The sequence below is a fragment of the Archocentrus centrarchus genome, chromosome 11 (assembly GCF_007364275.1).
Source record: "Archocentrus centrarchus isolate MPI-CPG fArcCen1 chromosome 11, fArcCen1, whole genome shotgun sequence".
Taxonomy (NCBI): Eukaryota; Metazoa; Chordata; class Actinopteri; order Cichliformes; family Cichlidae; genus Archocentrus; species Archocentrus centrarchus.
In genome coordinates this window covers 17,717,357-18,197,526 of record NC_044356.1, presented here as the reverse complement: position 1 = coordinate 18,197,526, position 480,170 = coordinate 17,717,357, and the positions used below count along the sequence as shown (strand labels likewise).

General features: G+C 40.8%; 31 protein-coding genes and 1 non-coding gene across 50 annotated transcripts; 13 read left to right on the top strand and 19 right to left on the bottom strand.

Annotated features, from left to right (window-relative positions):
* The first annotated feature begins 9,699 nt into the window (after positions 1 to 9,699).
* On the top strand, positions 9,700 to 22,937 carry fam83hb (family with sequence similarity 83 member Hb). 3 transcript variants are annotated; one of them, XM_030741463.1, is made up of 8 exons: positions 9,700 to 9,850; positions 15,828 to 16,019; positions 16,122 to 16,454; positions 17,436 to 17,600; positions 17,725 to 17,849; positions 17,949 to 18,506; positions 18,593 to 20,921; positions 21,444 to 22,937. In XM_030741463.1, the coding sequence occupies exons 2-8, from the start codon at positions 15,897 to 15,899 to the stop codon at positions 21,462 to 21,464; spliced, it is 3,654 nt and encodes a 1,217-aa protein (XP_030597323.1). In that variant the 5' UTR covers positions 9,700 to 9,850; positions 15,828 to 15,896; the 3' UTR covers positions 21,465 to 22,937. The 3 variants fall into 3 exon arrangements, with proteins under 3 accessions (XP_030597323.1, XP_030597321.1, XP_030597322.1); XM_030741461.1 differs by lacking the exon at positions 21,444 to 22,937 and having other exon boundaries at positions 18,593 to 21,432; XM_030741462.1 differs by lacking the exon at positions 21,444 to 22,937 and having other exon boundaries at positions 9,712 to 9,825; positions 18,593 to 21,432.
* On the bottom strand, positions 22,887 to 27,914 carry si:ch211-199g17.9 (synaptonemal complex central element protein 1). Of its 2 annotated transcripts, none has more exons than XM_030741465.1 (10): positions 27,808 to 27,914; positions 27,290 to 27,328; positions 27,146 to 27,208; positions 25,746 to 25,820; positions 25,599 to 25,646; positions 25,440 to 25,494; positions 24,021 to 24,110; positions 23,873 to 23,936; positions 23,737 to 23,769; positions 22,887 to 23,575 (listed from the first exon to the last, which is right to left on the bottom strand). In XM_030741465.1, the coding sequence occupies exons 1-10, from the start codon at positions 27,821 to 27,823 to the stop codon at positions 23,486 to 23,488; spliced, it is 573 nt and encodes a 190-aa protein (XP_030597325.1). In that variant the 5' UTR covers positions 27,824 to 27,914; the 3' UTR covers positions 22,887 to 23,485. The 2 variants fall into 2 exon arrangements, with proteins under 2 accessions (XP_030597325.1, XP_030597324.1); XM_030741464.1 differs by having other exon boundaries at positions 22,889 to 23,589; positions 23,703 to 23,769.
* LOC115788839 (U8 small nucleolar RNA) lies at positions 25,928 to 26,060 on the bottom strand. Its single transcript, XR_004020630.1, has one exon. It is a non-coding gene; the product is annotated as a U8 small nucleolar RNA (small nucleolar RNA).
* Positions 27,915 to 28,815: 901 nt separating the features above from the next.
* On the bottom strand, positions 28,816 to 45,353 carry grinaa (glutamate receptor, ionotropic, N-methyl D-aspartate-associated protein 1a (glutamate binding)). 2 transcript variants are annotated; one of them, XM_030740665.1, is made up of 7 exons: positions 45,195 to 45,353; positions 32,857 to 33,192; positions 32,461 to 32,579; positions 32,152 to 32,352; positions 31,233 to 31,361; positions 30,938 to 31,081; positions 28,816 to 30,572 (listed from the first exon to the last, which is right to left on the bottom strand). In XM_030740665.1, exons 2-7 carry the CDS (start codon positions 33,158 to 33,160, stop codon positions 30,423 to 30,425), a joined length of 1,047 nt encoding a protein of 348 aa, XP_030596525.1. In that variant the 5' UTR covers positions 33,161 to 33,192; positions 45,195 to 45,353; the 3' UTR covers positions 28,816 to 30,422. The 2 variants fall into 2 exon arrangements, with proteins under 2 accessions (XP_030596525.1, XP_030596526.1); XM_030740666.1 differs by having other exon boundaries at positions 32,461 to 32,576.
* Positions 45,354 to 47,476: 2,123 nt separating this feature from the next.
* mapk15 (mitogen-activated protein kinase 15) lies at positions 47,477 to 57,585 on the bottom strand. Of its 2 annotated transcripts, XM_030741346.1 has the most exons (16): positions 57,366 to 57,585; positions 57,051 to 57,210; positions 55,573 to 55,671; positions 54,809 to 54,838; positions 54,171 to 54,209; positions 53,893 to 53,983; positions 53,342 to 53,472; positions 52,783 to 52,946; positions 52,507 to 52,646; positions 52,367 to 52,424; positions 51,692 to 51,829; positions 51,394 to 51,499; positions 49,236 to 49,563; positions 48,910 to 49,040; positions 48,624 to 48,776; positions 47,477 to 48,427 (listed from the first exon to the last, which is right to left on the bottom strand). In XM_030741346.1, exons 2-16 carry the CDS (start codon positions 57,138 to 57,140, stop codon positions 48,233 to 48,235), a joined length of 1,893 nt encoding a protein of 630 aa, XP_030597206.1. In that variant the 5' UTR covers positions 57,141 to 57,210; positions 57,366 to 57,585; the 3' UTR covers positions 47,477 to 48,232. The 2 variants fall into 2 exon arrangements, with proteins under 2 accessions (XP_030597206.1, XP_030597207.1); XM_030741347.1 differs by lacking the exon at positions 54,171 to 54,209.
* A 4,756-nt stretch (positions 57,586 to 62,341) lies between these two features.
* On the top strand, positions 62,342 to 65,828 carry stmnd1 (stathmin domain containing 1). The gene is made up of 5 exons (XM_030741849.1): positions 62,342 to 62,564; positions 63,615 to 63,801; positions 63,898 to 64,037; positions 64,554 to 64,685; positions 64,843 to 65,828. Exons 1-5 carry the CDS (start codon positions 62,496 to 62,498, stop codon positions 65,221 to 65,223), a joined length of 909 nt encoding a protein of 302 aa, XP_030597709.1. The 5' UTR covers positions 62,342 to 62,495; the 3' UTR covers positions 65,224 to 65,828.
* A 2,306-nt stretch (positions 65,829 to 68,134) lies between these two features.
* On the top strand, positions 68,135 to 81,209 carry rbm24a (RNA binding motif protein 24a). Its single transcript, XM_030741850.1, has 4 exons — positions 68,135 to 68,588; positions 69,777 to 69,900; positions 70,059 to 70,113; positions 79,367 to 81,209. The coding sequence occupies exons 1-4, from the start codon at positions 68,421 to 68,423 to the stop codon at positions 79,713 to 79,715; spliced, it is 696 nt and encodes a 231-aa protein (XP_030597710.1). The 5' UTR covers positions 68,135 to 68,420; the 3' UTR covers positions 79,716 to 81,209.
* Positions 81,210 to 88,790: 7,581 nt separating this feature from the next.
* Positions 88,791 to 111,655, top strand: cap2 (cyclase associated actin cytoskeleton regulatory protein 2). Of its 2 annotated transcripts, none has more exons than XM_030740927.1 (13): positions 88,791 to 89,032; positions 93,591 to 93,712; positions 93,792 to 93,892; positions 95,515 to 95,592; positions 100,557 to 100,700; positions 102,889 to 102,974; positions 103,757 to 103,862; positions 109,417 to 109,615; positions 109,721 to 109,837; positions 110,209 to 110,244; positions 110,343 to 110,425; positions 110,542 to 110,685; positions 110,762 to 111,655. In XM_030740927.1, exons 2-13 carry the CDS (start codon positions 93,601 to 93,603, stop codon positions 110,843 to 110,845), a joined length of 1,290 nt encoding a protein of 429 aa, XP_030596787.1. In that variant the 5' UTR covers positions 88,791 to 89,032; positions 93,591 to 93,600; the 3' UTR covers positions 110,846 to 111,655. The 2 variants fall into 2 exon arrangements, with proteins under 2 accessions (XP_030596787.1, XP_030596786.1); XM_030740926.1 differs by having other exon boundaries at positions 109,721 to 109,887; positions 110,121 to 110,244.
* Positions 111,656 to 111,776: 121 nt separating this feature from the next.
* aunip (aurora kinase A and ninein interacting protein) lies at positions 111,777 to 115,216 on the bottom strand. Its single transcript, XM_030741588.1, has 4 exons — positions 115,084 to 115,216; positions 114,768 to 114,865; positions 114,487 to 114,643; positions 111,777 to 113,589 (listed from the first exon to the last, which is right to left on the bottom strand). Exons 2-4 carry the CDS (start codon positions 114,837 to 114,839, stop codon positions 112,580 to 112,582), a joined length of 1,239 nt encoding a protein of 412 aa, XP_030597448.1. The 5' UTR covers positions 114,840 to 114,865; positions 115,084 to 115,216; the 3' UTR covers positions 111,777 to 112,579.
* Positions 115,217 to 115,424: 208 nt separating this feature from the next.
* On the top strand, positions 115,425 to 121,594 carry vps28 (VPS28 subunit of ESCRT-I). The gene is made up of 10 exons (XM_030741819.1): positions 115,425 to 115,489; positions 116,635 to 116,695; positions 116,819 to 116,847; positions 117,309 to 117,346; positions 117,439 to 117,528; positions 117,620 to 117,725; positions 117,822 to 117,923; positions 118,263 to 118,316; positions 118,397 to 118,488; positions 120,614 to 121,594. The coding sequence occupies exons 2-10, from the start codon at positions 116,656 to 116,658 to the stop codon at positions 120,732 to 120,734; spliced, it is 672 nt and encodes a 223-aa protein (XP_030597679.1). The 5' UTR covers positions 115,425 to 115,489; positions 116,635 to 116,655; the 3' UTR covers positions 120,735 to 121,594.
* A 110-nt stretch (positions 121,595 to 121,704) lies between these two features.
* LOC115788643 (uncharacterized) lies at positions 121,705 to 124,325 on the bottom strand. 4 transcript variants are annotated; one of them, XM_030741767.1, is made up of 9 exons: positions 124,132 to 124,325; positions 123,833 to 124,001; positions 123,568 to 123,678; positions 123,242 to 123,447; positions 122,780 to 123,032; positions 122,538 to 122,645; positions 122,299 to 122,442; positions 122,123 to 122,202; positions 121,705 to 122,013 (listed from the first exon to the last, which is right to left on the bottom strand). In XM_030741767.1, exons 1-9 carry the CDS (start codon positions 124,134 to 124,136, stop codon positions 121,809 to 121,811), a joined length of 1,281 nt encoding a protein of 426 aa, XP_030597627.1. In that variant the 5' UTR covers positions 124,137 to 124,325; the 3' UTR covers positions 121,705 to 121,808. The 4 variants fall into 4 exon arrangements, with proteins under 4 accessions (XP_030597627.1, XP_030597628.1, XP_030597630.1 ...); XM_030741769.1 differs by having other exon boundaries at positions 121,837 to 122,036; XM_030741768.1 differs by lacking the exon at positions 122,538 to 122,645.
* A 1,998-nt stretch (positions 124,326 to 126,323) lies between these two features.
* Positions 126,324 to 145,571, bottom strand: nup153 (nucleoporin 153). Of its 2 annotated transcripts, none has more exons than XM_030740868.1 (22): positions 145,439 to 145,571; positions 139,890 to 140,109; positions 139,476 to 139,751; positions 138,433 to 138,572; positions 137,787 to 137,915; positions 136,627 to 136,743; positions 136,419 to 136,463; positions 136,157 to 136,210; positions 134,430 to 134,570; positions 134,272 to 134,324; positions 133,825 to 133,954; positions 133,554 to 133,715; positions 133,283 to 133,381; positions 133,123 to 133,207; positions 132,128 to 132,229; positions 131,387 to 132,040; positions 131,022 to 131,201; positions 129,939 to 130,883; positions 129,065 to 129,472; positions 128,776 to 128,973; positions 128,505 to 128,688; positions 126,324 to 127,961 (listed from the first exon to the last, which is right to left on the bottom strand). In XM_030740868.1, the coding sequence occupies exons 1-22, from the start codon at positions 145,565 to 145,567 to the stop codon at positions 127,874 to 127,876; spliced, it is 4,539 nt and encodes a 1,512-aa protein (XP_030596728.1). In that variant the 5' UTR covers positions 145,568 to 145,571; the 3' UTR covers positions 126,324 to 127,873. The 2 variants fall into 2 exon arrangements, with proteins under 2 accessions (XP_030596728.1, XP_030596730.1); XM_030740870.1 differs by having other exon boundaries at positions 139,890 to 140,106; positions 145,439 to 145,567.
* Positions 145,572 to 147,883: 2,312 nt separating this feature from the next.
* Positions 147,884 to 158,753, bottom strand: ptdss1b (phosphatidylserine synthase 1b). Its single transcript, XM_030740273.1, has 13 exons — positions 158,462 to 158,753; positions 158,279 to 158,370; positions 157,124 to 157,168; positions 156,907 to 157,031; positions 156,388 to 156,546; positions 154,425 to 154,576; positions 153,884 to 154,025; positions 152,814 to 152,926; positions 152,521 to 152,586; positions 151,645 to 151,744; positions 151,351 to 151,410; positions 149,254 to 149,332; positions 147,884 to 149,164 (listed from the first exon to the last, which is right to left on the bottom strand). Exons 1-13 carry the CDS (start codon positions 158,638 to 158,640, stop codon positions 149,067 to 149,069), a joined length of 1,410 nt encoding a protein of 469 aa, XP_030596133.1. The 5' UTR covers positions 158,641 to 158,753; the 3' UTR covers positions 147,884 to 149,066.
* A 225-nt stretch (positions 158,754 to 158,978) lies between these two features.
* On the top strand, positions 158,979 to 164,358 carry mterf3 (mitochondrial transcription termination factor 3). 3 transcript variants are annotated; one of them, XM_030741321.1, is made up of 8 exons: positions 158,979 to 159,059; positions 161,516 to 161,877; positions 161,988 to 162,140; positions 162,251 to 162,440; positions 163,399 to 163,546; positions 163,628 to 163,699; positions 163,781 to 163,942; positions 164,058 to 164,358. In XM_030741321.1, exons 2-8 carry the CDS (start codon positions 161,523 to 161,525, stop codon positions 164,250 to 164,252), a joined length of 1,275 nt encoding a protein of 424 aa, XP_030597181.1. In that variant the 5' UTR covers positions 158,979 to 159,059; positions 161,516 to 161,522; the 3' UTR covers positions 164,253 to 164,358. The 3 variants fall into 3 exon arrangements, with proteins under 3 accessions (XP_030597181.1, XP_030597182.1, XP_030597183.1); XM_030741322.1 differs by having other exon boundaries at positions 158,990 to 159,031; XM_030741323.1 differs by lacking the exon at positions 158,979 to 159,059 and adding an exon at positions 159,060 to 159,191.
* Positions 164,359 to 167,577: 3,219 nt separating this feature from the next.
* On the top strand, positions 167,578 to 170,936 carry uqcrb (ubiquinol-cytochrome c reductase binding protein). The gene is made up of 4 exons (XM_030741311.1): positions 167,578 to 167,662; positions 168,918 to 168,986; positions 169,115 to 169,281; positions 170,733 to 170,936. The coding sequence occupies exons 1-4, from the start codon at positions 167,644 to 167,646 to the stop codon at positions 170,808 to 170,810; spliced, it is 333 nt and encodes a 110-aa protein (XP_030597171.1). The 5' UTR covers positions 167,578 to 167,643; the 3' UTR covers positions 170,811 to 170,936.
* Positions 170,937 to 171,151: 215 nt separating this feature from the next.
* Positions 171,152 to 174,162, bottom strand: lrrc14b (leucine rich repeat containing 14B). The gene is made up of 3 exons (XM_030741419.1): positions 173,665 to 174,162; positions 172,939 to 173,567; positions 171,152 to 172,141 (listed from the first exon to the last, which is right to left on the bottom strand). The coding sequence occupies exons 1-3, from the start codon at positions 173,938 to 173,940 to the stop codon at positions 171,463 to 171,465; spliced, it is 1,584 nt and encodes a 527-aa protein (XP_030597279.1). The 5' UTR covers positions 173,941 to 174,162; the 3' UTR covers positions 171,152 to 171,462.
* On the bottom strand, positions 173,766 to 181,572 carry LOC115788412 (protein naked cuticle homolog 2). Its single transcript, XM_030741420.1, has 10 exons — positions 181,195 to 181,572; positions 181,068 to 181,094; positions 180,908 to 180,978; positions 177,415 to 177,469; positions 177,042 to 177,133; positions 175,888 to 175,983; positions 175,668 to 175,803; positions 175,381 to 175,524; positions 174,812 to 175,262; positions 173,766 to 173,832 (listed from the first exon to the last, which is right to left on the bottom strand). The coding sequence occupies exons 1-9, from the start codon at positions 181,217 to 181,219 to the stop codon at positions 174,838 to 174,840; spliced, it is 1,071 nt and encodes a 356-aa protein (XP_030597280.1). The 5' UTR covers positions 181,220 to 181,572; the 3' UTR covers positions 173,766 to 173,832; positions 174,812 to 174,837.
* Positions 181,573 to 181,859: 287 nt separating this feature from the next.
* On the bottom strand, positions 181,860 to 184,850 carry gatad1 (GATA zinc finger domain containing 1). Its single transcript, XM_030741290.1, has 5 exons — positions 184,409 to 184,850; positions 183,274 to 183,396; positions 183,103 to 183,162; positions 182,781 to 182,964; positions 181,860 to 182,698 (listed from the first exon to the last, which is right to left on the bottom strand). The coding sequence occupies exons 1-5, from the start codon at positions 184,586 to 184,588 to the stop codon at positions 182,508 to 182,510; spliced, it is 738 nt and encodes a 245-aa protein (XP_030597150.1). The 5' UTR covers positions 184,589 to 184,850; the 3' UTR covers positions 181,860 to 182,507.
* Positions 184,851 to 186,507: 1,657 nt separating this feature from the next.
* On the top strand, positions 186,508 to 191,338 carry chrac1 (chromatin accessibility complex subunit 1). The gene is made up of 3 exons (XM_030741291.1): positions 186,508 to 186,735; positions 186,868 to 186,994; positions 190,247 to 191,338. The coding sequence occupies exons 1-3, from the start codon at positions 186,577 to 186,579 to the stop codon at positions 190,327 to 190,329; spliced, it is 369 nt and encodes a 122-aa protein (XP_030597151.1). The 5' UTR covers positions 186,508 to 186,576; the 3' UTR covers positions 190,330 to 191,338.
* A 976-nt stretch (positions 191,339 to 192,314) lies between these two features.
* Positions 192,315 to 195,325, bottom strand: LOC115788628 (uncharacterized). The gene is made up of 3 exons (XM_030741746.1): positions 195,131 to 195,325; positions 194,030 to 194,588; positions 192,315 to 192,678 (listed from the first exon to the last, which is right to left on the bottom strand). The coding sequence occupies exons 2-3, from the start codon at positions 194,575 to 194,577 to the stop codon at positions 192,537 to 192,539; spliced, it is 690 nt and encodes a 229-aa protein (XP_030597606.1). The 5' UTR covers positions 194,578 to 194,588; positions 195,131 to 195,325; the 3' UTR covers positions 192,315 to 192,536.
* Positions 195,326 to 198,828: 3,503 nt separating this feature from the next.
* On the top strand, positions 198,829 to 212,265 carry pip4p2 (phosphatidylinositol-4,5-bisphosphate 4-phosphatase 2). 3 transcript variants are annotated; one of them, XM_030741887.1, is made up of 8 exons: positions 198,829 to 199,093; positions 203,694 to 203,818; positions 205,876 to 205,982; positions 206,177 to 206,300; positions 206,959 to 207,033; positions 207,636 to 207,688; positions 210,044 to 210,134; positions 210,812 to 212,265. In XM_030741887.1, exons 1-8 carry the CDS (start codon positions 198,988 to 198,990, stop codon positions 210,953 to 210,955), a joined length of 825 nt encoding a protein of 274 aa, XP_030597747.1. In that variant the 5' UTR covers positions 198,829 to 198,987; the 3' UTR covers positions 210,956 to 212,265. The 3 variants fall into 3 exon arrangements, with proteins under 3 accessions (XP_030597747.1, XP_030597746.1, XP_030597748.1); XM_030741886.1 differs by having other exon boundaries at positions 203,670 to 203,818; XM_030741888.1 differs by lacking the exon at positions 206,959 to 207,033 and having other exon boundaries at positions 203,670 to 203,818.
* A 5,380-nt stretch (positions 212,266 to 217,645) lies between these two features.
* necab1 (N-terminal EF-hand calcium binding protein 1) lies at positions 217,646 to 263,507 on the bottom strand. Its single transcript, XM_030741154.1, is given in 14 exon segments — positions 217,646 to 218,376; positions 218,908 to 218,999; positions 220,404 to 220,481; positions 222,282 to 222,394; positions 226,718 to 226,765; positions 229,628 to 229,645; positions 229,647 to 229,705; positions 231,928 to 232,049; positions 241,369 to 241,505; positions 247,789 to 247,886; positions 248,092 to 248,117; positions 256,476 to 256,584; positions 259,157 to 259,181; positions 263,360 to 263,507. Coding segments are annotated over 14 exon segments (1,044 nt in total). The 5' UTR covers positions 263,450 to 263,507; the 3' UTR covers positions 217,646 to 218,347.
* A 2,621-nt stretch (positions 263,508 to 266,128) lies between these two features.
* tmem64 (transmembrane protein 64) lies at positions 266,129 to 281,396 on the top strand. The gene is given in 6 exon segments (XM_030740350.1): positions 266,129 to 267,167; positions 267,170 to 267,651; positions 274,950 to 275,012; positions 275,014 to 275,071; positions 275,074 to 275,105; positions 279,052 to 281,396. Coding segments are annotated over 6 exon segments (1,053 nt in total). The 5' UTR covers positions 266,129 to 266,941; the 3' UTR covers positions 279,244 to 281,396.
* Positions 281,397 to 289,634: 8,238 nt separating this feature from the next.
* LOC115788415 (tyrosyl-DNA phosphodiesterase 2-like) lies at positions 289,635 to 294,639 on the bottom strand. Of its 5 annotated transcripts, none has more exons than XM_030741422.1 (7): positions 294,483 to 294,639; positions 292,654 to 292,738; positions 292,413 to 292,565; positions 292,171 to 292,262; positions 290,487 to 290,605; positions 290,226 to 290,396; positions 289,635 to 290,124 (listed from the first exon to the last, which is right to left on the bottom strand). In XM_030741422.1, exons 2-7 carry the CDS (start codon positions 292,710 to 292,712, stop codon positions 289,843 to 289,845), a joined length of 876 nt encoding a protein of 291 aa, XP_030597282.1. In that variant the 5' UTR covers positions 292,713 to 292,738; positions 294,483 to 294,639; the 3' UTR covers positions 289,635 to 289,842. The 5 variants fall into 5 exon arrangements, with proteins under 5 accessions (XP_030597282.1, XP_030597283.1, XP_030597284.1 ...); XM_030741423.1 differs by lacking the exon at positions 294,483 to 294,639 and adding an exon at positions 293,435 to 294,296; XM_030741424.1 differs by lacking the exon at positions 294,483 to 294,639 and adding an exon at positions 293,830 to 294,296.
* A 3,532-nt stretch (positions 294,640 to 298,171) lies between these two features.
* Positions 298,172 to 302,406, bottom strand: tdp2b (tyrosyl-DNA phosphodiesterase 2b). Its single transcript, XM_030741130.1, has 7 exons — positions 302,149 to 302,406; positions 301,787 to 301,911; positions 301,549 to 301,698; positions 301,295 to 301,386; positions 299,242 to 299,360; positions 298,980 to 299,150; positions 298,172 to 298,893 (listed from the first exon to the last, which is right to left on the bottom strand). Exons 1-7 carry the CDS (start codon positions 302,293 to 302,295, stop codon positions 298,612 to 298,614), a joined length of 1,086 nt encoding a protein of 361 aa, XP_030596990.1. The 5' UTR covers positions 302,296 to 302,406; the 3' UTR covers positions 298,172 to 298,611.
* A 257-nt stretch (positions 302,407 to 302,663) lies between these two features.
* acot13 (acyl-CoA thioesterase 13) lies at positions 302,664 to 308,768 on the top strand. Its single transcript, XM_030741131.1, has 3 exons — positions 302,664 to 302,847; positions 302,980 to 303,164; positions 308,327 to 308,768. Exons 1-3 carry the CDS (start codon positions 302,764 to 302,766, stop codon positions 308,484 to 308,486), a joined length of 429 nt encoding a protein of 142 aa, XP_030596991.1. The 5' UTR covers positions 302,664 to 302,763; the 3' UTR covers positions 308,487 to 308,768.
* Positions 308,769 to 308,780: 12 nt separating this feature from the next.
* On the bottom strand, positions 308,781 to 313,028 carry c11h6orf62 (chromosome 11 C6orf62 homolog). The gene is given in 11 exon segments (XM_030741127.1): positions 308,781 to 310,028; positions 310,030 to 310,131; positions 310,243 to 310,268; positions 310,271 to 310,343; positions 310,345 to 310,377; positions 310,886 to 311,002; positions 311,005 to 311,016; positions 311,106 to 311,221; positions 311,224 to 311,248; positions 311,250 to 311,279; positions 311,368 to 313,028. Coding segments are annotated over 11 exon segments (693 nt in total). The 5' UTR covers positions 311,500 to 313,028; the 3' UTR covers positions 308,781 to 310,001.
* A 32-nt stretch (positions 313,029 to 313,060) lies between these two features.
* gmnn (geminin DNA replication inhibitor) lies at positions 313,061 to 317,559 on the top strand. Its single transcript, XM_030741128.1, is given in 9 exon segments — positions 313,061 to 313,174; positions 313,624 to 313,690; positions 313,797 to 313,802; positions 314,805 to 314,897; positions 315,080 to 315,233; positions 315,315 to 315,343; positions 315,345 to 315,398; positions 316,211 to 316,321; positions 316,814 to 317,559. Coding segments are annotated over 8 exon segments (687 nt in total). The 5' UTR covers positions 313,061 to 313,174; positions 313,624 to 313,639; the 3' UTR covers positions 317,003 to 317,559.
* A 2,225-nt stretch (positions 317,560 to 319,784) lies between these two features.
* On the bottom strand, positions 319,785 to 382,459 carry ripor2 (RHO family interacting cell polarization regulator 2). Its single transcript, XM_030741126.1, is given in 23 exon segments — positions 319,785 to 322,194; positions 322,725 to 322,815; positions 322,935 to 323,018; positions 323,108 to 323,310; positions 323,681 to 323,854; positions 324,212 to 324,373; positions 324,685 to 324,817; positions 324,942 to 325,104; positions 325,278 to 325,324; positions 325,326 to 325,463; positions 325,591 to 326,346; positions 327,260 to 327,389; positions 328,053 to 328,201; positions 328,302 to 328,427; positions 328,991 to 329,034; positions 329,396 to 329,459; positions 329,896 to 330,045; positions 338,540 to 338,593; positions 339,004 to 339,027; positions 339,491 to 339,569; positions 340,384 to 340,539; positions 344,473 to 344,593; positions 382,202 to 382,459. Coding segments are annotated over 23 exon segments (3,228 nt in total). The 5' UTR covers positions 382,281 to 382,459; the 3' UTR covers positions 319,785 to 322,093.
* Positions 382,460 to 413,848: 31,389 nt separating this feature from the next.
* On the bottom strand, positions 413,849 to 427,605 carry LOC115788340 (Y+L amino acid transporter 2). Its single transcript, XM_030741319.1, has 12 exons — positions 427,461 to 427,605; positions 423,538 to 423,889; positions 423,042 to 423,217; positions 422,739 to 422,881; positions 422,402 to 422,527; positions 421,905 to 422,049; positions 421,645 to 421,768; positions 420,493 to 420,596; positions 420,271 to 420,367; positions 419,985 to 420,134; positions 417,523 to 417,706; positions 413,849 to 415,716 (listed from the first exon to the last, which is right to left on the bottom strand). Exons 2-12 carry the CDS (start codon positions 423,664 to 423,666, stop codon positions 415,622 to 415,624), a joined length of 1,473 nt encoding a protein of 490 aa, XP_030597179.1. The 5' UTR covers positions 423,667 to 423,889; positions 427,461 to 427,605; the 3' UTR covers positions 413,849 to 415,621.
* On the top strand, positions 426,088 to 444,781 carry stmn2b (stathmin 2b). Its single transcript, XM_030741320.1, has 6 exons — positions 426,088 to 426,167; positions 433,421 to 433,660; positions 439,814 to 439,909; positions 440,037 to 440,209; positions 440,802 to 440,993; positions 442,886 to 444,781. Exons 1-6 carry the CDS (start codon positions 426,089 to 426,091, stop codon positions 442,943 to 442,945), a joined length of 840 nt encoding a protein of 279 aa, XP_030597180.1. The 5' UTR covers position 426,088; the 3' UTR covers positions 442,946 to 444,781.
* A 3,555-nt stretch (positions 444,782 to 448,336) lies between these two features.
* On the bottom strand, positions 448,337 to 451,053 carry hey1 (hes-related family bHLH transcription factor with YRPW motif 1). The gene is made up of 5 exons (XM_030740911.1): positions 450,895 to 451,053; positions 450,695 to 450,770; positions 450,501 to 450,584; positions 450,318 to 450,399; positions 448,337 to 450,100 (listed from the first exon to the last, which is right to left on the bottom strand). The coding sequence occupies exons 1-5, from the start codon at positions 450,978 to 450,980 to the stop codon at positions 449,433 to 449,435; spliced, it is 996 nt and encodes a 331-aa protein (XP_030596771.1). The 5' UTR covers positions 450,981 to 451,053; the 3' UTR covers positions 448,337 to 449,432.
* Between the last annotated feature and the right edge of the window lie 29,117 nt (positions 451,054 to 480,170).

Genomic DNA, 480,170 nt, shown 5'->3' with positions numbered 1-480,170 from the left:
AAACTTCAGCTAAAAAGATATTCAAGTTCAGCTCAGCAGAGGGCAGTATAAGACAGACTGTTAACACCATGCTTTAGTGCTGATAATAAACTGGAGCTCGGTGGAAACAAGTATTTTAAGGACTCTTTGGATTTGCCTCAAGATGATTTGTCATAAGCAGGATCAGCTTTCCATTACGATACGTAAGCATGGTTACATATAATATATTTAGCATTGCTGGAAACTGGAGAACCGAACCAATTGTGGTCATACAGGTAATTCTGAATGAACCTGACAAAAGAACAGAGCTGCTGTCTGTCTTCAGTGACTAGGTTATATTTCTCTAAATCCAGTCTTAGACTGAACTGCACTGTCAGCCTGTTTTGTGGGAGATAGTCATCATCACACTGTTGCATGTTTACATCTTTAACATTCTCGGTCACCTGCTGGTTTACAGTTTCTTCCTGCCGCTCACATATGACACTTTGGCAGAGTTAAAGTCGGAGCTACTGGTGGAAAAACCAATCTCAAAATAACAGAACCTCTTCAGATGTAAATCCAAAGTGCTTTTCACATTAAAGTAGTTCCATCCTTAACCACATTATGAACATTTGAACTTCATGCAGGATTGAGAAGCGCTCCCTGAGCTCCTCAGGCGCAGCGGTCCTGTCTGGTGACACTCTTAGGATACTTGAGAGTAGAAAGGGAGGCAGAACCTTCAGTTTTCAGGCCCCTCTTCTGTGGAACCAGCTTCCAGTTTGGATTTGGGAGACAGACAATCTGTCTATTTTTAAGATTAGGCTAAAGAATTTTTCTTTTTTGATCAAGCTTATAGATAGGCCTGCATCAGGTGACCCTGAACTCTCCCTTAATTACACTGCAGAAAGCCTAAGCTGCTGCACTGAGTGTTTCTTCTTCAGTCACCTCTTTTCCCCCTGTTTATGCCCCACTCTGCAATCAATCATTAGTTATTATTAATCTCTAGCTCTCTCTCTTCAGCCCCAACTGGTCACAGCAGATGACTGCCCCTCCCTGAGCCTGGCTCTGCTGGAGGTTTCTTCCTGTTAAAAGGGAGTTTTTCCTTCCCACTGTCACCAAGTGCTTGCTCATGAGTGGTTGTTTTGATTCTTGGGTTTTCTGTGTAATTATTGTGTGAGCTTTACCTTACAGTATAAAGTGCCTTGAGGCAACTGTTTGCTGTGATTTGGCACTATATAAATAAAATTAATTTTAAAGTAAATTAAATTTAAAGTAAATTTAATTTAATTAAAACTCATGTCCGAAGTTATAACCAAGCCTTCATCGTGTGGCACATATTGCCTGTAAATCTTTTTCATTATGTTATTGTTTTTCTTTGTCTTACTTTCCTTATTGACTGAGCAGCAGCAGGCCGTGGCAGGCGTTCAGTCAAATGGCATCTAGCTTTGCTAAATCAGCCCCTTGTTTACCTTGATTCTGCGTGCTGTCTGTGAAGTTACGCATATTGTTTCCTAAATAATCATTACTGTCATGTCTGACAGGTGGTAATAATAGCGTCAAAATGACAACACCTGCCCAAGGTATGCAGTGTCGCTGGTCTGTCATTTTTCTACATTGCTCACACACTGGGCACACATACTTATTGTAAATGGAAAAAAACTCTGCAGTCTCTGGGAGGGGGGGACTTTCCTTCTACCTCAGCTGTTTATGGCTCATAACAAGGCACTGATGGCATTAAAAATTACTTTGATGCTTATCAGTGTCTCTTTGCCACACTTCAGGCTCTGGATAAACACACACACACCAGTTTGTCAGACTTATTAGACAAAAATCTTTTAGATATATTCAACAGGGATTATGCAGTTGTTATCTTTTGGATCAACATAAAAGTAATGATATAATCATGTTATTAAACACTCAGACACGAATATGTTCATGTCACAGCTTTGTTTTAGTCTCTTGCCAACCTGCTTCTGTAAAAACCCTAGCATGCACCTATATCATTAGATACTGGGTGGTATTGGGAAATGCAGTGTTATATCATTAGCATGAGACTTCATGTATGCTCAAACCCCACAAAAATGCAGCTTCCACCCCATGCACAGCCACCTACAGTGTACTGTACAATGTCGGGCACCTTTCCTCTCAGCACAGTGGTGTAAAGATGACCTCAAAGCCTCGGGCTCCAGAGAGTCACCTTATACTCAGGTGTGACATTACAGCGTGAGAAAAGCATGCTGGGAGAGATCACAGAGAGCAGTGTGGAGACAGACAAAGAAGGCATACTTGAAGAGTAACCTCCTCTTATTGTTGTTCCTACAAAATGATCAGTCTACACCGGAAGCTGCATCAGATGTGGACACACACGCACGGCTCCATATGATAAGAGATAGAGTCAGAATCTGAAATAAGAATGAAATGCACCTTTCAACCTGCTGGTGTTTTCTGACTCCTGAGACTGAGAGTCACTCAGCTTTATCGCTCACCTCATTCTGTTTGCTACCTGGATGCTGATGGAAAAAAAATGTGACTCTGACACACAAAGAGAAAAATGCTAAAACCATACAGCCAACCTTCATGACTATTACTGTTCAGTTTTTATTTGCTTGAACCACAGACTGATTATATGACATGAACTTGGCGGACATTTTTTTTTGGGGGGGGGGGGGGGGGGGGGGGGGATCATCCATCCATCATACTAAACTTTTATAAACCCTTTTAGTATTCCATATAAATTAATCAGCATCTTTTTTGACTAATTTTTGGCAAATATTTATGAATGTATATCCTATCTATTACTATCCTGTCTACTTCTATTTCATTTTTATATAGTTTTTATCTTATTTTAAAATGAAGGATTTCCAATATCAGTTCACCTCTGCTGTAATAAGTGCAAAAGTCTTGAACCACCCCTCATTTCTTTATATTTTGCTTGCAAGCAGCTAGACTTTCTTATAATTTTTTAAAGCATTCTTGTGCAATAGTTCTCCAGGCTTTCTGAAGCTCTTTCAAAGTTTTTCTTTAGACATTTGCTGCTTTTTCACTCATTTTCAGTCCAGTCCTTGTACCTGACCATTCTCAGGATAATTATTTTTGTCTGTCTGTTTATTAAGGCAGTTAACACTGACCTATAAATCACTGTGAACCAGTGTTGCATCTTTAGCCACTTTGTTACTAACAGCCTGTCACAAAAACACATAATTTCTTCCCATTTCTTTAATTGAATCTACTAAACATGTCAAAGATAACACAATTTGACAGGCATGAAATAGTATTCTTGCACCAACAAGGTGATTCCCAAAGAGATATTAGCTGAAAACTGGACAAGTGGAGGACAAAAGAAGTGTAAGACCTAAAAAACTGTTTACAGCAGATGAACAGCAAAGTCATGTCCTTCAGTTGATCACTGAAGCCTCATCAGAAAGGGTCTCAGTGGAAGTGTGGCTGTCAAGAAGAAATGAAGGAAAGGAAAGAGGGAGAAAAGGCTGAGGTATGCCAAATTACACAAGAACTGGACTGAAAATCAGTGGCAACAGGTCTGATGGAGCGATTTGAAATTTTGATTCAAATAGTCTGTATGCATGGAGGTCACGAGAGAGGAGTCTGCAGCCATCTGTGAAACACAGTGGAGGCTCTGTTTTGATGTGGGGCTGCCTCCCCAGAACTATCTAACTGCACTGTCAGTGTCAAAGAAGCCTTGTCGATAAAGGTTCTTTGAATTCAAATTATCCCTGATACTTGTCACAAGCTACTCAGGCAACACTGTTAAGGTGCATGCCAGGTTTTAGCTCCTGCCTGGACCTGCATACCTGTTCCAAGCCGGCTGGGTGACTCAGAAAGGGAGGAGATCGGGGGAGAGAGGGGTTGAGTGAGGAAGGGAGAGTGTGTAAAAAAGAGAGAGAGGGAGAGAGAGGTTGGGTGTGGTGAGATGCCTTGAGCACATTCCTGGCAGCTGCCGCACCCTGTGTTTCAGCGTCTTTGTACCTGGCAGTATTTGTTATCAGAGCCTGATCATATGTGCACTCACTTGCAAGTGTTACTTTCTCTCCTGGCACTCACTGTCATTTCACAAACATATGTTATATATATGACAAGGACAGTGTGCAAAGGCAAAACAACCAGTCAAAAGTTTGGACACCGCTTCTCATTGAATGTTTTTAATTTTTTTTTTTTTCCTACATTGTAAATTTATATTGAAGTCATCCAGACTATGAAGGAACATGTAAGGAATCATGTAGTAAATGAAAAGGATTAAACAAACCAAAGTATGTTTTAGATTTTAGATTCTTCAAAGTAGACACCTTTTGCTTTGATTACAGCTTTGCACACTCTTGGCACAACCTGTGCAACGGCCCTATTGTAATTGCTTTGGACATTCAGGCAAATGAATTGCTTTTTTGAGGGCTTAAACATGCTCAAAAACTCATGAAATTTTGCACACATGTCAGGTCTGGTGAAAATTTAAGTATTTTAATGGTTTCAGGCATGGCCCTTTCAAAATGACTCTACAGCGCCACCTTTAGTTCAATTCCCACTGCTGTGTTTCACGTACATGTATGAAATTTGGGACACATATGTAACATGTCCAGACAAACAAAAAAGACCACAGGGTCCAATGCCCTAAACCCAACAGGAAGTCCGAGGGTTTGGATGTTATCAACTTAATTTTTGTGTTGTCCTATCTACACAACAAGGGGAATCTAAATGTCAAAAATGGTGAGTTTTCACCAGAGGGCGTGGCCGTGACACCACAGTGAATTTCGATCATTCCCCAGAAAATTTTGATTGTCTCTCATTCAAACCTGCATTATCCAATCTGGATCAAACTTCCGTGGTAGGATGACGGTCAGCCCCTGAACCCATGCAAATGATAATATTTACTGTCAGTCACAGCGCCACCTAGTGGGTACAAGAAATGTCATGTTTGACACTTTGAGGTAAAGCTCCAAGGTGGTTGAGCAGAACTATCTCAAATTTCCCCTGGAAAGCCTTAAGGAGTTGGCCTTACATTGCTTTCAAAACTTTGAGTTTTCGCCAAAGAGCGTGACCCTGGCAGGATGGCAACATTCGGTGTTTTGCCATGAAGACAAAAATGGCAGTAACTCAAAGCCACATTGCCCAATCTGTGTCAGACTTTAGGGGCTTGATAAGCCTCCCACCCTGAACACAATGATGTGCATAAAGTCCCTAAACATTAGCGCGCTACCTAGTGGGACCTGGAAATATCATGAAATACCATATTTTTGCATAGCCCCAGAGCTACATTTTATCTACATATCTGAAATTGTGCAGGCTCATGTAACATCCTAAGACGTACAAAAAAGTCTCTTGGACCCATACCCGAAACCCTACAGGAAGTCAGCCATTTTCAATTGAAGGTGTCAATTTTTGCCATTTTCAGGCCTGCTATTTAAATCGTCTCCTCCTAGGGCATTTCACTCAGTGAGACCAAAATGGCTCCAGATCATCTAGACAAGTAGCCCATCAAAAGTTATTCATGGTTTTGTAAAATATTCAGCGGCCTTGTCACACCAGGCTGTTGAATTTGGACTTCGTTTTTCTCCCTCTCCACAAAATTGGTTGTGCACTCGTTCGCACGTGCTTTGCCCGATCAGCCTAAAAATTGAATCATTCATGTACAAACTCAGGCTGAACCCATAACTACGGATTCAAGGCTATAGGTGCAATAGCGCCCCCTACAGAATCAAATGAAAATTTGTATGACGGTCCACAGAATTTGTTTCTCTGAATTTAGTTTCTCTGAAAGTCATGAAAATTTGTTTCAACATTCCTGACATCATCCTGATCAAAAAAGTCAACGAGACCCATGCCCTATTTTGCACGCTGGAGCCGTGACCACCCCCCAAATATTGCATTGGGTTTATATGGAGAGCAAAAGATATAGTTTCCCATAAATGAATGAAACTTGGAACAGACCTTCGGTACACCAATCACAATCAAAAAACCTCCGAGTGCGCCACGGGTCGACGCGCGCCGCTTGCGGTTTTAATTACATATGTATTTCTTCATAGTTCAGATGACTTTAGTATTACTCTAGAATAAACAGTGGTGGGAAAAGTACTGACATTCTGTGCTTAAGTACAAGTACAAGCACGTGTGTTAAAAAATACTCTGGTAAAAGTTGAAGTACTGGTTCAGCTTCTTTGCTCAAGTAAAAGTAAAAAAGTACAGGCTCTGAAATGTAGTCGAAGTAAGAAAGTAAAAGTAGCTCTTTGGAGGATGTTTCTACTTGCTATTTTTCTGTAAAGCTGACTGAATCTCATTATATATCATTGTTAAATGTTATTCCAATCTAAATTTTAATCCTAATGAATGCACTCAGCTTGAATCTGTTATGAAGGACACAAACTGTGAAAGGGAATTTAAACACAGCTCTATTCTCTGTGTCCTCCATGGTAGAGGGTGACTGTGCCTCCACACCTAAACATAAACATGAGGATACTCAGGGGTTACAGTGGGATTCAGAAGGTGGAGGAACCCTAAGATCAGCTGTAGTGGCTCCGCATGGGGAGAAGAATCACAACTTTCTATTGTGAGCTCCAGTAAATGATGCTGGTGTGCAGGCTGTGATCAGCTGACCTGTTGCTACTCTCTTCTTCCTCTCCTGTCCTCTTTCTTACATCTTTCTCCATCTGTGGGACGTTATCGCTCCTTCTCTCCCTGGAAATACAGCAGCTGTTCCTTTGGCTAGCAGACACACTGTGTGACAAACTGCAGAGACTTTTTGTGCTATTTGTTGAGCATTTAGAAACGTTGCATTACCGCATGTTACTCTCTTTGTGCTCGCTCTTCGTCTGCAGTGCTGCCTAAATGTTGAATTACCGCGAGCACAACTTGACGGACATCGACGGTCCGGCCCACTGTAACCCCTGATTATAGCGCTATAAATGATACATTAAGTATACGGTTTTGCCTGTTTAATGTCTTTGGATGCGATAATCCCCGGTGATGGAGGACAGTAACGAGCTTGTTTTGAAAATGTAAGAAGTAGAAAGTACAGATACTTGTATAAAAATGTAGGGAGTAAAAGTAAGTAGTCAGAAAAATAAATACTCGAGTAAACTACAGATACCCGAAAAATCTACTTAAGTACAGTAACGAAGTATTTGTACTTCGTTACATCCCACCTCTGACAATAAATAAAAAAAAATCCCACTGAATTATATATTAGATAGATAGATAGATAGATAGATAGATAGATAGATAGATAGATAGATAGATAGATAGATAGATAGATAGATAGATAGATAGATAGATAGATAGATAGATAGATAGATAGATAGATAGATAGATAGACACACAGTGTCCTTGCCTGCATTTACACAGCTACTGAAGAGCTCAAAGGTCAGGAATATGGCTGCTGCTGCGTATCTGAGTACCTAACAGACATGGATGAACAGGCAAGCATTCAAACAGGAGACACGCCCTTGGAAGCAGGACTGAACATAAGTTATAAGTGTGTGTGTGTGTGTGTGTGTGTGTGTGTGTGTGTGTGTGTGTGTAGGCTATCAAAGACCTATCAAAGTAGGTGTGTTCTTTGTGATAGATGATAGATGTTTTAGGACAAAGAAGAGCCAAAGTACACACACAAACACAGTTTACGTATACCTGCATGACACTTCATGTTATCACGGCTGCTATGTCGCTACCAATTAGTGTGAATCAGTGTGGCAGTTGGCACCGCACCAGACCCCAATTCGGCAGAGAGGGGACCACAAATATGGGCCATATTTGAGGGGGAAGAACTAAGTGGTGCAGCCTGCAGAAAGGTGGTGGTGGTGTTTTGATTTTGTTTATTTACGGTGGATTCTTATAGAAATGGGAACTTCAGAAGTCTGCTGAGTCAGCATTAGTGTTTTGCCATGGAGAAAAACAGCACACTGACTCATTTACAAGGATGTTCACACAGGAACATGGTCTCCAAAGAAACCACTTTTTCCTTTAAAGCTGTCTATGTAGCGTTTGCAAAGGACACACTGCCCAGTTGTATTTTTATAAGCTATAGGGTGAGAGGCAGGGTACACACTGAACAGGTTGCCAATCTGTCACAGGGCTAACATAGAGAGACATTCACACCTACAGCCAGTTTATAATCACCAATTAACCTAACATGCACACTTGTTTTTGGACTGTGGGAGGAAGTTGGAGTAGCCAGAGAGAGCACATACAAACTCCACACAAAAAAGGCCCCAGACTAGATTCAAACCCAGGACCTTCTTGCTGTGAAGCGACAGTGCTAAGCACCGCTATACCACTCTGAGCATGCCTGAATATCTTGGAAGCTAAGCAGAGTTGGGTCTGGTTGTTTACAATATGTATTAAGCGTTTGTGACAGAAGGAGAGAAGCACAAGTGAAATGGAAGGTTAGATGGTAGTGAGACCTGCTATAAAGTAAGGTTTGGAGACGGTGGCACCGACAAAAAAAAGAAGAATAACTTGGAGGTGATGAAGATGCTAAGATTAGAAATGAGTATACTGGAGGGACACCTCAGGATGAGTGATTTGGAGACAAAGTTAGAGAGGCAAGGGTGAGATGGTTTGAACATGTGCAGAGGAAGGATAGTGGATATATTGGACAAAGGATGCTGAAGATGGAGCTGCCAGGTAGAAAGAAAAAAGGAAGGGAAAGAGGACATGCAGAGGGGCTGGTATGGCAGAAGATGATAAGGATAGGGTGAGATTGAAGCAGATAATCTGCTCTGGCAATTTCAAGTATTAACAGGTGATGATCTCACTTCTTGTCATAGTCCTGTTCGCTATACACTGTACAATTATAGGTTCAATGGTTTTTATTAACATCTGAAAAGCAACAACCTGCAATATGTACACTGTGCACCATCACTACAGGGGTCTCGGAGGGTAGCTTGTTGCTATCCAACACTGGACATCACATCACACCTCCACAAAAACACATGACTGAAATCATGATCAAAATACTACTAATATTAAAGATTTGAAGTTAAATATTAACAGTCATTGCACTGCCTCACTATATGAGCAAAAAACACAATTAAATTTAAGAACACAAATGTGAAAAATTAGTATTAGTAAGTTAAAGGCACTAGTTTAAATGGAATAAAGGCTTGCTTGCGTTTATGGTGTAGCAACAAAATGCCCGATAAACTGCATTTTATTGATGAATTTACACATCACAGTTTTTAAATGGTTATTGATGTCACAAATACTGTCAGAGGCTTTCTGTGTGACTCAGGGTTGCCTGAAAATAATTTTACTGACAAAACATTAAAAGTTCACACTTCATTTAGCAGTGCAAACAATATAAGAAGCAAAAATGAGACAAAAACAACATTAAGAGTCAAGTGCACAGATGAATAAGGCTTTTATTGTAAAGACCGCCCGTTGGATCAAACTCGTACACAAACCTCTCTGCAGGAACTTCCTCTTTTGCTTGAAAACTAGCAGCCATGACATAAAGGCCACTTTTGAAACGTGCCCGGGGGAGACAACTTCCAATGGCCTTCCGCTCCCAGTGATCAACCGGTCTGGGAGGAGTCTCACCGGTGGGAAAGCCCTGCCTTCGCAGGAGTCGCCCCGCTCCTTCCTTGTTCGTTCGCCGCGCTGTGCTGCGCTGTTCAGTTTATTGTGGCGGCGGCTGCGCAGGGTCACACACCGCCGAGACGAGACTGAGCCCGGGCCTGGAGTCCGCACAGCGTCGCCTCTGCTTGCTGATCAGTGGTGGTGGGGGGTGCACACCGACGGGGGGGAGGGGGGTTTGGGCGGTGTTTTTGTCCGACCCGAGGAATGTGACGCACGGACGGGAAGGAGACGCACATCAGCGGTTTCACCGGGAGCAATAAAGCCGTCGGTACAAAGAGAAGAGAGGAGGCAAGTTCTGGAGCAAAGTGAGGAGGTACGAAGTTGAAATAAAGACGAACAGTGGGACAGAAGAACTTTTGTGGTATCCTGCTCTGTTGTGCTCTGTGCAGTTTTATTATCACCCTCTAACTGAACCCTTATTATCCCCTATCTCCAAAAAGCCTTGTTATCGTCTCCTCTATTCATGTGGACTGTGTGGATTAAAAAAAAGTGAAATGTAGGCTACTTTCCTCATTTCCTCATAAGCCGCTGGTGCTTTATAGAGAATGAAGTCATCCAGGTAGCTGCTGTGCAATGCAAAACTTGAACAGCAATGTTATTACAGTGTGATCACACAGAGGGCTCAAGGCTGGCAGGAAGAGACAAACTGTGCTGCCGTCTTTCCAGCCTTTTGAACATAAAGAAGAGGAAGAAGAAAAAGCATGCTTTCAGATTGTTTACAGCTTTGTTTGTGTGGCACTGTAGGAGCTACAGCTAATAAAGAATGCTTGAAAAGGCAGGGACAATTTCACAAGCATTCCTAATGCACCGGTTGCACAATACCATGCATGCACTGCTGGTCACTGTCATTATAATAGCTTGAGATCCTTCCAGTAACACAAAGGCATTGCCCTGTAATCATAAAAAAAACTTGTTTGTTGAGCAAAGAAAGACACACTTTAGGAAGAGTATTTATGACTACGCGTTTGGATCACATGTGGATTACGTTTTGACATAAAGTCAAAAACTTGATGCGATGCATGCATTCAGAGATAAATGACACAGGAACCACACAGTGTGTTTACCTGTTTCATTTATGTTTGAATGACTTTGTAATCCAAATAGATGTAAATATATTCTGAGTGCATCGGTCTCAAACACACACACACACGCACACACACACACACACACACACACACACACACACACACACACACACACACACACACACACACACACACACACACACCCTCTCCTTCAGACTTTGGTTTACAAGCTCTCGTTGTGGTCTTTATTACAGGCACTTTGGCACTTTTGTTTCGACTCAAGCGTGTATTGATTTCAGCTTCACCTTCAAAAGCTTTTCCCTCCGTTCAAAGTGAGTCACTGGGCAGAAATAGTCCAACATGTGGTTATAATTTGAAGAGAGGAACATTAGCAGTGCCAGGGTTTTTTGTTTTTCCTCTGGTGTGCATGTGTGCTTCTTATTATAGGTTTAATGTTGTCACACAGTAGCCTTAAGGGCAAGGCTGCATGCCATTCATTAGTTTGTTTGCATTATATGTGATAGAGAAAACAGGGTCGGAGTCTGGTTGTGAAGGTGTTGTTATGTATACATGAGGTTTTGTGTGCTTTTGGGAAGGAGAGCAAAGTTTAAAGTGGAAATATTTTGATGCCTTGGCTCCTGGGTTTTCCATAGAGGACGACCGCAGGCCTTTTAAAAGCGGTTGGAAAGATGGCGGGGACCTCAGTGGACCAGTTTTTCTAGCAGTGCTGCTGCATTAAACCCAGCTACACAAGAAGGGAGGATACACACCGCTGTGTGTTCTCACATACTGTATTCATTCATTTGACCTTAAGCTGTTCCTTTGTGCAGCATTCAACAGTCGCGCTGAGGTGTGATGATATACAGGGAGACAAACCGTGCTCTGTGTGTGCACTTATCTGCGTCTGTGAAGGTTAATCTGACGAAACATGGCACTGAAAGGTCCTGACAGGAGCATCTGGAGATTACTGGCTCATCTCTCCAAACCTGTTTTCGGGTATTGTTTTCTCACCCGGGTCACACCGAATTAATGCAGAGCGTGAACCGGCCAAAGAGGTATGCCGGATCAGTCGTGGTGTTTGTTTAGTGAGGTGTGTTCGGATTCGAGTGTGTGAGCGAGAGAAAACAGGCAGTGAGGATTTTTTTTTTTTTTTAGAGTTTCTTCTTGATAGTTTGTGTCCTCAGGCTTGCTTCTCTCATGTCTCATGATTTACATGTCAAGACAGATGAAATTTACACTCCCTCTGCTCTTCACCTACAGTTCTCGCCTTCTTCTCATTCGTGCAGGAATGCTGAGAATGGACCATTTTTACGCTTTGTGAGCAAACACTGTGCACATCCGAATATTTAGTTTATCAGCCCGGAGAAGCTTCAGTCTGTTGCTGCCTTTGTGTCCTGTCCAGCAGGGTTTAGTGTTTCAGACTGGCTTTGTTTATGGTACATTTAGGGCAGAATCTGTGAGCGACTGAAAGCTTTACAACAAAGGGAGTAAGACAGAGATCCCAATCATCATGAGACACTTTCTGCAGTTTGATGCTCGCTGCAGTTGCTATAACAGCAAACAAAGCAACAGTATGTTTGAATATCATACCAGTCGGCCAGGTGAGGTGGGGAAAGTCTGTCATGCTTCTGACATTGTGTTATTCATCTGTTGCCTCGCTGTGCGGTGACACAGCAGTGATGAGGATGCATAGGAAACACCCCCCCCCCCCACTACCACCACCCCGAGGTTCTATTTAGTGCCACTGTGCTGTTGAGTCAACCAATTAGGTCATTTCCTCATCGGGCTGCCTTCCTCTAAGCTATTGTCATCCCTTTTAATAATCAATTGATTGCAAAAACAGTAACACTACCAAAAATACTTCTCAGTATTTATTTTGCTGGATTTCTTTATCAAATGTGACAGTAAACTTATTGTTTGTTGGTACAAAATAAGTTGTATAAAATACAATGAGTTATTCCTGCTGGGTTTTGGCCTGTTGTATTGTGTACATGTTGGTTTTTTCTGAGCACAAACAGATGCAGATCTCTTGGGTTTGCACTTTATTTGCAGCCTCAGTGGTGAGGTGCAGCCACCACGGTGCCATGGTGCTGCAGCAGACCATGCTTTAAAATGAAGACCAAAACAAGTTCCTTGGGATTCAGGGGACAATAATTCCATGCAACAGGCATGTGGCATTCCGGCATTCCTTCCCTGACCACCGCAGAGCATGGAAAGGCAAATGCTCACCACAAAAGCCTAATTTCAATGGCACAGGATGAATAGGGAAACAGGATGTCAGCCATTTTGTCAGCAGATGAATCACCATCTCGGCAGTCTGTTGCAAGTTATCCCCAGGCCACGCCAACCAGGCTACTTGATGACTCACCAGGTCGCTGAGTAAACCGGGTTCTCCCACTGATTGTGGGTTGGGACTTGGGCCCTTTGCTATCACCGTCATTAATCTCTCAAGTGTGCATGTAAGTTTACAGAGAACACATCACGCACAGTTGTAAAGCAGGTACAGCCTCACTAAACACCTACCCACCCTCTCACTCAGACCCCAGGTTAAACGCACACGCCCTAATTTACTCAGCCAGCTAGAGAGGTATCCACTTCCTGTTTCGACCACATGCTATGTGCAAAAGGAAGCTATGTATGTTTCCTGAGATTTATCAGCTTACTTTTAAAACTTAAGCAGTGCAGTGGTTGTTAGCTCTTTTCTCCACCAACACGTAACTCTCCAGAACTAAGCTGTCAGGACCACATTAAATATCACTGAAAGGGTGTCCTGGTTGGCTCAGTTGATGGTTCATAATATGTAAGTGTGCTGTGGGCTGGAATCAAGCCTGGGATGTTTGTTAAAACTGTTTATTTTCATTGTTTCTTTGTCTAATGCCAAAGAAAACCTTATAAGTGTGAGTATGTGTTTAGTAAAGTATCTATTTTATTTTTTGGAAAAAAGGTTAACAGTAACCTTTTACAGGGTATAGTGAAACTGCAGAGCAGCTAGACCTTCAGATGCAAGAGAAAAAGAAAAAAACATGCTGATGTGTTGTGATGATATCCTGCTTTACACTTTTTTCTGTGACAGTACACTGGTTGGCTTTGATTTTTGGCGTTTTTGTCAGACAAAACAAGCTTTTGATGGCATCGAGTTTAGAGTTTATTTGCCGGATGGCATGGTGGTGGAGTGGTTAGCTCTAGAGTCAGTATTAGCTGTTTGCTGACAAATCAGTATTGGCATTTATAACTGCTAATAAATAAAAATAAAAAACTAAAGACGAGATGAGGAAACGCCATTTAACCGTGGTGTGAGTGTTGATGTTGCAGAGTTTGTCCACTCTGGAATTGCACAAGTGTTTGCAATGCCACAAACACAACAAGCAGCTGATCTGAGCGCAGTCAAGCTGAGCATAAACGAGTAAATCACGACTTTTTGTGACAATAAAACAAGATTATTTTTAAACTGCATTGTCATATTATCTTAGTGAGGACTCATAAATAACTACATATAACAAATGTAAGGGAATTCTGTTCATGTTTCATGCGTCTGAAAGACGGTGATTCTAAACTGCCCATGTACAGTATGTGAGGTAGATAAAACGCTTGAAGTATATAGAATAAAGTGTTGTATGAAAGCGTGGTTTGAGTGATTTCTATAACCTTGTTTTATTATTCTAGCTCATTGTTATATTATCTATTATGTGTATGCTGCATATAATCAATTCAGTCATACACATATAAAACTAGAAGGACACACAGACAAATCTCATTTTGGGAAAAGAGGTCCAGATCAGCACCAAAATTCTCATTTTTTACAACTGTGAAAGCTTCATGAAACTGTGTGTGTGTGTGTGTGTGTGTGTGTGTGTGTGTGTGTGTGTGTGTGTGTGTGTGTGTGTGTGTGTGTGTGTGTGTGTGCGTATGTTTATAATACCTTGTGGGGACAATTTTCCTGACATATACTACGTTGTGGGGACCAATTGCTCCTTGTGGGGACTGGAACCTTGTCCCCACAAGGGGAAACCCTGTTTTTGGGTCAGGGGTCAGAGTTAGGGCTAAGGTATGAATTGAGTTTAGGTTAGGGTTAGGGTTAGGTATGTGATGGTTAGGGTTAGGAAAAGGGTAAAGGTAAGGTTTAGGCTGTAGAAATGAATGGAAGTCAATGGAAATTCCCCACAAAGTTAGCAAAACATACTTGTGTGTGTGTGTGTGTGTGTGTGTGTGTGTGTGTGTGTGTGTGTGTGTGTGTGTGTGTGTGTGTGTGTGTGTGTGTGTGTGTGTGTGTCACTCTTGCTGATAAACCAACAAACAAATCTACATCTTACTAATGCCGAACACACCCTTTAAGGTCTGAGAATCTGGAAAGTGAATCCTAAATTTCACCATCTCCTTCTCATTTTAACAAGCATTTATTCATAAAAGCTTACATAACGGCAGCCCTGTTCATCGTAACAATCTCGGTGAGTTTGGTTGCCGTGACCGGCAGACTTTTTTCAAAATAAGGTCTAAGCAGCAACATGAATTATGACGCACCAGCATGACAAGTTTATCGTAATACGAAAGAACCTGTCTCTACACCTCCTCATGCCTTTCCCACCTCTCCTTTGCACTCTTTGTTTCTCCTTCTCCCTGTTTTCTCTCTATTCAGCTGTTGTACTTTGTTCTCACCTTTGTATACAGTTTATTTTTTCAATAAGCAACACTAAAATTTCATTAATCGCTGGTGTTATTACAATGAGTTTCTTTCATTTAATTCAATTAATCATATGTGAGAAATATGAACGTTTAACTCTCATCTTTTCTACCTATAAAAGTTGCTCTGCGATGGCACCAATTACCCAGTTATTCTTTTATGCATGCATTCTGGAGTATTACTCATTAGTCCACAATCCCACATATTGTCAAGATGTATTGTTAGTTTAATTAAAGTATTACACTAATTGTATGGGCAAGCAATAAAAATCTGTCACAGTTATTAACACTGCGATAAATTTGCCTGTTAAACCGTTAAGCTGCCGTTGACTCAGCAACAATAGTTGCTTTGTGCGAGTGGTTACAGGTAACGTCTGTTTGTGTGTCCAGACACAAAGGCCTTTTCCTCTCAACACCCAAGGGGATATTTTGTTGAATCATAAGCATTGTGTCTCATGGATGGAGGAGTGGGTGCGTTATTTAAAGTATGCGCAAATACAGTAGAAAAGCGATCAGACTTAAATACATGAAAACCGGCTGTGAAGACGTTAAATGTTGTGTGACCCAATTTTATATTTTTTCTTGCAGGTTTAAATTCCTCCTTCCTCACCTTATCTTACCCCTGAGCCTTGACCTTTGACTCGACCCTTTCCAACAATGCCGCACCGGTCTCAGAGTTCATCGATAGGCGATAACCCTCTCGACCCAAACTACCTGCCTCCACACTACCGTGAGGAGTATCGTCTAGCTATTGATGCTCTGATAGAAAATGATGTACAGGTAACAACTCTCTTTTTGTTTTAAAAGCACCATTCAAATGTATAAAACACATATGCACTGCTTTTATGATCTCCTGAACTTTTGTGTCTCCTTCTACACCAGAGCTACTATGAATTCCTCCAGCTGGCAGATGTGCCCAGTTTTCTGGCACAGACGGAAATTGAACATATCAAGTCGACAATCCAGGTGCCCAACCAGACCACGGGCATCCCAGAGCTGACGTACCATGAGAGAGGCGCTGAGGATGAAGGCTCTTCTGACACCTACTGGCCGGTTCAGTCGGACCTGGCTGCCCCGGGGCTGGACCTGGGCTGGCCGTTGCCGCAGCACAGCTTTGCTGGTCCCACAGAGGTCACCACTCTAGTCAACCCCTCTGATCCTGACATGCCGAGCATCAAGGAGCAGGCCAGGAGACTCATCAAGAACGCACGCCAAGTAAGCAAAAGAGGATAAGAATGTGTTCAAACATGCACGCGTGATTTTCTTTCAGCAGACGATGAAAAAGAAAGTCATCTGGTTATGACATCAAAAAAATAAATGTTTTTAAATTCACATATTAAAGGTGCTGGCTCAAAACACGGCACATATCTATTCATTTGTATTCACATACACTACTCTCTCCCTGTTTATACGTATTACGACTGTACAAGTCAAGTGTTATTACCGTAGGAAGATATGAAAAAAAGGTGAGATAGAGGGCCGCCAGGGACATTGTGTGCATGTTGGTTATGTTATCTCATTAAGCTCATCTTACTTTTTATGCTGCTCTGCCAAGTCCGCCACCACACCCTTACAGACATATTTATAACTGACTGGCCTTTAGCTAAATAAAATGGCTGATTAATGGAAATAAGGATGCCAAATGCAAGCAGTCAAACCTGTTGGTGTGGTGGGTTGTGTGTGTAGCTGTCTTCCATTTCTGCGGGTGTGTTTATGGAATACATGTTTGCATTCAGGCAAAACTGTCAACATGCACATGGTGGACAGACTTGCTTCTTATTGGTAAATCTTATATAAGGCATGCTACCATACGCCTCACTTTTAATGGTATTTCATCATCGGAGTCATATCTGTCTGACGTCTGCTCTGTTCTGTCCTGAGTTCTTGCTGCTGATCTCTCCACCATGCTTTCCACATGTGGGTGTGAAAGGGCAAAGAGTTCCCGAACAGAGCAGCGCAGCCAGATATAAATATGAATTACTAAAGCTCTAAATAACAGACTTCTTTTGAGTATAGTGGTCCTGACTGAACTAAAATATAGACTTGGTATTTTGTTGATTAAAAGCACCATAAACTTGTACACAAACACAACGCTTTGTGCTTTTGCTGTAGCAGCAACTGTACAAAATGGTTTATTTTCTTTGTTAAACTGAACAAACTGCACTTACTTTTCTTGTGTTTGCCCTCCTGCTCCAGGTTATTGCTGTGGTGATGGACGTGTTTACAGATATTGACATTTTTAGTGACCTCTTGGACGCAGCAGCACGCCACGTTCCCATTTACATTTTACTGGATGAGCTGGACGCCCATCACTTTGTCTCTATGGTTGTCAACTGCAAAGTCAACTTGGATTTTAATCCGGTCAGTTTGAATTTTATTACATTATCTCAAAACTGGATTAAAATTAAAAGCTGGCTCTTGTTATGCCTTTACTTATAGTTATCACAAAGGTTCATGTAACACAATTGAAATTCTGGTTTTATAGATGATACGTGTCCGGACCGTGGCAGGAATACCTTATTACACCCGGACAGGGAAATCATTTAAGGGGCAGGTGAAAGATCGTTTCCTATTGGCTGACTGCAGGGCTGTACTCAGTGGGAACTACAGGTGAGTAATTTAATAGTGTTAATAACAAATGTGCTCTTATGCCAATTATTTTTTAAATGCAAATGTCCTTTGCCTCTCTTGTCCTTTATATTCTTATAGTTTTATGTGGTCCTATGAGAAGATCCACCGCTGCATCGCCCACCTCTTCCTCGGGGAGCTCGTCTCCACCTTCGATGAGGAGTTTCGCATTCTCTATGCTCAGTCAGAGCCTCTAGTCATTGACCCAAACAAGGCAGCACTTACTGTTACTGATACAAGCAGCACCAGCAACTATTTAGGCAGCCAGTTTGGATTAAAGAGGTCCCAGTCTTTGCGTAACCCAATAGGTTACCGAAGACAGCCTGAGATTCCCTCTGCCTTCCCCCATGGAGACTCTGATCGTAACCTTGTGCTTCCTTTCCGGAGGAATGACGCGTTTCGTCAAACCATGGAACCTGGGCCAGGAATTACTATTGGAAAGTATTCACAGCAACAGTTTCGCCTTCAGCAGTCATTCCTGGAACAGGGACGGTCCATTGTGTCCAGGCAGATGGAGATGAGTGCCAGTGCCTTCAAAAGACACAGCTATGCAGAAGGAACCCAGGAAACCTACACATCTTCAAGACAATTTATGCAACACAGAGTCATGAACAATCTGGACGAGACAGACTTCCACAGGTAGTAAATCTTTTAATGCATGTTTTTATGTGTAAATATATGCATTTATTAAGCAACAATTAATAACTGCTGTACTTAAATTACAGAGAACAGATTCAAAGCAGCCACTACTACAATGAAGGGCCGGGGCCGGGTTCTGGCCACGGACACTTGGACAGACTTCGAGGCCGTCCTCCACACCTCTCCATTGACCAGTATTCAGACTCAAGCTTTCGCTCAGACCCGGAGGCTCCACCTGGAAACTACGGCAGAGAATACTTTTCATCTGAGGATCTCAGAGGACCCGAGGGCCACAACGCCCCTCCGTTAGCTGGGAGGTATGGGGGAGGATCCTCCCATAAAAGGCCAACCATAGGCCAGGCGTATGCCTGTCAGAGTTCACCAACCCAGCTCCACCCACCGGAAAAGAAACCATTTAACAAACAATATGATCAAGAACAAGAACAGGACTCAAGTGTAAAGCAAGGGCTGAGAAGTTGGAGAATCCACTCCTATCTAAGCACTTATGAGGACAGTGGAGAAGAAGGCCTGACTCAGCCCATGGGTCCTGATGCTTTTGATGAGCATCCTCAAGCTGAGCAACCAGCTGAAACTGAAACTTCAGCTCCATGCTTTGGAATAAAAGAGCCACCAAATGTTCCCCCCAAGCCCAGACCTGATATCCTGAGACCACGCTTTGGAAAGCCTAAACTACCTGAGAGCAGCAGTAAAGACTCTGTCCTACCAACATCCAAGGATCTGCTTCCTTCTCGTCTTGTGCTGGAGAGAAAAGAGAGGGAGAAGAAGGAAAAGGAAAACGAGACAGAGAGGAGTACAACAAGGGAGGGGGCTGCAGATGTGGAGGCAAAAGGTGCTCCAGAAGTTCTTCTCTCCAAACATGAGTCATTCCGCTCACGTATTAACCCACTCCTCCAGCGTAGCTCTCGTCTGCGTTCCTCACTTATATTCTCATCTTCCAAGGCAGAGATACACAGTGGTAGCTTAGGTCTAAAACCAGCCACAGAACAAGATGAGGAGTTAGATATGGTGCGCACCTCCTCTATTGTGGCCCAGATCCTAGAAAAGAGGAGGTCATTATCTCGTGAACCTTTCGAGTGGCGAAGGAAAGCTGAAGAGATGGAGAAGGAGAAAGAAGAAAAAAAGGAGAAGCAAGAGGAAAAAGTGATACAATTAAAAGATGAGATTAAACCTAAAGAGGAACCTGAAAAAATTAATGAAGAAGTAAAGACAACATCCACTGTTGAAAGACCCAAAGTCACAGTATCATTAACTCTGAACGACCCAGCCAGCCGACTGCAGTACTTTAAAGAACTGGAGGCCAAAAGAAATTCCTCAAAAATGGAGACAGAGCCATCGCTAAAAGCATCAGAGCCCGCTGAAAAAAAGCCAAATCTTTTGGATAAATCTCCTCCCGACATTACAGCAACTTCAAAGATCCCAGCGGTCACGGTCAGTGCAGCAGAACCTGAACCCACAAAGTCAGACATCCCGGCAAAAGTGGCAGAGCTTAATATTCGCAGACCTTCACTCAGTTCATCAAAACCACCGATAATCACTGCCAAACCTTATTCAAGCTCACCGAAGCCGTCAGAGATATTGCAATCTCAGAAAGAGGAGAACACATCAGAAGGTCAAAAGAAAGATGTATTCAGGTCTCTAAAGCCTCTTCCTTCACCTAAGATCTTCAAGAGGGATCCGTTGAAGCTTAAAGGACTGAATCCTCGTCGCATCTCCTGTGGTGAGGAGACTTTGACCACAGACGCTACAGATGCAGAGAAGAGTGAAATGAAAAAGAGTCGCTCTCTGTCACATGATGACTCTAAGGAAGGACTGAAAAAGGTTATGGGATCTACTACATCCATCAACACAATTGGTGAGGGAAAGGGTGAGGGCAAGACACTCGACTTCCTAAAGAAGCAGACTCAGAGGCTAAAGGGATTCCTGGGACCGAAGGATAAAGAAAGGAAATCCTCAGTAGAGGATAGAAGCATGAGCACAGTCATAGAGGTTACTGGCGAATCAAGCAAAAAATCATCATCATCATCTAAAGATATAGCGTCTACCACTGCTGATCAAAACACAACCAATCATAAAACATCAGTTGGAACACCTGGAACATCTGTCTCATCCAGATACCAGCCCGCGGGCAGCTCTGTTCTTTTCAGCAGCAACTTACGAGATGACACCAAAGTCATTCTCGAGCAAATCTCCGCCAACAGCCAAAAGAACCGCCAGGAACGAGAAGAAACGGGAGGGGACAAAGATGGAGATGCCGGAGATAAAGGACTGGAGAGACAGAACTCCATAAAAAGGAACCGATTTCTGCGACCAGCTGGCAACAACCAGGAGCGGGAGGGACTGCTGAGGAGGATAGAGAGCCTGAGGAAGGAGAAGAAAGTCTACAGCCGTTTTGAGGTAGTCTATCACAGTAAGGGAGATGTTTGCAGTGTAGATGGGAAAGAGATATGAGAAAAAAACAAAAGAAAAAAAAAATGCTTAGCTGTAAAACACCAAAGTAGTAAAGCCAAGAGGGGAATCAGGGTTTTAGATTACATATTATATATTTTGAAATTGCCTAAATAACTACAGAAATATTTGAAAATACTGTAGTCTTTATTCTTAAAAAACAGCATGAATGTTATAGTGTGTAGCTTTTGAGCAGTGTAAATACATTTTGATGGACTGGCTAAATGTGATTGTCTTGTATATACAGATACGAGCAAAACCACAGTGCATCACTGTTGTGGATTTTTATCCTATTTTAAAGAGAATCTGTTTTTATGAATAAATGATTAACTGATTAAGCTGAACAAATAAAAGCGTGATTAAGGCGCAGAGAGCATGGTACGTCCTTCTGAAGGCCCAAAATAATGACAGCAGGGAGGAGAGGGAGGAGGTAAAGAGATTTCACTGTTATCCCTGTTGTTCTGTTAACAGATGGGGAATAGCCTGGGATAACGAAAAGATGGAGGAGCGACCTTTTACGCGGAAACTATTTATGCAAGACTATCAAAAACATCCATTGCCTACGTGTGCCAACAACACTGTGAGAGTACCTCTGGGGCTTAACACTACAGCATTTTCTGGATTTTTCACAAGAAGTAATAAAACATGAAAGGACGATATATAAAATGGTTAAAACAAACTAAAGTCACCAAGTTTGGAATGTGCCTTTTTGCCAAGATCTTGTTCTACTTTTTTCCTTATATGGTGACTGTGGTGACAAGACTCTACTTTCAGACTGGCTCGATGGGCCAGTATGTGGCTCAGAAACAGCACGGTTTACCTATAAATGAGCTTTTATGAACGGGACTAAGAAGAAAAGGGAAAGGGCACAAGAATGTATAACATGCCAGTCACAACACACAGCAGTGTATGACAGCACATGGATAGTACCAGTGTTGTGTACGGGCGACTTTGCAGCTGGAACTTGCTTAAAAGTGAATGGGAGAAAGTGTCTTTGTACCAGTGGCCCATCAAGGGTACTGCCAAGGTTTTGGAGGGGGTTGTGAAAAGATTGGAGAAAGTCAGTGAAATTATAGAGTGTAAAAAAGTGTGGAGGGAAGAAAGTGAAAATGTTGGGGGAGTACAGGTTGGATGGGTGGGTGAGGCTGCAGTGGACTTTAAACACTCGAGAGCTTTCCATTAAATCATACACCCACTTCTCAGAGTTGAAAATACATAACCATTCAGAGAGGAGGCCTAGGAGCTTCCACGGAAAGAGGAGTGGTGTTTATGTATACTAGTGTTTGTTTTATATAATGTAAATAAATATGCAAGATTTCCAGTTGGCCTGAATCACTGTAAAAACAGAGGTTTTACTTGCCCTGTTTCCCTTTTTTTCTTGAAATTTTAAATCAGGCATTACCTCTAAAAGGAAGCATACAAGAAAGAACAGGTATATTACGCAGTACTGGAGCAGTGCCATGCCTCCTTATATAACTCCTAAAACCTACGCCCTGCACAGGATTCCTAACTCCTTCGTTGGTTTGCAGAAACTATTAAACCAAAGACTTACTGGTCCCATGCTGCCTGATAGCTCGGCAGGGCATCAAACCACTTATGGTTCACTGTGTTTTTGCTGAGTACATCAAAAAAAAAAAAAAATTTAATGATCTACTGTATGCTGTATGGATGCTTCTGGGTGGGGGACACTGTTTTCTATACAGGGTTTTATTGTACATTAAGGACTGTTTATATTTTAAGTGATTAAAATAGATCGTGATCACCCTCGCTGTACTCTGAAAGTGCCTTGTGTTTATTTTTAATAATTTTAATGAATATGTGAGCATGTGGTTTGGCTGTTAAGAAAAAAAAAAAACAATTGGCATTAATTAAGGAAAGTCATTTTTGCACAAGTTTAATGTCTTTTTAAAAACTCAGTATTACAATGTGTTTGAAATACTGCAAAAAAAAAAAAACCTCTTGCAATAAATCTCTTTAAAACTGAATGTCATTGTGGCTCTGTGCATATACAGACATATATACACACAGCATGTATGCATGTAAACTGCAGTAAATGGTTGTACTACTTTCATTTATAGACTTCTAAGATTTCACACAGATGAAAATAATGTTACAAGAATTTTTTACAAAAGCTTTGCCGTTTTTAAATATATGAACACAATAAATAATATCACAGTTATATGCTGAACACAGTATCAAATGGATGAGAATCATTGGTACGTCTGTGTGGAAGAAACACACCACAACAGATAATCCAGGATTCATACATCAACCTTCAACAAACAAGCTGAAGCCTGACAAAACTACTGATATGAAAACTATGAAATGATATGAAATATCCAGGTATGCAGGGCTAAACAGAGCTCAGCAGCCAACTCTCAGTGCAGAATCACTTTACAGGATTCTGCATCCTTCAGGCTGATGAATATTTGGCATTTAGGTTTGAGAACAGATGACTAATCTAAGTATAACTGGAACCATTACATCTGAATCTTTAAAACAGAGTAACAAGCTTATTCCTCCTGAGTCTCTGCAGTTACTGCCTCAGACTGCTTCTGGTTCTTCATCTCTTCCAGCGCCTCGTCGAGGTTGTGCAGCTGAGCCAGCTTTAGTTTTTCTATCAGAATCACAGAATGAGATCAAACTGAAGGTGCTGGAAAGTGGAAACAAATGCTGCACTCACACACACACAACATTTGTGCTTAAAGAAGAGTGCGCGACGATGCTTACCAGCTGCCAACAGCTGGCTCTTTGTATTCTGAGCACCCTCTAATTCATCTGGCAGTCTCTCTGGAGTCTAAGTAATGATTTTGAGGACAAGGTTATCAACAATACAAATAAGGCACATCTGAATCTTTCCACATTAGAGATCAGGAGAAAAATAAAACACAAACACTTACAAAGACATAGAGTAGATTCTTGTGTTGCTCTATCAGCTGATCAAGCTGGTTTTCAAATTTCATCCTACAGAAACAAGATTTGTGTAAATTAATACAACAGCCAGAGGTTTCTGACATTAAACAGATCGTTACACTATTAAAAAAGTACCGCTGCTTCCGGTGTTTTAGCTTGAGCTCCTGGATTTCATATCTATACTGCTCCAACAGCTCCTCGCTTTTCTTGTTCAGCCATAACTGCCTGAAACACACAGAGGTAAACATTAAAAGTTCCACATTTTCATTATTCAATTACTAATTTTAAAACATGAGTAAGACAGCACATGTAATACTTTAAATCCAACTTAATCTTGTGACTCAAACCAGTATTTGTCACTAAATAAAACGTGTAATTATATAAATGATTACATTATTTAGCCTCATTTGGAGGTTATTTCACAATGATAATGAATCAGTTTGCCAGATGTGGATTAAGCCTAACCTTAGACTAAAACCTACTTCAATGGCTATCCTCACTGAATTTTCCCTATCGGATTAGGGGTAACCAATGTGTGGGAACCTGGCTGCTAATAGAGTTTCAAAATGAAATAAATGCACATAATTCTTCAGGAAAAAAAATTCTCAGTTTCACCGGTTTATTCTGGCCATGTCAACATGTTTACGTTGGTTCATCTTTTTCCTGGTTTTGTACAAGTGTTACCAGCAAGGTTAATTAACTAAACCAAAAACTAAAACTAGATGTGAAAAAAACAAAACAAAAAAACATTCTAGTTACTTAAATAAAAATAAAAACTAAAGTTTGGGGGAAAAAAAACAAAAACATTTCGTGAACATGAAAAACAAACTAAATTAAAATTTGATCAACGTGTTTATTGGGACTTTGGATGTCTACAAAACTGAGATTCAGTTATTTTCAAAAACATGTGTGTTTTTATTGCAATGCCTGCACTGATATTCCTAAGTCTTGCCTGTGGCATATACCCTAAATACAATAATATTTGAAAATACTAAAACTAACACTGAAACTACTAAAAAAAAATGAAACTAAAACAAAACATTTTCACACAATAAAAATGAAACCAGAAAATCCACTCAGGAAACCAAGTGGAACTAAATGGAATTGAAACAAAAAGTCAAAAGCAAACAAAAACAGAAACTAATTACAAATACAGAGCTATGATAACTCTGGCTACCCGTTTACCTTTGGGATATTCAACACTGGAACGACATGATATTGGCTGAATGTTGTGGGGCAGCACATCCTTTCCAGAGATTTCATTATTTAAGTGGATAATTGTGCAAATTGTGGGCAAAAACCAATTTAAAACACAGTAAAAATAATAATAAGAGGTAGTAAAAGTTAAGACAGTCAGCACTGGGCTGTAAAATATTAACCCATTATATAAAAACTTAGTTAAGGTTCCACACCAATCAACTTAGCAGAGAAAATATCCAGGATGTTACAAATGATAGGCTACTGCCATCTAGTGTTAAACACCCCAAACACACTAACAGGGCCCATTGATGGTTCAGGTTCAGCAAAGCGCTCTCCTTTCAGCATGGAGCTCACCTGGCAGTGTCCTGCTCAGACTCTTCACATTGAAACTGCAGCTTACTGCACACCTCTGAAGAAAAACAACAGTAACCTCGCTCATCAGTGGGTTCACATTTAACTCTATACTTATAACTTATATACCTGTGTGGTTGTTTGCCACTAGAATGTGTCTACCTTCTTTTTCTTTGTGGATCGCCTCCAGTTTGAAGGCTTCAGTGTGTACTGCAAATCAAAGACAAGATCTCAGTTTACAGATCCACTGCTGATTTAGTAAAGACTGCATGGGGGGTATATGAGAGTAGCAATAATTTTGCATCTTACAGTTTTCCAGCTCCTTTTGCAATAGGTCACTGACTGATTTCAGCTTTTCAACTTCTTCTTCCAGGGCTCTTTTACCTTGAATTAAAGATAGAATTAATCACAGGACACAACTGTGCAAAATAATGTAATGGCAAGACACACACACTTCCTTGTTTTATATAGCTGATATTTTACAAAGTGTAATCAGAATGGCTCTTATGGGGTGTTGCTGTTCCCCAAAAGAGAGAGATACTAATCATATCTCATAGCTCTCCATTCATCATTTTCTGCAACTCCTTAATAGGAGTAACAGGTAAGGATATACCTTACTGACGATAACTTCACAACTAGCAACACAGCTCATATCATCGCTGCACACAGATGTCTTACTCACGGTTTTTGTTTTTTTTAATCCCTGAGCAAACGCTTAGCACTTAATTTATATGTACACCGCTATAACCTGAACATGTATTATGCAAATTTGGAAAAAAAATAAGTAACGATCTTTATTATTTCTGTTAAAGTAAACAAGTGAGCGCGTGCTCATTAACATATTCGTCATATCCTGCGCTCTCATTGGTGCGCATCAGTGCCGTTTCTATCTCACCATAACAAACTCGTTAACGTGGTTTTAACGCTGTACACGTGTCTCGTCACCGAAAATTACACGCACTCGCTTGTTAAACAGGTTTTTGTGAAATGGGAGAAAGATGCAGCGCTGTTAGACAACGGAAATGGAAAGGCTCACAAAGGCTAACCCGCGATTCAAGATAACTACCTCCCATCCGGATAGAGCTACGCTACTAGCTGAAATGCGTGCTGGATTGTACTAAACAAATTATATGTGGTTACACGCTGATTAAGCGAATAAGCTCATTATTCGGCAGATAAATGAGACACAAACGGTGGATTTATTCAATATTTATTTAAGCCTTACTACAACGACACGCATGCGCGTCGGTCGTGCAATTTTATACGAAGACGGAAGCACTCAACAGCGGGTTCGCTTGCATTACACGTATCCTTTGATTAAGATAATTATTAACTGTTAAGTGAAAATGAAAATACAACAAAACCAGATCAACAAGGCTTTCGATAAAACTCAGACTTTTATTTATTTATTTATTTTTTAGTAAAAACAGTGGGTGTTTCTCCGCTTAAAAAAAACTCGCGCATGTGGGCACATAAAGAAATGTGACTTAATTTGATAAATTTACTGAATAGTCTAAAATGTCAAAATGAGCCAAGTGTAGACAAAATAAACCACAACGTGTATATTAATAAACTTACAATGATAATAAAGAAACAAAAAAGCTCACCGGCAGGTGTCGCTATTGAGTCTGAACTGTACATGCCAGCGTCCCTCTTAAGTAACACATTTATTTAAACACAGCTGATATTACAGCCCAGTCGTACAGTACCCTGCTTGAGTCTCCTGAGTTTGCCCATCAGCTGTTCAACCTTTGGCTCCTGCATTTCTCCACCTGATTATAAAAGCGCACGGAAACATATCAGGCTCCAGGTTTTTCAGTTTATCAGTATGCTGCGAAACTCTCCTGGTTTACCTCCTCTAGGCGGTTGAACCATGTCCTCGATGTTGAATCCTGCGGTGTGATGAATGAAATGTTAGAGTAATGAAAACTGTTCTGGTTTAGCTCACTTTTAGAAATGTTTACCTTAACTTGAAGTAGCACTTACCCAGGTAACGTTGTTGTACAGGTTAACTTAAATAAGGTACAACTTTAATACCTGTTAGTGTTACAGTTAGCTAACTAGTGTAGTTTTAAGCTAACTAAATACAACTCCTCGGAGTTAGCTTCTTTCAGCTAATATCAGATTTATTATTTTAGTGGAATAACTTAAGATAGTGGAATAACTTAAGTTATTCCACTATCAACGTAATTTAAAATAAATCTGAGGTTATATTTGAGGGGTAAAATATTGATGATTTACGACTTTTGCAATTATGAACCCAACGGCTGTTTAGCATTAAAAAAAAGAAAGAAAGAAAAAAACACTTCTTGTCGTTTAATTTTCAATCTGCGTAAATGAGTCACAGCAACTTGAACTGACGCCGTCTCACCTTCTAAATTACTCATGTTTATCCTGGCACGGCCCTCTTTTCCCGAGCTACCTGACAGACTGCTTGCTGCGCTAATCTCCTCCTCTCAGCACGAGCCAAGGCGCGTGCGCAGCGCTGTTTCAGTATATTATCAATTAGCCTCTGTATTGATTTACAGCGTAAAAGCTTGTTAAATGTGACGTGACATAATTTTCTGTTTAAAAAATGTAATAAATTCATGACAGTTTATTAAAAGTTTGAAAACATTTTCAGTGTATTCAAATAATAGGTGGCGCAAATGTCCATTTAAGTGAACAGACTAAAAAGACTGCTAAAAAATTAAACTCAAAATAAAACCCTTTTATTTGTTAAAACAATCAAATCTTATAAAAACAGATAATCTTAAAGTTACTGAAATAATTTTGTTGTTTGATGATGTCAGGGTGGCACAACAATAAATATGAAGCTTTTATTATTAGGTAAAGGAGTAATAATAGTTAAAAGGAAATTTGATCATGCAGAGGACCCCATGGGGTCTTTATGGCTGGTTGGTTTCTGGCTCTCCCTTAAATATGGATTTTTTAAAATTATTAAAAACAATAAAAAGCTAAATTCAACTCACATGCAGGCTGCTACACTCTCCATGTCAGGTGGTCCAACTGACTAGGAAAACGTTATCTTGTTATAAAATATTTATTTCAGTTAAAAACTGAATGAATGCACTTGCTGCCAAACACAATAATGAAGACAGATTTACAAGTAGAAGCCTGTTTAAACTGAAAATAGTTGCAAAAAAAGGTTCTTTTACCAGCAAGTTACTAAGTCTCAGTCCAATCCTAATTTTGAATAAGTGAGTGACAAAAAAAACCAAAAACAAAACAGTGGTGGAACAAACCTTCCATAGAACCAACCTACTGGACTGGCTGGTTTTGTTTAATAATAATAAAAAAGTAAAGGGGCTCACAGTATTATATTTCCTTTATCTGATCTATAGCATCATTAAACACCTGATACACTAAAATCAACACACAAAGCTCAACCTTTTTAATCACTGTATTTGTTTTAATGAAAAGCCAACAGCTGTGTGGGGGAATTCAATTTAACTTTGATTTGATGCAAATATACAATGCAAACAGACCTACAAAGCCAAAACTTACTTTATCTATACACACCAAACCACTAAGGAGATCTATATACACGTGTTAGTTGGATACAAACACAACAATTTAAAAAAATAGTCTAATGGGGCTGCAATACAATAGTGTGTCCCCAAAACAAGAACAGCTGTACTGTGTGCATTTTCAGCACATGCAAACGAGGAAAGGGTCATGCAAGAGGTGAAAGATCAAAATAAGTTAGAGAATAAAAATATTCATGTTAAATATATAATTCATCTTCAGTGTCCTTGCATGTAGGAGTATTTTGGCTTCAAGTGCATTAAGATTTGAGAGTTTCACTTTAAGATTTCAAACAGCATGTAATGGTTTCAAAATCCTGTCGCGTAAGGAAGTTACAGTCTGAGATTCTTCTCCTCTGTGCCTCACACTGAATTTAAAGAAGCCCCGTTATCTACCACAAGTTCAAAGTCTCATGTCCTTTAAGCACAATACCTGTCTACTTCACATACATTTTTAATCATGGAAAGAAATGGCAGAGCCTAAAGTAATTAGTCACAATGACAAAAAAACAAAAACAAACCAGTAAATCTTCACTTCACATTAATGACCAAACAAGAGTAAACTGTGAGGAAAATAAAGGAAAAACAAAGGAAGAGAAATAAGAGAACATCTCAGCTTTTAGAAAAAAAAATGTAATTATATATTAATTTATGTTTATATACATCCAACATTGAGCTTCATTCTTATGCCATTCCAAGACAGCCTATTCATTGCTGAACACATCCATATAAATTGCTCCAGCATGCCTCTCAGAGGTAGGGGGGATACTGGCATCATATACAGTAAAACACATAACTATTTACAGCTGTGACAAGCAAGCTAGAGGCATTCCTCTGATAGTTGTATATAACCATACCACGTCTTTAGTTGTGTTTCCAGTTTGCCATGCAGAGTTACTTCACACCAGCAGGCTGAAAGGGAGCGACATAAGTTTGTGAAAACAGACAGATTTGAAGGACTGCATTTCTAATACTAACTTCTCTTCAGGCAAAGCTGGTTGGTGTCAATGTTGGTGTCAATCACCCCTGTTCTTTTTCTATTTAACTTCTGCAGCAGAGCCAGGCTGAGAGCCGAGCACCCACAGGTTTATATGTTTTATTCTGCCATACTAGAAGTCGAGGTGTAGGTAATGTAGACATAGCCATATGTGTTAATAGAAGCAGAGGACAGTTAGAGCAAGCACAATGGTCAAAAGTGAGGACAGATCATTATGGTCTGTCATTAATGGCAATATTTTTATTTCAATAAATAAATAGTGCCCCTCTCAGCTGACTGTTAAGACTGGCTGCATCATCTTCACAGCACCCACTACCTCTTAAAAACAGAACTCCGTGATGGGAGAGGAAACAAAAAGGATTCAATAAAGTGATAAAGTCAGAGAGAAGGGGCACTTCAGCAACATTTCACAATAAGGGAAGGTGTTCTCCACCTCCCAGCTGTTCTCCTGGAGGTGCTGCTTCATTCGCGGGAGCGTCCCACAATTGCCAGGATGTAGAGGAAAATGTTGATGATGTCAGTATAGAGGTTGAGGGCAGCAAAAATGTATTCCTCTGGACTCAGGGCCAGCTTCTTGTTGCCCAGGAGAAGCTGAGTGTCAACAGCCAAAAACTGTACAGAGAAAAGATGGAATTAGCTCAATTTATACTTTATATGATTTGTACTCTGGCAGTACATGACTATAGTATATGAAATGGCAACTGACAAAATACACAGTGAACATGTTAAAAGGTACACTCAGCTGGTTCCTGAGGTTATTTAATGGAAAACAAGAATGTTGTACTGGTTTAAAGGACGATAGCACTGATTTAGTGTGTAATTATGTATTCCAACAAAACTGGTACGTTCTCATAAAAAAATGCACAGAAGCCACTATCAAGAAGAGCAAAAAGCTAATACATAAACCACTTGGATGCCTAATAACCCTTCAAACAATTGATTTTGTTCATAAGACAAGGTATCTGTGGGACACTCACGCAGGTGAAGAGCAGCGCCCCCAGTGAGGCATAGACAATGTGCAGGATCTTGTGACGAATGAAGATGCACAGGATGGAGAAGAGTAACAGCACAATTAGGCACACAAACAGCACGCCCCGGCAGGAAGTGAAGTCATACTTGCTCTGTAATGACGAAAACAGAAATAAAGAAAAGAGACTGATTAAAAAAGAAAGCAAGATTTTTAAGCACTCTATGTTTCAAGAAATGTAATTCAAACTAAATTTAAAAAGCTGCTTTTATTGTGAAAAGAAGCAGTTTACTGCGTGTGCTGACCTGTAGTGAGAAGAGGACAACAGTGAAGCAAACCACTGCGGTGATGCCCACAGCCATGATGACGGTGTCTGTGTCATAGAAGCTGGCAATCATACCCACCATGTAGGAGAGGCTCAACGTCAAGATGGACTGCAAGACAGAAAATGGACAAATTACTTACAACACTGTTTACAGACTAACACTGAGATGAAACGGTCTCCCTTTTAAAGGGAGAATTCACCTCAAAAATTTAGTTTAAACATTTTCCTAATAATTACTGTATAATTGATCTGAACAGGACAAACTTGTGTACTTTTCATCTGGCCTGTTTTGGTGGTTTATCCATCTAAATTAATTTGATGTGACCTGCCCAGTTTTGGAGATATCAGCTGTGGGAACGTCTGCCTTCTCTTCCATTTAATGGAACTAGATGGCTATGTGTATGTGTGTGTGTGTGTGTGTGTGTGTGTGTGGGGGGGGGGGGGGGGGGGGGGGGTCTTTTAGTAAGCAGTTCATGATTTTTGAAAAGAGACACTGCTGCATAATGTCTCAAATAGTCTGAAGTGCCATTCAAGTTCAATTTTATTTAAGAGAAGGCAGACATCTCTATAGTCCATATCTCAGAAATTGGACAACTCAGACAGACAAAAAAACAAAACAAAAAACAAACAAAAACCTACAGGCCAATATGAATATGTTACTTAGATTTTTGGGTGACCGCTCTCTTTAAGGATCAGGGTATGACTGATTGCTATTTCATACCTCATACTGAATTTAGCCATGCCTGATTAGAATATATACAGTACTCCTTTCTAAGCCTTTCTTATTTTTATACAGATGAATATAGTAAAGAAATGCACATGTGGGAAGTCAGATTTTTGTAATATGTAACATAGACATATATATTTTTATTTATTTTGTGTTAGGAAAAAGTTCTTACCAGAGCAACCAAATTCCAGGGGTGCTTACGGCGGAAGTCTCCGCAGCAGCTGAGGACGATCAGAGACACGAAGAAGACTGCATAGGACACGTAGTACGTCCACGCATTACGACGCACAAATATCTTGGCATCATCGACAAAGGTGAAGATAGCAACGAAGGAGAAAGTGATCAGCAGCTGCACAGTGAGAACCATGAAGACCTGGGAATAAAGAGGAATTATTTTTAGGTAATATGATTTGGTTGTATTGTGTATTCATGTCAGTTATGTTACAATCTGCATTTACCTGTTAGAAACAGAATAACCTACTTTTCTGATGAAGGCTTGTCGGATGTTCTTGTCCTCCAAGCCAGAGTTGGTGAACTCATCGTTGTCATAATAAGATGGAGGCACGTCACCATGGTAACCAGGGCTACCTGCAGGTGCTGCTACAACAAACATTATAGGATGACAATTAAGGATTAAAAAGGGCAGAACGATTGGTGTTTTAAGCACACTCTGATTGTCCATTCATCTCTACTGAGTCTGATCTACAGTGCAGACAGTGATGCGCTATTCTGTTAGCTGAGAATGAGCAGAGTCAAATTACAAATGTGGACTGGTGTTTATACACAACTTTTTTAGTGTTAATGCCCACTAAGAGCACTCTATGCACATACACTATTGTCTCATTAATTATCTCAGATCTTTAGTGTAACCACTCACCCATGGGGTCTCCAGGAAAGCCTTGGTGTGCAGGTCCTTGCTGATATGGCCCCTGAGGGTACGGTCCCTGTGGGTAGGGCATCTGAGGGTAGGGCATCTGAGGGTAGGGACCGGGAGCAAAACCTGGGCCTGCCTGGGGGAAGCCGGGCTGTCCATATCCACCCGCTGGTGGGTATGGCCCTCCTGGGGCTTGACTGTAGTCAGGAGGGGGCACCCCAAACCCTGGCTGAGGGGGTCCATAGACATCATTATGAAGTGGATTGCTCTCACCCATTATCGGGTATCTACTTTTGTCCTCGGACATGACGCGGAGAAAAGCTCACTCTGCTTTAAAATCTATGAAAAGGAGAAAAGAAGAAATATACTGTAACTACTTACAAATGTGCATACTGCGCAAGTATGTAATGTAACAAACTGACAAAGACACAAACACTGCATCTGCCTGATTTAAAGGGGACAGGCAAACAATTCAGTAGAAGGAAAGGTAGAGGGACTGAGCAGGCCTACAGGACGCTCCCGTTTTGTTGCACAAGCAAAAACTCCGCTATATTATTACCAGCAGTGACAGCTGGTATTAATTTTAGCTTGTGACATTCAGGCAACTGAATGGCTCTCTCTGCATACTGTCATGCCAAGATCTAGTCTTACTGTAGTGGAAAATAATACAAAGGCTTTTTTATATTGTTGCAACTGTGCATGAAGCACTCGCAAGTTCACAGGTGTGTAGCTGGTATTAGAGTGAATGAACTGGGTGTGGCTCAACCAATGAGTACATAAGGGCACCTGAAGCAGGGGTGGCAGACTCAATAACCTCTTGCTGAATTTTATGTAACTATTATATATTATTTTTTTTTTTTTAACCATGTGTTATCTTTTTTCTGTGTTGCCTGCCATTGTTTTTCCCCCAGTCACTCTTTTCTTTTTTCTCTCAGTTGTATGTTTATGTGTGACTCTGAAGTTTTGGTCTCTGTTTAAATTTACTCTTTGCCTCTGTCAGAGCACTTTGTAAACTGCAAAGGTAAATAGGTCAGGCTAAGTCTACAAATAGGTGTGGTAATAGCTACAAGTTCTGTATTAAGGCTGTTTCTGTTGAGACCAAAGGGAATGGCTTATATTTATGAGTTTAGACACCAGTGGTATTTCCCTGGGAAACACTGTACTACACTGTAATGTGAGAAAATAGGTCAGAGGTTAGAGTGTGAACACTCTGAACACTAGACAAGACACTTGCACTTTGATCCTCTGAAGAAAGATCGTGGGAAGAGTGTCTGATTGTCCTAACTGTACAGCAAGTCCTAACCAACAAAGAGGAACAAAAACAAGAAAACGGCACAATGCTACATAAGCTGTTGGCAAAGACTGCAGTTCCTAGAAAGACAATCTGACAAATAAACTTAGCACAAAAAGCAAGGAAATTTGTGTTTGTTCCATTATTTCTTTGTTGTATCAAGGTTTCTTGGTGATAAATTTTACACTGTTGGAAAGCTTGTTTATTTCCCCTTAAATGGTGCCACATTTGTATGGGATGGAACTCTATCCTCCAAGATGACAACAGAGTGGGGTTTATAAGAGACTACCTCCAGAATTTGTGAGTGGAGAGGATGGAATGGCCTGCCTGCAGTCCTGACCTCAGCCCCATTGAACACTTGTGGGATCAGCTTCCCGTTTGTGCTACAGTGACCAACACAACCACATTGGCTGATTTGTGACAAATGCTGGTTGAAGAATGGGATGCCATCCCACCACAGTGTGTGACCAAGCTGGTGACCAGCATGAGGAGAAGGTGCCAGGCTGTTGTGGTTGTGTATGGTTTTTTTTTCACATGCTGGTGAGGCCCCTGTTTGTTAAATGAATAAACTGCTAAATTGCCAATATCTTTTGTTTCTTCAGACTTCAATCATCCAATCCAATAAACACCACCAAACTAGATAACAAGCCTGACTGTCAGCACCTGGTACCAGAAGCTCAAAAAAAAAGCGTCAATAGCAGAATAAGCTGTTTGGCATTGGCAGAGAAGATTTGGCAAGTTTTTCATGGATGCACACCACATACTGAATTCTGCTGCACAACCCACAAATGCATTTTCCTTACAAATGTGGCAGCATTTAAGGGAAACTAACCAGGCTTCTTGCTAAACAGCTGAAATTCTCAGCAGGGTGCAGCGCTGGGTAATCATCCACTAGCTAGAACCCTGTTCTCGCTATATTTTGTTTATTACCAAACAGAAAAACAGTATCATAAGCATGATGTCTGAACTAGGTAATATAAAGGCTATTTTGGTTTTATTTTGTTTACACAACTGATAGATCTATGGACTGAATCTTTGCTACCACAGAAGAAATGTAAGTTTTTGTGAATAAATCTGATCTCAGTGAAAACTTTACAAAGAATGATCGACTACATTCATATCTGCTTAAAACTGCCAAACCCACCACCTTCATGGATGTGAGCTGAAGGAGGAAGAAATTAAATTAGAGTGCAAATTTTGTTCACACACCAGTGCTGACAGTGTTTCCATGGATGCAGGTGCCACCTTCTACATGTATTATTAATCTGCCTAAGGAGGCGGCCTGACATATTGGCCATTACTGCAATGACCCTCCTCCCACTGGGCCCCTGCACAACCTAGGTCACCAGGTTTATGTCCTATTTGCACTGTAATCTATAATGCTAACAAGGCATCTAAATGCACAGAGCTCAACAACAGAAAACAAAATTACTCTACAGAGAGGTGCAAAAGGCAAGTAGTCCACATCTTCCAAATGTGCTATGCAGGTTTCATATTAAGGCCTGAAATCCCCAGAGGAGAACTTGCTGAAATGGCAGAGAGCCAAAAAGCCACAGAGTCAATTCCTGGTTTCAAAAAAACACATGGGGTGCTTTTCATTGTTAACTTTTGCCTTAATGTCCTCTCCTCCTTAAATTGGGAACTTGCCCTCCCCCATAATAATCCCTTAATTTTACCTAAGGGAAACAAGGAGATGAGAGGCTTCTGGAGGACCTTAGAGAGTGGAAGAGAAGCACGTGAATCTCTGCATCTCTCAAGCCAGTTCACACATGAACTCCAGACAGTGTCTGAAGAATCGAGTTGGGATATTATCCACACTTCTTCCTCACATTTAGCACACAGCAGGAGACAGTCTGCTTCAGATGCATCTCATTTTTGGAAATACTGCATCTGGTTTATGCTAGGGTGGCACCTTTGTAGAAGATGCAAGAGACAAGAGAATCACTCTCTGTGAATTAGAATTATTGCTCTACAATAACTACACAGCTACAATTGGCCATGACATAGATCCAGGAATGTGTCAGGGTAAAGATCCTTATAGGGACGGACTGAGTTTGAAACTGTGGGCTGATAATATTTTGAACATAAATTTGGACAAAAGCTAAAGCCTATACTTTTTTCAGTCCTTCGTTTTCTTATTTTTTAAAATCTTTCAACTCTTGGTCACATAATTTTTAAAAAAATATTTAGCCATCAGAAAACTGACAAATAAATAAATATTGAGCAGCTACACTGGTACCGTATATGCCATCTTATTTGTCATTAAGCTGATATAAATGAACAGGGCAAATAATCACCAGATACATCAGTGACTCCTTGCCATTTGGATTGAGTCAGACAATTATGGAGGACCAGGAGAGTCACACACATCGAAACAAATCATTTAATGAGTGAACAAGGGCATCATTACAAGTCAAACCACTAACGTCATATACATGCTTAAATGCCTGTGTGGTTTGGCCTATGTTGGCAAGACCACACGACAGTTGAAAACTAGAATATCAGAACATCGCTCAAACATCTGTAATCATGATATTAAAAGCTTGGTTGCAATCCATTTTACTCAGGCCGCACACAACGTATCTTTTTACATTACTGTGGCACAGAAGCCATAAAACCATCGCGACGTGGCAGCAATACTAATTCTCTCTTACTAATTAGGAATACAGATTTCCTTTTCCTCTTAGCTATTGTATTAGGTTTCAGATTAGCTTCTTCATTTAGCCTTTCCATGGTTCTTTTGCTGGCATCACTGCATGTAGCCTCAGTCTTTTAGGGTCATGCTAATTTGTGAAAATATTACATCCCAGCAGTGCTAGCTAGCTACCGTTTTTAATAAGGTAGTGTGCTTTTCACAAATAAATCTTAAAGCAGCTCAAACTGTTAGACTCAGCACTGAGCTCTTTTACACTAATATACAGCATTAGAGCAATGGTTGCAACCTACAGCCCTTAAAATTATTAAAATGCTGTCTATAATCACTTTCATCAGTCCAGACGTTACCACACTACTTCAGGATACTCAAGATTTAAAAAGACTGAGACAAGTTGATTACATTGGCAGTTGTCAGCCCAGCCATTCCTTATATTAATGCCCTCTGCCAAGACAAAGAGTAGAGATGACTCAATTGATTTAAGTTCATTTGTTTTAATTACGAGAGCACATATTGATTCTGAACTGAAAATAGATGAACATCAAGGACCACAGTTTTATTTTATTTATTAATTCAATTAGTAAATTCATGTACATTGATCCCTCACCTATCGCGGGGGTTATGTTCCAGGGACCCCCGTGATAGGTGAAAATCTGCCTTATATTTATTTTATTATTTATATATATTTTAAGGCTTTATAAACCCTTCCCACACTCCTATAAACCTTTCCCTCACTCTTACTACAAATTGAAGATGAAGATGATGAATTGCGTAGCATTACAGCTCTTTTGAAGGCACCACTTCATCAGGTGCTTCATCAGATGGTGTAGTATCTTCTCCCTCGGCCATAACTTCTATTTCCCCTAAAGAAGTAGGCATAACTGATCTCTTTGTCCAAGTGATGAACATAGTTATGGGGAGTTATATAAATACCTATATACTGCAAAATCCCATAATATAGCTAAAACTCCGCAATACAGAAATAGATATATATTTTAAAAATCTGCGATACAGTGAAGCCGCAATAAATGAACCGCAATATAGCGACAGACGACTGTACAACAGCAGGACACTATATGAATTCATCAAATCCTGGCCTCTTCAACAGTATGTTAATCTAAGAAATTTTCTCTAGTGAAACAATATGTTAAAAGTGATCTAAACTCTCCACTGCGGCTGTCCCGTCCTGTTCATGCCCACTTTTCAACTTTAACTTTTCGCTTTCTAGCAGGCATTGTTCTACACATAGGAGGTTAGGCTATGTGCTGTTAGTTTATTGAAAGACTGCACACAAGCACTTTTGTGTAGGCTGCAATTCTTCACTCTTTGTAGTCAAATGAAATTAAATATTGTACTGAGGATTCTGCTTAAGATACTCATGAGGAAAACAAGGAGAGACGCACTTGTGGAACAGGCTGCAGGCTGGCTTTACAATGGTGGAAAGGCCTGTGTTGTTTAGACTACACCTACTATATGTATACAACTGCAAAAAAAAAAAAAAAATACATATGTACATAAGTATCCATTCATCTCGAGATTAGTCTAGTAGAAATTATGTTTACTCTTTCTCCTTCCTGTCTTTCCAGGCCACACCGAATTAACGGTGAGGATTATGCAACACTGCTCCATTTTGCACTCTAGTGTGCATCCTCATGATCCCTGTCTGTCAGTAGGACAGTGCAGTGAGACACTGTAGACAAACATGCTGGCAGTGCTTCACAGTGACAGTCTGCATTAAGATCATAACAGATTACAATCATTATCTGAGGAGCCAAATCCCACCCCAGACAACAATGGTTGCATAAGAGGGATGCAGTATACACCCAGTAGCATATTTCTGTTGGATTTCTTGAAGAATGCAATATGCAGTCAGTGTTAGCTTACATAATATTGACAGAAAAATTTATATAGACAGAAATATAGATCAACTGAAGAAGCCCTGACATGTAAATAAATATACAACCCTATATAAAATCAAAGATGCCTTGACTAATCATGTGACACACAAAGCATGTGATATCTATGGAAAAAAAAAAAAAAGTAAAAAAATTGCCATGCATAACATCAAAAATTTGAGTAAAATGTCTCTAAATTCTGAGTTAATAAGATGAAATTTCGAGTTATCTCTGCCAGTCAGGAAGCTCCATGAAGGTATGTCATTTCCTTGTTACCTGAAAGCAGAAGGCTGAAGGCATCAGCTGTCCAACAGTTCAACATGAAAACATCGATTCCATACATTTTATGCAGCTCTTATTTGCTGGAAGGCATTCGAAGGTCAAAAACCTGCACTATGTTCACGTTTGCTATACACTGCTAGCTAACTGATACTGTCACGACCCAGTTTTGAGTGCACAGACGTTGGTGTCATCTGCTTCTGCGTAACAAGGAAATCAACTCTTTCACGGAGCTTCATGATTTGCGGAGCCAAGTCAAAATTTTGAGTTAGGTATCTCAAATTTCGAGAGTTTTGAGAGTTATGGATAGCAAAAATTTATTTTTTTTAGTGGCCGAAACCACTCTGCCCAATGTCCAGGAAAAACCTCAGTGTGCAAATCATGTAGGCAGCCGAAGAGGTTTAAATTATGTACAAATTGAATGTGTCACTGTAACATGTGACTGGTGTCAGTGATCAACCCTGCAAAACCAAATATTTTACACTTTGAAGTCCAATACCAAAAGTACCAGTTTCTAAACAGAAAAGACAAAGGAAGACAGCAAAATCTCAAAACCGAGAACATATGCCAAGGGAAAAAATTTGAATAAAAAAACAAAACAAAACAAAAAAAACAGCTTCAAAAGGCTTGTGGCTGATTAACTGTTCACTTGCTTCTCTTGAGTAAAGCAAGAACTTCTGTATTTCTATTAATTTGCAACTGCCTGATGTAAATCATTTGCTGAGATTTTTTTTATATTACTATGATGAAACTATCCTTAAGGCTTAATTTATATTCATGTTTCCAAACTCTAGTACAGCTTAAGAGGATATTAAAAAAAAAAAAACATTTAACAGAAGTGACAGCACACTTTCTTTGGTGCTGTATTCATCTGCACTGCTCTGTTTGTGGCTATGTAAAATGGATTACCTGGTATAATCCAAAGTAACACAACACAAAGTCCAAGGAACAGGACAACAACGTCAGAAATACAACTTAACTACAGCTCTATCAGCAGACAGCCTCCTCCTCTGACAGTTTAACAAAATAACTTTTCCCTCTGTCTTGATTAATTAAAACGTGCCAGTGTTACAGCCTTAAAAGCACACAATTTCCTAAATTTAAAAGCTTTAAAAAGTCAATTAACTGTTTTAAAAGGAAAAAAAGAAGTTTAATACTTTTCCTTTATCACTCAAGGGTAAAAGTTCAATTTAGCAGCCAACAACCACAGCAGTTTCACTTCTACATCTGAGGTCAGTACAGTCAAGACAGTTTTAGTTTTTAGAGTCAGTCTGAGGCATGGTTCCTACAGCTTTACAAGCATTACGTGGGAGATTTCAAATCCTCTTAGGACAGACGCCCCATTGCCGTGGATAAAGACAGTGCTGCTATCTCTGGCTTCTGCTGATAGCTATCGCTAGTGGAATTAGGCTGAAGGGAGGGACTCAGTGGGCTAGACAGGGAGACAAGTTAACACAATTAGGTTACCACAATACCTCGACAAACCCACAGACAACATGCTACATGCATGCCTGAACGACACAAGAGGCAAAGTTACAAAACAGGAACAGCTGCACAAAGCTGTGGGGCCAGTATGGAGGTCAAATATGTGCCACTGCAACGACTTTAAATGAGAAGTTTTGATCTTTGATAGTAAAATATATTTAAAAACTAAGCATACAACACTACAATAAAACTGTCCATTACTTTCTAAAATCTGAAAAAAAAAAAAATCGTATCAGTTATTGTTTGAGTTGGTTTTCATCTCAAGCAATTACTTGTTTGAGCTGAAAACATTTGGTTTTCTTTTAGTTGCTGTAGCATGACAGTGATATCTTAAAAAAGAAAAATGCTGTTTCACAGTCACATGGTGTGCATGTAACTCTGCTGCAACACTGTTTTGCAACTTGTCTGCGAGATAAAAAGTCCCTACATGCTTTACAAAAACCACAAAGGCAGTTCAATTTTAACCAAACTCCTCAGATGACGCAGTTTATGTCCTTTTATTGAAGAGTCAACTGGACCACTTGGCTGATAAAATCCTGCACTGAGTTGCTCCAGCCAAGCCAGCAAGCCAGGGCAGCAGTATGATACTGCCATTGTGACATGCCGTGTCAGCAGCAGCAGCAGCTTTGGCTTTGTCAAACCTGCAGACATCTCGCCTTGTGGCAGATGGCTGCACTTTAGGAAGGTTAGCACAGTATAGCAACAAACTGCTGCCACTGTGACATAAAATCTGCTCAGTTTCTTCTTAAAATAGAAAAATGATCTTGTTATAGTGATAACATTATTCCTTCTGTTTTCCTGACTTGATGAAATGTTTTCTCATCAGCAACAAATATAAACAAATAATTTTGAATCATCTTAAGATAATGAGTTTCTAAGTTTACAAACTCAATGTAACTTGTAAAGAGATTTTACAACAGGCTGCTGTAGCATAACTACAACTCTAAGAAAGCTATTTATAACTAGCTCAGAGTTAAAATCAAATATTCACTCTCTACAGGGTTGCCAGTTTAAGGAGGTGGTGCTGGCAAGAGAGATGAACTCTGTTGGTTATGTGTCCAGATCTTATGCATCTCCAAATGTTTAATGTCACTCCTCTTCAATATTTCATCAGCACCAAAACACAACAGGCACACAGAAATCCAGTAATCATGGTTTAAGCAAATATAACCCACAATTGTATACCATTTAGCTCCAGATGGCACAAGATCGTGGTTTGGTCTTTCTCTGTAGTTTAGCTTCACTTAACACATGTCAAGGTTTATAAGGTCAAATGCAAAGGGTAAATGTTGCCACTTTACCCAGACTGGTTATATTTTAAGGTGTGTAGATTATTTATGGAGGACTTGTGGTAAACTAGTCACACCTACACAGAAACATGGGTAATGTAATGCTGGGATAGTTAAATGTTTAATTTTTATGTTTTAGTGCATATGTGCCAAACTCTAGGCCAGATCTAGACCCCAGTATCACTGTAGGTTCTCGCTAACAGGAAAAGGAAATGGAACTGAAAAGGAGGAGTGGAATCACTATTATAAATGTCAAAAAAGGTCTGAGAGTTAAATTAGGACTTTTATTGAGTGTTTTATATGTTTTCCTGTAAATCCCCTTTCCCTTTACCTGCTGATGAATTACCTTATTAATGTCTAAATACATAAAAGACATTAAAAACTAATTTGTAACCAAGCTTACAGCTATTACTACTACTACTACTACTAATAATAATAATAATAATATTGATAACAATAATTTAAAAAACAACAATAACTACTAATCCTTTTCATTTTATAGTTGAGGTCCTTACTTTAACAAAATTGTATGATGGGACACATATTTTACACTGAATTAAAGCACATCAATAAACTATACAAGTTGTTCTCATTTTCCTGTGTGGCCCTTAGTAAAATTGAGTTACACACTCCTGCAATAGGCTATCCACGGGTTTCTGGAAGAGCACACGTAGGCTAACATGACAGACTGCTACTTCCGCTGTATGGTTTTATACTTCCGGTTACCAGAGTTAGAGCCAGAGTTAATGACAAAATTCGGGTACTTTGTGCTGTAACAGGTGGCGTTGGAACACGAGCTTGGATTCAACTTGTGCTGTTCTCGGTTGTCACTACATCAGTCTGTACATTTTTTCAAATTATTTTATTCTGTAAATTTTTTCTTTTTCCCCAAAATTATACTACCCAGTTGCACATCCTATTACCGTATTTTTTTTCCTTATGTTTTAAGTTTTCCTTTAATGTACAGCCTTTTATTTTTTTACGTTATTTTATTTATAGCGTGACACTACAGTATACAGCCTACACAAAACTTAAACAATGCGTGCCTTCCACATGTAAACACAGCAGTTAGCAAGATGACAGCTGCGTGTCTCCCCGATCACAGGCTTCGGCCAGTCCAGTGTTTCTGTGATCTGAACATTCTGATATCCAGATCAGTGATATACCTTCCACAGAAAAGCTGCCGCATCAATACATGATTTCCCTAATCGGTGATACAGGAACAGCTGACTGTCTCCTCTACTCCACTTTCCCTTAGCATGACCCATGCTAAGTGCTTAGCTTGGCCGATGCGCTGGCTCGGCTCTACAGCTGCTTTAAGGAAAACGTTGCCTTGTTTGTTCAGCTTTACTTTATTGATTTTATTGCTTTGAATGTAATCTGGTGCTCTTATAATTACGTGTTTCCTCGCCATCAACACCTTCGGAAAAAACAAGGTAACTGATAATGTCGAGGTAGCTGACTTCGGACTAATAATTTCATGTCCTTTACACAAGTGACGGCTGAGGCACTGTGACCTCGCTGCTTTTTAAAACATCCTTGCAATGTATCCACCTCCGATGTGGTACCATTTAGGCCAGGTAAAAGAAACTGCAGTGTCAAAATGTTTAAATGAAGGGCAAGTGTGTAAGCCCGCAACCGTAAACAACAGCGCAAACGGAAGTAAACTACCGGCTTCCGCTATGAATTATGGGTAATTGCGCGAAGTCAGGAATACTGTGGATAATTGGCTGTGCTGTGAATGTGCATGTGTGTGTAGGTGTTGTGCTCGCTATGCAGAGAATGTCAGCTGTTATTTTTTCTTTACTTCAGCTGTAGCCACCAGCAAGGACGCTATAACCAGTTTGCTAGCGGGGGCTGTCATTAGCACTAGCGATCGTTCGGATTAAGTTTTTTATGTTTGTGTGTATGCTTTTTACTTGACTTCTGCAAACTCATTAGTGGAAGGAAACAACACTGTGGGACACATTAACCTGTTAACTGGCAGTACCAAAATCACCTGGGAAAAAAAAAAAAAAAACTACATAACGCCCTCTGGTTATTACCGTATTTGCTCTGGAAAACCCATCTTAACTGGCCACATCCGGTCTGCCGGACGTATGAAGTGCTCAAAATGGGAGGGTCTAGCATATATATAGCTAATGCTTTGATGCAGTCCTCTGCATTATATATACTGAAAATGAACCCCCTGATTTAGAAACTTTGTCAGATGACAACTTTTTGATCTTATCAACGAATGGGCTAAGTCAATGACAATATCTCCACTATCAGGGAAAGCCTGTATCCTTACAGTTTATTGGATAAACAGATATTTAATGCAGAGGACTGCATCAAAGCATTATCAATAAATGAGGTGAACCATAAGAGTAAGCAAATGATTTCCAATAGATCAACCAGCAGCCCAAACCTATGAGATGCAGTACATAAACCACAGAACAGCAGTATTTCCCCACAGTTCGAAGTGGAGCAAACTGAAAGTTAGAGATTTCTTATTTTTAAAAAAACAAAACAAAACTATATTTATCAAGATGTGTACAAATAATCAATAATTTCAGCGGCAATGTATTGCTACGATGCCACGATAATGATAGGGATATAATAGATTTATTTCATGTGACTCACTCCTAGTTCTACTTTTTGTATGTGTGGTATACTCCAAGTAACGTTCACAAAGGTCACAACAGCATCATTACAATATTAAAGTCATACACGATATTTGCTCAGTTATACTGAAAAACACTACAGATATTGGTAATATGTAAACTCACTAATATACCGAAATGTCGGAGAGACTAAATTCAAACTTGGGACAACTGGGACATGTTTAGAGGCGAAGAAGAGCGACTCGAAACCAAAACAAAAACATGGATCGAGGTTTTTTTTTTTTTTTTTTTTTAACGCTGCACCTGTATTTAGGCGCATCCTCCAGCAGGCCTCCGCGGCGCAGATAAATGCGACACTGCTACCACTTTCCAATACCGCATTCACCAACGTTACTCCCAAACTGCCGTGCCCAACAGTAGCAGCGGAGTGGGAATAAACTGCGAGCGTGTGGGTCACAGATACCCGACAACACCGAGCTACTTCGCCATGATGAGTCTAATCTGGGTTAGCTATGTTTTTCGGACGGTGACCACACGCCGCGCCCCCAAGTTGAGAGCACCGAGAGCTCATTTTAAAGCCAAAGAGCTGTTACACAAGCCTTTTTTCCCATGAGGGTATTAATAAACTAACTAATAACTCCTAATAACTGCTAATACCAGCATGTGTCTTCTAAATTTACTGCTTTCTATCCCTTTGACAGTTGGCGACAGGCTGGATGCTGACGGTTGCTAACAGAAAAAAAAGGGTTCCTCAACATCCACAGATATTTCATAAGGGAAGAAAAAAAAATACTAATAAAACACACAAACGCCCCAAATAGTCCCAAAAAACCATGACGGCGTTACCTGAAGTAAGTTTATTCCGGAGTAGCTGCCAACATGTACTCCTCCTCCACCTCCTCTGGGTTCTGTGGTCTCTGGACGACCGAGACGACGGAACCGTGACGTTTCAGACACGGCGTGGTCACGTGTTGTGTGGGAATCTCCGGTCATTACACAAAAAAGACACAAATGATTTCAGCAGCTGCCATATGACACGTTTTTTTTTCTTCTTCCATAACAGCATCGGAGTCAGGGGAAGACAGAGCTGCTGCGGTTAAATATATAAACAAAATGCTGCCGTGGAAAGATCTAGATAAACATGGAGAGTACTGCACGGCGGTCACGAGTCACGTGGTTTATAATCAGCTGGGTTTACATATTTATCTTTAACTGAATATATCTGCTTCATTTTACTTCATACTTTTGGTTATCTTAATCATACTCTACTACATCTATGCCAGCTGCATTTGTAAAATTACAGATTAAAACACATAATGGCCTATGAAATACAGCACAGTTTGAAGGCTGGTAATTTGGTTTCTAACTTTTTGGCTTGTGCTCCCTTGGGGCTTTTTAATAGCGATAATAGCGTTTCACCGATAACTACCTTAAGATCAATCTAAATGCTGCCTGGAAATTTTCTGTAGGAGTGGGGACCTTTGTTTATTTCTTTGTGCTCCAAACAAACAAAAAAGAATAAGAAATAAATTTTAAAATTTTTCTGTAACAAGTAACAAAAAAAAAAAATGGAGAAAAGCTTTTAAAAAGTTCAAACTTGGTAACATTTGACCTCTGACCTCACTTTTATATTTCACATCTGCTTTTCTTTCAAGAAAATGTGTTATATCTTTAAAGAAAATATTGTCAAGAGAAAGAGAATGAGCTGCCTAGGTGGAGGTTTGCGCTCTCAAAGTGCTTTTTGTTTTTCATGGCACAGATTCAGCAAGGTGCTGGAAACATTCCTCAGAGATTTTGGTCCACGTTGACATGACAGCATCACACATTTGCTGCAGATTTGTTGGCTGTCCATCCATGATGTGAATCTCCTGTTCCACCACATCCCAAAGGTGCTCTATTAGATTGAGATCTGGTGACTGTGGAAGCCATTTGACTATAGTGAACTCACTGTTATGTTCAAGAAATCAGTTTAAGGTGATCTGAGCTTTGTGACATGGTGTTTTATCCTGCTGGAAGCAGCCATCAGAAGATGGGTACATTGCAGTCAGAAAGGGATGTTTATGGTCTCCACCAATACTCAGGTAGGCTGTGGCATTGCTTTGTTTGTACAAAGGGGCCCAAAGTGTGCCAAGAAAATATCCCCCACGCCATTACACCACAAGCAGCCTGAACTGTTGATACAAGGCAGGATGGAGCCACGCTTTCATGTTGTTTATATCAATTTCTAACCCTACCATCTGAATGTTGCAGCAGAAATAAAGACCCATCAGGCCAAGCAAAATTTTTCCAATCTTCTGTTGTTTGATTTTAGTGAGCCCATGTGAACAGTAGCCTCAGTTTCCTGTTCTTAGCTGACAGGAGTGGCACCTCCTGTGTTCTTCTGCTGCTGTATCCCATTTGCTTCAAGGTTTAACATGGTAACCTTAAGAGATGCTCTTCTGCATAACTTGGCTGTAACAAGTGATTATTTGAGCTACTGTTGCCATCCTTGAAGCAGTCTGGCCATTCTTCACTGACCTCTGACATCAACAAGGCATTTTTACCCAGAGAACTGCATCTCACTGGATATTATTTTCTCTATTTCAGACTATTCTCTGTAACCCCTCGAGATGGTTGTGTGGGGAAAATCCTATTAGATCAGTAGTTTCTGTAATACTCAGACCAACCCATCTGACACCAACAACCATGCCACAATCAAAGTCACTTAAATCACCTGTCTTCCCCATTCCAATGCTCACTTTGAACTTTAGGTCCTCTTAACCATGTCCACACGCTTAAATGCATCGAGTTACTGCCATATGATTGGCTGATTAGATATTTGAATGATTAAGTTGTTGATAAAGTGTATCTAATAAAATGGCCAGTGAGTGTATGTCTAAGCCTCATGGGGTTTTTGTTAACAAATCTGACCAAATTGCCAAACTAGATTAAAGCTAAAGACATTTCCAGTAGATTTAAACCAGCTCTAATAGTATGTACACACTATTGCATCAGTTTTAGCAACAAAACTGGTGGAGGGGAAAAATGTGTTAACAACCTTTACTTATACTGAAGGTTTTTACATGGCTGTTCTTTTACAGAGACACAGAGTCTAAGTACTTCCACCTGAATTTGTTTTTATTGGGCATCAAGGTTATTTGATGTTAAACATTATAAAATTCTGTACACATCTGAATAACAAGTAGAATTCTTGCTGGCATGTTCACATGAAAAATAATCATTTATTGAATATGATGAATTCATCAAAACCTCTATTTGCATATTTTACAGTAATTCTGCACCCAAACTACTGGTTTAATGTTCCTAATGTAGTGTTAAAACATTAAGCCTGTAGTGTCTACACCAGGAAGAAATCATGGCTTATTTTAAACCTACAGATGCTCCTGGGGCAAATGCACAAACATATTTAGTGCGTGAATTTTAATGCAGATCCTCTCTACAGGTAGACGGGCTAACAGGACAAGCTACAGTGGTGCAAAGACACTAACACTCTGTGAAAACAGGGGCAGGAGTTACCTTGAAGATCTGTGACTCCACAGCATTTTCCTGCTGTTTCCAGCTGGCAATCCAGCCTTCTAAGAAATGAAATCGAGTTTTTAAAAAGTGGACACATTTACTTGTATTCATACATTGCTTGTACAGTTTGACAAATGTAATATTAATGCCTAGACTTTATTTTATAAATATGTATTCATTGTCACAAATAGTGTAAATTCATATCTCCAGAATCTAAACATGACATAAGAGTTATTTAAACTGCCAGTCAGAAAAGCTTCTAGTTACAAAATCTTTGCCACATGCCTGAAGGCGATCAAAGCAAACTCTGTTGTGTGTTTAAACAAATGCGCCACCTGACCCTTATGTAACTGCTAGTATGACAGCAGTCACTGGTTACAAGGGCGGCTCCGAAGAAGATTGTCCAGTCCAGTCTTGCTGATGGTGCCATAGGCCTGCGAATAGCTGCCTAGTTTGGCTCGTGGGTCGCCAGCTGCAGCCACATTACAGTTACTCTGAAACACTTTCTTGCTGAACCGTGGCGGCGGCCGAGCCTCGCGCACCTGAGAGTTGGAGCGCTGGTTCTGCATGAGAAGAAAAACATGCATGACAGTCATTAAGTTTCTTTTCTTGCCCTTGAAGCCACCGTGTTTTAAAACAATCTTATATCTTTATGCACAAAATCCTCAAAACTTTATCTTAACAGATACTTAAAATTCCAAATATTGCATCCATCCTTTCATATAATATTTTACATGCCCTCAGGTGCAGTGGACTGACCAGACGTGCTGATGTGATGTACAGCCCAGAAGGCAACAATGGCTCATCCTTGCGTACTAACGGGTTATTCTGGGTTTGGTTTAGGGTCAAGGAGAAGGAACGGTTATGGGCCACAGGGGCTGAGCGACCTCGCTGGAGAATCTGGTCCATCGACTAGTGAAAGGAGGGTGAGGAGACAGAAAAAGTACAAGTGGGAAGAAATGCAAGTAGGTGTTTTAAAAAAAGAAACAAGGATTACATCACAAGAGAAAAAAAAAACTGAAGTGAACTGAGGTCTGATGCTTACTACATTAGTGACGGCACCCTCTATTGGTGATGCAGCTGCATTACTGTTGCTGTTCTGTCCCACTGATTTCCCATTGGCTGCAGTACCATGGTAGGAAAGAGAACGACCAGCTGGACTCAGGACAAAGACATCTGAATGATGAAAAGAAGAGTTTGTGCTTCTACCTGAAGTAGTACATACACAGCTGTTATACTGCGCTTTAATGATTATCTTGTACATTTTACTGTGATAAATGTGGCAACTTTTAAACCATGACACTTTTTTTTAACTTAACAAAAAAACAGGTTTCAAATGTTGGATGTCTAAACAGCTATATAAATTCTCACTTGGGGTATGCGTGATGGGGTTGTATGTGAGTTTTCCTAAACCAGGGCCAGCTAAAGGGCTCGTCTTCTCCGCTGCAGGTGGGGTGGATGCATTTACAGCCTCGGGTTTGCTGATTCTTTTACTTGGAGGTACGTTGCTTGTCTCATTCGTTTTTTCGTGTTGTGGTTTCCTTTCATCGTCACCGTCTTTGTTGCTGTTTGGGACCACTTGGCTCTTCTCTCCTTTATCACACGTCACGCTTGGTTTCTCCCTGCTGCTGACACAACCCCCTTCCTTTGGTGGGATCACCCTCAACATCCCCTGGTTAGTTCTCCTCTCCAGTATCATCTACGGGTTAAAAAAAAAGAGAAACTAGTGATTTTAACTAGTTTGATTAATTTCCTAGCTGTTTCATTTGTATACAAAGCTCTAAATAACCTTGCTACTCACTACATCAGAGACTCTTTCACTTTAAGGTCAAGCTCGATCACACAGGTCTTACTTTTGCTTTAAAGCTACCTTATGTGTCCCAAAAGAGCACTGGTGAGGCCACTTTCTGATTTTAAACTGTGCAATACCTTCTGTTATCAAAATGACAGACTTTTGAAACAGACTATATGCAACAGATCAGCACAGCTTCCAAGCCCGAAAAGTGAATCCAAGTCACTGCAGTCTTTATAACGACCAGCAGAGGGCTGAGCATTCCAATAATTGTATAGAAGTCTGTCTGCCTTGATTAATGACACTTTCCCATTGAGTTTTTGGTTGCATTCAACAGTACCAAGTTGGAATATAACATTACATTTCCAATATTATTTTTTGTCTGTTGTACTGTTAGTTTCTATAGTGCTCAAAAAATTGAAGGAACACTTTGAAAGCACATCAGATTTCAATAAGAGAAAATATCATGCTGAATATCTATATTGATATGGACTGGATAATCTGTTAGGAACAAAGGCATGCCACATCAATTGATGGAAGTGAAAATTATTGACCTACAGAGGGCTAAATTCAAAGACAACCCAAAAATCAAAGTAAAAAATAGTACTCAGTGGTTTTTATGGCCCTCACGTGCTTGTATGAATGCCCGACAACATCGGGGCATGCGCCTACTGAACAGATGGTATCCTGGGGGATCTCCTCCCAGATTTGGACCAGGGTATCACTGAGCTCCTGGACACTCTGAGATACAACCTGACACTGTTGGATGGACCAAAACATAATGTCCCAGAGATGTTCTATTGGATTTAGGTCAGGCGAGCGTGGGGGCCAGTCAATGGTATCAGTTCCTTCATCCTCCAGGCCTGCATACTCTTGCCACATGAGGCCGGGCATTGTCGTGCCCCTAGAGCAGGGGTGGGCAATTCCAGGCCTCGAGGGCCGGTGTCCTGCAGGTTTTAGATGTGTCCCTGATCCAACACACCTGAATCAAATGGCTGAATTACCTCCTCAGTATGCAGTCAAGTTCTCCAGAGTCCTGCTAATGACTTCTATATTTGTTTTAGGTGTGTTGAAGCAGAGACACATCTAAAACCTCCAGGACACCAGCCCTCGAGGCCTGGAGTTGCCCACCCCTGCCCTAGAGGAACCCAGGGCCCACTGCAGCAGCATAGGGTCTGACAGTGGGTCCAAGGATTTCATCCTGATACCTAATGGCAGCCAGTGTGCTGTTGCCTAGCCTGTAGAGGTCTGTGTGTCCCTCCATGGATATGCTTCTCCAGACCATCGCTGACCCACCAACAAACCTGTCATGCAGAACGATGTTACAGGCAGCATAATGTTCTCCATGGGTTCTCCAGCAATGCAGCAATGTTAATAAGTATACTCCCTGCTGTATAAATACACCAGACATCATGTATTCGTGATCTTCCCCTCCCCTCCCACTCCCTCCCACTGAAAATGCTCAGCTTGAGGATTCAGATTGGGACTTCATTCATTAATATTGTGACAGCAGCTATGTCCATCTTTTAAATACTGTCTATGTCTTGATATTTTTAAAATTAAATTGCAAGACCTAACTTTTTAACATATCTTTTCATTTGGAGTAATATTACAGCATAGTATTATTATTTGTTAGTATGTTTTTAATAACTGTATTGTTTTCTTACATCTTATATAATTAGTGTGACTAGTTTTGTTGTACTCAAAGTAATGTGATCTACTCAAGTCATACTGTACCTCATATAATTTGTTGCGGTATTGAACCACAGATAACTGGATGTCATCATCCACTGGCAGCACTACCTCATAGTTTAGAGCTGGCTCTTTGGCTGGATTATGAAATCTTCAGAAATAGATAACACACTTATAAACATGATAGTGCACATAAAAAATGCCAGTAAAACAATAAAAATACAGATTTAAGACAAGAAGCATAACACACAGAACAAGTTACCTATTCTATCTGATCAACTGAGCAACAAGAGAACAGAACAAAATGATGTCTCTACAATCCTCAGCACCTGATGCTTAATACCTGGCTACGTATGGGTGTTGGAGGGCTTGTTCTGCAGTTAGCCGCTTGTCTGGGTTGAAAACCAGGAAACCCTTCAGCAGGTCAAGAGCATCAGGAGGCACAGACGGCTGGAGAAGACCCTCCAAAGGCACCTGTGGTCTGGTGAAGGAAGAACAGCAGAAGAAGAAAAAAATATATAATTAACAAGGGTTTATTACCTGTGTGGAAGGCATCCAAGTACGCATCTGTCTCTGTTTTTCTAACAGTCATGTTTCCTTAAAGGTTAGAGATTCACATCTCTACGAATCTTAACACGTTCTCTCCAAATCATAGCCAACCTGAACTTTTTCACCTGCTGTTGCTCAGTTTACAGTTCTGCTTTGTCACTGCTGCATCACAGCTTCTGCTCCCTAAGTATTTAATCAGCCTTGCCTTCACTTGTAAGCTCTAATAATAGTTTTTCAGCTCGAGTGGAGGAAATTTGCTAAACTAGCTGTGTGTCAGATGTGACAAGGTCAGCCAAGGCCATGTATAAGCTGTGCACACACTGTATTTGGATAAAAATAAAGGGCAAAAGGTGCATTGTTAGTATTTAAGACCACCAGATTCAAACAGACATTTGACAAATATTTATTGTTAACATGTATTTTGTATAATTTTCACAACATAAACTGCAAAAATAAAATATTGCCTTACTTCAGTAACATTCTCTGAATGACAGAGGACCCATACTCAGACTTGATTGCGAGAATATCTAGAAATGAAAACATATTTAATCAATCCAAAAGTGAAGTTTCAAGCATTTAAGTATATTTAATCTGGATCTTTTTAGCCACCTTCTGTGCTTGGGTGTGGAATGGCACTCATGATCTTCTCTATTTGGTTGATGGTGGATGTCCCGGGAAACAGGGCTTTCCCCAGGAGCATCTCTCCCAGGATACAGCCGAGGCTCCACATGTCCACACCTTTAGTGTACCTTTGAAAAACATGTGCCGATTGTTCAGAAGCACTGCCTAACTTTAAAGTTTAAACTCATTCATTTCTGTGAAAAACAAGCATTAGCAGAAGATGCGGTTCAGATACCGACAGCAGATGCTCATCACAGTCGTTACCTTGTGGATCCCAGCAGGATCTCAGGAGCTCGATACCACCGTGTGGCCACGTACTCTGTCAGTGCAGGATTCCCACTGTCCTCTTGGATCTGGTTGAGTGATCTGGCCAAGCCAAAGTCACACAGCTTGACAACACAGTCAGAGTCCAAGAGCACGTTGGATGGCTGTGGGAAACATAGACAAGAAAAAACATTCTTACCAAAGAGAATTTACTTGAGTTTCCAGTGCTTGCCCAGGAGATGATAATATGAATGTTCAGTGAGAGAAAAATGGGGGATGAAAAGCTACTTCGTAATGACCATTGTGTGAGGAAAACTCAGACAATTTGCTAAAGAATTAGATTATTTTTAATATATAAATTGATTTTACTGGACAAACCCATAAAGGATATGGAAATTCCAGTTTTACACAGGCCACAAATCAAAATTAATTAGATCGTCAATATGTGATAACAGCAAAAGTACACTATATGTGCACAGTACAGCTATTAATTTGGGATTTTACTAATCCAACTAAGAGCATGTTTCAAATATTCTTACATCTGTTCCATCTGTTGTACCTTTTGGTCCCTGTGGATAACATTTCCCGAATGCAGGTATTTGACGGCTTTGAGGAGCTGGTACATCACATAACGTTTATGGATGTCTTTTAGCAGGGTGCCTTTCTTTATCACTGCATGCAGGTCAGTATCTGGTACAAAGCAGAAGGGGAAAACTGTTAGGGCTGTCTCAATAATTTTAACTAATGATTTGATTCTAAATAAAGATGACCTACAGTCTTAAGCTACTAAACGTATGACCTTCTGAAATCAAACACACATATACTGATTTTAATGCAACAGCATGGCTGAAATCAAATGAAATTTAAACGGTGGGAGTTTATACTGTGATGCTGCAGTATTGTCGAGGACTAGACTGCAGAGGGTGAGGGCAGTCTGTGGACTCAGCAGTAAGACAGTGCAGCAAGCCAAGGAAAATAGAAGCCCTAGCACACACAGTTACACACATACCCTCACCTTTTCAGGGCCACATTAAGCTACTAAGACCCCTTGCGGCCTTACCCATGCCGATGTGCTGCACGTTCAAATGATAAGCTGAGCTGTACACTCACCCATATATTCAAAGATGAGGTAAATGTCTTTATCATTCTGCGCTCTGATGACATTTAGAAGTTTAACAATGTTGGGGTGATCTCCAAACTCCTGCAAAAAAAAAAAAAAAAAGAAAAAGAAAAAGAGGAGTTTTAATCACAGATAAGCACACATACAAAAACAGAAAGCACACTCTGGCTACTGTTTGACCAGTAATAGCTGGCAATGGTTTTGTGACAAAGTTGTGCAAACAGCAGGGGAAAGTTTCAACAGAGGTTATATAATGGTCACTATAAACCTGATGAAGTGCAGCACTTGACTGGAAGATGACAGCTGACTAGGAGGAAACAGCACAGCTGAAGGTCACATATGCGAAGGTCAACAGATAAGCAGGGAAACATTGCACATGGGTGCAGAGAACACTTGTGTGATCAATAAAACAATATTTAGAAAACCACACTCCCCGTTTACTTGTTTTGATCATTTATAAAAAAGAATGCACAGGGAACTGTCTACACATTTTTAGGTGCCGGTGCAGAGTTTGATACTGCACACTCTACTAGTACATACACATTATTTGTAGTATGGTCACACAGCACCACATGGGTTCTCAGCATATAAAGTAGTTTTGTGTAGTATTTTAAGCATGTGACTCCAATATAATGAAACACTGAGCAGATGTGGCTCTTTCATGGCCCAAACTTGTTTAAAAAGCAGACAGGTCATGGTATTAGTAACAGACTGAACATACCTCTGGTTCAACTAGGCTATAGATTGTTACTAAATGCAGCTATTTACTGCTAAAGCTAATCTACATATATAGAGATGTTGTACAGTTGGTAAGATTGGGACTGGGATTATCAGCGTTTCAGTCAGATATGAGAGAGATCTGGCAGAGTTAAGATTATTTGATTGGAACATAATTACTGTGGTTACCTGAAGGAACATGATTTCTCTGAATGTCCGCTGGAGGGAAAAAACAAAACAAAACACTGCAGTCAGGATATAAACTTCACAAGCAATGTGCAGCTGTAAACCAGATGCACACAAGCCTCCTGTTCTATGCAATCAATTACTAAACTCATCTCAAAACACAAAAAGGAGGAAATTATCATGCAAGTCCAGCGTGAGATATTATAAAATAAATCTAAGGAGCTGCAAGACAATCATGAAAAAATTGCTTCAACTTTTGCCTCAACAAATTACTCTGATGATCACTTTTCAACCACTATGAAGAGCACATCAAAGACTGCAAGCAAGAAATGCTTCATTTTAAAGCATTCAGAGAGAAAATTACTGAAAAAAAAACCAGACTGTGACGCTTTAGAACAGGGGTGTCGAACATAAGGCCCAACAAAGACTTCAATCCGGCCGACTAGACAGCTCTGGAAAATGTGAAGGAGGCCATAAATTTTGGACTTTGAACTGTATTTTCATAAGTCTTACAGCGTTTCTTACTGATAAAGACCTCCCCCATGGCCATTCATACTATACCAAGGTAACAGATAAACAAAGAAATGACAGAAATGCTCCTGTTTTTTTGTTTTTTTTATTATTATTATCTATAATAGAAATTTCACTGGTCTGGTTCACTTGAGATCAAAGTGGACTATACATGGCCCACAATCTAAAATGAGTTTGACATCCGTGCTTTAGAACAACTGTGTTGTTTCACTTACTGTAGATCATACAGTACACACCTGGGCGTCTGTTCTGTTTCTGAAGGCATCAAAGATCTTTTTCACAGCCACAATCTCCCCAGTCTGCCTGTCAGCTGCTTTCCATACAATGCCATAGGCCTGAGGCAGACACAAAATACAGGTAACACTTCACCAGGATGCTTTTCGTACCTGCAGGATTGGACTAATATCCTGTACAAGATTTTAACTGTAAAAATTAAAATACATTCAAGTATAAAATTAAAGTAGCCCTTCTTCCAGCATCTAATTTTGTATTCATTAATAATTTTGATGTTGCATGCACCAGAAATGTTTTATATGTAGATTCACATGCTGTGCATAATTCCTGCTGAACTATTTTCCAATCTATCAAATCTCCTAAAAAAAGATATGCAGCAGGTAAAAAAAAAAAAATGTAAAGGGGCACTCTTGAGCACTATATTGAATAAAAGATGGATGACACGAGCTCTTTGTCTTCAGTGACAGCAGGGTGTGAGTAGTGTAGTTAAGCCAAGTATAACAGAGGCAGCAAAGAGGCAGGAGATTATAAAAAAAACACCACTGTAGTGACACATGAAGTAAAAGGAACTGGCAAACTTTGCCTCCGGAAAAATAAACCTATAGAATGATATATCATACATTGGGAAATTTTGAAATCTGGTCTTTAAAAGAAGAATTTGAAGCTATATTTGCTGTAAAATAAAACCACATTAAATGCACCAAAAGTGCTGAGATCACTGCTGTTTAGCATCACTGTGCAGATACAGGATGCTGCTCAGGTACAACAGGTTCAACAGCTGTGTGTAACATGAGTCACAGCTGCCCTCAGTATGTCCATCCAATTATGTGGTTTCTACATGGCAGCCATCAGCTGGCTATTTAGAAGCCGAGCAACAACTTGAGACTCTCCAGGGACAGACGATGGAAAGAAACTGAGCTGTTTTTAGACCTGTGGAAACTACTGGAGAAAAATAAAATGAGTAAATAAATAAAAAGGGTCCAGACTCACAAGTCCAGAACAAGTGTCCTCACACATCACCTGATCTGCAAAGAAAGAGTTTGTCCTGCTGCCAGAGTAAATAAACCTCTTGCTTATAACACTTGCATCCACTGAGGACGCTAAGTCTGGAGAATTTCAGGAATTTTAAGGCTGAGGTGCAAAGGAAACTTTAATATAATTAGCCAAACATAGAAGGTAGAAGAGTTGGAGACTGCAAAAGAAAAAAAAATGCTGTAAAACTGTTTTTCCAGTTTGGTCAAAGAGGAATCATCAGTTTCGTTAGTAATTGTATAGCCTGTTTTGTGTGGGTGTGTCTGCTGTCTGAGGTTTTGGTTGTGGGTTAAAATCTGTTAAAAATTTGATTACTACACATGGCTTTGTATTGTATCTGTCAATATATTTCCAGTAATCAATAAAGAGAAATTTGAAAGTAATTGTACAGCCTGTGGCAAATAGGTCCACTTCCACTGACTCAGAACTAAAAGAAACAGTCACTCACCCCTTTTCCAAGTCTCTTCTTGATTTCATACTTCAGCGAAATGTGTTCTTCCACATCGGAGATGTTTGCAGATTCATATGGTTTGCTCATTTTTTTTTTTCTCCAATTCACTTCGTACTTGTGCTCATTCTGTAAACATCACCACACTCTTTGATCACTCCTGAAAGAGATCAGCAGACTCTCAATGCTGGCAGGCCGGTAGCAATGACTGAACGAGACAGGGGTGCCTCATGAAAGTAAAATATTCCATAACAATCATCAATGGGAAATCATGATTAATTAACAATAGGATTTCTCTGTAGCCTAGGCTCTTACCTGGCAACTCTCACGCGACCACGTCTGAGTCATACCCTGCGTCAGTTATCAGTCGAGAGACGGAACAGTTTTTACCTCCATTGAGTGCCTGAAAAATTACACACTCGATTTAACCTGTGCTATGTAAAATCTGTTATTTATCAAGGTGAGCGTTCACGGTTCTCTGTCTCTATTCCCACAGAACTGCTGCAGACACACGGGCCGTAGTTTTGTCTTTAGTTGTCGTCCTGACAACGAATACGCTGCTGCTGTCTTAAAGGGACCGCACAGCACCTGATACAGGCAGCCATGACCTTCGTGCGCCACTGCGCTCTCTTTTCAGTGTGATCGTGAGGGTAGATTTCAAGGGTATCCTCCACAGTATTTATTACTCACATTAAAATAAAAGCACCACAGCCCCCCCCACACACACACACAATAATCACGTTACAATGTATGAGTCATAAAACCAATGAATACTGTGTGGTTACAGTGTTGATTAAAGGTGTTGGCTTGATTTGAAAAGTACTGCTGGTTTGTCCTACTGAATGTTTATGATTTTTTTATTTTGTTATATTTCTGGCTGGTTTACAATATTTTTTTCTTCCCTTTAGTTAGGGAAGAAAAAAAAGAGCAAAGCTACACTAATAAACTATCTCTCCCCTAACTTTTTCCTGAGGTATAGTAATCTTAAATTGATTTAAAGAAACATGCAATTAACATCAACCTAGTCTTTGGTGGTGTACCAGGCTCGAGACAACTTTAAACACTAAACCTATGAGCAGGCAGCAGACCAGAACTGTAGTTCACTACCAAACTCCAAAGCATAACCCCACCTAGGATAGCCACCGAACACAATAAACTAAAACAACAAAGCAAAATAACAAGTGCATCACTGGAAGGGTGGCACAGCTGAAACACACTAAAGAGAGTTTGATCAAAGTGAGTGACAGTGAGTAAAGTAAAGCATCATTGACCCTACAAAAAACTTTTGTTTAGTCTCTACAACAGTCCAAAATTTCCCCGATGAGCTCCCATTTATGTTACAACCTGGCTCAAAAGAGTTGGCAGGTTTTATTTTAAATTGCTTAATGACCTTAGCTAAAGAATGGCAGCCCAAAGAAGAAGATGGAGGCAAGAGGTAAAGGCAGCCTCAGGCATGTCTTTATCCACATCTCATCAGGCGTAGACAATTGGCAATTAAGCCTTGGCGACACCTAGAGACTTGCACTGTACTACACTGTAAGGGCTGCAGAGGGGTGACATATACCCACCATCCCCCACTATAAATTACACCCATGGTTGGGATCTCAGTTAGCAGATACCAAACATCTACTGTGACCCTGTGCACACCCAGACAGGTTAATAACTGCAAAGAAGGTCTGATGTTAGGACATTTTTTTCTCCAAAAATTTGAAAACCAAGTGGATTATGTTTTTTTTTTAAATTTATTTATCCTACAACAGAGATACATGATTGTTTTGCACCATGACTTAAATAAATGAATTTATCCCAGAAGTGCACAGGTAACACATGCACATTTAAAAGTTTACTTCCCCCACACAAGTGACATGATAGTGGCTTGATGTCAAATACAGTCATGGCTCACTTTCCAAACTCAAACAAGGACAGAAGAGTAAATCATGTCTACATGTGTGTTGACTCAGCAGGGATAAAATTAAAAGAGAGAAATTGTAAATAATTATTTGGAAGTGATGCAGAATGTTTAAGAGTCTCACCGCATTATGTTTCAGTATATGTGAAATTGTCACCAGGCACCTTATTTTTTCTATTGCATAAAAACAGACATCTCCACCATAAACTGGTGCAAAAAAAAAAAAAAATTCACCAGAATACAAGAATGTGTTTGCATGGGGAAAGGCCCCCAACCCTAAATGTGTTGACCTCAGTACTCAAACAAAATGTGTTACAACACAATCTCTGGTTGTGTGTATTCATAATACAAACGTACACACAGAAAGCACGAAGAGCAATCAGTTTAAGAACCTATAGCGCCTGTTCAAGATGAGTACTTCCTTCTATTAATCAGAGAGCATCTGAAGATTTGGGTTTTGTGTCTCATCTTTTTCACATATTCACGGCATGCCTGAACTTACTTGGCAGATGTGAAGTGTGTGATTTACATGTATGGCAGGAAGCTCACACCATAATAAGCATCAATCTGTGGTCTTTTCTTCATTAAGTCATGGATTTAATAAAACACTGTTGTGCAAACTTATGTTGGCTAGTCTATGCAGTATTATGCTTTAGTGCTCTCAAAGATGAGGACGGGATTAATTTGGTATACAGGTTCAAGGATGATGCAGAGAAAATACTGAATATATTAAATATGAAAGAAAAGCCTCAAGCCTTTCCCCTTTAACCTTCCTTTTCTGCCCCTCCTTCAGCTGCACGTCAGCCTCCCACTGGAGAATTATGACGTGGTAAAAATAGGAGCTGGACTTTGCTCAGTGCTGAAGCTCTCTCAGTAAGTGTGTCCATTCACTCACTTGAATAAGACCAATTGCAACTGTAGCAGGTCATCTTTTTCTTTATGATATCCAGAACTTTTTCATTTCTATGTTGCCATCCTTTATAGTCAGGACTTGGAGCTCAAACACAGGCACCTGATGTTTCTGGAGGACAAACTGGCGAAAAATGCACACATCCTGGTGGTGGAGCAGAAGCTCCAGAGCCTGCTCCAGACTTTTCTGTTTGCCCACAACACCACTGTGGTCTTCATCAACAAGGCCAGACTCCAACAGGGCATGGGCAGCTCCAGAAATCATCCATATACTTAGGTAGAGTGTATTAATGCTCTACTGCCACCTGTGGCCTTTACCAAGAGATGTATCATTTATTAAAATTGTGAACAAATTCATGTTGACTTGTTTGGAATCACGATGCATTTATTTTGGTTAGGATGAAATGGCTTGGGTATTTTTTTTCATGACCAAAACAAAGTTAGTCTACATTCAGTTTGGCATTTTTGGACAGTGGAGTTACACTTCTGCATGGACTCGAATCAAACCTTTAAACTGTTCATGAAAACTGAAAAGGAGACATTAAAACACTGTTTGAACATTAACTGAAAGGTGGCTAAGTTGTGCATTTGGAGAGAATGCATTGGGGTAAATTGTGCCATTGCTTATTGAAGTAAAACAGTATATTTTGATCTCAGAAACTGTAATGCTATATACAGTAAAAGCTAGACAAATACAATACAAAACGACTCATTTAAGGTTTATTTATAGTTATTTTACAACATCAAAGGCCACATTTCTACAAGCCTATTGCACCACACGAACACATCGAAGGACAGTTTTCTTAAACAAGGCCTAGTGCAACATGAAGATATGTTCATAACAAAATTAAATTCAAATGAAGACCAAATTGACTGCAAAAGCCACCAAGATTTGTGGTGTGGGTAGTTTCTTATGCACATCTACTCTAGGGATAAATCCTTGATTTTCTTTGAAAGTGAAGATGGGCTTTCCATCCACAGACCTCTTACTACTTCGCCTTAGAAACTTTGCATTGATGTCAGCACATCAACCTTCTCAACCAATCCAACGTAGCTGTAGGATTTGGTTTAATCTGCAAAGTTTACAATTACAAAGTCCCCAGCAGACAAATCCTTGTCACCATCATCTTCATTGCCATCATCATCATTCTGGACATCTGAACTCTCATAGTCTCATAGTCGTGTCGTTAAGTGGGATGGAAATGTCACTCTCTTCTGAGCTGCTTCTTTTTTGGTTTGGACACTTTAAGAGCCCCTCTCTTCTTTTCATTGCTTTTCTCCTTTTCACCCATTTCATTTTCTGTGTCATGTGTGTCCTCCAGGCCATCTTCTGCTTCATCATAGTCCATCATGAGTTCAGTTTGATTTGATTCTTTGACATCCCTTTTCTTCTGCCTTTGATTCTTTTTCTTTTCCTTTTCAGCCATTTTATCTTATTTTTCTTTTTGTGCCTTCTCCAGCTCCATCTTCTCAGGTGTGTCAGTCATGATTTTTGATTTTGCTTTCTGTCTTCTCATTATGGGCCTTCTTGCTGTGGCTTTTGGTAAGGGAAGTATGGCTTCTGGAGATACATAACCCAAATGGGGAGAAGAACCAGTTTTGTCACTTGTTGATTGCTTGGGATTTGGTTCTGGAAGAGTGGATGGTTCACCCGGGTCTGGACGTGCTTCAAGACCTGTGGCATGGGTTGGCTCCTCATGTGATGGTCCAGGCAGATCAGCAGCAGCACTAGTGGCGATCTCTTCTGGGTTTGGCCTGTCTGTGAGCTTCATCTGGGAAAATATCCCTGCTGAAATAAATAATATGTTTAAAATATTCATAAGTTTGGGTGAGTTGTGCCACTGGCACAACTTAACCCAGGCCCTCTGGCACAAATCACCCCAACCCCAACATTTTGGAAAAAAATGCATCATCCAGCAGTTTTGACCTAACATAATGCTAGCTGTATAGACTCATAGTGTAGCTTACCAAAGCATTAAAACATCTGTAAAATGCTTTCAAACTTGTCTATAACTGTTCAGACACAACAATCAAAAAACCTTGATCACAGAAATTTTACTTTGTAAGGCCAAAAACATTTTTTTGAAGTTAAATGTGCTTCCCTCTCATGCAATGAGGCTCTCTTCTTTGCAGGATGAGTAAAATTGCTGACCCTCCAAAAATGTGTGGTCACATGACAAATTTCTTCAATGGTTCCCTAGAAACAGAGGGTGGTACAACTTCCCGGCTTGCACAAATCACCCCCACTTTCCCCTATAGAATAGAATAGAATAGAATAGAATGCTTTTATTATCATTATATAGGATGCACAATGAGATTAATACATATATTACTACTTTTGCATATATATATATATTACTACATTTTTACAGTTTCTGCCCCTGAATGACTGCCACTGTTTGCTCCCGGATGTCAGTCGTAGCTTGTATAGTATCACCTCTTTGACCAGGTCAGATTTATTGTAGCAACGGCCCCTAGCAACGCACCGGACCCATGGAGACTGCAAGCAGTGTTTAAGTGAAGGAATGCGAATCTACAGCAGTCGAAACACACAGGAAAACAACAACACATAACGGATCGCTTATGAATTTTACGGACTGACTTCACATCGTTGCTTTAAGGTGAAGATGGGATGCGTGAACTCCACAAACACCGCGGTCCAACCGCTGAAAGCCGACGAGGTGAATGGAGACGAGGTAGGCTCGATGTCCCACAACCCGCTAATGAATCTGCGGAGAGGAGGTCATGTTTCTTCATGTTTGTAGGAGCTCTTAAATCTTGAAGAGCTGTAACATCGCAGGTGTTAACATCCAAATCAGTGTCATCTGCGTAATTTTACCAAACATACATCGGTCATAAAGGGAAAGCAGGAAATTCATCGTTAGATGTATTTATCGTGAATATTTATGCTAATTATTAAAAGAAAATTAATTAAATGTTATGAGATTGAAACAAACATTTCTCCAAACACTCTTTTAATATGAATGGAGTTGGATATTTATTATGAAGTCCTCTGGCTTGTAGAAAAAAAAATATTTTCTTCTTTTCTTTAACAGGTTTTGTAAGACTGGTAGCCCATAAAAATAAATAAAATTTTAGGCTTGCTCTTGGATGCTAAAGTTGAATCAGTTTTTTAAATGGGGATTACTGGGAACATAAAGGATGTTTTAATACATTAAGATGTTTACAGATTACAGACTGTTGATTGTGTATACAGTTTAAATGCATATAAAAGGGGTAAAAAAAAACAAACAAACAACAACTTAATATTCATCTAAATCCATAAATCAATTCATATTTTACATGTGACCCACGTAGCGTTGAAAAAGATTACTTAAAAGTACAGTGCGAGACTCAGCCTAACAGGCCTGTAGATGCAAGTTTATTTGCATTTGTGAACTTGCACAGTAAACTTTAGTTGCTTCATATGCTGCCTAGCTTGTTTAATCAATGCCAATATACACTACAAGAAAATAAAAGGTGAAAATGTATTTATAAAAACTTTTTTTTCTTGTAAAATCTTAATGTCCAAAGTTACTGCAGCTGTCAAATTGGGATGATGAAATAAAAAATACAAACAGAGTACAAATAGCCTATTACACGGGAACCACATTATTGTTCCCGTGCTACTGTGCTCATGATAACATGTCAACACAGTTACTAAGACAACATCATGTCTGCAATACTGTAAGAAATGGTGTCAAGAATGATGTTTCTGCATCTGTTTTGTGTCTCTGTTCTGCCAGGACAAGATGGAAAGTAAACTCAGTGGTCGTGGAGACTCGGCCGTGTCGAAGGCCACTACAGACAGTGGGGTGGTGATGGAGAACAGCGAGACACCTGGAGAGATACCTGGAGCAGTGCCCAGAACACTCCCTCCTCTAACATCTGAGAGCATCAGAGAAAGTGAGGTGGCCAGAATTACACAAGAGGGTGGGTACAATGGACAACCTGACTCATCATGCTGTAGAGAAAACCCAGGACCCAAAACTTTAGTGGTTTATTAGTTCATTGTTTGGTTTTTCCCAGACATGCTTCTTCGGTATAGTGAAGTAACTGAGCGTCAAAAGTCCAGTGTGATCCTGGAGGAGCTGCTGAACCAGGGCATCATCACAAAGGAGCAGCCCAGAGAAAAGGGCAGCAGGGCTGGAGAAGCCTACAGCATCACGGTGAATACCTCGTGTGCACTATCGACCTAACAGGCCAGTTATCCTTTCTGCACGTGGAGCTTTACATTTGGTAGAAAGCACTGTGTCAGTGTAGTGATATAAACAGGCTAAATGGTCTAAAAGATGCATTTTACTGTTTTCAACTCATCAGACTCAGGGAAATAAAAACATTATGTGCCTCTATTGAGAAGTGCACACAAACACATGCAGGCAAGTTTTCCTGGATTCCGAAATCCATGACTCAGAGGAACAAATTATTAAAAGATGCTACAGAATTCTAAGAGTAAAATATTATATGAAAGTTTTAAAAAGTTTAATTTGAAAGAGTAAGTGGTCTACTCTTCCTCAGATGATCACACGTGTTTACAGGTATAAAAGGGATGAAAAAGTCTGCAAAAAATAAGTTGTTACATTTAAAGTTTAAGACTTGTTTTGAGGTTAGGCATAAAGTTATGGTTAGGCAAGTGGTAGTAATGTTTTCTTGTCTACGCAATGCTCTGTGTTTGTGTGTATCAGCTGGATGATGGTGAAGGTGTCAGGCGCAGGCCTCCTGCAAGACTGGAGTCTCTTAAGGTCAAAAAAGCTCAATGTGTCCACAGTAGAGAAGCGCTTGAAAAGAAGATCAGGCTGGCTGCAGAGAGACGCAAGGTACAGTGTGTGTGTGTGTGTGTGTGTGTGTCTGTGTGTCTGTGTGTATCTATATGTACATGTGACATTTTCCTCAACACCCCAGCTCTGTCATAGTTTTTTCTTTCCCAGAGTTGATCTCATTTTCCTCTCCCACACACTCTCCACCCTCTTTCAGTTAAAAGAAAATGAACTCAAGATGCGTTTAAGGACCAAGTCTGCATGTGTCCGTGTCCCCTGTACCGCCTCCACAGCTGAGGACGAAGACACACCCCTCACGCCTCTACCACCACGGCATCCCAGATGGACACGTGAAGATGCAGAGGGAGGAGAGTGGGTGAGGGAGGATAGAGGTGATGGCAGGGAGTGTGAGGAAGAGGTGAAGAAGGTAGGAAAGAGAGAAAGGAGAGAGGAGGAAGTCGATCATAGAGAGGAAGGCATAGAGAGGGAAGGTGAGGAGGAAGAAGAGGTGACCAAGGTAAGCTCCTTTACAGCCTTAGCGGAACTGGAGAGTGATTTTAGCTTTCAACATGCAGAAGACAAAGAAGAAGTATTTTAAACTATTACACAAATGAGCCATTAATCAGCACAATATAGGGATACAGAAAGAGGAAAGGAGCCAAAAATAATTCATTTTGCATGGACATAGTTGTTTAAACTTGTAAAATACATGTATCAGAATTGTGTAAAATATATTTTTAGTTTGTGATTGACTTTAAAGTAGAAGCTATTTTACTGTGAAGGTTTGCAGAAGAAGAACTGGAAAACACAAAGGAATATAAGGGTTTTCTATTAAATTCAATGTATTTTACCTCACTGAATGCATTAATAAAGAGAATAAATTTTATGCACTTAATGCCAACAGACCAAATGGATTTTAATGAGCATTTTTTGCCCAGAACTGAGAAAAATGACTGTTTGTTTTCCTGTCTCACACTGCATGTGAATGGTGTACTCTGTGCAGCTGTGCTGTTGCACATAAGGTGGCGCTGTGTCAGTGAGTTAGACTGAGCCTGGAGTCTCATCTGTAAGACAAGCTATGAGGGACTGTTTTTGGCAAAATGCAAGGAAAAGTTTTGTGCAAAAAGATGTGTTTAAGGCAAAGTCATTGTAAATTAAATTCTGATTTTCCCCTTTTTTTCCATGGTTCTGAGAGTGTGTGAAAGCCAAGTGTGTTATCAGTGATTTATTACAATCCATAAAATGTAAAAGTTTTAGAGATTCACCATGAAAACTCAGAACTTTAAAACATATTTTTGTAAAGGAGAGATTAGGGCTGATACCTTAGTTTGGTGCTGTGGGTCTGTTTCACTGACCTTTAACCATCAGCTTTCCTCTGCTTGACTGGTGCGCAAAAGCCAAATGATTGACAAGAACAAAGCTCCAGCTCTTACAGCCTTCCTACGCTGACAGCATGTTATCATGGAAAATGCTTATTTTTTAATTCCTCTAGAAACAGCTAATATGGAAACAGCATTGACGAAGTGGGCTTACATTTCTGGTGGTTTAAAAGTTCAAGATTCCTGGAAATAAAGAATAAATGAAGCTTTGAGTGGGGGCAACATATTGTTTGAGGCAATTCAGACTAGTCAGCATGCTGCAGAGACAATAAGAGCACGCAACCTGACCAGATCCCCATTGTTGAGCTCGAGAAACTCAATATTGGCCCCCCTTTATTTGGACTTTTAAGGGCGTGTGGCTGCATTAATAAAATAGAGTGAACAGCCTTATCAGGTTGCAATTCATTGGGATGTGGACTCCTGCAGATGGAGGTTACAGCATCACTGGCTCTTGTCAGACTTTTACCTGGAAGAATACAGATTTTGGTTGGAGATAAATAAATTTTTTTGTGATCTATGTTTCATAAAGGTTAGACTGATCATCAGTGGTTCCCATACAGCAACCTGAGAAATGAACACAAGGTAATGCTCCCGCTGTAAATGTGTCTACTTGCTGTGTTATGTGGGATAGATACACATATGTAGGCCAGCTCACAGAAGTGAGACACCATGAATGATTAACAGCAGAGTTCCTTCTCACGTTACTGGAGGTCAATTAGTTCTCCTGGGCTGTTCAGAAGGATATTCAGAGATGCAGCAGTATGTCCTCATCAGACTCTGACACTTCTGTTTGAATTCACTGATTGTTTTATTTGATTTTTTTGATTTAATTACTGAAAGTTTCAAAACAGTAAGAGCTGACTCGGAAAGTACAGAGATAAATTAAAGTCACATAGATCATGACCTTCCCACTCAAGGAACAACAACAGACATTACTCGAGACATTTTGGAATGGAATGAAAGATCTAAGTTGAATGTACTAATAACAGAGTTTCAGTAACTGAAGATACTTAGTTTAAGCAGTCACCACCCATTTATTTAACTCAGCCTGTTAAGTAAGCACTACTCCATTTCCAACTGAGCTAAATTGTATGTTCTAATTGACCAAACTTATCTTTTATAGTTCATGAAAAAATAAAATGTCTTTTGATCAATCAATCCCCCTATCCTTTTCATGGTTGTGGGGGTGGGGGCTGGAGCCTATCCTGAGAAGGCAGTAAGATGCAGGATACACCCCATACAGGTCACCAGCCTGTTGTAGGGCTGACACAGACAGACCTGTAGGCAATTTACACAGACCAATTAACCTAACCCCAGTAACTGCATGTCTTCAGATTGTGGGAGGAAACCCACAGAGACACAGGGAGAACATACAAACTCCACACAGCAATAAAACAATGAAAAACTATACGAGAGAGTTGTGAATAAAAACCAAACAAAAGGACTAAATATCTACTATTGCAAACTCCACACAGTGAGAGGCCTGGGCCAAGGTGGACTTGAACCCAGACCTTCTAGATGGTATTCTACCCATGAGGTAGCAGTGCTAACCATCACACTACCATGCCACTGCTCATTAAGCCAGTCTGTTTAAACTGGTATAAACTAGATTTTTAGCAGGCGCAAAACTTGATGATATGAAGTTGTTTGAACTCAAACACATTAATTACAATAAGATAGACCATCAAAAAGTACTGTCTACTCAACATTAACAAGTAATGTTCACATTCTAGGTAATTTTAAGTAATATGAACTCAGTATTTTTAAGTGGAATCAAAATCTGGGTTTACAGTGTGTAGTGCCATGTGAATCTTCTCAGAGGAGTTTCAAAGCCACACCTGTCTGTTCACTCACTGAGGTGCAAACAGGTCTTTGTAAAAAGCCACATTATTTTTCACCTGAGCTGTTCCTCAGTCACTGCTCTTTTATGTGCCAAACATATGATCAGTGAAGTCTGGTTTTGTTGGCCCCTGATGGTTAATTAAACGTGATTCCGGCCCCGGATCATTGTAGTGAAGGAGCTCATACGTTTCACGCTGAGCAGGCTTCCCAGCTGTTTGTGCACGCTGGTGGGATGGACTAAAAACTGGGTGGAGTTAGAGGCGACGCTTTTAGGAATGGGTCCCAAACCTATTTAGTTAGACAGCAGAGTTACCAAGAAGAGAGCTGGAAACACCTGATGGTATCTTTGGGACAATCCGCTCCATATTTCTGCCCTCTTACTGTCGCAAGTTTAATCTACCTCCAGGCTTCTTCACTGTCGAGTTTTTGTTTTGTTTTCTCCTCTGAAAGACTTTAGAGCCAGCTGATCTCTCCCTTTCTTTCTATCTCTCTTCATCCAAAGTATTATCGATAAGGAGACATTGCACTACTATTATTTTTTATAGTTTCTATTTATTGTATTTTTGCACTAACGATGCACACCACGCAAAAGGACACGACCTATACCAAGATTTTTGTTGGGGGTCTTCCCTACCACACCACGGATTCCAGTCTCAGGAAATATTTTGAAGTTTTTGGTGAGATTGAAGAAGCGGTGGTCATTACCGACAGGCAGACCGGCAAGTCCAGAGGTTACGGATTTGTAAGTATCACTTAATAACACCGCAGCTTTTCACGAGAGTTCACGTCTACGGTGCGCCATTTGCGCACGTTTTGAAATTCTGTTAAGGCTGTCGCTGTCTTGCACAACACCGTGACTAACATTGATATATCTGCGGGTCACGGGTTGTTTATGTTTTGATAAGCAGCCCCTGCTTAAATTTGTCATTGGCTTCTGTTGCAACCTCGCACCCACCAACTTGTTGCGCGCTGGTATGCGCCCTGACACGTTTTTTATTTTTTTTGCTCGCACACTGGCAGCTGCGGTGGGCTGAGAGAAACCTCTCGATAATGTCTTGATTTTGCAGAGCAGGTTTGTTGAAACGGCCATGGGTTCTTCCTCTTAAGGCAGTTTAAAAGGTCCTGCTCAGACTTGTTATCAAACCAGAGAACAAAAGTGTTTCAGGCACGTTTCTTGAGATAAGAGCAACCAACCACGCACTATTACTAAAAAGAAAGAAAATCTCTTTATTTATACATACATATACTTTGACTAAGCTGACCTTCATAAAAAAATACATATATGTAAAAGAACTATCCAAAAAGAGAAATATAGAAGCCAAACTTGGCCCTTATTTGATCTGTTATCAAAGTAAACTACATTTTCCCCTCATTGGTCTACCCTTGATTTAATCCAGTATCTACATTTGTGAGTGGGAATCAATATTTCACTTGACTTTTGTTTTAAATCCTTTCTTTGCTGTTGCTTCTACATCATATTTATTTATAATTTGGCTCTTCTTTATTGTCTCCCCAATAATGCTTATTATGACTGAGCTCAGCACGAACTGCTCTAATTAGAATTAAGGGTCGTAAAAGGAGAAATGAAGGCGTCAGGTTGGTCGTGGTGGTCAGCCTGGCTCCTGTTCACTGCTGATAAGTTTCATCACATCCACATGAGGGTGATAAATGTGTGTGTGCTGCCAAATACTTGTCACTGTCAGAGATGCCCACACAGAAGGAGGACTTTGCGCACGCACGCACGCACGCACGCACGCACGCACACACACACACACACACACACACACACACACACACACACACACACACACACTTCTATGGAAAATGTTTTCTCTCTTTCTTATAAGCACTGTGTAAAAGTTCCTCTTCTTATTCAACCCTCAACTGCAGTTAAAAACCTCATTCAGTGCTTCGTTTCTCCTCCTCTCAGGTGACGATGGCAGACCGTGCAGCCGCAGATCGGGCCTGTAAGGACCCCAACCCGATCATCGATGGCAGGAAGGCCAATGTCAACCTGGCATACCTGGGTGCCAAGCCTCGGGTGATGCAACCAGGTAAAATCAGCCACATGAGTGTCAGAAAGATGCTTAATTTTTTTGTTTCTCAGATATTGTCTTGGGATGTTGCTAGAAGGTACTCAGCTTGTGGCATTTAGTCTGTCACTGAGGGGACTGTTTATTTTTTCTGTATTTAAAGTAATTTTTTTTTGCAGGTTTTACCTTTGGTGTTCCCCAGATTCACCCTGCATTCATCCAAAGGCCTTATGGGTAAGGACTGATGAGTCATGTTTTTTTAGTGGAATGCTGAGATTTGAATTGGATCAATTTTGTAAACATGTTTCAGTTTTCTCAGTGTGATGTATTATATTTTATCCTTTATCCCCTTGAATAAATGTTGACTGATAATCAGAGGTGGACAGTAAGCTATGATTAGAACTGTTTTTTTAATGATTGTCCACCAGAGAACCTCCAGTCAAACTGCTTTTCCTAAGTTTGCCTGTTTGTAGAAATATGTGTGAGTGAGTGCACGTTCTTGTGCGAGTGTGCTGAGTGGACAGTGATGGAAACTTACAGCCTCACTCAATGTTATCTATCTTTCTCTGGTTCGACAGGCTCGCTCTCGGTTAAACTAACTGTGCTGGTTTGTGGGATAGTTCTGTGAGCGTAATCACAGATCAGAGAAAAGGAATTACCTGTAGACTCAAACACACAAACAAGCTCTCACAATGGTGATTACAGATGCATGTACGTGGGTTTCGTTTTGACTTTTTTCATTTTATTTGAATAGAACTTAGCTTTGTGTGCAGTTATGAAGTGGTGTTGTTAGCTAAACCGTGTGCTTTCTTACCTTAGTAATTTTTTTTTTTTAAAGTAAAAGAAAAGAAAAAAAGCTGGACTGATTGTTGGTTTTTTGGGGTGTTCTTTTTCCTTTTTGTGGAAGCGTGTCTACTTTACCAAGGAGAAACAGTTTTAAAATTTTTTTTTTTTTAACTATTATTGCTTTTAGCTTGTGGTTGATCTGTTTTGGTTAACAGGATGTGCTGTTTCGTGTTTCTTTTTCTCTCTTCTGGCTGTTTTGTTTGAGTGAGTGGTGACTTTTCTGTGTGAACTTTCTTTCTACTGCCCCTTCCCCCTCACACTTTCCCCTCACAATAACAAAACCCATCACTGCTTGCGTGTGCTCATCACATCTTCCAACATGGCAGAGACAAACTCACTGTCAGCCTCCTACTCTTTGCTCTATAGAGAGATGCGGAAGTCTTTTGAATGAACAAAAAGGTTCCCAGCTAATATGTGAGCTTATATGTGTCTGATTGCACTGGTACATATGGTGGTATGTGGTCTTATTGTGTGTCTGCATATGTCCACATGCACCCAGCTCAAGTCAGCGTACCAAAATCTCCACTGTGACACAAACAAATCTCTGGATTTCTCTCTCTCCCTCTCTTATTCTCTCAGAGTGAGCTTTCGTCACATGGGCTCGTGGTGTTAAGGAAAACAAGCGCACCCATTGTGCCACACAAAGACCCGAATGCTGACGCTGCAGTCGCATGAAGCTGAGCTGTGTGTGTGTCTGTGTTAGGGGGTCCAGGGAGGGTATGCGAGCTGTCTCTCTGTGTCATATAAGAGCAGGGAAGAGGCCATTTAAATAGGGTCATGTGAGTGTTTTAGGGCCTGTCTAACATATAGCCTCTAATATGCATTTATACTCAAGTTATCCATCCTATGTCACTCATGAACAGGTTAATGTATGAAAGCAAATTACTGACAAAAATTGTCAGGAATTGAGAGAAACAGACTGACCTAATTAAAGAGTATTTTCCCCCCACAGTGGCTTTTGAAGTCCAAACAGGATGTAAAGGCACCACATAAACCTATAAAGAGGCACAAATCATCCATCCATTCATTTTTTTATCCAGTTGATGTTTGCAGGGTGCCTCGTGCCGATCCTCTGATATGGCTGTGAGTGGATAGTCTTGCAAAAACCGGTGACAATATCATCTTTTTTTTTTTTTTTCACGTACCCGGTGAGTTTGGGAGGCGAGTTACAAGCATGACCCAGTCCAGGGACAGTGGCAGGTGGGGATTCGCATGGACACGTCTCAGCAGGCTTCAATGCTCTCGCTTCTCTGTCACTTTGAACGTGGTGATGTCGGCCGTTGCAGAACTGAATTATGGGTTCATTGTTTTGCTTTGCTTGCGCTGCAAGTTGAGAGAAATTCAACTTTTGAAGCACCACCGCAGGCGTCAGGCAATCAAATCATATTCATTCAAATGGTACAGCATTTGAATGAATATTCAAATAGCAAATATTGCACATTATGAAAATATCCTGAGAGAGAAACATGGTTGCCTGTGAAGTTTGGCATCAAAATGTAGGAGAAGTTGTTAATTGCTGTCCATAATCAGTCTGTTGTATATGAACAAAGACACTAACAGGCAGCTAGCGTGGCTAATCCTAACTGCTACTCAGTGCTCAGTTAGCTTTCCCTGTAATGATTGGCTGCTACTGCCAATGTGTGTCAAGCAAAGATACACCCCCAAGCACCCACCGAAGCACTGAAGCACAGCATCCATGTGAACTCTCCCTAATAAGGGTGTCATTGGAGGACAGAAACCTGCTATGGAGCAGAAGGCCTTGTAACCCGATTAGAACAAAAACTGCAACAAGTAAACAATTAAACCTCATGACTTTCTGGCTTCTTCCTACACATGCCCCACTTTGCATTCTTTCTGTCTAAGGCCCTGTGTGTAAACACAAATATGTGGAGACATATTTGCATATTGCATATTTGCAGCTTATATATTTGAGACATATAAGCTGGCCTCCTCCTCTGCAGAGAGTTTGTAATATAAACTCCTAACAGCAGCACAGCACTATATGCAATAAATATCCATCTTCAGAGAGCTCCAAAGACATAAGACAACCTCTGAGGAAAGATTACATTCACAACCACTGAGCACATCACACTGTTCAGAGTAAGATCCAATATGCATATAAACTCTGGACTGTAATAAAACATTTTCTATGTTAACAACTGACCTGAAATCTTCAATAAAATTTAGAGAAGTGTGGGCATGTAACTGCAGCCATCCACAGCAATGAATAAATTCATTGTACATAAACTCAATGTGAGAGATGCTTAGCATGAAGTTACAATTCACAAATGCATGAACCAAAGAACCCCCTCAAACTGTTTGTGCCTTAAACTCACTTTAGCAGTGAAGTTTGCATTTTACCCATTTTTTCAAGAGACAACTGATCACAGCTAAACATCATTTTGCATCCTTCAACAGCTCAAAAATAGAATTTACTTTCTGCACGCTCAGAAAATATCTCAACCCACTCTGAATCTTGACTTCATCACAGCTCAGATTATTGTCACTTTGCTGTTAATACACTTCCATACAGAGTGATTGGTGAAGGTTTTGTTGTGTTGTATATCCTAAAGCACATCTGAGTCAACTGTCAGCTTGGTCATAATAACAAATGTTTGTGTTGCCAAACTCCCACATACACAACACAACCACCTCATACACATTAGACTCCCTCAGCAGACAGTATGCAGCATAGAAGAGAACCTTTATTTAGCCTTGAACTCAATCACCGGGTTGCACGAGCATGACCTTCCATTAAAGGCACAGGAACAGTGAGACACACCGTAGATACCAGCATTCCTGCACAAATCAGCCACATAGTCACTAGAATCATTTAAATTTTCTTATTCTATGACCACCGCATTTTTTTTTTTGTTTGTTTTAATAAGAGCCACATGGGATCTGTCAGGCAGAGCTTTGCTTCCTATTGCCAAAAACGCTGCTTATGCTAATATGTGTGTGTGAGTGTGAGTATGTGTGTGGTATTCTGCCCGTACCATCTTATACTGTAGATAGAGTGTAGATAGAGTGAACTGGAAGAAGCTCAGCACCACACTAAAAGTTTGATTTCAAAAATATCTGTGTAAGGATTTTATTTTATTTTTTAAATGTGAGATAATCAAAAACTGTCTGAGCTACCGTCTCTACATCAGCAATATACAGTTGTTACGGAATCTAACCAAACGCATGAAGCCCTGTTCTGACCCCTCATCTACTGCCACATGCAGCTCTGTTAAACTTGCTTCTAAATTAGTGTTAAGTTTTGTTTAACAAGTTTATAAAGTTAGCACAGAAAGTAAGGAGATTTGAGTTTTGTCGCTTATTTCTTTGTTGTAACAATGCTTCTTGGCTATAAAAGGCAAGAAGATGGAAAGCCTGTTTATTTCCCCTTAACTGGTACCACATGAAAAATTTGACTGATTTTTCTCTGTCAAAGCCAAACAGCTTTTATTGACTCTAGTTTGGTGTCGTTTATTGGATTGGATGATTGAAGTATGAATAAACAAGACATATTGGCAATTTAACAATTTATTCATTTAACAAACAGGGGCCTCAGTAGCATGTGGAAGAATCATCCACAACCACGACAGCCTGGCACCTCCTCCTCATGCTGATCACCAGCTGGGTCACGCACTGCTGTGTGATGGCATCCCATTCTTCAACCAGCGATTGACATAAGTCAGCCAATGTTGTTGTGTTGGTCACTGTGGCACGAACAGCACACCCAAGCTGATCCCACGAGTGTTCAATGGGGCTGAGGTCAGGACTGCAGGGAGGCCATTCCATCCACCTCCACTCACAAATCCTGGAGGTAGTCACTGATAAATCCCACTCTGTGGGGGGCGAGCGTTGTTATCAACAGAGTTTGATCTCAGACTGTGGAGATATGGGATCGTCGCTGGTTGCAGAATCTCATCTCAATATCTCTCTGCATTGATATTGGCTCCAATGATGACAAGCCTGACTGTCATCACCTGGGGTACCAGAAGCTCAAAGCAAGAGTCAATAACAGAATAAGTTGTTTGGCACTGGCAGAGAAGATTAGGCAAGTTTTTCATGGATGCTACCCACATACTCAACTCTGCTGCTCAACCTACAAATGTATTTTCCTTACAAATGTGGCACCATTTAAGGGGAATTAGACAGGTTTTCCAATGGTGTAAGATTTATTGTTACAACAAAGAAATAATCAACATAAGTGCACCTGTACTGCTTCCATTGGAATTAGGAGGGTAAGTAGCAGCCAGATGCTGCTAATCAAATGCATTTGATTAGCTGATCATCAGCAAGTGTGAGCGCACGCACAAAAGCAGAATTATTGTCAGTTTACTGGTCTGAAGCTCGTCTGTGTGTTAAGAGAATGCCTCACTTTTCTCAGTAGTGGACATCCCAACAAATTCCCCACAAGGTCAGAGAAACTGCAAAAATCCCAAGAGCTAAATCTCAGATTCTAGAGGCCTCAGTTAGCAGGTTAAATGTTAAAGTTCACGACAGTACAATTAGAAAAAGACTGAACAAGTATGTTTTGTTTGGAAGGGTTACCAGGAAAAAGCCTCTTCTCTCTAAAAAGAAGATGGCAGCATGGCTTAGATTTGCAAAACTGCATCATATAAAACCCACAAGACTTCTGGACCAATGTGCTTTGGACAGAAAAGACCAAAGTGGAGGCCATAATTGGTGGGGGTGATGATTTGGGTTTGTTTTGCAGCCACAGGACCTGGGCGCCTTGCAGTCATTGAGTCAACCATGAACTCTGTATACCAAAGTATTCTGAGTCAAATGTGAGGCCATCTGTCTGACAGCTAAAGCTTGGCTGAAATTGGATCATGCAGCAGGACAATGATCCCAAGTACAGCAGCCAATCTACTGAATGGCTGAAAATGAAAAGAATCAAGGTGTTGCAATGATCCAGTCAAAGTCCAGATCTCAGCCTGATGAAGTCATACAGAAAAAAATGATTAATTCAAGTTACTGCTGCAAAAGGTGATTTTTCAAGCTACTGAATTATGGGGGTGTACTTAGTTTTTACAGGATTGCACAGAGTCCTACAAAAACTTTCTTTTTCACGTGACTGTATGCAAAAAAGAAAATAATTCAAAAGTTTGGTGAAGTTCCTACTTAATGTGGTACACATGCCCACTGATTGGACCGTTTAAAAACTCTCCTTTAGATTTCTATTCAGCACCTTTGAGTGTAAGAGTTCCCTTTAGCTATCTTTCAAAATACTCAGTAACTAAAACCAGTTTGCAAGCCCTACTATCTTCATCTATGAGGCCTGAGTCAAAGCCAGGAGTCATACAAATATTAGAAAGTGTGTACAAAGATGGATCCCATGTTATTATCAGATTATGAGATTATTAGATTTGTTGTCTTGTATGACGCGTTTTCAGAGCACAGTACTGTAAGCTTGTATATTTTTTACATGATCAAATTATACTATTATAGATTTAGCACTGACATCTCGTGTGAAATCCTATTAGAGTCTCATTTGCTTGGCTTTTCACACAGCGCACCTGTGGGTCAGCCCCTGCCTTTTTAATTAAAGTTAGATAATAAGTGTATAGCAAGTATCCAAGCAGTGGAGGTTCTGAGGAATCTCTTTATCACAATGTCTGATTGTGTTTGTCTTGTGTGTTTGGTTGTCGGTATTAGACTAGCAAATACACTATATTGCCAAAAGTATTTGCTTGTTTGCCTTCACATGCATGAGAACTTGAGTGACATGCCATTCTTAATCCATAGGGTTTAATGTGATGTCGGCCCACCCTTTGCTGCTATAACAGCATCAACTCTTCTGGGAAGGCTTTCCACAAGATTTAGGAGTGTGTTTATGGAAATTTTTGACCATTCTTCCAGAAGCACATTTGTGAATTCAGACACTGATGTTGGACGAGAAGGCCTGGCTCACAGTCTCCACTCTAATTCATCCTACAGTTGTTCTGTGAGGTTGAGGTCAGGACTCTGTGCAGGCCAGTTCTTCCACACCAGACTCGCTCATCCATGACTTTATGGTCCTTGCTTTGTGCACTGGTGTGCAGTCATGTTGGAACAGGAAGGGGCCATCCCCAAACTGTTCCCATAAAGTTGGGAGCATGAAATTATCCAAAATGTCTTGGTATGCTGAAGCATTAAGAGTTCCTTTCACTGGAACTAAGGGGCTGAGCCCAACTCCTGAAAAATAACCCCACACCATAATCCCCCCCTCCACCAAACAGCAATGACTGCAGTCAGACAAGTGGCAACTGGCAACTATCAAACCCACACTCATCCATTAGATTGCCAGACAGAGAAGTGTGATTCGTCACTCCAGAGAACTCCCCAGAGTCTCCACTGCTCTGGAGTCCAGGGGCAGCATGCTTTACACCACTGCATCTGACATCTTTGCATTGCACTTGGCGATGTAAAGCATGGAAACCCATTCCATGAAGCTCTCTACACACTGTTCTTGAGCTAATCTGAAGGCCATATGAAGTTTGGAGGTCTGTACCTATTAACTCTGCAGAAAGTCGGTGACCTCTGCACACTAAGCGCCTCAGCATCAACTGTGATTTTACTTGGCCTACCACTTTGTGGCTGAGTTGCTGTCGTTTCCAATAGCTTCCACTTTGTTATAATACCACTGACATTTGTCTGTGGAATATTTAGTAGCGAGGAAATTTCACGACTGGACTTGTTATACAGATGGCATCCTATCACGATACCACGCTGGAATTCACTGAGCTCCTCAGAGCGACCCATTCTTTCACAAATGTTTGTAGAAGCAGTCAGCATCCCTAGGTGCTTGATTTTACACACCCGTGGCCATGGAAGTGCTTCAAACACCTGAATTCAATGATTTGGATGGGTGAGTGAATACTTTTAGCAATATAGTATACTTACACGATCATCCAATCAGTGAGTCTTCCATTCCAAATATGACGAGTTCCCTCCTTGTTTGTTAATAATTCTGTGATTTCACACGAGATAACATCTGTAAACATCTCCCTGCACCAGTGCAAAGGAGTTTGTCTTTATTTTTTTATTAGGCCTGAACCCACTGAGTTTTCATTTGTGACGGTTTCAAAGTGGTGTTTTTCGGGTCACACGATGTTGTAAATGCTGTTTCTGAAGGTTTTCAAATTTGTTTAACTGAATAAAATGCAAAATCTTTCGAATGTAAAAATTTTGTTACTGGCCTTCAAAAATGGCTTGAGCCTGTGCGTGTGCCATTTTTTTTTTACGTTGACATCTTTAGTAACACAACACCATCCTTCCACATTCCCACCCACCTTTCCTTTTTGTGTCTTTTCAGTTGAGTGATTGTGCTGTGTTGTAGTTGCTTTTGTGTACTTGAGATGAACTTCTTTGTTGTTGTTTTTTTGCTTCTGTTTTTCTTTTGAACATATATCCTCCTCTTTTCCTCTTTATGTTTTCTCCTGTTTTTCCTGGTCAGCTGTTTTCGGTTGAGATGTGGATTGGATTGGATAATGGAGTGCTCACAATAGGGTTGCCACGATAGATCCTGCCCTTCATGCTTTACTTTCTGACCATTTCTCTCCCAATCCAGACTCCAAAGTGACTGCCTGATATCCACTGATTATGCAGATTTTCTCATAACAGATCTTTAATCAAAGTCAGACACATGGCTCTTGCTGGAGTTCAGATTTCTCACTCCATTTGAATTAAATTCAACTCTGCTTTTATCTCTTAGACGGCCCTAAAGTTTTTCATTTTTACTTCTTGAGTAAAAAGTTTCTCTCGCTCAGAAAAGCTCCCTTCATGCTAGCTGTCCAACTGAGTTTCCAGACCTTATAGAGACTGGGGGCTGGGATAAGGCTATGTCATGGAGGGCAGAATGTGCTCATTGTTCAGAATTGTTTATTTAATCGAAACATCCCTCTCAGTGCAGAGCCTAGTCCCAGCTCCCCCCACTGCCTCGGTGGCTCATTGTCCTGACACAGAGGGGGAAATGGCCAGCAGCGTCCCTTTTTAAAACTGTCCAGCTGTCAAAGTGGCAGTGACATTTTCACAATGCTTCCCTGGGCTCATCTACTCTGTTCACACCCCCACCCCCGGCACTGTAAAGGCCCCCCCTGCTGTCACCCCTGCTCTCCCTCCAGCAGGCGGGGACAGCACCAGAGTTAAATGTACAAATTGACCAACAGATGAGCTGCAGGTTACAAATCTCAGACTTATTCTTTCTTTTTCTTTTTAGCTCACCTCCCTCTCTGTAGTTCTGCCTCCACGACACAAACTCAAACCTGCCTCACATGTTCTACATCATAGAGAAGATGACATCAGTACTTCGCACAAATGTAATCGTACAAATGTGATTTTTTTTTTTTTTTAGTAGAATTTAGTAACCCGGTGGGGGTGGGACCCAAATCTGGGTGTTGAAAGTCTTTCTCACCTTCCAGTCTTCTTTTCACAGACTTTTTCTATTTTGGCAACCCTATACTGTTCTAATCCCTACTATCAGGCATTTCCTTGCTGTTCTTGACTGGTGAATTGGACTGGGTCAGGGTGGTGGGAGGGCGCTTGGCCGCAGTGTGGTGGAGTTGGGTTTTGGGGGATTTTTTTTTCCTTATTGTTTCTGTTTTGTTTTGTTTTGGTGTTCTGTGCTGAATCAAACAACTGTCACAGCTGTGTGTTTCTCCCACAGGATCCCGGCCCACTATGTGTACCCTCAGGCCTTCGTTCAGCCTAGCGTGGTCATCCCGCATGTGCAGCCTGCAGCTGCTGCACCTCCCACTGCCTCCTCCCCCTACATCGACTACACCGGAGCCGCATATGCACAGTATTCTGCTGCTGCAGCCAGCGCTGCCGCTGCTGCTTACGAGCAGTACCCTTACACCGCCTCCCCTGCAGCCACAGGCTACGTGGCCACTGCCGGATATGGCTATGCTGTCCAGCAACCTTTAGCCACCACTGCCCCGGGTTCAGCTGCTGCTGCAGCCGCAGCCTTCGGCCAGTACCAGCCTCAGCAGTTGCAAGCTGACCGCATGCAATAGCAGGTCCTGCAAGCATTGGACATGCAGAGCAAGGAGGCCCACCCCGACTACAGCTGATTTGTTAATTCTGGAGGTGAAAAAAACAAAAAACAGAGGGATTGGCCTTAAGGGTGTGGCATGTCAACAAGTCAGAAGCAGAGTTGCTTTAAAAGGTGATGATGATGGTGATGATGGTAGTGATGATGATGATGATGATGGTGAGGTGGGAACTTTTTACAGTAACTTTCCAACTTGCTGTGCTTCAACCAAAAAACAAAAAACAAGAAACAAACAAACAAAAAAAAAACAGAAAATGAAAAAAAAAAAAAGCCGCAGAACAAATAATGAAAATGGTTTTCTATTATTATTATTATTATTGTTGTTATTACTATGATTATTATTATCATTACTATTATCATTGTAGTAGAGTACTTATCTTTAGAGTAAAAAGATCCAGGAACTAATCCCTGTGGTTGGTATAGGTCCTATTGCTGTCTTTAACGTTAGTTTAGGAAAATGCTCTTTTTTGCCCCTCTTGTTCGGTTATTTAATGCCCTCATAACATTTATATTTATTATTTGTTATTATTAAACATTGAGGGCTCTGCTAGTTCTTTTTGTCTTTTCAAATGCATTTTTGAAGTTAATATTTTCTGATAATCAGGGAAATGGAACTGTTTCCACTGTGTTAGCTATTATTTTATGTGACCTCTGTCGGGAAGTCGAGGAGTAACTTGCCATGTCACAAACATTTGAAGAACTACCTTATTATCTTCCTGATGCTGAATGTCCCTTTTTTTTTTTACTCTGTGTCTCGACCTCTTGACCTATGCAAAGCAAACAAATCACCATCAGACAAAAAGAAGAAAAAAACAAAACAAAGAACAGAAACTGAAAATGTCATCAACTCTGACTTGACTCTTGGACTAAAGGGGGACTTGGCAAACAAAACAAAGGCACTGACAAAAGGAGAGAGACTGAAAACGGCTTCGGACAATGAGAAACACTAAATCTGTTGCTTTTCCGCGGTTCGCTCACATGTAAACTGACACATACATCCAGAGTTGCACACATAGCAGTCAAAGACAAAGGCAGCGCAGTCGTGTTTCTCTCTGACTTTGCGGGGGAGAGAAAGGAAAAAGAGGGAGAAACAGGGAGAGCAGCAGCTGGTGGTGGTGGTGGGGTCGACAGAGCCCGCTCCAGCGCCACACAGACGGATCACTCTGGAAAGAACGCATCACTTGTGCTCGTTTGTTGAGTTGTCACATTTTAATCCCTGGCCGAGCCATTTGGGAACCAACTTTACCCCATCCCACACACACTCACACACAGCACCGAGCCCCACAGCAGAGCCCCCCACCACGGTCAATCAGCACTGCCACTGTCAGCATTTCCACCTCTGTGCTGCTTTAGTCAGGTACGCACTCACAAACACTTTCACCAAAGCCACCCCGACAACTGGCCTGCCTCATGTCTGTCAAGAACACCAGGTGGGGTGGAGAGGATGTGGGTTAACTCTTCGACGTTATGTTCGTCTCTGTGCCTTACATTTTTACTGCTATTTAAGAGAGAGAAAAAAAACTGAAAAAAAGAGAGAAATTTACTATTTAAGATATTTATTTTTGAGGGTTGACTATGTTGACGCTCTGAGAGTAGAGACTTAGTGGCGGTACTGTATTAATAATATGATGTACTCATCTCAAGGCATATATAAGTTATTGACTAGTTTTATTATTATTACTATTATTATTATTAATAACATACTCAACCAAAATATTGATGTAGGAATTATTTAAAAATGTGCACTGTACTTCTATTTTTTATCTTTTTGATTCTTTAGAACATGACATTAAATATTAGCTTCATGCCTTTTTGTATGGAAGAACTTTATTTAAATGCGGGCCTCTTTGCATGCAGACTGTACTCTGCCTCTTCTGTGTTTAGATAAGAGGAAAAACTAATCTTTTTTTTTTTGGCAAAAACAAGCAAAAAAGCTGCTTTTCTCTACTAGAATGTATAGCTGTTGTCGAGGTTTCAGTAGCTGTGCTTCTTTTGCTTCATATTCATCAGATGGGCAATTTTACACTGTTGGGAATTTTTATACTTGAACTCTTTCTTACAAGGGAAATATGAAAAATAAATGAAAAAACCTTTAATGAAGCTTTTCATTGTCACTGGATGAAGGCATGTAAGGTGTTACTATTAAATGCAAAGGTCCTGTTGATATTAAAACCTTTACTTCAGAATTTCAACATCATTTTCTCAAATTGGAATAAAATGTTCTATATTTAAAAAAAAGACTTCTTGTCATTTCTTTACAGTCACACAACCTGTAACCATTTTACATTGGTGCTGTTTGTCATTTGTGATCTTTGATCTGTGATCTTTAATCTTCTACAAATGCACCTCATGAATGTCATGGTAATTTGGGGGTTTTAATGATTTCTTTGGATTGTTCAAATACATACATACACACACTTAAATATTTTAATAAGTGGTGCTGAAGATTCTACAGTGTCTTTTAACTTGTCAAGTCCAAGGGCTATTAACTTCTCATTAGTGAGAAGATGCAAGAGGCAGAATGCTCAACTAAAAGTTCTTTATTTCGGGCTGATGTGCAAAAAGGGAGGGAAAAAGAAAATAAATCTGAAAGAAGACCAAACACACTAGGAGTGAACTAGAAATGTTTACAGAGTAACATGGAAAACAGAATTAGCTCAACAGGTAGACTACACAGACAATGCAACAGAAAACAGATGGTCAACTGAGGCTATAAATACAGACAAGGCTTACTGGGGAGTGGGCACAGCTGAGTGATGAGAGACAGGTGAGGACACTCAGACAATCAAGGAGAGGAAGTGATACTTAAAATCATACAAAGAGATTCTAACTCACAATGTAAAACAGGAACTATCTCAGTAACCACTTTACATAACTGAGGAAACTTTATTCATGCTAAACTAGGATTAACACCAACTAAAAGGCTCAAAATGTGAGTGTAAATACATAAACAAACTAAGAAGACAGGCTCAGGATGAAACCAAACAGAATATACCTGAAGATGACCAAGACTGCAAAAGTGAGCTCATCCATTCATCCATCCATCCATCCATTTTCATCTGTTTATCCAATATCAGGGTTGTTGGGGGGCTGGGCCTATCCCAGCTGCCATAGGGCAAGAGGCAGGGTACACCCTGGGCAGGTCTACAACACAACACAGAAACCAAAAAATATCACAAAGAACCAACTCACTATAGAATAAATGGAATTATCAGTAATTATTATCAAGGAATCATAAAAAACAAGATCTAAACCTGGGGATTGTGATAGCTATATTCTTATACTTTAATCAATTTATTTACCTCTCAAACATGCCAGCCTTTTTGATAAGAGGTCATGCTGCCCCATAAAGAAGTGGCCTGTGTATTAAAAAAGAAATCTAACATGTAGGAATTCATGTTATAAGCAGCTCCTGTTGTGAACATTATGAAACAAGTCCCACCTTAAATGCCTGGTTTGCTAGTAAGATGGGTTAGTGATATACGGCCTTGTTAAACAATAAAAGCAAAACTGCTCGTTCTACATCTAAGACTGTTCAGACCTGGCCTGAAGGTGCCTCTCAACAGCTGCAGGACTGCTTTGAAACAACTGACTGGGACGTATTCAAGCACCAGGACCTGGAGCAGTACACCTCAGCTGTTCTGGAGTACATCAAGTTGTGCATCGACACTGTAACTGTGGACAAGAATATCCGGGATTTTCCAAATAGAAAGCCATGGATGAATGGAAAGGTGCAAAGCTTACTCAGAGAAAGGAACATCGCCTTCAGAGCTGGTGATGGAGTGCTTTATAGTGCTGCCAGAGCCAACCTGAAGAGGGGCATCAGGGAGGCCAAGGCTGTGTATAAGAGGAGGATTGAGGACTGTTTCCAGAGCCACGACTTCAGGCAGGTGTGGCAAGGGGTTCGGCATATTTTAAACTACAAACCCAGCCTGTTAGTTGATGAGAGTAACATAAATCTGGCAGAGGAGCTAAACAGCTTCTTTGCACGCTTTGAGGTACAGCAACCAGAGGCAACCAGAGCCAGGCTGCTGTCCCTCCCTGTCTGAAGTCCTCCATTATCGTCCCCATCCCCAAAAAGAACACTATCAGAGGTTTGCATGACTACAGGCCAGTGGCACTCACACCAATTGTTATGAAGTGCTTTGAAAAGCTTGTCCGGGCTCACGTCATCTCCAGTCTCTCCCCCAGACTAGACCCCCACCAGTTTGCCAACAGAGCCAACAGGTCCACAGAGGATGCCATTGCCACAGCCCTCCACTCTGCCCTCTCTCACCTGGAGCGGGGGGGAACTACGCTTGGCTGCTCTTTGTGGACTTCAGCTCGGCGTTTAACACCATCCTTCCTGGCAGGCTGGTGACTAAACTGACAGATCTGGGGATACCACACTCCACCTGTCTTTGGATCAAGGACTTCCTGACAGACCGTTTCCAGAGGGTAAGAGTAGGTCCCCACCTCTCTTCAGCCATCAGCCTCAGCACTGGCTCTCCACAGGGCTGTGTGCTGAGTCCCCTACTCTTTACCCTCTACACACATGACTGCACCTCCATACATGCCAGTAACTGCATCATTAACTTTGCGGATGACACCACTGTGGTGGGGCTCATATCAGGGGGGGATGAGTCAGCATACCGGGACGAGGTGCAGCGGCTGTCAAGGTGGTGCAGTGAGAATAACTTGATCCTGAACACCACTAAGACAAAGGAGATGGTAGTAGACTTTAGGAGGACAACACATGTCATTCAACCTCTGTTCATCGAGGGGGATGAAGTGGAGCTGGTTTCAGATTTTAGGTTCCTAGGAGTACATCTGCAAGATGATTTGACCTGGACTATCAATACAACCACCACTGTCAGAAAGGCCCAACAGAGACTGCATTTCCTGAGGGTTCTTAGGAGCAACTATCTGACCCAAAATCTGCTGGTGTCCTTTTACCGTTGCTCTGTAGAGAGCATCCTGACCTACTGTCTGTGCGTGTGGTTCAACAGCTGCACAGCAGCAGACAGAAAAACACTCCAGCAAGTCATCAACACTGCTCAAAAGATCATAGGCTGTCCCCTGCCCTCCCTCCACGAATTGTTCAATGGCCGCTGCCAGAGGAGGGCACAGAACATCCTCCAGGACCCCTCACACCCTGGACACTCTTTGTTTCAGCTACTGCCATCAGGCAGACGTTTCAGGACAATGAAGCCCAAAACAAACAGACTGAGGAACAGCTTTTATGCCAGGGCTATCATTGAACTGAACTTTTTGTGGTCAAATGGACAGTTATGTGGGGTGGTAGTGCTGAGTGTGTGTGTGCGTTGGAGTGTGTATCGGGGCTAGATTCTTCTAATGTTAATTTATTATTGTGTATTGTATTTTTTTATCATTTTTATCACTCATATTTTTATTTTTATTATTTATTTTATTATTATATTGATCTGATCTTCTGATCTTCTTCAACTGTGTGTGTGCATGCACGTCATAACCAAGAGGGTCTTTCTGATGAAGCCAGTGCCAGAAGAAGTTATGAAATAAAAACAAAGTTGATAATAGATATTCAGAAAAAAAAATCATGAAAAACTCCTGCTATGAAAATAAAAATACTCAAATAATTTACAACAGTACAAGTTTTCACAATTTCTTAAATGATTCTAAACATTTCTGATTATTTATATTTGAACATAAATATGTGGCTCTGTAAGTCTGAATATGTGCAGGTGTCACATCACTGCTTGCAAAGTGAAGTCACACTTGAAACCATGTTATGAAACTCTAAAGTTACTCACGCCCAGTTCGAGCACTCTGTCTATCAATGATTAATCCCTGCTCTAATCAATAAGTCATGTTAAGAAGAGTGAGCTGCTCGTTCTCTGCCATCTTTCATTCTACTTAGAGGAGTATTTTGGTCGGCACTGAAACCTGAAACTGGGTCACATTATTGTGAGTGGTGACCATAACACATCATGGATGCAGCAAGGCCTTATGGGTGACATCAGCAGCAGTCAAAATCACCTGACCTCATGCTGTAACAAGATTAAAGCTGTTACTTTATTAAAAGGATGATGCTCAGCTGCAACACCCCCCTGGCTGGAGTTTGAAATGGCCAGAGAGTTTAGTATGATAGAGAGAACTACTCTGTGAAAACAGTTGGAGGTTGTGTGTCTTCTGTGGGTGGAGGTGCTCCTTAAGGTGGTAACACTTTCTTATTAGGAACTTTAAAAAGGTTTTACTTGTCACATTATTAATTAGTCTAAGACAACTTTAGAAAAACCCTCCTCCAGCTCTGGTGAAAACCTGAAGAATAATGAAATCGTCAGTGTTGCTGCAGTTGGCACTTATAGGCTGCTGAGCTTTAAATAAAAAGCCTTCATTACAGTCTGGGTGGCCACTTGAGGCTGACTTGAAAAGTGAGTCAGGCCCCATAGATACCCATGTTAAAGCGGCAGATTTTGGAGCAGACACACACCCTCCTACAAAAACAAACATCCAAACATCTTTGGACCTGATACCTGGTGTGAATTTTTATATAATGCAGTAATTTTAGTTATATGAAGTCTTTCCCTTATGTGGTTGTTTAGTCTTGTCCATCCTCCAGATGCAGACCTGCCTTATATCTTTCTCTCCCAGTTCTCATTCTAACTTTCTCTCCTCTGTTTGAGTGCGTAGATGGGTGGGAGGCACTAACTGCTCTTTTGCTGTGGTCCAGGGAGGACTTTGGTTGGTGGACCTGTTCTCCATGTCCAAGCTATGACAGTATTTAAACCTGAGTTAAAGTTACCTCAGTCCCAGTCTGGAGATACTTACCTGATTGTAACCCATGGCCTAGATAACCAGTCTTTGAATACTCAATCTTGTTGCACATTCTTGTAGCACTTCATATAACATGTTAATTAATTTGACTGTGTCCTACCTTTGAGTTAAGTCTTTACACTCAAAATGGATGTAGCCTCATGGTTTCATGATGCCTCGGAAATGAGTCACTCTTAGGGTCAGCTGAGATTTCATTGTGGAGATTTATTTTAGGATTAAATATTCTTGGTAGCAAATAAATGAATCAGCGCAGCAGCACATTAACTACTGACTTTGTGTTGAGGATATGTCCCTCTCAGACACTCTCTTGGCTGCAGTTTTGTTAGTTTTCTGTCTTCTTCCTTCCATTTGTAGGTGCTGTACCTCAGTCACTGACCCTCAAAGTGTGGGCACACTTTCATTGAGGAAAACTTCTTAAATATATTGCCTTCGAAGGTAGTGAAGGTAATGGTTTGCATATATATATATATATATTATATATATATATATATATATATATATATATATATATATATATATATATATATATATATGTTTTTTTTTTTTTAGAATTACCTTGGCCAGAATGTCACTTAGCTAGCTTACTGGAAACTTCTAACTTCTCTCAGCCTCTCTGATTCCTGGTTGGTACACCGGACTGAAACCATACTGTTTAAAAAAAAAAAAAGGTCATAGCTGACCATTCACTAGTCAGGTCCTGTTATGAGGCCTCAAGCTGAGCATTTTCATGCTTACCACCCTGCTGTTTTGAAACCAAGCATGTTGAATAAGGTGCAGATTACCTCTCACCTGTCCTGAATCATTCTTGACTTTATCTTCTTTTATTCCATTACTCTAGTGCTGACTATCATTTACAAAATGTTATATTCAGTAGATTCGTGACTTCAAATGTTTACTGACTTCTGTACCAGACAAGTCACTGCCTTCTGGGCATTAGAGAGAATACAGATTTTGCTTTTCAGACCTGAGGGGTATGAAAAGGAAGCTCACCTCAGACAGGCTTTCTTTCCATTAGCTGGCTTGATAAAACCTAAAATGGGTATGACAACTGTGGTTATTGACTTTCTCTCAGCTAAGCCAGGCTTTCTGTCTCAGGCTCTGTGCGCGCTCACAAGAAAGGGGTGTGCCACGCACCATATGACTCTTCTTTTGCACAAAATAAGCTCTGTGAGTCCTGCCTACTCCAACGAGAGATGCTAGCAGATGAGGATGATGATAAAGTGGGGACAAAAATCTACTAAAAAAACACAAAAGCTATGACAGAAATTGCAACATTGTTGCAAATAAGACAAAAGATTAATGCTGCAGAAAAAAATCTCGGAATTTATCACAAAGAGCGGTAAAATAAACATTTTAAGTACAGTTAATATATTTAACTCTGAGTCTGCAAATTCCAGTGACAATGCAAGGCACAGTTTTTACTGTTGTAACTTTACAGCTGGACTTCATTCGGTGGCATTATATATGCCACCGAATGAAGTCCAGCTGTAAAGTAAGGCACAGCTTAAGTTTGTCCCAGCAGAGAATCTACACTGCGCTTAAAGCATGCTGTAAAAAAGAATTAATGGAAATGTGGTGCTATTAGCCGATTTTAAACCAAAACACTGAATATAACCTGCTCTGTAATGTGCTAGTGTAAGTTACCATAGTGATTTAGCCAGGTAAAAAGAGCGCCACTTTAATGACACAGAAAACTCTGACTTTAAGCTCGACATAGCTTTCTACCCCATTAATCTGCTACACCCGTCTGGAGGCTATGCCAATCTTTTATATACAGTCTATGACTGTACCACACTGGTCTACAGCCAAACTGATTACTTAATTACAACTGAAAGTACAACTATTTTCACTCTATTTTCAGACCTCAGTGGGGTTAAAAAATAAGCCTTGGTGTCTGTTTACCTTTGGGAACTAAGGGAGTATTTCAGTTAGAAGTATAAAAGTAAAGGGCACCTTTCAACTTGACTGATTGTGAAGTTATTGTTGTGATGTGTGTTAATTTATTAAGAGCTGTCAGCCTTAGGAACATAAAACCTTCAGCTGTTGATAGAAATATCGCAGACTCATTTTTAAGGTGGTTGCATTATGATGATGATGATGATGATGTTGATGAAGACTGCCCTGCTAGTAAAGGGCAATTCCCTAAAAAGAGCCCCAAGCAAGCATCACCGCAGCATCAATCACTTGGCTATTTTTAGCAGAGCTTTGAGGCTGCCATGTTGTCTGCGAGGTAAACGTCTATCGGTCCCAGAGCAGAGAGGCACTGAGTCACGGTCCCGTTCTCTGCAGCTGTGCGCCTCTCAGGTTCAACGTGTTGCTTAATTAGGACATCCCGAAAGAGCGCCGGTGCTCCGCGCAGCTGAGTGACGGGGCAGGGGAGCAGGAGGGGACCGCAAGACAACAGCACACCGCCACGAATCCGTCCCGGCATAATCACACCCCTAAAGACCAGGACAGAAATTTACTGCGGACCAGAACAGGGAGGTAAGATGTTTTTATGAGTACTGGTGATTTTTTTTTTTTTTAACCAGTGTCAAGTTCCGTCGGTTTAGGTGTGCGGCGGAGGGATGGAGCCATGCCGTGGGGGTGCGCCTCCCTACGCATTAATGTCCATATGAGAGCACTATTTGTAGCCTCCTTTGTCTCGATCGTTTTGGGGAGTACCATTATTGTGGCGAGGAATATGAAGCATCAGATTGGAGGACGGGGAAAGTCCTGTCAGCCGGTGCCATGTCACGTTTCATTATGGAGTGATGGTGTCTTCCCATGTTTACACAGAGAGGGGTTCATTCTGCACCAGACTGAGTTTAAACAGTGTAATAGCGTTACAGACTCACATATGCTGTACCTCAGAAATAACAGCATGCTAAAAAAAAAAAAGAAGAAAAAAAGAAAAGAAAGCAACTAAACCTTTAAACCAGTCTGGATAAGATTAGTATGATTTCATATTTAAAACTGATCAGCTTCTTCTCACAGATATATAAACACAGCAGCTGCTGGTAAGGCCCGCTCGCCTGATTTCAGTCACTGGTCCATATTACATGGATTACATAGGATTACCAACCTCGTGCAGATAATATAGATCATTATTGTATTAATAATAATCATAATTACAAAAAACGTTCACCAGTGGTTGGATGAGCAGCTGTAGGAGATAAAGAAATAATTTTCTGACCTGCAGTTTGCCTTATATTTAACCCCCACAGTGTCTCAGAGTAGAGGACACAGGCCCAAAGTGGAATATCTTACAGTAGGTCCATAACAGCAGAAGCCAGACTGAGTCCCAATATAGCCACAAAGATCCAATACCAGGCCAGAGGGTTCAGGAGACACATGCAGGGTCAGGGTGAAGTCCCTGAAATCTTTCCACTGCATGTGCTGCTGGTTTTGCTCTGGGGTGTTTATGTTGCAGATCCTGCAGCCAACCTGACACCTGCTTTCACTTAACTGCTCATAAACTTAACCCTCCACATTTTGCACATTTGAACTGATTGTAGCAGTACTTCTTTAAGCACTATAGGCACTTCATGTACTGATTTGAGTGTATCAGTTTAGATTCAAACCATCAGTCAGTATATAATCCATTCATTTTGTTTTTGCTGTTTTATCTCGCCTGTTGTTTTCATGCACCTGTTGGCATTTGTATTTTATGTTTTGTTTGTATTTTTAACATGTCATTTGTACAGCGTGGTAACAACATAATTTCCTCTTCGGGATTAATAAAGTTACCTATCTTTGTGTCTAATCTTGAGGAAACCAGGGTAAAGGCTATTTGCTGGAAATTACAGACACATTACATACACATTAAAAACATGTATAATTACAGACAATTAAAAACATGTATAATACAGCACTGGCACATTTTCATGCCACATAAATGTATCTCTGATCCAGCAGGCTTAATTCCGGGCTTCTTCCAATTAGGTCTTTGTGTTAAACTGAATGCATTCCAGTAAGTCCATATGAAAAGGCAAAAGAGCATCATTGGCCATGTCTTTGCATTTCCATGGAGAATTTGGACAACCGACAATAAAATCAGAACAGAAGCTGACTGTCTTTGCCTCAGGCTTTATAGACAAAGTTTGAGGTTGTTGGCAAGCAAGACTGATTAAGTGTTTTGGATTTGAGTTAATATAGTAGTTGGTTCTTTGCACTCTATTGAATTAAATTGGAATATTTTTTAAATTATTAATTGTTTTCCGGTTTTGAAAACTGGGCTTTATGATTTTATAATCTTATATCTTTAAGTTTGTTCAAAGCTTAAAGATCAGATTTGCTGGAGCCTTCAAATTTTTACTTTTGTCATGATCAACATTAAATGTTTCAGCTCTAATAAAATCACATCTACAACTTTTTAAAAATGAGTACCTCAGCATGCCACTGTTAAGCTACCATTTATTGTAAAATATATTCTATGTTCTAAAAAAGACTGATGACCAGCGATAATGTGCGAGGGAGTAATGGAAACAATACACTTGTTTTGTTGAGGCAAACCCCTGTTTTATGATGTGTAGCACATTTTGCAGAGCCTTTGGGTATGGAGCGCAAACCTCTGGAAATCTGTGGACCTCACTGGATAAAGCGTCGCAGGTCTACACACTATCTGATGTTTGTAGATGTTAGGTATATTTATTGTTTTGGCTTTGTATATACATGTTTTGGTTAATGTTTGCTATATAGTGGTGTCTCGTAATCCTACGTGGAACAACTAGCCTTGAACCCCCGTAGAAAAGGTTTATTAGAAGCTGGTACCAAAATATAAACTGATAAGAATATTTGTACTCATTGCTCAAACTCAAAAATGTCCTGGTTCAGAGGTTGCACACTTGTTGTCAACCTACATCCAGCTCTCCAGGTTTCTGGTCTTGCCTAAGAGCTGCTGTGACCCACAGAACAGAAATAACCTCTGAGTCCTGAAACAGGAATTTGGCACTGCTGGGAGATTTCTCCAGAGAGATTCGATGACGCCCATCAGGACATGTTTGCTGCTCAGAGGACATAATTACTAGACATAATTTACAAAGATTACAGACAGTGAATGCTATTCTACCAACATAGCTGCAGTATTATTGGAGAGCCTCCTGGTGCTTCTGTTTATCATTTTGCAAAGCAAACAAAGCCGTCTATAACTCACACCACTGTATTGCGTGTTGGACACACAGGTAAACAGCAGGTGTCAGATTAGGAACTGTGTGTTACCTAGCAGTGGTTTTCGTAAACATGCAGCAGGTCGCTGGATTGAATTCCTCCTCTGTTGACTAATATATGTTGGAAACAGGCCAGCATTGCTTCACGGTGAGACATATGACTGGTCAGTGAGACAAAGTGGTCTGTAGGGTATTCTCGAATGTATTTCAGTGGTGTTCAGTTACTGTTTGTTTACCTCTGTCCAACAACCAGACACACATTTCAAAAGAAAATATGTGCAGCAATCAATTCTTGCTTTGGGTTTATTGGATTATGCCACAAAAGTTTGACTCTGTGCTTTATCTGTTAAAATTCATCTGCTGTTTCATTGGCCATCTAGTTCACATGACCTGAACCCCAAAGAGATTCTATTGGGTGTAGTCAGGAGGAAGTTGAGAAACACCTGGGCCAAACACACAGATGAACTGAAGGCTGCTATCAAAGAAACCTGGGCTTCAGTAGCTCCTCAACAGTGCCGCACACTGTGCGCCTCCATGCACTGATGCAGTAAATGGTGGTAAGGGAAGTCCAACCAAGTGCTAAATATTTAACTGAGCATACATTTCAGAAGTTGGACATTATTATAATTAAATTTTTGATTGAGATACAGGATTTCAGATTTTCAGGACCTATAAGCCATAACCATGAAAATTAAAAAAAAAAAAGGGCTTGAAATTGTTACTTTACATGTAATAATATATGATATATGAGAGTTTACCTTTTTCAATTAAATTATGGAAAAAAAATTACTTTTTCACAATATGAGATGCATGGCCACAAGACAGTGTACTCCTATTGCCAGATAAATGGGGTGAGTTGCATCAGAAATGGCATCCAGCCTAAAATCTTTGCCAAATTAAACATGTAGAGAATGAACTTCCGTACCAGATCAATCGGGGCTTGGGTTAACAACGACCGCCTCCGTCATTGTTGGCCAACAGAGTGCCAGTGGAAACTGTGCTACTGTTGGCTGAAAACAATGTAAAAGGAAAGGGAGAAGGCATGTTAAGGAGGCAGTGAGAGAAAAGGAAAAGCAGCATTGTGGAGGTGAGAGTCTGAGATGGTTTGGACATGTACAGAGGAGGGATAGTGGATATATTGGACAAAAAAATGTTGAAGATAGAGCTGCTAGGCAGGAGGAAAAGAGAAAGACCACAGAGGAAATTAATGGATGTATGAAAGACAACATGGTTGGTGTGACAGAGAATGCTAGAGATAGGATGAGATGGAGCCAGATGATCCACTGTGGCGACCGCTAAAAAGGAGAAGAAGAAGAAGATGCAGGAGTATAAATCAGGCTTTAGAAAATACCTTTAATTTATTCATTTGCACACTTTAAAAAATAAACAAGCAAACAAACAAAACACTGCAATATAAGACAAAGTTTTAAGGCACAAATCTTACCTCAATTTGCAATATAGGAAAATACAAAAACAATAGAAAGATAAACAAACAACCATAAATAAACTATATTTGATTCAAGTTCATTCCAAAGTTCCTTTCTTTGCTTCATCTGCACTTCATTGTTTGACTTTTCTCTCAGTCTGGCACTGGTTTCTGACCTTCTCTATCCCAATTAGGTGACACTTTAAAATGCTTATGGCCCAGGTTGTGACTGTAGAAGAGGGCCAGACACTTCAAACACTGACATTATTTATATAAGACATGCTGCACTCATTGCTTTTAATGTTGATGGAAATCAGGAGCAGCACAGTGGGAAGGCTGAATAGTGAAAAACCAAATTAAACAAAAATAATGTTTGGACATGAATTGCAATGATTTCAGCTGTCGTCATGGTTCAGACATGACACCAACAACGCCATGATTTAGAAGCCATTGCTGCTTTTGTTTCTAGGTTTGTCGCCATGGAAGGATTAATGCAGCGGCTGGAGCGAGCGGTGACTCGCCTGGAGCAGATGTCAGTGCAGCCGTCCAGCAGCATGGCTAACGGGGACTGTGTCAATGGCATAGATGGAGGTAAGTCTGTTCTCAAACAGGCACTGGGTGCATTTAATCAAGACAAGCAAATGAGCAGGGATTTCACTGAATTTTCCAGGTCTGTCTCAGTGCGTGGAGGCCTTTGACATGCTGATGAGCGGCCCAGTGTCAGACTACCTGAACAACAGCCGAGCTATAGGGAGCGAAGTGGAGAAACATGTAAGTCTTCACCCCCTAAAATCAGAAGTTTCACAAATGTTTCCCTCTGAATAATGAGTCACTTGTAGGCACTGTCCGTGCATCAGCTGCTGCAGACAGGTGTTGCTGCAGCTGCTGTTGCAGCAATTTGCCAAAGCAATCACACTGTAAAGAGTCATTCCCTAAGTCTCACACTAAATTCAGCTCACGCTGTACAAGAAGCACCACTCGGCACATATTCAGCCTCTGAGTGTCGACCATGCTTTTTAAATGTGCTGCTTACTCTGGTTTTTCTCATTAAAATGGCTTTGAGAGATCTTTGTTGTGAAATATTTTACCACCAAAATACTGTGAAATTTAAAGGGTTAGTTTGATATTTTGGGACCTATTTAGTTTCTCACTTGCCTAGCGTGCAGGCTATCCAAAGGCAAGACAAGCCACATGCTGAGATATTTAAAGCTTGCTAATTAAGATGCTGAATTTGGTTTATTTAATTCATAAAAATAAGAGTTTCAGCTACATATTTGCTATATAGATGTGTCTTTAACACTCTCTAACAAAAAGTTAAACTATTCCTAAATGAACATCTAATTCTATGCCTGATTTATAAAACTAGTTTGTGCAAAGGAAGGAGAGCTCTCTGTAAAGGGAGCACTTCTGGATAGAGTGGAGCCACCACAGATTTTCATTCTCTGCCAACCTTTATCTCATTGGACACACATTTATAAACACAGGATTGTCCCACTCTAGATTCCACTTAGATAGGCAAAGCTGTATGGGAGGTCCATGGTCCCAAAGAAGGCAGGCAGCATGCCCGTGTGTGTTTCCTGTCCTTAACAAAGCCGAGGATGGGAGTATGATTGAACTTTGACCTCACATTCATTTATCAAACTCTTAGTGGAGGACCTTTTCCTATTTGGTAATGACCCCTACTCCCTTTAGGACTGTAAGTGTTTTATGGTATGCCAGTTGGCAATAATAGCTGTGTTACGTCCTTGGAATGAATCCAGAACAACAAAAACGCTCCAAAACAGAGGTGTAAAGGTACTCAGAAATGCTTGTATTTCCTCTGTACCTTGAAACATGGTTTCCATCTCTGTGTCCCATCACTGAACAAGGTGGAGTGTGTGTGTGTGTGTGTGTGTGTGTGTGTGTGTGTGTGTGTGTGTGTGTGTGTGTGTGTGTGTGTGTGTGTGTGTGTGTGAGTGCGCGCGTGCGTGCGTGCATGTGTGAGCAAAAGCCGGAGGTGGTTTCTTCAAGTTTGTAAAGTTCCTTTTATGGAAAAAGTCTCCCTGGTGGTTCCCTTGGCCTGCAAATGGACCTCTCATACACACACACAGAGGATACGGCTGGCTGGGAATAACCCAAACTGAGTGTGTGTGTGTGTGTGTGTGTGTGTGTGTGTGTGTGTGTGTGTGTGTGTGTGTGTGTGTGTGTGTGTGTGTGTGTGTGTGTGTGTGTGTGTTTTATGAGTGCATATCAGTTAGACATAGTCATTGCCTAGATTTCTGCAGCCAAAGGAACATGGTGAACAATCTGTGAAGACAAGCCCTCAGCATTGTTTGTATTAATTAAAAACAGTATAGTAATGTCTTGTGTGTAACATCAGATCAGTTCTAACCTTTGCACTTTGTGACTGACAGGCAGAGATGGTGATGAACGCCTTACAGACTCAGAGAGTTTTCCTCAAGATGGCTGCCACACACCAGGAACCAGCGCAGGTATGACAGGAGAACGTTAACAGGGAAACCCACTGATAATGTGTCAGCAAAACTTCAGTAAGTTCAGTGTGCTGTGGTGGGGTAATGGTGTTGTGGATATTTTCTTGGCACAGTTTGGGCCCCTTAGTACCAACTGAGCATTGGTTTGCTGACCATGTCCATTCCTATATGACCACAGCGTACCCATCTGATGGCTAAAAGCGGCCATCATTCTGATGGCCGCTTTTAGGAGGATAACACCCCATGTCACAAAATCTTCGCAAACTGGTTTCCTGAACATAAGTTCATGAGTTCACTGTACTCCAATGGCCTCCACAGTCATCAGATCTCAATGCAATAGAACATCTTTGGAATGTGGTAGAGCTACACATCATGGATGTGTACCCAACAAATCTGCAGCAACTGTGTTTGTTGCTGAATGTTTCCAGAGCCTTGTTGAATCTGTGTCATGAAGAATTGAGGCAGGTATGAAGGCAAAATGTGGTCCAACCCAGTAGCAGCCAGGTGTATGTAATAAAGTGGCCAGTGAGTGTATATGCACTGGACAGTTGGGACCAGGAAACAGTTGAAAACAAAGAGGGTGGGGCAGACAATCAGAAAAAGAGAAGGCAGACAGGAGAAAACAAGTCATAATCGCAGGAAGATAAAAGCACAGGAGACACACATGGAAAAGCAATGAGTAAAATAAACCAGGAAGATGAAGGCACAAATACAGACAGAGGGCGGCAACGACAGGAAAACCCCAGGGAAACTAGAATAACAAAATCAAAACAAACCAAAACTCAATAATATCACAAGGTGTAACACTCAACATTGCAAAAACAGGGATTCATGATATCTAAACTGATAGTGACAGTAATTCAATGATGTTCTCTCAATAACCTAAATCAGGTTTACTGGCCTTTGTATTGTTAAGGTAACACCAGCCTCCCCTCCCCTCCCCACCCCCACTCCCCCACCCCCTGCCATAATTATTTTTTTACTGTATCCCTTCATTGTTTTAAGAGCCTATCTGAATGTGATGCAAACAATGTTACCATGTGGCTTGATACTAACACTGGGATTGGCTGTTTGTGTTTCAGCCACACAAAACCTGCAGTAAACTGAAGCGTGGTGCAGTTCTCATGACTTTAAGAAACTAATTGCATCAAATTACAGCAGCAGCCTAACAGAGTTGCGTCTCATCTCAGTCCTCTGTCCTGGTCTGCATCCTGCCACCCCATGTGTTTCCCAGCAGGCTGGTGTGCTCACAGAGGGATTACTCTGCTCTTTGACCAAGAAAATGCTAGTACAACACATTCCCAACATGTTCACGTATAGAGAACAGAGGGGTGGGAGAGAAGGCTGTGTCTGTGTGTGAGAGAATGATATCATCCCATTGGCCTTCTGCTTGTGTTATATGTGTGTGTTACAGAGTCCACAGAGCCCACCAGGAAGTGATTATTCCCGATCTGTCAGGTTATTGGTTGAGAGGCTGTGAAACAAGTATTCAGAGATAGTCAGAAATGCAAACAAGGAAAGAGTGTGGGTTTTACAGAGAGAGTGAGAGACAGAGGGACTAACCCAGGAGAGGGGCGGGCTGACAGAGTGGAGAGAGGTGAAATTCAGCATCACAACTAAACCTAAAACAAAACAAGGAAAATGGAGAAATGGTTCATTTGTCTTTTTGAACGTGGAACACGAGCCACTTGAAAACAAAAATTTCCAAGTCTCGAGGTGTAACCTGGTTAAAATACAGAGCAATAAAAAAAAAAAAATCATTAAACCCAAGGTAGATATACCCACACACCCTTCATTTTTAAGTATTGTCAGGTTTTTTTAGTGGCCCGCATTCAAGTTTCAGCAAGAAAGGCTGAGAATGTAAAGTGTAAAGAGTTTTAAGACTCCAAGCCTGCATGAAAACAGTAAAGCAAAGTTAATGCACATTCAAATCATGTAGTATGAAAATGATTTAAAAAAAATACTCTGCTGTTTATAGCCTTTAAAATGAGTTGAACCACGGACATTGTCCGATATGAAGGGCCCTCCTTGGTTTAACTCTCTGGGCATTTCCAGTCACAGCAACCTGTCAAAGATGCCACTTTATATTTGAATTTCTGAAAACTAGATTAAAACTTTCTCTCTTAGCATGAAAAAGTTGGTACTTCAGTTTCCTTGGCATAGTCAACATGACCTAAAAACCTTTCAGTGCACACACACACACACACACACACACACACACACACACACACACACACACACACACACACACACACACACACACACACACACACACACACATGCACTCATGCACACTGTAGCCCTTAGTAAAGATGGAGAAAAGTGTGTGTAACTCTGGGCAGTGCCCCTTCTCTATCCACACACACACATTGCTCCCAAACGTCTGGCCTTTCTCTGCAGTGCAGTTCTGTTGTGCGCTCTGACTTTTTATGGGCATGTTCTATATTTGAGCCTGTTGTCAGTTTGTGTGTGTGTGTGTGTGTGTGTGTGTGTGTGTGTGTGTGTGTGTGTGTGTGAGAGAGAGAGAGAGAGAGAGAAACAGAGTGTCAGACAAAGAGAGAAAGTGCTCGAGAAAGTAGGTGTCTCTCGCTCTCTCATGTGACCTCAGGTTGGCCTCTTAACTCCCTGCGTATGACTGTGTGTTGCTGGTCTTGGCAGTTCACACACAACTCTCTTCCTTTGATGCAGCGCCTGTATAGGAAGTCAAGTGCTGTGTTGTTGTAACACACTGAGCTCAGTCCAACAAATAGTGTGAGCTGATGTTTTTAATCTTTTTTGTCGAACTGCAAAATCTGATCGATGACAATAATGATTCAATACACTCAGCTGAGCTTGACAGTGACTCTTTTTTCAGTGTACTGATAGCTCAGCGGGAAAAGCAGAACTGGAAATGACTCAATAAGCTGCTTTAGTCACGCCACAATTTACTTTTTCTTTCTGCATTTGATTTTCTGTCCGTATTATCCACGAGGCCATCAGATCATCTCGCCATCATGTGAGCCTTCTCACAGCTGCTCAGCATAGCACCAGGATGAAGGGTGTGTGCCCCCTTTAAAACTTGCTAGTCATTCTTTCTCACATTATGTCTTCCTCCTAACTTCGCTGCATGACTGAGTGAGGGAAAGTCCACTATCTGACCCAGGATCTGACTCACTTAAAAGTCATACTTTCAGCGGGAGTCAGTATGCTGACGTTGTTTTGCAGCACACTGAGAGCCGGACATCTCAACACAGTCACAGTACCTGAGTTTATTCATTGCATTTCTTTAATTATTTGATTTCTTTTCCATTTCAGTGAAGTGGAGCCAAGAAGTCCACGATATTTAGCTGACACATGCTTGATGCTTTAAAGACAGCGAAATTAAATTCAGATGATATAATAAGCTTCATTGCAGATTAAACTACACAGCTTCACTTTGAAGCTCCACTTTGAAACTCATTTAAAATAATAATAAATATTATTTCATCCGTCCATCCAATTTCTTCCCTGATGGCACCCTCCCAAAGGGATTAATAAAGTTTAATCTAATCTAATCACTTATCCAATTCAGGTTTGCAGGGGGCTGGAACCCATCTCAGCTGTCAGCAGTACACCCTGGACAATAATAGTGATAATGATAGCATATAACAGTTTTAACACTCCTAAAAATGCTTTTCTGGCAAATATGTGCTTTAAAAAGCATTGCATTATTTTACTTTTAACCTCCTGAGCTCCTGCATACTTTTGCATTTTCTTCCTCTTATACTTACATATCCTACGCATACCAAGCAAGAGATCAGAACTCAGGGGGGTAAAATCAGATATTTTACCTCTAAATTTATCTTCCTGTACTCATAAATTTGCATTAAATGAGTAATTGCTCACTGTTAAATACTGAAAATAGAGATAACAGATTCATAATGGAAAGAATTACAACAGGGAAAGGTAATGGAAAAAGTTATGCCTTAGGGAGGCAAACTTCACCCCTCAAATTTTACTTGTTATGCTAAATTCATAACAACATTCTCACTCTTAAGCATTCCCTATTTGCGGCAGTAAAGAGGTGATGTATTGCTTCAAAGGCAGGCATTAGGTGGACTCAGCCGGAATAAAAACAGCTGGAGGAGCAGAGAAAGGGGTATCTGTCTTGGCTTATGAAGATCATGTGCGTCTGATCAAGGGAAGAATTTGTTGGGAAACAAAGTTTAGTCCTGTTTTTATTGCTCCCCTGCTCACAAATATAAAATTATTAAAGCTGACGCACATGGATATATTTTCATTTCAAGGATCACCTCATGCCCACGTCTGTGTGCAACACCAAAAATACAAAAAAAATATGAACTCCGCTTTACACGGCCAGTGATGCATCAGGTATATCAGGAGCACCACTGTAGCTTAACTGATCACTGCCGGCTCCTTCTGTTTGTTCATCAACTTCTTCTTGTCACAGCTCGTTAGCACCATATGTTTTACATTACACTCATTTCACAGCAGATCAGAACATGTAAGCAGCTATTCGCCAGTGAAACACTGTGTTCCTGCACTTGTGTGAGTGCGGGTGAATGTGTAATTGATAAACTGTAAACAGTGGAGAAACTGGATGCCTTACAAGGCCAGAGGGATCTCCCCATGAACTGAGGAATGTTTGCAGGAACAGAGAAACGGGGAGGGGAGCTGAGAACTATGAGACGAGCTATACCGTAACTGAGATCTGGATGTGCCAGTGGAAAAAAGGCTCAGGCTAATAAAATCAGACGTTCTCCTGCAGCCCAGTTTAGGAATTACTGGATGACGCTGAAGTAGTAATGGAAATATAGCTCAGATGGTAAAATCAACAGTGTCTGAAAAATGCATGTTAATTTGTACAAGCAAAGGTATACAGTAAGATTTTCTAGCCACCAGTGTTACTTAAATAAATAACAATAATTTGATGTGTACAGGGCTTAGACTATAATCAATTGAATTTATCCCTTCTGTTCTTGCAGACAGAGCTCCAGGACCTCTTGAAACCAATTTCAGATCACATTCAGGAGATTCAGAACTTCAGAGAAAGAAACCGCGGCAGCAGCCTCTTCAACCATCTTTCAGCAGTCAGCGAGAGCATCCCCGCTCTGGGCTGGGTGGCCGTGGTAAGGAGGAGTAAAACGGAGGATAACTCTCTGCATTAGAAAATTTATCAGGAAGCACAGATAAATGTGCACACATAAATGTGCATATACAGTACCAGTCAAACCCATTCATATGAATGGGTGAGTGTGTCCAAACCTTTGACCTCATACTGTACAAGTTGGGACGCTGTTTAAAATGTAAATAAAAACAGAATGCAATGATTTACATATCTAATAAACATATATTTTATTCACAATACAACATAGGAAACATATCAAATGTTTGAACAGGAAATGTACAATTTAAAGAAAAATATTAGTTTATTTTGTATTTGATGGCAGCTCAAAAAGGTTTGGATGGGGAGGATTCAAAAAACTGGAAAAGTATGTGTTACTAAAAAGAAACAGCTTGAGGAACATTTTGCAACTTACTACAGTAGGTTAACTAGCAACAGCTCAGTAAGATGATTGGGTATAAAAAATATTCTTATAGAGGAGAGCTTCTCAGAAGTGAAGCAGAGGTTCACCAATCTACAGAAAAAAACTGCGTCTACAAATTATGGAATAATGTCAGAACAATGTTCCTTAACATAATATGGCAAAGACTGAATATCGCAAGAGCTTGGAGAAAAAAAAAAGCAACTTGACTTCTTTAAGTTTTTGTAGATGTTTCACCTTTCATCCAAGAGGCTTCTTCAGTTTTAAAACCAAAAGGTGGTCCCAGCTATTTAACCCACTATTGATCATGTGCATCATCACATGTGTCAAGATGTGAAAATGCGTGGGTCATTACCATCAGGGATTTTTGGGTGAGATCTTGCTCCCCCACTATCATGCAAACTGTTGAAGTCACCAGAAGTAAGGTGTGAGTGGGGGTTGAGGCACCTGGGAAGGGATCTCATGACTAGATTATAGATGGCTGACACACGCCTAGAAATCTCTTGTGTGCAAGCAAAAAGGCTGAAAATCTATATACGTACATTGATTAGTGTGTAAACACGCCTTCCAAGAAATTAGACTTAATCCTTTAAAAATACATAGGAGCGGGTGCCGGTTTGTGGAAGCCGCCATGTTACCCCACCGTCTTCAATACAGTGGCTGAGATGGACGTCGCTGTTCCACCTAATCACATTTTATGTGTGTGGCTAGAGATTGGCCGCATACACAGTATGCCAAATAAATTATTTTAAATTCATAGATCACAAATCACCAATAGCTTTTTCAAACTATATATGACCATTTAACATTTGTACATGTATATTTTCATTCAAAACAACAACACTTACGGACAAAAAAGTTCAGGATTTCCTCAACAACTCACCTCAGTATCACTGTCATCAGTGAGAAGTGAGCTTGACTGACTCACTAACTCATATTGGGCTCCTTTCACAAAGTTTTACTGCCTCAAAATTCCTCTCCCAAAAGTCCAGCAGCTGCTCTCCTCAGGCCCCAAACATTTACAGACGGTTGTTAAAAGAAGAGGGGATGCTACACAGTGGTAAACATGGCTCCGTCCCAACTTTTTTGAGACATGTTGCTGCCATCAAATTACCATCAAACAATAAAATAAGCTCATATTTTTCTTAAAATTGTACATTTGGATATGTTTTCTATGTCCTGTTGTAAATAAACTGTGAGTTTAAGGGATTAAAAAAATCATTGCATTCTGCTTTAATTCACATTTTACACGCATCCCAACTTTTTCAAAATTGGGTTTGTAGATAACCAAATATCTGACCTTCATGAGCAAATGTTAAATTGCCAAATTATTCTGATGTTAATTCAAACCCACCAGAGCACAACAAATGTGAAGTTATGCCACACTTAATCCAACTTTTCAGTCAAAGTGCATCAACAACCTTTCTTGCAGAAGTAAAAGTAAATCCTTGTTTTTCCTCCCTACAACATGCTGTTTTTCTGTTTTCCATCAGGACAAAAATTTCCTCTGAGTTTTGAGATGAAGATCATTTAGATTAAGATCAAAGCTCAGCCTCTCCAGTGCTTCAGTTAAACTCTTTCAACCTGGTTCTTGTCTGTGTAGGTTACTGTCAGAAAGCCACTTTTCACCACTTATCAAACATGCTGAACTTAAGATGTTCCTGTGAACATATCTGCTTTTCACTCTAACGTTGAAAACAAATTGTCTGTCAGAGAAGTGTTTATACCTCTGTCGCAGGGAGAATAGTGTTTTTCTCTCTCCCCATCTCAGAGTCAAAAGCCTGGTCCATATGTAAAGGAGATGAACGATGCCGCCACCTTCTACACCAACAGAGTGCTTAAGGACTACAAGGAAACGTAAATATGGTCTTTAAGATCCAATAATTATTTTTGTGTGCCTTCTTTTTTCTTAATAGATGACAGAACAAAGATGCAGGATGCAGAGGAGGGGAATAACGTGATTAAGATGGACAAAAAAGCAAAGGACACTGGAGTATCAGTATTTGATATTCAGACTTTAATAACTTGTAATTTGGGTTGAAATTTTGGTTGAAGCTTGTTTATTTATTCTATAAGTGATAATTCATGCATCATGACCAAATTATTAGGTGACAGGGTAAAAAAAGGAATAAAATCCCAAATCAAAGTTTTTATTATAAGAACCATGATCACACACAGGAGATCTGTCACTGTGTCAAAAAAAATTGAGTAGAGAGCAGAGAGGAGGCAAAATAAAATCTAGAAATAAGCAAGAATCCAAACATAGATGATGAAACTTATAAAAATGGTTGTGCACTTCAGGAGATCTAGAGATTTGCTGGAAAGCTTAATTGCAGTGAATAATGCAGAATTTGGGGTCTGGTAGTTGAGCAGCAGGACATGGTATGAATGCTGAGGTGTGTGGCTCGCGTATACCAGGCAGACTAACAATGTTCCACATGAACGCAAATAAGTGTACTTCCCAACGTGCCAAACCAAATTCTGTAACCACTTTACTTGCAAAGTGCTGCACTATTACTAATTTTCTTGACGGCATTCCTCCTTTGCTCCAATTGCTTACTCCAGTCCGTCCTCATGCACATGCCCCTGCTTCCTCACTTTTTTTTTTTTTTTGACCATCATACATTTGTCTCTCCCAGAGACAGACGTCATGTGGACTGGGTGCGCTCCTACCTGTCAATCTGGACTGAGATGCAGGGATTCATCAAACAGCACCACACGACAGGTCTGGTGTGGAGCAAGAGTGTGAGTACACAAGCAAAGCATGGGCAAAAGATTTTTCTCTATGTTAGTACAATATTGTGCTGTTTTGTGTTATAATCTCCATCTTCTCATTTCTCACCCTGAATCATTCCCTTTACAACTACTTTATACTGTCAGTTGTGTTTTCATTTGGGTTTCTGTTCGCACGGCTTGATAGTTTTATATCTGCTCAAAATAACTTCTACCATTTTTAGTTATGGGGCAGTCAGTTACATAAACCGCTGCAGGGAGCATGAATGAATGAATGAGCTTCTCCTCAGTGGCTGCTCGCCGCAGTTCTCTGTAGAGCTTGCAAAACTCTCCATCACTCACACACACACACACACACACACACACACACACACACACACACACACACACACACACACACACACACACACACACACACACACACACACACACACACACACACACATCTCTTTATGGATGTCTGCCCAAGGACTAACCTTCAGTAGATCTCAGAGATTACAATGGCCTGAAACCAAATCCTTCAAAGCACTCTTGACATCTTTCTCCTGTCGGTTAGGAGGGTTTTTAATTTTGTCTTGGTTACAGAAAGAAACGTACTTTAAAAAAATAAATAAAAAGTCATGCTTCACTTTCCTTATTAATTGAATTGTTACTCACAGGGGAAACATGCCTGTTCGCTCTTGCTCAGAGCTGAAAGTGAGGATCAGTAGTGCTGTCATATTTGTATGCAAACTACAAAGTTGCTGCCAGGAGCTCATCAGAGTATCTTAGTTTAGCATAAAAAATGTTAACAAAGTGAAATATCTAGCCTGGTTAGTGTCATTCATAGTTTAATTTTAAACACTCTGTACAAGTTAAATAAATAAAATAAACCATGTTCATTTCTGATCTTTTGAGGTCCAGTTAGAGATCAGAAGTTCACATACAGCCATCATGAGCATGAATATTGTGGTAATTTTGGCCTTTTAATGATTTCTTTGAACTTTTCTTTTTCCAGGGTGAAATGATTGTACAGCATACATCTTTAATGATTTTTTTTTAAAAAAAAGCAAGAACTAGGTGCACAAGTTTGAATTTATTTTGGATTTTCTCTAATCCAAACAGGGTCAAAAGTATACATACAGGCTGATATATATACATACACTCCCAGTAATATATTTTTTAAATGTCCCTTAACAAGTTGCACCTCGACCAGATTCTTTTGATAGTCATCAACGAGCTTCTGACATAATTCTGGCTGAATATTTGACCAGTCTTTGTGGCAGAATTGTCAGAGTTCATTTAAATTGGTTGGTTTCCTGGCAGAGACTCTGCTTTAAAGCACAAATTCTCAGTAGGGTTGAGGTCAATGCTTTGGAAAGGCCATTCCAGAAGCTTGATGTTAGCCTGCTTTATCCACTCCAAATCCTGTTTTGATGTGTGTTTAGGATCACTGTCCTGTTGGAACATACAATTGTGTCCAAGTTTTAACCATCTAACTGTTGATTTGAGGTGAGGTTGAAGAATTTTGAGACAGTCCTTCCCCTTCTTTGTGCAATGTATCAGTACCACTAACAGCAATACAGTCCCAGAGCGTGATGCTACCACCACCATGCTTGACAGCTGATAAAGTGTTCTTAGGTTTGAAAGCCTCACCTTTAGTCCTCCAAACATACCTCTTGTCACTGTGGCCAACCAGCTCAATCTTTGTCTCCAGACTTTTCTCCAGAAGGCATTTGGCTTGTCCATGTGGGCAGCTGCAGATTTGAAGGTGTCAATTTTGGAGCAGGGGCTTCTTTGGTCAGCAAAATTACCCTGAGTGGATGCGAACTTCTTTGCACAGTCTGGGCAGCTGCTTCCTCCTGTTTGCAGTCTAAGAGGCACTTACACTAACAGGCTTCTGCTCTCAGCAGGAAATCAAATAACCCCCAAAAAGTTCACTTCTGCCTTTAATGTGATATGAAACGATAAAAACATATGCACAGCTAAAACTAATGCTCAACAACTGTGCTCACATGTGTCCTGTCTGCATGCAGAAACCTGAGAGCCTGCAGCGGCTGTGTGTCAGCTGTCGGCCCTGCTGTCAGACAACAGACCTGCTGCATGTGTGAAGGACACCGAGAGTGTGTGCACTTACAAGGACCAGACTGTGTTATACCAACAGGTGGTCTTCAGGGTTGACTTGAATGGAGGTTTTCTTTACAGAAGTTCCCCCGACAAAGATCCTGTGTACACGCACAGCCTGTGCTGTAACCTAAACTGCAGGGCAGGTCCCTCTTCAGCAATGCAACGCATCATCTGCTTCTTAGACAGAGGTTTAGCGACAAGCTTATTCACAGGCTGACATATGGACCCATGCAAACACTCACAATAATTACTATGCCTCAGATGAGGCACAGGATAAAAAACAAGGAACCTAAAATTAAAATGAAAAACATGGGATATTTGTTACAGTTGTCCCTCAGGTGCTTGTAGTTAAAACTTGTTAACTTGTTGAACTAACAATTGTTATCGTAGTTTCAGCTAATTCTTTCTTGTATAAAATTTTTGAAATCAATAAAAATAGCCATCTCTGCTTCATAAATCCCAAGGTGAATCCATCCTCCAAACTACTTATTACTGCCATGGAATATAAAGGAAAAGCAAAAAGTTCATAATTTTGGAAACAGAGAACAAAGGATGTCAACTATTTAATAGATGTGGCTATAGTTGAAAACAGCAGAAATTCTAATTGTTGCTCTTATAAGAAGATTTAAAGTGAAACTGATTACAGTAATGCAAGAAGTCAGCCAAAAAAAAAGGGCAAAATACATCAAATACTTCTTAAAATCACAAGAAATGGGTAACAAAGTATTTTTTTCAGCTAAATGTTTTTGTACACCAACAAATGCAGAAATACACAGACATAAACATAAGCAAGTAGCAGACAGTTTTACAGCCATTCATGAACACACACAAACACAAACACGTGCTAGTTCTAATCCAGAGGTATGCACTGAGCTGTTTAGTGTAACAGGTCGACATTGTTCAGCAGTGATATGCACAACACATGTTCCTCATGTCAAAGGTCAAGTCTGAGCACTCAGAGGCACATTTAGGGAGTTCAACCCAGTGTTAGGTGTGTGAGTCCATCTCTGTCAGCTGTCGAAGATCTTCAGAAAGCTCTGTGTGTGTGTGTGTGTGTGTGTGTGTGTGTGTGTGTGTGTGTGTGTGTGTGTGTGTGTGTGTGTGTGTGTGTGTGTGTGTGTGTGTGTGTGTGTGTGTGTGTGTTCACTGTAGTTTTACTGCACACTTCTCATCAGTTTAGCTGGTACATATTACTGACACATCAGGGCTACTTACAGGACCTGATTAATCTCATATTTTAAACTGCAAAGTAAAGCAAATACTGTACAGTAGAGTGAAGTTTTGGGAAAGTGATGCACAAAACATTTTGATTATTTCCATTTTGACACAACGTGCATCCTTTTTCTTCCATTTATCCAGTTCAGGGTCAAAAAGGGGGGAACTGGAGCCTATCTCAGCTGTCACAGGGTGAGAGGCCGGATACACCCTGGACAGTGTATCCCAGAGCTGCATGTGACAAAATGGTGCAGTCATAAAAATTTTGACTATTTCAATATGATGCTGTCTATTATACAAGTGATGTCTTCACATTCACCTAACAAGCAAAAGATCCCTGGTTTGATCCTGGGAGGAGATACAGATCCCTCTGGGGTTGTGTCAGGAAGGGCATCTGCCATTAAAAAAAAAAAAATCTGTCAAGTCAAACGTGTAGCTACCAGCTTTGGCAACCTTTTGTGAATAAGGGAGCAGCTGAAAGTAGCCGTCTTTTTAATGACAGGAGAGGAGGAAGTTGTTCTTCACAACCTTAATGTTACAAAAACACAGGTCTAAGTGTTTCTGCATGTGTTCAAAGTCCAGCTGGTCTATCATATCACACATGGCTTGAGTAAAAATACATCAATACCATCAAAGCTCCATGATATTTCTTGGGCAATACTCCCCCTATTGGAACTATTTGTTATGAGAGCTGTCATTGGTCCTTACTCGTATGAAAAGCTCACATCAGTGCCCATTTTTTTTTTTGCACAATAACAATTATTCATTAAAAAAAAAAAAAAGCAACAGGAAAGTTCCCAAACCAAAAATGCAGTGTTTCACTGTATAATAAAAGCTGGCTTTATTTCATTTCCATTCAGTTTTATTTATACAGCATCAAATCACAACATCGCTTACCTCAAGGCACTTTATATTGTAAGGTAAACACCCTACAATAATACAGAGAAAACCCCAATACTCAGATAACCCCATGTGAGCAAGCACTTGGTGACAGTGGGAAGGAAAAACTCCCTTTTAACAGGAAGAAACCTCCAGCAGAACCAGGCTCAGGGAGGGGCAGTCATCTGCTGCGACTGGTTGGGGTTGAGGGGAGAGAGAGACGACAAAAGACATGCTGTGGAAGAGAGCCAGAGATTAATAATAACTAATGATTAAATGCAGAGTGGGGTATAAACAGAGAAAAGAGGTGAGTGAAAAAGAAATACATGGGAACCCCCCCAGCAACTTAGGCCCATTGTAGTGTAAATGCAAGGACACTGTAAGTAAGGGATGGTTCAGAGTCACCTGATTCAGCCGTAACTATAAGCTTGATCAAAAAGGAAAGTTTTAAGCCTAATCTTAAAAATAGAGAGGGTGACAGTCTCCAAAATCCAAACTGGAAGCTGGTTCCACAGAAGAGGGGCCTGAAAGCTGAAGACTCTGCCTCCCATTCTACTCTTAAGAATCCTAGAAATAGTATTAGTCAAGAATAGTATACAAATAGTATGCAAATTAATTGCTTCAGAAAAGAAATCTCTTAAATTAATAGATCAGTCAAATTTGCATGTTTAATGTGTGTGCGATACTTCTTCTAATTATTACAACCAACATGTGATTAGACTGAGCCTAGTTTGTATTTTTTTAGATTATTTATATCAAGTGCCAGAAGACCAGGATCTGCGAGATAGTGCAGAACGGTCCATACTTAGAAAAATCGAGTACAAATTAAATGAAATAAGCATGCAGGCCTCAGTACAGACCTCAGAGTCAGAGACAGAATCAAATTAAGACTTCCACAAACATATTTAAATGCAGACTGTAGAGGCTAATCTATAGTGTCTTTCAATCTTCTGTAATTTCCATTTAACCTCTTCCTTTGAATGACCAATACAGAGGCGGTTTTACGCGTGTGACAACATTCAGCCGCAGCACGGTAAAACTACCGTGTTGCTCCATCGGCCATCTTTATTCTTCTACATCTTCAAATACAAGAACATTTTATTCTTCATGGGCCTTAACAACAGAATTGCGCCCTCTGTAGTTCAATCACATAAAATACATCTTCTTAACAGATGTTCTCAAATCCAAATGTTACAAATGAAATACATTTCCTTTTAACTTACTTATACAAATATGAAACACAAAAGGAAACTAATATATGACATAAATCAGTTATAAATTTATAAACTCTACAAAATGGTGCTTACACAGACCTTTTTGCATTTACACTGCCAATTACATTTTTTCCTCTTCCAACATCTCCCAGGGCCCCATTGCTCCTGCTTCTCTCTTTGACTCCCTGCCAGCCCCCAGTGCACCCTGTCCACCGCCTCCTCCTCCTCCTCCTCCCCCCGGCCCTCCTCCAGTCTTCACCGATGACAACTCCAAGCCTCAGGCAGACAGCACAGCAGCCCAGCACTCTGCGCTATTCGCCCAGCTCAACCAGGGCATGGACATCACTAAAGGTGGGTCTACAAGCAACATGGAAGAGCACATTTTCCACCTTGATTTAATTTAAGCTGGCCTGAGGTATTTTAAAACTCTCTTATCCTCATACTTTCCATCCGTAGGTCTGAAGCATGTCTCGGATGACCAGAAGACCCATAAGAATCCCAGTCTGCGCTCTCAACAACCAACATCAACAAAAGGCAAGAACCCTGGGTCTGTAAGTTCACCTACAGCAGCTGTCCAGAAAAGACTCCCTCTGCTGGAGCTGGAGGGGAAGAAATGGAGGGTGGTACGTGCAATGTTTAAATCCTTTTTTGAAGACCATTTGTAGTTAAATAAACCTACGATCATAGTTGAAATGAGATGCGCTTAGGAGAATTTCACAGATTATTTAATTCATACTGTATCTACCCTGCTCTAGTTTATAGCCTAGAAACATTTATTTCTATCCTATGATCAAACCTAATCCAGGTGTCCAGGTAGGCCAGCTACTAATCTGCATTTGAATGCATATCACTGCAGGAAAACTTTGAGCAGAAACATGACCTGGTTATCGATGAGACGGAGCTCAAACAGGTGGTGTACGTCTTCAGTTGTAACAACTCCACCCTCCAGATTAAGGGCAAGATTAATTCCATCATTATAGGTAAGCTGCCTGAAAACACAAGTGAAATCATTAGTTCTAGCAGGAATTTCATAATTTTGGATTCTAATTCTCATCTGGTTGGTTTTCACTCTGTCTAGACAACTGTAAGAAACTGGGTGTGGTTTTTGAGAATGTTGTTGGGATCGTGGAGATCATCAACTGCAAAGCCATCCAGTTACAGGTGAGCACAGACACAGGATTTGTAATGTCAGTACTCAGTAAATCTACTGAGAGTCTCTCATGGGTCTTCTTCCATTTTCTTAAGCCTGTCAGTGATTGTGGCATGTCTTTCCTCAGGTTTTAGGAACAGTTCCCACCATTTCTATCAACAAGACCGAGGGCTGCCAGGTCTACCTGAGTAAGGACTCCCTCGGCTGTGACATTGTGAGTGCCAAGAGCTCTGAGATGAACATTATGATACCTGAAGGAGAGGACGATTACGTGAGTGGCCAAGATAAAGACACTGAGCTTATTCTTTCCGCGTGTGCAGCTGTGCTTATACTGTTTTCTTTTACAGAAGGAGTTCCCAGTCCCGGAGCAGTTCAAGACTGTTTGGAATGGAGTCAAACTGGTGACAGAACCCACAGAGATCGCAGGCTAACTTTATCATCACCACACGCACACAAATTTATTTTTTCCATCCACCTGATCTCATCACTCAGATATATGAAAGGGATTTTCTAACAGGCGCCTAGATTAATGTTTAGTCTAATCTTTGCTGCTCTATTTGTGACTTCATAAGAGGTTTCTCCAGCACTTCTGCAGCTGTTGACTGTAATGAACCAGTCAGTAAGTTGAGTTTTCTTGCCTCTATAACACAACCCCGCACTAGTCGTGAAGAATGTCTCTGGTCTAAGTGTCACAAACCGGAGCACACCTACATTTCTGTGCCAAAGCAACACCAACATTAATGTAAGGAAGTGTAGCTGTTGAAAAAATATTTTAAAGATACTCTCATCATTAGATCTCAGTCTCCTTAAAATATATTTTTTAAATGTTACAGGATTCCCACAATCATAGTGTACTCACACTGATTGCAGAAAGCCTAAAAACTGCACTACATATAAATACAGAAAAGCAAATAAGTGTATGCGGTATATTTTCCATCTTATAAAGTGCTGCCAGCACCTCTTTAATGTGTATAGTGGCCAGCAGTTATGTAGTGATGTTTCACTGTGAAGTACATGCAGTAACGATCTCCTTATTCTGCACTGACGCCTGCTGTTGTGATTGAAATGATTAATCACCTGGCTCCTAATTTCTTTTACTGTATAACGTATCAGCAGTAGCAGCAGTGGTAACACTTACCTTTGAGTGCTTCTTTATTGTACTTTGTATACAACTCTTATTTTGTAGCACACAGCACCAGCATAGGACAAATGAAATGTTGATACTAAGAAATAATTTACAAGAAAAAAAAAAAATTGATGTAATTCTGTGTCCTTTTTAAAATAAAGTAAAAACCTCTCAGTTCTGGCTTGTTAAGAGTTTTATTTTGTGTGAGAGAAACAACATCACAACAAAAAGAAGTTACAGCATGGAATACAGAAACAAAGAATAAAATCTCTGGGAACGTACAGAAGAACAGGCTGTTCTCAAGCTCACTCCTGTAAACTAAGATGTGATATAGACAGGTTTAAGAACTGATGATATTTGGCCCTTCTGGATTGCCACAACACCTTGCGTGGAATAAACACTTCAAAACCAGGTTTGATGCATGCCGTCATGGACACGCAGTGCATTGCCAGATTCACAGACTGTATATAAAAGAGGTAGCCACTGTGATGTCACTCACTGGTTACTGAAGGCCCATCTTAAATTCTCACGCTGAGCTTTTTGACTTCACCATCTTAGTGTTTTGAAACAGGATGTGACAGTGAGAAACCCAGGGACACCGGATACTCATATTTTAGCAACTTGTCTAATGGGCTCGCATAAATATAAACATCTCTAATGGGGCCCATAATTTACAAAATCACATATTAAGCAGGACCTAAAAGAAGCAAATGAGACCATAAACTCCTCATTAAAGTAATTAAATGGGGTCATAGATCAAAGGTGCTGAAAGCTCACTTCCCTGACTTGCAAGTAATCTACTTTTATCAGTCCATGACCTGCCCCCTGCTGGCCATTAAAAAGAATGCAGGTTTAAGGCACTTCTCACGCATAAATCCCACATCCATCTTTTATTTATACACAGTTTATGGTCATGCTGTTGAACTGTATGTCCAATGTGGATGTTAAAAATGATTTTTCAACACTTTATCCTCCAAAAATCCACATATTTGTACTAAAGATGGCATCTAAAATGTGTAGTACATTTAAAAGGTGTTTTTCAGTGTTTGATCACTACATTTCCCTGAGAGTCTTGAGTAAAGAGCATCTCTTCATCCTCTTCATTCTCCTCCAACAGAGACTTGTAAGAACTCACCACTCCAGTGCTGACATTACTCTGATCTTTGAGAGGACTCCTGGTTTGCAGACTTCTATGTGCGATCACCCTGAAGCCTTCAGAGTCCTGAGTGAACAAAGTGGCCAAACTGTCCTCATCAACCTCCCTGCTTCCCTGCTGTGGTGCTTGTCTTTTAAGAGGAGACGTAATCGGTTTTGTCCACTTGATCTGTGAGGCAGAGCTCTCTTCTTTGGCAGGCTTTTTCCACAGCTGATCTGTGTTTTTCCGAGGTGAAGCAGTTTTTGGTTCTGTCCACTTATGATTTGAAAAGGGTCTAAAACAGGAGGTAGATGAGCGCGTGCTTGGGGAATTATAAGACAGCGGCCTGCTGTTTTCTTTCTCATCAATCATCTGAGATGAATGAAGGTGTTTGAAAGATTTTTGAGTTGAGGTTCTTTCTTCTGCATCTATCAGATTTCTAAAGACCTCCTCATTCTGTAGACTGTTCAGGAAACTTGGCTCAGTTCTACTAAAGTTCTTCACTGTGGTGCATTTGTGGTTAGTTTGATGAAAGTCATTTTCAATGTACTGACTAAAAGTGAACAGTGGGTCCTGACTCCACGCCTGTGGCAGAGGTTGACTGTCATCTGTTGTAAAGGTGGGATCAGAGAGCCTCCTCTTACTCTGTGGTGGTTCACACTCTTCAGGCGTCTCTTCTTTAGATTCACAGTATATGCTTTGCGAAGGTGAATAGTTTTCTGACCGCTTCTGCCATAATTCTGCTTCCTTCTCAGTCACATTTTCCCTTTTCCACTCAGGATTCAAAACAGGTTTAAAGTCAACATCACGCCCTCGTTTTCGCCCCGATCCTGTGGCTGTAGTGGAGTCAAACGATGAAAGAGGCTGCACTGGATCCATGTTTGGTAGCTCAGAAGTGGAAATCTTATTCAGGACTTTTGGAAGAAAGTATATATATATATTAAAAAAAAACATTTTGTTAACACAAAATCAAAAAATTTACTGTATTAGCTTACACATTCACCAGTCACTTCATTAGGTACACCTGTTCAACTGCTCGTTAACGCAAATATCTAATCAGCCAATCATGTGGCAGCAACTCAGTGTATTAAGGAATGTAGACAATGGTCAAGACGACCTGCTGAAGTTCAAACTGAGCATTAGAATATGGAAGAAAGTTGATTTAAGTGAGTTTGAATGTGACATGGTTGTTGGCATCAGATGGGCTGGTCTGAGTATTTCAGAAAGTGCTGATCTGCTGGGATTTTCCCACACAAACATCTTTAGAGTTTAGAGAGAATGGTCTGAAAAAGAGAAAATATCCATAACTCCTTTGAGCTGGTAGGAAGGCAACAGTAACTCAAATAACCAAGGTATGCAGAAGAGCATCTCTAATGGACAACACATCAAACACTGAAGCAGATGGGCTACAGCAGCAGAAGACCATACCAGGTGCCACTCCTGTCAACTAAGAGCAGGAAACTGAGGCTCACCAAAATTGCACAACAGAACAGAAGATTTCTGCTGTGACACTCAGATAGTAAGGTCAGAATTTGGCACGATGTGGTGGAACAGGAGATTCACATCATGAAATCAGCAGCAACTGTGTGATGCTTTCATGTCGGTAAGGCCCAAAATCTCTGAGGAATGTTTCCAGCACCTTGTTAAATCTGTTAAATCTCAGTTCTAAAGGGAAATGCGGTCCAACCTGGTACTAGCAAGGTGTACCTAATGAAGTGTCCGGTGAGTGCACACTAAAGCACGTCGGCAGCCTGTGGCTATAGTAGATTCAGAAGGATTTTACTCAGTATGACAAACTCTTAGTTGCTTACCTCTTCGCTGAGCTGTGAAGAAGGTTGATATCGAGCTCTGTTTGGTTTTTGGCATTTCTATTTTGGTCTGAGTGAAGTTGAGTGCCACTGCCAAACTGTATCCAGCACCTTCAGAAAAGGGATTCAGCAGTTTGGAAATGGGCCGGGCACGGCTCTTCTAAAAAAGAAAACGAGCAGAGCAAAAAGTGTAAACATAGTAATAAAGTCAGACGCTACTGATCAGCACTTCAATGTATTAATTAACTGCTCAGTCGGTGTTTAGAGCTTGCTTACACAATTACCTTTTTAGCTTTTCCTTTCAGCTCCACAGTTTCTAGCCAAACACCACATTCCTCGTGATCAGAGGTCTTCATGATGGACAGCGAAGGAAAAATCTGCTCTGTATTAAATAAAAAGTTTTTTATAAACAGGGTAGGCTCGTCATTAATTTTAAATAAGCAATCTCTATACTTTAAAGACTATTTGCATGTCATTCGTTCACTCCATAATGCTGCCTTTCCTCAGAGTTAGCTACAGCAGACGATTTTTAAATACAGCGTTATTTACGATCACTTTACGACACAGATGATCATATCGTTTTTTTTTTTTTATACTGACCTCGTAAAGTTGCAGAGAAATGGTTTTAGATTTCCTTTGCGTTTTTTAAACAGTGTATAACTTTAGTTACGTCCACTGACGATTTCTATTGCGATGCTAGTACTCGGTTCAATCTGCCGCCTTCAGGACGGGCTGCCCCTGATGTTTGACTGTGTGAAAATGCCTAAATGTATTCGTAGCTAAAATGCGACATTTAATGTGAAAGTTAATTTAAATTTATAATATATAAAAGGTCACACAATAGTTATGCATTATAAACATGCATTTATTTTCAAATAATAATATTTCCCGTAACAATAGTCTTCATTTTCAGTTGGGCGCGCTGGACACCTAATATTTTGACGTCTACTGGTCCACGCGTAGAGGGTGTGTTTACATTGACGTCATCGTAGCTTTTTTCGACAGGGTGAGTGAAGTGTTTTTAATGTCATTTATTAAACTCTTTTATTGAAATAGTGCGAATATGTTACGAAATTACCAGCTGTTCTATCAGTAATGATCAGTAATATAAATCTCGATGTTTATAAACAGCTGCCTGAGCGGCTCAGAGTTTAGAAATAATAGGAAGTGCTGGCGAGCTAGCCTCCGTAGCTAACTAGTCGGTTCGGCTAAACATGAAACTGGTGGCTGATCAGCTTTAATCATTAGAAATAAACAGTGGATCGGCGCTTTTATTCTGCTGAATGTCTCTCTTTGACGTAGAAACGTTTTTAATTTCACTGTGGCCTCATTGTGAAACTACGTTAGCTAGTCTGATGATAATCAGACGTTTTTTTTGTTTTCTGAACGGCAAAAAAAAGTCTGTTCATGTGGAGCGACACTTCCAGTCTTTATTAAAACTGGGCATCGAAGAAGCTAAGTTTAAGAGTTTTATTTTGAAAATTATTTACATACAGAGTTCAAAGAGACAGATGACAAATTAAAGTAGAAAAAATTAACCTTTGGCCCCTACCTTTCAGTTCGATTCAACTCAGTTTTATTTATATACTGCCAAATTACAACAAACAATCGCCTTAAGGCGCTTTATATTGTAAAGACCCTAAAATAATACAGAGAAAACCAAACAAAAGAAAACCAGACAAATGACTTTTGTGGTAGATTTATGTTCATCGGACAGCCTTCCCAACACAGCCCCAAAGGATTTGTCTCTTCCTGGAATTAAACCAGGGACCTTTTGGTTGTTGGGTGAATGTGCAAACAACTACACTGTGGAGCCACTCTTATGTTACTGGTGGATTGCCTAAAAAATAAAAAAAAACAAAAACAAGGATTTCCCCAATAAAGAGTTACACTAACTGTGGCTTGTTGATGTGAAGTTGTAGCAGTGTTACTGTCCTGTGATCGTATTCACATTAAGTATTAAAAGTGATAATCCAGAAAGTGAGTTTTAACAATTCTTTGGTCTGTTTTCTGCCATTACACTTCTCTTAATTATCATTACAGCAGCAGTGTTTGTATTGGAAATGTATCTGATACCAAGTATTTGTTACTGTTGTATCTGCCTGAACATGTTTAGTCACAATTATGGAAAACTGTAAAAAAAAATTTCAGGTCACGTTTTAATACATCATCATGTTCCATGGGATACCAGTCTCTGGAGGAGTAGGAGGAGGTAAGACATTCAGATCGATCCTGTGTATACAGTTTAATTATTTAATTATTGTGTTTATATAATAATCGTCTTTCCAACAGAAAACGGCAGTAATATTTCATGATGTTGTTTTCCTTTTCACAGCTCCAGCAAATAAACCTGAGCTATACGAGGTAAACAGTTGAATGAGATTTTTAAAAAATATTTTAAACACACAGGCACATCATGTACATTGTATATAGTGTTATTATTATTATTAGTAGTATTAAGGTTAATATTGTTTGTTGATTTTATATATATTCTTTTCTTAATAGTGTGAATTATTATATCTTTATTTATATTTATAATAACTGCGGCTGCTGTTACACCCAAATTTCCCCTCTGTGGGACAATAAAGGCTGTTTCTTCTTCTTCTTCTTAAAGAAACATAAAAAAATTCAGACAGTGATAATTATCTTATTTAATAATTCCAATTAGTCTGCTAAAATTTCCCCAAGAAAACTGTATTTGTTTGTTTGTTTTTATAACATTAATGCCCGTGGTTCAGAAAACATGAACTAAAGCTGGGAATGGTATCAGAATTATGTGATATCCCAGCTGTTAAGGATAACTGTCAAGAATTTTGTCATTTCAGGAGGTGAAATTATACAAAAATGCAAGGGAACGAGAAAAGTAAGTGCTTGATATGTTATCAGTGACCATTATCACTTGATAAACTGTGGATTTAATATGTTACACGTGTTGTAACAATCCTGTTTCTGAAGGTATGACAACATGGCAGAGTTGTTTGCTGTCGTCAAAACGCTGCAGGCCCTGGAGAAGGCTTACATCAAAGACTGTGTAACACCTAATGAGTGAGTAATAATTCAGATCATATTAAAAATGTCACCTGTGAGTTTAGCTGTATGTTTTTTTTTATTAATGTGAACGATATGTTGGTTTCAGGTACACCGCCTCATGCTCCAGACTCTTGGTTCAGTATAAGGCTGCTTTCAAACAGGTGCAGGGCTCTGACGTGGGCTCCATCGATGACTTCTGCAGGAAATACAGAGTGAGAGCTCATCTGGAGTGCGAATGATTTTATGAAAATTAGATTTTTAACAGTTGTATTTTTGTAACGTCATCTTGTTGTCATTTGTTTTCCCAGCTTGACTGCCCGCTGGCAATGGAACGGATCAAGGAGGATCGACCAATCACCATCAAGGATGACAAGGGCAACCTGAACCGCTGCATTGCAGATATAGTTTCAGTATGTCCCCAAAACTATATTAATCATTCTTGTCAGCTGGTGTAAAAGAGCTACTTATTTAGGATGCCAGCCAGAATTTAAATTGTTGCAGTCTTTTTTTTTTTTTTTTTAAATAAAAAAGGATTTAGTGTGCTCAGTTTGAGCTGAGCGGCCAAATTGGTTTCATTCAATTTGGCTCAGCATTTGATCAGTCTGTAAAAATGCAGGCTCAGCTCCTAAAACAGACAAACCAATAAACTCAGTGAGATACTGACTAGGACTGTGTGTCCTGAAGCATATTTCTCATTGCTGACTCTTAAACTAGAAAAATATTTTGTCTCATCCCTCTCCAACCTTTAGCTCTTCATCACTGTGATGGACAAGCTGAGACTGGAGATCAGGGCCATGGATGAGGTAAATTTATAAATATGTTTAAAATGTTATAAATAAACAAGTGAATTTTCAACATACTATTTTTTTTTTAATTTGTCCAGATTCAACCAGACCTGAGGGAACTGATGGAAACTATGAACAGAATGAGTAACATGCCTCCAGACTCAGAGGCCAAGGACAAAGTCAGTCTCTGGTTAGTAACACTAAGCCACACAGTTTGTGCTCTTTGTGTTGTTGATCATAAAGAGCATGACCAGTCCTGAAATGTGCAGATATGGCACACATCTGACACACAGTGTGCGGTATGGTGGGTCGGTAGTGCTCAGTTATTTCCCTTGGTAGGACTGGATTGAACAGGTTTCCCATTAGAAACCCAGATTTGCATTCTATGCAGATCAGGAGACAGATCGCTGCTGTTAGTGCTGCCCCCCATCCCCACCCCACAACTGAATATATTTTCAAAATTAAATGTCTGCTATTTTTCCAATTATATTTTTTAGAATATTCATTGACAGACCTACAGTACATGTCAGTGCTAAATCTATTTTAATTCTGAGTCTGTTAAGCTGTTTTCGTCTTTTAACATCTGTAAAAGTAGTTGCTGCAATTTTGTTTTTGATGGCTCACGTTACAGTTTAGAATCTGTACCACTGGACACTTTGCTTGGTAGTGGGTTTGACCCCCTTTTGTGTTCAGATTTTGGTTCATGTCATAGCATCATACAGTTGCTGCAGATTTGTCAGCTGCTCATCCATGATGTGACTCTCCCGTTCTACCACATCCCAAAGGTGCTCTGTTGGATTGAGATCTGGTCACTGTGGAGGCCTTTCGATTACAGTGAACTCATTGTCATGTTCAAGAAACCAGTTTGAGATGATCTGAGTTTTGCCACATGGCGTGTTATCCTGCTGGAAGCAGCCATCAGAAGAACACTGTGGTCATAAAGGGATGGACATGGTCAGCAACAATACGCAGGCAGGCTGTGGGGTTTAAATGATGCTCAGTTGGTACTAATGGGCCCAAAATGTGCCAAGCAAATATCCCCCAGACCATTACACCACCACAGCAGCCTGAAACATTAATACAAGGCAGGATGGACCTATGTTTTTATGTTACATCAAATTCTGACCCTGCCATGGAGCAGAAATTCAGACTCCTTTTTCCAGTCCTCTAGAGTCCAATTTTGGTCAACCCATGCAAATTGTAGCCTCAGTTTCCTGTTCTTGAGTGGCACCCAATGTGGTCTTCTGCTGCAGTAGGTCGCGTGTTTCATAGTAGATCAACAGTTTCTGAAATTCCCAGTAGTACCCTGACCAGCCTGTCTGGCACCAACAACCATGCCACACTCAAAGTCACTTAAATCACCTTTCTTCTTCCATTCTGATGCTCAGTTTGAACTTCAGCAGGTCATCTTGACCATGTGTACATGTCTAAATGCACTGAGTTGTTACCATATGATTGACTGATTAGATATTTGCATTAATAAGCACTTTAATAGGTGTACCTAACAAAGTGGCCAGTCATTGTATAGCATGCCACATAAATTGAGGCCCAAAAACCTAAAGTACAGTAGTGGGGTCATAACAAATATAGACATGTACCGTATTTTTCGGACTATAAGCCGCTACTTTTTTCCCACGTTTTGAACCATGCGGCTTATAGCCCGGTGCGGCGTTTCTGTGGATTTTTCTTTAACCACCAGGGGGCTCTTTAGCAGGATATGAATCATGGGACGTCAAAGTTGGAAATCAAAGAAGAAAGCGCCAACAAGTGCTAGCAGCAGGCACAAAAGAGATTTTTTTCAAACTCCCTCATCATGGAAACCACAAAAAGAACTTCCTATGATGCCGCTTTTAAGTTGAGGGCTATCGACCTGGCACTACAGGAGGGAAATAGAGCCGCTGCACGTAAGCTCGGCGTGAACGAATCAATGGTGAATTGACTTGTTATAACTCAAATTTGGGGTTGTCTGTCCCCCTCTGCTGAGTGCCGAGTAATTGTGGAAAACCGAGAGCGGCGGAGATACCAGCGGCTTATAGCCCGGTGCGGCTTATATATGTACGTTTCCAGTTTTTTCCAAAAAATTTGTAGGTGCGGCTTATAGTATGGTGCGCTCTATAGTCCGGAAAATACGGTAGTTATTGTGTAGTTATTCTGTAGTGTCTTTGAAACTATGATAGTTCCGCTGATCACGCGTGTTGCAGCTGAGCATTCGCCCAACTATAATTTCCTGGTTTAGAGCACAGCGACTGATCTTTGACATATTCAGACTTAACAATAAGAACATGTATTTTTCTTAATTGTCATTTTTCCAACAGGTTGACCACCCTGAGCAGCATGTCGGCCTCAGATGAGTTGGATGATAATCAGGTGCGCCAGATGCTCTTTGATCTGGAATCGGCCTACAACGCCTTCAACCGCTTCCTCCACTCCTCTTAAAGCGCCTCTATACATCTCGGATAAATCTGTCTGGAATTCTGACTCTAAAACCTGTTAAGTTAAAAGAAGAAGATCGCTGCTTTCTGTGGATTTACGTCCCTTTCACCCTGTTCTTCTCATCTTGCTGTAAAATTCGTTTCTATGTTCTTTAATCAAATTGTGTACAGTTCTGACTGCTGCCATGTATACTTCACTGTTTTGGGTACATCTCAACCAGCTGGGCTCGCACTGTTGTGTAAACTGCTTATTCCATTTTTTTAATCCAAACTTGTGTGATAAAAGCATTAACAGTGGCTGTTTGACAAAACAGTTCAGAGAACTTTGTACTGTAACATCGAAAAAGACTATTTTATACACATAATTTGCAGCACACCAATAAAGAAACATGATACAGTATATTTGGAAATATCTTCATAATAATAGATTTTTTTTTTCTTTTTCATACTCTATGTTTTCAGCTTCCACATATGGTTTTGTTCAGTTTCAGTTTGTTTTGTACTAACAGGTTTTAACTTTAGTATCAGATAATTTTAATTAAAACAATTATTTGGGCTTAAAGATAATTAGAACATAGTTCAAATTATTTCTCATACTGAAACTAAGGTGAAAGCGAATAGTTTTGATTTTCTGCCCCTCTCTCTTCTCATGTCTAATCCATATTTCCTTTTAACTAAAGGGGTCATCAAGTGGGCAGCAAACGAGGCGAACACACAGTCTCCTTTGTTGTTTACTAAATATGTTTCAGCCCCCAAACACCATAGGGAGAACATATTTATTAAGATGTATCATTGTAAATAATAGGTTTGATTTTTAAATAAAAGCATGTAACACCTTTTTCGAAATAAACTTTAAAAGAATAATCTGCCTCCAGCTTCTTTTCTGCTGTGCCTGAATGAGATAGGTGTCAAGTGGTCATTAATATATTTACGCATTCATATTCAACTGATTTTTAATTTTTTTGAAAAACAGCATTTCCTCCTGAAAACAAAAAATGAAGCACAAACTAATTCCAAACAAGTCGACGTGAGTTTCCTCACACATGTAATATATGTGGCAGTAGAGCACTAATGCGCTCTACTGTAAGTATGCATGACAGCTGGAGCTGCCCATGCTCTTATCAAGTCTGTCCTTGTTGCTGAGGATCACGATGGTGTCGCGGGCAGGCGGGAAAGTCTGACGTAGGATCTGACACTTCTTCTCCATCTCCAGGATGTGAGCGTTTTTAGCCAGTTTGTCCTCAACAATCATCAGGCGCTTGTGTTTGAGCTCCGGGTCTCGACTACAAAGGGTGGCAACACAGAACTGAGCATGTTCAGGGTATTATGAAGATGATGGGTTTTGTTATCATGAAATGTAAAATTGTAACTTCTGTGAATGGACAGACTCACTGGGAGAGCTTCAGCACTGAGTGAAGCCCAGCTCCTATTTTTACCAGGTCGTAATTCTCCAGTGTGAGGCTGATGTGTGGCTGAAGGAGGAGCAGAGAAAAGAGGGTTAGAGCCACCATGTTTCCAAGGATATTTTAAGGCTTTCTAAGCGAACTGCTGTTTGATGTTGTGCTTACGAGGTCCCGGCAGAGCTCGTATCCAGGTCTCTGGTTGAGGATGTCCAGACATTTGGAGGCCTGATGCAGTTTGGTGTAACAGCCCCTGATCTGACACGACAGTTTCTGTATTTCTTTGGTCTGATGATAAATCTCATCACTGATCTGAATGTTAAAGGAAGTCACAGAATAATGAGGAAAAAAAACCAATAAAAAGTCAGATACAATCATTCTTTGGATGATGACTAAAATCCAGTAACCCGCTTCCTCTCTAAGAGCAGTATGTCCTGGTTTTTGTTCAGTTCGTGGATTTTGTTCCTCAGATCGTCATCTGTTCTGCGACGATGCCACTCCTCCATGTTTTTTATCTGTCGTGGTAACACACATTAAAACCATTGTTGTAGAAGAACTGGCAAACAACTGATTAAACTGGGTGTAGAAAAGTAGTGCAGCATAATCTCCTTTGAGTCCAAGCCTTAGATTTGAGGTGTGGTTTTCTTACATTGGCCAGAGTAAACTTCAGGTATCCCCTGAAGGAAGAAGAGTCCTTCATCAGGGTGTTGGCCGTCATCTTCAGGTCTTTGCAGCGAGACAGCCACATGTCATAGCTCACATGGTGAGGCTTATACTGACAAGCAGGCATGCAGGAGCTTGGCGTGTTGTGCTCAAGGGTGATGCATTTCATGGTTAGCTTGGTGGCTTCACCCTTGGCATGAAAATCTTCCTCCAGCTGACTGTGGATCTTCTTCAGAGAGCTGGAGGGAGGTTAGGAAACAAGATGAGACAGTGGAGAGACAGATTTTATATCATGTTACAATGTAAATTAGATTTTATGGTGTTTTTTTTTTCTTCACTATCCTCCTTTTAAAGTGCTTTAAGTGAAGTGGAAGTAAATGTATTAGTTTGATATGAAAAAAAAACAACCAGAACAACTCAGGCATGGTTTTAATTCTGTGTATCAGACCTTATTTTGCTGAGCAGGATGCAGAACTGCACCTGCAGAACTTCTCTGTTGTCGTTTATCAGCCTCTCTTCTTTCCTCAGCGCAGTGAAGATGGGGTCCTGCCTCGGGATCCCTGAGCTCAGGCTGTCAGTGACTGTAATACAGTCGCCCATCAACTGACTGTACAACTGCCTGTTCTGGAGGAAGCTGTCAATGACGTCTTTCAGCTGAACACAGGAGAGCAAAATGTTGAAGACCGTGTGAATAAAAGAGGAAGGTTTCCTTCCTCGTCTTTTGCTCAGTAAGAAACCTTAACATTTTTTGATTGAGTGCATGTATATATATACCTGCTCCTGAGCAGTAATTTCTCTTTCCAACTGGTACATAATCTCAGAAAACTGGGCCTGCCACTGACTGGCCTCTCTGTGCCTTGTGGTGCTGCGAGTGGCAGAAGGGATCTGCAGTGAAAAACAAAAACACTTACTAACCATATAAAATATGAAAACAACAAATCCTATTGCCCAATTCATGACTGTCTCTGGGCATCCAGATCAAAAGTAAAAATATTTAAACAATATTAAAATGTAGTGTTGGCATTAGCAGGATAATCACCCAAGAAATACCTCCACCTAGGTTACAGACAATTTCATCTTCAAGCTTCATCAGGTTGACCTCCTGAGATTTTGGCCTGCCGCTGACCAGGCTCTTGTTGTTGGACAGGACGGGCAGACTGAATTTGACATCCAAACTTGGCTTCTTGTCTTTTAGTGCACAGCGCGACCTAACAGTGTGACAAAACATTTATAAAGAAATGAAAATAGCTGTTATTTAAATTGCAGTCACTGCCTTTGACTGAATTCTGAGCGGGTTGTCTGGAACGGTTGAAAACTATCCAAAGGGACACAACTCACCACATGTTTTGTTGCTTTGAATGAATCCTGTGAGAGGGGACCGCACAGTCCTGAGTGAACACGGTTGGGTTTCAATAAGCTGGATCTCAAAGTCACAGATTAAAAAAAGTCTGTTTCAGAAGCTCCCTTCACTGCAGTGACTTCCTCACCTGGAATCACAACAAGCAGCTCATTTGCATAAATTAGGACATGTAACCCTCTTGCAGTCTCCATGGAGACAGCAGCATTTTTCCATTACACCTTATAAACAATAATAATATTTAAAAAACCACATAATAGCACAACTTCTGCAAAGACCCAGTTATGATGCTACATGTAAACCTGCATTCCATAGCTGCTTTGGGGCATTTTCAATTTAGCTGAAGTCATATAATATATGGTAAACATGCACACTTGGTGCACATATGAAGCCACCAGGACTCTACGTAATGTGCTCACAATCTTAAATAGTCAGAAAATGAAATAATAATGTAATAAAGCCATCACAATGCAAAACACACTCATGGACACAATTTTTTTTTTCTGGCTTGATAGTAAAGAAGTGATGGCCACAAAAATAAAAATGAAAAACAAACAAAATCTGCCCTAAGTGCAAAACTGGAAGCCTTTTCTCTGCATTATTTCTGCCTTTCATGGTAGAATCAAATCCCTCTCCTTATGTCAGCTCCCCTTCCTGATTTCTTAGTTTTTTGCATATTTTTCACACTTAAATATTTAAGATCATCAAATAGATTTAAAATAACCAGAGTAAATACAAAATTATGATTTAATTTAAGGGAAAAAGCTACCCAAACCTACCCCACCCTATGTGAAAAAGTAATTGCTCCCCTTTGTTAAATCATGAATTACCAGTAAGTGTGATTGATCACATTTTTTGGAAAGTTAAGCTTATTTTCAGTAGCCACATACAGGCCAGATTACTGCCAGACCTGCTGAATCAACAAATCACTTAAACAGAACCTGCCAAAGTGAAATAGGCCAAAAGGTCTCAAAAAGCAAGACATCATGCCACGATCTACAGAAACAGTTGAGAAACAAAGTCAGCGAGGTCTATCGGTCTGGAAAGGGTTACAAAGCCAGTTTTAAGACTTTGGGACTCCAGTGAACCACACTGAGAGCCATGATCCACAAATGCAGAAAACTTGGAACAGTAAACCTTCCCAGGAGTGGCTGGCCTACCAAAATTCCTCCAAGAGCGCATCGATGATCCAAGAATCAGTTCCTTCCTGAAGCTCAAGTTCACATGGGTTATGCAGCAGGACAATAATCTGAAACACACCAGCAAGTCCACCTCTGAACAGCTTAAAAAAAAAAAAAAAAAAAAAAAAAAAAGTCTGATGTTGGGAGTACAGAGCCCTAATGGATGATTTTGTGGAGTAGTCTGGGAGGTGGGCGCAATCATCTAATGTGAATAAAACCAGAGAGATGCTTCATACGAGATGATTTCAGATGACGATGGTTACACCTATTCTGGGACAGGATGCTGATGTGGTGGAGTCCACACTGTCAGGCTGAACTGGAAGGCCAACACAGAGGATTTTATTTCCTAACGAAGCTGAGACGAACAAGCTGAAAAAAAAAATAAAAATAAAAAGTTTTTTCACAGGACTGTGAAAAACTAAGTGCACCCCTTGACTCAGTAACTTGTGGAACCAGCAGCAATAACTGGAAGCAATAATTTCCTTTAACTTGATCAGTCTCTTACATTGTTGTGGAGGAATTTTAACTCACTCTTCATTGCATTGTTGTTTCAGTTCATTGGTTTGCAGGGACTTGTTTGTGCACAGTATTTCAATCAGGTTGGGGTCTTGACTTTGACTGAGACATTACAAAACTTTTTATTTTTCACACATACTTTGATTACCATTTTGCTGCAATACAGGCATTTACCAACTTTTGGGATAATTTATTTATCTGTACTAAAAGTTATTCAAAGCACATACTATATAACAGAGCCCAAACAATTCTGGATTTGTGAAGCCTTACAGAAATGTTAAAAATGTGATGACTGATATTTTATAACAAATGCATAAACAGTTATTTACACTTAGTCCACAATATCAAAGAAAAGCTTAACAGTTGAAGTAAATCATGAAGACACCATTTCTTTGGCCCTTATTAGATAGTCAACAGTATGTTCTGACACCAGAGGATCTATGTTAACCTAATTAATTATAATAAAATAATGGACAAAGCCAGAGATGAATTTCTTTTTCTAGTTTTATTGATGGTAATTACCCATGGTTTAAATTTTATCACTCATCCAGTAATAATCATGGCTTTAAAATTAAACTGACTTCCTTATCATCCAAAGTCACCCTTGTCCATTTAAACACGCAATAGAAAAATATATACTTAATACTTTGTACAATACTGGTTTTGGTCCAAACAAAAGTGGATCAGAAAAGCCAATATACCTTTAGTCATCAAAGGCTCTCCAATTTGCATTTAAGCTCCTTTTAAATGGATTCGGGCAACTTTGAATATAAGAATTTACATAATAAATTCTAAAGACAAAAATGCTGAATGTGGAGTTTGTAACACAAAAATTCAACTTCACAGATTAAAAAAAATATCACTATTTACAGGTTTTTATAATAATATTCAAAAGGCCAATTAAGAGAGAGAGAAGTGGGAGAGGCAGAGAGAGATAAAGGGAGAATAAAAGGAAATCAGGAGGGAGGGAGGGAGGGAACCAGAGAGACAAGGGGCCACAAAAAAGCAGAGTTGAGGAGCGAACCAGAGAGAAATTAAACATGTAACAAGAGTTCTGAAATTACGCATTTACAAAGTCTGAAAGGAGTTGAATGAGGGCATAAACCTCCTGCCTGGTCCATCCTCCAACTGTGCATGGATGCGTTTTCCCCTCTCCCACACCCTGCCCTCCATCCGTCCTCCCCTGTATTTTGTTTAAACATTCATTTGCTTGCTCACCTGTGGTGGTGCTAGCTAGCCGCCCAGGTGGAAAAAAACAAAAACAAAACAAAAAAAAAACCTATCGTTCTGTTGTCATACACACACTGACAGACAACCTCAGCATGTACAAAGAAACCAAACACACCTCAAGTCTGTACATAAGAGGGAGGGAGAAAACACACACTCTGCATTCATCACAAAGATTACACGCTCATCCCTGTACATACAGCACACTGCACTGACACCGCAGCTACATCTCCAGCGGCACCCTGCTGCCTGTGACGGAGCGGTAGTTTGCAGGATTACCGCTGGAGATTTGCCGCACAGCTCTCACTACCTCTCTGCATATCACAGCTCATAACCTGATCACCCACAGTAATTAATAAGTGTACACTCACTGCAGTTTTTGCCTTTGTAATTTTATTACAAAAAGTCATGCCTAAAGTCTAGCAGACATTTGCCAGTGTTGAAAATATAGATATGACTGTCTTGTTTGTCTTTTAATATTGACTGTGGGGGTCTCTGCTTGATTGTTGTTCTCTAAGTCAGCGTCATTGTTCAGTCAACAGTTTTAGTTTAAATGTCAAATCCTGTGGGATGGTCTCACATATTAATAGTTCCTGTCTACATGTGAAAACCTGTAAATAATCAGCCGAGCCTAAACCCGAGCTAAACCCCGCCCACCCATCCAACCCAAGCACAGAGTGGTGCGCCAAGCCTCGGCCCGTCTCCAAATGCCAAGATTTTCAGTGTTTGTCCAGTTGAGACTTTCCAGGAATTTATTCAGGCTTAAATGGGGATTCAGACAAGTCGAAGAAGCACTCATTTACTTTCTGCGCCGCACTGCTGTCTTGATCTTGCGTCCTGGGATTGCTGTCTGCCCACCTGTAGGGCCAGTGAAGGATTTTGTTGACCTGCAGGAACAGAGACAATTTCCATTAGAGCAACTCTAATAAAAATGCACTGACCCAGACATCAGTGTTTGCCAGTTATACATAATTACAAACATCCTGTGGGAGGAACTCAGTTTTTTAATAGAAACAAAAATGAGTCCTAAACTATGAGTCTACTTTAATGAGCACAATGCAATTCACTTAACTGGACATCAAACTGCAGACAGTTGACTTGGTTTCTGAATACATAAGCACTGCTACCCTTAAAACTGTTTTTTTAATAACATGTAAGCAAAATTTACACAAAAATGAGACATTCCTCAACTTTCTTCCATCTTTCTAGTTTAAAAAAAAAAAAAAAAAAAAAGGTTTTGCTTGGGAATTTCAACCACTACAATAAAGGCAATTAGGAGGAAAATTCAAAATGAAATAAGTAAATCCTCTAGCCAAAAGAGTATAACTAATTACAGGATCTTACACTGGCTTTATCATTTGCGCACACAGGAAAAAAACAAACAAACAAAAAACTACATACTTGCTGTAAACTAGGAAAAAGTGGCATACCCAATATTGAAAGTCGGGGTTTGTTGAAAGCTGAATCCACCTCCAGATGCACCTGACTGAGGAGTGATGGAAGGGTTGGCAGATGGAGCAGGAGAGGCTGCTGATCCTGCTCCAAAAGTAAACACACCTGAAGTGTTGTTTGTGGATCCAAATGCACTGGCTCCTCCAAACTGAAAGCCTCCACCTGACAAAAATGTGTTAAATTTTAATGTCACAATTCAATTCATGATAATTCTTAATAAAAAGGCCCTGAAGGCAGACAACCACTAACCTGGTGCAGAATTAGCTCCCACTCCAAATAAAGAGGTGGAGTTGGTCTGCTGTCCAAAGACATTGGGTTTGGTCCCAAAAGCAAGGGTCTGAGGCGGTGTGGCTGAGAAAGGAGATCCAAATGAAGGCGTTTGGTTGTTCCCGAATCCACCAGAAGGGGACGAGCTGAACGCAAATGGGGAGGGAGCTGCAGATGGGCCTGTTATTGAAAAAGAATGCAAAATATGAATACTCATATAGATTAGAAATAACTGAAGAATATCTAATGTAAATAGTTCATAGTTACAGACCTGACGATGAGGCAGCAGAGGGCGCTGCAGCAGCAAAATTGAAGGTGGGAGCAGCAGCAGCAGGAGGAGGAGCAGCAGCATTGGTGGGAGCACCGAAGATGAAAGGCTGAGCTGGAGTTGGAGCAGGTGTAGAGTTCAGAGAAGCAGCTGATGGGGCAGGTGGCTGGCTGTCCTGACTCTGGACAAAGACGAAGTTTTTAGCTGGAGGAGCATCACTGGTGGCTGAAGCAGGCTGACCAAACATGAAAGTGCTGGGAGCCGCAGAAGGAGCTGGAGCCGGTGTGGAGGTGCTGCTGCTACTGCTGGCGGTGCCAAACAGACTGGGAGTTGGTGTGGAGGATGATGAGGTGGTGGAGTTGGTGGGATTACTTGCCATGAATGAAAATGCCGGTTTTGGAGCAGGAGATTCTGTTCGAAATGAAATCATAATCTTGAGTAATAAAGCACAGTAGAAAAGCTGCTTTGTTGAAATGATAGTAAAAAGTTGCAGACACTTAAACCCACACTATCCTTTTACCTTGAAACACACATCACAGCAATGAAAAGATTTCCAGGTTATCACATGTCCTGAAGTTCTAGTAATACAATGAGCGGGTAGAATGTTTTAAAAGTACAGAAGCTATAGACAAGTGCCGTAATATTGAGGGTGAAAAGCTGGATACTTAGGGATCTTATCAAGAATATTGCTTCTAAGAAAAAGATTAAAATGTTGATTTACAAACTGTAAAATCTTTCTAATAAATTTAGTTACTGTGGCAAGATACTGAATCCCAAAACTGCACCCAACTTTGCATGAGTATGTAAAAAGAATAGCATGAATCTACTAGAACCCACATTCTGCCCACGGTGCTTTGAGTGACAGAAAATTAAATACCTGTAGCACTTTGTCTAAAAGTGAAGGAAGGCTTTGAGGCCTCTGAAGCAGATGTTTCATTCTTGTCTGCTGGCTTTCCAAAAGTGAAAGCAGGTGGAGGTTGTTCTGTTGGAGCACTGGGCTTGCTGAAGGAAAAGCCTCCAGTGAAGGCCTGTGTAGAATCTGCATCCTTACTAGCAGCACCAAAGAGAAAGGTAGATGGAGCAGAGGAGGTAGCCACTTCCTTCTTTTCCTCTGGTTTACCAAAGGTAAATGTGGGAGCCACGGGCTCTTTGGCTGCCTGTGAGGTTCCGAGAGTAGAGACCGCTTGTGGTGTGCTGGCTGCCAAACTTGGCTCCCCCAGTCTCCCAAATACAGACCCAGTTGCGGGTGCTGTGGTGGTGGTTGCGTTGGTGTTTGTTGATGCTGTGTTGTTACTTGATGATGCCTTACTGTCACTGTTTTCTTGAAAGGTAGGAGGAGTGAAAGGAATAGAGGATGAGGAAGTTGTGGAGGTGACTGATGTTTTTTCTTCAGGTTTTGACAGTCCAATTGTGAATCCGCCCTTAGAAGAGTTGCTTTCTGTGCTAGAAGATCCAGATCCAAACACTATCCCACCACTAACTCCAAACTTAAACCCAGAACCTGCAGCAGGCTGGTCTGACTTTTGGTCATCACTAGAGGCAGCCCCAAATTTAAAACTCTTGGACGAGCTGCTGAATTTAAACCCTGATGTAGCAGTAGTGTCTTTAGAAGTGGTTTCTGATGAGGAGCTTCCAAATGGGACTCCAAATTTGAATCCCCCTGATGAAGAAGAGGTTGCCTCTGTAAGCGAGCCCGCAAACTTGAAACCCCCTGCTCCAGATCCTGAAGTACTGTCTGATGTGCCAAACTTAAAACCTCCAGTACTAGAAGTAGAAGACGCTGAAGTCGCACCAGCCAAGGAACCGAAAGGAGAACCAAAGGCTGAAGAGAAAGAAAGGATAACAAAATTAAAAAGAGAACATGATACAATAAAACAACAGAAAAGCTTTTGGTACCCTACACACTCATCTAGTATTTACATGCTATTGAGAAGTACTTCAAGTAGACTGTATTTGTTACCCTTGGGTTCCACGTTAGCTCCAGGTTTGGCTGCCTGACAGGCGACACACTGCACATCAGATGCCTTATTCTGCACAAGACAGACATCACAATCCCAAGCTCCTTCCGGCTTCTTGAACTTGTCTGCCAATCCAAACACAGGGGCACTGCTTGTTGACGAAGAAGCTCCAGTCGAAGCTCCTGCACAGTAGATGAAGAAAGGACTTAAATACTTAAACTTGTGATTTATTTGAGATACTGCTTGGTCACTGACAGTTAATGAAATTTAAGAGAAAATTTCATTAACTCTTCTGAAAAAGAAGAGCTGGTGCAACCTAAAGTCAAAATTCAGAAATAGAAACCCCAAAATTTAAAAATTCCATTACCTGGTTTTGCACTTGTGCAGGCCACACACTTTGTGTCCTCTGCTTTGTTCTGCACCAAACATGTATCACATTCCCATGCACCCTCAGGTTTCTTAAATTTGTCACCAAACCCAATGAACTCAGTAGAAATGGGGGCTGTGGGAGCAGATACAGTCTTAACAGGTGAGAAGGCGGAAGAAAGAGTCAGTGAGGGTTTGAGCCCCGTTCCAGGTTTGGCCGTTTCACAGGCAACACACTTTACTGCATCAGGTTTGTTGATTACAAGACACGTATCACAGTCCCAGGTACCTGCAGGTTTGGAAAACATTGTGCCAAAACCTGTTGTGGTTGTAGTGGTGGAGGTGGTGTTAGTGCTGCTGTTGCTGCTCTCCAGCCCAACAGAGATGGACGGTGACTGTTTACTGTCCATAGATTTGGATGAGGAGTTGGGCTGTGGGGCTGTACAGCACACACACTTTGTGTCTGATTGCTTGTTTGGAACCAAGCAGACGTCACAGGTCCAGTCTGCTGAGGCCTTGAACAAACCACCAAATCCTGCTGAAGAAGAAAGGGAGGAAGTTGTAGAGGTGGAGGAGGGGGCAGTGGACTGCGTGGACATCTGCTGGGGGGTAGTATTGTGGGCTGGGGATATCTGAGCAACAGGAGAGGCAAAACCTGGAAGGACCAGAAAATGAATTAAAGAAATTAACCTCCAGATTAATGCTGGTAAAATGTTTGATGATGCAAACTGTAATGACTAACCAGGGGCTTTGAGAAGGTCAAGAACACTGCCCTGCTTCAAGGTCTTGGCTGGTTTGAAAGGTCCTTCAAAATCTTCTGTGCTTTTGCTTGCAGCTGGCTTCACTTTAAAACACAAACACCAAAATTCGTTTCAAGTTTTCTCAGCAACACAAACTACCAGGAAGCCAGGACTCATGTACATGTTTCAGTCTTTAAAAAACTCTTTTCACAATCACTTCTAATAAAAACATTTCAGCCAAAAAAATTTAACAGGGCAGCACTATCAGACCAGGGGGTGGGGGTGTCCGCCTCAGTACCAATTGGACAACCAAATGATCGCTTGCTAGTGCTAATGGCCGTGCTGCTAGCTAGCTGTGATGATAGTGATCTGTTCCGGTAGTTAACAGTAAATTCTCAGCAAGGTGCAGCGCTGGGCGATTGGGCGCTAGCTAAAACCCTGTAGTAAGTTGATGTCACTGAACTGAATTGTGTCCCTTGATGCTACTCTTTCCTGCTATTAAAAGTCAGATGTCAGTGAATGTTAGAAAAAACACTTAAACGAAAAGTGCTGTATATGACACATGTAGTAGGAAGTGGTTTGGTTGATAACTGAGTAGAAAGAATCTGTAAGTACCAGTCAATCATATCATTTCAGTGAAGTAAAGAGCTCCAAATTCTGAGCTCTGCCTGTACTGTAATTTTTTTTGGTCTTTACGCCACATCTTTATGCACCAACTCCTGTCCTGGCTTTTTTATTTTTCATGCAAATGTATGTCCCACCGTGCTACCATCAAAGTTCAGCACAGGACACTGAACACTCACCAGCCAGTACACGTGCACCATGCTGCACTTCGCTCAACACAACAGGAAACTGCTCTTTCATGGCACAAGCCATAGAAAAGAACAAGTATCAGAGTGCAGCGGTGCCACTGTCATGCTGTATATGCAACGCCCTTCAGGTGTTTATGTGACACACATGTTAGTCCCTCACAATACACCTGACAGAAAGCACTTACCTGCTGGAGCTATGGGTGTGGCCAACTTTCCATTTAACATAGAAGGATCCAGCTTTGCTACAGGTGCACTAAAGGTAAATCCAGCCTACAAAGAAACAAAGTAAACAATCAATGTAACGGTCTAAGAAATGTAATTAAAGAAAGAGGAAAAAGTACTTACAGAAGGTGAAAAAGAAGGTGGACTAGCAGCAGTGGTTTTGACAATCGGGGAGGAAAATGTGTAAAGTACAGAAGGTGGTGTTGAGGCTTTTGGTGGATCCTGGAAAAAGTGATAGGAAAAAAAATATGTATCAAAATTAACGTTGACTCACAAAATAAGAGAAGTTCTTGTTGAATGAATATGAACTAGCTTCAAGTTTGTTATGTTGTCAATTGACAACTGAGACTTGTACTTTTATTACAGAAGAAGGCTCAGATGCTTTAAGACATACTTTATCTATGACTGTTTCCTTAACAGGAGTAACAGCCGTGATCTTGGGAGAGGAACTAGTGGAAGTGTTGAGGGGTGGCAAAGGAGAGGAGAAGCTGAAGGTGGGCAACGCAGCTTTGCTGATGGGAAGAGAAATGGCCGGGAGCTCCGGCAATTCAGCAACCTGCAGTCAGAAAACAAGCACATGTAATACATTATACATTTGTTTCTTGTACTGGAGAAAGACAGTCACAACTCACAAAAGATCACGATTGCACAGATGAAGGTCTCACCTCATCTTCCAGACGTTTAGAGGGCCGAAGACTGCTCCTCTCCTTCTTCATCTTGCCTCCTCCAGAGCTCACACTGCTGACCGCAGGTGTGCTGGACAGAGGGTAAGCTGGGCCACTACAACTCATTGTGCTAGAAAAAACAAAGGAAAAACTGTTTAGTATAAACAAAGAACTGTTTGAATCTGTTTCTTTTTTTTCCCTTTTTTTTTTTTTTTTAAATACAGCCAAACTGAAAAATTCCTCTCATGAAAAAATTCCCACAAATCTAAATACAAAAGATTAATTTTGAACATGTTCCTCCCTGAGAGAAATTTTCAAAAAAAGATTTTTCAACTGGACAGTAAAAGACAGAGCAGTAATAATGGACTGAGGAAACTGTTATCAGTTTCTCAGACACAACATTTTAGTAAGTTACACTTGAACCAAATTAATCAGTCACTGTTTTACCTTTGAGATGGACCTGGGATTGCTTCAGGAAGCTGTGGTGATTGTCTTGTGGGCTATGGGATTAACACAGAAAAGTTATTGCGAACTATATATTCAACATCGTTTGGCTGCTGGCAATACAGAAAAACCATGATGTGAGGAGACACTGTGCTACTAACCGTCTCTCTTGCAGTCCTGTCTACAGTTCGGTTCACTCCTCCAGGGGTTAAAGTAGGCCTGAAGGATACAGAACGGTTTCCTGACACAGAGGCTGCAGCAGGAACCACAAGTTTCTGCACCGGTGGGACATTAGAGTCCATCTGAATTTAGAAAATGGTGACAAAATAAAAAAAGTTGAATAAAAAAAAAAAAAAAAGGAGGGGGGGGGGGTGTTAACACAGTGAACTGAGAGGGCAATGCTTAATTCTTAGCCTTTTTACCAAGGACCCATACCACTACGTTTAGGTAATTAGATATTACTTTAACCTTATACCTCCGAACATGTCGAATGCGACACAGTGTACTTCAAAAGTGCCGCCCCATTCGCAGACTTCTGGCAACAAATACGGTAATACCCCTAAAGGGCTGTGAAGTGCAATTTCTGAGCTTTCAGGAACTGTTTGAATGTTTTCAATAGGACAAACGGTCGCAGAGTTACGGTAAAAAAAGGCAGCTGATCAAAGTTCCTTTGATCAGCCGACTCAGCGGTGATACTACGTCTTAACCAGCTGTTCGCGGCTAGTAAGGGCAGGTAACCGGCACTTCAGTGGCAATTGCCTGGCGTTAAAGGATTAAAAAGAAGTTCACAGTGCGCAGGTGGCTCAGTGATGGAGCAAGCGACCACATGCATATGCCACATTGCGGTGCAGGCACCGCGGGTTTGAGTCCCGGCCTGTCGCCAATTTGCCCACGTCTTCCCCTACATCTTTCCCCCGTTTTCTGGCTCCCTCTACTGCCGATAAAAGCCACTGTGGCCAAAAATCCAAAAAAATTAATTAATTAATTAAAAAAGTAGTTCATTATTAGGAATAGTCTATTCCTCACTACTCAAACATGAAACACTGATCTGAAATGTGAAATTCAACATCCCTGGAGATTTACCTAAATTCTTCCTGCAAAGGCTTAGGGAAAAAATTACAGTGTGGAGAGAGTATATCCAGGGCATTATTTGTCCAAAGGGGACAAATATTTTGGCAACATTATGGTTCAACTGTAAAATACATACAACTAAATTAAAATAACACTGGTTCAAGAGGCATAACCAAGAAAATTCTAGTAACTGCTTGGTTATATTTTGAACCCTGCCAAGGTAAAACAGAAATTACCCTGTTTGGGTAAGCAGGCGTTCTTGTTCAGACCTGTGAGGATGAATGCACCATTGTTTTGCAGTGCAGTTGTCACAGCTGGCAATGCCTGACAGTTATTACTGAGGACAAATTCCATTCCAGAGCTGGCACAATTTAACAATGGACAGCACTTAATACAAGGGACATTAACACACTTTCATGAGCCAAATACACTGTAGCCTGCCAGAGTTTTGCTCACAGGTGTGTGCACACACACAGAGTAAGACAGACACGCACACACACACACACACTAAGACAGCGTGAGGAACAGCTGAGGAAAGTCCTGTGAATGAGCGTAAAGGAGGCCAACAGGCAGTGTGACAGAAATGACATGAAGACAAACTGCAACAAGTGCTGCTGCATTTGTACAATGAGCTCCTGTTTATATCACTGAACACACAGCAGAGTATACTTGGGAAATTTAGATGTTGATCTGCAACTACAAGCTTGAGCTTAACCAGGGAAACAAGGCTAAAATTGGACCACTATAGACAAATTAAAATTTTGATGGCTTAGACGTGATGCAATGGATGGTTACATATTCTGAAATCTGTACTTACCCGTTTCTTTTTAGACTGGAGATGTAAAGGATCTGAATTTACACCATCCACTGGCTGCAAAAGAGAACTCAATTGAGGAATTTTGATGTGGATGTGGTGTCAGCATTTCAGGAAGTAAATGAATTTCATTTGTTTATAAGAAAATAATATGAACCAGTTTTTCTTGTAGTTTAGGGTGTTTATTTTCACATCACTTGCTGCAATTTACAAAGTGTCACAAAAATTATGCTTATGATTTATGCTGAATATTAAAGACTCTTACTGGGGACAGGGGGGATGAGGCCGCTGCAGGGATTCGCTTGGCATCCTGTAAATGAAGACAAACCAAAGCGCTTCAGTTTTAGAGAAACAGATTTTAAGCAGAAACACCTGCCAGAACTTTATGACAATGTTTATATTTGCACGTTCATTCCCATATGTCACACCAAACTGAGATGAAGTAAAGTTTCATCTTGCATGTGTGTACTCACAGCCAGTGGACTTGACATGCGCTCCAAAGACTGCAGGATGCGTCTAGCTGTGGCACTGGTCACCCCACAAGGCTGAGCACCAGCAGGCTTGGCCTTGATCTGTCTCCTCACAGGGGCCTACATATCAGAAGAGCGACTTCAGTCTTCAATTAAATCAATAACATTCATACTTCAGTCACACTGACACAATGTCAGAAACAAACTGCTTACCTACAAAAGCCTAAACATGCTCTGTGTAGCATTTATGAAACATTTATAGCCAATATGTGAACAGATCGGGACCTTTTTCAGCCTCTCAAGCAGGTTACACCCAACAGTGTCTATATGAAGGATTTACAATGAATTTCCAGCAAAAAACGAGTGTTGTGCCTCAGTGCATCTCTTCCATTCCCATCTTCAACTGTATGTAACAGTACCTTTGAAATAGATTCCAGTAACCACTTATCTGCCATTATTTCGTTGTGTTGTTAAATACATTGTTTACAGCAATATTTTCTCATAATTTCATAATGGTTTGCAATTTTACATGGTACCACACGGATGCAGGCAGAAATATGAACACCAGCATCGAGAGTGATGGTGAGACAGAATCTGGTAGTTCAGAACAGGAGGAGGACCAGCCAACTCAAATCAAGAAACTTTTTCCTAAACCAGGGGCTACCTCTGTATCAAAAATGTGGTTTAGTTACATAAAGTCTGATGTGGACTAGAAAGCTGTACTTTGCAATGCTGCACACTGGTTCCCATAACAGGCTCAAAAATCACAAATCTATTCTACCACCTATGTAAGAACCATGTGAAAGAGTACTGAGAGAATTTACAAATGAAAATCATAACAAAAACTGAGATACTCAAAATAAATCCCAGAGTCAAATTATATTTGGTATTTTAGGTTGGGCCTTTAAACATTTATTTTCAAAAATCCCAACATCAGCCAGAAGCAAGACAGTTTTATCTAAGAAACCCCACCTTGTCGAATGGGAACTTGGCTTCATGAGAGAATGACAGTTTACGTTAGAAAGGCTTTTGATTTATGTGTTTTTCAGGATCAGCAAGAAGAAAATAAATAAATAAACAACACACAGAAGCTGTTGCAAAAGGTTGCCACAGTAACATAAAAGGTTTCTGTTTCTACGCTGTACATGACTTCCTCTGCTCACCTGATATGGTGTCCCAGGACGACTACGCAAGCTCCTGACTGCAGCTGCACCACCATACGTGGTCTTCCCAGGGTAGAAGGGTGAATCTCCAAGCTGGCTAGAGTTCAGCACTGTGCTGTTTAATGTGGACTAGAACAGAGAGAGGGGGTGAATTAAATTATGTCAAGTCCAAGTAATTTTCTTCACATATTACAAATCAATTACATTCTCATTTACGAGCAGCTTTTGTTTGTTGCTTTACTGTAATTCCTGAAATTAAAAAAAAAAAATGTTAAAATAGCAAAACCACATATAAAGTTTAACTGCAAATCTGTTACCATGCCTTTAATATCCAATAATATTTTAAATTCTTTAGCAATAAAAAAAAACAAAGATATACTTTGATTTTTATTGGTCAAAGTATACCTTTCAAATATTATTCTTAGAAGTTTATTATAATCCCATGTGATTTTATAGGAAAAGGTTTATAGTGTATTATTAAACACATCTTGACAAGCTCAGACCTGTACTGGGCGTTACTCTTAGTTTTGTTCTGATATTCAACAGCCGTTCTGCACATAAATGCTTCTTGCTGTGAGCTGGTTAGCCTTAACTTAGGTGCCAGTGGCAATAAAAGTACATGTTTGATGGACAGGCAGACACTCACAGTGGAGGACGTTCCAAAGACAGACAGATTGAAAGCAGGCTTTTTCAGGCTGGACTGTGAAGGTTGAGGCCCAGAGTTTGTTCTGTCTGCCTCTGGGGACCAAAGCTGAGGAAGTGATGCCGTTTTGGAAGTGGGGACATCTGAAAAAGAAGATATACTGAAACCCTCCTGTGTTTTAAGAGACCACCAGTGTGTTAATCTAGCTTCATAGCCAAGCCATGGCCCTAAAGGCTTTCAAAAATTTCTGCAATAAGTGTTGCATGAAAACAAAGAATAATTTATTTTTAAATTACAGCACTGTTGGTTATGTGGCTGAGTTGTGTGTACTACAGTCTCCCTCAGCCTGAATCTGTGCTAATCAATATTTGGAAAGCCTGCAGACTGTAGCCATTTCATAGCATATGGCTGGCCTTCCATGGACTTGTGGATAATATGCGATATTTAGTTGACTGCATTTTAATTCATTTTCTATGCATGCATTCACAAAGTAAAATCACCAGTCCTGCTCTGTCTGAGGTAAGAAAAACAATGTTTAAAAGAAGACTGTGAAAATCACTTCAAATTATAACCTGTTCACATCTGTTCACTCTCTTCCTTCATCCTGTAATTATCTTACTAGCTGTGCTAAACTTGGTTTCTTCTCACAAATAAACAGTAACCAAGCAGTACAGCCACAGAATTAAGGGATACTATATATGTATAGCTGTGTATCAGCTTTGTACATGCAAATTTATTAAAATTCTGCACACTGTGGTGAGGGCTATGTATGTGGCTGTAGTCATGTGCCTAAATTTAAACAACAGTAGTTACATAGCCTGAACACTGATCCTAAGAAATAAACACTGAAGCCCAATTCACTGATCAACTAATTACTACATTCATCCTAACTGCTCAACTACTTCAAGCCACTCTGGTGGACAGGCAAATGTGTGTGCAAGGTTACAGATTTCCTGTTTGTGGCTGCCATTTTTAAAGGTTTACATTATTTCAACTGTATGATTCCCAGGTCAGATTAAAAACACCCAAATAGGCCCTACCCTTACCCTTGTCAGATGCACGGGAGGAGAATCCACTTGTGGTGGAGATGTTATCATCTTCATGCTGTGACAGATTATCTTTAATCTCTTTTACCAAGGAGAAACCAGTGGAAAAGGGTCCAGGGGCTGAGGAGGTGGAGGGCTGGGAAAAGAGGCTGCTGGAGGTCCCCAAGGTTGGGGAGGAGGCATCCATTGTGGTAAAGTGGAGGTGGGACCGACTAAGAGGAGGTCGAGAGAGCACATAATCCTGAAAGTTCAGGGATGCTCGGCTTGTTGAGGGCTCTGTGTAAGAAGGACAAAAGCTACAGGTGAGCATGGTGGTATAGCTGATAACATAAAATAAATGTCATGAAAAAAAAATCTATTTTAATAAAAAAATAAGACATCACTGCTAACCATCTGACCTGAACGTTCCCTCACCTGTGTTACTAGTACTTGGCTCTGGGGAGTCACGTCCATCAAGGGCAGGAGGTCCCTCTTCACTGCCATTAGGAGGAGGAGGCAGCTGGCAGTTTTGGTCTGTCCCTTGTACAGCCTCGCTTCCTTCAGGAGCATCGCCATTCTTGAAATATTTCTGCAGCCAAGAAGGAACGATGCTCTTTACCGTGTCTGTCACTCGACTGATGAGGCCTGACTGCTGCTGATAAAAACATGAGAAAGGGAGAGGAAGCAGTCAACAAGGGTGTAAAACAAAGAATGTTTACATAAAACATAAAAACAGCAGAGTCATTATTTGTAGCCTTTTCACTGGAATATTCCTTTTTGAGAGTCATAAAAACCTTGAACACTTGCAATTAGCAAAAAACAGCAATCAACACTGCATTTTATTATTTGATTCAAGTGCACAGCCCCCCCTTGTTATGAAAATCTAGTCGTTTTCACTTGCGCAAAACAAAACAAGCACAGTGTGACAGAAACTGGGTCAGGAACTGTGCATGCATCTGTGAAACACTGAACAAGTGACGCTGTTCTGCACTGTACTCAGGTCAAAGACTGGATGAATTCCTATCGATGAAGAGGAGTCTAATATCCTACAAACCATGCACAGAAAGGAAATGCATTTCAACAACCAGGTATACGGGGACTCATTTTATCATTTTTCTACGTGAGAACAAAACCATCTACAATCATTTTACTACTGAATATTCCCCTCACACTCGTTCTCAAAGTTCTGTCACTTGTTTCCCTACTGGCTAGCTAACCGGTCCTCTGTGTGATTTAGCTTTGGCCTTCCCCATCTTGGACTGCAGCTGGCATCAGTAGTCCTTAATCTGTCCTGCAGAAGCACTGTGAGCTTACAGTTCACTAACTAGAACCTACAACAAGTGGAGAGCTTGGTCATGTGCCTCTACACCCAGCTCACTGAGGCTGCAGAGGCAAAGTAAGCTTGTCCATCAACAGGTGAAGTACACAATGATGGCGCTCATCAGGAGAGACTCAATGGAAAGAAGCTAATTAAGTTAGCTTATTTTTTTCATAAAGTGCTTGGAAAGAAGAAACTTATAAATAGAAATGTGACACAGCACACGAAAAGCCAGCCAAAGATGCAGCCAGAGAATCGCAACTGTGCAAAAAAACAGACAAACAATGAGGCAACCAAGAGCTACAGTCGTCCCTTGCTATATTGCGGTTCAATTATTGCGGCCTCACTGTATTGCAGTTTTGTGTTTTATTTTTAAATATCACTAATTCTGTTTTGTGAAGTTTTCACTATATTGCAGGATTTTGCAGTATATAGGCATTTCTGTAACACCATATAACTATGTTCAGATAAGAGATAAGTTACACCTACACCTACAGCGGAAATAGAAGTAACGGCTGAGTGCGAAGATACTGCACCATGTTCATCGTCATCAGTACTGCACAGGTATATAATTCATCATCTTCATCATTCAAGTTGTAGTAAGAGAGTGGGAAAGGTTTATAGGAGTGTGGGAAAGGTATATAAAGCCTTAAAAAAATATATAAATAATAAAATAAATAATAAATAACGCCACTACTTTGCTGATTTTCACCTATTGTGGGGGGCTCTGGACCATAACCCCCGTAATAGGTGAGGGATCACTGTACAGGACTTTGCAATTTTCCCAAATTTATAAAACAAAAAACAAACAACTTCACGGTCTGCAATACCCCTCAAAACTATGTCTGAAAAATGTAGTCATGAACAGTTTCTGATGCATAAACTACAAAAAAAAAAACAATGCACCATTCTGCCCCAAGTCTTGGAGCAAACCTTTCTACTATGAGGAGTAACCCCCCCCCACAGGTGATTTTATTTTTTTTTTTTTGGGGGGGGGGGGGGGGGGGGGGGGGCGACCTGGTCAGCAAGTCAGTGAAATCAGCCCCCTCAGTGATGCTGGCAACTTTCCGTCTTTAGCCTGTGGCAATAATGCTGTGCACACTGGGATCGAGTCACAGCTTCTTGTAAACCTAGTGCAGTTATTATCAGAGGTTTAATTATTTACAAATGTGCTACAAGTGACAATTTGTATAATTATTAAACCACAATAATTCAAAGAAAGGACAATTTCTAATTCTAATTTTTAACTAAAATGTTAAATTAATAGAAAATAAAGAGATAAAATAACCTTTTTTAAAAAACCTGAATCTAGAAGTTCTTCCATTTTAGAAATAAAAAAAAAACAAAAGGTTAAAAAAAAGAAAAGAAATTTCTGGACTTTAGAAAAATTTGCAAGGTGGAATCCATATGTGATATGCCATGCAAAAACCTGTCTAGACATCATCATGACTAATGTTCATATGAAAAATTTTCTGATCAGACATTAGCCAGTCTTTAATTTACCAGTTTCACAGTACAAACGTTTGTGTGAGGTCAGACTGTGTCGATGTGGGGACAGTCCAGTGTACTATTGAGCGGTCCGCCTGTGTCCCAACTCATTTAAGCTCTGAATTGGTAGCGCCATCACCTAAACTAAACTAAACAATATTTCCAACAGTATAAGCAGGCCTGACCTCTACAGATTGTTTCATGCTGTCTGCAACATGTGAGAAAAAACTTCAAACAACATCCAAACAAAATGTGAAAACAGCCCCAGAGAGAGGACTGGCCACAGCCTGTAGCCAAGTTTACAAGGGCCTGCCAAATTTGAAGCTATGTGCCAGTCTATCTGCATACAGAGAGAGATTTAGTTTTAGTTTGTGCTTAGCAATTTCAGCCAAATATACTCACTGCAGCAGGTGAAAAAATTAGTTTCTCCAGATTGAAGCTTTCTGAACAGGTGATATGATAACTTTTAAATAGGTGCTTTTTTGACGCAAACAGTCATTTATTACAAAAATATTTTTAAGTGTGAAGTCCACTGCTGTGGCTGTATCTGGATGCCTTTATATTTAGGGACCAATGTCATGTTGCGATAAGAGAAGGCGAAAGAGGAGGAAGAACTGAGGAAAACCACTTGCTTGCACGTGCATCTCGCAAAGACACCGTATACCCCGCAGCAACTTTCAACATTTGATAAAGCATATGTGCCTCTTCCTTATTGCTTATCAATGCCACACACCTGTGGGCCCCCCTGGACTTTACCCTATGTGCAAATACACTTCAACACGTAAAAAATGAGCATAATAACCACCACAATGCTGCTTTATTGAGAATTAGTAAAGCTATCATCACGGTTTAAGATTATTTCTACTGTAGACACGGTCACGTCACTAATACACCAAGAGAATTGCATGAACTGCACATCCATCTTCAAGCTGTTGTGCTTATTGAATAATTGGTCCACCAGCACCATAGCAAATTGGTGCATTTTTAATTTTAAAAAAAGTTTTGAAGAAATGTAAGCAATAGAAGTAAATCAAGAAACCAGTGACACAAATACTCTTGTCAAGTGCCTGCTTTTTCACCAAAGTGCTGTGTAAACCAAGCCGCTGATGAAAAGCTGAACACATCTTTTAAAAAACAGTAAATAAGATCTGGATAATTATTGTTTGTGGCTGACCGAACTTTGTCTGAAATTTGAATGTTCAAACACTTCAGCATTATTTGCTACTGAAATAATCTAAGAATGTAAAAAGACTTAACCATGACTCCCATATTAGAGAAGTGAGGCACTTGTTCCATTTTCTATTTGTTTAAACAAAATATTAAGTTCATGTTATAATTTGATGTTTTTGCGTTCATTATTACCAGGAATGCAATTTCTATTTTAACATTACCTGTAAACTCAAGCAATTATATTACCATGGGGTCAACACAGTATAATGCAAATTCTGAGCTGCTGATTAAGTGAGTGAGATATGCTGTAACATGACACTGATTCCACAAGTCTTCAGCATTTGGAAACTTAGATGACTCTTCATTTTGCACAAATATGAAGTGGTTAACACTGTCACCTCACAGCAAGAAGATCCCTGGTTCGAATCCCATCTGAGGCCTTTCTGTGTGGAGTTTGCATGTTCTCCTTGTGTCTACGTGGGTTCTCTCCAGATACTCTGGCTTACTCCCACAGCTCAAAGACATGGGTTTAGTTACCTGGTGATTGTAGACTGGCTGTAGGTGAGAATGTCAGTGTGAATTTTTTTTTTTTTTGAGGGGGGGGGGGGGGGGGGGGGTTGTATGCCTCTGTGTTAGCCACATTGACCAACTTGCCAATCTGTTACAGTCTGGACACCTATCCACAGGTGTACTCTTCCTCTCACCCTATTGCAGCTGGGATAGGCTCAAGTCCAACTATGACCCTGAATTGGATAAGTGGAAGAAAATGGATGGATAACTACTAAAATACTATATATTGCACTTGGTCAGCTGGCAGCTTATAAAATTGTTGCCACAAATTATTATGTTGAGTAGAAGTGTGTTGATTAAACTTGTTTTGCAGGGGCTGTAGTTTATGATGTTACTGGATTGCTTTGCTTCCCAGTACTATAAATAAAGGCAGAACCACAGGGTCACATAGGTGTTTTTTAAAAATAAAATTAAAAAAAAAAACTCTGCAGAGTTTCAATACATACATTGACAGCAAACATGAGTAACTACTATCTATCCAAAATACAGCCTGCTAGGACTTCCTAAATGTGACAACTGTGTTGGTGCTCTTTGTACAACTATGAATACAAAGACTATTGTCAAAGAAATTCGATGGTGTAATTTTTTAGTAAGCTTTTCAGTTAATTTGCCCCCAGGTAGAGAACAGGTCGACAAACTTGTAGTTGTCTCGAGCTGTTTTACATGCTGAGAAAATAAGTAAATGAGACTGGAATGTATCAAGACAAGTCATATCCACTATTAACATCATGGGGTGCTTTTAAAGCCAACAGCACCGCTGTCTAGGCGGCAAATAAATGTACTAAGGTAACCATGTGGGTTCCTAAGCAGCCAATGCTCTCTGCGCAGTTCAGCTCGCTTTGATTTGGCTAACGGTACCTAGCATTTAAAACGTTTCCACACAGATCCCCAAAGCAACCTTAAAATGAAAAACGGTTATGTGTACTCCCAGACAGGTGTAATTTAGAACCAAACGATTATGCCACGTCCACCTGCAACGGCGTGACGCCTCTAAACTTAAGAACCGAGGACAACAATGCGTTGTTCGCCGATGTTAGCGTGCACTAGCATTAGCTACGTGGCTAATACCTGGAATCCTACTTCCTCGCTTTCCACGAACTTTGCTAACAGTTAAAAACTCACAACTTTAGCAAATGTTGGTTATCTCAGATTGTCGCGTGTGCTACAGTACTTTAAAAACACTAGTTAATCAGTGTACACAACACACGGTACCGCGATTTGACCTGTCAAGCCCGCCTGCTTTTGCTAACCTATGAACTAGCCTGTTAGCCATTAGCAGTTCCTGAGCATGCTAGCAGCGCGTGGAGGCCACGAGCGCTTACTGCAGGCCACAAAATGTCTCCAACAAAACAATAACAAGAGCTCAACGATACAAGCAGTACAGTCACTGTAAAGTCCTCGACACGGACTTTAAACTCAAAATGTTCGCTCGGTTTACCTGTTTACTCTTGGCGTAAGGTTTAGAGGCAATATGATATCTCCTGCTTCTAATTTTCCCTCCACCCGTGGTAGCCATGGCTCTTTCGTCTAAGTGTCTTTCGGTGTTTCGGCGCCGGATAGCTGTCATCCGCCACAGCGGCCACGCTCAGGGGAACTATGGGAAATGTAGTTACCCAATCTAACAAAGGATGTAAGCTCGACAGGTCAAGTGTATATTTATTATGGAAGTAATTATTATTGTGGAAGTATTTTAGGATAATTTAAAATGGTAAATTTACGAGGAAAAAAAACACAAGTATACACTAATAAAAAAAAGATATCCCCAAGACACACATTTGTGTGCAAAAACACAAAATTAGCATTTTTCTTTTGACTAGATGTTTCCAGTTGGGTTTTTTTTTGTTTTTGTTTTGTTTTTTTTTGTCGACGATGTGGCTTGGGGGAGTGGGTATGGAAGTTTGTTTCTGTCCTTCATAAGTCACAATTTTGGCTTAATAATTCAAATTTTCAAGTTCTGTCTCTCAAAATTTGGACTTACTAAGTATCTTGAAATTTCAAGCTATTTCTTAAGTCAAAATTTCAAAAAAACTAACTCCAAATTTCAATTTAGCTCTGCTTGGCATTTATTTATTTTCAGTGAAATGAGCTTCCATATTGGGGGAGAATGAGGCTAACATATATTTGACTGAATATTTGAGCATAAATAAATACATTATAAAAAAGCTAACATGAAAAACATTGTGCACTAGAGTTTAATTATACACAAGAGGTTAAACATTTTGTTCTGAATAAGTGTTTCACAAATCGTCACTTAAGTAAAAGTCAAAATCCCACTTAAATAATACTGCAAAAGTGTTAAAATATAGGCTAACCAAAGTGTCTTAGGAAATATTTGAACAATGATCATTTTCAGAGTCACAAGCCAAAGTATGTAGGAATGTAACAAGACACATCTTCTTCTATAATGCTCTTAAGTATCACAAAGCAAGTAAAACATTTTATTTGAAGGATCTGTCGGAAAGAGAACTTGATTGTAATATAACGGAGGATGAGTGGATTGAAGCCTGGAGGAATGTAAAAACTTTAAGTGTTTGCAACAGAGTCAAAGCAACCCAGCTTATAATTCTTCATAGAGCCCACATTTCTCCTTACCAAGGGCAAAAATTTAAACCAACCTTATCTCCACAGTGTTTAAAATGTAAAACTGAGATAGGCACTCTCAGACATTGTTTCTGGTCATGCATTAAAGCTAAGCAGTTCTGGCAGATTATTGGTGGGGAACTGAATACAATTTACTATTAAATTAAACAACAAACCTTTATTTTTATTACTAGGGATAACTGACCCAGCTGTCACTGATAAATATAATAGAAAGCTTTATAGAATGTTAACTTTCTGTGCAAGAAAATGTCTTCTCCTTAACTAGATAATTCCTTCACAAACACAATGGGAGAAGGCTATTTTGATTTACATATCTCTTGATTACCTGACATGCAGGCTGCACAATAAAGATGATATTTTTGTTAAAACATGGGAACCCTTTCTGATATATATAGGAATGAATATTTATAAAATCTTTACAAGAGCCTTTGTATTGTAAATATTATCAGTGAATATGGTCTTGTATTAGTTACTAATAATACTAAGTGCTATATATATGTATTTTTTTGTATATGCAGCTAATATTGGATTGGGACTCTAGAAACTGATGTCTATGGGCCAAATGTTTGTCTAAATTGTATCTTATTTTATTATTATTTTGTTTTGTTGTTTTTTGTTTTTGTTTATAATTGTTGAAAAATTTAATAAATATATATTTAAAAAAAAAGACATCTTCTATTTTTGCTTCCTGTTTTGGATACTTCCTTTAGGGGTCGTCACAGTGGATCACCTGCCTCCATCTCACCCTATCCTTGGCACCGTCCTCTGTCACACCAACTCTCTGCATGTCCTTCTTCACTACATTCATGAATCTTCTTTGTGATCTTCCTCTTTACTCCCTACTTGGCAGCTCCATATTCAGCATCCTTTGTCCAGTATAGCCACTATTCCTCCTGTGCACATGTCCAAATCATCTCAGCCTTGCCTCTATAACTTTGTCTCGTGTTTGATTTGTTGCATGCCTGATTTAGCTAAGATTTTACGCCAGATGCCCTTCCTGATGTAACCCTCCCCATTTATCTGGGCTTGGGACCAGCACTAGGAGCACATTAAGGCAGTTCTGATGGCAAAAGGGGGTCTAACTTGATATTAGGAAGGTGTACCTCACAAAATTTGTAGCACAAAATCACAGATATTTTAAGCAACTACCTGGGGTAATTGTCATTTGAAATGTCTACAAAATTGGTAAAAAATTAATGTATGTCTTTCTGTTACTGCAGACAAATTAAGGACACAGAACAATAAAATAGTTTTATTACATGATTTATTACCCATAGTCCTTTAATTATGTGTACAAAAACAAGCAAACTCATCAATTTAAATCATACATCAGCAATAACACGTCATACATTGTATGTTTTAATATCAAATAAAGTTTGGTCTGCACTTGAAACAATACATTAAAAGAATCAGTGAACAAGTTAATGCTGAAAATAAAACTAATATCACACTGAATTAATCTGGATCATAAAACAAAAAAAATGCATTTGAAAAAGAGCTTTTCACACAGAAATTATCCTCTGTCACTGAATGTTTGAGTGTAACTACACTGAATGTCACAGTTTTCTGTTGGATACACCATACATACATATACAGCATCACTCCAATTACAAACATACAGATATTGTAAAAGTCACACATATCCGAAAAACTTGAATAAGGCCCCAGTTAGCTAATTAATCCTTGCACTCATTTAAAAATAGAAAAAGACTTTATTTCCTGATGATGCTGTTTTGATTGAATAAACTTACAGTCAATGTGATCAGCACCATCTAAACATAAATATTATATTAAACCAACAAAGTTAAGGGATCATCAAATCATCACTGAATCAAACAATTTACAAAATCTCGAACGCAACAATATTTGTGGTTTTTAGTTTCCTAAAGCTATTATTGTCAGTACATGAAACCATACCAGTCAAAAAAGTTTAGTGCAAATACTCTATACGTGTGTGGTATGGTATAGTGGGTGTGGACTGGCTGGTACACCCCTCACTTGACACAGTTACCAGTATCATGTGTACAGAATCAAAACAACATTATTCTACTGTTAAATAGACAATGCTGTGTGTAGTATGAAACATGTTATTACAGTCCAAATAAGGCACTCTTCTCTCTCAAACTCCAGTGCATGTTACCTCATTAAATCTGTTTAGAAACATCTTTGAGATTTAATAGAAAAGAAGCTGTGTTGCTGATTCTAACTGCAGCTCTATGGAGCTTTAAGCCTCCTGTTGTGTTCTGGCTCCAACTCCCACACTTCTAGCAGTTCAAACAGTATATCAAGTGATGCTGACGTGATTTCTGGAATCTATTTGTTGCATTCTGGGATTTATTGGACCACTGATGCGACTTAAAATAGTCTTAAACTCATCCACATACTGCATACTGTATTCCTCTTGGTGAACGCATCATTTACTCATTCCCTTCACGGAAGTCACAAACGTTCAGTATTAGTGTTGTTTATTGTCTCTTTTTTCCTTGGCCATTCACAAATCTGTTCCTCCCAGCAGCTCTCCTCCGTTTACCAGGCTGCACATTTCTGAAGGAATCTTCCTGAGCTATGGAGCAAAAAGACATAAGAAATAATAAACATTTGAGATGGAGTTTAGTGAAAAGTTGCCACCAATCTGCATGTTATGAGACTGACCTGCAGCACCATCTGGAATGAAACCGCATGAGTCAATAACACTGCTGTTATTGCAGTCACCGCTTTGCAGTGAAATGCTCTGCCAACAGAAATAAGATCAGAGGCATAAACAGTCTGTGCAACTCACTCACTCAAAACAGTTCTCTGGCTTGGTTCAAAACTTACAGGCAATTTCAAAGTACTGGTTTTATGCATCTGTGCTCACCATCAAATTCTAATGGTGGTGGTGAGCCATGCTCACCGAGGCACTGAAGAAAGAGTTAACTGTTGACATTAATGGTCACACCAGAGGGGCATACTACTAAGTAAGATAAAAAAAAAAACATTAAAATATGTTTTATCAGTGCAGCTTGTTGAGTCGTACCTCACTAACACCCCTGAATGAAGCCCACCTGTAAAGTTAAAGCAGTGCAAACTGGGTGTTTTTACTGGAATTTGCATGTTTCCAGTTGGTGATACAGAAAATGGAAAAATGTTTTTATACTTGGTTCTACTGCTGGAACTGCAGCTATTAGACAGCTATTGAATACCTATTCAATAACTAACTATCCAATCATTAAAAGCAATTTCACATTGATCTGCCCACAAACTGAAGCGATTTTCATGTCTCCTTTATTAAGCTATGAGACAGTAACCTTTAATATTTAAATGTATCCGGTTTAAATTTTCAGAACTCCAATGTGTAGTTGTGATGTTGGAAATAAATAACAGCACAGAGAGTGCACTCAGTATTAAAATAGCCTAAATATATTAACAAGAGTTAAATTTTACCGCTCTGTGCGCTGATGAAAGGTGTGAGATCCCCCAGCTTATCTCTATCCAGGAGTGAAATAAAGGACTTAACATCCAGCCTTCTTATGGTTAAAATAATACAGAGTCCTATAATATAGTACCTATATGTGATTTCTCCAATAGTTAATCATGCATAATTCCAATCAAATATAATTCTAATCAAGCATAAATCTAGTGTAATTAATGAGAGAGTATAAAGTTAGGACGACAAGCTGTGCTGATCTGTGTGTTAAAATGAAAAAAGGAAAGTGCAGTAGGGCCCCCTTGTAGACAGGTTGCGCGATACAGGAAAAGTACTGAATGTGCCAATAGGATGGAAAGTGTGAGTGTGTGCATATGTGTGTGTGTGGGGGTGCTGAGGCATATGGACAAATGATTATAAACGGGGGCCGTTAACCACCGACCAACCACTGTGCATTTACAGACTGGAATTATAATGTTTGTCTTTTTGTCTACTCATTGTTGCTGTGCTGGATTAAAGTCTCAAAGCAGTTTGAGGATTTTGTATTCTGCATTCAAAAGTCTAAATTGTGGACATTCAGTTTTTAACCCTGTGGAACAGTAAAGATAAAAATTATGTACAAGTATTACATCTCTTCAGTGGTTCTTTGAAGTTACCAGATCCCTGGGGCCTATTCCTTTCCTGGCCACTAAAATATAACCTAACCAAATTTATCAAGAAGCAAAAATTGTAGAGGGGAGCTGTTGGCAATGCAACAGGCAATGCAGAAACTGTGCAAACGCTCTGAAACTCGGACCCTTAAAACAGCGAGCCAGTTCAGACTTCCTGTATAGGAGTATCTGGCCGATCCACAGCGCGAAATCATAAGATTAGCAATTTTTCTGCAGCTTTAATTCTCTGTTATTTGCAGCAGTGTTGCATTTTACTTTTTTAAAAAAAAAATGTTATTTATACCTTGTTATTACGATTTTATCATCATCATCTGAAAACATCTGTGATTGGAGTAGCTGGCACTCATAGGGTCATCATCATAGGGACTGTGCAGAAGTAGAGTCAAGTGACATGTGAAATGGCCCTTTTTACAGTATGTGAGCACACACAGAGCCTGAAGCAGAAAGCTTGGCTTAACAAAAAAGTTGATAACCACTGGGATTTTAGGTTTTGTCAAGCCAGCTAACACAGACTGGCTGGATTGAACTTCCTTTGTAGTATACTCCTCTGCTCTCTTTGACAAACCGAAATATTTGAAATATGTGCTGTGACAAGCAAACCCAAAAGTATACTGTAGCAAGTTTTAACAACAAAACATACATTTAAGGAAGCAACCTAGGGCACCATCTCACCTTCACTTTATTATGCTCATACCACACCATCCCATATAAACACAGGAGTGTGATGAGTGCCTGGAAGAAATAATATGCCAAAAAATGAATTAATGTCTCTACTTTAAGATAAAAGAAAATATAAACTATTAATCCTGTAAAATCAGAGTTTATATTTGCATAATTTATCAGACACAAAATCTTACAATATCCAAATTATTATCTGCTTATTTTCAATGTATTTTAATAATCGATCACTGTAGGTACTGATAGCACATATCCTTTAATCATACATGCATCCTCGTCTTTTCTTACCAAACACAGCAGCCACAGAAGCACATAGCGAATTTGCGTCTTGGAAAACAAGTCGTGGCCAAATTTAACACAAACAAGTGCCTCCAGGAAAGCGATGGCTCTTAAAAAGACATATAGAATAAAACATAAATAGTGTGTTTGATTTGAACACTTCAAAAATACACAGTTATATTCAACAGTGGTCCCCTCTCTTGGCAGTGCCTTTTCACTGCACTAAATCTTCTATGTTAATGTGTGTGAGTCCAAATAGATGTTCTCCATGTTACTGTTCCCCAAATATTCATTGGGAAACAATTTCACTTCTAAAGGTTAAAATGCAGGGTCAACCTCAGACAAGAGAACAACGTCAGAGTTAAGCTGCTGACAGAGAGAGTGCCGGTCTCGTTGCTATAGTAACTGGAGCAGACTAGGGACATCAGCACCTTTGTGTCTGAGATGACTATGTGACGTTATGAATTTCAATTGATGAGAAGTTACATTGCTTAAAAATGATTTTAAAAGGTTTAAATAAAATTTCAAATTATAGTCTAATAAGCATGAGCCTATCCCAGCTGCCATAGGGCAAGAGAAAGGGTACACCCTGGACAGGTTGTAAGCCTGTTGCAGGGCCAGCACAGAGAGACAACCATTCGCACTCACATTCACATCTATGGCCAATTTAGAATCACCAATTAACCTATCCCCACTAACTCCATGTCTTTGGACTGTGGGAGGAAGCCAGAGTACCCAGAGAGAACCCACGCAGACACGGGGGAGAACATGCAAACGGATGGTGATTTGTTGCGAGGCAGCAGTGCTAACCACTGCACCACTGTGCTGCCCGCCTCCAAAATTCCCCCTAGATAAAGAAAATGCTTAAAAAAAAAAGATACTCACCCAAACACCCAACACTGCGTGCCAACCCGCTTACACTGAGTATCTGTCAGGTATGCGTAATATTGTCTACAAAATATTGTTTAAAAAAAAAGCAAACAGTCAAGCAAACATTAACTTATAGTGTCCTCGCAGGTATCAGAAAGCATTCGAACCTGCCACCGCAGGTCAGGATTTTATATAGCCTAAAAAGAAAGGTTGTGTTTTATAGGTAAAACCTGAATTCAAATGTAGTACATCATAACTACTGCTGTGCATACATTGATAAGTGATGTAAGTTTGAGGTTCGATCGTACCGTACGGTGGGTGCAGTGATGACACCAACGAGGAGGATGCGACACCAGCTGAGAGGGTGAGAGGCCTGGAAGACGAAGATGTGCTTGAGGAAGAATGTATTCAACTCTGTCAGCTGCGAAAAATAGAGGTGTAAGACAAAAGGGATTTAATAGGACCTTATATGGAATAGAGGGTTTTACTGAACATGTGATTCTTTTATTAGGTCAAATGAAAGCTATTCCATAGATAAATTATTAGTGAAAAATTTTAATTAGCAAACAATCAATGGCTGGCTGTCTTGCAAGTACAACCACAACTCCCGACAAGCTGAGACAGTCTGCAAAATGCAAATAAAAACAGAATGCAGTGATTGGCAAATCTCATAAACCCATATTTTATTCACAATAGAACATGGAAAACATCAAATGTTTAAAGTGAGAAAATGTACCATTTAAAAAAAATTAAGGTCATTTTGCATTTTTTTTACCCTAAAAAGTTGGGACAGGGCCATGTTGCATGTAGCATCCCTTCTTCTTTTAACAACAGTCTGTAAACATCTGGGAACTGAGGAGAACAGCTGCTGAACTTTTTGGGAGAGGAATGTCATCCCATTCTTGTCCGATAAAGGATTCATTTCATGATGAAAAGTCTGGACTGCAGGGAGGCCAGTTCAGCACATGGACTCTTCTACTATGAAGCCATGCTGTTGTAAAAGGTGCGGTGTGTGGTTTAGCATTGTCTTCCTGAAATATGCAAGGCCTGGATGGAAGCATGTGTTGCTCTAAAACATAGCAGTGATGCTGCTTTTCCAGATGTGCAAGCTGCAGGTTCCATAGACACTAATGTACCCCCATACCATCAGACATGCTGGCAGTCTGGCTGCCACTAAATTTAAAATGACCTATTTTGTTTCATGAAACAGTAAACTGTCTCATTTTAAACATGTGATATGTTTTCTATGTTCTATAGCGAATAAAATACGGGTTTATGAGATTTGCAAATCATGAAATTCTGTTTTTATTTGCATTTCACACAGCATCCCAACTTTTTCCAAATTGGGTTTGTGTTTCTGAATCACAGCATACACTACCTGCCACAGGATCATAAAGAGATAGATGCCTGCTAGCCTCTGGAACGAGGATTTTGGATCAAACCAGCGCACATAAGTCCAGCTGGCTGGAGTGAACTGGAGCACGGCTCGCTTTATCTTCCCTGTGGTGGTGTGGATTTCCCTGAAGAGAAAGTGTGTCTTATATCAAAGATACATTCATAAATGCACACATGTATTCATGTTTGAAACATTAAACAGGAGGCCACTGTTGAAGGAATCATTCCACCTGTGCTTAAGTAAGGTCTGCTTTGAAAAAGATCTCTTTGAGAATGATTAAGGAAACAAGAATGCTAGTAGGTTTACTGATTATACTATTGACATGTATTTAGACAGGGCCAGACTTGTCATATCAGGCAAAGCCCACTTTTTGCTGAGCTTGTTTATTTGCACAGAAGAAATAGTTTTGTTCTTTTAGAAATGTGTAAACCCACCTGATTTTCTAGTGAGAGTTAAAGACAACTTTGTCTCATACATCCCACCTCTTATCATATATATATTTATAAAAGAATAAAGTACTGACTTGATGCTGGCCCAGCGATATGTCCTCATCTCCAGAAAGTGACAGACGGTCATCCCCAGCCAGATGCCTCCTCCATTACACAAAAGTATGTCGAGTATCACCTGATCCCACCAGCACTCCGCAAAGTTTGGTAGAAGGTGCATGAAGAAGAGCTGTGAACATGGAACAGGCAAGAATGAGTGAATATATGATCATGTGAAAGAGAAATTACACCCTCTTTCAGTTCCGAGGATTTACATGTCAGGACAAAAATCATCTGGTCCTTCCAAATAAATCATACTTAGTAATTTTTCTTATTGTTCTGTTATGAACTTCAACCTTTAACATGCTAACTGAGCCCTCTAGAGTCAGATCTTCATCTCTGACTTGTTTGGAAATGACCTTATAATCCTTCCCAGATAGATGAGCACAAACAATTACTCCAAGATTATTGCTGATGTCTTTCCTCCTTGACATTGTGTAAACACACTCCTGAATCCTCCAGACCAGCAAAAACTGCTGCTTTTATAAAAGGTGTCCACACTTGCTGATGATCAATTGATCAAGCCCATTTGATTAGCAGCACCTGGCTGCTACTTCCCCCCTTAATTCCCCTAGAAGCTATAAGAGTGTACTTAGTTCTTCACACAGTGCTTCTGTATTTTAGGTTTTGTTAAATAATTAATGACAGTGTAACACCGACCAAGCATAACATTATGACCACCTGCCTAATTTTGTGTTGGTCCACCGTTTGCTGACAAAACAGCCCTGACTTGTTGAGGCATGGACTCCACTAGACTCCTGAAGGTGTGCTGCAGTATCTGCACCAAGATGTTAGCAACAGATCCTTTAAGTCCTCTAAGTTGTGAGGTGGGACCTCCACAGATCAGACTTGTTTGTCCAGCACATCCCACAGATGCTCGATTGGATTGAGATCTGGGGAATTTAGAGGCCAAGTCAACACCTCAAACTCATTGTTGTGCTCCTCAAGCCATTCCTGAACCCTTTTTGCTTTATGGCAGGGCACACTTTCAGCGGGTGAAAGGGGTCAGCATCTGCACCCTGACTGGTCTGCAGCTATTCAGCTCCATTCACAACAAACTGTGATGCACTGTTTGTTTATCAGAACCAGAATTTACTTTTTCAGCAATCTGAGCTACAGTAGCTCATCCTTTGAATCGGACCACACAAGCCAGCCCTCGCTCCCTACATGGATCAGTGAGCCTTGGCCGCCCATGACCCTGTCACTGGTTCACCACTGTTCCTTCCTTGGACAACTTTTGATAGATACTGACTACTGTAGACCGGAAAGACCCCAGAAGAGCTGCAGTTTTGGAGATGCTCTGATCCAGTCGTCCAGCCATCACAATTTGACCCTCGTCAAACTCACTCAAATCCTTATGCTTGCCCATTTTTACTGCTTTAACACATCAGCTTTTAGGACAAAATGTTCACTTGATCCCTAATATATCCCACCCACTAACAGGTGCCATGATGATGAGATAATCGGTGTTATTTACTTCACCAGTTAGTGGCCATAATGTTAAGCTTGACTGGTGTATGTCATGTGTAGACAGTAAATTTAGTGTGACACTAATGTGATTTAAGGACTTTACTTATTCACACGCTCTGTGGCACAAACGTACTCTCTGGTGCGTAAATCTGGTATTAGGCTGAGTCCTGTAATCTAATTCCTCAGGTCAACAATTGGCAGCAGTCAAGATCACAGCTTTTGTTAGGTGCAAAAAGCTCATACTGCTGTTCGGTTGTGATAAATTTCTCCCATACAAACAATCCCTGCTGCCTGCACAGATTAATCTGAAGCAGTGCTGTTCTCTCCCACGAGCTGGATTACTACAAATGACTAAATTACTTTTCTATGACCTTGCAGACTCCCAGCTTTATGAATATACACCATGTTTATCACAGATTTGAATCCAGGCAGATCGAGCCTGACATCATGTGGAGCATGCATGCATGTTACCTCAGTGAGTTCCCAGGTTATGCTGATGGTCCAACACAGGCCGTAGCTGCGGATTAGCAGAGCCTTCATGGTCCATCCTGCAAAGTGGCCAAATGCAAAGATGTCAAAGTGGCTCAGGATGCGCTCCCACGTTATCACTGTACAGTTTACAGCATACTCCTGTTAGAGAGAAAACAAAGGTAACAATGCCAACCAAGCCCGCTGATCCCTTCATTTAATAAGATCTCTTCACATGAACCACAATTAATGTAACTTTGTTTTACTGAAATCTGACTAAATTTGTCAAAAAAACTACATAAGTGTGTATTCACAGGTCAGCAGAGTAATGAAAGTTCTTCAAACAGCATATATTATGGGTGTGTAAGAACAGCAGTAGATCTGCTGGAACTTTATTGAAAAAGAAAAAACATCTCAGCAACACAATTATTCTAAATTCATCCAAAAAAAAAAATGCTGTTGAGGACTTTAAGTTTCACTTCAAAAATTTCCAAAAACTTTAAAGTTCAAAAGCATCCTTACCATGATATCAGCCTCCCGTTTTGCATACCGGAGATTTGGGTCAAGCCAGTACATTAAAGTTTTCACTTGCTCCCAGTTAAGGAAGATAAGGAAGACGAGAAACAGGAAGTAGAGCACACTGAGACCTACACAAGACAGGAGAAAAGTGAGTGAGTGAAGATTGGGGTAAAAGAGAACGGCATCTTAGCAGAAAAGTCAGGATACTGTGAACACTCACCAAACACCATTCGCCATATTGCAGGGTGTGGCCTAGTGAAGGGTCCTGAAAAAGAAAGCATCAGAAAGTGACATTAGAATACCAATATGTCTTTCATCAAACTGCCTCATCTTTCAAACCTTCATGTAGCAGCTTTCTAAAAAGTAACACATGAAGCAGAGAACCATCTGTTCTCTCATGTTAACAATTTACTTCATCCCCGCAAAGTTACATATTTTTTTATTGTAATGCACTGTCCACTATGGGCCACTGCTATGTTGCCATCTTTATTCTGTTTATTTTGCTTTGTTGACTTTTAAGAGTTTTTACTTTATTATAAACTATATTTATATTACAAAGATTTCTTTAGATGAATTTTTATTTTCCTTTCTTGTATTTATTTTCATTTTCATTCATTTTTACCTTACTAAGATATTTGTTTTGTTGTATTTTATTTTAATGAGCTATATACTATTCTACTTATTTAAGCTACACTGTATTGCCAAAAGTATTCGCTTGTCTGCCTTCACAACTTGAGTAACATCCCATTCTTAATCCATAGAGTTTAATATGATGTCGGCTCACCCTTTGCAGCTATAACAGCTTCAAGTCCTCTGGGAAGGCTTTCCGCAATGTTTACAAGTGTATTTATGGGAATTTTTGACCATTCTTCCAGAAGTGCATTTGTTAGATCCAACACTGATGTTGGACAAGAAGGCCTGTCTTTAGCTTTAGTTAACACACTATGAAGGGCTTACTGCATTTATTTTAAAGCTACATTTTAATGTCAAGTCATAATAGAAAGGATAAATATACTAATAAATTAGAGCATATTCTTATAGATTAGGCTGGCAGTAATTAAGGTTTTCTTTTGAACACTGCAACACTTTTTTAAATTCTATTTTTGCCTTGACAAAGCCGTATATTTTGTTTAAAATTTCCAATCACTTAATTCAGTCAAGAAAAGTCAAAAACTAGAAATATTTTCTAACACAGAAGAAAACAAAACTGGAGCCAGAGTATAATTAACGCGGAAAAAAATTGCTTAAACTAGTACCTAATCATCATCTGATAGCGATCGATTCATACTAATGAACCCAGTTTTAGAACTACACTGTGACTTAATCATACACCAATATGTTAAAGTAAAAAGTGTATGAGTACTTAATAACTCACCATTAGGAAAGGCCAGGACACTGATGACCAAGAAGAAGGAAACAACCACCAGCAAACCAACACGCAGGTTGTTGTCTGAGTGTTCATTATCCCTGTCATAACACAAATTCGAGTGTTAACTAAGTAATGGGGCTTTTAAACCCATGGTAAACAGCAGCGTACAACTTTCAGGATATTATTTACCTGGTGAAGGCAAAGTACATGAGACTGAACACAGTGCCTGTCAGCAAAGTGATGGTGTGTGGCTTATAGAAGAAGTCAATGGAGATATCCTCCACTTGTTGCTCGTTTATCTTTCGGAAATGTAAGTTATAGTTGGCGTCATCCTTCCTTAGTATTCGGGGTCCAATGGTAGCTGCCATATCGCTCAGATAAAGGCCACCTTATGATTTTTACCAATTCAATTATAACTCCTTACTCTACAAATTGTGAAATAATGAAGCAAGGTGACGTAAAAACAGACCAACAACCAGGAACCTTTAGGACGGACTGAACCACAAAGGGGTGTGGGGGTGTTGAATGCCAAGACGAGTTTTCTAACACTCCCCACAACAGAGGCTATAGACTGTAACAATATTTTTTTTAACAATAACAATCTTTTAGTATTTTTAAATTTCAAATCTATAAAATCTTCATCCTCGTGAGTATAACAAAGGCATCAGTTATTACTAAAAACACACTGTTGTGGTACGTCCCACAGTGACGTTTACGTGGACCTCTTCCGTTAGCGCGCACGTGAAAATACTTGACATTGTGAGGAAAATGTTTTGATTCATAAACAGTGAGTAAAACAGTGTAAAAGTCTGACATTATGTACTGGCGCTGGATCTTTAGACCGGGATTATGGAGAATTATTATTCTGTTAGCATATAACGATGTGACCGTATCAGGCTAACGTCTTCTAGGGCAGCAGGTCAGGAACTGAGCTATCTGCATAGCTAGCTAATCAATGGAAAATTATCGTAAATGAAGGTCTTTGTGAATATGAGCGACACTAGCAGTTCAGCTTTGCCAATTTGAATAACGCGCCATCACAAAGAACTGGATTAGCCATTATGGTCTAATCCAGTGATACCGTGCTTCTGTATTATAGTATAGCATAAACTGCACACTAATTTAGCATGTACACAACAACAAGACTGGTGGAATCAACAGATGCAGTCACTCTGCAGTGACTTGAAAGCTAGATATCTGACACCAGAATGACTTAATCTTTAAGCTGATGTCCTCCACTTTGCATATTTCACTAAAAAAAAACAAAAAAACGGACACTACATATTAGGGCTGCAGCTACTGATTATTTTAGTAATCAAGTATTTTGTCGATTATTCCATGGCTTAATGGTAATAGGATAAAAAATACGTTTGTCTTATTAATGAACAATAATAAATATTCAGAAGAGGAAAAGACACAAGTCTACTTATTGGTTTCCATTTTAGAAATTGCAATGTTTTTATAGTTTAACTGCATATAGCATCCGTCAAAAAAACAACTAAAGCCTTTCATTGTATCTATGTACCATTTTAAAAAAATCTTTTTTTAAAGAAAACATTTTCTTAAATAATATAAATAATAAATCAATAAATGTGTGGTTTTAAGCCATTAAAGGACCAAGTGACAGCTGCAATGAAGAAAACGAGCCTATCGACATTCTCAAAAATAGGTTTTTTTTTTTCCCTGTGCTTTAATGCAACATTTCCTGCTGCAGAAAACAGACATTTTGATGGTGTAGATGTTCAAAATAAATGTTAATAATAATATTAATAATAATTCAGTCTCCAACCCAGCAGCCCTAGGTCAGTGGCTTAGAGTTTTGTTGGCCCGTGTATAATTTTACTGACCTGGGGAGGGAAAAAAATACTTAATATACTTTGATTTTTATATATTTAAAAAAAAAATATGTGGTCCAACTAGTCTATGAGCTACTCTTGCTTGTACTGTTGTCCCATCAGCCAGCTGTGGAGAAGAGGAATATTAATCCAAATAACTGAAGTGAAACAATGAAAGTTGTCCCCTGCAGTGACTGACTGCACTTCTCACACTGCATTTGTTGTCACGCTTCTCACATTTCTGCTAAAGTTGCTCTCTTCCCTGTTATGGCACACTTGTCAACCATTCAACATTTGACCGACACACAGCATCATGCAAGTTGACCAACTTTCAATTGATTTTTTTGGAGGCCTGTACAAGAGCACTTTTGCTGTGGTTGAAAACTCATCTCTGTAGGCTCTCCATAGGCAAATATATATACGCAAACAGACATAATCGCAGTACTGTAAATTAAGCATAAGGCAAGCATTCTTGTAATTTTCTTAGGTAGTCTCCAGGAATAGTTCTTCGGGCTTCTTGGAGGATATTCAAAGCTATTCTTTGGATGGTTGGCTGCCTCCTTTGTACATACACCACTCCATAAGCCCTATGCCACTGAATTTCAATCCAGTTCTTGTGTAATTTGCCATACCTCAGTATTTTCTCCCTGTTTCACTTCTTTAAGAATGGCTTCTTGGCAGTCAGCCACTGAGACCATTTCTGATGAGGCTTCAGTGAACAGGATCAACTAAAGGGCTGGATGGATCTCTCAGGTTCTGTGTCAGGTCTTTCCTGGATGTTTTCCTACTTCCTAAGGACATGACTTTCAAACACTGTTCACCTGCTGTGGATAGATTTTAGGCCTGCCACTACTGTCCTCCACTTGTCCAATTTACTTATTTTTTTTAAGGACAAACTGCAGTAGATAAATGCTCAATTTTCAGCCAATAGCTCTTTGTAAATCACCTTGTTGGTGCAAAAATATCATTTTATTCCTGGCAAACTCTGTTATCTTTGTTTTGTTTTTTCATAGATTCAACTAAAGAAATTGGAACAAATTATGTGTTTTTGCTGCAGGCTGCTTGTAACAAAGTGCCTAATGATACCGTTTAAAATTGGTTCTTTTCTAAGTTGTCTGTTATGTGTGAACACTCACCCCCTTTTTATGCTTGAATGATTCAGTGTTCTGTCAGTGTTAAATCAGGAAAAATAATTCCTCTAAAAAATGGTCAGGTACAAGGACTGGACTGAAAATGAGTGTAAAAGCAGCAAATGTCCAAAGAACAACCTGGAGAACTGTTGCTCAAGACCACCTTAAAAATTACAAGAAAGTCTGGCTCCCTAGAAGCAAAATAGAAAAAAATGAGGGGTGGCTCAACACTTTTGCCCAGCACTGTATATTAAATATGTCATGTTCTTTTCTTACAGGATAAACATGGCCTCTATTTGTGCACAGCTGTGTCTAAGAGGCACGGGTCCTCTTTACTCTAAGACAGTGAGCAATACCTGGCAGTATTACACTCAAGTTCAACAGTGGATGAAGTTGACAAGAGTACCAACCAAAGTTAGTAATGGATTATCGATCAGGGAAAACCACACAGCTCTGGCAAGATTGAGTTGGAAACAACAGATTTGCTTCTACAGTGACTCAACAGCTACTACTCAACATCTGACAACTGAGGCAAAGGAAGGCAACTATACAGAGGAGTTGTCAAGAACTGATGTTGCACGCAAGACCCAACTATTGCCAACCAGAGATGCTGTACCCGTTACTGAACATCACATATTAGGTAGGTAGTGGTTTGCTGCTGTCACTGTTCATTATGAGATTAAAGATGGAAGATTTTTTTTTACTTATCGTGTTGGAATATGCTCAGTATATAATTTCTTTATCAAGCAGATTTGGATGCTGTGGCTCAACCTTCAGCATTAGAAGAGATCAGCGATGAAGAGGCTGTCAGTATATCTGTTCCCTCTGGCATCCCTCCAGCCTCCACCACTCTTAGAGATTATGTTGACAAGTCTGAGACACTTGGCAAGCTGGTACAACTAGGTAATCAAATGGACCACTTTTTTAATCACAGTAAAAGTTCATCTTCAAAATTTTCACCCAAATATTTATTTTTTATTTCTAATCATTCACCCTCCTTTCCTCATTTGCAGGGGTGAACCTGTGGAAGCTGGAACAAAGGCCTAATGTAGGCTCCATGCTGCTGAGACTGAACTTCAATGCAGATGTGGCCCCACGGTTACTGTTTCTCAAAGACATTGGCATTGAGGATTCTCGCTTCGGCTATATTATCTCACACAACCCATTCATTCTCACTGAGAGTTTAGAAAACCTACAGTCCAGGTACCTCAAAGGGCTCTTAATGAAAAATCTTACATGCCGAGGCTCTTCATTCTAACATAAATTTGTCTGATGAGATTAAGTCACACAAAACTATAGGTACCCATAAAATTAAAAAATCTTATCTGACTTTAATTTGCTCGATCTCCTCTTAAAAGTCCTCTTGCATCTTCACAACTTTAAGGCTGTTGCTGATATTTCTTTTATTGCTCATGGTGAGTCCCATTCTGACCACCTCTATATCTACAATTCAATCACAGACTTGAGCAGAGAGCAAACAACAACCTCTGTGTCAGACTGACCCATCATGAGGATCATCATGTATAATGAGTCCTCGTCTGCGGCTGCAGCCCAGAGACCAAACAGTGGCTTCCACTCAGATCTTGAATGTGCAAGCCTGAAGGTCAGGATCGTGATAGGAGCATCCTTATTGTTGTTTTTAATCTTCAGGGGGTTGTGCACATGAATTAAACCAGAAGCAGACTGTCAGTGTGAAGTTTTACTATATTGGATTAAGGTGGCTAATGGAGGACGTCCATTGGAAACAACTGCAACTGTGGTGTGTGCCACTGCATCATTGTGCTGCGGACCACAGTCCATTGAAAACACAGGAGTTTTTTGGCCACGCCAATATGGTTATCCCTCATCACTGTTCCATTTTGTCAGATTTACTGCACCTAATCCTAAAGGTGAAATCTGAGTTAATGGCTTGCCATTTTGACACAGTAGAGTAGATCCAGCTGCACTGGAGACACATAAGGGGTCAGAATAGGATTTCCACAGAGTAATCCAAAAAATGGTGCAAAAAGATGACCTTGAAGGTGAGATTGGACAAATTTAAATCAGGTATACATTTTTATTTATATGTGCAGCAACACAGAGCTTATGTTTGCATCTTGTACACTTTGATGTATTATGTTATGGCTATGAGACTAAATGTTCTCTCTCATCATTTATAAAGGGTAAACTACCTCAAGTCAAAAAAGTTCAGTTCAGAGACGGTCGCATCCATGGTGTCCAGAGCACCTTATCTGCTCAACTTCAGCGTGAAGAGGCTGGATAACAGATTGGGTTTTTATCAGCAGCAATTGAACCTCAGTGTCAACAATGTATGCAGCTATTATGTATCTATCCTAGCAGATATTTGGTTATCACAGTGTGTTTACAGCTTGTTTTGCATTTCTCCCCAGACGCGGGATATTGTAGCTCGTCTTCCCAGGTTACTGTGTGGCAGTTTGGAGCCTGTTAAAGAAAATTTAAAGGTACAGTAAAACCTGGAGAAATGATTAGAAATGATTTGTTTTATTAATGTTGTTCTGAATAGATTTTGATTTATTTTACAGATGTGTGAAATAGAGCTTGGCTTTAAAAGAAATGAGATCCAGCACATAGTTCTTGCTGTGCCCAAAGTTCTGACTGCCAATAAAAGAAAGCTGACCGAGATATTTGACTTCATCCACAACACCATGAAGGTACCCCACCACCTGATCACCAGGTTCCCGCAGGTAGGTCTCTCTTGCTCTTATATTTTTAAATTTGAAACTATGAACAGATTTTCTTTGTGCTTTGACCATTTTCAGAAAAATTTCACTCCAATATCTGACATATTGCTTTTTACAGGTCCTCAACTCCAAGTACTTGCGCCTCAGAGAGCGCCACCTGTTCCTTGAGTACCTCGGAAAAGCTCAGTATGATCCAACCCTGCCCAGCTACATCTCTCTAGACCGCTTTGTGTCTTTGCCAGATGAGACTTTTTGCACTGAGCTGGCTTTGGCCACATTGGAAGATTTTTATTTGTTCCAAAAGACACTTTAATTTTTCACGAAGAACCACACCAGTTATGAGCAGACATTAACATGGAGCATCAAAAGTGTTTGAAATGTATTGTAAATATATGTTAAATAATAATGTTCACAATGTGTGTTGGCTCTTGAATTACTGCCATTATTGACCATAACTGTCTAAAACCACCAGTTCAAGACTTGAGCACAATACATTTCAATTGGGGATCCATAGTAAGTTTTTGGTTTGTTTTTTTTAACCACTATTTAATTATCCTATATAACAAACCAATACAGCACACACACTGGAGCTGGAAATTACTGGCTGTTCATTTGAGAATATTAAGTTTAAACCTTTTTCAAGAGCCACAATTACAGAATCAAATCATGCAACTGTTTAAAGCATGTGAGCTACATTCATTGTTACTCTGAATCTGAAAAATATACTTGCTTGTTAACAATGCATTTTGCCTGCAGTGATGTCAACAAGGAAGCAGGGTAAGGTTAACTAACTAGCTGAAACTTCTCTACGCTGCATGAATCCAGCCATGGTTAGTCTGGTTTACCAGCCCGATTATCTCCAGGTGTTGGAATTAGTTCCCCTGATCATTAGATGGTTCATAATATTAATAACACAAAATCCAGTGTTACAAAGCACTTTGCAAAAACATAATACAACAAAATGCAAACATAAAAAAATGTTACAGTATGTATGCCATATTGTTTTTCATTATTTTATCTGTTTTAAATACAGCTGTGCAAGACTGAAGGACAATGTCTCAGTAGTTAAATTTAAATAACCTAAAAATGCTATCATGAACTGTGTCTGAGGACTCTTTGCCTAGCTTTCTACACTTACTGATCACTTCATTAGGCACATCTGTTCAACTGCTTAACGTGTATATTTAATCAGCCAATCACGTGAACAATTTGAAGCATTTAGACATGTAGACATAGTTGAGATGGCCTGCTGAAGTTCAAACCGAGCATCAGAATCAGGAAAAAAAAAATGAGTTGATGGTAGGATCAGAATTTGGTGTATTGACAAACTGGACTGGGCAAAGAACACTGATGGCCTATACAGGAAGGGCCAGTCATTTCTATTTTTTGAGGTGCCTGAGGTCCTTCAACATCTGCCGGACTATGCTCAGGATCTTCTATGAGTCTGTGGTGGCAAGTGCTGTCCTCTTTGCTGTTGCATGCTGGGGCAGCAGGCTGAGGCCAGCAGATGCCAAACGACTCAACAAATTGATCCACAAAGCCAGTGATGTTGTGGGAGTGGAGCTGGACTTGCTGATGGCAATGTTGGAGAGGAAGATGCTGTCAGTGGCTCCCACACACTATATGACACAGTGATGAGGCAGAGGAGCACATTCAGTGCAAGACTCATCCCACCTAAATGCACCAGAGAGCACCACAGGAGGTCATTCCTACCAGTGGCCATCAAATACTGATGCCTCCCTTAATATGTGACACTATGGTCCATCAGTGCAATTTATTATGTGTGCATTTATACAGCATATTCCAGGTTTATATTTATTATCACAGTCACTGCCTTAATTGTATTCATAAGAATTTCTGTGAGTATTCTTCAAATGTATCCTTTTGGTTTTTATATTATTAGAGTGTTTATTCTTTCTATATGATAAACAGTTGCAGCTGTAACAACTGAAATTTCTCTCTGGGATCAGTAAAGTATTTCTGATTCTGATTCTGATTTGATGGATCCATCCTGCCCTGTATCAACAGATCAAGCTGCTGCTGGTGGTCTAATGTTGTTGGGGGCTAGTTTCTTGGCACACTTTGGGCCCCTTAGTAGAGTCAGCATCATTTAAACACCACAGCCTACTTGAGAATTGTTGCTTACCACGTCCATCCCTTTATGACCACAGTGTAACCATCTTCTGATGACTGCTGATAACACACCATGTTACAACCTAAAATCATCTCAAACTGGTTTCTTGTACAGGACAATGAGTTCACTGTCCTCAAATGGCCTCCACAGTCAATGGATGTCAATCCAATAGAGCACCTTCAGGGTATACACCTGACAAATCTGCAGCAACTGTGATCATATCATGGCAATATGGTCCAGAATCTATGAGGAATTCTTCCAGCACCTTGTTGAATCTGTAGTAGTTGCATTAAAGTAGGTCTGTAGGAAAAAGGGGGTCCAACCCAGTACTAGCAAAGTGTAACTAATGAAGTGGCCAGTGAGTGTATTTTGTTTGTTTTACATTTTGCTTTTTTTGTGTGTCATGTTTATCATGTATTTCATAGATTTCATGTCATTTTTATAGTATTTTTATATTTTGAGACTGAAATATGGAAGGAGTATTTTGAGGAGTTCACGAATGAAGAGAGTGAGAGAGACAGGAGGAAGGCTGGAGGACAGCTGGTGAATCAGGAAGTATAGAGGGTCAGTAAGGATGAAGTGAGAGCAGCTATGAAGAGGATGAAGAGTGGAAGATTGGAAAGGCAGTTGGTTCAGAGGACATACCTGTGGAGGTGTGAAAATGTCTGGGAGAGAGGGCAGAGGACATTTTGAACAGACTGTTTAACACAATCTGGAGAGTGAGAGGAGGCCTGAGGAATGGAAAAGAGGGGTACTGATACTGATTTTCAAGAACAAGGGTGATGTGCAGCACTGTAGTAACTACAGGGGATAAAGCTGATGAGCCATACCATGAAGATATGTGAAAAAGTTGATGAAGAGAGGTGACAATCAGTAAGCAGCAGTATGGCCTCATGTGCTAAAAGGGCTGCTTTAAAGGGAATCAACTGAGAGAAGAAGAGAATCTCTTTTTTTTTTTAAAGGAAAAAGGTTCATTGTATCAGGCCAAAACATTATTCTGTGGGTGCAGTTCCAGAAGAGATGCATCACCTAAGCAGAGAAGCCCAGTTCTCCCTCTCCCCAGCCACCTCCTTCAGCTTAACACCGAGGCATTCCCAGGCCAGCCAAAAGATGTAATTTCTCCAGCGTGTCCTGGGTCAGCCCCGGTAAAACATGCCTGGAACACCTCACCCAAAAGCCATCCTAGTATAGTATCCCAGTGCCTGAACCACTTCAACTGACTTCTTTCGATGCAAAGGAGTAGCAGCTCTACTCTGAGCACCTCTTGAATGACTGAACTCCTCACTCTATGTATGCTTCAGTACTTTGTGCATGGATTATTTTCAAATTCATGGGTGGGACAGAAAATGTCCTGCAATTATAGAATGGCCCTTATACTGTCTGATCTGTGCTGTATTTACACTGTATTTATACTTTATACTGTATTTATAATGTTATGTTTTATATGATTTATACTATGTTAATACTGTTGCTGTCCAAGAACGTCAGCGCTTTCGAGAGCGTGACGTCGCGTAAAGTTGCTCAAACGCATCTTACCCACAACCCACCGCGGTCTTTCTCAGCAGTAAACATGGCGGCAAGGGCACCAGGTAAATTACCACTGACCTGTTCTTGTTTTTCCAGTTTATATTCATTAAATTTCTTGCCATGCCACTACGACCTTATTCTTATTATCCTGCTGTTCACAGTACCCCGTTATGTTTACTCTGTTCGCATAAATAGGCCTTACGGTCCCTTTGACTCGTCTGTGTCCTCTAGTGTCCCCCTGCTAGCTGATGCTAACGGGTGCTGGTCAGCTAACGTTAGCTTAGTGCTCTCTAGTCCCGGTAAAATGAGAGTATTTTTGTTACACCCAGACACCTATTCTGCTCTCCGCGCATTAAACAAAAGCTCCCAAGTGTTTTATTAAATAGCTGATGTGGAGATCAGCTGTCGTTTGGTCTTGAACTATAAAACAACCATCCAGCTAGCGTTAGCTCATTTTTCTTGGAGGTTAATGTAGACGTTCTTCAAGTATGGTTTCATCTCTCTCAGAATGACGGCTGTGTCGTCGTAGTTGAATAGGGCTTATCTGATATTGATAGAGCAATTTTGATTGTTTGTCAACAATAAGGTGAGATATACTTTATTTATCCCAAAAGTTTGGATTACTGGAATTACAGTTACAGCAGCCAGTACAGAATTGGCTCAGTAAGAACCTCAATAAGACAAAAATGACACAGAACGAGTTCAGTTATATAAAAATTTAAATATAATAAGAAGCTCAAGAAAGACAGAACTAATGTTGTATAAAACTGTATGAAGTGTGTTACCATTGAAACTACTTCCAGGGAATTTATTGTAATTCATTATCCCTTTGCTTGAAAAAATTATCCCTGGATTGCTTACAAATGGCCCAAAGTGCTGCTGCAAGGCTTCTCACCAGCTCCTCTAAAAAGTCCCATGTGACACAAATTCTGTCCTTACGCTGGCTCCCCGTAGAGTTTAGGGTTCATTTTAAGATTTTGGTGATCACTTTCTGATCCCTTCATGATCAGATTTCTCCCTGAATTTGTGAGCTACTACTAAGTCTCCAAGATCCACTGATCAGTGCTCCCTGATAGATCTGTGAACACTATTGATATCTTTTTAAAAGGTGCTTAAGATCCACCTGTGCAGGCTTACTTTTTTTTTTTTGGTTTTACCCATTTAGACAGTTTTAATTGTTGTTTTTTGCTATAAGTAAACATTCTCTCGTCTAAAATAATTTTTTTGCTGCCTCACTGATCCTGTGTGTGTGTGTGTGTGTGTGTGTGTGTGTGTGTGTGTGTGTGTGTGTGTGTGTGTGTGTTGTTTTGTTCACAGTTGCAATAGGCAGGCTCCTGGTTGACTTCCGTAAATGGTATTACAACTTGTGTGGCTTCAACAAACTTGGTATGGCCAAAAGAAAAACGAAATAAGTCAGTTAATTATCTAAAAATGTTGCTGGTTTTGAAGGTGCTACATATCAATCCTGCCAATGAAAACAAAAATGTCTTGAGCTTGTGTGTTTTATGTTGCAGGTTTAATGCGTGATGACGTACTCTATGAGGACTCGGATGTGAAGGAAGCCGTCAGGAGGCTTCCGGAGAACATGTACAACGACAGGACTTTCAGGATCAAGAGAGCCCTGGATCTCTCCATGAAGCATCAGATTCTCCCTGAAGACCAGTGGACAAAATACGAAGAGGTACATTCACATGAGTAGATTGAATGTGTTCTCTCCAAGTGGAGATTATTTAAGGGAATAATTTATAGTGCAGATTGTACTTTTAAAATACACTATTGCCAAATGTATTCACTCACCCATCCAAATCATGAAATTAAGGTGTTCCAATCACTTCCATGGCCACAGGTATATAAAACCAAGCATCTAGGCATGCACACTGCCTCTGCAAACATTTATAAAAGAATGAGTCGCCTTCAGGCGCTCAGTGAATTCTAGAGTAGTACCGTGATAGGATGCCACCTGGGCAACAAGTCCAGTCATAAAATTTTTTTGCTACTAAATATTCCACAGTCAACTGTTAGTGGTATTATAACAAAGTGGAAGTGATTGGGAATGACAGCAAATCGGCCACGAAGTGGTAGGGTAGGTAAAATCACAGAATGGGTCATTGGATGCTGAGGCTCATAGTGTACCAAGGTTTCCAACTTTCTGCAGAGTTGATTGCTACAGACCTCCAAACTTCATGTGGCCATCAATTAGTTCAAGAACAGGGCATAGAGAGCTTCATGGAATGGGTTGCCATGGCTGAGGAGCTGCATCCAAGCCTGACACACTAAGTGCAATGCAAAGTGTCAGATGCAGTGGTGAAAATCACGCCTATACAGGAATCTAGAACAGCGGAGACGTGTTCTCTGGAGCGATGAGTCACGCTTCTGTCTGGCAATCCAATGGGTGAGTGTAGGTTTGGTGGTTGCCAGGAGAACAGTGTTTGCCTGATGGCATTGTGCCAGTTTGCCAAGTTTGGTGGGGGTGGGGTTGTACTCATAGTGTGGGGTTGTTTTCTGGAGTTGGGCTCGGCCCTTTAGTTCCAGTGAAAGGAAACCTTAATGCTTCAGCGTCCCGAGACATTTTGGACAATTTCATGCTCCCAACTTTGTGGAAACAGTTTGGGGATGGCCCCTTCCTGTTCTAACATGACTGTGCACCAGTGCACAAAGCAAGGACCATAAAGACATGGATGGGCCAGTTTGGTGTGGAAGAACTTGACTGGCCTGCACAGAGTCCTGACCTCAAGTTGATAGAACATCTTTGGGATGAATTAGAACTGAGACTGTGAACCAGGCCTTCTCATCCAATATCAGTGTCTGACTCCACAAATTCTGGAAGAATAGTCAAAAATTCCAATAAGCACACTCCTGTGGAAAACCTGCCCAGAAGAGTTGAAGCTGTTACAGCAGCAAAGGGTGGGCCAATGTATTAAACCCCATGGATAAAAAATGGGATGTCACTCAAGTTCATGTGGGTGTGAAGGCAGATGAGTGAATTCTTTTGGCATTATAGTGTAGTTTAGTTAAAGATGTGAATTTTAGCCTCTGCTGATTTTCTGCTGTTAATGTTGTGATCACCCCCCCCCCCCCCCCCCCCCTCTTTTTTTTTTTTTTTTTTTTTTTTTTTTTTAAATTTCCCTCCAGGATGTCCGTTATCTGACACCGTACCTGGAGGAGGTGATCCATGAGAGAAAAGAAAAAGAGGAGTGGATGAAGAAATAGGCCATTCTGGTTCACAGCTGTTAATCTCGTCTTCGGTTGGTGTGTGGTCGTCCCCTGGTGTAATATTTAACATGAAATGTAATTACATATATAAGACAGTGCTCATTAAAGAAATGTTGAAACATGTCGGTGTTATTAATTTGATTTATTGGAATGATAAATTACAAACATGTGTACACTAACTAATGAAGGCTCTGTCATGTTTCATAGTTACTTAGAACATTTAAACCAGAATATATAAATAAGAACATGTATTTTTTATATATATATATATATATATATATATATATATATATATATATATATATATATATAAATTAAAGTAGCTACATCTATCTGCACTGCATGTCTGGTTCCTATACTGTAGGAAGTGCTGGAAAAACTGCTAGCCATTGTTGACACTAACGTAATTCCTGTATTAACTATAGTTAAATCTATTTTCACAGTGTTGGCCTTTAATCAAGCAGCTTTCTAGTGTTTACAGTTTACCACATCACACAGCAATTAGTTATAGCCTTTAAGGCAACAAATGATCTACAAGTGGTACTCGCAACATCTGATGAATATTTCTGTAACTTCACTGTTCACAGATGTCTGTGATTATGTACAAACTGAGCTCAGGACCCTTTTCTGTCGGGCACAGTAAAACTCATTAACTGTCTTTCCAAGTCTGTGATCTCCTGTTGTCCACATCAGTTATGTTATCTATAAAAGTCTCAATGACAGCGTTAAAAGACTTGAGCATGTACACCCCCAGCTCATTGCTGGTTTCATTGATGTCTGGATCGTAGGCCCCCATGACAGGGGTGCACACTTCCACCCTCTCTCTACCAGCTCTTTCCAGGATGCCCATCAGCTGGCTCCTGATCTCCTGAAACAGCTCCCTGTTGTAATGCAGCAAGACTGAATCATCGAGAGGATACGTGACATCATCTGTGTAACATTCGCGGGGTACAGGAGCCTCTATATACCTTAACTTGGGAAATCCTGCAGATAGAGTGGAGAATAACCTAAGCAGGGCAACAGAGGTAAGAGGGTTCCCCATAAGTCTGAGCTCCTCCAGTCCTTGACAGCAAGCCAGAGCATTAGTGAAGGCGTCCATGTGCTCATCCTTTATGTTGCATTCCTCAAGGGTCAATCTCGCCAGAGTAGCTGAACACCGGCTGAGCAGTTTGTGTGCAGGGGTGGAGAAAGAGCCAAAAATGTCATGTCCGCTGATGTCCAGGTGAACCAGGGTCTCACTGTGGAGGCTGTTGGCCAGGTAGGTCATGTCCACACGGTTCAGGCAGCAGTTGGCCAACTCCAAGCACTGTAGAGGTGTGTTGAGAGGACTGAGAAGGAAACAATAATAGAGGCAGAAATTTGTAGTCAGGCAGGATCTGTACCAGAAATGCTTAAAAAAAAATCACAGGTATGATAAGGAAAGACCAGAATGCTTGTCCCCAACAGTAAGGGGATCTGCTGGCGCTTTTATGATATAGGGGGGCATTTTGCTGGCATACTTTCCTTAGAGGGAAGGGCCATTTTACATCACTGAGTGATTAGTATTGTCCTTTGAAGAAATAGTTCATTCCTGATCCCAGAAGTTCAGTTCCTCCATACACAGAGAATAAAATATCACTTCATTAGTAAGTAAATGTTTTTTTCTTAATGTTGGTTGGTCACCCATCTGTACATCTTTGTAGAAGTAAATTCAATCTTTTGTTACAGTTTATCTGCTCATATATTTGTTAATTTTATAATGAATTTGCTGCAAACCTATATCTAGTTTGGTGAGGATCAAAACATTTTACATTATAAAATCTGACTTGCTTAAAATTATACTGTGCACACTCGCTCCTGTTCTATTTCCATTTGAGCCGTGAAGAATATCCAGCGGGTCTTTGTCCTGCTGCCGTCTGTCCTCACACTGGCACCGTATCAGCAATTTTAACAACAAAATGCCTTCCATTGTTGAATGGCCTGAATGTGCTGTGACACTGATTATAGGTGAGCACTTTGAGCTATATTAAATCTCTGGATGCTGCTGCTGATCAGGTCCACCATCAGTATGTATTACAAAAATACACAAAGAAAATAAGGGCACCTTGTTGTCTTTCTCTCTCCCCCTGTCTGTCCTTATACTTACTTTAGCAGTCTCCGTAGGTGTCCAGTGAGAGTAGAAAAACCAACATAGAGCTCAGTGAGGCTGCTCAGCTGTGCCAACAGATTACCAATGGTGGCCAATAGATCCTCATCATCAGAGCCGAGCCTCCTGACATCCAATGCCCCGGCGGGCAGGGTCAGAGACTGTAATTTGGGGAATTCCACCTTGGACAGCAGCACCTCGAGGTGTGTGGCCTCCAGAGGAATATTGTGGACCACCTCCAGCTTTGTGATGGACTCTGGCTCTGCTAGGCGAAGAACATAGAACAGCTGCTTGAGAGTGAGAGAATCCGCCCTAAAACTAACAAAGCGAAGCTTCAGAGGACAGTAACGGAGGAGCAGGAAGGCTTGAGCTACCAGCTCATAGTTGCGGCCTGTGATGAAGCCGTTCAGACGGATATCAATAGATGTTTCAAAAGCAGATTGGGACACGTCTCTTGTTTGCATGGCCACCATGGTCTCATAGCACAGTTGGGTCAGGAGCTGGGTTCTTGCCCATCGACCCAGGGTGGACCTACAAGGGCAAGCCTGATGCTCAATGTCCTTAAGGGCAGTAAGATCCACTGTGTGCAGGCTCTTGGCATATGTTCTGGGAGGAGACAGCACGTAATCCTTAGAAAACAAGAGAATATTACATTAAAGGGGACAATTAATGACGCTTTTAAGGCATTTTTAATGACATATTAATCAAGGTGGGGTGTTTTGGTACCTTTAGGCCGGTAAGAATTGCTTCCAAACAAAGCCGGCAGGTGCGGGAGGTGAGGTCAAACTGACAGTCAGCTGTCCTTCCCAGGAGTCTTTGTAGGTTGAGCTCAGGAAGAGGCCACGTCTGGACCAAAGCATGCAGCACCTCGGCCTGCTCGTGAAGGTAGCAGGCCTTGAAGAGAAGTGGGTAGAGGTTAAAAGACACACAGGTGAGGTTTTCCAGAGCCCTTGGACCAGTCTGAATGAAGCCCTCAGCAGCAAGAAATCGCAGGGACTTCATGTTTTTGGTTTTTTAATCCCCGTTTTTTTTTTTTTTGTTTGTGCTAGCTGGAGTTTCTGTGTTTCAGCGTCTCGTCTCCTCTGTTGCTGCTGCTGCTGCTCTGTTGGTATTTACTGTTGCTGTCTCTCTGGGTGTTTTGCATTTATCTGGGCTCGCTCTGCTGAGGCAGGAAACAGGCATGGGGGTCCCGTGGTAGGTAGAAGGGTTGAGGTTATTAATAGAAACAGCTGTCTCATGTCCTTCGCTGGACACAGTTTCTATTTGCAACTTTTGCCAGAGAGATAAACAGGAACAACATATGAATGGTCCTGAGAAACTTCACTTTACTATTCACAGCACATGATACGTTTGGTGTTTGACACATTTTAACTGTTTTTCTACGAAGTGCTTGGATTTATGAATCTATTGTTCTTTTCCAGCCAAGCTGCTTTGTGCAGCATAGAGCTGTAAATGCATTGCTGTGCAACTGAGGATAGTGTTAGTGGAGATACTGTTGTCGCTGCCTCTTTAGCAACAGACTTACCCTCATATAAATAATAGCAGTTTAAACACAGATTTACTGCACAAACGTATCTCACTCTTCACATTATAATGTCTGTATTGGGCCACTGATGAAAAAAAGCAAAATATGTTGGACACTAAAATAAAGTCTAAGCCAAAATATGAGCAATGTACTAAAAAATTTGCACTTATAAATGTTAAGTGTTAGTATACCTGGGATGAAACTGCAAGGTATTTAGTCCACTATAAACTGACCCTCCGGGATATAAGTGTTAAATCTTGGAGGATTTTGTTTGCAGCAGATAACAGTACTTTACATTAAATATAATGTAAAGGAGATAAGTTTACAGAGCACACAAGCTCCTCTTACCTGTCTTATATTTGTATCATATGAGGTTACGACAGGTGGTAGTGGTGGTGATGATGCTCATGGTGGTGATGGTGCTCATGTTTCTGGGCCAGTGGGACCCCACAAGAATGCTGAAGGCTGTAAAATATATCCCTGTCTTGTCCTGGCTGTGCCTGGAAGCCAGCATGTGTAAGGGGCGAGGCAGAATCTTGTACCCTGGGGTGAAGCTTAGCGCTGTGGGAGCGACCCGGGAGACTCTGGGAGGCTGGAAGGCGAGCCTGAGTAGGATGGCACCAAGAAGCAGGGTGCTGTCCATGTAACTGGCAGGACCTTCTTTCTGCTCTGTTCCTATTTTTCCCTGCCGGCATGGGCTTGCTTCTCAAGGAGTGAACAATAGGGAGGCCTTGGCGTGACTCAGGGTGCACAGAGCTCTCACAGTGCACCACTAGATGGTGCTGAGGAGGAGGTGAGTCTAAAAATCAGAAGAGGAACACAACCTTAACTGTACAGTATTTTCCAAAGGAAACACACACACACACACACACACACACACACACACACACACACTAGAAATGGAGCTGTTATAATACCTGGATTATCAAACTTGGAGGAATAGTTTTCAATGCCAGCTAAATCCAGGTAGTGGTTTCTGCGCTCTTTGTTTTCATCTGCACAGTAGAGCCTTCTCACCGGACATCCTGCCTCCTGAGAGTCACTCTGCTCCCTCTCTGCATCTGTTTTCAGTGAGTGCAGGATGTTAGCATTATGACAGTGACAGTGGTTTGGAGCTTATTAAAATCATACTGGTCACAAACTGTTTTGCTCAGTGTTTTTTTTTTTTGTTAGTTTGAATCTTAAAAATCAAAATAACATTTACCTGTCTTTGAGCCCACGCTTGAATAATGTGATGGATTTACAACTAATTTGATCCTGAGGGGTGTGGTGCTACCACAAGGCTGCTTCATCAATGTCTCTAAAACCTCATGCATGCAGTGCATGAGACTGGACATGTCCTGAAGAACACAAACATACACACTGCATACAGAGATACTTTATATCTGAAATATGTCAGCAGTGAAAAAAAGAAATCAAACTACCTCTTTTGTGACCTTGCCGGTGTTGTCAAAACTGTACAGTGTGAAGACCCACTCCTGCCGAGAGTTGTCGTCAGGCAGCATGTTGCACTCCGTGTCCTGTATTAATATGTGCACATATGGTCAGAATAATACTGATGGCAATGTTTACCATTTGGTGCAATATGCTTATTTGCTTTCATTCAAAGAATTATTGTTGCAAGTGAAAGATTGTAAACTCTTTTAAATTAAACATTTTTGAAATGATTGCTCCTATAGTATGGACAGATACTTATCTACTTGCCAAATAAAGATGTGAAAAGTACAGCTCTTTTGTTTCATTGGTATTAAGATTGTGTGACTGTGAGTAAACATTCAGAGATTTTGGTCCATATTGGCAAGATAGCATCACAAAATATCCCCCCACACTATTACACCACCAGCATCAGCCCAGTTGTTCATAGAAGGCAGGATGGATCCATGCTTTCATGCTGTTTAGGCCACAAATCGAGACTCATCAGACGCAGAAATGTTTTTCCAATCTTCTATTGTTCAAATTTAGTGAGTTTGTGTGAATTTTGGCCTCAGAGGCATGACACCTGGTGCGGTCTTCTGCTGCTGTAGGCTATCTGTTCTTCTGCATACCTTGGTTGTAATGAGTGGTTATCTGAGTTACTGTTGCCTTCCTATCAGTTTTGAAGCAGCCTGGTCATTCTCCTCTGACATCAACAAGGCATTTTCACCCAGAGAACTGCCACTCACTCGATATTTTCTCTTTTTCAGACCATTCTCTGTAAACCTCAGAGATGGCTGTGCAGGAAAATCTCAGTACGTCAGCATTTTCTGAAATACTCCAGCAACTATGCCACATTCAAAGTTACTCCGATCACCTTTCTCCTCCACCCTGATGCTCAGTTTAAACTTCATCAGGTTGCCTGAACCATGTCTACATGCCTAAATGCACTGAGTTGCTTCCATGTGATTGGCTGATTAGATATTTGCATTAACAAGCACTTAAACAGGTGTACCTAAAATAGTGGCCAGTGACAAGGCTACAGCCTTCTAAAACAGGAAGTAAATTATCTGTAACTGAATATCAAATATTGGAAGTATATTAAATGATGTGCAAATGTTGGTGACCTCGCCTGTTTATCAGTCACATTAATGTTAACACTCACTGCAGCATGACTGCTCCTCCTCTTTGTTTGCTTCTTGCCCTGCAAGTGGAAATTGGTCTCTCTGTCAGGCGTCTTCTCCGGTGGCAGAACCACTAAACAACACAAAGCTGCACTGTAATTATCTTAGTTTAAGGGTACTTTTTTATTGTGTTTCTATGTTTTGCCTTTGTGGTTAATTTATTCATTATTATAAGCTCTGTCTTCACTGAATGAAGCTAAAACACAAGACTAAAGATGTCCCACAAAGATATAAAATAGTTCACTGTTTCATTCAAGTAGATAAAACCTGATGACATTCACTAAAATGACACATACCATTAAGCCTTTAAGAACCTTAAAAAGGGAACAGTATGGCGTGTGATTGTCCACTCACCCTTAAGGTCGCAGTTATGATCAGAAGTGTTTTTCCTGAATTCTACATACAAGTTCTGTGGAAAGAGTCAAGAGAGTAAATTACCCTGAGGACACATTTAAGAGAGGGAGGAAGCAATTAAGTGATTTTCTTGTCTCGTGAGTGTGAAGATGGATCTCCAGATGTGAGCATCTGTGGATTCTGCCTTTTTTTTTTTTTTTTTTGGGGGGGGGGGCAACAAAACACAAAGCAGTGGTGTGAATGTTTCTGGAATATTTCTTTGTACATGTTTAAACACACACAGATATGGGTCTGCAAAGAATAAAAAAAGTCAGTTTACCTGCATGCTTTTATACGGTTCACATCTTTTCTCATTCTTTCTTGCGTAAATACACAAAGCTCAATTAACCCTCCTGAGTCTTGGCGAGATCTCATTCCACTTTATGTTTGGGTGTAGGCGTACTGTGTATGTGCAGACTGTTATAAGTCAGCCTTTTCTAAATCTTCTAAATCAGTTATATACAGTATTTATGCATGTATTGTATTGTATTGTGTTTGTATGAAAAAAAATTATGTCTTTGCAAAACCCTGAAACGTTCTAATCTTATGTATTTCTCTTCAGGGCTGGTTAGATAATTAAGTTCTTTTATATTCCTATGTACAGTTTTCTCAAACTTTCTACACAGTAGACAATTTTGAAAGGATTTGGATCGATTTCTGTTCCCTGAATAATATCTAATAAATAGTACTTCTTTAAAAAATCTTCTTTTTCTACTTCTACTTTTTCCTGTGCAAAGTGAAAGAAGGCAGAGAATGCTAACAAGAAACCTCTTATCTGCCAACACATCCACCACCCATGTCACACTGATGCTCCAGCCGATGCAGTTGAGCAACACAGGGAGTCATAATTTGGGTGCACGTCTGCACACCCGCATTCGTGTTCAAACGCATGCAACACACCCAGTGTATCTCTGCCACACTCTGCCTGCTGTGAAGCTTTGATGAAAGAAGACCGACGACTGACCCGAAAGTCTTTTAAAAGGTTCTACTGTACCTGTCCTGATGCCAACCAGCAGTTTTAACTTTAAATCGTGCCTTTTCTATAATGCAGATCAAAGCAGGTGAAAGAGAATGATCAGAGTATATGTGTAACTAAAGCACATCTATGCAGTCCTGTGAAACCCCAGGAGCTTGTAGAAACACCTTTCGCAGCGATACCTTGAAGTAATCATTTTGTCTGTATGACTTTATCAGTCTCTCACATCTCCCACTCTTCCTTACAACGTTGCTTTGGTTCATTGAGATTTACAAGCAGGTTTCTTTATGCACAGCCCTGTTAAGGTCCTGCCGCAGCATTTCAGTCAGGCTGAGGTCTGGACTTTGACTGGGCCGTTGCAACACCTTTTCTTTTTCAGCCACTCTGTTGCAGGTTTGCTGCTGTGCTTGTGATCATTATCCCATTGCATGACACACTTGGGCCAAGCACTGGGCAGATGGCCTCACATTTAACTCTAGAATACTTTTTATAGGAGAGTTCATGGTCAGCTTAATGACTGCAAGGTGCCCGGGTCCTGTGGCTGCAAAACAAGCCCAAATTTCACATGACTGTATATTAATTTATAAATTATGACACCATACTAATAGGAATTCATATTTACATACACTTTACATATAATAATTCAGCTGTTTTATTTATTTATTTTTATCAAACATGTAATTTGAACATCTAGCAAAGCAACAAAAAAGCTGCACATTTGGTAGATTTTCATTTGAGGGATAAAAATGAACAAACCAAGACTGTTTGGTCTATAATCAGCTTGCAGGATGAACTTTAACCTAAATAGAACCACAAAAGCAACACTTTGACCACATTATTTTTTTTAAATTAACACAAGTTTGGATTCGCTGTCTAAACAAAAAAACAGATGGCACTGTTTTCTTTGAACTTAGAAGTGAAACTTGCCACGCCTTTACCATACAGTACATTTACTTAAACTCTAATTAGTCGGCCTCCTTTCTACACATACTCTGCAGCAAGATCATAGCAAAGGAAACAGGTTTGAGTGTTCTTTAGAAAATCAACCTGTCAACACCTGAGCCTGTGTCACTGGTACTTGACAGGTATGTAAACATTCATCTAATGAGTCTGCGTGTTTTAGATTTTTACCTACGGCACTTTTTCCTCACTGGAGGCATTCAGTGTTACGCATAAAAGACTTCATTGTTTAGTTAACTCTGCAAAGTCTTTTAAAACAGCTTGGACTTCTAAAAACCATCCCTAATGTCACCTCTGCAATGCTGAAACGGTTTAAATGTAATGTTAAGGGGAAGACTAGATGACAAAGATGCAAAAAGGAGTCATCTTTGAAAAAATACTGACTTATTAAATGAGAGGTATTTGACATTTCCACTTCACAGCAGTGGTGTCATGGGGAATTAAACTACATTTGGCTGGAAAATCTAATCGCAGGAAGTGCTCTGAGTGCAGAACCTCCACCACAGCCCTTTAAACATCTTGGCAGAGTCAACATCTTTTTCCAAACTGCAGAAATTTCCAGAACTTTTTTTTTTAAATATGGCAACATTGTGCAAATATTGTCCTGAGCTTCAGACTTTATTAACCTAAAAATAACAAGTTATGCCCAAGGATGTTAAGAGATCAAAGACTTGAAAGCCGGGTCAGTGAATTTACTGTTCCTGAAAGCAACCCCGTGATCCTCGAAAGCATGTGAGACATCTGTGAGTTACCGCAAAATGAAATCAGTGTTTTTATCACCTTCAGTCTGCCAGGCATGAAACACAACAAATGAAATGACATTATTTCTCTTTGTTGAACGATCTACACGTGATGCCGTTCACGCAATCCAACAGCCACACTTCACCCACTCCAGCCCCAAACACACCACCTCACACCGTCTGGCTGGAGCAGGAAAGCAGTCCCAGATGTGGAGATATATTTTTTTTTCCCCTCAGTGAAGCTGGGTATAAAGACCTTGCTGTCTGGAGGGGTGGGTGGGTGTGTTGAACTTCACAGACTTGGAAGTCTCTTTATAGAGAGGGAGGAGGAAGGGTGGAGAAATAAATAAACGACCACCTTCCACACATCTTTTATGTCTCCGTGATAGATGTGAGCAGTTTGTCCCCGAGCTGGCATAACTGAAATGAAGCTGTGGACGTTTTCTGCCCTATACCTGACTTTAATGTGACCTCTTCTGCATTTATTTGTTTACTGAACACAGGTTGCTTTTTAAAACTAAAGAAGCCAATAAAAACTTTAGTAGCCTTATACACTGATTACAAAAATGTTAATCTCCAGACCCAGAGATCCCAAATTACCTAAAATATTATAAAATTGGCTGGTTTCTTGGTCTCTGGAGCTGGATATCTCCCACCCACTACTGTACCAGCTTCAGGTCTAACCTCTTGTCTGTCAGCACCAGATCAAAGCAGAGCTACAGGTTTAGTGTTACTTATAAACCTGAGAACAATTATAAAACCGATTATCCTCCAGTACCTCTGTCAGCTTTCTTCTGCATGTGAGGCTGCGCTGCGTCTCTCTCAGCACGCTGGATGCCAAACTGCCTCCTGAGGATACAACAGTTATAATAAATTAATGTTAAAAAAATAGAATAAAAATAAAAAAGCTATAGCAGCATATGTGTTGCCTGTCTTACCTTCCGGACTCTGCCTGCGCTTCGAAGCTGCCCAAATAATGAGATGAGTGAGCGCTAGTAGTAAGGTATATAAAGTATTTATTTCATATATATAAAAAAGAGAAGGTAATTGAATGTTACTTCTTACCGTGTTTGGACTGGAATTTGCCCATACTCTGATCAAGAAATGCTCAGCATGTCCGGCCCAGAAAAGAAAAAAAAATAACAGATATGAGGAAGACTTTTCGCGCACTGGGAATTCCGCCGACGACTCCGAAGTCTCACTGAGACATTTATCAAAGAGCACACAGGCAGAGAGAGGGTTCATTGTCGGGCACTTCCTGCTTCGTTTAAACTCGGTTTGATTGGCTAGACAGCGGAAATACGCGTTACTTAATTTTACATTTAAGAAGTAGATTAACAATTTTATCGTGTGCACATTTACAGGCTTGTGACCAGCGTCAGGTTGAGAAACGGCCCCATAACACTAACTGAAAGACAATCACCAGCATTAAAGACAAAAGTGGCTTCGTTTCAGTCTTTAAATATCACCAGCCTACAGCAGCTCGACACAACTCAAATATCACATTTGTTTAATAATCAAAATGCGGGAATGAAAACCAAACATCAGATCTGTCTGTTATTGTGATTTTTCTAAAAGTTTATTGTTGGGAATCACATCAGGGTTTCTTGTTTTTATTAAAGAAAGAAATCAGGCAAAGGTAGTGATGGAAAAGAGCATTTTGTTTATTATCAAATACAAAAGTAACAAATCTATGGAAGCTTGTTTCTGCTGCCAAAAAAAAAAAAAAAAGCCATTCATAATTCAAAATTTCAGGTTATCATCTCAGTTTTGAGTTAGCAAAAAGCTGATTTTTTTTTTTTTTTTGTTTCTCTACTGTTGGAAACAAGCCTCCACACATTTCAGTGTCACAATTTGTGATCTTGTTTTAAAAAAAGTAGTTACACATCTTTAGAGCCAAATTACAACTCGCCTTCACACATGAAGTAATGATTTTGGGGTTTTGTGATCATTATCTCCCTAATAAATGAAGGAATCTCTGTATGTGTATGTGCGAGTCGTCTGTTCTACTTCAAACCTGGCAGGTGTGTCGGTGGGGACCCAAGTCAGTGCAGCGCTAAGTTTGAGAGTCATTCGGATGAGGGGTGGAGTCATTTTTGTGAGGCTTCTTCCTGTTGGCAGTCATTTAAGGTGCCCGTTGCTCCAGTTGGTAGGCATCATTAAAGACAAATGTATAATGTCACATTTTAGATAAGTCTGTGTCCTCACAGATGACATCACAGTCCCCTCAGATATCACTGTTCACAATGAAACCTCCACTGATGGTACAGGTCCCTTTGCTGATGTGCCTGTGACAGCAGACACTGCACTAGGACGATGTGAATGTACATTTTTGTTTAAAAAGATCAGACTGAGTCCATATCTATAGCACAGTCCCACTAACTGCTGCCACTGACAGACTCTTTGACAGCGTGGGCTGGTGTGGGTCCAATGTGGGTCCACATGTAGCCTTTCTCTGGTCGTGTGGGGATAGTAGGGAATGGGGAACTCCGGGACTTGAAGTATTCGGAGGGGGCGTGGCACACAAATTCCAAATATTCCATCTTTCTGGGCAGATCCTCCTCTGGACCTAATGCAAAAACATGTGTTCTTTAAAAGCCTGACTAAACAAATTCCATTGGACTATGGCCTAATCCTGAATAAATGCTCACCAACAATGTATGTCCCAGGATCAAAATGGTCCTTTGGGCTGGCTTGAGTGGGGATGAGCCACGTCAGTGCTGCACTCTTTTCACAGTACTGATCCTGCACAAAGCCTCGAATCTGAGCATAGTAAGGCTTCCCATCTTCCTCGTCTATTACCTTAATCACATCTCCTATTTGGTAGTATACACCCTGTAAATATGAATATAATCACATTGGTGATGGATGAAGGTTTATTAAGGCAGTGCTGTAATTAATGCTTCAAAAAAATCAGACCAGTTTGAAATGAAAATGATCATTTATCATGCATGGAACGAATAAACACCGTACCTTATAAAATATGGATTCTGACGTGATGATAGTTGCTACGGATTCTGGAGCTTTGATTGGCTTAAAAAAACAAACAAACAAAAAAAAAAGAAGAGAAATTTGGCAGACAAAAGGGTCAAATACATCAACTCATAAGGAAAGAAGAAAAATCAACTGTGTGTGTAAACTTACATTTTTGAGTTTAAATATGTGTCTTCTTCCCTTTCCTTTTGTTGAGACTTTTTTCTCTGACGCAGGAGCTTTGTACTTGGTGCTTCTCAGACGTGCAGACCTCCTGTGGATCTCCTGCTTGGACTACAGGCAAACACGAGAAGGGATCAGACATTCAACTGCAGCTTCTTATTTGAAGAAAAAAAACAAACAAAAAAAAACCCCCCCTAAAAACAAAACTACCCTAAAACGAGATAATACTAAAGCCAGTACTAACGACTAGCAATTTTTTTTGTCTGTTAGAGGATTAATCGCTTAATGTACAAAATGTTTCAGTAAAATAAAGAGTTCTGCAGTACTTAAGGGGTTTACTTTCTGCCTTTGACTTGGATTTTACTTGATAACAGACTGTAATATTGCTGGTTTTAATTAAAGATAAGGATTTAAACAGTCATGAGCGTTTCATACCTCATCCAAGGATTTAAGTACTTCTTCACTTTGAAAAACAGCCATTTGAAACAAGTGACTGTCAGGCTCAAAGCATCACTTTTTATGCGATACCATCTGTTATTTGTGCACAGGGCATGGCACGAGAGCCTGAAAATGGTACCCGGTGTTCTCTAAGCCAGGTCAAGGCTGTGTTTATTACAGGATTTTCCACTGCCCACCCTAACTGGTATCATGATCCCATCTGTGCCTCTGCATTTAAAAAGTCCTGGAGTCAAACCCGCTTGTTCCTGTTAAAATGGCAAAGCTGGCTTACACATGAACAATGAAAACTGAAGCATATCTTCACGTGTAAAGTTAAAACCAGTAATAGAAAGGTATTTTTCTTGAAAATTAAATAAAATAAATACGTATTGACCCTTCCTCTCGCCCTGTGGCAGCTGGGATAGGCTCCTAATAATAGTCCTCATTATTTTAACTGAAACACAAAACATCCCTAATCTATCTTGGGTTGGCATGCCACTGAGGGGCGCTGTTATATTCTGCTGTGAGATTATCTGTAAATGGTACCGCTGCAGTGTCAACGCACAGCTTCAGCTTCTAAAACAGGGCAAGAACGGGCACCTGAAGACCAACTCATGAGGATATACACCCACGATAAACAGGCCTCGCCCTAATCTAGAAACACGGGACAGTGGGTGTCAGTAACCTGTTTCCCCCCGCCATTGCTGGGCTGAGTGATGGAGGACAGGGAGGGTCCTAACGCCCCGCCGCCGGCGCTCTTTCCCGTGCAGCTGTTACAGAGGATCTCTCCCTGATTCCCTTTCTTCCACATGGAGGAGGAGTTCGTCTTGCAAACTGCGCAGCATGGTTTCAAACCCAGCGGCATCGTCGCCACTTCGGAAAGCGACGCCGGCGAGCGCAGAAATAGCACAGAGCTCACTGAGGAGACGAAGATGCTCCGTTTGTGTGGCCGTGAGTCCAGCAGAGAGGCTGAGATCTTCTTTCTGTCACAGTTCGACTTTAAAAAAACCGGTACGATTCTAAATTAGCTACAAGAATAACCAAAATTAAAAGGAACCTGGATTGTTTATCTCTGTGGCCCGTTTTTAGCCATTACAAACGGCACTGGTCTTCTTCTTTGGTTTAGATTTAGGTAATCGACTAAATCAAGCGCCCCCACGGGACTGGAGGACAGAGCGCAACACAGTCAGTAGGCAATATGTTTCAAGCTTCAAGATTCGGGTTAAACGTAATTGTTTTAATTAAAGTTACTGCAATTTATTGTAATAAATTAATTGAATTAATAGTGCTAATTACAAGATGTTGCTACTGTAGCATGCATCCCATAGTTGCATATTTTCTTACTTTCCAGGCAGCTGGTGGTTAATGTGCTTTTCTGTGTCAGCTTGCAGAAACCAACCAAGGTATGCAGAAGAGCATCTCTAAATATACAGCACATCAAAGTTTGAAGCGGATGAGCTACAGCGGCAAAAGATCACACAAGGTGCCACTCTTGTCAGCTAAGACCAGGAAACTGAGGCTACAATTCACACACACTCACACTCAGTTGGACTGTAGGAGACTGGAAAAATGCTGCTTTGTCTGATGATTCTTGACTTCTGCTGCAACATTCAGATGGTAGGGTCAGAATATGGTATAAAAAACATGAAAGCATGGATCCATATTGCCTCATATCAACAGTTCAGGCTGGTGCTGGAGGTGTAATAGCGTGGGGGCTATTTTCTTGGCACACTTGGGGCCCCTTAGTCCCAACTGAGCATTGTTTAAATGCCACAGCCTACTTAAGTATTGTTGCTGACCAGGTCCATCCCTTTATGACCACAGTGTACCCATCTTCTTATGGCTGCTTCCAGCAGGATAATACATCATGTCACAAAGCTAAAATATTCTTAAACTGGTTTCTTTAATATGGCAGTGAGCTCATTGTACTCAAATAGCCTCCACAGTCACCAGATCTTAATCCAATAGAGGACCTATGGGATGGGGTGAAAGAGGATATTCACGTCATGTATGTGCAGCCAACAAATCTGCAGCAACTGTGTGATACTATCGTGTCAATATGGACCAAAGTCTCTGAGGAATGTTTCCAGCACCTTGTTGAATCTGTGCCTCAAAGAATTAAGGCAGCTTTGAAGGAAAAGGGGTCTGACCCAGTACTAGCAAAGTGTACCCAATAAAGTGTTTGAGTGTAAAATATCCACTGAAGTCATATTTAGTTAGAATGTACATGTCTATTTACAAGAACAAAACAAAAAAACAAAATAACAAAAAAATAGGATTATATACAAAATACAGTTCCCTTAAAAGCAAATACTGCCCAGAAAGTGAGCTCCCTTGGTGGAGGTGTGCGCTCACTGTGCCTGTCACACTCACTGAGTGTTTCTTGTTGTTTGATGTAGAGTGCTGTGGTGGTGTACAGAGGCAAAAATTCAAAAGAATGTGTCATTGTCCAAATACTTATGGCCCTTGTATTTGATGAAGATTACATCAGCAGTAGTGATGGACAGGCTGACGAATGAGCAGCTTGGAAACAAAGTTAGCTGAGATAGTTTGGACATGTGCAGAGGAGGGATGTTGAAGATGGAGCTGCCAGATAGGAGGAAAAGAGGAAGACCACATAGAACATTCATGAATGTAGTGAAGGAGGACATCCAGAGGGTTAGTGTGACAGAGGAGGACGTTATAGACGAGATGGAGGCAAATGAGCCGCTGTGGTACCGTCATTCCACCAGGAGGCGATGTTACAGCGTAAAGGCTGTCACGCGCTTTTAATCTGACAAGACGAAGAAGAAACAAATTGCGTCACAATTCAAAACAATACTGGAAGTTCCGGCTGTATCGCGCTGTGTCCGCATGAAGATGTCTCAAAACAGCTCCGTCAAAGACGACCAAGCGTCAGGTAACAAAAAGACTATCTCCCTGCCGATATCGAGGGTGAGGCTGATCATGAAGAGCTCCCCCGATGTCTCCAGCATCAACCAAGACGCCCTGTTCCTCACCACCAAAGCCACAGTAAGCTACAGCCCACCATCATCAGGTCATTCATCAGCGGCTGCTAACGAGGTTAGCACCGTTAGCCTCTCGGGGATCTGTGAGCTGATGCAGCGCGTGTGTGTGTGTCTCTCGTTGTTGTCGTTGTTTTAGGAGCTGTTTGTGCAACATCTAGCTCTGTCCTCCTTCAACAACGGCTCCGGGAAGGACACCAATACTCTGTCATACAGCGACCTGGCGAACACCGCGCAGGAGACGGAGACTTTCCACTTCCTCACAGGTGAGACGTGCTAACACACCTGCTGGTACCTCAGTTGCTCACAGCGGGCCTCTGAAGCATCAGCAACCAGCTGAGTCTGTATATAGGTGGTAGAGCAGGTCATCTGCTAATCGGAAAGTTGGTGGTTCGATCCCTGGCTGCCCCAGACTGCGTGCCAAAGTATCCTTGGGCAAGACAGTAAACCCCGAGTTGCTCCCGATGCGTTAGTTGATGTGTGAATGTTAGATAGAAAACACTTAGGCAGAGAAAAAAAGTGCTTTATGAATGTGTGACTAGGTCATGCTGTATGCTTTGAGTGCTCAAACAGAGTATAAAAGCACTATGTTACCATTTACTTTAGAGTCCAGATTATTAGGAACACTGAATTGATAATCCTGCTGTTGCATTACATCAGTGGCTCTCAAAACTTTATCACTCCTTGATCAGCACGGTGGCGTAGTGGTTAGCACTGCTGCCTCACAGTTAGAATACCATCTGGAAGGCCTGGGTTCGATTCCACCTTGGCCCAGGCCTCTCCCTCTCTCTGTGTGGAGTTTGCATGTTCTCCCCGTGCTTGCGTGGGTTTCCTCCGGGTACTCCGGTTTCCTCCCACATTCCAAAGACATGCACTTACTGGGGTTAGGTTAATTGGCTAATCTAAATTGCGAGCATGAATAGTGACAATATGGTGAGTGTGAAAGGTCGTCTGTCCCTCTGTGTTGGCCCTGCAACAGGCTGGCGACCTGTTCAGGGTGTACCCTGCCTCTCGCCCTATGACAGCTGGGATAGGCTCCAGCCCCCCCCGCGACCCTTAACAGGATGTGCGGAAGCGAATGGATGGATGGATGGATGGATCTGTTTATCACTCATTAACAATGAAAACTTGAATTCTGATTAAAAGGCAAAACAAAATCTGAATCTATTCATTGCACATGTTTCTCTTGGTGTCTGCACCCCACCTGCAGTCGCCTCTTCCACAGTCTGAGAGCTAGTATAATAATAACTGAACTAGCTTTTGGATAGTTTCACTGACTAGGTAATAACATAACCCAGCATCATTGGGTCACAACTAGCGTGTAGTGATACAACATTGCACGGTTTGGTTCATATTGCAGTACAGAAGCCATGATTTGGACAACTTTGGTTTGGTTAATTTGCAAATATGAAATAGTTATTTCTGGATCTAATAATGATTTAAGTGACTAAAACAAACAAATTAATTATAATTTCCTTAGTCCTTGGAAGCAATAACAAATTTTTGATCATGATCATAATGATCATAAAAGCCACATTTGACTAGAAAACAAATGAAAATTGAGTAAAATAATAACTGATGATCAATTGATCAGTGGCTACTACACATCACCTGAGAGGTCTGTTATTGTTTCATTACTAAAACTCAAAAGCAACACAGCATTCCTCAGAAAATAAAGCTGACAAAAATAATCCTTTTCTGATGAGATTCATGAGAACAAAATTAATCACACATATCACCACATATCGAATACATATCTCCTCGTTCTCACCTCGTGCTTATTTATTCCCGATATTGTTGCAGTTACTGATTTTTTTTCAGTCCCATTTACGGACAGCTGACAGGAGCCATCCAATCAGCTGGGCTGGTTATAAGCTAACATTATGCCAGCTAATGTTAGATTCAAATGCTCTTAAAATCACACCTTCCCCTGATAAACAGTTTGATTGCATTCACATTATATGAGAGTTTATTCACTAAGTACCTGAGTTGTTTAGATCCACCTCGAAGAAAATTTCCGCAGCCTGGGCTAACAGTGGCCAAATCATCAGTGTTTACTAAAACGGCAGCGGTTACCGACAGAGAAGTCCTGGAAATCCTCAACAACTCACCTCAGATCATGAACTCGCTCTGGACTCTTTTCACGAGTTTTACAGCCTCCTCCAGAGTAAATAGACGTGGATGCTTCGTGAGGTAAACGGTGATCTTACAGTCTGCGCTCACTAGATAAATGCTGGACTTGGGAGTAAAAATGTAAAATATCATAATATTTAATTAATACATATCTGTTTTTATTCCTGATTTTTTTGATAAGTATTTATTATTAAAATATGTCAAAATATAGTGTGTGCAAAAATGTTTTTATACACAAACAGTAGTAGAAACGCGCCAGCCAGCCACAGCTGCTATGGGTACAGAAGGTTAAAACACAGAACTCGAATTTCGATCTATCCATCTGTTTTCTTCCGCTTATCCTAAACCATGGCTTCTATAACCACAGTAAACTGTTACACCTCTAGTCACAAGCTAGTGGTCCCCTAATGCCAGCCCCAAGCCGGATAAATGGGGAAATTGGGGTTCAGTTTGGCTGCCTGTGAGGAGTGTTAGGGGATTTATGCTTCTGTGTTAAATCTGTGTCGTAGGAACATTGTAACCACAAAGCTGTTTGAAACCCTACGCCATAAGCTCATGTGCACTACCCTGGACATGTAAGGCCTGAATTAGACTTATGCCTTGGGTCTTTGGCATAACTGGAAACCCCTCTGAACCCTACGCAGTAACCTATGATGTAACCTGATGTGCACCTCCCGAGAAATGTAACTGTTGGAAACAAGGTCAACTGCGACAATTCTGATTGACCTGTTAGTTGATTCCTCTCGTGCCTTTTCAGCTACATTTTCTATTCATATCCACAATAAAAGGACTCACAAATGTCAGCAACTTCCTGGGTGGAGATTGCTGAAACTATTGAAATGGACGTGAGCAGATGAACAAAGAGGTGGAAAAATCTTGAGGGACAAAAATCTCCAAAAATGGAGAAAAAAATCATTTGATTTGGCACAGATTTTACATCCTTCCCAATCCATTCGTTCTCCCCGTTTATCCAGGCTTGGGATTGACACCAGGAGTGCACTGGCCTGTGGACATGTTAAGTTTTTAAAACAGATTTTCACTGAATATGAACCTCTTTATGTTGATGTTAGTTTTTTCTTTCCTGTCGAGACATTTTTGAACCAGTTTATTATAATCGATCTAAAACTATTAACCAAATATTGGTGAAAAATCAGATGGATGCATTTTAAATTTAAAGAAGTTTACACATTAATCTACAATTGCATTTTTCTGCATGTTTTTGGTGCAGCTGTGCAGTGTGTCTATTGTTTGAGTGTTTCTAAAACTCTTAAATTAATAGCACTTCCTGACCAGGGATAAAAAAAGGCATTCAAGTTTTTTTTTTCCTGCAATCATGTGTATAAAAATGAGTTTTTCTTTTTCTTTTTTTTTTTTTTCCTGGACAGATATTCTGCCTAAGAAGATCTTGGCTCGAGATTACCTCAGTTCTTTGGAGCAAATGCAAGAAGAAGAAGAAGCTGATTACTGAAACAGAAGGATGGACCACATTTCCCATCTGGACAGATGTTATCACATCTTCTTGTCCAGCCTGTCACTGAAAGCAAAGTGACCGTCAGAAAAGACACTTTGAACTCTCTGAGTTCATCTTTAGGGCTTTTGTAAAAAAGTTAGAGGATGTGGAACTGAAAGCGAGTCCACTCGAGATTAATGTGAAATCAAGTAAAGACTCAGAGATCAAATTTAAAAACAAAGAACACAGATTCTTAGAAAGGAGTAGAAGTCAAACCTTGCATCTGTTATAAGTAGTTGATGCCACCAAACTAAATTTGCAACAGTAAATGTAGTTCAGTGACCCTTTTCTGCAGAATTGATTTCCTCTACAAAGACATATTTTTTGTGGGCTACTAATAAATGATGCAAACAGGAGTTCAGAATGAGTTTGCATTTAAGCATACTTAAAACTATTTATGGAGATTTTCTGGTAGCACTGACTTAAATTTGTATGCTTGATTGGCATGCACCATTGTCAGAAATGTTTTTGCATGACGGGCCAGTGCAGACTCACTTCACGTGAGAAGCCGAGACACGGAAATCCAGTCCACACAGCTGGAGTGCAGATGTGTCAGTTCCTGAGTTACTGTTTGCTTTAAAAAATGATTGAGTGAAAACTTTATTTTAAAGGTGCTGTGAAACATTGATTTCAAACTCAAATGTGCTGATTTGACAGATTTTTCAGTTATAGATGAGACTGCTTTTTGTTAACCTTATATTCATGTTTTGAGCTGATCATCAAAAGTTGCTCAAACTGATCAAAAGTACAGATACTGTTTTTTTTCCCCCCATTATAGCTACAAAGTGTCTGAACATGCGCAGAAGTTCAAAATAAAATCTCAGACTCTAAAAGATGTAAATATTTAAAGTGTTTCAGCTTAGATGGCGTACACCCTTGTGTATTTACACATTTGTGGTTTAGATTTGATATTAAAACAAAGATTCATGCTGTCTGGTATTCATTTTGCACTGAGTGTTGTTTTTTTTTTGTACCAAAGTCGTGAAAAGAACAGATCGTGTGTTAAACAACTCCCATATTCTCCTCTGAACTCCACAGGAGTCCTGGAGTTTATTGTGACCATTGAAATCCTCAGTTTTGCAAACACATATCACACAGTCATGGTAAAAAAGATTTTATGTGACATTACACCGTGTTGTTTCATTTTTATAAAGTACACTGCATGATTCAATAGGTTGTAGATCCAGCAGCAATAACTTGAAGTAATCATTTTTCTGCATGACTTTCAGTTTCTCACATCATTGTTGAGGAATTTTGGCTCACTCGTCTTCATAATATTATATTTCAGTTTTTAAGGTCTCCCCAAAGCATTTCAATCAGGTTGAGGTCTGGACTTTGGGCCATTGCAGTACCCTGATTCTTGACTGTTTCTGATTTGTAAATTTGTGGAGACATTCACTCCTGGGGAAATTGGCAACTGTCTTGAAAGTTTTCCACTTGGTAATCTTTCTCACTGGAGAGTGATGGATTTCAGATTGTTTGGAAATGACCTTATAACTCTTCCCAGATTGATGGGAGGCAGCAGTTGCTTCTCTGAGAGCATCGCTGACGTATTACCTCCTTGGTGTTGTGTTAACGCACCCCTCAACGCTCCAGACCAACAAAAACTTCTTTTATAGAGGTGCTCACACTTGTTGATGATCAGTTTATCAAGTGCATTTGATTAGCAGCTTCTGGCTGCTACTGACTTAATTCCTATAGAAACAGTAAGGTTGTACTTTGTTTTCACACACTGCTTCTGCATTTTGGCTTAGTTTTGGTTAAATAATGACACTGTAATGTGTCTTATGTTGCTGCTTATTTGAGGTTGTATTTAAGTAATTTTAAAAGATGCTAAAAGATCATTGTTCTATTATGTTCAGATATGTAGAGGGTGTACTTTCTTTTTCTTTTACCATGACTGTAAAACTAGATTTTACAGCTGTGTGTTCACCAGAACTCCATGAAAATTTAACATTTATTCATTTCTGTTGGTTCTCGGTTACACATTTTATTTTGGCAAGTGAGCTGGTGACATAATAAGGTGCAAATCAAGTGTTTTTTTGTTTTTTTTTCTTTTCTCATTACAAAATACAATCATCCTGAGCATGCATGCACTGGCTACATTGTTATACAAGACATTTATATCATATAAATATAGTTCAAAAAAGGGGTTTCCAGCATCGTTAGTATTGGATGAGTTTGCTGAGTCGAAGTTGCATATTGAGAAGCATCTCCTCTAAAGTGGAAAGGTTCTCCTCCAGATGGTCAGCCATGCGCTCTCTGCCTTCTAGAGCATCCCTCGTATTTGTGAGACGCTCCTTCATGCTGCACGGGATGAAAAATCACAAGCAAATATGAGACTTTTTGACAAATTTGGTCCTACACACAGTCCAGTTTGTACATTTCCTGCAAATGCTCACATCTAATAGCTGAATTTTCATAGTTTACATTCATGTTTGTGCCAGAGATTCGTCTCAGCCAGATGTCCAGACAGATGTGTGTGCAGGAAAATACTGGAAATGACTCAGTTTGGCTGGAAACTGTTTTCACTCAGCCCGTTAAGCACTAGGTTATTTTGAGCCAAACACGCAATGCTGATCCAGGGTTCCCCAGTACCTCACTAATAGCAATTTAGGATGAGCCCCAACAATATGCCTTGGATCACTTTTTGGATCCAAGGCCAGCTGGAAATGTAGCTGCTTTACATCTGTACAGTGTGGCTCGAAGCTACATCCTCTATCTGATCTCTGCTAATTATGGTAGATGAAGTCTGTCTATAAATATGCCAAAACACTGATAAAAGCACCTGCATCATTAAAGAAGAAATCGGCGATAAGTATTCATTTTCTCCACACTAAGTCAAGTGCTCCACTGCATGGTTTTAAAATGAGTTTTAATTGCAGACATTAGAGCATGGATTTACAAGAGCACAACTTTTCAACAGGAAAAAAAAGAGGAGAACTACAGATAAAGACGGCTACCAGTCTTTGGAACAGCTGTGCGTCAAAACATCTTCCATACAAATTCAACTAGTTTGTGCCAAATATCTGATACATATAAGACTGCAGCACTATCAAATTCACGTGTACTTTCGATTGAGTATCAGAGAGAAGAGAGAATTTCCATCTGTGTTTCACTCCTTTTGTGGTGTGGCTGTAATGACCATTTTATTTATTCAGAGACACTGGGGTCAAATATCCATCCATGAATCAGTGGTTCGATAAAATACATCACAGAGGCGGTTCTTAATCTATAAAATGTGATGGACATAGAGATAAGATTTGCTTCTCCATCCTTTTTCCTTTCTATGTGTCCCTTTGTTTGGTTTCCCATTTGGTAGTTCATAAAAATTAAAGAAGAGGAAAGATTAAATAATAAAATAAAAATAAATGGAAAAATTAAGAAAAATAGAAGAACTAATGCAAAGATTTTTTTAAAATCCCTTTATGTCACATTTTATGAATTACTTAAAGTCTGTGACTATTTTAATAAAATTTGGGTGCATTTAATGCATTTTTAAAAAATTAATTTTTGTCTTTTCAGTTCAAATGTGCTATTGAGGACTGTTTTATATTAACAGAAATATAATATTCTATCTCCCACCCACCCATTGATTTTTCCTCTGTCTCTTGGGTTATTCCTCCCACAGAGCTGATTAATGAATTCTCCACCTCACCTCGTAAAGACACCCTGCTCCTTCCCCTCTTTCCGCTTTTCTTCCAGAGAGACAAACACAGTCTCCACGCTTTGTATAGTTTCGATCATTTTCTGGTGGTCTGAACGGATTCCCTGGACCTCCTCTCTGGCTTGGTGGTCGTAGGATAGTCCTCCCTCTTCCACCCCACTGGAGGTGGACACCGCCTGCAGGGCGGCCCTGTTCTGCAGAGCAAGCAGGCGGGACCTGGCAAACTCTTTGGGTCCTGCTATGTTTTCCCAGCAGATTGGAACTGATGGAGGCAGCCAGAAGCGCTGGGTGCAGTTGACTGGATTTTCTGTGGACTCGGTTACGAAGGGGCTGTCAGCAGGGAAGCTGTGGAGCAGATGCAGAAGAGATGATCCAGAGCCCCACTCCCAGTCCTCTAAATCTGACTCCCCTGAAGCTTGCTCAGGGGAAAAAGTAGCAGGAGGACTTGCTGGGCCTCCATCCTCTGCTGGAGAACAGATCCCCAACAGGAAGCAACAGGACAGGCAGAGCCAGGCCCTGCTCACTGTCCCCTGGAGCATCTCCAAACTGGCTGCATCATAAAGAAAAAGACTTAAACCTGCAGGCATCTTGAGAGACTATCCAGAGTCATTATTACCGACAAGCTTGTAATTTACTCTCACTTCATTCTTAAGTTTCCTCTTCAAGTGAAAAAGAGTACGTGAAGGACAAATTGAGATTTTTATTTACTAATAAATTTCTACTGATCAATAGAAACATTAAAAATAATAGTGATACCTTTTAAACTGCATACACTCAATGGCATAACCTTCAAAATAAAAGTATATAGCCTATTGTGTAAAGTTTAACAGCAAAGCACAATAAATGTAAAGACAATCTAACACCAAAAATTCTGGCAAAATAAACGACACATGTAGAAAACAAATTCCTGTTTTCTCTCCTATAGTTTAACTGATAATTTGCCTCACTTTTGGTAGCATAATTTGTTGCCAGCAAAACAAAGTTGCAAACGTGTCACTGAAGGAAATCCTGGACTCTTGATCACCACGATATCCTTAAAGATGTAATCCCTAATAATTCCATTATAAGATGACTTTTGTTCAGCGGTCTTACCTTGCAGAGAGAGCACAGCGGCAGAGCAGTCTGTGTTTGCGTGCAGCGGCGCTCCTCTGGAGCCTGCAGCAGTCGGAAAAAATGAGTCGATTACTGCAGACTATTACATGCAATCTGAATCACTTTTTACTGGCCCGGTAACAGCAGAGACAGGAGCTTGGATTTTCCCTCTGTGGAAGGGGATAGGCTGGGAAACCTTCCTCAAAGACTATAAACTACACTTGTAGTATGGGTTACAGTAAAAAAAAAAAAGGAGGAGATGGTGTGATGCTCCTGGTATTTATGAGTCTTTTTTTACAACATCCTAAACAGCACCAGCAACAGGCTTGAGTCTGGCTTAATTTAAACACCAAAACTATTCTAACTCCTTCTTAAACTAGCTACTCTGAAACCATCCCCGATCTATGATGCTAGATGCTGTACTGTGGATTTAGGAACCACTTTGGAGAGAAATTTCAAAGGGTACCCAGACTGTCCATGAGCTCCCCACCACAGGGAGGCATCTGCATTTATTTAGTGAGTCTTTTGAGTAGCCAGAGAGTGGATCTACACAGCCTGAGGCTTTCACCCTGACATAAGCTGCGAGGAATGGGACACGTTTTGGCACAAACAACTGAGGGTTTTGCAATTTAAGGGAAGGAAATGACACAAGAGCAATTTCTGAAAACAAACAGTGAATTTAAGGATGAACTGTAAAACATTAGAAGGGTGGGACTGAAAAACATTGCAACAGCATGCAGTTCTGTTTGTGCCATAAGTCTGGTTTAATTCAGGTTTGCCTGCTGCCTTAAAAAGTGAGCTACCCAAACTTTCCTTTCCTTTTGAGAAAATGTGAAAACAGCTGTGTTATATTCAGTCAACTAAAGAAGATGAATAAAGTTAAAATATTAATTTCAGTTTGTTTACATGGTCCATTAACACATCCTTCCTTTATTTGATTCTTTGTAAGAGTTTACTGATCTTAGAGTCATTTTGTATCTTTGTATCAGTGTTAGCGCTAAAAGGTGACCTAATGTGACTGTTGTTGTGTGTGGCAGGAATTTAATTTTATATTCGCTTTCATCATGGTTTGGATTATTTTAGTTACAAGAGGAAACAACCAGCACTTTTTTTTTTTTAAAGAAACACAGCAAGTTTCCAAGATTGACATTCTCATTCTCAAAACAGACAAGTATGGAAAGATTTCACTTTGGAAGCATGTGTGCTGGGAAATCTTGTGATTTACTGATCATTTATCTTTAGAAACTTAATTCAGAAAGTTAATTCGTTTTACATATTTCAGTCAGAGAATTAAAAGCATACAATTTACAACCCCACTTCAAAAAAAAAAATGATAATAAAATGTTGGGACACTGTGTAAAATGTAAATAAAAACAGAATGAAATGATTTGCTCCAAATGTTTTCAGTTGGTGAAAAGTCTGGACTGCAGGGAGATCAGTTCAGCACATGGACTCTTCTACCATGAAGTCATGCTGCTGTAATAGATGCAGTATGCGGTTTAGTATTGTCTTGCTGAAATATTTACTGTCTTCTCTGAGAAAGACATCTGGATGGGAACAAAAGTTGACCTAAAACCTGTACATACCTTTTAACATTGATGTTGTCTTTCCAGATGTGCATGCTGCCAATTCCATAGGTGCTAATGCACCTCCATACCATCAGACGCACAGGCTTTTGAACTGAGCACTAATAATAACCTGTATGGTCCCTCTCCTCTTTAGTCTGGAGGACACAGCATCCATTTTTCCAAAAAAGAATTTCAAATTTCAGTTTGTCTGACCACAAAACAGTTTTCCACTTTGCCTCAGTCCATTTTAAATGAGCTTTGGTCTAGAGAAGACGGTGGCATTTCTGGATCATGTTCACATTTGGCTTCTTCTTTGCCAGCTTTAACCTGGATTTGGGGATGGCACCGTGAATTATGTTCACAGACCGTGATTTCTGGAAGTGTTCCTAAGTCCATGCAGTGATTTCCATGACAGATTCACACCTGTTTTTAATGCAGTGCTGCCTGAGGGCCCAAAGATCACTTGCATCCATATAAAATAGAAAGATTCTCTTTTTTTAATCCAATCATGTTATTGACCTGTTGCCAATTAACCTAATTAGCTTTTCCGGTGTTTTTTTCCTCCCTCCCCCAACTTTTTGGAGACGTGTTGCTGCCATCAAATTCAAAATGAGCTAATATTGTCATGAAATAGTAAAATGTTTCATTTTATACATTTGATATGTTTTCTATTGTGAATAAAATATGGGTTTATGAGATTTGCGAATCATGGCATTCTGTTTTTATTTACATTTTGCACAGCATCCCAACTTTTGTGAAATTGGGTTTGTAAGTTGTATTAACTTAAGATCACGATTTTCAAACCATTTTAGGGAATAAACTTCATTAGCTGGGTTTATAATTTCCATTCAGATTAAGGGGAAAAAAGGAAATCAACATTTTTGTCTCAGTATTGAAGTAACTGAGGTACAAACAAGAAAAAATAGACAGCTGTTGGAGTTTGCAGCATCATTTCACTTGAAAAGAAAGACATGACTGGCTGAGCTTGTCATACCCACGTCCAGGACTGGTTTTACTGTTGGTGAGGTTAGTTAGTTGGGTTTAGATTTGACTTGACCAAGAATATTACACCATTTGGAAACTGTTTGCTTACCTTGCCAAAGTCATGTTGACTGAGGTTAAATCAGTGGCATTTTCCTTTTTCTTCTTCTGTGTCAGTTTAAACAGTTGAAGTGTTTTAAAAATCTTTGTCAATTTCTTTTGTTAAAACATATATTTTGGGGTATTTTCACTGTTTTGTCAGATTGTAATTAAAAATATTAGCAATTCTTTGGCCTGGGTTTCTTTCCTGACAGTCACACCTTCAAAGCAGGATTTAGACATACAAAAAACAAACAAACAAAAATTTAAAGACCCTGCATTTGGTTTCTCAGGTTTGTATAATTGTATCTAGAATTTTTTAAAAGACAGTGAATCTTCAAGTCCCAATTCGACTCTCAAATAAAGAGAAACATGACTCATAGTACTCTGAAAATCCTGCCAAAAGCTCTGATTGCCTGCATGTTTGTGGTCATTGTTTGGCTGCATGATTTATTTATTCTTTAGTTGTTGTTAAAACTGAGGCTATTACATGCCCAAAGGTTTCCCTTTGGCCCCTACAGTTCAACCCAAACTTAAAAACTGCACACAGTAGCATCACTAGAGACAAGACATGGAAAAGGAAAAGGAAAACAAATCACAAATCTAAAATCGATAAGTGCGATGGTAAATAAATACTAAAAACATATACATTCTACAAAGAAACACAACTGTGCTGTAAACCTGTTATCAGCCGTGTCTAAATAGTAAAATATGGCGCAAATATGCATTAACTGCACTCCTACTGTGACATCTAGTGGCAACAACTGTAATTTGCTGCTTTTTTCTTATTCTCACCATTAAACACTGGAACTTTATCTTCTTGTTTGGAGTCCAAACAGGATTCCCATACATTACTGCTGATTATTTTGGGGCTTAAATCTAAATAATGCTGCATTTGGTTTACAGGCTGCAACGCATTTTAAATTAATTCCACTTCTAAGGGGGGGGAGCCATCACAGCGTGCAGCAGCATTTTAGCCCCACGAATCACGGACACTGCCCATACCCGGGGCCATATCCGAGAGGGGCGGGGTCCACCGCGGAGCTCCTCCCCCTCCAGGCTTCCGTCAGCGGGGCTGTTGCTGCTGCTGCTGCTGCTGCTGGACCGGAGCAACTGGCACCAACAACCAGCCGCTGGCTGCTCCTCCCGTGCTGAGGGAAAACCCGGTGCAGCCAGGAGCCTCCCGTCAGTTCTCTCACGGTCAACGACATGGCCTCCGACGGCATGGACGAGCGATCTCCGCTGCTGTCGGGCCCCAACTCCGAGAATGTGACCCCAACTGCTCCCCCATACCTGCAGGATTCAAGTCCCCGAGGTAAACACACGACATGTAGAGGCCCGCCGCCTGCATGCTGAATCATTTTTAGGGCGTATCGAGTTTGGGCGAGTGCGTAAATAAAGCTGCAGCAAGGCGAGGCAAGGGCATCGGTGGGAAATCAGTCGGCAGCTGACTGAAAGGTGGAGCTTGCACTGTGAGAACTGGAGCAGTGGGTTAGAGTATAGGGGCCTACAATAATACCATCACCACCAGTGTTTTTAGTGCAGAGATTTCTACATCACGATTCACTGAGGCCTGTAGTCATTTTGGCCAGAAGGGGAAAAAAAAAAAGGTGTGAGCTGAAGCACTGCAAACCCTCAGTAGATGTTGGGTTGAATGTTGACGTGGGAGCATTGAAGCACTGCAGATGAAGACAGGCGAGCATCATTTTGTCCAGCTGCAAATCAACAAAATGCTTAGATGTGCCCTTTATGGATCAAGAATATCACATTAGTTAAAAGTCATATTGTCATGTTATCAGTGATGGCAGCTGCAAGTTTGCATATTTGCATGGGAATGGTGCTGTAAACAACAAGCATTTGGTGCTTCTTGCATGATTTGCAGCTTTCATACAGTAGAAAACATAAATAAAACTAGAGCAGCATATTTTGCTGAGTTAACTGCTCCATGTAGGTTACAGTGCACAATGCATGCAGCTCCTAAATCCTCCGTCCTCTCAGACTGGAAGCAGCTGTCTGGACTGACCTTTGGTCTGAAGTCTCATCAAAGTCTCATCAAATTCACAATTTCTCCAGAAGAAGAAAGGAGAGGCAAAGCATTTGCGGGGGCTGGAGAAATAACATGATCTCACATAGAGCCCCTCTTGTGTTTTGTTGCCATTAAATATTGATTCAGGCTTTACTTTCACTTCAGATCACATTCTCTTGTCTGAGGATTAGATTTTGTGTGCTACTTGCAGTAGTATTTGGCTTTTTCTTCTGACGCTGTTTCTACTTCTAACTTTTTGTTAGTGGCTCACAGAATCAACATTTCTTTGCTTTGCAGCAACTCCGGATGTTCAGCAGCAAATGAATGGACTCATTGACCGTGCAAATCTCTTTAAGGAGCATTTCAGGCCAAACGGCTAATTTCAAACAAACAGGGAGAGAGAGACGTGCTTGTTGTTCTCGAGATGTCTAATCCCACAGACTTCATATTTCACCACGGGATTAAACTCTTAAATGCTGGACTGTAATAATCTAAGAAGCGACAGCCTGACTGGATGCTAACACAGTGACACAGTTTCTCCCTCCTCCCTCTCTGCAGACTGGATTATTGGCTAATTCCAGTTTGGGTTTGTAAAATGGATTAATTTGAGCCTAAGATGCCAAAACTGTGACATTTTCCGAAAACACAATAACTGTGATGGTAATGAGCAGCTGCATTAAGGAATTTAAGTGAGCTGTGACTTGAATTTTTGATTTTATGATAGTAATGTAACACTTAATATTCACTGAGCTTATTCAACAGTAGCAGGTAGAAATTCAGTGGCTGCTGCTTGATATTTTTAAAAATAGCCATACTAATAAACTGCAACAAAAGCAACTGGCTTGTTTAAACTGAAAGTTTACCAGCTTTACAAAATGCACAATTTCTCCAGTTTACCAGCCTGAGGTGGTGTCAGAGTATCAGCACTAATTAATCCAAGGTTAAGTTGTAAAACGTCAACATATATTTTTTCTATTTTAACAAGTTATTTTATAAGAAGAGATCTAATTACCCTGTTATTATAATACAGAAATGGAAAAGTCTGGTAATTAGTAATTTTCTTCTTGTCAGCTTACACTCACAGCCATTTTATTAGGTACACCCTGTCAGCTGCTTGTTAATGCAACTATCTAATAGTTGCCTGACATAGGCATATCAAGACAACCTCCTGAGCATCAGACTGAGGAAGAAAGGTGATTTAAGTGACATTGAATGTGGCATGACGGGCTGGTCTCAGGAAACAGGAAACTGAGTCTACAATTCACACGGACTCACCAAAATTGTATAAACATTGGAAGAACAGTGCCCAGTCTGATGAGTCTTGATTTTTGCTGCAACATTCAGATGGTAGGGTCAGAATTTGGTGTAAACAACATTAAAGCCTGGTTAGGGTTAGGCCTTGTATCAACAGTTCGGGCTGCTGGTGGTGTAATGGTGTGAGGTATATTTTCTTGGCACACTTTGGGCCCCTTAGAACCGTGTCATGTCATATTTTGCATGAAAACACAAATGTAAAAATACAAACTTGATAAAAGTTATTCAGCCTAACTACAAAAACTGAAATTAAATTTGCCTTAGACGGTCATCAGTTATCAGTCACAGGTTTGCAAGCAGAACTGACTGAACTCGATGCCCTGTCTATTAGAGGAGAGGAGGGGCCACCTTATTGATATCTGGCCAAATTGTTCATAGGTGGAAGCTGCCCAGATTATAACATGCCCAGTAAAATAAAAAGTGGCTGACTGAGCCAGAGAACTGCTCAATCTGGAAAGGCTGCTCCATGAATAAAAAGATCAGATGTCGAGTAAATGAGCACAAGATGAGACGATAAGATCGATCTTAATGTGACAGAAGCTGATTTATCATCAGAATCAGAGCAGCAAAAAACAAACAAACAAACCTTTAAATATTTATACACAAGCTAAACAAAATGTTAAAATTAGTCATATTTATTACAATAGTGTAAAAAATTATAGATGTCATTATTTTATATCATATTTTACGCACATGCAGTACCCAGCTACTTTAGGTGATAGCTTTGGAGGTTAAACCCTCAAAATTTGTTGACTTTAAATGAAATTTAAAAGGTTGAATGTGGTGAGAAATGGGTAGACAACGGTGTTGTACTGTTGGCAATAGGAAAATTGTAGAATCCCTTTTAGATGAAAGAAATGTTCTTTTATTTTTTCTTGACGCACGGGCAACCGGAAGCTAAACAAAAAACAGAACGTTCTCCAGAACCACTGGTGTCTGCATACCAGATGTTCAGTTTGGCATTTTAAACCACAAGTGAAGTCATGAAGTCTGATACCCGTAATGCAGGGCTGGATGTTGTGGCGGTAGCGATAGAGCAGCTTCTCGTCTTTCCTCTGGCTCCGTGGACAGTTTGTGAAAACCTATAGCTGCTGTAGTCAGTGTCTGTTTGCTGCACTGAACAGAGAGAGGAGGAGGAGGAGATGGAGAAACAGACCTGAGACTGAGCGCAGGTGGATGTGGACAGCGACAGAAATTAAGATTTAATCTTAAGGTGTTATGAAATAATAGAATATATTCTCCATCTGATTGCACAGTGTTACATCTTAGATTAACAAAGCATAGTAGAGGATGATTCATTCACTTTTTGTTGTGTAATAAGAGCCACTCTGCTGCCTGCACTCAGTGGGAGTGTCCACTCTTGGCATGCTCAGGTTGTATTTGTAGCCAGGTTTGTCCAAATGCAGACGGGTGTCCCATCTGTCCCTGCGGTGTCAGCTGGGTGAGAGTCTCTGAATGTCGGAGCCAAGCTCGTTTACCCACCGACTCGTGCCATTATCTCGTTTAGGGCGAGATAAGACTAATAATCAGTCGATTGTCAGGTTGGAAGGCTTCTTTGTGTTTGCTCAGTAGTCCTCAGTCAGGTAAACAAAGATATGATAAAGTGGCACAAAGAGACCGTATGTACTGGTATCAGTCTGATCTAGAGAATAGCTGGTCAATGTTTTTCAGAAATTGATTGTTAGTCTGTAAAATGTCAGAAAATACTAAAAAATGCTTGTCATGAATTCAGAAAGACTGTTTGTATCCTCAGTTTTTCTCCAAAAAAAAACCAGTCCAGTGGTTAAACAATATTTAGCTTCCTGTCATGGAAGGGAAAAAGCAGCAGCTCTTCACATCACTTCACATCTGGAACGAGGACAATTATTTGGCGTTTTGGTTAAAATAAAAAAAAAAAGGATTGTGTGTTGGCTGAATGACGATGTAAATATGTTAAATATATTTTTAGTTAAGTAAATGTTAGACAACTGATTTCAGCTGTATATCTGTCGCATCAGTGCCTCAGTTTAGGAAGAGTGAATTACTGTGAACTCACATTTCATTCAAACTAATAGAAGTATTATGTTTAATTGTGTAACCACAGATTTGATTTGATTCCCTTGGTGCTATTGTAGTAAAGGTAGTGACTGGTGCAAGCCTATAGATTAACTCTGTTAAAACCCTGAAAAATGGACTAAATACATGAGGTTAATGTGGAATTACTCAGTACAGAGGTCATTAGAGTAGCCACCATAGTCCGTTCACAGTAAGTTTTGCAGACATAAAGAGTCTGTAAATGCCAGACATTTGAACATGTTTATTAACACAGGACAGTTTAATTTAGCTTCCCATGCAACTAATTCAACAGAAGAAAAAGTCTTAAAATCCACCCAATCTTGGGTGGAAATATCCAGATACTTTGCATTCTTCTCTGTTTACAAGGTACAAAATGCAGTTTTTCTTTACTGGACACAGAAAGCCTGATTTTTCTTCATGAAGCTGCTGTGTTCCAGATGCATGCGATTAACAGCTGGCTGTGTGTTTGTGTGCTTTGCCTTCCTCTTTCTCAAAGCCGAACTACCTCCTCCTTACACAGCCATCGCCAGCCCCGATGCCGGCGGTGTGCCTGTCATCAACTGCCGTGTATGCCAGTCGCTCATCAACCTGGATGGAAAGCTGCATCAGCATGTGGTCAAGTGCACAGTCTGCAATGAAGCTACAGTAAGTGGAGGCCACCTCTTTATAAGTGATCACTGGTGTCGACAAACCAAAACTGTGAACAGTTCAGCTGTCATTCAATTTGACTCTCCTCTCCTGTCCTCTCCTGTCCTCTCCTCTCCTGTCCTGTCCTCTCCTGTCCTCTCCTCGCCCCGCCCATTTTTGGACCGTTTTTCCACCTTTGCATCTTTGCTCGCCTTGATATATATTGTAAGCCTCAGGCTGAGTAGCTGAAAGCTCACATAGGGCTGCCAGTACGAGGAGGAGTGCAGGGAGAATGTATGGCTGTCATCACCAGCATTTAGGTGGGAAATGCCATTTTCACAACTGATATTTTTTAGTGCTTAAGCATCCAACTGGTCACCTGATATTTTGCTACTCTGCACCAAAATAATGTAGAGTCTTGTGTCTGGCCTTAAGCTGTTGTATCTTACTGTAAATATAAAGTTGGAGAGTCATGTGGTCAGCAGCCTCTGAACATGATTTTAACCAGGAGGTTCTTCAAGTTTTGTTGACTGAGTTCTGATTTAGGCAGACAGCATGTGGTTGGAAGACAGCACAAAAAAAGTACACTTTAAACATTTCTGAGCTTAGTGTTTTTGTGATTTTTTTTTTTTTCTTTCTTCATTCAGAGGATGGCGGTTTATGTTTGGTTATCGACTGTTACCACTCTTGACATCAGTTGTAATGTTATTGTTAAAAAGGTTTGGTCTGCTGTGATGGCTGGATACAGAAGATCAGAAATAGAAAAGAAATGCTCCCTCGGGCTCATTCTGCTCTGCTGTGTCAAAGTATAACATGAACTGTGGATGAGCTAAATTTAAAGTAGTGCATTCTTTTGTGGTTGTGCTTGTGGGCTGCGCAAGCTTCTACTAGGGGTGGCCACTGTGAGAGCCTTGGATTTAAATGGCACCTATTACGGTGTGTGTGTGTGTGAAGATGGTGGAGAATTTCACTAGTTGCTACTTGCTAACATAATTTCCTTGTTCCGTTGTGAGAATCAATCCAATGCTCCACATTTGTTCATGACTTTTCTCCCAGGTCATTTTAGCCCCACCTGTCATGATCCACAGTTTGAAAAACACTGGGTTAATCACAGTTAATTCATGATTTAAGAAGAGGGCAAGTATTTTTCACACAGGGCCGGATAGGTTTGGATAGCTTTTTCCCTTAATAAAAGAAATCATTATTTAAAAACTGCATTTTGTATTTTTGTCTAATATTAAAATTAGTTTGATGACCTGAAGAATTTAAGGACAACAAATATGCATAAACCAATAATAAATCAGGAAGGGGGCAAATACTTTTTCATGGCACTGCATATGCAGTGGTGATTTCTCTTAATAACATAGCCAAAATGTGATATAAAGCCTCATACTGCTCTGAATGCTAAGTGTCAGTTTTCTCAAATCTTGGGTCATAGTGATGTCAGTAACCTTAACAATGGTTATCTCAGGCACATAGCTTTGAATGTGAGTTCAGAAGTTCCACACAAACATGCTCAAGAGGGGCAGCCAGTGAGTAGAAGCTTGGCTTAAAGGGAATTGTACCCCACCGCTGAAACACACTTTTCAAATGGTGCAACTTTTACTCTGAAGGTGAATGGTTCAGGTTTGCGTTGCACTTTTCAAAGTTTCACTACTGCTCAGTGAGCAGCTGGTGAGTGTTTGCAGACTAGTGACCTTTGCAATCTGATAGTGTCCAAAGCAATTAAAGGAGGTTTTTCAGTGTGGCCCCATATACCTTTTTACAACCAATTTCACCCAGCGACCACCAACAACATCCAGCAACCAGCTGGCGAATATACATTGTCTCTAAGACGGTGTGACCGGGACCTTCAAAGAAAGAGGAGCTGAAACTGGTCATTTCATCCTCAGTGAATGACCCCAGTAAGCTATAAATGAGGATTATTTTGAATCATGCTAAGCTAATTTAGTAGAGTACGAGACTCCAGACTATCCACAGTAAAGCAGCATATTTTAAACTGTTTGTATATTTGTGTTCTTTTGTATCACACTCCTAGTTTTTGGTGACGTGATGTTTATATGTTTATCTTTCAGCCCATTAAGAATCCCCCTACAGGGAAGAAGTATGTGCGGTGTCCCTGCAACTGCCTGCTCATCTGTAAAGACACATCCAGAAGGATAGGATGTCCTCGACCAAACTGGTAGGTAACGAGCAGAGACATTCAGACAGTTTTATCCCAGCCACAAAAATCTCCAAAACTGAATCTGAGGCTGTGGCTCTGTAAAAAAGTCAAATTGTGGAAGACCACTCCATACTTTGAGGGTCATCAGTGAAGTGTATAAACCTGTCCTGGCTCCGCTGTAATCATGTATGTCTTTTTGGTTCCTCTGACAGCAGACGGATTATCAACCTGAGCCCGGTGATGGTAATCCCCGAGGAGCAACCCGCCCAGCCGGCGCTGCCCATCCAACCTGAGGGGATGAGAGTGGTCTGTGGCCACTGTGGCAACACCTTCCTAGTACGTAAACCTGCAAATACAACCACCCTCAGCCAGGCACAGGCTTCTTAGTACAGAATTTCATTGCTGTGCTGTTGTTGGTATGTGCATATACATGTATATATATATATAAATTTTGAGAGCCTCGTCATGTGTTATCATGTTTGTAGTGACAGAAAACCAAGATAGTAAACAGAGAAATTGCTGAAGGATTATCTACTAGCTAGTTGTGCTTTATATGGTGCCAGCTATTCATAAAAAAAAACAAAACAGAATATAACATCTGCAAGTGGCTGGCATGCATTTTTTTGCATGTTATCTTTCCTTTCCTGGCTCACCAAACATCCTGAGTACCTCTTGACTGTAGTGTGGCCGCAGCTTTCCACACAGCATTAAGTTTCTCTCTCTAACCTGCAGCTACGCCAGCTTTTTGCAAATCTTAGATGAACCAGGCTTCCTGCCACTCTGTGTCGAGGTTACCGTCAGTAAATTTGACGTGTTTGGTTTGAGCTTAACTTATCAGACTTTTAATGTTTCCCATAATAAGCAAATTTATGCACACGACCTAAGGCCTTGAGTCTGTACGATACAGACTCACATGTAAAAAAAAACAAAAAAAAAACACAACAGTGCTCTTTTCCTCTTAACGTCTGCACATTGCTGCTTGCGGCATCTGCAGGGCAGTGAGGACGCCAGGACATCACAGCCTATGTCTGGTCTCCCCAGTGATGGCTCTCCACCAGCACAACAACAGGTTGAGAAAGCTGGTCTTACTGGTGGACTTATTAACAACAGCCTAACCTGCTCCAACTCAATCCACAGCCTTATTTATGGTGACTTTGGGGACATCTGGCTTTGAGCAGAGCTTTGATTAAATAAAAAAAGAAGAAATATGAAAATATGAAAAAATATTTATTGAATTAGAATCTAGAAGTCAGTCAGAAGTCGGGGCTAAATTGTTTCTTTTCTATTGCTGCTTGCTTGAATTTAAGAAGTTTCTAACCTGAAGCCAGATGTCAAAAGTCACGTTTAACTTCAGTGTCAGTGTGACCTTTTAATTATTCTGATTTGCAGTGGGTTGAATATTGTCATAACACTTCTTAACACCAGATGAAACACCATCTAACAAATTACACCTTGGAGTGCTAACTTAGCAACAGTGAAGGAATGATGACTAGATTTACAAGGTTCATCAGAACTAATCATGTGAAATCATTTACCGTAAAGGCTTCTGTTGATTGTTGCTGAAATGAGTAGGATGTAGAGTGTTGTTTCATTTCTGTGAGCCTGTGCATGCACGTGTGTTTTCTTAATGCTTTAAAGTGAAAATGGTCATTTCTTTCTGTTTCCTCACAGTGGATGGAGCTTCGATTTAACACGCTAGCCAAGTGTCCCCACTGCAAAAAAATGTGAGTCCATCAAGCTTTCACACAAAGTTCACTTTCATACAGTCTTTTTAAAGGGGGTATCTACATGTTTATGTGCTGAATCTGTAGTCACGGGACAAGTTTTGAAGAATGCAAGTTTTCTGGTTTCTGCACGCTTTCGTTGCGTGCAGCTGAACTTTTGAATAGACAGTTCATGGGGAGAGCAAAACAACAGTGGCATTTGCCAAAATGCAATCTTTAAACTTTACATCTTGAAACCTGCGCTCACAGCCCAGCACCTTGCAGCTTGACAGGAATTGTCCAGAAAATACCAGAACTGACAGGTTCTGTCACTGGAGCCCCATTTTTTTTTTCACAGAGGACAGCAGGTTCACACTGAATGAACGTGACAGATGCCACAGTGTCTTCACACTCTTTCACATTAGTATATTTGCTTTCAGAATGAAAGTTTCAGGGTTTCAGGGGCAGCAGTTTAAGCTGAGATGCCCAGACCTCCCTCTCCCCGGCCTCCTCTGGGCTCTTCTGGGAGGGCACCGAGGCATTCCCAAGCCAGCCATGAATAAATAATCAAAATCTACAAAGAAATTAAAAAAGGAATAAAGGAATGATGAACAGTGTTTTACCTGTTTAGCTGATATCTGTCCACTAAATCATTCATCACTGTATGTAAACATCAGCTGTGATTCCATCTTCTGCTGTTGTAGACACGCGGAAAATAAACTTGTGTCTTTCTCTTCTTTCCCCCCGTAGGCTGCACATATGCATCTCTTCTTTAAAACTTATTTTATTTACTGTAATTTTTAACTACATTTTACTTTCCAACGTCAATTTCCATTTTAATTTTGGAAAATTATTAGATGTATCAGTGCTAACTGTGAAACTCAGGTTGGGTGTAACAACATGGTGTGGTGTTCACCCAGCCTTCTTACTTTAAAGCCATTTATCTTGATGTGTTTTTTAATTGGAGAAGTAATTCAGCATCCAGGCATACTGTACATGAGAAAAAGCAGAATGGAAAAACTATGGACATTTCACTTCTGCATAGCCATCAACTCTCAGCCATGTTGGATAGTGGTTTTGTGTGACTCACCCATAAAATCTCAAATGTCACTGAAACTGTTGAATTTATGGTTACATTCACTGAAATGCCGAGCTTTACAGGGCTGGATTTGCAGTTCTTGGAAGGTGAGGGGGAAGGGGAGGTAAGTGAGGCTAATCTAGACGTGTGACACGCATTAAAGAGTGGCCTCGCATGTAATGTTAGTGGTATGAGGGTCACAGGGCTGGGGCAGAGGGGGTTGAGGCTACTGAGAGGTTTTTGTCCCAACAAGATGATGTAGACAGTGATGGTGAAATAAGCTGCAGCCAAAATACGGCATACCCTCTATGCCCTACGATGCCCTTTTTTCTGTATTTGTTTATGTCAGTGAATGAAGTGATAATTAGTGGTGGGACAAAGCTTCCTCTTATGACACTTGGGTTAAATGTGACTGTTTTTGTTAAAACACGCAGGTGTCCTAAACAAACCATCATATATTTTCTCTCTGCAATATCTTTTACAAATGTCCTCATCATTGTCTGTGTCTCCCTAAAAACCCTTTCCTTCTTTATTACAGACAAAAAGGCTGAGCTAAATATTTTCTCATTGAGGAACTGAAACTTCTGTTCTAGTAGCACCTTTCCAAAACTAAAGTCCCCTCAATTTAAGCTGATAAACATGAAGTAATTTTTCTCTACTTTCTCCCAGATTTTCCTCCTGGTTTGATAATGAGGACATCATTATAGTTTGCTGAATAAACAGCTAGTAGAAGAAATAGGGAATGTGAAAAGAGGGAGTGAGTAGAAAAACCGTGGCAGAAAATCAGGTGACCAGGCACCCCCTAAGCCATCTGAATACTGGTGATCCCTGAAGAATGCTTCAGTCCCGTCACATGAGAGGCATGTGAGAGCTGAGTGGGGGATGGAAAATAAAGTTATAGTAAAGCCAAAAAAACAAGAAGAAAGAACTGATGCCAGTCTGCTGCTTCAGTGCAGTTAACTTGTTTGTATAGAGTTTGGATGGAGCGGAGGTTGTTTGGAGCTGGACATGTGACCATCCTAGAGCACTTTCAAGTGTAACTTGGAAAAAGGAAGTGAGAGATTTTAGACAAATTTGCCGAAGTGCTGTGGAATGAGATCACTGGGACGATAGGCGGGGACTTTTCACTGCATGACAAAATTAAAAGAACAACAAAAAAAAAAAAACCCTCTAGATAAAGGCAGTGTAAGACAAGTGCACCATCCTAAGTGTAGTTTGTATGATTCAGTCTGTTTCAGTGTTGAAACCCTATAAAAAGTTCTCCTCAATCTCTTTCTTCTCTCCATCTCTCTCTGCAGATCCTCTGTTGGCAGTGCGCTCCCTAGGAGGCGCTGTTGTGCTTATATAACTATAGGAATGATCTGCATTTTCATTGGAGTGGGTTTAACAGTAAGTACACGTTGATCTGTTTGTGTTGTTCACATTTCTACAAAAGTACCTCTTTTGAAAAGAAAGGTGGTTCTTTTACAATAAAGCCATTTAACTTGACACAGGCAGGGTAGCAACAAAATGCAGCTGGGCTAAAGTGACATAAGATAAAATGGCAAAACATCAAAAGTGTGACACAAAGTAAAAGTTGTGCCTTACCAGAATTCTACATGTTTCATAAGGTGCAGCTTTTACTTTGAAGGTGAATGGTCTCTGTTTCCAGGTTGCGTCGCACACTTTCCCTACCACTTAGCAAGCAGTTGGCAAGTGTTTGCAGACAAGTTGACATCTTCCATATAAACTACGGGTGACCATGGCAACCTACTAGTGACCAAAGCAATCACAGTGAGGTTTTCTGTGCAGCTCCCTATACCTCTTTGTGACCAAGACCAGTTTCACCTAGTGAGCAACCTCCAGCACCCATGTGTAACCAGTCAGGGAAAATGTGTATTCCCTATCGACAGGCGGCTACCAGGTGGTCTCCAGCCAGTCTCTAGTCCTTTGTAACTGGAGCCTAATCTGACAAGATACATCTAGGGCCCATTTTTAAGTTGAAATCAGGGATCTGTATAGCTTTTTCTAAAGGTGTAACTCCGTTTTCCTCCCTGTTGTCCTCCTCCTCTCATGCATGTTTACAGGTTGGTACTCGGGACTTTGCCAGACGTTACAACGCCACCTACGTGTCCTGGGCATTCGCCTATCTGCTGGGCCTCATCTGTCTGATAAGAGCCTGCTACTGGGGGGCTATCAAAGTGAGCTACCCAGAGAACAGCTTCGCCTAGAGTGAGAATATGTGCACGACTAGAAGAACAAAACCCCACTTTTAGTTTTTTCATCTTGTTCAGACTTCAGACCAGTCATGTTCAGCGAAGTGGAACATCTGCAGATGTGAATAGACAGGAATGTGTTCGAGAAGGTGTATGCTGGTGATATATATATATTTTTTTTTTATTTTCTGTTTGTGTCTGGAGTATTTTTGACTTGCTGAACAAACCTACTGCCTGTCAGTCAATCCTGTACCGGTCCACTGAGGCTCAAATCCAGCCTAAGTCTCCTAAAATCCTTCAAAGTACAGAATCAAGAACTTAAAAAACCAATTTGTCTTGATAAATGCCAAAATTGGTTGGTTCACATGCTGATTTAAAAATGATAGTGTAGGAAACTGGTTGGGTTTAGTATTTTTGGACCAGTTTTCTTTGTTTTAGCCACCTGAATGATATAATGACATCCACTTGATTTCTCTTGTTACTGACCAGACCAAATTGAAACAAAAATCCTAAGAACAGTTTGCCCATTGCACTACAATTATATGCAATTTTGTTGTTTTGCTGCTAGTTAAAGTTCAGCTGCAGAAAGCTGCGTAGTCATACTGCATTGTAACCATTTCTCTTGCCTGTGTACACTGACATAGTATTGCTATATGATTTTAACTGATGATCAATTTTTGAGAAGAAACTGTCCTTAAATACCCATGCGTGCCAACTTTGCGTCCCAGTGTTTAGTCAGGAAGAGCGTTGGATCAACAGGAGCTTGTTTTTATCAAAATGTTAATTTTTTTGTGCCATGCAGCTTTTAACTCACTACAGCAATAACCATTTTGAGTTATTCTGAAGCTTCCTTGCTCTCTGTCTCTGTGATTCTCACTGTTACCTCCTCAAAATACTCAAAAAAAATACAAAAACATGGTGACTCATGTTTGCATGCTGACTTTTTAATTTTTTTCCCGTTTTAGAGAGGTAGCTGAAGTGTATGTTCCTGTCTTTGCTCCTTCTGCCTGTGAGTTAGAATGTAAACGCTCCTTCCTTGTCTTATATCGCTGCTCTCTGACCTCCAGTGAACTCTGTGCTAGCTAGCATCGCTATACGCTAACTCAGCATCCTGTCTCTTGACCTTGACCAGTGGGCACAGTTCAAACTTCTAACCTTGTTTTGAATGTGATTATAATGATGAAGCAGAAATACTAAGAAATACTTTGTACATAGTTCAAATTCAGTACTTGGGAAAGTGAGTACATGTGTAGCGTGAGGTGGAAGGAAAAGTTGGCTATGGGACTTTTTAAAAACAATAATTTATCAATAAAATGTAAAAACTGCCTATGCTGGTCTGTTTATTTGTTAAGTGAGATCAGGGTTTAAGGATCAAACATGGAATGGATTGAGGATTTAAAAAAGAAAAATGAGATGGCCACAACTTTTACAGCACAATGCTGCAGTGCAAGGAGTCCAGAAGCATCAAATGTGTTGTTCACTTTCTCTGGAATCAACGTGAAGAAGAACAGAGCCAGTCTTTCACTAAACTCAACTCTTATTACTAGATGGGATTTTTACACAAACGTCTGTACTTTCTACTCCGTACATTTTCAAAACAGACTACCGTAGTCACTTTAGGTTTAAAGTGGGCCGCGTTGTGGTTGCGGTACTTCAGAAGAGGAGTGAAAATAAAGGACATAACGTGTTGCAGGTAATTTCAAATGCATTGTTTCTAAATACAATACCAGTAAACACACAAATTGTCTAGTTTGTGTCACAGTGTGTCTGCTGGTAAAAAGGTCCAGCTGCTGTATTTCCAGAGAGAAAAAGTGAGAGAAGTTCACTCAGAGATGGAGAAAGATGTAAGAAAGAGGACAGGAGAGAGGTTAGATTAAAAGGTAAGGGCTCCTTAGTGACATCTGATAACCTGGAAAGTTAAAGCTTAAATTTTTAAAAGTCAGATATTGGATCTGTAAATGATGTGAAGTTATGATTTGTCATATGTTTTTCAAAGGTTGCATGAAAATACTGCAGTTTAGTGCAGGATAAACAGGTTAGTTTGCTGTACTGTGGTGAATTTACAGTAGTGCTCTGTTTTGGACTGGTGCACAATAGAAATTATTGTGAATAGTGATTCTTTTCCCCACGATGAGCCACTACAGCTGATCTGAGAGTCCCCCCAACCTGCTGAATCCCACTCTAACTCCTGATTTTACTCCTTTTTCTGTTCAGGTGATGAGGAAGAGTCACCCTGTATAATGCAGGTAACAGCAAATAGAGCTGTTGTTAATTCTCTTTCCTCTCTTAATGTTCTACATAACAGTGTTCAAGTTGAGTACATTCATTAGAATTTGAATTTAGATTGAAATAAAGTTTGTATTCTCATGTAATAATATTGTTTTATTATTGCATTAATAAAACACAAGGTTCAGTTAGCTTTGACCAAAAACAGGTGGCAGAAATGTCCTCCAAAGAGCTACTTTTACTTTCTTACTTTGAGTACATTTCTGTACTTTTTCACTTTTACTTGAGTAAAGAAGTTGAATCAGTACTTATATCAGAGTATTTTAACACAAGTTTCTGTTATTCTATTTAAGTACAGAATGTATATGCTTTTGCCACCTCTGATTAAGTCTGAGGACATAGTTCTCAGCTGGAAAAACATTGTCTGTCTACTCTAGGTTGGGAATAAAATGCTGACTCAAGTGGAGGAGTTCAAGTATCTCAGGTTCTTGTTGATGAGTGAGGAGAGAGTGGAGTGGGAGTCTGACATATGGATGGGCATAGCATTGGCAGTGATGTGGAGTACTGTTCTGTTGTGGTCAAGAGAGGGCTGTGCCTGACTGAAGCTGTTAATTTACCGGTGGTATCGATATTCACCCAGATCATGGATACCAAGTGTCAGAAATTAGCTTCCTCCAAAAGGTATCTGGACTCTCCCTTAAAGATAGGGTGAAAAACTGAGGAGCTCAGAGTAGAGCTGTTACTTCTCCACATCTGACCATGATCCCTCCTGGGCGCCTCCTTGGTGAGGTGTTCAGAGCATGTCCTACCCTGAGGAACTCTCAGGGTAGGACATGCTGGAGAGATTATATCTCTTGGCTGGCTTTGAAATGCCTCAGTGCACCCGCGGAAGAGCTAGAGGAGGTGGGGGGTCTGGGCGTCTCTGCTTAGACTGCTGCCCCAAGAGACTCTTGACCTGTATAAGCAGCAGAAAATGATAGATGGATGGAATTTGGCATTTTGGCCTTCTCTGTTTATATTATTTCAAACTAGATATCACCAGCAAAGGGTAGATCAGAAATCGTACCCTTGTTTATTTTTCAGTTTTCAGTTTTGCTGTAATGAACATTTACAGTGCTATGAAAAAGTATCTGCCCCCTTGACTGGGTCAGGAAAAGGGGTGTGTGAAAAGACCCGCCTTTTCCACTTCCCACTCATCTGGAAGGCGATGAGTGGGGAGGGGAGCATGTAATGGAATATGTGTTTATGAGGTGTAAAAAAATGAGTATGTTTGTATGAAAACTAGAGTGCTATTAAAAATTGGGGGGACAGATACATGATGAGCACCCGATCAGCAGTGCTCGTCCACACCTTCCCCCCAAAACCCAGAGGTGCAGATAAAATTGCGGGGCTGTTTTTATAGTTTATTTTCAGCTGCTGCCATGTTTGCTTTATGCCACCTGACTGCACCTGAAGAAAATGTAAATGTAGTCATTTTAATTTAATCCTGCATTTAAACTTATGCATTTACTTGTGCTGCAATAATCACTCATGCCAATTCCCTTTTCTTTGCCATTGCAGATGTGTTGCTTTTTCCTTTTTTTTGGAAAGATGTGTTCATGCTCGCCGTATGCACACAGGAGAACATCCAGTTCAAGTGGTATGAAGTAAATTGACCAATTTTTCTGTTTAGTTGTGGTATCGAAGCTCCATTGATGATGGCTTTTTTTTCTGTACTCATGCATGTGCTTAACTCAAGGTGAACATACTCACTTGATGGCTACTTGATTGAACTAACTTTGATCAGCTGTTCTGGAACAGGAATTCAGAGTTGCCAGTCTCAGAAGTAATCAACTCTTTTTAAACACAGAGTTTGTTGAACATACTTCCGAAAAAAGGTCCCTGGTTGCTAGGGATGGGACGCTCGATACCGATGTTTTGACAGTGAGGTAGTGACATAGTCATTGCAGTGTGATTTAGTCAGTGATGGATTAGTTAAGTTAGTAGTAGACTAATTGATAGGTTAGTTAGAAACAGAGAGTGAGGGATAGTTACATTAAATTAGCTGGCTTTAAAATATAGTTAGCAGTTAGCAGCAGTGAGAAAATGTTAGGCAAGCAATAATGTAGCAGTTTCAAAGCAATAGCCAGATAGAATAAGATGGAAAATTCCCATAAGAGATCTCAATCTGTAGTGTGGGAGCATTTCTACTTGGAAACTCCAAATAAAGTGAAGTGTATTATTTGTGCTTGGCAGCTGGTCTACTGCAGTTATACATCTTCCACGATGAGGAGTACTCATCCTGCTGTTTTAGAGGGTGCAGAGGGAGGTAATGTTCCTCCTGTACATTGGCCTGCTCCTGGGCCATTTATTTAAAGTATGCATTGTTTGAAAGATTATTCAGATTGAGTCCCAATGCGTTAAAACTCACTGAGAACGTTCAGTTTAAAATGGGAAAACTCAGTAATGCCCAAGTGAAAAATCTATCATATTTTGAAGTTATATTTTGAAGTTAATTGAATGCTTTTAGAAAGGATTTTATTAAAAGGCATGCAGAGAGAGCTGGATGAGGCTCTGGTGTTGAAAGATTTGCAGCCCTTCACTATTATGGAGAATGAAGGTTTGAAGGGACTAGCTTGACCCCAGCTACAAGAAAGATGCCCAAGGCAATGGTGGTGGAGCAGTACAACACCACCAAGCAGAAAGTGAAAGCTGACCTACAGAAGGCTGATTTTGTTAGTCCTACGGCTCATGTGGTCTTCCATAAACATGGATGGGTACCTTGGTGTGACTTGCCACTATGTCTCAAATGATACAAAGATGGCAGCAGTTCTGCTCGGGTGACCAGGTTTCACCAGCCCCACAGAGCTGAGCACATAATGGAGGCGAAAAGTGTGCTCATGACTGAGTGGGGAATAATGTCAGAAGTTCTGTGCCTGGTTGCTGATAATGCAGCAAACATGGCTTTAAGTGTACAGTTGCTAAACCTGTGCCATGTACCATGCTTTGCTCACACTAAAGCTTATTATAAAGAAGGCTCTTGAACAAAAACCTGCTCTGCAAGAAATCCACAATGAAGTCTGAAAAATAGTTGAATTGTTCAGATCCAGCTGTAAGGCCAAAGAAAAAAATGGTGGAGATGCAGGGCGTGACTCCACTGCAGCAGATTCAAGAGGTTATAACTAGGTAAGTTGCAGTGATTAATGCATAATTGCTCACCAACAGCATACTTTGTCAGTTAATTTCATTAATATTTTATGCTTTCTTCCTGTTTTGTACATGAGGCTCACACTTGAAGGATGGCCTGCACACCAGATGTGGGACATACGAGTCATTTTGTTGTGCATTGCACTGAATTACTAAGCAAGTGAAACACCCTCATGTATGTTAACAACTGCATTTGCTGAAACACACAGTTTGTTACAGTCACAACCTGCTGTCTTTCACAACAGTTTTTCTTGCTTTGTTGAATGGGGATTTCTCCAAAATGTGTGGAGTATAATTATTGATAGTTTGGTGTAATAAGGAGACTTGCTTAAAATTGTTCAGTGCTTGTCTGTTTCATTGTTTCACAGAACAGCATTATTAAGATGTGACAGTAGCAAAAGTGCCAGTAGGTGTCACTGTAGAGCTGGGTTTCAGATTGTTTTGAATTACAGCGTTTTAAGCCTTGCTTTGCCCATCACTGCTGGATACCACATAACAAGTACACACAGGAACACAGCCGGGTAACAAGAAATGGATTAAACGAATCAAGGATAACTTGATGAAGAAGAAAATGCCAGAGGGAGGAGGACAGGTCACATCTCCTGACACAGAGAGACAACATCAAGTATGAAATCAGCAACACTGAAGGCCCAGGAAGACTTGAAAACCAGGAAAAGTCCACATAAAACCACATAAAATTTCTCCACTACCAAAAAATAAACAAATAACAAGAAACGATATTTTGCCTGGAATTTTCCAAAATAAACATTTCAAATTGGCTTTTAACTTTTTTTTTTATTTTTTTAATGTAATGTGATTAGTGTCTCCTTTCTTGTTTGGGTGTAAAATATTAATAATTTGAAGCAGCTGTTTCTTCAAGCTGCAGTGCTGCTATGTGTCCACACGGTGGCACAGTCTGCTTACATAAATATGAATATGTATGTAAAATGAGGAGGTCACAGAGGAGCACTTTAGTTAGAGTGTGTCAGGCTTGAAATGTGTTTGCTTTGGTCTTATTCAAACACATAAAAGCAGATCCAAATTGAACTGTCAGTAATGTTTTTTCCTGCTTTATTTTTACAGTTAAATGACTTCAGAAATTACGTAAGGCTGTCCAATCCTGACACTGGTAAACAAAATTAGACGTTTACATAATCATAAAAATATAAACCTTGAAAAAAGGAGACGTGTCATGTTTGAGGTATAGGAGTTGAAATAATTTCCACACACAAAGAGTGAGAAAGAGACGCTCATAGAATACACAATATTTTTTATTTAAGACTTTTATTTTGATTTAACTCATTAAAGGCTGAAACGACAGTATTATGGTTTAATGAGCTCCCCAGAGCTGCTACAGTTGATACAGTTTCTCTTTCTCTCACTCACTCACTCACTCACACTCACACACACACGTTTGTATGGCTATCTGTGAGGATATTCATTAATGAATTGGTTTCCTAGCCCCTCACCATAATAATAACACCACAACTAAAACCACAAGTCCAACTGAAGCCTAAACCCATTTCTGAACTCAACCCTAAAACCAAAAAGTGAGGACAAAATGTTTTAGCTTTACATGCTGGTCCTCACAAATATACCCATACACACACACACACACACACACACACACACACACACACACACACACACACACACACACACACACACGGAGCTCTCATGAACTACTCTGGACTAAAGATGTCATGTCAAACACAGTGATAAAACGATCAGATTGGTCACTGTCTACTGAGGTCATTGCTTTCAGGATGTCCGAGGAGTGTAAACAAACACGTGGGCTATTTGAGCTACCACCAAACTATGAAGGAACATGGAGGTCATAAAATATATACTAATCACCATGACTTCACAAAATGTGTTCAGTTAGTGTGTATGTGGGTGTGTGTGAGTATGTGTATGCGTGGACTTCCAGATGTGTTGGCAGGTTGCTGTTTATTGTTTGTACCCATCAGTGAAGAGAAGTGCATGTGTCCACTTTCAGTTGTTGTTGAGGACCCACCACGAGGCTGCGGAGGAGACACGGAACAAAAATAACTAACCCCTCGAAAACTGTGTGTCATTCTATCAGCTCTGACAAACTTATTCAGCACTGCCCTCTGCTCCGAGTCCTACAAGATGCAGCAAATGACACAACAGATTGTGATGCAGAAGAAATAAAAACACACAACAGCAATTTTTTTTTAAAATGCACACAATAAAAAAAATAATGATGATAATATTCTAGGAGAACAAACTGACTCTATCTGCCACCATCTGTAACCAAGAAAAGTCAATGTTAGAGAAATAAATGGAACCTGTTCAAAAGTGTTTTCTGCTTGTTTGTTGACCTCCCAATGTCAAGCTCTGAACTGATCTCATTTCTCTGAAGCTTAATCACATTTACAGGGTGAAATCTCAAAGCACAGATCTCTCAGTGTGACCTTTCAAGCACTGCAGAGCCCTGATTTGAATTTTAAAAACTGGATTGTTTGCCTATAGAGCATTATTTTATGATTAATGGCAGCCCTGGCAAAAGCTGCCTGAATGGATGATCTTACCAGGAACCAACATGGTGGTAATGGTCTCAGGAGTTTCCAGGAAGTCCACGTTCCCCCTCTGGAAGGTTTTACTGTAGTTAGTCTGTAGGTGACTGAAGAGCAGGAAAGAGAAAACTGAAAGATGGCTTCAGTTCAGTTGTTTGCATAACACAATTTTTCCAGCATATTTGCCGCTAAAAGGCAATAAATTAAAACTCTTTCAACAGTAACAGCTTCCCTACTTTGGTTCAATCATACACAAAAGCAATCAAAACCACTGCCATGCCAGCAATTCCCTCAAATTTGATCAACCTGATTAACCCCCCCTACTACTTCCTGAAAGTTCATGACTTTTAGGGGTGGGGCTTGCAGGGCTGAACACTTCTGATTAGCTGAGCACTCACAGCCTATCATCTCTAGACTGTATATAAAATATGGAGGCACATTCTGTGTTGTCAGGCAGGTTGAGGACCCCAATGCAGGAACACCAGAGGTGAAAAGCTTAATTTTAATTTAGGCTTTATTTACAGGAGTACAACAAAGGATGGGCTGGACGGGAGCCAGCAGCACAAACCTCAACTCCAAGACTAAATGTGACTTGACATGGACATAAAACATGAGGCAAACAGCGGACATCAAAGCAACAACCTGACAAGGAACTAACAAGAACACAGACAATATATACACACTAGGACCTAGTGTGTATATATTGTCTTTCCTGTACCTAGTGACTAGGTAATGAGGGAAGTGACAACAGGCGGGATCACAGCTGAATGTAATTTCAGAGACGAGACAAGGGGAAGCAAAACTGAACAATAAGTACAGGGAAGGCAAGACTGTCACAATAAAACAGGAACTAAATAAACATGGTATACGCAGACTGACACAGAAGAAATCTAAACATGAGCAAAACAGAAACCTAAACACAACACACAGGGAAACAAGGGGAAGTCAAATTAAACGCAGGACATGAGACAAGGGACTAAGACATGAGAACAAAACAGACCTAAGAACAATGACAAAACAGGAGGACATGGGAAATAACACAAGTATAACAGAAAACCATGAAAACCTAAAATCCTAATACATAACTCAAAACAAAACTCAAAGAAACATAAGGTGCACTGGGCCGAAGGCCGTTTTTCCCACACTGTGCTTTTCTGTCACATTTTGCTCTGTGATTTGACACTGGGAATGCTTTGTTGTAAGCTGTTTGTTTGGGAGAGGATGGGTGAATGAGTGTATTGTTCTTTTTTAAATACAACTTGTAACATTAAATAAAAATATAAATTTAATGTTAAAAAATAAACTACACATGATGTGCTACAACAACAAGTAGCAAAGTTACATGTTAAACATACATTTAAGTAACCAGAAGTCATAATCCTGATTGTCTTTTTTTTCATTAAAATTTGACACAAAGTACACTATCAATAAACCACCACCCCCCCATCACAATTTTACTGTACGTATGCATTACTTTAACCATGATGCATATATGGCAGGCGAATACTTACTTTTTCCACACGTTGTTGTGCTCCCAGAATTCATAAAGAATGAAGCATGATTCATTTGCCAGCCGCTGAACTGCAATGCTGCCAAATGCAAAGCAAGAGAGCACAAGTCATGCAGTTACTAATTAGTGTGCTACATCATGTCGCCCAACACAGCCTCTCTGCTTGAATTGTTTTCTACACTCTGACAGTATGCAGGCATTGTAGATCTGTCAAAAACACAGTGCGGCTTCATCCTTACATTGAGATTTCATGCAGCAGGCTTGTGTTGTGTCTGTACTCACAGTTTAACTTAAAAATGAGCCAGCAAACATGATGGAGTATTTAGAGAATCAATCATGACAAAGCATGTAAATGTCGAGCTGTCCTTTAGGCTGCTGGGTTTAGTCTAAAACCAAAGTGACAGAATGTGAGAGCGATTCGGTTTGTCCTGCTGAATTTACCCACAGAGCGACTAAGATGACAGAGCTGCAGAGGGGGGGGGGGGGGGGGGGGGGGGGGGGGGGGGGGTTGGCAGGCAAAAAATGCAAATGTTATTTTAGCAGCTTTGTTGTGATCGGACACAACAGTAAAAGGCAGAAAATGTCCTGAGTTATGATGGGAGAGACACACACTCATTTATTCCTATTAGGAAGACCAAAGCTCAAACCGGCCTGATTTATTGTCAGTTTTTTTTACCCCCAAAGTTTAACTACATTTTCAATGCAGCTTTGATAAACCAAACTAGATTTCCTCCCAGGGTATCGTCCAGTGTGAAGAAATTGATACTGTTATGTTATTACAGTTTTATATGCACTCACTGACCTCTGTATTAGGTACGCCTTACTAGTACTGGGTTAGACGCCCATTTGCTTTCAGAATTGCCTAAATTCTTTGTGGCATGGATTCAACAAGGTGCTGGAAACATCCCTCAGAGGCTTTGGTCCATATTGACATGATGGCATCGCACAGTTGCTGCAGATTTGTCGACTGGTACTAAGAAGCCCAAAGTGTGCAAAGAAAATATCGCCCGCACCATTACACCACCAGCCTCATACAAGGCAGGATGGATCCATGCTTTCATGTTGTGTATGCCAAATTGTAAACCTACCACCTGAGTGTCACAGCAAAAATCGAGAGTCATCAGACCGGGCAAAGTTTTTAAAATCTTCTTCTGTCCAATTTTGGTGAGTCGGTGTGAACTGTAGCCTCATTTCCTGTTCTTAGCTGACAGGAATGGCACCCGGATTGGTCTTCTGCTTCTGCAGTGCATCTGCTTCATAGCTGGATGTGTTGTGCGTTGATGCTCTTCTGCATAACTTTGTCTGTAATGAGTGGTTATTAAGTTACTGTTGCCTGCCTATCAGCTTGAAGCAGTCCGGACATTCTTCCGCTGACCTCTGGCGTGAAAGAGGCCTTTTCACCCAGAGAACTGTCACTCACTGGATATTTTCTCTTTTTCAGACCATTCTCAGTAAACCCTAGAGATGGTTATGTGGGAAAATCCCAGCAGATCAGCAGTTTCTGAAATACTCAGACCAACCCATCTTCAGAGTCACTTAAATCACCTTTCTTCCTCATTGTGATGCTCGGTTTGAATTTCAGCAGGTTCACACATGTTTAGTTTTGCTTGTGCAGCATTACAGTGGAACCTTTTTAAAACACATGCATTAATGTTTGTTAAGCTATATAATTCATTAAAAATGCAAGTAATATGTTAAATATAGTTTCTAATACCCAAGAAGCAGGTGAAATATTTTTAGTATCAGGTTAGAACAACTTCACAAGAACTGCCTGTCTGCCTGTCTCAGTGAGCCCATTGTAAAAATGTGAAAAATAGAAAGCATAAAAATAAAACAAGCAAATCCCTGATGCAAATGAAAGAAGATAATATAAACTGACTGTAAACATCCAGTCTGGGCACAGGCACACTCCATGTACTGTCTGAGAGCCAAACGAAACTCCTCCAGCTCTTCCTCCAGCACCGAGAGCTGCCTCTGAACTATTAGGATGTGCTGTGAAGACAAAACGCACACATAACATTTAAAGGCACACAGCGCCAGAAAGTCAGAAGTTGCTTCTCGTATGTTGCAAGCCTGTTTGAACCGAGGCGTTTGGAAATCTTCTGGCAGGATTTTGAATTTGCTCAGTGCGTTGTCAAAAAAGCTAATGACTCACATAGAAGTGTAAAGTGAAAAATTATAATATCTCATAAAGTCTTGGCATCAGCTTCTGAATGACTGTGCCAATGCATCTGCTCACAGACCGGATTGTGAACCTGAAGACACACGATGGGGAAACATGTACAGACATCTTGTTCAAAGGTGTGAACAGCAGAAAAAAAAACCTGGTATACCCATGACAGTAGACAACCTGCTTATCATTTCCTGTGGCTGATGAGGAATTGTTAACAGCAGCAGAGCAGATGATTAGGACAGGAAGTGAATGGTCTGCCTGTTGGCTATAAAGCAGGCAGTGTGTGTTAATGAGGGTGAGACTCTAGGAAATGAAGGTAAGTCAATGTAATGTTTGCTGAAATGACTGAAACACGACTCTGTATGTGTGCGTGTGTGTGTGTAGGTGGATGTGTGTCTGAAAAAATGCCTCCAGACACACTCTCTCTCTCAGTGGCTAATTTGGCTGAAAGGCACCCTTGCACGCGTGCACACTCTCAGGGACGCATCCACTCAGGCATGTTAATACACACAAACACACATCAGTCTTGTGTAGCGGGTCATTATTGGATTACTCAGCAGCCCATTTATTCCCAGTGACACACAGCAAATTAAACAAAATTGCATATTGATTAATTCACACACACAGAAATGTCTGCCTCAAATTAGTAATGAGAGTGACAGTGGCATGAAGTATTCATATGCATGCCTTCATTTGTCGCTGTTCCTGTGTTATGACACCAATGCAATCATTCCAAAAGGGGGCCATATTATGCCCCATAATTTCACTTCTGGATTATCAGAGTGAAGTAAGTAAGGATGAAGTAAGCCTTACTGATACTATACTAGGACTGGTGCAGCCCCTCAGGCCATCTGATATCTGAAACAAACTGTTTTGGCTCTTCAATCAGCAAAAAGCCCACATTCTTTTGTTTTTACACATACACTACTGTGCAAAACTCTTGATCCACCACTCATTCCTTTATATTTTCCTTCCAAAGAGCCAGAACCAGATTTTCTTCAGATTTTCAACAAGGTAATTGTCAAAGAGCTATTGGCCAAAAATTATCTCAGCATGGTGTGCAGTGTGTCCTTAAAAATCAAGGGAAACTGGACAAGTTGCAGACAAAAGGAGAAGTGGCAGGCTTAAAGAATTGTCTAGAACAGGTGAACAGTTTCTGAATGTCATGTCTTTAAGAAATATGAAAAAAAAAAAATCCAGCAAAGACCTGACACAGGACCTGAGAGATGCAGCTGGTACTTCAAGCCTCATCAGAAAAGATCTCAGTGGAAGGGTGGCTTTCAAGAAGGCATTCTTAAGGAAGATAAACAAAGAGAAAAGGCTGCGGTGTGCCAAATTACACAAGAACTAGACTGAAATTCAGTGGCAGCAGGTCTCGTGGAGTGATAAATACAAATTTTACATTTTTGGTTCAAATCATCATCAGTATATACAAAGAGTTATGACAGTGAGTGTCTACATTATCTGTAAACATGGTGAAGGCTCTGTCATGGTTTGGAGCTGCATTTCCGTCAGTGGTGTTGGAGATCTTGTCAAAATTGATGGAATTATGACACAGAAAAGTACCATGAGATTTTGATCCATCATGCAGTACCATCTTCAACATGACAATGATCCCAAACACACTGCCAGTGCAGTAAAAAGCATACCTGGATATAAAAACAGAATGGAACACTATCAGTCATGGATTGGCCTCACCAGAGCCTGGACATCAACATTATTGAATCAGTTTTGGGGATCAACTTGACAGAGAACAGAACAAAAGGCAGCCAACATCCAAAGAAGAGCTTCGAATGTCCTTCAGGAAGCCCTGGAGAACTATTCCTGAAGAAGTTACAAGAAATGAGGGGTAGCTCAAGACCTTTGCACAGTAGTGTATAAAACAGCTGGCAAGGGTTATTAGAAGTATAAAGAGCAGCTAGGTACATAATATGCCCAATGTCTTCACTAAAACTGTTACAAAGCTATCCAATTAAATTATCAATACAAGGCAAAGATTCAGCTATAATGACAGTTCACAGTTCTCACTCGTCAACACTGCCTTTTGTAGATAGGACAGAGTAGCAAAATAATTTTTCTGTCAGAAACCTTCAATCTTAATTAATGTCACATTGTTCGAAAATATGTGTATTTTATATTGATGAGTTAATCGGTGGTAATGTGTTTAAATATCTAATTACTTTCCCCAAATAATGTTTTGCAGTTGCGTTTGCATTCTTATTTTTGCATTAAATTTTTGAAAAAAAAATGCATTAAAAATGTTAAATATTAGATGTTGGCCATGCACTTGAGATATCCACGATGGAAGACACAGAAACAGAAATCCTGCTAGTACTGGTGTTGATGTGATCGTCAGTCAGTCATCATTTCAGCCATGAAATGAATGCCAGGCAGCTAAGACTGCAACCGCAGTTTCTCTTTGCTTTGGCATGTGGACACACACACACACACACACACACACACACCACACACACCACACACACACACACACACACACACACACACACACACACACGGGAACACAGGAACCCACTGAAGACTAGCACACCCTCTATTAGTTCTAGGGTTTGCAAATCAATACATAATAAAAAAACACCTCATCTGGTCCTCACTAGGTTCTAAAATGAGGTAAATGCAGCCTCAGATGAAGAACAACACATGACATATTGCAACCGTGTCATTATTAATTTAACAAAAATGAAGCCAAATGCAGAAGCAGTGTGTGAAAAACTAAGTACACTCCATGATATAGTAGCTTGTAGAACCAACCTTAGCAGCAATAACTTGAAATAATTGTTTCCGTTCTGTTGTAGATTGCTGCTGTGATTGTGATCACTGCCCTGTTGCATGACCCAATTACAGCCAAGCTTTAGCTGCCAGACAGATGGCCTCACATTTGACTCTAGAATACTTTGGTATACAGAGGAGTTCATGGTCACCTCATTGACTGCAAGGTGCCAAGGTCCAAAACAAGCCCAAATCATCACCCCTCCATCACAGTGCTTGACAGTTGGTATGAGGTGTTTGTGCCGATATGCTCTGTTTGGTTTTCTCCAGATGTATTGCTGGCATTATGGACAAACATCTCCATTTTGGTCTTGTCTGTCCAAAAGACATTGTTCCAGAAGTCTTGTGATTTGATTGGATGCAACTTTACCAAACCTAAGCTGTGCTGCCATGTTCTTTTCAGAGAAGAGGTTTTCTCCTGGTAACCCTTCCAAACAAAGCACATTTTCTAATTGTACTGTCATCACTTTAATATTTAACATGCTAACGGAGGCCTGTAGCGTCTGAGATGTAGCTCTTAGGTTTTTCACAGTTTCTCTGAGCATTGCACGATCTGACCTTGGGTTGAATTTGTTGGGGGGCGGCCATTCCAGGGAAGATTGTGATATTGTGTTAATGCACCTGAACGCTCCAGACCAGCAAACTGCACTCACATTTACTGATGATCATGAATCCTATGGATTCCTATGGAATCAGGAAGGGTGTACTTAGTTTTCACACTGGTTTCTGTATTTTTGCTTAGTTTTTGTTAGATACACAATGACATAGTGTGATATGTCATGTGTTGTTCATCTAATTTTAAGACTGGTGAGCACCAGATGATTTTTTTTTTGATCATGTCCTGATATGTAAAACATTAGAATTGAAAGAGGTTGTAATTTCTTTTTCTCATGACTGTAAGTCAAATTGGTGGGAGAACCGGTTATAAAGTGCCTGCATGTTTTAATGGCAGGCAAAATATAAATATTTGGCACCATCCTATAAATACAGTACCAGCTAAACTTTTGACTTGTACTGTAACTAAAGTGATGGTGTTGTTCATATTTTGCCCTACCTCTGGTCCTGTTTATTCATATGGGTAGCATTCTAAGCTATGGGTTTTTGTACAGATAGTACAAGAACATACCAGACAGACCCACTGTAGCATCAACTCTCTGTTTAAAGAACGTCCTCATACCTTAATGTCTGCTCCCTACTCTAACTGAATATTGAGCCCTAAACAAACAGATGGAGGATAAAGACAGACTATAATCATGCTGTTGCTATGACAACAGTGACTGGCCTCCATATGAGAACAGTGAAGTGGTCACTGTAGAAAAAACAGGTGAACAGTAGATAAAAGTGAGGCAACAAACCGATTGCTCTCCAAGACCCTCTTCTTCAACGGGCTCCAGACGAATCTCCTGCAGAACAAAAGGAACAGATGAGTTCTTTAGCAGTAACCCATTTTCATACATTTGAATGTATAATCCATCACTCACAATCTCTATTTAGTTTCCCCTTGGATACTTTATACCAGTTTTTTGTCATACTGTATATATATATATATATATATATATATATATATATACTGCTCAAAAAAATAAAGGGAACACTTAAACAACACAATATAACTCCAAGTAAATCAAACTTCTGTGAAATCAAACTGTCCAGCTAGGAAGCAAACACTGATTGGCAATCAATTTCATATGCTGTTGTGGCAAATGGAATAGACAACAGGTGGAAATTATTGGCAATTAGCAAGACACACTCAATAAGGAGTGGTTCTGCAGGTGGGGACCACAGACCACTTCTCAGTACCTATGCTTTCTGGCTGACATTTTGCCACTTTTGAATGTGGGTGGTGCTTTCACACTCGTGGTAGCATGAGACAGAACTCTACAACCCGCCTTTGTGCAAGGAGGAACAGAAGGAGCACTGCCAGAGCCCTGCAAAATGACCTCCAGCAGGCCACAAATGTTGCATGTGTCTGCACAAACGGTTAGAAATGGACTCCATGAGGATGGTATGAGGGCCCGACGTACACAGATGGGGGTTGTGCTCACCAGCCAACACCGACAGGACACTTGGCAGTTGCCAGAGAACACCATGATTGGGCAAATTCGCCACTGGCGCCCTGTGTTCTTCACAGATGAAAGCAGGTTCACACTGAACACATGTGACAGACGGACAGAGTCTGGAGATGCCGTGGAGAGCGATCTGCTGCCTGTAACATGACCGGTTTGGCAGTGGGTCAGTAATGGTGTGGGGTGGCATTTCTTTTGGAGGGCCGCCACGCCCTCCATGTGCTCGCCAGTGGTAGCAAGACTGCCATTAGGTACCGAGATGAGATCCTCAGACCCCTTGTGAGACCATATGCTGGTACGGTTTGGCCCTGGGTTCCTCCTAATGCGGGACAATGCTAGACCTCATGTGGCTGAAGTGTGTCAGCAGTTCCTGCAAGATGAAGGCATTGAAGCTATGGACTGGCCCGCCTGTTCCCCAGACCTGAATCTGATTGAGCACATCTGGGGCATCATGTCTCGCTCCATCCACCAACGTCACGTTGCACCACAGACTGTCCGGAGTTGGTGGATGCTTTAGTCCAGGTCTGGGAGGAGATCCCTAAGGAGACCGTCCACCACCTCATCAGGAGCATGCCCAGCCGTTGTAGGGAGGTCATACAAGCACGTGGAGGCCACACACAATACTGAGCTTCATTTTGACTTGTTTTAAGGACATTACATCAAAGTTGGATCAGCCTGTAGTGTGTTTTTTCCACTTTAATTTTGTGTGTGACTCCAAATCCAGGCCTCCATTGGTTAATAATTTGATTTCCATTGATGATTTTTGTGTGATTTTGTTGTCAGCACATTCAACTTTGTACAGAACAAAGTATTCAATGAGAATATTTCATTCATTCAGATCTAGAATGTATTATTTGAATGTTCCCTTTATTTTTTGAGCAGTATATATTTATATATATATATATATATACTGTTACTGCTGTGAGCCAAAAACTGCTCTACATGCTCAGTTTCAAATAACTTTTCTACTCCTGGTGTCTGTATGATGTCAGTGAAAGCAGATGTCCTTATATGGTCATCTCAGGCACCCATCTCACAGAAACCCCCACCTATCACAAGAAGTTGCTTTACAGGAAGAGGAGCTAAAACAGACAGAGGATGAGATAATTCATATAAATAATTATTCATATTATATATACTCTGTGAGTTATAGTAAGCCATTCAAAGCTACACTAGTAGCTGAAAATAAGCATAGTAAGTCCCCTTAATACCTGTAATAATCACTGATTTTTCAAGCCACTGGCAACACAAACATGTTACAGAAAAGAACAAAGAAAAAACATTATATAGCCAAACTAAAACAACAACAAACAAAAAAGACTATAAAGGTCAACAGAGCTCATTTCTCTGTTGGTTAATCACTGTGTGTAACTTTGTGATCCATATATTTATAGAAAAGAAACTTGACTTGGCTAGAAATTTTTTTTACTTGTTGGCCTTTAAACTAAGGCAATGTCCACCCAATGTTAGGTTTATGCCACAGCTGCTCTATTAATATTTGGAATTACCAAAATCTTTTTTTTCTGCAACTGGTTAACCCACCGGTGTGCACAAACTCTTGGATCAAAATGATATTTTAATGGCTAAAATAGAAGTTGAATCATAAAAATATACTGAAATAAAAGGAGAAGGTAATGGATGTCTTTGTTAGCTGTTCTGTCACCTAATTGGGTTTTCACCAACACTTACTTGTTTTATTTTTTCCTACTATCATATGTAATAATAATTCCTGCTGCCATCTTTGACATAGACATTGAGAGGAAAAGGTAGCTTAATTTTGAGTTAATTTTGATATATTTATATTGTGTATATATATTTTCAGCTTTGTTTGCACTTGTTCACACTCTTGCAGTTCTACTGTACAATAGATCACAGTTTGTCTGGATTTACATATCCATTTATTTTATCCACTAGTTATACCACAGTTATACAGAGAGCAGTCCTGATAGTTTGTGTGCAGCTGGCATTTCCTCTATATGTACATATGTTTGTACGTGGGTGGGTGTTGTTGGATGAATTAATTTGTTGACACAGTCATAAATCAACTTGCCATAATCTGAGGATAATTTCAGAAAATGATGCAAAGACCAGATGGTTGAAATAGAGACAGGAAAAAAAAATTGAAATAGGAATGTTGAATAAACGAGAAGACAGGAAGGAGAAGAAAAGCTGGAAAGGCTGAGTGAAAGGCCAAGTAACCTTTTGTTCTAGACGGTCCGATAAGTTTCTGCAGTCTGTTGACCTGGATTATCCACTGGCTGTCTTCTTCATAAACACCTGGAGGGGAGAGAGAGGCAGAGCGAAGGATGGCTTTCAGACAGAAAGGTGGTGGTGGTTGTGTGTGTGTGTGTGTGTGTGTGTGTGTGGTGTGTGTGTGTGTGTGTGTGTGTGTGTGTGTGTGTGTGTGTGTGTGTGTGTGTAAAAGGTGCTGCATGCATTGACTGTATTTAAACATTTTCCATTGACTGCTTCAACCGAATGCTGTGATAAGTAGTGGTGGTGTGCCAGGAGACATTTTAAGGATTCTTTTTATGTCATGCTACAAGCAACCAAGCCAGTCAATAGAAAAAGCTTTGAGCTCTGTAATCAAAGTTCATAGATGCTCTGCAGTTGTTTCTCCTAGCAACCACAGCTGGGCCACATAGTGGAGGTCAAATGAGAAGCAGTTAAAAATGTATAACAACCAGGATGGAAGAATAGACCACTGGAAACATGCAGCTGCTGTGGATAAAAAATAAATAAATAAAAAAAATACCAGGATTCTCAGCAGAATTACTATGAATATTGTGCACAGATTTCATATTTATATTACTTTGAGTCAGTTTTTTGTTTTGTGTGTTCACACTGAAAGTTAAGTAAAATAATCTGGACTAAAAAAACAAACAAACACAGCAGCAAGAAAGCAAGCAAATTGTGAACGATGGCAAAACAACTCCAGGAACATCTGCAACAGCTGAAGACTAAAATGAATTAATTGTGTAGTAAATAGAGTGCTGTCAGAACATCCAGTACAGAACACATACTGTATAGGAATATCCAAGATTGGTTAGTAACAGATTACACATAATAGTAAAACATAATGAGATTACAGAAATAAGCAGCTATTAAAAAGTTCTGAAAAAACATGTTATTAAATTATAGTTACATTGTCAACAAATTAAATTTTCATCACATCTTTAAAATACAGCAACCAAAAAAAGAAAAAAGAAAAAAGAGAATAATATAAACAATATATCCACTATGTCAGCATATTTTTGCAAGGGTGATATGATTTTAAAATGCAGAATTTCTTATAGTATGTCTGAAAGTAATTCCCCCCCCCCCCCCCCCCCCCCCCCTTCTTAAACACAGGCTTACTTAGTAAAAAATAAATAAATAAATAAACAATTTATGTAAATTGAGCTTTTCTCATTTTAACTGAAAATGACAACAAAAATATACAAAAAAGGCGATTTGGGGACAATTTTAGCTGCAGATAGAAATAAACTTAAACGTTAAGTCCTATTGTGTCACACTCTGAACTGGAGATTTTTATTCATGCATTTATTTCATCATGTTTGGATTACTGCAATTCATTGTTCAGTTGTTTAAGCAACATCTTTCTGGAGTGTCTGCTGGTTGTTCAGAACGCTGCTGCAAGGCTTCTAAGGACTCTCATGTCACACTGTGTCCATTTTAAGATTCTGGTGTTGACTTTTAGAGCGCTGCGTGGACAAGCACTAGCTTACATCAGTGAACTTTTACATCCATACATCCCCAGCAGGTCCCTGAGGTCATGTGATCAGGACCTGCTGGGTGTGCATCATGCAAGGCTGAAAAGTAAAGAAGACAGAGCTTCAACAACACTGGCCCCCAGACTCTGGAACTCTCTCCCTCTGAGCTTGAGATCTGTGGACTCAGTGGTCTCTTTCAAAAAACAGCTAAAAACTATTTTTTTTTAGACTTGTTTTTGGTTAATGCTCTGTTATTTTGTTGTGAAGCACTTTGTGATGGTTGTCATGAAAAGTGCTATAGAAATAAAAGTTTACTTACAGTTCTAAGTAATATGACCTATCCCTGCTAATATCAGTATGTCTTAGTGAACTGGAACCCAGCTGGTGAGCTAACAACAGGGCAGCGAATCACAGCGAGCTCTGCAGGTACTCGATTGCGATTTATGACCGACTTCCAAATATGTGCAACCTCAAACCTCCACCTGAGCACCAGATGAGTGCCAGAGCACACAGTGGCTTTGAAACTAAACATAGAAACACATGTGGTCACAACCGTCCTCCCCCTCCTCAAGCTCCCTCTGCACTTTTTCTCTCACACCGACACAACTTTCCTTCCCCTCCTGTGCTCTGCTCTCCCTCTGTGTGACTCTGGTCCAGCAGCTTTTTTTGCTGCTGGCAAAAACAACAAAACATAACTCAAGGAAGGAAACACAGTTAAACATAACACAACAGAACATGGTACCGGTGAGTTCTTCAAACAGCGGATGGCAGAACAAATAAAATCACCTGAACTGACGAGGCTGAGGAGAGGATTGTTGGGGGAGAGGCTGTTGTTTCTCTGAAGCCTCCGATTAGAGCGACGACCCGACCACTGGATGGACAACACCTCTGGCTTCACAGGACCCTGTCTGGAGTCAAAACAGGCCAGCAATTATTCCGAGACCAGCATATTTCAGCATAATTCTATACTTCTTTTTTTTTGTTTTTCTTAAAGAATTTCAAACCCCTGAAGGACACATTGCATTAGAACCCTGCATTAAAAGTTCACATGGTCATTCATCCTGTGTCTTTTATAGTGACCACAAAATAACAGTTGAATTATTGTAGGACGTGGCATTTTTCCTGGTTTTCCCATTCCCCCATCTTTTTTACAGTCTAACATGGTAATCAGGTGTCTGGAGCCACAGCTATCTTGACTTGCATTATATTTCTATGTAATGCTGGGCTGGCAGTGATACTAATTGCAGTGGCAAGGTACATGCACCCACAGGGTGTCTTCACCTATGATTTATCTTAATGCTGTCAAGCTGTTGGTTCCCATACTTTGAAGGGACCTCAGGGTGTCTGTGGGAAGTTTAGGATTATGTGAATATGCATGCTTATTTATGTGTGTATGTGTGTGTGTGGAATGGAAGCTACTGAATCATGGGGTGTACTTAGTTTTACACATACTGCTTCCACATTTTGGCTTAGCTTTCGATAAATAAATGATGACACTGTTAAAATCCCAAGTTTTAAACCCTTTCCAACTTCACTGCAGCAGCATACGTCATATCCTGTCACCTGTCAATCTGTTAGACACACCCAGGAGTCTCTATAACTCCACTCTTTTGGCCTGATAGGGCTTTTATCTCCTTATCACCAGACTGAGAACCTTGTAAGTTAAGAAGTCTCTGTTTAACCTTTTATTTAAATGACTATACAACGTAAAGGGATATTTCCTCAATTGAATTTATGATTGGTGTTACACTAGATCCCCATATTGTTACCTTTAAAGAAAATGGAAATACTAAGATGGTGTATGCATCAGTGATATAAGTTGATGTTTTCATAATTTATTCAATCCTTTCAGTAGTGTGATAGTACTGTGATTTGGTTTGATCCTTAATTGTAATTATTTGTTCTTATTTGGATGTACTGAAAAAAAAAAAACCATCCATCCATCCATCCACCCATCCATCCACCCACTCTCCATCTATCAACTCTACCAAATTTGGAACGGCCTTCTGGATCCTGTGTTTAAATGTGCACACCGATAATAATGTCAATGCAATGTCAAGTATAAGGGCAGCTTACTTATTTTATCTAAATGAAGATTAAATCCATAATCAAAACTTTGTATTTCACTTGTAACTGTACATCAGAGTAGGAGTGCAGCCATTTAAATTTTAATGTAAAGAGTTATGAAAAAGCTTTTTCTAAAATACTTAAGAAGCAACCACATTTTCTTCAGATTGATCTGCTTTAGTTGCGGCATAAGACAGTTTTTAATTCACAAGCTGCTGTTTAATACAGCTGGGACTCGGATGAGGGCAAACAGGGAGGGGTAGACCCCTTTTGATCTGCCAGTGAGTCATAATCTCACCTACATAGCTGGTTTAATTGCTAAAACTCTTTGAGATATCTAACAGATCAAAGCACAGCAGTTTCCCCATCCACATGTTCCTCCTACAGTTTTTATGTTAACTGAGGAGGAGGGAAAGTGTGAATTAGCAGAAGGGAAATAAAAGTTGGGATCTTGATGTTCATCTTTTCCCAGAACCGATGATGAAGAATACAGTGCTAATCAACAACCCAGCTGGAAAAAAAAAAAATCTACATAGTCATAACAATGGCTCAAGAGATTTTCAAAACATGTTGCACAAACGTTGAATACAAAACTCACGCTCAGCTCTGAATAATACCATCATAGCCTATTCACATGTACCTATAACCCAATGCAAAAACCTATTTAAAGCCACCAGAGGAAAAATCACATCTCTAAATGTTTGCAACGACAGACCAATTCAAACATAAGAAGCAAATTCTTCATTTATCCCAGTGCATCATTTTCTGCCCATGAGAATAACTTTCAGTATGATAGAAAGTAAAAACTGTGTCAGTCAACACAAAAATATAATTCGAAGCAAAAGGATTTCAGAAATGTTTCAATAATCTTTTGTTTTTGATTTTGTTGTGGACATAAAGTGAAGCAAAGTGTAGCTGAACTGGTGATATTACAACCACAGCCTCCTTAAAATGGCAGTTTGGGATTACTGTCATGTAGAAAATGGTATTGTATGGTGGATCAAAATCTGACAGTACTTCTCTATGTTCATAATTCCATCAATTTTCCATCATCACTTCTTATTTTTGTCCTCCACCTCCAGCTTCCTCAGATTTTTTTGAAGGACATGCTGCACACCATACTGAGATAAGTTTTCAGCTAATGTCTCTTTGGGAATCACCTTGTTGGTGCAAAAGTATTATTTTATGCCTGTCAAACTGTGTTATCTTTGGCATTTTTTGTATATTCAGTAAAAGAAATGGGAACAAATTATGTTTTTGCAACGGGCTGCTAGTAACAATGTACCTAAAGATATTATTTAAAATGGATTTTTTGCTAAGTTGCTTGTTATATGTAGACACAACACTGGTCAATCCCTTGAGTAATGTTAATCCTTTTTTATGGTTGCTAAAAAGATAAAAGTAGCCACCGTGAAGTCACTCGTTATGTTTGGGGGCAACTATGGCCCAAGCAGGCCATCCTGTAGCTGTAAGGTTGGCAGTTCAACCCATGGATCTTAAAGGCATAGCATGCTGGTGCTTAAAGGTATATAATAAAGTGCTGTATGAATGTGCGCATGTGAAATGGGTGAATGAAGCTTTTAGTAAAATGCACTTTGAGTGCTCAGTTGTTCAGCAATACAAGTACTGGTCCATTTACCATTTTGTGCACTACCACTTTGAAGCCTTCAGCTTAGCGTTACAGCTGTTTCCATTTTGTTCTTGCCTGAAGGGAACATGTATTTGGATAAGAGAGTGGTACGCTAAATTGTTGGCTAACTCTAGTTAACTTTTTAGCATTCATATATGATACTAGAACTTTGACCTATGCTACAAAAAGATTTAGGCTGCAAATAAAAAAAAAGGACTTAAGGATTGTGATTAATGTATTTGGAACACCAACGACTATCTGACTTTAATCTGATAAAGTTAAATCCATTTCCTACATGTTAATCCCTTTATCTTTATTTAAAGAAAGGAACCACTAAGAAAAACTGTCACTGTTACTCGAGCTGAATTCACACTGTATTAATATGTGTTGAAAAAACCAAGCTTTTCAGCTTGGTTCTATGGTTCTGTGAGAGTCAGCTTTGGTAAAGAAAAATGCATTCAATAATTATTGTATATTCTGAAACCTCATTTAAATCATACCTCAGTCTTTCCTCCATCCAAACAGCAATTAATTAGAAACACAGCAAGAGTTTACAGTGAAGTCTGGTCAGTAATACTTTTCCTCTGCAGAGACTGAAGAGCAATTAGAGAAACACAAAGCAAGGGCAGCCTGGAATAATAATAATAATAAAAAAACTAATTTATTACTTACTAACAGCTCAATTTCAGAATCTGTTGAATGCAGACTTGGTTGCAGACGGCTGCAAATTGTTGCTCAGTTGTTGATCTGAGATAAGTGACAGGTGTACCATTACTTGTCCTTTAAATATACCAGGATTAAAATGAACACAGACATTACCTGCAGGGGAGACCCATGTACATATTCTCACACACACACACACACACACACACACACACACACACACACACACACACACACACACACACACACACACACACACACACACACACACACACACACACACACACATATAATATGTTGCACAGTGTGAGTCATCTTCACTAATGAGGCATGTCTGATTTCTGAATGTAGACAGACTGATTAAACTTCGCACACACGCAGGAAACAGAGTCCACTAAGAGCACGAGTCTCAGGTTGAATCATTGCTCCTTCACTCTCCTCTCTCAGAGGAAGCCAGCGGGTGAGTGTTCATTAGCAGCCAGTACATTTCTAAAAATTATAATGATTAGATCATGACCACGTTAAGGTCGTATTCTAAAACACTAGTATTCATGGCTTGCAGTAGTAAAAAAACAACAACAAATAAAAACAAAACTCATTTTTTCACATTTTGATGATGACTGCGAACAGTCGTGACAACACAGCAGCAGAACTTATGTGACCCCAATTCCCAAAAGGTTGCGTTAGGGAGAGGATTGTTGTCCTATTCTTGTCTGATAGAGGATTCTGGCTGTCATATTTTTTGTATCTTGATGCCACAAATATTTCAGTTAGTGAAAGGTCTGGACTACAGTCCACCCGGACTCTTCTACTATGAAGCTGTGCTGTTGTAATAGCTGCAGTATGAAGTTTGGTATTGTCTTGCTGAAATATGCAAGGTGTTTCCTGAAAAAGACATCTAGATGGGAGCATATGTTGATCTAAAAGCTGTATGTACCTTTCAGCACTGATGGTGCCTTTCCAGATTTGCAAGCTGTCAATTCCATAGGTGCTAATGCACCTCATACCAACAGAGATGCAGGCTTTTGAACTGAGTCTGATAACAAGCCGGATGGTCCCTTTCCATATGGTGTCCATATTTTTTCCAAAAAGAATTTCAAATTTAATTTTGTCTGACCACTCCTCCGTGAATCGCCACCTTATCGTGGTGGAGGGGTTTGTGTGTCCCAGTGATCCCAGGAGCTATGTTGCCCGGGGGCTTGTCCCCCTGGTAGGGTCTCCCATGGCAAACTGGTTCTGGGTGAGGGTCCAGACAAAGAGCGGTTCAGAAGACTCCTATGACTGTAACAGCAAGGGAACAGTTTACCCTGCCCGGGATAGGGTTACCGGGGCCCCATCCTGGAGCCAGGCCTGGGGAGGGAGCTCGAGGGAGAGCGTCTGGTGGCCAGGCATTAGCCCGTGGTGCTCAGCTGGGCTCAGCCCAAAGAGGTTACATGGGCCTGCCCTCCTGTAGGCCCACCACCCGCAGGAGGTGTCGCAGGGGTTGGGTGCAATGTGTGTCGGGCGGTGGCCAAGGGCGGAAGCCCTGGCGGACCGATCCCCGGCTATCGAGACTGGCTATTGGGACATGGAATGTCACCTCTCTGGTGGGGAAGGAGCCTGAGCTAGTGTGTGAGGTTGAGAGATACCAGCTAGATATAGTTGGGCTCACCTCAACACATGGCCTGGGCTCTGGAACCAGTCTCCTGGAGAAGGGCTGGACTCTGGTCTGGAGTTGCCCTCGGTGAGAGGCGGCAAGCTGGGGTGGGTATTCTTGCATCCCCCCGGCTTGCTGCCTGTACGTAGGAGTTTTCACCGGTGGACGAGAGGGTAGTTTCCCTGCGCCTTCGGGCTGGGGAACGGGTCCTGACTGTTGTTTGCGCTTATGCGCCGAATGACAGTTCAGAGTACCCACCCTTTTTGGAGTCGCTGGGTGGGGTGCTGGAGAGTGCTCCATCTGGTGAATCCATAGTCTTGCTGGGAGACTTCAACGCTCATGTGGGCAATGACAGTGAGACCTGGAGGGGCATGATTGGGAGGAACGGCCTGCCCAATCTGAACCCGAATGGTGTTTTGTTGTTAGACTTCTGTGCAAACCATAGTTTGTCCATAACGAACACCATGTTCGAACATAAGGATGTCCATAAGTGCACATGGCACCAGGACACCCTAGGTCACAGGTTGATGATCGATTTTGTAAGCGTATCATCAGATCTGCGGCCGTATGTTCTGGACACTCGGGTGAAGAGAGGAGCTGAGCTGTCAACTGATCACCACCTGGTTGTGAGTTGGATCAGGTGGCGGGGGAAGATGCTGGACAGACCTGGCGCACCTAAACGTATTGTGAGGGTGCGCTGGGAACGTCTGGCAGAAGCCCCAGTCCAGGAGATCTTCAACTCCCACCTCTGGCAGAACTTCGACAACATTCCGAGGGAGGCTGAGGACATTGAGTCTGAATGGACCATGTTCCGCACCTCCATTGTTGAGGCTGCTGCTCAGAGCTGTGGCTGCAAGGTGGTTGGTGCCTGTCATGGTGGTAACCCCCGAACCAGATGGTGGTCACCAGAGGTGAAGGGAGCCATCAAGGTGAACAAAGAGTCCTATCGGGCTTGGTTAGCCTGTGGGACTCCGGAGGCAGCTGACAGGTATCGGCAGGCCAAGCGGAATGCAGCTCGGGCAGTGGCCGAAGCAAAAACTCGGGTGTGGAAGGAGTTCGGTGAGGCTATGGAAAAAGACTTTCGGACGGCATTGAAGCGATTCTGGCAAACCGTCAGGCGACTCAGGAGGGGAAAGCAGTGCTCCACTCACACGGTTTATAGTGCGAGTGGGGGTACTGCTGATTTCAACTGAGGCTATAGTCGGACAGTGGAAGGAATACTTCAAGGGCCTCCTGAATCCCACTGACACACCTTCTGTAGTGGAAGCAGAGTCTGGGGAGGAGGGAGATGACTTGAACATCACTGGGGGTGAGGTCACTGAGGTAGTTAAACAACTCCTTGTGGTGATGGTGGTCCCCATCTTTAAGAAGGGAGACCGGAGGGTGTGCTCCAACTTTCAGGGGATCACACTCCTCAGCGTCCCTGGTAAGGTCTATGCCAGGGTGCTGGAAAGGAGGGTCCGTCTGTTAGTCAAACCTCAGATTCAGGAGGAACAATGCGGTTTTCGTCCTGGTCACGGAACGCTGGACCAACTCTTTATCCTCTCAAGGATATTCGAGTGTGCGTGGGAGTTTGCCCAACCAGTCTACATGTGCTTTGTGGACTTGGAGAAGGCATTCGACCGTGTCCCTCGGGGTGTCCTTTGGGAGGTCCTGCAGGAGTATGGGGTGTCTGGCCTGTTGTTGCGGGCCATTCAATCTCTGTACAACCGCAGTGAGAGCTTGGTCTGTATAGCTGGTAATAAGTCGGATTCGTTTCCTGTGGGTATTGGACTCCGTCAGGGCTGCCCTTTGTCACTGATTCTGTTCATAATTTTTATGGACAGAATTTCTAGGCGTAGCCAGGTGGCGGAAGGCTTCTTCCTTGGTGGCCTCAGAGTCTCACCTCTGCTCTTTGCAGATGATGTGGTCCTGCTGGTTTCATCAGGGGGTGGCCTCCAGCTCGCAGTGGAACGGTTCGCAGCCGAGTGTGAAGCGGCCGGCATGAGAATCAGCACCTCTAAGTCTGAGGCCATGGTCCTCAGCCGGAAAAGGGTAGAGTGCCCTCTCCGGCTCAGGAACGAGTTCTTGCCCCAAGTGGAGGAGTTCAAGTAGCTCAGGGTCTTGTTCATGAGTGATGGGAGAAGGGAGCGGGAGATCAACAGATGGATCGGGGCTGCTTCTGCAGTGATGTGGACGCTGCACTGGTCTGTCGTGGTGAAGAGGGAGCTTAGTGTAAAAGCGAAGCTCTCGATTTACTGGTTGATCTACGTTCCTACCCTCACCTATGGTCACGAGCTTTGGGTAGTGACCGAAAGAATAAATTTGCGAATACAAGCGGCAGAAATGAGTTTCCTTTGAAGGGTGGCTGGTATCTCCCTTAGAGATAAGGTGAGGAGTGCGGCCATCTGGGAGGGGCTCAGAGTAGAGCCGCTGCTCCTCCACATCGAAAGGAGCCAGTTGAGGTGGCTCGGGCATCTGATTAGGATGCTTCCTCGCCCCCTCTTGGGTGAGGTGTTCCGGGCATGTCCCACCGGGAGGAGGCCCCGTGGTAGACCCAGGACACGCTGGAGAGATTATATCTCTCGGCTGGCCTGGGAACGCCTTGGGGTCCCCCCGGATGAGCTGGAGGAGGTGGCTGGGGAGAGGGAAGCCTGGGCTTCTCTGCTTAGGCTCCTGCCCCCGCGACCCGGCCCCGGATAAGCGGAAGAGAATGGATGGATGGATGGATTTTGTCTGACCACAGAACAGTTCTTCACTTTGCCTTAGAAACATGATTTCTGGAAGTGTTCCTGAGCCCATGCAATGATTTCCATGACAGAATCATGCCTGTTCGGGCCTGAGGGTCTGAAGATCACAGCCATCCAGTAGTCATTTTTAGCCTTGTCCCTTGTACAGAGATTTCTCCAGATTCTCTGAATCTTTTATATTATGTACTGTAGATGATGTGATAGTCACAGTCCTCACAATTTTATGTTGAGGAACATTATTCTGAATTTGTTCCACAATTTGCAGATTGGTGAACCTCTTAACTTCTGAGAAAATCCACCTCTCAAAGATGCTCTTTTTTTTTTTTTAACTACCCCATGTGTTACCTGCCTGTTGCCAGTTAACCTAATTAGCTGCGAAATGTTCCCCCAGCTGTTTCTGTTTAGTACCACTTACTTTTCCCAACTTTTTTGAACCTGCACCAATAATTTGGCTCCATTTGAAAGCAGAGAATTATGTTATTATAATAATGTATGTATGTTTCCAAACTCTGCTAACTACACATACTATATAAACTGCCTAGGGTTTATAGATTTTCAGCATCTCTATAGGTTTTGGGAATTATTTTTATAATACTTAAATCCTTACAAACTATATTATGTATAGTAGCAGTGCAGTGGCCCTTTGGAGTAACTGGAATGTGTTGTCGTGCATATCTTGAACAATAAATATGTTTTTATTATTAATTTGTTTAGTGTTTATGAACAGCCATTTTTCCCCTCTCACTATATATATATATATATATATATATATATATATATATATATATATATATATATATAAATATATATATATAAAGTGGCGGAACAACGGCTCTTTGTACACGGTGGAGAGTTTTGCTAGTCGCTATGCTAACATACCTGCTCACGTTTCCTTGTTCCGCTGTGAGAATTAATCCAATGTCCCACAGTCTGAGAAACACTGCTATATACAATTATAAAATGAACATAATAAGAATAATGTGAAAAATTAACATAAATGTCTCTGTTTTAAAACATTAGCGAAGTCAACAAGCGCAGCATTTGCCACCTTTGTCTGTGGAACCTAAAACCAAAGCAGCTGACCAATGAGCTGAAAGATGCTAAAATGCAAAAGAGAACTCAAGATGATTGTGTCAACTCATACATACACTGCACTTCGATTCTCTCAAGTATTAATAAGCCTTCTTTAATTTGTTCCACTTGGTCTACATTTCTTCACAGGAAACAGATTAATCAGATAAATTAAGAGCCACAAATATCTGCTGGATTACAACAAAAAGCAGGTGTGCTTCACAAATACTAAAGAAGAACCTGCGCTGGCACCCTCAAGTCTAAAATGTGAGAAGCAAATTGGTGTGTGTGGTTTAGAAAAAAAAGTGAGTATCAGTGAGAGGTGTAATTATGGGTGCCATTGTACGATACATTCTGTTCATGTTTGAAAGACTAATTGTGTGTGTGTGTGTGTGTGTGTGTGTGAATGACCAGGGGAGATTTGTTCTTACTTCTCCTGGCGAGTCTGCTCGGCTGTGGTTTCCATGGCACACTCGAGAGAGCTTTGAAGTGAATGAAGCTGATTGGTTGTCTCCTTCAGCAGGAAGCGGGTCACAAACTGCTCCAAGTGGGTGGACTCCTGATAATCCTGTCAATCAAGGTGATTAGAGGAGGACAAGTTAGAGTAGGAGGCACAGTGAAGGAGGGCTGAACGAGGATAGCTGTGACAAGTTTCACATGCCAGCTGGGAGTCACTCAACGCCCAGACCTCCTCTGCTAATTAAAAGATGCCCACAAGATCATTCATTTAGAAAAGATTACACAACACTGCTGCTGGAAAGAGAAAAGAGGACAGGAGAAGCTGCCAAACCGTTGGTCTTCTTATTAACTCGCCTAATAAAAGCCACCCTGCTAGCTGTGTTTGATCCATCACAATAGACTGATGTCAGCAATGTGTCAACTGATGTCCACTTAAATGTAGGGTGGAGAACTTAAAGTGAGTAAAGTTTAACAACAGAATGCTTCTGCAAAGTGAAAGCTGAATTTGTCCATTTAGCTTTAAACAAGCTTACAACTCATTTATTTGTTCACATCATGATTTATCTGGATTTAATAGACGTGGCCCAGACTTCATTAAGTCAACTTGACGTGGGGAACTACAAGTGTTGTATGGGCAGCTGGCTGACATACTGTAATGTGCACCTGACCTGGCTGAGCTGAGAAATCTGCAAATGTGGGCAACATTTGGTTCAAACATTTGTTTCTATCAATAAATGATTTGTATTTTAATCAGTCTTTGAATTTAGTAACTGCGTTCTGAAAGGATCAAAACTCTAAACAGGAGGTGACTGCAACAAAAGAAAATCCGACTCAATGAGAATTTGGAGAGATGCCATTTGTTTATGCCTGGAACAGCGCACCAGGACTAAGTGCTGTTTTGGATCTAATCAAACGGGAGTGAGGGATGGTCAGCACAGCAGTTTGCTGTTTGCATGGCACACCTGCTCCCACAGTTTTGAGCACCATGACTGTTTGTACACTCCACTTACAATGAGGCATTTTGAAGGCAAACACTAATGCAACTTAGATTAGAGAGTGAATAATGCATGGATGGAAGGAAACAAAAGATAGTGCTTTTGTCTTTGGGTAACTGCTGTGTTTTTCATTAGTATGGAGAAAAATGGATGAATTTTAAAAGCTGGACTTGTTTATGTGTTGTGTACATGTCTCTGTGTGTAGACACACAGAGACATGTACACACTAATTACAGTTTGCTGAGTGGGAGTCCTCCTGGGAGAAAGATAAACTCTTAGCAGCTCCTCCAGCATTCAGATCATTAAGACTCCTCCCCATCAGTCCTATTAACAACATATGGTATCTAAAAGACACAAATACATACATTTGCAAACTGACAACTGGAACAATTAGGAGTAAAAATAACACAAGATCTCTGCAGTGTTTGCAGTGTTGCTTATCTATCATACACAGGCATTGTTTGATCCCCTGGCAAACGCAGACACATACACACACATGTTTGCATGCCTGCGCACTCGCTCAGCGAGAGTGAGTCACGACAAAACTGGTAAAGGTCAGTCTCCTGCGATCTCCACCTTTGTGCAAGTGTGTGTGTGTCCATCTCAACAATGTAGAACCATTTTAAACAGCTCCATATTTCTTTTTTTTTATTTTTTGCCTTTTCTTTGATCTTTTATTTTCAGTTGTACAAAAGGTCAAAGGAGAGCTTTGTTGAAGGCAATGACGTGTAGTTTTATATCATTTTCTACCTCAGTCTATGACCCGGCACTGCTGCTAAAATTATAGCATTTAAGTCTGGACTGAATAAATGCAATCCCAGCCCTGCAATCATACCTCAGCCTCAGCCGCAGTTACTTGTTTTTACCTTAGTAATTGTAAAAATCCTGATGAACAATTATAATTAAATGACATCAAAAGCAAACTGATTAGGCACAAGAGCTAAACTCTGCACAAAACCGAGTTTGTTTGTTTTAGTGTCTGTTTTTAGTGAGTGTGTAAATTTCCACTAATTTTGAGCTTTCCAACAACATATTACACGGGTCCATTTTATCAGGCAGCAGCAGTTTTATGCACATTATTTTCATGAATTAAAACTTTTGATTACAGATTTGGCATCAATATCTGTGTAAAAAAAAACAAAACAGTAAGTGATCACATAAATTTGGCTCTAATTTAAATGCTTGTTCCAGCTCCCCCACACATGTGCACAGATATGAGGCATGAATATAAAAGCCTGCACATAAATTGCACACACTTATTACACACCTTGCGAATGCATACATGCACCCAGCCTCCTCACACACATCCCCAGCCAGAGACTACCCACTCAAATACATACACAGCCCAACAGAGACGATTGAGCTTTATTCTTATGACTAAAGGAGCATCTGTTCTCCTTCTTGCTCAGCCAATACCCGTGCTATGACTCATTTCTAAGGTCAAAGAAATCTTTTTATTACATACAGGTTATAAAAGCGCAAGTGTGAAGCACTGCATCTCATTCATAGTCCAGTGTTGGAATTTAATTTGAATGTTACTGCACAGTCTGTCCAATTTGTGTAGAATAATTTGTCTTCATTAGGAGTGAAATATCCTGCTTGAGTGTCTGCGAGGAAACACTGGAGATTTTTGTGAGACTGACTGAGGCGGGATTTGGAGTGCTGTTTTTCTTGTGAGGAAAGACTAATGCCTTTTAAAAGCCGAGTGCAAGGTGAATCACATATGCGCAAAGCACAAAACCTCAACGTACACACTGCCTGGTTGTCCCCACCACCTCCACAATGTCTCATTTCCGGTTCTGTTATTCTCTTGCAGAACAGAGAAATGATTTGAGGTGCAATTTGATTTTTTTGGCACTTCAGCTTGAACATGTTGAGACCTTTGAATGATTGCAAAAGGAGTTGCAGACGTAGGTGCAATTTTCTCTGTGGAAATGGTGAAATTTCAACATGTGTAATTCCTCAGGTCTAATGTTTTTGTCTTGTCAGTTTCTACTACATCTTTACACTTCATCTTTTCTTAATCAACTTGTTAATAGAATTTCCTTTTTGATGACATTTTTCTTAAAAGCTAATTTGACTGCTGCCTTTTCGCTTATTAATCCCCACACATTTCATAACCTGAAGCCTTATCTGCCATTGCTCATCATTTATCCCTGTCACTACAGCTTTTACACTCTGAAGTTGGATGTCATCATTTGTTACCTCTTTCTGTGCCAGGAAAAAAACAAAAACAAAAAAAAAAACACCTAAAAACTAAAACTGACAAATTAATGGTTTGACTCCCACACAATGGACACGATGAGATGCGTCTGCTTCACAGAAGATCTGAGAGGCGATTTGAGCTTCACAGCATGTGTCGTGTGTGCCAGCTGAGATACTACAAAGAAAATGAGAGAGTGCGACAAAGAAGTAGAAGCTCTCCCTGCAGATCTAATAAGCCACCTCTCTTCCTACTGCTCACATACGTTTCCCATTTCTCTTTATCATTTCTCCTTTTAGTCTACCGCTGTTCTTCATGTCTGATCATTTCTGTCTTTTTGACTTTATTTCTCTTGCAACTCTCATCTTCCTTCCTCTCCTCTCGGATAATGCAAAGGGCACTCTGCTTCAGACAGTAAGATCAAGAGAACATAATACATAAAGATCAAAAGCCATATTTGTTTGGTAACGCAACCACAATCCATTCAATTTGTCTTCTGTGTTGGCTGCAAAAATGAATTATAACATGTTTTGTTCTGAGGGTTCATTAGTAGCATGCATGAGCAGTGGCTTGTCCTTTTTGGCTCTGTAATGGAAATCTGACTAATGGGAGATCTGAGGACGCCAGCTGTGCAGCAGAGGAGCATGCTGATTTTCAGCATGAAGCTTTGGCCACACTCTGGGGAAATCAAACATGTGTTCCTATTGTCATTGCATCGTCTGAGTTTAAGTAAATTTTTCCTCTGTTACCCCAACTGACAGAACTTGCCACAAATGTCACATTCCATGAGTCATTACTTGGTCACTGTGAAAGACAAACACAAGATCAGGGAGTCCAACGTCTGGCAAAGAAAAATCTCGTCAGATAATAAAAATGTTTTCTTCTTGCCAATACAGTATGAAGGCACTTTATGGCCATTTGCCAAGATGCAGCTAAATGTTTACTTTAACATGCAGGTATAAAAACAGTGCTGTGAAAAAGTGTTTACTCCCTTTCTGATCTTTTTTTTCTTTTGGCATATTTGTCACACTTAAATTTTTCAGATCAGCAAACAAATTTTAATATTAGTCAATTTCTCTAACCTCACCCAAACCTGCTTACTGCCAGATCTCTTGAATCAAGTATTAACTTAAACAGAAGCTGTCTGACAAAGTGAAGCAGGCCAAAAGATCTCAAAAGGCAGCACATCATGCCACGATCTAAAGAAACAGCTGAAAAACAAAGTTACTGACATCTATCAGGACAGTTTTTCCTCCCCACTGTCGCCCTGTGCTTGTCATGGGGGTTGTTTGGATTGTTGGGTTTTCTTTGTAATTATTGTATGGTCTTTACAAAGTTACTCCAAAAGCACAACTCATCCAGGAGGTCACAAAAGAACCCAGAACAACATCTAAAGAACTGCAGGCCTCACTTGCCACAGTTAAGGTCAGAGTTCATGATTCAACAATAAGAAAAAAAAACTGGGCAAAAAGGGCATCCATAGGAGAGCCTCGAGGCCAAAATCAATACAAAGGCTTGTCTCACATTTGCCAAAAAACATCTTGATGATCCCCAAGACTTTTGGGGAATTATTCTGCAGATTTTGGAAGGTTTTAGTCTTGTTACACCTGGCATAAAACTAACACAGCATTATATAAAAAGAACATCACACCAACAGTCAAACATGGTGGTGGTAGTGTGATGGTCTGTCGCTGCTTTGCTGGTTCAGGACAACTTGCCGTTATTGATGGAACCATGAATTCTGCTCTCTACCAGAAACTCCTGAAGGAGAATGTCCGACCATCAGTTCATGCTCTGATGCTCAAGCACACTTGGAATATGTAGCAGGACAATGATTGGAAACACACCAGCAAGCCAACCTCTGAATGGCTAAAAAGAAACAAAATGAAGGTTTTGGAGTAGACTAGTCAAAGTCTGGATTTAAAATCAGATTGAGATGCTTTGACCATTCATACTCAAAAACCCTCTAATGTGGCTGAATTAAAACAATTCTACAAAGAAGAATGGGCCAAAATTCCTCCACAGCGATGTGAAAGACTCAGTACCAGTTATCACAAATGCTTGATCACAGTTCTTGCTGCCAAGGGTGGCACAACCAGGTATTAGGTTTTATTTTTTCACACAGGGCCAGGTAGGCTTGGATAGCTTTTTTCCCTTAATAAATGAAAGCATCATTTAAAAACTGCATTTACTCAGGTTGTTTTTGTCTAATATTAAAATGTATTTAATCATCTGAAACATTTAAGTGTGACAAATGCTGAGAAATTGGGAAGGGTGTAAATACTTTTTCACAGCACATACATTTTAGCAGTGTGCTAGTAATTAAGGTCAAATTGAAATGGATTGTACACAGGAATAAAACATCTCAGTATCTGTGTCAAATTATTCCCCAGCTTGATATTGAGTAGTAACTCTATATCTACAAAAAAAAAGCACAACCTTAATGTCATTAATAACGCCTGTCTTTCTATTGCCAAATGGCAGCTGTGCAAAAGGTCAATACTTTTGTGTATGACACTTTCATCAGTTGTATTTTGTGTTAGCAGGTGTTAGCATGCTGACATGTAAAGAAGTGCTATCTTTTAGCTTAAAGCAAAACTGTTATCAAAGGACAGCTATCTGTGAGGACAGCCTCACAGATGGAAAGGAGTTCTAATAAAGAACCAAGCAGCATTGCAGTGACCTTAGATGACTGACTAACAATAAAATCACTTGAAATAGTGACTACCAATAGATATGACATTGGCGACCTACATTCAGCTACAAAATGATGGGCAATGAGTAAATTGTTTTATTTGCTGAGACATGCTCTCTGACAAACCCACACTGAAACCTGGCATCTTGTGTGATTTGACAATTGTGACAAACTGACACTATAGAAGGTACATATAATTTATAAGTTGCATTCAAAATAGCTGTTGTGTCAGTTGCTTCAAACCTACTTTATTTTCATCTGGATGTCCTCCCGTGCACAAAGAGCCCTCAAAAAATGTCAGCAATGTTCAAACCTCCTATTCTATTTAAAACAGTTGCATAAAATCTGAGATGTAAACAGCAGTAGAAATAAATGTGAGAAAGAAAAGTACGCTTTTACGAATTTTGAAAAATATGAATGCCCAGAAGATATGTGAATATTAACAGAGAAACAATGGACAGTAATACAGATAGTTGACAGTTCATTTATAACATCTTACCTTCTTTGTTTTGTCCATCGCCTTCAGTATGGACATGTTCAGGTCTTCTAAGGCAGCAAGCACATTCTCGTATTCACCGAGATGCTGGGAGAAGTACTCTTCACAGCAGAAAAACCAAAAAAAAAAAAAACCCAAAACACTTTGTGAGTCAGACAACTGGGACAGGGCTGTAGGTGTTTTGTTGAAGAAGCACTGGTGTGACACCTCACTCACACAGCCTGTAGCGGTTTGGTCTAAGAGCAAGTGACCATGTCTTTACTTTTCTGTCTATACTGAGTCTGATATTTAAAAGACTCAACTTACCACAGAGTTCATCCGTGTCCACATTGCTGTAAAAAAAAGAAAATGACAGGTATTTAAACTTAAAAATAAAGAACGACTAAGGATAAAGGCAACTCTAATTTCTTTGAAAATTTCCCCAATGCAGTCTGCGCTTTGATGAGTCAATGTGATGGCAAATACAAATGAGTAAAATATGCAATGAGTAATAGAATAATTTTGTTGTTTTTCCCCCAGAGGGATGAGTGAGAGACAAACATGCAAGATGGGGAGCTTTTGAGTGGAAACCCTTCAGAAATTTTGGTTGTTTGTGATAAATGTTTATGCATGCATGCTTTTTGGGGGGTAGTTTGAGCATTTGTATAGACCAAAAGAGAAAAGATGTGCAAAAAAGAGGAGGTGAAGAAGTGAAGAGACTATTAGTCCCAATGTCAGCAGTACAACTATCTTTAAAAGACACAAAAAACACATCTTATTTCTTGTTCTAGCGATGGAGCCCAGGGGATTTCACTGGTTTAAACCCTATTTCATGCAAGCTGTGTCTGCTGTTCGCAAGACGAGAGTGCTGCAATCAATGGTCCAAACAAGAGAAAACACTTAGAGACAGCCGAGAAAAGAGAGAAAAAGCCAGAAGCCTGACTCCAAACTGAGTAACAGAGCATGAGACTCTTTCCTTTTTGGCTTGAAACCTGTCTGTTCTGAGAAGGTACATTATTTAGGCTACCAATTAACAATACATACTGTAGCTCTGAATGTGAAGTGTGCAAAATACACGATAAAATATCAGAATCTAAGATCCTTTATCCATTACAGCTCATTCTAAACCCATAATATGCAAAGGTAACTGTGTACATTTACAGAATGCATGCAGCATACTGTGTGTGCATTATTGAATCCAACATATCGAATAATCTGTCAGTGTTCGACATGAACCTGAGCAGGTTTCCAACATTCCAGAGAGACCTTACAGCTTGGTGACTCGTTCTTTAATCAATACAGGATTTAGCCGGAGTCTTCCAAATGACTTCCTGACAACTTTTCCATCTGCATCCTTCTGTGTTCATTTCACAGGTGATGGCACACTTTTATTTTCAGATTAACGTCTGTGATTTAACACATCTTTTTTTTTTATAGCTGTAACGACACTGATGGTTAAGTTCAAACTGGATTCCAGTGCACGTCAGCAGTATGTATTTTTTTAAACTTCTAATTATCCTTTGGCAATTTTCAAGTTAATTTCCATGCCAGTGGTTGGTGGTTCAATTTCAGCTGGAGATGCAAATCCCCTGCCAAATCCAACATGTAGAGCTACCTGCTGTGGTGACACTGGAGGAGCTGAAAGTGGTTTTTATCAAGTAACAATCAATGTAAGTGTTTATGAAACTATTATTTTCACTTTAAAACACTAAAAAAGTAGAAGAAAGTTTGGTTGGCAGTGACACAAACGGATCTGATTTTAATCAAGAACTTGGACACTAGTCTACTACAGGAGACAAAGCCAGACAGTTTTTTTTAGAGGAAGCTGGGCTTGGAGCATTTTTTACACTCTGTTGGCACAGAAGCAGATGGGGTTTCTGTTGTTGTTGTTGTTTTTCTTATTGCATCGCAAATTGCTGTAGGCCAAACAGTAATTTTTCTGTGAAGTCACCCTTATCATTGGCTTCTCTGGGCAAAGCTGCCATGTGGAAGTAAGTATACAATGAGGACTCACTCAGCCACTTTATTAGCTACACCTTGCTAGTCCCAGCTTGGTAATGTTGCAGATCTGAAGATGGGTACACTTGTCATGGTCTTTGGGTCTAGGGCCTAGATTTTTGTAATGTCTTATTGTTGCTCCTGGTTTGTTTCTTCATATTTATGTTCCTAGGGTTTTGGTTCTTGTTTAGTTCTGTTCATGGTCACTGTTTATATTATATTTCCTGAGTCCCATTGTGTTCCTCTGTCTGTTTTGTTCTTGTTGTCTCTTCTCCATATTTATCTTCTGTCTCTGTGTCAGTTTTGTAAGTCTTAGTCTTGGTCTCAGTGTTAGTTACTTCCTGCCTTTATATTGATAGTCTCTTGTCTTGTCTTGTGCTTTGTATTTAGTTCTACTTCCCTTGTCTCATCTTCACTGATCAGTTTCAGCTGTGCTCCCTGATCTACCTGATTACCTTGTGTATATATTTTCTGAGTCTTCCTTTGCTCCTGGTTGTGTTCTTGTCGTTGGCTCCCATCTTCCTGTGCATTCCCTTTCTCCATGTTTCCTATGTTGTATCCTAGTTAGTGTATTTCTGGCTCCTGTCCAGCCCAGTGTATATTAAGTATATTTTCTCTGTGTGATCCAGCAATAAAGTTGCACTTAAATTCAGTCCTGTCTTCTGAGTCCTGCATTGGGGTCCAATTCCTGCCTGCCACACAGCCGTTCTATGACAACACTGTTGTAATAAAGGGATGGACACGGTCAGCAACAATACTCAGGCAGGCTGCGGTGTTTAAATGATGCTCCGTATCTAAGGGGCCCAAACTGTGCCAAGAAAATGAAAATATCCCCCCACACCTACACCAGCAGCCACCAACCATTGATACAAGGCATGATGAATCCATGTTTTGTTTAAACCACATTCTAACCCAACCATGTGAATGTCATAGCAGAAATTGAGACTCAGACTAGACAAAGTTTTTCCCATCTTCTGTTGTCCAATTTTGCTGAGCCGGTGTGAATTGTAGCCTCAGTTTTCTGTTCTCAGCTTGTTCTGCTCATGCAGACTGAATGTATTGTGTGTTCAGAGATGTTCTTCTGCATACCTTGGTTGTAACTAGTGTTTATTTGAGTTACTGTTGCCGTCCTATCAGCTTGAAGCAGTCTGGTTGTCATGGTCCTGGGCCGTGGGCCCAGCATTTTGGTTCTGTTATCATAGTTTCCTGTTCTGTTAGCTATCGTTTACATATTGATTTCTGGTTCTCCAGTGCCCTGTGTGTCAAGTCTGTGTGGTTATCCTGTTCATGTTATTTCCTGTTTTATTTTGGTAGTATCTTGTTTCTTGTGCAGTGTGTTCAGTTTTGCGTTCCCCAGTCTCGTCAGTATGATTCAGTCCACCTATTCTTTCCAGCTGTCTCCTGTTGTCCCTTGTCAATCCCTGTGTATGTATTGTCTGCATTTCCCTCTGTTCTCTGTTGCAAAGTCATCATTGTTTCCTGCTGTGTGCCGTTCTGTCTGTGAAGTGAGTTTCTGTTTTTCATGTTTTGGGCAGTAATAAAGCTGAGAGATTTTTGTGCTAAAGTCTGTCTCCGGAGTCTGCGTTTTGGGGTCCAACTCTGCCTGCCACAGTAGTTCATGACACAATTCATTCTCCTCTGATCTCTGACATCAATACTCAGACCAGCCCATCTGGCACCAAGAGATATATATATATATATATATATATATATATATATATATATATATATATATATATATATATATATATATATATATATATATATATATATATATATATATATAGAGAGAGAGAGAGAGAGAGAGAGAGAGAGAGGGGATCATCATGTGATGTAATGCTAAGTGCAAATGGTTGTTGTGATAAACTGCAGTGGCTGTTGTTTAGGGAAAGGACTTCAGCCTGTATAAAACCACTTCATTGGCTCAGAGCAATTCATTTCCTGTTGTCTAATTATAGCAATAAAGTGTGTAACATGGTTGACACGTGACTGTGTAGAGCGAACAGAGATATTTTAATAAGCTTCCTAATAAGTGCACCCAGGTTCTGCGGGAGTATGGGGTGTCTGGCCCATTGTTGCGGGCCATTCAGTCCTTGTACAACCACAGTGAGAGCTTGGTCCGTATAGCCAGTAATAAGTCGGATTTGTTTCCTGTGGGTGTTGGACTCCGTCAGGGCTGCCCTTTGTCACCGATTCTGTTCATAATTTTTATGGACAGAATTTCTAGGTGTAGCCAGGTGGCGGAAGGCTTCTTCCTTGGTGGCCTCAGAGTCACATCTCTGCTTTTTGCAGATGATGCGGTTCTGTTGGCTTCATCACGGGGGGGCCTCCAGCTCGCAGTGGAACGGTTCGCAGCCGAGTGTGAAGCGGCTGGCATGAGAATCAGCACCTCTAAGTCTGAGGCCATGGTCCTCAGCCGAAAAAGGGTGGAGTGCCATCTCCGGCTCAGGAACGAGTTCTTGCCTCAAGTGGAGGAGTTTAAGTATCTCGGGGTCTTGTTCACGAGTGATGGGAGAAGGGAACGGGAGATCGACAGGCGGATCGGGGCTGCTTCTGCAGTTATGCGGACGCTGCACCGGTCCGTCGTGGTGAAGAGGGAGCTTAGCGTAAAAGCGAGGCTCTCGATTTACCGGTCGATCTACGTTCCTACCCTCACCTATGGTCACGAGCTTTGGGTAGTGACCGAAAGAATAAGATCGCGAATACAAGCAGCAGAAATGAGTTTCCTTCGAAGGGTGGCTGGCCTCTCCCTTAGAGATAAGGTGAGGAGTGCGGCCATCCGGGAGGGGCTCGGAGTAGAGCCGCTGCTCCTCCACATCGAAAGGAGCCAGTTGAGGTGGCTCGGGCATCTGATTAGGATGCCTCCTGGCCGCCTCCTGGGTGAGGTGTTCCGGGCATGTCCCACCGGGAAGAGGCCCCGTGGTAGACCCAGGACACGCTGGAGAGATTGTGTATCTCGGCTGGCCTGGGAACGCCTTGGGGTCCCTCCGGATGGGCTGGAGGAGGTGGCTGGGGAGAGGGAAGCTTGGGCTTCTCTGCTTAGGCTTCTGCCCCCGCGACCCGGCCCCGGATAAGCGGAAGAAAATGGATGGATGGATGGATGGATAAGTGCACCCATTCAACAGTGTTAATAAAATTAAAACAGTTTGCCTCCGGTGATACAGATGACAAAACATCATCCTGTGACTATTACTCCATTACCAGCCACTAAGGCTGAATGGTAAAGGAAAACTGAAAAGTGTAACCTTTTATTCTCTCTAGAAATATAAACCTTTTGTCTGTATTTTTTAAAATAAAGTATAGTATTAACTATAACCCCATAACATACAAACCATATCTTGCATTACATCCTTATGTAGTTTTAAGTGAGCTCTTAGTTTATAACAGCTGCTCATTGCTAAACAGCTTCTTGTTTAAAAATACTGTCAGCCACCAGTGCTACCCCCAGCCTCATGGCAGTAAAATCTTTGGGTTGCACAAATCCCCTGGAAATACAGGTTCTATAAAACATAATTACCAGGTCTCAGTAGATCTTAATGGGGTGCATATGAGCCTCAGTGACTTTATTCACCATATCAGTTCGAAAGCAAATGGCTAAATTAGAACCAGGAATAAGAAATGCTAAAACCATAATAAATATAAAACACTGAGAATATTGTCACTTTCTGTGATTGGCATCATTATGGTAAGAACTAGGTCGTCCAAGATTTTTAGTAGCATCAATTTGAAAACCCAGGGTGACATCATTATCGAGTTATTGCGTTCACAAAATTTTCAGAAAACTTGACCTCTGACCTTGTATTTTTTTCATTCACCTCTTTTCACTCTCTCTGTGTTTATACAACTGGACAAGCAGGCCTTTCACTGCATCAGGTTCTTGGTCCAGGCTATGTATGACATCTTGTCAAGCCCCTACAATCTTCACACATGGGGCAAAGCTGAAGTGCCCTCCTGTACTCAGTGTGATGGAAGAGGAACCCTGCAACACTTGCTCAGCAGCTCTCTGAAAGTCCTGGCCAGTGGTCGCTATCATTGGCGCCACGACCAGGTACTCAAGGCAGCTGCAGAGGTGGTCAACACAGCCATCAAAACCAGTGAATTCCATCCTGGGAAGAGTTCTATCAGCTTCCTCAAACTCGGTGAGAATCCTGCACCACAACAGAGAAGATCCCTGGTGTCTATGGCTTCTGACTGGCAGTTGCGAGTGGCTCTCTGCAAAAACAGCTGAAATTTCCAGAGCAAATCATCCACACAACGCTCTGTCCTGGCCTGGTCATCTTCTCAGACTCTATCAAGAACACTGTCATGTTGGAACACATGGAGGAGGCCCATGAGAGGAAGATCAACAAGTATCAGTTGTTTTATTGGCGGACGCACTGCGAGGCTGTTAAGGTGGACTGCCGCTTCTTTTCATGGGTAGTTCCCTCTGCAAAGCCCTGACATTGTTGGGTGTGATGGGAGCAGCAAAAAGGGGAGCCATATGTTCCATCACTGATGAAAAGCTGTAAGGTGACTTTGGATTAAGAAGGAAGACTCTTGGCTTATTGCTGCTGGGAGGCAAGATGGGACTTGATCACCCCAGCTGGGTCACCTGGGAGAGAGGGTATGATGTTGAAAGACCCCAAACCCCCGATGAACCCACAAACATCACTGAATATGCATCCCAGAGCATCATAGCGATGAGATTTTTAACAGGTGCAACTATGGTATGAATTTGAACATCCTAGGTCACATCATTCTTGAGTTGAAAGTTGAAAGTTGGCTGCCCATCTGGCAGGGTGATGGCAATATCCCATCAGCCTCTTGAGACTGAAGGGTAAGAATGTCTTAACCCTAAAGTCCTCTTTCGAGAAACATCCTGACTCTCACAGTCATTGTTTTTGGACCACTGATGCCGAAGCTATCAGTGGTCCAAAATCTACATCTGATTAATGTGAACTCACTACATGGTCATTTGAGTCAGACCAAAGAAAACTTAAATAGCTTAAACTGCATGAAGTTTCACCTTTTGAAGCACATCTGTGTGGATCATTTCACTGGAAAAAACAGAACAATTTTTAAGCTGATTCAGACTGCAGATCATAATTAGTACACATAATTATCATTATTTATTATAGTATAATTATACACCTTTGACTCAGCACTAAGACAGAGCATGCCAGTGTCAGCATTGTATAACTAGAAGATCTGGACAGGGTTAAAACAAAGACTCATATAATAAGACAAGCCTTAACAAAATGGCACTAAAAGGTTTGTTCACTTGTTAATTGCCTTTCAGACAGAAAAACACAATGCTTCACTGCTGCACTGCTATTATATAACTGAAACCAACAGCTTTTTCTAAATATCTTGTGGCTCAGCGGGTCATCTGCTCACAAATGCCTTCAGTGTAGTCACAGAGGAGCGACTGCATAAGTATTATCTGTTTCCTGATTAGGACTGATGCAGGAGCTGGCTCATATTATAATGTCTGCAGGGAGCATAAGTAACGTGGGTTCTCATGTGTGATTTATAAACACTGGTGTGAACAAAAAAGCAGAAAAAGCAGTGAAATCAGTCCCCTCTAAAGAGTCCTCCTGCGGTATGTTTGTGGCCTCCTCTCACTATCAGGTGTTTGGTATGGTGTGAGCAGTCTAAGGGGCACATTGGACATCATTGTCTGACCTTTAAAAGTAGATCATCTGCATTTACAAATTTTCTACTTCCGCCTTCTGCTGAGTCTTACAAACTGCCTACAGAACAAAGCTCAACAGTTTTTAGGGTGCAGCTCAGCTAAGCAGCAGATAGAGTAAAATCTATTTTAGAATAGAATAGAATAGAATAGAATGCCTTTATTGTCATTATACAGGATGTACAATGAGATTGGAGGGCCACTCCTGTTCAGTGCCATGTAACAGGTCAACGTCTAGGTCAAAATTGGTGCAGAAACTAACGCTGCAATCAGAATATTTAATTATGGTTTGGACATGTGCAGAGTAGGGATAGTGGATAAATTGGACAAAGGATGTTGAATGTGGAACTGCCAGGTAGGAGACGAAGAGGAAGACCACAGAGAAAATTCATGGATGTAATGAAGTAGGACATGCAGAGGGTTGGTGTGACAGAGGACAATGCTAGGGACAGATGAGATAGAGAAAGATGATCCACTGTGATGACCCCTAAAAGAAGCAGCCAAACGAAGAAGGTGGTTTTCGCAATTGGGGGGAAAAAAATTAATTCTAACTGACACACATCAAAAACTAGAGACAACCCCAATTCCAAAAAAGTTGGGACGCTGTGTAAAATGTGAATAGAAACAGATTGCAATGATTTGCAAATCTCATAAACCTATATTTTATCCACAACAGAGCACAGAAAACATATCAGATATTTACCTGACATTTGCACATTTTTTCCCCTCCTCCCTGGGTTTAAATCCAGGGTCTACTTGCTACTTGCTGTAAACGATGTGCTACAAACTTTTCAATCACTCTGAAAGCCTTTACGTAGTTCCTCTATGGATTTCTTTTTTAAAATCTATGACAAGTGATAATGGATGCCATTAAAAAGGAAACACACTAATGTGTTCCAGAATTTGGAAGCAGGGTATAGTTGAAGTTTCGTTATGACCATCTGTTTGCATCACTCTTATTACTTACCTTACCTCTTCTCAGGCTAGAGCTTAATTATGTCCTCCATGGAATAAATTGATAACAAGATAAAGCAAGACTTACTCTGTATTATGTGTATCAATTGTGTGAAAGAGCTCCTTCAATTCTTCAGCTGTCAGAACTCCATCAGAGAAGTAGGATTTGAATTCGTCAAAGGACAGTTTTCCATCATCTGGGGGTAAAACACAAATCTTCTCAGGATGGCTGCTTACTAAATACTTTCTGCAGAAATCACCAATTTGTTTAGATAAACAAATTGGTTTGTGCCTGCAAGTATGCAGGACATCAAACTGTAAGAACATTTGTCAAAGAAAAAAAACTGGTGTAGAGCACAGATTTCACTCCTCATCATTTTAAAATAAAATTGGTAATATAGCAATAATTAGACATTTCAGTCCTAAGCTGATTAGACCAAAGGTGCCTTTAGATGTTAAAAATTGCACCAGCAAAACATGGCATCAAACATATACTGATTATCACATTCCCTTCCACATCAAAAGAGGAGCAATAAAACAGAAGAAAATAACAGGAACATAAATATAATATATATAATGAAGGGAAATTGCAGGTCATCACCATTGTTGCACTAGACTAACTTTATATCAAATGATCAGTCATTTTTATGCTTTGAGGCTCTGCGATTATGAACAGGATAAAAATAGTATGAAATATTCATGAGCTGAAAATAAACACAATTTCAAAACAGCGAGCTCCAAACTGAACACCCTCCGGCGAAAACAAAGACCAATGACAAATCATTTTTCATGCTGCTCTGGCTCCAGTGGTGTCTTCCTGTTCTTGTGACGCAGTGTGGCCAATCCTTGGCTTTTCGCTGCTGACCTGATCTGGAGGAGATGTGTAGCATGTTTCTATAGATGCGTGTAAGCTACCTTTGGAGGTAACACAAACACATGCCCAAAAATAGAGCATACAGTGAGTCACTGTCAGTGCACTCAGAAATACACTCGAAGCAGTCTTGGCATGTGCTGCTGTTTGTGCAACAAAAACAAACATGTGGGATGAGCTCTCCGGCTGCATGACAAGGCTTCAAATCATACACAGCGTGGGACAGATATTTAGTCCATGATGGAGCATGACATGCCATGTGAACAATTCTGATTTGCTATTTTTGGTCATTTATACTAAAATGGACTGCATTTAACACTACAAGCCACATTCCCACATGCACACATACATTCATGCAGGTTTTTATTGTGCAGATCCTGCACTTCAACTATCACAAACACATCAGTGACACGAGGGGCAGGGGTTCAGTATCTCATCCAAGAACACTTCAACATGCTGCCTGCAGGAGTCGAGGATCAAACCATCAGCCTTCTGTTGAGAAGAAGACCTGGTACAACCTGAGGCCCTAAAATCAAAATATATGCTGCTCAAAGAAGGACAACTCTGTGCAGAGGTCTGTTAATTTGTCATCATGTTGTATGACATATGAAACTTGATTCTTGTATTTTCCTCTTTAAAAATGTAAAACAAATTACATTTTTTTTTAACTCTCAACCTGAGCATTGTGGTCATTTCTGGCTTGGTCCTATGAAACTATCAAACACAGGATGAATATCAGAAATCAAGGACCCTGCACCCATAAGACTCCACCCACACAGGCCTAGACACCAGTTGGCAAACACCTGGCAACCACTGGTTGCTAGGGAAAAATGTGCATTGCCCAGCCAATTGTTGAGCAGATGCTGGAGGTTGCTGGGGAGTCACTGGGTGACAAAGAGGCATACAGTGCTGCAACCACAACCTCCTTACAATTGGTTTGTTCACTAGCAGATTGCCATCATCATCATCATCATCATCCATAGTTTGCATGGAAAATGGTAACTTGTCTGCAAACACTTGCCAACTACTCGCTGAGCGGTTGTGAAACTTGAAAAAGTATGACCCAAACCAGAAATGGACTGCTTGCCTTCAAAGTAAAAGTTGTGCTTTTGAAACATGTTGGTTGCAGTGGTCAAGTGCAGCTTTTAATTTGAAGGCAAATGCTCTGGCTTATGTCACACTTTTTCCAAGTTTCAAGATCATGCAGCAAGTAGTTGGCAAGTGTTTGCAGACAAGTGAGTATCTTCTATACTTGTCAGTCACAAGGTAGCTGCAACTTCAAGCATCCTGTTATATCATGTATTTTACTCTTAATGCGACCATAATTTACTAAATGAACATTGTTTTGTATTGAAATTTGTTTCAGATGTAAGCTTATTTGTTTTTCAGGGAAAATGTTATTAATCAACATTTCTATATATGTGCCACTGTTAACCAAATTGCTAACTTTCATGTGCATCATATATTATACTTACACTTATGTAAAAAATAGAGATTTAAATTGTTATTATAGTGCTTTTTGGATTGTCTGCTATTGTTGCCTTCTGTCTCTGGGCAATAAGAAAATAAAGATGTATTTTTGTATGTTTATCCTTTATGATAGAGCGAAAGTGAAATAACACCTGAATTTGCCACCTGATAAGGGACTTCTAAGTTGTTTTGTGTGTGGACTGCTATGATAAAAGTGTTCACAATAGATAACTGTCAATGTTTTTCTTTGTAAATGCTCAGAAACTAAACCTCAGTGGGCATGGTCAGTTTCCTGTTTCCATGGAAACTGAAAGAGTATCAGCAGAGAGTCATGATCGGAATTTCATTGAGAAAGTAATCTGTGAAAGAAAGGTTGAAGTGATGCTCAAGATGGATGAGAGTGTTAGTGCCGATGGTGAGATACTCACCGTTTTTGTCGGCCCTCCGTAAAATCTGTAATGAGAAATGGATAAAAAATAAAAACAAAACAGGATATTAAAGCAGGTTCCACATCACCAAAGTTAAAATAAGTAAGTGTGTGAGTGTAAGGATCATTGATCACTCTTGCGAAAGCAGTGTGTCAATAAATTATTGATAGAGCTGTCCCAGAGTCTAGAGGAGATGAAAGGCAAAGTGGCAATGACCACATCAGCTTTAAAAGGCATGAGCCACCAGCCTCAGAATAGCACATCCTACTTCTTGACATATTTTTACTTGTGAAAAGACTCCGCACAGGCGACTTTGGAGGATAAATCTATATGTGAAAGATGGGAATTTTAAATTCAAACCAAAACTGAGAAAAATCGTTTCATTTGTGGGATTTCCCAGCCAACAAGAGTGTAGCTTGAAGCGTAGGTTAAAAAAAAAACTACTACAAAATATCCACCCACAATCTTCAAGCTCTTGGCAGCCTATTCTGTGCTCTGATTTACTTTTTTCTTTTTTCTTTTTTTTGGCCAATCTGCCTTTGTTTTTTCATCAGCTGTCCAAAAACTGTCCAAATGCTGCTCCTCTCTGTCTCAATCTTGTATTCACGTCTCATTTCTAAATGTAGCTAAATTCAATACCTCTGCAAGACTACTGTAAAAACAATGATTCTTTAATCAATTAAAGATACTTTTAACTACAATGCATAAAAATTACAACTACTCATCTCCTGTGGTTTCATTCTTGATTTATAGCTTCTCAAATTGATTTGTTGTTTTTTAAAAAAAAAAACAAAATTACACTCAGCAGACACTTTATTTGCTATACCTGTTAAACTGCTTGTTAGTCTAAACTGCCAATCACTTGGCAGCAACCATCACAACCATCTCTACAGTTTACAGAGGATGGTCCAGAAAAGAGAAAATATCTAGTGAGCAGCAGTTCTCTGGGTGAAGATACCTACTTTGAACTGATAGCAAGACAGCAATAATTCAACAAACCACTCATTACAACCAAGGTATGCAGAAGAGTGAATGCACAACATGTGTAACCTTGAAGCGGATGGGCTACAGCTGCAGAAGACCACACTGGATGCCACTTGTGTCAGCTCAGAACAGAAAACTGAGGCTACAATTTGCACAGGCTCACCAAAATTGGACAGCGGAGAATTGGAAAAGTGTTGCATGGCCTGATAGGTCTCAATTACTACTGCCGCATTCAGATGGTTTTGTCAGAATTTGACATAAACAACATGAAAGGATAGATCCATTTTGCCTTGTATTAACAGTTCAGGCTGCTTGTGGTGTAATGGTGTGGGGGATATTTTCTTGGCACACTTTTGCCCCCTTTGTACAAACTGAGCATTGTTTAAATGCCACAGACTACTTGAGTATTGTTGCTGACCAGGTCAATTCCTTTATGACCACAGAGTACCCATCTTCTTATGGCTGCTTCCAGCAGGATAACACACCTTGTCACAAAGCTCAAATCATCTCAAACTGGTTTCTTGAACATGACAATGAGTTCACTGTACTCAAATTGCCTCCACGTCACCATATCTCAATACAACAGAGCACCTTTGGGCTCACATCATGGATGTGCAGCTGACAAGTCTGCAGCAACTGTCTGATACTATCATGTCAATATGGCCCATAAATCTCTGAGGAATGTTTCCAGGACCTTGTTGAATCTGTGCCACAAAGAATTAAAGCGGTTCTGACAGTAAATGTGGGTCAGACCCAGTACTTGCAAAGGGTACCTAATAATGTTTCCGGAGAATGTATAAATTAAAAATACCACTGAAAAAATACATCACCTATAGGAAACTATGATAGCATTTTATTTATTTTTTTTTTGTTAAATGGCTTTATGGTATTTCAATTATTTCTAAATTTTATATATACTACTCAAAAAAACATAAAGGAACACTGTTTAATCAGAGTACAGAATCAAGTCAGTTAAACTTCTGTGATATTGATCCGGTCAGTTAAGTAAGAGAGAGTGTTGTTAATCATTTTCAGCTGCTTTGGAGTAAATGAAACCAGCAACAGGTGCAATGAGACAACCCCCAAAATAGGAATGTTTTACAGGTAGAGCCCATTTTTTCTCTCCTCATCTGTTTTTTCATCAGTTTTGCATTTGGCTAGGGTCAGTGTCACTACTGGTAGCATGAGGTGATACCTGGACTCTACAGAGATCGCACAGGTAGTCCAACTCCTCCAGGATGGCACATAAATACGTGCTATTACCAGAAGGTTTACTGTGTGTCGCAGCACAGTCTCAAGAGCATGGAGGAGATTCCAGGGACAGGCAGTTATGCTACGAGAGCTGGACAGGGCCATAGAAGGTCCTTACAACATCAGCAGGACCAGTATCTGCTACTTTGTGCAAAGGAACAGGATGAGCACTGCCAGAGCTACAAAATGACCTCCAGCAGGACACTGGTGTGAATGTCTCTGACCAAACAATCAGAAACAGACTTCATGAGAGTGGCCTGAGGGTCCGACGTCCTCTAGCGGGCCCTGTGCTCACTGGCATTATGGAACCTGACTGACATTTGCCATAGAATATCAGAATTGGCAGGTCCACCACTGGTACCCTGTGCTTTCCACAGATGAAAGCAGGTTCACCCTAAGCGCATGCAACAGGAGTGAAAGGGTCTGGAGAAGCCATGGAGAACGTTATGCTGCCTGTAATAAGGTGAAATTAGTGAGTGGATCCAGTATTCGTCACCTTGTTAAAATAATGGCCTAAGTCATTTTTTTAAGGGTTTTCAGAAAAGACAAAAAACTCAACGAAAAATAGAAATCTACATGATTTAGGCAAAAATAAAACTTTCATCAAAAAATGACTTAGGTTGTTATTTTAACAAGGTGACGATATATATTTTAATGAGACACAGCACACTAAAGTTAAAGCTCAGTACACACAGACTATTCAAAGAAACAACAAATGTGGACAACTCTCCTCTGAAAATAAGAAATGGTTTGATTCCTGCCATCCAACAGGAGAAAACAGAGAATGTTTGTAATATCAGAGAGACATTTGGTGGGTAAATATATCATTTAATAACTCTTTGTAAATTGTAAATGGACTATATAGCACTTTTCTCCTCTTACTAAGAAATCAGAACACTTTACTTGGTTCCTGTGTTTTCATTCTCCTGTGCCTTCCCTAAAATACAGAAGGCAACCAACAGGTTTATGATTAAGATATCACAAATAAATGAAAGCATGGAGGGGAATTTAATCAAATGGTAGATAAGAGGGATAAGGCAGTCTCATGAAGAGCAGAGGTAAAGCTCCTGAGGGATAAATACTTGAGGAAGGTCATTAGATCATTTAGATACTGCACAGAATGAGATTTTAGGATGTGTAAGAGATCAATCCTAGGCTTATTTTATGGTAAGCATTTACACCATCAGCATTTGCCTGCATCCCTATTAAAAATATGACAGAAAGAGAGGACCTGCATAAGGAAAATGGCCACCTTATCTACAATTGTCACCTGCAGCCTGATTTTTGTGTTTTATTTATTTATTTATTTTTGTTTACATTAGTTCATTTGGAAATTAGGAAATGTAAGTGAGTCATGTTCATAAATTCCCAGGGAAGGTCTCTAAGACACCAATTTAATGTCTCCTCAAACAAAACCTACAATCATGTTGGTGTGATTATCAAAGGTTTTTCACAAAATATAGGTGTGACTATCTTTTCAGATTGAAAACATGTTAATTTTTATTATATTTTCATGTTTCAGCTGGATTTGTAGATTTCTACTGATTCATTCAGTTGTGTTTGATTTTTAACATGAGGAGGCATGAAATGAAATGAATAGCCAGGCTTTGAAATCCTTCCATCAAGTAGCTAAAGTAAGCATGAGTTGTGTGAGATATTAATATAAAATAGCCCTCTATACACTTCATACACTAGAGGACTGTATTAAATCAGTGAGTTATAAACACCACTAAAAGGCCTTCTAATAAACTGTAATCTGGTGAGCACAGTAATATTACCTTACTATTTTCTCCCAAGGGACTTATTATTACCCAAGCATTTAAAAAAAAAAGAAAAAAAAAGGATAATATAATCCTCGTATAAATTTTGCTATTGAGACTTTTTTTTTTTTTTTTACATAAACACAGTGTTGATTTTAAGTGTAATCACTGCTCTCAATAAGGATAAAAATAAACACTTGATACTTACATCAATGAAAATTGACATTCCCTTTTTGAGCTCCATTTGAGCGCTGGGCTCCTCAGACACCGGCTGAACCTCCTCTGAACAATCCATCATCCACAATGAAGCTTCACTTGTAAACTGCAGAGGAATGTGTGTCCGCCTGAACCTCTTATCTGACTCCGTGCCGCTGACAAGTGAGACGGAGTAACGCTCAAGTTCCGGGCTGGAGTGCCACAATTAAACATTTTGTGTAACAAGCCAAAAATGGGAGTTAATACAATCCTGCCAGCACACATAACGAAGCCCAAATATAACTGCTCTGCGGTCAGTTTTGTGACTGTTTTTTCTCCCTGTTAAACCCCAACGTATAAGATATATGCTTTATTTTGACAGCTAAATCAACACTCTGCCATATACAGACAGATTGTGTTGATCCCCCTCGAAGCTCGCCTCAGCTGATGAAAAGCACTCATTTTTTTCTAGTTCTAAAAATCGTGGTGCACAGGCTTTAAACAAATAACAAAATAAATACACTAACAAATAAAAACTTCGCCTTAAACATTCTGAAAGCATCACTGTAACACTGCAAACGGCTGCCGTGCCTGCATACAGCCAAATGAGCAGCACTAATATCTAATGCCAAGAGAGGGCTGTTACATAAAGGCGAACTTTTTGTAAAAGGTACAAAGGCCACATAAAAGGGTCGGCTTATGATGTCCTCTCTAGGTCCTTAGACAGCCCCCCCCCCCCCCCCCCCCCCCCCCCCCCAGGGTAGTTTAATGCTTGAAAACGGTGGTCTCACTCATAACACAAAGATAATACAAATGGCCAGTCACTCGAGGACTAGCATTTCTATTTGTTCGCTGCAGTATAAGCTCTTTTAACCTAACAGTGACGATGATACAAGTTAACAGTGAGAAAACAAGGCTCGTTGTGTATGATTTGTATGGTAGCTTTTCATTTGCAAATATAATTAAATAATAATAATAATAATAGGAATTTGATTTTGTTATCGTGCACCCCACGTTTCCACATTGGTAAATTATAATCTGCCACATGAATCACACTCGTGGGAAGTATGGAAGCTTGCAAGTGCGTTGAAATGGCTGCAAAACTGTGCAACACTTCCATCTAGTGGGGGTGCTATGACAGCACAAACATAGAGATCAACAAAACAAAAACTCAAACTGAAGAAAAACAAAAACACGTGTAACAGTCCAGAGTTTTAAGAGTGTGTAATAATATTCAGAATGGAGGGAATACCAAGATATTAAAGAACTACCACCTTAAGGCTTTCCTGCTCCACAGCTAAGAAAGGCAAGCGGTGTTGGATGCACCAGTGAACTTATTGTCTGCTTCACTTCCCTCATTATAAATTTATGCTGAGCACACCCAACACGGAGATTGCCCTCAGGCTATAATATTATACTGCACGCTCTCAGAAATACAGGAGAATATCTGAAAGTGCTTACTCTGTTACATATCATAGTAATGTATTTCTGAATGTATGAACTAAATATTATAAAAGTGAAAATGGATGGATGGGTGGACGGATGGATGGAAATTATTTCCATAAGCAGGATTTGCAGTGTATGTTTACACTAACTACATGTATGCAGTGCTGTTATTCAGCTGCTTGCAGATTTGTGGCATGTGTTCTTTATTTAGGTATATTTCTACATCACCTCATTGTATGAAGGATATTTCTTTTTAATTTCTTGACTGTTTTTTTTTTTTTTTTCAAGATTTAACATTAACTCTTTAGCAACCTATAAATGATGCAGTGAGTACTGACTTATTGTCAGTCTATAAGAAATGCAAAGAAAATGCTAGCTGATTGGAGACAATGTCTACTTTTGGCAGCAGAATTTACAAATGTGTTATTTTACTCATTTGCTTTCACAGGACTTTTTTCGTTGAAATGGTGTATTTGCCTGTGGTATTGTGGTAATCATCACTAGGACAGAGGTATTTATGAAAGGGTTAGGTCATATATCATTTGTAGTTTCATTTAAGGATAGTTTTATTCCAATAAATGTGGCAATAACTGTTGTTTTTTTTCTTCTGGCAGTTAGGAGTATTTTCTTATAAATGAGGTGATAAAAAGGAGCTCTATAGATCTGTAACATGTCAACAAAATGGGGAATTTTTATTTATTTAGTTTGTAGGCCTGTATGCAATTAGCAGATATTTATCTTGCTAAAAGCTGTTTTGCTTTGTCACCCTCCTATAATACTGGCCTAAGTCTTTTTTTTTCAGGATTTTGAGAAAACACACACACACACACACACACACACACACACACACACACACACACACACACACACACACACACACACCACAACACACACACACAAACTGAACTAATATTGAAAATATGATGATTTAGGCAAAATAAAATTTTGATGAGAAATTACTTAGGCCTGTATTTTATTAGACGTTTATTTTCCTCTTGTTACGGGGACTGTTTGTAATTTTCTAATTAAATAACTGCTTGTTTGTTCCTGTTTATTTTAGAAAGGTAGTTTCCACGTATATCCGTCCCGGCCACGCTGACGGTTTGGAGTATCGCCTGGGGGGAGTTTTCATGGTGATATTAAGTTAGTTACATTTTGCATTAAAAGAATACAGTGACTCTAAATGACTAAAGTAAAAGAAAAGTTGGAGAACCTGTCTGACAAAATAAATCGTTCAAGCAGTAGTCAAGAACGACCTGTTGTAAAAAAAAAAAAAAAAAAAAAAAATCTCGCGGTGACAGCGAAAGCTCCCTGATTGGTTGAAATCGGTCGCGTGGGCTGAGGTTACTTGGCATTCTGGGACACAAACAGTGGTCTGTATGAATAGCCTGAACATCGACAGCATCCACTCAGGAGAGAGGAGGACGAGTGAAACAACAACAGCGGCAGCTAGCCAGGAGACAAACAGCAAACTGGACTTTCACATCCGACTTGTGCGTCCCGTTTGTCGCTCTGGTGTCCGGGAGAGGGCGGCTGAAAGGCCGTTGGCGGTGGTTTTAGTCTCGGGAATGCACCGTTGGACTTTATCCACGCAGAGAGCTAGTTAGCTAACGACGGGAGTAAGTTAGCTTTGCGGTGATTTGTGCTGGTGAGTTATTGCTGTAGCTGGATGTGAATGCTGAAAGTTGATGCTGATGCACAGGCTCTCCTCTTGTCGCGTCGACCCGTCTTTCTCGTGTCTCGACAGCCCCCTCCGGCTACTGACTCAACCCTGTCCTGAGCGAAGTGATAATAACTGTGAAGATGGCGAGTGTTTTAGACAGCGACTACAAAACTGACAACATCAAGGCTCTGTGCTGGCAATTTACCCAGCTAGTGTACCCGAGATAAACTGCTAATACGGTTAAGTTGGACTGTTAATGTAATGGCAAAGGGTTATCTGTATGTCTTACTACGCCAGTGCAGTAAGAGCAGCAGAGAAATGGACTACTACTGCTGAAGCCATCGTCTTCAAAGTTTATGAATACTTGTCTCTGTTGACATGGACTTGGGCCGGGCGTAAACGCTGTCTAGGAACCTCTAACATAACAGCTGTTTCCAGGTCATCAGAGCTCCGCGGCTGGTCCCCAGAGGGTATTTTAGGACAGACATGTCAATGTCAGGGGCTACCACCGTGCAGCTTTTCACCAAGCTTGTAAAGCACGCAGTGGGCAAGACGCAGATTCAGCTGAACCGCTGGCTGCAGAGGTCAGCCACGGATGAGTGTGACAAAATTGACATCCTAATATGCAGCGCCTTTGATGAGAGAGGGACTGGCTTGGGGAAGTCAGACGGTGTCCCCGAGGCTGGCGGTGACGCAGGGGGGGCGACCTTCACCGCAGTGCAGAGTTCAGACACCCGTGCTGTATCACCACCTTCTGCTTCAAGAGCGCTCTGCTGGCATGCATCCTCACTGCTGTGTGCTTCTCTTCGGTGGCCCTAGTGCGCCAATACCTCAAGGACCTCCTGCTCTGGGTGGAGAGCTTGGACAGCTTTGTTGGAGCCATGCTCTTTATAGTTGGTTTAATTATCGTGTCCTTTCCATGTGGCTGGGGATATATTGTTCTCAATGTGGCTGCTGGCTACCTCTATGGCTTCGTGCTGGGCATGGGACTAGTTATGGTGGGAGTTTTAATAGGGACCTTTGTGGCACACTTGGTGTGCAAACGACTGTTGACTGACTGGGTGCTGAACAAAGTTGGAAACAACGAACAACTCAGTGCTGTCATACGAGTGGTGGAAGGAGGAAGTGGACTCAAAATTGTGGCCTTAGCAAGACTCACCCCCATACCCTTTGGGCTTCAAAATGCAGTTTTCTCGGTGAGTATATTACTAGGTTTTCCTAGGCCATCATGTAAAGTCCACTGTAACTCACAAATTGCAGTAGAAAGGTCACAGTGCTTGTCCAGCCATGAAAAGAGATCACTATTGTACCGGAGAGGGGCTCAACAAATCCACATAGTCTTGACAGTTGAATCTGTGGCATTTTTTAATTTATTTTTTTGGTTTTAGGGAGGAGAGTATTTTCTTATTTCTAGGCCACCTGACTCTCAGGGGAAATCAGAACTATCCAGATAGCAGTCAGGAACTGCCTTCTTCATTTTAGTTGTGACGAGTTTAGGCCACTGAAAAGAGCAGTTGACCTGTTACTTCAATATTCAAGTCAGATCAGGGTCTAAAAGTAGAAATGAAAATGGGAGGCCAGACTCCAGAAAAAGGAACTTATTCCTCCTGCAGATAAACATAGTGCTCCTGCAAAGTTGTTCCCAGTGATCAGTAGCCATATTTCAGGTTTTTATACTTGGGACAGTGTTTCTTGCTTTGTTTTTTTTTTTTTTTTTTTTTGTTTTTCTGAACATCTGGTGACATTAACACAATTTAGTCGGAGGTTCAGTTTTTTTTTTGTGTGTTGTTTTTGTTTTTAAAAGGATGAATCTCATGTCACTGGCCCACATTGTAGAGCTAAGGAGAGTTGAGATATTGCTTCCAGCTGCTCTTCTACATTTAACCTAAGGCCCTTGACCTTCATACATTGCATGAATAATGTATATTTGCCTTGAGGGATCTGCTTCTGTATTATAGAATATCAGATGGGTCATTCAACATAAAGAAAAAAAAGATGCTTTTTCTTCTCAAACAAATTACAAAATATAACAAGCTGCTCCTCTAATACAAGCTGCACCCATGCAAGTACACACGCGTGTGTGTGTGTGCATGTGCATATATGTGCAACATTTCTAGCATACTATTTGTCAAATTGCCTCTGAGATGATGTATTACGGTAATTTAAAAAAATATTAATTATTGCTAGTTACATTTAGCCTGAATCTCCTTACTAAAAAACACAAACTACATTTAATCTGCTGCATCTAACATGCCTATGCAGCTTGCTCAACATGCAGTCCAGCTCATTAGCAAATTAAAAGTGTTTCTCTGTTGAATTAACTAAAGCTGTTCTTCAGTATTGCTCTGTGCCTATGTAAAACGTGATGAGAATAGCCCTTAAATATGGGAAAGAGCAGAAGCGCAAAAGTGGATGCAAAGTGTGGAGCTTGAAAGACATTAATAGCTTACAGCATGAAGGAGTTGATGCACAGGCCCGAGGCATGAAAAGGAAAAAAAGATGATGATGTAAGTGTGTTTCACAAGCACAGTGTTTTTATGGTGCTAAACCAGTGGGGTTTTCTGAGGTGACTGATTTGGTTAGTCATTTGTCAGCTATATAGAGATGAGTGTCTTCCTTTGGCTATAATTCTTCAGTTTAAAGTCACCATACTAAGATAAACACCACTTTATGAGCCCTTACTTCAAATATCGACATGTTTGACAGCTATATTGATCCTTGATGTAAACGATTATGTAATGTCACAAGTGTGGTATTTATTATTGACTTTGTATTTGATTGCACTGCAGATTTTTGTAGTTTTTGCACTGAATGTAGAGAAAGTTCCTGTGAAGATGTTTGACCCCTTAATCTAAGTGTAATATGTGTGTTGTGCAACTTAAGTTCTTTATTGGACAACATTATGTAAAAGCTTAGACTTATGCTTTAACATGTTAATATTGCATGAGATATCTACAATTATTGTTCAGAATGACCTTAATATCATCAGACGGTATTTGATTAACGTGAGATGTGATCATGGTAATAACAAGAAGCCTGTGTTTACGAGAATCACTGAGGCAATAAGTGTTTGTGCTGCTCTTGTACGCTGACTGATAGGCTGCTATTTGAGAAGCACTGCAAAGTCAGACACGTGGACATTAGGTAGGGAGGCTGATCTAGGCGAGGGTTTGTGATGAACAAAAGTTTGTGATGGCCTGTTTGGAAAATGACTTGATTGCACTGAACATGAGCATATTCTTTAGCCATTAGAATGTTGGTATCACAGTTCTACATGTGTTTTAAATGGTAACTGAAGGTTTTTCAGGATGTGGTGTACTCCCTAGTCATACTGTAAGTTGGATCACATTTCCTTTTAAACCTTCATCATGCAGCAAGATAATGACCTAAAACACTGCCCAAACCTACAAAGGTCTTCATAAGGGCAGGAAGTGGAAAGTTTTAGACTGTCCTAGTCAGTCTCCAGACTTAACACTTTAGACCCTTTTACCTGCTAAAGAGGAGACGGAAGGGAGTAATCTCCCAAAACAAACAGCTGAAAGAGGCTGTGGTGAGAGCCTGGAAGAGCATCACAAAGAAGAAAAACAAAAGTTTTGTGATGCAGGGGTCACAGGCTTAATGCAGTTATTTCAAGCAAAGGATTTAAAACTAAATCTTGTCTTATTGACTTTAATCTATTTTGAGTTTATCCGTTCAAATACTTTTGCTCACAAGAAAAATGGGTGTGTTCAGACAAAAGCTGCTATCTTCTGAACTGTGTCTCAGATCCAGATGTAAATACCTGGAAATATATTTTCTTTTATGTCAAACCCAAATGTTTTCTACAGCAAAAATGAAGGGATTGGCTTTACTGTTCCAATACTTTGGAGGGGAGTGTTTCTGTACCTCATGGCAGGATCATTGGTGAAGCTTAGAACATTGAACTCGCTGCTCCACACTGCAGAAGTAAAATGAGGTGTCAAAGTGAAAGGGATAGAGTTTAACACACTGTTGCTGAACTGTCGTGGCTGGTCTTATTGGTCTCCCTCAGTCAGTTCATGAGTCAAAGTACAAGGTGAGCTGACAGTCTTGTAAAATTGCTCTGGGTTATTATGTACATAAGGAAAGCAAACAAAAAAGGCTGCAACTCTGAAGTAGCGAAACCACAATTTCTACAGATGTAGATCATATTTTGTTGTATGCCAGTTTGCATTTGTAATTTTTTTCCACTGGTTTGTTCCAGCTTATGACAGCTGTTTGTCTTCAGAAAATTTGTCCTGTGTTTGACTCATTGTCATGAGTTTTGAGATTCACAAAGTCACAAAGACAGTATTAGCATTATTCCGCTAATCATTATTTCCACACTATTATCAGCAGTTTTCCCAAAGACAGTTTCCTCCTGAATCTGCACCTGTCTGTTATGCAACTTGTTCTGACCACTCTTATAGCATAGGGCAGTTGTCTTCAATGAAAGTGCTCTAATAAAGCAACCATGTACACTGCCCTGCTCAGCCCCAAATGGCCAGCAGACACACTTAGCATAGCAAAGCATTCACCAGGCACATTGTACTGGAGTTAGTGGAGTCCTAATCCTAAACAGGTATCTGTATATGCGTATGCTGTTTGAGTTCCACTTGTATTCCAAGTACTAATGACCAATCATGTGCATGCTCTGGTTCCATGACAAAGAAGGGAGACAAAAGAGGGATTGCTGAAATACAATTTTAAAAAACCATCATTACCATATGCTGATAAGTTAGCTTTTTAGTAGGCTTTTTTAAAATTTACCTGCATTCGTAAGCAGTAAGCAGGTGGCTCCATAGTGGTGGCAGTTAATACATTTGTCTAACATGCAAAAGATCCTGGTTCAAGACCAGGGAGAGCGACAATCCCTGCCTCAGGATGGGTGTCTGGCATAAAAATCTAAATAATCAAGCATGTGGAACAGGAAGCCCCAGATATCTACCGGCTACATCAGAGGAGAAGATTGGCCATTGTCCTCAGATGCTAATGCTTGATTTGCCGGACTGCATTACGCATGTTAGACTGCATAGACTGACATGCATCTTCCAGACACAGACTTCAACAACTGTGAAAAGTCTATTTGGTAGTAATATATGGTATAGTAGTATATTGATTTGACTTATGAAGCAAAATATGATGGGTTGCAATAAGAAGAGACCTGATTGCTTCAATCAGGTAGATGTATCCTTCTAATTGAAGAAAGGCTTGTGAAGATAAGGATGCAGATGTGAGATATTCAACCCAGCACCCAGTCCTACTGTGAGCTCGTCATAGTCACTTCCATGTGGAGCTCACCACCTGCTTCCTCTGCAGCCTTTTCACTACCAAATTCTTCAAACTCAGCTCAGGCTCTCGCTGGACACTTAATCTCACCTGGAGGTTCATTGTAAGGCCGAGCTGATGCTGTATCTGTATAATCTTATTCTCCTCAATAAAAAGCGAAACTAGCCGTTCCCACTCATAGGCCTGTACCGACTCACAGTAGAGTTATGTCTCATCTGCCCTTGGTAAGCACTTCTTGTGGGTGAGGCTACATTTCACTGTGCCAACCGCTTCTTTCTTTCTGCTGAAGTCGGTGGTGCTACATTATCACAGGTAACCTAAAACGACACAGAGACTGCAGCAGTTAGCAAAAAGTGGGACAGCTCAGGGAAAAATGCTTGTGATCCTTTGATTTCAGGTGGACACATTCAGCTCCGCACATCTATTTTATTACAGCTTTATACCTGCTCACTAGCCTGGCTCCAACACTCGACTGTCATAATGAGCTGATCAAGCAATCTGGGAAGTGTGATTTATAGGACCTTCACTACAAACAAACACATTTAATAACACTGCATGCTTCAGATTTTTTATTAAGGATAAAAAGAGAAACAAGGCCTGGATTTACTGCACTGTCAAAATGCTTAGTGTTTTGTTTATAAGCGCAGTCAGACCTGCAAAGCTGCTGATCTACATCAGGTCAGGCTTAAGATCAGGTGTTTTTTTTTTTTTTTGTTTTTTTTTTAAACTTGAATTTGCAGATTATCTTGATACACAGGTTGGCAGAAGCAAGTAGGAGGTTCAGTGGGAATTCTCTGTACAGTTATAAAAATACCAGCGACTGGCCCTTCCATGCTCATATACAAGACAGCTGCGTGCACTTGATGCCTGGGTGGGACTTCAGAGGCTCTGTGCTTCACAAGTCAAGGATGATAGCTAAGAGAAAGAGACAGCATTCCTTTTCTTCTGTAGCTCTCACAAATATCTCAGAGATCAGCTGAAGGCATTTTGATGTTGACACATGATGTGGACATGTCAGAGATAAAAAGCTTGTCACATGACTTTACAGAGGGGAAAAATGCTCAGTGAAAAACGCCCCTGACTACATCTTTACCTTGATTAACTGTGAGTCGATAATGTCAGTGTTTTGTGAAGTGTAACCTAAGCTCTCATCGGTGTCTAGTGTGATAACAGGAGAGGATTTTATTCCAGCAAAGAGACTGCATCCAGCATAAATGTTTTCAAGCCCTGATAACATTTTGGCACAGACAATCTTGCAGCAACATGCCAAAGTCCCTGACACACTGCTATCAGCTGCAGTGTAGTCACTGTGCACACAGTGCCAAGGTCACATCTTCCCACAGCCAGCACGGTTGCACAGAGGCTTATGTCATCACTTAATCAAGAGATCAAGGTGACAGCGAGCCAGACACTTATTTATATTTAGGTGGTTGTATGGTGATACCAGTGTATTAGTGTTCAAGGTAGTTACACCTCATAGTATTTAAAATTTATTTACCAGCACAATCAGTATCTTAAAGTTTTTGTTTTGTTTTTTTAAGCGCTACAAGAAAAAGGAATTTGTAGCAACCTTTTTTCTAAACAGCATCCTGTCTTTGTGTAGTTTTTTTTTCCAGTGACTGAACCAAAGTCACCCAGTTGCGATGCAGCCTGTGAGTAACCATTCAGTCACATCATTAAAACAGTGGTCACTTTGTTACAGTGGAGTGCTCTGCAGAGATACCTCTGATCCTGGCATTCATGTGGTTGTTATATTTACGCGTACCACTAACTGAAACGGACCCTGAGGCCACCGGCACTCCCCAGCTGCAGTGGTCTCTCCCCCAGCAGAGCACTCCACCTTACCACAAAAACTGCTCAGTACTAAAACGGGACTCACTCTCCAGGTTTATCAGAATCCTATCTGAGTGAGCATTTGTTGGATATGCTAGAACAAGCCCAATCTATTGAAAACAGCCCATGGGACTAAACTGCTCTCCAGTGCCAAACTCCTTGGATGCATGATGGGTGCAGGTTGTTTAAATATTATGGCTGGTCGGCATAGATCCTAGCATAGTGCTTTAGAGACTCATGAATCAGACAGTGAGGTCTGAAGAAAAAAAAAAATCATTGGTGCCCTCTATTCAGGATTTGTACAAATCCTGAGTCAGGAAGTGGGCAGGGCAACATCACTGCCAAACCCATCACACCCTGGATACAACCTGTTCCAACTCCTCCCCTCTGGTAGGCGCCACAGAGCAGAGTATACCAAAACAAGCAGATATCGCTATAGTTTCTTTCACAGATCATCACCTTAATGAGCACTGAAAACATTCATATAGTGTCTGTACTTCAACATCATGATATCTGCTGCTGAGTCAAAGCATGCTGTATGTACTGTTTTGTTATCATCCTTTATTTATTCCATAATTTATTCCAACATTGTCAGACTCTGCAGCATTGCCCATATAAATATAAAGATCCTATACTTGGTTGTTATTGTCTGTGTCATGTTACTGTTGTCAGGCTATTAGCTCTTCTGTTATGTACATTGAAAGCAAAGAAATAACCGGAGCCCAATTTCTTGTATGTGTACATACATGGTTAGTGAAGCTAATTCTGATTCATTAGTTAATTTGACCAGGACCCATCACATCATCGCCTCAGCATTGAAATTTGTTAGAAACCTTTAGTTAACTCAGTTTACTTTGCCTAATATTAATCCTGTGAGAAAGCCACTTCTCCTTAGAATCTTAATTTGTGTACAGATATAAACAAACATAACAAACTGTCATTACTTTTACAATTAAAAAATATTAAAATAAGTAATTCCATTGCTGGAATCATTCATTTATTCTCTTTTAGCAGAGGACAGTGGCACTTAGAACAGTGTCAGCTTGTCACATAGCTTCAGTTTAATTCTTTGAATTTCACACTTATAGTTCTAAAATGTTTCTGTAGAAACTCCACAACTTATGTAAAATAAGTGAAGGTCACAACAAAATAGGTTTGAGTTCCACGACAGATTCAACATCATTAACAAACTGGAAAACTGTTAATAATGTATAAATTATATAAAACCCATCACCTAACCATAAAATGCACAATAGAGTACTAATGATGGCTTGGTCATTTCCAAATAAAAGTTTAAATACATTTTTTCAGTGTTTTAATGATTAATTTATTAAAAGTTCCAAACCTATTTCTTATCACTGCTCCCCTTTCACAGATCACAGATGTGTCCTTGCCAAACTACCTGGTGGCCTCCTCTGTGGGTCTGTTGCCCACACAAGCTTCTCAATTCCTACCTGGGCACCACGCTTCGCACCATGGAGGACGTCATCGCTGAGCAAGCATCAGCGGCTACTTTGTGTTCAGCCTGCAGGTGAGCTGGCGGTGATAATACATTAAGTAGGAAAGTAATAATTTCCAAATATTCCAGATTTTATTTTGCTTTGCTTAAAAATTTTGCTTAACTCTGTATCAAAATTAAAAAAAAAAAAAAAAGGAAGCACAGCAGAGCTTGGTGCAGCAAGCGACTATACTAAAGATTAGATCAAAATCAGCAATTTTGATTTTTTTGCTCTGAAATATTGGTTGCTATTGAAGGATATTATTAGCTGCGGATATAGCACTTTTTGTTACATAACAAAAATTTTTCTATTGTTAAAAATGCATAAAAATGGAGAACAGTAACTACTGTGACAAAAAAAAGAAGCTTACAAATAGGAGCTTCTCCTGTTCTCACATTGATCAGTATATCAGTGTTATCAGATTTAACAAGGTTTATTTTCTAGAAATTATTGGTCAGTGATACGTGAATGTTCATCTGATAAATGTGGGTGTTCACCTTGCTATGCTGCTGTATAGGAGGCCAAACTCCTGCTACTGAAAACATCCTTCAAGCCACGACTCTTACTATTACAAACTTAACAAACTACTTCTTGCAGTTTGGGTTTCTTCCAGTTTCATGTTGGACATGTTTCCCATCTGACTCAGTTAAATTAAATATCAACAGTTCTCCTCTATCCACGCAATCTATGTCCTTCAGCAGATTTTAGTTTAGCCTTCTGAGTCTATCTGTTAATGATCTGTTAATGAGTTTTCAGTCCAAATTCTCTCAGGCGATGAAACAGTGCAGAAAGAGCCATGCAATGTTTGGCAGTGAATTGGTGAGCAATTTGATCTAGTGTTTTGATCTAGTTTTCCATTGAGAGCTTTCCTCTGGTGAATTTATCCTATATGGAGGAATAGGATGGATTTTTTTTTATTTTTTAATTTCCTGAGACCCGAGTTCTTGTTTGAGATGCATTTTAAAATTCTAACTGTTGGATTAGTTGGATGTGATAAATATATAAACTAAGCTTCCTCTTTGTTAAGTAGTTGTTACATAATTAAGAAAAAAAAATCCTTATATGTTGACATATAAACATAACACAATAAAGTCAGCATTGTTTAACAAAGTGTGAAACATTTTAATGAGCAAAAGGAAGTATAAGGTGCAGGAAAGCCAAAATGTAAAGATCGCTTATGAAGGCACAGAGTCTCAGGTGGTAACTTTATTAGTGTCACAGTAAAGCTGGAATAATCTAGGAAAGCTGCCTCTATGTTAGAGCCAACTGCTTTTGAAGTTGTTGAAAGTGTCATCCCCTCAGCCTTCACCTGAATAACCACAGCTCACCATCTTCCAAAATGGTTGTTCCCAGTTAAATAAGGTCTGTCAGATAACAGAAGAAATTAGCACCACATGCCAGATTTGCCTGAACACTGAAAGTGTTCTAAGTTGGATCTCATTTCCTTTTAAACTTCATCATGCAACAAGATAGTGACCCAAAACATGCTTTTCAAAACTACAAAGGACTTCATCAGGGCAGGAAGTAGAAAGTTTCAGACTGGCCTAGTCAGTCTCCAGACTTAAACCCCTATAGAGCATTTTACCTGCTAAAGAAGAGACTGAAGGGTGTACCCTCCAAAACAAACAACAACTGAAAGAGACTGTGGTGAAATCCTGTAAAACATCACAAAAGAAGAATACAAAGGTTTAGTGATGTCAGTGGGTCACAGGCTTAATACAGTGTTTTTTTTTTTGTTATTGCAAACAAAAGATTAGTAACTAATTAGGTCTTATTTAATCTATTTTAAGTTTCTGTTCCAATACTTTTGCTTACAGGAAAAATGGGTGGGTTCAGACAAAAGCTGCTATCTTCTGAACTGTGAATCAGATCCTGGAAATAAAAGCTGAGATGTTGATTTCTTGTCTCATATCAATACTGTTCCAATACTTTTGGAGGGGAGTGTATCTCTCTATCTGTCTCTCTCATTTCGATAGCTAAAGACACACACAGTACCAGTCAAAAGTGTGTGTGTGTGTTTATATATATATATTATATATATATATATATATATATATATATATATATAGATATATATCTATATATATTTACTTCCCTCCTGTTTTTAAGATAAATATCACTGTCAGCACTGAACCATGTTCATATTCCTTGGTGCGCTGTATTAAAATGGAGCCTTTTTTGCTATTACCCTTGCGATGGTGAATAGTGTTATCGGAGCTCCATTGATGATGGCTGTCTCAATTGATTAAATGTACTCCCATCAGCTGTTCTGGAATGAAGTTGATCAACTCAAGTTCATTTTTGAACTCGGAGTTCTTGACATGCTTCTTGGAATAGCGCCTTGGTGACACACCTATTCCTCCTGCTTAAGGAAGTCAAAAGACTTTTCTGTCAAGTATTAAAACAGCTGTGCTCGCTGATGCCAGAAAAGTGACACAAAGCTGTGAATCACACCCTCATAATATGTTACAGGTATTGTTGTTCAATCACTTTTTTCCCCCAACTGACAAGTATTCCAGTGCAAAATAACACCTGCCACACCCTCCTTTCCTGCTGCATAATGCGTGAGTAGAATTCTTGCGTCAGCTCAGCTCGCCCGTTGTCCATTCAGAGTTTTAAAACATCCTCAATAGTCCTCACTAGTGCTCAGGGGAGTTTCTGTGTGAAGTTAAGGGTCAGGTGAGCGTTAAGGAGGTATTATTGTTTCATCCATTTTCTTCCCTTATCCTGTTCAGGGTTGCGGGCAGGCTGGAGCCTGTCCCAGCTGACATAGGGCGAGAGGCAGGGTACACCATGTACAGGTCACCAGCCTGTCACAGGGCCAACACAAAGAGACAGACAACATCCACACTCACATTCACACCTATGAGCAACTTAGAGTTGCCAATTAACCTAACCCCAGTAACTGCATGTCCTTTGGACTGTGGAAGGAAAACCGGAGAACACGCAACTCCACAGAGAGAGAGAGAGACTTGGGCCAAGGTGGAATCTAACCCAGGGCTTCTAGATGTTAGTCTAACTGTGAGGCAGCAGTGCTAACCACCGTGCCACCGTGCCGCGCATTGTTTCCTGTTGTGTCATGTTATTGTTTTGCTCTGTGATGGACTGGAATCCTGTCCAGGGTGCACCTTGCCCCTGGCTGATGCCAGCTGAGATAGATCCCTCCTCCCTGCAAACCATAAGTTGGATAAGCAGTTAAGAAAATGGATGGATGGCATTAGAGTTGATACCAGCCTTAAATAGAACCATTTAATATGATTTATATAACATATTAGTTAGTTTATAGTTTTGTTCAGTGTCATATACTCAGTATTTTAGTGGCTACTAATTCAGTTTTTGCACCACTTCAGTCACTGAACTCTTGTTTAGTAGATAATTTGAAATAGGTGGGGATTCTGGGAAATGCACTTATTGTACCTCCTGTGACCCCTTTACTGGTTGTCTGGCATCTACTCTCCCGCCTATTTTTTTTGTTAACTGAAACTTTCATTAACTACAGCTACTACAGCTTAAAGCTGGCTTTAAGCTGTAGTAGCTGTAGCTTTTCATACAGTTATGGGAGTGGTCTAGATCTCCTCTGTCTCATAGAAAGTAAATAAATTAACAAATGTTGAAATGCTCCTTTAAAAACTGAAGATGCAACAGTGTCTATAAGAGTTTAAGTAAATAAGTAATAAGGAATAAATAAGTAATGAAATAAAAGGTCTAAACAAACCATCCCTACCATCAACATCTGTCTTAGTTTCTAATTAGTAAGTTACTTGTTTGACACTTAGCTCCTTAAGACTGTTTAACTAATTAGTAAAAGTCAGAAGGTAGCGAAATATTTGTCCTCATCCTTCCTGCTTCTAGGGACAAAAAAAAGATGTGCCTATTATTATCATGCAGTAGAGTATATCATCATGATTATGCAAGCAGAAGCCTCGTTACCTCAAACATTAATTAACAAAGAGCTTCTTGCACTGCTCCGCTCTGCAGATCATCATCAGCATCGGCTTGATGTTCTACGTGGTGCATCGCGCTCAGGTAGAGCTCAACGCAGCCATCGCCGCCTGCCAGATGGAGCTGAAGTCATCGCACATGAACGGCTCCTCCACCAATCACAGCAGCTTCACCTACTGCAGCAAGAGGGCGACAGCTGGCAGCGGAAACTGCATCAACATCGTGTGACTTTGAATCGCTACACGTGGCGGTAGCTGCCGTGACCGTTCAGTGAGATGTGCATAGCTTAAGGGAACCTGCACAGTTCAGCCGGTGTCCAAAACATGCTGGTGGCGTGGTGACATATGCAGCGCTCATCCTGGCATCTCGCTCTGAGCCCCCTGAAAGTGTACGCCTGTAGTTGGTACAAAAGTGTTGGACCATGCACCTGAGAGTAACAGTGTTGTTGAAAGTGGTACGTCATAATGGTAGTTTTGTTGTTTTTTGTTTTTTTTAGTTAATATTTTTATTAAGGCATTTACATCGTTACACGATATGACGTTCTCACGGCAGCTTGTGAAATAGTCACAATATTTAATCTTTGCATTTGTGTTCATGGGCATAAATTGTAGCGCATCCAGTTAAAAAGTCCGTTAGGAGGCAGGAGGTGGTGACACTGGTGTAAGTTAATCACTCGAGCCTTTAGTTTCGGTCCTTGACAGGGCTTCTAAACTTTATTACCTTACACTTAAGTTTAATATTTTCTTTCAATTGTTTGGCTTTAGGCCCTAAAACCAATAAGAAAAAGATTTTTGGGTTAAAATACAAAGCTTTCTGCTTGATTTCAAGTTTTCCAGATTATCTGACGTGACTGTTTCACTTTTGCCGTGAGAGTAGGTTAATTTATGACAGGTAGCGCAGTGAGGTAGTTATTAAATACATACCAGGAAATGAACTGCCGGCTATATGTTTGAATGTGCAATCCGGAGCTTTCGAGAAAAGAACACCAGCCTATGCAACCTTCATTTCATATATACCTGTTTCTGTTTTATTTCAGGTGATCAAATTATTTGATTTGTCTACATCCTTTGCTTATTTACAGTATGATTAATAAGGGCATTATTAATATTTTTGAATTGTTTTGCATTTGCATGTTTTTAAATTTTTCAAAGTGTCTTTATTTTGGACTAGGAGGAAAACGGGAAAGCTCCCAGTGCGCACTGCAGGGCTCTCTGCATGCGGGCAGTGTGGCTGTCTTCTGGCTTAAACCACATCAGCTGAATTGGCTCTCCTGCCTGGATATCAGTTGAGCCCTTCTGCAGGTTTGATAGGAGCAGCTGAAGAGGAGAGCAGGAAATTCAGGAATGTTTCTGCCAGGAAGTTTAAAGTACATGTTTAACTCAGAGCTGCGCGCCCTGCGAGAGATTCACATGTATTGAACTGAGATGTCAGCAAATGTTTAATGATTCATTTCATGATTATTTTTTTTTTTTATTGTTTATTTTACATTTTGTTTTGACTGTGAGATTTTTTTTCATAAGGTATTAATAGGTGTTTGTTTAAAATGGTAGTTTTGATAAATCAGTGCAATACATCGAGGAGCAAACGGCAAGAATGTCACATTTCAGTGCTGAAACCAAACTAATGAGAAATGCTGTCACGCATACAACATAACACAAACCCAAGTCTGTCTTTAGTGTAGGGTTTTCCTTACTGACATAGAGGCGCGAGCTCGATGAGATAAGCTTTTATTTTTTAAGGTGCCATGAATTGATGAAGCTTATCAGACGTTATGACACTGACCCCACCTGAGGTGAGGCTACGTGCAACTTAAGGCTTTTTACTTGTAGGTGATGATAGATGTCACCTGTGAACTTTTTTTTTTTATTATTATTTGTTTAAGCTCTTAATACAACAACAAGGATCTCATGCGTAGGTTCTTTTGCACAGTCCACTACAGACAAACATTATTTTCATACAGATGAACTAGAAATGGGTTTGGTTGGTCAAAAGGAGAACTGGATGTGTCTCAGATGCCGACAATCAAACACAACATGGACACTAAGTGATGAATGTGATACTACTTTTTATTTTTACATTTATTGTGATGCTGCTCCTCAGACCAAGTCTGATAGAGGATTATTAGGGCTCCTATAAAATTCTAATCTTACTGTCCCTGTAGTTGTTCACAAAAGCCTGCTTTGTGATGCTGGCACAACTTTTTGTTTTTTTCTTTTTAATTATAATTTTTGTACCAGTTTGATGTTCTTAAAGCCAGAATCGGTCTTTGCCCAAACACATTCCACGCTGTCAGCCGCCTGGCAAGCTGTAGTTATTTTCACACTAAATGTTGATTCAAGGGCCCCTTCCTGTTTGAATTTAGCAATAATTTTGATAGTTAAAAGCAAAAATATATATATATATATATATATATATATATATATATATCTATATATATATCTAATATATATAATATATCTATATATATCTATATATATCTCTCTATATCATCTCTATATCTATCTCTCTTATATCTCTCCTCTCTATCTATATCTCTCTATCTCTATATATATCTCTCCCTCTCTATCTCTCTCTCCCTCTCTCTCTCTCCCTCTCTCTCTCTCTCCCCTCTCTCTCTCTCTCTCTCTCTCTCTCTCTCTCTCTCTCTCTCTCTCTCTCTCTCTCCCTCCCTCCCTCTCCCTCCTGCCGTCCTCCCGTCCGCTCTTCCGTGCTGGGCCTTGTTCCGTCCCCGCGTTACGCCCGTTCGTGCCCACCGATGCATTCAGTTGTTTGATCTGTATTTCACGTACGATCAAGTATCACCATTCCCAGGTTTGTGTTACAGTGTTCAGCCTGCCTTTTACCCTCCGCTGCCTCTTGATGGACATTTCTGAGCTGCCTATGATTTGAAAGACATGTCGCGAGACACGCCAACATGTGTGGTCAGAACAGCTTGCTCGGTGTCGTGCCACTTTAGTTCAGAGTCCCTGAAATGACCAACTGCTTATAGATCACGAACATCTTCATTGTTAGATCTAAACACTTTTGCAGGTTCTCACTTGAATTGAAAGCTTACGTAAAGAGCGTGTTTTACCGCTAATGGAGATTTTAAAAAAATAAATAAATCACCTAACACTCAGTTTCAGTATAAAAATCACGGAAATACGTTTTTCCTTGTTTTACTAAGTCTTAGATGTTCCCTAACAGACTCTCCATAGTGGGATTAATGAAGCTGTTCTGCTCAGAAAAGTGAAGTTTTTCCGTGTTTAATGCAAAATCAAACGTGAAAAATGAAACTTGATTGGCTACCGTGGACACTCTTCATAACGTTTAAGCGTCTCACCTGGGAATTGAGATTTGTGCAAAATTTTGTTTGACACTTAAAGGCTTGGTTCTTCCTCGGTGGGCTCTACTTAACTTAGATATAGTTATGCAACAACTGATTCCTGAGGGAAGTATATTTCATAGACACCCATACGAGACCTTGAGTTTGAGATGCAAGTATATAAGAATAAAAATATGGGTGGATATCATTAACCTAAAAGGTCAATGCGAACGGTCGTGTTTGGTGCTATGAAATGTAATGCTTCCCCATCTGTATCAAGTGCATTACACATATACTGTATTTTGTAATACAGAGAATTTTACAGTGTATAAATATTATTTATCACTGTACAATGCTTGTTCAGTGTTATTTATGACAGAAATAAATAAAACCAGTTTGTTACAACCTTCTGCTCAGATTTTTTTTATTCTTCTCTTTTTCAAATTGAAACTTTTTCCTGAATTCATTTTTAAATTGTGATTTCCAGTGGAATTTTTTTTTTTTTTTTTTTTTTTCTTGGAAGATGACGCCAGTTATAAAAATCTTCCAAACCTGAAATAGACGGTTGTAATTCATTATCAGGCTGTCCTAAAAGCGCCCTGAAAAGCCTTCAGCTGATCCAAAATGCTGCAGTGAGAGTACTGATAGGAACTAGAGAGAGAGAGCATATTACTACCATATTGGCTTCTCTTCATTGGCTGTGTTACAAGGTACAAGCTATTGGTTACACTCAAGAACAAGAAGGCCTGATTAGACTTTGCTAGAAAACGGCTTGCACAGGTCTGAACAAATTTCTTCGTACAGGTCAAAATATTCTGCGAAAGCAACCCAAGTGTCAAGACAAGAATGTGATATTCTTCAAAAGCAAAGTCAGTCTCACTCAGTCTGATCTCACTCCAACAGAGCATGTTATTCAGTTACCAAACACGAAACTGATGCCAGAAAGACCCACAAACAAGCAGCAGCTGTGGCTGCAGTAAACATCTAGCAGAGCATCTCGAGGAAACACTTGAATGTCCATTGTGTTCTAAACTTCAGGCAGTCATTGACTGCAAAAGATTTTTACACAGTATTAAAAATAATTCTTATATTTAAAACCTTGTAATAAAAAAACAGATACTTCTGAACTTCTGAAATGGGGATTTTAGGATTTTTTTAACAGTTACTGCAATACTTTTAAATCCCTTGAATTGAAACTGAAAGTCTGCACTTCAATCAGATCTGGATAGTCTGACTTTAAATCCATTGTGGTGTCGTACAGAGGCAAAAAACCTCTGCAGCTAACTGCATATAACCTGCAAAAATATTGTCTTTCTCTTACTCAGATGGAGAACCTTACAAATTTATGTTTAATAGAAACAATACTGCATGATGGAAAATGATCTGGTATTTTTTTTATTTGGCCCGCAGAAAGTGAAACTGCAGTCTGCTCCAGCGCATAATATTGACTGTTGTCTTTTGTGTCCCTTATAGAAGAGTATACTAAACCACCAACACTTTAAAATGCCGAAACTTGTTGTCCTTGCCTCTGTTTTTGTGAGTCAGGATGGCTTATGTAACACTGAGTAAATACTGTCCTTATTTGCCTTCACTGAACTTTGGCAACCTTGCTATATTAATGGGAAAACAGCTTAAGGGAACTGGTTTCAGTGGGAAACTCTGACTTCATGGCAGATGTTTTAGCAGAAATGTATCAAAAAGTTCTGCTATTGATTAATTTTCAACTTGTCACTATCTTTGTTAAGCTGCCACACTTTTTTTAAACCATCCTAAATCCTAGTAAGACTCTTTAAATATGACCCGGCCTCACCTCCTAACCCTTTGAGAGTGCTGGAAATGTCTTACTCAGAAGATTTCCCCCTTATCTTGCAATCCTCCTAAATAACTGTCAGTACTCAAATGTGCAGCAGAAGCAGCAGCAGCAGCACTGTACAGCCAGGAATAATACTGGCTTCTGGGGCAGTTTGTCACAGCAATTTTGAAGTGAAGTCGTGATGGATGTTGGTGGTGGTGGTGATATAGATTGGAGTGCCACTTAGACTCGCCCTTGCCTTGCCTGTGACAATCTACTACCTCTCTCTCGTACCTATCTCTGCAGACAGAGGGTGGGTGTTTTGTGGGGATGCTTCAGATAGATTGTGCTTGCAAACAGTGCTGTGCCCATGTAATCACATGCAACTTCATACAGTAGAAAAGTCGCTCAAAGCCATCTGCTCACATCCCAAGTTCAACAAAAATGGAAAAAGCCAGTGTGAGCTGAGCCAAAGTCAATCAGTCAAACAGCAACACATTTGACACTTCTTGCACTTTATTGCTCCATCTGTTTGTTACCAGAGCTGCAGCGCGCGTGCATTCGTCTGCTGCTCTTCACGCAGTCTTTTCCAGGCTCGGGTTAGATCTGTGTCAGACCCATCATCATGCAACCCCACCTCAAAGGACAAACCCCATCCCAGAGCCTCCCCGCCAGCACACGGACACGTCTGCACAAAACCAAGAACATCAATTTGACGGGCCTCAAATAAAAGGCCTCGTTCTCACTGAGGGGCTGAGCTTTGAAGGGAAAGCTCCAAAAATACTGTGAGGCTGTTGGTGCTTGACAAAAAAGAATGAAATATGAGAGTGAGTGAGATGATCTTGGAATACGTCCACGCAGTCTTTCAGAGGGAAGCTTATGCTTGCGGATGTTTATGGATTTGTGGAGGAGGGAAATGTTGATAGGCCTCTGGCAGAAGGACCCTCCTTGAGTCAGAGGGATAGATCATGTGACCACTGACAAGCTGTTGCCTCCATCTGTACTGTAGATGACCTTAAACTGATCACCTTCTCTGTACTCAAGGGTGAAAAGCTGAGAGTGCTTTTCTATTCTGCAAATAACTTTGGTTAGGCTGTTTGCCTAATAGTTGCTTAAATCATATTAACTTCACTCAGTAGTGCTGCTACTGGTCCAGAACAAGCCTGATGCTCATTGTTGATATTTTATATGGAAACCTTTTTGCAAGAGTACAAAATCATAAAAGTCATATTCTTAACTAATGCCTAACCTTTACATTGTTTCTTTAAAAAAAATGGGGACACTGCAAAATGTAAATAAAAAGAGAATGCAGTGATGAATTGCCTTGGGTTATTATATGAAAATTTCAGGTTATAACTTAATAACTTCTTAATTTTGAGTTTTTGCTCAGAAGTTTGAATTAGTAAGTTGAACTTTTGCGATAATAACGGGAAATTTTGACTTACTGGTGGCAAAAAAACAAAATGTTTGTTGATTCTGACTCTGTGCTGGTGCTGTAGTGATGAAAACCAAATATTTTCCCTTTGTTGCTTTAAATAGGATTTCAGCTGCTTAACAGTGCAGTGCGCCCTTTGTTGCACATTTGTCATTTCATAATGCTGCAAATATTTTCAATGGGTGTCAAGTCAGTTTATTATAGAGGCATACTATTGTGGTGTGCTGAATGTGGTTTGGGATTGTCTCTCAGTTGGATTGCAGCATGTATGTTGCTCCAGAATCTGGTGATATCGTTCCGACTTACAGCCATCCCGTGGCTTTTAATCAGTATGCTGGTAATTACAAATTTTGACCTGACAGTCTGCCTTAAATGACCTCAAGCTCAGAGAAGATGGCAGCATTTCTGCATCTTGTTTATATATTTTGTTTCATTGCATGGCAAAGTTTTAGCAGCTTCACAGTTTTGTGTCCTCTGTATGTGTTATAAGCATTAAATCTATAATGAGCCCAGAGAAGGCAGTAGATGGAAATATTTTTCAGTATCAAAATTTGACTAGTTGTCTGTATTAAATGTATGATTTGCAAATGATTTCATTCCATATTTGTTTACATTTTACAAAGTAGGTTTACTGTGTATAATGCAGGGTTTGCAATGTTAACATTTTTATATGTATGATTTATGCTGCTGTTATCCTCCCACAGTCCAAAGACATGCAGCTACTGGGGTTAGGTTAATTGGTGAGTCTAAATTGCCGATAGGTGTGAATACGAGTGTGACTGGTTATCTGTCTTTCTGTGTTGGCCCTGTGACAGGCTGGTGACCTGTACTGGGTACACCCTGCCTCTCGCCCTGTGACTGCTGGGATAGGCTCCAGCCCCCCCGCGACCCTGAGCAGGATAAGTGGAAGAGAATGGATGGATGGATGTTGTTGTTATTGTTATGTTATCATTATTATTGCTTTTAAGTTTATGAATATAAACTCAAAAGGAGTGCTCAATTTGTTCCATTTCTACATCACATCATTATATTACATGTCCCACAGACCACAGTGACCGCAGTAACAATCATAACTGTAATTCCCAAATCAACCAGTTTTATTAAGAAAAATATAAATAAATTAATAGCTAGATAATTAAATACACGTAGATTCCATTTGTTCATAAAAAAATAAAAACTGCATTCAAGAATAAATGTGCACTGACCAGCTACACCTGTTCATCTGTTCCTCAACACAAATATGTAATCAGCCATGACAGCAACATTTTAGGCATGTAGTCATAGTGAAGACAACCCGCTGAAGTTCAAACTGAGCATCAGAATGGGGAAGACGTGACTTGGAATGTGGTGTGGTTGTTGGTGTCAGATGGGCTGGTCTTTCAGAAACTGTTGATCTACTGGGAATTTCCCACACAACCATCTCTAGGGTTTACAGGGAACGGTCTGAAAAGGAGAAAATCTCCAGTGAGCGGCCGTTCTCTGAAGAAAAGGCCTTGTTGATGTCAGAGGTCAGAGTATGGCCAGACTGCTTTGAGCTGATTGGAAGGCAAGAGTAATTCAAATAACCACTCAATACAACCAGAAGAGCATCTCTGAACAAACATGTTAAATCTTGAAACAAATGGGCTACAGCAGCATCAGACCACACCGGGTGCCACTCCTGTCAGCAAAGAACAGGAAACTGAGGCTACAATTCACACAGGCTCACTGACATTGGACAGTCGAAGATTGGTGGTATAATGGTGGGGCGGATAATTTCTTGCCACACTTTGGGGATCATGTAAATGCCACAGCCCACCTGAGTATTGCTGCTGACCATGTCCATCACTTCATGACCACAGTGTACCATCTTCTGAGGGCTGCTTTCAGCAGGATAAGCTCAGATCCTCTGATCTGGTTTCTTGGACATTACACTGAGTTCACTGTACTCAAATGGCCTCCACAGTCGGATCTCAATCCAGTAGAGCATCTTTGGGATTTAGTGGAACAGGAGATTCACATCATGAATGTACAGCTGCAGCAACTGTGTGATGCTGTCATGTCAATATGGACCAAATTCTCTGATGAATGTTTCCAGCACCTTGTTGAATCTGTGCTATAGACAGTTATGAAAACAAAAGTGGTCCAACACAGTACTAGGAAGGTGTACCTAATGATCAACAGTGGTCATAAACACAGAAAACATATAAAAAGTATTTATCATTCTATGTTTCAAAGCAATTCCCAAACATCTGCAAAAAAAAAACCAAAACTAGCAGTTATTCAGCTTAAACTCTTTTTTTTAATTATTTAGGGAAATTCACATGACATAAAATCCAAAATCCAAGAAGTCATTTTCAATTTTTCTTTTTAGTTAAACTAAGAAAATAATGTACATAATGCTACAACAGAAGAGGATGTTTACTCTTGAAGTGTTTGTGTTTCAGGCTTCAGATGAACTCAGTAGGGCTGGACGTATTTGGTCCATGTGTCCTTGCTAATCAGAGACCAGGGGACAAACGAGGGTGGGAGGCCTTTTCTGATGATGGCTGCTCCCAGGGAAGAGTCACATCTGCGTCCTCTCCTGAGGTCAGCTATTCCTCACTGTGTGTGGCAGTGCTCTAAAAACTGTGCTGACTGCTCACCAAACAAACATGAGAAAAACACTCAGAGGGTGCACTGCAGAGAGAAGTGAAGGGGGACGTCCAGACAGATTGTTGGCAGAGAATGCGAGGAGACAGATTACTTTTGGTTTGAGGGAGAAATCTTTAGATAAAATAACATTCTAAGACACCTTTTTCAAATCAGATATTTAACTTTATTTAAAAAAACTAAACAAAAAACAGACCCGGCAATATCAATGCATTTGAAAAAAACACAATTTATACTGAAAGTGGATGTAACCTAGAGGCAGGTTTACGCATACGAAAACAAAATCTGTGGAAAAAGTACACATACTGTATTAAAATCTCTTTCAAATGGGTGCTTAAATTCAGCTTAAAATTCAGTATTGTGATCAAAGGTAACTTTTTACTTACCGTGATACTGGGATTACTTCATTAAAGGACTTTAGATCACTTTAGATCGTGTATTTCTCTAGCGACAAGCATACTGAATATTGAATTTGTAAAGTTTATTCCTTATTTTGATGCATTTGTAGTCTTGGGATTTATTAATATTTGGTAGTGATGGGACTGCTGTGCCGAGGCTTCGGAGCGCATGTCGAGAAATCCAGGAGGTATTTTAAGCGCGTATCGAGGCTCCCTTTAGGGTGACGTCAGAAGCCTCGCTACTTCAGGTAGCGTTTGGAGTCTTGGCATGATTTATGAAAAAGCAATGGATCCCTGCAAAATTTGTTATTGTGTTGGAGTCTCACCAGTTTGCTGTGACTTTTTTTTTCATTCCAAGGTGAAGTGTTTGCAACTGGGGTAGAACAGCAACACCTCAACTATAGGCATCTTGGCAGAGGCAAGCCTATACAGTGTTCATGTAAATCCAATACATGCCTGTATTCAGTCAGTCTGCATGTGGATCTTATTTTCCTGCATTTCATGACATCTCCTCATCTGAACAGACCAGGCCAACTTGTTTTTGTAATATCTGCTCTGGTTGTACAGTGTCAAAATATCATAATCATGTTATAATGAATAGTTAGAGATAATCTAGAAGGTTAACTGCAGATCCATTAAAAAACCCAACCTGATTTTATATTTGGACTTATTTTTATTCAGTCATTTTCTAGTGGGAAAAGTTCACCTTCCTCTAAAAAATATGGGATGTTTTCCTCATCTCAGTTTGTTGATCCTGATCTGCAGTCAGGATTAAAATTAAATTTAAAGTTGGACTCACCTTTCAGACTTCACATAACTTTTTTTTTTTTTGTAATATGTCACTGTTTGTGCACAGCTCTCTAGTGGCTTGATGCTAATATTACATACAGAGTGAGCAGGGTTTCTCATTCTGTGTGCAGTGTTGTTTGAGTCCCAACTCCATCCACTGAGGAAGATCATGTAACAAGGTTAAAAGCTGAAGAGCTGTCAGACTTCCAACTTATGGACCTTTTTGTATCAATCAATGCAAAATTATATCAAAACAAAGGAAACATGATATTATTGGTGCTTTTCATATTTTAATTGGTCATTTTAACCACATAAAAAACTTAAGCAGACACACATTAGGAGATAAACTGATTAAATGAAGGCAAATCATTTACAGGCAATAAGAACATCTTCCTCTACAGCTGAACACTTCTGTACAAGAGCAGCTGATCTAAAACAAAATGGTCAGCTGAAATGTTCCTGGTTGTTTTGTGCATTTCTATTCAACTGAGAAGGTACAGTAGATTCCCCAGTGATCACTGGTGTAGCGGCCACAGTCCAGCTTCTCCAGCCCCACCAAGGCCATGTGATCAGGCACCAGACGTGGGACACCAACCTTGATAGCCGGGCGAAGGTAGATTCTGTCAAACCGGAAGTGACAGGGAAAGGAAATATTCTTGTTGCTGTTGGCAGTGGGATCCCACGTGTATCGGCAGTGCTCCTGCTTGCCCAGTCGCTCCCACACATCACAGACAGTGGCGGGCAGGCCCACCTTGGTCACCTGAGAGAAGAAGAGGAAAGAATTACACTGTGATTACTTGTTACAAGCTTACAGACTGCATCCGAATGAAAGGACACTGAGTGGAAAGACCAGTGACTGACCTCGTAGTCCCTCAGGTTTGTGTCTCCTCCAAACAAAATAGTGACATCATAAGGTGCATGTTTCATTCTCTGCTTCACCACACGCAGCTGTTTCATACGCTCTGCAGTATGTGCCTTACAGCTCTCAAAGTGGGATGTCATCAGGCACAGCTTCTGGCCTTTGAAGACCACCTGATTTTTGCAAAGGAAAATGCTCCTCAGTGTGACATCCAGGAGAGCCTGTGCACACTAAGCACACATCAGAGAAGCTGTTGCACACACCTGAGCAACAAGCAGGTTCCTCATCATTTGAGTGGTGGGAAAAGCTACTATCTCGCTCTCCACAAATGTGATTCGTGACTTTTTCAGCAACATCCCTGTGAAGTAAGCTTCCTCACCACCTGGCCAACACAAGAGGAAGAAGGAGACTATTACGCTTTGGTTTTGCTTCAAAGGGAATCCTTAGTCAAGGAATCTTGATACACAGAAGTCCAAATACTATGTACTAACTGTATATGTACACAGATACTTATAAACTATATCAGTTTGATTATCATTTTTCTTCATGATTTAAAGGCTTACAGACACACATACTGACTCATTCACTAGCACACTTAGACACGCAGACACACACATGCACATGAACACAGACCAAATCCAGGACATTCAACACTGTCAGAGCTCTACTAATGTAAGAAAGCCTTTAAAGAAGACAGAGTAAGGCTATTTTTTTCATGCCTCAGTTCAGGATGCATGTGTACCTCATTTTATTTGACATTACTGTACTTGTGATTATTTATGTATTTTTATTTTTTTAAAATATGTTTAATGATTTTAATATTGGATATTTATAAATTTTCATTTATAAGACAAAAATATTTCTTATCAAGTTACTTAATTAATTGATAGAATACTCACTAAAATAATCAATAGCTGCAGCCCTAATTTTAATGCAAGTTCAATGACAGGCAGGTTTTTTTCATGTATACCGGTGATAAGATGGCCAGCTTGCACAGACACAACTGTGGCAACACACAGTATCAATCTGAATACTATAACAGCTGGTCATGATGATTTTAACATGAGTAGACTACAGAATATACAGAAATTATAATACAGTATTTATTTTTTAAATTTACCTGTATTTATTGATTTGCTTCTGTTTTGATGCATCTCAAAACATGATTGTGTAATGCTGTGTAAAACCAAAGCAGCTAAACTGCATTCAATTCAATTCAATTTTATTTATATAGCGCCAAATCACAACAAACAGTCACCTCAAGGCACTTTATATTGTAAGGTAAAGACCCTACAATAATACAGAGGAAACCCAACAGTCAAAATGCCCCCCCTATGAGCAAGCACTTGGTGACAGTGGGAAGGAAAAACTCCCTTTTAACAGGAAGGAAACCTCCGGCAGAACCAGGCTCAGGGAGGGGCAGTCATCTGCTGCGACTGGTTGGGGATGAGGGGAGGGAGACGGGACAAAAGACATGCTGTGGAAGAGAGACAGAGATTAATAATAACTAATGATTAAATGCAGAGTGGGGTATAAGCAGAGCAAAAGAGGTGAATGAAAAAAAAAACACTCAGTGCATCATGGGAACCCGCCTAGCAGCCTAGGCCTATTGCAGCAGAAGAAGAATTTTAAATTCTTTTCTAGATTTAACAGGGAGCCAGTGAAGAGAAACCAATATGGGAGAAATATGCTCTCTAGTCCCTGTCAGTACTCTAGCTGCAGCATTTTGGGTCAGCTGAAGGCTTTTCAGGCAGCTTTTAGGGCAGCCTGATGGTAATGAATTACAATAGACCAGCCTAGAAGTAATAAATGCATGAATTAGCTTGTCAGCATCACTCTGAGACAGGATGTTTGTAATTTTAGAAATATTGTGCACATGCAAAAAATTCAGCCATCATTTTATCATTCACGCTTGTGCTTTTCCTACCTGTATTTAACATACTCTACCTTGAATCATCAGGTAGTCACCAGTCCGTTTCTTCAAGAAGTGGGCATAAGGTGGAATGAGCTCCTGTAGGAGCACCACGTCAGGAGTGTGTCTACATTTAAAAAATAATCATAAAAAATTGCTTTCCTAACTGTCTTCTTTCTGTTTAACAAATACAAATAAATACAGTAAAATGTTGTATCTTCAGCTACATTTCCCCCAAATTATGTCTAAAAGTGTGCAAAGTGTAACACATGCTTACAGGTTTAAATATGAAAGCAGGCCTCTGGAACGTTCTGGAAGATTTTCTATATCAAGTCCATCTACATTCCAGGTGATCAGGGACAGTTTATCATTATCTGCTTTTTCTGAGGGTTCCTCTGTGGCAGCTGGACTGTCTGCAATCAAATCCATCCTGCAATTTTTTTCACAGATAAACAGTTGGTCAGCTAAAATAGATGGGTAAACTTCACTGTTTGCAGGAGAAGAGACAGCAGACATACCAGTCGTCTGGAACGGTTTCTTCAGCGTCCTGTCTCTCATCTTCAAACTCTGTGTCCATGTCCGCTTCCAAGAATTATTAAAGCTCTTGAAGGAAAAGTGACAGGAACATTATGTTTTACTATTTGTTTACTGCACTTCTTAATGGAAAAAAAAAATCTGAGGATTTGGATCATCTGCTCAGTTTTAAAGTTTTTAAAAATATAATTCCCTTTAACCTGATTTGGAAAATATCTTTCAGTAACATATTTCTAATAAATTTATTGGAAACTCTCATTACAAATATCAAGAAAACGTTTGTTTTTACAAGCACTGAAATCCCAGTCAGACGTTAGTTTATTTTTTGTAGCGCTTTTACAGTCATTCACTCAACAGGCTATAAGAACCGAGACGGCGATGATGTCATGGATGTATAATCAGCGCAGCTGCAGCTGTCAGACTGTCAGTCAGTTCCTCTGAAATGTTTACTGTCCGTTAGTGGAGCATCACTGTTTACATCACACTGATCTGTATGAAGCTTTAGACGCAAAACACACTGATCAATGATCAATCATTTGTTGTGTTTTAAAAGGTTACTGAAAAAAAGGTCATTCAAAAGAGTCCGGATCTTGGAGAGGATGTGAATGTTTGAGTGAAGATGGGGCTAAAGTGATTTTCCATCTCATCCCGTCCCGATCTGTTCATAATGGCGTCATTTCTCCGACACGATCTGTGTTCTTTAATTTAAAAAAAAAAACGTCTCAACCTCCCAAAACTGTACTGAAATATTTAAAATCTATAAACCTGCGACATTTGTCACCCGCGACAATCAGGGTGAACATACTCAAGAGCTGATTGAACTAACTCTGATCAGCTGTTCTGGAACAGGGAACACAGAGTTGCCGATCTCAGAGTTGATCAACTCAAGAGTTTGCATAACATGCTTCCTGGAATAAGGTCCTCTGTCACTTCTCGATATTGTTCATCTTCTGTCTCTTTGTCAAGTTCAAATGTCTTATTCCTGGTCTCTGTATTTGTTCTTTCCTGTCTTATTTTGATAATCTCTTATGTTTATATTTAGTTTTACGTCCGGTTTTGTTTCTATCTCTATGTCTCAAGGTATGCCTTGTTCCTACACGAGAACGCTTTCAGGTAAAAACGATTAAGTTTTGTTGCGTCTTGGCTGTCGTTTACACAACGTTTCCATCTGAAGTTACTTTCGAAAACGGAAAAACGAAACCGTTTCACTGGATCGTTTTCTCGTAAACGGGGCCTTAGTCCGGGTCTCCGTTTGTCACTCCCTGTTTTACTTTGTCAGCTTCAGTCTCATCTGCCTTGTATCTAGTTTTGCTTCCTTTGTGCTGTCAGTGAAATTCTGTTCAGCTGTGATTCCCTGGTGTGTGTATATATTGTCTGTTTTCTTCAGCCGTTGCTTCCTGCCCGCTGTGTGCTCTCTCCTCGTCTGTAGTCCTGTTAAAATCGGTTTCGTAGTTTGTGCTGTAGGCTCCTGCCATGTGTTTTCCAGCTAATAAAAGCTGAAGTTTAAGTTCAGTCCTGCATTGGGGTCCTCTACCTGCCTGCCACTGCGATTACATGACAGGATCCGTTTTGGATTGCTTGTTACTGTCGGCCGTCCAGGGAGCTAACAGCTGGTTAAAATCTACGGTGGCCCTGAAGTGCAAACCACAACAACATTAACTAAGCACCGTACCAATATGCCATCTAACGTGAGGCTGAGTGCCCTAAAATCATACATTCTCTCTCATAGTTTGATTACATGTTCACATCGTATGAGAGCTTATTCTAAGTATTGCAGTTCAAAAATGAGCTACTTCAAAACACCAGTGCTTACCGAGAGAAAAGGATCCCGATGTCCTCAACAGCTCACCACAGTATCACACGAGAGTAGTCGTAAGTGCTTCACTGACTCACTGACTTTTATCATATTGCTTTCAGAAAGTTTTGCAGCCGCCTTGGGCGTAAACAGGCGTGGACGCTTCTCACCGGGCACACTGACAGCTGAGTTAAACAGTGGACTGACAGCAGTACCCACTAAGCAAAATATTTAACTGACATACATTTTCCCCCTCTAAATGTAGATATTATTCATAATATCTACATTTAGAGATTACTTATAATATCTACATTTAAATGCATAAAAATAATAATAATTTGCTTATTTAATGATTTGCTACAAAGAGATCTGTGTGTTTGAGGGCTTAACAGATGTCAGTAAAATGAGTAACCACTGAACATGATAATACTACGCACTGCTGTAAAAACTCTGGAAAGCTGTCGTAGCAAAAAAGTTTTGGCTTTTTTTCTTCCATAACAACAAGTGTAACATAAAGCCACAGAGTCCACCATAAACTACCATTAACCACTGCGTGGAAGGCAGGAATTTATGGAGAGAAAATTGACTCAAAATATCCGTGTGTCTGTAATGCAGGATTTGTGCGTGACTCAAATATCTGTGTGTCTGTAATGCAGGATTTGTGCGTGACTTGCTGGATTTGTAATTTTTTGTAATACACGAATCACCTGATACACACTCACAAAACTAAAGTTACGCACGAATCACCTGATACACACGCACAAAACTAAAGTTACACACGAATCACCTGATACACACGCACAAAACTAAAGTTACACACGAATCACCTGATACACACGCACAAAACGGCGGTTACGAGTGCACAAAGTTTTTGAGACACATTTCACGCTTCCGGTGAGCTCCCAGATTCGTGCGTAACTTGGTGCGTTTAATGCTAGTACAAAGCTGGGTCATCTGAGTTTTGTTCTGGGTCTAGTGTTTCTTTTCCCGCTGAACTTATTTCACTCTATACTTGTGCCGAAGTGGAAAAGACGATTTTCTGTGGAAGATGGGATACCTCAGCACCCTTTAGTTATAACACATACACCTACATCTATTTTTTAATATTCTAATACTATTTACATAGTAGCGGGTACTCAGTCATAGTAACCCATAGCAGCGGGTCCAGATGGAATCAGCCCCAGACTGCTCAGGGATTGTGCAGACCAGCTCTGTCAGGTGGTACTGCATATCTTCAACCTGAGCCTGAATCTGGAGAGGGTTCCTGAACTGTGGAAGACTTCCTGCATAGTTCCAGTGCCAAAGATCGCACAGCCCAGGGAGTCCAACCACTACAGACCTGTGGCCCTGACTTCTCACCTGATGAAGACCATGGAGAGGCTCATCCTTCATCACCTCCGCCCACTGGTGAGCTCAGCGCTGGACCCCCTGCAGTTCGCCTACCAGCCCGGCATTGGGGTGGACGATGCCGTCATCTACCTGCTGCACAGATCCCTCTCTCACCTAGAGCAGGCAGGAAACACTGTGAGGGTCATGTTCTTTGACTTCTCCAGTGCTTTCAACACCATCCAGCCTGCACTACTGAGAAGGAAGATGGAGGGAGCCGGAGTAGACAGTCAGCTGACGGCATGGACCATCGACTACCTCACCAACAGACCACAGTATGTGAGGTGCCATGACTGTATGTCTGATGTGGTAGTCTGCAGCACGGGGGCGCCACAGGGCACGGTCCTCTCACCCTTTCTGTTCAGTCTGTACACCTCAGACTTCAGGTACAACTCGGACCACTGCCACCTACAGAAGTTCTCAGATGATACGGCCATCATTGGATGTGTATCAGATGGGAACGACCAGGAATACAGGGGTGTCATCAGTGACTTTGTCGGCTGGTGTGAAAACAACGCACTCCAAATCAACGCCAGCAAGACGAAGGAGATGATCATAGACTTCAGGAGGAAGCCACCCCCTACAGCAGCGGTGAACATCCAGGGAAAGGACATTGAGACAGTGGTCTCCTACAAATACCTGGGTGTTCATCTCAATAACAAGTTGGACTGGACTACAAACACAGATGTCCTGTATAAGAAGGGCCAGAGTCGACTCCACCTGCTGAGGAGACTGAGGTCCTTTGGTGTCTGCAGGACTCTGTTAAAGACTTTTTATGACTCAGTGGTAGCATCTGCCCTTTTCTATGCAGTGGCCTGCTGGGGGGGTGGATGCACCGAAAGGGACAGGAGCAGGATCGACAAACTGGTGCGGAGGTCTAGCTCTGTGTTGGGATGTCCTCTGGAGTCTGTGATGGTGATGGGTGAGAGGAGGATGTTAGCAAAGCTGACATCCATCATGAACAACCCCCATCACCCTCTGCATGAGACCGTGGGTGAGCTGAGCAGCTCCTTCAGTCAGAGACTGAAACATCCTCGCTGCAGGAAGGAGCGCTTTCGCAGGTCATTCATCCCAACAGCAGTTAGACTGTACAACACTTCATAATGTCTTGAGTCACTTGGACACTTTACCTCCTCTGCCATCACTTTATCCATACAGTCAGATACATTTTATTTATTACACTCACCCATATAATGCATACCGTGTATGCTGTGTACCTTGCCGGCTACAAATGTATAATATTTTGATATCTGTATATAGTGTTTTTGATCTGTGTGTATATGTATGTATATGTACACGTGTGTATTGACTATATATTTTCTGTATATAGTGCTTATGTATATGTGTATAGTGTTTTTCTATTTTATTTTATTCTATTCTATTTTTAGTTTTCTGTACTGAGCTGCTGTAATGCGCAAATTTCCCCGTCGTGGGATCATTAAAGTTTTATCTTATCTTATCTTATATGCGTTTGTGAGCTGTACAAATGTAATTATTTGGTTAAAAGAAACGACCACTAGGTGGTGCAATGCTTCTCTGGCTCGGAAAACAGCCAGTCAAACTCTGAGAGGCACAAAGGAAGAGTAGGCGACTGTTATGGCAGGGAATCACGGTGGTCTACCCTCAGAAGTAATTTAAAGTTAAAATCTGCACACTTTGCTATCCGATTATAATGAGTATTTTTAGAGATTGCGTTTTATGTGTCAAGTAGTTTGATACAGTTCTCCATGCATTTCTCTGTTAGCTAGAACTCATCTTTATGTGAGCTAAGCTACTTTAGCTACTTTAGCTGTTGGTAGCTAAGACAGTACATTTCAGATCTATGAAAGCTATCTCTAAATTTATCTCCAGGCTCAGATGTTTTATAATGCCTCTCAGAGTTTGACTGGCTGTCAAGGTAGGACGTGTGAGATAAGACTGAACTTATAAGCATCGTATGTGAGTGGATTGAGTACTCGGCTTGAATTGAGTTGAATTGAATTGAATTGGGCGTTTTGAAAGCTGTCAGCTCTTTGGTTTAAGGTGCCAGGTTCAGCTGCCATTATCCTTTGCTCAGGTCAAGTGTGGTGATGAATTTGGATCCCACTCTAACAATTCACCTACTGACCAATTAAGTCTTCCAAAAATAGCGACACCAGTCCTGGAAGATCCCATAGACCTCTGTGCATGGACAGTAGGAGGATCCTAAATTTTTTAATAGTGTCTGAACTCTTTGCTTCCCAAATGAGTGTAATAATACTAAATTCTTTGTTAATATTGTTTACAATTATGTCCTGTCGCCATCTGTTATTTTCATGTTTATTTATTTAGAATTCCACAAAATTTGTTCATTTAATTTAGCTGCTATTCAACTGTGCACTGCCCTCTAGTGGCTTGATGCTAATATTACATACAGAGTGAGCAGAGTTTCTCATGCTGTGTGCATTGTTGTTTCAGTCAGAAAGCCATCCATTGAGGAAGATCACGTAACAAGGTTAAAAGCTGAAGAGCTGTCAGACTCCCTGTTAATGTTGTATCAATCAATGCACAACTATATCAAAACAATGGAGACAATTTATTGGTGCTTTTCATATTAATTGGTCATTTTAACCACATAAAAACACTTAAGCAGACACACATTAGGAGATAAACTGATTAAATGAAGGCAAATCATTTACAGGCAATAAGAACATCTTCCTCTACAGCTGAACACTTCTGTACAAGAGCAGTTGATCTAAAACAAAATGGTCAGCTGAAATGTTCCTGGTTGTTTTGTGCATTTCTATTCAACTGAGAAGGTACAGTAGATTCCCCAGTGATCACTGGTGTAGCGGCCACAGTCCAGCTTCTCCAGCCCCACCAAGGCCATGTGATCAGGGGCCAAATGTAGGACTCCATCCTTGATAGCCGGGCGGTGGTAGATTCTGTCGAAGCGGCAGCGACTGACAAATGGAACAGTCTTGTTACTGTTGGCTTTGGTATCCCACGTGTATCGGCAGTGCTCCTGCTTGCCCAGTCGCTCCCACACATCACAGACAGTGGCGGGCAGGCCCACCTTGGCCACCTGAAACAATTCCAGAGCAAAGAATTACACTGACTACTTGTTACAAGCTTACTGAGTGCATCTGAGTGGAAAGACCAGTGACTGACCTCTGTGTCTCTCAGGTTTGTGTCTCCTCCAAACACAACAGTGACATCATCAGGTGCCTCTTTCATCCTCTGCATCACCACACGCAGCTGTTTCATACGCTCTGCAGCATGTGCCTTACAGCTCTCAAAGTGGGATGTCATCAGGCACAGCTTCTGGCCTTTGAAGATCACCTGAATATTTGCAAAGGAAAATGCTCCTCAGTGTGACATCCAGGAGAGCCTGTGCACACTAAGCACACATCAGAGAAGATGTTGCACACACCTGAGCAACAAGCAGGTTCCTCATCATCTGAGTGGTGGGAAAAGCTACTATCTCGCTCTCCACAAATGTGATTCGTGACTTTTTCAGCAACATCCCTGAGAAGTAAGCTTCCTCACCACCTGGCCAACACAAGAGGAAGAAGGAGACTTAAGCTTCAGTTCCCTTTCAAAGGAAATCTTTACTGTAGGAATCTTGATACACAGAAGCCCAAATATGATGTGCATACTGTACAGGTACAGTTGTGGTCAGCAGTTTACATACACTCATCATGGGCATGAATGTCATTGGTAATTTTGTGCTTTTATTAATTTCTTTGAACTGTTCTTTTTACAGCATACACCTGTAATGACTTAAAGCAAACAAAACAAAAAACTGGGTGCAGGAGTTTGAATTTATTTGGAATTTTCTCTAATCTACACAGGTTCAAAGGTACACATACAGGCTATACATTCACTTAAATCTTTTATTAAGTGGTGCTTAGGGTTCTACAATGTCTTAACTTGACAAGACCAAGGCCTATTAACTTCACATTGATGATAATGACTGACCACAGCTGGTAGTTTCTCTTTGGCAGCATAAAAAGAATTTGAGAGCACTCATTAGACTGACCAATGTGGAATGGACAAAGCAGGCTAACATTAAGCTTCTGGAATGGTCTTCCCAAAGCCCTGACCTCAACCCTACTGAAAATTTGTGGACTACACTTAAAAGCCGGGTTCATACCAGGAAACCAACCAATTCTGCCAGCTAGAATTACATCAGAAGCTTTTTGATGGCTACCAAAAGCATCTGGTTGAGGTTAACTTGCTAAGAGACATTTAACCAAATATTATTGGGAGTGTATGTATACTTTTGACCCTGTGTGGAATAAAGAAAATCCAAAATTTAAACTTGTGCACCCAGTTATTGTAAGTCATTAAAGACATATGCTGTATAATCATTCCACCCTGGAAAAAGAACAGTTCAAAGAAATCAATAAAGGCCAAAAATTACCATGACATTCATGCTCACGATGAGTGTGTTTAAATTTCTGACCACAACTCTATAAGCTGTACCAATTTGATTAAAACAAACAAAACATGTATTTAATCCAAGTCCACTGACAGGTGGTTTTTTTGTCTTGTTTTCCCAGATCACACACAGTTCTTGTGGCAACACATAAGTTTCTGTGGCAACACAGAAACTTTATTATACAATACTTGAAAAAAATTATTTATTGCTTTTGCTCCTGTTTTGATGGATTTCAAAGCACGATTTAATGTAAAACACTCAAGGTAAATGTTGCTGATTTCATTTTTTTTTTTAATTAAAAGCCAACAATTAACATAATAAATTCTTTAGCACATAAAGGGGATTTATTCCACTCATCTCCAGATCTATGTGTCTGTTTTACAACTCTGCTTGAGTAGCTTTGCATTTTTCACAGATCAAATTAATCCCTATTTATCTTACAGTGGGTCTCAGACCAGCCCTTCCATCCATCCACTGTCTGAAACAAGCCCTTATAGTCCATCTACCTTTAAGTAGACTTTCTTCTGATTGGCTGCCCCTCGTGAACAGAAGATATGAACAGCAGGTGGGTGCTCACAGACAGGACTGTGTGCCCAAGATGACCATATTAGGATATTTGTGTTCACTGACATTTTACAAAGCAAAAGTAGAAAAAAACTTCCTAAAACTGAGAGTTTAGATCAGTTTGAATCATGAGGTTTAACATCAGGGATTACTTGTACAAACACTGACCTAACCATTTGAAACTTGTGTATCAATTGTTGTAACAGTAAATACTGTATACTGTATGGGACAGGAAATCAGGAAAAGCAAAATAGGTCCAAACTGGCCAGTGCAATATGCCCGTGGTCTTAGTACAACAATCAGGTGTTGTGAGCACAGTGAAGGAGGAAAACTGATATTACTAATATCTATTAACATTCCTAACAGCTCTCTTCACATGTGACGCAAAGTGAAACTAAAGCAGCTAAACTGTACTCAGTCATCATAATTATAATCATTCACACCTGTGCTTTTCCTACCAATATTTAACATACTGTACCTTCAATCATCAGGTAGCTAACAGCCCGTTTCTTCAAGTACTGGACATAAGGTGGAATGAGCTCCTGTAGAAACACCACATCAGGGGTGTATCTACATTTAAAAAAAAAAAAAAAGGAAAGATTTACTTTACTAATATTAACTGTCTTCCCTCTAACGAGAAGCTGTCAAATACATGCAACACTGAGCAAAATTCAGCAACATTTAACCCCAAATGATGCCTAAAAGTGTGCGACAAGTGTAACACATGCTTACAAGACTAAATATGAACAGAGGCCTCTGGCACGCTCTACAATGTTGTCTGTATCAAGTCCATCCACGTTCCAGGTAATCATTGACAGTTTACCATCATCATCTTCTGAGGGTTTCCGTGTGGCAGCGGGACTGTCTGCAGTCAAATCTATGCTGCAGTTTTCACAGACACACGGTTGTCAGCAAAAATAGAGTCATGGATAAACTTCACCATATGCAGGGCAACAGACAGCAGACTTACCAGTCTCCTGGAGCAGTTTCTTCAACCTTCTGCCTCTTGGCTTTGGGGGTGGTGGCTTTCTCTGGAAGATCCTCAACATCAAACACTCTCTCCATGTCTGCTTCAAAGAATGAGTTTAAGGCTCTCTGAAGGAAAAGAGACAGGAACGTGCTGCTTATTATAGGGATTTAAAAAAAAAAATCCCAGGGCCTGGCTGCACATATACCTGTATTCCAGCAGAAGCAGCAGCAATGTAAATGTTTTTAGCAACAGACCCTGGTTTAATATGTAAAATAAGCCGCACCTATGCTGGACTTTAAATGTGCATTTAAAGTCTCCTCCAACAATACCAGTGTTAGACACAGCTGGTGTAGCTCCTGTACCTCCATCTCCCAGTCATTCTCAGCCAGGTAGCACTGAGCCACCGCGCTGTCGGTTCCCGCTACAGCTGCAAACTCGTCACAGAGACGACTCCTTTTTTCCTCCAGGTTAGAAACCGATGGTGTTTCCGACTCCGACGTACAAGCCATCTTTCCTACACACTAGATTTAATTAAAAAGATCTAAAACACAGAATTGAAAACAAACCGCCAATTTTTTTACGTCCATCAATCTCTCTACAAGTTCTCCTAGGTGTACCAGTGAAATACCTCCGGGTGAACTTGCTAAATAGCTTCTAGTCTGAATAAATATAACGTTTAAATAACCCTTTTTAGAGGTGTCATCCCTTCGTAACATACGACCCCAGCGCATCAAATTCTATTTTTTATAATCAAAATTCAGACTTAAAAAGACATTTATTATTATTATTATTATTTTTTTAATATAATTTTGCACGCACGCGGTTCTGTTTTACCTGGCAACCAGGTTCATGTTTTACCCGGACGATTTTGTGCACGGATCAGTTTCCGGCGTTCTGAGGTTAAAAAAACAAAAAAAAAAAAACTTTGACATTGGCCGCATAAAAAGCAGCTAAAAATTCACAGCGTGCAGTTGACAATGGCTTCGCTTACGTTAATTTCCTTAAAACAAGTAATGAGAGCTATGGTGGATAACCCAGGTTTCGACAGGGTGCTTAGAAAGGTAAATATTCACATTTTGTAGCACTTAATTTTTGGTTTGAAGGCTCAATTCTGTGACTGCGAGCACAGATTAAAGCTTGGCCGTGTTAGAATTGTGTTGCGTTCACAAAAAACAGCTCTGTGTTTTCTTCAGGTGGACATTTTGTCAGCTAGCCCCGGTAAAGTGGTGTGTGAAATGCGGGTGGAAGAGGAGCACACGAACCGGGGAGGCACGCTGCACGGCGGGCTGACAGCCACGCTGGTTGATGTCATTTCCACAATGGCTATCATGTACAGTGAGAGGGGGTCACCGGGGGTCAGCGTGGATATGAATATAACGTGAGTCCATAATTAGTCAGCTCTTCTGAGAACAATTTTTATGACTCAAATACCTCCCAAAACTGTGGCATAAGCCAGATCTGCCTGTGAGAAACAGGCTGGGTTCATAACTTCATATGTGGTGTCCAGCATTGTGATTCTCACAACATGGACTTACAGCAGCCACTAAGCAAATTTATTCTCCTGTAGGGTCATTTTCAGATTTAAAAATGCATTAAGGATTGAACTTCAAGGTTTTTAATATTTTGCAGTTTGAGCTGCAGACATGGTTGTAGAATATTTTTACTTTTAATCAGTTATTGTACATTATAATTATAGTTGTATGAAAATATTTTTTGGCCTAAATATAGTTAAGTGCGAATTTTTATCCAACTTATCCGTGCTTGGGACAAGCTAGCTTGTGGAGTGACTGGGAGGACAGACAGCTCTAGTTGAGCAGTTTGGAGACAAAGTTGGAGTGGCAAGGCTGAGATGGTTTGGACATGTAGAGAGGAGGGATAGCAAAGGTGGGAAGTAGTGAAGTACAAATACCCAGAGGTGGCAAAAGTACTGACATTCTGTACTTAAGTAGAAGTACAAGTACTTGTGTTAAAAAATACTTTGGTAAAAGTCGAAGTACTGGTTCAACTTCTTTACTTAAGTAAAAGTAAAAAAGTACAGGCTCTGAAATTTACTCAAAGTAAGAAAGTAAAAGTAGCTCTTTGGAGGACGTTTCTACCTGCTATTTTTGTGTAAAGCTAACTGAACCTTATTATATATTATTGTAATAATATAAAATAATACATGAGAACACAAACGTTATTCCAATCTAAATTTGAATTCTAATGAATGGACTCAGCTTGAATCACAAACTGTGAAAGGGAATTTAAGCACAGCTTTATTCTCTGTGTCCTCCATAGTAGAGGGTGACTGTGCCTCCACCTAAACACCAACATGAGGATACTCAGGGGTTACAGTGGGATTCAGAAGGTGGAGGAATCCTAAGATCAGCTGTAGTGGCTCTGCATGGGGAGAAGAATCACAGCTTTCTATTGTGAGCTGCAGTAAATGATGTTGGTGTGCAGGCTGTGATCAGCTGACCTGCTGCTGCTGCTGCTCTGAGGTTTACTGCTCTGTGCGGATGAACTGAACTCACAAAGATGTAACCCAGTACTTCACAGTAGAGTTTAATCCCGGGATCCGGGATTCCCGGGAAATGCGATCAGAACCATTTCCCGTTTCCCGGGAAACGTTAGACGGGAAACCGGGAAAAAAGTCGCGCGCGTCGATTTGACTTTCAGAAAGAAAAGAAAGCTTCAGAAAGTTAAATTTAAGGAAATATTGAGAGAAGGGTTCGTTTAATGCGAAAAGCATTTCTCTTCATTTCAGGCACGTTCAGCCTCCGTTTAAGGCTTCAGCCTTCATCTCAAGCGTTTTAATAGAGGTATTACACAGTTGTACTTTTTTCCTCTTTAATTTGTTGAAATCGTAGGCAATGTGTTTACCCTAAGGTATTTTGTATTATATAATTCTATATTATTAATATTGTTATATTGCATTATATAGCCTAAAAATATGCCTGCCCTGAACAATAAAGAAATATCTGTTTAACTTCAAGTGTTTTCCTCGTTTGCAGCCGCTTACTAACAATCATGAATTAGGATACGGGCCTAATGTGTGAAGAAATGATCATGAAATAGATTGCTTTAACATATTTCGCTTTTAAAATGGAGTTGAGTAAAATGTATTTTTTAGGCTATAAGGATTGGCCAGTTTTTCAAAAGACGATTCACAGCGAACCTACTTTAACCCTCCACGGTGTTATAAATTTGCTGTTGCCAGAATGGCAATGACCAAGTCGTGGAGCATTACTCAAGGCCCTGTGTTATGTCATATTATAGTGTAGTACGGTAGTTAACTTTCAATGACTATTACAGCGTTCCACTGGTGGAGATATAGCACAACAGATGTCGCCACGACAGCGTGGCTGAGTCTTTATCAATGCTGTGGAGATGAACCGTATTGTTTTGCACCAGCAGTTGTAAAATATCTTGGTATAATTCCATGTACAATGGAGGAATATTTGAATTATATTTGTTAAGGGAGTGTTGAGGAACGATACAACACCGCATAGCTCGAACACTCAAATGTCCAGATGTAGGTTTTATTGCATTAATCAAGCCGACGTTGCCCCCTACTGGGCATAACAGGACATAGCTGGAAAGCTACCTCTACAATATCAGAATAGGTTAAGGCTGACACAGGCTACAGAAGGCCTAATTAAAATAAAAAAATAAATAAACTTTTTCCCGGGATTCCCGGGAAATGGCTCGTCATTTCCCGGGATTTGATTCATGTCATTTTCGGGAAAAATATTAAACCCTACTTCACAGCTATCTGAGCTGATCTCCATCCCCTACACTGACAGCATACAGGCTGTAGAAATGTTGGATTCAATGAATGAATCTCAGCATCAGCAGCTTTGATTCAAACTCATCTCTGCTGCACTGATGTAACCTGTAACTCTGACCATGAACACAAACACTGTGCTCCAGTCCAACACAGAGCTTTACTGTAAATACAGTACAACAAGATAACCTGTTTATTACGTACTAAACTGCAGTATTTTCATACAATCTTTGAATACCACAAAGTCAGCATACTTCAGTTTATTTTCCAGTCCTTACCTTTAACTCTAACCTCTTTCTTTTCTCTCTTCCTCCATCTCTGAGTGAATTTCTCTCTCTTTGCTCTCCCTGAAATACAGCAGCTCTTCTTTTAGCTAGCAGACACACTGTGTGACAAACTGCACACACTTTGTGTGTTTGCTGATATTTGTTGAGCATTTAGAAACGTTGCATTTACCTGCCACACGTTACTCCCTTCATGCTCGCTCCTCTTCAGTACCGCTAGCTAAGCTGTTTATGTCCCGCGAGCATAACTTACGGATTCGGTCCGGCCCGCTGTGACCCCCTGATTATAGCGCTATAAATGAGACATTAATTATATGGGTTTGTGTATTTAATCCCTTTGTACCCGATAAGCCCCGGTGATGGAGGATACGCCAGTACGATTGTCTCTTATATGTTAATATTCCTCCGTTTAGGCTCAGATCGCTTGATGACTGACGGCGCACTGACCGGAAACGCAAACTTCTCCCTGACGTGTTAAAAAGTAACGAGTCTGTTTTGAAAATGTAAGAAGTAGAAAGTACCGATACTTGTGTAAAAATGTAGGGAGTAAAAGTAAAAAGTACTCAGAAAAATAAATACTCAAGTAAAGTACAGATACCTAAAAAATCTACTTAAGTACAGTAACGAAGTATTAGTACTTCGTTACTTCCCACCTCTGCAAATACCTGAGCATTAATTTTTCTCACAACTTTTACTCCCTACATTTTAATGCAAATATGTAAACTTTCTACTCCTTACATTTTCAAAACAGGTTCATTACTTTAGGTTTAAGCCATTTGAGGGGATTTGTCATTTCCCATTGCTGCTCACCTTCAAGCATCAAAACGATGAACCTAAATCATAGGAACAGTAACATATACAAGACAAACCTAGTGGTGTAGCCATCACCAGTGCTTATCACACACAGCAAGATGAAAAATGTTGAAACATATCATCTATGTATCATTTATTACAGTGTACCCGGGGGTTAAAGTAGGTCGGGACATCCAGAACAGAAATTTTTGGTGCAGCTGTGGCCACTGTGCATCAATATCTTGGTCTACCAAGATACTGATGAAAGAAAAGGAAAGCATCAGATAATTTCAAATACATTTCTAACAGCTCAACAAATATGAGCAAACAGACTTGTTACTGACTTTGTCACGCAGTGTGTTTGCTAGCTAAAAGTACAGCTGCTGGATTTACCAGGGAGAGAAAACTTCACTCAGATGGAGAGAGATGTAAGAAAAAGCACAGGAGAAGGAGTGATTATTTTAAAGTTGAGGAATGCTCAGTGGCATTTGATTGACTGGAAATTTACAGCTTACATTTAATGTATTTTTTTTTCTGAACAGATATTGGATCTATATGTGATGTATTGTTGAAGTTGTGTTATTGTGAAATATACTGAAAAACAAATTGAAATATGCTAACTTTTTGTTATTCACATGTTGCATGAAAGAAAAACGAAACAGGCAGTTCAGTGCAGGTACAGTGGTTAGTGCCCAGCGCTGCTGCAGAGCAGCTGTGGTGTTGTCAGTGCAACAAACATCAGTTTAAATATAAGCTGAAGACTTACTGAATTCCACCTTTAAACCACCTCTGTACTGTCTGAGGACTGGAAATCTTGACAGCTCGTGTAGCATTTGCTTATATCTTGTTGAATTCGGTTGGCTAAATCCACAAAGAGTAGCACAGGTCAGCTGATCAAAATCTTTTGTAATTATATTAACACTGAGGTTTAGTTAGCCTTGTACAAAACAGCTGGTAGAAATGTCCTCTGAAGAACTACTTTTATACTTGCTCTCTTGTTTTTGAGTAAAGAGGTTGAATCAGTACATCGACTTTTACCAGCATTTTTTTTTCTTTTAAACACAATTATCTGTGCTTCTATTTAAGTAACAAATGTGTGTACTTGCACCACCTCTGTGAGAGAGTGGACATATTGGACAAAGGATGTTGAATATGGAGCTGCCAGGAGGCGGAAAAGAGGAAGACCAGAGAATTGGTTCATGGATGTAGTGAAAGAGGACATGCAGAGGGTTGTGACAGAGGAGGATGCTAGGGACTGGGTGAGATTGGAGGCAGATGATCCGGCGACCGCTGAAGGGAGCAGCCAAAAGACCAACTTTACATTTAACCCTGCAAGGTCAAAGTCATGACTGATTATGAGATGTGACCCTGTGTTTTTGAGAAAAGTAATTTTTTTTTCCTTTTTTTGAGGGGAAAAGTTATTTGCTTAGTGTAGTGGTTTACACAATCACCTAATAAGCAAGGGGTCCCTAGTTCAATCCCAGGAGGCGACCTTTAAAGTTGTGCGAACGGGCGTTCACACACTGAAGGTACATTTAACCTCGTAGGGTCAGAACGGGCAGAATTCACACACTGAAGGTTACATTTAACCTCGTAGGGTTAAGCTTACCTTTGTGCACCTGTTTTTCCTGCTGACCTCCTGCATGCTTTCCCAGTCAGGCTGCCTCGTAAACTACAAAAGCTGTCATTGTCTCACAGGTACATGAACGCTGCAAAAATGGGAGAAGACGTTCTCATCACTGCTCAGGTCCTGAAGCAGGGACGGAGTCTGGCATTTGCCACAGTGGACCTCACCAATAAGGCCACAGGGAAAATCATTGCACAAGGAAGACACACCAAACATCTTGGAAGCAGCTGAAGCTTCTCCCCTCTGTGCCTGTATGTACTGTCAAAGCAAGAGTGAAGATGGAAACCAGCCTCTCTGAGCCTGTATACAAGTTTGTAATAGTAGGAATATGTACTTAACAGTAGTGATCGTCACAACTCTCACACTACTTGCTGCTGGTTACTTGAGGACCTGCTATTGTCGCTGTTAAATATTTGCCATTTCCATTTAGAGACATCAGTAGTTATTGTGTGATCAGACTCTCTCCTGATCTAAAGTCTGTATCAATGATTCATGCACATGCAATAAAAGCAAATGGACAAAGAGTGATGCTTTCAGAATTTGCACTGTATTAGGATATGCTCAGCAGTATTGATTTGAGAACCAACAGAGAAAGAAATTCCAGAAGTTACACGCCTTATATCCTTTAAAGTGAACACACTGAATCAACAAGGAGCAAATTATATGTGCTTATTATTTTTTGACAAGCAAGCCTGCAAAACCCAATTTAATTTGATGAGCATGGCAGCAAATTCTCAATTTTAGTAGGTCAAATTAAAAAAAAAAAAAAAAAAAATCAGCTTTCAGCAACTTTTGTTAGGTGTGTTAAACAAAATGTCACCATTTCAGTTTCTCACCAACCCACATCCCCAATAAAACAAAATATAAAAACGTCAGATTTCAGTAGCTTAAATGAATAGTGCTTGAACAGTGAACGTGACCCTCAACATCTAACCAACTTCAAGTCACTCAAAGTTTTAGCGAAGGCCTGCCTAGCATGTTTCAGAGGAAAGCAAATGACACCAAAACATTTTTAAAGTCCAGCAAAATAACTAAGGCGGTTTATAAGAAGCAATACCTACACCATATGATTTGACAAATACCGTTCATCTCGTTATCTCTTTGCTTACACAGGTGTTTAGAAAACACCTCTTCACACCTGTCCTTGGTCAAAAGATTGTGTAAAGTTGTTCTAGACATCTCCATGACATTACAAACAAGCTTTAACAATCCTTTCTTATGACAACAAGGATATAAAACACGTCCATCTGAGAACCACCGTGATGACCTGTGTATTGTTTGTTCCTGTTCTGATGCAACATAAAGAGTTCCTTCAATGACCGGTGCTGTTGACAGTGCAGCTCCAAGAGAACAACCAACCACTCAAAATCAATGTTCGTGCAGGTTCAAATGAACAAAATGGGTGAGTGAGAAGGAGGGAATGAAGAGGAAAGTGAAAAAAAAAAAAAAACAAAAAACATAAGTGGGAGATAAATCCAAAAAATGGCAGGGAGAAGAGGTTGGGGCACACTGGGAGCATGAGGTGGGGGAAAAAAAAACAAAACAAAACAAAATGAAGGATGGGAACTCAATCAGCTTCAGGTCAGGGAAGGTAGAACAAGTAGAAACAAAAAGGAGATCCAAGCATAAGTTCACATCTTAAAGGGAAAAAGGATGGAGATGAGTACATCAATTTGCTTCTGAAGGCTTAGGCAGAGGAAGGGGAAAGGCTTTTTTCCCCCGTGTGGCTGGGTGGAGCAAGAAGCCTTAATCAGGCATGTAAGGGCGAAGGTGTGTCCTCGATGTCTCCCACACCCCAGCAGGTCAGCTGGTCCTGGGGCAAGTACAGGCAGAGAGGCTGCACAACTTGAAAAACTGTGGCCTTGGTTTTAGGAGTCTGCAAGAATTTGGACACAACATTTGTGATCAAGGGTGTTAAGAAGCAGTTTTGTGAGGAAGTTTCTTCTTAGCCTTTCAGGAGAACTGTATGTTATTTTCAGTGACGTACCTGTAAGTGCTGTCTATCCATAAAGAGAATACAGACTGAGTTGGGTTGTTCATGACCATTCCAGCTTTGTCTTTACGACCCAAAGCATGCAAGCACTGCTTTCTCGTAGTCTCCATGATGAAATTCAAACTTGGCCTGTAAATAAGATGATAGACGTAAGAACTAAAGACTAGTTTTGTTATGTAAAGTCTCAGTTTCCAGACAGGGATTAAGACTAACCTCAGGTTAAAAACCTATAAACTAAAAACAGTACTTTGTTTTTAGTCAAGGACTGGGCTTAATCCACGCTTGGGAAACTGGGTTTGCTGAAAACAGGCATTTAAAATGACTACACTCTACACGAGAGATTTTTTTTGTATAGCGTGCACAAAAAGGATATTTATGACTTTAAAATTAGCCTTATTCTTAAAAATATTCATAAAAGACAACAACCCTGTGGTGCATATCTATTGTCATTCTGCTCCTTTTTCACATTTTGACTCAGTCACATATACAATCGTGCATACTGCCCTCAGACTAATAAAAACAGAGAAACAGCAAATCTGCTATAGTGGAAGCAGGAAGAGGTCTCTGCCAATTTCACCTGTATAATCTAAAAGTGTTTTCTGGAGTTTTGACCAAACCTAAGGAGCCAATGTCTGACCTGAACAGGCCCTAAAGGGTTCATCATCAGTCCCCCCTTCCATCTGGAGAACAGCAGACAGACAATCTTCTCAATATCGTTGCGTGGCCAAAGGATAAAATCCATTTCCTGGGTGCAGCAGCTATCACATCCTATGAAAACATGAGAAAGAAAGACACAACGTGACACAAAATGTTTACTTTTTCAGACCACCCCCGCTTCAAAAAGTTTCATGTTCCACCCTTCGCATTGACTGGTATCGGGGTGCGTGTAGTTGCACGACGTCTTTTTGCAGGAGTTCTATTGAACTCTCAAGAGAGTAGCTGGAATCGCGCACACCTCGTAGGATATTTTCTTATAGTTGTTGGTCATCACTGGCACAACTTTCAGCAACCTCAAAAAGTGCTGACTTCTTCTTCTCTGTAATAAAAAGAAAAAGTATTAAGGCATTGCTTTGGTTGCACAATAAGGAATAAAACCTAAATGGATCTGACGTTGCTGACAAACCTTTCTTTGAAAACGAAGGCTATATAAATCTTGAAGTCAAACTGATCAGCCAAAGATTCCCTTTTCTTCCGAAGCTGAGCTCGAAGTCGATTTCTTGTTTGATTTCTGCGTGAAGTTGGGTCCCCCATGGTTAGATTTTGATGGTAGTGTCTTCTCCTCTTGTGCAGTATATTTTGGCTACACTCTCTACTTTTGTGTTTGAAAAAGGATGAGCTGGCTACCCTTTGCAGAAACAACGCATCAAAACTCTTGGCTAGATCCTCAATATACCAACTACAAACTTAAAAGGTCATGAAATCAGAACGAAAACTAAGTCATTTCAATTGGTTTGGAAAAATGGCAGTGTTGAGGAGGGGGGGAATGGTCAACAAGCTAAGACTACATCTCCTTTAGGCTTGATCAGAAATCCATGTTTTAAGACATGACTTTCAGGACCATGAGTTGTTTTTTTGTGTGTTTTTTGTTTTTCAATCTGCCATGGAGGGACTGCAACAGAGATTTAAATTAAACAGCAACTCAAATGATTAGCTTTTCTCCTATAGATGTTACTGAAATCAGCAGAAAGCGCTGCTGCAAAAACCCATACCGCTAGTATTTTCCTGCAATTCAGATTGTGGACTACAGCAAGCAGACATTATTCTATCATCTGGGTCATTTCAAAGTCCCTCATCCATGGCTGTGTCTTTTTGTTTCCGTGCAGACGCTGTTATGTGCGTGTTATAGACGGACTGGGGATACAGACGAAGATGGCAGATAAACACAGATGCCAGGAGATATTGGCACCGGGTAACATCGAAGACTACTGCGAAGTAACTTGACATTTCCGTGACTTTTACTGCCACTCATTTGGCCCAGTGCCCGTGCTGCTGCTGCTGCCGATAGTCATGATGTGGGCGTATTTTTAGCACACTAGCTAAGGTGAGCTAGCAGGCTAATCTAGACATTCACTTCCGACACTAACGAGTAGTGAGCCAGCGATATAGCTACATCTTATCATCTGACCGATTGGCTTAATTGAGGCCTATGTGTGATCACCGACCTTAACGCACAGTCATCTTTTCACGCGTTTACATTTCACCCCCCTCCGCTGTTCAATGCGACTGCCAGTGCTGTCTGAGTCTAAGAGACCTACAGGCTTCACTCACTGATCGTTTGCAGCATTTTCGCTAAATATAATCCGCTTCAGTCGCGCCTTGTCAACAACTTCATTGATTAAAAAAAAATAAATTCAGCCAACCAACGGCAAAGGCTGAATGGCGAAATAATCGTTAGCTAAACAAATAAAAATATCAAACTCCCCCCTTTCCACGTCTGAAGTTCGAGGTGTTTGCTGCGCTGTTTCTTTCTCTCCTTTTTCTTCAGTCGTCACAACCTCCGGCTCGCCCTGCCGCATGCCATGTCAAGATAAATCGACAATCCAGCTCAAATCCTCAGTTCTTCAGTCGACATGTGGAGTTTTCTGTCTCCCGGCGGGCCCATATTTAACGACGTGTCGTCACAACGTTTGTTCCGTTTGTTTCTTTGTTTGTGTTTTTTTTAGGTGGCTAATAATGGCACATACAGGCTCGACGGTCCACAGCCTCCCCAAAATGGCTGCACAGTCGACTACAAAGATATGACGTGCGCTGTCATGTGACCGCACGAGGAGGAAAAAAAATAGTGACCAAAAATATCTTTGTGAGCATGCGCGTCACTGGCCACTTTATCACGTGACTGAGTGGGCGTATTTAAGCCTCTGGCGCGGGATCCTCGGAGAGGAGTAAAAGACCGAAACGGCAAGTAGGGGTTTAAAAAGCGGATACGGTAAGGCGGTTAATGGTTGTTTTTTTTTTGTTTTTTTTAATAAATACTTGGTTTTCCTCCACAGTTACTTTCATGGAACGTGTTTCAAGTCGGTTAATGCTGTCCTATCTTTAAACGTGGCTTATTTTTGGTGTATTTGGCTCTAATGGCTCGAGGCCTTCCTACCGCGACTTATTTTCAACATATGTATTCGTATTCGTTTTTTTAAAGTATAAAGTTTCCAATTTACGAACTACCTACTTTATGGTAAGCTAGACAGCTTAGAGTGTAAGCGCTTTTGTTGTTTTTAAACGTGTTTTGCTGTCAAAAATTAAGTGTGCTTATTGTTCAGGTGTTTAATGTCTTTGTGTACTTTGTGATCATCTTGAAAAATTTTTATAAATAAAGTGGGGGAAAAAAAAAAAAATTAAGTGTGCTTTGCGTGCTCACCATGTTATTGTCCTCGCTCAGTCTCGAGGAATAACAATGAATGTAAATGGAAAAGTAAAGCTGAGCCACAAGAAGTCTAACGAGAATGTACAAGGTAAGTATCAAAGTTAGTGTTTCTCGAAATTGTTGTCTTTAATTGAAATATATTAATTAACAATTTAATTAACTTGAACGTTCAATGTATTAAGTTAAGGTGAAAGTTTCATGTGTGGTAATTTCTCTGCTATAACTAAAGTTTTTGGGGTGGACTGTCATTGTTAGAGGGCTCATTTTATAACTTGACCATTAGTAATCCCACCCCCCCCCCCCCCCCCCCCCACCAAAAAAAACTCATCCCATATTCATTCTAATCACTTAAAGTAACTCAAAGTATTGCCCTGAGCAGTAGTAAATGCATGTACTCACAACGGTAGTGTGTGTGTGTTGTTGTGGTGTGTAATAAACTCCTCTTTTTTTTCTTTTTTTTTTTTGTTTTTTTTTTTTTTTTTTTTAAGAAATCCTGACTTGGATAATTAGCGCCGATGCAGTCTTTGGCTATATCTACTCTACAATGTAGACTAGTAGAACAATTACTATCTATTGCCAAAAGGTTTATGGGAGGTCACTGTTGAATGACACTTCAGGGTTGGGTTTAAGACTTCCTGTGATGCCGTGTTTGTCCTGACCATTGTTTTGTTGCTGCCACTTAAATAAAATTATACTTGTTTTGACTTCTACACTGCTGTTTCTCAAGGAACATACTCTCCCACAGCTTAATCACCCATTACAGGCCCAAAACACCCCAGCAGTAATGTGACGCTATGGCCAACATTAACAAATATGCTTGCTGGCTGCTCTGGAACGATCGTGGACAAAACTTTCCCACGGCTGTTAAGAATTTGTGCCCTGCCCCGTTTTGCACACCTGTAGGCCTGTTGCACATGGCACTGGTGTTATGGCACTTCACTGACGGTATGCCCTGTCCCTTGGTGACAGTGTAACTAAAGCTTGTGAAGTGATGCTAATCCTTGCTGAATAGAGGCTTTGAGAATGAGAACATGGGTCGTGCTACTTTCCCATGTGATTAATATTGAGTTTCTAAAGGCACAGACACAATTGGGAGGGGGAGGAGGGTAGGAACTTGTTTGTTTGTTTTTTTTGTTTGCATGCTGTGATCTAATCAGATGTATAGCAACAGTAACTTGTTTTGGATGCCTTTCAGAGCTTTTTCACACCTTCTCAAAAGACTATGGGACCTGCCAGGCAAACCCTGCAAGTTCGTCAGGTCAACTCTGACCTGGGGAGGTCAGCTCAGGTTTGTAATGAGTTGCCTTCAAAAGCAATTTGCATCTGTCCATGTTGTCCATTCACACTTACATGAGATTAAAACACGTAGGTGATCCATCATTCATGGAACTCATGCTGTCTTTCAAGTCCAAACTTTAGAAATTGTGTTTTTTATTTATTTATTTATTTTATTTTATTTATTTTTTTTAGGCAGGAAAAGTCAGTCCCAAGCGGAAGAATTGGACAGCTGATCAAATCAGAGGTCCAAAGAGGGTGAAGATGGAAGTCAAATGCACTCAAACAGAAGCGGCTGATTGCTTAACAGATGGCATGTCCAAAGAAGCATATGATCTCATGGTCAAAGGTATGAGTTCCTACGTAGTGTACTACATGTTTAAGATTTTTAGCTCCATTTCAAGCTTTCAGCTAACACTTTCTGTTGTAGAAACTCCTCCTTCCACCTACTGGAAAGAGGGTAGCAGAGGAGCGACGGAAGGCATTGTACAATGTCCTACAGGAGAACGAGAAGGTGAGTTAATCACTGAGTTGGCTAATGTTTAGCCTCAAACTAAGCTGTTCCCATGCTCTCACTGACTTACTTGACCTTAGTTGGCTACTGACCAGCTGGCACTGAATTTAAGTAACTCTGAAACTTAAGCTTACTGAAATGGCTTCACATTAAAGTGCCAATCCTGGAATTTTGATGCACTTCAACAATACTCTACTAATCCTGTAACTTTGGCAGTTTAAGGCCAGTATTATGCTTCTGGGTTGGGTCTTTACAGGGCTTACACCATAACCAGAAACTTCTCCTGAATTGATGCAGTAACCTGATGTGCACCTTCTGAAAAAGTAACTACACCTCAGGTCAACATGGCCTGCAACTGTTCTGATTGAATGGTTGAGCATCACTGATTCCTTCTGTGCACTTCAGGCTACTTTTCCCAGAGTTCTTGAATCAATCAGTGAGAATAACCATGGTCTCAGTATAAGGAATAATCATCATATGTACTCACAAATATGAGCAAATTCCTAGATTTCTGACACTACCGGAATGGATGTGCAGACATGAACAAAGTGGAAGGAAAAAACTAGAGCGACAAAATATGTTCACATTCAAAAAAGCTGACCAGAGTGAGGACCTGGGGGGGGAGCCCCAGCATTTAATGGGTTTGTTAGCTTGCACAGGCATAAATGCTTGCAACTACATTGCCACTTATCAGGTTATTTTGTAGGCTCTGCAAAGACCCAATGCAGAAGCATAATTCTGGTCTAAGGCAGAAAGAGTGGCTTAATTGTCTGTAAATTTTTTTTTTTTTTTTTTTGTTTTTTTTAACTCAGCTGCACAAAAGCATCGAGGCCAGAGATGAACAGATAACTAAGCTTCAGAGTGAAAATGAAGAGCTGCAGGAGCTTGCTCAGCATGTGCAGTACATGGCTGACCTGATTGAGGTAGGCAACCTGATATTACAATCTGACATGTATGCTAAGTTGTGGCAAAAAAATAACTTTACAATGCTGCAGGTGTCAAGGAACACCTGTTAATTTTATCAGCTGTCTACCATAGTTGCTGTGTACAGACACGGGTGGGCAATTTTCCCAGTGGGCCATATGAAGGACTGGGAGGGCTGCACTGATAAGCTGAACTCAATTCTGTAAATATTTTCATTGTTTTGTTTCAGTCTTAACTTGTCAAGTTGTAGAAATGTGATGGGTGAATACTTGCTGCAGGCATGGGTTTACCCATTTCTGACTCTTGGACCTATATTTTTGTTTAATCAATTGGCTGACTTAGTTAAATTTCAGCCTTTTGAACTTAACCTACAATTCTTCTAGCCTAGGTCTGATCCAAGTCCTTCATAGGCAATCACATGGTCAAACTTTATAGTGCTACACAGATGGATCCGTTGGTACTTAAAGTAAACTTGAGGTGTACTCTTTTAGAGACTGACTGGGAAGTCTCCTGACAGTCTGGATGAGCTGAGGGCAATTGCGCTTGATGAAGATGAGGCTGAACATGAGGACTGCAATGATGACTTGGCAGGTCAGAGTGAAAAAGACCCTGATTCCAGTCAGAGCTTTGCAGAAGCGTCAGATGATGAAGAGCCAGGACCCTCGGGACAGCAGCATTAACACTGCATATCATGAGACTCTCAAATTCAGTGTTTTGAAATGTCTGGAATTTTTTAATTTTGTTCAGATGGGTATCGGCTTGTGTTTTTAAATTATCAATGCTTGCTCAAGTAGCGGTCTTAAAGCTAAGTCAGTGAGGGTTTTCTTTAGTGGAGACCTTGATGTGTCATAGAAGTACAGATAAGTGAATGCTTCAGCTGCTTGAGCTGGAGACTTCAGCTTCACCTGAAACAGTCTCTTCATTTAAGCTGGCTGAGAGCAGGGCCACTGTAAAAGTTTATAAATGTGTTCAGCTGTGACTCTGGCTTTATCAGAAAACAGGAGCTGCTTCAGAATAGACTACCTGTAAAGGTGAGGCACTTCACAACCATTAATCTAAAATAAGTTTAACCCAGGCATTCATGCCGATGAAGCCAAAATACTCGTACAACTGTGTTCTTTGACGTCTCCTTGTCCTGTTGCGCTGCTTGAGTTTACATCAGTTACTTGAATTCCTGTGATAAGTTGAAATGTTGTTCACTGGGGGGGTCTCATGGTCAGACGTGGCCAAGACCATGGCCCTGAAATGCTGCTTCATACTGCATAATTGTGAAACATAACAATGTTGTAAATAAAGTTTACTTTTAAATCTTATTTGCTGTTGTAAGTTGCTTTTAGGCTGTGCCTTGTTACCTCAATCAGTACACTAAGGTTTCCCATGAAGTTTGGCTTCTAATAAAAGCTTGAGGGCAGATCTTTCCCTAAAATCTGCCTTCAAAGGTCTATCAGTAAACTAGTTCTTACATGCACTTTTCTACTTAGTCTGAGCACTCAAAGCACTTATACAGCATATTTACATTTATCCATGCATACAAGCACTAACATAATTAAGCTAAGTGCTTCAATTATCTAACGTTCATGCACAGTCACACTCCAACAGTTGCGTCGGAGAGCAACTTGGGGTTAAGTAGCTTGCCCAAGGATACATTGGCATGCAGCTTGGAGTAGCCAGGAATCGAACCGCTGACCTTCCGATCAGTAAGTGACCTGCTCTACCTCCTGAGCTACAGCCAGGAGGTAGAGCCGGTTTCTCCATATTCTCATTTTACCTTCTTCCTGTCAGATTACAACCATATCTATAGATATGATGCAAAGAGCACGGGCTGGGAATCAAACCTGCACTGCCAGCTTTTGCCTCACAGCATGTATGTGGTCGCCTGCTCTACCATTGAGCCAGGCTGAATCAACCTTTAAACAAGACAAGTTACAGCAGACAGCTCCTTGGCTGTGAGAAGTACTCACATTGTCAATGTTTCTTGTTCAGGTAGGCTAAGTTATTCTAGAATGGGGATCCTCACATCCAGCCCTCGAGAGCCGGTGTCCTGCAGGTTTTAGATGACTCTGCTTCAACATATCTGAATCAAATATAGAAGTCATTAGCAGGACCCCTCTAAAACTTGACTGCATACTGAGGAGGTAATTCCGCCATTTGATTCAGGTGTGTTGGATCAGGGACACATCTAAAACCTGCAGGATACTGGCTCTTGTGTCCTGAATGTGAGGATCCCTGCTCTAGAACATGTCATGCCTTAACAGTATAAGATAGTCAAGTGTCTACCTTAGATGGCTTAACTAAAAGCAGAGACCAATTTAGGTTTGTCTCCAGTCTTCCATATCAAATCCAGCATAGCACAGCTGTGCAGTTATTGTAACATTTAGTGTATATGCAAGGTCCATATGTGGCAGTCCATCAGATATACTAATGACAGAATTGTCCCCCTATGAAAATTTCATTTTTAAAGTATTTCCTATGTTCTGTTAAACAGAATGAGAAATTTTTAACATTGTGTATCCCTTTTGCTGGATAACAGTCTGCAACTGTTCATTGTAGTTTTCAGTAAGTCTCGTCTCCTGAACAAGCTCAGCCAGTTCTTTATTTGCAAATCTTTCAAGCTTCTCCACATTTGGTTTTGATACTTCTCAGTCTGGTTCTTGACACTTGGAAACACTGTGATAACTTTGTATATCCATCTCCTGCTTTGTGAGCATCAACCATTCTTTTTCTCAAGTATAAACTGATTTCTTCTTTTGGCATGATGCTCACATCACAGTGCAAACCCTTGCTGACTTCCAATTTATACTGTGCATAAATTGGAAGATAACCCGGTTATGTTTTAATTTGATTTTACAAGCTTTGTGTTACAGAGTTAAAGCACATTGTTGCACAGCAGTGGTTTATGTTGTGGCTCAATAAAAAGGTCAGTATTTACAGAGGGCTAATAATTGTTAATTTTTTTTTCAAAAATTCTTATTGTGTGCTTTAATTTACACCTTCTAAAGAAAACTAATGTTTAGAAATGCCATGTTGAAAATCCCTCGCTCTGTTCAAAAAACACTTTGGAATTTTTTTTTTTTTGCGTTTTTGACCACAGCAGCTTTTGTAGACAGTGGAGAGAGACAGGAAATGGGGGAAAGATACAGGGGAAGACACGCGGGCAAACTGGCGACAGGCCGGGATGCGAATCCGCGCCGCCTGCACTGCAATGCGGCATGTGTATGTGGTCGCACTTGGGAATATTTTTGACAAAAACTTTAAATTTAATTGGACGGGGGCTGCTAATTTTAATTTAAAACATCACTAGATCACTCTATATGAGAGAAGATAGATAGATATAGATATAGATAGATATAGATAGATATAGATATAGATACATACACACACACAATCTCACTGGCAAAGAGAAATTTAAAATGAGAAAAATCCACGGTTTTTAATTATGCAAAAATAAACTTTATTGCAACTTCTTGATGAGCAGAGGAAACAACAGAGAAGAGCAGTGTGCAACCACATGAATCAGTACTGAAGCTATTGACCACAGAGATGGATGAAGTTCCATTTCAGTAGTTATTTTTAAAATCTCTAAATTAAACGTGCACATATTGCCTCGTATTATATGGTGCTAAGGAAATGACCAGTCCACCAATTAACTTATTAAACAGGTCAAGAGCAAGTTTGTGAAAGGAGAAAATTAGACACTGAGTGAGTTTAGATACTGGACCAAAATACTGCAATGGAAAGGAATTCAAATTTGGACCACGTTTTGCAAAAAGTTGCATTGAAGAAGGGGGAAAAAAAAAAAAAAGATTTTTGCATCAACTTCACACATTTACAGATTATATTACAAAAAGAATACCTTTCATAAAAATACTACCGCTTGTTTTTAATATGGCTTTTGGGTTGTGCTGTTACAACCAAAATGTAACAAGATCCTTATATTATGGGTTTGCCTTTTACTTTTTGTGCTTCCAAAGATAGGTCTGAGGGTTCTGGTCCAAATGTACATGCTGTATTGAAAATACATTCTCCTTGATGAGCTCTTATTAAAAGACAATTTTAAAATCAAGATTTTCCTTTGGTTATAGTAAATCTACTTAATAAAGTAACATCTCTATCATATAAATGTCCCGTTAATTTGGGGACCTTTTAGGAAAAACAAATCTATAATTACTATTAGCACATCTTAATATTCTCCAAAATAACAATCTAATATAATTAATTGAAAATAAACTCCAATTATAATTAAGCACGAGTTGTATGGTGAAAACACGGAGGCCTTTTTAAACAAAAGACAATAATTCAAATAGCAGACCTGAAAATAGAGCATAAATATACGATTCATTTACATAACAATGTGGTCTGCTCTATTACAAAATAACATGACAGAATATTAGAATAACAAGGAGTAAATAATAAATATGTGTGAGATTTGTCACTGTGCATCAGCACCAGACTCAGTAGTACAGTTACAATGAGAAAAGCGGGAATTAGATGCTTCCCTTGGGTCAGCATTCCTACTAAACTGTTCGGATGGAGCAGACCCAAGGCGTGGCAACAAGGCCAAAAGCTTAATGTCTTATCCTGCTATTAGCTCACATGCTGCATGGATGTGCAGTTACAGATCAGATCCTCTCTGCACAACTACTGAGAAAGTGCATTCTCATGAAATCCTCCACCCAATGTATTGCCCTCGACTGGCTCCTGACCTTGTAGGGAAAAAAACAAACAAACTACATTTACATAAAAAATTACAAAAACCCCCCCAAAATTACTTGCGTAATTTGACAGCTCAGCCACATCAAGGCTCAAAAGGTCAAAAGTTGACAATATCAAATGGGCTTCACATGTCAGCCAGGTGCAGAAAAAAAAAAAAAGAATCACATGTACAGAAAAAAATTGCACTTGTTAAACTGCAAGTATGAGAAAACTCAGACACAAACTGCTGAGTGAGTGAAAATTGGGCACTGTGCTGACCTGTTTCCCCCTAGATTGCTGGAACCTCATCTTATTAATGTTCCTCCCTGCCAAAAACACACATCTTTCAACCACACAAGAATCCCTGAAACTCAAATGGAACGTACAAGAAAGCGGAACTTAAATTACATCGAATACAATCACATGTATCATTTGTAAACAAAGCCGTATTTACATGCCTTACAACAGTGCAAATCTTCCGAGAGCGGCAGAAAACATTTCTAATCTAGAATGTGAGTTACAGTGATTATACAAAGATCATAGTATATTGCGTGGTAACAATACTCTGTAAAAATCAAGATTAATCAGTGAGTGGGTGATGCAAGTGTTGGGGAGATTTTCGATGGAGGGTGAAGTGCTCGATTTCTACAGTCTTTGGAGCAGCTCTTGGCTACTTTGTGTCCAGTCAAATTTGTGCTTTCCAGTTCAACTTAACATGACCGGTGTGCCTGGCTCAGACAGCAGGGTGAGGAGGGGGGCTGGGGGGTTGTAATGGTGGAGGGAGTGTCAGAGATTGGAGGAACAGAGGAGTGTAAGCGGGTGTCAGGAGGGGTCTAGCTTGTGTGTCCTTGTGGTTAAGACAATTTGTTTGGTGTTAGTTCCTTTAGGGCAGTATCAATGAGAACAGTGATCAATTGCGGCTTAAGTGAAAACGTTTCTTGTTGCCAGAAAACAGATCGACAACCAGACCAGTCGTTAACAGCCCTGTGAGGTGTGCTGTGCGGGTTAAGCTGAGGAGGCAGTTTGTCCTTGGAGGTCGGGCCAGGATGCAAGTCTTATCTTTTCAGTGGTGCAGTGGCTCAGAAGGCAGTGGTGACGGCGTTTCCTCGCCGTGTGCCCAGACGGATCATTTCCCCCGGCACAGTGTCCAGCTGCTCGTATGCCAGGCGCCCCTCCTCACCTGCAACAAGCCCAAAGAGCTGATTAGAAATCAGCTCAACAAGACACGTGGCAAATTTGATGAGGAATTGGACAAAAACTGGGATCCACAAATCCCCCTTGGGGTTGTGTAAAGAAGGGCATCCGGTGTAAAATTCTGCCAAATTAAAGAGCTACCCACTGTGGCGACCTCTTGTGGCATGGGAGTAGCCAAAAGTAGCTTCTGTTAGCAAGGTGAAAAATAACCCCCTAATTCTAAGAAAGTATTATTTGTTTCCCTAAAATCAAAATATAGCAGCTTTAGGTAAGAAAGAAAGCAACTGAAGAATATTACAAATCAGGAAAAGGAAATAAAAATCGGAATGCTGGGTTAAAGTCCTTCAGTGGTTAAGAAAACTCCTCAAATGTTTCCTTCACAACAAAATTTTAAAAATGTCTGCACAGAAAAAGTCCAGTCTAGACCATCACTCTGCAATTACACACATCTTATTAATACTATATCATATAAATGACATTGTGGCAGTTGTGTATAAAATGTAATGGATTTGTTACCAAATGTGAGCAGGGTTTCTATGGCCATGTGACGGAGCTCTTCATCAGCTGAATCACACAGTGCTACCACCGCCCTGATGCTCTCTGCTGCCTGCATACAGACAAGTTAAGGGAAAAATGTAAAAATCCAAATGACATGTTTGTTTCTCTTTATTACATAAAATTGCTGTTTGCACAACTTAATTCACAACTATGTGAACATAGACTGACCTGCAGACAGCTGAGAGCTGAGCAAGCTGCCCTCTGACTCTTCACTCCAGCCTCTGACAGTGCCTGGGTATAGCACTCCACTGCCTGTAGACAAACAGTCATTAACCCATGTAGAGCCCATTTGAAAAGGCACAAATGGTGTCCATACCATCTTCTCTTAAACATTAACTCACCCTGGTCCTGAAGTGCTTGTTTGATGCTCCAGAAGAGAGGTAGTCAGCTGCTGCCTTGTTGACCTGAGGGTCCTCTGCAGTGAGAAGGGAGGCCAGGGCCCTTAGGGTTCTGTTTCCAGGCCAGAGAGATGACAAAGGTACCTCCTCCAGTTCTGCGAGACAACGTGAATAATCTCCACTGCACAGGACCTCTGCAAACACCTCTGAGGAGGAAGCAATCGCAGCCACATGAAGATTAAACCAAGGATAGGACCAGCTGTAGAGTGACAAACTGTAATAGTCGCAGGCCTTATCTACAGCCAAGCTTCCTTTCTACTGCTAAATCCTGATTTAGTCATAATGCTATAAAAAGCAATCTGGAGTCTCGACACATTCACTTAAATATGCATCTCATAGATAAAGTATCAATATTTGGTTTAACTTGGAGAAATCTTGGACAGGTGCCCATCTATGTTGTGTAGAAAAAGAAATCCTCATTTTGGTATTTATATTAACAAGGCAAGTCAGTTACTAGAGGACATAGCCAACAACAGAGCAATTAGCATTTATGTATGTATCACAGCTTTAGCGCACCCTCTCTGGCCAGGTGCAGCAGGTGTGTCTCCATGTCCTGGACTTCATGTTGTAAGATGTAGCTGTAGAACTGAAACACGGTCAGGACGTCCTGAGAGAGCGCGGCAGCAGGAGGACTCTGTGCTGCCATCAGGTCGCTCCTGTCCACCATCTCACCCACTGCCATGCTAATCACTGGAGAGAAGAGGAGAAAGAAATCAGTAAATTGATTCAGTAACAACACTTAGCATGGTGGAGATGTATTTCTTTTCAATTATACAACAAAATAATCATTATCCTTTATTCACACAACTTGCAGTCACATTTTATTTCATAATATAAACCAGTCTGTTTCAATCCTTTTATCAGCCATATTATTTTCCCAATTAATTGCAGAGATCTAGTTTTCCCCTCAGGCACACATTAAGAATTTACTGATTTACATACCAATAATGTGACTCAGTTAAAAACCTAACTGCAGATGGAATTTTAAGTATAACCTTTGGTCTGTTTGCAGAAAGAAAGAAAGAAAGAAAGGAGGGATGAGAGAACCTGTGTCTGCGCTGTGTGGGTGTTTCTCCTGCAGCACTGCTGTGTAGCGCTGGTTCATGTGTTTGAACACTCTATCCAGTGTGGTGTGGAAAAGTCCCGCAGAGCCACTGCACTCTGACCACAGAGTCATCAGCTGGGGGCGCTCCGCGAGGCCTGGGAGGACTGAGGGAACAGGGCAGAACACGAGGTCAAACCCTCAAACCACAAACTCCTTTGTGTATGGTAATGATTTGTTTTGTGCTTTAAAGTATAAGGCATGTATTGTTCTTTGGGGTGTGTTTCCAGTGCCATTTGTCTGTGATGATGCAAAAACTACCAGCCAATTTTCATGACCGTTGTTTAGGGAGGTGAAGCATGGGCAAAATTAAAACCCAATAAATTTTTCATATGACTCTGAATAACTTTCTTTGAAAGTGTGAGGCAGGACATTGGCCTTGGTGGAGGCAAACTGGTTTTCACGTGTTGATACCCACTGTCAGCAGCAGATGTTATTGCACCCAGTCTGTCCACACTGATTTCTGCAAGCTCTTCTAGTAGCTGGGTCTGTCCAGACAATTTGAGGAGGAGACTGCGACGCTGCCATGTACTAACCCCGTTGGTCAATATCTGCCATTTTACGAAGAAAAAATAAAATGTTAGATGCTATAAATACATTTCCAGAAAGCAGTTGGGGTTTTACTTAAGTATGGTGAATGGTAATTATGATATCAGGTATCAGAAGGAGCTCTACCTGTATGAGGTGATTACAGTACTGAAGGTGGATGACAATGGCTACGTCCAGATTCTCATTTCCAGTGGTAAGTGGCAGGGGGCTTCCTGCCACACTGTTGCCCACCCCTGTGTCCTCTGTCAAGGCTTCACTCAGGTGTCCTCGGGCTTCTGGATGCTGAGCTCTGAGCAGCAACATACCAAGAGTCACCACCGAGTGGCAGCAGTAACACACACACACACAGACCTGCTGTACTTGTAATCAGATTGTTTTCAACAGAGTGCTGCTGCAAGGCAAAATAAAGCATATTCTAAGGGAAAATTTAATATTTAAGCCAACACAAATGGTCACACTCACCCGATCCTCTCTCCATCTGCATCAAAGATTGGAGACCTCTGTGGGGGGAATGCTGAGGACAGCGTTATCATCTCCGGTATCCTCATCATCAAAGTCAGAGGTGTTGAGGAAGTCAAAACTCTCCAGGGCACTCTCCACGGTTAGACTGAGGCTAGAGGACCGACTCCTGTGACCCGGGAGACGGCACTGGGGAAAGACGGGAATCCAAAGAGAAAAAAAACAAGACATTAAAGTCCCACATCACGATCAAATTAACCCTAGCATGGCAGTTTTTCTGCTTTGCAAATAAATGAGAGGGGAACACTGAGTTTACCTTCAGTAGATCTTCCAGGCGCATCACTTCCTGCTCCAGGTCTTGCAGCTCTCTGCAGCGGTGAGTCAGTGACTCTAGTCTCGTCAGCAGACTGTGGATGGCCTCCTCCAGGCTGCTCTCCAGGAAAGCCCGGCTTCCCTCTCCTGCCCAGCTCAGACTTCCTTCACCCTCAGTAGCGCTCCCACTAGGCGGCATAATTTCCGAAGAAGTCAGCCTTTTCACAAGCTGCTTCGTCAGGCTGCCTGCCTCCTCTGTGTCCAGTTCCACAGGTTTCAGCTCATCAGCATGATCCAGGAAGACATCCTCGGGAGCCACTGCAGAAAGATGTCCATCAGAACACAGGGATGGGGCAGCTGAACCACAGTTGGAGCTAGAATTACGCTGCGACTCTGTACGCTCCCACTCTGAGTCTTCTGTCACTTCAGCTTCATCACTGGCAAGGCTGGCACTGGTCCTGCTGCCCCTGCTTCCTCTACTGCCCATCTCCTCATCCTCTTCATACTCCTCTTCCTCTTCCTCCACTAAATGTTCCTCTGCAATGGAGTCCTCCCTAGTTGGGAGGATTTGTGTAGTTAATGGTTCTGTTTCTGGAGGAGTGACCGTGATCTCAGGGTTGGACTGCCCTGGGGAATAGGAGCTCAGGGCAGGGCTGGGGCTGGGTGTAGAACCAGACGTATCAGAGAAGGTGAACGACAGACGCTTGCACTCAGCCACACCGCAGCCGCCGTTCTCGAAGACATCATCCGGCAAGGTGGACTAAAAAGAGACACAGAAGAATAAAAATATGTAGTAACCAAGATGAAGGACTAAGATTTGGCTTGAAATCGGTGCATGAAAGAAAGAAAAGTGCAGGAGAAGGCTCCTCTGTTTTCTAAGATAGAAAAAGAGATAGCAGACTATATTTAAATCAGCCACTTTTCTATTTAAATTCTTATGATCAGGTCTGTTCAACCCAAATAGAATTACACAGTAAGGGAAATATGAACAGAAAACATAAGAATAAAGACAGCTTAAAAAAAACATGCAAATAGATGTGCAAAGAGCCACACATGGCATTATGTAGTCCTCAAAAAGGGACTAGGTAAATCCAAGTGTGTCCACATGAGCAGAGAACTACATCCCCATCATTTCAGTGGGGTAAGGGGGGGCACACAGAGTCAGGTTAGGAGGGTCACGGGGGCCACAACACACTCACATAGACCTCCAGACTGGATTTGGGCCTTGGCCGCAGTGAGGCCAGGTCACCAAACGAACGACTGCGCCTTAACTTCTCTAGCAGGGTGTCTCGGAGCATGTGCAGGAAGGAGAAGCGCTGGCGCTCCACGGGGTATGGCTGCCACTTCTTTACACAATAAAGGCAGGGAAATGGGACAGGGTGTTGGGTATTTGGGTGAAGGCGGGTGAGTAAGATGCAGGATGTATAAGATGGGGGTAGAGCGTGGATATAATGGGAATATGCAAAAAAAAGAGGAGGATAGCAGGGAAATTGGTGAGGGTTAGTTTAAGGGTAGCCCCTGCATGACTTATATAAGCATGATGCATCAACTGAAAAAAACATGGGGCATAATTAAAATTACAGTGCTTGGGTTAGTGTGTTATGATCACAGTATATGCTAATGACTTACAACACGTTTCCACCATTATAGGAGGTTGTGTTTATTGGACTCACAAAAAAGGAGGTGTCCTGGAAGGTGGGGGTCTCTGGTGTGCCCTGGCTGTAGACGGACACTCGTCTCTGGAGAGCTGCAGCTTTGCTCACATTGCCAGAAGACAGAGTCAGGTCCTCCACATCGAAGGGGCTGGAGAGGAGGACCAAAATAAGGCGCTTAATGGCACAAGTTTACATCTGGTTTTAAAATGCTCTTGGGCAATCGGATCCTACAAGTCCTAAAAAAGCACAGTCAACAACCACAAAGATTCATTGTGATGCAGACCCCCAAACCATTTCCTGTGGTGGTCTGGGACATACTTAGACACATCTTTTGCAGTGTAAACTCAAATGTGCCCTGATGTGGTGCTTCTTTTTGAATAAGAGTACTGAAACATTTGGCGCTGGCTGTGTTTGGAGCCCTCTGACCAGCAGGACACCTGACAGGTGCAGGTATAAACAGCAACCCACCTCGGCCGTCCCTTTGTGCTCCAATATCCATGACCAAGTATAAACTGGGTCAATGTGACTGCTTTATTGCCTGCTGTGTGTGAAAATAAATTCACCTGTCTGGTGTTTTTAAATATGATGTTTTGCCACCAGATGGCAGGAAACCACAAGGCATGCAGACCCTGACTGTAACGCTATGGGACAACAGTTGTAGAAGCTCCAAACATATGGCCGGTCCAGTAACAGGACTAAAACAGTTCTAGACTACCTCTGAACCCCAGCAGTGATACCATCTGGAAACAGCCAAGTCATTATATACCATAATATGACCTACTTTGGTTAGATGCAATGAGCTTCTACTTACTACCACGTAACTTCCAGGTTGAGTTTGATGGTCCCGAGGTCGTTGACGTCCACAGCCACCACCTGAGGCACAGCAGTAAACAGCTCCTTGGTCTCACAGATGACACTGCCCACCAGCATGTGAGTGGCCAAACCCTTTAGTTCCGTCACCTGATGAACACAAACTTCTGTTTGTTTCTTATTTCAGGCAAAGACACTGTGTTGTGGGAGCAATGTTTTAGACAGAAGGTTATCAAGGTTTATACCGTACCTTGATGTTAATAAGGTCAGTAATGAGGGGCATGAAAACCATCTCATCTCCATCCCAGCTTTGCCTGGAGTTCACTTCAATCCTCCCCTTCAGCTTCCACCGCTGGCGACCATAACGCATGAAGATCTAAAGGAAAGAGCAAGAACGCAGAGGACAGAAAAGGAAAAAAAAAAGAGGAAAAAGTCAGAGTAAATTTGGAGCAAGAACCAAACTTTGAGGAAAAATAATAGCCTGCAATTACTGTCACTTGGAAAACCTACAAACACAACACTTATATTTTAACCATAATCCCTGAACTTGTTAGAAAGAGATGCAAAATTGCGCACCCTCATTATTCATCTGCAGTTGTGGCTAGCTAAAGAATATAAGTTCAATATTCACTTTGAGTGCTTATTAGCTCCTGATAAAAATATCTGGCTTAATGTTTGTTCTAGTATATTAACCAGTTAAGTGCTAACTTTTGTTTTAGAGTTTTATTGCTGAAAGATGGTCATAAGATAAGGTGAAATTCACTGCAAAGCTGTCACAACACAAATATAATAGTTGTTGCAAGCTGAAAGAAGGACTTATGTGTGTATCTGTCCTGATCCTGTTAAATCTAAACCAAAGTGAGACAAAATCTGCAGTTTTAATGTCAGTTTTAATGTCAGTGTGAAAGTCAGCGGTTAGGGCAAAGAAAATAAACTTGCCTCATATTGGTCTCCGGGACAGAGTCGAGCAAAGCCTGCCAAACCTGTCAGAGAGAAGAAACATATTTTAGTATTATCCATAAAGAAAAGAGGAAAGAAAAAAATACATCATTGGGGGTTACAATAAGTCAAGCAACCGTAGCTGACTCGGGATGAATTATTGCACAGTGAGACAAGCTGGTTTCAACTGTCAAACATATTTCTTGCCTTGACTTTTCTGTTAGAGGATGAAGGTTTTCAGCTTAGTTCATGATCTAGAAAGTTTTTGGCTTCACTGGTTACTAAGTTGCATAATCCAAACCGAAACATTTGGATTCTAAATACTACTCAATGAGTGCCTTTTTACTCCAGTGTATAAATGACTGCACTTGAATTAATTTCTCATTTAAATAATTCATGTCCCACCTTTCATTTTGATATGAAACTCCCCGAGCAGGTTCTCCAGTTCGCTCTCAAATGCGCTCATGTTCTGGAATACAGAATGAGAGAGATAAGACTGATCACACAAACAGCCCTCAAGAAAACAAGAACAACAACAGTAATCAAGTTATCTCAGGAGGCTTTGATAAAGCCAGTCAACAGTGAACTACAGAGGAGATGGGAGGGCAGGCCTAAGCCCTCAGCACAGGTGGTGACAGGTGTGCGTATTACTGGGATTTAAAGACAAGTTAAAGGGTTGGCAGGTTAGTGTTTACAAATCAGTGTAAGCAGTAATCTGTATCATATACTTAAGAATGGGTGTTGCCAGGTGTGACCCTATGTTTAATACACACTGTTCTCTGTTTATATATAATCTACAAATATCTGTTTAAATGTGATAATAATTGTAACCCTATAATTAGAGTTACTTTTTTCCAGCTAGCATCACTTTACTAAGAGTCTGCAGCTTACAGCTCTGCACATACCTCAGTGTATTCCTTGTACCGCCTGTTGACCTCCGCGATGCTCTCTTTGGTGCCTTTAGTGGAAGGAGAGGAGGAAAAGGCCTGCTTCATCCGGATGGCACCCTCTCTCAGACGGCTCTGGATGCAGAATGCCTCGTACAGCTCATCCACCTGCACACATACACAAGCAGAGTCCCCTCCATCTTTAATCAGTGTGCCACAAGGATGAGCATTCGTGAATACGCATGCAAACTGGCACACACAAGACAGAAACTTGCGCAGTTATGAAATGAGCCTTCATATACATCACAACATCCCCGGGCAGGAAGCAAATTCCCAGAAAGAAACTTCCAACTGCCTCCTGAATTGTTCTGGATGTGTTCACATCCCACTGGGATTCCTTCAGGGATGCCACAGCTTTAGGCTTGTGCAACAAGAGTAGAAACAAGGCTAAAATTATAGACACAGAAAGAAAGATAGTCATCAAGACTGCTAGGATAGACAAATGGATAAACTGTGGGGAGAAATGTCCTGAAGTAAACTGGCACATACAGCTGGTGTACATCCCTGTAACTCTAGCCCGACGCCTGCAAGCCCAGTGGGACACTCCCACAGCAAGGCAGCAGCAGACGGGGTTTAGAGCTCATTTGTCTGCCCGACTTCAGTCTTCAGCACTAGCCTGACCTAAGCCAAACCCACAGGCAGAGGGAACGACTCCATCAACATCCTGCTGTCTCACTGTGAGCTAAAAGGTCAGGGTTTCAACTGAAATCAAATCAGGATGATGCTGCAACAAAAAGCTCAGCTCAACAGATAGAAACGTAGTCGTAAAGCTACAGGCATGTGTGGCCTTAACATCCATTTCATCAGATTTTAATGATTTTATGATGGGGAATGGTTTGGTAATAAAGTTCTTATAATTCCCTTTTTTTTTTTAAACAAACAAAAAAAAAAAAAAAATCAGTTTAAAGCATCACTGTAATTCTTACACCTTGATTTTTGTATCCTTTAAGCAAAGCTATACCATGACAGCTACTGACCAAGCAGCCAGCACGCAGGTTGTTAGTAGTTAGAAAGTTTTCAACCTTATATTAGATGAATATACGAGTGATACTCCAACTGTGAGTGATTAATGGTCACCAGGAGAGGTTTGTTCTGGTATTTCAGTTTTTCTAAATGTTTGCCCTTTTAATTGTTTCACTGTTGAAAAGACCTTAAAAGGTGCTCTATACCCTCTGCAGCAAAGCTCTTCTGTTTAAAGTCCAACTTATCGGTATTTGTATTTCTAAGATGAATTTTTTTTTTACATACTTCTTTAAAATTCAAACATTTGAAAGGTTCCAAAATAGACGTGATTCATTATGAAACAACTCTGAGCTGTAATCAAAGCCAGCATCCATCAAGTCTTCTTAACATGAGGCGACAAAACGACACCTTTTGATGATATTGTTGAGTCACTCAGAGCCATTGTACCAGCAACAAAATATAGACGCAGTCCAGATTTTTAGCATCCTGTCCTTTGAATATTTTGGCTCATTTTGCCCTAAATTCACATGTGATCGAAGTGGCAGGCGAGCAAAAACAAAACACCTCTGGTGAGCCTCATCAAAGGGGGGAAAAAAAAAAACGCGGGCCGCCTGATGAGAGCCCTGAAATATTGATGCCTCGCGCTCTTTATGGCACTCATTAGGGAGAAGCAGGAGAAAATGGGCCATTCTGGCTCCTGTCGTCCTAACAGCTTATCTAACTATTTGTTTGTGTATCTTTGTGCATCAGCCGAACGCTGCCAGCATGTTTGTGAGAGCAGACTGTGTGCACGCTGACGTGCTGACATGTACACAGAGAGCGTGTTTTTGCAAGCGGTCGGTGGGCAAATGAGGACTTATAATAAAAAAGTGAAAGTGGTTTGCAGCAGGATGGATATCTGAGTGTGTAACTCATCTTGACACATAAACACACATTCAATTCCACTTTGAACCAGCTAAGCTTTCAGCCCCCCCCCCCCCCCCCCACGACCAGGACCCAGCCCGTCTGTCTGTCTGTCTGTGGTATGTGGTGTATGTGGCGGGGCGGTAGCAGCTGAGCTGAGCCAGCTAGAAAGCAATTTCCAACCTCAACTGTTATTCTCAGCACTCTCTGATTGGTGTGGAGCTGTTTCAGAGTCAGTAACTGAAAGTTTTTGTTTATGACAAAAGGGGAAAACATGAGCACTAGACCAAATTATTATTTTTTTAGCTGTGTTTTTGTGTGCGAGCCAAAGTGGAGAGAAACACACAATCACCCAAGTAAACTTTTACACCTATTAAACCAAGAAATACTACATTATTATACCTGCATAAATAAAGAGACGACTACAACGAGGTATTCATAATGAAAAGCCAATCATTCTTTGGAGGCAATCAGCAGCCATATCATTATTATCAGCTAATGGAGCCAATTTCTGTCCCCAATTACAAAAGCCCTTTGCTGCCTTCAAGGAAACGTCCTTTTGAAGGTCAGCCAGGATCCACTCCAGAGGGTGGCTGTCAGCATATTGCTGAGCCTCGGGCATATTTCACCCCAGAAACAGAAGAAACATGAAAAGCAAAACACAAACAAAGAAAAGGCAGTAACCTCAGCACAGGAGGAAAGAGAGAGCCGTTCCCATGCAGAGACTTAAAGGAGGCAGAAGCAACACGGATGCTCTTCTGGAAACGCGTGCAGACAGACATGTGGTGTACATCCTGTATGCGGCTCCTGTGGAGATTTTCCTGTCTGCGCATTTAATCATTTCTTTCCTTTGTCTTCATCAGTTTTGTATTAATCAAGAACTGTTTGGATGCATAAAATATGGCAGAGTAACATAAAAAAAAGTCTGAAACATTAACAGGTAACAATTCAAGAAAATAATTCTTTGAATAATAATTATTAAAATTGCCCAAAGTCACTTTTTAAAAAATATTTTGGGGGATTGTGGCTGTAATTTGGACAAACTAGCACTTTGGAACATTTTCGACTACTTTTCGATTTATTCATTTATTTATTTTTAGCTCAAAGCAATCAGCAAAGGAAATCAGATTCCCCATTAATGAAAATAATTGACAGTTTCTGCTCCACAAAACTGAAATTTTACAACAATACCAACAACAGTCTTTTCTAGATTCAATAAATAACAGAATATAACAATGTGCCAATTTAAAACACTTTTTCAATCTTAAAAAAAAAAAAGTACATCTGTCTCCCATAAAAACCATCTGAACCTTTTTAATCACCTCTCACCAGATGCTAAGAGACATTAAATGGAAATGTATTCGAAATTAAGTCCTCTATTGGACTGTGTTAATTGCAGCTTGCTTTAATGACAAATAACCTGCACGGCTCAGAGACTGAGGGATTATGGGAATTATTGGGGAATCAGTTATGCTCAGAGTGAGCGTAATATTGTGTTTTTATTTATTTGGTGTAAAATAACAATTTGAGCTCATATTTTCTTTTTTGCATTTTTAAGCCAAATTGAATCTAACCCTTCTTAAAAAAAAATACTTCTAATAATGAGCGCCTGGTAGTTTGAGTCTCAGTTTTGATTAAGTATCACTGGAAGTTTTAAAGGATTATCTCACTATATTCAGTGTGTATGATTTAAAAATGTGGGTTTTTTAGATATTAGCAGTGAATCTTTCAGATATGGCAGCAATCCTCTTAAGATATGGCCATTATTCTGGATCACAGATAATGCTCTTCACACATGCACACACACACACGCACAGACACACACACACTGTGCCAGGGGGCCAGTGATTATAAGCAGATTAAAACAGGCGGGCCACACCAAACAGCTTCAAACACACATGCACCTCTCTGGGGAGCTGTGTGTGTGTGCTGGTGGCAAGATTAGCATTCAAGGAAAGAGGGGAAAGCAGAAAATGCCCTATATTATGAACAATCACATGTAAAGCATGCACACTCATTTTGCATTGAATTTGGCACGTGTTTAACACAAGCACACTTTCTCTCTCTCTCTCAGGGGAAGAGGAGACGTCTGGCAGACCATCAGCTCACCTTCAATCTCTGTCAGTTATCTCGTTAATGATGCCCTACTGATACCAGCAGTCAACACTCACACCCACATCCATATATATAGACTCTATCCCATGCAGGACATCATAAGGGCTTTTACTGTGCCACCTGCTTCCTCCATGTGTGCCCATTACTGCTCAGACATCTGCAGGCAGCACAGGAACAAAAGAGCGGAGCTGATGTGAGTCACAAACTAACAACTTGCTGATGGATGATTGTTAAGTCATCCCTCACGGCAGCTGTCCTACACAAAGAGACACGCCTGAGCCTGAGCAAAAACACTGACAAACATGTTCACGCTTACTGTAGCTCACAGCTGCTGAAACGCTTTTTCCTTTCTTTTTCTTTTTTTTTTTTTAGGTTGTCCTTTTCTGAGGTGAGGTAAAATGCACGTGCTGCTTTTTCCTGGCTCCACTTTCATTCAGTGTCTTTGCTGAACAATCTTTTGTTTACACATCCAATGATCAATCATGTACATGTGTCTAAGACGTGGAGTAGTCCAGGTGCTCCACACATAGAAGTTCATTGTTTCTCTTAGTGTAAATCGCTTTTAGCTCTGAAGTATTCATCACTCCCTTTTGGTGAAAATAGAAAAAAATTAATAAATAAACGGCTGACCAGCTGTCTAATTAAAAAAAAAAAAAAAAAGCTTGTGTCCTGTTTTGCCCTGTCCGACATACTGTAGATTTTTTTTGGGCTATGCTCAGTGTACTAAAAGCCTTGTAATGCTATCATACAAGACACACACCCCTCAAGATTTATATCCTTAGGACTACTGTTACTAATGCATACAGTTTAAAGAAAGGCCAACCTGTTGGTGATCTCTGGGAGTCAGTCTGTGTGATGTTGAAGCCATTTCTAAATTAGATTTTCACACGAGTTCCAGCCAGTTTTTTTAGAAAATCAGGTCAGGACACTGGCCAAAGATGCCCTTTAAAACATGTAGCAAACAGCAGGTGACAGTCCCCTTCAGACATGTGTGTGTTTAGATTTATTTTAGGAGAGGGTGCAGCCTGGGTAGAGTGGTTATCAGGACACATGGCGCCCAGTGAACCGGACATTTGTGTTCTCACATGCAGCTCTGTGAAAGTGGGTGATGTCTAAAAAAAAAAAAAAAGTTGTGGGCTGCTATACATGTGTGAAAATGACTCCAGTATAGCCTTTTCTTTATCACGCTAACCTTACAAAACACACTCACCGGTCACTTCATCAGAAGCTGGTTAACTGTTCATCAGTGCAACTATCTAATCAGCCAATCAAACGGCAGCAACTCAATGCATTTAGGCATGCAGATATGACCAAGATGATCTGCTGAAGTTCAAACTGAGCGTAACAATGGGGAAGAAAGATGACTTAACTGACTTTGAACATGGCACGGTTGTTGGTACCAGACAGTCTTGAGTAATTCACAAATTGCTGATCTACTGGAATTTTTCCATACGACCATCCCTAAGGTTTAAAGAGGATGGTCTTAAAAAGTGCCATCATGCCAATATGCACCAAAATCTCTGAGGAATGTTTCCAGTACCTTGTTTAATCTGTGTCACAAAGTATTAAGGCAGTTCTGAAGGCAAAAAGGGATCCAACCTGGCACTATCATGGTGTAATTAATGAAGTGGCGAATGAGTGCATATTGCCCACAAATTCAGCGGACTTTTCCATCTGACAAATACACAGTCTGCTCTTTCAAAGTCCTCATTTTCTCAACATTTAATAAAAGTCCATGCTCTAAAAACTGATTTCAGGCTGACATTTAAACACTGAGTCACATATTGCCAACATTCATCATATTACTAATTACTAGTAATTAGAAGAGAAACTAGAATCTGATAAATTTTAAAATACAAACAAAGCATTTGTCAAGTCACAAGTTTGAGGCTTTATTTAAACAATTTTATCACTAAATGATAACCTACACAAAGTTAGACAGTCTGCATAAATAAAAGGTTTAGTTAAGGTTCAGTTACGCTTCAGCTTTTGAGTTTTTTGTTTTTTACCTGCCTGGAAGATGAATCAGACACTTCATCTCTATTTCAAATATTTACTCTTTCATTCAAATCTATTTTTGCATAAAGCTTGAAAGAACAGAAGAGCTTCAAAATGATGCTGTGTTTTAAGCAGAAAGGCTTTCAGTGTGTGTTTGTTTAACATCCTGTGACGACTTCACAAGACAGAACTAGCACTGACTCTGTGTTTTTTTTCCTCTCTTATCAGAGTCAAAGTGGAACAAGCTGCAGATATATTTCCTGAATTTCCTCTCTTTTTTTTTTTTTCCCCCATCTTTGAGGGCCGTGTCAATCGCTCCTCCTGACCCAGAATCCCTGTAGCCTCCCACCCTGCAGAATCACAATCACTCTCTCTTTCGCTCTGCCTGCTGTAGTGTTGCTTACCTGTGTGTGTTTTTGGACAAATGGTCTGAAGGTGAGTTTTTAGTCTAAGTCGGGATGTATGTGAACAACAAGGGTTAACGCCACCCAACAGACGGCCCCCTCGAGCTCACCAGGACTTCAAAGGCTCCGTCTTCGGGTAACCATGGTTACCTTTGGAGCTGCACTGTTGTTTGGGCGTGTGTGCTCTGATTGCCTGCTGTCACATCTGATTTGACGCACAGCGAGGAAGACCATTACAGCTCCACAAAAGGCGATGCGGAGGAAAAGTCACAACCTTGTAGGGGATTAATGTCCCCAAATGGCAACCTCTGAGGTGACTACAAAGAGGATGCAGGGGGGCAAAAATCCCTACCTGGCAACCTCAGAAAGGATGTTTTTGCCTCAACCATGGAAACAGCTGGAAACTTCCCTCATATATAAACAGATTAGGAGAGCAAGAATATTCAGCTAATACCTGGCAGCAAAAAGCTAGTGAGGTGTCGACTAACACTGCAGCTCTACTCAAAAACTCAGCATTAAACTGGTGGAAAGAAAAGTTAAAAAACTGAAGGAAGAAAAAAAAAATCCCCATCAGAAATTTATCAGAACAGGAAACATTTTAATAAACCTGCCTTTCTGTTTTTTGACATACAGCTTTATCAGTGGCACTCTGGTAACTGTTGGTTGCTAGGAAAAATGAGTTGGCAAGTTGTTCTGGGAGGTTGGTGACACTCGCCAGATGAAATTGGTCACAAAGAGCTATTGAAGTTTTGCATACGTTTGGATGTGTGACAATCATGGTGATGACATAGGATCAAGTGAATAAGACCCAGAGACCAGTCTGTGACCATCTACCAACCACCAGTCATGAAGAAAAAAATGAGCATTCCCTGGGAAAAATGATTACTCAATCATGTAGTCCTATTAGCCGGTCAGTGACTCCCTGGCAATCACCTGTTGCTAGGGAAAAATGTGTAATTCCCAAACTGTTGGCAAAAAACCTCCTCGTGATTGCTTTGAGCTCTAGCATATTCCTGCAGTTGTATACATCCAATACGGCGGAAAACTCTTGAGCAATATTCGCATGACAACACGAGAAACCTCAATATGGTGCTGCACCGAAAATCTCCTTGCCTTAGATTACTTTGGTCACTAGCAGATTAATGTGATCAGCTGTAGTTTGCATCGAAGACAATGAGTTGTCTACAAACACTTGCCAACTACTCTCCAACTGGTAGTGAAATGGAGAAAGTGTGACTCAAACTAGAAACAGAGACGATTCGCGTTCAAAATAAAAGTTGCACCCTCTGAAACGTGCAGCAGAGCGGCACAATTTTTATTTTAAAAGGGGAATGTTGTCCGTTTCCAGTTTGCATAACACTTTTTTCAAGATTTACTAACATTAGTTTGTGTTTGCAGAGAAGGTGGAGTCTTCCATGCAAACTATGGGCGATTGTGGCAATCTCTCAGTTTTTGGTGCAGCACTGTATACCTCTGTGACCAGTTTCACCTAGCAACTGCCTGAGTACCACTCAGATACATAGTTACAGCCAGCAGCTGGTTAGGTTAGTAGAGGATAGTAGAGGATAGGAAAAACAGCTACCCAGGCTCTGACCACAGATAACAATTTCCACCCAGAAGCAACTCTAAATGTCATGTAACATACTCTTTCTTGTGTGTAAATCCATATTAAAAATAAAAAATGAAAACTTTAGATGTACTAGTTTCTTTGCACAGAGCTGGCTGTTCCTCTGATTCCTGGGTTTATGCTACGCTGAATGATGTGCTGGTTGCTGGCTCAGTCATTATAAACAGCTATTTTCACACTTCTGTTTTTATACAGCTCAAAAAACAAGTCATGTTTGAGCTTTTCATGTGATGGTAGGTAGGTGTTACCTTTGAATAGCCAGCTTGCTGAGTGCTGCAGCTAATAATGTACTGATACTGGTTCCATATTGAACAAGAAAGTAAATGCATTAAAAAAAAAACGTCAAACATTTACTTAGAAAGAAGAAGAAATATGCACCAGCACTCTGCTTCCTGAGTGACTGCGCGAAAGAGACGTCAAAGAGGGGTTTCAGACCTGAAATCTTAAGCAGCTTTTGAACGAATACCCCACAGGCTTGTATTAAAAGGTCAGACTGAAGACTCAAAAACTGATTGCCTCAAGCAATTTCTGTGATTTAGAGACTGACAAAATAATAAAAAAAATAGTTGTAAAGTAATCAGAGCACACTCACCTTACTAATGTGAAACTCCAGTCGTCTCATGTACCTCTCAATGGTTTTGATTTGCTGCAGACAGACAGCACAAGAATTTAAGGAATAGTTTATTGCAGAATACTGGCTTTGTTTGGTTTACTGTTTGTACTACAGATTATAACAAGTTAGGACTTAAAAACGAGTGCTTACAGATTATAAAAATGGCATGTCTAGAAAATACAGTGTTCTGTGTAAATATGTTATATACACATCTGAGATTTAATTTACTAAAGTGGTCTCATCTCTCTTCCTGTCCTGCCACTGATATTTTCCCCTCTTTCTTTTATTATTCCCCATACTTCTCCACTCCATCCTTCCTCCACTTTTTCTCCTTTTTAATATTTTCCCTTCTGCCCTTCAACTCTTTCCTACATCAAAGATTCACTCGACACACTCCAAACTTGAGAGCGTGTTATAGTAGACCCTCCCCACCATCATCTTACCTTGTCAAGATCATACAGCACTCCCTGGAGAGAAAAGACGCGCACGCACGCACACACACACACACACACACACACACACACACACACACACACACACACACACACACACACACACACACACACACACACACACACACACACACACACACACAGTTACTAAAAGGCAGCAAAAATTATGCAATGCTGAGCAGATCATATTTATCTGCCATCAACTGTTTTTCCAGTGGCAACCTTGGCTCTGTGCGCACACATCAAGCAGCTGCTGTGGTGTAAACAATCAAAAATACTCTCCATGTTTGCATTCACGAGGATGAGTTTAAAACTTTATGTAATATGTAAGCGTTTTATAAGAATTTTCACAGCACCACTCTGTAAAGCAATCAGATATCCATCTTAAGTTGTCCATGAAATCTCACAGGCTGTAAACATGCAGGGAACAGGCGTGCACAGGACTGTTACTGTAAGTTACTGCGGAGTAATTTCTCACCAGGCGAGAGTTCCTCTTCATGTCCTTCATCAGAGCAGTGAGTTTTTCCAGCTCCGTTTGATGGACTTCCAGATATTCACTACAGGGGGGAAAATAGAGAAACACATAAATCTTTACATAAAGGCAGCTTTAAGCTTTAGTCATCACAAGCAGCGGATTAAAACTTCACTACAGCAGAAGTGCAGACATTCAGCAATGTTAAGTTCACCACTACAAAATAACTTAATGACAGCAAAACACATGTGTAACATAAACATTTATGGAGTTCTGTAATTGCATTCGGAGGGAAATGTCAACAAGCTCAAATGGACTGCACAAACTAAAACTGCTGGTACGTACCCCCTTCCACCCAGGAAGCCCCTATACCAGGAAAACACACTACATAAACATTCTTTATACAAGGGCCAACATTTTTCAAAGATTACAGAGTGTAACACACACACCCTGCAGGAAATGCAAGTAACACTGTTGTACTATTATCTGTTGAATCCAATCTGGTACCTCTGCAGCTCAGAATGCTTAAACAACACAGAGTTTACTGGATTTACTAACAGTTATAAGGCTGCTCTTTAATTATTCGTTTTAAAAGTAAAAATGTACATTTTTGTGTGTATTTCAATTCTTACCCACGCCTGGTGTTAAGCATAAAAAGGCAAGTGTCTTAACTGTAGAGGCCAAATGTTGTTCTACTATTTCTTGTTATATTTCCAAACTTGGGTTAAGCATTTATTGATGGAAAATGACTGTTTATCTACTGATGTTCAATGAAAAAAAAACATTTCAAAGTATTCTGGAAGACTTCATAGTGCATGCTGTAAGTGAATTTGCTTTCTATTAACTACTACCTGAGTGAATTTGAGCGTGTATACTGAACAAGTAGTTGTGGTACTCACTCCAGGCCTTGTTTGAGTGCGGTGTAAACCTCCTCCAGCCTCTTGGGCTGGGGCTCTCTGGAGCTGCTGCCTCCCTTATGGCCTGACAGGTGGGGTTTCTTGGGCTTGGACTGAGGTTTCTTCTGCACCGCAGAGTTCCCCATAAATGAGTTACACCTGCATGCGCACACGCACACACACACGCACACATGATAAGTTACTGTGTATTGATTGTGCTTTGCAAGAATAAAAAAAAAAAAAAAAAACTCATAGCACAAGCCCAAAGGGGCATATTGACCCGTGCAACCACCTTGCATATTATATTTATCTAATATTTATCACAGGATCTCTGCAGCAATTCAAGTGTCAGGCCACCAGCTGCCAATAAAAGCAAAGAGTTATATTTCTATATTATTTTATACCATCCGGGACATGTCCTTGGGCCAGTCACAGCATGATTTCATCTCATCTGCCAAGATGGAGCGGCCTTGTCAAGTCTGTTCAACCAAAATAACTCATCCATATATACATGCACATTCATACAGGACAGACGCATATGCCCTACATATTATTCAAACATCATCAGCAAAATCCTGTCAAACATGGAAACACACAGAATTATAAAATCACAACCTGAGTGGTTAATAAGGGCCTGCAATCACATGCAAACATGTGCTTCCCCCATCCCTGGTTTCTGCGATTGAACCGTGTAAGGCTGCCGTTTATCCTCTGCTGGAGTGAACTTACAAACAGGCATATTTACGCTTCTGGCAGTCAACGACATTCAAGTGTTCTTCAGTCTCTTCCCCTCAACAGAATTGCACAAATGTGATACAGTTAAAAGAGAGCTGTTATATTTGTACAAAAGGCAGTAAAATAGGTTCAGTTAAATGGTATGGTGTGTATAGGGCTGCAGGGCTTTATTTGTTATCTTTTTCTTTTAAACCATGAATTAATTACTGGATGGAAGAGTTTTTTGCAGAACCTCCTGCAGCAGTCTCTAGTCACAGGGTTGGCTGGTGGATTGTTTGGTAGATACGCTCTTATCCAGCCTGTCACTGATCAGACAGTTGCTGTCATCACTTTCATAAGGAGAAAGGTGTTACATTAACAGCCTTTCAGGATTAATCCAGGAGGAACAGACTACCTTTTAAAAAAGAGGTATTTTCAAAACAACCCAAGTTTGGATCTAATCTAATGAAGACTGCTTGGTCTAAGTGATTAATGTTTGCATTTAGTGAACTTTTACTCACAGTGGGCTTTGCTCTAACTGACATGTCAAAGAAGTCAGCGTGTCACTGTAGCTGCACCTCATTCAAATGATTTCCTAAAGATCTGAACGTGAACTTCGCAGTTTTTCATGTCACAGCTCAACAACCAGCATGACGTATCATGTAAAATCAGCAAGATAACTTGTCTGGATGTTTTACTGATGTTCATGTTTAAGGCGTGAGACACTGAGTGTGAACATATTAGAACTACTCTAATATAATAATAACTGCTAGACAAATAATCACCGGAAAATGATTCACAGGCTACAGCCCCCAAAAGACCAAGCTTCACATGACGCCTCCACACGCTTTTAAACTGAAAGATCATATCATGATGAGACATGTAGAATTGATTTCTCAGGACATGAGGCCCATTAGTGTTATTTCTCAGTAATTCTTGTGCTAAATTACTACTTGTCATGTTTTTCTACTCGGGAAACCAGATGAAAATTTGCAGGTGCACGTGTGTCCCATTCAAAATTACAGGTTTCAAATGATTTAATATGCTGTAATGCTAGCTTTTTGTGTTTCTTTATAATTCACTGCAAGTAAGCAAGGTGAATGAGAGTGCTGGGGCAGATATCAAGCTATTATATATTTTGAGATAATGTGCACACCCCTGACTAGAAGAGTAGGTAAGATTTTAGTTGACCGACCTGATCTCTGGTACTATGCCACAGGGTGTATCTGATGGGGTTCAAGTTAGAGGCTTATGTTTAACACTTTTTTGTTTACTAAATAATTTTATATATTTATTTCTTCATAGTTTGGATGACTTTAGCATTGATCTGCAATGCAGACAATTTTTAAATAATGAAAAACCACTGAATGAGCAGGTGTATCCAAACTTTTGACTGATACTGTATGGCTGAAAAAGGGGCAGTTTTCTAAGCAGCAAACCCACCTCACAAGTCTTTCTCTCCTCGCATTAATCCATTTTAGGTCACACTCATCTTCCCGCTCATGCACATCTCAGCTTTTAAAACCATTACGGATTTAGCTGAAAAATGACATTTCCCCAGTCTTAATGAAATGATCCCAGAGTCACAGGGATACAGCGACAACCAATTCCAGTGCTCGTCAAGCTGGAACGTGCCACGTCTTGGTGTGTGCCAGCAGCAGCACAAGTGAAGCTTAGCTGCCACAAATGTAGGCCAATGCTGAATGAGAGCGCTGCATAGCCTTGGGGGTCAAGCAAGCCGTGGTGCAGTAGGGTCTCTTGGCAGGGACACATACAAAAGCATTCATACAGAAAATATGCATAATGGTGAATTTATCCTTGCACTCACAAATTGCAAAGTCTGAATCATGCAAACATGTGGAAACACACACAAGACTTAGGCATGGACACACACATGGAAAGTCCCCTTCTCAATTACAGTAACAGAGGGGCACACACAGACATTGGCACACTCCAGTGGCTTCAGAAACCATATCTGTGCAACTTTCCACCTTGCTCATTATCAGAATGATAACTTGTCTGTCGCTGTCAGTCGCCCACACAGCGCGTCATTAGAACCAATTACTCCATTCACTGTCTGAGCAGAGAGAAAAGAGCCACTTCTCTCAGCAGGACCAGGACAGCTGAAGAGGCCCCGGCACTAACAATCAGAAGTGTAAGATTATAAGAGATACGGTATATCTGAGACTGTGAGCAGGCTTTGTCTTGTGGTGATGGAGAGAGCCGTCATAGATGAGTCAAACAGTAAAGTACACAGAAGAAACTTATCTCTTGAGAATTTTATCCATCTCTAACTTTCCGAAACCAACTCCTGGCCACGAATGAGAATACATCATGTGATAGAGTGACGATCACCACTTAAGAATTCACTTCCTTCATAGATCTCAAGACTTGCCGTGGCTCGCCGATCATCATGAAGGCTGGCTTGAAATCTTTGAGTCACTAAATTCCTTTTGTCTGAATGACATCTGAATGTAAGCCTAGCTACTTAAAGATATTTCTATTAAAAAAATAAAAAAAATATACAACTAAACTTGCACATATGCAGGTTATAAAAAAAAAAAAAAAGGTTAAATGGTTTCTTCCCCCACTTATTATTCTTTGCTCTCTTAGGGCTAGAACATCATCCTTTAATATCTGTTATCTTTCGGTGAACTTCCTTCCCAAAAGCTTGCTGTTTACAGTAAATTATGCAAGTCCAGCAAACATGATTGAAACCCTGATGTCATCTGCCTGGTCAAAACTGCTTGCAGTACAATGTCAAAAACTGAACCGACAGATGGATGATGATGCCGATTCCATGTAGAATAGATGTCGGGTCAGACCATAAAGATCAGATTATTGCAAAGAGGGAATTAAATGTATTTGTCTTTGCTGACAACTAATATAGTTAGTACGTGATTGTGAATAAATGTTCACACAATGTCTTCTCTATTTACAGACTTTATTATTACCAGAGCCTGAAAAACAATACTTCCAAGTCATTTTTGGTTTTGTAGATCTAAATTCTCTTTCATTTGTTGCATGGTGGACTTAACATGTCAAATTTCTTCCAATTTTTCAACAATGACTGTGGCATGGTGGTTAACACTATTGTCTCATAGCGAGAAGGTCTGGGTTCAAATCCACCTTGACCTGGCACTTCTCATATTTTCCCGTGTTTAGGTTGATTGGTTATTCTAAATTGTGAATGTCTGTCTCTCTGTGTTAGCCCTGCGACAGGGCACCCTGTACGGGGTGTACCCTGCCTCTTGCCCTATGATAGCTGGGATAGGCTCCAGCAACCCTGAGATGGATCGATTAGATATTGAGAAAAGGCCATCAGTTATTCACGGTCAAAATGTTTGCTGGAAAGCAGCTCTGAAGACCTCTGCTTACCGTGAGCGTCGTTCTTGTAGTGTGCTGAAGCCTGCGAACGACTGGCTCCGGATTATGCCATTTGGGCCGCCGGGGGAGTGGGTTCCGGCTGCCATGATTTCTGGGACGCGTGATGACACTCCTGCAGAAAAGGCATACATACCCCCTGATTAGTTTGATAAAAATCCATTGAATGTCTGAACAACAGGTGCAAGATATCAGATCAGCATCAGTAATACACAACGGGCCAACAAAAACATCCGATGAACTCAATTAACACCAAAACCTTGTCGACGGTGAGGTTACCTGGAGTGCAGTGAGCACAAATAAGGTACAGTAGGCGTTGCGTTCTATGTGTGAGCAGTACTCAGAGCGTGCGCCAACATGCCTCAGCTCCTCTGGCCTACTTGTCACATACCTTAACTGTTACGGTTACTGCTGAGGTCACTTTCATCAACTGTGTGGTATGCACATATTTTGTAAATAAGCAATCAATCTGACTGACAACTGTTTTAACAACAACCAGAAGTCACTACATAGACCACAGATCTGTTTTACAGGGACATTTTTTACCTTCTAAATCGTCCCATTTTACTTATCATTTCCACACATAGCCCATTGTTTCAGGTGTCTCGGTCTGCTGCTTTTATAGTTAAAGTTAAAAAAAAAAAAAAATCACTGTGCCTATATTTACCAGCAGCAGCATGTCAGCTTTTAGCCTCCCTTTAAGCCGGAGATGTGGAGTGAAACATGACTCACGTGGGCACTTGGGGAACAAGCTGAAAATAGATGGCGAAACGGCCAAATTTAGCTGTCAGATAATGATGTAGCGAAGATCAAGCACCCAAAGGCAAGAATCCACTGAGATAACCAAATCACAGTTTCAAACAGCAGTGTGTGAGTTTGTCTGGATCGCAGTGCTCCGGTGGCAGCAGGTTGAAAAATTCAATTCAAAAATTTAAATTCAAAGGGCAGTTAAGAAAAGTTCCAAGAATTAAGAAAGGAAGACTTCCTCATGACTCACTCACAAGAAACCTCAGAAAATACAGAAGAAAGGAAAATAGAGTGAAATCTTCATGCTGGTAAGCCAGAGGTCAGCATGGGCTACAGAACAGCTGGAGAAGGTTATATGTGTTGCAGGAGGACACCATGATAGGGTGAGAGAACAGTCTGAAATTAGGTCCTCTAAATACCAGGACAGGCTTGTTAAATTCTACTCAGATATTGCAATGAAAGCATGAATAAAAAACCTGCACATAAATACACATCTACAGTAGATTACTTACTACATACTGTGATTAGAAAAATTTTGTTGTGTTTTTTCTGCCATCTCCACAGGTGTACACCCATATCTTCACATATTATAATGATTTCCTGAACTTTCCTGAACACAGTGTTATTCTAGGCTTTAATTACTGTATCTGCTCACTCTGCAGCATCACAAGACAAATACCAATCAGGAATATGCCTTTCTAATAAATAATACATCTCGACCTTGCTGACAATAACATAACTGTAAACTTTGTGTGAATCAGTAGAAGCTTGATCTGTCTTGTTCATCTCTATCACTTCTCAGCTAAAAAGGAGAAGTTCAGTTAATGCAGAAATGCCTAAAGGAGAAACACAGAGAGATACAGATTTGTTACATCAAATTAAACTTCACTAAAAAGCAGAGGAGCTCGTGAAGTCTTGGTATTGAGCTCTCCTCTTTGTCTGCTTCCCTTAATCAGACACATGACACAAGCCCCCCCCCCAGGCTTACGAGTTAAACTTTGTCAAATGACAAGAAAAACACTGAATTTGTGCTGTTGTTTGTAATCGTACCCTACTTTTCCCCCTGTTGGCTCCATCCATCTTTATTTCTCCAAAGGGCCTCTGTGTGGGGTGGTGGAGTGGAGCAACGCACAACAAACTTCTGTCTGCGGTACTACAAGCAGCCAAACTAGCAACCCGATATCATCTCCTTTGGTCTGAGGGCCACACAAAGAACCAGCACACAGCCTGAGGAAAGACTAGATCCTTATTTTGCAGTGGGGCAGCAAGTGAGACTAAGACTGCTGCAACTATTAATAGCAGCTAGCTCACTATAACACAGAAGACCCTGATGGCTGTGACTGGGTGTTTAGGATGGACAGGTGTTTTTTCTTACCTGGAGCAGCAGAGTTGATTGGTCAGATGGAGCCAAAAATATATTTTTAGTTTTACAGACAGATAGCTGAACATTATGTTTATTTTAAACATAAGGTGGCTAAAGCCACTTTCACAATTATATTAAAGCTGCATGAATAAATATTTCTATTTTACCACTTGATCAAATTACTGTGTAATCTAAAACTTGCTACTCTTGTTGTACATCTTCGCAGTTTCCCTCCACTCAGCGAGGACTTGTAACCTTTTGTGTGCACTGCTGTGAAGTTTGAGCCTGAAAACCCTGCAGAAAATGTTTAAATAACAATTATAACCGTGATCAGCTCACTGTATACTTCTGCCTAGTACTACATCATTTTGAGAAGGACTCATGTCTTAGTGTCAAAACTATGTCAGAACATCAGAAACCCCCTTCACTCATATTACACAATGATTGTTTAGCTGTGCAGAGGACAGAGAGGGAAGGCATTGAAGGCCTTGGTCTAGTTCTCTTTTCATTTGTTACTCAACTATTTGTGGCACTTTTCTTGCAACATAAAACAATAGCGTTGCTTCACTGAAGCCATTCTCTTACAAATGTGCATGGCTCTTCCTGCCCTAAGCGACAATGGATCTTCCCCCCTCTTGATCTCAGTTGGCTTTTCACTCAGTTTACTGCTACATGTATAAATGAAGAAGCATTAATCCTTACAGTTTCATCTGGATCACTTTATCCATTGGTGTAGTGAAAAAAAAAGACAAAATTTTACTTTTTTTTTAAGCTTGTTTTGCTTCACCAAAATATCCCAAAGTCAAAAAAGTAAGTTTCAAGTGTAAATAAAAACACTGTGAAAATGTATTTTGCTGATCCTAAGCTGTTTTATTTCTCTTTGCTGCAGTGGTGTAGAAGTATACCCGAAGACGCATCCAGACCACAGCACTGATTGGTTAGTGAAGTCCCAGTATGAAGCCTCGAGCTGAGTGTTTTCGGCATCGCCATTTTGATGTTTTGAAACCTGAAGTGATGACTGAGGGCTGGTTCTGACTGTCAAACTATGCTCTATGCTCTTAACACAAGTCATTATCCAGTAGATCATCCTGCTTTCCGACCCTAATAATGACCATAATTTACGAGATGTTTTATTCAGTATGACCTGAAAGTAATGACCGAACCCATAAACTCATCAGGAAAGTGTTTACTGAGGCCACAGAGCAGGTGAGAAGATGGCCCATTTTTCTCATAGACCAGGGGTCCTTACATCCAGGCCTCGAGAGCCGGTGTCCTGCAGGTTTTAGATGTGTCCCTGATCCAACACACCTGAATCAAATGGCTGAATTACCTCCTCAGTATGCAGTCAAGTTCTTCAGAGTCCTGCTAATGACTTCTATATTTGGCTCAGGTGTGTTGAAGCAGAGACACATCTAAAAGTTGCAGGACACCGGCCCTTGAGGCCTGGACTTGAGGATCCCTGTCATAGACTTTTACACAACTTGCAACGAGATGAGTTGCCCCTGGTGGCCATTAAAATACTGCAGTGTTGAAGGCACCAGTTTAGCTCAGTGGGTGAGCAGGCGCTCATATGCCGCTCATTGCTGCTTGTCTACCCCTGCTCTCTCTCCCCCTCCTTCCTGTCTCCTCTTCACTGCTACAGTCAAATAAAGGCAAAAAGCCCTAAAATAAAACACATCCATCGTTTATATACAGTCTATGGTCACGACACAAGAGCATCCCCTTAATTAATCAGTGATATCAGAACAAATGAACTGCATTGCATTATTGTTACTTGCACTGACAGGTGCAAAACAAAACCTTGAGTAAATGCTCCTGGTGTGAAATATAAATTTGGAAAGTAAATTTGTCAGATAATGTGATATGGTCACATTTTCAGGATATGATTCTGCTGAGAGGCAGTAATGACCAATAGCAGACTAAACACAGCTGACAGAAACTAAGAGACCTTACATGAGAGCAGCAATTTGCTCTAATGTTCTGAAGCTTTTCTGGTCCATTTTGGTCTCTGGATGCTCAAAAACAGATTTCTGCCTTTCCATGTTTGTCTCTCGGTCTGTCTGACTCACTCCCCTAAAAGAGGAGCAGTGGGAGGGAAATGATGGTTACCTAATGCTCTCTGGATAATAACAGAAGAGGCCGGACACTGTTCAGAGCACTTTCCAAAAGATATGCTATAGATTTAGATGAACAAAATGAGAAGAATGAGAAGATGGGCACACTAAACTCCATGCACAATGATACCAGATTATCCCCTCGGTACCCTGATGTTCCCAAATTCTACACACAGCCTGTGATGAGGACTCGAGGGAATAACACTGAGTACTTTTTCCTGCCATCAGAGAATACACGTAGCTGTAAAATAACAGTACTCACACAATTCAAACAGGGAAAACAGCTTCACAACAACGTGCACACTAAAACTCTAACACTGTCTGTCAGGTAGAGGCTGCATGAAATTCAGTGTTTGTCCTACATTCATTTTCAGGGACTCGCCCACACATTGCTGGATAAATGTGGTACTTTATAAAAAGATAATCACCGTGTCTCTGCTTGCACTCAGAACTCAGAAACAAAGCAAGTACCTCACTTTTAATTATCACGCAAAATCTGCGGCACCTATATCTGGGTTGTGGAAGTTTATCCAGCTGCTGCAAACAGCTGTTTGTTACTTGATGAGATGATGAGCCAAATAATGGATTTGTTAATGAACAGAAAATTCAACTGCAACTACTTCTTTTCAGCCACTATTAGAACAGTCATGCCATATCATTAGGCACACCTAGTCAACTGCTCTTTAATGCAAATATCTAAATCAGCCAATCAATGCGTGATTCAGTGCATTTAGGCAGCAATTCAATGCATTTAGGCATGCAGACATAGTCAAGACAACCTTCGGAAGTTAAAACTGAGCATTAGAATGAGGAAGAAAGGTGGTTGAAGTGACTTTAATTGTGGCGTCGCTGTTGGTGCCAGATCTACTGGGACTTTCTTACAACCAATGTATGCAGAAGAGCATTTCTGAAGAGCAGAAGAGCATTTCTGAAGAGCAGATGAGCTACAGCAGCAGAAGACCACAGCAGATGTCACTCCTGTCCGCTAAGGACAGGAAAATGAGGGTGCAATTCACCAAAGTTGGACAATAGAGGACTGAAAATACATTGCCTTGTCTCGATTTCTGCTGCAACATTCAGATGGTAGGGTTAGAATTTGGTGTAGACAACATGAAATAATGGTCCGACCTGCTTCATATCAACTGTTTGGGCTACTGGTGGTGGTGAATGGTATGGGGGATATTTTCTTGGCACACTTTGGGCCCCTTAGTAACAACTGAACATTACTTAAACACCACAGCCTAGTTGAGTATTGTTGATGACCATGTCCATCCCTTTATGGGCACGGTGTACCATCTTCTGATGGCTGCTTCCAGCAGTACAAAGCACCATGTGATGAAGGTCAAATCATGTCAAACTGGTTTCTTGAACATGACAGTGAGTTCATTGTACTCAAATGGCCTCCACAATCACCAGATCTCAATCAAATAGAGCACCTTTGGGATGTGGTGGAACAGGAGATTCACAACATGGACGTGCAGCTGACAAATCTGCAGCAACTGGGTGATGCTATCATGTCAACATGGACCAAAATCTCTAAGGAATGTTTCCAGCACTTTGTTGAATCTGTGTCATGAAGAATTAAGGCAGTTCTGAAGGTAAAAGTGGCTTGAACTCTTTAGTTGAAGTTCAAGCAGATTAAATACATTCCCATTTTAATTACTCTTTAATAATGGTTTAAGGGCTAATTAGTCAAAGCTACCGGAAATCCATCAAGTTTTTACTGTCTTGCAGTGGACTGTTGGTGTGAGTGGCATGATAAATGTTCACACTAGAGTCCAAGCTTCAGGATTTTCCCAAAACCTTTCCAAGTATAAGCAAGCTCCTTTAACAAAACACAACATTTAAATAAATGCTGGCAACTAGACACACACACACACACACACACACACACACACACACACACACACACACACACACACACACACACACACACACACAAAAAGGGCTGAGTTCAACCACTGAATCATAAAAACCTTTCCTCCGCACCTCTTAGTGTCACCGCTCATCTCGTCTAAAGAGCCTTTCAGAGCGAGAACAACAATACCCACTTGCAGTGTGTTCTGGTTTGGTGCCAGGCGTTACCCATGCTGAATACAGCTGCCAGTCAGTCCATTCAATGGTCTTTCATCTCAGCCTTAAACGCCCTTGTGAGTGTGGAGGATTTTTTTGGAGGAATTTGTGAGCATCACATTAATCAGTACTCTAAGATGCGTCTTTGTCAAGAGTGGACAAATATCCTGTTAGCTCTCCAAGGTTCATGTACATTAATGCATTAGCACCATTCTCGGTGGGTTTTTTGTGTGTGTGTGTGTGTGTGTGTGTGTGTGTGAGGGAGAGACAGGCCGAATAAGTTAATGAGGGATGAGAGAGTCTCTGAGGTCAGAAGGAAAAGGGAAAGAAAGCCATTAATCTTGACTAAAAGAAACTAAAACTAATGGTGAGAGCCAAGTGGAAAGACACAAGAACTTCTTCATGACAAGATGTGATATGCTTGGCAAGAGTCATATTACTGACAACGGTAACAGTGCTAGCGTGATTGCTTGCATATTAATTTTCCAGCGTGTGCCCTGCCAGCTCTCTAATAGGTGCTGTGTGATCTGTACACAACACCTATTAATAAACCATCAGACTGCATAGAGGTAAATACGAAGTCAACCCTACTGCTCCCTTGATCTTTAACCTCAGTAAACACTTTCCTGAAAAATTTATGATCTTAACACCTAGTTTCAAGTCTTATTTAATAAGCATGGTGTTGATTTTGTGACTTAAAGTCACTTTTAGAGCAAAATGGCCAATAAAGCAGGCTGTGATTTGGGGGCAATGCTACCCTGAGCAGTCAGCATGCTTGGCTTCTCAGTCAAATCTGCACTTCGCGTGTCTACTTTGAAAACACTGAGATGATAATGGGAAAGTGAAGGCTTCAAAATGGGACTTTGTGAACCAATGGTCACAGTGGCCATGTCCTTCATTTATATACAGTCTATTCATTTTATTTACATAACTTGACTGTCAGCTGTGAAATGTTGTGTTTGGCATTAAAGCTAGCCTCGCCTGTAATGTCATAGTGCTCCACTGAGAGCCAACCAGAGGACACGTAACACCACTATTTCACAATTTCACCCTTTCCTTCCTCTGCATTTCAGCATCAGCAGTTTCTAACATCCTCCAAAAGAACACATGAGACAGCTGTTTTTTCTAATCATTTAAATCTCCCATTCATGTTTGGGAGGTTTTATTCGGGTGACTCAGATATTTGAAGTGATCTCACCCAGAGGGGTCAATTCTTCACTGACAGTATGACTGACTCTCTTGTTCTTCTTTCACTTGTTCTGCTCCCTTTCTACTCATCTCACTCTGCACTCACTCTCTCATCCTCAGTCTGTTATTTTGCGCAGCCAAAGCTGTCGATGGTGAAACACGAGAGGCACTTTGTCTCCTTATAAACACGAATGAGGTGAAATCATAAATAAAGGCCATTTCAGAAAACAGTGGGGAGATACAGGTTTAAAATATTACAATGCAAAAATAGGCTGCAATTTACTGAATAATAACAAAAAAATGTTTGAAATTTTGTATAATCCTAGATGTAAACAAACTCTGCTGTGCAACTAAATGTTCCTGAATAATAATCACACCAATTGCTTGCTCTGTGCTTTTCATTTGCAGTTAACTGCACAAAAACACACGCTTACTTCGCTCACTGTGCTCAGTTCCCTGCCCACTTTTATACAGCAGTCTCACCCAAACTCACAAAGATCCACATTTAACTTTTGAATAATCCTCAGAGTGTGAGGGCGCGCTTCTGAGCATGCACGAGTGTGTATTTACGTGTAAAAACCAGTATCAGAACCACAGCGCATGTTAATGAGAGAAGGCTAATTCTTAATGCCTGTATAAATTAGCCTCACCATGGCAACAGCAGGAAAAAAAAAATGGGATGAAGTGTGTTACGTAAAACAACAGTTATGAGCCAACTGCCAAGAAGTAGGACACACACACACACACACACACACACACACACACACACACACACACACACACACACACACACACACACACACACACACACACACACTAACGTTACAGGGCTGAAGCTTTTAAAGCACCAAACCTTTATTTGGGAAAAAAAGTGCTTTTTAAAAAAATTATCTGATCTTTTACAGATGCTGCTTTGAATGTCATGTTTAATACATCATTAAACATGACTCTGCTGCTTTTCATTATCCTTTTCTATTTTTATTTTATTGTGCACATAAAAAGTAATAAATTGAAAAAACAAAAAGGCAGGTGATGACAAGGATGCAAGGCAGAAATGATCTAAGATGATGCAGCAGTCCAGTTGTAAGAGACAAACCGTCAATTTTCTGATTTTCCAAGTGCTCACACGTGACTGGGAGTGGAGTAACGTGTTCCAACACACCCTGCAGGTTGCAAGCGTGTGCCTGAAAACGGCAAAACGACACCGTTTCCACTGAAAATGCTCTCGTGTAAACGGGGCCTCACAGTTATCCATGAGTCCAGGTTTGTATAAACTGGTTCAGTGAGGAGGGTAACTGCTGGTGGAGCACCAAGCTGGGTTAAACTTGCTGCAGGCTGCAAACCCAGAGTCAAAACATAAACTGCTGTTTCTTTCTAGCGTTTCCTTTTCCAGTTCAAAATGAAAAACCAGGTGTGTGACATACAGGACAGCATGTCAGCCCATTAACTTAACAACTCACACTTCTGTAAAAGTTACTAGAAACTGAGAAACTAACTTGAAATTTAGAGTTTTAAAGTTGCAGTTTTGAAATTTGTTTTTTTTTCCCCCAGTGGTGGAAAGAAGCTTCCACATTTCAAGCTGTTGTAGCTGAGTTGTACACTCATGTCTTCAACCCAGCTGCTCCATCCACAACCTCTGGAGCTGGAAAATCAGCAATCACGGAGGTGAAATTCCCCGTATGATCCCTTGAGGCTGGCTCCAAAAACAGGTCAATGCTGATAGATTCCTATGATAAAATGTCCAACTTTACAGCAGAAACAAGCATGCTTACAGCCTAGAACAAACAAACAGGACTATCATAAATGCACATTGATTGCTAATCAAACGGTTTGTTATATTAAATGACACATATGAAAAACAGTGAAGGAATGCACCTTGCTACCTAAGCTTGCTAGCTAGCCAGTGTTACTGTCAGCCAATAACTTCCTAAAATGCCACACTTGAGCCTTGAAAATGGCAGTCTGTGAGCCACTGGATGACGTCACATTGGTTACATAAAAACTCGTGTGCATCAATAAAAAAGTTCTGATTTAAAAATTCTCTTTAAAAAAATGAAACTCTTAATCTACAGCCACACAAAAAGTGATTTGACTGTCACGCTTCACTTTAAAGCTGACAGCTTCGGCTGCTTAGGTAAGGTCATATATCAATTGCTCTCATTAGCAGTCACTTCCAATGCTGAGAAAGTTTTTGATTGATTGCTGCTTGAAGTCGCCGAATACCAGTGACTTCCTGTGTTCTTTGGTTGCCATGTTGCTGCTTGTCACTTTACAGGTTATATAACCCATTCCATGCATGTATTAGTAACTTATGATTAATTTTATGATGAATGGTAACATTTTGGAACATCTTGGAAAGAACACGTTTTAAATCCAAAACTGACAATGACAAATCTGCAGAACTCACAGGTGCATGATCACAAGCACAGCCATGTTTATTAACGGTGAAACCAGAGCGTGGTGCGCATGCAAATGTGAATCCGCATGACTATACAGCACAAAAATCACAATATTGCTTCTTAACCCAATTCAGGATTTACACATTTACAGCTACTTTTACAAGGAAAGATGACTGTAGGATCAGGAAGCCTCATTATCCTTGGTGCTGCAAAAGAGTGTGTTTCTCCCAAGGAGGGAGGTTTTATTCATCTTTACTAAAAAGGCTTCTCAAAGCTCAGGCCGGGAGGAAACTGCTTTAAGATGACATTGTGGAGTAGAAAAATGTCATCTTTTGAGGTGGCAATGAAACACTTTTAATAAGCATGACTCTCAGTTCAGTTTTCACTGTCAGCAAGCACTAAAAAGGGATCAAACAGGGGAAAGTTTGAAGAGTTTTATGTTCATTGTCACTTTAAATGCCAATGTTGTGCCTCTATACTGTGTGAGATGCTTAAAAGTAATGCATATTGTATTAACGATGATTTAAACTACTCTCTATTTGGAAAAATTATCAACTTGACTGTAGATTTCTTCTCACATTCACAGAACTTGAACATCCTTCATGTAGCTATTTTTTTTTTTTTTAAATCCTCAGTTTTACTGTTTTGGCTCAGTCTCACTGCCTCTCAAAGCACTGTTTCAACCAATCAACACCCAGCTTAATAAAAACCACCTATCTGCTCTGAAACAGAGAACAGTTCCACATAGACTCATTTGTGAACACAGTGGAGCACTTACCAGCATAAAAGCCAGACATTTTCCACAAAAGGCCAAAAGTGACCTTAAAGGGAAATGTACTGGAAATGCATTTAAGTCAAATGCACTTAAAACAGTTATTACAGGTTTAAAAATAAGAATCTATTATGCTTTTTATCATTTTCTGCCATATACATTCATATCCAAAGCTCAGGATTCAGACTGCTCTAAATGCATCTTGGATCCGCAAGATGTGAAAGAGCAGGAATATCCCCAAGATGGTCATTTAAGCAAAGCAGCCCCACCCACCTGCTGCTCAGACCTTGTGTTTGCAAGGTGCAGCCAGTAACAAGAAAGCTGGCTTAGAGGGTGGGTGTCCTTAAAGTGAAAGGAGCTAAAATGGTGTTCCAGCAAGGCAGAGCTTATCTACCAGAACATGAGACACCACCAGCTTGGACTGTATTCATAACATCACCATGTGTAAGGCCATCATGCTTAAAGCTTCTTTACCTTTCCTTATGTTCTGTAAAATATATGATGTTTTATTGGATGCTGATATTAACCACAGAACAAGTTCAAGTAATGAGGTCAACATACATATATGTGATCCTGGGAGCCAAACACTTCTTTAAAAGCTTTTTTAGGAATTTTTCCTACTCTATGATCTTAATGTTGACAATGAGAACAGATATTTCTGATATGGCCAATAAGCACAGATTGAGTGTGGAAGCCCCGCCCACCTTCCTGTTCCGAGGGGCAGCCAATCAAAAGAAACTTGGATTAAAGGGAGAAAGGAGCTGAACCAGCCTAGCCCAGTATAAATATGGACTATTTTGAAGTGTCAGTCATGCAAAGCTACTCTACTACCTAGAAATTAAAATTAAAATAGTTTTAATTTTTCTCATGAAGTTTTTTTTTTATGAGGAATTTAAGCTTGTAGACAAGATGTATTAAGCCTAGAAAGTCTGTGTGTCAAATCACTGGCTAGTGTAAACTAATCTTACCAGCATGTTAAACAAAGCATCACATCCAAACATTAGGAGGAAGGTGTAGTAAATAACACGACTGTGAGACAGTCAGAAATTCGCCAAAAGCTTTGAACCTGAGACGAGAGATCGACGGTGTTATGACTGACCATCATGTGTGGGATCATAAACAACATTTCAGAGTCACCAGTCTGAGGTCCCAGGTATCCTGTCTCACACACAGAGAAAAGAAAAGAAAAAACAGGCAGATCAAAAACTTCAATACTTCATGTGTGATGCGGGCTTGTGGTGAGTCCTCTTCCCATATGTTCACAGAGCCCTTTTCCCTGCCATCCCTTTGAATGGTCCCAATGGTGGAAAATTCTATAAAAAACACAAACGTTCGACAAAAATGGCAAAGGAAAAGTCCCCGATGATGCTTTTTTTAGCCAGTGAAACCCAAAACACGGGTAAAACAACACGGACTGAGTCAATTTGGTCAGAGAATTGATTTCTGCTTCGAGTGTTTGGAGCGAGCAGTGAGGCTATTCAACAAGACAACAGGAAGCTCCCACACGAAACCACTCAGATCAGAGTGATAGCTCGCACTGATTCTTTTTAAATCAAATTTATAGCAAGACAACAACAAATAAGCTCTTTTTAAGCAAGCTGCACAATCACAACCTTATGTTACCGGACTGTTTTGAAGTCTCGCAGTTCTTCATCACACTAGATTAAGATTAATATCACTCACTGCTAGCTGTGAATGCCATCTTATTTGTAATGTCACCCCCCCTCCCCCAACACACACACAATGCCAGCATATAAACATAATTATCCCTACACAATAAATTTGAAAGTCTGATTTCTTGTATTTGATTGAACTTTCAGTGTATCAGGTCTTCTGACCAAAAATAGTCTCTGTGTGAAATCCTGACCCAGTTAGTCAGACTGATCTCAGTCATCCTCCCATGGCGACTGATTTACTAAAAAAAAGAAACAAGCCAAAGCTTTATCAGGTCAACACTAAACTAATCTAGACCCTATAAATAATAAAAAGAATCAGCTGACTGTCGACTCTGATGCAGTCAAACGGTTTATTGTGAGGAAGACTGGGAACTGGTTGCGGCGCAGATGGGGCGTGACTGTAGTGTGAAGGCCCAAGTGTGGGAATTGAACAAGAGAGTGTCTGCTTTGTGTGTGTGTGTGTGTGTGTGTGTGTGTGTGTGTGTGTGTGTGAGTGAGAGAGAGAGAGAGAGAGAGGAGGCCAGTGTCAGCTCTATCACGTGGAAGTCAAGACAGGTCAGAAATGATGCAGCAGATAAAACACACAAACACGCCACACATAAACTTGTAATCATCAAATTTCCTGAGAAGTATGGCGGGCCGACAGGTATTTTAAGTCATGTATCACACATGAACTAATCACTTATTGTTTTATTTATTTGCTTATTTTGAACCAACCTCTATAAAAAGAGTCAAAGATCACTTTTCTCCACCTTTTCCCAGCATACAAAGGCACCCACAGCACTTCATACACCAGTGTGTTCGTTGTGCGTGTCTAGGCATACTCTGAGCTCCCCAAATATCTGTAAGATGTGAATATGGTCACTCCACTCTAATTATAAGTCATCAATGTCCTCGTGGGGCAGAGGAAAATTAAGGGCAGGATATGAAGTGGAATTTGACCAGATTAACTGAGGCGTGTCGTGACTGAGGTTTCAGCAGGGGGACTGCGTGTAATCACTTGTGCAAACTGTAAGCCAAACTAGTAAACGCACCATCCAGATTAATGGTCTTAAGGATCATTTTAAAGATATTTACACATTAAATAGCATGGTACAAAGCAGCAGCTGAGAGATCGAGGCTTAAACCACAAGCACATGATGTGTCTCTTGCTGACTTGCATGTCCACACACAGACAACAGTCACTGAATGCTGCAGCAAAATGAAGTGCCTTAATAGCATGTGTAATACCACAGTTTATTTGCTGCTGAGCTCACCTAACTTTATTGAAGAATATTAATAAGCCCACCCATCAGCAATGCTTAGTCAGAAGTGACACAGATGGCAGGGAAAGGAAACGCTGCTTGCGTTAACTTACTGTTGAAGACAGCAGCATCCTGCACTCTAATAAAGGGAAAAGGTGTTTGTTTTTAAAGCCAGCAACCAATATATTTGCCCACCAAGATGGAGAAAATTTAAATTTTCCTCAAACTCTTAGGTGAGCTATACAGATTTTTGCAACATCACACTGTCTGTGTAGCAGATTAAGCAGCAAACCATTGTCTTTTTCTGCATGTGGCAAGCATATTGCTGCGTGCTTGATTAACATATCAGTGGGCACTAAATTTGGGTCAGCATGAGAAACCACATCTTGCTTGCTCTAGTTCTTTGATTTGTCCATCATGTGCTGGCTTCTGACTGAAAATGACCACCTATGCTGCAGCGCTGGAATGCAGTTACCATACAGAACAGGATTACGCAGCTTATTTCAGCTCTATTCATTATTTTCAGTGGGAAAAGACAACAATGTTTTCACCGCTGGCAGCTACTGTGACAATACAATCTCGGTGTATTGTACAGCCGTGTGTGAATTGGCCAGTCAGCTACAGAGTTTGCCACAGTTCGTATCTGGGCTGTATCAGCTGTGAAGATGGCAGAGCTTTGGCAGACACAGAAACATTTCTCTGGACTAATTACAAACAACTGACCAAGATGAGACCTACTGACCTAAATTATCACTGTTTATTGTTGTTTAATAGAGCACAAATGTGCAAAATAAATGCACATTTTTTTCCCAAGAAAACAAGCATAATACGGCCTACATCCATAAAGTCCATGCTTTCTGGCAATATTTACTTCATAGTACAACCATATGCGCATACTGTCTCTCACCAGCAATGCATTCAAGACTGTGGGTGTAAATTCTCAAACAGAAGTCATGGTGGATTTCTGTTCCATTCATTCCTCCTTTTGCCTTGAGTAAGCCATTACTATAATGTTAACAACAGAATAACACTTTACCCAGCGGCTGAATGAAAGAGGAAAACCACAGATAAAAGGATAAAAAAAAAAAAGACTAATGGAAAATGACAGAAAAAGCACATGTCCACACACCCCTGCAAGAGTGCACATTAAAGGAGAGAATTTTTCCTTTCTCCCTAAACTGGTGTTTCACAGTCGCATATTTTAAGTAAATGTGGCGATTACTGCACTGCTTGGAGAGAAGATTCAGAAAGGAGGAGGTTAGCTATGAAGCAGAACAACCAGTAAACACTATACAACTAAGCTGCATGCAAACATTGCTCCATTTACAGCTTATGTTCTGTGGCAGTTATTAAAGTTTTGGTACTAGGTGTAGCTCAGTAGAGTCGTGGTGTGACAGCAGAAACAAAAAGATGACTCAGACACTGACAAAGAAGCATGTGGATGGTGCTACAGATGCTATAGATAGGCAGCACAGACACTGCATCATCATCCATTGTGCCAGTCGTCACATGAACTCACTCACCTGCTCACCAGCCAAACCTTTCCACGCACAGATGTTTCACAAAGCCCACATATGGTCCCACTGTGTCCTCCTGTATGAATTACTGCCATTTATATTACGTTTTTTTTTTTTTTATTATTATCATAGCACGGCAGCTTTTATCTGCAGAGGCAAGCAGGGAGGATGAGCAGGAGAGAGGTGAGCACATGCACCAAAGGTCAACAGCTAAAAGAGGCTGCGATCTCTGCACCTGAATATACTGAACTGTATGTCTTTGATGCATTAGCACTTTAGCAACCGCCATTAAAAGGTAAATGTTTACGAGGGAAAGAAAAACTCTCCAACCTTTCTTAGCTACTGATTATTTATTGATGGTAAATGGTGCCAGTGACCACTTAAAGAACTTTACTCTACACTTTACACTACTTGGACATGCAGACTGGAGGAGCCGAGGATCAACCATCAACTGCCCGCCTGGAGGACAACCTGCTTAATCTTCTGATCCAGAGTCGAAACAATCACAGTTTGAAAAACTTGTAAGACTTGCGATCATAGATGAAACACTCTGAATGCTAACTGATTTGTTAAATCAATAAATGAATTTGAATTCACCCCGAGGCCATTTACTGCATTTCTTTCCTCTGTCTTTCTCCCAGCTTTCCTGTCTTCTCTCCCCTGTCCTATTGCAATAAAGGAAAAAAAAAACCCAAAAATATACTACAGAGAAAGCAATGAGTCCATAAGTTGCTTGCAATTCCAATCTTCACTTACAATTCCCATAACATGACCTGATTAGCCATAGCTTCCAGCCTGGTTTTCTTTCTAAAGCTGTATTTATCCTTCCCATCTCTGCAGTTCAGTTCTCTTTAAAATTTTGAATAGATTATTAACAATTAGGCACTCTAATTCTGATCAGTTCAGCGCTAACCATCTTCACTGCATGTCACCAAAACACTGAGCGGCTGAGATCTTTAAGGAAGTACTTTGAGAAGAGTAGCAGGTTTCAAAGAGTGAATAGTCATGCTTGCAACAATTCCCCTCAAGGATGAAGGAGTTAACCCCCCCCCCAAAAAACCCACTCCTTCTCCACCTTCTTAAGTCATCTGTCATCACACAGCTGTGTGTCACAGACACCCTCAAGCAGCTGAGTAACAGGAACACCCACTTCAGGATGCCTTAAGTTGCAAAGATGTCTGTGACAAGATGTAATCACACACACATGCGGAAGAACAGTGAGATAATACACCAACAAACGAGGACTGGAGGCAGGAGCCAGAGAAGACAAGTGCAGCTGAGACATCCAGCCCAGAAATGCTGACAGCTCATGCACGACTTACTACCAATAACTATGAAGAAAACTGTCAGGACTGCTGGCACCGGATGCGCCACCAATCTGTTAGCCGCATGTTGTCATACTGTCAAAACAAAGGCCCAGACATGAAAAGATCACGACACACAGACGTGAACCAATAGTGTCTCTTCCAGCTGCTGGACTCTGCAGAGGAAGCACATCAAACACCAAAAACAGACAGATCATCAGCTTAGGGATGCTAAAACGCTTAATGGCAATCATAACGCCGCTACTACTAAATGCTGCAGCCAGAGGTGTGTGCGTGTGTGCGTTTGTGTGTGTGTCAGTATGTTAAATATCATGTGTCACCCATGACGTCTCGTACAGAGCATGCAGCATGTGTTGCGCGTGTGTCTCCTCATAGAATGGTAACGCAGATGTAGGGGAGGATTAATGGGGAACATCTCAGACAGACAGACACACACGCCAGGCTGATCTGCTCAGAGACTACAGGAGGAGGGGGTGAGGATGGGTTCAAACACCCTACAATAAATTCCTCATCTGTATCTATGGAAGAGGGCAGAGAAAGGACGGGGGGTAAATAGATGGGGTGGAGAAAGAACCACAGTGGGGAGTAGGGGAAATGGCAGAAAAATACAATACTATAGATGGAAAACCCAAAGGGATGCCGGGCAAGCACTCAACCTGATTGATGCCACACACACAGAGAGCCGGACACTTATTAGGTCCATTAGCGGCACATAATTGTTCCGGTTTTCATTTTTCATACATCACTGCTTCTTACTCATGCGGTCAGGAGACAAAAAATAAAGAAAGAGTATACAAAGACAAGTACACACAAGCCTGTGTATCTGTGTGTGTTGTGACTTTAATGGGATATAACTGGCACAAGCTTCTGTATGCTCTCTATTATTCGCAGTCATCGTGCTTAAGCTGCACTGTTCTCATCACTGGCCTCAAAAGCTCTCTTAAGACAGCTCAGTCCTCTGTAACTTTTCTATAGGCTAATCATACTGTAGCTCTGCTCATTAATAAGCTTTCTCTCTCTCTCTCTCTTAGAAGAATGAATAAGGCAGAAAGTGAATCAAAAACAAGAAGCAAACGTTTCTGTGACTTTGTGACTGGAAATGGTCACAGAAGGCAAAAACTGAGCCGTGACAATGAGGTAGACAGTGACTGCGGTACTACCTCTAACAGTCAGTCAGACTCTCATATACAAACTGGTAAATATTAATTATATTATTTATACTTGCACATAAGCTGTCTTTACTATTTGAAACTTTAACCACATTTAATACGAGCATCCACCATAGTAACAGTAATATGACTAGGAATGGGCAACAAAATCTGGTAGTAAACGGGCCCTGGGGTATTAATAAGCTCCGACCTTATTGGCATGATTTTGCTACTGGACAAATTAAGAAAACAGATTTATTTTTGATAATTAAAAAGGTATCCTTCACATTCAGGGACCGATAAGCAGTACCGTTAAGAGTAGCAGTAATGCTAACATCTTGATCACATCCATCCCTATATATGACAGAAAAAAGGAAAAGTATAATAGGTCCATTTTAAGTGAAATTTCACTTTGTGGTGCATGAAATTCTACTCTTTCCCTTGCTAGAAAGACTGGGAAGGACATCCATCAAAGCTGTCAGGGAATGCCCCAGACGTCAAGTGACAATTGTTCAATCGTGATCAAGGATTGGACCACTTTCTCTTGCAATCTCTATGAATCAACTAGAAATTAAAGTGTGATCTATGCTGATGCCAAAGAGAAAGTTGTCTTTTCAAAATCCACTAATCGTGGTGTGACAACCCTCAAAGTGACCATTACCATCACTCGCAGTTCCTCTTCCTTTCCAACTTGAAGTTCTCATCTGAGCCTCCCCCTTCCCCGTGGATGCCATTTCCCTCCACCACTCCTCATTCCTTCCAGCTGATCCCTTCCCACTGTCCCAGTCAACCCTACACTCCCCACACATACCACTTAACCCCAGTGTAACAGCTTATGACCCACCTTCTTGACACCAGAGTTCCCACCTAACATAAATAACATAACCCCACCATCACCCCCCACCCCACCGAGGAAGCAGCGATTGTAAGGTTAGGCATGTTGGAACAGGCTAATAAACCCAGACTCTCATCTTGAGATAACCTCTGACTTACAGCTGGCAGCTTTATCTCATTTCACATCCTAAGTGGAGGCTTATCACAGTTAGCTCAGCATGTGATGAACCCCTTTACACAAACAGACATCAAAAACAAAAAAGTTTGAAAAGTTACAAAGAGAATCTGTTACTAAAATAACACCAGTTTGTATGCACTCAGACAGACATATGAAAACAGCTGTCATCTACAGTGTATCCGTGATCAGAATGACCCATTTTCTCCATGGGGAACATTCAAGTTTCTTCAAAGAACCAGAAAAAAAAAAAAAAAAAAAAATCAGCCTCTTACAAATCATGGTTTCTATTATAGCAGCTTCCCAGACGCAGGCTGTGGGTCGAGTTAAATTTGGAAGTCAGGATCAACTCAGCAGGAGTTTTGAGACTTTATTTTTCAAGCCGTCTTTAGTATCAAACTCTTGCAGTGAATTCGGAACATCGAAAGACTACAATTGGATTCATTTCCTTCCACTGGAACGTGAAGAGCTTTAACATTCTGCAGCCTACAGTCTTTAAGAAATAACTATCAGCTGTGAAAACTTTAAGGAGGCACTCCTCCTGTAAGAATGCAAGGTCTTCATTTCCCCCAAAACCACACATCTGCTCACAGATGGAAAGACATATGTAGGTGCATGAAGGAATACAACCACCCACACACATACACACAGAGTGGCAAGTAATATTCCTGAGAAGTACAAGTGGGTGTACTGAGGAAGAAAAAGGTCAAGTGCGCCATGTGTGAGACACTGATAGACTTAAAAGCACTAAAATACTTCTGACTGCTTTCACAATGGACTACCAGGTCATGCTTTTCTTGTTTTGGCATTTGCATAACCTTCATAACCCACTTCTACTGAAACATCTATGTGAGGCAGTCACAGAGGTCCCATCAGAGCAGAAAAATAAGTGTACTGACTAACATGTTAATGGAATGAAAATTAAAGCCAATTTAAAGCCACGTTTTATGTTGTTTGGGGCATCGCAAAGATAAGATTTGCTTTTAGTCTTGGACTATGAACATGAACCTAGAGGTGACCTCCACAGCTGAAAAATGAAGCCAACAAACAAGTGCCAAAATTTGTAGTTCCTTAAATGACCATTTGAGACAGACTTCAAAATTGAGTCAACCCCACTGACTACCAAGGTAAAACAACCTGCAGCTGGTCCAGGGTGTACCCTGCCTCTGGCCCTATGGCAGCTGGGATAGGCTCCAGCCTCCACCAACCCTCAATTGAATAAGCGGAAGAAGATGGATGGATGGAAAAAAAAAAGACAAATAAATAGTCTTTGTACCACCACAGACAAAAATGTAAGACTGAATGGTTGGTAGAGTTGACAAGATAATTAAGGTTTACTAAAATTAAACCAATTGAATTAGATATTTAAAAGTGCATCACTGTTGTTACCAAGAGTTTGGGGTTGATTGTGTTTTTTTGGATTTGGTGTTAATAGACTGCTGCTGTATAAAAATTATTATGTTGATCGACATTAATTCAATATAGTTATGTCCCCCCCCCCCCCCTCTTTTTCCAAGCAACAACATCAAACTTTCTTTGGAAAAAGCTTCTCAAACATAAACATACTTTCTTGTTTTATCTGATAGTAAAATGAATATGCTCGCGTTTTGAACTTCTGGTTGGATTAAAAAAAAAAAAAAGACATCTAAGAAAGCTCTAGGCTCTGTGAAACTGACAGCTGCCACAAACAAAATGATTAAGGAAATAGTAGATAATGTAACTAACGTGCTGCAGCCTGGGCTTGTTATAAGCGCTCATGTGATATTGACATTCCTCAAAATCCCACTTAGTTGACATCAACTAATGTGTTGTGCAATGTTGTGTTTTAGTAGTTGAGGGGGAAAAACCCAACAAAATGACAGAGCGTCTGAATTTCCTCCAAAACCACACAGTCATAATTCCTTTAATGAGGCTTTGGAGAGAAAGAGAAGGAAATGAGTGCATGTGGGTGTGCTTGTCCCTGCATGTGTGAGACAGAGAAAGTGAAAGCTGGAGAGAGAAAAAGGGAGAATAGGGAAGACTGAGGGAGCAGATGCAGGGAATGAAAAGCCGGTTGTGGTAAAGTAGAGAGAAGGTGAGGGGGAGCTTGTGTGAGAGTCTGGGAACCGACACTGGTCCTGCATCCCTGCAGCCCGTCTCAGCTTGGCACAAACACCCTACCCCTCATCTCCAGCCCCCTTCAAACAGCTTAACCATGGCCCAAACAGCCTGGCAGGGAAGCAAAGCACTTCCACTTAACCATATCAAAGTCAGCCTGGCGCTGCACTGAAAGAGCATTTAGCCCTGAGAAAAAAAAAAAAAAAAACCTTTTCCTCACAAACAACATGAGCAGCCGGGGTTGGACGCCTGCGTGGTTTTACAAGCAGCCGATTTTCATGTTGTTTTGTTGTTATTTTTGTGTGTGTTGGTGTGTTTTTAAACTGAAGACTTGTGACTGCTTGACGAATCTTCTGATCAACTTGGAGGACATGCAGCTGAAAAGATAATGCCAGCTCAGTTGGAGAGCCTTTGAATATGGGTGGAAGGAAAATCATGTGTTCCTCTGGGTTAGAAGGCATCAGGAAGCAGCACAAAGTCCATCTGGCAGGTAGAAACCTGCTAACTGCTGGCAATGTCTTCTGACAGAACAGTCAAGGCTCACTTCACACAGCTCCTCCTCGGGGGTGCTGCTGCAGTGTTTATCTGCTCTAGTTCAGCTGGTAGATCCACTGTGGGTGGTTTCAGTGCACAATAGATGCCCTTTGACCCTCGCTCATCCTCAACAAACCTGGAGAGGCATTTGCAAAAATCACTGGCCTGATTCTCGCGTTTCACTTGCACTGAATCCCCACACGTACGGATGCGCGCAGAAATGCTGTGATAACACCATTTTAAGAGATTTAAACCTACTCTGCATGTTTCCCATGAACATTAATCACAGCGGATCATCTGTCAAAAGAACCAAATGACACATGACACAAAGAGCTACACATGTACGAGGCTAAAAACCAAACAAACAAACAAAACAACACAACAACAACAAAACTCCAGCTCTGCCATTTACAGGCAGAAAACTGAATTGGAGTTGAATATGTATGTTGTGCTTTATTTTCAGAAAAGCATGAAACCCCCAAAACAATCTTATTCTCACGTAACTTAAAGTTTAATCGGGTGATGCAAGAGATTCAGCTCACGGAAAAGCCACGGAAAAATGAAATTATTATTGGCATCCTTGGTGAAATCAATTCACGCATCGCCTTGATCCACTAACCCAGTGCCCCGGGGAACCAGCCTTCCTCCATAGTCGGGAAAGAGGAGTTCCCCTGAATGAGCGCACCACACAAGCCTATTTTCTTGCCCGTTTAACCCTTTATGAAGCTGCACTGAACAATGCTTTAACCCACCTCTAGAAAACTTCACCAGAGCGGCTCCTCGGCGGCGTCTCTGACCGTCTACCTGCGCCTCTCCATCTATGCGTAAACAAAAAAATAAAAATAAAAAAAGGAAAAGTGATTTTTCGCTTTCTGTGCAGAGGGTTTCTACTGCTGATCCAGTGCCGATTCAAACGAAAGAAATTCTCAGTCCCAGAAAGATGAACCAGCTGCCCAGATGAATGATGGATGGCCGTCGCTTTTTTGTCCCCTGACGAGCAGTCGATGTAGCTCCGTCCAGAGCAAACACTGAGCCCACTCACACATTCCAGTTTGTGTTTGCAGCGCTCCTCCTGAACAACGGCGGCCAATCAGAGGCGGAGGATGTCACAGGGAGGGCGGGATTGGTCTTTTCTGTACCCTAACCACGGCTGAAGAATGACCCCAACTCCATCGTGTGGTGGTGGGGGGTGCGCGTACGTACATTCATAACCGCGTCTCTCTTTGTCTCCTTCTCCAAAAATAAAGACGCTTTATTATTACGGATTAAAAAGATGAATTTGTGGTTATAAGCGCACACTTATTAGGGATTGTGACCAACTGAGATATCATTGTTACATAATTTTGCAGCCCTCTTTTATAAAAGGATTCTATCTTTTGGTGTTTTTTATTGGTTATAGTCTACAAACTAACAGTCATACAGGTTATTGCACTATAGGAGCATTGGTTGATGCCTCAGCATGCTGCGAAGCTGCCCTGTTTTATCTGCTGTGTTTTGGATAATAAAAACTTGGCACAGAGAATAGGAGGAGATTGAGAGCCAATAGGAAATGGCAACAGCATTTTTTTTCCTCTGAGGCCACCATGTGTTTGGAGTAGCTCCGTCTTACTTTGATCTATAATTAGTCAAAAATCACTATTTGTCATTTCTTTATGGAAAGATATGTTTACAGTCTTTGAAAAGCTAATGATGAACACTCAAATGGAAAGACCTTTTTAAACACGATATTTATAAATGTCAAATACAGAACAGGATCTGCACTTTATAAACCCTTCAATTTAGGGCAGAAACAAGGATCCTGAACATTCATAGACATTAGAATAAATGCAGAACAATCTATTGATTTAGATTATGAATCGTCTCTTTGTACATGCACTCCAGACAGCAGTGGGATCATGTCTGGGAGACTTCCACAGCCTTGTGGTATTAAGTTAATTTTATGTTCATTTGGACAATATGCCTTATTCTGCAACATTTCACCAGTGCATGCAAGATATTATTATTTCTCTTATTGTCAGGTTGTAACAATGATGACATAATTACTTGGGAATACCTGTTTGCCTCAAGTAGGTTTGCTGTGAGTTCTTTTCCTTGGAAAGCAAGCCCCAGAGTAACTGAATTACATGCGAGGGAACCATGAAAAAGACAAACACCTCCATCTTTAGAAGCTACAAACAGCATGAAGCACAGGTGCTGCTATTTGAGGCTGAGGGAAAAATACATTTCTGTGGCACAACTTATGAAGAGTGACTCCTCTTGAAGCGTTCCTGCCAACATAATTGCCCTCCATAAGTGGATATATTGTTCCGCTGAGTCCATACAAATCCAATTCAGTTCACCCTTCCGAGAAGCAAAGGGAGCAGAAAATGGCTTGTCCCTTTTAATCCATCAGCTTGGTGTTTAGTTGAGGGGGGGATTTTATAACGACTCACAGATATGATTAACCTAGGAGGGTGGGTTCATGAGGTTTTCATGCAGTCACTAATTTGTCTGGAAAATTAATTTGTTGCTTTAATTTTGTGTGAAACGACCACCCTTCCCAAAAAAATAAAGGAAATGGAAAGCTGCTCTTTAGGGGGATGTAGGTGAGAAATCAATGAGAGAGGCTATATAAGTGGCTGGAGGTCCAAAAGAGTCAAGAAAAGGCTAAAAAAAATCATAAAAAGATTTTATTGGAGGGTTGAACTGTCTTAGAAACCCCTTTAAAACACATTGTCCCAACATCAGAACTCCAGATTGTCCAGCAGCACATTACACAGGAGGGAAAGCTGGGGGTGCTCTCCTTTAAGTGCTCTTCTTTAATTCTTTACCTGGACATGCACTAATCAATCTTTATCCATTTTCAAAATGAACTGACCCCTGATTCACCAGTGCCATTACAGTAGTCACAGCAGGGAGGGGACCCCTTCACTTGTGAGCGCAGACGGCTCAGCTGTGATTCACAGAGCATATTAGTTCCTTGTTAAAACGCCAATAAAAAGGCAGTGAAATCCACAGAACACCTCATAATCTGACAGAAGTAGGCTAACTTAGTCATAAATCATAGCCTGTTGAGCCATCGGCCATGCAGCTTTTGTACAGTGTGGTTTTGACATGAAATTAATGTAACTGAGCTTAAGGGAAACACAGAAGAAATGAGGTGAGTATGAATCTGCAAAATGAACAAACAAAGTGGCTGAAATCAGCAGTCCTTGTTGTTTTAACTTCTACAGGGAGAGACTGTCTGAAAAATGCATACACCCGCCATTAGGCTGCATAATGATGATGACAAAGATCGATAGAGAGGAGAAATGAATGAAAGACAAAGGTTTAAAGGAGTAAGTTGGAAGAAATAACCTTATTCTATTTATTGCCAAAATTCAGATGATGATTTCAACCATTCGTCTCTGAAGGGAAAATATAAATGTTAACTTCCTGAAGTGTTTTCATCACTGTAAGGTGTCCCTTGCTGATTAGCAGCTCTATATGTTGTGTTGTCAGCGAACTTTCCCCACCTGAGCCTGCCAGACAAATCCAGCCGCACATCTCAAACACACTCATTACTCAGCCTTTTTCTTTCACAGTAACTGTGGATGATTGGCCCACTTCCATGTAGTCAGTAATGGTTTTAGCAAGTAAAATTTGATTTGGTCTCTACTTTACTTTCTACTGGGCGGTTTGCAATTAAATCTCAGGTTCAGCAGAGCCAGAGAGCTCTGTAGGGTTTCCATAAGCTCCTCAACTAGCACGCGCACACACACGCATGCACGCGCGCACGCGCACACACACACACACACACACACACACACACACACACACACACACACACACACACACACACACCTCTCTCTTCCTCCAAGACTCTCAGCTGTTGGACGGCCCAGCCTGTAATTATGGCTGTCATCAGCAGCCCCTGACCAGCAGCTATATTTACCTCCATGTACATGCGCACCACAAAGAGAACAACATAAAGACCATGCAGACACTTAACATAGAAACAAAATCACAGCTGATTCCATCACCTAACAGTATGCTTTAATAATATCTTCTGATATATTTTCTATTTGTTTTGTTTTAATTTTTTAATCTGCACATTACAAACAAGAGCAGCCTGAGACTGCACACCTTCCACGTCTCCTGACGTCTTTGACTTAAACTCTTTGTTTCTCTGTGGATGTAGCTGCCCAGTGTACACAAGGACATACCCTGTTCACATAAACATACACACCCTTCATATACACAAACTATGAATGGAACAACTCCCACTGACCTCCCAGCAGCACAGCTCCTTTCCTTCCATACCAGCCACTGCTGCTGTTGGTCACCACCTTCAGTCTCCTGCTTGGCCTGCAGTGCAGCATTGAAACACCTTCTGTCTCTCTGTCTCAGATTCTACTTCATTCAAAATTTTGTACTTTCCTGTTTTCTTTATCCTTTTCCCATTTTCCTCATCTCTGCTGCTTCATAGCGTCTGACCACTAAGCCACAATGATTTCAAAAGACCACATGATTAGAGGGCAAGAAGGTCAAGGCTAAAGGATGTACAGGCACAGCTGATGGTGTGTGTGTGTGTGTGTGTGTGTGTGTGTGTGTGTGTGTGTGTGTGTGTGTGTGTGTGTGTGTGTGTGTGTGTGTGTGTGTTAGGGCGAGAGTCTAGCACTAAAATGCTGAGTGCTGCCTCTTCTCAGGTTACTAGCCTTGTTTGCAAATCATTGTTGAACTCTTCTTTGAATCCAAAACACATTAAATCATTTACGTGCTCTAAATATACAGTCATTTTTACTGCTATCAAAACAATACACAAAAATTATTTCACACCAGTCATTCTGACAAGAAATAATAGGTAACCACACACTTTTTTTCAACATTAATGAAGAATAAAATATGTTTCAGTATTTGTTTCAAATCCATTTCTCAGTACATCATTTTAGGTTTCAGTTCCAGTTGATTGAAGCTAACTTGTATAACTCAGAATTGGTTTAGATTTCTTAAAGCACACAGTGAGACAAAAACCTAGTATGCACAACACTGTAATTGGTGCCCCCATGCTGTAACTGACTGAAGTTGACTGATGCTGGGCTATTGGTGTGCTGGTCTCTGGCCTGCATATCCGAGCTGTTGCTGCAGGCAGCCTTGCATGTCCATGAGAGCACCATCTCTGATCTGATTGTTCTCGGTGGACAGCAGTACCGAGATGAGGTACCTCAGCAGGACTATGCCCACTTTGACACTGAGTAGCGCAGGCCTTTCTGTAGCCATAGCATATCCAGACACTCATCCAGGACTGGAGAGCAACTCCTCAACAGCAGATCTGGACACTTGGTAGATGGGTGACTGCTTGCATTGCATCAGAGGAGGCCATGCCTCATTGTAATGGCTTTTATATTTACATATATCATAGTGTTGGTCTATTAAATCTATTTTAAACACAAACTCATGTTTCTTTTTTTACTATAATATTTAAATAATGGATGCTCTAAATAAAGTTTGTTAAAAGCGTCTGTAAGTCTGTACAAAGCTGCTTATTATTGAGTATGTCTCTCTGAGTCAGACATACTGTACAGAGGTAAATCAATTACGGGCTGTGTGATGCCCTGTGGCATGGCTCCATGGCTCCTGTCTGCTTTGGTCTGTAATGACAGCTTGGCTGTTGCAGGTAGACTCTTGGCCCCCTGGGACTTGGAGGCATCTCATGCATGGGTGTGTCAACAATATCATCCAACTCAGTCAGAGTAACCTGACAAGGCATGGATACGTGCTATAGAACACGTTTCTGACTGTACAGATTTAAAAGCTGCACAAATAAAAAAATAAATAATTCAGCAGCGAGGCTTCTTACTGGTTTTAGCAGACACTACCACATCAACCCAGCCGCTCGCTGCATCTTTAGAATTGGTTTTAAAATGTTTTAAATCACATCTAGAAGTGTGACAGGAATGCTGATTCCATATGAGCTGGCTTGCAACCTTAGATCCTCAGTTGGGGGCTTTCTGGCTGCTTCAGAGTTGATGATTAAATCTGAATGTAATCGTGGTTTTGCCAAAAGATCCCCTCAGTTCTGGGACAACCTGCCTCAGGAGGTGAGGTGTGTAGATTCACACCTCACCTCACCGACTTTTGACCTGAGACCCTGAATCCTCATCTGACATTACATTTTGGCTTTGCATCCCCTGCTGAATAAAACGTTTTATACTTTCTTAAACAACGGTGACTTTATTGTGTTATGCTGCAAAATCAACCCATTGCTCCCATATGAGGATATACTTAAAAATTCTCTGTTCAATGATTATGCTTAGTTTTTATACTTATAAGGTCCAACTAATCTCAAACAGTTAGGAGAAATTAAAAATGCATCCCATGCAATAGCTTGGGTCAAGAGATGAAATCACCTTTAAAACACTTCTCAGTACTTGCGTTTATATGACATTTTCTTTTTACTATTTTTTTAATCATCAAACTGTTTTGTTCATTGTTTTATTCATTTACTGTTGCTTTTATTGGAATTTATTATTTATGGTGACATTTTCTGTTTCGTTATGGATCTGTAGCGCTTTGGTTAGCACTGCCGCCTCACAACGAGACGATTCCAGTTTCAAACCTTCTTGTCCTCTGGGGCCATTTTGCATGTTTGCAGGTGCTCCCTGTGGCTGTGTGGGTTTTCTGCAGGTGCTCCTGTTCCCTCCCACAGTCCAGAGATGTGCACGCTAGGTTAACTGGTGATTCTAAATGGGCCGTGGGTGTGAGTGAGTGCTTGTCTGTCTCTCTGCTCTGGCCCTCAGAAAGACCAACAAGTCAATTTATAAAGGTTCTATTAATTTAAGAACTGGATTCATGTTGACATACCCACAAAAAATGATCAGATAACTCTGCAGTTCTCCTCAGCTTTTAGGCGTCTCTTTGTCACACAAACATAGCTACAAGCTTGTGAAGACAGGTGAAAACTTGCATCTAATGATCTAGATCATTTCCTCAGGATTTATGGTTGGTTGTTTAAGGAAAAAAAATCTTAACCAACCATAAATGGTGGCTTGTTCATTTAAATACTTCATGTTTAAGCACTCTGACCCAGTGCCAAACAAGAGGCACTGATTTCCAGACTTCCAGCAGGATATTCCTCTCTGAAGAGCGATGGGTGGCCTGTTACGCTTCATGCTTTAAACAGGGTTACCTCATTGTGAGAGAAGTTCCAAACCACTAAGTGTAAACCTCGCACGCCCAGTGCTACCCACAGCACACACTGCCATGGTAACCGCATGAGACCGGTAAAGCAAAGGGGAACCTGTAACCTTTGATATAAACCACATGTAAATATCAGTGACCAAAAACAAAAGAATAAAAATGCTTATACTTTAGGCTGAGATACGTCTGCTGGGAGGGAATGATTTCTATTCTTGCATCATCTGGCTTACTGAATGTTGCACCATTAACAGTCCCCTTTGTTTCTGGTGCTCTTTTAATTCTTCTTTTGGTGAAAGCTGCAGAAAATAATAATAATAGTCGTGGGCTTCTGGCTAAAGTAGGTCAGTGGAGCCAACTGTCAGAAGCAGGAAGAGGGGATCTGTAGAATGAAGCAGTAATATGCCAGCTACACTAGGTCCCCTCAGGTCAGAGCTTTTCCCAACACAGAGCGGCCGCTGACGCATGAACTACAGGACTGTCACGTTAGTCTGTTAGTGTGTTGTGTCCCCGTGGACAGAGACGACATCTGTGTCCAGACAGTGGAGATTTGTGTGTGGGTGGACTGCCAGTGTGTGAATTTTCAGGATGCTAGACAAGACAGTTTTTTAAAGAGGAATGGCTCAGTGCGTGTGCATGTTTAACAGTGGATGAAGTTAGTTTCACATCATTGTCGAGCTCAGCCCGCTTCCCCTGTTGTACTCGCTCTAATAACAGATATGCATTTCCATTGATAACATCACTGACAAACCAGTTTGTGATTAGCAGTCATGGGAGGGGTGATCTTCTCTATCTGTGTCCCATAAAAGTTCAGTTCAAGCTGACAGACAGCAACAAACATTGACCAAATCACTGCCTGGCCTGGCCGTCGCTCTGCCGGACTGAACTCACTGTTTGGCTGCAGGGAAAGCTCTGTGTAAGTTTGATATATTTGTTAAACTGTGTCAGCTGCAATCCAAATTCATGCCACAGTGAAGTGAGTCAGAGGTGTGAGAGTTTTCAACGGGAGAAATGTCATCATGAAGACAGGACTGGCCAATAATATCAGCAACAATCATGAGAAATACTAGGATTCATTATGTAATTTCTCCAGAAAGATTCCCATAAAACAAGCTCTGACAAGACAAGCCTTAGCCAACATATCAGATTTTACACTGCATGATTATGTCAGCCAAAAGAATTCACGATAAAGAGATAATATTGCGATATACTATGTATAAACATTATGAAAAAATTGCTTTAAGTGAAAATCATTCTTATCTTCTCTGTTAGTGGTGATTACAACAGCACAACAGCACCAACAAAGAGAACAGAAGATACCAGAGCGTCCAAATTACTGTTTTAAATAAAGCAAATAATAATAAAAATTTAGTAAAACTGGCATGAACAAATGTCACTTATATATAGAGTTTGTACAGCTTGTATAACTAAACCAGAGCCCTAAGGTGCAGTGATTCAGTGAATTCAGCCACAAACTATAGAGTCACTGTGCAGGGCAAAGAAGTGCATTTAAAGGGAGCAGCTAATGTTAGGTCCATACACAGTATTCAGGTTTTGCAGACGTGTGACCGCTGACCATGTGATGTTAACTTGTCTGCCATTTTGGATGTGTGACAATCATGGTGACAGTGTAGGACCAAGTGAATAAGGGCCCAGTCACACAGGCTTAGATGCTGCTCAGTAACGTCCTGGCAGCCACCGACTGGTTGGCAAAAACCTTCTTGTGATTGCTTTGGTCACTGGCAGATTGCCAGAGTCGCCTGTAGTTTGCACGGAAGATGCCAACATATCTACAAACACTTGCCAGCTACGAAGCTGTAGTGAAACTGAAAAGTGTGCCACACAAACCGGAAAGAGATTGTTTGCCTTCAAAGTAAAAGTTGCACCTTTTGTAGGCAAAGTGCTTCTGTTTCCAGGTTAGATTTTTTTTTTTTGCCTTTTTATTCTGCATCCCTTGGTTGTAATGACTGATTATTTGAGTTGCTGTTGCCTTCATATCAGGAAGCAGTCTGGTAACTCTCCTTGAGTTCAGTTTTATTTATAAAGAACCAGTCAACAACAACAGTCACCTCAAGGTGTTTATATTAGAAAGAAAACAATCAGACAACCCCCTTTGAGCAAGCACATGGTGACAGTGGGAAAGAAAAACTCCCTTTTAACAGGAAAAAACCCTCCGGTAGAACCAGGCTCCGGGAGATGCAGCCATCTGCCGTGACTGGCTGGGGGTGAGGGGAAAGAGGAGGGCGAGACAGGACAAAAGGCACACTATGGGAGAGAGACCCATTCTCCTCTGACCTCTGACATTGACAAGGCATTTTCACCCAGAAAACTGCTACTCACTGGATATTTTCTCTTTTTTGTGCCATTCTCTGTAAACCCTAGAGATGGTTATATAGGAAAATCCCAGTAGATCAGCAGTTTCTGAAACACTCAGACCAGCCTGTCTGGCACCAACAACCACGCCACATTCAGTCTCTTAAATCACTTTTCTTCCTCATTCTGATGCTCTTTTTGAACTTCAGTAGATCGTCTTGACCCAATGCATTGAGTCACTGCCATGTGATTGGCTGATTAGATATTTGCATTCATACGCAGTTGAAGTGGCTGGTGAGTGAAAATGACGAGACACGAAACAGACTCAACTGTTTGCCTCATCGGGAATGATTTGCACTGATCAGTAATTAGAGGGTAATGTCCTTTTTAAGTTCTTACAAACTTCAAGTTAGACATGCATTTTAGGCTGAAAGTATTTTCAGTACAACAGGCTGTTTCAGACTCTAAATCTAGTGCATTATATGCAGAAATCATTCCTCTTGTTGTCCAGAGTCTTCTTCTCTCTCACCGCACTAGCATTTCAGTGTCATCTGGAACTAGCCAGTATTTTATCAGCATCTTATTCTTTCAACAAAATTACCCTGTACAAAGTGGGGTGGATGACCACATGCACAAACCCTGGTTTAAATTATTTAAATGATTAAAAAATTTGCTAATGTGCATGAATATCAAAAAGCTAAAATTATCTAAAATCGAGGTCTTTGCAACACAATTCAGATTTCAAGTCAGCTTTAAACACTTTGCTTCTCAAAAAACACTCAGCTATTACAGTTCACTGCCCTCTTCGCTCTCCAGTCATTGGTCCACTGTGTCACTGGGCACGATGTCAGCTGAGAAGGATTCGATTTCCTCTGCTGCACAAGGCAAGTACAGACAAGAGGCTAAGAGAAAAATGGATTTGTGAAATCCGACCAGGCTTCTAGTCCTGCGGCCTTCTCCTCGAGCTCTGTGTGCTATGCTAATGTCTCGTGTGAGTGTGTGCGCTTTGTGTTGTGGTGGTGCATCCCTCACCTCACCCTCGGGGCATGAGGTAAAAGCTTGTTCCATGGAAGCGAGATAGATTTCATGTCATCAGAATGATAACATAATAAGAGCTCATCGGAGCTCATATGTGAAGCTGTGATTTGATTATGACTTCATGAAATGACATTAAGCATGTGGCTGGGTGGTAATATACAAACCTCTGACTTTGATATTGTTGCTCAACCACTTTACAATGAGATGCATTCAGTAAATGCTGCATGAAATACACAGTTCTCAACTTTTACAGCTGCCTTTTTACCGCGTCCTGATTACCAAAGGAATGCAGCTCTTCTACTTCTATCTCTTCTTACGGGAGAAATACTGTGGAAATGAGTCCCTAATCCCGGTGCTTGTGACATTCCTCGTTTAAGACAAGCCTGCATGTCGTGTCATGCTCTGATTTATTTGTTCATCCCTAAAATCCCAGGTGTTGATTAGCTGCAAACCTTAAAGAAAAATCCCTCTGGCAAAGGCTTAAAGAGTGAAGACTTAAACACTACATCAAAGGTGTGACTGCATTCAGGGGTAGCGCCACTTCACACTATTGCTCAAAGCTCAATGCATACAGGATTTCTTTAATTGCACATCTCAGCCTCACCTTGGTGAAATTCTACAGGATCCACTGTGCTTTAGGTGGCTTTCAAAAACTGCACCACATAAAAACAAAACAAACAAACAAACAATAGCTGATGAGCCCAGCAATTAGTGGCTTTGCCATGTAATTAGCAGTTGGCAGTCAGGGTGGGGATGAATCCTGTCGCCCAAGAAAAAGGAGCAATGCAAAACATTCCTGCATGAGAGCAGAGGGACTTTGTGACCATATAAAAATGCAATATGGCACCAACTCTCTCTACGCTGATATTTCAAAGGAGTTATTTCCTTTGCGGTTCTCTGAACTTTAACTCAAGGTGCTCTGGCCTCCTGATACTGGCAGCTCTCCTCACCTGTGACTGAAAGCAGCTCTTCATGCTTTCCGAACTGACCCAGTTAGTCAAACACTGGTTTATTTAGATACCAAACAAGCGGCCCGTCACTCCAACTGTGGCGCCATCGATCTAATGTTCAACTGTATTTTTACTGTCCTACTATGTCTGCTTCCGTTCCAGACATACTGCTACATTGTACTTTGTATTTGCACACAGCCACAGAAGCAGACCAATAATCACTCTTTGAACCTCACGTGAGGGGAAAGAAGGGGGTTACAGAAGTCTAAGAGTTTATTCTGGTCTCAAAGAAGATTCTTTTCACTTTAACTGATACCATCTTTTTTTTTTTTTTTTCAGAGAGGCTTTGAAAAAGGAGATTGTGCATGTGTGGGTGTGTGCTGGGGTGGGGTGGGGGGTGGGGGTAAGTATAAGGTGATAAGGGTATAAAGTGGAACTACTGTTTGTTATCTTCTGTGTAAAACCACTTAAGAGGGTTCACTGTAGTTTCTCTGAGCTCTCAGTAGAAACATTCAGGTCCGGTGGGAGTTCACGCAGAGGTGATTTTGCATGGACTCATGAGCGTGACTCTGTTTGCATCATTATATATATAAATATAAATATGCATGTGTGACAGCTGTTTATGCAATAGCTGTTCTTTTCAATGGGGAATTGTAACATTTCCATCCACTAATCCTGACACAATACTGTGATACATTAAACAGACGTGAACAAACGCCTCTCGCTGGCTAAACCTCTTAACGCTGATATGATTTCACACACCAGCCACTTCTGTATCACAGTAATGACGAACACACACACACAAAATAAGCGGCAACTACAATATCAGTGAAATTAGTTCAGAGGTTTAATCTCACTGTGAACACCTGTGGCAACTGGACCTGCATCAAGCACGCCTGGAGTCACCTGAAAAAGCAAAAATTTCCATACATGTCACCAAAAAAGGAAAAATGGTTTTCACCTGTTCTGTTTGTACTGAGTCAGAAACAGAGATTTTAGGTTTACATGGCAAACACTATTTATTTATGTAAAGCTGTAACAAAGTGATTTACTGAAAACAAACCAGAACTACAGAAAATGTAGAAAGAAAAAAAAAGAAGAGCTAAAGGAATATATGATTGAATAAACAGAGGAAGAACATACAGTGCAAACATTCACCTGCCACTTTATTAGGCACACTTTTTCAACTGCTGGTTACTGCAAAAATCTAATCCGCCAATCACATGGCAGGAATTCTGTGTATTTAGGCATGTAGACATGATCAGGGCAACCTGCTGAATTTCAAACTGAGCATCAGAATGGGAAAGGAAGGTGATTTAAGTGACTTTGAATGCGACATGGTTGTTGGAGAAATATGGGCTGGTCAAAAACTGATGCTTTTGTGATGTAACTGCAGTGTGGCAGGCAGGATGTGGAGCCAAATGCAGGACTCAGGAGACAGAATGTAAACTCAAAACTCAGCTGCATTGCTGGCAAGTCACAGAAAACACTGCAAGTAGCGTTGGAAATTGGCATAAACAACATAAAAGCATGGATCTATCCTCCCTTATATCAGTGGTTCAGGCTGCTGCTGCTGGTATAATGTGTGGGGGACATTTTCTTGGCACACTTTAGGCCCCTTAGTACCGACATCACCTATAAAAAGTATCTATCTATCTGAACTCTGTGGATAAGCAGCTATTTTACTGTCTACCTCAGTATACTCAGTATACAGAATACTCAGACCTCTGAGGTAAAATGTGTGGATGTAATATTCACATTCATAAAAACAGTGGATATAATCTGGTCAGCATTTGCTCTGCATTTCCTGACTTGAAAAGCCGGATCAAACTGAGCAAACTTATTATGTTCCTACAAAACAGCTGCATTTTGTTTTGACTAAAAAGACAGAGTACCTTTGAAACACATTGTTACACTGAGCAAAGCTGACCGAGGCTTTTTGTTAATTCATATGACCTGAGCTGGAGTCGCAGAGTGTGTGAGTGAGGAGGAGAGGCAGGAAAAGGAGGAGAGAGAGTGTGTTTGTTGCTGTGTATCTGCTATGTTCAGGCACTCTGACATTTCTGCTGCCAGGCTAAAAGTAGCACTCCTTTAGTCATAATTCAGCTCAGCACAGAGGCAGAAACGTGACAAGAGAGGCTAACATACACAACCAATGTCTCTGGAAGCACAGAGCCAACTAAACTTACTTCAGATAAACCCCCTTTTTTATGACAGCAATTCTGACTTCAGTGCCACATTAGGCTGATGTTGTAGCTGCTGTTAAGGGTGTGATGTCTGTTACTTCCCTTATATATCTGGCTTTTATCTTTGCATTTAAGACACCACACCTTTCATTAGACTTCACATAGTGATAACAATGATATATTTCATGCTTGAAATTCTCAGTAATTTCTAAAGGATTGGGCCCTTATTTTTAGACAGAAAAAGACAAAAGCAGTCTTCTTATCTGGAGCCAGGAAAGAACAGTTTTGCCAGCTTTTTGTCAGACTTTTGTGTTTGAGTAATATTTCCCATATTATTGCCCACAGTGGTTAGGATTAGGGTTCAGTGTTAGAGGAAAAAAGGTCTTTCTCATGTGGACTAACTGATGTGTTGGCAAATGTAACTCCTGTTTCCCTCCTAGATTCACTCTTTGACTCTTTATGGTGTTGAGAGCCACTACAAGCCTGCAAAACCACACACTTCACGCTTTACACTGAGTACATTCAACGCAAAGCTCAAAAAGTGTGCATAGAAAAGATCTGCAAATACGCCACTTAATTGTGATACAACCGAGAAAGAAAATAGGGCAGTTGTAATAAATTTGCATTTGGCACCAGTAAATATGAAATACTTGCATATTCAACCCCCCCAAAAAACAACAAAAAAACCCAAAACAGAATAAGTCCACCACTAATCCAAAGAGCTAATTAGAACAGAAAATATTAGTGATCCATATTGTGCAACCTTCCTCTGTATCTATGAATAAACACACCAGTGCCTGCTGGCCAAGCAGCACATGAATCCATGCGCTGTGATTGGCTGCTTTGTTGCAGAAACCCATCTGACTGCGCACCTCCTGGCAGCACTGTTCAAAGGGAACGTCACATTACCATCGGTGAATATCACTCAGAAGTGGGTCAGTGGAGCCATTAACATATATTGCACACTAAATGATGAAATAATTTGGAATATCCTCCTCCGCCCTGTCCAATCGTCATCTGAGGAGCTGCAGCAGAGCATTTTTAAGCCTGCGTGGACCCTAAAGATAAATGTATTAATGTATCAAAGGCCTGCTGTTAGTGCGTATAATCCAATTATTTTGGTGTGCAATTACACTGCTTTCCTAGGCAGTTTAAACATAAAACATTGCAGAGCACTTGTAAAGCTCTGATGTGGTGTGTTTGTCTCTGTGTCTGTGAAGAGAAGCTGCGAATGAGCGTGATCAACCATTTTGACACTGATGTGCGATTGTCTTTTTCAATAAGAGGAAGGGAAACAGTTTCATCAGAATTCAAGGGACTTCTGGGAAGTATGTTCTTTGTTTTTTTGCCAAGAGCTAGATTATAAGAAAACCATCACCACCACCACCACCTGATGAGCTTAACTTAGCATGAAGACTGTCTAAAGATAGCTGTGCTTTGTCAAAAACAACAAAGTCTGCTCACCAGAACGTCTAAAACTCAACTATTAGTACACTGTTTTTACCCACTGATGTGCTGTCGGTGCTGGTGTTGTTGGATAGCCACTTCTGCCTTAGCATCCTGCATTGCAACAGGTTTGAGAACCTAATGTTACACAGCAGAAGTTGCATTCATGGTCAACACAATCTGTGGGTTCTGAATCATCTGTGAAATTTCGCAATAACTATTTCTAAAGCCGCTGACGTCAGTGGTTCCAGCTTTGGTCCCAGCACTATTGTGATGGAAATGGTAAATGGACTGGTACTTATGTAGCACTTTTCTACTCTATTTGAGCACTCAAAGCACTTTCTTACTATAAACCTCATTCACCCACGCGCACGCACACTCACACACATTCATACATGCACTTTTTTTCTATGCCTAAGCACTCCCCCCCCTCCCCACCTTATGCATCCACCAGAACATCAGAGGCAACTCCAGGTTTAGTATCTTATTCAAAGATACTTTGACATGCAGGCTAGAGTAGCCAGGGATCGAACCACCAACTTTCTGATTGGTGGACAATTTGCTCTACCTCCATTTTTTGGTTTAATTTTAAAAAAAAGAGAGAGAGAATAAATGTATTTTACCAAATACTGAACTATTCTTTTAACTAAATGAGGACACATTAAATACAGAAAGTGTCATGTGATACATAGGAAGTTCATGAAGTAAACAACATTCAGTTACTACACAAGCTTACACCTTTTTACATCTTATCATGAATAATCATCAGTAAAGTTCTGCTGTGCTTCTATTGCTCATCACTCTTCTAGCATCCTGCTGACCTCAGGTTATGATTGCAGCCAGTTTTAAAATACCCCCCCCCCATCCCCCCACCCACCCCAAAAAAAAAACCAAAAAAACATGTTAAAAAGATTTTCTTGTGAAGAACAATGCTTGGTTAAAAACATCTGCCTGTTATACAAGAACGCCCCCACACGCTGCAGAGGGCACAGCTCCTCTTGGCTTTCTAAAAAGGGTAAAAGTTAGAAATCGATAAACAAACTCCGTGCAGGATTTTTGCAAAAAGGGAAACTGGAGACACAAAGCTGAAGCATTCATTACATTGACCATGACTAATTACTGTATGTGATAATTTGGTATTTCACTGAAATAAATCAGTTTATCCCACGGTGCTTTGTTTTCCATCTCTGTGTTGAGAGCCTACTCAACCAATGCCGTTAACAACTCCACCTACACAGCTGGGGAGATCCCTCTGGGCTGCCCTTCAACCATCATTTTTGCCCTTTCCTTAACCCTGATCATAACCGCAACTTAAAAATCAACCAGTCTGACCATGCTGCAATGCTCAAGCAGCTGTCTCAGCCCTGCAGCCCACCTGTAAACCCACGCCTGCTTTCAACACTTCACATCTGACCCTTGGCAATCCTACCGTCCTCGTAGAAGACATCCTCCGCTTCTTCACGCATCATCTCATCCAGGTCATCCTCAGCAATGTCGGTCATAGCCATCACTATTCCTCCTCTTCTTTCTCTTCTTCTCTCCCTCTTGTCTCCCTCAGTTGACTGGTCGGAGCTTCAGAGAGAGCGACTGGGCTGTAAAATTGAATCAATGCCGGCCCGGCCTCTTCGCTTCAGGCGACAGTCCGATCGCCGGCAGGCTCCTCACACGAGCAGGAGGGGACAGGGACTGAGCTGAGCTTCAGCTCTCCGCACGAGAATGAGTGCGTAAGTACCAGGTGAAGTGTGTGTATGTGTGGGTGTGGGTGGGAGAGAGGACTCCCAGCGACCTTCACCAAGTTTCAGCAACAGTGCTGATTTCATAATATCCTGTGCAAAGCTGAAGTGAGAGTGTGCTGTTTAGAGAGCACTTGTATGAGTAACTGTGCGCATGTGTGTGCGAGTGTACAGTATGGGGAGGGTCAGTAGTATATACACGTGTGTCTGCATGTGTGTGTGTCTGTCCTTATGCACATTATGGCTCACCACAATGAGTCAGCTCAAGTGCCTGGTGATTTAACGAGAATAATTAGATTCTTTATTTTAAGCCAGCAAGGACATGCAAAGAGGGTGTGAAGACACGTGTGTGTGTGTGTGTGTGTGTGTGTGTGTGTGTGTGTGTGTGTGTGTGTGTGTGTGTGTGTGTGTGTGTGTGACATGATGCTGGCTCTGCTTGTCATTCCTTCACAGCTCACTAAGAATCATGGGACCACACTGATTGCGCCCTTTTTTTTTTTTCCTTTGGCCCACCGTGAGGAGGCCTTGGCAGCGCTGATAAAGTCTGTTGTCATCTGCTGTTGCTGAAAGCCTCCACAGGGCTGCTCATGCAGCAAATAAGCACACTCACCTGCTCTGAAAGAGACAGATTTAGATTCAGACTGAGTGGGAGAACCTTTCACATAATAATAGTTTTTATATTTTTTTTTTTTTGCTCAAGACTACTCTGAGTCACAGACTTAAAATCTATGTTTAGGATTACTGGCCTTTATACATATATTCCAAAGCACCTTAAAGACTCTGCCATTCAGTCGGAGTAAAAAGTATTAAATCAACTTTTAGTACAGCACATAATCTTTTAGTATAAATCTTCTCTTTAGAGGTGATGCTTGACTTGTGTGATGCATCTACAAAGTGAGTAATTTATCTTTGTACTGGATATTAATCCTAGTCTCTGTCATCTTTTCCACATATTCATGCATTTATAGGCAGTATGTTCTCACTAGTGAATGAAGACTCCAGCTCTTTGTCCTCTTTGTTTTGCAAAGACAGAATATTTTTCATTCCACCTGAATACGTGACATTCTGATGACTCTTAACCAGAAACCAGAAGCTCATAAATGTCTCAAGCATAACAAGAATAGGAGTCTACGTTCACAGCAGTAGCTCTGCAGGACTGAACATACAGACACATACAGTTGTGGTCATGTTGTGTATCTTTACACACACTCATCGTAGGCATGAATGTCATGATAATTTTGGGCTGTTATTGATTTAATTGAACTGCTCTTTTTCCAGGGTGGAATGATTGTACAGCAAACATCTTTAATGACTTAAGAAACAAGAATTGGGCGCACAAGTTTAAATTTTCTCTAATACTTACACTAATATCTGGTTAAATGTTTCTGAGCAAGTTGAACCTCAACCAGATGCTTTTGGTAGCCATCAACAAGGTTCTGGCATAAGCTGGAAATATCATTAAAAGCCCAAAATTATCATGACATTCACACCCATGATGAGTGCATGCAAACTTCTGACCACAACTGTACATTCTCATTCTCAGTCTTTAGACAGTATATAATACATTTAAATCCAATAATTAAGCATACAAGAGACAAATCTTTTAAAGAGATAAAAATTAAAGCTCAGTGTTTCATGGATATGAATTTAAATGCACACATATTTCCTTAAAATTTTTTACATTTTTAATTGGTGTTAATTTATCTGAATTTCAGAATCTGGTCCAGACTCCAAACACCGCCCTTCTGGTCATATGTCTATAAATAACCACTCACACCACATGCCTGTTTGTTCTCATTTCCATGCTCCTCATTCCCTCAGCCCGGTGCTTCACTATCAGTATCAGTTAATCATTTGCATTTGGAGTTGGGGTCCTTGCTAGTGAATAGGTTTTATTCCATGTGATTGGAGGAATTCAAGCAAATAAATATCTTTAAAACTGTAATAAATCTTGTCAGGTAGTCTAGTATGTTTGTCATCAAGATAAATATGTTTACCCCCTTGACCTAAATATAAATAACGGGGATCAAACAGCACGGGCTGACACTAAACATAAATGTTATGCTGTTTTAGAGAACCTAAAAATGGCTTAGATTTTGGCTCATGACATGCTGTGTTGTATAATGACAAACTCTCTAGTCTAGCATATTTTATGACTCTGAAGTAGTTTTCTTCCAGTTTTTTCAAAAGGTTTGGTCCATCCCCAGGAGGCCCCTTACCAGTCTCTTTCCAGCATTTCACATCCACTCCTAAATTACTGCTAACATGCAGTCTTGTCTCTTTTTGACCTTTAATTTATTCTTAGATGGAAATGGCTTGTTTTTCCCGTTTTCTTAAGCAGGCAGACACAGAACTTTCTTCCTCTTTCTCGCACTGTGCCTACATCTGCCACTAAGCAGTTTCTCTGACTCACCCCATTTAGACAAACCAATTTCCAACAAAAATAGAAAGTAGGCCTCAAGTCAGTTCATTATCACTTTTCCTTCAGACTTCCTCTCCCCAGCCACTGCTTCCCTTCAAGGCCAAAGCTTGAGGGAATAAACCTGGAGACAAACTCATTTTCACTGGGGCTAGTCCAGACAATCCGGATACATCACAAAAAGGACACGTCAAAGAACGCGTGAACTAAAAGTTTTTTTTAAAGTAAGTTGTTGGATTAAGAGAAAGGCGTGCTTCATGAGAGCATTTCCTGTTTGTCTGAGGTCACTGAGGAGAATGATAAGAGGAACAGACTACTTCTTTTGTTGTGTTTGTTAGAAATGTGTTTGCACGTTATCTGAAGCAACAGAACAGAAACTGTGACACTGGCTGAAACCGTCCACCACAACTCAAAACTCTTACAAACACTTTCTTTATAAAATTGTAAATTTAAGGATTAACTCGCCCATTATGTACAGTCATGCAGTCCTGTGAAAAACTGTAAAGTACACTCTTACTCCTTCCATATGAATTAGGAGGGTAAGTAGCAGCCACCTATCAAATGCACTTGATTTACTGATCATCAGCAAGTGTGAGCACCTCTATAAAAGCATAAGTTTTAGCAGTTTGTTGGTCTGCAGCATTCAGCTGTGTCAGCATGATATCACAATCTTCCCATGAGCAGACATGCCAGCAAATTCACCCTGAGCTGAAACTCAGAGAAACTATAAAAAAACTACCTCTCAGACTCTGCAGACCTTAGTTAGTATGTTAAATGTTAAATAAAGCCTCTTCTCCCTAAAAAGAACAGAAGCACAGCTTAGGTTTGCAAAGTTGCATCTGGACGAACTACAAGACTTCTGCAACAATGTCCTTTGTACAGATGAGACCAAAGCGGAAATGTTTAAACTTAAAGTACAGCGCCATGTTTGGAAGAAAACCAAACACAGTATGTAAACACAAACACCTCATATCACCTGTCAAGCACAATGGTGGAGGGGTGATGATTTGGGGTTGTTTTGGGCAGCCACGGGACCTGGGCATCTTGCAGTCGACATCATCAGTCGACCATGGACTCCTCTGTATACCAAATTATTCTACTCTATTCTATTATTCTATATTCCAAAGTATTCTAGAATCAAATGTGAGGCCATCTGCCTGACAGCTAAAGCTTAGGTTAAATTGGGTTGCATGAACTCAACCTGATTGAAATGCTGCGGTTGGACCTCAAGACAGCTGTGCATAAACGAATTGACCGAAGCAACATTATAAAGAGGCCAAAATTCCTCCACAATGATGCAAGAGACCGATAAAGTCATACAGAAAACAACTACTTCAAGTTACTGAAGCTAAAGGTGGTTTTACAAGCTACTGAATCCTGGGTACATAGATGTACAATACTAGCTTAGTCTAATCATACTTCATGCATTATAGATGATCTTGGCATTGATCAAAGTTGGCCTGTGACTCAGGATTTTGAGCTTAGCTTTAGAATATGATGAGAGAAATATGATGCTAGCTGCATCCTTCAAGTGCAACAGGAGCCTCTGTAGGAGACAATTAGTCTACTAATCCAGAAGTGAACTGACAGAAAATGAAGGTTTTCTTACTAAAAGATTAAATTAATTAAAAATGTGGGGAAATTAGAGATAAATCAGTAGTTAAAGTAAATATTTGACCCTTGTTGCTAAACACACAAGCATACACTCATACTGTGAGGGTCTGCTTGATGGTGATCCAGAAAGAAAGCAGAGCTACACAAAAAAACACTCTGCCAATAGCGTGAAAGAAATAGCATATAAAATCATATGCATTAAAAATAAATAAATAAGGAAAGAACAAAGAAGAAGTCCAGATACTGTTATGATCAAATTTCCATGAAATTGAAGCATTTTGCCCAGCAGCAACAGGAAATCACTGAATGGGCTGATATGAACTGCACACAAGAGCGATCTAAAAGTACACTGGAGTGACTCTTTCCAGAGGTTGTCTTGTAATCATGCAGCTCTGCAATGATCCTTCTCTTTGATTAATGTGACCACAACCATACTGTCTTCTTGCAAGTTAAACCTGAGTGTCGGACTAAGCGATGGGGATGGTTATTCAAAACATTATAATTAATGGCCGCCAACCTGACTGGTTGTTCACAGCTAACAGCAGTGACACTTTGACTTAGTGCTCTATGCTGCAGGGAGGGAGAGTCACTGGTCAGGCAGGCAAGTAAACAGAAAACACAGTGACACATGCAAAGCAAAGCCCACTGTCTTATGCAGATTCATCCCACTCCCATCTGTGCACTGCTATAATGAGCTGGGTTCTGCTGCTCACTGTATCATCATTTATGTGCAAAACTTTTCTTTTTTTGCTTACACTCAGGGTTACATTATTCACAGCAAAAATGGTACAGATAGATATGGGAAGATATGGGAACTTCTCTTTCCTCTCTCTGTGACCATGAGCAACTTTGCAGGCTGCAGCGCCGGAGAATGGGGTCACATCTGGGCTGCGTTTGCCCTGCTGCATTTCAATGTCTGGACATTTGTTCTGACCACCAGAGAAAACCCCCTGCTTCGGGTAATGCAAACACACAACACCACAAATAAGCCCAAAGACTCTCGTATGCTCATAGGATAGAAATTGAACACACACACACACACACACACACACACACACACACACACACACACACACACACACACACACACACACACAAGAACACAATGCCGCCAAAACAAAACACAGACAAGTGAGCACACACACACGTTTGTAACTCTGTCGCACAATCAGACCCGCTCTGTACAATGGTGCTGTTTGAATGGGGTCAAACAATGGAGCTCTTTGGCATCTGAATGGAGCCAGATGATGAGTATCCCAGGAGGCTGAATAGGCGGTTTCAGCCTCCTACACAGCCGATCTTCTGGCCCTGAAAATATGCATCAGTATGTTGCCTGTTACCATGGCTTAAAATATCAGTTATTACCATGAAAGCAGTAATTCTTTAGCACCCATGCTAATTCTGTAGCACTTGCTAATTTGAAAGCATGCAGAGATCAGACAACAGAGCTCCTACATTAAAGACAAATGCACCGTAACTTTTCTGGAGCATCCAAGAACCGCATCACCAAGTATGTTTTTATATAGTTGGTTTGAGAGTGTCGATGGTGAAGTATAGAGTAGATCAGAGGGAGTTGTGCTTTGTTTTTATGGATCTATAGAAAGCATAATGACAGGGTGCCAAGAGAGAAACTGTGGTACTGCATGAGGAAGTCAGGAGCGGTAAAGAAGTCTGTGAGGCTGGTCCAGGACATGTATGAGGACAGTGAGACAGTGGTGAGGCGTGTGGTAGGAGTGACAGATTGGTTTAAAGTGGGGGTGGGATTACATCAGGGATCAACTCTGAGCACCTTTTTTTTTGCAGTGGTGATGGACAAGTTGACAGATCAGGTCAGACAGGCATCTCTGTGGACTATAATATTTGCAGACAACATTGTGATCTGTAGAGAGAGTAGGGAGCAGATGGAAGAGAGCCTGAAGAGGTGGAGGTTTGCACTGGAGAGAAGAAGAATGAAATGCTGAGATATTTTGGACATAGGCAGAGGAGGGATAGTGGATATACTGGACAAAGGATGCTGAAGATGGAGCTGCCAGGCAGGAGGAAAAGAGGAAGACCACAGAGAAGATTCATGAATGTAGTGAAGAAGGACATACAGCGGGTTGGTGTGAAAGAGGAGGATGCTAGGGATAGGGTAAGATGGCGGTAGATGATCCCCCAAAGGGAACAGCCAAAAAAAGAAGAAGAAGACACCTGACTGTGGCGATGATTTTAACTTGCCTACAAGGTCACTGAGGGCTTTAATGGATGTATGCATTATTTTATCCATTTTTATTTAAAAACTGCTCAGGCAAAAATGACCATGTTAAAGTTATAAATTAAAAGCAATAAAACAAAAAAGTCCACTTACACATGCAGTATAATAACAAGCTTCCACACTACACAATGCATCCTGTTTGGTCAAAAAAATGTTTGCCTTGCTACACTAATTCCTACCATTTACATATACGCAGAACATAAACAAAACAAAATAGTGTTAGTATTTCACTGCAAAGCTTTAGTTACTATTTAGGTCAGTTTTACTGCTTTTTCCTGAGAATTTTCATATTTTAGGCCGGGAACATTGGTGTGTGCACTCAAACTAAAAATGCTTTTGGTGTAACGAGTAACGTAACACATTAGTTTTGAAAGCAGTTAATTTGTTGCTTTTTCAAATAAGCAATCTGTTACTGTTAATCATTTGTTACCACATGGTACACGGCTGCATGCAACTTGACTGTATCCAGGCGTATCAGTCAGGTCAGCTCCCTGGATGGCAGAGAGGAGGACCTGCAGGATCTCACGTCACATTTTGAAGAAGGATCTTCAAACTAAGAAATATTGGTGGTGCGCTTGTTGTGTAGTAGATTGTAGTGCAGCAGTTCCACAACCGCACTGCAACTGAATGAATTATAAAGCTAAAGCTCGTCTTTTTTTATATATTTCAAAAGGGAACAAAACATGTTTTAGGCTTTTTTTTCCCAACACAGATTTCCAAATTGTGATCTGTAGTCTGTGCATAATAGCTGATTGGATTAATATAACTGGGAAGCTCCTCAATAAAGAATTGCAGAACTTAAAGCAATAAACAAACAAGCAATCGAAACTAAAAGCTTGAATAAAGAAGGAGATACACCCAACACACAGGAAGCTGACACTACACAAAATCCTACACATAAATTGTATTTCTGAGTGAACACGACTAAGTTTGTGCTGCACCAGCATGTCACCCCAGGCCCGGACTGATCAGAGATCTCAAACACATGCAGGGGTATGAGGCAGGAAGTTTAATGAGGAGACTGATGGGAAACCTCTCCTCTAAAAAGTTCTTGATGTCAGCCTGACTTCCTCTGTTGCACCGTGACAGACGGGTATTCATCTGAGGTGATGGGAACGAGGTGAGGGCAAAAATATCATTATTATTTTTGGGAGGATGGTGCAAAGTGTCCTTAGGCCAACTCACGTTTGCGCATTCCCACAGACTAATGGGAGCAAGAGCCAGAGAGGATGAAGAGTGGAAGAGAAAAAGGAGACAGAAGGGGGGAAAAGAGACCTCTATCGTTCATTCTCCTTTTCTCTTTACCCAGGCCTCGGCCTTTTTCTCTAAGAAAGATGACAAAACTGGATGACTGTGAATGGGTGGCTGGTTACCCGGGTAACAATAACGAGGGCATTGCGTGGCAAATCCAATTTGCCATGGCACTCTCTGACTCATTCGAGGTGCACGTGTGTGTGAGTTAGTGTGTGTCCTACACGTTATGGCTTCATGCGGCTATGGGAAGACAACCATGATATACCAAACTGCCGCCAAGCCTGCACATATCCATGCATGCAGACACACATGGGCCGAAACATTTGCTCCAGCTCTCTGCAGCATCTTTAAAATGCAGAAGCAGATCTGTGAGGTACAGTATAGTTGTATAGTGTTATAATTACCTGAGCGATAGAAGAAGGAAAACTCTTATTTATCCATATTTTGGATCTAAAAGTGGATATAATAAAAGATGCAAATATCTTTTCCATCAAACACAATGCAGTGAGTACAGACTGCTAAATTAAATGCCCCGTGAATACCTGAAATCATAACTAGAAATCAGCCTGCACGCAGGAGAACATAATGAATGAATGAACTTCCAAAAGAGGAAACGAGTTGAAAACCCCCAGTAGCATCATTCACTCTCACATTATTCAAGAGAAACCACGTAAACCAAGTTTCCCTGGTTCCACAAGCCTGCAGCCTGTGATTGTGTCAATGTGCTGCCTAGTTTACAGTGCAGGAAAAGCACAGTGAGATGAAAGAAAACAGCCAAGGTCATTAATGAAAAAAAACAAAACAAAAGTAACTCTGCAAGAGAACAACTATTAGATACCTACTGTAAGAATATCGATATCTTTTCATCTTAATATGGTTGTATGTCTTGACTCTGCGATGCATTATGCTAGAGGATAATCCAGACCGATGCCTTCTTAACAGCGTGAATCCTGCTACTCCTTTTTGTGCTGTCACCACTTTCTATTTTTGTGCTCTCTCCCTGTCTCTCCCTGCCGCTATTGTATTTTGTCTTTCTTTCCGCTTCACAATTGGATCCTTTTCTCTTGCTCATTCAATCTTTGCCTTTCTGTGTCTGTCGGAGTGCAAAGAGGGCATCAGACAATGACCGCAATACAGCCGGTGCACGCCAGCTGTGCGGGCTGGCACAGCAGAGATGGCGGTACCCATGCTATGGCCTGCTGCTCCCGGGTACACCTGGAGGGAAGAGATAACAGGCGGCTGAAGCGCTAAGTCAAATGAATCAGCAGACCACGACCTTGTCTGTTCATTTGTCTCTGTGACCCTGTGTGTTAAATTCACACTGATGTTTTCAGTGTATGTAGATTCAGCGTGATGAGAAGTTGTTAGCTTTCAGAATTCATACAGATTCATATTGATTTGTTTTTTTTTGTTGGTTTATTTTCAGTATTTCCAGAAACCAAAAACCATTTGAGCAAAATGATACAGAATAGGTTATCAGCTCAAGTTGCTGACTGCTCATTAATGCAAATATCTAATCAGCCAATCACATGGCAGCAACTGAATTTCTTTTAGGCATGTAGACCTGGTCAAGACGACCTGCTGAAGTTCAAACTGAGCATCAGAATAGGGAAGAAAGGTGATTTAAGTGACTTTGAGCATGGCATGGTTGGTCTGAGTATTTCAGAAACTGCTGCTCTGCTTTGATTTCCCCACGTAACCATCTAGGGTTTACAGAGAGTGGCAAAAAAAGAGAAAATATCCAGTGAGCGGCAGAGGAGAATGACCAGACTGTTTCAAGGTGATAGGAAGTCAACAGTAACTTAAATAATCACTCATTACAACCAAAGTATGCAGAAGAGCATCTCTTAACATGTTGAACTTTGAAGCAGATGACTACAGCAGCAGAAGACCACAGTGGATGCTGCACCTGTCAGCTAAGAACAGAAAACTGAGGCTACAGTTCACACAGGCTCTGCAAAAATTAGACAACAGAAGAGGGGACAAATGTTGCCTGGTCTGATGATTCTCAGTTTCTGCTGTGACGTTCAGATGACAGAGTCAGAATTTGGTGTAAACAACATAAAAGCGTGGATCCATCCCACCTTGTAATAACAGTTCAAGCTGGTGGTGGTGGTGTAATGTGTGGGGAATATTTTCTTGGCACACTTTGGGCCCCTCAGTACCCACCGAGCACGTAAGCACCACAGCCTACTGGAGTATTGTTGCCGACCACGATCACTGTGTACCCATCTTCTGATGGCTGCTTCCAGCAGCATACACACCATGTCAAAAGCTTATGTCAAACTGGTTTCTCAAGCATGACAGTGAGTTTACTGTACTCAAATGGCCTCCACAGTCACCAGATCTCAATCCAATAGAGCACATTTGGGATGTGGTGGAACGAGAGATTCACATCATGGATGTGCAGCCAATAAATCTGCAGCAACTGTGTGACGCTATCATGTCAATATGGACCAAAATCTCAGAGGAATGTTTCCAGCATCTTGTTGAATCTGTGCCATGAAGAGTTAAAGCATTTCTGAAGGTAAAAGGAGATCCAATCTGATACCTACTAAAAGTGGCCAGTGAATATATTTAGCATGAGATAATGTAACCAGCACATGCATATATAGCCCCATTTTAACTTTTTTAATATACATGCTACAGTCATCAGTTCAGCCTACGTGTTAGCACATTTTTGACAGTCAATATGTGCCCGAATCAAAACAATCATTAAACAGTTTTCCTGTTGGAGAGGTGCAGAAATGAGATGAGGAGGGTTACAGCAGGGTGGGGTAACTGGGTGGCAACAGTTCTGAAAACCACAATTTCCTCTCCCACGCCTCCCAGTACATCACTGTGTCATCTAGTTTACATTTCAGCCATCACCTGCTGACTACAGAAAGGAGAAGTAAACTTTCAAAATCAGAAAATAGAGAAAACATGGGCAGTGATAACTACGGTTATGAGCCGCACATTTTGAGCTCTTTTGTTGTGTTATTTCTGTGGTAAACAGGTAGGTACGCAGTAAATATAAAACTTTTTGAAAGCCAGTGGTGAAAAACAGATTTATAGATTAAACAAGTGGAAAATATGGCAACACAATTTCTGAGAACTAGGGTGGGGACATGGAAGGAAGGTTGGGCAATAGCGTGTAAAATAACATCAGGTGCCTGTTTCAGCTGAGAGTACAGAAGGAATTTAAAGCACAGCAGTCATGAAAAGTGTCACAATTAGGACGTGGATAGAGGGTGTATACCAGATCAGAGGATGACAGAACTGGTCACAGTTTTACACATGTAGCCTCTCTGCCCTGACGGACAAGAGGAACAGGGGCAGTGAGAGCAGAACTGGAAACTGTAATGACAGCTCATCATCACGCATGAAGGCCTTTAAAAAAAAAAACAGACTAAAATCTCTGCATGCGTGTATATGAAAGCGTGTTTTCCCAGTGTCTGGCTTTGCATCAGATCACTCCAGAATTATCACATCTGCCTTGACTTCACATCTGTCCTTCCCCCTGAAGTACAGTATGATCATGGACTAGTTACGCCAGCCATACATGACCTACATACATCTACATTTCTCTCAAGTAAGAGTATGATCAAGGCACTGATTTTTTTTCCTTTTTTTAGAATACATTTTAAATATTAAGCTATTTCAGAAATTTCCTGCAAATCCTTACATGAATTAATAATGGATCAAACTTATGTTATGTGGCCACCATGTTATGCCACCATGTTATGTGGTCATGGTGGCATGATTTATCATTTGACATTTTCTGAACGGTATTTTATTTTGATTTAGTTTTGATACAGAAACCAAAATAATACCTGGCACTGTTGTAATGTCCATGTATACATTTTCTTCCACTTATCCAATTCAGGGCATCCAAGAAGGCTGGAGCCTATACCAGATGTCATAGGGCAGAGAGGCAAGGCACACCCTGGACAGGTTGCCAGTCTGTCGCAGGGCTAACACAGAGAGAGAGACATTCGTGCTCGCATTCACGCAGATGGGCAATCAGAGTACCCGGAGTAAGCCCACGCAGACACAGGGAGAAGATCCACACAGAAAGGCCTCCGGGCAGATGGTGGTTTCAACCTGAGAACCTTTTTGCTTTGAGACAGCAGTGCTAACCACTGCGCCACTGTGCTGCCCCTAAATTTTAACTAATAAGATCACAGTCCTATCATCATCAAGTTATCTGATGAAACATCAAGTTATCTGAAGAAAACTTATAATCCGATGATTCAGTTGCGATCTTAGTAAATTGTTGTACTGCAATCACAGCACAAGGTAGCTGCAACTTGCCTGCACTGCACCAGAAAGCAAACAAATCTACCACACACATTAGCCCCGGTATACTGGTTCAATCAACTGAGTGTGTAGTATTTTGCTAAGTTAGAAGAACTTGCTAAAAGAAGAGCACCTCAGAGTCAGATTTGATCGCCAAAACTAAAGAAGCTTTTGGGGATCAGAACCTTCTTCAGGAGCTCCAAGAACTGCACTTCCTGCCAGTTTGACTGAGGGTAACATAAGCTTACCTGCTAAGTCGGATGAGTGGTTAGCTACCTAATGTCCAGCAAGAATACACGTATTAATAATGTCTACATCCAGATCAGCTTTTTTAATATGTTGAAATCTGTGTGTCTGTCGATGTTAGCTTATAAATGGAGTCCACTAATTACTAACAGTTTGAAAATGTCGGGGCACCCCTAGTGAGGTTTTGCCATCATGTGACCGCTAACCACATGACATCAACTTGCCCGCTAATTTGGACCTGTGACAATGCAGGGTCAAGTGACTGAAGCTTCAGTCACACACACTGGCTTACAAACTGATCTGCGACCATCCGGCAACCACCGGTCACGAGGATAAAATCTGCATTAGCAGATTGGCACGGTCAGCCAAAAGAAAATAGATCCTCTTTGTGACTGATCTGATCTCACCCAGTGACTGCCAACAAACATCATTCAGAATCCACCAGAACATTTATCGAACCCTCATACATGCGCTAGGCCAGAGTAAATTTTTAATTTACGGTATTTCACGTATTAGCAATTTTTTTTAAAAAAGCATTGAACAAAAATGCAGCAAAAACAAACAAACAAAATGTAAGAGATAACGTGAGTACAGCTTGATCAAAATATAAGTAACCAAAACTAATCTGAATAAACTGTGTTCTTGGCATTGAAACCCAGTACTAAGATCACAGATAGGTTGGTGCTCCAAAAGTATAACCTAGCCCAATTATTCAAAAGAAAGAAAGACAGAAAGAAAGACAGGAAGAAACTCTCCCACAGCAATGCAGAGTCACACCAAGGCCTTCTTTCGGGTTCATCAGCATTTGAATGTTTATTCTCATCAGTCAAGCCAGCATGGGTTTAAGTAACACTGGCATCTCAGTCTCTTGCAAGCAAGAACACAGACACAATATTGTTAGTCTGGCATCCTTCTGAGGGGAATGGACACTCAATAACACCACATCCTGACCACCAGGAAACTCAGGAGTTCCACTGAGAAGCACAAAGAAGAAACTGTCTGTGCAGTCCAAGCCCAGTGACATGGGAACCATGAGCTGATGAGGATGCCAGCTCTTCCTGTTTTGGCCTTGAGATTCTTCAGCTGGCATAAAGTTGAACTACTCAGCCTGATGCTTTTCAGCGAGAACTTCTTATTCATGTCTCAGTGAAAAGATGGAAATAATAAGATGGTAGGAGGCTGTTTGCTCTGTGTAGCGCATTTAGTCATTGACCTTCTCTGAAAAGCACAAGTTCTTTCTTGCAATATAATTAAAATTGACTTCTACATGGTTATTTACTGCACACTGCTGAAGATTTTACTGCACCTGAATATTTAGGGAAAATTAAAAAATTTCATCTCTTGATTGTAACAAAACATTTCTGAGCAGTTACCTGATGTTATACTTTTGAACCATAAAGTTGTTTCAGTGTCTAGTTTTTCCCAACACTGATACTTTGTGAGTTATTGTGAACAAAGCTTAAAGAGCCCATCAGGCAGAGGACAAGGTCACTGTGAACTTTTCTTTCATTTCCTCTGAATGATAACCACGATAACAATAACAGCAGCAGCAACAACAACAACAGGATACTTGATCGATTTGCTCCTTCCATTATAGAGTGAGGTCAGAGTGCAATGCCCTGAAGGATTGGCTGATATTACTCAGCAGTGAGTGTTTGGAGAGCTTCACCCTGAGCTGTGGCTATATTAAGTATTTTTCCATGTATTTCAGGTATGCTAAAATAATTGAAAAAAAAAGGCCTGGTTAGGAAAAGTTGGTGTATTGATACCAAGAAGCAACTTCTGGGAGGTGAACGATCAAGCCATCTGCAGTTCCTTAAATGGCCACTTGGGGCTGGTTCCAAAATATGAGTTAATTGAGGACTGAGGTTTCTCATGTCTCATGTGACATCAGACGCACATTGCTGCAAGGGAAAAATATATTATATCAAACTCGTTGTGCTACTCAAACCATTCCTGAACCATTTTTGCTTTATCCTGCTAAAAGAGGCCATAGCTAACAGGGAATACTGTTCCCATGATACGGTGTACATGGTCTGCAGCAACGCTTAGGTAACTGTATGTGTCAAAGTAACATCCACATGAATGGCAGGACCTGAGGTTCCCCAACAGAACATTGCTCAAAGCATCACACTGCTGCCGCCAGCTTGCCTTCTTCCCATAGTCCATCCTGGTGCCAGGTGTTCTCCAGGTAAGCGTCACTCATGCACCCGGGCATGAGTGTCCACATGATGTAAACTAAAACGTGATTCATCAGACCAGCTCTGATGCTCACGTACCCATTGTTGGCATTTTTGGTGGTGGACAGGGGTCAGCATGAGCACTCTGACTTGTCTGCAGCCCCATATACAACAAACTGCGATGGACTGTGTATTCTGACACCTTTTGATCAGAACCAGCATTAACCTTTTGGCAATCTGAGCTGCAGTAGCTTGTCTGTTGGATCAGACCACACATGCCAGCCTTCAATCCCCACATGGCTCAGTGAGCCTTGCCCGCCCATGACCCTGCCGCTGGTTCACCACTGCTGCTTCCTACTGCAGACCAGGAACACCCCACAAGAGCTGCAGTTCTAGTAATGCTTTGATTCGAGCCACCGTTGTCTAGCCATCACAGTTTGGCCCTTATCAAACTCTCTCAAATCCTTACGATTGCACATTTTTCCTGTACTCATAGTTGCACATCAACTATGAGTACAAAATGTTTACTTGCTCCTTAATATATCCCACCCACTAACAAGTGCCATGATGAAGAGATAATCAGTGTTATTCACTTCACCAGTGGTCATGATCTTATGCCTGTTCGGTGTACAATCTATATATGAGCGGTCGTGTGTGCCTATACTTCTATAAACTGTACATTTCCTTATTTATGAAACACATGCAGCATTTTACTTTGTTCTTTGCTCCCTCTGTCTCTTACTCCCTCCTTTTTTCCATAATTCTTTCTCTCTGTGTTCATAAGCAGCCCACGCAGGAGCCCAGCTTGTTGACTTTATTGTGTGAAATTACAGAGAGAGGGCCAACATGATTCCACTTACACGCACCCTGAAAACCTGTAAAATGAATTATTTTCCAGTAAAGATAGCAGTGTGGAGAAATGCACAGAGAGAGAGAGAAAGAAAAAAGAGAGGAAAAAAACAAGTGTTGCAGCAAAAGAAAAACGGGGAAAATGGGAGTGAGCGGTGAAAGAGAGAGAGAGAGGGAGAGAATCATGTCTAGCTACAGCTGGAAAATGAGCCGAAGCAATATGTAATCTCCTCTGATGTAGTTTGCATCACACCGCCCTCCCGCATCAGTGGCAGCAGAGTTACAGTGGTGAGGAGGCGCGTTGCTATGGAGTGGGAAGATTTTTTAGAGAGTGAGCACCATTATTGATTGGAGAGAGGAGCGCGGAGAGGGGGATAATGAATATCTAGAGGGAGGAAGGGGGGAGAATAGAAGAGACGGAGGGAGGTCGCAGGGCATGAGGATGATAAGTGAAAGGGGAGGATGGGAGAAAAGAAAGCAATAAAGTAAACGCACAGAGGGCGGAGGTGAGGGACGGAGAGGGGCAAAACAGGGAGGTGGCAACAACAGAATGAAGGAGGAAAGTGTGCAAGTCAGGCAGGTCACAGAATAACACAATCTGCTTAAGTGCTTTATTTTAATCATCTTTATCATGGCTTCAACTCCATTTAGAGTGTAAAAAAAAAAAAAAAAACACAGCCTGACAGATAACTGGCTTTGGGCGGGTTTGAGTGTGCATGTGTTTCATCATCAGAAGAAAGCAATTTTCCAGCTTCTGCAATATTCATAAAATCAGACAGCTGATGCTTTGAGTAGCATGTTGACCTCACCCCAGTGCCACAAAAGGGACGAAAACATTTCAGCCTTGAGAGCAGAAACACACTGTTTGGAGGAGGAGAGGAGGCGCAGCCCTTCTGTTGCTTCACTTCCCTCTGAGCTCAAGAATAGGAACACAGAGCATGTGTCTACTGTATGTTTGTGGTGAGTTAAAGGGAAGTATTCGTATTATCTAACTGTGGAGGCCCCCTACTGCCGAGTACCGGAAACACAGTCGTTCAGTGGGAAAATAAAAACAATGGCAATGTTCCGTTTGTTTCTTTTGTGAGCGAGAGAAATTTTAAATGAATAATTCAGATGCAGTGAACATGGGCATATCTATTTAATGATATAGGCATGGTGGCCAAGTTAATCATTTTGTGTCAGAAAGATGGAGAAGTAAATATGAAATTATTGTGCATTATATGGATGGGGTGCAGAAAACACAGCGTAGAGGTTTAAAGAGGCAACCTGCACCAAAATGTCAAAAAGAACTAATAAACTCACTATAATCACTATGTACAATAAAACATAATCAACTACTACTGATTACAACAAGGTGTGGAAGAATAAAAAAGCTTGTAATTTGACAGACAGAAAAGCTGCATTAGCACATAAACTGTGATTTAGCTCCAAAAATAGAACAAAAAGGCTGCATGAATAACAATAAATACCATCCTATTATGAGACAGCAGTCATCTTAAACCACTTAGAAGAACATTATTACTTCTGGTTGGCTGTTGAAATCAACATCTATTAGAATTAATATTATGACGCATTAGCTGTAACTTTTTTTTTAAACTTCCTGTTTCAATCAGTTACTCTTTTAGTTTCAGTGTGACAGTCAAAAGGCAGATGAAAGTCTTGTATTTTTATCAATGCTTTGAGGTAAACGTATCTGTTCTGCTTTACAGAGCTGTTTCAGGGTTTTTAGGTGGAAAAATGCATTCCCTACTCTCGTTAATAAATCCTGAACTAATCAGCGGTGCAAAAAGCTACTAAAAGGCTTCTACTAAGAAATAATCGATAATCTTTAAAGTGCAGGTATAAAAGAAATGCTAGCAGACAGTCGCGTTAAAAGAAGAATACAAAAAAAAAAGATGAATGAGTTTTTATAACATTTTTGCATTTTTGGATTAGGTACTTTAATATAGGTTCTTTTTTGATAGCCTTAGCCCATATAAAGTATACACCGATCAAGCATGACATTATGACCACCTGCCTAATATTGTTGGTCCCCGTTTTGTTGCCAAAACAGCCCTGAGCCATTGAGGTACGGACTCCACTAGAACCCTGAAGGTGTGCTGTGGTATCTGCATCAAGATGTTAGCAACAGATTCTTTTAAGTCCTGTAAGCTGCAGGGTGGGGCCTCCATGGATCAGACTTGTTTGTCCAGCACATCCCACAGATGCTCGATTGGATTGAGATCTGGGGAATTTGGAGGCAAAGTCAACACTTCAGACTCGTTTTTGTGCTCCTCAAACCATTCCTGAACCATTTTTTGTTTTGTGGAAGGGCGCATTGTCCTACTGAAAGAGGCTAGAGCCATCAGGGAATACCGTTTCCATGAAACTGTTCTGGAGATGTTCTGACCCAGGCGTCCAGCCATCACAATTTGGCCTCAGTCAAACTCACTCAAGTCCTTACACTTGCCCATTTTTCCTGCTTCTAACACATCAACTTTGAGGGCAAAATGTTCACTTGCTCCTGATGAAGAGATAATCCGTGTTATTCCCTACACCAGTCAGTGGTGATAATGTTATGCTTGATTGGTCTATATTATAACTGCATAGCTAGTTAAGAGCAAAAAATAAGGAATATAAGCATTAAGTATTTTACCAGCATTTAAACACAGGGAATCTAATAAAACAACATAAACACAAACCACCCAGAGTCATAGTGATCTTTATAGAGTTTTACCCAGAAAAATAAGTTTCATTCAGGTTAAAAATCTCTCTTTCATGAGTCGTCCGGCCATGAAAACAGCTGTCACACGCTGCAAATGAGGGAACACAACATCGTGGTTATATTCAATAAAATATCAGCAACAACACAGCACACACAAGAGATCACCTTCCAGTAAAGGTATAAAAGTTGCCAAAATAAAGTGTTTCCTTAGCTGGTAAAAAAAAACAGGATTTACTCCTAAAAAAAGAAAATTAATTTAAGCTCCAGCTTGGAAAGAAGATTTTCACCAAACTGGTCATCCTGAATGATGTCACAGGCAACATAACGTTCTCAACAACTTCTTCAGACCATTTCACATCTGTCACATCTGCCAGGGTGAACCTGCTCTCCTCTGTGAAAAGCTCAGGCTGCCAGGAGCAGACCTGCTAATTCTGACCCGTAATAAGATCTAAATACTTCTATATTTCAATTTCAGCTCCTTTAGCAGTTCGAAAGGTTAGATATTACCTCGTTGATGTCTGAAAACACCAAATGGCATTTAACAAAGATAAAGCATTCTCATTAAGTTAAACTGGAGTGAACAGCTGCAGGAATTCCAGGCTCTGTGTCACCTGCATTTAATTACTAATGATCATTTTCAAGTTTGATTTTCACTTTTACATATGTTTATATCAAGCTAACAGTGATTTGACATGTCTAAATATCACTATGTTTGTTTTAGTTTCAAAACCAGGCATTGCTGAACTCCAAGTTCAGGAATGACACCCTGATGGAAAGCTTTGTTGATTTTGTTCATATTTATTTCATTCAGGAAATCCCTTGAAGAACAGAGTTAAATTTAGCTGCTTATTTTGAGCACATTTTTAATAATAAATAATCCACTCCAGCAGAACATCTCAGTCCTGTGCTTTTTTTGTTACTTTTCAATTTCCCCTCTTGCAGTGTATTCCTGACTCTGGAGCTGCATGCTGTTGATCTAGGGTCACTGGCTCCATCATCATCAACCTATCAAGTATTTATTGTTATAATGTTTGTTGTCTCTCTGTTCTCCCCCCCTCTTCCCCACCCCAGCTAATGGCTGCAGATGGCGGCCTCCCTGAGCCTTTCTTCTTGTTAAAATTGAGGGGGTTTAGAGTCAGAGGAGACTATGCTGTAGTCACGCGAGACTTTGTGAATCTCGGCAGTATCGTTAATGGCGGCGTGACTCTATCAGCAAACATTTGCGTGATTAGCCTTTTTTTTTTTTTCGCCAATTTATAACTAGACAGGCTTAAAACCAAAAAATATAGGTAGTTTCTTAGCCTAACTTAAATTATTTTCAACAATCTGGAGGACGGTGAAGAGGACCTGGATAGTTTGCTGCGGTACATCGACGGGTGTTTTGAGCGAGTCGTCATGGGGAAAACAGACAAGACGCCGACTCCCTCCACCAGCAAAGCAACGCCGTCCACAAAAAGAAGCCGCCCAGAAGATTCCCCAGAGGCAACTTCGCCACCCACCACCAATATTGTGGACATTCTGGAGTCCATTAATAACAAATTGTCCAGCTTTGACGCCCGCTTGGCCCTGGTTGAAATCCTTCACAAGGAGTTTCAGGCCCTGCGGGAGTCAGTCGAGTTCAGCCAGCATCAGGTGGAAACACTGGCTGCTGAAAACGCTGTCCTCAGAGAGTCGGTGAATTCCCTCACCGAGGAAACGACCCGGCTCTCAGAAGAAAATAAGAAAATTAAAGAATCGATTATCGAGCTTCAGGCCCGCAGCATGAGAGAAAATCTTGTGTTTTCAGGTATCCCGGAGAAGGCAGAGGAGGACCCGGAGGCTACAGTGAAGGAATTTATCCAAACTCACCTGAAGCTCCCGGAGGACGCCGTGAAGACCATCGCCTTCCATAGAGTCCACCGCCTGGGAGGGAAGCGACCCGGAGCACGCAGACCCAGACCGATCGTGGCCAAATTCGAACACTTCAAAGAAAAAGAGCTGGTGAAGAGCCGCGGCCGGGAGCTGAGAGGGACGGACTTCAGCGTCAACGACCAGTTTCCAAAGGAGATTCTGGAGCGACGCAAAGCTCTATTCCCCATCCGGAAGAAGCTCATGCAGGAAGGCTCCCGGGCTGTCATCGCCGTGGACAAACTGTATGTAAACGGACAGCTTTACCGAGACAAAAACACCACGCCATGGCTCTGCTGATCGATCAGGTGATCTGTGTCCATATTAACGTTCTTTTCTGAGTTTTTTTTTTTCAACCATCTAAACAGTACCATTAAATAGTCTAAATCTGTCTAAGTAGTACCATTAACGCCGACGAGTCAGCATAGTACCGTGATCGTTTGTTTGTTTGTTTGTTCTGTTTTGTTTTCCCCTCATCTAATTTCATTCTTATGTCACTTAGGTCACTTTTTACACGTCTTTTTTCTTTCTGCACTCAGCAATATGTTTACGTCACTTACAATGCTACAGTTTACTACACTAACATACAGCGCAGATGCACACACACCAACATACAGCGCACATACACACGCACACATCAATATAAAGGGCACACGCCAACATACAGAACATATGTACACACACACACACATCCTTAGTGAGCACACAACAGTCCATCAGTTAGTTTAAATATGAGCACACTCAGATTTGTCTCATGGAATGTGCACGGGGCTGGTTCGAGGGAAAAGAGACTAAAAATTTTTAATCGGTTAAAAGACTTAAAAGCAGATGTTGTTTTTCTACAGGAGACACATGTGTCCAAAACATCTGTGCTCACTCTTTCCTCTCCACAGTTCCCTCACACGTACTCAGCCTGCTATAACTCCAAACAAAGAGGTGTAGCTATATTGATTAACAAGAAGATAAACTTTAACATTAGCAACAGTACAATAGACCCTGAAGGTAGATTTATAATACTTAATTTATCTATACAGAATACAGATTTATGTATTGCTAGTATATATGGACCAAATGTTGATGACCCCTCCTTCTTTCATGCTTTGTTCACTTCACTCTCAGATCACTCTGACACCACACTTGTAATAGGAGGAGACTTCAACCTGGTACTTAATGCAGATATTGACAGGCTCAGTACAGCAGTGAGTCAGAGGAACTGGCAGTCTGCAGACATTCTTAAACAGTACATGAAGGATTTTGGACTTTGCGATGCTTGGCGTTCACATCACCCTACTTTGAGAGATTATAGTTATTTCTCACCAGTACACAAATCTCATTCCCGCTTAGATTACTTTTTAGTTAGCAGCTCCATAATGATGGATATCACAGACACTCAGATTCACCCTATCACTATTAGCGATCATGCACCGGTGTCTATGTCTCTGACACAGAAAAGAGTCACACCACCAATCAGGAACTGGAGATTTAATACATCATTACTTAAAGAAGAAGATTTTATTAATTATTTCAAAAAGGAATGGTCAGCATACTTAGAATATAATGATATTCCAGGAATATCACCATGTGTTCTTTGGGAAGCAGGAAAGGCAGTAATGCGGGGCAAAATAATATCTTACTGCTCGCATAGGAAAAATAAAGAAAAAGCACTTGTGTTAGAATTAGAACAAAAAATTAAATCTTTAGAAACTGCCTATGCCGCTTCACCACAAGAACATACAATTATCAGCCTGAGGAAACTGAAACTGGAGCTAAATGAAATAATTGATAAAAGGACACAATTTATGTTGCAGAGGCTGCGTTTGGAAAACTTTGAGCATGGAAATAAATCTGGAAAATTCCTGGCCAAGCAATTAAAACTGAATAAAGAAAAAACAGCTATTTTTTCTATTAAAGACTCGACTGGTATTATTACTCATGACCCACAACAAATAAATAACTCTTTCAGAGACTTCTATGAAGCCTTATATTCACCACAGATTAACCCATCTGATACTGAAATTGAAGAATTTCTTAATAATATAAATCTACCAAAACTAAATGACAGCCAGGCTGCAGCTCTGGATTTACCTCTTTCATTGTCTGAACTTAGTGAAGCCCTACAGCATCTCCCAAATAATAAAGCCCCAGGCCCAGATGGTTTTCCAGCCGAGTTTTATAAAGAATTTTGGTCTGAGCTAGCTCCCATTTTTTTCAGAATGGTAACTCAGATTCAGAATGACCACATCTTATCTCCAACCTTAAACTCTGCTAACATTAGCCTGCTTCTTAAACCAGGCAAAGACCCCACACTCCCATCCAGCTACAGGCCAATCTCTCTCATTAATGTAGATCTTAAAATAATTTGCAAAGCCCTTGCCAAAAGATTAGAAAGTATTACTCCACTTATTGTACATCCAGATCAAACAGGCTTTATCAAGGGTCGGCACTCAGCCAATAATACACGTCGACTGATAAATATAATAGACTATTGTTCTATTAACAAATTAGAGACGACAATCGTGTCTTTAGATGCAGAGAAGGCATTTGATCGGGTAAATTGGAAATTCTTACTAGCAGTTCTGCAAAAATTTGGATTCGGTTCATCCTTTATAAACTGGATCAGAACACTACACAGCTCTCCGAATGCGCGTGTTAGGACAAATGATCTCATTTCACAAAGTTTCAGTCTGCAGAGGGGCACTAGGCAGGGCTGCCCACTCTCTCCCTCTCTTTTTGTAATTTTCATTGAGCCGCTAGCAGCAGCAATCCGTCAAAATGTAAATATTAAAGGGATTCAAACTGAAAATATGGACCATAAACTTAGCCTTTATGCTGATGATGTATTACTTTTCCTTGGGAATTCACAAGGCTCCCTTTTGAAGACTATCACACTGATAGATAAGTTCTCATCTATATCTGATTACTCTATCAATTGGAGTAAATCAACAGTTTTGCCTCTGAATTGTAATTTCCAGAGAACCTCTAGGACCCCACTAAAGTCAGGAAATATTAGATATTTAGGCATAAATTTTTCCGCCAGGCTCTCAGACTTGGTACGATTAAATCATATCCCCTTATTAAAAACAATAGAGGATGATCTCACACGTTGGAACAGTTTACCTATATCACTCATGGGGAGAGTTGCTGCCATTAAAATGATGGTTTTACCAAAAATTAATTATCTATTTTCATTGATCCCTAATAAACCTACTCTTCCTTGGTTTAAGTCACTAGATTCAAACATCTCAAAATTTTTATGGAAAAACAAACCGTCAAGAATAAGCTTAAAAACTTTACAAAAGCCAAAACACAGTGGAGGTCTAGAATTACCAAACTTTTATTACTATTTCTTAAGCAGTAGATTGCAGTATATTTCAAAGTGGATCAAATCCAATTCATTAGACAACCCATGGCTGGATCTAGAACAGGCGTTTTGTGGAAAAATAAAAATCTCAGATTTACCTTTCATTAGTTCCAGTATTAAACATCATAACTGCTATAAAGTCCTTAGTATAAATACCTCTCTGACAGCCTGGTGGGAATTTTTAAAAATAACTAAGTCTTCACTCATCCCCTGTAAACTAACACCCATTTGGAACAATCCAGATATTTGTCAGAAAAAGAAAATGCTGAATTTTCCGTTATGGCGTGATAAGGGTATAAATAACTTAGAACATATTATCCAAGATGGAAATTTTATCACGTTCCAAGAACTTATATCAAAATATAGAATTGGCAACGGTAGATTTCTGGAATATCAACAAGTTAAGTCCGTCCTACAGGGAAGATTTAACCTTAATCAATTGAATCTAGAAATGCCTACTTGGGTAACAGAATTTCTTAACCTCTGTACCCCAAAATTGTTATCAAAATTATATAAATTATTAATAAAAACTGATGATTCAGTTTCCCTCCCAATTACAAAATGGGAGCGTGATCTTTCTGTCAACCTGGATCAAAATTTATGGACAGAAATATGTTTAAATATCTTCAAAATGACTAAAAGACCCCAAATACAACTTGTACAATATAAGATTCTCCATAGAACATACTACACTGGACAAAGGATGTTCCAAATGGGCCTTACACACTCAAACATATGCACCCACTGTACAAGCAATTCAGAGGATAATCATCTACACGCTCTGTGGTCTTGTGTACCAGTTCAGAGATTTTGGCAGAGGATTTGTGAAGATCTATCCACATGGTTTTGCTGTCGTATCCCAACTTCCCCCAGACTATGCATCTTAGGTGATGTCAGTGAATTAATTATGGAGTTAAATATATCACACATAGTTCTTACTGCCTTGTGCATCGCTAAGAAGATGATCCTCATGAACTGGAAGACAAAAAATAAACTATGTATTACTCAGTACAGAAATTTATTAGTAGATCATGTTAGTTTAGAGAGAATGTCTGCTTCTTCTAAAAACAAATTGGAGGAATTTGACTCTCTTTGGTTCCCACTGCTCAGCTCCATTACTTAGTGGGGGTGGTGGGCTGCGGGCTCTGCTCCTGATGTGCTTTGTGGGGGGGTGGGGGGGGACTCCGGGGGCCTGGGTAGCTGGTAGCCTCCTGAGGCTGGGGTCCTGGGGCGACCTTCTGGTGATGTCTGTGTGCCTGTCCTGGTTGATGGTGGTGGGGGCTTGGATGGTGCTGCCTTCGGTCCTGGGGTGTGGGCGGGGTGCTTGGGGGGGTGGTGCCGGCCCTCGGTCGGTTGGCTGGTCTTCCCTGTATGGCTTGGGGGCTGGGGTCTGGGGCCCCGGCACTGGGGCCGCGCCGCCGGGTGGGGTGGGTTGGCCTGACGTCGGGATGTCCGGTCTACGCTTTTGGGGCCCTGGGGTGCCTACATTGCAGGGGGGTGGGGTGGGGGATGGGGCCGCGGTGGGGTGGTTGGGGGGGACTGGGCACTGCATTTCCATGCCCAGGCCAGTATGTCCTGTCGCCTGTTTGTGTCTATTGTTGAGTGAATGGGCATCTAGGAGGAGCGGGCCGCCCTCTGCGGTGGGGGCGAGGGCGCCAACCTCGGGTGCTGCAGTGCTCCGGGATGCTGTCACCGCGGCCCCGGGCTCACCTCCCCCTGCCCTGTGCTGGGGTGTGGGAGGTCGGGGTGCCTATTGAGCCAGCGGACAGCTGGCTCTCTTCTTCCAGGATTCTTCCTGGTCATATGCCCCCCCCCCCCCCCCCCCCCCCCTCCCCATACACAAACACACACACACACACACACAGAATACACATCACTCACAGATGTAGGATGGAGAGGCCACGTGGAGAGCTGCACCACCACTTGCCTCTCCGTTTTAATTGCACTTTAGTCATTATAACTCACAACACATACACACTTACAACCTGATACACATAGGACCTTTGGGGCAGGCATGTTACTCAGAGGTTGATGAGATGGGCCGCTGAGGTGGCCCCACTCGGATCCTCGTCACTGTCTGTCTCCAAATTTTATTTGCACTTTAGACATGGAGGGTTTTGGGGGGGCAGTGTGGGCAAGCGCTGACGACCAACAGTTGGCGCTTGTGGCATAACTGTCCCCTCAATTTTAACTGCACCCTATACACCTCATTCACTCACAAACATTAACACATAGACCTACAAGTTGGGGAGGAGGAGGGGTGGATGGGTCATCTTACACCCCGATTTCTTGCGTCTCGCCCGGGGTAGGGGTCGGGTGGTTCCTTGGGGACCGGGCTGGTGGCGTCCTGGGGTCGCTGTTGGCCCTGGGGTGGTTTCCACTTGCCCCGCCTTCAGAGGGTGGGTAGCTATGGATGAATGTGTGTCTTTGTGTATTTGTCACCGTCTCCGTGAGTATGGGTGGGTGAGTGAATGTGTATGTATGGCATATCTGTGTGTGGGTAAGTATGTATGGGCATGTATGAGTATCTGTGTATAAATGTGTACACGGGTGTCTGGGTGTGTTGGTATGTATGGCTGGACCTGGGTCTGGGCCTTGTGCCTTGCCTCCTGGCCGCTCCTTGCTGGTTGCCTCCTCCCCCCTACCCCCCTGGGATGGGGGTGCCTCGGGGTTCCTGGGTGGGGCTGGGTGTTCTGGCGTGGGTGCTGGCCTGCCCCCCTTGGGGGTGCGGTGCGGGGCTGCGTTGGCTTCTTCGGCGTGGGGGGGGGCTCTGTGGAGGGTCGGGCGGTCCTTGGGTGCCGTGGGCCCGGGAGCCCTGCCGCCGGCCAGTGCAGGGGGCTGGCCGCTGGGGGGGGGCTGGCTTCTCATCGCCTTGGGTTCCCTGGAGCCCTCGCTCCTCGACTGGGGGGGCTCCGTCTGAGACCACCCTCTCCCGTCTGCTGGGGTAGGTGTGCGGTTGTCTTTGGACTGAGTGGCCGGGGGTCTTCCTGGCTCTTGGTGGGCTGCTGGTGGCCTGGGGTTCCGGGGGCTTTCCGTACCTGCCTCTGGCTTCTGATGGGTGGAGCTGCAGCGTTTTGCCCTCATTGGTAAGTACGTTCCATGACACAGACACAAACATGACACAGACACAAACGCCCACTCAATCACAACTCAACAAAATTGTTGGTGTGCGTAACATGCTTTGTTAGTTTTGTTTTTCACACACAAATTTATTTTTGCAAGTATTGATAGTATTTTTTTATATGTTAAAGTGATGAAGTATCTGATTAATAGACTTGTGCTCTTTCCCCTTTTTTTTTTGCTCCCTTTCTCTCTCCCTTTTTCTTCTCTTTATTTTCCTCTTCTTCAGCCTGTCAGCTCTGGCTGTTACATAGTATGTGGAAAAATAACTCAGATAAATAAAATAAAGGGTTAAAACATCAACAAGAAGAGCCTATTGAGAACCTATAGAGCTCATCTTGAAATAGCAAATATGTTTGGCACAACAACGCATTCAGATCACAGTTCTGCTTGCAAGATCTACCAGACATGACAGGCTTTTAAAAAAAAAAAAAAAATTGAGGGGGTTTTGTCTCCACTGTGTCCAAGTTCTTGCTCAGATGGAATTGTTGGATTGTTCCTGCTTTCTCTTTACGATAAAAGTTTTAAACAAAAGTGGCCAAATAGTAACAGTAATAATAGGGACAATTTAAGTGTGGTTATTTTTTCTCCTTATCTTTTAAAATATTCCCATCAAACAGCACTGTTTAATATTCTTTGATCAGGATGCAAAATGAAGGCTTAAAAGCTCAAGATAAAAGTTGCAGCTACAAAAACGTTCTCAGTGTGGAAACAGTCCAACAGTGTACTCACTCACTCTGAGGGTGCACTCAGTTTCAGTGGAACAACACTCGTACTCAGCCACACTTGTATGCATGTCACACTATACACACCCATTTCACAAGCAACTACATGGCTAAAAAAAAAATTAAAGTTACACTTTGAAAACACGTCCGATCTCGGGGAGTCGTGCTGATATCTATATTGATATGGACTGGGTAATGTGTTAGGAACAAAAGGCTGCCACATCGTTTGACCGAAATAGAAATGATCAACCTACAGAAGGCTCAGTTCATACACGCCACAAAAATCAAAGTGAAATAATGGCTAGTCCATTTTGCTGAAATTTCAGTGCAGCAACTCAAAATGGACCTCAGTAGTTTGTATCAGGAACTGCCTGCATACTCCCACCACAGGAGGCCAGGCATTGTCGTGCACCAGGAGGAACCCAGGACCCACTGCACCAGCGTAAAGTTTAACAGTGGGTCCAAGGATTTCATCCTGGTACCTATTGGCAGTTAGGGTGCCGTTGTCTAGCCTGTGAAGGTCCGTGCATCCCTCCATCAGTCATGTTGAACGATGTCACAGGCGGCATAATGTTCTCCACGGCTTCTTCAGAACCTTTCACGTCTGTCACATGTGCTCAGAGCAAACCTGCTTACATCTGTGAAACGCACAGGGTGCCAGTGGTGGACCTGCTAATTCTGGTATTGGCAATTGTGCTCCACAGTGCCACGGAGTGAGGACAAGGCCAAACAGAGCACATCGGGCCCTCAGGCCACCCTCATGAAGTCATGAACTGACTTGATGCTATACGCTGATTAAAAAGTGCTCCTTTAATTTTTCTGAGTAGTGTATTTCTAAAAGGTACAGAAAAGTTTACAGACATTAAGCTCTATAAACAACATGCAAACCATATAAAATAACATCAGAGCTGCTCGGCATGGCCACACAGGTGCTGTATTGAATTGCATCCATTTAATTCCTACAGTCTGATCTTACATAATCAACACAGATGCTGTTTCAATTAAACCTGATCAAACAGACTGGCGTGTCGGCCGACAGCCATCTCTGTGTTACACTAGCTTTGCTTCTGATGGGATTTTGAGGGGAAAAAGTGAGTCGTAATTATCTGTCAACAAAGGCGTCAACTATCAGCAAACCGTAACATTTGTAATGTCTTGTTTGGCCCTTAAAGAGAAAACGCCACGAACCAGGTGTGATCTTGGTCTGCAGGTAAGTCAAGATGGTTTTAATATCCATGAATCAGCGTGGTGCAGCGTGGTGCATGGTGCATGTTTTCAAAAACTGATGGATTCTCAGTGCAATCAGTGCTTAATATTAATTTTATTTGACACCTACAGTCTGCTCATTGTTGCAGCAGAGAGCCACTGCAAGCCTGGTGTGAAAACAAAACAAAAAAACAAAACAGAAAAACAGGATTCACTGATGCTATCCTGTTGACTTTTAGTTCACTAAAATGTGAACATGTTTAAAATCATCAGGCATGACTAGGCACACAATACAAATGTGTGTGCAGTCCACCACATGATGCTCCTGCAGCGGCAGCTCTGTGACAGTCACAGCTTACTCTTGACAACCCATGATGACATCACTTCTCAGGTTCACAGCAGCACTTAGACAATTAAAAGAAGACCCAGAAGGCAGATGTTTTAAAAGAAACACACACACACACACACACACATATATATATATGTATGAGTAAAAAGAAACACAAATAATATAAATCAAGATTACAGTACTGTAGTACTCCTGAAACGGCTACTAATCCCCTGATTGACCCACACAGGCTGCACTTACGATTGAAGTGCCTGCGGCAGGCATGAGGCCTCCAGGCTCTGTTACGTATCCAGTTCAGGCGTCGAGGCAGTTCCATGATGCCAAACAGGTGCCAGTGTGTAACGGCCACTCATCCATCAAAGAACAGCACCCTGGTTCCTCTGCCCATCCCCAGGTGAGATGCTCCCTCCAGAGCATCAGCAGTTCAAAGCACAGCCTTAGCAGCCTTGAGCTTTTAATACTAAAAATTCACTTTAGCCGGGGCCTGTCCTCTGCTCAGCGGGAGAGAGCAGTTTCTGTAGCTGTCATGGTGCTCGGCTACATTTCCCCTGCACTGCTTTATCTTTTATGCATGAGTCAGTGGAACCCAATTCCCTTGGTTCTGGGGAGGAACGCAGTCAGGCCTCTCCCCAGGAAGGAGCAGCTATCGACGGGCAGCATCTGAAGCACACAGAGTACACACTGTGGTGAAATATGATGCCTCTGCACTGAGCCTCCAGGGAGGCAAGGTAACCTGGATGGACAGGAGGTGGGGCTTGGTCAGCCACCTGAGGAGACTGGAAAGTAGACAGGACAGAAAAGATGCCAAGAAACAGAGAATTTCTTGTGTAAGTAAGATGCAAAACAAGTGTAAAAGACAACCCATCAGCTTTTCCTTAATTTCTCTCACATTAAAAATGGGCAAAGTCTCACCATGAACCAAAAGCTCAGGCTTCAGGCTGCTCTAAATGCTTCTATGATTTCAGTGCGATATCCTTATGCCCATCCTAGGCACACAGATCTGTATGAGGGGCTGTTAGGGACATTATTACTGAAACACACTCACAGAGCAGCATGTGTGAGGGTGTTGCAGTAATAATGTCCCCAACAGCCCCTTATAGATCTGGGTGTGAGCACAGAAGTTCCACCCACCTAATGTTCAAACCTTCTGTTTGCAACAGGAAGCCAGTCAGAAGAAAGTCTGCTTAGAAGGAGAGGTGCTAAAACAACTTGTTTCAGACAAAGCATGAACTGAAAGTTATAGAAAAATTGCCACCTACAAGTCAAAATTTGGGGTTATCTCAAAACTTTTTATTTATTCAGAAGCTTGAGTCAGTAAGTGAAAATTTTGAGATTTGACTTAGCTCTGCCTGGCTTTATTTTATTTATTTATTTTTTTCAGTGGCAGAAACAAGCTTCCATAGACGGGTGCACCCAAACCTACACTGCTCAAAAAATTTAAAGATGCACTGTTTAATGCCAGAGTCCAGCATCACGTCAGTTAAACTTCTGGGATATTTATCTGGTCAGTTAAGTAGCAGAGGGGGTTCAGTTTCAGCTGCTTTGGTGTTAATGAAATTAACAACAGGTACACTAGCGGGGCAACAAGGAGATGACTCCAACACAGGATCTGTATGAGGGGCTGTTAGAGACATTATTACTGAAACACACTCACAGAGCAGCATGTGTTTTCTGTTTTTCACTAGTTTTGCATTTGGCTTGGGTCAGTGTCACTACTGGCAGCATGAGGAGTGGTTCTGCAGCTGGGGACCACAGGCCACTTCTCAGTACCTATGCTTTCTGGCTGATGTTTTGGTCACTTTTGAATGTTGGTGGTGCTTTCATACTCGTGGTAGCATGAGACGGACTCTACAACCCACACAAGTGGCTCAGGTAGTGCAGCTCATCCAGGATGGCACATCAATGCGAGCTGTGGCAAGAAGGTTTGCTGTGACTGTCAGCGTAGTGTCCAGAGGCTGGAGGCGCTACCAGGAGACAGGCCAGTACACCAGGAGACGTGGAGGAGACCGTAGGAGGGCAACAACCCAGCAGCAGGACCGCTACCTCCGCCTTTGTGCAAGGAGGAACAGGAGGAGCACTGCCAGAACCCTGCAAAATGACCTCCAGCAGTCCACAAATTTTAATGTGTCTGCACAAACGGTTAGAAACCGACTTCAGGTATGAGGGCCCGACGTCCACAGATGGGGGATGTGCTCACAGCCCAACACCGCTTGGCATTTGCCAGAGAACACCAGGATTGGCAAATTCCCCACTGGCGCACTGTGCTCTTCACAGATGAAAGTAGGCTCACACTGAGCACATATATATATATATATATATATATATATATATATATATATATATATATATATATATATATGTGAGTGTGTAAGGTTGTTCGTCTCTCTGTGTTGGCCCTGTGACAGGCTGGCGACCTGTTCAGGGTGTACCCTGCCTCTCGCCCTATGACAGCTGGGATAGGCTCCAGCCCCCCCGCGACCCTGACCAGGATAAGCGGAAGCGAATGGATGGATATATATATATATATATATATATATAAATAAAATTACAGACCAGTCACTTTGTACATCCACTGTGATATAACCAAGCAAATGCCTGAAAATGTACCAACAACATCACTGAAGTGTTTGTGGATTTTGAGATTGGACTTAGCTCCGCCTGGCTTTATTTTTATTTTTTTCAGTGGCAATTTTGTCAAAATATATCAAGATTTGTCTGAGACCATCACAGTTTGAAGCAGCAAACAAAAAGGCCCCTGAGGCTAAACGAGCTGTAGATGAAGCTGCAGAGTGAGTGGATGCAGGGTTATGAGAGCGTGACCTCTAGTGGCTGCCTGTGCTCGGAGACATTTGTGTGTTCAGGTCACAAGAAAGGCAGTCGATAAGAACAGTCGCTTAAGGGTACACAAAGCACATTCTGTACTCGGCTTTATTCAAATAAGACACAGAACACACTTCCTGCCTCTGAGTGGGTAAACAAGATTTTACCCCACCGGAGAAGCTCACTTCTGTTCAAAATAAATATGAACTGGTAACAAAGCAGGTACTAAAAATCACATTCAACACAAAACTTTCCAAACACAAGCAGCAAAGACACATTTGGTACCCAATAAAAACAACAAATACAACAATCTCATTTTGCATTTTTTGAGTATAATAGGCTTATTACATGGCAGTATATTGAAATATACACAAATACGCTATTGTGTTTAAACAACCCACTAGTTTGGTTTAAATGACGACTTCTGATCCCAGAGAAAGCAAATGAGCATATAAAGCAGAGAACCCTGTGCTTCTGTTAACTCGTATCGAGGAAGCGCCCGTGTTGAGACACTAAGGATTTTTAAATCTAAGGCCTGGTTACTTCCAGCTGATGACAAACTGACCACAACTAAAACATGTGTTTGGTGAGGCAGCTTCAATTTGAAGAAACTAATAAAGGATGACCTGAAACACATTTGGCGAATTCTACAGCAATGTGTCGGCAATTGTGCTCAAGAACAAGTGCTGAGTGACTACATTAGATCTTTAGACCACACTCACTAAAGGCACATACAATTTATGAAGACAAAAGTACAACACAAACACCAGTTTAACATATCACCACTACAGCTATTAATTTTATCACTGGAAAGCAACGACGCTTCGCTGTAACACGCTTCAAGGTTCAGTCTGTTTGAAACCGCTGCTCATTCTGTGAATGCCACTGACGCTGGCGATATGTTACCGTAAGAATATAATAAATACCTAATCTGTGACAGAAATCCTTAACAGGAGACAGGAGTGGGTAAGAAAAGAAGAAAAAAAAAAAAAAAGAGATTAAAACAAACCAGCAATAACATGTGCTTATCAGCAAGGTGAATCCTGAGGTCTGTACCTAAAAAGGTCCCATTTGGAGGGAAAAAACCTGACTTTTTTTTTTTTTTTAAATATAGTAAATTTTCTTAATTTATAGTATGCTTTTGTAAACAGATGAAACAAACAAACAAGGAGACCAATATCACTGAATTAAAAACACAAACTGCAGACAGACTCTTAAATGACACTTTGGTAAGTCATAAGACTTTCTAATGGAAGGTTCTTTTTTTTTTTAGCTACTACTAGGAGGCACCTGAAATAATAATTAAAAAAAAAAAAAAAAAAGAGCCCTGAAGATGACAAATAATTTTGCTGCAAGGGAGAGAGAAAAAAAGATCCCACATGCAGCTGTGGTGGACGGAACGCAGCACGGCAGATTTGTGATCATAGATACAGCAGGACGTCTCTTTAATTTAATTAAAAAAAAAAAAAAAAAATTCCCAGCTGTAATAAGCTTATGTACGAGTGTGAGCTGCATTGTGTAGGCATGTGTGTACAGAACTGAACAACCAGCACTGTGTTTGTGCTCTAGCATGTGTATCTGTGTGTCTTGTGTGTTGGAGGCCTGTAATGTACAGTCTCTAAGTAAAATCCTGCTTCTTCCTTCTTTATGGCACGTGTGTGAGAGAAGAGGAGGGCAAGTGGCGTGGTGCAATAATCTCTCCACTTTCTCCATCCGTTTTCCTTTAATCGTTCAGGCGATGTTCATCCCAGTCCTGATTGTCTGCCGCTCCCAGATTCCTTTGTGTATTCATTCATCCTCTTTCATCCCTCCGTACAGTATTTCACTCTGACTTGTTTGCCGCTCAATCACTCGATCTTCTCTGGGTCTATGTTGTCCAGATCAATATCTGGCGAGGCCACACAACACATGCACAGTTTCTGGGTGTACAGACAAAGATGATCTGTGGGAAAGGAGAAAAAGAAAAATCAGAAGGAAGCTCACAAGAACTCACCTTTGAAAATGAGGGCCTTTGATAAATACTGGTGATAGTATTAGAAAAATTAGCCTAAAGCAATGTTTAAATTAGTCCAGTATTAATAGTATTAGATAGGGCTGGGCGATATGGACCAAAAGTAGTATCTCGATATTTTTTAGCTGACTGGCAATATACGATATATAGCGATATTTTTTCTTCCCAAAAGGTATGAAGAGTCAAAGCTCTATGTCCCAAATGTCACAGAGACATTTTTATTAACATTCAGTAGATATACATGAGAACTTGCTCAAAAATCAACTATTGGCATATTTTAATAATAATGCTCCTCAAATAAATTAATGCTTATTTCCCTCTATAAAAAGACTCACAGCTGTGCTATTAAAATGTAAACAGAAAAGATACAGAGCAAAAATAGCAAAAGGCTGACTTATTCTTTAAAAAGCCAGCCTGGTGAAGTCTACTTCACTGGAAAGTGCTTCCTCTTGTGTGTACTCCTGTACATCCAGTACTGTGACAGACTGAATGAACAAAATTCCATCTGCAGCATTTTAGCTAGCTCAGTAAATCCGAAGACATATGCGCTGATATATCACAGCAACGGGCACACATGCTCAATGCCGTGTCTGCAAACACACGAAAAAGACCCACTTCCGCTATTAAGGTCACGTGACTTACGGTACAAACCAACTTCTGCTGTGTATGGTGGCGCCCTCTTACCTGAAACCAGGGACTCTTGGAGGTCCGGGCGATGCCAAATCGCACAAACGGACGCAGTATGAAGACTGTATGTACACAAAACACGGCGACAGCGGAGGATTTCAGGTTTCCAAAACTCTCCGACCTCACTGGAAAAAGTCGCTAAATTTGTCGCTAGTCACTTTTGGAGAAAAAAAGTCGCCGGCGGGGTCTGAAAAGCCGCTAAATCTAGCAACAAAGTCACTAATTTGGGAACACTGCCATGCTGTTGCTGCCTGCATGATTAACGGGTGAAGGGGAGAGAGGCGGGGCAGCGTGAAGCTGTGCAGAGGCAAACTGGGAGAAGAGAAAGGAGAACTGGTGGAGCTAAAAGTATGATTGTAACGTGACAGACTATATTGATATAAACAATATCGTCTCATTTTATATCGCATATGAAAATATATCGATATTTTTAAAAAACTCGATATATCGCCCAGCCCTAGTATTAGAACAGCATTTCTAAACTGTAAGAGCTTTACAAACATCTTTGTGATATAGAAGCCTTTTGTGTAAGTGGCCTTTATGCTAAACTGAACCTTGAAACACTAACCCCCATCCCTCTACAGCGTTTAACATTTCCATATGTTTCTATGGTAGCTGGACTACAGGTAATACCAGACTGCTAAGCTACTTTAAAGTGCTGTGCGCAGTAACACAACACAGGCACATTCATTCACAGAGATCTGTTCTGTGTCTGTTAGCTGGCATCAGTCCTGTACTCCTCTGTAACTAGATTCAGGTTTCAAGTGGAAATACCTGCTTTTAACCTGTGGGAATTTTAATTTGCAAGGAAGATAAAGAAGGCACCCCCCCCCCCCCAAAAAAAAGGGAATGTAAAGCTAGACTGATAGCTTGACTAGGCAAATGTGTTACTCTTAGTGCATCAGAGGAATTATTTAGGAACTACAGCCCAAGTTAATAAATAAAACAAAAATAAATTAGTGTTTTGATAAACTAATCTGACAGCCTACTTAAAGAGTTCCCCAAAGCAAATATAACCTCTGCTGTGACATGCAGTGCAGAGTCTCTTACTGAGCATTTTGCCAAGGAAGGCTGGCCTGGAGCTGCGAGGTAGGTGAACACAAACGAAGTAGATCGGTGCTCCAGACACTGCCACAGCAATCCCCACTAGAGAGTTGATTGTGTCGCTGTAGAGGGGCACCACCACCAGGAATAAGCTGCACAGGCAGTAAACTATTGGGAAGAACAAAGACAGCTGCAGAGAGAGGAGAGAATAGGACAAAAAGTATGGATCAGAGTGACATTTTTGCAAATTACCATCACCATGAATTAACATTGTCGCAACTTGTAACAAAAGCTGCTTTAGAGGGTGCACTTTTGATGAGTAAACAAAATATTGTGTATCCATCAACAGACCATGGACAACAGCCTGCATATGTGAGCTTTTTTGTATCCTTTTGTTATGCTCATTATTTTGATTGCCTCTTCAAGCACAGCATTTGATGTGGGCTGTGAGCTGGACAATATGGGAAATTACTTAAGTTGGCTTAAAGGGAGGGGAGTGAAAATGGCTCGTTCTGAGCTGAGAGGTTGCACCAAGTATGACAGTGTGAAATTAAAAAAATACCTAAAAGCAAGGGCATAGGAATGAGTTTACTATTGGGGGGAGACACATATCGGAAACCTGACAGATCATTAAATATTTGATCTTTTACTTTCTTCTTTTTCAAATGTTTCTTGGAAAAATAGTGTTGTGTACACCTATATTATTGCACGTATAATTTACATATGTATATGTTTCATAATCGTAAGACATGGGCAAACCACCAAACAAAATGGCTTAAGTCTTATAATCAAGCATAATGACCATGTCATTCCAAGGCTGCACGCTTACTTTATCAGGTGGTACTAGCAAGCTAGATATTTCAATAGCACAAAAATAATTTAGTAGCAAAAAGGTTGATAATGTTTTATTGGTCAAAAGCATTTACTACTGGTCAAAAATGCATTTATGTAGGTTGACTGGCAATAGAACTGGTTCTTTAATTAAACTACGTTCTGACATGAAAGAACCCTCACAAATAATGTAATGAATAACACTTACTGACTTCTTTGTTTTAAGCATATTTGTCACACTTAAATGTTTCAGATTATTGATCAAATTTTAATATTAGGCAAAGATAACCTGAGTAAATACAAACTGCAGTTTTTAAAAGGGTGATTCTGCTTATTAAGGGAAAAATAATCCAACTCTACCTGGCCCTGTGTGAAAACATATTTGCCCCTTAACCCTGATACCTGGTTTTACCACCCTTGGCAGCAAGAACTGCAATCAAGCATTTGTGATAACTTGTAATGAGTCTTTCACATTGCTGTGGAGGAACTGTTTTAATTCAGCCACATTGAAGGTTTTTCAATCATGAATGGTCTGTTTAAGGTCATCCCAACTCAATCTGATTTAAGTCCAGATTTTGACTAGGCCACTCCAAAATCTTCATTTTGTTTTTTAGCTATTTAGAGGCGTTTCGGATCTTTGTCCTGCTGCACGAGCACTTCAGTGTACAAACGGATGGCCAAACATTCTCCTTCAGGATTTTCTTGTCGAGAGCAGAATTCATGGTTCCATCAATTACAGCAAGTCGTCCTAAAGCAGCAAAGCAGCCGCAGTCTATCACACTACCACCACGTTTGACTCTTGGTATGATGTTCTTTTCATGAAATGCGGTGGTAGTTTTATGCCAGATGTAACAGAACTCAAACCTTCCAAAAAATTACATTTTTTTGGCAAATGTGAGACGAGTCTTTGTGGGGGTTTTTTGGTCTGCAGTGGTTTTCTCCTTGGAACTCCTTGAACTCTGACCTTAACTGAGGTACATGAGGCCTGCAGTTCTTTAGATGTTGTTCTGGGATCTTTGTGACCTCCTGGATGAGTTGCCAATGGGTTCTTGGAGTAAATTGGGTAGGCCGGCCACTCCTGGGAAGGCTCACCACTGTTCCTGGATAATGGCTCTCACTGTGGTTCACTGGTGTCCTAAAGCCTTAGAAATGGCTTTGTAACCCTTTCCAGAATGATGGGTGTCAGTGACTTTGTTTCTCAGCCGTTCTTTAGATTGCAGCACGATGTGTTGTTTTTTGAGATTTTTTGGCCTACTGCAGTTTGTCAGACAGGTTCTAAGTGATTTCTGGATTCAGCAGGTCTGCCAGTAATCAGGCCTGGGTGTGGCAAGTGAAAATGAACTCAGCTTTCCAAAAAATGTGATTAATCACAGTTAATTCACGATTTATCAAGGGTGACTTTTTCCCTTAATAAAATAAATCATCATTTAAAACTGCATTTTGTATTGACTCAGGTTATATTTGTCTAACATTAATATTTGTTTGATGATCTGAAACATTTAAGTGTGAGAAATATGAAAATAAATAAATGAATGAAATTAGGAAGGGGCCAAATACTTTTTCACAGCACTCTAATACACAACTGATGACACATTCAGTCACTCTGGTCTTTAAAAATGCTGCATCAGTTTTGGTACCTTAACAGGTCGGTGCATGTCAGGAGCTGTGATGCGAAGATAGATCTGGCTGGCTATTGACAGGCCGATGAATAACCAGTAGTTAAAACTGAAGTAGTTTATCAACCGGAAAACATCTGGCACAGACAAATACAACAGAGACATGGCACCCTGTGAGAAAAAGACCAAAAAACAGACACGAAGATTAAGTTCAGGAGCAAATACTCATGCATTAATGACAGAGATGATGAACCACACAGATTTTCATTAAAAATCTTTTTTTTTTAAAAACTATTGGGATACTTGCATTGAAAAGCAGGGCAGGAATTGGGGTGAAACGTTTAATGTGGATCATGCACAGGATATTAGGTAGGTGGCCTTCTCTGGAACCAACAAAAAACAATCTACGAGAGAAAAATATGTTTGAAGAACAAAGATCACTATGCTGCTGATTGGCTATATGGAATTAACAAAAAAAATGACAGACATTTGGGGAAAAACAGTCCACTAGCTTTAGGAGTTTACCAACCTTGAGGCTGCAATGATTGATGAGTTGAGGCCTCCGTAGCAGGAAATTGCCACAGACAGAGGAATCAACCAACGAGCCCAGCCCAGCACCTCATCTGCAAATGTCTGAGGAGGCATCCAACAAATTGTTTATCACTCCTGTTCATGTGAGACCACTGACAAATTACAGCTTCAGTAATAATGTGACTTATCAGCACAGATGTGTGCCACTAATTACAAGACACTGGAACTAATACGACAAATTGGCTAATCTTTGTATGTTAACACCCCGACGTTTCCTGATGCTCCTTTCCCTTCCTTTTTCAAGAACACGAGAAAGTGTAACGCTACACAATGAACAGTCAAACCCAAGTCGAATGACAAGATTCAGAAGCAGAGGCAACCAGCAGCAACTGAGTAAAATATTATACTGTGGTGCCTCTTTGGAAGCTCCGAGTCGATGTTATTTGTTGGAGAAGCTAGACCTTGTTTCATCTGGGGGAGTTAAGCAGAGCTGCTCTCAAAAAGCGTGACTCAGTACTGATGCAGCATCATACATTTGAACCAACTCAAAACCCCAAAACACCTAAGGTAAATTCTACAAGTGATTTTATCAAGTTTAGCTTCCAATATTGATCAGGTTTTAGTGTGCCACTGAGCTGTGCAGTATAACCAGCGCACAATGAGAATCGACATCAAACTCCAAAACCTGTCTGATCCGGTCATGAACATTTTGCTGCATCTCACAGTTTCAATTCATGAGGGCAGAAAAGCCCTGGCTTAATGAGAGAACATTAGTAAGCCATTAGAACGAACACTCCAATAAAAAAGATTAGTAAATACCACTGACAAGTACAAATCTTCCTCCTCCACACACTAATCACATCATGAACTTCCCCTCGTTTCTGTGCGCAGCGCTAACCTCTTTAGCTAAATGAGGTTCCTGTCATCTTGAATCCTACAGTCTCGTATAACCAAAAACGAGTACTGTAGTCAGATGCGAGAGCTAGTGGCTGTTAGCCAGACTGAAAGGGATGACAGCCAACAACAGGAAGGACACATCACAACCTGCTACCTCTAAGAGGCTGAGCAGAGGGTGTAAATATTGGTATCTTTTAGGGCTTATGTGTAAATATGCACACAAAGTGACTGTAGTATGGAGCCTCAGACTCACCACAGCAACAGCTTCACTGGTGAGCACTTTGTCTACATCCATGACGACGTAGTAAGCTACGTTGGTCAAAATGTAGATCACTGTGACGATGGGCATGGAAATAGCAATGGACAAGGGGAGATTCCTGCAATGGAAAATGAGAGGTGGTATTGTTTAAGATCCCAAGATCAATAGCTTTAGACTGCTTAGAAATTGCATAACAATCTAAAGCATGGCCAGGAATAAAAAAAAAATACAAATATAAATACAAGATTCTGTACCTCTCTGGGTTCTTGATCTCCTCTGTAATGAAGTTGAGTGTATCCCAGCCAGAGTATGAGTAGAGTGCTGAATAAAGGGCCAGAGCCATATCACCAGGGTTCAGGTTGGAGTCTTTGAACGAGTCCTCAAAATTCTGGTCAAAACCTGCAACAATGCAAAGTATACATTATAAATATATCCTATTTTTAATTTTCATATTATATATTATTAAAATAAAACATTTTAGCTTTTCTCACCAAAGGCGGAGAGGAAAATGTGTATAACCGTTTAATGTCTGCAGTTTTCAACTTTCAAATGAGTCTAGTTATTATATACCGTTATTCTAATTATTATACAAGAACTGTGTTTTGAGCCTTAGAACAAATTTTGTTTACAGACCAATCAGTAGCCTTGCCACTCTGATAACGCTCTCTTTAGCTCAAAGTTGAGCTCTTAATGGGAGTATTCCTTTTTTAAAAAAAAAAAATCCTAAATAGAATCTATTCAGGCATCTTACCTTGTCCCAACTTAACCAGTCCGGCAATGATGATAACAATTAGAGCTAGGACCTTGGCGAAAGTGGAGATGACCTGAAGGATGGCACCCCATTTCACTTTCATGCAGTTCACAACTGTGAGAATACCTGATGGAAGGAACAAAGTAATAAGAAAAATATAGCTACAGAAAACCCTGCATCTAGTGGGTGTAGCTAAAGAGTATAAATCACATAGAAGTGACCTGGCACCATCCAACAGCCAGAGGGTTAATTCAGAAGCTGTGCATTATAACATCCATGAAAAAAAAAACAGGTCAAATCAATTACGCAATATTGATTAGTAGAGAAAGAGCCTTACATATGATGACAGCAGCAATAAGACGGACAGCATCGTAGGGGGCTGAACAGGAGGGGTAGAAAGGCTGGACCAGGTAGTTTGAGAAGGTCAGGGCTATCACTGCTTGACAGGCCGGCTCTACAATCATCAAGGACGTCCACAGTCTGGAGACAAATTTATTCATTTTAATTATTGTTTCACATAATACTGACAGTCAACATACTGAATCTTTATATTAAAAGCTATGCTTCATGTTTGGTATACTCCAAACAACCTGTTGGGCTAATAGAAAGGCTCAGCTGTGCGCTGTTAAAAACTACATACCGAATAAAAGCCAGGAAACCTCCAAAGGCTTCGAGGATGTAGGCATAGGAGGCACCAGATTTACGGATGGTGGTACCAAGCTCGGCATAGCATAACGCTCCAAACACAGAGAATATCCCTCCGATGGCCCACACTACCAGGGACATCCCAAATGAGCGGGTGTACATAAGGACTCCCTGCAGGAGAGCAGTGAATCATAAATATACACATACAAAAGGCAGGTACCCAGCTGTCATTTGACACCAAAAAAAATCAACCTAGTGATCCAAGATGTAGTGTAAACACAGAATACAGCTCAAGTGTGAACTCCACAACAATACTCAACTATATCAATTTCAGATTTGTTTAGTAAATAATATGCATTTTACATGGAAGTCAAAGGAGAAACATTTTGATTTTACTCATCTACAAGGTTTGAACCAGAAAAAAAAGTCCCAGGCATAAAAATAAATAACTTTTTTTAAAAAAGGGGAGGGGGGGGGAGTAGATGACCTACCTTTGGCGAGACAAAGATGCCAGAGCCAATCATATTTCCCACAATGAGACAAACCCCATGAAGGAGGGAAATCTCCTGCTTCAGCCGCACACCACTGCCCTGAGACGCTGTATCACCATCAGCAACCATTTTGGATGATGTTACAGCCTTCCAAGCGTAAGCTCAGATGAGATTAATATGGAAATGATGGGGAGTGAAAGTGGACAGAGACCAGAGCAATTAAACAGAGGAAAAACTGAACAGAGAGATGTGGCACTATCACAAAAGAAAGGAGGCATTGAGTGCCGCTGAACGGCTGAGGCTACTAAATGCCTCCACTGAACTCCAAGAGCTGCTTCTCCACTGGGACAGTCTGTAAGAGAAACAAGGAGACACTGTCTCACAGGAGTGATTTATACAATTAAAACAGCTTTGCTGAACAGATGTGAGTTAACTGATCCGAGTTCAATAGGTCATTGGTACACACCCCGTTGTTATGATGAATAAATGAATGCCCATATCCCATGGGGGACATAGGGCATACAATAGAGGCAAGAACACTTCCAAATCAGAGCCAAACAACCAACTGACAGCCAGGCTGTGATAACCACAACTTTCTATTACATTTAGCTGGTTCATCTTCTGCCACACATTCTAGTTAGTATGCTCCACAAGTGGCTCCATAGCATAGTGGTTTACACTACGCTATGGAGCCCTAACAAGTGAAAGAGTCTTGGTTCAATCCCAGAATGAACGGAAAAAAATAAGCACTTTTGAAATGCATGTTTGTGCTCATGACTCCTTGATTAGTATAACAGTTGATGATTTGGACTCGGCTCTAAAGGTCCAACTATATTCACCTGATTTTAGTTATATCTGAGGTGCCTTGTGGTTTTTTGTGAAGTCCACTCTGCTTTTTCTTGCTGCTCTTTGTAAGTATTTTTATTTGACTCTTAATAATTTTCTCCCAGGCTTTTTATTTTATCTGTTATTCACATTTTTTTTTTTTTAATAATATTGGCTTTGCTTTTCATTTTAATCTTGTTGTTTATGCAGTTTTTTTTCTACTTTTGGAAATCTGGAATGTTGATGCTTCCTTACCTGGAAAGCACTTTGAGTCAACTATATAAAAAACAGTAACTTTACAAGACTCAACAAGTCTGTGGACAGACCTTTTGGTCTTTTTATCTCCAGTTTCCTCACTTTAATGACAAAAATTTCATTGCTTCACTCTTGCATTTTTTTTTTTTTTTTTGGTGAAATGATAAGTAGCGCTGAGCAGCGCTCATCAGTAAAGTTCATTACTGCCTAACATGATAAGTCTGAAGTCATTTGTCTCTTCTGGGAAAATAAGCAACAATCATCTTTTCAGAAAACAATTTCTTTGGATGTCACTACAGGATCATATCAGCTACTGGTTTGTGGCAGTCTGGCGCCATGTGTCCCATTATTAGACCAATGAAATTATGCTAGCATCTGCTCTGCATCCTTAAGGCAATGCAGCCATTCACTGAACGTTCCCCGAATTACAGCCTCAAAAAACATCTCTGGAGGAAATGATTATGCCCACAAAAATAAAAAAAAATTTTCTATGAATTTACCCTGTGCTCATAAGAACAACAGAGCAGCAAGCTGATTAAACTATCAATGTCAACTACAAGAAAAATGTAGGCAAAGTTCACAAGGTCACCTCCACATTAGAGAGTTACTGTGAATGTAATTTATGAAACAAAAAGTACAAACTGTATGTGCAATTTACAGACCTCATAACAGCAAAGAAGCACAATTCCTGACTGGGCTATTGCTTCATTGAAATGCTGGTCCAGAACTAAGTTCATACCATAGGCATCTATCAGGAAACATAAAGCCATCTGTAAGAAATCCTTGTTTCATCCATCCATCCATTCACTTCCGCTTATCCTATTCAGGGTCGCAGGGGGGGGGCGTAACAGCGAAATCCTCCGCTGTTACCGTGTTTTGTGGACATAAAGCCTTCTTGCTGTGTCCCTTCGTACACTTTGGCATCGCCCAGACCTCACTTTGACACCAACCTCCAACCTCACTTACACCCCGAGCCTGCCTACCCGCTCCGTCTGCCCTCATCCCAGGACCTCCCTTCAGCCTTTATCAATCTTTGAGACAGCCGACAGCAAGTTTTCTTACACAAGTTGGCAACAGTGGCCCAGATAAAGGAGGAGGGTTGAACGTAGGTAGCAACCTCACCCCACAGTGTTTATGTTAAATTTGGTATTCTAACATTAAACAACACGGGACAAAATAGATCTATGTAATGTGGGTCTAGGCAAAGCATTAAAGTCAAGGGCGTAGGAAGGAGTTTACTATTGGGGGGGACACATTGGAAACCTGACAGATCCATAAATACTCGGAGCAAAGCATAAAAAAAATGCTATTTAATCTTTTACTTTCTTCTTTTTCAAATGTTTCTTGGAAAAATAGTGTTGTGTACACCTATATTATTGCATGTATAATTTACATATATATATGTTTTATAATCATAAATCTAAACATATTAATGGTGGGGTTTTTTTCTACACTATTTGTCTCTCCAAGGATGTTTTTCCTCTCTCCTACAGCCAACCGGAGTGCAAACAGTCACAGCATTTTATTAAGTTCTATCAGCCGAACCGCAGGTAAACCACCAGGACACAACCGCATGGTAATTAACACATAAATGAACATAAATTTGCTGCATGGTGGTATCTGCACCAGCCGGTAACACAACCAATCTGTTCAACCATCTGAAGTTCAAACCCTGCCAGTATAACCAGTATTTCCTGTAATAAATAATTCTGATTTAGTCTGAAACTGTACCTGTTTTCTGTTTGCTCTAAACTGTAATGGGCCAGCCTGACTCGAATTAACTGAATATAAATTATGCATGACAGGATTTTTCAGTATTATTAGTCATAATAACTGGTATTACCTTTCTATTTATTTATCTAATTATTTATGTATTTTATTTTTTCAATTTGGTATTTATTTATTTTCAAGAAGTTGTAGAAATGCACTAGATTTCAAGGTATTCACTGTTCTTTACGTGCAATAAATGCACTTTTTAGGCCACAGCGTCTGGATCCGGATGTTTGTTTTTACGCCGTATGCCTTTCATGATGCAACCCTGCCAGCGTTTTGCGTTTCCTCCCGGGTTAGAACCAGCGATCTTCCGCGTGTGAATTAAGCGAAACTAGTGAGGGGGGTGGAGAGGGAACTCCAAATTGTAACCAATTGTTTTACGGAAGTACTACTTCCGCTCAGTCTTAAACGTAACGAATGCAAACATTTCTAATATATGGGCCAGATAACTTCTCATTAAAAAAGGCCGAAAGAGAAGATTATACCGGTTGCGCCTCCATTTGTGTCTTACAACGAGAACTTCAACTTTCCGCGGCCCCGAAGGGTAGCCGCCGCAAAGCGACGTAACACCGGCCACAGCGGAGAGGATGAGGCTGGGCAAGGTGGCCACTAAGGACTACTTTACACTCACGGTTCAGCACAATATTAGCCTAACGCGTTAAGTGTTCAACGCTTACTGCCAACAATCACTGCGGCAATCAAACGACGCGCCAATCTACAAGTAAACACATAAAACCAAGGGTTTTTGTTAATAATGATTAGGACTGTTAGCCCCGTTAGCCCCGGCCTCAGTGAAGGAGGAGGTCTATTAAAGCTACTTTAATTCTCTAGCTAACACCATTTCTTCCATGTAAGCCGAATCGGCGTTAAATTAGCTGGCCGGCGGCTCCACGTGTGGCATACGGCTAACAGAGCTAACCGACGATAAGCATACATGATGTTGATGTACATGCTAACCATAGTGTATGACAAGAGACGTAGCGATGGTTAAACTTAGAGTGGAAACGACCTAATCTATATATGATATCTAAAATGTAATGGAGGCTCTACAATGAAGAGAGGCTAGTTACCTCCGTCGTGCCTTTCCTTCTTCAGCTGAAGCAAGCCGCGTCTCATATGCCGTCTCTGACATTACAGTAAGTTCTGCCAGCCAACGCTTCGGGGAAACAACATCTGCAAAAAACCCCCAAACCGCCAAAGGAAGTTTAAACACCTCCCACCGACTGGGAGTTCGGTCCAGAGTACGGAGGCAAGAGAGGCGGGACGCGGGCAAAAGTTAACACAGCAAAGCACACCTTACAGCTTTTCATGCATTTTGAAACAGTTTTTTTTGTTTTGTTTTGTTTTGGGTTTTTTTTTTTTTTTTTTGGGGGGGGGGGGGGGGGGGTCTATATAAATATAAATAAATAAAACAGACTTGACAGTCAGCACAAAAGGTTATTATATTCAGACATTTTAACAGTTCACGTTTAAGGTATTTTTTCAGTTTCAATAAAATAACAATTCAGTGCGCTGAATATTTAGATTGAATGCCTGAATATAGTCTATAGGTAGTCAGTCTGCTATGATGGTCAATAACACTTTAACATTAACTTAAAAACCAACATGAGTGATGACTGAAACATTACTTTCATCCCTATATGAGCAATTATATTATTATTAGCAGTTATTCTCTGCCTCTCTGAAAGGATGGTGACAGTGACCTTTGACCTCTGCGCTGGGGGTCTGGCTCTGTCTCAGAAATTTCCATCCTCTCTTTGTTTCTTTTGCTGCTCGGTCCAGGAAAAAGATCTTTTTTGTGGTCTTTCATGCCTTTATATAAGTTGGTTTTGTTGAAACAGTAGAGAATTTCCTTCCAGCACACATCACTGTTTTCAGTGTTTTCATTTACAGCTGTACATGATGCTCCGTTTTCTCACTCACTGCAGCCTACATTGCTCTGCTCAGTGCTGCTCAGTCACCTAACCGCAGAGGCTAAACACAGCAGAGCAGGGAAGAGGGAGCCGAGCAAAACGTGTCTGCCTGAGAGGAGGTGTTTGCATAGATATGTCTGCTTTCTAATGAATGGGAGCAACTTACAGGGGGGAAAAAAAGCAAAGCATGGATCCTATCACACTAGTATCCAATACCAATACCAGCATTGGAATTAATACTACTGATATTTGGATCAATCTGCCCACCCCTACTTCTCACTCCATTGTTAGCTTTACAAATGTGTAAGCAAATTGATCTGTTTGACCAGTGATACAGTCACACAGGTGTCCACTGAATTTCTTTCTTTTTTTTTCTGGCTACACCATCCGGCAACTTTATTAGGTTGCTAGTACCATGTTGGACCCCCTTCACCTTAAGAGCTGCCTTAATTCTTTTTTGCTACAGACTCTGTTGGATTGGATCTGGTGACTACACCATTATACCACTATCAGCAGCCTGAACTGTTGATACAAAGCAAGATGGATTTCTTATTTCATGTTGTTAACCCTAAATTCTGACCCTACCATCCAAATCATAGCCTCACTTTCCTGTTCTTAGTACATAGAAGTGGCACTCAGTGTGATCTTCTGCTTACCTTGGTTGTAATGAGTGGTTAGTTCAGTTACTGTTGCCTTTCTATCAGCTCGAAGCTGTCTGGCTATTTTCCTCTGACCTCTGACATCAACATTTTCTCCCAGAAAACTGTTGTTTACTGGATATTTTCTCTTTTTCAGACCATTCTCTGTAAACCCCAGAGATGATCATGTGGGAAAATTCCAGTAGATCAGCAGTTTCTGAAATACTCAGACCAGCCCATCTGGCATCAACAACCATGCCACTTTCAAAATCACTTAAGTCACCTTTCTTCCACATTCTGATGCTCAGTTTGAACTTCAGTATACATGGCTAAATGCACTGACTTGCAGCCATGTGATTGGCTGATTAGATATTTGCATTAATGAGCAGTGCTGTCAGTAACGCCTAATCCGACAATTTTTTTTCGGTAACAAGTAATCTAACGCATTACTATTTGCGGTCCAGTAATCAGATTAAAGTTACTTATCTAAGTCACCGTGTGTTACTATTTTTGTCATTTTTCCTTAATAAAAAGATATATTTTTGCTTTCTTCTTGCATCTCGGGGAGTGACGTCTGGCCGATGCAACAATTAAGTCCCGTTTTCAGCACGAGAACAATGACACACAGCGACACAAACGTAAACAGTGGAGGGAGGAGAGAGATGCGCGTTTTCTAGCTGGAAATATAGGCACTATTTTGAGATTGTGTCAGCTAAAGATGACAATATCAAGGTTAGTTGTGCACTCTGTGCTGGTGACAATGTGCTGCCTGACTTCAAAAACACTACGTCAAAACTGAAGAAACATTTGGAGTCACAGCGCAGTCAAACTTTTTTAAATTCTGAAACATTTCACCCTTTAGCCAAATGGCTTTGTCAGTCAGAATTAGTGAATTGTTTTCAACGGATGACAGGTTCCCTTTTTATTCTCGTCGTACACTGTAGGCTGCACTAATGTTCTCCAGTAGAACTTCACCTGACACAGCAGGATCATGCAGACTACAACAAAAATATTATGTAGCTGTGATTATGTATTACTAATATAAGAGATTGTTAGAACACTGCAGTATCTACAGTACCATTAATAGGCAACTTTAATTTGTCTAAGTTAGCTATCCTCTAGCTTGTAACTATCGAGTTTTTGTTGTTAATAAAGACGACAGAAACCTTTACACCGGAACCTCTTTTTCACCACTTCTTTTCTTCGCTTTCTATGAGCAGCTGCTGCCAGTATTTGCCAAAAAGTGATTTTTTTTGGTGTTTGTCAGAAAATGATTGCCTGTAACAATGACTTGTTGACCTATAATCTGTGAAACATGTGTCAAACATATCTCTCAGGTACTTTTGAGCGAGAAACAGCATTTCTATCGCAAGGTAGAAGCTGCAAAGTGACTCTTATACATTTTTTTTTTTATCAAGGTAAAAACTGTCATTGACATTAAAAATCTCTTTTTAACAGAAATCTGGCTCAGAAGGCTGCAGAAATTGCAACAAATATAACATCACAGCTCTATAAAGATATTTTAAGTGGCCAAAAAGCACTGGATTGATTATAATGTAGGTACAATAACACAGCCTCCTAAAAATTGTTGAAAAACAGGTTATTTCTTCCTTTTACATATAAAGCCCTTCATAAATCATGCTGACTGCACTCTATTTACCAATATAAGCAAATACATTACACATGAAAGCACACAGAAACATTGGAATCACTTTATGGCAGATGGTCACGTTTTGGCACAACACCGGCAGCTGTTGAGAGTAACTAATAAAGTAGCTTGTAATCTAACTTAGTTACTTCTGAAATTAAGTAATCAGTAAAGTAGCTAAGTTACTTTTAAAAGGAGCAATCAGTAATCGGATTAATTTTTCAAGGTAACTATACCATCACTGTTAATGAGGAGTTGAACAGGTGTACCTAATAATTAGTGAGCATACATCCGTAGGCCCACATATTGGTAAACCCTAGAGATGGCTGTGTGGGAAAATCCCACTAGATCGACAGTTTCTGACATAGTCAGACCAACCTGTCTGGCAGCAGTGATTAACCAGGTGCAATTTCCTTTCCAGAAATGCCACTCTGGTGTTAATGGTCTCCTTTTTTGAGCAATTTTTTTTTCTTTGGTTTGTTTGTTATATGCTGTCCTCTGCATGCTACTTCTGCAAACAGCTCTTCTTTGTAGCCCGACTAATGGCAATGACACAGAAAAGCAGAAAATGAATATGTCAGGAAATACAGAAGTACCAAAGTTAGAGGAAATACATAGGGTGAAAATAATAAATTAACAAAAAAGTGAATGAATAAGTAAATAGGAAAAAGGGAAAGTAAACAAACTGAGGAAATATTAATGAAAACAATTAATTGGCCCATTACTCTACGTGATCCCACTTGGTACTGTCGCAAAGAATCATAATATATCCTACCACTCTTATGCCGATGACACACGGTTGTAGTTATCATTTTCCTCTGATGATCTAACCACTGTTCACAAACTAATGATCTGCATTGATTACATTAATTGCTGGATGTCTTGAAACCATTTAGAACTCAACAGATACAAGACAGAAATATTTGTTTTTGGTCCAAAAAGTCAGAGACTGAAAATTTGCTCATATTTATCTTCCCTGTCTCTGAAACATGGAATTACCTTTAAAAATCCTTCTGTTAGTTCACATAGCGCTCAGTGGTTTGGCTCCCCTGCGTATCTCTGACTTACTCTCTGTTTACAACCCAGTCTGACCACTCAGGTCATCAGGTGCAGATCTTTTGACTGTTTGGAGAATTATATCTCAGTGTGCTGAAGGTGCTTTCAGTTACTGTGGTCCCATTCTTTGGAACAAGCTGCCTGCTGACCTGAGATCATTTATAACTTCAAAAGCAAACTCAAAACCTTTTAATTCACACAGACCTACACTCAGTAGTTTTTGCTTTGTTTTGTTTGGTTTTGCTGTTTTCACTGCCTCAAGGCATTGAAAACTTATGTAGGTTTTCATGTTTTCATCTTTTATGTTAAGCACATTCAGCTTGCATGTAATGAAATGTGCTATATAAATAAAACTGCCATTGCCGTTGACGTAGTGTTGATTTTGGTAGGGACTGTCCTCCATACACTCTAAAGACTTGAGATTTGCTGCCACCTAGAGGCTGATTTTAGTAATTCCAGCTATTTGTATGATGTTTTTTCGACCAGGAGCTTTTTTGGTTTGTTTGTTTGTTTTGCTGTTGTTGTTATTTTGGTTTGGATTGGTTTTGTTCAGTTTGGTTTGTTTGGGGTTTACTATCTGCAAGATTGATTCAATTCAATTTTATTTATATAGCGTCAAACCACAACAAACAGACGCCTCAAGGTGCGTTATATTGTAAGGTCAAGACTTACAGAGAAAACACAACAGTCAAAGATTAATATGGCATGCTTTGACTATGAGTTAGATCACATGGCTATATGAAGACTTGTAATTCTGTTTCCTTGGCAGTTGTCAGAGTACTTCAAACTTTATATAAACCAAGGATCTTTCACTTTTTAGGCGAATAAATAAATACCATTGTACCACCATGGACAGAGTTTCTTCTGTACTTATTAGAATCAAAGAAGAAACAAAGAAGGAGACAGCTTCACTATCAGCTGTCACAGCAGGGTTGGTGCTCTAAAATGCAGGAGGACATTAGATTTGTCAGGGAGTTGCCTGGAGGAGAGGGGAGTGTGGTAGACTGCTTTACAGGGCCCTAAATGCTCGTTACTGGCACCGCCAAGTCAACTAGATTATGTGTTGAGTCCCTGTCATTGATTTCAAAATAAAACGCATATATTTAGAATATAATGTATCTTTGCTGTAATCTTAACACAAATTGTTGGTGAGCATCACAATGTGAGATTTTTTTTTTTTTAAAGCGCTCTCTCTGTCTAACATATTACATATACTTCACATACACTTATTCTCATTAAAAATTAATGAATATACTCTGCTATTTGCTGACTATAAAAAAACTAGATGCAATGAGAATTTCAGATTTTAATGTTGCACTTGGTAATGTGCTAAGTCAGAGCCTTTATTCAAATACATTTTAAACACACACGTAATCAATTTATTAAAAATAACAGATCTAAAAGTTGGAGCCATTTGTCATTTTTTTAACAAGTGTTATTTGTATTAGTTATTTTGAGATTACACGTGTTTATTTACAATGCATTCGTTATGGCATTTTATTCTAATCTTAGCACCTTTTTGTCTATTTTCATGTGAAGCAGGAAAAAATGTCTTTGTTAGGCTCTAAAACATTTTGAAGCGCATATTTTCTATAGGGTAAATGCTGCTATACGAAGTTTATTTATTCATGTTTTTGTTACGTATGCTTCATTATTATTTATTTATTTATTGCTATTAGTGTAGGTTATTAATTAGATTAAATAACTATAAAAATTGAAGGCGGCTCTACATTGCGGAGTATATATAATCTGACTGAGTCACTCTGGTCTTTCAGTGTTAGGATTTATAACTACTTTTACTCTGGAGGAGTGCTTACTTCCGCTCACGACCCAGCTATTTCCCAGCGACTTGACGCAGCTTTTAACAGACCACCAGGCGCACCGGCAGCCCCCGTCTCTGCTGACTCAGTGCCTTAACAGCAGTCCCTTCACCCCGAGATACAGCATCCAGCAACCGACGCGCACTCCTCCGGTCAACCACCACCACCGAACAGAGATGGCTAAGACCGCGATCGGTGAGTTTTGTGCTTTATTATATATGTGTGATGTTTTTTGTTGTTGTTGTTTTGTTTTGGGTTTTTTTTTTTTTTTTGCGACATTTGCGGATTCGCAGGTTTGAGGGGGATGAGAGGCAGTGGCGACACCCATGGCACAAAAGGATGCTGAGGGTTGATGAGAGGGAGCGGCCAAACTCCTTGGCAAGTCACTGCTAAATATATGATGAAGTTGTAAACCTAACGCAGTATTTTGCACATTTTTATTTTATTTTTTTTTTTGGGCCGTTAAAAGTCTTTTTTTTTTTAATTTGGTCTAATACTAAATCCAAATTGGTGCTGATCAGTGTGGGGAGTTTGCGACTCAGTTTTCCATGTCAGTGACGCATATAAATATTTTTTAATTCAGCTGAAAGAGAAAAAAAATTATATAAATATTCCATATCAGCAAAAGCAAGGCTATTTTATTCACTCACACGGCACCATCTCGTCGATGCTTGTCTGCCGCACCTGCCCCTTATTGCCTGACTCAGAGCCGTGCAGCATAATGCAGCGCCAGCGACCCCACCCAACATCTCCGGTCCCTTCAAAGCAACCCAGTCGCTCTCCAGGGTGTGAAATATTTCCCAGTGACAAATCTCATTATTAAAACTGGGCCATCCTATGTAGCTGTACTGTAAAGCCTGCTGAACAAATTTTGTGGGTTACCGCCAACGACGTGAATCAAAGAGAGAGAAAAAAAAGAGCGTCTTTTTGCAGTCGAGGGACGAATTTACGACTAGAGATGAAAATGAATGTAGTCTCAAGAATATCACACAGCAATCCTGTTAGCAAGGTCAATGACAGTAACTGTGGCCTATTAGATCTGATAACAGTTTTATTATCTGGCTTCAATGATGCTTGAATGCAACATGACAGCATTTGGTATAAATACATGAGAGATAAAACGGGATGCATGCTGTAGCAGGTGGAAGGCCTTGTGTCACTATGTGCATCTCCACATCCCGGTTTCATTTGCGTATTTTAGCTCGATCTCTGTGCCATCTCAAGACTATAAACACTGCAGGTTTTGCCAAAAAAAGAAGCCCTGCCCACCATTAATGGGTGTGCTTGTGTATTTAAGGAGAAAAAGAGCAGTGTGTGTGTGGTCAGTCTAGGGGATAGTGTGTTTGTTTTCTGCATGGTTGACGTGCTGATGGATGGAGGGGCACGCTAAGGGACAGTGGTAAGGGTCCCCCGTGTCTGCACTCAGGGAAACCAGCAACTAAACCCTGGCTGTTACATTTATTCCCCCTCCTCCTCCTCCTTCTCTTCCTCCTTGTCCTCCTATGCCTTCTCTTTTTTCCTCCATGATTTGAGCTGTGGACAGGCGGACAGGATGGGTTGGGCATGGAGCAGACACTCTAGGAGAAAACCGCCATCATGCAAGTCAGCACTCACTGGGTCGCTGAGTTCATTTAGGCTGTGCAGAAGTGCAGTAGCAGTCCTAATGTTTTGGAACCAAACCAGGAATTTAATTCTGCTATTTCATACTTCTTAGATAGGGGGAGTAAAAATTCATAAGCTTTCATATCTAACTACTATAAATAAAAAAAATTAATTTGTTGGTTATCCTAAAGCCTCTATGCTGTAAGATAGATCCTACAAATGCTCAGGACCACTCCAGTGTGCTTTAAGGCTTCTATGCACTTTTCCGAATCCCTATCAAGCCCACTTGTTATATCCAGGTAGGTGTGGTCATTCAACTAGTTCCCTCAAATCTGTACATATAACAAAAGCCACTTGGAGAACGCCGCATCCAAAATCTCATATCTTAACATCTCTTCCAGATTTGTTTGTCTCTCTGTCTGCCTGCCTGCCTGTCTGCAAGATCACACAAAAACTGCTACGCAAAACCCAACGGGGAGGTGGAGCACAGTTAAAAGAAGAAGCCATTAAATTTTGATGCAGAGCCGAATCACTTTCTTTAAAATTGCGATATAGGGCATTGGCCTTGGAAGAGGATGTGCTCTCTGCCCTTCCAGATCATCCTGATTAATCACTCAGTCCCATCGATCTATGCAGCACACTCCCATTACTGGTTCAGATGGCTGTTGCTCTTTAAGATAGGCTGAGAGGAAGAGGTGACATCAGTCCAGTGGTAATCCATGATGTGGTCATAAAAATTTACAGTTGGGTTAAAGACAGTTCAGACATTTTAATATCCTTGGCAAGTCTGGCTGTTCTCTATAGACTCACGAGTATCTTAAAGACACAACTTCTTTATTCTAAATATATGACAGAAACTCATCTCTTCTTTTAACATTTCCTGGCACAGTATCTGCAAATCCAACGCCATGATTTAGGCAATTTGTTGCTTGTTGATAATATTCGGCGCATACATTTGATCTGGTTAGTTTTGGTCTTATATTAACAGATATTAAAGCGCACCAAAGAACTACATCGCATACATACAGCCTGTCATCATCACTTACGGGAGCTGCGTCTTCCTACACCTGATTTGTAGACATTCATCACGCTGTCGGTTTGGCGAGGCGCCTCCCATCAGCTTCTGAATGAACAGAGAAAAATAAAATGCCAGATTCATTTTGCTGCCACTTTATATACTGATTGTGTAATGCTGCTGCAATTCCTTTATCTTCATGTGTCCGTCTTCTCTCTTGTCTCACACCCCTCTCTTTCCTCCTCAGTGAACAATTGTGAGCATTTTTACTGATGTTTAATATTGTTTGCACATATTTTAACACAGACTGCTTAAACATTCTTTCATTACACATTTCAAATGAGGTGGATTTGATCCTCTTTGTATGAGATTATAAGCTGAGAATGACATTGATTGTGATTGTTAGCTGTAGCCCCACATATCAATCGTATTAGAAGTCTTCCCACCAGCTCACCTCTCCTCCACCAAACGAGTCTACCTGTCCTTCATGCTGCTGTAATATTTCCTGTAATAGCCAATTTTTCTCTTCATAATCCTGTGATTTTATTGCCGACAAGTGATTTGACTATAAATGGCTTGTATGTGCCGAAAAGGAATGCCAAACTCACGCTGCTGTGACTCTACAGCGCCCAGGAGGACAGTAGGGATTTGATGCACAGGGTCATATTTTGTAGGGCAACTTTTGTAGCCAGTTTGCTCATAGTGCTTCTAATGGTGTAATTTTATTTGTTTTTTCCACCCCATGTGGCTTTTTACTCAAGGTAGCTATCTAATAAATTCTTATAATAGTGGTTTTTAAGACTAGATGAAGAAGGGAGAAAGAGTGCGGCTGTGGAAAACAATCTAGGAAAAATACCAAATAGGGGTGTGCCGGTTTGTGGTAACACACTCTCTTAGGAGATGCGGGGAGTGTGGGTGAAAAAAACAGAGAAAGAGGGAGAGTAAGAGTGAGAGTGAGAGGGAGAGTGCATCAGCGACAGATGAAACGGAGGCTTGGGGATGCAGAAGGTGCTGGGGAAGAGGGATGCTTGCGGGGGTGGAGGTACTGTGGATATTGATGATCTGCACTCTTCTGGCTGATGGATTGGAAGAGGAAGTGCAGTTTGATGGCTGTGTCTGTGGTTGTGGGAATAAAGGAGCAGCTCTGACTGGTTGAAACCAGCCTGATGGATTGGAGTGGGAGCAGTAAAGTGGTGGCGTCCGTGTCGGAAATTATTTCATCTCATCTTAATCCGATGTTTAAGATGCCTGAAACTCAGCCAGAAACCTTAGAACAGATGCCTTTGTGGGGAATGTCATCACCAGCCATTTTAATGTGTGTGATCCACCGGGAATGACCATATTATTACAGTGCTTACAGGAGGATTCCTCTCAGGAGGAATACCGAAGCACTTTAATAGGTCTACTCAATAGTGAATCTCATATATTTTTGATTATGGAGATGAAAGAAAAAATGTGGGTTTGAGAGATGGGGAGCTGTTTCAATTCACAGTACACAATTCTTGTCCACATAAACAGAGAAAATGAATTTAATTTAATGGTCAGAAAAAAAACCGGCTTATGCACCTTTATTAATAACTAGAATAGAGCCACAATCATGGGTGAATTTATCCACTCATCCATCAGTAGAGATGAATTCTTCTTCTTTTTATTTGATTTGCTGCATTTTCCTGTATCGTTTGAGTTTTGTTCAAAGTAAGATATCTAGCAATATCCCCTTGACTCAAGACTATCAGATCACCATCAGATTAATATATTATGAAAAAATCATTAGTTGCAGCCAGAACTGAAACTGTAGATCCACAGAGAAAGCCCCACCCAAACTCGGCAACCGCTAAACAGGAATATCTGCCGATCTGCTCCATTAACCCAAATTACCTGCTCCGCTGAATTGTTAACTGTCTGAGCCTTCAGCTGTCAAGTGGAATTGTATGTATGAGAAAATGACCGCTGGGGTCTTGACATATATACAGTGCATTAATGAGCCACTGACAGTCCTCCAAATGCACCCCCCCCCCCCCCATCCCCCCCAAATTAGCAGAAATGGTGCAGTCCGATAATTACAAATTTAAGTGCCATCCACCTGAGGTGGTTCCTTCCATTAGGCTGTCCTGGGGGCAGTGGGCGGTGGCAGCAATTCAGCAGGAGCGGATTTCTAATACTTCCATCTGTGATTTCTGTTTAAGTCAGAAAGGTGTTCGCATTATTGTAACGCTTCACCTCATCAGCCGAGCGTTTTCTCACCCTCTCGCCCCTTTCACTCTTTCCTTTCATCTCAGAAATTGCACTTGCTTCTGTTTCTCAAACAAACTCCACTTTCATTTTCATTCCTATTCAGCCCTCTCTCCTTTCTTCCAATAATTCGCTCTCTCCCTTTTTTTTTTTCCATCAGCCCCCCTGCCGTGCTCTTACTCTCTCCCTGTTCCTCCTCAGGGAAGGGGCTAACAAGGCCATCAGAGAATAGCGAGAGCTACATCTGAGAGTTTATCACATTACTGTGGCGTCTGCCCGTCTGCAGGGCAGAAAGTGAGACACGGGGAGAAGAGAGAGTGAGAAGGGAATGAGAGAAAGGAAGCGGCTTGGATTAATCACACTGTACCCCACCACAGAGAAGCTCTTTCACATTAAATCTCATTTCTGGCTTTTGTACTGTAGCCTGCTGCAAATCATGAATCAGTGTGCCACATTTCAGCCCTGAAGGCCTTGTGCTCTGGGTGATGGATTATGCCATACAATGACAGTTGGCATGCAGATCTGCACCATGAGGCAGTGTACCTTGACAAATTCAGCCGACATGTGCAAATGCAGTATATTTCACAACCTGCAGTGTGTTGCAGATATTTTTTGCCACGGTCCCTGCTGGGACTGCTGCTGAACTTAAAGCTCAAATTACAAAGGAGTAGGTGCCAAAAACACAAGAATAAAAAAGAACAAGGTTACACAAGGTTGGTTGTTCTTTTCACCCTTTTTTGCTTTCTGTCCTTTGGAGCATTTTGTTCCTCCCTGCAGGGCGCAGGTTGCCAAATACAGCCAGTATGATTTGCTGCCAGCTTCACTTCAGTGTTATTAACTTTTTGGACTGTAAGTGGACCATGGGATGGACAGCCACACTGCTGTGTTATGCTGATAAGCTAAACCCATAGCTGTTAGCCTCTATCCATAAGCCACAGACTAAGAAGATAAGAAGCCCAAAGATTATCTGGATCCATAAACTAAATATTGAAATATTGACATTTAAATTTACCTGAAAATCATGCAACTAATCTCTGATGTTTTACCTACAGAGAGAATGTGAACCACAAGGGCGTTGGTCTGGCGACATTAATAAATAATAGGCCGAAATAAATCCATAGCTAATGATGTGTGGAGAATCCTGTGGGGATGGAAACATCTTGACTGTTGGGCAAATTAGGTCAAGTAAGGACACATCCGTCATGTTCCTCTCACAACTCGGTGGAAACAAAGGGCTCAAAATGTCTACAAAACCCGGAGCAGTTCAGCTGCAGCAGACATCCTTTGATGAGGTTTTCCTTTTGAGAGGACTTAATGAATAATTATCCCTCCAAAAATATTAATATTTACATCAAAGACCTCCTGTGGTGGTAGAAGTAGGTTACCGATGTTTCATCTTTTTCTGTGTTACTGGGTTAATATTTTGCCTGTGTGGATGTTTGAGGCGTGGCTATAAGTGTGCATGATAGCAAAGTAATATTTTACTTATGCATCCACAGCTTACAAAGAGAAGATGAAGGAGATTTCAGTTCTGTCGCTCATCTGCTCCTGTCTGTACCCTGAGAGCCGCAAAAATATCATGGGTGACTATGAAGGTAGGCTGAAATAAGTCGGAGGATTTTCTTCCTCTTATTTTATCAAAAAGTTACTGAAGGAAGAAAATAATGCAGAGGAAAATAAGAATTGTTTTTCTTTCTTAATTTTTCATGCACACACATGCAGATATGGACATAAAGCCCATTAACAAGCGTGCCTCGGGCCAGGCCTTTGAGGTCATCCTGAAGCCGACCTCCCCTGTATCTGATGCATCCCACTGCATCACCAACCCCCCAAAGAGGGACATTTCCCTGGAGGACATCCAGAAGAAGCTGGAGGCAGCTGAGGACCGAAGGAAAGTAAGGATTTTCACCATCGATTTCATTGCAGCCAGCTGCAGCACATCACTTTGCTTTCATTGTACCAAGAGTTTAGAGAATATTACTGTTATCATGTAATAACAGTTGACTTTCCTTGAAATCTAATTTCACATAAACTGTGCATCACATTGGCTGCTGCAACCACAAAACTGTCATGAAAAATCAAGACTGACATTGACTAATTCCTACATCTCATCGATTTAAATGTCGGGAGATGAGCCCAGCACCTGACAAATCCAGCAACCCAGCAGCAGATCAATCGACCAATCAATTACACAGTTTGACAGATTTTTTTAAACACCAAAAGCAAACAGTTTATTGCATAAATTATAATACATAATATATAATTCATAATATTCCAAGAAAACCTTAAGCTGGTAAAGAAAGACATTTTCTTAGATTCAGACATTATCTGGATCTAACATCTGTATACTGGATTGTATAACTGTATCTGTATAACATCTGACTCATGCTAAGGCTTACACTTTAGAAAAAAATCAATGAGTGGTCAGATTTCAGTAATCACATTCTTGACGTCTTCTTGTTTCTCCTTCTCCTCTTCCTCCTCTAGTCCCAGGAGGCGCAGGTGCTTCGGATCTTGGCTGAGAAGCGGGAGCACGAGCGCGACGTGCTGATGAAGGCCATGGAGGAGAACAGCAACTTCAGCCGCATGGCTGAGGAGAAGCTCCAGATGAAAATGGAGCAAATTGAGGAGAACCGGATGACCTACCTGGCCGCCCTCATGGATCGCCTGCAGGAGAAGGTGAGGGGCAGAGAGAGTCTCTTCTGAAAATTATTCTCATCATTTGGCTATTAATTTGAATTTTATCACTGTTAGTCTATATTTTTAGACCATATTGTATATCCGACATAATGGTGTCAGTCTAAATAAAGACTAATTCTTGTCATCTTGCTCAAACTCAGAAATTTCCAGAAAAATACTGACGTCATAACCTCAGTGTCGGAAAGAAAAGCTTGTCCTGTATTGTGTTTGTATTCATCTATAAATCTATTACTAAGCTGCAGTAATATCTACTATTTTCCAGTTAAGAATTTCCTAAACTGGTTAAACTCACTTTACCTTTGCCTTTGCCACAAGAGTCCAAAACAAACAGCTGAGAAAACTGAAAGTCACTTTAGCATCACACACAGTGACATAATTGCCATCATTGTTTTATTAAAATTATGTATCTAACAAACCAGTGAAGACAAATGTGTTTTAGAGCAAATGTATAGGATAATATTAATGTGTTCATAAAGACAAGAATGAATTAGAACCAAATTTTTAAGCTGGGCTAATGAACACTTGTTAGCTGATCATCAGTGGCAACCTTTACTCAGTACCACAGACTGTACACAAAGTTGCATATAGCTACTGCGATATTACTCATGGATTTCTGAGGCCTCAACAGCACCTGCCATGCTGTATTTTCTGAAGGGCCAGAAGTTACCACAGACCTCAGTCACACAGGCCTAGGAAAAAATGCATATTCCCTGACAGATTGGGAGTGGTAGCTTGGGAGTGGTAGCTATTGTTGGCGTTTGCTGTGAAATTGATCGCTAAATCCTCAGCCATGTAGGCCTAGAGCCCAGTCAGTGACTGTCTGGCAACCCTAGTTTGCATGGAAGATGCAGACTTGTCTGTTCAATAGTCTCTCTGCTAGGGACAGCAAACAACCCCCCACGACCACTTGCTAACTGGTCGGGGAATTTTTTATTTTTCTGTGTGACTTAGGTCATACTTGGACGAGAGAAGTGTTATTAGCTAAGGCTGGCAAGCTTGGTTAGCAAACTACATCCATAATCTGAACAGGTCACAGACACCAACTAATTAATAGTAATTATTAATAAAATACTAGAATTTCGCTCACCAAAACGGCTGCACAGATTTTTTTGGACAGGCTGCTAGGGTTGCTGCAGCAGGCTGTATTATTCATCGGATAATTCAATTAAAATGCTTCAAAAACACAGCAGAGCGGTCCAATTAAAGAACTCTAGCAGACACCGACTGGCTACAGTTATCTGTCAAAGCACCCACATCCATAACATAAGTTACAAAAATTAGCTACAGAGAGCAAAACCATTTTTAAACCAAGCTTTCAAACATGTTATTTTGATTGCTAAAATCGGGCATTTTAACCTGGCCGTCTATGGAGATTGCTTTGGAGACTGCATCAAGTAGTCATTTGAGGAACTGCTGTTTTTCCGCCTTTGCTTCATTTTTCAGTCACATACTCAGTACTCATGAATCAGACCTCATCCATCTTCAAAGTTGCCCTTTATTTTGAAAAGCCTTGCACAGTTGTTGCGTTATCATTGGCAAAAGACAGAATGACATTTAATCTCAAAACCCCCTTTTGGGTAATAGGTTTGGAAATAAATGTTACTGCACACACACACACACACACACACACACACACACACACACACACACACACACACACACACACACACACAGATGGACTCAGAAGTGGAAAACAATACAAGCCACGCTGTCATGGTTGGTAAAAATAGCAAGAGGGGAAATGAAGTGAGCTATCACTGCAGAGGTCAACATAGGAAAAATGTTGATGGGGAGTGAGGAAAGAAAAAAATGTCAGGAAATGGCTGAGAAAAACGTGACATCCTCAATGTGTGTGTTTATGTTTTTTCCAGGAGAGGCATGCACAGGAGGTGCGCAGGAACAAGGAGTTGAGAGAAGCACTGACAGCGTGAGAAACCCCAACTGGTTCCGTGTCCCACCTCCACACCCTCCACCGCCTCCCCCCAAGCCCTTAGGAACGCCCCCTTTCCCACCCGTATCCCACATGTCCCCACCTCTCCACCCCCACCGCCATACTCCCCCACACTACTATGAAACTACCACAGCCTGAGCCGCCACCCTGACACAGCGGGAGGTTCAAACGAGGTTGGGGGTGGGAAAAAAATGGCAAAAATTATTAAAAAAAAGAAAAGGAATTGTCTCCTGTCCACTCTTCCCAAAAAAAGAATGTTTTTGCTCCGTTTCAAATGAAAGGAAAAGAAAAAAATCAAATTGACAAGTGTCAGCGTTTTTGTAAATACTTCCTTTTTTTGTTATATACAGTACAATACAAGCAGCAAAAGTATTGATTGCAGTGTGCCATTTTTATATATAAGTTTCTTCTCCTTGCATAAATGGATGTAATAATTTGTTAATTTTCATTGTTTGTTTTTTGTTGTTGTTCATTTCAGCCTGAGAATTTATTTATTTTATTTTTTTTTAGGTTTCTCTTGTGTGATTACAGGCTTAGGTGTTTGTTGTGAGTTTGCCAGCTAGCTGATGGTTTGCTGTGACTGCTTGCGTCCTCACAAGGCCCGCATCCTGGCTCCCTTCCCGCGCCACTAGAAGTAGCTGCTTACTCATCTGACCCAGCAGATCTGGAGGCAAAATTGGATAGTTTTGGCAAGAGTGATTTTTCCATCCAGTTTATGTCATTGTTCCAATTAGCGAGGAACAAGTGCAGGAATGCTGGCAGAGGGAAAGGGGACAGTTTTGCATTCATGTGGGGACTGCAAGCCATCACTGCACATCCACTCCTGTGAGGTAGGTAGTGACTGTACCACAGGAGATCACTATAGCATTTAATGAGCCCATCCTCATCCTTCTTCCTTCCATCTGCAAACTCATCATCTCTCCACATACATTCATATATATAAATATATATACTGTAAAAGCACTCACTCACACGCTCTCTACACAGGCAACCACAGAGCTCAGGCAGAGCGTGCTAATTTCTGTCCATCTGGCACCGGAAAGCTCATCCCTGACAAATGGCGGGCCTCTTATATTCCTCAGAAACAGGCTTCCAGTCACATTTAAATCACACGTTACTGTAATGTGCAACACCACTGGGAATAAAGTGCATCCTGAGAATGCGGAAGTGCAAAAAAAAAAAAAAAAATGAAAGAAAGAATAATAAATGAATACCTGCTACTGTGAAGCTTATGTTGGAGAAAATACAAATAAGTCCCAGCTTTCTCCCTTTCACAAAGGCTAGAGTAGTCGTCAACATCTTCATTTCCTACTGGGAACCATCGCACTTCACTCCAAGACACTTTAAATGCCACTGTAAGGTCAGCACAAGAAAGATTTTAAGCCATACAAACAGGTATCACTGCAGCAACAATTCATGAACACAGTATTTCCATCTGTGAAGGTGTATATGAGTGTGTTAAAGTATCCGAATGGTTTGTAACCAGGGGTGTTGAAGCCTGAGGTTGAACCCTGTTGGTCATGCACGCACAGCTGGCCCATAGATGTGTGTGAGTGTGTGCGTGTGTGCGTGCGTGCACGTGTGTATATTTCAGAAAAGGCGGGTAGATAACCCAATGCTTGTGCCATGTGATGTTGATCCGGTTAAATATAAATAAACACCATTACAGTCAGAAGTTCAACACAGACAGTGACTCTCCTACCCGCCTCTCTCACTCTCTCTCTTTGTCTCTATCCATTTGTGTGTTTCCCCCTCTCCACGTATATCTTTGTGAGCAAGCAGTGGTTAATAAAGATTTGGGGTTCAGTGAATGAAACTGGCTCTCAGAGTGACTTCTTTCCAACACACTCATGTTCCCGGTGGACATTTTCTTTATATACCTTCAGCAAAACGTTAGATTAGAACGTGTAGACGTACCTGTGGATGAATTATTCAGCTTAAGTGATTGTGTGGCTCATACAAAAGGCATCGCGCGGATTTAACTAAGCAAATGGGTAAAAGCCTTCCACTGGATAATCATTGCGGTAATTAACATGTTTCAGCAGACAACAGGGTATTTAACCCTAACTGATGCGGTAAGTAGCTTTTGATTTATTAAACCAAGGCATATCCCAAGGTCATAGAAAATATTTTAATCAGTTTCAGAAGGGACACATTTTTGGCCTTCATCAAGCAACGAAAACAACTAAAGCGACTGCTTAAACTAACTTGTTTAAAATAAAAATGGTTCAGAACTGTCCAACAAGGAGCATAAAGGTCGGACTCTGGAGCAATGGAAAAGGTCATGAGTCCTGATCTACCGTGTTCAAGAGTGATGGGTGCATCAGGGTGAGTTGAAAGGTGGATGAAGTGATGCACCCATCATGCCTAGTGTCTACAGTACAAGCCTGTGGGGCAGTGTTATGATCTGGGGTTGCTTCAGTTGGTCAAGTCTGGATTCAGCAACATAAAACGAGATATTTTTTCATCAGTGGAATTTTTCTTCCCTGATGACACGAGCGTATTCCAAGGTGATAATGTGATAATGATGTATTGTTTTAACAGTCAAGCTGTATTTATTTGTTCCATATCAATCAGAGACCGATGAAAAAATTTCCACAGTAGCAAGTTCACATGATGTTTGTTTCAGCTTGTATAAATATTGTTGATACTGTTAATAATTCAGGGCAGCAATCCATACCTTAACTAGTTTAAGGCCACTAAAGTAACCTCTCTTGTCCCCAGGGGGACGTTTGTAGTGGGCATAGTGCGGCTGTCAACTGCTTTACACAAACAACAAAGAAAAAAGAGACACAAAGCCATAAAACACATAAAACACTAGGCCCGTTTGCAGCAGTAAACATTCCTCAAAATTGGCAAATAATCTTGATTGTTATAAGGCCTTATTTTTAGTTATATGTTTGCAACTTCTTTATTATAAGTCACCTGCATTTCTGCAAAGTTATAAAGAAACATGAGAGTACTTCTGTTAAGCGTAAGTGCCTGAGCATTTCCATTTTACATCCCTTTAATAGGAAATTTAAAAGCGTGACAATAATAATGTGGAATACATCTGAAGAGAGTTTATATTTCTGGTCTGTAACATTATTAAAGAAACTTTTAAAATGTACTTTTTATATGATAGGAAATATTTAAATGTATTGCATTGTTATAACAGAATATATATATATATGTATATATATGTATATGTATATATATGTATATGTATATATATGTATATAGTATATATTATATATATATATATATATATATATATATATATATATATATATATATATATATATATATATATATATATATATATATATATATATATATATATATATATATATATATATATATATATATATATATATATATATATATATATATATTCTGTTATATATAGAGAGAGATGTAATATGATGTAATATATATATTTACCATCTTGTTGTGATTAACAGTACATCTAACCTCTCCACCACGAGTTGAATAACCACTTATGACCAGCTGGGGGAGACAAAAGACAAGTCTTCTTCACTACACTTCACTGACCTTGTGGTTTCAGCTGCACTGAGGCTTACATCACTACCTGGCTCTGCATCATCCGCAGCAAAATAAAAGGAGAATGACTAGACAGAACAGGAGAGAGGAGACTGTAAAGAAATAAAAGATTGAGAGTTATGCAGGCGAATAAGCTGACTATTTGGGGCACTGTGCTGAGAACAGAAGGTGCAGCTGGTGCAAGCTGAAATGATGGCAATGAGACAAAACCCTTTGATGCACACTTCCTTTCTCACAGGTTGCTCCCTCTCTCCTTTGACCCTCCCTTTTCTCTTCATCTGCTACTCTATACTCCATCCCTCCTTACTTTCCTTCTTCATCCTCTTCCAACCTTTCCTCCCTCCTTCTTTCCTCCTCTAGTTCCCACGGAACACATGGGGCCAGGCAGGCTGCTATTGTCCAGGATATCCCCTCCTTGTTAATGGTTTCCTGTGCATACACAGAGGACTGCTGAGAGAAACAAGCGGCCTCATCTGATACCAGGCGTCGCCATGTACTGTGCGCTCGTGCGCAAACACACACACACACACACACACACACACACACACACACACACACACACACACACACACACACACACACACACACACGCACACATGCACACAAACAGAAACAAACAACTGGAGGCATCAACAAGCAAACACATATACCACACCAAAGTGCATTCACACCATGCACAAACTCAAGCACACTTGAATAGGGTTTAATATTTTTCCCGAAAATGACATGAATTAAATCCCGGGAAATGACGAGCCATTTCCCGGGAATCCCGGGAAAAAGTTTATTTATTTTTTTATTTTAATTAGGCCTTCTGTAGCCTGTGTCGGCCTTAACCTATTGTGATATTGTAGAGGTAGCTTTCCAGCTATGTCCTGTTATGCCCAGTAGGGGGCAACGTCGTCTTGATTAATGCAATAAAACCTACATCTCGACATTGGAGTGCTCGAGCTATGCGGTGTTGTATCGTTCCTCAACACTCCCTTAACAAATATAATTCGAATATTCCTCCATTGTACATGGAATTATACCAAGATATTTTACAACTGCTGGTGCAAAACAATACGGTTCATCTCCACACAGCATTGATAAAGGCTCAGCCATGCTGTCGTGGCGACATCTGTTGCGCTATATCTCCACCAGTGGAACGCTGTAATAGTCATTGAAAAGTTAACTACCGTACTACACTATAATATGGCATAACACAGGGCCTTGAGTAATGCACTACGACTTGGTCATTGCCATTCTGGCAACAGCAAATTTATAACACCGTGTCTGAGGGTTAAAGTAGGTTCGCTGTGAATCGTCTTTTGAAAAACTGGCCAATCCTTATAGCCTAAAAAATATACATTTTACTCAACTCCATTTTAAAAGCGAAATATGTTAAAGCAATCTATTTCATGATAATTTCTTCACACATTAGGCCCGCATCCTAATTCATGATTGTTAGTAAGCAGCTGCAAACGAGGAAAAGAAACACTCGATTGCCTACGATTTCAACAAATTAAAGAGGAAAAAAGTACAACTGTGTAATACCTCTATTAAAACGCTTGAGATGAAGGCTGAAGCCTTAAACGGAGGCTGAACGTGCCTGAAATGAAGAGTAATGCTTTTCGCATTAAACGAACCCTTCTCTCAATATTTCCTTAAATTTAACATTCTGAAGCTTTCTTTTCTTTCTGAAAGTCAAATCGACGCGCGCGACTTTTTTCCCGGTTTCCCGTCTAACGTTTCCCGGGAAACGGGAAATGGTTCTGATCGCATTTCCCGGGAATCCCGGATCCCGGAATTAAACCCTACACTTGAACAAATACGCTGATAAAGCCGTGGGTAATTTATCAGAACTCTTTTATTGCAATGAAGTTGTCATTGCCACCAGCAAGACCTGTGAAAAGCAGAGAAATCTGATTTGTCAGCGCTTGCTTGTGCTTTGTACAACCATGAAATATACACAGTCACAGTGAGGTTTGCTAGGAGACACCAAAGTAGCCGCTGGAAATAAAGCAATGGCATTTATAAATTTCTCTACAGATTTTGGAACTGTAAAGACTTTTTTTCTTTCTTTTTTTCAAACTACAACTGCTCTTACAGACTCAGATAAGCTCCCTCTTGGTAATTTCTGATTCTAAATGCTGCTGTGTGGAACAAATACAAGAAAAAACTTAGGGACTAGGTGGTAGAAAAAAAAAGCTTGACATCTTTTACATTAGAAACAAGTGGGAGCTTTGCTACAACTGTTGAAACATATGTTAAGCAGTGATTGGTAAGGACAGAATTTGCTGTACAGAGGAAATATAACTTAGGGGAAGCAAGCTTAAACAACACCGCTGTACGTGAAGAATGGAGGCTGTGGGTAAATCACGTTTAGGTTCATTTCAACCAAGCTGGTAGCTGACGTCTGCTCCCACTATCAGTCAAACAAGCACCTGGTTTCGGTTATTCCACCCCATAAAATGTTGTTAATAGGGGGTGACTCTCAACTGCTCCCCCTGTAACTGTGGCACCAAAACTCCACATTGCAGCTCAGCAAAACAAAGGAGGGACACTTTCACCCAGGAACTCGACAGGCGGGGTCTGCTTGACCATCTGGAAAAGCCATTCCTGATTGACTGACTACAGTGGGTGAAACTTCTAAAGGGGTGGGCAGGAACAGAGATCAATCAACATTGTAAATCACTTGTGTTGCTTTTTAGTCATGGTCTCCCTCCTCACTGATATTTTTTTTCTCTTCTATACAAAAAAAACTAATGCATTACAGACGATTTAAAAAAATCTATAACTAGGTATATCCTCTGTGGGATGTCATCATCATCATAGAAAAAATAGCACTTTCTTAGCAGGAAAATAAAGTCTTTAAGTCCTTGAGTCCAGCTCAGCTGGGAAGTGAGTTGAGTCTGTATGCAGAGTGTGCTGAGTTTTCATTTTAGTCAGAAAGCTCCTATCTCCATACCCCAGGGTCTGTAGGGTTTGGCCACACTGGCGTTTTGGGTTGGGGGGCTGATGGCAGTAGCGGGTGAGATAATGGGGAAGGCGCTGAAAGTGAAGGGGAATGCAGAGAGAGAGGAGAGGAGAGGAGGAGAGAGCTTGGACGCTGATGAGGGGACCAGAGCAGGATGCAGGACAGTGGTGGGAGCAGCAGTGGTGGAGGGAACCCGGATCGGACCTTGATCAGAGTGGGGGGTGACGCTGCCGCTGCGCCTGCCTGCGATGTGAGTCTCTGCAACCAGTGCGGATGATAAAGGTGAGGAGGAGGAGGGCGATGACGTGGATGTGGACGACAGAGGAGTTTGTGGGCTACTGGTGGTGCTACGGGGTAGAGGTGCCAGCGGTGCACCCTGCTGGTGCTGGAGGAGGAGAGGATGTGTCAGGTGGGCTGGTGGGGATCCAAAAGCAGAGCCCCACGCCAGGTGACTCAGGCCAGAGTGAGCCTCACGCTGACTGGCGTAGTTGTTAAGGTGGGAGACCAGACGGATCCGCAGTGGGTCTGTGCTGTCTAAGCCTTCAATTATGCTCAGATAGCGGGCTGTCTCAGCCAGGCACTCCCTGAAACCCAAACCACGATAGTCCATCGCAAGGGCATGGGCATCAAAGTAACCTGAGGGCATGGCAAGAAGACAATAAATTAAATTATATAAAAGTCACTACATCTGAATTATACATAACAGGAACTGGAAGAGCTCTGTCATGAATCATTACACCCTTGGCTTTGGGATAATGACATATTAATCACAAAAACTGAGTGATTTCATTGCTGAACTGGTCAGACGAGTTATGTGTAATTTAGACTGATATTTAAAAGTAAATGAACGTACCTTTGCCTCCAGCAGCATGAAGCATCTTCAGATGATCAACAGTCATTTGCAAAATTTCTGCTTTCTCCAGCTTGGCTGAACCCTTCAGGGAGGAAACAGAAAACAGTCGATTAGATATTGATCATCCATGTTAAAGCTTCCGTGCATGTTAAACTGTTCCTCAGGTTGTGAGACTTTGCTTACTTGTTTCTCGTAGGCGCTGGGAACCAGCCTGCGGAGCTCGCTGAGGCTGTTATTGATTCTGTCACGGCGCCGTTTCTCAATAATCTGAGGAAAGACCACAAATTATTATTATTAGAGATTAGATCTGCAAAATATGACATGTTTGGCGACAAAGCGCGTGCACAAACTGAGTTAAGAAACATAGATTTACTTACTCCTCGACGCCTTTTCCTCGCCTGCACCTGAGTTGACGTTGAAGGAGACATGGAGCCAAGAGGGGAGCTCATGTTCCTGAAAAGAGATGCAACAGGAAGGTTCGATAAGTTTCCAAAATGTAAGATTTTACAAAGATATCCATAAACTTGAACCACTTTGTTAAGAGGGGAAAAAAATACTTCAGAGCCAAATGACTTACCCATTCTCATCTGCGCTCTCCTTCTCCACTTCAATAGTTTCATCCAGCTCGCTGTCCGAGGAGCTAAAATCGTGATTCCTTTTCATTTTGATTCGTCCGCAGTAGTCCTTCAGTGCGTCAGCTCTGTGTGCCAAACTCGCGTCTGCCCAGGTTTGCCCGAAGCGCCTCTGTTTGAAGCGCTCAGCTTTCCCACGGTGTCATTTCAACTCTGCTGCCGGCCAACAGGGGCGGTGACCGGCGCCAAACCAGCCAATCACAAAGCTGTCTCGGATTTGAGTGGCAGCGCAGTTGGCCCAAGCGCATCTTAGTGCGCTTTGACAAATCTAAGATGGGGGGGAAAGTTAAGATCTCTCACTCTGTGCCTGTTTCAGTGCCCTGAAAATGATCAGATCAGGTCAGCAAATACAACAAAACCATTCTTGTGTTGGCAGAATCTGTTTCATTTCCAATAAGCTTTATGTAAAGTAGTCTACAATCCCACCACACAATCAGCTCAGCAATTGTTCTGGAGTTAGCTGTGACTGGTTGACATGTTGACTTGTTTTCACGTTTACCCGCTCCTCGTGAATTTTAGGTGCAGACTATGTCTATGAGATGTACATATGGAATTATAATATGGAATTATATTGATGTACAGAGCTTCCATGTCCGAAAAGTGAGCGAAAGCGTGCCTAAAACTTGCATTGTTTTTCGTGTCCAGCAGGGGCGACTCACCTGGTTGCAAAAATAGTCAGATTGTAAAGCGTCTATGGGAAAATCACCTTTGTTCTTACTTAATTTACAACCTCAGTAAACAGTTACACGGTGAGTTCATGCTCTCAGTCACTAGCTTCAAGTCTGTTTTGCTTCAGCATGATGTTCATTTTGTAAATTATGGACCCATTTAAAGAAAAACAGACAGCCGGGGTGTGCTTTAGAGTGTGACCCAGTCAATTACAATCCTGCTCCACTACTGCTGCATGAAAATACATACACACATAAATAAATAACAATAAAATTGAGATGGCAGGTTGAGATTTTGGCACTAAAGAACACAAATCAGATGGTGATGTCAGATTGGCTGCATCCATCTATTATGAGTAAAAAAGTCTGACTTTTTATCACTATTCTAATATAACCACTGATTTGTTTTAAGAAATGAAGCTTCCATGATGTGGCTTATTGCTGGACATGCGAGTGACTAATCTTCCCAAACATAGAGGATCTTTGGATAAACTTTGACATTGGTCCAATGGACTTTCGGTCCGTGACTGCCCCCCCGTCCCCCCTCCTGCGCGCCCGCCCCTCCACCCCCGTGTGTGTCCCGGTGGTGCTGAGGAGTGGCTGGCCGGCTGTCAGCACGCGCTGGCCGTGGGAAAGTTCCCTAACCGGCGCTGATAACCAATCAGAGGCCGACGGCCGGCTCCAGCGCTGGAATGAATGGAGCAATTGGTCGGGGCGACGGGCGGTCTGCGAGCGAGCGTGTGAACCTGTAATCCAATACTAACTCAGCCCGAGAGGAGAGACAGGGAGCGCTGCCGCAACCAGAGGAAGCCACCAAGTCTAATCTTACCCCACAGAGAGACCTCATGCACGGTAAAGACTCTGTGGGCACTTCAAGGACTTGTGAGAGCAGTCAGCAAGAGGCCCGTAATGCAATCAAAGCGGTTTGTCCGTTCTCCCCGGAGTTTCCATATCATCACCAGCGCACGACTGGTGGCTCCCATAATGGTCACACTCCCCAAATAATTTGACAGAGCTGCTGCTCTGTTTGTATATGCATGGAGCCCTCATGTAATGCATATGGAGCCGGAGCCCCCCAGGCGAGGGTCTCCTGTTATTTAAATGGTCTGCGGTACATTTAAACAACAGTCTGGCATTTTAAGATATGATAGACATTAAAAAAAAAATACTTGAACGATTAAAAAATAATATGTAGGGAGAGTGTGGCAGTAATTAGCTGTCTCGAGTGATGTGTGTTAGCCTACGTGGCTTTTTGCTTCAACTTCATCTCATTTAAGAAAAATATTAAAGCAACATTTTACTCCACAGTTGTATTGTTATACATACAGACTACTTAATTTTTTTTTAATAAAATGGTGTGAAAAAGGCATTGATTAATAGTACACCACCTCAGTCTAGATTAGGTCCTACTTGCCTGGTACAGCATTAAACTGCTCTGCTATTAATGCATCTACAACCTGATAATGATCCAATAATATAATAGTTATCAAAGATTGGGGTCATTTTACTAAATGAGAAATTTATTCAAAATTTTTCAAGTTGAGGCTGCTAATAACGCCAAGTCTGTTTATATAAGAATTGCTGCAGAGAAACAGAAAAGTACATTTATTTTGCATTCTGCAAAAAACAAAAAAACAAAACAAAAAACAAAACAAAAAACAAAACAAAGCTTACTGACATTTAATATAAAAAATGCATGAATTTTAAAAACTTTTTACAAAAGTATTTTTTTTCAATAAACTTGTTTTATAGGACATCACACCATCATCATAGATTACTTCTGAGTATGCCAAATTTTTGAGATACTAACCCAAAATTCTGACTTATGAACAGCAAAAAAGTGTCATAAATAAGCTTCCATAACCTGACATCATCTTTAATTCATATTAAATCTCTAATAAACACAAAGTTTTTCCTAAAACTAACAAAGGACGCCAAGATCAACGTGAGGTAAAATGAAAAACAAGTTCAAATAGCACTCTCCCGCTCCCCAGTTTGGTCACGTTAAACATGATGAGGTAACTGTTTACGTTTCACTGCATTTATAAGAACATCCTCAAGTGCATGATGTCACTGCAGAAGTACAGCTGAATTTAAAGTGATGGGAAAATACTTTTTTTTTCAAGCAATAGAAGCCACAAGCACATCATCAAATTATGAGACGGTTATTGTGTAATCCACATTGAAAAAGCCAAAATTTTTAGTGAAGATATGTTTCATTTAATGTATCCTGTGAAATATCTGCACCAGGCAACAACAATGAATGACTATGAATAAAGCAAGGAAATATGCCCTGTGAGGATGTAATGAGGAAACATAAAACCTCAATTCATCAGACTTTTAAACGTTTATTGTGATATATAATATAGCGCACCTCCACTGATTCTCTGAGGGACTGTGGGATTGTGATTTTAATCTTATGCTAATAAAGAGTAACAGAAAAATGACTCATTACTAACATGCCTGCACACATGTAAATGTGCACACACACACACACACACACACACACACACACACACACACACACACACACACACACACACACACACACACACACACACACACACAGAGTAATAAGGAGATCCTTATCAGTGGGAGCCGAAGGCAACCCAAGGCGTAATAGTCATCACAGAGAGAAGGGCTGCCTTGTTTGGTTTATATGAATGAGAGGAAGCACTTAGGGCTGTTTTCATCTTATTGTTGTTGTACAAGGCTGCGCTTACAGCAGGACAGCCACATACACACACACACACACACACACACACACACACACACACACACACACACACACACACACACACACACACACACACACACACACACACACACACACACACACTCCAACCTTTTACCGAGCTGATCAGTGGTGAGCCTGTGTGAGTGTGTGTGTTGGGAGTAGGAGACTGGGAGTTGCGTTCACACACGTTCCGAGTGCATGCAACCTGAAGCTTTTGTCACAATAAACACAGGTGTGCGTCCACATTAGTTTCTGACTGCGTGTATGTATGTGTGTGTGTGTGTCTGTGTGTGTGTGTGTGTGTGTGTGTGTGTGTGTGTGTGTGTGTGTGTGTGTGTGTGTGTGTGAGAGAGTGTGTGTGTTGAGAGAGGGAGGAGGTAAGGGAGGAGGAGGAGGAGGGGGTGTGAGCCCTCTTGTTGTATTTCAAGTTCACCAAGAGTTCCCACGCTGTTATTTTCTGCCCTGCTGTCTTTGTTCTACCGGTCTCATCACATGTTGTGATTAGTAGGGCCTTTCAGAGGCTGCCCTTTGAAGGTGAGGGCCCGTAACACCACATCATCAAATCCCCCTCGTCCCCTAACGCTGCCCTCCCCTTCTCCCTCCGCAAATCAGGCCACCAAATCGAATCAAACTCAGGGCCACAACTCAGTGACGGCTCACCTCCGTTGCCCTTTCTGTCTCATATTCATTTCGCGTTTGATTTCATGTCTAATTTCCTGTTTTCACATATTTTCCTCGGTCTCATTTTCTCCAATCATAGCCTCTCTTTGTACGTCCTCTCCCTCAAACAGTCATTTTGTCTCTCCGAGCTCTCTCTAGCTGCCAAATCCCCTCAAACTTTAAAGATTGATTCACATGGTTTGAGCTCAGTTCAAAATGCAACATGTTAAAGCACTGATTTAGAAATTAACTTTGAAATCTTGAATCCACGTCCTCTGCTCTCTTGTACTGTACAAGCATAGAGGGTTTTGAATTCCAGTTTATTAGTAAACCACAAGGGTTTTTTTCTTTTTCTTTTTTTTTGGGGGGGGGTGCAATTACATATCATCAGTGCAGACATAAATTGAGTCTAGACTGTCTTACCAGAAGGAAATGGTTGAGGTATTTGTGCACATTCAGGCTTTGAAGTTGTTTTAAAGGGAGATTTCACCAATAAATTCGGCTCGGTCCATATTTTCTGCATTAAGTGTAATTACTTCTGCCATAGATATTTATACAATGGCCCACATGTCATCAGGTTTTTAGCTGCATTGGTTTATTTAGATGTGACTTCCTGAAGAGAGCTTATGTAGCTGGGAGCGTAAATCAAGCAGGGCTGCGGCGCTGACAGAGCGACTTTGATGAATGATGCTGAAATCACATTCAGCAACTCTCAGTTACTCCTTAACAAAACAAAGTCATGAAAAACTGTTAACCACTAATGTGCTAAAGCCATCCCGCTGTTCTTTGTGAACCTTCAGTAAGATTTATCAGCTTTTAGTTATTCTTCAGTCACATAAAGGCGAGCTCCATTTCACAGGATCAATATAAATGCATGCAAAAGTCAAAAATATCACCCATTAATAAGATTGCGTGTGACATAGTCATGCTGTTTGAAAAGGACAAACTGAGATTACAAAGTAAACAATCTCACATCAGAAATTAGCAAACATAGAAAATGAGAATCTCCTCTGAATCATAAAGTTGCAAGAAACCATCACTTAAAGTCTCATTTTAAACTGCTTATCATGCCCTCCCTGACTCACTCAGCAGGTGGTTAATAATTTAATCTGCCTGTCATCTTTATATCATCCAATCCCTGCATTTATAAAGCCCTAAAAAAAAATTCAGGAGTGGAAAGGTCCTGAGAAGAAACAGAAGCGCGATTGTTCTCACAAGATTACTGGTTGTCTTGACTTGAGTCACTGAAAGTGCTGAAAACATATTTAAATGGAAAGTACTATAAGCCATCCATACCATGAGATTTCTTGTTTTATTATAAGAAAAAAAATCATATATGTATGATGTAATTTTACAGACAGGAAACAATCCCTCAACCGAGGTCGTAGCCTTGGCATCAGACTTTTCTGCAAACACTTTCCGTTAAATCTCAGTGCTGAAAGGAGAAAGTTCGCTTTCAGGATAAAAGTTGTGCCTGAAACTAGCACATTTCAAAAGGTACCACTTTTACACTGAAGGTGAGAGTTTCCTGTTTCTTGTTTGCATTGCACTTTTCGCAGTTTTTCCTACGGCTCGGTGAGTAGCTTGTGAGTGTCTGCAGACAAGTCTGCATCTTCTATACAAAGTCCAGGCAAACAGTTTCACACTAATGCCTGCTAGCAACCTCTCACCAACCGGTCGCAGAATGCACAATTTTTCATGGTGACCAGGAGGTGACTGGCCTGTTTTTAGGCCTGTGTGACTGCAACTGTAACAATCAATTTCACAGTGACTGCCAGCAACTACTCACAACCTGTCAGGGAATAAACATTTTTCCCTAGTGACCAATAGCTGCCAGATGGTTGCCGAAATGTCTCAAGGCCTGTGTAATTGAGGCTTTAGTTTCCATTTGTTCAGCAGTGGCAATGATATAAATATTTAAAAAACAAACAATTATAATACTGCATGCAGCTGATGCAAAAAATGAAACTACACCAGAAAAAGGTTAAAAAAAAAAGTAAAAAAAACTGCAATAGATTTTCAGAGAGTTTCCAGCTTCTAGAAATGTCTGAAAAACAGTTTACCACAGAAAATCTTTATAGGAGGCAAAAATGAATTTTCTGAAGCAATTTTTTTTTTTTGGCAACAATGTTTCTTTTAAAAGTTAAACACAAGGTCCTGAGTTTGTCTACGCTGCATACTGAACTGTGACTGACTTCTATTCCTGATGTCACAAAATCCCTGTTATTCTTTCCTCATTTGTACGTACACGAAGGTCTGCCGGGGTCCGTGCGATGTAAACTTGTGGCCCAGCTGCGCATGTGCTGGACAGTGGATGCTAAATCTGAGACTGTGGGAAGAGGTCTGTCGCTACCCACATCTATGAGGTAGCCATTTATCTTTAAAAGTATGTAGAGGAAATTAAATTGAAATAATTAATGGAGGGAAATTGGGCAGACTTTGGGAAAAGAAGAATAAGCCTTTCTGTAGATGTGTATCTGTGCAAGTGTGGAATGCATCCTCAAAGCAGCCTAGAAAGTAGTATAAGCACACCTCTGTCTGTGCTGTTGACATGAGAGACGTCCAGGAGTTGAGCCTCAAACCCAAACTGAGTGTGCACCAGAGAAACATTCAACAGATGAAAACTACAAACGTCTTACAAATATATTCCTGAAATGAAGCTCAAGCATCCACAAAAAGTGGAGCTTTAAATGTGTTAACATGCCTGCATTTTACTACACTAAAACTAAGTGATAACGTTTTTGAAGGCGTGCCCCTCACTGAGTCAGTGCTGAGGAGCTGCGGCGTCTGCACATTAGCCACAGACAGATGTTCATCCGCTCGAAAACAATGTGTGGAGCTGCTGTGTGGTGAAACCCTGCCGAGGGTGAGCCTTGTTATTGTTTATAAATAGAGCTGTGTGGAGCTCTGAGGAAGGCTAACTTTGTTTCTCCTGACAGGGAGAGGAAGCAACGGCTAATTCTGCTCCAGACATGTAAGACACCCGACTATTGTCCCTCAGTGAGACAGGGAGTGAGAGCCAGAGAGAGACATTGTTAATGAATGTGAGTGTCTTTAAGAGGGTGGGCTGTTTGTAAGGCAGGGGTGAGGGCTGTGAAACCAGAGCATTGTCTTTCAGGAGGGTGGGGGATTTGAACGTGGTTGCATTGTTTGCGCTTGTCAATCATTGTTAGTTGCCCTGCGAGTTTTGTTGACGGGCCCTCTCGTTCACCCCTCTTGACTCGTATTCTTCTCCCTTTTCCACAACACAGAACACATCAGTCAGTGTGTGTGCGTATTGAGGAAGTGAAGGATGTGTCAAAGTTGACCCACTGACACTCATCTCGGTCTTGCTTCCCCAAGGGAAGTGTTAGAGGGCCTCCCCGACTCTCTCTGTCGCACACACACAGAAACCAAAACACACGGAGAGAAACACAGAAAAAAATATTCTAATTCTTCACGGTTTTCTTGAGGTCCATAAGATTTTTAATTTCTCATTCTCAGAAAGAGCTTGTTTCAGACTTTGATTTCTTTGGTTACTTTAACCACCCACACCACTCTTAGAGCAACATGCTGTGTATTCCTGTGTAGCAGAAATTATTTACTCATTTATATACTGTACAGTCAAAAGTTTGGACCCACTGTACTTAGGTCCATAGGATTTTAGACAGTAACATTTTTTGTAGCTTTGTGTCTGCACACCATCACAGTAGATTTTAAATTAAACAGTCAATATGTGATTGAAGTGCGGACTTTCAGCTTTGATTCAAAGGAGTCCAAAGCTATACTGATGTAATTGAGGGAGACTATTATTAGGCTAAAACCAGATAAACCTAGCAGAATGATAGCAAAACCTTTAGGTGGGTTATTCTTAAAAACCAAGAGTACACCGGCCAACTCAGCAACACCAAAAGACCACAGAAGACAACTAAAGCGGATGAGCAGATTTTATTTCCATAGTTAAGAAAAAAAACAGCTTCACAACATCTAACCAAGTCAAGGACACTCTTAAGGAGGTCGATTTATCATTGTCAAAGTCTACAATCAAGAGACGCCTTCATAAATGCAAACAAAAAGGTGCAAACCACTGGTTACACTCAAGAAAAGCAAGGACAGATTAAACTTTGCCAGAAAACATCTAAAAACCTGCGTAGTTCTGGAAAAATTCTTTGGACAGATGAAAAGTATGGAAAAGGGAGAAACAGGTCATCATACCACATCATCTTCAAACATGGTGGAGACAATGTTATAGTGTGGCCACATGTGGCTGCCAGTGGAACTGAACTGCTGGTAGAAGCAGGATGAATTCTGAAGTGTACACGGCTGTACTCTCTGCTCAGATTCAGCCAAATGCTTCACAGTGCAAATGGATAATGACCCAAAGCGTACTGCAAAAGCAACCCAAGAGTTTCTCAAGGCAAAGAAATGGGATATTCTTCAATGGCAAAGTCACTCACCTGATCTCAACCCAATTAAGGATGCTTTTCAATTACTGAAGACAAACCTGACAGCAGAGAGGAGACCCACAAACAAGCAGCAGCTAAAGGTGGCTGCAGTAAAGGGCTAGTGTCTTTTGATATCCATGGGTTCAAGACTTTAGGCTGCTGAATTTCATCCAACTATTTCATCAACTATTAAAAACAACCAAACTGGGAAATTAAGAGAGGTTGAAGTTCAAATATAATATAACAATGTCTGCAAGCAGGGAAAACGTGTCAAAGTCATCAAGCTTTTTTTTTAAGATTTCCCTGGTGACTCTACGTGTATTTTTATGTCTCCTTATCTTTCTAATGTGTGATGCATACTTGTGCATTGACTACGCAAAGTCTACACTGTAGCCTACCCAGGATGCCAGCATTTATATTTGTGTGTGGTGTTGTTCCACAATTTTACACCCAAACACTAGTTGCCTTTGGAGTTTCTCTCTTTGAGTTGATTCATTCTCATCCAGTGAATCTGAAAAATGGAGAAGCAGCTGGAAATGCACAGGTGAAAACGACAGAACCGAAAGAGTCGATCAAAGTTGCTGCAGGCTGCGTCGACAGGCCCCGTAGTTACATTTCTAGGGAGGTGCACATCAGGTTAAAGCATAAGGAACACTGTAGGGTTTCTGAAGGGTTTGCAGTTACGACATGCATTTGACACAGAAGCATAAAGTTGTGACTTTCCCCCTTATGCATGATATGAGGCTTTGACTTGTTAGCCTAAAATAACTGCCTGAAGTCATTACCAAGATGGCTTCCTAGTGACCAGACTGGTCTCTAGTTGTTCTCCCTACTACAAGTGTAGTTTTAACGTCTTCAGCGGGAAAAACATCAAATATTGCGGCAATTCTTCTAAAAACTAGAAAACATGTAGGATATTCACAGGGATCTAATAGTGACTTCAACCAAACTGTTTTAGAAAATGACATTTGTGGTAAGCTTGAATGTGATGGATCTGAGGCACCTGCCTCAGACAGAAGAGCTGGTGGACATATGTTACAAGGATCACGTTTGTAATTTTTTTTTTCCCCAGGAAACACAGCAAACCTGAACACACCCCTTCATCTGCAGCTCTCTGATGTTCTAGCTGGTCCACTAATCCTCAGTCTGGAACATTTGATATCTAAATTCAACAGGTGGGTGTGATGAAGAACTTGGTATTTGACTCCCATTTGTTGCATCCCGTCAAGTCAAATCAAAAAGTACCTGCTGGTCATAATCAGTGCTGTCTGACTTTAATCTGGAAGCATATTAGAAAGCAGAGTGACTGGTTTTTGGGGGGGTTTGGGTGTGACTCATGTCTGGAACCAGTGAAACTCCTGGTGGGTGGTCACTGTGAGAGGAGACAGTGAGAAAGAAAGTCAAAGAGAACAAAGGCAGTTATTTAACTTTCATCTGGGCCTGAGGTGATTATTCGCTTTGAGTTTGACCCGGTCACACTTTCAAACAGGCCTTGTGGCCTTGCCAGACAGTTAGTCTGGACATGTTTTGAAATTTTTATATAATATGGTAAATATATGTTACAGGAATACATACAGGAATGGCTGCTGAGACCAGCGAAAGGACAGCCAGCTGGCATATGACAGAAGTCACGAGTAGCATGAGAAATTCATTGTCTGTGGCTGGATATGACTAAGATCACTCTGCGTCTCATCCACTGATGTGGCTGCCATGAAGGTATGATGAAATGGGAGGCGAAAAACAACACTTGGTTTCATGCAGTTTATACACAGACACAGACATGCACACATGCACACACGCACACACACTCCTAACGCACACAAACTTCTAATCACTCATTTCTGCTCGCTAATTCGATAACAAGCATGAACAGTTGAAACATGTTTTAACGTTTGACATTTGGCCTTGGGACGAAAAAGAGAGAGAACTAAACAGGCCCCCTCCAGCATGTTTGCAGTGTTTGGAGAGAGCAGAGCCCCCTCTTCTCCTGCTGCAGTGAGGGGTTGCTGGTCCTCTGACCTCCCATAATGATGGAGGGTCAAGAGTCAGATTGTGTTGAGAAACCGTCTGAGTCTGCAGACCGCGTGAGGAGCGCCTGGGAACCAGAGCTTGCTGTGCGATCCTATGAAACTGATCCCTCCAGAGGGGGCCAGCGGTGTGTAGCTATTTGTGTTGTGGTTGTGTGTTATGTGTGTAGGAGGGGAGCGACTGCGACAGGAGACACACCAACGGAAATGGTAGATCCCAGCGGTTGGGCTGTTGTGCTCTGACCGGGGACTGCTGTCTGCCTTGCCTTTCAACAGCAGCAGGGGAGAGAGTAGGAAAAGACCTGGCCATCACTTGCAACTGAGAGAAAGAAAAGCATATATGATGCTACTTTGAGTTACTCCCCTGTTCACAAGGGGTCACCACAGTGGGTAGCTCCATATGTTTGATTTGGCAGATTTTTTTTTTTAATGCCGGACGCCCTTCCTGACACAACACCAAAGGGATTTGTGTCTCCTCCCGGGATCAAACCAGCGATCTTTCACTTGTTAGGTGAATGTGTAAACCACTACACTAGAGTAAGAAGAGCCCCCCCCCCCATACCTACCATCTGTAGCTCAGGAAGTAGAGCAGGTCACCTTCTAATTGGATATTTGGTAGTTTGACTGCTCCAGTCTGCATGCCAAGGTATCCTTGCACAAGAAACTGAACCCCAGGTGTGAATGTTAGATAGAAAGCGCTTAGGCACAGAAAAGGTGCCTGTGTGAATGAGGCATGCTGTATAGAGCACTTTGAGTGATTAAGTAGAAAAGTGCTATATAAGATCCTTTTACCAAAGGCAACCATGTGATCGCTGCATTACATTTGGTGGTGGTGGCCAATGCTTGTTGGCTTTGCTCATGTTTTAAAACACAGACATGTATGTTAATTTATCATGTTCTTTTTATGTTCATTACATCATTGCACATGGTGAGATGACAAAAACAGCTGTTAAACACCAAACAAATGAGTAATAAAAATGTGTATTTATTGTTGCAAGCTACATATTCATTGTATATGACAAATTATTTAATTATAGGCACTATTAGCATCACTGTTTGAATAACACTTATTTAGAGATATGCATGACAACACATTCCAGTTACCCCAAAGTGCTACTGCACTAAAAACTGTTTAGCAAAATGTATTTACGAACAACAGTGTACACATACATGTAACATAGACATAATGTTGCCCTTTGTTCTACAATGTTGATAATCCTGGTACCCTAGGAGGTTTATATAGTAAGCTGCATACAGACTGATTAACATGTCTGGTAGGAGTTAGGGAGCAGAAATACATCTGTATTCTATGATCATTATGGTACACTTTAAGAAAGGGAAGGTCATTAAGAAGGAAGGAAGTTTTGTTTTAGGATGTGTAATTTTTTTCAACATTTATTCAACCAGGAAATTGAATTATTGAAATTTAGGACCTCTCTTTAGAGAAGATCCTGGGCACAGACGGGCAGCAGAATCTGTTTTTGGTGGGAGAAACACACAAAAGGGCCCTACCCAGGTTCATACCTGTGACCCTTACCATAATATCCATTCTCGTTACAAAATGTGGAATAATTGCAGCAATGCAATCAATTTGTCGGTGTGCATGAATGTTGAAACTGCGAGACTCATGTTTTGTTCCTGCACCACATAAAGCCCAGTTTATTGTCACCAGATTGGTTGTATCTCGTGCCAACTGTGACACCACCACAGCCCTGTCTCAATTCATTAGGAATGCGGTGGTGTGATTTTTTTGGATGTGCTATCGGTCTGATACTGACCCAAAAAGCTGGCTCGGATGATCTGATCCACTCAGTTCAGCTTGATGCTGTTCTGTATTTATTCTACCATGTGGCACCTAGCGGCACAGCTAACACAGCATGGAGAAAGCTAACAGCAGAGGCAGAGCAGTTTGGAGTTTCTCCCTTTATGTTTGCAGAAGTTTTTTTACTCCGCTGCAAACTGTCGTCAGCATGAGATGCTTGAGTGAAAAGCTCTGATGACGGCGATGGTTTCTCTCTCTCACGCTCTCGTTCCCTCCTTTACTTTAACTCTCACAGTCAGAGAGCTTATCTAAGAAGCTTGAAGGATGTTATTGGTGCGCTTTTATTAGACTTGTTGGTGTCAATGTGATTAAATATTATTTCACGTCAGCTGTCTCCTGTCAGCTCCACGTCTGTGTGTGAGAAGGGAAAAGGAGAAACTACTGCGACTGTAAATGTCAGCCGTGTGCATCCTAAAGACTTGATCTGAAATAACACCTGCATGAATAAATTAGATTAATAACCCCAGTACTTTATTTATTTCTAAGGCTGTATTTATCCTCTGCCTGTTTTCATTTATTATCTCATAAATAAATATTAAAAACTCAGTCAATTTATATTCTTGGATTACTTTCACCGTTAGCAAGTGGGTGCCATGTGTGCTGCCTCCTGCATGAGCTCTCAAGGTTTCATCATCTAAACCACACAGAGTATTTCCAGCAGTGAGTTTTACTTCCTGCTGTTACATGTGAGCAAGGAAAACTGTGGAAATCATGACCGGATTCTCTGGAGCAGCTTTAAAGTTGAAAGTTACAAATGGGCCATGGGGTGTGATCGTTTTATCAGATGGTATTTCTGTGTTTTCTGATGCAGAGAATCTGAGTATTTGTTGCCGCACTTGGGTGATGTGCATGCTTTTATGTATGTTAATGTATTGTCTTATCCCACTGAAATGCACCTCAGACATATTTAGAAAAGGGAAGGGATTGCACTGAAGGAAGCAAAACTCATGCAGGAGTGTGCGTTCATGTGCGTGTGTCTCAGACAGATCCCTCCAGTGAAGGCCTGGCTGTCCTTTCATCTTCAGCATCTGCTATTCTTCTTAGTGCTCTCTATCTCAGGCCAAACCTCCTCTGTCTGTCTGCTCGGCCTATTTAGATGTGACCACTTCAGTCATATCTGCAGGCTTGTTATGGCAGCTACAAAACCAATCCCTCCTTGTGCTTATTCAATCACAGAGGGATCTTGGGAGCTCTTTTGTCTGTCTGCTCCCTCTCAGAGGCTTTGCACAGACATTTTGAAACAATCACATCTATTAGTTGGGACTTGTGATGTCTGATCCCTTTGCTGTACATGGGGGCTGCATTAAAATGCGGCACACCCCATTCAGAAATTCCTTGAGGTCTGCTTTAAACAGAGTAATATTTTTTGAGAATCCAGTCAAAATGTAACATACCTTTGAAGACATGCCATAAATGTCTTAAAGAATTAATTGTGATGGGTGGTTATGGGGTTTCATATCAAGCAAACAGATCTTCACATTGCTTTTAAAAGAAGCAAAGAGGCAAAGAGGTGGGTGAGTATTTGTCCAATTATTTGTGAGTAGAATCTGTTCAGATTAGACAAAGCTTAAACAAACTGTGTCTCACACTTCACTGGCTTCTTGTTTTCTCATTCAGATTTAATAAACACGAGATGTTTTCCAGTTAACATGCAAATGTTTAATTCCTAACATAACCTGCAAATTAGACTGCAGTTTGGTGCATTGTGCCTAATATGATTGTATATCTTAAAAAGAAAAATCCATCCACTCGCTCTGGGACTGTTTTTATTCCTTCGTGAAAGGAGGCTATAATTTGTAATTGAGATGTTGTGGTGCTTCAACTCCCACGATCACAAAATGTTTCACAGTCAAGTGTTGTCACTTTTTCTACCACCTTACTATCCATTCATTATCTTCATAGACAAACTACTTTCCTTGTAGAGGTGAGACGTTCATGACCACCAGCCACATGATCACTGGTCCCTCTTGGATGCAGAGTTGCAGGGATAAGCTGATGCAGGAGAGGGCATAAAGTGTGATGTGGAAGAGAGTAGTGGCCAAATGCATCAGACAGGACTGACTATGACTGGTTTATTTGTAGCTATTGCATTTGTGATTCTTTTTGAGCCATTCTGTTGTAGACTTGCTGCTGTGCTTGGGATCATTGTCTTGATGCATGACCCAACGTTGGGTCCTGCCTTTTCTCCATTGTATTGCATGCTGTTGATCAGTTAATCAAGTGCATTTGATTATCAGCACCTGGCTGCTATTTACTCTCTTAGGTGCCATTTACACGAAGCCGTTTTCACTGGAAACAGTGTCGTTTTGATGCGTTTCAGCCTTTTGTTTACACGATGGCGTTTCAGAAACAATCCGCGTTTACACGATGACATGTGAAACGATGAAAACGATGTAGTTCCCATTCCAGGCCACAAGTTGGCGTTGGTTTTCTCTTTGCAAAGTTTGTTTATGCAAGACGCGCATGCATGGAGTGACACAGTAGGTAGTGCGGCAAATTGTTCTTTACTTACAAAACGGCCAATGTGAGAGGTTTTGTGTGGACTGACGATGAGGTTGGATCGCTGGTGCACACAACGCTGAATTACAAAACGGTAAAAACACAGGAAAAGCATAAGAAGCACTCGTGAATCCGCGAGTACTGGTTATCAATTTGCACGTGCGCAAAAAACTGTGGCCGTCGCAACCATAGTGCGCATGTGCGAGTCGAGCGTTTTCAAATCACCCCGGTTTCAAGTGTTTACACGGAACGCAAGCCGGTGCGTTTCTGAAACGCTCCACTCTGGACCCCGTTTCCGAAACACATCGTTTTCACTCTGTTGTCGTGTAAACAGAAGGGCGAAACGCATCAAAACGACACCGTTTCAAAATGAAAACGGTCTCGTGTAAACGGCACCTTGATTCCTCTGGAAGCAGTAAGGGTGGACTTTGTTTTTCACAGGACCATACGTTCATTTGTGTTTTTGTCATGTGTGATATGTGGCTATTCTTCTATTTGAAGCACCTGAGTGTTCAATGAAATGTGCAGTATAAATAACCTGTATTATGGAAGCGTGTACTGTGGTGATGTATTATGTTGTATTGTATTTCTCTATTTTTTTTTCACTTTGTTTACTTAAAGTTACTCAATGCAAAAATGCAAGAATGCCAAAAGCAATGATATCAAAGTATCCTGCAGCATTTCTCATTTACATACAGTAAAGTAGCGCAACCCACAGAATAGATAAGTGTCCTTTTTTGCAATAAAATCTGGGTCAGATGACTAGATAAGTAAATAAATCTTTCTAGGACAACAATGTTGTGATTTTAATGATTAAAAAAAACCTGCACAAAATGTTTTATCTCTAAGGTGATTCAAGGAGAAAATCTGGATTAAATGAACCAAAATTTTCAAACTATTGTTTTAAAGTATCTGTAACCACCTGTAGATCACTGTGGATGTCACAGGTGAGATGTTGTGGGTGCGTTGTACTGAAAGTCAAATCCAGCTTTATGGGAAGCCACTCACTCATTGTGCTGAGAATCTATGACTGCATGACTTACGTGTTGTCATTACATCACTCAGGGACCAGATTCAAAACATTAATTAGCCAGACTTCCCTGGTTTGTTTGCTTTTGGACTTGTGAGTGACGTGTGTATGCATTCGTGTGCATGCTTGCGCTTGTGTGTATTTGTGTGTGCGCACATAGGCATGCACTTCTGTGCTATGCGTGTGGTTGCTGTGTTTAAGTATGGCTTTATTGCCCGAGCTTTACAGTGCGTGCGTGCGTGTGTGTGTGTGTGTGTGTCACAGAGCAGTTAGCGTAACACTGATTGCTGTTTATTTGGTCTGTGGGTTGACACAGAGCCTAGCAGTTAGGAGCACTCCTGACAGCCCTGTTTTTATTGGGTCCCTGTGGCAACACCAACACTAACACTGGGGTCACTCTCTTCCCTCTGCCCCCCACCCTCGAAGACTCCCACACCAAGCTTCCCGTCTGTGCTTCAAAATAGCAGACAGTTAATCATTATTACTGCAAGACATGTTCGAAATTTAGAGGCAAATATGGACAAACTTCTGCATATTATTATAGAAGTAAAACGGTTTACTTAGCATTTACTTATTTTTATTACAAACAAAATGGATCAATTGTTAATTGGAAGAGAAAAAATATCTATTAGCATTTGGAGGTTTACTTTCGGTGTGGAGTTTGCATGTTCTCCTTGTGCCTGTGTGGGTTCTCTCTGAGTTCTTCAGCTTCCTCCCACAGTACAAAGATGTATGTTAGGCTAACTGGTGATTGTAAGTTGGCTGTAGGTGTGAATGTGAGTGTGAATGTTTATCTGTCCCTATGTGTTAACCTTGTGATGGACTGGTGACCTGTCCACGGTGTACCCTGCCTTTCGCCCTGTGAGAGCCAGGATAGGGTCCTTGAATTGGATAAGTGGCTAATCATAAAGCTATGGCACTTTGAGGCCCTGTCCACATGTATGCAGGTATTTTGGTAAATGTGGTGTTTTCTATGCATTTTGGCCTTTTGTAAACAGCATTTTAGTTCACTGAATACAGAGGTTTTGAAACACATTTTCCATGATAAGAGTTTCAAAAACTCCATTTCTTTGTTTACGTGTGCACAAGAAAAACTGAGATTTTATTTTGCAATGTCAAAGGTGTGCACTTTTTGAAATCAGACTTTGCACCGTGTTAATATTTACAGGTGTTTGATTGGCCATCGTTTCTATACAATTAGAGTCAAATTGCCACCTGCCGCTCTGGCGTGCTCTCGGTAGTGCTTGAGATCATTTCTTGCATTTTCATGTGGATGGAGATAAATTTCAAAACAAATGCATGTCATGGTCTGCCACTAGCTGGTCTCCCTGTCACTCTGGGCCAGGGGGATTGAGCAGCAGCAGCATACTGAACCTGTCACTTTCAAAAGTCTGTGTAATTTCAGAAGGAATCTTCTTTTTTTTCAGCTATGACCTTTGGTCCATGTAGCATACACAAAGATCTTAAAAACGTCACATTTTTAAATTAAGCTTTAAATAAAATGGCTCAACTTTCCTTCCAAATAAGTGATTTGTTCACCACTTGTTTGATCCCCTGCTCATGTCACCCAGTGCAGACTTTTAATCCAGAAACAATGAGAAGACATAACAAAAAAACAGGAACCAAGTAATTAAACAATAAACTTCCCCTTTTTTAAATGTCTAAAATTAGTAAATAAGTAAATCAGTACCTTGACTTGTTAACTGGGCCTTGTATGCATGCTCTGTACCATGGTTGCTCATGATGTTTCATGGTTGAACCCCTGCCTGCACAGATGCAAGATAAATGCACACACACATGCTGACATGCACAAGATGGTAAATGGTACATGAACACTTAGTCAACCATGTAATGTGACCCTGTCTCAGCCAACACACCCACACCCACACTTGGAAAGAGGTCACCGCTTTGCCGTCTGGTGGTCATCCCCCCCCCACACACACACAGTCACACATGCTGGTATAATAACCAGTGTAGTCTGTAGCACCCTCTGTAGCACCCTTTCTGCACAGTGAAGAACCATTTCTGTCTCTTTATCCGAGCTTGTGTGTGACCTGGTTACGCATACACAAGCACACGCACGCACACACACAGACAGTGATCTTCTTGGTCCAGCTGACATCTCCCTTTACAGACAAGAAGCAATGATTAGAGTATTAGGGGAGGAGAGGGTGGGATGGGGTTGGATGTTGTGATGAGACGGCTGTGTGTGTGTGTGTGTGTGTGTGTGTGTGTGTGTGTGTGTGTGTGTGTGTGTGTGTGTGTCCCTGCTGTAACGGCTGCTCCCGGCCATCGACACAGCTGTCTGCTAAATGCACTCACACACACGCACAAATGCACACACACTGAGCGGCTGTGAGAGATCCCCCCCACGACTGCTTCCCAGGCCTGTGACTGAGCGAAAGGAAAGTAGGGGAAACGGCTGGAGGGGATTACACACACAGTCACACACTTGCACACCAACAAACCCACATGAAACATGCGTACACAGTGGATTTGGAAAGCCTTTGGACCTCTTCAATGGCAGCACATTTTATTGTCTCATAGATTTAATTTTAAACTGTAATTTTTGCTTCCTACACTAAATAACCCAGCATGGCAAAGAGAAAACATGTTTTTCAAAATTTTCACAAATTTATTAAAAGGCAAAAACCGAAATTGGTTACTTAAAAAACCAGTCAGACCCTTATTCAGGACTGTGTGGAGGAGCCTTTGGCAGCAATTACAGCCTTGAGTCTTCTTGAGTATGAGCTTTGCACACTTGGATATGGGCAGTTTATCCCATTCTTCCTGCCAGATCCGCTCATGCTCCATCAGTCTGGACAGGAAGCTGCCATGTTTGGCCGTCAATGGCAGTCTGGGGTTGGAGTCCAGGCTTCGGCTGGGCCACGCAGGGACAGTCTTCAATTGTCTTGGCTGTACGCTTTGGATCACTCCAGCCTCTGACTCAGTTCTTTCTCTGAGGAGTACCCCATGGTGCTGCTGCTACCATTCATCAGGCCTGGGATGAGCATGGGGTGATGAGTACCTGGAGTTCTGCCCAGATGTATAAATTTTTCACTCATCATAACTGATAGCTGCTAAGATGGTCATTCTTACAGCTCTGCAGAAGACTAAACAGAGACTATTGGCTATTGGTTACTCATCACTCAAACTACCACATATTAAAAATCAATAAATAAAGGATTCAATGATGACACAAAAAATATAGCAATCTCCTAGAATAAAGAAAGCAAAACATCCACCCAAAACTCCAACAGAAATCAAAACTTCAAACACTGAGAATAACAATAAAACTCAAACTCTCAATTTACTATTTTGAGATTAAAGTCATCATTTCAAGTCAAAAAACTGCCACGGCTGCTATACCCTCTACAAAATGCCTTGGGTAGATGAAACAACTTGATCAGCTGTCTTATTGTGTATTGTGATTCTACATACCCCCTCTGTACTGCACGAAGGTACAACCATTGATATCCTTGCATCTGTTCATTGCCAGTTTGTGTGGTTTTTCCTTCTGAGCAGATGCAGCTTTCTGCACCATCTCTTTAACATCCTCATACTTATCACCACATTGTGTTTATGTATTAAAAGAGAAATAATTTCCTTGTTACTAAAACTGATTCTAAAGTATAGTTTCACTAAGTCATCTACACAAAACAGTTTGGAGAGGGTATAGCAGACGTTGTGTGGCAGTTGGTGGACTTGAAACGACAACTTTAAGGTCCACATTTTGACTTTTTTCTCGACATAGTATTTCAACTTTTTTTTTTCTCAATGTGGCCCTAATACTCCTTTGTACAAAACTGAATATTTGGTATGACCACCTTTATTCTTTAACACAGTCTGAAGTCTCTCAGGCAGCTTCCTGTAATTCCTTTAAGTAGTCTTCAGGAATAGTTCTCCAGGCTTCTTGGAGGACATTAAAGCTCTTCTTTGGATGTTAGCTGCCTTTTGTTCTGTTCTCTGGCAAGATGATCCCACACTGCTTCACTAATGTTCAGTGTGTTTTTCTATCCAGGAATGCTTTATTGCACTGGCAGTGTGCTGGGGATCACCGTCATGCTGAAAAATTAAGCTGCTGCCAGTTAGATGCTTTCCAGAAGGTATTGCATGGTGGATCAAAATCTGACAGTACTTTTCTGTGTTCATTTTGACAAAATTCCCAACACTACTGGCCATGATAGAGCCTCCACCACAACTATAGGCACTTTCTCCTGACTTCCTCCGTGCATACTGACAATGATTTGATCAAATATTTCAAATTGGGATTCATCACTCCAGGTTGCCAGTCTGTTGCAGGGCTAACACCGAGAGACAACCAACCATTCACAATCACAGTCATACCTATGGGCAATTTAGAATCTCCAATTAACCTAACCCCACTAACTGCGCGTCTTTGGCCTTCTGCTCATGTTTAGTCTAAATGGACAGCCTCGATCAGTTTGAGCGAGGACAGAAAACACTTCACTCAGTCGCCTCCAGATCTGAGACTCTGAATGAAGATGTTTGCTAATAAAATAACACATCAGTAGCTCTCTGGTGGATGCCAGCTCTGAATAAGTGCGCTCCACTCTGACACCAGGAAATTGTTCATAGTTAACAGGAAGCAGGACTACAGTCTCAACAGGAAGCAATGGGCAGCAACTTTTGGGAACCCAAACCTCTTGAGAGCCCATAGGTGAAAGGTGCATTTTTCAGAAATATGTCTTCCCCTCAGCAGATATGAAGATGTGTCAAACGGCAACAATACGTTGTGTTGAATGTGTTTTCATTCACAGATGAGTGTTGTCCTAAAAAACACAGATTTGTTATGTAAATGATAACTTCCTCTCCGAGAGTGTAGGTTTCATGTCTCGAAATGTTTAGATTGAAGGAACTGTGCTATTTTAGTTATTTATTGAAGGCTTGATGGCATTTTGGACATGCCCTGCAAAAACACGGGGCGGACTCAGGAATATTCCCCATGTTTATGTTTTTATCAGGCGCTTTACGCTGTGTTTGTTGTCCCTGCAGATGGAAATAGACAGAAGCTGGAGGTTCACAGGCACAGGAAAAGCTTTGTTGGCAACCCGAGCCCCCAGCGCTGTCACTGCAGGCGTTAGCCTCTGGAAATCTCCACTGATATGCTGTAGCCTGAGTCCTTGATGGTGGTCGGGTCCAGTGAAGAGGTATTGTATGCATTTGGTGGGTTTTAATTAAAGACTACTGCTATAAACAAAGAAAATAAGAAAGACAGAAAAAAAACAAATTAAAATGACTTGACAGGATGAGGAAAATCAAAGTTGTGACATCCCTGCAAATGACTCCAGACCTCAGATTCAAAGCCTGGTGTTCGCCACAAATATTTGCTTTGTAGCTTTTTAGCGATTCTCATGAATATTTGTGAACATACTGTTTGGGTGACAGAGGGATCCGCTCTGTCTGTTTGCGTGTGTGTGGTGTGCGCGAGCACTGTTGTGGTTATTGATGCATACTTCTTATGAGGCACGACATTATGAGGCAGGCAGAAGTTAAAAGGGTGGTGGTGTGTTTGTTGTGTGTGTCGAGAGTGTGGGAGCGAGACAGAGAAGAGAGACAAAGACACTGACAGAGAAGGAAAAATAAGGAAGCAAGACATACACAGAGTAAAATTAAAAGGGGTCAGCGAATGATAGAGAGAGGTATTCATGCCAAAACATATCGAAAGCGTGTGTTATTATGAGGTAAGGGGACTCATAAAAAAACTGTGCAAATGGGGATTAAAGCAAGAAAAGTGTAAGTATGTAAGTGCGCGCGTGTGTGTGTGTGTGTGTGTGTGTGTGTGTGTGTGTGTGTGTGTGTCACAGTGGCAACCTGATCCAGTGGGAACATGGGGTAAACGTGGGCCGCATGGAGCCATAAGCATAACAACAGGAAACCCGGAGTACAATCATGGTCTTAACCCAAACTGTTCTCTAGTGTAACTAATATGCGTATGTGCACAGAGTAAATACATGCATTGTTATACATGATCATTGCTTGCTATTGCACAAAACCAACCCCATCCCTGAGAAATTATGTTTATATACAGCAAATTTGCAACATCAGGTAAGCAACATTTTGGAAAATGTGCAATGCCCCTGGAATTACGGTTACATGATCTATTCATTGGCTGCGCTTTTTAATTTGATTTCTGAGATTTTCATTTTCAAGTAATATTATGCCATGGCAGTACTTGGCCAAGGTCAGGTAATGATTATGGTCTTGGTCCCCTTAAACTAAACTACAGGAGAGACTCAGGAGGCAAATCCCAATCTCTGATGTCAAGGTCTTCAGGTGTTCTCTGTCCCCGTGATCCACTCCGTCAATTCAATTCAGTTTTATTTATATAGTGTCAATTCACAACAACAGTCACCTCAAGGTATTTTGTATTGTAAGGTAAAGATCCTACAACACTAGAAAGAAACGCCCAACAACCCCCTCTGAGCAAGCACTTGGCAACAGTGGGAAGGAAAAACTCCCTTTAACATGAGAAACAGGCTCAGGGAGGGGCAGCTATCCACAATGACCAGTTGGGGGTGAGGGGAAAGAGAAGAGCGCAGAGAGAGACAGGACAAAAAGCAAACTATAGGAGAGAGAGTTTAATAAATGCTAATGATTAAATACAGTAGTGGTGTATAAAAACAAGATAAGATAAGAGAGAATGTCTGTCTCCCAAATCCAGACTGGGAGCTGCAGGAAGCCTGCAGTCTGAGAGCAAAGTGCTTTGTTAGGATCATATGAGAGCCTGTCAGATCTTTAAGATATGACAGGCTCTCATTATTCAAGACCTTGTATGTGAGGAGAAGGATCTTAAAATTTAATTCTGAATTTAACAGGGAGGAAGAGAAGCCTGTACTTTCATCTGTGTCCCTGTCAGTACTCTAGCTGCAGCGTTTTGTATCAGCTGAAGGCTTTTCAGGGAGCTTTTAGGACAGCCTGATAATGAATTACAATAGTCCAGCCTAGAAGTAATAAATGCATGAACTTGTTTTACAGCAGGGATCCTCAAATCCAGGCCTCGAGGTCCGGTGTCCTGCAGGTTTTAGATGTGTCTCTGCTTCAACACACCTGAGTCAAATATAGAAGTCATTAGCAGGACTCTGGAGAACTTGACTGCAGACTGAGGAGGTAATTCAGCCATTTGAATCAGGTTTGCTGGATCAGGGACACATCTAAAACCTGCAGGACACCGGACCTCGAGGCCTGGATTTGAGGATCCCTGTTTTACAGCATCAGTCCAAGAAAGGATGTTTCTAATTTTAGAAATATTGCACAAATGCAAGAAAGCAGGCCTACATATTTGTTTAATATGTGCATTGAAGGACATATCCTGGTCAAAAATGACTCCAAGATTTCTCACAGTGTTACTGGAGGCCAAGGTAATGCCATCCAGAGTAAGTATGTAGTTAGACACCACGTTATTAAGATTTGTGGGGCCGAGTACAAGAACTTCAGTTTTATCTGAATTTAGAAGCAGGAAATTAGAGGTCATTCAGGCCTTTATGTCTTTAAGACATTCCTACAGTTTAACTAACAAATGTGTGTCATCTGGCTTTATGGATAGATAAAGCTGGGTATCATCTGCATAGCAATAAAATTGCATGCAGTGCTTTATTATAATACTGCCTAAGGCAAGCATGTATAATGTAAATAAAATTGGTTTCATCATAGAACCTTGGGGAACTCTGTGACTGACTCCCCATTTACATGAACAAATTGGAATCTATCAACTGGATATGATTCAAACCATTACAGTGCACATCCTTTAATACCAAAAGGTGTGTTTTAATCACTGTAAAACATTGTGGTCAACGGTATCAAATGCTGCACTGAGGTGTAGCAGGACAAGCACAGAGATGAGTCCACTGTCAGAGGCCATAAGAAGATCATTTATAATTTTCACTAATGCTGTTTCTGTACTGTGATGAATTCTGAAACCTGCATTTTCATGGTATTATCTGGCAAATAATACAGCTTACTGTGTGTTACAGGCCATCCAAGAAGTTTGTGCTCCATTTTTTTGATACTCTAGTGTTTCAAGAGTCTGTTTCTGTGCGTCTCCAATGGATGGACTTCTAGCTCTCTTCCACATTGGTCACTTCTGGCCCCAAAAAGCCAAGATGATGACAGCCAAAATGTTATGTGCAAAATGTTAGGTTGTTCACAGCCTTCTGCTGCCCACTCCACGACCCACCCCACAAGTCAACTCTGTGGATCAAACTCGCCCACATCTGATTAACACTCCCTGCTTGACTGTGACCTCTGGCCAGGTTAGAGGAAAGCTGGAGAAATTATATCAGAGCAAGGCTGGCACTGATGGCATCAGCACCAACGTTCTGAGGACCTGTAGGCAGCTGTCTGTGACCCCGAGTCAATTTACAACCTAAGTCTTATGTCTTAAACTACCAGTCTTATGTTTCTTTTACCGACGAAGTCTGACACCGTCAGAGCTTAATGACTATCGTCAAATTGGTCAATAAATTAAGTGAGGAATAAAATAATAATGGAACATGCACTTGTGCCTTCTCACAGAGTTAAGCAGCACACACACACACACAGCAGATCTAGATCTTGTTCTCATGCTGACATTTGGCCGTGAATGACCATTGCCAAAGAAATTATGTTCAATTTACAAAATATGTTATTTTAACAAAGTGGATTGTTTTTAAAGTGCATCTGGGTTCTCACACTGATTTGACAGCAACTCCTCTAAGTGTGTGTGTGTGTTTGTGTGTGTGTGTGTGCGCGTGTGTGCGTGCGTTCATGGGTGTGGGATCTGCAGGAGCAGCTGGTGGATTATAAAGAGCTGATGTATCCCTCATGTCCTTCAGAAGCTTTCGTCATGCTTCCTGTATTTTGGCCAGTAGTACATGATGTCACTTCCTGTGCTGGATAGCTGGATGTGTTTGTGTGTTTGAGGGTGTGGACCATGCTGTTACCCAGCTGCACTGGACTGTCTCTGTCTGTCCCAAATGGATTTTAATGACACAGAGAGCAAAGGGCAGACATTATTACAGCACTCTGAATAAAAGCAAATTACATTTCTTAGAGGCTGAATCGCTGTTTCTTAAGGCTCACGTGTGTCACAGTACTCTTCAAGATTTTTTAAAATCATATCTCTGATGGTATGTTTTGTAGAAAATAGTATGAGAAATCACATCTTTCGTAAATAGACTGATGCTTATAAAGCATCTGCTGTGCTCTAAATGATCAAACAAAGTACTTTTTACTACAAGCCACCATCTCTCATTCCCACACAGCTTTTTTCTGTGCCTTTAAACACTCACACTCTGATGGATGCATTGGCGGAAACTTGGAATTCAGTACTTTCCTGAAGGATACTTCAGCACATGGGACTGGAGGGGCCACAAAATCAAACCACCAAAACGTCTCATTTTTAGGAAACCTGCTCTACCTACTGAGCGGCAGCCGCCTGGTTAGTTCACTTAGTGGCACAGCTGATACCCTTCTTCGCATCTTTGCATGCTATTTAAGTTGCTTTAGCCACAATTGCTGCTAATCTTTGCAAAAAATCTCCACGACAGCTCCTGTTTTCACATTGTGTTTAACTTAATCAGCGTCATGTCTGTTGCCGCCAAAAAAAAAAATTTTTGCTGATGAAAATACTCTCTTTTCTCAACAGTGGTCCAGTCTGAACTTTGGGGAACTAAACAAATAGAGTTTGCAGATAGAGAATTAAACTCAATGACCTTGAATGCTGGTGCTGTGAATTCAGTGCACTGCATGTTCAGCACTGTTGCCGTTCTGACAATGCAGTACTGCAGAATCCAGTCTGCAATCACATTTGAAGAAGTTTAATGAGCAAATCAGCGTAGCTTCTGATGGAAAACACCCCACATTTTAATGCAGATTGTACCCACTGGGTGTGACAAAACACGCGAGCATGTCAGCCTCACTGGAAAATAGTTTGAAATGTTACACTGAGCTGAAGCATCTGGTCAGTCCTGGTAAATATCAGCAAGTGATGACAAAAAAGAAATCATTACCAAAGAGCAGGACCGTGAGCCAAGAGCCACACAAGTTTCTATGGAGATGAATTAGAGCTGTAAACCAATCTGTTTTCAGTTGCTCTGCACTGTGACACATTTTTTCAGTTAGTGAAGGCCATAGCGGCATTATTTTTTTTTTGCATTTAAAAGTTATACTTCATTGCTTAGTAGAAAACTAATTTATTCAGTTTGGGCAGTGACTAGAGACTGTAAGAGAAAGGTCTAATGGAACAGCTAATTAAAAACACACACACACACACACACACACACACACAAGAAATGACAGAAAGATGGTGAATGGATTGGAACTTATATAGCACCTTTCTACTCACTTTAAGCAATCAAAGCACTTTCTACTACAAGTCTCATTCACCAAATCCCACACACATTCATTCACTGCTTCTATCTGAATTTCATACACACTCTGATGGATGCATCAGAGGCAACTTGGGGTTCAGTATTTTGCACTAGGATATTGTGGATTGGAGGAGATCAATCCACCAACCTTCCTATTGGTAAAGACCCTGCTCTACCACTTGAGCCATGGATGGATGGATAGATGGACGGACGTCTCAGGGATGCTTTGTGTACTAAATTGCTTTCTCCAGTGAGTATTAAGTAACTTGATGCATTACTTACTGGCTTCCTTCTGAAACAGTAGATGCTTATATTGTAATTCCTAAAGAGTAAGCTTAACATAGCAGAATAAACGTCATGTAGTTCATCTTAGTTCAAAATTCAAAAACGTGATCAGCGACCACGAGCTAGTTCATTTTAACATCTGAACACCACATGTTGCTGTATTTAATTTATCCTGTATATATTTCCTGCCTTTACAATCTCATGTTCATGTATACATTCATGCTTACAATCCATCCCATATGAATCTATCTATTCATTCCTCCATCTCCCTGGTCTTTTCATGTATGCTCCCTCCACTTCTCCTCTCATCTAACTGTTCTTGTTAGTGTGACCCCATTAAGGAGTCTGTGGTTGGCAGCCCGGCTGCTGGGACACGTGGTTCATTGACTGGAACTGGCCTGGTCTGGCAACACACTCTGTCTTTTCTCTCACACCATTTATTATCTGTACTGGGAGACTCCCAGGACCCAGGAACTTGTGCTCACATGAACGCTGACGCAAACACACACATGCTGAGACAGAAACTCACACGCATTGGAATATAAGCAGTTCTCTCGCTCTCAGTGTGAGAACTTCGGCGAGGTCTCTTCACCCGAGTCACACAGATGTTCCTCTTGGCACCTCAGCAGGTTGTGGTGTGGTGGCTCAGGGGGCCTTTCTGGGGTCTGGGGGGGCTGCTGAGGGCCAAACAGGGCCCCAGAGCCTGGATGAGAGCTTCCTTTGTGGGACACAAAGCATTGTCTGTGCTGGGAAAGGCCATGGGGATGGGAACACCGCCCAGAGCTGGACACTGAGCAGCGATTTGAGCTTTCTGTGTGTGTGTGTTTATGTGATAGTGAGAGACAGGCAGTGAGTCTGAGTGTGGGAGAAAGAAAGTGTGTCCTCACACATGACACGCAGTAAGAAGGGTGTGTGTGTGTGTGTTTCACTACTTTCACTACTTGGGATCTCATTAGTCTGATTTGAAAACAAAAAAGTATAGCACTGCAGTTCAGCCGCCTCTTTTTAAAAGATGTATTTCTGTTGCATATTAGACAGCTAAGAACATTTTTTATCCTTTTTTTTGCCTCAGATTTAGCAGTGGTAAGATGGCTTGACTACAACACTTTAAATACTAAAGGTTCTCAACATTAAACTGAACACGAAAATTTTGTTTGTTGGTGAGGTCTCAAAGTAACGTGACCCTCCTCATAAACATATAAAATCCAGATCCACTTGAGATGTCTCCTGTCTTAGGCCTCAGTCACACGGGCCCAGAGACCAGTCAGCGAGCACCTGACAACCTCCAGTCGCTAGAGAAAAATGTGTATTCCCCAACCGGCTGGCAAGTGGTTGCCGGAGAGGATGCTTTTGATTGCTAGCAATCAAAGCAATCACAAACAAGTTTTCAGTGCAGCACTGCATACCTCTTTGTGAATGATTTTACGCTAGCGACAACCAGAAACCACTTGCCAACTGATTGCAGTATACACTCTTTTTTCCAGCAACCGCTGGTTACCAGGGTGTCACTGACCTGTCGTTTGGAATATGTGACTGAAGCCTTGGGCAGTCTACTTGGATAGTGCTTATTAGTACTAATTTTAGATCATTCTGTGCAAGGCCCACTCTGATCACTTTGACTAGTGCATTCATGCTTCAGTTATGCTTCATTTCCATTGTGCCTTTCTTGGGCTTGGACACCGCTTATAACCAGTGATGATCCTTAACACATAAGTTGTTCTAGTTTACCACAGAAGTTGATGTCTGCACTTGGAGATTGTTTCAGGCTTATGGTGAAATTGCAAACTTACAAGTGCTCCCAGGGACTGATCTAAAAACAGCAGCAACGCTGGTTCAGAACTGCACGAGGAGATGGATAAATGTTTCATATGAACAGTCATTTTTCTTGTGTGCTAATTTATAAACTGACAAAAACATACTTTTACTGCCCTATGAGCTTTGCAGGGGAGGGTGGATGAAAACGGGAGTAATATGGCATTTTCAAGCAGAAGCAACATCACGTCAGCATTAAATTAACCCGGGGATAAAGCTGTTACCATAACAACAGCCAGTCTGACAAGCAGCCCCACCCAGCTTTTCTTTCAAATATGATAAGATATGGTGCTGATGAAGGACCAGGAAGCACAGAGGCTATTTTAAGACTTTGGGAACTGTCGCTTGCAAAGTAACAAGGGGGTGAAAAAAAAAGTTCGCCTGAGCCAAAAGAGTGAGGTTGCATGTGTGTGTGAGCGTGAGTGGGGGTTTCGGGGACGGTGGGAATGGATGAGGAATGTCAGAAAGCCAAAGAAGGGGAAAGAATGAAAACAAAAAAGCAAAGAAGTGGTTTATGCCCACAGAACAAAGATGGAGAGAGGGGTTTTTTTATAATTGGCCTTTTCCTTCGGGTCCCAGACTCACTGGCTGAGAGGAGGAGACAGAGGGACAGAGGAGTGCATGTACTCTCTCTCCAACACACACACAGACACACAGACCGCAAAGACAGTCCAAACTGCGGAGGAGTCCAGGAAGACACCAGGAGAGTTTGGGACCGAGGTGATGTGGAAACCTCGATAAACCATCACCGTCTAATTACTGCCACCGCAGCTCTTTCCTTGGCCAAGCTCGTTACACCAAAACAAAACACACACATGCACTGACTCGCAGAACAACACACAGCCCTGGCTGTTAGAAAAGCTTCTGAAATCACACACACACACACA

Coding starts and splice junctions, on each gene's coding strand:
- fam83hb (XM_030741461.1), top strand. CDS start 15,897: ATGCCGCACCGGTCTCAGAGTTCATCGATAGGCGATAACCCTCTCGAC. Junction 16,020..16,121: donor TGATAGAAAATGATGTACAG/GTAACAACTCTC, acceptor CTTCTACACCAG/AGCTACTATGAATTCCTCCA. Junction 18,507..18,592: donor GACGAGACAGACTTCCACAG/GTAGTAAATCTT, acceptor CTTAAATTACAG/AGAACAGATTCAAAGCAGCC.
- si:ch211-199g17.9 (XM_030741464.1), bottom strand. Junction 23,937..24,020: donor CTAAAACACCGGAAGCAGCG/GTACTTTTTTAA, acceptor TTGTTTCTGTAG/GATGAAATTTGAAAACCAGC. Junction 23,770..23,872: donor AGAATCTACTCTATGTCTTT/GTAAGTGTTTGT, acceptor ATCATTACTTAG/ACTCCAGAGAGACTGCCAGA.
- grinaa (XM_030740665.1), bottom strand. CDS start 33,160: ATGTCCGAGGACAAAAGTAGATACCCGATAATGGGTGAGAGCAATCCA. Junction 32,580..32,856: donor CTTTCCTGGAGACCCCATGG/GTGAGTGGTTAC, acceptor TGTTTGTTGTAG/CAGCACCTGCAGGTAGCCCT. Junction 31,362..32,151: donor CCTGGAATTTGGTTGCTCTG/GTAAGAACTTTT, acceptor TCTGTCTTGCAG/TCCATCTTGACGTTGAGCCT.
- mapk15 (XM_030741346.1), bottom strand. CDS start 57,140: ATGAGCAAACCATATGAATCTGCAAACATCTCCGATGTGGAAGAACAC. Junction 55,672..57,050: donor AGAAGAGACTTGGAAAAGGG/GTGAGTGACTGT, acceptor TGTCTGCCTCAG/GCCTATGGCATTGTATGGAA. Junction 52,425..52,506: donor TCCACACCCAAGCACAGAAG/GTGGCTAAAAAG, acceptor TTTCATTTCTAG/ATATTCTCGCAATCAAGTCT.
- stmnd1 (XM_030741849.1), top strand. CDS start 62,496: ATGGGATGCGTGAACTCCACAAACACCGCGGTCCAACCGCTGAAAGCC. Junction 62,565..63,614: donor ACGAGGTGAATGGAGACGAG/GTAGGCTCGATG, acceptor CTGTTCTGCCAG/GACAAGATGGAAAGTAAACT. Junction 63,802..63,897: donor GGCCAGAATTACACAAGAGG/GTGGGTACAATG, acceptor GGTTTTTCCCAG/ACATGCTTCTTCGGTATAGT.
- rbm24a (XM_030741850.1), top strand. CDS start 68,421: ATGCACACCACGCAAAAGGACACGACCTATACCAAGATTTTTGTTGGG. Junction 69,901..70,058: donor GCCTCGGGTGATGCAACCAG/GTAAAATCAGCC, acceptor TTTTTTTTGCAG/GTTTTACCTTTGGTGTTCCC. Junction 70,114..79,366: donor TTCATCCAAAGGCCTTATGG/GTAAGGACTGAT, acceptor TTTCTCCCACAG/GATCCCGGCCCACTATGTGT.
- cap2 (XM_030740926.1), top strand. CDS start 93,601: ATGGAAGGATTAATGCAGCGGCTGGAGCGAGCGGTGACTCGCCTGGAG. Junction 110,426..110,541: donor GCAAAGCCATCCAGTTACAG/GTGAGCACAGAC, acceptor GTCTTTCCTCAG/GTTTTAGGAACAGTTCCCAC. Junction 110,686..110,761: donor CTGAAGGAGAGGACGATTAC/GTGAGTGGCCAA, acceptor TTTCTTTTACAG/AAGGAGTTCCCAGTCCCGGA.
- aunip (XM_030741588.1), bottom strand. CDS start 114,839: ATGAAGACCTCTGATCACGAGGAATGTGGTGTTTGGCTAGAAACTGTG. Junction 114,644..114,767: donor TGAAAGGAAAAGCTAAAAAG/GTAATTGTGTAA, acceptor TTTCTTTTTTAG/AAGAGCCGTGCCCGGCCCAT. Junction 113,590..114,486: donor CTTCACAGCTCAGCGAAGAG/GTAAGCAACTAA, acceptor TTCTTCCAAAAG/TCCTGAATAAGATTTCCACT.
- vps28 (XM_030741819.1), top strand. CDS start 116,656: ATGTTCCATGGGATACCAGTCTCTGGAGGAGTAGGAGGAG. Junction 117,347..117,438: donor AATGCAAGGGAACGAGAAAA/GTAAGTGCTTGA, acceptor CTGTTTCTGAAG/GTATGACAACATGGCAGAGT. Junction 117,529..117,619: donor GACTGTGTAACACCTAATGA/GTGAGTAATAAT, acceptor TGTTGGTTTCAG/GTACACCGCCTCATGCTCCA.
- LOC115788643 (XM_030741767.1), bottom strand. Junction 123,679..123,832: donor TAGGTGGAGGTATTTCTTGG/GTGATTATCCTG, acceptor TTTTCACTGCAG/ATCCCTTCTGCCACTCGCAG. Junction 122,203..122,298: donor ACGAGCTCTGCCGGGACCTC/GTAAGCACAACA, acceptor CTCCTCCTTCAG/CCACACATCAGCCTCACACT.
- nup153 (XM_030740868.1), bottom strand. CDS start 145,567: ATGACAGCTATCCGGCGCCGAAACACCGAAAGACACTTAGACGAAAGA. Junction 139,752..139,889: donor GCCAAGTACTAGTAACACAG/GTGAGGGAACGT, acceptor CTTCTTACACAG/AGCCCTCAACAAGCCGAGCA. Junction 133,382..133,553: donor AGGAAACAGTCATAGATAAA/GTATGTCTTAAA, acceptor CACTTTTTCCAG/GATCCACCAAAAGCCTCAAC.
- ptdss1b (XM_030740273.1), bottom strand. CDS start 158,640: ATGGCAGCTACCATTGGACCCCGAATACTAAGGAAGGATGACGCCAAC. Junction 154,026..154,424: donor TATCGCTGGGCCAGCATCAA/GTCAGTACTTTA, acceptor CTTTCTCTTCAG/GGAAATCCACACCACCACAG. Junction 151,745..152,520: donor ACGCAGTGTTGGGTGTTTGG/GTGAGTATCTTT, acceptor TGTCTTTTTAAG/AGCCATCGCTTTCCTGGAGG.
- mterf3 (XM_030741321.1), top strand. CDS start 161,523: ATGGCCTCTATTTGTGCACAGCTGTGTCTAAGAGGCACGGGTCCTCTT. Junction 161,878..161,987: donor TACTGAACATCACATATTAG/GTAGGTAGTGGT, acceptor TTTATCAAGCAG/ATTTGGATGCTGTGGCTCAA. Junction 162,141..162,250: donor TGGCAAGCTGGTACAACTAG/GTAATCAAATGG, acceptor CCTCATTTGCAG/GGGTGAACCTGTGGAAGCTG.
- uqcrb (XM_030741311.1), top strand. Junction 168,987..169,114: donor GTGTGGCTTCAACAAACTTG/GTATGGCCAAAA, acceptor TTTATGTTGCAG/GTTTAATGCGTGATGACGTA. Junction 169,282..170,732: donor AGTGGACAAAATACGAAGAG/GTACATTCACAT, acceptor ATTTCCCTCCAG/GATGTCCGTTATCTGACACC.
- lrrc14b (XM_030741419.1), bottom strand. CDS start 173,940: ATGAAGTCCCTGCGATTTCTTGCTGCTGAGGGCTTCATTCAGACTGGT. Junction 173,568..173,664: donor CAATTCTTACCGGCCTAAAG/GTACCAAAACAC, acceptor TTGTTTTCTAAG/GATTACGTGCTGTCTCCTCC. Junction 172,142..172,938: donor CACCTACGGAGACTGCTAAA/GTAAGTATAAGG, acceptor TTTCCTTCTCAG/TCCTCTCAACACACCTCTAC.
- LOC115788412 (XM_030741420.1), bottom strand. CDS start 181,219: ATGGGCAAATTCCAGTCCAAACACG. Junction 181,095..181,194: donor CAAATTCCAGTCCAAACACG/GTAAGAAGTAAC, acceptor TTATTTGGGCAG/CTTCGAAGCGCAGGCAGAGT. Junction 175,984..177,041: donor GGAGGAGCAGTCATGCTGCA/GTGAGTGTTAAC, acceptor ATATTAATACAG/GACACGGAGTGCAACATGCT.
- gatad1 (XM_030741290.1), bottom strand. CDS start 184,588: ATGCCGCTGGGTTTGAAACCATGCTGCGCAGTTTGCAAGACGAACTCC. Junction 183,397..184,408: donor GCAATGGCGGGGGGAAACAG/GTTACTGACACC, acceptor GTTTGCCTGTAG/TCCAAGCAGGAGATCCACAG. Junction 182,965..183,102: donor CAGAATCCATATTTTATAAG/GTACGGTGTTTA, acceptor TCATATTTACAG/GGTGTATACTACCAAATAGG.
- chrac1 (XM_030741291.1), top strand. CDS start 186,577: ATGAAGATGTCTCAAAACAGCTCCGTCAAAGACGACCAAGCGTCAGGT. Junction 186,736..186,867: donor TCCTCACCACCAAAGCCACA/GTAAGCTACAGC, acceptor TCGTTGTTTTAG/GAGCTGTTTGTGCAACATCT. Junction 186,995..190,246: donor GACTTTCCACTTCCTCACAG/GTGAGACGTGCT, acceptor TTTCCTGGACAG/ATATTCTGCCTAAGAAGATC.
- LOC115788628 (XM_030741746.1), bottom strand. CDS start 194,577: ATGCTCCAGGGGACAGTGAGCAGGGCCTGGCTCTGCCTGTCCTGTTGC. Junction 192,679..194,029: donor GAGCAGGGTGTCTTTACGAG/GTGAGGTGGAGA, acceptor CATCCCGTGCAG/CATGAAGGAGCGTCTCACAA.
- pip4p2 (XM_030741886.1), top strand. CDS start 198,988: ATGGCCTCCGACGGCATGGACGAGCGATCTCCGCTGCTGTCGGGCCCC. Junction 206,301..206,958: donor ACTGTGGCAACACCTTCCTA/GTACGTAAACCT, acceptor CGGCATCTGCAG/GGCAGTGAGGACGCCAGGAC. Junction 207,034..207,635: donor CTCCACCAGCACAACAACAG/GTTGAGAAAGCT, acceptor GTTTCCTCACAG/TGGATGGAGCTTCGATTTAA.
- LOC115788415 (XM_030741422.1), bottom strand. CDS start 292,712: ATGGACACAGAGTTTGAAGATGAGAGACAGGACGCTGAAGAAACCGTT. Junction 292,566..292,653: donor GAAACCGTTCCAGACGACTG/GTATGTCTGCTG, acceptor AAAAAATTGCAG/GATGGATTTGATTGCAGACA. Junction 290,397..290,486: donor GGAACCTGCTTGTTGCTCAG/GTGTGTGCAACA, acceptor TGCAAAAATCAG/GTGGTCTTCAAAGGCCAGAA.
- tdp2b (XM_030741130.1), bottom strand. CDS start 302,295: ATGGCTTGTACGTCGGAGTCGGAAACACCATCGGTTTCTAACCTGGAG. Junction 299,151..299,241: donor GGAACCTGCTTGTTGCTCAG/GTGTGTGCAACA, acceptor GCAAATATTCAG/GTGATCTTCAAAGGCCAGAA. Junction 298,894..298,979: donor CAAACCTGAGAGACACAGAG/GTCAGTCACTGG, acceptor GAATTGTTTCAG/GTGGCCAAGGTGGGCCTGCC.
- acot13 (XM_030741131.1), top strand. CDS start 302,764: ATGGCTTCGCTTACGTTAATTTCCTTAAAACAAGTAATGAGAGCTATG. Junction 302,848..302,979: donor TCGACAGGGTGCTTAGAAAG/GTAAATATTCAC, acceptor TGTTTTCTTCAG/GTGGACATTTTGTCAGCTAG. Junction 303,165..308,326: donor AGCGTGGATATGAATATAAC/GTGAGTCCATAA, acceptor ATTGTCTCACAG/GTACATGAACGCTGCAAAAA.
- LOC115788340 (XM_030741319.1), bottom strand. CDS start 423,666: ATGGTTGCTGATGGTGATACAGCGTCTCAGGGCAGTGGTGTGCGGCTG. Junction 421,769..421,904: donor GAGATCAAGAACCCAGAGAG/GTACAGAATCTT, acceptor TTTCCATTGCAG/GAATCTCCCCTTGTCCATTG. Junction 420,135..420,270: donor TTCCTGCCCTGCTTTTCAAT/GCAAGTATCCCA, acceptor TTTTTCTCACAG/GGTGCCATGTCTCTGTTGTA.
- stmn2b (XM_030741320.1), top strand. CDS start 426,089: ATGTTTTTCCTCTCTCCTACAGCCAACCGGAGTGCAAACAGTCACAGC. Junction 439,910..440,036: donor TATCATGGGTGACTATGAAG/GTAGGCTGAAAT, acceptor ACACACATGCAG/ATATGGACATAAAGCCCATT. Junction 440,994..442,885: donor TGGATCGCCTGCAGGAGAAG/GTGAGGGGCAGA, acceptor TGTTTTTTCCAG/GAGAGGCATGCACAGGAGGT.
- hey1 (XM_030740911.1), bottom strand. CDS start 450,980: ATGAAAAGGAATCACGATTTTAGCTCCTCGGACAGCGAGCTGGATGAA. Junction 450,400..450,500: donor CCAGCGCCTACGAGAAACAA/GTAAGCAAAGTC, acceptor TCCTCCCTGAAG/GGTTCAGCCAAGCTGGAGAA. Junction 450,101..450,317: donor TCATGCTGCTGGAGGCAAAG/GTACGTTCATTT, acceptor CCATGCCCTCAG/GTTACTTTGATGCCCATGCC.